The following is a 527,965-nucleotide window of genomic DNA, read 5'->3' as shown; positions in this document are numbered from 1 at the left end:
GGCTTGGTGAAGCTAGCAGCAGACCTGGTGGTGGCTAGGAAAAAGCATGAAGGAGGTGAAATCCTAGTTGTGATCAGAGGAAGAAGCCCACCCACTGACACATACGCCAGCCCCTTGTCCCCAAACTTATAATTTTGGTGGTACTCACCAACTTTCAGGCAGCTGTTGAGCACAAGACTCAAGGACTCCCTTTGCTTTCCAGGCAAGGTCTGTGGGCTGCTGCTGGCGAGGTAGGAGCCCTATGGGACTGGTCTGGTGGCTGAGTTGGCTGGAGCCCCTTCGTGGTCGCCAGATTGTGAGAAGAATTTTCCCTGGTTCAGTTTTCCAGCTGGGAAGCAAACCTTCAGCTCAGACGGAAGGATTGACAGTAAATGAAGCAAGCTGCCAAAAAGTAGATTTTATTGCAGAAACCGGATGGAGTAGTGAAGCGGCGGTGGTTTCTGGACTAGTTAGTGTCTTTTCAAGGTGAGGGGTCCAGTTCTTATATCCTAGGAGTTATTGAAATTATGATTAAGATTTTGTAAAGGTATTTGTTCCCTTAATTTCCCTTAGTTTGTGTTTGGACCGGGAGTGATCAATCTTGCCCTTAGGAGATATTTTTTATTCATGCAAATAGGTTTCTATATTGTTCCTATCTAGTGGGGTTGATGGGTTTTGATTGTTTATACAAGGCGTGGGTCTGTGGTTTCCTGCCCTCAGGGTGTTTCTTTTAGCTAAACGGTTCTTGGCTGTCTGCCCAGAATTGCTCAGGGTAGGGGAAGGAGAGCGAAAAAAGAGGAAAAAAAACCCCTCTTCTTTGGTCTTTTAAATTCTTATCCCTTAAAGAAAGAATAATGGTCATTCTCTTGAAGCGTTCCCCACCCTTCCCTGAGTCCTCAGGGAGAAGGACGGCATATAAATTTAATAAACCTTAAACCTTCCCGAGTGCATCTGCATCTGTGATGGCTAGTTCATGAGTCTGAGACTTGGTGGAGCAGTGGGCTAATGCCTCCTTAAGTAACACCAGCTGCCTTCAATTAGTGCAGGTTCGCATCCCACCAGGCTCAAGGTTGACTCAGCCTTCCATCCTTCCGAGGTAGGTAAAATGAGGACCCAGATTGTTGGGGGCAATAAGCTGACTTTGTAATAATGCCGCTTGGGGTTTGTGTGAAAGCCCTAATAAGCAGGCATATACATAGAATGAAGGCTACTGCTAAGCTTGTAAGCCACCCTGAGTCTTCGGAGAAGGGCGGGATATAAATGGAATTAAAATAAAAAAAATAAAAATATAATCCTTCATTTCTTTGATGTTTTACAGATAGGTCTTTCGTGCAGGCTGTTTTAATAAGAGTCAATGATTGTCCACCTCCAGTATTCCTAAAGATTGTTTTCAATGCCAGGTGTTCCCAATTCTTATCTTTGAAGATAATGTCAAGGACAGATCTGTTATTCAGCCAGCTCTCACAATAAAAAAGGTTTACTTGCTATACCACATTTCGCCACAAGATGTCATCAATAGGATATAGAATAAGATGTAGAATCTTTTTCCAGACTAATATGAGGCTTTTATCCAATTAGTCCATTTTTTCTTTTTCCCTTCTTTTACAGCTTAAGCAGAAAATAGGGTAGTAGATCCCCACAAAAATAAGAGCTTTTTAGTAGGTACAAATAAGGTTGCTTAATTTTTTAGCTTAGCCATTTGATTTCTTTTAAGGCTTTAAAGTTTATTCCCCAAGTATGCAGTCGCCAATCTTTCAAAAGAGGGGGAGGATATTTTCAAAAAGGTCCCACAGGAAAGTAGTTAGGGGAATAAGAAAGGTAAGGTCTCACCCAGTCCTCCAGATTGCTTTGTTGTGCTTGATAGTGCTTTGGGCTTTCGGCAGGGAACGGCTTAATGATTGGCCATCTTAATGGCCGATCTCTTCTTCTTTGGGCCAAAGAAGCTGCTCCGGATCGAGTGGAGGGCTGCTGCCCTTCCGCAATCACAGGGAGGGCCTCCCCACAGTGGTCACCCCTCCAGGGCGACTTTCGACCCTTTTCAGGGTCCTCCAAGGAAGAAAGATCAGATGGCAAGGAGAGGGCTCTTCCTGCACGTCCGCAAGCACCGCATGCGCAAACCGGAAGCCCATCACTGGAGATTTTTAAGAAGAGACTAGACTTGTCTGAGATGGTATAGGTCACGGGTCGGCAACCCGCGGCTCCGGAGCCGCATGCGGCTCTTTGAGCCGTCTCCTGCGGCTCCTAGTCGCCCGGTGCGCGCGCACCTCTCCCAACCTTTGGAGAGGTGCGCGCGCACCTCCGCCCGAACGGGCAGTGGCGCCGCTCGTTGGGAAAGCTGCCGCGGCCCGTTTGCACAGCTGCCACGTTCGTCCATGTTTGGTGAGCGCGGCAGGTCTCCCAACGAGTGGTGGCGGTTTGGAGAGTGCGCGCGCACCTCTCCAAACCGCTGCCGTCCCGTTCAGAGGTCTGCCGCGTTCGTCAAACATGAACGAACACGGCAGGTCTCCAAACGGGACAGCGGCGGTTTGGAGAGGTGCGTGTGCACTCTCCAAACCACCGCCATCCCGTTTGCACAGCTGCCGCGTTCATCCATGTTTGGCGAGCGCGGCAGGTCTCCCAATGAACGGTGGCGGTTTGGAGAGTGCGCGCGCACCTCTCTAAACCACCGCCGTCCCGTTCGGAGGTCTGCTGCGCTCGTCAAACATGAACGAACGCGGCAGGTCTCCAAATGGGATGGCAGCGGTTTGGAGAGGTGCGCACGCACTCTCCAAACCACCGCCATCCCGTTTGCACAGCTGCCGCGCTCGTCAAACGTGGACGAGCACGGCAGCTGTACGAATGATGTTGCCTAATGAGTAAAGAAATGTCTGCAAGCTCAGAGAGCACCAAGGATCCCTTCATTTCAACCCTGAGCTACAAATATTCTCCTTTATTGAAAAAAGAATACCTTATTCTCTCGCCGTGGTTACATTCGCACAAACTGCAAAACTAACCAAAGTTAATATTAACTACATTTTGCTTTTTGTGCAAATGTATTTGCACTTCGCCTTTTAGCGAGTTGTGGGAACAAACAAAGGTGCACGATTACACCAATCGCGCCTATTCCTCGCTTTTTCTCTCACAGTTCAAGGCAGCTAATGCAGAACTGGAAGGCGTAACTTAAGTAGCCTCCCAAGGCTCTAACCCAGGCTTGATTAATGCACTCTTCACAGGACAGGATGGGCTGCACAGAGATTGATGGAGGGCAGCCGTTCGGTTCTCTGCTAAAAGGTCTGCCAAGATAGTTCCTTTCAGAAGGAAAACGGGCAAAGCGGGAGCAAGAAGCCCTGCTTGGAAATGAAAGAAGGCAGGAGGTGATCAGAAGCAAGAAAGTTTTGGTGGCTTCAGGTCCCACTACTTAAATTTTACAGAGGAAAATAACTATTTTTTTAAAAAAAATCATTGATTGTACTATTGCATTTTATTTTCTTCCGACTAGATGTGAGCGCGCGTCTTCGTTCTTTTAATTAACTCTTTTAATTAACTCCAAACTACCACCGCCCCGTTTGCATAGCTGCCGCGTTCGTCCGTGTTTGACGAATGCGGCAGATCTCCAAACGGGATGGTGGAGGTTTGGAGAGGTGCGCGCGCACTCTCCAAACTGCCACCATCCTCTTTGCACAGCCGCGCTGCAGGAGACGCTCGCACAGGTGCCTCACGGCTCGAGGGAACCGTGCTGCAGGAGCCGCTCGCGAGGCTTCCTTCGGCCGGGGAAGGGCCCGTTGCCTCTGAGGGGGGCCGGGCGGGATCCTCTGAAAGGCCGTTTCCTTCCTCAGCCTGCGAATTCGTCCCTCCCCCCCCATAAGCTGGCGGCACTGGGCAGCGACAGGTACGTGCAGCTCAGGATGCGATGCAGGCGTAGGGGTTGTGTATGTTTTTGCTTGTTCTGCGTATGCGCGTGCGTGCCCACATGCGCGCGCACATTTTGCGGCTCCCACTTTTTTGTGTGTATGAAGGAACCGGTTCCGAGTGGCTCTTTTGCTGTTTCGGGTTGCTGACCCCTGGTATAGGTTCTCCTGCTTGAGCAGGGGGCTGGACTAGAAGACCTTCAAGGTACCTTACAGTTCTATTCTATTCTATTCTATTCTATTCTATTCTATTCTATTCTATTCTATTCTATTCTATTCTATTCTATTCTTCAGTAAGTGTTCTCTGTTGATCTGATTTGAGCAAGAAGAATATATCTGGGAAAGGCAGTTTAAGAGATAACAAGCCCCCAAGCTATATAAGACTTTACAATGACCAGCACCTTAAATAGTACTCAGAAACACAGCATTTTCCAATACACCAATATCAAGACTGCCCAGTAAACATGTGGACTTTTGCATTTTGGACCAGCTCAAAGGCAGCCCCATTTATAACTAATTATAATAATCTAGTAACAATGACAAGAATATGAGTGGCCATCTCCAGCGCTTCCTGTTTGAGATAAACCTGCAATTGATGCACCACCCAAAGCTAGCCAAATGTTCCCCTGGACACTGCTTCTAGAAAGTGGAAGCTAGAAGTTTTCTTAAGCAAAGAGCAGACCAGTGCCTCTTTCAAACCCATTTCTCTGTCCCTCAAATAGGTGTTGATTATCACCTGAATCCAATTTCCTATCACCTCCCAGACTGTCTTGCCTACATGTGACAAAGCTGATTCAAGAACTATAATCTCAGAAACCTCCCAAGAAACATTACAGGGCATTATGTCTTTTTATTCTATTCATTCAACTTCCTACTTGAAGCTAATAGTACAAATGATTCACAAAGTTCAGCCAGATAATTGCAACTTACCACCAATTGTCTCTTAACTATTCTTCCCTAAAAGGCTCAAGATACTCTTAATAAGGCAACTATCTGATATTACAGACACATATTTATACATCATTGCCCTAATGGGCTAAAATTTAAGTTTGTATCCTTGCCTGGTATATTCATTTTCATTTCCACCAGTGTCACTTCAGACCTCTCCCATAGCTTCTATAAATTTGAAGTCCCTGGATTTATCAGGCACCAAAGGCAAGGAGGTAGTAATCTGTCCATCCATCAGGAAGTAATGAAAATGCCATCCAAGACTAGGTGAAAGCCAGGCCGGGGTCATGATGGTTTAAAACAACCCATAGTTATGATGACCAGTGGTGAGATTCAATTATGTGAACAACTGGTTCTGTGTGTGGATGCCACTTCCGGAAGTCCATTCTGGGCCTGGGCAACAAAAAATTAGCTACCGGTTCTGCCAAAGTGGTGCGAACCGGCTAAATCCCACCACTGATGATGACCATGTATTCTCAAGTTACTTCTGACCCCAAAAATGTTAAAATGAATCAGAACTAACAATCTAGTCAAATCCATCCTTGCACTCTCCAAATTCAAGTGCTGTTGTTCAGAAAGGGATATTGCTATACTGCTAGGAGAAAAATACAACAGCTGCATGCTCAATCTGTCATTCAGGCCTAACCTCACAAATATAGTTTTGCATCCGGTGACCTGTGAAACAATATTCCTCACAACAAACAAGGTCTTGCAATGCACAATTGCTGTCAGAATCCATTTATATTTCATTTCTAACTATCTCCTCTGTCCTAAAAACAAATCTCATCTTCTCCTGGATTCTGCCATTCCCAAGGGGGAGAGGGGACAGGCATGAGGGCTTTATTGTTTTCACTTCCTCCATAAATGTACCCTTTTGTTTATTCTGCCTGTCTGCTATCCATTACAATGTAACAAATTGCTTTCTATACTAGACATTCTCTCTGAACATAACCGGGCAACTAGAAAAGTGGGTGGGGGGAAGAAATACAACCCTCCAGGATCTGGTTTATTTCTCCAAAGGTGTGAGGAGCTGTGGAAATGATCATGCTGCAAATGGATTGTTATCTTTCCTTTCCCATGATGGACTTACCACCTGGAGATTGGCTGATCTGGAACTGACCAAATGAACTGTGGGGTGGTGTTTGCTTGGGGGCACTTTAAAATTATCGACATGTAAGGGAATCCCTCAGATCCTGTCTATTATGCCTGCTATCTTCTATTTCTTAGCAAAAGTTCCTGCTTAGAAAACCCTGTCTTCAAGAGTTCTACTTTCTTAAGAAATGGGTTGAGGTGGGTGCTGACATTTGCCTTCCACCTCACTGCTTTCAGGTTGTGAATGACCTGTATCTCTGCCAGACAAATCATATTGAGAGAAAGTTTGTATTCGTTGTCCATTCAGGTTTTGATGATACATGTCAGCACTGCTCTCTTGTCCACAATTTAATTGTGGATGCAATTAGTTTTATTATAAATAAATCTGGCATTCAAAATATCAGTCTGAGCCCAAGGCGCCCAGCTACCAGAATGCCTAGCTAAAAAATATGAGATAAGGGTCCTGAAATAAATATTACATCCAAAATTACCCATCTCTCTTCCCCTCCCTCCAAAAAACTTGCCCTCATCTGCTAGCACAGTGTTTTTCAACCACTGTTCCGCGGCACACTAGTGTGCCGCGAGATGTTGCCTGGTGTGCCGTGGGAAAAATTGAAAAAACACTGACCTAGGAGACAGCGGTGAGAGGAGGAGGAGGAGGAGGAGGAACAGCCGCGGGCGGAGCAGCGCTGCAAGACTCTCTGGCGGGGAGCACTGGGCACCGGAGCCTTGGCTAAGCTGACGGCCCTACTTCGCTGGAAGCAAAATCCCGGGAAAAGAAGTGGGCTCGACCTCTCTAGGCACCAGGGCTCCACGGCAGCATAGCTCCGCCCCCTTCTCTGGCTTCGGAGGGTCTCTTGCTGAAGAGAGAGAAGCTGGGGAGAGGCGACCGGCTCGCTTATCGGAAGAGGATGGACGGGCGGCTAGCCCGGCTCGCCTGAGCTGTCGCGTGGTTGGTTGCCTGCAACGTTCGAAAAAGCTCTTCTTCCCCAGCACGCGCCGCTTACTCCTTACTCCCCGCGCGGCTGAGGATGCGAGACTCCCGCCTGGTCGGCTGCCTGGCTCCGCTTTCTTTGCTCGCCGCGACCCCTTACCCCAGCCCGAAATAGAGGGATCTGACCGCTTCGCTCTTGGAGGCTTCGCTTGCGTCTGAAAAATTACATGGCTGATTTTTTTTTAACCTGTCCTTTTGATACGTTGCATAATAAAATGTCCTTTGGACCAAAGCAATTAAAAACCTTTGGGGTTCCCCTCCCCCTCTGGAGTGAAGTGCTTTTGATGGTAAAGGTGAGAAAGAAAGAAAAAGGAAGGGAAAAAAGGAGAAAGGGGGAAGGGGAAAAGGGAGGGAGAAAGAAAAAAAAGGAGAATAGAAAAGAAAGAGAGAGAGAGAGGAGGGGAGGAAGGAAGGAAGGAAAAAAAGCAGGAAGAAAAATTAAAAAGAAATGCAAGTAGCTTCCAGTTTCCACAACAAGTAGAAAGCAAGAAATTGAGAGAGGGAGGGAAAGAAAGTGGGAGAGAGAAAGGCAGGAAAGAAAGGAAGAAAGATAGAAAGAAAGAAAGAAAGAAAGAAAGAAAGAAAGAAAGAAAGAAAGAAAGAGAAAAGAAAGAGAAAGAAAGAAAGAGAAAAGAAAGAAAGAAGGAAAGAAAGAAAGAAAGAGAAAGAAAAATAAATGAAGGAGAAAAATGCAGAAAGAAAAATTAAAAAGAAATGCAAGTAGCTTCCAATTTCCACAACAAATAGAAAGCAAGAAATTGAGAGAGGGAGGGAAAGAAAGTGGGAGAGAGAAAGGAAGGAAGGAAGATAAAGAAAGAAAAGAGAGGGAGGGAAGAGAGGGAAGGAAGGAAGGAAGAAAGAAAAGAAGAGAAAAAAGAAAATACAGAAAGATAAATTAAAAAGAAATGCAAGCTTTCCTTTTCCTTCACAGCAAAAACAAACAAACAAAAGCCCCAAAATAAAATAAAATAAAATAAAGAGGCTAATAATAATAATAATAATAATAATAATAAGAAGAAGAAGAAGAAGAAGAAGAAGAAGTTGGCAGGGACCTTGGAGGTCATCTAGTCCAACCCCTTGAGAACACAGGCCATCCTCGACTTACGACCGTTCATGTAGCGACCATGGGGAGGTCCAACGGTGCGGAAAACGGTGGAGTGCCTCGTGATTTTTTTCATGAAACAAGTGTGCCTTTGCCCAAAAAAGGTTGAAAAACACTGTGCTAGCATATCTGGTCCATCCATCACTATTGGTCAGGCATTTATACATACATATGCTTCTGTAAAAAACAAGTGTCTGGTCATTCCTTCAGTTCAAGCTAAAATGGCCATGGACAGTGCCTAGTGTCTGAAGCAGGGAGGGGGGGGATACATGTGTGCAGCAGCCTAAAGTGACCAATAGGAATGCAGCAGATTCTAATCCCTGGCTGCACCTGTAACCAAAAGATTGGTGAAGCATGAGTTTGTATCCATAACCCAACTGAAGAGGGGAAACATTGGTATAGATTAAAGGCTGATTTAAAACTGCCTTAGATAGGCTTGGGGATGAGACAAAGACGTGATGAGGTAAAAAAAATCACATACCGTGAACTATGTTCATGCCATGGTTAATGGCAAATGTGGAAGAATCCTCAGTCAATCCAGGAAATATTAAAATAATGTATCTACTAAAAATTGAAATGGTTAAGTATAGCGAACTGATGCTACAACAATCACTTTCGGTAATTCTAAATAATAATGGCACATCTGCCCACATTACATTTTACGCTCTATGATTTGTTCAAGGAATATGGAAAGGGATAAGATGTACTCCCCTTTACTTAGATGATAACAGAATCTTAAGGCAGATCAGTTACTTCACCACAATCCTATTTCGTTGTTTGCATTGTTAAATAATCACTCACTGCAAGTTGACCCTGTCTTAGCTGAGATCTGACGGCTGTACCAGAGCGGGATGCGTGTACATGTCTTGGAGGGAGATAATTTCAGGCATTCGGGGACCCAATTACATAAACATAGCTGAAGTCAGCATTGTAGTCCTTACCAGTATAAACGTGGAACAGGGTCACTCCGGATTTATATGGCATCCAACGATATGATTTTGGGTTGACAGCGTGGGAATGCTGGGAGACGCGACTGTGTTAAGTTGGAAATTAGGGCAATCGTTCGCTAAAAGGCTCTCTCCGGCAAGGCTAGTGCGTCTTTGCGCAAAAGGGAAAACCGGCGGCGGTACACAGGCCCCCAAAAGGACTTCTTTTCATCACCGCCTGAGTAAGGCAAAAGCCATTCCGCTTTGCCCCCGGCCGCCGTGTGGGACAGCTCGTCTTGGTTGTGGGCTGACGCTGGTTGGCGATGGGAGGAACACGTGAGTGAGAAGAAAGGGGGAGCACAAGGTCGGGTTGAGCAAGGGGGCGGCAGCAGCAGGATTTTCCCCGACATCTGGAGGTGGCGGTGGCCGCGCTTGGGAGCAGGCGGCAGGCGATAGCTGTTCGCCGCAGCAACAGTGGATGCAGCGGCTCCTCCTCCTGCTGCTGCTTCACTGAGTCCCTCCGCCTGAGTGCCAGCTCCTGCCTCTCTGAGTCTTCGGTCACTCTTCCTTATTGACAAATATACAAAAGGCCGCGCCGGTCTAGAGACGCGTCTGTAGTCGGCATGGGAGACAAGAAGAGCCCCACAAGGTGAGGAGGGCGGAAAGGCGAGCGGGAGGGCAAGCTCTCAGACAGGCAGGCACGCAGGCAGGGCCTCCGTGGACAGGCCGGTCTGTAGACGGAATGCAGAGGCGGCGGGGCTGCGAGGCCGGCTTCCCCACTTCTCCCCCCCCCGTCTTCCGCTGCCAAAGTCTTTGGCGCCCCCCAACGTAGCAGAAGCGATGGCGGTGAGGAGGAGGAGGAGGAGATGAGGTAGTTGGTGGGAAGCGGCGGCCGAGGCGAAGCAGGGAGGGGGGGGGGAAGGGCGGCCGCAGCGATGCCTTGTTTTGTGTCTTAAATTTCCTTCCGTTTTTCCTCGTCCTCCCTCTCCTCCTCTTCTCCCTCCCCCGCCCCGCCGCTTTTTTGGGTAGGCCGAAGCGGCAACCGAAACCCTCCTCCGACGAGGGCTATTGGGACTGCAGTGTGTGCACCTTCCGGAACAGCGCCGAGGCCTTCAAGTGCATGATGTGCGATGTGAGAAAGGGCACCTCCACTCGGTGAGTGAGCGGGCAAGAGGCCTGGCCTGACAGCCACTTCACCGGGCAAAGCAGGAGTGGGGACAGAGGGGGGGCGGCGGTAGGGATAAGACAGCCCCGGTCAGGAAAGGTAGATCACAACATGGTAGCCGGCGACTGCCATCACCATAGCCATCGGGGCAGGCCTATCGATTGCTTTCTTCTATGGGAAATGTAACAGATCCGTTTTGCATCCTTTCTCTTCTTTTCTTCAATAAAAATCTCACTCTTGGGCTGAAGGAGAATTCCCTTTGGTGAACTTGTGGCTAGGATAAGATGCTCTTTCTGCCTGCTTCCCACTTCTCTGGATATATAGGGAGATGGGAAGTGTTGGCTGTTGGTTTTTAATCCTGATAAGATAAAGTATCTTACTTTGGAATGCTCAAACTGACCAAATATTAATAGCAAGCAGTTCCACAAATTGTGAGAACAGAATTTGTGTCATCATCAGTTGAAAAGAAAACAAAAATGGACCAGATTTTGTTATTTCTTTTATCGAGAAACTGTTGTTATACTGTGCTGTGTACACATACACATATGTGCACACATGGACAAGTCCATTTATATTATGATATTAGATAATCACATATATACTGTTGATCACGAGAGGTCAGAAAGTACTCTCTATTACTTTTGAAAATATTAGCAATGGTAATGTAGACAATCAAAAGTATATTTTTCTGTCCCTGTATTCTAGAACTGTTAAAAATTATCTGATTATCCAAAAACAGTTATTATAAGGAGAGAGGGAAATGAGCAAATACTGGATGGAGATAAATAATTATGAAAGACGAGTGGTGGCTGCTGAGGTTATGAAAATTTCAAGCTCCTGTTTGATGTTAAAAAAAGTGAAAAACATGGTTATTGGTAATTTGGGAGGCAAAGGTGGAGCAGGTTTGTTAGTCCACAAACTAGAAAAACAGCAGAGTTTCTCTCGATGCAGATAATTGATATCAGTAGGATTTCCTGGTCAATAAGTTTTTGCTGAGCTACTCCCAGCTTCTTTACATCAGGGGTCTCCAACCTGTGGGTCACAGCCCACTGTGGCCTATTCACAACCAGGCTGCATGAGTGGCAGGCTGGTGCGCGCTCATGCATGCGCACAGCCCTACTCACATGAGTGTTGCAGATGCTTGTGGCCTCACCAGAAAGGTTGGGGAACTCTGCTTTACATGATTATACAAGTGTGTAAATATAATTAAAATATAATATTTTCATATTACACTTATCTGCTTCGTCCCACTATTACTTTAAAAAGTTACTGATTTACAGTGCCAATACATGCTTTCTTTCAAAGGACCATCTCTCACAGCTGTTTCTTAATAGAGTTAGAGATCAAATTTTGAGATCAAATTCTGCATCCAGTAGTAATCTAGGACAGGGCTTTTCAACCTTTTCATCCATTGTACCACTTTTAGGATATGGCAACATCCGAGTATCACAAATAGCCTAGCAAGGTGTCAAAAATTTGATGACCAAAAAAAAAAGGAAAAAAGGGATGAAGTATAGGTAGTCCCCGACTTACAACAGTTTGCTTAGTGACTGTTTGAAGTTACAATGGCACTGAAAAAAGTGCCCCTCAAGCCACAGCCAAGCAAGACACCTGCCTGCCCGCTCGGTGGCGCGCTTCCTTCTGTCCGAGGTTTTCATTGTTGTGAGCATTTCTGTTGAGGATTGGCAGTGGGAATGGGGTGGGGGTGTCTTTGGTTTTTATTCCCCCCCCGCTGGGTGGTTGCAGCAGGTTTTGGTCACTTCTCAAGACCCTGGGACACTGTGACCATCATAAATATGAATCAGTTGCCAAGCATCTGATTGTAAATCACAAGACCCTGGAGATGCTGCAACATTCCAGCTGATCAGCACTTCTTCTGGGCTCAGAAGCACCAGGATCAGCGCCGAGTTCCAGCTGGAGCCTGGCACTGATCCTGGCACTTCCACTGAGCCCTGACAGCCCCGAAGAAGCGCTGATCCAGGCGCTTCTGCTGAGCCCTGACAGCCCTGCAGCTCCAGCCATTTCTCGCTCAGGCTTGTACGGTGCTGCCACTGGTTCAGCTCATTCCCCTCCCCTGCTACCACTTTTCTAGGATGGTTGTGTACCACCTGCCAGGTGCCAATGTACCACAGGTGATACCCGTACCACTGGTTGAAAAGCCCTGATCTAGGACACTGCTTAGCATTTAATTCATAAAATTAAACAGAAGTGTTTTACTTAAATATATAAAGCAAGTGATCCATGTGCAGATTGGTTCAATTCTGTTTTCTGTCACTGGGGACTCACAGCTATTAATACTGAGATCTTGACGTATTTGTACCCATATCATTATTTGTTATTTCCTTCACATTTTCAGACTTTGAATATTCAGACCAAGCTGATAGATAAGTGTGTGTGTGCGTACATGCATGCACATATGCATTTGTGATGTTTAAAAAAATTATCAGCAATATCTTCTGCCCAGTTCAATTATGCAAGATACCTGTTATGAATCTATTGTAGTTACAAATTCTCTTACAACTTGCAGCAATATAAACACATTTCAGACTTTGAAAAAGTGTGGGTGTCAGAATCCATTTATATCATATTCATAAATGGAATGTTTCAAACATATCCCATGGATTCTGCCATCTCCCGAAGAGAAGAGGATAGATGTGTATTGAACTGGCAATAGGCATTTCAAAGGAAAGGAGAAGCCTTTTGAACTGGGGAAACAAAAGGGGGGGCTAGCATCTGGTTTTTGTCACGGTAGACAGCAATAAACAAAAGGGTCCTAACTTCCTTTTTCCCACGAGATGGATGATACGAGAGGAAGGATGGGGGACTGACCAAATGGGGATTAAGGGGGGTTAAACCGGGAACTCTTTATAAGGGTTTACATCGTGGAAATATTAAGCCCTGTCTCATTTCCTACAACCAAGCATGTCATAGTAAAGATTCCTTTTGGACTAAGATTTGGCTCCAAGAGTTTTTGTCTTCCTAAGACGTAGTTTGGGGTGGGTCCTGACATTAGACAGGGCTTGCAACGAAAGTCAACCCGGGAAGAAGAACCTTACCGGGGGACTTTGCAAATAAATATGATGTCTGACGAAGCAAGAAGGGAAGGAAGCCCCACGGAGAAGGAGCCTTCCTCCCAGCCGAACTCCCAGAAACATTGGGAAGCTGAAGCATCATATTCCTCCTGGGAGGAAACGGCGGAGCAGCACGAACAAAAACCCCGGTGGTCGATGGGCGTTGGAAGGAAAAGTGAGTGGGAAAAGGCTTCGAGAGAAGTGACCCTGAGACGGAGCGACCACCAACCGGAATGGAGGCAAGAGATGGAGAACTCCCTGCACGCCAGTGAGGAAGAGCGGATTCTGGAAAAAGCTATTGACTTGATGAAAACAACCCTGAGCTCACTAAGGGAGGAGAGAGCTGGAAACCACAACACCTGGGGTCGCAACTGGAGGGGTAACGGAAGGGATCCAACACCTGAAACCCCAGGGCTGTCCAATGGAACAGGAGCCGCTGACTCAATGGTACCCACCCCCCCAGACCCACAGATGGGGATCGAGATGAGGAGCGATACACTCTGCGGCGCAGACAACGATCCAGCCAAAGATTCCCACCCCTGGAAGCAAAATTCAAGGGGGAGCCATCACGACGGATTTTTCCTAACCCAAGTCCTCAGCTACATGGAAGAGTACGGACGGGACATCCCCAGTGACAAAACACGCATCCGAATTGTGCAATCTGCCCTGGATGGGATGGCTGCAGACTGGGTGGTGAACTTGCATGACTCCAACGCCCCAGAACTCAACGACTTCAACCGATTCATGTCATCCTTGAGGCGACGATTCGAGGACCCTTTGGCTGACCGGAAGGCCCGGGAGAGAATCAAGACGGTGAGGCAGGGCAGGAGAACAGTGGCTGAATATACCCAAGAATTCCGAGCCATCGCCAGCAAGCTGAACTGGCCAGAAGACATCCTCCTCAGCCATTTCAAAGACGGTCTAAACTACGACCTGTATGACGCTTGCCTGCCTCGGGGAGACCCCTACCATCTCGATGACTGGTATGTCCTGGCAGAGGAAGTGGAAATAGACCTATTGAAAAGACAATGCAGAGGAAAACCATGGGGCCGCCCGCCACTCGAGCAAACACGTGAGGGGGAAAACCCACCGGCCACGGCTAAAAAATCAAAGGGATGTTTCAATTGCGGGAGAGAGGGCCACCGTGCTGCAGAATGTCGTTCGAAAGCCCCTCCACGCAAAACAGAGGCACCATCTTCCAAAAAGCTGGGGAAGTCTCAAGGCAACCCAAAAGAATCTTCCATGAAGGGGACAGAAGCTGTAAAGTCCACAATTCCTGCCAAAACCTGGGATTGGACTCCGGCCTACACTGCAGGGGCGGTGGACACCTCGGAAGACAGCTCAGAGGGAGAACCTTTGGTAAGTGGACCTCTTCCACCCATACTTAAGACAGTGACTATATTAGCTTCCTCTGCACCAAAAGCCAATGAAATAAAAGCTCTGATAGACTCTGGCTGCATCCGCTGCCTCATCAGCCCAACGCTGGTGGAGGAACTGAGCATCCCAGTGAGGAGGCTAAAACAACCAATCTCCTTCAGTCAATTAGACGGGTCTATAGCAGGGGGGGGGACCAGCTACCCTAGCCACTCTACCACTCCACATGTCCCTGGGGTCCCATGAGGAAGACATAACGTTTATAGTGGCCCCAGGCATGGAATGCCCAATGTTTTTAGGACTGGAATGGCTGAAGAAATGGAACCCCGGGATAAACTGGAGGACTGCAGAACTCAACTTCCCAAAAGGGAACAGGAAAACATAAAACCCCCAAACACCCCCCCAACCCAGAGGGAGGAAACAGCAGCAGTGGGGGAAGAAGGGGCTAACAGAGATACCGGAGGAATACAGGGACCTGGCTGAGGTTTTCAGTGAGGAAAGAGCAGATGAGCTCCCCCCCCACCGCCCCACAGACTGCACCATAGAATTCAAACCTGGGGCAAAACTCCCAAAACCCAGGATGTATGCCATGAGCCCAAGGGAAATGGCAGAAATGGAAAGATTCATAAAGAAAAACTTAGAAAGAGGATTTATTGAGCCCGCCAAACCCAAAGTAGCCGCCCCGGTTCTGTTCAGGGAGAAGAAGGATGGGTCTTTCCGTTTGGTTGTGGATTATAGAAATTTGAACACAATTAGTGAATGTAATCTGTACCCCCTTCCCCTAATGAAGGATATGCTATCCCACCTATCGAAAGGAAAGATTTTTACCAAACTAGACCTGAGGGAAGCATACTACCGTATTAGGATTAAGGAAGGAGACGAATGGAAAACTGCATTCAACTGCCCAATGGGGTGCTATCAATTCAAAGTATTGCCATTTGGACTGCAAGGGGCCCCCGCAGTCTTTATGCAATTAATTAATGACGTACTGAGAGAGCACCTATATAAGGGGGTCCTGGTTTACCTCGATGACATCCTTATCTTCACAGAAACCAAAGAGGAACATATCAAACTAGTCAGAGCAGTCCTAAAGAAATTGCGAGCTGCCCATTTATATGCTAAATTATCGAAGTGTGAATTCCATCAGGAAAAAATCGACTACCTGGGATATCGCATATCCCCAGAGGGCATCGAAATGGACCCAGAGAAGGTCAGGGCAGTACTAGAGTGGGCACCCCCCCCCGCACACGGAAGCAATTGCAAAGTTTCCTGGGGTTTGCAAATTTCTACCGCCAATTCATCCCTACATTTGGCCAAATAGCCATGCCCCTCACAAATTTGTTGAAAACGAAGGGGGGGTCACCCGTGAAACCCAGCCAGCCTCTAAAATGGCCAATGGAATGTCAAGCAGCATTTGAGAGGCTAAAGAGACTCTTTTCTGCGGAACCTGTACTTAAACACCCAGATCCCAACAAACCTTTTGTAATACAGGCAGATGCGAGCGACGTAGCAGTCGGAGCCGTATTACTACAGGAAAATGATGAGGGGGCGTTGCAACCTTGCGCATATACATCCAGGAAACTTACAGAAACTGAACAACGATGGCCAATATGGGAGAAGGAAGCATTCTCATTAAGGTGGTCATTATTAACTTGGTGTCAATTTTTGGAAGGAAATAAAATACCTTTCCAGGTCTGGACTGACCACAAAAATTTAGAAGCACTAAAAACGCCCAGGAAGCTCACTCCTAAGCAAGCCCGCTGGTCCCAACACTTTCACCGATTCAATTTCACTCTCAAACACTTACCGGGGAGAAAGAACTTCCTGGCAGATGCATTATCCCGCATGCCCCAATATAACAGCACAAGAGTTACTGACTTTAAACCACTTGTACCGGAACAACTGGCAGCACCAGTCACCACCAGGGCACAAGAAAAAATGAAGCCGAAGGTAGATAGCCAAACTGGAATAGAATTCAGGAAATCTTTGGAAAGTGATGAATGGTTCCAGAAAAATAAACATGTGTGCACAATTAAAGATGGACTGCCATGGGTGGGGGAGAAGCTATATATACCGGCCACACAGAGAATCAATTTCATGCAACTGTGCCATGATACAAAATCAGCAGGACACTTTGGCTTTGTAAAAACCTTACACTTAACTAAAAGGCAATTTTGGTGGCCATCTATGAAAAAGGACATAGAAAGCTATGTGGGTAGTTGTCAAATTTGCGCAATGGCCAAGAGGTTACAAGGGAAATCGCCAGGACTGTTACAACCAGTGGCGAATCCCTCAGCCCCATGGAAAGAAATAGCCATGGATTTTATTGTGGAACTACCAGAAAGCAACGGAAACACCGTTATCTGGACTGTTACTGATCTGTTCTCTAAGCAAGTCCATTTCATACCTTGCCCAAAAATTCCAACTGCAAAAGCATTAGCAAAACTTTTTGTACAACATATTTACAGATTGCATGGGGCACCACAACGCATCATATCTGACAGGGGGGTGCAATTTACCTCAGCATTCTGGAAGGAATTTTTATCTCTGTTAGGAACTACCCAAGGACTGACATCTAGTCATCACCCTCAGGGTAACGGGCAAGCGGAAAGGGCTAACTCTGTACTTGAGCAATATTTAAGATGTTATGTACATTTTCAGCAGAACAATTGGACAGACCTGCTGCCTTTCGCAGAAGTGGCATATAACAACGCAATTCACTCCAGCACAGTTTACACTCCTTTTCAAGTAGCCACAGGCCAGAGCTTCAACCCCATACCTGATCTAACTCCAAAAGAACCGGTAATTCCAGAACTAAAGGAATGGATTGCTCAGTTACAATACACCTGGTCTATTGTCAGAAAAGCATTAACAGAGGCTAGATTAGCACACAAGACACAGGCAGACAAGAAAAGATCTGATCCCACACCGTTCAAGGTGGGAGAGATGGTATATCTGTCTACAAAATACCTTAAGTCTCTCCAACCCTGTAAAAAACTAGGACCAAAATACATTGGACCTTTTCCAATTAAAAGAATCATAAACCCAGTAACAGTTGAATTAGAACTACCTAAAAATCTTAGACGAATACACCCAATCTTTCACTGCAGTCTAATAAAGAGAGAACAACAATCTCCCCTACGAACAAAAATTCCACCACCACCACCTCCCATCATGGTGGAAGGAGAACAACATTTCGAGGTGAAGGAAATTCTGGATTCCAGGAAACATCATGGAACAACTCAATATCTAGTGGCTTGGAAACACCTCCCCTCCTCAGAAAATGAATGGGTCAGCAAACACCATGTTAAAGCACCAAAGCTGCTTAAGAGATTTCATACAGAATATCCAAACAAACCGAGTTAACATTTACACGTTTTTTTTCTTCTCTTTTCTTTTCTCCCCCTACAGATGGACACATCTTTTTTCTAAGGAGAGCGGACTGTCAGAATCCATTTATATCATATTCATAAATGGAATGTTTCAAACATATCCCATGGATTCTGCCATCTCCCGAAGAGAAGAGGATAGATGTGTATTGAACCGGCAATAGGCATTTCAAAGGAAAGGAGAAGCCTTTTGAACTGGGGAAACAAAAGGGGGGGCTAGCATCTGGTTTTTGTCACGGTAGACAGCAATAAACAAAAGGGTCCTAACTTCCTTTTTCCCACGAGATGGATGATACGAGAGGAAGGATGGGGGACTGACCAAATGGGGATTAAGGGGGGTTAAACCGGGAACTCTTTATAAGGGTTTACATCGTGGAAATATTAAGCCCTGTCTCATTTCCTACAACCAAGTATGTCATAGTAAAGATTCCTTTTGGACTAAGATTTGGCTCCAAGAGTTTTTGTCTTCCTAAGACATGGTTTGGGGTGGGTCCTGACAGTGGGTGCTATTGTTGTTAGTTGTGAAGTCGTGTCTGACCCATCGCGATCCCGTGGACAACATTTTGTCAGAACTCTCTGCTATGACCTTTCCGTCTTGGGTGGCCCTGCACGGCATAGCTCATAGCTTCATTGAATTACGCAAGCCCCTTCGTCACGACAAGGCAGTAATCCATGAAGGGGCTCTATTTTTTTTGCATTGTTCATTTAAGAAGGCATTCTTATCTCTTCTAGCTATTCTCTGGAATTCTGCATTCAATTGGGTGTATCTTTCTCTTTCTCCCTTTCCTTTCGCTTTCCTCAGCTATTTGCAAAGCTTCCTCAGACAGCCATTTTGCTTTCTTGCATTTCTTTTTCTTTGGGATGGTTTTAGTTGCTACCTCTTGTACAATGTTGCGAACTTCCGTCCATAATTCTTCAGGCACTCTGTCTATCAGATCTAATTCCTTAAATCTATTTGTCACCTCTACTGTGTATTCATCAGAGATATGATTTAGTTCATATCTGAGTGGCCTAGTGCTTTTCCCTCCTTTCTTCAATTTAAGCCTAAATTTTGCAATGAGAAGCTCATGATCTAAGCCGCAGTCAGCTCCTGGTCTTGTTTTTACTAACTGTATAGAGCTTCTCCATCTTTGGCTGCAGAGCACATAGTCAATCTGATTTCTTTGTTGGCCATCTGGTGATGTCCATGTGTACAGCTGTCTCTTGGGTTGTTCGAACAGAGTGTTTGCTATGACCATCGTATTCTCTTGACAAAATTCTATGAGCCCTGCTTCATTTTGTACTCCAAGGCCAAACTTTCCTGTTATTCCTGTTATCTTTTGGCTTCCTACTCTAGCATTCCAATCCCCCATGATGATAAGGACATCATTTTTTGGTGTTGATTCTATAAGGTGCTGTAGGGCTTCATAGAACTGGTCAATTCCATCCTCTTCAGCATCAGTGATTGGGGCATAGACTTGGACTATTGTTATATTGAATGGTTTGCCTTGGATTCGCACTGAGATCATTCTGTCATTTGGGGGGTTGTATCCCAGTATTGCTTTTCCTACTCTTTTATTGACTACTCCATTTCTTCTGAGGGATTCTTGCTCGCAGTAGTATACCTGATGGTCATCTGAATTAAATTTACCCATTCCTGTCCATTTTAGTTCGCTGATGTTGATGTTCAGTCTTGTCATCTCTTGTTTGACCACGTCCAGCTTGTCTTGATTCATGAATCTTACATTCTTATTACAAAATGGTTATCAAAAGATCGTGTGCATTGACATAACAGTTGCTATAATGTTCGTACTAATGTCCAGGGCAGGCTTTTTGAGGAGGGGTCTCACCACCGCCTCCTTCAAGGCAGCGGGGAAGATGCCCTCTTTCAAAGAAGCAGTTATTACTGCCTGGAACCAGCCTCTTGTCCCCTCCCGAGCCGCATAAACCAGCTAGGAGGGGCACGGATCCAACAAACAAGTGGTGGAGCTCAGCCTCCCCATCCTGTCCACATCATCAGGGGAAACAGGATTGAACTCAGTCCAGATAACATGCTCAGGACCGTCCGATTCCTCCACGTCAGACTCCACCCAGTCAGAGTCCAAACCGGCCCGGATCTGAGCGATTTTGTCCGTCAGATGATGACTAAACTCCTCGGCCCGTCCTTGCAAGGGATCCCCCCTCACCTCCTGGTTAAGAAGGGAGCGAATCACCCTAAACAAGGCGGCTGGGTGATTATCTGCGGACGCGATGAGGGCGGCGAAGTAGTTACCCCTCGCTGTCCTCATCGCAGCAAGATAAGACCTTATAAAGGTTCTTAACTGCAATCGGTCAGATTCGGAACAGCTGGACCTCCAATTGCTCTCTTGACCCTGTCTCCGACGTTTCATCTCTTGGAGCTCCATAGAAAACCATGGAGCCCAAAGGGATCTGCGACGGGTCAGAGGTCGCAAGGGTACAACACAGTTGAGTGCCTCAGTGGCCGCCCTTTCCCAGGCATCCACCAAGACATCAGCTGGGCTGTGAGTGAGGGCGATAGGTATAGACCCAAGCGCCATCTGGAACCGTTCAGGGTCCATTAGGCGCCTGGGGCGGAACCATCTGGTTGGTTCTGCCGCCCAGCAGCGGGGGGTGGCATAACGGAAGACCAGCCGCAGGAGATGATGGTCGGACCATGACAGGGGAGTAACAACCGGTAAACACCGTCCCAAATCATCCAACCACTGTCCAGACAGGAACACCAGGTCGAGAGTGTGACCCCCACATGAGTCGGGCCTTGAATTACTTGATTCAAGTCCATGGCCGTCATGGAGGCCATGAACTCCCGGGCTAGCTCCGATGACCCTCCCAGGGAAGGCAGGTTGAAGTCACCCAGCACTATGAGCCTGGGGAACTCCACCATCAACCCTGAGAGGGTGTTGAGCAGCTCGGGCAGAGTAGTTGCCACACAGCTGGGCACCAGGTATGTAGGCAACAAGCCCATCTGAACCCGAGAACCACATCTCAGGAGGGACTCACTCCCAGCAATCTGGAGAATGGTGGTCTCCCGCGGACATAAAGTCTCCCTGATAACCACCGCCACCCCACCGCCCCTGCCCTGAGCCCGTGGCTGGTGTAGCACACGGAAACCTGGGGGGCATAACTCAATCAGAGGGACTCCTCCCTCTGAGCCCAACCAGGTTTCCGTAATGCATGCCAGATCTGCGCGTTCCTCCTCGATCAAGTCTCGAACGAGGGGAGCCTTATTAACAACGGACCTGGCGTTAAGGTAAACCAGCCTGAGCTCAGGGGCCTGATCACCCTCACCCCTGGGTAAAAGGGTGCTAATCGGAGGGTCGGTGCGCGTCACCGCTCGCAAGCAGCGGGGGCGCGATCCCGGATGTCAATACGGCCCTCCGTGCATACATCTGCTGCCGTTCCCTATCGTCGTGGGGATTTGAAGCCCCACCCCAGTACACACAGAACCAGCAGCCTCTCCCCTCAACCCTGTCCCACCGGGACCCCTCTCAGGCCCAGATTGAGTATTAATTAAAAATTCCCTCCCCATCCTACTATCCCTCCCCTTCCATAACCCTTTAAAATATCCAGCTAAAAATGTATCAGGGGCCTCTTAATGTGTTTCCACCAGAGGCCCCTAGTTAAGCCCAGCTTAAAATTGGGACCCACATTCTGCAGCTCGCTTGCTGCCGGCTGCTCCAGCTGAGGGACCTCTACAGACTCTCTAGTCTGGCCCTCCCAGACAGGTGGGAAGATGTTTGTGGGCTTCTACACCCCGGAGGCGCCCGCCAGTGGCTGGGCAGCGGGCCCGTTCCCGCCAGTCTCAGCCCCGCCGCAGCCACTGCCCTGGACAGCCTAGTCGGAGAAGGTGAAATGGCCCATGAACGCCTTCATGGTCTGGTTGTGCGTGCAGTGGCAGCGGATCACGCAAGAGTAGCCCCAGCTGCACAACTCAGAGCTTTCCAAGTGGCTGGGTGCTGCCCGGCAGCGCCTCGACGCCACCCAGAAGCAGCCCTTCATTGCCGATGCCAAGTGGCTCCGTGTGTGCCACATGCTCAGTTACCCGGACTACAAGTAGCAGCTGGGGCGGAAGAGCTGGGCCAGCTGGGAACCCAGTGGACACTCCCCCGCTTGCCTGCCGGGGCCATCGGCACCCCTCAGATGGACGCCCGCCTGCGCTGGCTAGGCCAACACACTCCACGGGACCGCCAGCCGGGCAGGGCTGACCCTGGGCAGCGGTTGCATGATGGGGGCTGCGGCGGTGCCCTGCAGCAGCCTGGTCTACAGCACGCCAAGCCCCCTGCCTTCGCCACCATGCCAAGGAAGCTGGACAGTGGCCTTCAGCACCCGCTGGGGGACTTCCCGGATATTGTGGCTATTTCTGGGCTGCAGGGCTGCGAGGTGTCTGACACAGCCACACCGGGCTGCCTCCCTGAGCCCCCTCCCCAGCCCCTGGGGTTCAGCTGCGCTGCCCACTTGGCCCACCTCTAGCAACGATGCCAGCTGCAGCTCCGTTTCTGGGTTTCATCACACAAGGAAGGCACAGCCGGGAAAGACCAACGTGGACGTAGTTCGGAGATGCACGCTAACCACTCCCCAGGTCCAGCACCGGGTAGGCCACCAGCCTGGCTGACAGGTGAGCACAAGGAAGGTGTGCACATGCACTCCGCAGAACCCACCTCCCACTCCTTGCCCTCTCTTACTTACCTAGTTGAGATGGTGTAGTTGGGCAGCAGGGAGAGGTGCAAAGTTCCTGACAAGTAGCCTTTGCTGCAGACAACTTGCCTGTGCAGTTTCCTGGCCGGGTCTTTTGGCGGGCTCAGCAGCAAAAAAAAAAGCCAATAGGAATTGCTGCAGTGCTTGTTGAAAAGCTTCCCCCCCCCCAAAAAAAGGTGCCAGAACGCCATTCTGAGTATTCTATGAGAAAAAAAGCCCTGATTATATATCTGTAAGAGTTCCACTTGCTTATCAGGCACAATTTCAGATATTGGCATGTACCTTTAAAGGGTTAAATGTAGTGCATTGAACAAGATCTTTAGGGAAGAATTTCTTTTAATGATAGATCCACTGATTTTGTTGTTCAGTTGCTAAGTCATGTCTGACTCTTCCCGACCTCATGGACCATAGCACACCAGGCCCCCTTGTCTTCCACTGTCTCCCTGAATCTGCCAAACTCATGTCCACTGTATCAATAATACTATCTAACCATCTTCTGCCATCTTCTCCTTTTGCCTTCAATCTTTCCCAACATAAGGGTCTTTTCCAATGAGTCTTCTGATTTTGTGACCAAAGTATTTGAACTTCAGATCCACTGATAGTTTCATTTATCTTGCATACAGGAGAAGACATTTTCCTGTATTGTTTCTAAGAGTTGAAATGCACTTCTGTTTGAACTATATTTACTTTCTAGTCTTCCTTTGTTTAGAAAATTTGCAAAAGGCATATAATTTACTAGTTTACAGTAATTTGGTTAATCTTAATTCTATTTTTTTAAAAAAATAAACCATGTTTGTATTTTGCAGTTTAATCATTGTTAGTCACCTAGGGTATTTATAGTATTTATTCATATTCATATTTACAGTATATTCAAGCTGAAAGAAGATATACATTGAATGATGATCAGACTTTCTATCAGTTAATATAAAATTCTATTTTTCGGTCAGAGTGGAAGCTTAACTATATTGTAAGAAACAGTTACTAGGCAGAAGAGTAGCATAACTGTTATATGCTTTTAATTGTATGTTGGTGCTTATGTAAATTAAACAATCTTATAAATAATTGCAACTTTAGTTTCAGAGCCTCTGGCACTGCAAGATCAAAATTTAGACTCAAATAATTAATAATAATAATAATCTTGAAAGGGACCTTGGAGGTCATCTGGTCCAGGGGTCCCCAACCCCCGGTCCGTGGACCAGTACTGGCCGTGGCATCCCAGCAACTGATCTGCACAAACAAGCCAAGTTCCATCCATGAGATGCAGACAGCACACAAAACCACGCACCCTGTCAGAACCCACCCCAATCTACATCTTAGGAAAGAAGAACTCTTGGAGACAGGATTTTCCAAACAGGAACTTTTACATGGTAGTGAATAATCTAGACAGGATCTGGAAACTGTGTCGCAGACCAATACTTTTAAAGTGTCCCTGAGTAAAAACCCCTCCCCTCAGACCATTTGGTCAGTCTCGGATCACTCAAGTTCCATGTGTCAAAACTCCTCGTGGGAAAAAAAGAAACATCAGTACATTTACAACATTGTTACTTCCTCCCCTTCACATTCCAGTCGGAGATACAAACCAGAATCCCCCCCCTTCCTTGTTCTTAGTTCAAAGGTTTTCTTCCCTGGTCTTTGTGATGGCCTCCAGGCAGGCTGAATAAACAACCTTGTTTGTCTAAGGTATAGAGATGGCCAATTAACATCTTCTCTTTCCCTCCTTGGGAATGGCAGAATCCACTAAGGGGGTGACATTTAGGTTTGCACAGATAGGGACTTAGGAATGGAATATAAATAGATTCTGACACACCCTCTAGTCCGCGGAAAAACCTCTCTCCATGGAACTGGTCTCTGGTGCCCCAAAGGTTGGGGACCTGTGATCTAGTCCACCCCCCTGCTCAGACAGGAAACCGTATACCATTTCAGACAAATGGCTGTCCAGTCTCTTCTTAAATTTATTTAACTTCTTTCTCTATAACCACTATGGGGAGTGTATTGAAATGAGCTAAGAACCCTTCTGAATTTTGGAATTATAAGTTTGTTTAAAAAATTGGCTGGATTGATGAGTCACAAAACACTTGTAGCCAGGGAGTCAGTTCCATTTGAACTTAAATATATCATAGTATATATATATTTGAGAGTATAGCATTCATAATATATAACTGTGCTCAGATCCAAACAGTATGAATATTCAGAAGGTATGCAAGGAGCTGGAATGCAAAATGTCAATGATAAAAAATAAAGTTCCACAATTGTTATATTATTTTTAGCACCGGTTACAAGTGTTTTATGAATTTTCATCTGTGCTTTTCACAAATCATTTATATCAGAATACATACTACCAATTAATTTTACTTAAATAGTGCTTTTTGCTAGTGCTTTTCTTATACTCTAGTTTTTGTTCTCTTCTCTAATTTATGCTAATAGTCAAAAGACTGTTAGCATTTTAGACTTGATCATGTATATTCTGCATGTGTGTCTATCCTAGGATAATGTTCCCTGAACAAAGAAAAATATAATGCTTATGAATGCTTATGAACCACATTTCCAAATGCACTTCCTATGATTAAATAATTATATATGATTATATAATCATCATCCTTGCTTGTCATCATGGTCATGCAACTTTTCTTTTATATGGTAATGAAGTAAGTATGTCATTTACATAGAAACCTATAGAGAGAAAACAAAAATAAAAGACATGATTAAAACTGCAAGTAATACAATAGATAATTGTATTAGAACTAAATAATACAGTATTATTTAGATTTCCTCATATTGGAATAAATTTATTAAAAGAAATTGAAGTTAGAGGATATTTCAGCAACTTCTGGAAGAAAAGCGGGGAATAATTCAAATGTAGAAATAGAAATAATATGACTTGGCTTTGGCTACAGGAAACGTTTGGAGGTTGTTGTTTATGCAAAATAAAGTGCTTTAAAATACAGAGTGAAACTTCAGACTTTTGCATGATATATTTACTATTCTGAATCTGTAAACAGGTACAGTTAATTCTCATTATTCATGGATTCCATATTTGCAACTTTACCATGTTTCCCTGAAAGTAAGATCTATCCTGAAAATAGGCCCTAGCTTGAGTTTTATGTGTGTGCCAAATACAAGCTGTACCTCCCAAATAAGCCTTCATTTTGTGTGAGACATACAATAAAAACCAACCTAGGGCAGGGATGGGGGGAGTGTGGAGCTGCCCCATGCACCCAGCACCTACTTACCACTGCAGCCAAGCCTCCCATGCCCTGACACCTGGTGTGTTGCTGCCTGAGTTCTTCTGCGACTGGCGGCACCAGCAGGATGCGCCATGTGGCCTCCTGCTGTAAGTGACAGCATCGGCGTGACGAGCCACATGGCGCGACAAGCCATGCAGCCTCCTGCGAGCAATGGCACCACCACAATCAGACCAATGGGCATGTGGCATACTGCAAGTGGCGACACTGATGTGATGCACCACATGGCATGCAGCTGAAGCAGCTGCAGAAGTCAAACACCTGTGCAACAGCTGTCAGGGTGTGGGAGACCTGCCTGTGGCAGTCCTAGGTTAAGCGGGTAAGACATCCTCCAAAAATAAAACCTTGTGCCTGCTTTGGAGACCAAAAAAAAGTCCGGGTCTTATTTTCAGGGAAACATGGTTGTCAGAATCCATTTATATTTCATTTCTAACTGCCTCTCTGTGCAAACCCAAATCTCACCGCCCTTACTGGTTTCTGCCATTCCCAAGGAGGAAAGAGTAGATGGGTGCTAATTGCCCCCTCTCTTTCCCTTAGATGTAACATTTATTCAGCCTGCCTGGTGACCATCACAAAAGACCGAATGAAGAAACCCTTTTCTTCTGAACTCCGAACAACAAAGAAAGGGGGTGGGGAGAATTCTGGTTCTTGCCGAAGAAAGGAAATCCTCTCCCTATCTGATTTACGAACAAACAAGAAAGGGGGGGATTCTGGTTTGTATTTCCGGATGGAATGTGAAGGGGAGGAAGTAATAATGTTGCAAGTGTACTGGTGGTTCTCCTTTTTCCCACTAGGAGTTTGACATCTGAGACTAGACTGAGAAACCGCCTCAGATCCTGTCCATTATATCCACTGTCATGTTTAGTAAAAGTTCCTGCTTGGACAATCTTGTCTCCAAGAGTTTTTCTTTCCTAAGATGTGGATTGGAGTGGGGTCTGACATTAGACAGGATCTGCATTGAGAGTCAACCTGGAAGGAAGAACCTTACCGGGGGACTTTGCAAAAAATATAATGTCTAAGGACGAGGCAAAGAAGGAGGAAAGCCCCAGGGAAAGGGAACTTTCCCCCCCGACCGAAACCCCATCAACTATCGGAAGCTGAAGTGTCATATTCCTCCGGAGAAGAGATGGTGGAGACGCATGACCGCAAACCGCGGTGGTTGATGGGCATTGAAAGGAAAAGTGAGTGGGAAAAGGCATCGAGGAAAGTGACCCTGAGGCGGGGTGGCCACCAACCTGAATGGAAGGAACAGATGGAGAGCTCCCTGTACGTCAGTGAAGAGGATGGGAGCTATGCACCACATGCAGAGTGGATCCTAGAGAAAGCTATTGACCTGATGAAGAAAACCCTTAGCTCACTAAGAGAGGAGAAATCTGAATACTACAGCCGCAGCAGCGCCTGGGGTCGCAGCTGGAGAGACAGTGGGGGGGCTCCGGAACCTGCAACACTGGGGCTGTCCGCTGAAACAGGAGCTGCCACCTCAGCAGCACCCACCACCCGCCAAACCGCAGACAGGGATCAGGATGGGGGGCAATACCGCCCGCGGCACAGATACCGATCCATTCAAAGACTACCGCCCCTGGAAGCAAAATTCAAGAGGGAGCCACCACGCTTGGGGTTTTTCCTAACTCAAGTTCTCAGTTATATGGAAGAATACGGATGGGACATCTTCAGTGACAAAGCCCGCATCCGCATCCTACAATCTGCCCTGGATGGACCGGCTGCAGACTGGGTGGTGAACCTGAATGACTCCAACGTCCCAGAACTAACGACTTCAACCGGTTCATGTCATCCTTGGGGAGGCGGTTTGAGGACCCTTTGGCTGATCGTAAGGCCCGGGAGAGAATCAAAACAGTGAGGCAGGGCAGATGGCCGGTGGCTGAATAGAATTCTGAGCCATTGCCAATAAGCTGAACTGGCCAGAAGACATCCTCCTTAGCCATTTCAAAGACGGGCTAAACTACGACCTGTATGATGCTTGCCTGCCTTGAGGAAACCCACACCACCTCGATGACTGGTATGTTCTGGCAGAGGAGGCAGAGATAGACCTACTGAAAAGGCACCACCGGGCGAAACCATGGGCCCGTCCACGCCCGAGCAAACACAAGAGCCAGCGAAACCACCGACTAAGGCTAAGAAATCAACCGGCTGTTTCAAATGCGGGAGAGAGGGTCACTGCACTGCAGAATGCCACTCAAAAGCCCCTCAGCACAAATCAGAGGCATCACCCTCCAGGAGACCAGGGAAGTCCTAAAGCAACCCAAAAGAACCTGCCATGAGGGGGACACAGGCTGTAGAGTCCCCAATCCCTGCCAAGAACTAGGAGGGGATTCCGGCCTACATTGCAGGGGCAGTGGACACCTCGGAAGACAGCTCAGAGGGAGAAACCTTGGTAAGTGGATCCATTCCACCCATCTGGTGTGCAGGTTCAGAGGTTTTGCTTGATAACAAAATACAGGAAACCAGAATTTGCCTTCAAAAGTACGTGTTTATTCAGCTGAATAGAGACGGGCTTTTCTAAAACAAATGCGAAAAGCATCACATAGCAAAGATGTCTTATTTTTATACTATTTTGGTTATATAACCACTTCACCCAGCAAAGCTGGCACTCAGAAGATTAAGACTTCGCCCCTTAGGGCTGGCACACTATAGATAAGAAACTAGAAAGCAGAAGTAGCTAGCAGGTTCCCTTTTGGGTGTTTCCCCAGGACACCATCTGTCCCTGGGTGAGTTAGAACATTGGGTGTTTCCTTTGCTGTCCTTTCATGACCCAGCATTCAGAGGCCTGCAAGTGACCAGAGAAAGAGGGGCCATCTGGACACATTCACTGTCCCCTAAGTCCTGGTTATCAAACTCCCCCCTTTCATGCTGTGAGCGATGCGGAGGAACATGACCTCCAATCTGAAGGGACAGAGGATAAACCTCTTTATTACATTGTCCACATCGATTAGAGCAAACAGAGATGATTAGGGGCAAGCAGTGAAGGACACAGCAGGAAAGAAGAACAAGAAGTACTATAAAGAGAAGACCAAGGAATAATCCCTTAATCCATCCCCATTCTGGGAGCCAGCTGGTAAGAAATGAGAACATACCATGGAAGACCTCCCATATAGCATTAGTAGAAATCTTCAAACCTTCCTAATGCCTTCCTCCATGAGATAGTATGACTAATGTTAACTTGATAATCAGTTATAAACGTACAGCAGTGTGAGTGGACTAAAGCACACACCCCACCTTTTGCAGCCAGTACCATATCCAATTCTTGACAATTCTGTACCACCACTTCCCTTATTTCTTCTTGTTCCTTATTTAGTTGCATAAATGCTTGTATGGTGTGCTTAAACATGTTCTTTGTCCAGTCACCCAATTCTACAATAGAGTTATAATTCAAACCAACTTCTATAGCTGGTATCAATGCTCATGCAATGGCATTTCCCAGTCCATGAGGTACTGGATGGTGTTCAATATGTTCTTCATGCTCAAGGTGGTCTTCGTCCCGCTGATTGTGGTACGAAAGTTCCAATCATGATGTGGGATAACACAAACAGAGGGAAGATAATTCCTAGGGTACATGTACCAGACCAGTAAGCTGGCAGAGATTTATAGGCAAACCGACTACAAAGAAACCACCAATCTGGATGGTTAGCAAGATAAATGCCTGGTTTGTCTTCCAACCCCTCAGGCATATAGGGTCTGATACCAGACATATAAGCCATGAGTCCCATTGCTGCAAACAAACTAAAGAGCAGAGGGGTCCTTCTTATGATCGAGGCCAAAGGTCTGATGACATCTATACCAATCATCCCACATATTAGTACTGACCTTCCATGTGACTATGCAAGGTGCATAGATCCCCAATTTATATCCGGAAGAGGAATTAAAATGACTAAGGCAGGCTGTTGCAGGGTGCTGGATACGTGCCCCTAATTTAGCAATCCGCAGCTTTCCTGCCCCAAACAGGAAATGTCCAACCCCTAGTGACGTTCATGCTGAACATAAAAGCCCCTAAGGGTGTAGCCTCCATGACCAACCCATGTGTACCAGTGGGAGGTATATGTGTGCAGATCCAACAATTTGTTACGTTCAATAGCTTAACCCATGCTTGCATATTCGGTATATGAGTGTTGGAGCCCCAAATCCCCAAAGAGGGACTGGGAAATTTGGGACCACCTCAACCTTCTATTTTACTGGGAGATACAGGAAATGATGTTTGTAATTCTCCAGACAATTCAGGCACAGGCCTAAGATCCCCAGGATCAGAGAGAGGTCGCTGTTTTGCCAAGATGTGATCACCTGGAAATGGTAGAACCCCCTCCTGATGTCTGGTTTCTTCTGGAGGCAAAATATCAGATGTCTTACTTTGTTGTGCAAAGTACCCTTTTTAGGTCCAACCACATCATTATGGAAAACATCTGGCTGAAGTCCTGAAATTGACCTGCCAGAGTGGGAGGCACATGACGGGGCCTTTGGGTTGTCTTTGCCACCTTCTGGACTCTCCTGATTATGAGACCTTCTTCTCTGAAACATGAGAGGCGTCGAGTGTGGTCTGCCAGGTCTGTGCCTCCTACTGTATCACACACCTCAACCATGGCCAGAACCTGACCACCCCTGCCAAACTCCACAGGAGAAAATAAGGCTCCATAAAAAGAAAGAAAGACAGAAAGAAAGCATGGAGCAGGGTAAGAAAAACAAGATAGAACAACAAAAAAGAAAAGACAAACGACCCAAACAAAACACTAGATGTCAACCAAGGGAGAGAGGAGTGATGCCTGTGATGCAAGGAAGCAGAAAGCCGGTGAGAGGAAACCGCCCATGTAGCAGCCCGGCAGGCACAGGTATCACAATGACCAAAATGTCCTGGCATGCAGATCAGTGTGGGCCTTCAAATAGAAGCTTCAGCCCAAGGTCTTCCTCAGCACCAGGGGCCACATTCCAAGCAACTTGGTCCTCAGGGTCAGAAGGTGGCGAAGAAGAGCGAAGACGAGTGTGATGAATCCAAGCACGAATTCCAGCAACCGTGACCGCCGTGTGAGTAGTGAGAAGAACAATGAAAGGTCCTTTCCAACATTCAGTCAAAGGGCCAGTCAGTCCAGGACTTGACAAGACTCAAATCACCAGGAAGGAAAGGATGGAGTGGATGATCCAATCCAGGATGATGGAGGGCCTGAACAGCTTGAGAAATGGAAGAAACATTATTAGCAAGAGGGTGCATATATTCCCTGAGGGCCTGGTTTCCAAAAACAGGGAGGGAAGTGGACAAGGAATAATGATAGAAGAAAGGGCCTACCATACATGATTTCAAAAGCAGATAAGCCAAGAGGTTGTCAGGGAGCAGTCCTCACACACAAAAGAGCGAGGGGTAGTGCCTGAACCCAAGTAAGATGAGTATCCTGAGGAAGCTTGGCAAGATGACGTTTAAGAATGCCATTAGCCTTCTCCACGCGCCCTGATGATTGGGGTCTGTAAGCGGAATGAAGCTGCCAATCAATACCCAGGGCCCGTGACACCTGCTGGGTAACATCAGAGATAAATTGGGGCCCATTATCAGAACCAATGCCCTGGTAAGGGAAAGAAAAACGTGGGATAATTAACTTAAGAAGGGCTTTGACCACCTCACGTGCTTTGTTAGTACAAGGGAAAGTCTCAACCCATCCAGAGAAAGCATCCACAAAAACAAGCAAATATCAAAAATCCTATTTCCTTGGCAACTCAGTAAAATCAACTTCCCAAAAACTGGCAGGAGCATGACCAGCCGTAAGCCTCTCCAAAGGAAACTTAATAGTCTTTACTGGATTATTACATTGACAAATGATACATTGTTTGATAGTTGTGAGGGCCTTGTCATATATCCCAGGACAAACATAATCCTTTATAAGAAATTCAGCCATGGCCCTACAATCCCAGTGAGTGCTGGCATGCAATTCTCGTAAGAGGGCCCATTATTCATGCTCTGGGAGAAGGCGTTTCCCATCTTTCACCAGCCATTCTCCCTGATAGACAGTATTCATTTTATAAGCTCCATGCCTATCCTATGAAGTATACGTTGGAGCTGGTACAGGCAAAAGTGAAGGTACAAGTGGACCTACATACCAAGGGGACAGGGGACCTGTTGCGGCACACTTGGCAGTACTATCAGCTATAGCATTCCCCTTTCCATGTTAAGTATCATCCTTACCATGGGCCCTCACATGCATGACAGCCACCTTCCGTGGGAGCAAAACAGCATCCAATAGCCTCAAAATCTCTTGTCCATATTTTACAGGGTTACCTTGAGCAGTGAGTAAACCACGTTCTTTCCACAAGGCCCCATGTACATGTAAAGGAAATTTACTATCTGTAAAAATATTAACAACCGCACCTTCTGACAATTCCAAGGCCCTCGTCAAGGCAATGAGTTCAGCTTTTTGAGCCGAGGTACCTGCAGGGAGAGCTGCAGCTTCCACCACCTGATCCAATGTGATCATAGCATAGGCAGCCAGCCGTTCTTCCTGATCAATAAAACTGCTGCCATCTGTATACAGGTCCCTGTCCGCATCCTCCAATGACTGGTCAGTTAGATCTGGCCGGCCAGAAAATACTTCCGTAATAGTATGTACACAATCATGATCACTATCCTGTTCCAGTTGAGGAAGAAAGGTTGCTGGATTAAGCCTGCCACTGTGCTCAACATGAACCTGTGGGTTGTCAAGGAGTGCAATCTGATACCGCTCTAATCGGGAGGCCGTAAGCCAATGGCCCTCCTTGTATGCTAATAAATCTTGGATGGAATGGGATGATTCCACTGTGATAGGAGCCCCAAAGATTAATTGTTCAGCAGCCCCCAAAAGAAGAGCACCTGCAGTAGCCCGAAGACATGCTGGCCATCCTTGCGCAACAGGATCCAGTTGCTTGGAAAAATAGGCTATGGGGTGATACCAAGTACCACGGGTTTGAGTAAGGACCCCAGTAGCCACTCCTTTACTTTCAGCCACATTCAAGGTGGCTTAGTAACATCAGGAATGCCAAGGCCTGGAGCATTGACTAAAGCAGTTTTAATGTTATTAAATGCCACTTGACAATTCTTGGTCCATTCAAAAGGTTCTTTATCTGTCCTGTAGCGGCTTGATACAAAGGCTTAACCATTAAAACAAAATTTGGAATCCAAATGCGACAGAAAGCCATTCTCAAGAAACCCCTAAGCTGACGCTTGGTACCAGGTGGTTTAAGGAGGCACACAGCTTTGATTGTCTCTGGGGATAATTTCCTAGTCCCTTGTGACAGAATATAACCTAAATATTGAATCTCTTGTCTAACAAGCTGAGCTTTAGAACGGGAAACTTTATAGCCCCAATAACAAAGGGAATTTAACAAAGAAACTGAATTCAAAAGACAATCACCCTCACTGGGGGCAGCTACCAATAAGTCATCAACATATTGTAATACCACAACAGTAGTGTTTTCCACAGGCTGCCATGTGGCCAAATCAGAGGCCAGGACAGTACAAAAAATAGTAGGGCTATTTTTAAATCCTTGAGGAACAACAGTCCAGCAAAGCTGCCTATGTTGTCATTGAAAAGCAAAGAGGCTGGCTGACACAAGCTAAGGGGATACAAAAGAAAGCATCTTTCAGATAAACAACAGTGTACCAAGTAAGATGTGGACCCAGTTGAGAAATCAACATATAGGGGTTAGGCACCATTTGATGCAATGTCGCAGTGATAGTATTGATAACCCTCAAATCTTGGCAGAAGCAGACGGCACCATCCAACTTTCTAACAGGCCGTATTGGTGTATTATAAGGACTGACAATTTCCCTTAGAAGCCCATAAGCCGAGAAATTTGAGATAAGGGGCTCTAATCCTTGTAAAGCCTCCAAGCTAATTGGATATTGATGAATGGAGACTGGCTGTGCATTAGGGTGCAAGGCTACTTCCACTGGAACTGCATTAACAGCCCGGCCAGGGACCCCTGAATACGATACATTAGGGTCAACAAAGCAATCTAACAGACCAGAACACTCATGTGTATCCTCAGATGAGGATAGTTGAAGGGTCAGGAGATGCCAGGCTTGTTCAGGAGGAACTGTCAATTCAACCTGCTCCCCTTTGAAAAAGAAAGTTGCCTGTGACTTAGCAAGTAAATCACGCCCTAAAAGAGGCATACGGCAATCTGGAAGGTAAAGAAATTGATGAGTAAGGCGAGTATTACCTAAAGAACACTCTAAAGGATCCAGTATTGCTGCTGACATAGATTGACCACTAGCCCCAATAAACTTAAAGGTTTGTGAAGAATAATTTCCAAGGGGTTAGGAAGTAGGAAAGAAAGGATAAAGTAGAGAGAGGAGTGTGGATACGGTGAAAGGGGAAATGGACAAGCAACACCCAAACTTATGGGTATGTATTTATGTAATGCGGTATATGTGCTGATTTGTTTGTGGAAGAAATGGAAAAATAAAAATGAATATAGATAAAGAATTTCCAGGGGGTTGTTTAATACTGAACATGATGCTCCTGTATCTATCAAAAAAGGTATTGTTTTCCCTCCGACTTTAAACTTTACCAGGGGTGCAGAGGGAGAATCATTCGGAAGGGCAGGTAGACAAAGGCCCCCCAGCCCCTGACCCCCCCTAGTATTTAAAGTGTAGTTGTGGAGCAACATGCCCTATAGGACGGCTGGGAAGGGATCGTAAAGGACATTCCCTGCCCCAGTGGCCAAATTTCTTACACATACGACATTGGTCTCGTCTTATGGCAAAAGACTGCATTGGACGTTCCGGGGGTGCTTGGAATCTTGGTGGCATCATTCTACTCTTCTCCCCAGGAAACCTACTGCTCCTTGCCCTCCTCTTCCGCGAGTCCCACTTCTTCCCCCACCCACTAGGGGAGCCCTTTGTAGAGCTTCAGCCAGTAAAACAACACTCCGTTTTTCATCCTTTTTAACCCCCTTGGCTGTTACTTCTGATCTTGAAACATAGGTTTTATAAACTACTTCCAACAATTTTCCAATTGTGTCAGGTGAAGCTCCCTCCAACTTCTGCAATTTGCGACTAATGTCTGGAGCACTCTGTCCAATAAAGAGCATGTTCACCAAACAGGAATTTTCTGGAGCTTCTGGATCCAAATCACTGTATTTTCTGAAGGCTTGGTAGAGGCGCTCATGGAAGTCACTGGGGCTCTCTGGTGCCAATTGATGAACCTCATAGATTTTGCCCAAATTCTTCTGTTTGGGATATCAGTCTGCAATGCAGTGACAAGAAGGTCTTGAAAGCCTTTTAAATATTCATATCTTTACTTTCATAAGTATCAATGACCCATCTAGGGTCAGTTTCAGGCCAAAGAACCTTCCTTTCTTCAGTTAATCTCTTTGCAGCAGTTCCAACCAGACGTCTCTCCTCCGATGTTAAAAAGACATCCAGCATGGCTTGAAGGTCTGCCCAATTAGGGTTATGTGTGTGTATGATAGACAGAACCAATTCAAATATTTATCTGGGGCTGCAGTATAGGAACCTAATCAGTCCTTCCACGCATAAAGATCAGATGTGGAGAAGGGGATACGAACCAGGACCTTATTACTGTCCCTCGTTCCTATAGCCACCTGCTCCGTGAGGGGATAAAGTCCCATATAAGGTGGTGGAGCGGAAGATAAAGCAGGAAAAGGTGGTGCTGTGGGAAGTTGCCACAACCCACAGTTTTTAAGCATCCATTTATTCCTTTGTAAAATCCAAAAAAGTGCATAATAATCCTGTTGATCATGATCCATGCCTCTTAGAGCATAATCTCCTATAGCTTCAAAAACTCCCAAATCTATGGAACCCCCTTTGGGCCAAAGAGTAGGCATATCCTGATGTCAAAGAGCATTGTATTTAATCAGAGTGTCAATTTTCATATCCCGACGGGTTTTGAGCTTATCAAAGTTCCTAATAACACACTCAAGGGGGCTGAGGGCATATTCCTTTGTTTTATTCATTTTAATAGGCTTTCCCTGGGCTGAACACATGTATTCAAATCTCTCATACTACATGCACAGCCTGTTGGGTCACGAGATCAATCACTTCCCCTTGCTATGTGAGACCCCCGGTCAACGGTTTACCCTCACAGGGGCCCATGGGCAGCTGGAAGTGATATCACGCCTAGGCCTAGTCAACAGCGGGAAATTTATAAGGAACAACCACAAACCACATACCACTCACAACCAATTGGAGCACGAGAGTACAAGGCTAGCCCCCCTTGCTATGTGAGACCCCCGGTCAATGGTTTACCCTTACAGGGGCCCACAGGCGGCTGGAACAAGCCCTTCTGCTCAGCTCTGGACAACGGTGGGAAATAATTCAAAGAAACAGACACATGTATCTACACACACACACACATACTCCCCTGGGCAAGCTTGTATAATGTACGCTTACCTTATATTCAGCCCTCCTGAATATGGAGGAACGAAGTGAAGGCAACAATCACAACAAAAAGAAGAAAAAAACAGTTCCTGTAGAAAAACCACAAGGAAGAGTCAAGAAGGGGGGCACCACCAGAAAACCCCAGAGCGCGCTCAGCGCTTTCCCCATCCTGAGCCCTCCAAGGACCAAGCACCTCTCCTGCCTGGCTCACGAAAAATGATGTGCAGGTTCGGAGGTTTTGCTTGATAACAAAATACAGGAAACCAGAATTTGCCTTCAAAAATACATGTTTATTCAGCTGAATAGAGATGGGCTTTTCTAAAGCAAATGTGAAAAGCATCACATAGCAAAGATGTCTTATTTTTATACTATTTTGGTTATATAACCACTTCACCCAGCAAAGCTGGCACTCAGAAGATTAAGACTTCGCCCCTTAGGGCTGGCACACTATAGATAAGAAACTAGAAAGCAGAACTAACTAGCAGGTTCCCTTTTGGGTGTTTTCCCAGGACACCATCTGTCCCTGGGTGAGTTAGAACATTGGGTGTTTCCTTTGCTGTCCTTTCATGACCCAGCATTCAGAGGCCTGCAAGTGACCAGAGAAAGAGGGGCCATTGGACACATTCACTGTCCCCTAAGTCCTGGTCATCACATCCTTAAGACAGTGACTATATTAGCTTCCTCCATGCCTAAAGCTGTCAAACTAAAAGCCCTAATAGACTGGCTGCACCTGCTACCTCATCAGCCCGATGCTGGTGGGAAATTTGGGAATTCCGGTGAGGAGACTAAAACAACCAATCTCTTTTGGCCAGCTAGATGGGTCCATAGCAGGGGCGGGGGGTACCAGCTACCCTGGCCACCTTACCAGTTCACCTGTCCCTGGGGAACCATGAGGAAGACATAACGTTTGTAGTGATCCCAGGCATAGAATGCCCAATGATTTTAGGACTGGAATGGCTGAAGAAATGGAACCCCTGGGTAAATTGGAGGACAGCAGAACTCAACTTCCTGGAGAGGGAGCATAGGAGCTTAAACCCCCAAAGCATTCCCCCAACCCGAAGAAAGGAGACAGCATCAGTGGGGAAAGAGAAGGGGTTACCAGAAATACCAGAGGAATACAGGGACCTTCCTGAAGTTTTCAGTGAGGAACGGGTAGATGAGCTTCCCCCTCACCGGCCCACAGACTGTGCTATAGAATTCAAACCCGGGGCAAAACTCCCGAAGCCCAGGATGTACTCCATGAGCCCCAAAGAAGCAGTGGAGATGGAAAGATTCATTTAAAAAAACCTAGAAAGGGGATTTATTGAGCCTGCCAAACCCAAAGTGGCCGCTGTGGTCCTGTTAAGGGAGAAGAAGGATCACACTATGCATTTGTTCATTGATTACTGTGCCCTTAACACAATTAGTGAATGTAATCTGTATCCCCTTCCCCTAATGAAGGATACGCTATCCCACCTATCGAAAGGAAGGATTTTTTTTTACCAAACTAGACCTAAGAGAAGCATGCTACCGCATTAGGATTAAGGGGACAAATGGAAGAATGCGTTCAATTGCCCAATGGGTTGCTACCAGTTAAAAATCCTGCCATTTGGAGTGCAAGGCCCCCCTGCAGTTTTTATGCAATTAATTAATGAAGTGCTAAGAGAGCATCTATATAAGGGGGTCCTGGTTTATCTAGATGACATTCACTGAGATCAAAAAGGAGCATGTTAACCTAGTCAAAACCATTCTGAAAAAATTGCGGGCTGCCCACCTATATGTGAAATTATCGAAATGTGAATTCCACCAGGAAAGAATAGACTACCTGGGGTATTGCTTATCCCCACAAGGTAGTATTAGAATGGGCACCCTCCTGTACAAGGAAGCAATTGCAAAGTTTCCTAAGGTTTGCAAACTTCCAATTCTTCCCTTCGTTTGCCCAAATAGCTCTGCCCCTCACAAACTTGTTGAAAATGAGGGGGGGGGGTCCCCAGTGAAACGCAGCCAGCCCCTGAAGTGGACAATGGAATCTCAAGCAGCATTTGCGAGGCTAAAGAGGCTTTTTTCTGCTGAACCTGTACTGAGACACCCAGATCCCGATAAACATTTTGTAATACAGGCAGACGCGAGTGATGTGTCGGTGGAAGCTGTATTATTACAGGAAAATGATGAGGGGGCATTGCAACCATGTGCATATACATCCAGGAAACTCACGGAGACAGAACAATGTTGGGCCATGTGGGAAAAGGAGGCGTATGCTGTGAGATGGTCATTACTTGCATGACACCATTTCCTTGAAGGAAATAAAATCCCCTTCCAGGTCTGGATAGACCACAAAAATTTGGAAGCACTAAAAATATCCAGGAAACTCATCTTAAGCAAGCCCACTGGTCCCAACATTTTCACCAATTCCGTTTCACTTTCAAACACTTACGGGGGGAAGAATTTCTTGGCGGATGCATTATCTCACATGCCTCAGTGTAACAGCACATGGGTCACTGACTCTAAACCACTTATACCCGAACAACAAATGGCAGCACCAGTCACCACCAGGACCCAAGCTAAAATAAAGCCATGGGTGGATAGCCAAACTGGAATAAAATTCTGAAAGTCTTTGGAAACTGATGAATGGTTCCAGAATAACAGACGTGTGCAGAATCAAAGTTGCACTACACTGCATGGGGGAGAAGTTATACATACCTGCCACCCAGAGGATCAATTTCATGCAGTTGTGCCATGATAAAAAATCAGCAGGATATTTTGGGTTTGTAAAAACCCTACACTTAACTAAAAGGCAATTTTGGTGGCCATCCATGAAAAAGGACATAGAAAGCTACGTGGCATTTTGGAAACAATTTTTATCCCTTTTAGGAACCACCCAAGGACTGTGGTCTAGTCATCATCCTCAGATGGATGGATCAACTAAATGTTTGAACTCAGTATTTCAGCAATATTTAAGATGCTTTATTAATTTCCAGCAAATAAATTGGACGGACCTACTCCCTTTCGCGGAAGTGGCATATAATAATGTAGTCTATTCCAGCACAGGTTACACTCCTTTTCAAATAGCTACCGGTCGAAGTTTCAACGTTATGCCAGAACTAACCCCAAACAAACCAGTAATCCCATCAATGAAGGAATGGATTGCACAATTACAAAACACCTGGCCAATCATTAGGAAAGCTTTAGATGAAGCTAGGCAAGCATACAAAGTACAAGCAGACAAAAAGAGAGTCGATCCCACACCATTCAGGGTGGGAGAGATGGTATATTTATCCACAAAATACCTTAAATCCCTACAACCCTGTAATAAACTCAGACCAAAATATATTGGACCTTTTCCAAGTAAAAGAATCATAAACCCAGTAACAGTAGAATTAGAATTACCCAAAAATCTTAGGCAGATACACCTATTTTTTCACTGCAGTTTGCTAAAAAGGGAACAACAGACACCCCTATGGGGAAAAACCCCTCCCCCCACCTCCTATCATGGTTGAAGGAGAACAACAATTCGAGGTAAAAAAATCCTGGATTCTGGGAAACACCATGGAGCAATTCAATACTTAGTAACTTGGAAACACCTCCCCTCCTCAGAAAATGAGTGGGTCAATAAATATCACATTAGAGCACCCAAGTTGCTTGTTTCATCCAGAATATCCTAACAAACCGGGCTAACATTTATATTTTGTTTCCTCTACAGGTGGACCTCTCTTTTTTTAAAGGAGGGCAGGATGTCAGAACCCATTTTTATTTCATTTCTAACTCCCTCTCTGTGCAAACCCAAATCTCACCCCCCCCCTTACTAGATTCTGCCATTCCTAAGGAGGAAAGAGAAGACAATGTTTATTGCCCCATCTCTTTCCCTTAGATGTAATGTTTGTTTATTCAGCCTGCCTGGTGGCCATCACCAAAGACCGATGGAAGAAACCCTCTCCCTCTGAACTTCGAACAACAAAGAAAAGGGGTGGGGAGAATTCTGGCTCTTGCAATGAAAGGAAATCCTCTCCCTATCTGATTCACAAACAAACAAGAATGGTGGGGGGAATTCTGGTTTGCATCTCCAGATGGAATGTGAAGGGGAGGAAGTAATAATGTTGCAAATGTACTGGTGGTTCTCCTTTTTCCCACGAGGGGTTTGATACCTGAAACTTGACTGATCCGGGACTGACCAAATGGACTGAGGAGTGGGTTTATTACTTGGGGACACTTTAAAAGTATCGATCTGTGAAACAGCTTCAGATCCTGTCTATTATATCCACTGTCATCTATGTTTTAGTAAAAGTTCCTGCTTGGACAATCTTGTCTCCAAGTGTTTTTTCTTTCCTAAGATGTGGATTGGGGTGCGTTCTGACATTGGTACCTGTTTGCTAAAATTTACTTTGTACTTTCACAGACATACAAAATAACTTGAATCACTCACGCACTTGTTCCCAACTGAGGTTCCAGTATTTGCTAATTCGGTGTTCAGGTCAACTATATAGAATGTAACTACTGAAAATAATGAAAATTGGCTGTATAAATACTTAGCATGCTTTCAAATTTGCAGAAATTTGTTTTGTATATATTGGGTTAATCATCAGCTTTATTTAGGGATTACTAAAAATTATAATCTGACCAGGGAACATTCAAACTTTTCCTATATATATGTCATGTTTTATATTTTTGAAATTGGCCTTTTAACCAACTTCACAGTGCTTTATAAATGATTTGGAAAGTAATAGGAAGGTCATATTTACATTTAAAGTAGTTTAAAATTATGGGAGAGAGAATCTGTTGATTGAACACACATGGAAACAGTAGGAAAACCTGGACTTTGCTACTAACAATTATTCAAAAGTCTGTATTGGCAGAATCACTGTGCAAAAGTGTAGTGAAATGCTATTGGCATACTATGCAGTAGATAGTAGCAACCAACTCGTGATTATGAACAATCACACTGACTGCTAAAGGCTACTAATACTGCTGATAGCTTAAAATTGTCCAAACTATTTCTTTAAAATCAGTTTTAACCAGCAAAACACAAGTAATTTCTCTTTATGAGGGAAATGGGTGGTCAAAAATGTGATAAATAAATAAAAACAATTCTGTTCTTTGAATTATAGCAGTAAAAATAGATAACATAATTTCTATATCTAATTCAATACTTATCCAGATATATTATGAACAATGATTTTAATATGCTTTAAATATTATTTCCACTTCTGTAAAGCTTGGATTTTCTGCCAGATGTGTATGGTTTGCAAAGAACTACAAGAGTGAATTTTAGCAATCTGACCTATGTCCAGGAGCCATGGAAATACATAGCTTAAGTACTTGTAAGTAGGTTTATTTGTGGCCCCATACTTAGTAACATGTCAATGGGTAGTTTTAAGTGTGCCTAATTATGTGCAGATGTATACTCCTAACAGCTTATTCACTAAACAGTATAAGTGTATAAGTATAAATATAAATATAATATGCTAAGTTTGTAAGCCGCCCTGAGTCTTCCGAGAAGGGCGGGATATAAATGGAATTAAATAAATAAATAAATAAATAAATAAATAAATAAATAAATAAATAAATAAATATTTAATTAGCAGAAATAATATAATATTAACTCTAAAGGAGAATATTTGTAGCTCAGGGTTGAAATAATGGGTCCTTAATGCTCTATGAGCTTGATTGTTTCCTTACAGGCGTTTCGTTACCCAAACTGGGTAACATCATTGCTACTAGCACTAAACATGATTTTGAATAAAAATAAAATGTAAATATAAGTTTAACTCAAAAATTATTTTCTTAGAGATTCTTTGTAGTTTGAGAGATCTTTTATAAAATACTATATTTTTCTCCATACAAGAAAAATAATTAAGATAGATGAGAAGTCTTCCCGAAAATTCCTGACTTGGTAATGTACCACTTGCCCAACCAAGTGCATAATTCTTTCCAAACCAGTTACGGATCTTTCAGAGAGGCATAAAACAGTTGTGATAAAAGGAAGGCTTTAATCATCTACAGTCATGGCTGAAATTGTTGGCACCCCAGAAATTTTTCCAGAAAATCAAGTATTTCTCACAGAAAAGTATTGCAGGAACACATGTTTTGCTATACACAGGTTTATTCCCTTTGTGTGTATTGGAACACAACAAAAAAGGGAGGGAAAAAAGCAAATTGGACATAATGTCAAACAAAACTCTAAAAATGGGCTGGACAAAATTATTGGCACCCTTTCAAAATTGTGGATAAACAAGATTGTTTCAAGCATGTGATGCTCCTTTAAACTCACCTGGGGCAAGTAACAGGTGTGGGCAATATAAAAATCACACCTGAAAGCAGATAAAAAGGAGAGAAGTTCACTTAGTCTTTGCATTGTGTGTCTGTGTGTGCCACACTAAGCATGGACAACAGAAAGAGGAGAAGAGAACTGTCTGAGGACTTGAGAACCAAAATTGTGGACAAATATCAACAATCTCAAGGTTACAAGTCCATCTCCAGAGATCTAGATTTGCCTTTGTCCACAGTGCACAACATTATCAAGAAGTTTGCAACCCGTGGCACTGTAGCTAATCTCCCTGGTTGTGGACAGAAGAGAAAAATTGATGAAAGGTTGCAACGCAGGATAGTCCGGATGGTGGATAAGCAGCCCCAAACAAGTTCCAAAGGAATGCAAGCTGTCCTGCAGGCTCAGGGAGCATCAGTGTCAGCACGAACTATCCGTCAACATTTAAATGAAATGAAACGCTATGGCAGGAGACCCAGGAGGACCCCACTGCTGACACAGAGACATAAAAAACCAAGATTACAGTTTGCCAAAATGTACTTAAGTAAGCCAAAATCCTTCTGGGAAAACGTCTTGTGGACAGATGATACCAAGATAGAGCTTTTTGGTAAAGCACATCATTCTACTGTTTACCGAAAACGAAATGAGGCCTACAAAGAAAAGAACACAGTACCTACAGTGAAATATAGTGGAGGTTCAATGATGTTTTGGGGTTGTTTTGCTGCCTCTGGCACTGGGTGCCTTGAATGTGTGCAAGGCATCATGAAATCTGAGGATTACCAAAGGATTTTGGGTCGCACTGTAGAGCCCAGTGTCAGAAAGCTGGGTTTGCGTCCGAGATCTTGGGTCTTCCAGCAGGACAATGACCCCAAACATACGTCAAAAAGCACCCAGAAATGGATGGCTAGAAAGCACTGGAGAGTTCTGAAGTGGCCAGCAATGAGTCCAGATCTGAATCCCGTTGAACACCTGTGGAGAGATCTTAAAATTGCTGTTGGGAAAAGGCGCCCTTCCAATAAGAGAGACCTGGAGCAGTTTGCAAAGGAAGAGTGGTCCAAAATTCCGGGTGAGAGGTATAAGAAGCTTATTGATGGTTATAGGAAGTGACTGATTTCAGTTATTTTTTCCAAAGGGTGTGCAACCAAATATTAAGTTAAGGGTGCCAATAATTTTGTCCAGCCCATTTTTGAGGTTTTGTTTGACATTATGTCCAATTTGCTTTTTTCCCTCCCTTTTTTGTTGTGTTCCAATACACACAAAGGGAATAAACCTGTGTATAGCAAAACATGTGTTCCTGCAATACTTTTCTGTGAGAAATACTTGATTTTCTGGAAAAGTTTCTGGGGTGCCAAAAATTTCGGCCATGACTGTAGGTTTATTTAATTATCTGTTTTCTTTATGTTTTTAATTGTTTCAACTTTGGAGTAGATTTTATAAGCAGATCAGGATCTTTTGGAATGGAGGGTCATAGCAAATTTAACTAACTATATAATTTTACAGACTGCCCATGGTCTTATGAATTAGGCAGCTGTAACAATTTCAAAAAAGGGACACGGTGGCTCAGTGGGTTAGGATGCTGAGCTTGTCGATCAGATGGTCGGCAGTTTGGCAGGTCGAATCCCGAGTGTCGCGTAACAGAGTGAGTGCCTGTTACTTCTGCCAACCTAGCAGTTCAAAAGCACGTAGAAATGCAAGTAGAAAAATAGGGACCACTACGGTGGGAAGGTAACAGTGTTCCATGCGCCTTTGGCGTCTAGTCATGCCGGCCACATGACCATGGAGATGTCCTCGGACAAGTGCTGGCTCTTCGGCTTTGAAACAGAGATGAGCACCGGCCCCTAGAGTTGGAAACAACTAGCACACATGTGCGGGGGAACCTTTACCTTTACCTTTAACAATTTCAAATAAATAAATAACCCTCTCTCTATTTAAATAAAGCAGATATAAAATCTGATTCTCTCAGGGAATCTACTAAGAACTATTGTTTGTTAATAACTAGGGCAACCCAATACCACTAACCCTAACCCAATACCACTGGTCCCAGTAATGAGAGCTAATGGGTTGTAGCAGCAATGGTGTTGATAAGTGAGAGACCCAAGTTCTAATACACTTATTTTCAGAATATTTATCCTATGAGGATAAAACTTAAAGACTCCTATAGAACATTGAAATGAATATAAAGTTCATTTATATAAATTATATAAATTTCATATAAATGGAATTTTTTGTAGCTGACAAGAAGGTTGCTGTTCTTCTAAATAAAGGGGCTGCTGGCATCTTTAGGCTTGATCCATTCTTAACTGCCTTGATTGTGAATTGCATTTATGAATTGTATTGTATTAGTAATGAGTAGAGGGAGCATTTTAACTATTACTTTTTTGATTGACATATAATGAATCAATATCATTACTGTGATTAAACATGAAACTATTATTGCATTTGGAAGCTTCAACTGCTGCAAGATGCAGCAGCACAAGTTTAAATGGCACTGGTTATTTGGTGCATTCTACACCCCTATTTTGTATGCTGAATTGCTTACCAGTGTACTTTGGAGTACAGTTCAAGGTAATGGTTTAAAACCCTTCATGACTTGAGACTGAATTACTTGAGGGACCATCCCTTGCAGGATGGACATGCCTCAGATTCTATCAGCTAAGGATGCTAGTTGGTGGGGCTCAGAAGGTGTGTCTTTTCTACTATAGTGCCCCCTCCCCCGAATATTCTCCCTCTGGATATTAGGATGGACTCAACCTTACTGGTCTTTTGTAAGACTCAGTAGATCTGGTTTGGTGTTCAGGCCTGGGTACATGAAGGGATCCATATCCTGGATACATTATTTTTTGTTGCCTATATAATTTCCGTTGCTATGGATTTTAATTTTGTATTTATTGTTACTGGATATTTATTTTTCTAGAAAATTTTAATTTTTGCCTAGAAAACATGTAATATAAAATCTTTCCCTGGTGAAGTACAATTATTAGTGACTTCACAAACATATTCATTTAGTTTTCATGACAACAATACAGAATTGCCACTGAATTCTTTTTGTACTTTTTAAAAACTTACACTTGAATACTGCCTTGGAATTTCCTAATATTCTCCCATCCAGGTACAGTTATTACTGAGTAAAATTTATTCTCAGCTTTTCAAGATCAGCCAACTTTAGCCAAGGGCTGCTACCTAGTTTGGAAGAAAATATATAATATTGTTCTGATTTAATTAGGATATACTTGATTCCTTTTCTTTTATGAATAATAGTAATTATTCTCACTCTTAAGCATTACTAGAGATTCACAATGCATTGTATGCAGTCATATATGTCTGCTTGGAAATGTCAGTAGTTATATATCTCTATGCTTAGAAATAGAGACTAATTAAGTTAACTGAAGTTTCCTTGGAATAGATTTACAAACATGGGAATATGCTCTGTTAACACAAAAAGATTTATAGCAGGACTGAAAAGAAAAGCAATGGTTAAATATACCGTAGTTTCCGGCGTATAAGACAACTTTTTAACCCATGAAAATCTTCTCAAAAGTCAGGGGTCGTCTTATACACCAGGTGCTGAAACTTTAGGGACAGGGCTGGCTGGAAAACCTGGAGCGGATCTTCCATTTAGTCTGCGCAGGGAAAGCGGGACCAATTGGAGTAGAAGCTGCAGTCTGTGATTTTTTACAGGCTGGGGTCTGGGCGTCTTTCCTTCTAAAGTTGAAGGGCAGCTGTAGGCAGGTGGGGAATGCAAGAGCAACTTGAAAGGCAGGTGGGGAATGCCGTAGCCAGAGCAGCTGCTTAGCTCTAAGGACACATTTGACTCAGGAACTGGGCGGGCTGGCTGGAAAACCTGGAGCGGATCTCCCATTTGGTCTTTTTTTTAAAAATCCCATTTATATCCCGCCCTTCTCCGAAGACTCAGGGCGGCTTACAATTTAAAGCACAAATCAATGTGCTTAGCAATAGCCTTCATTCTATGTATATGCCTGCTTATTAGAGCTTTCCCCCCCTCACAAGCAGCATTATTACAAAGTCAGGTTATTGCTCCCAACAATCTGAGTCCTCATTTTACCTACCTCGGAAGGATGGAAGGCTGACTCAACCTTGAGCCTGGTGGGATGAGAACCTGCACTAATTGCAGGCAGCTGGTGTTACTTAAGGCTCTGCTCAGGGAAAGCTTTAGAGTGAATTAGGAAAAGTGAAAAAGTGAATTAGGAAAATAGGAAATGGTTGCTGGAATTGGGTATGTGTAGTTTAACGAAGAGAAGGGTGAGGGGTGACATGATAGCAGTGATCCAATATCTCAGGGGCTGCCACAAAGAAGAGGGAGCCAAGCTATTCTCCAAAGCACCTGAAAGCAGGACAAGAAGCAATGGATGGAAACTAGTCAAGGAGAGAAGCAACCTAGAACTAAGGAGAAACTTCCTGACAGTTAGAACAATTAACCAGTGGAACAACCTGCCTCCAGAAGTGGTGAATGCTCCAACACTGGAAGTTTTTAAGAAGAGACTGGACAGCCATTTGTCTGAAATGGTATAGGGTTTCCTGCCTTAGCAGGGGGTTGGACTAGATGACCTCCAAGGTCCCTTCCAAATTATTATTATTATTATTATTATTATTATTATTATTATTATTATTATTATTATTATTATTATTATGTTTAATCCACTTGCACTGTTTTATGTTTACATGTTTGATGACAAACAGCCTTATGTTTATAAGTGACAGTTTTCCTACTAAGTACCTGCATGTCATAAGCATTTGAATTAAAATTACCATATTAAAATCAAATCTGATGTTTTTTAATTTTTATTTGGTGTGCGTTGGAAGAGGGGTAGTCTTATACGGTGAGTATAGCCCAAACCCTATAATTTAACAGGAAATGTAGGGGGTCGTCTTATACGCCCAGTCGTCTTATACGCCGGAAAATACGGTACCGTATTATTCTAGACATTACTTGCTCATATTAGTCAAATCAGAAATGTGTACTTATGGAGGATTGGACAGTTAGAAACATCAGATCTGCAGGCTTTTCTTTCTCTGCATTCTAATTACTATTTAATTGTACCATTGAAAGTCATGCAACTTTCCAAGGTAGAATGACATAACAATGATTGGGCATTATTTAGAAAATACTGTCTAGCAAGACAGAAGAGCAGGAAAAATAGCAACTCTAAATATATTCATAGGTCGATGTTGTATATTAGTTTGTAAAAATAATAATGTAAAAAATTACTGCATATACTAATGAAACTTTCTTATGTATGTACAAACAGGAAACCTCGACCTGTCTCTCAGCTGGTTGCACAACAAGTTACCCAGCAATTTGTGCCCCCAACACAATCAAAAAAAGACAAAAAAGACAAAGTAGAAAAAGAAAAAAGTGAAAAAGAAACTACCACCAAAAAGAACAGTCATAAGAAAACCAGGTAAAATTTATGCTGTTTGGGGTGGTTCAAAATACATAAATAAATATTAAATCTTAATCCTGTAAAATTCTTAGAAAAAGGTAATAAAAGCCAACAAACATGTTGATCGAACAGAGAAAATAAATTAAATGTGTGAAATAAAAAGGAGATCTGTAAACTTTCCCATATTGTCTATCCTTGGGGTTTTTAAACTGTATGTTCACAGGGACACTGCAGGATATTTTGTATTTTCAGGGAAAACATACAATACTCAAGATCTATCAAATACTGCAGAAACTACTACCTTAAATAGGTCAGGGTTCTGGCCTAGAAGTGTCATGAAAACAACTGAGACACTAAGTGCTTTGTGAACCAAAAATCTGGGAACCTATGGTCTATACCAGGGGTAGGCAACCCAAAACACTCAAAGAGCCACTTGGACCCGTTTCCCACCTAAAAGAAAACACTGGGAGCTGCAAAAATCTTTTGACATCTAAAATGAAGATAACACTGCATATATTATTTTTTACCTTTATCCTATGTATAAAAAAACTATAGTGTGCTGCATTTATGAAATCAATGAACTGCTACCAAGAAAACAATTTTTTATTTCTGCATGCAACAAAAGCATTTTGAACTCCAAAAAAAGACACTGGGTCGAAGGTTACTTTCAAATAAAATAGTCAAATGTCTATTTTGAGTCCTCCACGTATTTATGAAATAAAAAGCCGGTGCAAACTATAAAAACTACAAACAGAAAAATGGAAAAGAAAAAAATTGGGGGTGGGGGGGTGGGGAGGAGAAAAGGACAGAAGAGGGGGGAAAAACCTTTCTCCTTCATCCCAATAGGTAAAAACAATTTTAGTAGCTTATCTACCATCTTTAAATACAGCATAATTATCCCCATATCTCACCTCTTAATTAAAAAAAAATCAAAATATTTCATTAAACGTTCTTTACTAAAAGTCCACTAAGGACAACCACATATATTCATATTTTCTCCCTCCCTCCCTCTCTTTCTGCCCTTGGTCTGCCAGTCCTTTTCCCCCACTCAGTGTGTTTGTGTTGTGTGTGTGTGTTTGAGACAGAGAGAGGCACTTGCACTTCCCTTCTCTCTCTCTCTCTCTGTCTGTCTCTCTCTCCTTAGCTGCATAAGAATGTCTGCGGTATGTCAGTTTGTTGGAGAACAAGCCAGCCAGCTGGCCAAGTGAGGAGAGAGAGAAAATGAAAGACAGACGAGGAGAGCTCCCCCCTCCCTCTCCAAGGCAAGCTGCCCTCCTCTCCATCCTGCGCCCCTTCTCCCAAGAGATTGGCTGGCGGTTTGTCAATCATCGCTCTTCCTCCTCCTCCTCCTCCCCCCCATTCTTCTTCTGGGTTAGTGCAACAAGTGAACCTGGCTGTGTCTTGCTTAGCTGGCAAACCATGGTTAAAACGAGACTTGTGAGCTGAACCAGAGAGCCCAATTATTACTCCTCACTTGTTTGTGGCTCAGAATGTGGGGGAGTCCAGCAGGTTGCAAACTGTGATTTATAGCTCAGTCTGGGGGTATGAACCCAGCCGGCTCTGGCAACAAATGCTCATTAATCAAGTCAGTGGCTTACCCACAGGAGCAAAGCTGGCCATTGTGGGGGCAGCTCTAAGCATCCTGGTTTCCCCCAGTCTTCCCCCACCGCTCCTGTTCCCCACGACCCCCATGGCACGATCCCTAAAAAGGAAGCAAACTCTTCCCTTCTCCCTCCCGATTTGATTTCATAATCCCAGCCACTTTTGCTTTTTTAAAAGAAAAAAGAAAAAAGATTTTTTTAAAAAGGAGTGAGGGGAATAGGGCAGAGAAGAGAGTGAGAGAGAGAAAACGAAAGGCAGACGAGGAAGGCTCCCCCTCCCTCTCCAAGGCAAGCTGCCCTCCATCCTGTGCCCCCTCTCCCAAAGAGATTGGCTGGCATCCTTGTCCCCCCCATTCCAGCTTGAGCACAGAGTTTGTACCAGAAGAAGAAGAAACAGGCCGCTTTCCCCCCACCCTCTTTTTTTCTTCCTTCTCCCATCACTTTTTTGGTGCGCGTTTGCTGGGAGCCCACCAGATTTGAGCATCTTGGATTCTGACTCTTCCTTCCACACACCCCGCCCCCATGCATCCCTTATTCCTTCCCCACCCCCTCACTCCACCCCGACACCAGCACAGCTCACCCCCTTTTACCCATCCTTTCCATGAGCATGTGGGGGCGTGCCTAGCTTGCGATGGGACCGGCATGGAAGGTGATGGTGCCGCTGCCGCCGCCACGAAAAAGATAGCAGCCCTGGCACCCAGGCGCAGCAGCCGGAAGGGTGGCTGAGCTTCCCCCGCGCCCCTATTAAGCTCTCTGCTCCCTCCCTCCCTGAGCCCAGGAACATCCCCCCTTCCCCATTATTCTGAGCGCCGTTGCGAAGCTTTGGTGCAAGGCGCAAACCCTGCACGGTGCCAGGCTTGGGGTGTTTTTTTGAATGTGGCATAAAATCAGGAAGGGGGGCTGGCTGGCTGCAAAAACTCCCCTCTTTTGCCTGTTTATCCCCCTTCTGCCTTCCCAAGAGGAAAACAGCATCTCCCCCAAATTCTCTTTCCAAACTAGCTGTTGGCGAGAGCCAAGGTGATGCGATGCCCACCTGACTTGTCTCCTGCTGGCTACCTGCGCGCCAACCCCGATGCCGCTACTTCAGTCTTTTTGGGTAGCCCCTGGCCTGGCCAGGAAGGGAACCTCTGGGGACAGTGTCCCAGAAGGGGGCCTGAGAGCCTGGGCAGGCAGCGAGCTTGTGATCGCGCTCAGAGAGAGACTGAGACAGGCACTTGCACTTCCCTTCTCCCTCCCTCCCTCTCTCTCTCTCCTCCCCCCCCCCCCGGATCTTCTGCTCACCTCACATTCTTCTCTGACAAGCTGATTGGCCTGGCTTTAAATTGGCTCGCCGGCTGGGGATCGCAGGCCAGCCACGTGCACCTCAGATGGGGCCAGCCTGGGAAAGGGGAATCCTGGCCGCCAGGTATTGGGGCGCCTGGGCTCAGGGCAAGTCCGCATGGAGAGAGAGAGAGAGAGAAGGAAAGCACAAGTGCTTCTCTCTGTCTCTGTCTCTCTGCAAATGGCGGAGGAGGCTGGGAGCCACAGGAGCAGGCTGAAAGAGCCGCATGCGGCTCCTGAGCGGTGGGTTGCCAACCCGTAGTCTATACTAAATAAAACTATATTTATGCTTATCTGAAGCTCAACTCAGTATATATTTATGTGTGTAAACATTGGGCCTTGCTAGTTTACATTGGTATCTGTTTAGTTAGGCTATTCCACAATGATTAAAAAAACTAAATTTGATGAGTCTCAGTCATCCCTTATCTTGTGGCTTCACAAAGTGAACTAAGCCAAGGTTTATTGAATAAACCATACCACAATAAGCATATAAGTTCCATTACAGCTTAGGACATTTTATAACCTCATTCCCAGTTTTGCTACCAAATGTGGTGCATGAGTAACATAAATTATGTTTCAGAAGTTTTGACCCAGGTTCTTCATTTCCCAAATACATTTTAACTAAAAACCCTTAAATTTTTGCTCCTTGAATAACTGGATTTGCCTCATGCCATCCCATACAGACACTTAGTAGCTTCAATAATACAGGCACGGGAATGTGTCCATCATTAAATAAAATTTTGGGGGATGAATTAAGGGAATTATTTAAACATGTCTTTAGTAAAGATAATTTAACTTTTATTAGATTTAATAAATTTGGTTGATTGTCATTATGGTAATTCAGCCTAATTGGTTTTTTGAACAATAGCACTAGAGATTCATGTCTTATTATGCTTTGTAATGGATATTTGCTGTATGAAGGATTATATCAATTTTTATATGAACTCAAATTTGATGCTGACCAGATGTTTTAGATCTAGTTTCCCTTAGTTCCATCTAACAGAAATTTCCATAATGGCTGGGAATGAAAATTTGTAGATGATAACTTCTTGAAGAGGGGATGGACCACTGCCTTTTTCAGTATAGACAGAACCATTCAGTCAAGGATTACAGACAGTATCCACTTACAACCACAATTAGGCCCAGAATCTGAGTCATTGAGCAAAGTATTGTTAACTGAGACACCATGTAACTGTTTCACTCAACTATTACAATCCCAATTCACCCAGTTGTGCTTATTAAACAGATAATTGATCATTAGTTGAAACACGAAATGGGTAGGGTCTCCCAAGCTTGGTGAGTTGGGTAGAGGGCATAGACCTCCCCCCCCGGAAGCTTGGGCCCTTTCTCCATATCACCAGGGAGAAGGGTTGTGAGAACAATAGCATTCACTATTACTGTTTTCACCAGATTTGAGGTTCATTTTCCAGCACACCAAGGGATGTTCTCAGTTCACTGGAGGTACGGGCCTCAAATCTGGTAAACACTAGTAAACACCATTGTTCTGGAATACAGTAATGTTTTCTCTGGAGAGGCATAAAACCTGGCATTCACTAGTATTTTCTCTTCCAGAGTGTAAACTGCTACCAAACACCAGCATTCCAAAAGGGTCAGAACTCTAGCCTTCACTACCATTTTTTGCCATGTTTGAATTCTATTACCCCAGCATGCCAAAGGATTTCCTCTCCCGTCCATGCAAGGAGAGAAAATTCTCTTGTGCTGGGGGAACAGGCCTCAAATCTGATGAAAATACTAGTGAATGCCAGCATTCTGAGCCATTTTCCCCTTTGGAAGGGTGGAGATGCCAGCATTTGCTAGTGTTTTCTCCTCCTGAGGGACTGAAAGAGATATTTGCTATTGTTTTTGCCAGATTTGAGCTCCTTTTCTCCAGCATATGGGAGGATTTCCCTTCCCTGCATGGAAGGGAGGAGAAATCCCTCAGTGGGCTGGAGTAATGAACCTCAAATCTAACATCCCCACCACTTGCAAACTTTCTTGCTGGATTCTCCATTGACGTTTTGGAAAAATGAGCAGAGAAAATTGCACACTTGGCAACTGGTCATAAATGCCCAAACTGCGATCATGTGGGTGGGTGGGGAAACAGTATGTTCCTTTATAATGCTGGAAGTGCTTTATGGGCTGTAAAGCTTCCATTCCAAGGTTGTCATGATTGTGAACTGCCATTTAAACGACAGATCATATGTTAAGGATTACCTGTAATTTATCATTGCCTGGACCCAACCACATATAATCTCCCAGGGTAGACATAGATCTAATATACAGATTGCTGAGCTTATGCCTGTATACCTGTTCATGACCAACAGGCTCAAACTCTTGCCTAGTCAGATCATACTTCTGTTCACTCCACAGGAGCTGCCCAGAGTTTAGATCAGAACAGTTCTAAACTATGTTATCTGTCAAATGCTTCAAATATTCCTCATATGTTTCTCTGGCCTCTCCTTTCCCAGTGAAATTTTGCCTATCTTGTGTTCCATAGTATCTGTCAGCAGCAGGATGGTTAAGGCATCAGGTTAGAAACCAGGAAACTGAGTTCTAATGCCACTTTAGGCATGAAAGCTGACTGGGTGACTTTGGGCCAGTCACTCTCTTTCAGCCAACTCACCTCGCATGGTTACTGTTGTAGGAAAGATAAGAGGAAGGAGGAGTACTTGGTATGTTTGCCATCTTGAGTTATTTATATAAATAATAAAGGTGAAATATAAATAAACAGATTATGAGGTTGTACCCTCTGGAATGAACTGCCCCCGGAGCTGTGGACAACCCCTGACCTTCGGTCCTTCCGCCGTGACCTGAAGACCTGGTTGTTCCAACAAGCGGGCCTGGACTGACTACGGTTTTTTAATTAGGCTTTTACTGGGTTAAATTGTCTCGTAATCATTGCATCTATTGTTTAATTCTTTTTTTAAAAAAATTACTCTATGTTTTTTAATTTTTATTGTTGTGAGCCACCCTGAGTCCTCAGGGAGAAGGGCGGCATATAAATTTAATCAAATCAAATCATAGGTCAGAAGCATAACACATGCCTATTATATCTAAAATCTCAGATTTAGTATTTGGCATTTCTATTTTAAATATTCAGGGATCAGGCTAACAAAGACATTTGCTTGACATAATTCAAAGATTCAATCAATTTTAGATGATCTTGCTAATGAATTGTATCATAATATGGGAGGTTCAAGTACTCTTTCTGATTCCAGAAAAATCTTTGAAACATTTTTTTGGGAACATTTTCTGAGTTTCCTCTTTCATTTGATTATTTATATTATTTTAGGCCCAGATTGAAAAATGTGGATCGAAGTAGTGCTCAACATTTGGAAGTTACTGTTGGTGATCTGACAGTCATTATTACAGACTTTAAAGAAAAAACTAAGTCACCACCTACTTCAAGTGCAGCTTCTGCAGACCAGCACAGTCAGAGTGGTTCTAGTTCTGACAATACAGAGAGAGGAATGTCCAGGTCATCTTCACCTAGAGGAGAAGCCTCATCACTGAATGGAGAATCTCATTAAAGTTTATTTACTTCAGTTTATTTAGTCTTTTCTTTCAAAAAATTACATATATACAACTTCTGCCAACAGTTACCACATTTTCATGACTTATCACCGTGCATGATTATGTTTACTCAAATATGATTTATGCAGTTTTTTTACAAGCAGTTCTGCAGTGCAATTAAATTGCACTGCAATCTACAAAACATTTTTAGATCAATTTTTTAATCTTCATATACAATAGTGCCATGAAAATGTGGTTTGAATGTTCTTGATGCAGTGTTAACTGGTAAGTCCATTTCCTCTCTTACTTTAGTGAATTTTAACAGAACTCTTGGATTCTGTGCTATTGGCATGTACTGAATGAATTAAAAAATAGTTCAAGCTGCATAAATATGCATTATTTGAGAATTGTGAATCATAGTTATATATGTATGCAAGTCAAAGATCAACTTAATCAACAATTGCTGCAAAAAACTTTTCGTAATGATTATCTTTAAAACACCTGCTGGTACTTGGTGTGGTTGAATAGGAAAATGTTATTAAATAAAACATTTGTATGAATTTTTGCCAATGTCCAACACATTTTACTGGATTATTGTAATTGAATAATGTTGCTAGCTTCTCCAATATTTTCCTCACACACTTAGAACATTTATTGTTAATGTTTACAAGCAAAAAAGTAAATATGTTACAAATATTGTTTAGCTTTATAATTCAAATATAGTATTACCTTGTCCTTATACACTGGTATTCTCTGTTATAGAACATAAATTTATTCTGAAATTATTAATCATTTTCTGGTTTTCTTAATTCTATATCTTAAAATTACTGCTGATAGCTTTAAAATCCCAAACATGAAGCCATCATAATTGGTATTGTCCACTTACTTTCTCCGAGATTTGCTCAGTGTTATAGTGATATACTGTTCAGCAGGAGGCTGGGATCCAAAGAGGCTTTTAATTTTATGTATGAGTTTAGTGATTTATTTTGTTTTGTTTGGGGTTTTTTTAGCCATAGTTCTTTGCACTGCACCAGAGACCATTCCCAAAGATCTCCCAAGAAAATGGGTAGCGCAGGGGAACTTTAAAAGCAATGGTGCTGTGTATGTTTGGGTGTATGGGTGTGAAAAGAACCTGTGCAGCCTTTAGGATTCAGCCAGTGATATTAAATGTTGCACCAGAATAAGTAAGTAAGCAAATGTGGTATGTATTACATTTGTTCCTGTATCAGCCTTTTGCTTTTTTAAAAAAAAAACTTTTATTAAATAATATAGTAAATCATAGGAAAAATGCAATTATTTGTTTTTGATATAGTGGTGGATATTTATGCATTTAGCAATATAGAGATACAATACAAAAAGATTTATAGTCCCATTCAGCATTATGTAAACTTTTCAATAAAATATTTTTATGAGTATAGGTTTTGCAATTTTGTTTACAATCAGTTAAATGTTTTAATGTACAAATTAATGATTAACTCTTTCACCTGTACTGTAGAATTAGAAATATAGTGGGAGGGAAGATGATTTATAACTTCTAAGGTTGTTTTTATATATGATTGTCCATTTAAATGAAGGACATTCACTGATCAGAATGTAAACCCAGTCTAAAAATTATTTTAATTTAATAAGGCAATTAGCAAATCAGAACTTATACATTATAATTGACAGCACAAACGTCTATACATTTCTACTCAGAAATGTCTCATTGAGTTCATAGTTTATAGCACTACAGCATCCTTAATCCTTGCATTTTTACTCAGCAGCCCAAACATAAGTGTGTGTGTGTGGGGGGGGGAAAGGTTCATGACATGCGCACAATTATGTCATAATAATAATATCTTAAGTTGCTTATTTGTATCACTTATCAGGTCAAAAAGTACATAATGGTAACTTTTGTATGATGACATCATCAACCATATTATTTTGGTACCTTCATAATTTACTGCAAATGCTTCTGGGCCTGAGGCTATTCCCCTAGGGCAGGGGTCGGCAACCTGAAACAGTGAAAGAGCCACTCGGAACCGGTTCCCTTACAAAAAAAACCTGGGAGCCACAAAAAAGAGTGCGCATGCGCATGCATGCGCTAAACAAGAGGCTGATCAGCAGCCCTGTTTATGCGTCCTCCCGGGAGCTCTGGCAACTCCGTAAGGCCAGCCCCGAACTTCACAAGTGGAAATCGAGGGAGATTGCCAGGAACACAAGATCAGCGTTTCTCAGCCCGCGCTAATCTTGCCGTTCTTGCAGTCTCCTCCTCTCTGTTTCAGCTTGCTTTCGGCTACTTTTCTTTCGGGGGATCCAGCCTCTGCCGCACCCTTCTCTCAACAGCTGGATGCCCCGAAAGAAAAGCAGCCAAAGGTAGCAGCTCTGCAAGTCTCCGCCAAGAGAATGGGCGGCGGAGAGAGAATGGGGCGGCGGAGGCTGGATCCCCCGAAAGAAGTCTGCTGAGATGAGAGAACGGGGTGGCAAGCTGCAGAGAGAATGGGGCGGTGGAGCGCTCCGCCGAGAGAATGGGGCGGTGGAGGCTTGCCGCCCATTCTCTCGGCAGAGATTTCTTTCGGGGGATCCAGCCTCTGCCACTCCCTTCTCTCAGCTGCCCAGCTGAGAGAAGGGGGTGACAGAGGCTGGATCCCCCGAAAGAAGTTTCCGCTGAGACGAGAGAATGGGGTGGTGGAGCATTCTGCCGAGAGAATGGGGTGGTGGAGGCTGGATCCTCCGAAAGAAGTCTCCGCCGAGACGAGAGAACGGGGTGGCAAGCCGCCGAGAGAATGGGGCGGTGGAGCGCTCCGCCTAGAGAATGGAGTGGCTTGCTGTTCTCTCGTCTTGGCGCGGCAGTGGCTGGATCCCCCGAAAGCAAGCCTCCACCGCCCCATTCTCTCGGTGGCTTGCCATTCTCTCGTCTCGGCAAAGACTTCTTTTGGGGGTTCCAGCCTCTGCCACCCCCTTCTCTCAGCTGCCCAGAGGCTGGATCCCCCGAAAGAAGTCTCTGCCGAGAGAATGAGCGGCAAGCCTCCACGACTCCATTCTCTCGGCGGAGCACTCCACCGCCCCATTCTCTTGTCTCAGCGGAGACTTCTTTCGGGGGATCCAGCCTCTGTCGCCCCCTTCTCTCAGCTGGGCAGCTGAGAGAAGGGGGTGACAGAGGTTGGATCCCCCGAAAGAAGTCTCCACTGAGATGAGAGAATGGGGCGGTGGAGCGCTCCGCCAAGAGAATGTGGTGGTGGAGGCTGGATCCCCCGAAAGAAGTCTCCGCCAAGACAAGAGAACAGGGCGGCAAGCCGCCAAGAGAATGGGGCAGTGGAGCACTCCGCCGAGAGAATGGGGTGGTGGAGGCTGGATCCCCCAAAAGAAGTCTCCGCCAAGACAAGAGAACAGGGCGGCAAGCCGCCAAGAGAATGGGGCAGTGGAGCGCTCCGCCGAGAGAATGGGGCGGCTTGCTGTTCTCTCGTCTTGGCGCGGCAGTGGCTGGATCCCCCGAAAGCAAGCCTCCACCACCCCATTCTCTCGGTGGCTTGCCACCCCATTCTCTCGTCTCGGCAAAGACTTCTTTTGGGGGATCCAGCCTCTGCCACCCCCTTCTCTCAGCTGCCCAGAGGCTGGATCCCCCGAAAGAAGTCTCTGCCGAGAGAATGAGCGGCAAGCCTCCACGACTCCATTCTCTCGGCGGAGCACTCCACCGCCCCATTCTCTTGTCTCAGCGGAGACTTCTTTCGGGGGATCCAGCCTCTGTCGCCCCCTTCTCTCAGCTGGGCAGCTGAGAGAAGGGGGTGAAAGAGGCTGGATCCCCTGAAAGAAGTCTCCGCCGAGAGAATGGGTGGCAAGCCTCCACCACCCCATTCTCGGCGGAGGCTTACAGAGGTGGCATGGACAAAGGCAGCAGCTCTCCAAACGGGGTGGTAGAGGTTTGGAGAGCTGCGCGTGCAGCTCTCCAACCCGCCGCTCTCCAAACCTCCACCACCCCGTTTGGAGAGCTGCTGCCTTCGTCAAACATGGACGAAGGCAGCAGTTCTGCAAACGGGGCAGTGGAGGTTTGGAGAGCTGCGCACGCAGCTCTCCAAACCGCCGCTGCCCGTTTGGAGAGCTGCTGCCTTCGTCAAACATGGACGAAGGCAGCAGCTTTCCAAACGGTGTGGTGGAGGTTTGGAGAGCTGCGCGCGCAGCTCCCCAAACCCCCGCCACCCCATTCTCTCAATGTGACTTTTTTACTCCCACTTTTTTTCCAGAATGGCGGAGGAGCGACTGGGAGCTGCAGGAGACGGCTTAAAGAGCCGCATGCATTAAGAGGCACTGTACTATTTGGAATTTACTTCCAAATAAACATGCATAGAGTTGCATTGCACAAAGTAAATATTAGTAGTAAAAGCATTCTAATTCATTTTTCCAAATTTTTTGCATTTTTCTGTTGCTTGGACTAGTTGCCAATATTAGCATTTTTGTACCGACAAACATCCTCATGAAAATGTCCTTCAGACGCAGAGTTACTAAAAATTAAGGTTCTCATAGTGAAGGATCTTAAAATAATGAGCTAGAAGAGAAAGTCTAGTCAATGTATATATTTGTGTTTTCTGTGTTAGATTAATCTTATGCACACTTACTTGGATAGATCCCACTGAATTCAGTGAAACTTAACTCTGGGAAAATATACATAGGATCAGGCTGTTAATATTATTTGTTTTGGTAAAAAGTCCAGATACATACATACATTTTAAGCTGCATTACTGAAATAAATGAACTTTTGCACGATAATCTAATTTTTCGAGTTTCACCTGTATTGTTGAAGGGAACACTTCACATAATAGCTAGGAAATAACTATTTTTTTCACTTAAAATATTTATTTTGTGAACTATGAAAAATTAAATAGGATTTTGGTAATAATTCTAAACAAAAATATTAAATATGTATAATGACAGCCTTTCAGCTAGAATTGAATTTTGTAGCTCTGCTAATGGTGATGTTTGTTGGTCTCTTGTTTTTAACTCCAGTACTTCTACAGGCATAATAGTACTGTCTATTTTGTAACATTTTAGATGTGAAATACAGTCTGATGTGAAATGTAAAACTTGCATATGTCATTTCTTACTTTTGCTGTCTAACAAGTTAACATTGACTCTGTTCCCTAAATGAATATGGACTGAAAAGGCTGAAATTAGGATAATTATTTTATTTTTTATTTATCTCATTTTTGAACCACCCATCTCCCTCATAGACTACTTTTATGTTACGAAGTACTGCTTGGTCATTTATTGGATTCTAGACAGAAATTACTGGGGAACAATGCAATTAATTTTTCTGCAACCTTTAATATTTTTTCCAATTTTTAAAATAAACTTTTAGAGCAGGGGTGTCAAACTCAATTTCATTGAGGGCCACATCAGCATTGCGGTTGCCCTCAAGGGGCTAGGTGGGTGTGGCCTGGGTGGGTGCAGCCTACTGGGTAGGCGTGGCTAGAGTGTGTATGGCCTACTGGGTGGGCATGGCCAGCTCTACATCATTCACATCAAGGGTGCCTATGGGGGCTTGGGAAGAGGTGGGACAGATCTGAGGGTCTCTGGCAGAAGGAGGGTCTCTGGGCCAGGGCCAAGGCAGTGGGGGGCTGTTCCCTCACTGTTTCCAGGATGGCTTCGCGGGCCATATGAAACCACTTCGCGGGCTGGATCCGGCCCCCGGGCCTTGTGTTTGACATGTCTGTTCTAGAGGTAATTTCCCAATAAATAAACAATATAAAGGTGGTATCCACTTGGGGGAGGGACTGAAATCTACAAGTGATATAACTACATAATTGGCATATCTAGTTATTCATTTTGTCACAAATATTTAGGAAGCTACTTTAAACACCCAATCAGTCCATATGATTCAGTCATTTTGACAGTGACGGGCAGCAACTCTCAAGGGTTGCTAGCTCAATTTGTGGATGGCAGGAACTGGATTCTTTCATGCAAAGTATGTGTTTCAAAACTTCTACATAATTTCTTTACACAAATCCATCTTTAGAGTATTTTCTTTTGTACACATTTTATTTATAAATATCAGTAACATATTATTTAAGATGTATGACATCTGTATCAAATTAATTTTGAAAATGATCATAAACATCATTTCTTAGGAGTGCTTTCTCATTAAGTCAGAATACAATCCTAAAAAATTCCATGGGCTACTTCCAATAAGTTATTACTATATAGAAGCACTCGGTTGCTTTGTTTATTACAGAAATGTATATACTATCTGATTTATTACAGATAGTATATTTGACTTAGGTCGAGAAAAATAAAGAGAAATAAATTTCTCTAACATCTCAAATATCACTATCAACAATTAAAATTCATGCAAACACTGTTTTTGCTGTTCTAAAATGGGTCCCCAACGCCCAGTCTGTGGACCAGTACCGGGCTGCGGTATGCCAGCAACCGGTCTGCACAAACAAGCAAAGCCCCATCCAGGGGATGAAGGAAGCACACAAAACCACGCACCCTCTGTTCTGTGGAAAAACCTCTCTCCATGGAACCTGTCCCTTGTGCCCAAAAGGTTGGGGACCTCTGTTCTAAAAGATAACAAGGGAGTGACCAACCTAATTTGGCGGGAGACACGATGTAATGAGAGAGTTGCCACAGCAAATGCTATTTTCTGAGTTCCTATCCCATTGAATGAGTTATGATCCAATACTGTGCCATGTAAAAGACTGTTGCTCTCCATGTAACCTAAGATACAAAATACATACAGAATATCATTCAAAAATGCAGAGAAGAGGAGGCATTGTTTCCCTCCTGGTTGCAGAAAGAAAGCATTTCCATCGCTGGAAAATTCCTGAATTTCCCTTGGGCTCTGGGAGGATAGGTAGGATATTAATCTCACAAACAAATACATTTTATTCTGTATCCCATGCATTCAGATTTCATGATCCAGTTACAGCAGTTCTGAAAAAAGCAACTTACAGCTGGTCCTCACACTTAACAACTGTCCCACCCTTAGGAAGGAAACAATGGCAAATCAATTCCAAATTCTTTCCAAAAATACTGCAATGACTAGTTCAGGCTGTCACTAAAAGTCAACACTAATTCAAAGGAACCCAAAATCAATGAATCATTTAAAATGATTATTTCAGGATTTAAATAATCTTATTATTAGAAATGAGTATATTTTAAATGATTAACTGATATGGTAAGTACTGAGAATTATAAATGATCACTAATAATATCTGAAACATTTTGTTATATCAAAAAAAATTGAATATAACTGATTCCATTTACTGTCAAACTTACTGTCCTTACAATCACTGTAGTACCGCTAGCTTGCCAACAATTATGGGGGAGGAGGAAGAAAGAGTTTGGGATTCACAGATGCTCCCTATCAGTGTGAGAGCCGAAATGGTTGAGAGAATGTTTTGACGGAACAAAGTTTCTTCTCATAACAATTGCTGGAAGATTTATTGGACAATGTGACTTGAACTGTTGGGGGGCAGATTTTACTCTTTTAATCATCTGGTTCCTGCCATAGTTTCAGAATTAGTTTTCATTCTATCTTGCCGGATTGATTATGCCTAATAAAGTTAACATTGGAGTTCATAATGTCTCTGGTGTTTTGCTTGGTTGGGCTTTTCAGCTGGAATTTGACACTAAGCGAACTCACCAAAATTTCCTAAATTAATTAATTTAATTTAGGCCTCCAGAGGGGTAGTGAAGACTTGGGAAGATGCCTGAAACGAAGAAGCTGGCTGAAGCCGGGTCAGGATCGATCAGCAGGACTCCGGCTGGGGCCAAAAGCAGCTTTGTAACCACACCGGCCTTGACAAACCTAAGAAGTGAGTTGAACATAAGGAGCTGACCCCAACCCTAGAATGGATGGGTGTAACAGTGGCGTTCAACCGGCCTGAGTTGGAAAAGTGGCAAGAGGAGTTATGGAGAGCTGCTGAAGCCAAATTCTCGTACTGCCCTCAGCCCGAATGGGGCAGAAAGCTGGAGTGGTGGGAGTGAGGAACCTCGGAGTGGACAGCCCCCAAGGAGCACTACTGGCCAAGGTGCAGCAGCCAGTCGGTGGAGCAACTGAGGCAGAAGTTTAGCAGCCTAGAGGTTCGTGGAGGAGAGCCAGTCCCATGGCTGGATCCTAGACCCTGAAGGGGTTCGGCCCTGCTTCTGGCATCAGACCGTCATCAGATCTTAGGTATGGAGTTCACCTGTGGAAGTACCCATATGGTGGGGGCTGGATGCCGAGACCCAGGCCAGCACCAAGGCCACCTCCGCCCCCACCGCTGAGGGTAACATTTGACAGGAACCCGAAGAAGCTGGTGTTATTTTTCAATCAAGTCTGAACCCACCTCAACTGACATGGAGCAGAATAACCTGATGACAAGGCCTAGGTGGATGTCATAGTGACCAACCTCGAAAGAGAAGCGAGTGGGTGACAATTTTTTAGACCCAGACACATTACTCTGTGGCCTCAGAGACCAATTTGGGGATCCCACACAATGGGTGGAGGTGGAGGTTCGGAAGATGAAGCAGGGGAGTAGACCTGTGACTGAATACATTAGAGACTTCAGGAGGGTTGCAGGGAGGCTGAGGTACTGGCCAGAGCAGCTCTTGACCCAATACTTCTGAGAGGGGCTGAGCCATAACCTATTTCACATGTGCCTGGCCTGAGGGTTCCCGAATTGGCTTAGTGATTGGTACCACTAGTCACCACCATAGAGCTATACCTGGCGGTATACAAGGACCGGGAGAGCTTCGGACTGTGATCGAAGAAGAGCCAGGAGAGGTGTGCACTGGGGGGAAAACAGCCAGCAGTAGTGTCCCCAGTTTATGCAGGGGTGTCCAGCTGCACTCCTATCATGTGCTTTTGCTGTGGCCACAAGGGATACTAGGCAGCCCGGCACCGACCCCTCGAATGGCTTCCACGGTATTGACCCCCTATAAGCTGAAGCTGCCAAAGAACGGGAAAGAGAGGCCACGAGCAGCAACACAGGTCATTGAGGTCTCCCCTCCAGAGCGCAAATGGGATGGAACTCCAATCGAAGAGGAGCCACCAATGACCCTTTCCGACAGCGAGTGCAAGGGAGAAGATGACCTGCTGGTGAGTGGACCTGACAACCACCTTGAAGTTAGGGTAGACATCAAGGCATCCCATGAGGGGGGCGAGGGGGATGCTTACGGCCCTCATATACTTTGGCTGCTCCCGTTGCCTAATTAGTCAAGCCACAGTGCAGAGGCTAGGACTACATTTGAGGAAGCTTAAGATACCTGTGAAGTTTGAACAGGTTGATGGCCTTCTGATAGGAGGCAAGGCTGCTTCCCATCTGATGGAGCCGATTGAAAGAAAGCTTTGAATAAGGCAGCCGAAAGCCAGAAAAAACAAGTGGATAAGAAACGAGCTCCACAGGAGATCCTCCATGTAAGAGATAAATTGTATGTCTACTAAGTATCTTATGTTGAAACAAACTTGCAAAAAATTAGAGCTGAAGTTTGTAGGTCCTTTCCCTATCATAAAAATCATAAACCCTGTGACAGTAAAATTAAAAGGACCGAGGTTATAAGGTAAAGTGCACCCAGTACTCCATTGCAGTTTATTGAAGCTACACAGGGGATCCACAATGAGACCAGTAGGGGAAACAGCCCCAGCCCCAATAGTGGTAGAAGGGGAAATGCACTATGACAGGGGTGTCCAAACTTTTTTCAAAGAGGGACAGATTGGATGAAGTGAACATGTTGGAGGGCCGAACATTTTTCCGAACATTCTTTGAACAATTACAATTAAATTGTAATTTAATTGAAGGAGGCGGTGGTGAGACCTCTCCTCAAGAAGCCCACCTTGGACCCATCCTCTTTGAATAACTTTCATCCTGTCTCCAATCTTCGCTTCCTTGCGAAGGTTGTTGAGAGCGTGGTGGCGCACCAACTTCCTCAGATCCTGGATGAAGCGGTTTATCTAGACCCGTACCAATCGGGTTTCAGGCCGGGCTACAGCACGGAGACGGCATTGGTTGCTCTGATGAATGATCTCTGGAGAGCCCGGGACAGGGGCCATTCCTCTGTCCTAGTCTTATTAGACCTCTCGGCGGCTTTCGATACCATCGACCATGGTATCTTACTGCGACGCCTCAGGGGACTGGGAGTGGGAGGCACGGTTCTGCGTTGGTTCTCCTCCTTTCTCCAGGGTCGCTCGCAGTCAGTGCTGGCAGGGGGACAGAGGTCGACCCCGAGGCCTCTCGCTTGCGGAGTCCCTCAGGGGTCGGTCCTCTCGCCTCTCCTGTTCAACATCTACATGAAACCGCTGGGTGAGATCATTCGCAGCTTTGGAGTAGGGTACCATCAGTATGCTGATGACACCCAGCTTTTCATCTCAACTCCAAACAATATCAGTGATGCCCTCGACGTGATGTCCCGCTGCCTGAAAGCGGTCCGGGAATGGATGGGGAGGAACAGGCTTCAACTGAACCCGGACAAGACTGAATGGCTGTACGTACCGGCAAGCCAGGATATTCAGAACGTCCCATCCCTTAACATCGGGGACAAGTTACTACCCCCTGTTGATAGGGCCCGCAACCTGGGTGTCCTCCTAGACTCGCAGCTCTCCCTGGAAGATCACATAGGAGCTGTGACCAAGGGGGCCTTCTCCCGGGTTCGACTAGTTCGCCAACTACGGCCTTATCTGGACCTGGATGCCTTACGTACAGTCACCCATGCCCTTGTGACCTCTCGCCTAGACTACTGTAACGCTCTCTACATGGGGCTGCCCTTGAGATCCACTCGGAAGCTTCAACTGGTGCAAAGTGCAGCGGCACGGACACTCTTGGGAGCCTCCCGATACTCCCATATCACACCTCTCCTCCGTACGCTGCACTGGCTTCCGGTTGCCTTCCGTGTGAAATTCAAGGTGCTAACAATGACATACAAAGCCCTACATGGCATGGGTCCGGACTACCTACGGGAGCACCTTCTGCCAATGTCAGCACCCCACCGTCCTGTGCGCTCCCACAGGGAGGGCCTCCTCAGGGTGCCACCGCTCAAGGAATGTCGGCTGGTGGCCCCCAGGGGGAGGGCATTCTCAGTGGGTGCGCCAGCCCTCTGGAACTGCTTGCCAACCGAAATCCGGATGGCCCCCGACCTCCGCACCTTCTGGCGCGACTTAAAAACCTTCCTGTTCCAGCAGTCCGGCCTGGCCTGATAGCTTTAATTGGGGTCCCAGTTGGTTTTTACTATTGTTTTTATTGTTCTATCTGTATTTTACCTACCTTACTCTGTACACCGCCCCGAGTCCCTCGGGAGAAGGGCGGTTTATAAAAACAAACAAATAAATAAATAAATAAATAAATAAATAAATAAATAAATAAATAAATGCAAATGAATTATTTTATGCCAAGTTAATTGCAAATGGCATACTTTTCATTTTATAACATTAAGATCAACTGACAATGTAGTTTTCACAATGTATTTTATGTGCAAAACAAGAGGCTTGACAGAACAGTGGAGCCTAAGGGGAGACATACAGGCACCCTGCCCCCTCCGCTCTCATTCACTCACCTTTGCTTGGAAAAGTTTCTCTCTCGGTCTCATTCACTCATGTTTTGTTTGCAAAAGCTTCTCTCTCGCTCTCTCATTCCTTCACTCTTGCTCCAAAAAGCCTCTTTCATGGTCTCATTCACTCACACTGCTCAAAAAATGTTTCTCTCGCTTTCATTCACTCACCAACTCAAAAGGCCAGCCGCGGCGCCTCCATTGACTTCCATGGAGACGCTTGGCAATTAAAACCACTCCCGCTACTGCTGCTAACTTTTTCACTTGCTGCTTGGTTCCGATTTAACCTGCAGAAACAAATCCCTGAGCCGGCCCCCATGGCAGCAGCGAGCCCCAAGGAGCGGGGCGGCCCAGTGTGCTCGCCGAGACGCTGGAGCGAGATTGCCCCCAACACGAGATCGGCATTTCTCAGCCCGCGCTGATCTCGCGCTCCTTACAGTCTCCCTCTCTTTGCTTCAGCTTGCTTTCTGCATTTGGGACAAAGACTGGAGACTCGAGAGAGGGAGATTGTAAGGAGCGCGAGATCAGCACTTTTTGCATTTGGGACAAAGACTCGAGATTCGGCGTTTCTCAGCCCGCGCTGATCTCGCGCTCCTTACAGTCTCCCTCTCTCGAGTCTTCATCCCAAATGCAGAAAGCAAGCTGAAACAAAGAGAGGGAGACTGTAAGGAGGGCGAGATCAGTGCGGGCGGAGAAACGCCGAATCTTGTGTCTTCGTTCCAAATGATTGCCTTCTGCAATGCAAGCAACTGGGATGGCTCAGCAGAGGGAATGGGCATTTCTCCGCACGCAGGAGAGGTTTATTAGGGAGGCGGTGGTCCGGCGTTGTTTACCTCCTTCCTGTGTGTGTGTGTCAGACCTGTGGGGAACAGCTGGTAGAGGTGGCCGTCCGGCATTCCCCCCCTCCTGTGTGTGTGTCGGGCCCACAGAGAGATGCAAACATCAGACTGCCACCACCTCTACCAGCCGTTCCCCGCAGGTCCGACACACACACACACACACACACACACACACAAACGAGAGGGGGGAAAATGCCGGACTGCTGCCTCCCTACCAGCCGTTCCCCGCGGGTCCAACACACACACACACACACACACAAAAATGAGAGGGGGGAAAATGCCAGACTGCCGCCTCCCTACCAGCCTCCCTACCAGCCATTCCCCGCAGGTCCGACACACACATACACAAACGAGAGGGGGAAAAATGCCGGACTGCCGCCTCCCTACCAGCTGTTCCCCGCGGGTCCAACACACACAGACACAGAGAGAGAGAAAGAGAAGGGGGAAAAGAAGGAGGGGATCTGGCAGCACCAGAGACTCCATATGCTGCTCAGAAACACCCTCTCACCGCCCTCCCTCCTGTGGCAGACAGTCTTCTGCTTGCCGCCCTCAATCAGAAGGGAGGGCCGTGGGAGGGCCGCATTTACACAGAGCAGGGAGGGCTGTTAGAGGGCCGTATTAAACCGCCCCCCGGGCTGCAAATGGCCCGCGGGCCGGACTTTGGACATCCCTGCACTATGAGGTCAAACAAATCCTTGATTCTAGAATCCACAAGTGAAAGCTGCAGTACTTAATCCAATGGCAGGCTTCCCTGATATCAGAAACTAGATGGGTGAAAGCCCAGCATGTACAAGTGGATCAATTGTGAAGCAATTGTGAAGCAATTCCACATTAGGTACCCCGGAAGCTGGGGCCAACGCAAGGGGGAACTAACAAGCAATAATTATTCTTTTTGTTTTCCAGGTGCCCTTTCCCTTTTAGGGGGCCAGCCTGTCAACCTATGAAACTTACTGTCCTTAAGACCACCGTAGTGCCGCTAGCTTGCCAACAATTACGGGGGAGGGGGAAGGAAGAGAATGTTTTGACAGAACGAAGTTTCTTCTCATAACAATTTCTGGAAGATTTACTGGACGTGACCTGAATTGTCAGGGTGGGTGGATTACTCCTTTAATTATCTGTTTCCCACCATAGTTTTAGAGTTAGCTTACATTGTACCTTGCTGTATTAATTATGCCTAAGAAAGTTAACACTGGAGTTCATAATGTCTCTGGTGTTTTGCTTGGTTGGGCTTTTCAGCTGGAATATAACACTTACAGGTAATATGTTAACTTTTCTTCAAGAAATACCTTTATTTAATTTTTAAATAATGGAATATTTCTTCCAAATAGATGAGAAGAAAGAACTTGCTTCGTTAAACTGAATTATGCACAAGCTATCAAAGCACACTTTGTACAGTGAGGGGAAAAATATTTGATCCCCTGCTTATTTCGTATGTTTGCCCACTGACAAAGAAATGATCAGTCTATCATTTTAATGGTAGATTTATTTTAACAGTGCGAGACAGAATAACAACCCAAAAAATCTACAAAAATGCATTTCAAAAAAGTTATAAATTGATTTGTATTTTAATGAGTGAAATAAGTATTTGACCCCTTTGCAAAACCCTTGTGGGCAAAACCCTTGTTGGCAATCACAGAAGGCAGATGTTTCTTTTAGTTGGCCACCAGGTTTACACACATCTCAGGAGGGATTTTGTCCCACTCCACTGCAGATCCTCTCCAAATTATTAAGGTTTTGAGACTGACGTTTGGCAGCTTGAACTTTCAGCTCCCTTCACATATTTTCTATGGGATTAAGGTCTGAAGACTGGCTAGGTCACTCCAGGACCTTAATGTGCTTCTTGTTGAGCCACTCCTTTGTTGCCTTGGCCGTGTGTTTTGGGTCATTGTCATGCTGGAATACCCATCCACAACCCATTTTCAATGCCCTGACTGAGGGAAGGAGGTTCTCATTCCTTTGATGTAGTGAAGTTGTCCTGTCTCCTTAACACCCCCAAAGTAGGTTTTCCCCTCCATGTTTGATGGTGGGGATGGTGTTCTTGGGGTCATAGGTAGCATTCCTCCTCCTCCTAACATGTCGAGTTGAGTTGATGCCAAAGAGCTCGATTTTGGTCTCATCTGACCACAACACTTTCACCCAGTTTTCCTCAGAATCAGTCAGCCATTCATTGGCAAACTTCAGATGGGCCTGTACATGTGCTTTCTTGAGCAGAGGGACCTTTAGGCACTGCAGGATTTCAGTCACTGATGGCGTAGTGTTGTTTTCTTGGTGACTATGGTCCCAGTTGCCTTGAGATCATTGACAAGATCCATGCAGTTCTGGACTGATTCCTCACTGTTCTCATGATCATTGAAACTCCATGAGGTGAGATCTTGCGTGGAGCCCTAGACCAAGGAAGATTGACAGTTATTTTGTGTTTCTTCCATTTTCGAATCATCACACCAACTGTTGTCCCCTTCTCACCAACCTGCTTGGTGATGGCCTTGTAGTCCATTCCAGCCTTGTATAGGTCTACAATCTTGTCCCTGACATCCTTGGACAGATCTTTGGTCTCAGTCATGGTGGAGAGTTTGGAATCTGACTGATTGCTTTTGTGGACAGGTGTCTCTTATACAGGTAACAAGCTGAGATTAGGAGCCCTCCCTTTAAGAGAGTGCTCTTAATCTCTGCTTGTTACCTGTATAAAAGACACCTGGGAGCCAGAAATGTTGCTAATTGATAGGGGATCAAATACTTATTTCCCTCATTAAAATGCAAATCAATTTATACTTTTTTTAAAATGCATTTTTCTGGATTTTTTGTTGTTATTCTGTTTTCACTGTTAAAATAAACCTATGATTAAAATTATAGACTGATCAAATTACTTGTTTTTAAAATATTCTTAAATGAACCAGGAGACAAAAATATAATGTAAGAATAAAAAAGAGAATCCCTTGCTGTAGAAGATAGTCTTTTAAAATTTTATTATTTTTATTCTCTATACTTTCTCTACCCAATCATGGAGAATATTGATTTTTATTACCTATAAGGCTAATATATCTAATTTTATTCTAAAATAGAAGAAATATTATGAAAGCATCATAATTTATTAAACAATCATTAAAAATAAATTTGGTTCTTTGGCATATATTTGATGAAAGCTTCATTCTATTGTTAAACAGGTTTCATTTTTGTTTGCTGAAACTGCTCCCACTCAACAGTTTGCTTGTCAACTGCCAATCTGCCCATTCCCAAAGCCACCCAGCAATTAGTGAACTTCATGAGACATCAGTAAGTTTTTGAAGGCTTTTACCATGACACAGCTTTTAATGGAATAAAACATAAGGAAAATGGTATTATGATTCCTCTATAATTATAATAATTATAATAATAATTCCTCTTTGACTAATTGCTTAACATGCCAGTCTGATAAGATGATGCAATTTTGGTTTTACTGGAAATAGGGTAATTTGTTTCTTTTGAAAGAGTACACCTTTAAATGTTTTTCTAAAACAATCAGTTGATCTTGTATTCTGACAACAAATAGAGGGAGAAAAAACCAAAGATGTTTAGCAACTTTGTACAATAGGTTTCAGGTTCAACATATTTCAGAGACAGATGTTGATTGTAATCAGTAATCATCCTCTCCTTTAAAGTTTACTGTAACACAATGTTCAACAAAGGTTGCAACTTTCTACTTATCAGTAAGGAAGCCAGTTTATGTAGCTCCCCTCTTTCCAAGGATTAAAGGTTCTCAATCAAATTACTAATTTACAAAAAATAAATCAAGATATTGTGTTTATCATAAAATATAAAACAGCCATCCAGAGATGTTGGGCAGTGACATCGTATTATATTTTACTGTCTTTTGTTAATTTATGTTCTTATCTTCCAGATAGATAATGTGTGGCACAAGAGCATCTTGATAACAATAACTTTCTTCACAATTTTGTTTCGAGCATTTCTTATTGCATGATGCATGTGTACAGAATATAAAAATGCCACAACATATTAAAGTAAGACCTAGTTAGATGGGAAGTCCTATTTCAAGAGTACAGCACGTTTTGCATGCAGGCAATCTAAACTCAATCTTTGCCACCTGGAAAGAAAAAAATAACCCTACCAGAAATTCTAGAGCTGTTGCTGATCAGGTTGAAAATACTAGAACTAGATCAAAAGCAACCTACTATGGGACTTCCGGTTTTGTGTCACGGTGAGACAGGATGCAGGTAGGCAGACCTCCGATTTCGCCCTGCTGGGGGCCTTGAAAAGAGCCTAAAGTTGCCCCGAAGAGATGGCAACTTTGTCAATCACAGACAGTCGGCGGTCTCTCCATTCGATCCAAGGAACACCTTCTAAACCGGCAGGGGAAAGACCGGACACACCTCTGTAGCAGGCCATTAGCTGTTGACAACCGAAGAATAAAAGCTTGAATTAGCACACCGTAAACAGCATGTTTGGACTGGCTGAGAATATTGATCCTTTCTTTACTATTTTACAACTGAATTTCCTGGGAAAGGCACCCAAATAAGCTTAAAACCTTCGGATGTGAACGAAAGCGGTGTTTAAAATTTTTTATGGGGGACAGAAATACTGAAGTGAAAGTAATACAAGGCTACAGTTTTGATAAATCTGAGAACTGAGATAATTGTTAAGAGTTTTTCTTTGGAAAAAAAAACTTGAGGTGAAATATAAAAAATCAACCCTTTATTTTAAGAGTGGAAAATGGTCTTTGAATGACATCTAGTGGTGGATTTGAGTACAGCACTATAACTAGCTCCTTTGCTGCTTGGTGTCTTTTAGCTTAAAGGAGAACAGCTGGCAATAAAGGAAAATATTTTGGCATATTTATCATCCTGACCTTCATTGACTATAAATACCTACTGAGCTTGGACTTTTAATCTCAAGAGCTAGTGGGGAAAAAAGAAAAAAATTGACTTTTGAATATTTCTGGCTGCAGGGAGGTTGAACATTTTGAACACTGGGAACATTGTGGATTACAACCTTGCCTGACTGATAATTTTCAGATACTTCAGACAAAGGATTACTATAAAATAGTGCTATTATGACTATATATAAAGGCTATATATAAAGGCTATATATAAAGACCAGAAAACTAGAGGAAATTTTGTTCCACTCTTATTGAGACTAGCACAGTGATGGCGAACCTCTTAGAGACCAAGTGCCCAAACTGCAACCCAAAACCCACTTATGTATCGTCATGTGCCATGTGGGTGTGGCCCATTGGATGGGCGTGGCCCATTGGACGGGCGTGGCCCATTGGATGGACGTGGCTGCAGTGGTCATGGCAGACTGGGTGGGTGTGGCCACCTCGATGTTGCTCGTGGGGAAGGATGCCTGTGGGGGCCAGGTAGAGTTGGGGAAGATCCAGGGGGTCTCTAGTGGGTGGGACGGTGGGCAGGAGGCTCATCCTGAGGGGCAGGGCAGAAGTGCCATTGCCGCAGGGCAAGGCGAGGCAGGGGCTGGGGCAGCTGCTGCCTGACAGCATCAGCCCCTGCACACAGCAAGTGCATGGGGGCCAACTGTGTCCATCAGCAGCCACAGCCTGCTGGCCCCTTGGTTTTGGCACAACATGGCTGTTTGCCGTCTCGTGAATCACACCCAATGTGGCTGCCATGAGGCCACAGAACTAGCCAGGTTGAGGTAAGGAACCGGGATACCAGTTTCTTACTGCTGCCTGGCTTGTTCTGTGGCCTCATGGCAGTGGCACTGGGCAGGAGGCAGTAAATGGCCGGTTTCGGCATGATGTGGCTGTTTGCCTCCAGCCGCGGCCATTTGCCACCTCGCGCATCACACCCAATGCCACTGCAATGAGGCCATGGAACAAGCCGGGTGGAGGTAAGGAACTGGTATACCTTCTCTCTGCCCGGCTTGTTCCACGGCATCATGGTAGCTGCATTGGATGTGATGCACGGCGGCAAACGGCCACACGCCAAAACCAAAGGGCTGACAGGCTGTGGCTGCTGATGGACACAGTTGGCCCCCATGCCACCATGGTACTAGAGGATTTCTAGGAATGATGCCCCAAGAAAAAACAAATACCTTTCAGAAGGAAATACTCTCTATGCTACAGCAAATTCATCAAACAATTCTTGCACACAAAGAGGACATAAAAAGAAACCATACTGAGACTAAAAATAACCTAGGTGATATAAAGGACCAAATCTCCAAATTGAAGCTACAACTGGAAAACTCCCAGACAACAACTGCCAAGTATGAACAAATAAACCAGAAATCAGAGGGTGAAACAAAAGAAATGGACCTACAGATGGAGGAAATAGGAGAAGGGAAATATGGACTGCCATACACAAATAAAATACTCCAAGACCTACTTATAACAATGAAAATACAAAAGACCCTTTCTCCCAAATACACCTGATGACAAGGAAGAAGATTGTAGATAATGGAACATAGAGTGGGCAGGGGAAATGTCTAGGGAATGTGGATGGGCGGATTTCCCCCCAAAAAATACTCTACCTAATTGTCTTTCTCATGCTAAGCAACTTTCACAAAAAAGGAAAGAAATTTTTTGGGTGATTTAATTACCCAGGCCTGGAAAGCTGCTTGGTGAAGAAAGAAAGCAAGAATTAGACTTAATAAACAGAGGATTTGATCTATCAGAGGGGGCACTATCTATTTAATATACTTGTTTGAACATGATTAAAAGAATGGATGACCCTTAGATATAACTAGATTTTTATAATGGAAGATATGATTTAGAATTAAAATAGCATTTTTTTCTTCTCTTCATATGGGAAATTTGAAAATAAGAGGATTGCTATCAATAAAATATTTTAGCTATATAAATGTAATTAATATTGAGAAAATCATAACTGACAAAGATACTTTAAATATGGGAAATCAAACTTTAATAAGAGCACAAAAAACAGGATATTGACTTATGAATTGATATTGTTACTTTGATAATATTAGTAAAATATGATGAAGATATCTATATCTAATTTTGTATACATCGAAGAATTGTAATTGTTTAATAAGGGAAAAAGGGAAAAATATGGGGAAGAAAGAAAGATCAAGGAAAAAATACTGGCTTGTGCAGTACTGAATAGATTTGTATTGAAGAGGTTAATGTTAAAAATGTGAACACAAACATGTTGTTTGTTGTTGTTAGTTGCAAAGTTGTGTCCGCCTCATCGTGACCCCATGGACAATGTTCTTCCAGGTCTTCCCGTCCTCTACCATCTTCTGGAGTCCATTTAAGCTCACGCCTACTGCTTCAGTGACTCCATCCAGCCACCTCATTCTCTGTCATCTCATTCTTCTCTTGCCCTCAATTTTTCCCAGCATTAGGCTCTTCTCCAGTGAGTCCTTCCTTCTCATTAGGTGGCCAAAGTATTTGAGTTTCAACTTCAGGATCTGGCCTTCTAAAGAGCAGTCAGGGTTGATCTCCTCTAGGACTGACCGGTTTGAACATCTTGCAATCCAAGGGACTCACAGGAGTCTTCTCCAGCACCATAGTTCAAAGGCCTCAATTCTTTGGTGCTCAGCCTTTCTTATGGTCCAACGTTCACAGCCATACATTGCAACTGGGAAAACCATGGCCTTGACTATACACACTTTTGTTGGCAGGGTGATGTCTCTGCTTTTTAGTGTGCTGTCTAGATTTCCTCCCCAGGAGCAAGCATCTTTTAATTTCTTGGCTGCAGTCCCCATCTGCAGTGATCTTGGAGCCTAGGAAAATAAAATCTGTCACTACCTCCATTTCTTCCCCATCTATTTGCCAGGAATTGAGAGGGCCGGATGCCATGATCTTAGTTTTCTTAATGTTTAGTTTCAAGCCCACTTTTGCACACTCCTTCTTCACCCACATCAAGAGGCTCTTTAGTTCCTCTTCATTTTCTGCCATTGGAGTGGTATCATCTGCATATCTTAGTTTGTCAATATTTCTCCCGGCAATCTTAATTCCAACTTTTGATTCATCTAGCCCTGCCTTTCTCATGATGTGCTCTGCATATAAGTTAAATAGGCAGGGCTACAGTATACAGTCTTGCCAGACTCCTTTTCCAATTTTGAACCAATCAGTGGTTCCGTGTCCAGTTCTCACTGTTGCTTCTTGACCTGCATATAGGTTTCTCAAGAGACAAATAAGATGCTCTGGTAGTCCCATCTCTTTAAGAACTTGCCACAGTTTCTTGTGATCCACACAATCAAAGGCTTTAGCATAGTTAATGAAGCAGATGTTTTTCTAGAACTCCCTAGCTTTCTCCATGATCCAGCGTCTGTTGGCAATTTGATCTCTAGTTCCTCTGCCTCTTCAAAATCCTCCATGTACTTCTGGTAGTTTTAGATGCATGTACTACTGGAGTCTAGCTTGTAGGATTTTAAGCATAACTTTGCTAGCATGTGAAATGAGAGCAATGGTGCAATGGTTTGGAACATTTTGGAATTGGAATGTAAACTGACCTTTTACAATCCTATGGCCACTGTAGTGTTTTCCAAATTTGCTGGCAAATTGAGTGTAACACTTTTACTGCATCGTCTTTTAAGATTTTGAATAGGTCAGCTGGAATACTGTCACCTCCACTAGCTTTGTTGTTGCTCAGATTTCCTAAGGCCCATTTCACTTCACATTCTAGGATGTCTGGCTCGGGGTCAGTGACCACCCAATCGTGGTTATCTGGCATGTTAAGCTCATTCTTGTATAGTTCTTCTGTGTAGTTTAGCCACCTCTTCTTAATCTCTTCTGCCTGTGTTAGGTCCCTGCCATTTTGGTCCTTTATCATGCCCATCTTTGCATGAAAGGTTCCCTTCATATCTCCAATTTTCTTAAAGAGATCTCTGGTCCTCCCTATTCTGTTGTTTTCTTCTATTTCTTTGCACTGTTCATTTAAGAAGGCATTCTTATCTCTTCTAGCTATTCTCTGGAATTCTGCATTCAATTGGGCGTATCTTTCTCCCTTGCCTTTCGCTTCCCTTCTTTCCTTAGCTATTTGCAAAGCTTCCTCAAACAGCCATTTTGCTTTCTTGCATTTCTTTTTCTTTGGGATGGTTTTAGTTGCTACCTCTTATACAATGTTGCGAACCTCCGTCCATAATTCTTCAGGCACTCTATCAGATCTAATTCCTTAAATCTGTTTGTCACCTCTACTGTGTATTCATCAGGGATATGATTTAGTTCATATCAGAGTGGCCTAGTGCTTTTCCCTCCTTTCTTCAATTTAAGCCTAAATTTTGCAACAAGAAGCTCATGATCTGAGCCACAATCAGCTCCTGGTCTTGTTTTTACTGACTGTATAGAGCTTCTCCATCTTTGGCTGCAGAGCACATAGTCAATCTGATTTCTGGGTTGACCATCTGGTGATGTCCATGTGTAGAGCTGACTCTTGGGTTTTTGGAAAAGATTGTTTGGTATGACCATCGTATTCTATTGACAAAATTCTATGAGCCTGTTCCCTGCTTCATTTTGTACTCCAAGGCCAAACTTGTCTGTTATTCCAGTTATCTTTTGGCTTCCTACTTTAGCATTCCAATCCCCCATGATGATGAGGACATCCTTTTTTGGTGTTGATTCTATAGGGTGCTGTAGGGCAGGGCTTTTCAACCAGTGGTACGGGTAGCACCTGTGGTACATTGGCACCTGGCAGGTGGTACGCGACCATCCTAGAAAGGGGAGGGGAATGAGCTGAACCAGTGGCAGCACCGCACAAGCCTGAGTGAGAGATGGCTGGAACTGCAGGGCTGTCAGGGATCAGTGGAAGTGCCAGGATCAGTGCCAGGCTCCAACTGGAACTCGGCGCTGATCCTGGTGCTTCTGAGCCCAGAAGAAGTGCTGATCAGCTGGAATGTTGCAGCATCTCCAGGGTCTTGTGATTTACAATCAGATGCTTGGCAACTGATTCATATTTATGTTTATGTTTATGATTATTGGACTTATATACCGCCCTTCTCCCGTAGGACTCAGGGCGGTTCACAAGGAATTTAAAATAACAATACACATTACAACAGTTAAGAACAATTAAAATAATTAAATTTAGTCCTTGAATAAAATAAAACCCCTATTAAACTCCAATTAAAACCCAATTACATAAAATTACAATTAAAATTCTCAATCCTGGCCGGAAGGCTCAAAAAGCCAGGTCTTCAGGTCCCGGCGGAATGAACGAAGGTCAGGGGCAGTCCTGAGCTCTATGGGCAGCTGGTTCCAAAGGGCAGGCGCACCCACAGAGAAGGCCCTCCCCCTGGGTGTTACCCACCGGCAATCTTTTGCCGGCGGTACCCTGAGAAGGCCCAGGACGAAGGGAGCTTGATGCTGGCAGCAGGTGTTCCCTCAAATATCCCGGACCCAAGCCATTTAGGGCTTTATAGGTCACCACCAGCACCTTGAATCTCACCCGGAGGGCAACCGGAAGCCAATGCAGCTCGCGGAGCAGAGGAGTTACATGGGAGTATCGGGAAACCCCCATCACAACTCGCGCAGCTGCATTCTGCACTAGCTGAAGCCTCCGAGTGGTCCCCAAGGGCAGCCCCATGTAGACAGTGTTGCAGTAGTCCAACCGGGAGGTCACGAGCGCATGAGTGACTGTGCGTAGGGCATCTCGGTCCAGATAGGGCTGCAACTGGCGCACCAGGCGAACCTGGGCAAAGGCCCCCCTGGTCACGGCTCCTATATGATCTTCAAAACTGAGCCGCGAATCCAGGAGGACGCCCAAGTTGCGAGCCCTATCAACGAGGGGTAACACCTCACACTCCCCATCATTAAGGGTGGAATAGACTGGTTAACCCGAGATGCCGGTACGCACAGCCACTCAGTCTTGGCAGGATTGAGACGAAGCCTGTTTCTCCCCATCCAGACCCGGACTGCATCCAGGCAACGGGACATCACGGCGAGGGCAGTGCTGGGTTGGTTCAGAGTGGGAAGAAAAAGCTGGGTATCATCAGCATACTGATGATACCCCACCCCGAAACCACGAATTATCTCGCCCAGCGGCTTCATATAGATGTTGAACAGGAAGGGAGAGAGAACCGACCCCTGAGGAACTCCACAAACGAGAGACCTCGGGGCGGATCTCTGCCCTCCCATCAACACCAACTGCGAGCGGCCCAGGAGATAGGAGGAGAACCACTGCAAAACAGTGCCTCCCACTCCCAACCCCTTGAGACGCCGCAGTAGGATACCATGGTCGATGGTATCAAAAGCCGCTGAGAGATCTAATAGGACTAGGACAGAGGAACAACCCCTGTCCCAAGCCCGCCAGAGATCATTCACCAGCGCGACCAATGCTGTCTCCGTGCTGTACCTGGGCCTGAAGCCCGATTGGTACGGGTCAAGGTAATCAGTTTCCTCCAGGTGGTCACAGTGTCCCAGGGTCTTGTGAAGTGACCAAAACCTGCTGCAACCACCCAGCGGGGGGCGGGAATAAAAAACAAAGACACCCCCACCCCATTCCCACTGCCAATCCTCAACAGAAATGCTCACAACAATGAAAACCTTGGACAGGAGGAAGAGCGCCACCAGGCGGGCAGGCAGGTATCTTGCTTGGCTGTGGCTTGAGGGGCACTTTTTTCAGTGCCATTGTAACTTCGAACAGTCACTAAGCGAACTGTTGTAAGTCGGGGACTACCTATACTTCATCCCTTTTTTCCTTTTTTTTTTTGGTCATCAAATTTTTGACACCTTGCTAGGCGACTGGTGGTACTCGGATGTTGCCATATCCTAAAAGTGGTACAATGGATGAAAAGGTTGAAAAGCCCTGCTGTAGGGCTTCATAGAACTGGTCAATTTCATCTTCTTCAGCACCGGTGGTATTGTGATATTAGTTTGCCTTGAATTCGCACTGAGATCATTCTGTCATTTTGCGGGTTGTATCCCAGTATTGCTTTTCCTACTCTTTTATTGCCTACTCCATTTCTTCTGAGGGATTCTTGCCCGCAGTAGTATACCTGATGGTCATCTGAATTAAATTCACCCATTCCTGTCCATTTTAGTTCGCTGATTCCTAAGATGTCGGTGTTCAGTCTTGTCATCTCTTGTTTGACCACGTCCAGCTTGCCTTGATTCATGGATCTTACATTCCAGGTTCCTATGGAGAAAAAATCTTTACAGCATTGGACTTTCCTTTCACCACCAGATGCATCCACAGCTGAGTGTCCTTTTGGCTTTGGCCCAGTGACTTCATTCTTTCTGGCACTACTAGTACTAGCCCTCTGCTCTTCCCCAATAGTATATTAGACGCCTTCTGACCTGAGGGGCTCATCTTCCAGCGTCATATCTTTTTGTCTTTTGGTACTGTCCATAGAGTTTTCATGGCAAAGATACTGGAGTGGGTTGCCATTTCCTTCTCCAGTGGATCACATTTTGTCAGAACTCTCTGCTATGACCTGTCCATCTTGGGTGGCCCTGCGTGCATAGCTCATAACTTCATTGAGTTACACAATCCCCTTCGGCGTGACAAGGCAGTAATCCATAAAGGGGACATGTTGTTTACTAAGCTTTAAAGGTTGTAATTTAAAAAAATTAATAAAACCTATAACAAAAACAAAAGCAACCCATTATGAACGCTGTAACATAGCATCTCTCCTAATTTCAGGGCTTTTTTTGTCATAGAGTGAACCGGAATGGAGTTCCGGCACTCTTTTTTCAATGGATTTTCCAGAGTTGCATTCTTTTCCTATTGTTTTCTTTCCTATCGTTGTTTGTTTTTGAAAATGCCCTGCTGGTGGTATAGTGCAAGCAGGGTCCCCTCCAGCACTATCTGCCTCCTCTAAAAGGAGTCATGAGGCGCCAGAGCATCACAGCCAGAGAATGGCTTGATTGGCTGGGTCGGACCATGTGGTGTGGAAGCCGATGGTGGTGGTGGGAGACACATAAACATGGAAGCCATCTTTCACAAGAGGATAAGTGAACCTTTTGTCTTCCCTTACAGAAGGTGGGGTGTGAGGCGAAAAAGAGGCGAAGCGAGAGGAAAGAAAGGCTGCTGGTGTGGCAGCTTGCCTGAAAGCAAAACTTTGCTATTTCAGTTCCATGGGTAGTTCAAAGGCTGGGATGTCTACAAAAATCTCTTTTTAGTCTTTTATACTTTATATTCAAACTGCAGAGGGGAAGAATAAGAATAAAGCCAATTTATTGTGGTTTGGAGGTATTAATAATATATATTAATTATGTATTGGTCAGATGTAAAGGTAGACCTACAGTATGAGGTTTAATCAGACGTATTTATTAAATTGGGTTTAACTTAAAGGTAAATTAAAAGTAATCTGCTCACGGACAAAGTTTCAACTTTAATTCAATATCCATATTAAACTCCACATGTAAATTTTTCCACCTTGTTTGACAACTTCTTAAAAATAATTCAATCTTTTACAAGCAACCATTTTTTTAATTGGGCCAATTTCATTCCACATAGAAAGCTGACATTTGCACTCATTAAACTAAATGGGTATGCCAATGGTAAATGTCCCAAAAGATTAATAAAATTTTATTAAAATTAATAAAATTTAAAGCCACACGGTACATGGTAACATTAATAGTATTAACTTACCTTGAACAAAATCCTACTCTTAGATACACTAAAAATAGAAGGGTTTTTTTTCAACTACAAAGGTAAACCTTGTAGTGTAGGCAAGGTGGGTTGTATGAGATGTGTGAGTTCCAGCACTTTTTTTTTTTTTTACAAAAAAAGCACTGCCTAATTTTAATTCGGATCAATCGGCTTCCAAGTAACTGCATTGGGGGCTGAAAGCAGAACTTTCGCTTTAGGCACTGTTTCTTAGGATAAAGGCAATAGTTGTGGATAGATAGCATAAGCTCCTCTGCCATTTTTGCTTTAATTAACATCAATCCTTGGATGCCCAAAGAGGTCTATGATAATATGCCGCAACCAACTTGTCATGGCCAACTCGCCATGGCCAACTCAACACAGCCAACTCGCTATGGCCAACTTGCCACAGCTAACTCACTGTGGGACAACTTGCCACTTGTTGCGAGACAAAAGTTACACTAATATTAAAGAAATTATGGAAAAGAATCACTGATGAAAGGATGCAAAAGGAACGACAGAATGAAATGGAAATAGTAAAAATTAAAATAATTTTTAATATATTTTAAATAATTAAATAGAATTGGTAATTGTCCCACAGTATTGTCCCACGTCGAGTTGTCCATGGCAACTTTGCCACAGCAAGTTGGCTGCGGCAAGTTGTCCCATTCCCGCCAGAAGCGTTTCTCACTCGCTCAGGGAATCTCTAGTTCAGACGTGTCAAACTAAAGGTCCTCAGGCCAGATCCGGCCCGTTTCCATCTAGCCCGTAGGGCACCCTGGAGATCGCTAGGAGCTAGCCCCAGCCCACACCGGAGCTCCCCTTGGGCGTCGAGCGGGGGGGGGGCGGCTGGCAATGGCCAGCAGCAGCTGCAGCTCGTTGGCCCCTCTGCCGCTCATTGGCTGGCAGTGACGGGCAGCTGGATGCGAGCACGAGGCGTCCAATAAGCCGCGCTCTGCACCGCACTTGCAAACCTTGGGCTCCACAGCCAGGCCGCCCCGCCCAGCCACCTGCCTCGCCTTACAGACGTCCCCACAAAGACACAGCGGCGGAACTGGTAGCAACACCAGCCCCGTCCGGCAGGAGTCCTGCCGCCCCTCGGTTCTCCTCCAGTCAATGCGGCCCTCAATGAAATATGAGTTTCCCATCCCTGCTCTAGGTTAACGTCCCCGCTCCCAGGAGGAGCCTTCGGCAGCCTTCGTGACTCCATCCAAGAAGCCAGACACAAGGCCCAACGGACCCCACCCACCGCCACCGCCTCCAAACCGCCTTAGGCGCTCGGCTCCTCCTCGCTTAGGCCGAGCCTCCTAACTGGTGCCGCCATCCTCCATCACGGAGTGCTCCCCATTCTTCCTCCTCTAGCGTGGGGGAACGAAGTGGCGCCGTCATCGTTCTTGCTGCGTCGGCCGCCTTTCCCGCGTTTCTCAAAGCGGCTGGGGACGCACCGTCGCTCTGCGGCGGAACTCCCGCTGCCAGCCGCAGCTGGGATTGGCGCTTCCTGGCGAGGCCCCGGCTGCAGCTGGCGGCCGGGGCCGCGGGAGAATGCGGCGGCTGGCGCAGGTGGTGTTGCTGTGCCTGGGCTGCGGTTTGTGCTCGCTGCTGTACGCGTTCAGCCAACTGGATCTGTCGCTGGAACAGGAGGCGCCCCGACGCCATGGGGACTCTGCCTTTCCAGTCCGGAGGCAACTAAGTGGCGGCGACACACGCTGGGAACCTGTGGCGGGAAGCGCAGGCCGCGGCGAGAGTGAGCGGCGGTCGGGCCCGGAGAGGTATATAGCTCGGCTCTTAAGCTTGGGGAGGGGAAAAAGGGTCTCTTCCCCCCGAGAGACTCTTCCTTTCTTCCTAAAATAGGTGGGATTTTCCCTCTTTTATGAGCGGTGGACCTAAGAAAGAGGAAAGCTCTTAAAGTGGTCCCTTGCTAAGAGTTGCTACTACAGTAATAGATCCTAGCAAAGATGTACTATCGACCCCTTCATGAAGACCTCCAAACATTTGTTATATGAAAATAATTTATTAAATACCACTATGACTAATAGAACTATGAATAATAATATTAACATGAATATTATCAACTTTTGGGTTCTCCCATCGACCTTGGGGATCCATATTAAACATTTTGTGGAATCCTACCTAAGGTAAGCATTTGGCAGGGGTCTTGTTTTGTTTGGTGGCATTGATAAAATCAGGTAGAAATCTTCCTAGTCAGGATTTCATCATAACATCCTCCAATTTTTTAAATCTTATATCCTCTTCCTCAATATTTTTTTCCTTCTGAGCGCAATGAAAACAGTCTCTTTTTTCATCACTCTCAATAGTGATTCCCAAGCAAATAATGTTCATAGATCCATTTTGTCTATGTAAGGATTTGAATAAGGATCAATGGAAAATTGAGATAAGAATTAGTATAGGTGGCAAAGTCATGAATGGCAAGTGTTCTATACATTTCTATGTGTAGAAAGATCAGCATGTATATATGATTGTAGCTTTACTACTGAAAAACTTCTGCAAAGAATAATAATTCCTCAGGTAATATGAAATGCCATAAAAGTCATATGTTTTTGAAAAATAATTTGACTCATTTGAAAAGCTAGGCAGGGATCAGATGGATGGGAGGCCATTAGGAAACTTAAATTGAAACATGAAAAAACATGCTGGAAGAAGGCAGTGTCTATGGAGATTCTCAGTCATCCTGGTCATGGTTGTCCCATAGCTGCTTTTTTCAAAAATAATGTTCCAATCTAGCATCTTTGAATTACAATTTTGGTAGGAAAGAACCTGGCACCAGTTTCAGTAATTTCCTGAATTCTTTCATTAAAACCATGGCAGCAGGATAGGATGGTGTAAATAATTAAGCAAGGCCATTAGTTTTGGATCAATTCCTTGAAGCAACCTCAACTACTTGAATGTTTAGACTGCTTCAGGGCATCCCCCCAAGGTCTTCTGGGTATGACTGTCAGAATGCATAGTGTTATGCAAAGCTGTAGTACACATCCACTGGCCACAAAACCACATGCATATTCTTCCAACTTGCTGTTAAAATGTAGCTTTAAATATGACTTAAAAGGACATTATTACAGTGATATAATCATATGTCCAAGGAAAATACATGATACCTGATCCCTCCCTTTGTGTGATTACTGCTGCATTATATAGAGATCTCATATAGCAGTGATGACAAACCTTTTAGAGACCGAGTGCCCAAACCACAACCCAAAATCCACTTACTTATTGCGAAGTGCCAGGGCCGCATCAGCATTGTGGTTCCCTCAGGGAGGGTGGTGTGTGTGGCCAGGGTGGTCACAGCAGACTGGGTGGGTGTAGCCAGGTAGGTGTAGCCACCTCAATGCTCTAACATAGTCAAACTCGCGATGTCACGTGACGTTGCGCGACGTATCAGAACTTTTTCCCATTGCTGAAAATGGGATGGGCACGGTTTCTCCGTGATGCTCCAGTCCATAGGCCGGCAGTTTGACACCCCTGCTCTAATACCTCTACTCAAGCTTGCTAGCTGGCCATTTTGCCTGCTTTGTGCTGTGCAGGGCTACTGCTCCAGGTGGCAGCAGCAGCACCCTAAGGGACCTGCGTGAGCTGCTAATGGTGGTGGTGTGTGTGCCCACAGAGAGGACTCTTGAGTGCCACCTCTGGCACATGTGCCATAGGTTCGCCACCACTGTCATATAGTATTCTCTGAAAATAGTTATGCTTCCTGATTTAATCAGTGAGAAAGATTACAGCCTTCCAAAGTAAAGGATCATAATACAGAAAAAATGTTTTTAACATTACACATTATCCCTTCTCTTGTTTATCTGTAAATAAATGCAAATATTCTTGTCTATAATCATATGTCCAAGGAATAGTCCAAGTATAGTTTTGGTATTGTTATAAAATGCAAAATGACTTTTGTTCATAATGTAAATTAATAATATATGACAAGTGGGTTAGACAGTATTATCAAATATACGCCTCTCTTTTTTTCCAACACCATTTCTACTTCTCACACATTTCATACTGAACAAAAATACAGCTAGGTCATTAATGGCTAATTGTGAATTAATGCATGCTTTTTTGTTCTGTCAAAGTACGTGCCAGCCTAAGAAAACATATACTCATAACCTTTTCTGTATGTTATGACTTGTGTCTAAAAAATTCTTCCATCATTTTCATTCCTGTACTGAGCTGGATGCTGAACTCAAACACCTAAATGCACCCCCCTTTCAGATATAATTCAATATACCTGAATCCATTCACAGTTTGTTCCTAGGTCCATTTTTGGTCAAGTTTTTTATTAATGTATAACCAATAATCAGATTTAAGTAGGATATGTTTATAACATCCTTATGACATAATAAATGTATTTTTTAACTTACAAAATAGTCGCTACGTGATCTGAACATCACTTTAGATGGTATAGTGCAATACTAGAATCTCCAACTTGTAGCTGTCAACCTGAAGTTTCGAATCATTCAAAGTAGGTATTATGACACAATACTTTATCTGTAGTCTGCATTCTGCATCACAGATAGCAGTTGGACTATTTACATCTTAAAATTTAATAATTATAAACAAGTTCTCATCATATAACATGAGTCCCCAACCCCCGCTCCGTGGACTGGTACCAGGCCACAGCATGTCAGCAACCGGTCTGCACAAACAAGCAAAGCCCCATCTGTGGGATGCAGGCAGCACACAAAGCCATGTACTCTCCAGTCCGTGAAAAAACTTTTCTCCACAGAAGTAGTCGCTGGTGCCCAAAAGATTGAGGACCTCTGATACAATAGGACAAGGAACAAGTGAACTGAAGAAACAGAAAATCAGGCTGAGACAGAACTCTAGTATAGTTTGGTCTAGTAGTTAAGACACCAGGCTGGAAAAGTGGGAGGCCATGAGTTCAGGTTCCTCCTTAGCCATGAAAGCCAGTTAAGTGTCACTCTCAGCCCAACCAACCTCATAGGGTTTTTGTGGGAAAATAGAAGGAAGGTGTGTGGGATATGGTCACTGCTTTGAATTATTTTCTAAAAATAATAAAGGGATACTAATAAATAAATGTATGTTGTTAAGTGGAATAAAGGACAGCATAATACAGGTAGTTCTTGAATTATGATCAGTCACTTAACAACTGTTTAAAGTTATGACAGCCTTAAGAAAAGTTATTTACAACCCATCCTTGAAATTATGACTGCCACGCCACCCCTGCACTCATGGGACTGCATTTCAGGCTTTTGGCATTTACACTAGTTGCAGTGTCTGTTACTAAAAATTGCTCTGCTTTCTATTAAGAATGCTGGAAAAACATTACAGGTAATCCCCGAGTTACGAGCATTCACTTAACACTCATTCAAAGTTACATGATGAGCGCCCCCTAGTGCTTGTGAGCAAGTCCCAAAGTTACGAATATTACAGCACCACAGCAGTTGTTCGCCCTTACGAGCAACCGCATTGACTGCAACATTCATCCTGGTTATTCCCTCCCTCCCCAGCCCCACCCTGGATCTCCCTAGGCACCAGGCCTTCAATACTCACCCTATGAAGATCGAGATCCTTTGCTTTCTTGGCTGCTCCAGGCCTTTGGTACATTCAGAGAGAATGGAGGCCTAAAGTAATGTAAGATTATGCGAGATCAGTGAGGCAAGATCTCACGCTACTGATCTCACATGATCTCATGATACTTTAGGCCTCTGTTTTCTGCAACAGAGCACGGAACCGAAGCTGAGGGATGCTTCCACGTGCCTCCAGAGGCTAGATCAGGGTTCAGAAGCCTTTTCCAGGCCGCTGCCGTTCGGATCTAAGGTCGGGGATGCTTCTACACCCCCACCGCCCGTGGCCTGATCCGAGCTCTGGAGGCCTTTTCCAGGCCACTGCTGACACCAGGGAATACTTCTGCCCCTCCCCCCCAGCAGGCCAAACTGGGCTTCAGAGGTGTTTTCCAGGCCCGATTGGGCCGCAGGGGGGAGTCTGTGGAAGCATTCTTCGGCCTCAAATCCAGGTGGCAGAGGGCTGGAAAAGGCCTCAGGAGCCCAGATCGGGCCATGGGGGCCCCACAGAAGCATTACCCAGCCTCATATCTGGGCAGCAGTGGCCTGGAAAAAGCCTCTGGAGCCCGGATTGGGCTGTGGGGGTTGGGGAACGTGGAAACATCCTTCAGCCTCAGATCTGGGTGGCAACAGGAACCAGAACAGAGAGGAGACGGATCTTTTTCAGGTGAGTCCGGTGCGGCAGGAAGGGAGGGGGAAGCATGTAGTATCTTAGTGGGTCAGAGAGGCCTTGGGGGCCTGTTCCATCACTAGGCCCTCCATGGCCTTCCCCACCCTGAGATACCTAATATTCGCTTAACGAGCCGTGTGTGTTTTAACGAGCAAGGGAATGATCTCGTTTGAGGTATGAGATTAATCTATGAGTTTTTGAGTTACAAGTGCAATGGGCAGGCTCCATTACACTCGTAACTCGAGGACTACCTGTATGTTTATCTTTTCTATGACATGGGTTTCTGACATCTGAAAATGACAATTGTTCCTGATAGTAAAATCGAGCAGGATTGGCATGAATAACATTTAATTGATCATTTCTGCCTTAATTTATACATTTTGTAATATTTTCTTCTCACATATAAGCCCAAATTGTGGGAGATAGTGCTACCAAAATACAATTGCTACCTTAATTTTTCCACCATAATTGCGCCAAGACATAAAAGCAAAAATACATCTTTTTACAAAAAATTGGTAAAGCACACTAAATAAAGTAGCTGTGGCAAACTGAATGAAAAGAATCAACTTATTATATTTAATCGACACAATAAATGTCAAGCATAATGAGTCTTAGTTTTTCGTAGTTTTTCCTAGCCTAATTTCAATTATGTTGGAAATGGAATTAATGAAGATCCAGATACAATACTAATCTTTCTTATTTCTTGCAACATCCCAGGATCAAACTGTGCTATCTAGTAGTAGAAATGAATTTGGTATTGTCTGTCTTAATATTTGAAATAGGACTTGTGTGGCATTTGTCCAGTGTTTTTAGCAATTTGGAATGCATTGATAATTATAATAACCCTATAATTATAGATAGAGTGGGAGAGAATGAAGGAGAAATACTTGCTTATGGCTACTGCCAGGTTGTTTCGACCAAGAGCTTCCTTAATTACATCTTAGTCCCTCTCCTACATCAGTGTGTCTTTTACAGTGAGGGAAAAAATTATTTGATCCCCTGCTGATTTTGTACGTTTGCCCACTGACAAAGAAATGATCGTATCATTTTAATGGTAGATTTATTTTAACAGTGAGAGACAGAATAACAACAAAAAAATCCAGAAAACACATTTCAAAAAAGTTATAAATTGATTTGCATTTTAATGAGTGAAATAAGTATTTGACCTCTTTGCAAAACAGGACTAGGTACTTGGTGGCAAAGCCCTTGTTGGCAATCACAGAGGTCAGACATTTCTTGTAGTTGGCCACCAGGTTTGCACACATCTCAGGAGGAATTTTGTCCCACTCCTCTTTGCAGATCTTCTCCAAGTCATTAAGGTTTCAAACTGATGTTTGGCAGCTCGAACCTTTAGCTCCCTCCACAGACTTTGTATGGGATTAAGGTCTGGAGACTGGCTAGGCCATTCCAGGACCTTAATGTGCTTCTTCTTGGGCCACTCCTTTGTTCCCTTAGCCATGTGTTTTGGGTCATTGTCATGCTGGAATACCCATCCACAACCTATTTTCAATGCCCTGGCTGAGGGAAGGAGGTTCTCACCCAAGATTTGACAGTACATGGCCCTGTCCATCATCCCTTTGATGTAGTGAAGTTGTCCTGTCCCCTTAGCAGAAAAACACCCCCAAAGTATAATGTTTCCACCTCCATGTTTGATGGTGGAGATGGTGTTCTTGGGGTCACAGGCAGCATTCCTCCTCCTAACATGTCGAGTTGAGTTGATGCCATCTGACCACAACACTTTCACCCAGTTCTCTGCATCATTCAGATGTTTACTGGCAAACTCAGTTGGGAAGTTGAGCAGGGGGACCTTGCAGGCAGTGCAGGATTTCAGTCCTTGACGGCGTAATGTGTTACCAATTGTTTTCTTGGTGACTATGGTCCCAGCTGCCTTGAGATCATTGACAAGACCCTCCTGTGTAGTTCTGGGCTGATTCCTCACCGTTTTCATGATAATTGAAACTCCACGAGGTGAGATCTTGCATGGAGCCCCAGACTTAGGGAGATTGACAGTTATTTTGTGTTTCTTCCATTTTGCAACTAATTGCATCAATTGTTGTCGCCTTCTCATCAAGCTGCTTAGCAATGGTCTTGTAGCCCATTGCAGCCTTGTGTAGGTCTACAATCTTGTCCCTGACATCCTTGGACAGCTCTTTGGTCTTGGCCATGGTGGAGAGTTTGGAATCTGATTGATTGATTCCTTCTGTGAACAGGTGTCTTTTATACAGGTAACAAGCCGAGATTGGGAGCATTCCCTTTAAGAGAGTGCTCCTAATCTCCACTCATTATCTGTATAAAAGACACCTGGGAGCCAGAAATATTGCCGTTTGATAGGGGATCAAATACGTACTTCACTCATTAAAATGTAAATCAATTTATAACATTTTTGAAATGTGTTTTTCTGGATTTTTTTTATTGTTATTCTGTGTCTCACTGTTAAAATAAGCCTGCAGTTAAAATTATAGACTTTTTCAGTGGGCAAGGGAGACCTTATGTCCGCAGGAGGCCACCGTTCTTCAGATAGTCGGGTGTGAATCTCTCTTACTGAGGTGTGGTCCTAGGGCGCAGTTGGGCTTGCTGCTGGTGTACCTTTCGCCTAGTCGCGCAGCAGCAGCCCTGCCTGAGCTTCTCGATATCCTCTTGGGGCTGGTGATTGAGTTCCCCAAACTCATGATTTTGGGTGACTTCAATCTACCATCCCTGGGAGGATCATCCGAGTTAGCTCGGGAGTTCATGGCTTCCATGACGGCCATGGACCTGACGCAAGTAATTCATGGACCGACTCATGTGGGAGGTCACACCCTGGATTTGGTTTTTCTATCTGGACGGTGGTTAGATGATCTTGGTGGGGGCTCCCCAATTGTTATGCCCCTGTCATGGACCGATCATCATCTCCTGCGGCTGGTCTTCTGTTTTGCCACTCCCCACCGTGGGTGTGTTGAGCCAACTAGATGGTTCCGCCCCAGGCGCTTAATGGACCCTGAGAGGTTTCAGGCAGCGCTGGGGTCCCCACCTGCCTCCTCTGCTCACAGCTCGGCAGATGCCTTAGTGGAAGCCTGGGAAAGGACAGCCACGGAGGCACTTGACCGAGTTGTACCCTTGTGGCCCCTGACCCGGCGCAGATCCCAGTGGGCTCCATGGTTCTCCGCGGAGCTCCGGGAGATGAAGCGTCGGAGACGGGGCCTAGAGAGCGGTTGGAGGTCCAGCCGATCTGAATCCGACTGATTGCGACTAAGAACCCATATTAGGTCTTATCTCACAGCGATAAGGGTGGTGAGGTCTAATTACTTCGCTACCCTTATCGCGTCCGCAGATAAGCACCTGGCCGCCCTGTTTAGGGTGACCCGCTCCCTCCTTAATCAGGAGGTGAGTGAGGAACCCTTGCAGGGGCGTGCCAAGGAGTTTAGTCAACATCTGTTGGACAAAATCGCTCGGATTCAGACCGATTTGGATTCCGACTGGGAAGACTCGGATGATCAGGACACGGGTGGTCTTGTCAATGTTATCTGGGAGGAGTTCGATCCTGTAACTCCGGAGGAAGTGGAGAGGATTATGGGGAGGCTGAGCTCCACCACATGTTTATTGGACCCGTGCCCTTCCTGGCTGGTTTATGCAGCCCGGGAGGGGACACGAGGCTGGTTCCAGGCGGTTATATCTGCCTCTTTGAGTGATGGTAGTTTCCCCGCCGCTTTGAAGGAGGCGGTGGTGAGACCTCTCCTCAAGAAGCCTGCCTTGGACCCAGCTCTGTTAAATAACTTTCGTCCGGTCTCCAACCTTCGCTTTCTTGCAAAGGTTGTTGAGAGTGTGGTGGCGCATCAGCTTTTTCTGGTTCTGGATGAAGCGGAATATCTAGACCCGTACCAATCGGGCTTCAGGCCCGGGTACAGCACGGAGATGGCATTGGTCGCTCTGGTGAATGATCTCTGGAGGGCTCGGGACGGGATATTCCTCTGTCCTAGTCCTATTAGACCTCTCAGCAGCTTTCGATACCATCGACCATGGTATCTTGCTGCGGCGTATTGGGAGTGGGAGGCACGGTCCTTCAGTGGTTCTCCTATCTCCTGGGACGTTCGCAGTCGGTGTTGGCAGGGGGGCAGAGGTCGACCACGAGGCCTCTTGCTTGTGGAGTCCCTCAGGGGTCGGTCCTCTCGCCTCTCCTGTTCAACATCTACATGAAACCGCTGGGTGAGATCATTCGTGGTTTTGGAGTTGGGTATCAGTATGCTGATGATACCCAGCTTTTCATTTCGACCCCAAACCACCCCAGTGATGCCCTCGACGTGATGTCCCGCTGCCTGGAGGCGGTTCAGGTCTGGATGGGGAGGAACAGGCTTCGACTCAACCCTGACAAGACCGAGTGGCTGTGCGTACCGGCATCTCGGGATATTCAGGATATCCCATCTCTCTCTCTGGGGGGTGAGTTATTACCCCCCGTAGATAGGGCTCGCAACTTGGGAGTCCTCCTAGATTCACAGCTTTCTCTAGAAGACCATATAGTAGCTGTGACTAGGGGGGCCTTCGCCCAGGTTCGCCTGGTGCGCCAGTTGCGGCCCTATCTAGACCGGGATGCCTTACGTACGGTCACTCACGCGCTCGTGACCTCTCGCCTGGACTACTGCAATGCTCTCTACATGGGGCTACCCTTGAAGACCAGTTGGAGGCTCCAGCTGGTACAGAATGCAGCCGCGAGAGTTGTGTTGGGAGTTTCCCGACACTCCCATGTTACACCTCTGCTCCGCGAGCCGCATTGGCTTCCAGTTGTCTTCCGGGTGAGATTCAAGGTGTTGGTAATGACCTACAAAGCCCTACATGGCATGGGTCCGGAATACCTTGGGGAGCACCTGCGGCTGGCGTCAACTTCCCTCCGCCCAGTACGCTCCCACAGAGAGGGCCTCCTCAGGGTGCCACCGGTCAAAGAATGCTGACTGGCGGCCCCCAGGGGGAGGACGTTCTCTGTGGGCGCGCCGGATTTATGGAACCATCTTCCGGTCAAGCTCCAGATGGCGCCTGACCTCCGCTCCTTCCGGCGCGATCTAAAAACTTACCTCTTCGAACAAGCTGGCATGGCCTGATGGGATGGGGTTGGGTTTTATTAATGTGTTTTAACCTACTTTTTAATGTGTTTTAACTTATTCGTGGGCATTTTGTTTAATCTTTTTTAATTTTTGTATTTTGTCTTAATATGTATTGCCCTGTTCACCGCCCTGAGTCCTTCGGGAGAAGGGCGGTATACAAATTAAATAAATAAATAAATAAATAAATATACAAAATCAGCGTGGGATCAAATACTCCCCCCCCACTTTTCCCAAGTGTAATTGCCAATGTGCTCGGAGTACTATCCCAAGCCAGTTAATTTATGTCCAGTATTTCATATAAAGGATTGTTTTATTAGAATTTACAGTTTTATTTGGAATTAATTGTTAATCAGTACAATGTTATATCTTCCACAGATAATATTCAGTAGCATCACTATCTGTAGCAAAGTTGAATATTTTGTTGTTGTTGTTAGTTGCGAAGTTGTGTCCGACCCATTGCGACCCCATGGACAACGTTCCTCCAGGCCTTCCTGTCCTCTACCATCTTCTGGAGTCCATTTAAGCTCACGCCTACTGCTTCAGTGACTCCATCCAGCCACCTCATTCTCTGTCTTTCTCTTCTTCTGTTGCCCTCAATCTTTCTCAGCATTAGGCTCTTCTCCAGTGAGTCCTCATTAGGTGGCCAAAGTATTTGAGTTTCAACTTCAGGATCTGGCCTTCTAAAGAGCAGTCAGGGTTTATCTCCTCTAGAACTGACTGGTTTGAACGCCTTGCAGTCCAAGGGACTCGCAGGAGAAGTTGAAAATAAAAATACAAATGATTACAAATTTGTTCTGATTAATATGCAGAGTTATCAGTAATCATTCTCTTACCCCCTCTTGATCCCTTTATTTATAGTTTATATGCCACCCATCTCACAAAAGCTTACTAGGCAGCTTATAATCAAAACATCAATGTAAAACATTAAAATATTAAACTTGATTTAAAACTGACAGAACTGGGGAAGAAGAAAGCAAGATGCACATGGGAAAAGGTGGAGTCTTAATCTAGTTCTTAACTACTTCCCGAATGACACACCACCACCAGAGTCCCTGACCACTTGGCAGAGCCAAGTTTTCAGGCCTTTTTGCAAGGCTAAAAGGGTGGCTGCAGATTTCACGTTGGGGGGGCACAATGTTCCAGTACAGGTAGCCCTTGATTTACAACCATTCATTTAGTGGCCATTTGAAGTTACAGGGGCTCTGAAAAAGTGATTTTACAACCGGTCCTCGTGCTTGCAACATCACAGCATCCCCATGGTCATGTAATCAAAATTCAGGTGCTTGGCAATCGACATATATTTATCACAGTTGCAGTCTCCCAGGGTCTTGTGATCACCATTTGGACCTTCCCAGCTAGCTTTCAACAAACAAAGTCAATGGGGGAAGCCAGATTTGACAAAAATATCTTTTATTTGATTAAAGGGTTCCTGTGGGGAAATGAAGCTTGGTGTCGCCATTTAAGTATAACTATATAACGGGAGGAACAAAAACTCCATATAGATTTCTCATCACTATTTCTTGTGGAATATGCAATTCTGGCATTAATTAGTGGAAGCACAGTTGTTTTACGTCACAGAAATTGTCATCTAAAATAAACTATGCAGCTGCTTTCTGTTTACACAGGGATGAATTTTAAAATTCTCTGTGAAATACTGAGAATTTAAATTATATTTTTAGTGCCTGTATTCTTATTAGCATTTTTTATAAAGTACAGTTTGACAGTGTATAGTCTATTGCAACTGCATTTCTAAATATTTAAAATGTGTTTTGGATGTGAATATAGTAACCATCTGTAGAAAGCCTACATTTCCTGATATATTACACTACTAAAGATCAGCTTCACTGATTTTAATGCATATTGTTGTTGTTGTTAGTTGCGAAGTCGTGTCCGACCCATCGCGACCCTATGGACAATGTTCCTCCAGGCCTTCCTGGCCTCTACCATCTTCTGGAGTCCATTTAAGCTCACGCCTACTGCTTCAGTGACTCCATCCAGCCACCTCATTCTCTGTCCTCCCCTTCTTCTATTGCCCTCAATCTTTCCCAGCATTAGGCTCTTCTCCAGTGAGTCCTTCTCATTAGGTGGCCAAAGTATTTGAGTTTCAGCTTCAGGATCTGGCCTTCTAAAGAGCAGTCAGGGTTGATCTCCTCTAGGACTGACCAGTTTGATCACCTTTCAGTCCAAGGGACTCGCAGGAGTCTTCTCCAGCACCATAGTTCAAAGGCTTCAATTCTCTGGCGCTCAGCCTTTCTTATGGTCCAGCTTTCACTGCCATACATTGCAACTGGGAAGACCATAGCCTTGACTATACGCACTTTTGTTGTCAGGGTGATGTCTCTGCTTTTTAGTGTGCTGTCTAGATTTGCCATGGCTTTCCTCCCGAGGAGCAAGCGTCTTTTAATTTCTTGGCTACAGTCCCCATCTGCAGTGATCTTGGAGCCCAGGAAAATAAAATCTGTCACTACCTCCATTTCTTCCAAATCTATTTGCCAGAAATTGAGAGGGCCAGATGCCATGATCTTGGTTTTCTTAATGTTTAGTTTCAACCCAAGTTTTGCACTCTCCTTCTTCACTCGCAACAAGAGGCTCTTCAGTTCCTCTTCACTTTCTGCCATTAGAGTGGTATCATTTGCATATCTTAGGTTGCTGATATTTCTTCCGGCAATCTTAATTCCAACTTTTGATTCATCTAGCCCTGCCTTTCTCATGATGTGCTCTGCATATAAGTTAAATAGGCAAGGCGACAGTATACAGCCTTGCCAGACTCCTTTCCCAATTTTGAACCAATCAGTGGTTCCGTGTCCAGTTCTCACTGTTGCTTCTTGGCCCGCATATAGGTTTCTCAAGAGACAAATAAGATGGTCTGGTATGCCCATCTCTTTAAGGACTTGCCACAGTTTGTTATGATCCACACAATCAAAGGCTTTAGCATAGTCAATGAAGCAGAAGTAGATGTTTTTCTGGAACTCTCTAGTTTTCTCCATGATCCAGCGTATGTTAGCAATTTGATCTCTACTTCCTCTGCCTCTTCGAAATCCTGCCTGTACTTCTGGTAGTTCTCGATCCACATACTGTTGGAGTCTAGCTTGTAGAATTTTAAGCATAACTTTACTAGCATGAGAAATGAGTGCAATGGTGCGATAGTTTGAACATTCTTTGGCACTGCCTTTCTTTGGAATTGGAATGTAAACTGATCTTTTCCAATCCTGTGGCCACTGTTGAGTTTTCCAAATTTGCTGGCAAATTGAGTGTAGCACTTTTACTGCATCGTCTTTTAAGATTTTGAATAGCTCAGCTGGAATACTGTCACCTCCACTAGCTTTGTTGTTGCTCAGCTTTTCTAAGGCCCACTTCACTTCACATTCTAGGATGTCTGGCTTGAGGTCAGTGACCACCTCATTGTGATTGTCAGGGACGTTAAGCTCATTCTTGTATAGTTCTTCTGTGTAATTTTGCCACCTCTTCTTAATCTCTTCTGCCTCTGTTAGGTCCCTGCCATTTTGGTCCTTTATCATGCCCATTTTTGCATGAAACGTTCCTTTCATCTCTCCAATTTTCTTGAAAAGATCTCTGGTCCTCCCTATTCTATTGTTTTCTTCTATTTCTTTGCACTGTTCATTTAAGAAGGCATTCTTATCTCTTCTAGCTATTCTTTGGAATTCTGCATTTAATTGGGCATATCTTTCTTTTTCTCCCTTGCCTTTCGCTTCCCTCCTTTCCTCAGCTATTTGCAAAGCTTCCTCAGACAGCCATTTTGCTTTCTTGCATTTCTTTTTCTTTGGGATGGTTTTGGTTGCTACCTGTTGTACAATGTTGCGAACCTCTGTCCATAGTACTTCAGGCACTCTGTCTATCAGATCTAATTTCTTAAATCTATTTGTCACCTCTACTGTATATTGAGCAGGGATATGATTTAATTCATACCTGACTGGCCTAGCGCTTTTCCCTACTTTCTTTAATTTAAGCCTAAACTTTGCAACAAGAAGCTCATGGTCTGAGCCACCGTCAGCTCCTGTTCTTGTTTTTACTGACTGTATAGAGCTTCTCCATCTTTGGCTGCAGGGCATATAGTCAATCTGATTTCTGCGTTGACCATCTGGTGATGTCCATGTGTAAAGCCGTCTCTTGGGTTGTTGGAAAAGAGTGTTTGCTATGACCATCGTATTCTTTTGACAAAATTCTATCAGCCTGTGCCCTGCTTCATTTTGTACTCCAAACTTGCCTCTTATTCCAGTTATCTTTTGGCTTCCTACTTTAGCATTTCAATCCCCCATGACGATAAGGACATCATTTTTGGGTGTTAATTTTATAAGGTGCTGTAGGGCTTCATAGAACCGGTCAATTTCATCCTCTTCAACACCGGTGGTTGGGGCATAGACTTGGACTACTGTGATATTGAATGGTTTGCCTTGGATTCGAACTGAGATCATTCTGTCATTTTGAGGATTCTATCCCAGTATTGCTTTTCCTACTCTTTTATTGACTATGAAGGCTACTCCATTTCCTCTGAGGGATTCTTGCCCGCAGTAGTATACCTGATGGTCATCTGAATTAAATTCACCCATTCCTGTCCATTTTAGTTCGCTGATACCTAAGATGTCGATGTTTAGTCTTGTCATCTCTTGTTTGACCATGTCCAGCTTTTCTTGATTCATGGATCTTACATTCCAGGTTCCTATGGAGAAAAAATCTTTACAGCATCGGACTTTCCTTTCACCACCAGACATATCCACAGCTGAGCGTCCTTTCGGCTTTGGCCCAGTCGCTTCATTCTTTCTGGTGCTACTAGTACTAGCCCTCTGCTCTTCCCCAGTAGCATATTGGACACCTTCCGACCTGAGGGACTCATCTTCCAGCGTCATATCGTTTTGCCTTTTGGTACTGTCCATAGGGTTTTCATGGCAAAGATACTGGAGTGGTTTGCCATTTCCTTCTCCAGTGCATCACGTTTTGTCAGAACTCTCTTGCTATGACCTGTCCGTCTTGGGTGGCCCTGCACGGCATAGCTCATAGCTTCATTGAATAACGCAAGCCCCTTCGCCACGACAAGGCAGTAATCCATGAAGGGGTAATGCATATTAGCAATTCCTAATGAACATAGGGTTTTTGTATGTCTCCATATTCCATGTGATTAACTTTTTAAAACTATTTTATTTGTACCATATGATGTACTTTTGTATGAAAAGCACTAAGGAATTAAGTATGTTGATCATAAGAAAAACAAAATATATTTCTCTTTTAATTTATTATGCTTATCATTATATAAATGCAAAAGAAAATGAAAATAGCAGGAAAATGAAGGGCAGAGAAGAGAAAGTTGTGTGGGGTAAAAAAAAAGCATTGACTTCCAACTCTTTAACACAGTAGAACAAGATAGCAGCATAACAGCCTTAACTCTTTACTTTTACACACTTAATATGTATTTGCCATTTACCAAAAGTCAATGTTTCATTTTTTCCCCCATCTCAAGCACAAAATCCAGAAGTGGTTTCCATGTAAAAACAAAGCTGGATGAGTTATTTTCTTTGATTAAGGCAATTAATTTAGCCATCTCTACTAGTTCCATCAGTCTTTTCAGCCATCCATCCATTGTGGGAATTAAAGTATCTTTCCATTTTGTGCATAAAAGCATTCTTGTGCTATCAACATATATAACAACGAAGTTCCAGACTTTTTTAAAGTTCTTTGTCCATCAAGCCTAAAAGAAAAGTTTCTGGCTTGATTTTTATATTCATTTTAAGAACCTTCTGTATCAAAATATAAATCTTACCCCAGAATTTTTTTGCTTTGTCAAAAGTCCATCAAAAGTTCCTTCTTTACATTTACATTTCCAACATACATATGAAATACTTTCATACATCTTTGACAGTTTTATCGGGTGTTAAATACGCAATAAATGTTAAATGGCACATTATTTTATAAAAATTTTCTTTTAAATTATAATTTAATGTAAATTTTAAACCCTTCATCCACATGTCCACATGTTTAAAATTGTGCAATTATTATATTATAACAAAAAATTTTACCCATTGGATCATGCTATGCTTCAATATATTCATTCTCCAAATTCAATTTCAATGACAATAACAATTTATACACTTTGGCATTACCATACAATATAATTTCAAATTCATTTTTTTTACAAAGTCAAATCTGTAACTTTGAGGGTTTTGTATGTCTGTATATTCCATGTGATTCACTTTTTAAAACTTTTATTAGTACCATATTGTATATGGTATGAAAAGCACTAAAGAATTATTTATTTTATTTTATTTATTTATTATTGGGACTTATATGCCGCCCTATCTCCCGAAGGACTCAGGGCAGCTAACAACAATAAAATACAATAATACAGAAGTTAAAAGAAAATTAAATTAATGGCCCCTGTAGAATAAATTAAAATTAAAATAAGTTAAAAATTAAAAACAATTAAAATCCCTGTCAGTCCATGTCAGCCTGATGGAAAAGAAGTGTTTTGAGGCCGTGGCGAAAGGACCGGAGATCTGGGGCCATCCGAAGCTCAGGGGGGAGCTGGTTCCATAGGGCTGGCGCTCCCACAGAGAAGGCCCTCCCCCTGGGGGTTGCCAGCCGACATTGTCTAGCCGACGGTACCCTGTGGAGGCCCTCTCTGCGTGAGCGCACTGGGCGATGGGAAGTCGTTCCCGGCAGCAGATGGTCCTGCAAGTATCCCGGGCCTAAGCCATGTAGGGCTTTAAAGGTAAGTACCAGCACCTTAAATCTCACCCGGAGGACAACCGGTAACCAATGCAGCTCACGCAGGAGGGGTGTAATATGGGAGTATCGGGGTGCTCCCATCACTACCCGTGCGGCCGCACTCTGAACCAGCTGAAGTCTCCGGGTAGTCTTCAAGGGCAGCCCCATGTAGAGAGCATTGCAGTAATCTATACGGGAGGTAACGAGTGCGTGGGTGACTGTACGTAGGGCATCTCGGTCCAGAAAGGGGCGCAACTGGCGTACCAGGCAAACCTGAGCAAATGCCCCCCTGGCGATGACTCCAATATGATCTTCAAAACTGAGTTGTGAATACAGGAGGACGCCTAGATTGTGTGCCCTATCAACAGGAGGTAACACCTCTCCTCCCATAACCAAAGATGGAACCTCTTGGACTAAACGAGATGCCGGTACGTAAAGCCACTCAGTCTTGGCCGGGTTGAGCCGGAGGCTGTTCCTCCCCATCCAAATCTGTACCGCTTCCAGGCAATGGGACATCACATCGAGGGCATCACTGGGTTGGTTCGGGGTGGAGATGAAAAGCTGGGTATCATCAGCATATTGATGATACCTCACCCCGAAGCCACGGATGATCTCACCCAGCGGCCTCATATAGATGTTGAACAGGAGAGGCAAGAGTACCGACCCCTGAGGCACCCCACAACTAAGGGGCCTAGGGGCTGACCTCTGCCCCCCTGCCAACACTGTCTGCAAACGGCCCGAGAGGTAGGAGGAGAACCACCGTAAAACGGTGCCTCCCACTCCCAACCCCTCAAGACGTCGCAGCAAGATACCATGGTCGATTGTATTAAAAGCTGCTGAGAGATCTAATAGGACCAGGACAGAGGAATAACCCCTATCTCGGGCCCGTCAGAGATCATCCACCAGCGCGACCCATGCCATCTCCTTGCTATACCCAGGCCTGAAACCCGATTGGTACGGGTCCAGATACTCAGTTTCCTCCAGGACCAAAGGGAGCTGCCGTGCCACCATGCTCTCAACAACATGGTTAAGTGTGTTGATCATAAGAAAAAGCATATTGAGGCAATTGTCAGAATCCATTTATATTCCATTCCTCATTTCCTATCTGAGCAAACCTAAATATCATCCCCTTACTGGATTCTGCCATCCATCCACAATGAGGGGGAGAGAAGATGTCAATTGGCCACCCCTATCCATTAGACGAAAGGTTGTTTGTTTAGCCTGCCTGGAGGCCATCATCAAAGACCAGAGGAAGAACCTTTGAACTGAGAAGAACAAAAGGAAGAGGGGGGGATTCTGGTTTGCATCTCCAACTGAATGTGAAGGGAAGTAGTGATGTTTTAAATGCATGAAGTTTCTCTTTTCCCACGTGACACATGAAACTTAACTGGTTTTACTAAGGGACGCTTTAAAAGTATCAATCTGTAATACATTTCCAGATCCTGTCTAGATTATCCACTGTCAACCATGTTTTAGTAAAAGTTCCTGCTTGGACAATCCTGTCTTCAGGAGTTCTTCTTTCCTAAGATGTCTATTGGGGTGGGTCCTGATATTAATACTATTTTTCATTTTTAATTATCCTATCAAATTTATGTAGATAATTAATATGCACATAATTTGTTAAACAAGAATTAGCTGTATTTAATATGGATTATACACAAGTGTGATTGTCCCACAGTAATATTTCATTCAATTGTGCAATATCTTCATAATAATATCCCTTTCCACTTTCACTTGCATCAGTTTCCTGTTGGTTCTGTTCCTCATCTCTTTCCCCATAGTCAGCATTTTAACTCTGCTTGTGTATTTACTTGGTGTTTATCTTGGTGTTTTTATAAAAATGTTTCCTATGTACTCCAGCATTTTATTTATTCATATAGCAGTTTGTATACCCTAAATATTAAAGAATTTGGGCTGTTTACCATCATAAAAGTATTAGTGTAAGTAAGCAATATCTATATTAACCCATCTAGTTTTCATAAAAATATAATAAAGCATAATCTGTTAAAAACTCAAGCTGTGATACTTCCCATCCATTATTAATCACCAACATGCTTTTTACATGCATGTTACTTCACAGATGAAAGATCCCAAAAAGCATAGATTCTGAGATCCATCCACTTGACTTCATTGGGAACTCTCAGCAACTCCTCTCATGAAGAATACATTAAATGGGGAGTACCCATTCAATCTTAGGTATAAACAATGCTACTTTGGCTACATAGCAATTCAAGCTTATTTTTAAAATTTAAAATTATTTACAATTTAAATACTGTATATATTAATTTAGCCTGGTGAACATTCAAGAAGAAATAGGTGCTTCTTACAAATATGTTTAGTTTTTGGCTTAGCAACTTGCAACTTATTGTCCTATGAAATACATGATTTTTAAAATGCAAGTGGTTCCTGATAGAAAAAAATAGACGCTAGCCAAAATGTGCAAATAGAATATTAGAAGAAAGTAAATTATTCACAAGCAATAAATAGAAATGACTGCAAAAATAGCACTAAAACATAAATCCATGTTTATTGGAGTGTCCTTTAAAAGTTAATTTTTTCTCTTCTTTTGTATGTCACTGACTTTATTATTTATAGGCAGCATCTCTTCTGTACAAATATTTTAATATAAAAACAAGTTTAATAGCAAACATAGTAAATATTTGATATGGCAGATAATAAGGAATTGTTCATACTTCTTTATTAAGTACCACTGGATTTAATTTTTGTAAAATTTGGCATTTCACTGATACTAGGCTTTTCGGTTAAACTTTTTACTCCCATTAGATTTATCTTGATACTATCATAGGGGAAGTTATGTCTTCAAGGAGTGGAACAGATCATTTAGTAATCAATCACTCAATCTTTATTACAGTCACAGACCAGCATTATCATTTAGTAATTACTGTTTTTATAAGGAGCAAGTAAAATATTCCACAGCGATCTCTAATGATAAAACACAATATTCATACAGGATTGTTTCTATCTGACCCTGTTAGGTGTAAGAATATTTCTGTATGTTACTGGAATTCCTATTGGATACTGCCCTCTGATGTTTGTGGAAAGAACTGCTTTTGGGAAGCTGCCCATAGGTAGGCTTTGCCACAATCTTAATTCCTCAATTAGCTAATTTTAGACATGCTAATAAGTATTGCAGAAAGTAGAAAAATGCTGAAGCAATTACCCAACTCTTTAGCATTTTTTCTGTCACATTGCATTTAATAGACATAGTTATTTTTATTTAATTTATTTAAAAAAGGTTCCCATTTTTAAATTATGCATTTCTTTACATAATATATACTTTAAAACAGGGGTCCCCAACCTGTGGGCTGCAGCCCACTACCAGGCCGCTGGCATGAAGGGATGGCCAGTGCATGCGCACATGAGTGCACATGGACACGCGAGTTCCCGCCGGTGCTAGCACCACCCTGCCCCAAGCGTACCACTTATGCTAGCACAACCCTGAGCATCTTGCCACTGCTAGTGCCTTCCTGACCCCAAGCGTCTCACCAGTGCTAGTGCTGCCCCGAGCATCCTGCTAGCGCCAGCCCACCCCGAGGATCACACCAGCACTAGTGCCACCCCGTCCCAGAGTGTCCCACTGGCACTAGTGCCGTCCATAGCATCCCGCCAGCACTAGTGCCACCCCATTTGCAGCACTTGCGCCTGCGCAGCTCCATTTGCATGTGCCCATGCGCTCACGTGCGGCCCATTTGTCTGTGCACATGTAGCAGTGCCTGCCTCCTTTTCCAGGCCACCAAATCAAAAAGGTTGGAGACCTCTGCTTTAAAATATGCATACTAATTGGTTGTTGTAATTATAATCTAATCAGCCTAAGAAAGGGTCCCAAATTTGGGTGGAGGATTGTTTCTATAAATGTATAATGTTACTAAGATCGCTGCCGGGAGGCACAATGGACCAGATGGTTCCGCCCCAGGCGCCTGATGGACCCAGATAGGTTCCAGACGGCGCTTGGATTGATTCCTACCTCCCTCTCCCACAGCCCGGTCGAGTCCTTAGTTAATGCCTGGCAACAGGCTGCTTCGGAGGCTCTCGACCGTGTTGTGCCTTTCCGGCCTCTGACCCGGCGCAGGTCCCGGCTTGCTCCTTGGTTTTCCAAGGACCTGCGGGAGATGAAACGCCGGAGAAGGGGCCTAGAGGCTAATGCCTCCTTAAGTAACACCAGCTGCCTGCAATTAGTGCAGGTTCGCATCCCACCAGGCTCAAGGTTGACTCAGCCTTCCATTCTTCCGAGGTAGGTAAAATGAGGACCCAGATTGTTGGGGGCAATTAAGCTGACTTTGTAATAATGCCACTTGGGGGTGTGTGAAAGCCCTAATAAGCAGGCATATACATAGAATGAAGGCTACTGCTAAGCTTGTAAGCCGCCCTGAGTTCGGAGAAGGGCGGGATATAAATGGAATTAAAATAAAAAAATAAAAATAAAAATTTGGAGAACCAGTCGGTCCGAGTCTGACCGAACACAGTTAAGATCCTTTTCTAGATCTTGTGGGAATGGAGGTGGCAAAGCGTGCTTATTTCACCACCCTCATTGCGTCCGCAGATAACCGCCCGGCCGCCCTGTTTAGGGTGACCCGCTCCCTTTTAAATCAAGGGACGGGAGAGGACCCCTTACGAGGACGGGCCGAGGAATTTAGTAAATATCTGGTGGACAAAATTGCTCAGATTCGGGCTGGTCTGGACTCTGACTGGTCAGTATCTGACGAGAGGAAAATGATGGGTTTGGCCGAGAACATTTGGGAAGAGTTTGATCCTGTGACTCCGGATGAAGTGGACAGGATCATGGGGAAATTAAGTGCCGCCACATGTCTGTTGAACCCATGTCCCTTCTGGCTGGTCTATGCGTCTCGGGAGGTTACACGAGGCTGGCTCCTAGCAGTTATCAATGCCTCACTGAGTGAAGGGTACTTCCCTGCCGCCTTGAAAGAGGCGGTGGTAAGGCCCCTCCTCAAGAAACCTGCATTGGATCCAGCTATTTTAAATAACTTTCGTCCTGTCTCCAACCTTCGCTTTCTTGCGAAGGTTGTTGAGACCGTGGTGGCACGTCAGCTCCCTTTGGTCCTGGAGGAAACTGAGTATCTGGATCCATACCAATCGGGTTTCAGGCCTGGGTATAGCACGGAGACGGCATTGGTCGCGCTGGTGAATGATCTCTGGCGGGCCCGAGATAGGGGTTATTCCTCTGTCCTGGTCCTATTAGATCTCTCAGCAGCTTTTGATACCATCGACCACGGTATCTTGCTGCGTCGTCTTGAGGGGTTGGGAGTGGGAGGCACTGTTTTGTGGTGCTTCACCTCCTACCTCTCGGGCCGTTCGCAGACGGTGTTGGCAGGGTGGCAGAGGTCAACCCCTAGGCCCCTTAGCTGTGGGGTGCCTCAGGGGTCGGTACTCTTGCCTCTCCTGTTCAACATCTATATGAGGCCGCTGGGTGAGATCATCCGTGGCTTCGGGGTGAGGTATCATCAATATGCTGATGATACCCAGCTTTTCATCTCCACCCCGAACCAACCCAGTGATGCCCTCGATGTGATGTCCCGTTGCCTGGAAGCGGTACAGATTTGGATGGGAAAGAACAGGCTTCGGCTCAACCCGGCCAAGACTGAGTGGCTTTACGTACCGGCATCTCGTTTAGTCCAAGAGGTTCCATCTTTGGTTATGGGAGGAGAGGTGTTACCTCCCGTTGATAGGGCAAGCAATCTAGGCGTCCTCCTGTATTCACGACTCAGTTTTGAAGATCATATTGGAGTCATGGCTAGGGGGGCATTTGCCCAGGTTCGCCTGGTACACCAGTTGCACCCCTTTCTGGACCAAGATGCCCTACGTACAGTCACCCACGCACTCATTACCTCCCGTATAGATTACTGCAATGCTCTCTACATGGGGCTGCCCTTGAAGACTACCCGGAGACTTCAGCTGGTTCAGAGTGCGGCCGCACGGGTAGTGATGGGAGCACCCTGATACTCCCATATTACACCCCTCCTGCGTGAGCTGCATTGGTTCCCGTTTGTCCTCCGGGTGAGATTTAAGGTGCTGGTACTTACCTTTAAAGCCCTACATGGCTTAGGCCCGGGATACTTGCAGGACCATCTGCTGCCGGGAACGACTTCCCATCGCCCAGTACGCTCACACAGAGAAGGCCTCCTCAGGGTACTGTCGGCTAGACAATGTTGGCTGGCGACCCCCAGGGGGTGGGCCTTCTCTGTGGGAGCGCCAGCCCTGTGGAACCAGCTCCCCCATGAGCTTCGGATGGCCCAAGATCACCAGTCCTTTCGCCGCGGCCTCAAAACACTTCTTTTCCACCTGGCTGACCTGGACTGACAGAAAATTTAATTATGTTTTTAATTTTTAACTCTAATTTTTAATTTATTTTAATTTTAATTTATTCTACAGGGGCCATTAATTTAATTTTATTTTAACTTCTGTATTATTGTATGTTATTGTTGTTAGCCGCCCTTAGTCCTTCGGGAGATAGGGCGGCATATACGTCCCAATAATAAATATCATAAAGCAATAAAGTCTGCAATATATTTAATTACCGTATATACTTGAGTATAAGCCGAATTTTTCAGCCCACTTTTTGGGCTGAAAAAATTCCACTTCGGCTTATACTCCAGTCAACAAAAAAACTTACCGAGGACTTGTGCGCGGCCGAGGCTTTGGTGCTTCCGGGATCGTGCGCACCTCTCCCAAGCCACCGCCGTCCAGAGACCTGCCGAAGTTTGGGGAGGTTTGGGGAGGTGCGCGCGCAAACCTCCCCAAACGTCGGCAGGTCTCCGGACCTCCGCGCCCTGCCTGCCTGCTTCTTTCCGCTGCGGAAAGAAGCAGGCAGGCTGCTTCTTTCCGCAGCGGAAAGAAGCAGGCAGGCAGGGCGCGGAGGTCCGGAGACCTGCCGACGTTTGGGGAGGTGCGCGCGCACCTCCCCAAACCTCCCCAAACTTCGGCAGGTCTCCGGACGGCGACCGCTTGGGAGAGGTGCGCGCGATCCTGGAAGCACCGAAGCCTCGGCCGCGCGCAAGTCCTCGGTAAGCTCCGGGCGGTCACTTGCTTCGCGTCTCCTGAGGGAAGGGGGGGGCGACTGGAGCGGGCGTGTTTCCTCGCCTGCTGGGCGCCGCGATTTGCCCGGGGAATGCGCGGGCCCCGAATGCAGCGTGGAGCGAGGAAGCGGACAGCCAGGGCTTCCCCGAGAGCTGCGGCCACACAGGGTATTCCTGTGTATTCAGGCTTGCAAAATGGCGGATCAAGCCTCTGCTGGTGGCAGAGGCTTGCAGAGCGCGGATCCAGCCTCCGCCGGCGGCGGAGGCTTGCAGAACGGCGGATCGGCTTATACTCGAGTCAATAACTTTTTCCAGTTTTGGGGGGTGAAATTGGGGGTCTCGGCTTATACTCGAGTCGGCTTATACTCAAGTATATACGGTATGTAATTATACTTCTAATTATGTGACTGTTTAATTTTTTAATTGAAAATTTGCTGCTGACACCTTTAGTCAAAATTTAAGATAGTGAAATACGTTTTTTGAGGAAAAAATAGAATCCTTTGTTTTCTTCCCATTGGTAGGACATCAACAGAAAGAGGTATAATTTTTTTTTTAAAATTCCATTTATATCCCGCCCTTCTCCGAAGACTCAGGGCGGCTTACAAGCTTAGCATAGAACAGGAAAACATTAGCCCTGGCAGAGCTGGACAACTCTTTTTTTCTCTTTTCCCTGTGATACATTACATCTGTGTCTCATTTCTATTTCCTGTTCACGTTGAGTTTTTAGACTGAAATGGTAACAATCTATCTTTGCTCTCATTTTGTGTTTATCTGGATTTTTAAAGCCCAAATCTGAGACTAGGGCATTGCTTATTCCTTGTCTGCCTATGGAAAAACTCCCAGTATTAGTACCCAGCTTCTAAAAGACTCATATTGCATTATAATTAGAATAAGAAAATAAATAATATGTAAGGACCCACTTCAGTCTACATCTTAAGAAAACAGAACTCTTGGAAGCTGTTTCTTCCAACAGGAATCTTTATTAAGAGAGACTGACTGAAGGTATGCTAGACAGGATCTGGGGGATCCCCCTCCCCACCATTTAATGTTTTAAAGTGTTTCCAAGCAGCTCCTCCCCACCCGCAGTTCTTCCAGGTGATCCAAACCAGCAGATTTCTAGGTGTTGCTTCAGGAAAAATAACATCAGTCTGGATCCCTCGGCACGATCATTCAATCCTCTTCTCTTTCCCCCTCCCCTTTTCCCTCGCTGTCGGTGAAGAGAAGAGTTTCAGAGAGGCATAGGATGAAAGGCAGATGGCTAAATTGTTATGGTTAGCCTCTCGAAGTGAATCAACAAAAGGTTACTTTGTAGTGAAGACAGGAAGTGAAAGTAGTAAAACCCCCATACATACCCCCTCCCCTTTTTTTAGTATGACGGAATCCAGGAGATAAGGGAGGATTGGTTTTTAAATCTGAGAAGATAGAAATGAAATATAATTGGATTCTGACATAATTCCTTGTTTCATCCCCAAATGAGAGTGGACAGTTGTCTGGGCTGGTCATGAAAACAAATAGAGATTTGACTAATAAATGGTATTTGAATTCTTTCCTCAGTTTTGAAAAAAAATCATGCAGCATACTATGTAGTTTGGCTTTGAAGCTGTAATTCTGTACATGCTTACATAGGAACAAAAGTTTTTTAAAAGCAAATGAGGTGTACCTGTTGATAAGTATACAAAGTCTTTAGCTGTAAATGTAATGAATGTGCTTGAAGCAAAACTAATAGACAAAACTCAGAACTATATTTTTCTATAGAATGTCACCATTTTTGGTTAGTGGAATACTAAAGATTTGTAAGTTTCAGAAATATTGTAGTAGCATTAAAATTACTCTGGCTTATTATGATGTGTCCTTATTTTAGGGATATGACGATTATTTCAACACTCATATTTATAGGCCACTTTGGACATCATATTAATCTGTGATTCGCACAATATGACTTCTGGTTAATTATATAACATTGGGTGCTTAATAGTGGAACTGTGGTTTAGTTGTGTCATACATACATCCTTTATTTTCTTCCTTGCTCTAACAGAGTCGTGAGGAATAGATCTGGGCAGATAATATTTAAAACAGCATGAAAACCAGAAACAACAACATAATGGGGTAAAAAAAATTCACCAATAACAAATCAGCACAATCATTGCACAGACTCACCCATGCTGATTCCCATGCCCCGTGACAAAATCATGTCTGTAACTGTTGCAAAAGGACAACAGGATCAGGGCCAGTGGAAATGATATTTCAAAATGTGGGCACCACAACAGAAAGGGTTCTTTTCCTGGCCCCCATCAATTGGCACTCCTTAAAAATCAAACCCAGAGAATTCATTTCCTTTTAGATCTAATAGGATTGGTCAATCCCTCCTGAGAGGCAGTCTCTCATATACCTGGATTAAGCCATGAAGCTTACAACCAGCACCAGAAACATACTGACAGCCAATGCAGCTCACAGAACAAAGGTGTAATGCACACTGATTAAGGAAGGTACATAACTGCTGAATTGTTATCTACTAGCTATAACTTCTGGATTCTGTTCAAGGGTAGTTCCATATAAAGTATATGGCAAAAGTCCATTTGGGACATGACTAAGGCATGAACTGCTGTGAGAAGGGCCTTGCTGTTTAAGAAAGAGTCAAATTGGCAGAAAATTGTGGAAAGCCCCCTCCCCCAGCTGCTGCCTTTTAATTGAACAGGAGCTTGGGGTCCAGATGGAACCCCAAATTGTGCAGTGTTTCTGCTTGAGGTAGTGTGGCCCCCCAAACAGAACTAAAGATGGAAAATCCTTGGAAGAAAGTGTAATACCCAAAGCCACTCAGTGTTGCTAGGATTCATTTGAAGCCAGATCTTCCCCATCCAATCCCCACAACCTCCAGACACTAAGACAGAATCTCTGTGGTATCGCTTTGGTGGAAGATGTAAAGCCAGATATCGTCAACATATTGATGATATCTTGCATCATGCTGGCAGGAATACAGGGATATTGGAAGCCAAAAATGTTCCTTTCAGAAAAAAACCCAAAAGGTTTCACTGTATCTCAGATGTTTATCTATTTAAGGGTAACCAACAGTGTTCAAGTACACTTAAAACAGTATGTATAAGTTGTGTTGCTGCTAGGGTTTCCTGTTTGTCCTGTTACATACATACATACATACAGTACATACCTCCCACACACACACATTGGAACCACATTTCTGGACAGCTCACAAAACAATAAAACCAGTAAAAAGGAGCAGCATTTTATTTTGTCTTTAAAATCTGATTCTAGCAGAGTTGGGCCAAGACTAACCGAAAAGCCAGAAACTACATGAGTTACAAAGCTCTTTCATGAGAGTAAGTTTGGTTGGATCCTGTTCTTTACTGCATTCTTTGTAACCTTTTCCTCTAAGGAACCATGGTTTCATGCTCTCTAAGATTTATTATCAAGCTAAAGGGATTTCATGATGTCAGAACCTATTCCTATTTCATTTCATTTCTATCCTCTGATCTAAAAACAAATCCCACCTTTCCCTGGTTTCTGCCATACTCCCAAGGGGGAGGGGGGGATGTGCCTGCAGGGTTATTACTTTCACTTCCTCTATTCGCTACAACGTAATCCTTTACTTTGTTTATTGGGTCTGTATCCTCAACCTGCCCACTGAAATGTAACAACTTGTTTCCTGCATTATCTCTCTCTGAACTCTTTAAACTGTCAGTTAGAACAAAGGAGTAAATAAGTAATGCAACCTCAGTGCCTGGTTTATGTCTATGCTCTCAGAGGAAGGTGTGAAGAAGCTGCTGACCCTCGCTGCGTGAGCTGGAGACGGGCCAATGTCATCTCCCCGATTCCCAAAACGGACTTAACACTTGGGGATTGGCCATCTCCCATCGGGTGGTCGATCTATGGGGTGGGGTCTTGCTTGGGGAATACTATAATCTACTGCGCTGTGCAGGAAATCTCAGATCCTGTCTGTTATGCCTGCTATCAACTACTCTTACTAAAATTTCCTATTGGAAGAAATTGTTTCCAAGAGTTCTGCTTACTTAAGACGTGGAGTTGAAGTGGGTCCTGACACATTCATTCATTTAGCAGTTTGAAGGAAGGCTGCCTGAATCTTTGGACAGCTTACAATTAAAAAAGATGAGAACAATACAAAAATAAACACCATGAAGATATATGAACAAAGAAGCCATATAATGAGTTACACCATAAATCTACCCCAAAGTCTGGGAGATACAGCCAAGTCTTCAGTAGCTCCCTTAATGTCAACAGCTTGGGAGCTATCTAGATAACTCAGGAACTGAATTAACATTTTACCACAAGACAGAGTACTTTATATTTGAATTCAATTCAATGCAACAGTTAAGCAGTCAAATTTTTAAAAGAAAAAGTATTTGAACTATTTTTATACCCCTATTCTTATGTGTATAAATAGAAGATGCTAGAAATTAATTCTTAAAACATTCTAATCTGTAAAATACATGGTGAGGTATTCATTAAAGTTTCAAGAATAAATTAAGTTTAAAAAGAATGAAGTATCTAGTATTGAACTGATAGATTGCATCCAGGACTCTCTTATGGTATTCACATACTAGTGAAATTTTGGTACTGGAATTCGACTACCTTTCAATTGATGATATATCTACTCAATTTAATAGCACCTAATTATATATTTACTATTTACATCTTAAGGTTAATAAACTATTGTCTGAAACATTTTGATATTTATTTGAATTTATTTTGATACCGGTATTACAAAAGATTCATGTGTCTACAGTGTGTACATTGACAATTTTTTTCTGGCTAGTAGTATTGCAATTGATTTTGCATTTGCTTCTTGATTTATTTCCTTTAAAGCAAAGCATTTAAGTTAGGAGCAGAAAATGACATTGTTAGGTATAGGCCACGGGTCGGCAATCTGCGGCTCCAGAGCTGCATGCGGCTCTTTAAGCCATCTCCTGCGGCTCCCAGTCCTCCACCGGCGGAGGTTTGGGGAGCTGCGCGCGCAGCTCTCCAAACCTCCACTGCCCGGTTTGCAGAGATGCTGCCTTTGTCCATGTTTGACGAAGGCAGCAGCTCTCCAAACAGGCGGCGGCGGTTTGGAGAGCTGCGTGCGCAGCTCTCCAAACCGTCCCTGCCCCGTTCGCAGAACTGCTCCCTGCGGTAGAGGTTTGGAGAGGTGCGCGCACACTCCAAACCGCCGCCGTCCCGTTCGTACAGCTGCCGCGTTCGTTCATGTTTGACGAACACGGCAGACCTCCAAACTGGCGGTGCCGGTTTGGAGAGGTGCGCGCGCACTCTCCAAACTGCCACTGTCCCATTTGCACAGCTGCTGCGTTCGTCCATGTTTCTTTCAAACACGGAGGAATGCAGCAGCTCTGCAAACGGCGGTGGTTTGGAGAGCTGTGCAGCTCTCCAAACCTCCGCCTCCACGTTTGGAGAGCTGCTGCGTTCATCAAACGCAGAGGTTTGGAGGTCCCAGGAGAGGGGCAAGGCGCTCGGGTGGCTCTGGCGGCGCCCGGGCTGAAGGCGCTGCCGCAACCCAGTGCCTGTTGCCAGGGAGACCCATCGCCGCCGTCGCACAGGTGCCTCACGGCTCGGAGCCGCGCTGCAGGAGACGCTCGCGAGGCTTCCTTTGGCCGGGGAAGGGCCCGTTGCCTCTGAGGGAGGCTGGGCGGGATCCTCTGAAAGGCCATTTCCTTACTCGGCCTGCGAGTCCGTCCCTCCCCCCCGTAAGCTGGCGGCACTGGGCAGCGACAGGTGCGTGCAGCTCAGGATGCGGTGCGGGCGTCAGGGTGGTGTATGTTTTTGCTTGTTCTGCGCATGCACGTGCGTGCCCACATGCGCGCACACATTTTGCGGCTCCCACTTTTTTGTGTGTATGACGGAACCGGTTCCGAGTGGCTCTTTTGCTGTTTCGGGTTGCTGACCCCTGGTATAGGCTGTAAAGAACATAGTAATGAAAGCTAGTGAGGAATAATATAAGAAAATATTAAAATTTTTGCAAGATGGAAAAGTGGGCTGCATTCTCAACCAAATGTGTTTATTAAAAGAAAACGTTCTTTGACAAAAATAAGTTGCTTTTTTAAATAAAAGTTTATGAGCAGATAAGGTAAGAAAATATATTTTTATTTTATATTTAGAATTAAAACTACAAAAAAGTGACTTAAAAACTTTAATAACAGGTAGGAAATACATCCTTGTCATTCTCTTGATTGTCATAACTACTTTTTCTCAAATTGTGATAAGGTTAAGTAATATTAATGACTAACTTGAACAAAGAATCTTTGTTTCAAATGTAATATAGAATATTTACATTTAATATTGTCTCCATGGAAATGTTTATTGTATTTTTTGCATCAGATATGATTTTCCAAAGCCTCAGGTTTCTGAGAGGATGCATTTGGCAGTGGTAGCCTGTGGTGAAAGATTGGACGAAACTGTTACTATGTTGAAATCAGCTATTATTTTCAGCATCAAAAGTCTTCAGTTTCATATTTTTGCTGAGGAATCATTACACAGTGACTTCAGAGAAATAGTAAGTATTCATAAAAGAATGTATGCTTGGATTAAGCTAACTTTTTTATATTTTTCCATTAAACTTAAGTCTGCCTGCTTTCAGTATCTAAATCTGCCAAGATCTATATTCTGTGAAGTATTTTTTTTTTACTTTATAACTGGAAAACAATATATTTCCAAGAGCAAAAAGCATGTAATTTTGGTATAGTGTGACCTTCTGGTGGATGTGTTGAACCCCTACTACCTTCTCAATCATAAGTGGAGCTAGTATTCAGCAATTGCATGGTCTCCAGTTCTTTGAACTCTAAAGTTGAAAAGAAAATGAGTAATTAGAAATTGTTATAGAAGATGTTCAGGCTATCCAGTACAGATGGTCTTTGACTTACAACAGTTGTTTTAGTGACCATTCAAAGTTACAACAGCACTGAAAAAAGTGACTCATCACCATTTTTCACACTTAAAACTATTGTAACATCCCCATGGTCATGTGATCACAATTCAAACACTTGGCAACTCCCATTTATGACAGTTACAGTGTCCCGGGGTCAGATAATGACTGTTTGTGACTTTCTTACAAGCAGAGTCAATGGGGAAGCCAGATTCACTTAACAACTGTGTTACTAACTAGCAACTGCAGTGATTCACTTAACTTTGGCAAGAAAAATGAGGTAAAATTCACTAACAACTATTTCTCTTTCTTCTTAACTCATACTTTGCATCAGTCTTCACACAAAAAGAAACTATAGCCCAACATACCAAAAAAACACTGCAAAGGACAAATTACAAACAAAAATTAAAATAAGCAAGAAAATGACAAGAGAACACCTGTCCAACTTTGACGAATATAAATCACCGGGGCCTGACACATTATATCCCAGAGTTCTGAAGGACCTGGCAGATGTTATCAGAACCATTGCACCACATCTTTCAAAAATCCTGGAGCACCAGGGAAGTACCTGAGGATTGGAAAAGGGCTGATGTGGTTCCCATCTTCTAGAAAGGGGAAAAAATGGACCCAGGAAACTACAGACTAATCAGTTTAACATCAATACCTGAGAAGTTCCTAGAAAAGATAATAAAAAAATAGATCTGAGAACAACTAGAAGCAAACAAAGTTATAACTAGTACGGGTTTGTTAAAAACCATGTCAAACCAATCTTATTTCATTCTTCAGCAAAGTGACTAAACAGACCAGTGGAATACTGTGGACATAGTATACTTAGACTTCAGTAAGGCATTTGATAAAGTAGATCACAACCTACTCCTTGGTATGCAAGAAAAATGGTGTAATAGACAACTTCACCACAAGATGGATCTGTAGCAGGCTGGCAAGCCATACTCAATGAGTAGTTCTCAGTGGCACTACATCCACATGGAGAGAAGTAAGCAGCGGGATACCACAAGGTTCCGTCTTAGGCCCAGTACTCTTCATTATCTTCATAAATGACTGAGATGAGGGAATTGAAAAGGAACTCATCAAATTTGCACATGACACTAAACTCACAGGAGTAGCCAACATCCCAGAAGACAAACTAAGGATCCAAAAAGATCTTGACAAACTTGAACAATGGGCCCTATCCAACAAAATGAGTTTCAACATGGAGAAAAGCAAAGTTTTGCATTTAGGCAGGGAAAACCAAAGGTACAAATACAGATTGGGCAAGACCTGGTTTGAAAACAGTAACTGTGAGAGGGACCTTGGAGTCCTAGTGTACAATCACTTAACCATGATCCAGCAGTGTACAGCAGCAGCCAAAAAAGCTAATACAATCTTGGGTTGTATAAACAGGCATAGAATCAAGATCACATGAGGCATTAGTACCACTTTATAAAACCCTAGTAAGATCACAGGAATACTGAAGCCAATTTTGGTCACAATATCACAAAAAAGATGATGAGAGTTTGAAAAAAAATCAGAGAAGAGCAACTAAGATGATCAAAGGCCTCGAGACTAAAACATACGAAGAACAGCTGTGGGACTTGGGTTTGGCTAGTCTACAGAAAAGAAGAAATAGTGGGGACATGATAGCAATATTCCAGTATTTGAGGGGCTGCAACGAAGAAGAAGGGATCACATTATTCTCCAAAGCACCAGAGGGCAGGACAAGAAACAATGGTTGGAAACTGATCAAAGAGAGAAGCAACCTGGAATTAAGGAGAAACGTCCTGACAGTGAGAACAATTAACCAGTGGAATAGCTTGCCCTCAGAAATTGTGGGCGTGCCATCACTGGAGATTTTTAAAAAGAGACTAGACAATCACTTGTTTGAGATGGTATAGCTTCTCCTGCTTGAGCGGGGGGCTGCACTAGAAGACCTCCAAGGTCCCTTCCAGCTCCTATTCTATTCTATTCTATTCTATTCTATTCTATTCTATTCTATTCTATTCTATTCTATTCTATTCTATTCTATTCTATTCTATTCTATTCTATTCTATTCTATTCTATTCTATTCTATTCTATTCTATTCTATTCTTAGCAACAGAAATTATGAGCTCAGTTGTGGTCATAAGTTAAGGACTACCTTTATAAAATACAACATATTTTAATATTTACACCATGATAGAAGTGTAGTCTTATACATAGCCTCTTAAATTTATATAAAACGTAGAGCCAGTTTGGTGTAGTGCTTAAGATGCTGGTCTAAAAACCAGGAGATTGTGAATTCTTGACTTGCCTTAAATATAAAGAAATGTTTATCCTATGAATTGCATTTGTCTCAGTTATCCTCTGATACAACCTGAGTTTGGCAACATTAGTATCCTGCTGAACTGTACATATTTTTTACCTTAAATATACAGTACACATGCTAGCTGTCTTGTATGAAATTGAAAAACAGGCAAGGTGCTTTTCATAGAAAATGCATTTGTGATAAGTTTTGCGTTTGGTTATTTGGTATTCCCAACTATTTGCATAAAGAGTTTTTTTAAACACCGTTTTCTAAAACACAAGTTATTTGCATTTAAAATACATTTTATGTTGATTTGTTTTTCTATGTGTTTTTCATGAATTTCAAGTAGTGACTGATGCAAGATATTTTCATCCTCTTTGTAAAATATGAGTACATTTGTTTTAGAAAGGTAGCATATAAATCCAATAAAATAGGGAAGCAATTGTTAGTATTATCTATTCTTTCACAAATCTTAATTTAATTTTATACACTTGAAAACATACTGTTTAATAACCAAAGTGAGAAATAGAGTAGTTAGAAATTGGTTAATCTTGCTTTTGATACAAAAATACTAAAATATGTTGTTGTTTTTCAGCTTGATAATTTGGCATATAATGAAAAATTTAATTATACTCTCTACCCCATCTCATTTCCAACTGAGAATGCAGCAGAATGGAAGAAATTATTCAAGCCCTGTGCTTCTCAAAGACTTTTCCTACCAGTAAGTAGCAATGGTAGTTGTTAAGCAAAATTAATAATTCGAGTCATAAGTGAAAAGCTATTTTATTAAATCTATACATTTAAAGAACTGCCCTGATGTCAGGACCCACTTCAATTCCACATCTTATTTTTTTTATTGAAAAGTTTTAAAGTACATTTTTAGACATAAACCCCATCCCCCCTAACCCTAACCCATACCCTAACCCACCCAGTACCCCTACCTCCCCCACACCCACCCACCCCGACTTCCCAAAGCTGAATACAGGGTATTATTTCTAACAATCTTAATCTAAAATATACTAACTAACTATAATTACACTTTAAATCCAATCGCACTTTAACTCTCCTTAAACATCACAATATATCTCCGTTACAAATATTCTTCACATATTCGAAATTCTACCATTTCTACCTAATTCAAAACTTTCAAAATCCATTCTTCTATAGTAAACCAATCAGCCTTCTTCCAATATAACACTACCAACAATTTACTATAGTTATTAAATTTAGTTTCTATAATAATACAGTCTATAGTAATACCCTACAAAAATAATTATAAAAAGAAAAAAAACTTATCTTTTTCTTAAAAATCTTACATATTCCACCAAATTACTTTAACTTTTAAAATTGTAATCTTTTACAATTCCACCATACATAATAATACATTGCATCATCACCACCACATCTCCAACATTTAAGCTAACAATTTAAATACATACATTAATTTTTAAGATCTACTGTAAATACCATCCCCAAATGTCCACCATTATTAGTCTTGATTATCCTACGATCTTTAACAAGTTCCATTTCTAAATCTTATTTCTATCAATGTCTTCCTTATATACGCTTGACTTTAATCTCTACTGTTATTGTTATTATTATTCCTTGCATCTAGACGCAGCCCGAATCATTCTTTGAGTCTTAGGTTCTTTTAATAAAACCAAAAATTGCACAGCTTCCGAAACTATTTCTTATAGCTGTCGCTCTCCTTCTTCCTTTCCTTTTTAACTTCTGAGGATGACGGTAAGCCTGCTTTCAATACATTAGAATAAAAATCACGTGCCTTCCAGACTGTGTTAAGACAATATCTTTCTCCAGCATAATTCACCACAATGTCCGTTGGTACCTCCCACCTAAACCGAAGCTGTTGTTTCTTTAATTCATCTGCCAGAAAAAAAATATCTTTCCTTTTTATCAAAATTCTTGGAGGAATCTCTTTCAGAATCAAAACCTCCTGATTAGCCACTTTAAGTCTTTTATTATAAAAAATTTGAATGATCTCATTTCTAATCTTTCTCTTTGTAAAGTACGTCACCACATCCCTTGGCAGTTTCCTTTGTATGGCAATACAAGAATTAACACGGAATGCTTTGTCTATCTTCCAAAAAAAATCTTCAGGTTGAAACCCCAAAATAGGCGCCAGAGCATCCACCAACATCTCTTCCAGATTTTCCTGCTGGTTCTCTTTCAAACCTCTGATCCTCAAGGTGAATTCGATATATCTATATTGCATCATCACTTTCATCTTCAAGTTTTTCCATTTTATTCTCCATTTCACCCATTTTAGCCTCCAGCATCAGATTATTTTGTTTCATTTCATTTCTTCCACACGTTCATCCAAGTTCTCAATACAGCCTGAAAACACTTGAAGTGCCATCAAAGTATCCTCCCTTATTTTCTTGCTTTCCTTTTCAATAAATTCTGCCACCTTCTCAAATATTTTTTCAGACTGAATTTTTAAAGCATCGTTTAAAGCATATTGTAAATCTTTTAAAGTCAATACAGATGTAGCAGCTTCAGAGGGTAACTTCAAAAACTGCGTTCCAGATTGCTGAACAAGCAATGCCTCCACACTTTTAAAAACAGGTCTATGCGGTTTGGGGGGGCCATTTTTGCAGCTAATAACTTTCAATACACACTTTCACTTTCTAGTCCATTTGTTACTTTGTAGTTTAACTGTGGAATAACCAAATCTTAAAAATGACTTTTTAGCACCTCCAAATTTTAGCTAGCTCTTTTAAAGTTTTAAAAGTCCATTTTACATATTCCTACTCAGTATCCAAACGGTCATTTTACTTTGAAGAAAAACACTTTCGCTTCTTGTTACAAAAAAACAGGCGCCATCTTCCCCTTCTTTCAAATGATCGTTGGAACAGGAAGAGAGTTTAAGTTTCAGAGTTAAAGCCTTGTACTTGCTATTTATACAGCTCCTGCATCCGCTCTGCTGCTACAGCCACTCAAGATGACAATCAGATCCGGCAGGAGTGGATTCAGTGTCTTGTTCTGCAAAAGCAGAAGAGTCCTCCAATCTGGAGCATTCCCAGGCTTCGGGGGAACTCTCACCCTTCATGCCCCAGAACAAATGTTCTGGGGTGCTAGGGGAGCTCTACCCCTACCTGGAAGCTTCCCCTCCCCTCTTTGCCTGAGGGTAAGGGTTTTCGAGCGGCAGAACAGCTGATCGTTGGCTATTCCACCGCTTCAACGGGATCGAAGGGCCGGCGGTCAAATCCGACCATCCACGCCGCTGAAGCGCCACCCAGAAGTTAATTCCACATCTTATGAAAGCAGAACTCTTGGAAACAATTTCTTCCAACAGGAACTTTTATTAAGAGTAGTTGATAACAGGCATAATAGACAGGATCTGAGATTTCCCACGCATAGCAATACCTTAAGGTATCCCCAAGTAAGACCCCACCCCATAGTTCGGCCAGTGTGGGACAGCCAATCCCCAGGTGTTAGGTCCAACGTGGGAAAAGGAGAGATAACATTGGCCCATCTCCAGTTCACACAGCGATGGTCGGCGGCTCTTCACACCTTCCTCTGAGAGTGTAGAAATAAACCAGGCAAGGAGGTTACATTCCTTATTCACTCCCTTTTTCTAGCTCACAGTTTAGGGAGAGGAAGTTCAGACAGAGATATAACGCAGGAAAGCAAAATGTTACATTATAGCGGGTAGAGGAAGCTGAGGAAATAAATGAAAGCAAACGGTTAAATTGTAGATAGAAGAAACAGAAGCATTAAGCCCGGGGCACATTCCCCCCTCCCCCTTGGGAGTATGATAGAACCCAGGGAAAGGTGAGATTTGATTTTGGGTCATAGGGGATAGATAGAAATGAAATAGGAATGGGTTCTGACATCTGAGTCATTTTTCAGAGTGAGATGGGCAGCATATAAATGTAATAAATAAATATGCTTCCAGAAAAAAGTGAGTTATTTGTTAAGCTATTGCTCTTTGAATGAACATAAAACCTAATCTCTTCAGTTATTTATTTGACATATTATGACAATAAAATAATGTGGAGGACTGGCTCTGCCCTTTCAAAAGTAAGCAGCACTACCAAGTTGAAGTATAATCAGATTGAGTATGAAGAGGTAGGTCATTACTTGTAGGCTGAAATTCCTGTTTCAGTATTATGTTCCGGTTACTCCACACTAAAGATGATTGTACTTTGGCTTGGAAGTATTACTGGAATTCTGATTGGTAGGGTTGTACCTCCTTGCAGTTTCCTCCCTAATGAATAAAGTGATGAAAAAATTAAAGATTCTAATAAGCCAAGTAAAACCAACTTTACTTACCAACCAACAGAAATTTGAAGCATATCTGTGTATTCAGTATATTTGCCAATTATAGAATCACTAGCACAAATTTTATGTTAAACGAAATAACATCATAGAGTTGGGAAGAGCAATTTAGATTTTCAGTCCAAAATTTTGCCCAATATAGAAATTCAAATTAAAGTATTCTGAGTAAATACTTTGCATTCTGTACCTAAGCACATCTAATGAAAGGGAACTCACCATTTCTCTTGGTGAGTTAGCTTCACTATCAGACTTCTCTGAATGTTAGGAAGGTTTTTCTAACATTCAGTTGCAACATGCCTTCCCACAACTCATTTTTTTCTGTATAATATTCACACTCTCTCAAACAATCTTGCCATTTTTGTCTCTCTCCTTCCAAATGGACAGTGCTACCATATCTTCCCCATGTTTTCTGTGTTTGATGCTAAATATTGTGAATTTCTTTAAATTTAGACTGACTTCCTAATTGCTATCCAGAATAATGTGGGATTTCTATCAGATATTTTGATAATAACAACAGCTTTGCCACAATCTAAGGAGGTTATAGGTAGTCCTTAACCTATGACCACAATTAAAGCCAAAATTTCTTTGTTAGGTGAATTTTCAGTTGTTAGGTGAATTTTGCCCAATTTTATGACCTTTCTTTCCACTGTTGTTAAGTGAATCACTGCAATTGTTAAATTAGTAACATGATTGTTAAGAGAATCTGGCTCCCCCATTGACTTTCTTTGTTAGAAGGTAACAAAAGGTGATCACATGACCCCCAAGACACTGCAACTGTCATAAATATGAACCAGTTGCCAATTTTTGAATTTTGCTCACGTGACCATGGGGATACTGCAACGGTTATAAGTGTGAAAACCGGTCATAACTTGTTTTAGTGCCATTGTAACTTTGAGTAATCACTAAAAGAATGGCTGTAAGTTGAGAACTACCTGTACAAGTTTTAAAAAGATGGGGTGGGGTAGAATCCATTATGACTTCTTGATACATCTGTGTTGCCTTTTAGTAATTACTGCATTGTGTACAGTGTGCTTACTGATCAGCCTTTTTACTTTGATAATATCTGGGTGTGCTGTATCCTTAGGATATACAGATGATACAGTTCTGCAGTTGCACTGCTTAGAGGCTGTAAGGACCAGGAAGGAGAAGAATAAATACAGAGTAGCCTGGTATTTCAAAGTTATCTGGTGAAAGGGATATTTCATCTCTGGTTCTGAATGGAGTTCTGATCCCTGTACTGAACAGATTCATAATAAGGTTTTCCTAAATTCACAGCTCCTGCTGAAAGAGCAACTGACAGTTGTGGTCACAAGGACTTTTAATAGTTTCATCTGATGCAACAATTACTTTTTCTTGAGTGAAAAGTCCTTCTCATGGGCATTTACATTTGGACTATTATAGTACATTCCATTTGAAAAAAGTAAGCAATCAAAACTAGTTATTTTATTAAGGCTGCGGGGAGGATAAAATGAATGAAGATTTATCCTGTATCAGAATATAAAATTAATCAGGGCTTCATGAGCATAATGTCAGGACCCACCCCAACCCACATCTTAGGAAAGAAGAACTCTTGGAGACAGGATTGTCCAAGAAGGAACTTTTACTAAAACATGATTGTCAGTGGAAAAACTAGACAGGATCTGAAACTGTGTTACAGATTGATGCTTTTAAAGTGTCCCCGAGTGAAACCCCCTCCCCTCAGTCAATTTGGTCAGTCCCAGATCAATTAAGGTTCAGGTGTCAAAACCTTTCAAGGGAAGAGGGATCTTCCATGCCTTTACGACATTTCCTTCCTCTCTTTCAGATTCTAATCGGAGATACAAACCAGATCTCTCCCGCCCCCTTTCCTTGCTCTTCTCAGTTCAAAGGTTATGCCCCTGGTATGATGACAGCCTCCAGGCAGGCTGAATAAACAACCTTACATCAAATGGATAGGGATGGCCAATTAACATCATCTCTTCTCCTCCTTGGGAATGGCAGAATCCAGTGAGGGGTGTAAGATTTTAGAACATACAGATAGGGATTTATGAATGGGATATAAATGGATTCTGACACAAAATGTTTTAATGTACAATATAACATTGATTTGTTTGGTTATTTCTGTCAGAACCCCAAACCCCTCGCCTATTCTCTTTTGTCTTCTTTTCGGGCCTGCCATTCTATTGGGGGAGAGGGTGCATAGGGGGAATATGTTGGTAACTTTTGCTTTCCTCTTTCTTTGTCTGGCCTCTGTCTTTTTTGAGCCTTATATTGAATGGAAAACAAAGATTAAGCAACTTTTTTTATAAGGGTGCTCTAACAGCTTCCAGTATTAAAAGTAGGAAAACGCTTCAAAAATATAATCGAATGCTAATGTAGCAGCTGATTTTAAAAAATTAAATTCAGCCTGTAGGGAATCATCTTGTGCTTTTATTCTTCAGTTCATCAGCATAAAAAATAGATAATTTAAAAAAGAGGTGTTTAAATGCCTACTTTTGTAGTTCAATAATCATAAATAAAACCTTTACAATAGCTATTAAATGTCAGTGTTTGATGTTAATTTTGTTTCAATTTTTTTTCTTTTACAGTTAATCCTCAGTAATGTGGATTCTCTATTGTATGTTGACACAGACATCTTGCTGTTAAGACCTGTTGATGATATCTGGTCTTTCCTGAAAAAATTCAATTCTACTCAGATTGCTGCTATGGCACCAGAGCATGAAGAACCTCGTATTGGGTGGTATAATCGCTTTGCTAGGCACCCATATTATGGAAAAACTGGAATAAATTCTGGAGTAATGTTAATGAACATGACCCGCATTAGAAGAAAATATTTCAAGGTAGGGTGTCAATGCTGCTAACATTGGATGTTCTTGCTTGACAACATAGGGAGATGTAGCCTTCCTTTAACTTGTATATTACTTTTAGAGTTAGAATTAGTGGATGCTGGGGGGAGTAGTGAGAATATATCTCAAGACTGTTTGTAATAAGAGAAGATAAGAATTTGGCGGTTGTTAAACAGGAGGGAAAGTTTGCATTTTAAATTAACTGGAGAATGTGATTTATGACGTTTAATTAAGGAAAAGAATTGTGCTTGATACGATGTGTTCAGGGGAGGAGAATTCAGATTTTGGCTTCCAATATGTACGTGCTGAAGCTATGCAACTATATTAAAAGATTCTTTAAGGTAAACAATGCCTTGAAGTTTTTTGAAGTACTGCATTTGTCAGAACCATGACATTAAGCCAAAATCTAAAGCTTTTTAAACTATTTTGGGGTCTTGAACCGCAGCTGCTCTCTCCAGACTTGAGGGGAGCTGGCAGAGATTCAAGAGAAGATTTCATCATGGGAAAAGAGAAACTGCTTGAAGCTAGCAACCCAGCAGCGGCTGCTATCCCAGGGGGGAAGCAACAGATAACAAATGGGGAAGAAAAACTTTGGCAGGTCTCCTAGCTAGGAGAGCTTATCTGGCCCTCAGAGCAGGCCCAGCCCAGTAGAGACTCCAGACGCCTTGAGACTACCTTGCCACCCTCAAAGGTTTCAAAAGCAGACCGGTGGAGAGCTACCAGATCGTCTGCCGCTGAAGGTTCGGGTGAGTCACTGGAAAGATTTGAAAAGCTAGAGATGAGAAACAGAAATCTACTACTGAGAGGAGCCTACAGCCCCTACATTGCAGATCAGACAGCCTTCCAGACCCTGTCTTCCCCTGCCAGGGCCTCCAGTCCTACAGAGAGAACCCCAGTCTGAGGCCTCTGCAGCAATGGGGAGTTTGGCAGCCCCCACAGGTCAGCAACCTCTGAGCTTGCCACAGCTAATAGAGGCCTTGCAACAGCTTGGGGTGGTGCAGAAGCCAGGAGATCAGCAGCTGGTGGGAGGACGACCACAGCAAGGAGATTGGTCATTGCCCCCGAACATACAGCAACTGCTGAGGGGCCCGCAAATGAGAGAGAACCAGCAGCAATCCCATCCATCCAGCAACCATTGAGGGGTCTACAGCAGCAGAGGGCACTGCAACTCTATGCTAACCAGCAGCAGGAAGTTCAACAACAGCCCCCACCCAGGCAGCTGTCTTTGGGAGACCCCTGGAAACCTACAAGGTTTCAACTGCAGATATTACAACTACAGCAGGGGGCATGGCCACAGCCCCTGAATGTGCAACCCCTGGGCATGCAGCAGCAGTCAGGATGGGACCAGCAGCAACTGGGGTGGGTGGGGGGAACTGTCACAGTGGGGAGCCCAGCAGCCAGTGTTTGATCCACCTTTCAGAGCAACCTTCGATGGGAACCCAGAGAAACTGATTTTTTTTCTCAACCAAGTGCGCTCTCATACCCAGACCCAGCCGCTATGGTTGACATGATTGTGTCCAGTCTAGAGGGAGAAGCATCTGAATGGCTGATTAATTTATACAATGAGCAAGCCCCTGAATTGGAGGACCCCCACCTCTTCCTCCTAGGACTGAGAGAAAGTTTTGAGGACCCATCCATTGCCCTCAAAGCAGAAGAACAAATCCATAAGATAAAAGCAAGCTGGCCAGCCTGCCCTGGAGTATGTATGAGAGTTTCGTAAGATAGCCGGTCAGATAGAGAGGTGGCCTGAGCAATCCATAGTCCATCATTTCAGGGAAGGGTTGGACGACCACCTCTCTTGGGCCTCAATCTATTGAACGGTACCTGATGAGCTGCATGCATGGTACCAGGCGACGGTAAAACTAGACATTTAGCTTGCCCACTATAAGAAACCTCCCCCACCTGAAGCTGAGCCGAGGCCAGAGCAACCCAAACAGCAACCACCACCCCGAGGATCTCCAACTGCTGCAGCTGCTGAAAGACCCAGGCCACCTGCAGGCCTGCCAATCAAGTTCTTCTGATGTAGACAGCAGGGACATCGAGCAGCGAACTGCCCAGTCCCCTACCCCCAACAGCAGCAAGAAAGAAACCTGCACAGCAGCCAATGAGAGAGAAATCCAAGCAGATCACACAGGAACCTGTTGCCCAAGTCACATCCCCCACACAGCAGGATGCAGAGACTCAGGCTGGATCTACCCCCACTCTACCCTCTTTCGAAAGCAACGACGGAGAGAACGACCTGATGGTGAGCTGACACGTCACACCTTTCTCACTACCTGCCAAGCTCATAATCCCTAAGTCGGGTATGCAGGTAGATTTAAAAGTGCTAGTTGATTCTGGATGATCCCGATGCATCATTATTTTGCCATTTGCCATAAAATTGGACATACGAGCAAAAATGTTCTCCAAACCTATGAGGTTTGAGCAAGCCGATGGCTCCCTGATGGGAGGGACTTTAGTCACGCAATTAACAGAGCCTCTATGCCTAGAAATAGGTGAGCACTGGGAGTTCATTCATTTTCTAGTGGCTCCAAAAATGACTGAGGCTGTGATCCTAGGATTAGCCTGGTTGGACAAATGGAAGCCATTTATCTGGTGGGAGAAAGGAATAAGAACTGTGAGACTACCTATAGGGCCCAAGCCTCCCATTAATTCAACAAATGTTACAGGGAATTTTAGCCCACCCAATGAGTGTGCGCACATGGCTGACAAATGTTACAGGGAATTTTAGCCCACCCAATGAGTGTGCGCACATGGCTGCCTCACAGCCACCAGGCGAGCTGCTCATCCCCAGTGAGTATCGGGAGCTAGCCGAGGCATTCAGTGAGAAATAATGCAATATCTTGCCTCCTCAATGGCCCAATGATTGTTCCATTGAACTGTTGCCAGGGGCCAAACTTCCATGACCAAGAATGTATGCTATGTCCCCCCTTGAAATGGAGGAGATGCAACGATACGTGGATACAAACCTAGCGAGTGGATTCATTGAATGAGCCAAGTCAGCAGTGGGAGCCCCTGTGTTGTTTAAAGAAGATAAAGATGGGTCTCTCCGTCTCTGTGTTGATTACAAAGGTCTGAACGCAGTGAGTGTGGAGAATACCCCCCTCCTGAAGGACTTACTGACCCACCTAGCAAAGGGGAGTGTCTTCACTAAACTAGACCTGAGAGAAGCATATTACCAGGTGAGAATAAAGGAGGGAGATGAGTGGAAAACTGCCTTCAACTGCCCCTTGGGAAGTTACCAGTTCAAAGTCATGCCATTTGGACTGCAGGGGACCCCAGTTGTATTTATGCAGTTGATTAATGAGGTCCTACACGATAATTTATACAAAGAGGTTCTGGTGTACCTTGATGACATCCTGATATACAGCACGAATATGACTGACTATATAAGACTGGTGAGAGAAGTGTTAAACTATTGAATGCCAAGCTTTATGTCAAATTGTCAAAATGTGAATTTCACCAAACACAATTAGATTATCTTGGCTACAGAATTTCCAATGAGGGCATTGAAATGGACCCAGCCAAAGTGAAAGCTATAATTGAATGGCAACCCCCAAAGACTCGCAAACAGCTCCAGAGTTTCCTAGGTTTTGCCAACTTCTAACATCAATTCATTCCTCCTTTGCTGAGATTGCCCTGCCCCTTACAGAACTACTAAAAACAGGCAAAGGAGGAGGGAAGCCATGACTGGGCCAACCACTAGCTTGGACTACGAGCTGCCAAACAGCTTTTGAGAATTTAAAAAGACTATTTGCTGCTGAACCGGTTCTAAAGCACACCTGCCCAGGGGAGCCCTTTGTAATTCAAGCTGATGCCAGCAATGTGGCAGTCGGAGCTCTATTACTGCAAAAGAATTCATTACATTCATTCCAATGTAAAAAACTGTAGTCTAGTTTTTTACTCTTTATATAAACTCCAAATCAGGGTGCGGAAATACAACATCTACTACCCTTTCCAATTTTTAATTTTAAAATGTTTGAACTGAAAATATGACTTTCAGGTGCCTTCTAGCATGCTTTTGGATTCCATGTGTAATTTGTACCTTGAAAGATTTTATTAAAGAAAGAAAAAGCAATAGGAAAAGCCAGGTTTTAACCTTGTATTTGAAAATTGAAACTATTCTTTAGACTCATGTGTGCCATTTTCAAATTTAGGTATTTGAGGTTAGCTGAACATTATTTTGTTTAGTCTAGAAATGTTTTGTGTGTTGATAGACAACATTAAAACACATAAATCTCTGGTTTTGCCTATACTTTCTTACTCATTTTTGGAAAGTACTTTATATTGAGCCTTGTGTATATTTCTTGTTTTTATAGAAGTTTGTAGTTTAATATGGTGGACATGTAAAAAGGTTAAGGCCTTTTGGATAAAAGTTTGGTGGAACATGCAGAAGATTTTTAAACAGAGGATAAAGTTTTGTCCGCAACTTTTTTTGTTGGGAATAATTACAGATGCTACAGTTGTGGACACTAAGTTGATGTTGAATTTAATTACGGCAGCAAGACTCTTGATAGGTCAGTATTGGAAGAAAGAGGAATTGCCGTCTATAGAAGAGTGGACTTTAAAGGTTTCCGACCTGGCAGAGATGGCGAAGATTTCGGCCTATTTGAAAGATCACTCGCAAGAACGCTATATTATGGAATGGAGAAAATGGATTGAGTTTATCCAGAATAAGTATAGGGTTAAGAAGTTTTATGTAGCATTTGAATAAGTCTTCTTTCTTTTTTCTTCTTTTTTTCTTTTAGTTTTTTTTATATATATATTTAATATTACTAAGCTTTGTTTTATCCTATATAAGCTAGAGAGTGATGGATTTTAGAGTTTATAGTTGTTAGTATATGATTGTTTATGATTGGTTTTTTTTTATATATACCTTGTATTTAGCTCTGGGAAGTCGGGGGGGGAGGGGGGGAGGGGGGAGAGGTAGGGGGGGAGGGTGAAGGGAGGGGGAGGGGGGGTTTAAAGAAAAATTGTATGTTAAAACTTTTCAATTAAAAAAAAAGAAGCATATATTTTATCATAAAAAGTAGGATCTAGATCCTCTTACTTCTAATTCTGGTATTTTGATTTTGAAGAATGATATGACATCAGTACAATTACGTTGGGAAGAAATTCTCATGCCGCTACTGAAAAAATACAAGTTGAATATAACATGGGGTGATCAGGATCTTTTGAACATTATGTTTTTTCATAATCCTGGTAAGTTGCTTTTAAAAATGCAATTTTAATTTTAATCTTAAAATGATATTGCTATTTGTGTTATACAAATGTACTCTGTTTTAAAGTGCTCCCATGCTAATCATATACAGTCATACCTCGGCTCTTGACTGCTTCAAAACTTGTCAAATTCAGTATTCAATGCATTTTGAAGCAAAAATCTTGTCCTGGTGCTCTTCTGATAGTTGACACGCAAGCAAGAACTTGCTTGTGTTGGCTGCCTCATAAGTCGCTATTTGTTTTGGCCGAAATAGCAGGTCACATAGTAAGTCACATGATTTAAAGTTTTATAAAAGTTGTAACAGTGATTGGGAACTGCATTATTAGGGGAAGGCAGGCCACTACATTAATAAAAGTATAATTGGGAATTATATTTTTCAAATCCAAATAATTGGGAAAAGTTCTGTTGCACCTCACCTTGTTACTGTGTTGAGTTTAGACAAACAGACAAGTAAAAAGAAGAGCAAGAAGAATGGTTAGGGGATTAGACACTTAAGTCCTATAAAAACCTCAAGGAGGCAGGGTGTTTTTTGCTTTAAAAGAAAATGACTGACACAAGGAAATAAAGCTCTCTTCAATTAGTACAGAGGAAAGCCATTACATTTTCTTTAATATCCTATAGTGCTAGACACAGAATAATGGTATTAAGTTGGAGGAAGACATTTCAGTTCAATGTTAGGGAAAGTTTTGTAATGGTAACACATTTCAACAGTTGAACCAGTTATCAAATGAGGGTGTAAGTTTCACTTTGTTGTATATATTCAGGTGAAGTCTGGACAGCAATCTGTTAGATATAGTTTAATTTTGATTTTTCTATTTAATAAGGGCTTGAACGTGATAACCTAAGTCCTTCAATGAACAGTTTGCCTCGAAACATTATAATGGAGGATTTTTTGTTGTTCACTATAGAAAGCCTTTTTATTTTTCCTTGCCAATGGAACTATCGGCCTGACCATTGTATTTATGGGAGCAATTGCCAGGAGGCAGAAAAGGAAGGAATATTCATTCTTCATGGAAATAGAGGAGTTTACCATGATGATAAGCAGCCAACATTTCGTGCTGTTTATGACGCAATTAAAAATGTAAGTAAACATTTTAATCTGAACTTTTAAAATTAAAAATAATTCTGAGAACTTTACCTCAAGCCTTCCAATAAATCTATAACCATGTTATACAATAAATTTTATTTATTTCATTTTTTAAAATAAAGACATTGAAAGTGCACACTCCAGAATCTGTTCTGAAATATTCAAGAATAAAATAGACTTTGAAAGAAGTAAAGCTTTGGCCTATACAGAAGGGCAGAAGTGACATAATCACAGTATTGATTTCAGTGAGACACTGAACAACTCGATAGTATTAAGCTTTTTAATTTTAAATTTCATCAAGACCTGGTGAGATAGATTATTTTGACTCACGAGAACAATACTATGTTTAAGAAATTCCATGCATAATAAATTACATGATAAATGCATGTAATTAGTAATAAGTCTTTATTGATTAGCCCTTGGGCCATATCAAAGTGCAAAGTTCCAGCAACAAATTGTTACTAAAATTTGATAAAAGCAATTTAAAATGGAATTTGATAAAATATAATTTAAAATGGAATTAGAATAAAATACAATTTCAAATGAAATGCTAATAAAATACAATCTAAAATGAAATTGTAATAGTGTACAATAATTTAAGATATAGATAAAATATGATAAAATTATATTTTGGAGTCACCCTTGCAATCTACCCCAATCAGTCCCACATATGCAGATCTCAACCGAACCATTTTGTTTAAGTACTGTGCTACGTTAAATGTTATTTTCAAGTTCTGGCCGGACATAAGGTAAGTTATTTTGATATGGGGATCCCAATGGGTCATTCATTTGGTATATAGACCAAGATACCTGTCTCTCACCCTCTTATACAGGCAACAGTCAAATAGGTTGTGAGCCAGGTCTTCTACCTCTGCCACTCCGCAAATGCAGAGATGCTCATTGTAGGGTATAGCATGAAATCTCCCATATCTGACCATTGTGTCAAGCTGTTCGAATCTCGCTCTCGTAAATATCTCCCTAAGATGTTTTGGGAGTTGTAACCTCAAATAACTGTCCACTTGAAAAGTACATTTGTATTTACTCAGCCATTTCAAGTTACCCACCTTACTAAGGATAGCTATATCAGTTATCCTTAATTCTTTGGGCAACTCTTTTTTTAGATTGTTCTCCTGTTATGCAAGAGACAGGAAGGCCACAGCTTCTTACAAAATTTGTTAGTTTGGTGATCCAGGAGATTTGTGATTGTAGTTTTATTTGCTCTAGTAGGCATAACTTGGGGAGTCTATCAGTCTCCATTCCATTAACTTTGTACCAGTAGTTATAAGCTCTAATTTTAGATAATGCATGAATTGTATGAACTCCCAATTCAGCTCTAACTGCTGCAGCAGATGTTCTTGGATCTACACCCAAAATACATCTTGAATGCTGGGACTGTGTTTGTTCTAGGACTGTGGTTGAGTAAAGACCCCAAATTTCTGCTCCATGCAAGAGCATTGTGGTAACCTTAGCCTTATAAACCTTGATTAATGGGGCTAGAGACTCTGGGTAATTATGGTTCTTTAGTTTGAGCAGTAAATTCAAACGGGCTTTTGCTCTAAATGTACTCCGTTGATGATGGCAGGCCCAAGATCCAGTCTTGGAAAAAGTTACGCCCAAATATACAAAGGTGTTAACCTGTTCAATTGGTTCACCATCTAATTGCCACTTATGTCTCTGATGGTTTCTTCCAAACACCATTATTTTTTATTTAGATTTGCTAATGATTAGGGAGTTATCCTGGCAATAAGAGCTGAATCTTCTTAATAGCCTACATAATCCTACTTGTGAGTATGATAATAAAATCATATCAACATAAAGCAAGCTGTTACAGTAAGTATTTAGGATCATCGGCATGTGTACCATGGTATCCTTCATTAACCCTGGCAAGTCATTGATGTATAAATTAATTAATAATGGGGCCAGAATACACCCTTGCCTTATCCCTTTATTTGTGTGAATCCTGTTAGTCAGGGCCCCATTAACCTCATACCGCACCCTCAAACAGGTACTTGTGTAAAGGGCTTTAATCAAAGCCAGGAGTCTGGGTTCTATGTTATGAGATTCAATTTACTCCATAGTACTTCTCTATTTACCATATCAAATGCTGCTGTAAGGCCTATGAAAGCAGCAAACGGGTCTCCTCTTATAGGCATATTTGGCAATTAGATGGTTCAAGACAAAGCAGTTATCAATAGTAGATCTGTTTTGTCCAAAACCTGCTTGTTCTTCCGTGAGGATGTTGTTTTCCTCTACCCAGATTTCAATTCTGTTCAGAAGGTACCTAGCATATATTTTTGCTACAATGTCAATGAGGCTGATGAGCCTGTAATTACTAGGATCCCTTTTATTCCCTTTTTTATATATGGGGACAACTATTGCCATCTTCCACCCATCTGGTATATGGCAGGTGTTATTTATGTGTGTAAAAAGACCTGCCAATACAGGCCCCACCAATTGGGAAATTTCTTGAATAATTCTGCTGGTAAAAAATCCTCACCTGGGGCTTTATTGCTCTTTAAGCTTTTAATGATGGACTGTATCTCCTTTTCTGAGACTGGTGGCCAAGGGGGGATGAGTTCTAGGGTTTACTAAATCACTGTTTGAAAATAGTTTCTTTACCGGTTCAGTGGGAGCAAACAAGCACTGATAATAATTCTCCCAGTCCTCAGCAAAGATTGGTATGTCAAACGCAAATCTCAGTTCTTTCAGGATACCTGCTACAGAGTGCCAAAATAATACTGAGTTATGGCTTCTGGCAGCCAACTCGAGTTCTGACCAGATTGAAATGGCAAAAATTTTTCTTTAATGTCATAGTTTTTTTATATTCCCTTCTTGTGTGCAGCATCTTAGCTTGTATATGGGCAGTAGGATTCCTCTGGGCAAGCCTCATGGCTGCCTTCAATTTCTTTTTCAGTCGCTGGCAATCAGGATCAAACCAGCAAGGTCTGATGGTCGCTATTATCGCTAAGGTGTAGTGTGACCTCCAAAAAGAGGTTAGCCTTTTCTCTAGACACACAAAAGAGATCCAGTACACTACATGAATTGGCTGAGTGGTATGTATAAGGGTATGTGTAATTCTTATCCTTACCTCCCACGATTTGGAGATTACCCTTAAAAATTAAGGAGACTAGGAGCAGGCTAGCGGCATTACTTTTACAGTCTCTCGAGAGCCACTGAGGATAGTTATCAAAGAACTCCCCTGGGATTCCCTTCTTCTGGGCAAGCTCATACAGAGAGGAACCCAGCCTAGTGTTCAGATCTCCTAGTAATATCACTATGGACTGGGGGTACAGTACAGATATATCTTCTAGGATAACTTCCAAGCCCATCCAGTATTTGGAATTATAGTGCTGGGATGTGCTTAGAGGAATATACACATTTACCAATATTAACTCAAAACTGGTCATATTCAAAATTGACAGCTAGGAAGTACGGATACTTATCTTTGTTATATAATTTCTCCCCCTGCCATTGCAGCTCTTGCTTTATAAGAATGCATAGCCCACCAGAGGGTCTTTGTTCTTTGTTTTTTGGGCTTGGAAGGCCCATCCCTGAAAGCCTGGCAGTTGTACTGGTTCCTCCACTTCGGTTAACCAGGTTTCTTGAAAGGCTATTACGTCAAATCTAGAGAGAAAGCTCATTAGTCCACTATCAACCATCCCTTTCCAGCCAGCTATGTTACAGGTCATCAACTGTATGGGGTTCTCAGAGGCAAGATGGTCTGGCTTGGTTTATTGGCTAGATGGTAAAAATGCCAGATGTCAACTTGACATTGGAGTCGGGTCAATATCATCTATGCTTCCCATATAAACACAGTTGTTGTGAGGTTCGATATTTCTCCTCGTGGGTTGCAGAACTTGTTTTTGCTCCTCTATATCTCGGTTGCCAGCGTGCCTCTGCTCTTGCTCCAAGAATGATTTTTTTCCCAATGGCCAGGTACTCCAGCTTAAGTCTATAAATGTAGATTTATGTCCATTTTTGGAGGGGCATAGCTGAGGATTCATCTTGTGAAAAGATGTTGTGGGAACTTCTAAATCAAATGAAGATGGAAGCTGGATTATATCCTTAGTGTTTGTCAGCTTAGGGGCACTGTGTGATGAAGCCCTTTGTCTTTCAGTTGTTTCTCAGAGGCTGGGTCAGTCAGTGCAGTTACCCCACTGTCAGCCTGTGTGACAGTACCTTTTTTTTACTATTGAGGTAAAGGCAGATTGTTGATTAAATATATTGTCACAAGGTTGCGTGATTAGTGGAGCCAAATTAAGTAAAGGCTTAGCTGTTGTTGATTAAATATATTGTCACAAGGTTGCGTGATTAGTGGAGCCAAATTAAATAGAGGCTTTGCTGTAGATTGAGTTGTTGTCAGTGCCTCTTTTAGGTCATCCAATCTTTGAATGACATTAACTTGCTCAGGTACCAGCAATGCACTGAATAGGTCAATCAGCATTTCTTCTGGCACATCCTCAGCAGTTCCTGCAACTGTGGGTAACACAGTTTGTATATTGCTCCTTTGCCTTCTCAGGGTCAGTTCAGTTGCAGCAGCCTCAGGCTTAGTAGTGTGAGGGCTGTTGCAGCCTGGATTTAAAGTGACGGTTCCCTCTTGGTGATGCTGTTTCAGGAGTGGGCACACTTTGTCTGAGCAAAAGACCCTTACTGGAAATATTGAAAAGGTGCTCAGAAAGGGCTTCATTCTGAAGAGCATGGAGGGAATAGTGGGCTGCTTGAACGATAGGAGAATTCTCATACATTGCGTTCTTGCTGGCAGCCACTCTGCATGTAGTAGATCTATCAGAGTGAATTCACAGTGAAGCAGCTGGCTCAGGGACAGCCTAACAGCTTCTCTATTACTCCAACACCCTCTATTTACTCTCTTGTCATAAATTTGCAAAGTAACCTGGTTAGTTTGCAGACTGTAGTTATATTGGTTATCTCTTAGGCCAGGGGTACGCAACCTTGGCTCTTTTATGACTCGTGGACTTCAACTCCCAGAATTCCTGAGCCAGGCATGCTGAGGGGAAAGGGAGAGTTTCCAAGCTGAGCCATGCTGGCTCAGGAATTCTGGGGGTTGAAGTCCATGAGTCATAAAAGAGCCAAGGTTGCCTACCCCTGTCTTAGGCCTTTACCTGACTGAGTGTTTTCTCTATGTGTGTTCAGATTTTTGGAAGGAAGACAAGGTCCTTCTCTAGTTTCATTTTCTGAATTAGCCATCTCATGTCTATCCATGATTGTCCTCCCAAGTTCTTCTGCAGTATTTGGGTGGCTCCTAACAAACTTTGTGAAAGATTCTTTCAGGCAGTCAACCTTATTTATGACAATTGACAAAAGATCATTTCTTAATTCCTTTGAGTATTACCAAAAATATTAAGAGAAGAAAACTGTTGGCTTTATTTATGATCAGATTTTGTTTATGCAAAACAATTGCATAAACATAAATTATGCAGAACAATTCCAGCAAATTAGCAAAGTTATTTTATTGGTAATGTTGTGTTTGCATATATTATTTCATTTATAACACATTATACAAACCTGTAACCGAAGAGTAAAACCCTCTACTTCAGGTTTGCATTATATACTGTCTGTGTGTGTTTATAATTCAGTTTAATGAAAGTACCCTTTCTTTAATGATTCTATAGATTGCTATTTTATGCTATTTCTACTCAATATATTATATATTAATATATCACTTGAATATCCTGGGGGAAGTTATATGTATTTCAGACTAAAACCACTTTATTAGAACAATATGGTCTACAAAAATTAATACATTAATTTAAGTGCTAGTATGATTTTTATGTATCTTGTGTGAATATTTGTGTTTTTACATGTTTTTAAATTTCATTTAAAATGATAGTAACTGGTCATTATGAAATCAGATGATATTGCTGCCTTGCCTGATGAGGATTAAGAATATTAAAAATAGGGGCGGGTTTTTTACTGGACCTAGATTATTTTACTTAGAAAAACATGTTTATAAAATGCAGTATAACAGTAGTTTCAGAACTACATCAGAAAACCTGGCATTGTTGGAATGACATTGGCAAATCTGACTTGTCAATACAATGTTTCTAATACTTTTCCAGTATTCATTTGAAGACGACCTTCTACATGCATTGCTTCTACCTCTTGAACAGGAATTACAAAAGACACAACATACATACTGTGGAAGAATATACAAAGTGTTCATAAAACAACTCACAAAAAGTATAAGGGACCTTAGTATCAGAAGAACTAAGGAAAGGTGATTATTGCAAGTTTTGCTCTCCATACTTTCATATTGAACAGACCATTGTAGCAGAATATTTGATGCTTGAAGGTCATTCCTAAAGAAATGGTGTGCTCTAGTATGCTGTTATTTGAAGTCTGCATTATCTTCCATTGAGGACAAAATAAAGATAGTGATCATCTTAGGCAACTACAAGTTGAAGGTTGGGAATAATAATGGAACATGAGTTATGAAACTACATGTATCATACATGAGCAGTTCTCAACCTTTCCACCTTGGTTGCCTTGTGCAGAAGGGGAGGTATGAGTGGCAGGTGCACGCATGTGGGCACAGCTCCATTGGTGTGAGCGACAGGCACTCAGGCCCTCCACTCGCGCAAATGGAGCTTCGTGCACAAGTGGAGGGCAATTGAGCAGAGGGCACCTGTGCTTGCGCGTGAAGCTCCACTTGCATGAGCGGAGAATGCTCATGTGCAAAGCTGCATTTGTCCAAATGGAGCTTTGTGCTTGAGTGTAAGGGCCCACCGCTTGCACAAGTGAAGTTTCGCGTGCACTTGTCTGCTACTCGTATGTGTGCTGCTTTGCACAGCCCAGTTTTGAATACGCCATGACCCAGTAGTAGGCCGCATCTGACATTGGGTACAAGTTCAAAAAGGGTAGCATTTGCATAGTGATGTGGATGGGGGGGGTGGGGTTGGTTATTATATTTTGTACCAGATTTTTATGGTTTTATCTTGAATTATTCTTTACAGAACTTTTCTTTACTTAGTAGGGATCTTTGAAGTTGAATTAATACACATTACTGCAGTGAATTAGGAGAGATATATTTGTATTCAGGTTTATTATTCATTATTCAGTTGCTTATAAACCTGAAAAGAATCATAAATATGAAGGCATTTATGTTTTAGGAATGGCAAAATATATTGTCATTGCTAATCTCAATTTTACTAAACTGTGAATGAAGGAAGTCAGCACTGTCTTCACTTTAAAAGTACAGGTGAAACTCGAAAATTTAGAATATCGTGCAAAAGTTCATTTATTTCAGTAATGCAACTTAAAAGGGGAAACTAATATATGAGATAGACTCATTACATGCAAAGCAAGATAGTTCAAGCCGTGATTTGTCATAATTGTGATGATTATGGCGTACAGCTCATAAAAACCCCAAATCCACAATCTCAGTAAATTAGAATATTGTGAAAAGGTGCAATATTCTAGGCTCAAAGTGTCCCACTCTAATCAGCTAATTAAGCCATAACACCTGCAAAGGGTTCCTGAGCCTTTAAATGGTCTCTCAGTCTGGTTCAGTAGGAATCACAATCATGGGGAAGACTGCTGACCTGACAGTGGTGCAGAAAACCATCATTGACACCCTCCATAAGGAGGGAAAGCCTCAAAAGGTAATTGCAAAAGAAGTTGGATGTTCCCAAAGTGCTGTATCAAAGCACATTAATAGAAAGTTATGTGGAAGGGAAAAGTATGGAAGAAAAAGGTGCACAAGCAGCAGGGATGACCGCAGCCTGGAGAGGATTGTCAGGAAAAGTCCATTCAAAAGTGTTTATTTCTTTATTATTATATTTATATACCGCCCTTCTCCCCAAGGACTAAGGGCAGTGAACAGGGCACATATAAATAGAGAATACAAAAATTAAAAAGGATTAAATAATAGCCCAGATAAAGACAATCACAATGTAAAAAAACCCATTAAAAAACCTAACATCCCCCATCAGGCCAGGCCAGCTTGTTCAAATAAATGGGTCTTCAGACTGCGTCGGAAGGAGCGAAGGTCCGGTGCCATCCGGAGCTCGACTGGCAGCTGGTTCCATAAAGCCGGAGCGTCCACAGAGAAGGCCCTCCCCCTGGGGGCCACCAGCCGACATTCTCTGACTGGAGGCACCCTGAGGAGGCCCTCTCTGTGGGAACGCACAGGGCGGAGGGAAGTTGACGCCGGCAGCAGGTGGTCCCTGAGGTACTCCGGACCCATGCCATGTAGGGACTTAAAAACCATTACCAGAACCTTGAATCTCACTCGGAAGACAACTGGCAACCAATGCAGCTCGCGGAGAAAAGGTGTAACATGGGAGTACCAGGAAACTCCCAAGACAACTCTCGCGGCTGCTTTCTGTACCAGTTGGAGCCTCCGAGTGGTCTTCAAGGGAAGCCCCATGTAGAGAGCATTGCAGTAGCTCAGACGAGAGGTCACGAGCGCATGAGTGACCGTACACAGGGCATCCCGGTCCAGATAGGGCCGCAACTGGCGCACCAGGCGAACCTGGGCGAAAGCCCCCCTAGTCACGGCCACTATATGGTCTTCCAGAGTAAGCGGTGAACCTAGGAGGACTCCCAAGTTGCGAGCCCTATCTACGGGGGGTAAAAACTCACCCCCATAGAAAGAGGTGGAATATTCTGAATGTCCCGGGATGCCAGAATGCACAGCCACTCAGTCTTGTCAGGGTTTTGCTGAAGTCTGTTCCTCCCCATCCAGACCCGAACCGCCTCCAGGCAACAGGACATCACATCGAGGGCATCACTGGGGTGGTTTGGGGTCGAAATGAAAAGCTGGGTATCATCGGCATACTGATGATACCCAACTCCAAAACCACGAATGATCTCACCCAGCGGTTTCATGTAGATGTTGAACAGGAGAGGCGAGAGGACCGACCCCTGAGGAACTCCACAAACGAGAGACCTTGGGGTCGACCTCTGCCCCCCTGCCAACACCGACTGCGAGCGTCCCAGGAGATAGGAGGAGAACCACCGAAGAACTGTGCCTCCCACTCCCAATCCCCTGAGACGCCGCAGCAGGATACCATGGTCGATGGTATCGAAAGCCGCTGAGAGGTCTAATAGGACTAGGACAGAGGAATATCCCCTGTCCCGGGCCCTCCAGAGATTATTCACCAGAGCGACCAATGCCGTCTCCGTGCTGTACCCGGGCCTGAAACCCGATTGGTACGGGTCTAGATAATCCGCTTCATCCAGAACCAGAGGGAGCTGATGCGCCACCACACTCTCAACAACCTTCGCAAGAAAGCGAAGGTTGGAGACCGGACGAAAGTTATTTAACACAGCTGGGTCCAGGGCAGGCTTCTTGAGGAGAGGTCTCACCACCGCCTCCTTCAGGACGGCGGGGAAATTACCCTCACTCAAAGAAGCAGATATAACCGCCTGGAACCAGCCTCGTGTCCCCTCCCGAGCTGCATAAACCAGCCAAGAAGGGCACGGGTCCAATAAACATGTGGTGGAGCTCAACCTCCCCATTATCCTGTCCACTTCCTCAGGGGTCACAGAATCAAACTCCTCCCAGATAACATCGACAAGACCGCCCGTGTCCTGATCGTCGGACTCTGCCCAGTCGGACTCTGCCTGAATCCGAGCGATTTTATCCAACAGATGTTGACTAAACTCCTCGGCACGACCCTGCAAGGGTTCCTCCCTCACCTCCTGATTAAGGAGGGAGCGGGTCACCCTAAACAGGGCGGCCGGGCGATTATCTGCGGACGCGATGAGGGCGGAGAAGTAATTAGACCTCGCCGCCCTCATCGCTGCGAGATAAGACCTAATGTAGGTTCTTAGTCGCAACTGGTCGGATTCGGATCGGCTGGACCTCCAACAGCTCTCTAGGCCCCATCTCCGACGCTTCATCTCCCGGAGCTCCGCGGAGAACCATGGAACTCGCTGGGATCTGCACCGGGTCAGGGGCCGCAAGGGTACAACTCGGTCAAGTGCCTCAGTGGCCGCCCTTTCCCACGCTTCCACTAAGGCATCCGCCGAGTTGTGAGCAACGGAGGCAGGTGGGGACCCCAGCGCTGCCTGGAACCTATCAGGATCCATTAAGCGCCTGGGGCGGTACCATCTAGTTGGCTCCGTACCCCCACGGCGGGGGGTGGCAAAATGGAAGACCAGCCGCAGGAGGTGATGATCGGTCCATGACGGGCATAACAATTGGAGAGCCCCCACCAAGATCATCAAACCACTGTCCAGATAAGAAAACCAGGTCAAGGGTGTGGCCTCCCTCATGAGTCGGTCCAGAAATTACTTGCGTCAGGTCCATGGCCGTCATGGAAGCCATGAACTCCCGAGCTAACTCAGATGAACCTCCTAGGGATGGTAGATTGAAGTCACCCAAAACTATGAGTTTGGGGAACTCAATCACCAACCCCGAGAGGACATCGAGTAGCTCAGGCAGGGCTGCCGCTGCGTGACTAGGCGAAAGGTACACCAGCAGCAAGCCCAACTGCGCCCCAGGACCAAATCTCAAGAAGAGAGACTGACACCCGGCTATCTGGGGAACGGTGGTCTCCCGCGGACATAAGGTCTCCCTGATAGCTACTGCCACTCCTCCGCCCCTACCTTGAGCCCGAGGCCGGTGTAGCACCCGCAAACCTGGTGGGCAAAGATCGACCAAAGGAACACCACCTTCTGGGCCCAACCAAGTCTCCGTGATGCAAGCCAGGTCCGCATGCTCACCCTCAACTAGATCCCGAACAAGGGGAGCTTTATTAACAACGGACCTGGCATTCAAGTACACTAGCCGGAGCTCAGGAGGCTGCACATCCTCGCTCCCGGGACCTCGGGGAAGAGACAGAGGGTCGGAGCGCCTCACCGCTTGTAAGTAGCGGAGACGACCCCCCCCGATAACGATACGGCCCTCTGTTCGTACACCTGCTGCCATTCCCCAATGTCGTGGGAATTGGTAGTCCCACGACCCGCTCCCGAGCCCCGGAGGCAACCACACCCCGCTCTCCCCCCACGCGATCAGACCCAGACCTGGCCTGAGCAGCGGTTGATAGACCACCCCCCATAGCCGAACAACCATAACCCACTCCCGCCCCCTAACCCCATAAAATTTTTTACTAAAAAGTTAACCAGGGGCCTCTTATTAAATTTATATTGGAGGCCCCTGCCCCTGCCCAGCCATCTCTCAGGGTCCCAATAATCGGGCCCTTCATCGAGGTTGGAGGTGGTAAAAAAGGCGGGTCGCACCCAGGAGAGGGGGGCACCCCTGAGGGCGAACAAGTCCGTGCTAGTGTAACGAAAATGCATACAAGTCCAAGAGAGTCCAGGAGAGGCAGTCCCATGATTAATAAATTCAGTAGGAGGATCAATCAGAGGAAGTGAGTATCTGGACCATCACCCAGCTTCACTGCCACTCAGTTGGGTGCCCCCAGGAACAGGCCACCCCCCATCCTCTCACGACGGGTTGCAACTCTGTTCCCGGGGGTGGTCCAAGATATGCACCCTGGGTCCCTGGGTAGGGCATACCCCATAGAGCTCCCACCTCTATGGGGCTGCAGATGTAAGTTCAAGCCACTCTCCCACCGTGGCTTGTACCCAGGTCCATCTGAATCCTATGGGGAAAGGGAGGCAGGCAAAGAGTTTATAAGCGGGTAGGTATATATCCAGGGCAGAGGGACTGGCTAGGCCACAAGATGGTGAATTCTTGTCTAGTACCGGCTGGCCACTCCAATTGCCCCCACAGTTCCTTTGCCACACTGCCGTTGTCGTTCCCGGCAGCAACTCCATAGGCCCCCAAAATTGGGCCATCCAGAGCGCAGCTCCCCAAAGTACAGGAGCCCCAAGTCTTCAAGGGGGGAGGAGCGAGGAGCCGGGGCGAGCAGAGGGCCTCACCGTCACAGGACCCGCTGCCAGAACCGCTGCCACTGCCGCTGCCAACAAGAACGCCAGCCGCTGCAGCGCCGCTGTCGCCGAAGACACCGCCGCCGCCAATCGATCCAAGGCCCGAAAACACTGCCGACCACCGCAAGCTCGAGCAAGGAGCGAAGATGCCGCCGCCGCCGAAAGCGGCCCGAAAACATCGCCGCCGCCGCCAAGATGACCCGCGGTCGTCCCCTCCGCCGCCAAAACGGCCCGAAGACGCCGACGCCGCCGAGAGCGGCCCGAGGCGGCCCGAAGCAACGTGAAAACGCCGCCGCCGCCAAGATGACCCGCGGACGTCCCCTCCGCCGCCAAAAACGGCCTGAAGACGCCGCCGAAAATGGCCCAAAGACGCCGTCGCTGCCAAAGCGGCCCAAAGTGACACAAAACGCCGACACCGGCCACAAACGGCCCGAGAACGGCCCGGAGACGCCGGGAACAGCAGAAGCAAGCAGGCAAGGACGAGCGAGGCAAATGGATGGAGACAGCAAACCAGCAGACGGGGGACGACCGGCATGGTAAAAGCCCCCCTGCCTACCTCATTGTCTGCCTCATTGCCTATCAACCCTAATCCCCAACACAGAGGGCCCAAGAGCACCCCTGAGGGGCTCCTAAGGGACGCCTAACAGCTGGAACTCACGGAGCTCAGCCCAGCACGTCTGCCATCTTGGGCGTATCCCCCAAGACTAAGGGACTTCCGGGTGGCGCTTCAGCGGCAAGGACGGTCGGATTCGACCACCGGCCCTTCGATCCTGTTGAAGTGGCGGAATAGCCGACGATCAGCTGTTCCGCCACTCAAAAACCCTTCTCAGGCAAAGAGGGGAGGGGGAGCTTCCAGGTAGGGGTAGAGCTCCCCTAGAGCCCCAGAACATTTGTTCTCGGGCATGAAGGGTGAGAGCCCCCCCGAAGCCTGGGAATGCTCCGGACGAAGGACTCTTCTGCTTTAGCAGAACAAGACGCTGAATCCACTCCTGCCAGATCTGATTGACATCTTGAGTGATGGTAGCAGCAGAGCTGATGCAGGAGCAAGATAAATATCAAATACAAAGCTTTAACTCTGAAACTCAAACTCTTTTCCTGCTCCAACAATCGTTTTGAAAGAAGGGGAAGATGGTGCCTAACTGATTTTTTTTTCTTTTTAACAAGAAGCGAAAGTTTTTTTCTTTAAAGTAAAGTGACTGTTTGAACTGAGTTGGAATATGTAAAATGGACTTTTAAACCTTAAAAGAGCTACTTATAATTTGGAGGTGCTAAAAAGTTATTTTTAAAATTTGGTTATTTCACAGTTTAACTACAAAGTAATAAATGGACTAGAAAGTGAAAGTGTGTATTGAAAATCATTAGTTGCAAAGATGGCTCCCAAACCGCATAGACCCGTTTTTAAAAGTGTGGAGAGATTGTTTGTTCAGCAATCTGGAACACAGTCTTTGAAGTTACCTCCCAAAGCTGCTGCATCTGTATTGACTTTAAAAGATTTACAATATGCTCTAAACGATGCCTTAAAAATTCAGTCTGAAAAAATATTTGAGAAGGTGGCAGAATTTATTGGAAAGGAGAGCAAGAAAATAAGGGAGGATACTTTGATGGCACTTCAGGTGTTTTCAGGCTGTATTGAGAATCTGGATGAACGTGTGGAAGAAGTGAAACAAAATAATCTGATGCTGGAGGCTAAAATGGGTGAAGTGGAGAATAAAATGGAAAAACTTGAAGATGAAAGTGATGATGCAATATAGAGATATCGAATTCGCTTTGAGGATCAGAGGTTTGAAAGAGAACTCGCAGGAAAATCTGGAAGAGACGTTGGTGGATGCTCTTGCTCCTATTTTGGGGTTTCAACCTGAAGATTTTTTTTGGAAGATAGACAAAGTATTCCGTGTTAATTCTTCGAATGCCAGACAAAGGAAACTGCCAAGGGATGTGGTGGGGTACTTTACAAAGAGAAAGATTAGAAATGAGATCATTCAAATTTTTTATAATAAAAGACTTAAAGTGGCCAATCAGCAGGTTTTGATTCTGAAAGAGATTCCTCCAAGAATTTTGAGAAAAAGGAAAGATTTTTTCTTTCTGACAGATGAATTAAAGAAACAACAGCTTCGGTTTAGGTGGGAGATACCAGTGGGGATTGTGGTGAATTATTCTGGAGAAAGATATTGTCTTAATACAGTAGAGAAGGCACGTGACTTTTATTCTAATGTATTGAAAGCAGGCTTACCGCCATCCTCAGAAGAAAAAAAAGGAAAGGAAGAAGGAGAGTGACAGTTACAAGAAATAGTTTCGGAGGCTGTGCAATCCTTGGCTTTACTTAAAGATCTTAAGATTCAAAGAATGACATGGGCTGCATTTAGATTTAAGGAATAATAATAATAATAGTAGTAGAGATTAATGGAGGACTTTGATAGAAATAAGATTTAGAAATGGAACTTGTTAAAGATCGTAGGATAATTAAGATTTAATAATGGTGGATATTTGCGGATGGTATTTACAGTAGATCTTAAAAATTAGTATGTGTGTATTTAAACCGTTAGTCTAAATGTTGAAGAGGTGGCTGTGATGATGCAATGTATTATTATGTATGGTTGAATTGTAAAAGATTACAATTTTAAAAGTTAAAGTAATTCAGTGGAATATGTAAGATCTTTAAGAAAAAGATATTTATAATTAATAACTATAGTAGAATTTTTGGTACTGTTATATTGGAAGAAGGCTGATTTGTTTATTATAGAAGAATGGATTTTGAAAGTTTTGAATTAGATAGTAATGGTAGAATTTGGAATATGTGAAGAATATTTGTAATGGAGTTATATTATGATGTTTAAGGAGAGTTAAAGCATGACTGGATTTAAAATTATAGTTAGTATATTTTAGATTAAGATTGTGAAAATAATATCCTGTATTCTTCTTTGGGAAGTCGGGGGGGCTGGGGGAGGTAGTGGTATTGGGTGGGTTAGGGTAGGGGTTAGGGGTAGGGGGGATGGGGTTTATGTTCAAAAATGTACTTTGAAACTTTTTAATAAAAAAAGTGTTGGGGACTTTTACAAGGAGTGGACTGAGGCTGGAGTCAGTGCATCAAGAGCTACCACACACAGACGGATCCTGGACATGGGCTTCAAATGTCGTATTCCTCTTGTCAAGCCGCTCCTGAACAACAAACAACGTCAGAAGCGTCTTACCTGGGCTAAAGAAAAACAGACCTGGTCTGTTGCTCAGTGGTCCAAAGTCCTCTTTTCTGATGAGAGCAACTTTTGCATCTCATTTGGAAACCAAGGACCCAGAGTCTGGAGGAAGAATGGAGAGGCACACATTGCAAGATGCTTGAAGTCCAGTGTGAAGTTTCCAGTCTGTGTTGATTTGGGGAGCCATGTCATCTGCTGGTGTTGGTCCACTGTGCTTCATTAAGTCCAGGGTCAACGCAGCCATCTACCAGGAGATTTTGGAGCACTTCATGCTTCCTTCTGCAGACGAGCTTTATGGGGTTGCTGACTTCATTTTCCAGCAGGACCTGGCACCTGCCCACACTGCCAAAAGCACCAAAACCTGGTTCAATGACTGTGGGATTACTGTGCTTGATTGGCCAGCAGACTCACCTGACCTGAACCCCATAGAGAATCTATGGGGCATTGCCAAGAGAAAGATGAGAGACATGAGACCGAACAATGCAGAAGAGCTGAAGGCCGCTATTGAAGCATCCTGGTCCTCCATAACACCTCAGCAGTGCCACAGGCTGATACCTTCCATGCCACGTCGCATTCAGGCAGTAATTGCTGCAAAAGGGGCCCAAACCAAGTACTGAGTATATATGCATGCTTATACTTTTTAGAGGTCTGATATTGTTCTATGTACACTCCTTGTTTTATTGATTGCATGTAATATTCTAATTTTCTGAGATTGTGGATTTGGAGTTTTCATGAGCTGTACGCCATAATCATCACAATTATGACAAATCACGTCTTGAACTATCTTGCTTTGCATGTAATGAGTCTATCTTATATATTAGTTTCCCCTTTTAAGTTGCATTACTGAAATAAATGAACTTTTGCATGATATTCTAATTTTTCGAGTTTCACTTGTATAAAAATACATTGCTTACAAAGCTGACAAGTTACTTTGTTTCAAAGAAATAGGTGATGATTGACAATCTATGTGCCTTTGTTTTCATGTCTTATATTTTAGAAGATTTGACAATCATGTTTTACATATATTTAATTGTAAACTGCTCATGACAAATAGAATATCCACTCAACGCAAGATTACTTAATGGAAACAAATTTAAGATTTTCAGTATTTTATTATATGTTGCTATAAATAATTCATTAATCTGATATTTTATAACAGTTCTACATTGTAATTTTTCTCAATTCCAGCCAGCATGGCCATACTGGAGAACATCGGGTACTTATATGCAACAGCATACATCTAAGGAACTTCATGGCAGAATAAAAAGTTTGGGATGGTCATGTTCAATAGATCTTCATATATTTCCCCTATATTTCAATAATGGACCATTAAATTAAAGTGAATTGTTATGTCACGAATGTGTTTTCAAATTTCCTGCAGTTCTGAGCACATTTTGCTATGTATCATAGAGAACAAAAATCCTAAAGTATCTTAAATGCAAAAAACAAATTATCATAATAAAGTGGCAAAATGTGGCTGGATTTTTATATTTACCTGAGGTTCAATTTGATACACATAACTCTCAATACAACTTTGATGATTGATTTAGTTATTAAAGGAGGAAAAATCACTGCAAAATATATGCTTATGAACTATTATCTTAGAATTCTTACAGTTCACTAAAATCTACTTACATCCTAGCCCTATTCAGGCATTACAATGTTTAGAGCAGGGCTTTTCAACCAGTGGTACAGGTACCACCAGGTACATTGGCACCTGGCAGGTGGTACGCGACCATCCTAGAGAAGTGGTAGCGGGGGAGGGGAATGAGCTGAACTGGTGCCAGCACCACACAATGCGCAAGAGATGGCTGGAGCTGCAGGGCTGTCAGGGCTCGGCGGAAGCGCCAAGATCAGCGCCAGGCTCCAGCTGGAGCTCGGCACTGATCCTGGCGCTTCTGCTGAGCTCAGAAGAAGCGCTGATCAGCTGGAATATTGCAGCATTCCCAGGGTCTTGTGATTTACATTTGGATGCTTGGCAACTGATTCATTTTTATGACGGTAACAGTGTCCCAGGGTCATGTGAAGTGACCAAAACAATGAAAACCTTGTACAGGAGGAAGAGCGCTGCTGGGTGGGCAGGCAGGTGTCTTGCTCGGCTGTGGCTTGGGGGGACACGTTTTTCAGTGCCATTGTAAATTCAAACAGTCACTAAGCAAACTGTTGTAAGTCGAGCACTACCTGTACTTCACTTTTTTTTCCTTTTGGGGGGGGGTCATCAAGTTTTTGACACCTTGCTAGACAACTGGTGCTACTCGGATGTTGCCATATCCTAAAAGTGGTACAATGGGTGAAAAACTTTAGAGTGCTTAACATGAGTTCCCCATGGTAACTTACATAGGTCTAATATGTCAGTTTCTGGACATGCTAACTTCTCTTTCCTGTAATGGAAAGTGTGCAGAGTCTACATGGAAACCACATAATGGGCAGTCTGGATACTTTACCATCTGAGTGGGTAATAGTATAATAGTAAATAAAGTATTAGAACTGAACTTCATTTTACATTTTTTTAGCATACTTTGGTATTTATTACAAATTAGGCAACAAGTTTCCTCGAAAGTAAGACCCAGTCTTATTTTCTTTTGGGCTCTGAAGTAAGCACTAGGATTTACTTTCAGGGTGGGCTTATTTTTTGCCACTACTACAGCAGTAGGCTGCAAGCATGTAGGAGTGGGGTGGGGCCTGTGCACGAGTTGGAGAAACAAAGTGGCGGTGATAGTGTGATGGCGGACCAGGTATGGTACTGGAGCGGGTGGGAGGGCGGGATGCATGCCCTTCCCATGCCATGCCAGACCCTGCAGCCCCGGGGCGGCTGTGCTGGGCAGCGGCAAACGGTGCTGAGATTGGGGCCGCCAGGCTAACCAAATCAGCAGGTGGAGTGCTAGAGGCTCGGGGAAGGAGGGTGGTGAAGCGGGTGGGCGGGCCATTGATGAGCGCAACACAGCTTGGCCAAAAGCAGCCACGGAACAAGTGGGGCAGGTTCCCCCCTCACCTGCCCATTCTCTTCTCTGTCAGAGAAGAGAACTTCACAGCTCTGCCTACAGAGCCACTAAAGTGGCAGGTGGAGCGACAGAGGCTCGAGGAGGGAGGATGGTGATGCAGGCGGGTGTCTTGCCATCACCCATGCCAGCTGCCCCTTCCCCGTGGAGCTGGAGAGCTTGGCACAACACCGCCCAGATGCCCTTGCTCCCCCCAGGAATTGCATTTCTTTGCTTACCTGACTCCCAGCCCCATGCCGTTTCTCCTTCACAATTTGCTGCCACTGTGCAGGGAAACAAGGTTTATTTTGGGGGAAAAAGGTCAATCAATCAATTCCAACTTCTCGCAAAAATAAGTTGAAATTGATTAATTGACTTTTCCCCCAAAAAAACGTCTTTTGTTTCCCTGCATGCAGCCGCAGCGGATGGCGAAGGAGAAACGGCGCAGGGCTGGGAGTCAGGTAAGCAAAGAAATGCAATTCCTGGGGGGAGATAGGGCATCTGGGCGTTATTGTGCCAAGCTCTCTGGATCCATGGGGAAGGGGCAGCTGGCATGGATGCTCGCGTGCTTCACCCTTCCTCCCTGAGCCTCTGGCACTCTCCCTGCCATCAAGTGAAGGGGGAACCTGCCACACTTGTTCCGCGGCTGCTTTCAGCCGAGTTGCATTGTGCTCGCCAATGGCCTGCCTGCATGCTTCACCACCCTTCCTCCCAGAGCCTCTGCTGCTCCACCTGCCGCTTTGGTCGGCCTGGCAGGCCCCACAGCACCTTTCCTGCTACCTCCCAGCCCCGGCCACCCTAGGACTGCAGGGGCTGGCCTGGCATGGGAAGAGCATATGTCCCACCACCCTCCCTCCCCAATCCTCCGATGCTCAACCTGCCACTTTGGTCACTCATAGGTAGAACTGTGAAGTGTGGCTCAGGAGTGACAGAGAAGAGAATGGGCAGGTGAGGGGGGAACCTGCCCCACTTGTTCCACGACTGCTTTCAGCCGAACCATGCTGCACTTGCCAACGACCCGGCCATGAGACCTGGCAGATTCCCCCCTCCCCATCTGACTCATGCGAAGCCATAGCCAGGCGTACCGTATGTTAACTCTAACCCCCACTGCCCCCACCCCTAACAGGAGATGGGAAGACCTGAGGGAAAAAATGGAAAAACCTGGGTAGGAAGAAAACAGTTTTTTCTATTTGCTTCCAAAGGAGTTTGGAAACGGGAAAAACTCTTTTTTCCCACCCAGATTTTTCCGTTTTTCCCCCCAGGGTTTCCCATCTCCCATTAGGGTTGGACGGGCAGTAGGGGTTAGATTTAACATACAGTAGGCCTGGCAGTGGCACTGGGCGCAATGCTCAAGGCGGCCAATGGCCATGGCCTGCCGAAATCGGCCATTTGCTGCCTCCTGCCCAATGGCACTGCCATGAGGCCATGGAACAAGCTGGGCGGAGGTAAGGAACTGGTATAACAGCACGTGGGTCAGAAGGGGGGAGGATCCTCCAGGCCTCATCACAGCAGCATTGGGCGCGATGCGTGATGTGGCAAATGGCCACGTCACGTCGAACCTGGCCGTTTGCCACCTCACGCGTTGCATCCAATGCCGCTGCCATAATGCCGCTGCGGCTGGGCCTCTGTCATGCTACCCCCCGCTGCTGGGAGGCGGAACCGACCAGGTGGTTCCACCCCAGGCGCCTGATGGACCCGGATAGGTTCCAGACAGCGCTTGCATTGATTCCTACCTCCCTTTCCCACAGCCCGGTTGAGACCTTAGTTAACGCCTGGCAACGGGCTGCTTTGGAGGCTCTCGACCGTGTTGTGCCTTTGCGGCCTCTGACCTGGCGCAGATCCCGGTTGGCTCCTTGGTTTTCCATGGACCTGCGGGAGATGAAGCGCCGGAGAAGGGGCCTAGAGAGCATTTGGAGGTCCAGTCGGTCCAAGTCTGACCGAACACAGTTAAGATCCTTTTCTAGATCTTACCTTGTGGCAATGGAGGTGGCGAAGCGTGCTCACTTCGCCACCCTCGTTGCGTCCGCAGATAACCGCCCGGCCGTCCTGTTTAGGGTGACCCGTTCCCTTTTAAATCAGGGGACGGGGGAGGACCCCTTGGGGGACGGGCCGAGGAGTTTAGTCAGTATCTGGTGGATAAAATCGCTCAGATTCGGGCTGGTGTGGACTCCGACTGGGCAGTGTCTGAAGAGGGGGAAGCGATGGGTTTGGCCGATAACATTTGGGAGGAATTTGATCCTGTGACTCCGGATGAAATGGACAGGATCATGGGGAAATTAAGTGCCGCCACGTGTTTGTTGGACCCGTGTCCCTCCTGGCTGGTTTATGCGGCTCGGGAGGTTACACGAGGCTGGCTCCTGGCAATTATTAATGCTTCCTTGAGTGAGGGGTGCTTCCCTGCCGCCTTGAAGGAGGCGGTGGTGAGGCCCCTCCTCAAGAAACCTGGCTTGGATCCAGCTATTTTAACTCGTCCTGTCTCCAACCTTCGCTTTCTTGCAAAGGTTGTTGAGAGCGTGGTGGCTCGGCAGCTCCCTTTGGTCCTAGAGGAAACTGAGTATCTGGATCCGTACCAATCGGGTTTCAGGCCCGGGTACAGCATGGAGATGGCATTGGTCGCGCTGGTGGATGATCTCTGGCGGGCCCGAGATAGGGGTTATTCCTCTGTCCTGGTCCTATTAGATCTCTCAGCGGCTTTTGATACCATCGACCATGGTATCTTGCTGCGATGTCTTGAGGGGATTGGAGTGGGAGGCACCGTTTTACGGTGGTTCTACCTCTCGGGCCGTTCACAGACGGTGTTGTCAGAGGTTAACCCGGAGGCCCCTTAGTTGTGGGGTGCCTCAGGGGTCGGTCCTCTCGCCCCTCCTATTCAACATATACATGAAGCCACTGGGTGAGATCATCCGTGGTTTCGGGGTGAGGTATCATCAATATGCTGATGATACCCAGCTTTTCATCTCCACCCCGAACCAACCCAGCGATGCCCTCGATGTGATGTCCCGTTGCCTGGAAGCAGCACGGATCTGGATGGGGAAGAACAGGCTCCAGCTCAACACGGCCAAGACTGAGTGGCTTTAGGTACCGGCATCTCGTTTAGTCCAAGAGGTTCCATCTTTGGTTATGGGAGGAGAGGTGTTACCTTCCGTTGATAGGGTGCGCAACTTAGGCATCCTCCTGGATACATGACTCAGTTTTGAAGATCATATAGGAGTTGTGGCCAGGGGGGCATTTGCCCAGGTTTGCCTGGTGTGCCCCTATCTGGACCGAGATGCCCTACATACGGTCACTCACGCATTCGTTACCTCCCGTATAGATTACTGCAATGCTCTCTACATGGGGCTGCCCTTGAAGACCACCCGGAGGGTCCAGCTGGTGCAGAATGCGGCCGTGTGGGTAGTGATGGGAGCATCCCGATACTCCCATATTACACCCCTTCTGCGTGAGCTGCATTGGTTACCGGTTGCCCTCCGGGTGAGATTTAAGGTGTTGGTACTTACCTTTAAAGCCCTGCATGGCCTAGGCCCGAGATATTTGCAGGACCGTCTACTGCCGGGAACAACTTCCCATCGCCCAGTGCGCTCACACAGGGAGGGCCTCCTCAGGGTGCCGTCGGCTAGACAATGTCAGCTGGTGACCTCCAGGGGGAGGGCCTTCTCTGTGGGAGCGCCAGCCCTGTGGAATCAACTTCCCCTTGAGCTCTGGATGGCCCCGGATCTCCGGTCCTTTTGCTGCGGCCTTAAAACATTCCTTTTTCATCAGGCTGACCTGGACTGACAGGGATTTTTAAAATGTTTTAAACTTATTATTGGGGCTGCTAGTTTAATTCTTTTTAAACTTTTGTATTAATGTATTTTTATTGTTGTTAGCCGCCCTGAGTCTTTCGGGAGATAGGGCGGCATATAAGTCCCAAAAATAAAATAAATAAATAAATAAATAAATGAGGCCACGGAACAAGCTGGGCAGCAGTAAAGAACACCAATATCGTAGATCAGATCCCCTCTTCCCCATCAGCTTTGCCTCATCACAGAGATTGGTAGATTCCCCCCCTTACCTTGTGTCTATGGTGAAACCAGACGGAATCGCCAAGAGGCCATCTGTACAGTCCCTTAAGTAGGGCTTACTTTTGGGGGGAGGGCTTATATTAGGCCCACCCCTCCCAAAATCAGCTGGGGCTTTCAGGGGTGGGTTTACTTTCGGCGAAACATGGCATTACATGGGCAGTTAAACGCCGTTTTCCACTCGTCTCCTCTCAATACGCACCCGATAATAGGCTTCGCGTAAGTCCAAGCGGGTAAACACCCTCCCCTTAGCCAGGTGGGACAACATGTCCTTCATCAAGGGCAGTGGATATAAATGTTCAACACACACTGCGTTGACCCCCCGGTAGTCCACACAAAGACGCAGCCCCCCGTCCTTCTTCTCCCTAAAAAGAACTGGTGCTGCCATCCGCGAACGAGCTGGTTGTATGAACCCCCGTGCAAGATTCTTGTCGATATAACTCCGGAGTTCTGTCATCTCCCGCGGGGTCATGGCATACATCCGGGGCTTAGGGAGTTTGACCCCCGGCTCCAGCTCAATCGCGCAGTCCGTCGGTCGATGGGGAGGCAGGAGATCGCATTCTTGCTCACTGAAAACCTCGAGGTATTCGGTGTACTCTGGTGGCACGCGTACCTCTGCCCCAGCCCTGCAACTCTCCTCCGACTTCCCTGGCGGGCCAGTCGTGCCTGGCTGCTCATGATCAGGGGGCTGTGGCCCAATCCCTAAACGCAGGTGTCGACAACCCCCCTCCCACCAAATGGTCGGCCCCCACTTGTCTAGCCACGTTAGTCCCAAAATCACCTCCTCCGTCATGGAGGGCACCACGATGAACCGCAACCGTTCCCAGTGCTCCCCCATATCCAGCCGCACAAGTTCTGTGACATGGGTGATAGGCACCCCCCCCAGAAGAGACCCATCCACCTGCTGGAAACGTATTGGATTCCTCAGCCGTACCACCCCAACACCCAGTTTGGCCACCACCTTCCGGCTAATGAGACACCTCGTGCTACCCGAATCAATTAAAGCCTTAAACTCCATCACCTCCCCCGTGGCGGGGTTTGTTAACATAACCGGGACTGAAAATGGGCTAACCGGAGCACTTACCATGGGGTCCTCCTCTGGCCTATCCCCATGCTCGTAATACTCCACGTTCACATCGATGGCGCTGTCCCCCTCCGTCTGGCCGCTTCCCCCTGGTGTTGACTCCACAGCTTGCCGAGAAGCCCGGGAACGCTCTGCAAAGCGCCCGGGGGTTGTGCTCCTTGCTGGGGTTGCTGCTGCAACCACCCGGGATGCAGGTATAGGGCAGGCGGCCACGCGGTGCCCTGGCTGATCGCACCTGAAGCAACGCAGAACGGACCGTGGTGGCTGGATGGCAGGACCCAGCGACGATGGTGGCGGCTTCTGCACTTGGCCCTGCGATCTCGGCGGGACCTGACGGGAGTCTCCTACGGGCCGCACACGCCGTTGACAAACCCGTAAGGCCACATCCAGCTCGACCGCGACCCGCAGCCACTCTTGGAGCCTAGGAGGGATCCCCCGGACAATACAAGCTCGTAGGAGATAATCGTCCAGTCCGGCCCGGAAATGGTGAATCAGCATTCTCTCTGGCCAGGAACTGAGCCTGCCGGCCACTTCACGAAAGTCCTGCACATAGGCTGTAACTGGACGGCCGTTCTGCCGCAAGCCAACGATCTCAGCCTCCGCTCGGTGCGTGCGCGTCACATCCTCGAATCGTGTACGCAGAGCTTCAAGGAGAAGGCCCACATCCCCCAGTTCATGGGCACGGTCACCGTAAAGGTTCGCCACCCAGGCCGCTGCCTCCCCTTGTAAAGCCGTTGTGACAGCCATCACCATTCCCCACTGGGAAGTATTCAAAGGACCATACTGGTCCAGATGGTGGATGGCTTGTCCGAGGAACAGGGCCAAACGATCGGGATTGCCGTCGAAGGTCACAGGCAGCGGTGGTGGGGCCCAAACCGCAGGCCCTCCCCAGGGACCCGCCGGGCCTCCCAGCCTCTGTGCAACCCCTGGTTGTTGCCACCCCAGCACCCCGGCTGGTACAGCACCCCCCGGCCTTGTTCCACCAGGTCCTGCGGGGCCCAAGTCGGGAGCAGCCGCCGGTCCCGGCGATGGAAGGCCTGGGACCTGCGGGGCACCAGGGGCCTGCGGGGCCCAAAAACGGGGACTTGCCAAACGGAACCGGGTTTGACTCCTACGCTCCGGGTCGGTCCTGGTTTGTGTCCATCTACCAGTCTCCAGGTCGGCATCAGTAGGGGTCCACGGCCTGGGTTCTCCAAAATGGTCCCTCAGGACGTCCATAGTATAACTGCCAGGAGCCGTGGTGTAGCTCCACTCCTCTCCGCCCTCATCGGTGGCACGACGCTCTCTCCACTCCCAGAGGGACCCCTTCCCTCTAGATGGTTGGTTTTGTCCAGCCACTGGCTGGCTCAAGACAGGACTGAGCCACCACTCCCCAGGCTTCTCCTGGACAGCCGGCTCCGAAGCCTCAGCTCCCTTTGGTGATGGTCCAAGGTCCCGGACCTTAGGCCGAACCACTGGTGGGGCCTCTGCCAATTCCCCCACCTCAAGGGGCACAGCAACCCCAGCTGGTTCCTCCCCTCCTGCCATGGGCACACCGCCCTGGGTCCCCTCAGCCATGGTGGCAGGCAAAAACCCAGAACCCAGCAAAAAGAGCGCTGTGCTGTTTGAACGCTGACTTACTGTCAAACCCTCGTCTCCGCCGGGAATAACAGGCACTCAGGAAAAACCACGACGAAGTACGGATGACTGCAGAGAGCACCTTTAATATCAGGATCTCCAAGCATTAATAAAGTCAGCGTTGAGAGCCACACGCTCTCAACGCACCTTTTATTCCAAACCTGTAACTAGGTAGCAGCCCCACCCCTAGGCCCCACCCCTCCCCCGTGCAGACCAGCATCCGCCTGGCCTGCGTAAATACTCCACCCCCCTACTCCTTCAACCCACGCCCAGCTCCCTCCACCGGCACCGTGCTTCCCAGCGTGAAGGTAAGTACAAGCCCACCCCCCTCCTAACATCCTGAGCGTGCTCCCCGCCACCACTGCATCTCCCTGCGCCACACCCATAACCCCTTGGCAGCCCCCAAGGTCCGGGCGCAGCTGTTCAGCACCCCGTGTCGCTGCCGGCGTGCCCGCAGTAACAGCCACCGGGTCTGTAAAACCATCGCCCATAGCCACAACCGCCAGGCCGTCGTCAGCTCCAGAAAGTGTTGTGCTGCTTCCGCGGGCGTCCATAGCTGTTCTGGGCCGTCGCTCAGCTGACCGAGCTGCGCGACCATCAGCGGGCATCCCTGGCCGCCTCTCAAGCTGCTTGAACGATACGAGCCCCGGTAACAGTTTCTGCCCGCCTGTCAGCTGACTGTGCCGGCGCGGACCATCTCCCGGCTGGCTGCCCCGGCGTAGCCTTCCTGCAGCCACTCACGACCGCCCTCAGCCACCTCTCAGATCGCAGCACGCCCGCGGGTCCGGCGCTCGCCCGCCGGACAGCTGGAGGGCGTGGGCGTGGCTGGGCTCTCGGCGTCGCACGGCTACTCGCCTGCCGAACAGCTGGGGAGCTTGGGAGCGGCTGGGCTCTCGGCGTCGTGCGGCTGCTCGCCCGCCGGACAGCTGGGGAGCTTGGGAGCGGCTGGGCTCTCGGCGTCGCGCGGCAGCTCGCCCGCCGGACAGCTGATGAGTGTGGGCGTGGCCGCTGCTGTTGCTGAGGGCTGCGGGCTGCGGCTGAATCCCTCTCCCGGTAAGTATGTCGAACCCGAAGGGCTCGACAGATGGTTTGCAGTTATGAGGTGACAAAATAGTTACTTTATAACCAAGTCTCGCATTTATGTTCTTTGCAAGTCTGGAAAGCTGAAGTAAGATCATAAGCATAGTTGTAGTATCTGAACTAAATTTAAGAAATGTATCCTGCTGCAAAAGTTTTCTACTTTTGTCTTTCAATTGAAATAAATTCAGAGGCCACTATATGCAGATAGTCCTCAACTTACAACCATTCAGTGACCATTTGAAGTTACAGTGACACTGGAAAAAAAAAAACTTCCGACTGTTTTTCACACAACCATTGCAGCATCTCCATGGTTATATGATCAAAACAGGTCTTATTTTTGAGGGATGTCTTACCTCCGACACCGACAGCCCCGTCCAGCAGGTCCACTTCTTCGGGGCCGAAGGAGCAGCTTCATTCTGCAGCTGCATTCTGGCCTGCATTTTGCAGTCAGGCCATTCAGGAAGGCCTATGCAGCCGACTACCGAGCTATGGATTGAATCAGCTGCAGAGGTCTTGCAGAACCGAGCTATGGATTCAATCCATAGCTCGGTTCTCGGCTGCACAGGCCTTCCGGAAAGGCCTGTGACTGACAAATACAGGCCTGGCTGGAGAAAATGCCACAGAAGAAGTGGTCTGGCGAGGAGAGGCCTGGCTGCAAGGTAAGTGGGTGTGGGGCGCATGGGGTCAGCTCCACACTCCCAGGCCCCAAAACTAGGGTTTATTTTTGGGGTAGGGCTTATATTAGGCCCACCCCAAAAAATTAAGCTAGGGCTTATTTTCGGGGTAGGCCTTACCTTCAGGGAAACACAATACATATCACAGTTGCAGTGTCCTGGAGTCATGCTTTTTTAATCTTGAGAAGCAAAGTCAATGGGAAAGCCAGATTCACTTAATGACTGTGTTACTAACTTAACTGCAGTGGTTCACTTAACGATGGCAATAAGGATCGTAAAATTGGGCAGAATTCACTTGATAACGGTCTTGCTTAACAACAGAAACTTTGGGCTCAGTTGTGGTTGTAGGTCAAGGACTACCTGTATATGCACTTTTCCCAAGTTTATAACAAGTATGCTTATTACAGCAGCACCTTTTAAAAATTTAGCACATTTTTGTGAGGTGTAAATGTGTGCTGGCCAAAATCAAACTTATCTTTCAATGGATTTCCTTTAAAGGAGTTAAGCTACATTCAGCCAAGTAACCAAGATACCATATTGTTAATTTTTGTCACTACATTCTCAAATCAGAAATAAGTAACCTTGGTGTTAGTTGCAAAGTCGTGTCCGACCCATCGTGACCCCATGGACAACGTTCCTCCATGTCTTCCTGTCCTCTACCATCTTCTGGAGTCCATTTAGGCTCATGCCTACTGCTTCAGTGACTCCATCCAGCCACCTCATTCTCTGTCGTCCCTTTCTTCTCTTGCTCTCAACTTTTCCCAGCATTAGACTCTTCTCCAGTGAGTCCTTCCTTCTTATCAGGTTTATTTATTATTTATTTATTTATTTATTAGTTAGATTTATATACCGCCCTATTCCCAAAGGACTCAGGGCGGTTCACAGGGCAGTTAAAACAGTACAAAAAGAGAATAAAATGGAATTAAATTAGTACAGGCCCACAATTCATAATAACAATAAATTAAAAATTTAAAATTAATGTAATATAATTTAATATAATTTAATTAAATACTTTAAAATTTAAAATCCCTCAGTCCAAGCCAGACAATTCGAACAACCAGGTTTTTAAGTCCCGGCGAAAAGAGCGAAGGTCGGGGGCAGTCCGAAGCTCTATCGGCAGTTCGTTCCAAAGGGCGGGCGCACTCACAGAGAACGCCCTCCCCCTGGGAATCACCTGCCGGCAATCTAACCGGCGGAGCCCTAAGGAGGCCCTCCCTGTGGGCGCGCACAGGACGATGGGAAGCTGATGCTGGTAGCAGGTGCTCCCTAAGGTAATCCGGACCCATGCCATTTAGGGCTTTATAGGTCATCACCAGCACCTTGAATCTCACCCGGAGGGCAACTGGAAGCCAATGCAGCTCACAGAGAAGAGGTGTTACATGAGAGTATCGGGACACTCCCATTACTACTCGCGCGGCTGCATTCTGCACCAGCTAAAGCCTCCGAGTGGTCCTCAAGGGCAGCCCCATGTAGAGAGCATTGCAGTAGTCTAACTGGGAAGTCACGAGTGCATGAGTGACTGTACTTAGGGCTTCCCGGTCCAGATAGGGCCGCAACTGGCGCACCAGGCAAACCTGGGCAAAAGCCCCCCTGGTCACGGCTCCTATATGATCTTCCAAACTGAGCCGTGAATCCAGGAGGACGCCCAAGTTACGAGCCCTATCGACGGGAGGTAACACCTCACCCCCCATCATTAAAGATGGAGAAGAGTGATTCACTTGAGATGCCAATACGCACAGCCACTCAGTCTTGGCAGGATTGAGTCAGAGCCTGTTTCTCCCCATCCAAACCTGAACTGCCTCCAGGCAACGGGACATCACGTCGAGGGCATCACTGAGTTGGTTTGGGGTGGAGAGAAAAAGTTGGGTATCATCAGCGTACTGATGATATCCCACCCCGAAACCACGAATGATCTCACCCAGCGGCTTCATATAGATGTTGAACAGGAGGGGAGAGAGGACCGACCCCTGAGGAACTCCATAAACGAGAGGCCTCGGGGTGGACCTCTGCCCTCCCGTCAACACCGACTGCGAACGGCCCAGGAGGTAGGAAGAGAACCACCGTAAAACGGTGCCCCCCACTCCCTGAGACATCGCAGCAGGATACCATGGTCGATGGTATCAAAAGCCGCTGAGAGATCTAAAAGTACTAGGACAGAGGAACAACCCCTTTCCCGAGCCCGCCAGAGATCATTCATCAGCACGACCAATGCCGTCTCCGTGCTGTACCCGGGCCTGAAACCCGATTGGTACGGGTCCAGATAATCACTTTCCTCCAGGAACAGAAGAAGCTGATGCGCTACCACACTCTCAACAACCTTCGCCAAAAAGCGGAGGTTGGTGACCGGACGATAGTTATTCAGAATGGCTGGGTCCAGGGCAGGCTTCTTGAGAAGGGGTCTCACCACCGCCTCCTTCAAGGCGGCAGGAAAGACACCCTCACTCAAAGAGGCAGATATCACTGCCTGGAACCAGCCTCGTGTCTCCTCCCGAGCTGAATAAACCAGCCAGGAGGGGCATGGGTCCAATAAACAGGTGGTAGAGCTCAGCCTTCCCATAATCCTGTCCACCTCGGGAGTCACAGGATCAAACTCAGTCCAGATAATACTACTCTCAAGACCGCTCGATTCCTCCCCGTCAGACTCTGCCCAGTCAGAGTCCAAACCGGTCTGAATCTGAGCAATTTTGTCTGCCAGATGCTGGCTGAACTCCTCGGCCCGCCCCTGTAAGGGCTCCTCCCTCACCTCCTGATTAAGGAGGGAACGGGTTACCCTAAACAGGGCGGCCGGGTAATTATCTGCGGGCGCAATGAGGGCCGCGAAGTGATTAGACTTTGCCGTCCTCATCGCCGTGGGATAAGACCTAATAAAAGATCTTAGTCGTAATCGGTCAGATTCAGATTGGCTGGATCTCCAACAGCTCTCCAGACTCTGTCTCCGACGCTTCATCTCCCGTAGCTCCACAGAAAACCATGGAGCCCATCAAGATCTGCGCCGGGTCAGGGGTCGCAAGGGTACAACACGGCCCTCAGTGGCGGCCCTCTCCCAAGCCTCCACCAAGGCATCGGCCGGGCTGTGAATGAGGGAGATAGGTGTAGACCCAAGCGCTGTCTGGAACCGTTCTGGATCCATCAGGCGCCCAGGGTGGAACCACCTGGTTGGCTCCGCAGCCCAGCAGCGAGGGGTAGCGTATTGGAAGACCAGCTGTAGGAGGTGATGATCGGACCATGACAGGGGGACAATATTTGGCAAGCCCCCTCCCAGATCATCAAACCACTGCCCAGATAGGAAAACCAGGTCGAGAGTGTGACCCCCTCCATGGGTCGGACCCTGAATTATCTGGGTCAGGTCCATGGCCGTCATGGAGGCCATGAACTCCTGAGCTAACTCTGATGACTTGCCCAGGGATGGAAGGTTGAAATCACCCAGAACCATAAGTGGGGAATTCAACCACCAGCCCTGAAAGGGTGTCGAGAAGCCCGGGCAGGGCCGTTGCAACACAGCTGGGCGCCAGGTATGTCAGCAACAAGCCCAACTGAGCCCCAGAGCCACACCTCAGGAGGAGCGACTCACTCCCACCAATCTGTACGACAGTGGTCTCCCGCGGGTATAAGGTCTCCCGTATAACCACCACCACACCCCCGCCCCTACCCTGAGCCCGCGGCCGGTGTAGCACACAGAAACATGGAGGGCAAAGCTCAGTCAGAGGGACACCTCCCTCTGGGCCCAACCAGGTTTCCGTAATGCATGCCAGATCTGTGCGTTCCTCCTCGATCAAATCTTGGATGAGGGGAGCTTTGTTCACCACGGATCTGGCATTGAAATACACCAGTCTAAGCTCAGGGACCCGATCTCCCTCACCCCCAGATAAACGGGTATCAACCGGAGGGTCGGAGCACGCTACCGCTTGGAGACAGCGGGGGCGTGATCCCAGATGTTGGTATGGCCCTCCGTGCAGCTGCCTGCTACCATTCCCAATCGTCGTGGGGATAGGAAACCCCACCCCACAGCCGGAAGAACCAGAGGTCCCCAACCCCAAGCCCGTCTCACCGGGAACCATCTCTGGCCTGGACTGACAGCCAGTTGATAAAATACCCTTATCCCTCCCACCTCTATCATTCGCCCCCTCCCTAACCCCCTAAAACAACCGGCTAAAACACATAGTAGGGGCTTTTTAATCAGATTCAGCCAATAGCCCCTATCTATGCCCAACCACCTCTCAGGGTCCCAACAATTGGGCCCGTCCTCACGGGAGATGGAACACAAGGCGATAGGTCGTGCCCAGGAGGCAGGAACTCTCCTGAGGGCATATAAATCTGCAGTAGAATAATGTAAGCGAACCATATGCCAAAAATGTCCGCATTGGGTCGTTTACAAGCAGCTAGATGAGCAAGGCAAAAGATGTTGAAAAAGATTGTTGATGTTAACAAATCAGGATGGCAAAACAAATCCATTAAGCCGAGCCAAGCCAAGCTGGCTCGACTTTCACCCGAGCCAGTTACAGATATAAGAGCCATAACAGTTCTCTCACAACAAATGGCTCTTAAGTCTGGGCTAAACTTGGTCACAGCTAACCGGGATAAATCCACCTCAACTGATCTCTCACATCAGGGTGTGGATTAATGGTTAATTGTCCTGCCCTCTCACTGTAGTCAGATCCCGGGTCTGTCAAGTCCGTCCTTGGCCATCAATGTTCTTACAATTGCAGCTGACTCTCCGTAGACCAGAGAGATAGGGGCTTCTCAGCACAGATATTAATCTCGAGGAGAAAGAAGTCACTGCGCCATAAAAATGATGCAGATCAGCTTTTCCGAGGTGGCGAAGTTGGTTGCTAGCCGCCATATCTCCACACTGTCCTGCAACTCCAAGAGGAGGGGGAGGCCTCCACGGTGCAAAAACAGCACCACAGATGGTCAAGACCTCACAAAACCCAACCATCTCAAATGGAGGAGGGAGGGAGGGAAAAGTCTCCTCGCTGCGGCATACACCAACTGAAGCGCTGCCAGTTGAGACATGACGAAGCAGCAGACAAATCCACAGCCACTACTCGGAAAGCTCCCACCAGCGCCGATCAGCTGCTTCCAAGGCGGCAAAATTGATTTCCAGCCGCCATATTGCCACACCATCCTAGAACTCCGAGAGAAGGGGGGGAGGTCTCTACGGCACAAAAACAGCGCCCTGCAGATGATCCAAGACCTCAAAACCCACCATCTCGGTCTGGGGAGGGAGGGAGAAAGAAATCTCGCTGCAGCACCCGCCAGCCGAAACGCCAAAATGAGTTTCAACTTCAGGATCTGGCCTTCTAAAGAGCAGTCAGGGTTGATCTCCTCTAGGACTGACCAGTTTGATCGCCTTGCAGTCCAAGGGACTCGCAGGAGTCTTCTCCAGCACCATAGTTCAAAGGCTTCAATTCTTTGGCGCTCAGCCTTTCTTATGGTCCAACTTTCATAGCCATATATTGCAACTGGGAAGACCATGGCTTTGACTATGCGCGCTGTTGTTGGCAGGGTGATGTCTCTGCTTTTTAGTGTGCTGTCTAGGTTTGCCATGGCTTTCCTCCCCAGGAGCAAGCAACTTTTAATTTCTTGACTGCAGTCCCTGTCTGCGGTGATCTTGGAGCCCAGGAAAGTAAAATCTGTCACTACCTCCATTTCTTCTGCATCTATTTGCCAGAAATTGAGAGGGCCGGATGCCATGATCTTGGTTTTCTTAATGTTTAATTTAACCCAAGTTTTGCACTCTCGTTCTTCACTTGCAACAAGAGGCTCTTTAGTTCCTCTTCACTTTCTGCCATTAGAGTGGTATCATCTGCATATCTTAGGTTGTTGATATTTCTCCCGGCAGTCTTAATTCCAACTTTTGATTCATCTAGTCCTGCCTTTCTCATGATGTGCTCTGCATATAAGTTAAACAGGCAGGGTGACAGTATAGAGCCTTGCCGGACCCCTTTCCCAATTTTGAACCAATCAGTGGTTCCGTGTTCAGTTCTCACTGTTGCTTCTTGACCCGCATATAGGTTTCTCAAGAGACGAATAAGATGGTTAGGTACGCCCATCTCTTTAAGAACTTGCCACAGTTTCTTGTGATCCACACAATCAAAGGCTTTAGCATAATCAATGAAGCAGAAGTAGATGTTTTTCTGGAACTCCCTAGCTTTCTCCATGATCCAGCGTATGTTGGCAATTTGATTTCTATTTCCTCTGCCTCTTCGAAATCCTCCCTGTGCTTCTGGTAGTTCTTGATCCACATACTGCTGGAGTCTGGCTTGTAGGATTTTAAGCATAACTTTACTAGCATGTGAAATGAGTGCAATGGTGCGATAGTTTGAACATTCTTTGGCACTGCCTTTCTTTGGAATTGGAATGTAAACTGATCTTTTCCAATCCTGTGGCCACTGTTGAGTTTTCCAAATTTGCTGGCAAATTGAGTGTAGCACTTTTACTGCATCGTCTTTTAAGATTTTGAATAGCTCAGCTGGAATACTGTCACCTCCACTAGCTTTGTTGTTGCTCAGCTTTTCTAAGGTCCACTTCGCTTCACATTCTAGGATGTCTGGCTCAAGGTCAATGACCACCTCATCGTGGTTATCAGGGACATTAAGCTCCTTCTTGTATAGTTCTTCTGTGTAATTTTGCCACCTCTTCTTAATCTCTTCTGCCTCTGTTAGGTCCCTGCCATTTTGGTCCTTTATCATGCCCATTTTTGCATGAAACGTTCCTTTCATCTCTCCAATTTTCTTGAAGAGATCTCTGGTCCTCCCTATTCTATTGTTTTCTTCTATTTCTTTGTACTGGCATTGTTATCTCTTCTAGCTATTCTCTGGAATTCTGCATTCAGTTGGGTGTATCTTTCTTTTTTCCCCTTGCCTTTCGCTTCTCTGCTGTCCTCAGCTATTTCCAAAGCTTCCTCAGACAACCATTTTGCTTTCTTGCATTTATTTTTCTTTGGGATGGTTTTCTAATTCCTTAAATCTATTTGTCACCTCTACTGTAGATTCGTCAGGGATATGATTTAGTTCATACCTGACTGGCCTAGTCCTTTCCCTACTTTCTTCAGTTTAAGCCTAAATTTTGCAATGAGAAGCTCATGGTCTGAGCCACAGTCAGCTCCTGGTCTTGTTTTTACTGACTATAGAGCTTCTCCATCTTTGGCTGCAGAGCACATAGTCAATCTGATTTCTGTGTTGACCGTCTAGTGATGTTCATGTGTAGAGCCGTCTCTTGGGTTGTTGGAAAAGAGTGTTTGCTATGACCATCATATTCTCTTGACAAAATTCTATCAGCCTGTGCCCTGCTTCATTTTGTACTCCAAGGCCAAACTTGCCTGTTATTCCGGTTATCTTTTGGCTTCCTACTTTAGCATTCCAATCCCCCATGATGATAAGGACATCATTTTTTGTTGTTAGTTCTATAAGGTGCTGTAGGGCTTCATAGAACCAGTCAATTTCATCCACTTCAGCACCGGTGGTTGGGGCATAGACTTGGACTACTGTGATATTGAATGGTTTGCCTTGGATTCGAACTGAGATCATTCTGTCATTTTGGGGATTGTATCCCAGTATTGCTTTTCCTACTCTTTTATTGACTATGAAGGCTACTCCATTTCTTCCGAGGGATTCTTTTCCGCAGTAGTATACCTGATGGTCATCTGAATTAAATTCACCCATTCCTGTCCATTTTAGTTCGCTGATTCCTAAGATGTCGATGTTCAGTCTTGTCATCTCTTTTTTGACCAGCTTGCCTTAATTCATGGATCTTACATTCCATATTCCTATGGAGAAAAAATCTTTACAGCATCGGACTTACCTTTCACCACCAGACACATCCACAGCTGAGCGTCCTTTCAGTTTTGGCCCAGTCGCTTCATTCTTTCTTGCGCTAGTAGTACTAGCCCTCTGCTCTTCCCCAGTAGCATATTGGACGCCTTCTGATCTGAGGGACTCATCTTCCCGGGTCATATCTTTTTGCCTTTTGCTACTGTCCATGGGGTTTTCATGGCAAAGATATTGGAGTGGGTTGCCATTTTCTTCTCCAGTGGATCACGTTTTGTCAGAACTCTCTGCTATGACCTGTCCGTCTTGGGTAACCTATATCCCTGCATCTTTCCTTGCATGTTAGTGATGCTTTCAGATTCTATTTCTGAAATCAAATCCTGATTGTCAAGGGATCCATTGTACATGATGTACTATTTAGAACAAGTCCAAAAATTCCATTTTTTTAATTAAGCCACATTATAGTTGAAAATTTTCCAAAACAAGTACTCAGTAAAATGAAATAACAGAAGAAATTAAAATAATCAAATGCAAGGTTATATAATTATTTATTAATATTGAACTTTAAAAATTATTTTTGTGTACAACTGACATAATAGAAAACTCATGGATGAAAAGATATAATAGAAAACTGATGAATGAAAAGATATTTTATTTTTATACATTTCTTCCTAATGTAATACTGAACATGTCACTGGTAAAGAAACAGTTTTTAAATGTATTGATATTGGTGAACCATATTTTAACATTTATTTACAACTGATTTAACTGAGGTGAAAGTTCCATTTTCTACACATAATCTAAATTTATATTAGCTAAACTGAGCAAAAATTACTACAATAGTTTAGTTTGCCTAATTTGATACATTGATGCAGTATCTATTGTAAAGTGATTTTTTCCCATTTCTAGGCTACACTGATTTGTTTTTTTAGAAGTGCTAATGCTTTTTACTGTGTCATCTCCTGTAGCTTTAAACATTTCACTGGATATTTTATTTACATCTGGTGCTTTGCTATTTGACTCCTGGCCAATTGTCTGTCTCATCTTCTAATGGATTCACTTTTTGGAACATAATCTAAATAGAAGAGAGCTGGAAGGGACCTTGGAGGTCTTCTAGTCCAGCCCTCCCTGTTCAAGCAGGAGAACCTATAACATTTCAGACAAATAACTGTCTAGTCTCTTCTTAAAATTCTCCAGTGATGGAGGGCCCACGATTTCTGAAGGTAAGCTGTTCCATTGGTTAATTGTCCTCACTTTTAGGAAGTTTCTCCTTAATTCCAGGTTGCTTCTCTCTTTGATCAGTTTCCAACCATTGTTTTTTGTCTTGCCCTCTGGTGCTTTGGAAAATAGTTTGACGCCATTTTCTTTGTGGCAGCTCCTCAAATACTGGAATACTGCTATCATGTTGCCTCTGTTTCTTCTTTTCTTTAGACTAGCCAAACCCAAGTCCTGCAGCCGTTCTTCATATGTTTTAGTCTCCAGGCATTTGATCATTTTAGTTGCTCTTTTCTGAAAATTTTCCAAGGTCTAAACACCTTTTTTGTAGTATGGTGACCAGAATTGGTTGCAGTATTCCAGGTGTGGTCTTACTAGGGTTTTATAAAGCAGTACTAATACTTCACATGTTCTTGATTCTGTGCCTCTGTTTATACAACTCAGTATTGTATTAGCTTTTTTGGCTGCTGCTACACACTGCTGGCTCATAGTCAAGTGATCGTCCACTAGGACTTCAAGGTCCCTCTCACAGTTGCTGTTTTTGAGCTAGGTCTCACCTAATCTGTACTTAAATCTTTGATTTTTCCTGCCTAAACGTAAAACTTTGTTTTCCCCACATTAAAATTCATTTTGTTGGATAGGGCGCATTGTTCAAATTTGTCAAGATCTTTTTGGATCCTGAGCTTGTCTTCTGGGGTGTTGGCTATTCCTGGCAGTTTGGTGTCATCTGCAAATTTGATGAGTTCCCCTTCTATTCCCTCATCAAAGTCATTTATGAAGATAATAGAGAGCACTGGGCCTAAGATAGAGCCTTGTGGTACCCCACTGCTTACTTCTCTCCATATGGATGTAGTACTATTGAAGACTACTCACTGAGTATGGTTTGTCAGCCAGCTACAGATCCATCTGATGGTGCTGTTGTCTATCCCACTTTTTTCTAGCTTACTAAGCAGCAGGTTGTGGTCTACTTTGTCAAATGCCTTACTGAAGTCTAAGTATACTATCTCCACCTCATTTCGCTGGTCTACTAATTTAGTCACTTTATCAAAGAATGAAATAAGATTGGTTTGGCATGATCTGTTTTTGACAAACCTGTGCTGGCTACTGGTTATAACTTTGTTAGCTTCTAGTTCTTCGCAGATCTGGTTTTTTTATTATCTTTTCAAAGATCTTCCCAGGTATTGATGTTAGACTGGGTCTGTTTTTCCCCCCCTTTCTTGACGATGGGAACCACATCAGCCCTTTTCCAGTCCTCAGGTACATCCCCAGTGCTCCATGATTTTTGAAAGATATGGTACAGTAGTTCTGAGATAACATCTGCCAGGTCCTTCAGAACTCTGGAATGTAATCTGTTGGGTCCCAGTGATTTATATTCATCAAGGTTGGATAAGTGTTCTCTTATCATTTTCTTGCTTATTTTAATTTTTGTTTCTAGTTTGTCTTTTGCAATAGTTTTTTTTTTGGTGTGTTGGGCTATAATTTCTTTTTGTGTGAAGACTGATGCAAAGAATGAGCTAAGCAGCTCTGCTTTCTCCCTACTGCCTCTCTTTATAGATGTTTCTGAAATTCCATAATTGTATTTGTAAAGGGTATACGTATATTATTTCCATCATCTTTTAACTTCATTTGCCATCTTCTGTTGTTTTGAGTCTTCTTTCTTTAACTACTTTTTTCCTGTGCATTTTCCTACATTTTAAAAAATATTTTCATTTTTTCTGTTCCTATTATTTCCTGTATTTGATGCCATTCTTTATTGGATCCTTTCTTGCTCTTTCTTTCTTGACAGTGAAGGTCTACATCCAGGGATCCCTGGTGCTCTCTCACTTGGTTGTTTTCTTGTAGATGTTTCATTACCCAAACTAGGTAACATCATCAGTGCTAGTGTTCATTTCAACCCTGAACTATAAATATGCTTCTTTATTAATCCGTATTCAATCACACATCTTTCTTGTTCCTCGGGTCTTTCAGAATCCTTTTTGAGATCTGTCCCAAAGAAGCTGCTGGGTCTGGTAGTAGTAGTGGGGGAGATGAAATAAAATGAATTCTTCCTTCTAGGTTGTACAAGGGAGAGTTACAGTACCTTGTTTAGTGGAAAGGCTACCCCCTTTCAGAAGCTACATGGGTGAAATGTACCAATGTGAAAGCAGTTAGACTAATAAAAAAATTCTATGATAAATATCCTCACAAGGAAATACTTAACCTGCTTTTTGTTTCCCCTACAGGAGACTCTTTCTTTTTGAGAGGGGCCGACTGTCAACTCTACAACCTTTTTCCTTCTCATTCTAGGTTGCCACATAGAATGGAGAGAGGGGGGTTGCCCAGGTGCTTTGCTAGTCATAATAATCTTTTGTCACATGGGAACCAAGGTCATTGGCTGCTCCCGAGACTAGGGACTGGGCATTGCATAAAAAGCCTTCCAAATAATCATATTGGGGAATGTAGTTGCTTGCATAGCTTTTATGGGTGGGACATTTAACTGTATTGGAAAATTGTTACTTGTGTATTGAGACCTGGTTTCACTTTTGACCACGTGTAACTAATAAACATGTTCTTTGAGGAATTTGCAAGCCTCGGAGTTCTGCTTTATTAGTCTCTCTTGTCGGAACCATGACACATTTCTTACATTGTATGGCCTCTGAAACAAGTCCAGTGGTGCATCTACTCCCTTTGAATGTTTCAAGTTTAATCCATTTATCTGACACCAATAATTCATGATCTACTGCAACTGGAAATATTCTGGTTACCTAGATTGCCCTTCTCCATCCATTCTCACCATAAAACTCAAACTATGTTTCATATTACTACAAGAAATCTGTTTCTCTTTACCTATAGTTTTTGCATTCCAATTGCACTACTACATCCTTTTCTGGAAGTTGTCATCTTTAAATTTAAATTCTTAAAATTTACTATATAGTTCCTAAATGTCTTCCATCTCTGCATCCTTAGTAGGCACATACATTTCTATAACATTGCAGGGATGTCAAACTCAAGGGGCACATCAGCATTGTGGTTGCCCTCAGGGGGCCAGGTGGGTGTAGCTGGGATGGGTGTGGCCTACTGGGTGAGTGTGGCTTGGCCTACTGGGTGGGTGTGGCCAGCTCAACATCATTTGCTTCAGGGGTGCCTGGGTGGGACTGGGGCAGATGTGAGGGTCTCCAGCAGAGGAGGATGGGACCGGCGCGCACGCTGGGACATGGTCCCTCCCAACCTTTCCTCCCTTGCTTCCTCTGTTCTTCCTGCCTCCCAACCTCCATTCCTTCCTCCCTCCCTTCCTCTGTTCCTTCCTTCTTCCCTCCCACCCTCCATTCCTTCCTCCCTGTTCCTTCTTTCCTCCCTCCCTTTTTCTCTCTCCTCCCACTCTCCGTTCCTTCCTTCCTCTCACCCTCCGTTCCTTTTTCCCTGTTCCTTCCTCTGTTCCTTCTTCTCTCCCTCCCTTTTTCCCTCCCTCCTTCCCACCCTCCCTCCCTCCATTCCTTCCTTCACCTTCTCATCTCTTTCCTTCTCCCATGCTTAGGAAGGGGTGATGGGAGGGGGAGAGATTGCCAGCATTAATATGCTGCTGCCAGCCATTCCTATACCATGTGGGCTGGCAGGCGTGGTCCTGTCGAAAGGGATGCCTCGTGGCTGCGAGGCTGGAGGTGCTGGTGGGGGTAAGGTGCCGCTGATCTACAACCTGGTTGCGTCCATCAAAGCCAGAACGTGCTTAGCCTAAGATCCACTGGAATCAGCAAGGAGCTGCCCTGCCACCTCTGTCCTGCCCCCTAGATGTGCGCACAGGAGACAGCCAGTGCCGGTGTCAATCTCCTCTTCCCTTTTAAATATCCCTCCCCAAGAGCCCCGCCCCACCGCCAGACACTGTGGAGCCTGCTGAAGCTCCTGATCTCTGCTGAATCCACAGAGCTCTGGCAAAGCCTCCCAGCCAGCGCCGATTCACACTCCCCCCATTCCCCTCTCCACTACACTTTCTTCTTTCCTTCTCTCATCTCTTTCCTTCCTCAATGCTCAGGAAGGGGTGATGGGAGGGGGAGAGATTACCAGCGCTGCCATGTTGCTGCCTGTCTTGTTATCCCATGTGGGGAGTGTGTGCCGATGAAAGCAATGCCTCATGGCTGCGAGGCTGGAGGTGCTGGTGGGGGTTGGCGCTGATCTACAACCTGGTTGCATCCGTGAAAGCCAGAACGCGCTCAGCCTAAGATCCACTGGAACCAGCAAGGAGCTGCCTTGCCACCTCTGCCCCACCCCCTGGGTGTGCGCACAAGAGATGGCCAGGACCGGCATCCTGGGTGAAGTCAGCCTGCAGGACAAGACAGCCAGCAAGGCTGCTGGACTTCGCTTGTGCATGGACCCAGGGAGCAAGGCGGGGCTTCCCTGTGGATTTAACACTGAGCACATTCTGGCTTTGACGGACACAACCAGGTTGTAGATCAGTGCCCAGTTGGCCTGGGCCGAGCTGGGCCGAGGTACGGCGGGCCGGTCCTTTGCTCTTTCCAGAGCAGGTCCCCAGGCCGGACGGAACCACATATCGGCCCGCATCCGGCCCACAGGCCTTGTGTTTGAAATGTCTGTTTTAGAGCATCCACTAAGTCTAGTAGATGTGATTCTCTAATTTATTCAGTTGTTGTTAAGCATATTCGAAGAAAGAAGCAAGTTCTTTTTAATATTGCCACTCCATTTCTTCATATGGTTTTATCCCTGTGTCAAATAATCATCTGATTTAAAGTAGCCCATTCTAGTTCATCTGTTCACTTCTTCCTAAAACATCAAATTTAGTTATGTTTTAATACACTTTAATAATTTTTAATGTTTTCATTAGTATACAACTCTCAAATTCCACATGCCAAATGTATGAATATATCCCTGTAAAACTAGTGATAGTAGTGACACTGTCAATTACCAGATTTACTTGTGCCTTTAGTTTGGTGTCATATTTTCAAATCTGAAGGTTAGATGTTCTTCCCCATTAGGTCCTTGAGTGTTCTTTAGTCTGGAAGTGTTTGACCCCGCAAACTGGGGCAGTTCAAGGTGATACAATCTTGTTTTCATCTTGTACTAGGGTCATATCGAAGTCAAAAGGAGAAGGAGCCTCTCCTCCTCTTTTTCTTCCTAACAGAGAAACCTAAAATATTTCATAAACCTAATACATGAGGTCAATCTGGAGAGGCTTACGTCTTCTGAGATATGTTATCAAATTACAAACTTCTCTACAAGACATAAATTAGCACCATAAAAATGTTTTATTGTGATTGGAATGTGTCAAAAACATCAAACAGTAAAGAAAAACATGAATAGGTTTTATTGTTTTTTTAAACTAAGCTTCAAAAGAGAAAGACACAATGATCAGACCTATCCAAGATGATCATTAGTACTGAAAGAAAACCAGACAATGCTAGATTTGCACTCATATAAAATAAAACATTATTTTGCAGTATTCATTGTATCTAAAACTCTTTAAGAGTTAGGTTTCTTCCTATATCCTAGAACAGGGGTCAGCAACCTGGAACAGTGAAAGAGCCACTCGGAACCGGTTTCCTCACAAAAGGAAAAACTGGGAGCTGCAAAAAAATGTGTGCACATGCGCATACATGCGTGCATGCGCAGAACAGGGTTTGACTGAAGAGTGGAGCCAAGGTGAGATATAATAATAATAATAATAATAATAATAATAATAATAATAATAATAATAATAATAATAATAATAATAATAATAATAATAATTTTACCGCCCTTCTCCCGAAGGACTCAGGGCGGTGAACAGGGCAATAAATACTAAAATACGAAGATACAAAAATTAAGAAAAGATTAAACACAATGCCCAATGCAGTACAGCAATAAATTACAATACATTAAAAGCCATAATAAAACCCAAACCCATCAGACCAGGCCGGCTTGTTCAAACAAGTAGGTCTTTAGATCACGTTGGAAGGAGTGAAGGTCGGGCGCCATCCGGAGCTCAACCGGTAAGCGGTTCCACAAATCCGGCGCACCCACAGAGAAGGCCCTCCCCCTGGGGACCACCAGACGGCATTCTCTGACCAGTGGCACACTGAGGAGGCCCTCTCTGTGGGAGTGCACTGGGCGGAGGGAAGTTGATGCCGGCCGCAGGTGCTCCCTAAGGTACTCCCGACCCATGCCATGTAGGGCTTTAAAGGTCATTACCAGCACCTTGAATCTCACCCGGAAGACAACTGGAAGCCAATGCAGCTCACAGAGCAAAGGTGTAACATGGGAGTATTGGGAGACTCCCAACACGACTCTCGCGGCTGCATTCTGCACCAGTTGGAGCCTCCGAGTGGTCCTCAAGGGCAGCCCCATGTAGAGAGCGTTGCAGTAGTCTAAGCGAGAGGTCACGAGCGCATGATATGCACCTACCCAGCATATTTGAATTGATTGGTTGAACTTTTTTAGTCCCACTTTTTTTTTTGGACTGCATATGGCAGAGGACTGGGAGCCGCAGCAGACGGCTGAAAGAGTCGCATGCGGCTCCGGAGCCGCGGGTTGCAGACCTGTGTCCTAGAAGATTTTATTCTGGAATTTGGAAGGAGTGTCAGAATCCATTTATATCACATTTCATAAATGTATGGTTAGAATATTGTGCTTATTCTCGGGATTCTGCCATCTCTCCGAGGGGGGGAGAGAGGATGGTTATTCAGATTGCAGTAGGCTGTTTTCAAAGACCAGGAAAGCTTTTGATCTGGGGGGAACGGGGAGAGAGAGAGATCTGGGTTGCATCTCCATTTGAAACTGAAAGGAAGAAAGCAATAACAATAAACACAAGGAGTTTTCCCTTTCCCACGAAAGGGCCTGACACCTAAGTAAATGATGTGAGCCTGACCAAATGGATTTGAGGGGAGGGGGTTGAACCGGGAATGCTTTCTATAGTATTGAAATGTAACTCAATGTCAGATCCCGTCTTGTATTGCCACAACCGATCTCATCCTAGTAAACTTTTCCTTTTGGACAAACTTGGATCCAAGAGTTTTTATTCCCTAAGATGTGGATTGGGGTGGGTCCTGACAGTGAGACTGGATTCCCTCCCCACCATCCAGTGGTGGGATTCAAATATGTGAACAACCATTTCTCTATGTGGATGCCGCTTCCAGAAGTTCATTCTGGGCCTGGGCAACAAAAAATTAGCTGTCGGTTCTGCCAAAGTGGTGCGAACCAGCTGAATCCCACCACTGCCACCATCATAGGAGGGAGAGAGGAAGGAAGGAGTTTCCAGCTGAAATGCTTATCCTGCATTCAACCTACCTCATCCATAGGTTTGGTGAGATACAGATAACGTTTCATTATTTACTTCTTTTTCCATTAACTTGCATACCACTTAGAGGTTAGGGAAAACATTATTGCAGCATGAAGAGAAACTTGGCAAAAAAAAATTCTCTTGTATTTTTTCCTATCAGAAGCTCTCTATCTCATTAGTACCACAGGAGCAAATTAACTGGGATTCTAAAAAAGACTACTCCATTCTCCATACTGTTGTTGTTAGCTGCGAAGTCGTGTCCGACCCATCGCGACCCTATGGACAACGTTCCTCCAGGCCTTCCTGTCCTCTACCATCTGCTGGAGTCCATTTAAGCTCATGCCTACTGCTTCAGTGACTCCATCCAGCCACCTCATTCTTTGTCGTCCCCTTCTTCTCTTGCCCTCAATCTTTCCCAGCATTAGGCTCTTCTCCAGTGAGTCCTTCCTTCTCATTAGGTGGCCAAAGTATTTGAGTTTTAGCTTCAGGATCTGGCCTCTAAAGAGCAGTCAAGGTTGATCTCCTCTAGGACTGACCGGTTTGATCGCCTTGCAGTCCAAGGGATTCGCAGGAGTCTTCTCCAGCACCATAGTTCAAAGGCCTCAATTCTTTGGCGCTCAGCCTTTCTTTTTTTTTATTGAAAAGTTTTTCAATACATTTTATCTTTAACAACCCCTCCCCACCCACCCCCTTCCCAGCCCTACCCAACCCTCCCCCCCTCCCCTTCCCCCCTCCCCATCCCCGACTTCCCAGAGCTAAATACAAGGTATAAAAGTAAAAACAATCATAAACAACCATACGCTAACAATGAACTATTAAGTCTATCGCACTTTAGCTCTTATAAAGTGACTACAAGCAATACAAATATCACATCAATACTTATTCAAATGCTAAATGAAACTTTTTAATCCCATATTTATTCTGGATATAATCAATCCATTTTTTCCACTCCGTAATATAACGTTGTTGCGAATGGTCTTTCAAATACGCCAAGATCTTTGCCATTTCCGCCAGGTTAGAAACTTTTAAAGTCCATTCTTCTATAGTCGGCAGTTCCTCCTTCTTCCAATATTGACCTACTAAAAGTCTTGCTGCCGTAATTAAGTTCAACATCAACTTAGTGTCCACAACAGTAGTATCAGTAATTATGCCCAGTAAAAACAATTGCGGACAAAACTTTATCCTTTTCTTAAATATCTTCTGCATGTTCCACCAGATTTTAATCCAAAACGCTTTAACCTTTTTACAGGTCCACCATATGTGAAAGTACGTTGCGTCTTCGCCACCACACCTCCAACATTTAGGCTGATAGTTCAGATACATACTTGCAAGCTTTTTGGGATCTAAATGCCACCTATAAAACATTTTATAAAAGTTCTCTCTTAAATTTTGAGCTTGCGTAAATTTTACGTTTCTCACCCAGATCTTTTCCCAAGTATCCATTGTAATAACTTCTTGAATATTCTGAGCCCATTTTATCATGCAATCTTTAACAAGTTCTGTTTCTGAGTCAATTTCTATCAATGCAAGATATATCCATTTGATATGTGCTGGACCCTGATTTCTAATTTGCTTTACCAGATTTTCATCAGTCATTGAAAAACCAATTTTCTGATCTTCCGCTCAGCCTTTCTTATGGTCCAGCTTTCACTGCCATACATTGCAACTGGGAAGACCATAGCCTTGACTATACGCACTTTTGTTTTATTGAAAAGTTTTACAATACATTTTTGAATAAAAAAACACCCCCTCCCCTCTCCCCAACCCCCCTCCCCTCCCCTCCCCCCTCCCCGACTTCCCAGAGCTGAATACAGGGTATAATAATACAAACAAGCAAAATCTAGAATATGCTAACAACAATAATAAAACATTAAATTCTATCACACTTTAACTCTCTATAGTCAAAATATTAATAAAATAACTACTAACTAATTATACATCATAAAAATCCGCTACTTATTCAAATGCTAAATGATACTTTTTAGTCCCATATTTATTCTGAATATATTCAATCCATCTTCTCCATTCCACAATGTATCTCTGTTGCGATTGATCTTTCAAATATGCTGAAATCTTTGCCATTTCCGCCAAGTTAGAAACTTTCAAAGTCCACTCTTCTATAGTCGGCAGTTCTTCCTTCTTCCAATATTGTGCTACTAAAAGTCTCGCTGCCGTAATTAAATTCAACATCAACTTTGTATCTATAACAGTAGTATCTGTAATAATACCCAATAAAAACAATTGCGGAGAAAACTTTATCCTTTTCTTAAATATCTTTTGCATATTCCACCAAATTTTAATCCAAAAAGCTTTAACCTTTTTACAAGTCCACCATATATGAAAATACGTTGCATCCTCACAACCACACCTCCAACATTTGGGCTGGCAGTTCGGATACATACTTGCTAATTTTTTAGGGTGTAAGTGCCACCTATAAAACATTTTATAAAAATTCTCTCTTAAATTTTGGGCCTGTGTAAATTTTACATTTCTAACCCAAATCTTTTCCCAAGTGTCCATTGTTATCACTTCTTGAAAATTCTGGGCCCACTTTATCATACAATGTTTAACAAGTTCCATTTCTGAATCAATTTCTATCAATGCATTATATATCCTTTTTATATGTGCTTGACCTTGATCTCTAATTTGTTTTACCAAATTTTCATCAATCATCGAGAAACCATCTTTCTGGTCCTCTTTCCATCTTGCCTGTAATTGCCCATACTGGAACCAAGTTTGTACAATCTTTTCTTCTTTTAAAATATTATATGGCTTTAATTGCCATACATTCCTTTCTAAACTTAAGATTTCCTTATATGTAGTCTCATCATGTTTAAATCCCACATTTATATTTTCTATTGCATGTTTAGGTATTGTCCAAATTGGTATCTTATAATTTAACTTATGTCTATACTTTTTCCAAACTCGCAACAGAGCATACCTTAAAATATGTATCTTAAACACATTATCCACCTTCTTACCATACAATAAATATGCAAGCCAACCAAATAACAAATCATGACCCTCAAGATTTAATAATCTCCCTTGTGTTAAATTAAACCAGTCACTTATCGCTGACAAAGCAGCAGCCTCATAATATAATTTAAACTTAGGCATTTTAAGACCACCTCTTTCATGCGTATCTTGCATTATCTTAAATTTAACTCGTGGCTTTATCCCTGTCCAAACAAATTTATTTATTCCTTTTTGCCATTCCTCCAAATTTAAATCCTTTTGAAGTATAGGTATCATTTGAAATAAAAATAAAAATTTTGGCAAAACATTCATTTTCACTGCTGCAATTCTTCCCAATAAAGATAATTGTAATTTTTTCCAACTATCTAATTCTTTTTGTATTTTTCCCCATAACATTTCATAATTATTTTTATATAACTTCACATTTGAGGCTGACAAATATATCCCCAAATATTTAATCTTTTTAACTATTTCAAATCCCGTTAGCTCTTCTAAAACAGCCTTTTGTGATACTGTCATATTCTTAGACAATATTTTAGTTTTTTGTATGTTTATCTTAAATCCAGAAACTTTCCCATATAACATTATTATCTCCATCAATTCTACAACTGAATAATCCGGCTGAGTTATTGTAATAACCAGGTCGTCCACAAACGCCCTCAATCTATAATCCTGATCTCTTATTTGGATTCCCCTGATTTTATTCGAATCTCGTATTTTAATCATTAATATTTCCAATGTTAAAACAAATAATAAAGGTGACAGCGGATACCCCTGCCTTGTACCCTTTTCAATATTACATGGTTCTGTCAAACTGTTATTTACTATTATACGGGCTGTTTGCTTTTGATATATTGCCCTAATAGGTTGTAAAAATTTTTCCCCAAATTCCATTTTCTCTAATACTTTCATCAAAAATTGCCAATCCAATTGATCAAAGGCTTTTTCAGCATCCAAAAAGATCAGCGCTGCGGGGATCTGATTATTTCTTTCCAAAAATTCCAATAGATCTACAATGTGTCTCACATTATTCTTCATTTGTCTACCACTTATAAATCCAGTTTGATCACTATGAATCACTTGTTGCATTACCTTCATTAATCTGTTAGCTAAGATTTTTGCAAATATCTTATAATCAGTATTTAAAAGCAATATTGGTCTATAGTTTTTGGCTTGGGTGGCATCCTGATCTTCCTTCGGGATCAATGAAATAAAAGCAGTTTTCCACGATGGAGGTACCCCTCCTCCTAATTGAATTGTCTTAAACAGTTCCCTTAAAGGTTCCACCATTTCTAACTGTAAATTTTTATAGTAAACGGCGGTCAAACCGTCAGTTCCCGGCGCTTTACCCACTTTTAATTGTTTAATTGCTAGAAAAATTTCTTCATCAGTTATCAATTGGTTCATCCCTTCCTTTTGTTCTTGCGTAAGAACAGGAATATTGGCTTTTATCAAATATTCATCTATATCTACATCTCTAATCTTATCTCTAGCATACAACTTAGAATAAAAATCAACAAAAGTCTTTTTAATAAGATTCTGCTGATACACTACTTTACCCTTATGTTCTATTCTATCTATATTACAAGCTCTTTGCTTCTTCCTTAACAAGTAAGCTAACCATCTACCCGGTTTATTAGCATTACAAAAAGTGTTATGTCTAGCATACCGTAAGTTAGTTGCCACTTGATGTGCCATTAACGTATCAAGATAAAAAGGTAAATGTAAAGGTTCCCCCGCACATGCGTGCTAGTCGTTTCCGACTCTAGGGGCCGGTGCTCATCTCCGTTTCAAAGCCGAAGAGCCAGCGCTTGTCCGAGGACGTCTCCGTGGTCATGTGGCCGGCATGACTAGACGCCAAAGGCGCACGGAAGCTGTTACCTTCCCACCGTAGTGGTCCCTATTTTTCTACTTGCATTTTTACGTGCTTTCGAACTGCTAGGTGGGCAGAAGCTGGGACGAATAACAGGTGCTCACTCTGTTACGCGGCACTCGGGATTTGATCCACCAAACTGCCGACCTTCTGATCGACAAGCTCAGTGTCCTAACCCACTGAGCCACCGCGTCCCTTCTAACGTATCAAACTGACCCCTTAATAAAGTAATTACCTCTTTGATCTTCCCATCAGATGGATTCAGAATTAAAGCCTTTTCTTTTTCCTTAATTTCATCCTCTAATTCTTTCCTCTTAAATTCCAGTTTACGTCTATGTTTATTATTCAAATATATTAATACACCTCTCATATAAGCTTTACTTGCATCCCAAACCATCTCAATAGAAGTACCTTTATGCATATTAATTTTAAAAGATTCTTTCATCTGTTTTTTACACTCTTCCACATTTTCCTGGTATCTAAACAAATTTTCATTTAAATGCCAAGACCGTCTATCTCCATTATCTTTTTCTATCTCCAACCATACTGGACTATGATCAGATATAGTTCTTGGACAAATCTTGATCTTCTTAATCCTAGGAAAAAATCATTAGTAATTAATACAAAATCAATCCTGGAGAAAGATTGATGCCTGTCGGAGAAAAAAGTAAAGTCTTTTTCTTGCAGGTTCCTTTCTCTCCAAACATCTCTCAATTCCAAGTCATCCTTCATCTCAAAAAAAGATTTAGGCAGTTTAGCATGACTTGGTGTGCTTTTAAAAAGGCCTCCCTTGTCCATTTGTACATCCAAGACGCCATTCCAATCTCCCATAAAAATACAAGATTTATAATCCCACTGAATAATCTTGCTGTGTAGTAAATTGTAAAAATCTCCTTGCTGTTGATTAGGAGCGTATAGTCCAACCAAAAGCGTTTTCTTGCCTTCTATTAATAATTCAATTATAACATATCTTCCTTGTTTGTCTGCTTCAATTAAACTCTCTGTTAAAGTATTCTTAACATAAATAACTCCATTTTTCTTGTCAGGTGCGGAAGCAATAAACTGTGTGCCCAACCTAAAGTTTACCAAGTACTTTTGATCAGCCGCTCGAATATGTGTTTCCTGCAAGCAAATAATATCATTTTTAAATTGCTTTATATATTGAAATACTTTCTTTCTCTTATGTGGTGAATTTAGACCATTAACATTCCAGGTTAGAATCTTTGTCGCCATCTTTTGCGACCTGAAGCTTTTGGAGCGCCTCTTCCAAAATCACCTGCACTCTCTTTGGCCTCGCTCCTCCCACTGCTTCACTGTAAGTAGGTTTTTGAGATGCCGTCATAACTCTCTGCTGTTCTTGCTCTTGTCTCATTCGTCTAGCTGCAGTGCATGTCATTCTTTGGTCTCTGACCTCCTCCGTTGGTACTGAAATCTGATACACTCCTGTGACTTTCTGGAATTCTCCATCTTTCAGCTGCGTGACTCCTTCAGCACCTTGTGTACTCTCACTTTGTAGTTGACGCTCTCCTTCACCATTCTTCCTTTTGGATTCCAGAAGTGGTATGGGGACTGCCTTCAAAATGTTGGCATAAAAATCACATGCCTGTAACACTGTGAGAAGACGATATCTCGTGCCTGCATGCATCACCACCATACCTACTGGGATCTTCCATCTGAACTGGATATCCCATCTTCTTAATTCTTCTGCCAAAAAAGCAAACTCTTTCCTTCTCCTTAAAATTCTTGGAGGGATCTCTTTTAAAATTAAAACTTCTTGCTCTGCAACTGCAAATTTGCTATTATAAAGGGCTTGAATAACCTCATTTCTAATTGCTCTCTTTGTAAAATAAACCACCACATCTCTAGGTAATTTCCTTTGTCTTGCAATCCAGGAATTGACATGAAATATTTATATCCACCATAATATCTTCTGCTGAGCGCCCCAAAACCTCTTCAAGGGCTTCTGAAACTACTTTTTTCAAATTTTCCTTAGGGTCTTCCTTCATCCCTCTAATTCTCACAGCAAATTCCATCTCTCTATGCTGAACCAATAATAAATCGTCGTCAATCTTTTCCATCACCGTTTCAGCATCCGTCATTTTGGCATCTAATCTCACACTATTTTGGCTAAGTTCTTCCACTCTCTCATCCAAACGTTCAATACAAACAGCCATGCCTTGAAGTGCAAGTAAGATGTCTGCCCTTATTTCTGTGTTCTTCTCCTCAATAAGTTCAGCTAATTGTTGAGATTGCTTTTTCAAAGCCTCTTGCAAAACATCCTGCAGATCTTTTATTGTCAAAGCTGGTGCGGGTGCAGGTGCCAGGGGGGCATTAAAGCCTGTAATGAAGATTGCTGAACTGGCGAAGCCCCCGTGCTTCTAGGAACTTTAGATGATTTGGCAGCCATTTTCACCCACTTAATTCTGTTGTGCACTTTCACTTTTAAAAGTCTCCACAAAATATACTGAGTTAAAGTTCATATACTTGCTCTGACAACATTCTCCTGTACAGCTCTGCCTGCATCCAAGTAATTCAAAGTTCACTCTCGCTGGCAGGGATGGTTGCAGCGTCCTGCTCTGCTCCAAAACCCTGGAGCAGAGGTGTTCCGAAGTCCAGAGCAAACTCAGGCTTTGGGAGGGGCTCAATCCTTCAACCACCAGAGTTTCAACTCTGGCGGTCTGGGAGAGCTCTACCCCTGCCTGGGCGCTCACCCCCTCCTCTTCTCCTGAAGAACGGGCTTCCGAGCCACCAAACAGCTGATCGTCGCTGTTTTTGGTGGCTCTAAGGAAAAAATGGGGCTGACAGCCGAAATGGCTGCCGTAAACGGAGCCTTGCCACCCGGACGTCTATACGCACTTTTGTTGACCGGGTGATGTCTCTGCTTTTTAGTGTGCTGTCTAGATTTGCCATGGCTTTCCTCCAGAGGAGCAAGCGTCTTTTAATTTCTTGGCTACAGTCCCCATCTGCAGTGATCTTGGAGCCCAGGAAAATAAAATCTGTCACTACCTCCATTTCTTCCCCATCTATTTGCCAGGAATTGAGAGGGCTGGATGCCATGATCTTGGTTTTCTTAATGTTTAATTTAACCCAACTTTTGCACTGTCCTTCTTCACACGTAACACGAGGCTGTTTAGTTCTTCTTCACTTTCTGCCATTAGAGTGGTATCATCTGCATATCTTAGGTTGTTGATATTTCTTCTGGCAATCTTAATTCCAACTTTTGATTCATCTAGCCCTGCCTTTTCATGATGTGCTCTGCATATAAGTTAAATAGGCAGGGTGACAGTATACAGCCTTGCCGGACTCCTTTCCCAATTTTGAACCAATCAGTGGTTCCGTGTCCAGATCTCACCCACATAGGTTTCTCAAGAGACAAATAAGATGGTCTGGTACGCCCATCTCTTTAAGAACTTGCCATAGTTTGTTAGGATCCACACAATCAAAGGCTTTAGCATAGTCAATGAAGCAAAAGTAGATGTTTTGCTGGAACTGTCTAGCTTTCTCCATGGCAATTTGATTTCTAGTTCCTCTGTCTCTTCGAAATCCTGCCTGTACTTCTGGTAGTTCTTGATCCACATACTGCTGATTTCATACATTTCTTCTTGTAGGATTTTAAGCATAACTTTACTAGCATGTGAAATGAGTGCAATGGTGCGATAGTTTGAACATTCTTTGGCACTGCCTTTCTTTGGAATTGGAATGTAAACTGATCTTTTCCAATCCTGTGGCCACTGTTGAGTTTTCCAAATTTGCTGGCAAATTGAGTGTAGCACTTTTACTGCATCATCTTTTAAGATTTTGAATAGCTCAGCTGGAATACTGTCACCTCCACTAGCTTTGTTGTTGCTCAGTTTTTCTAAGGCCAACTTCACTTCACATTCTAGGATGTCTGGCTCGAGGTCAGTGACCACCTCATTGTGATTATCAGGGATGTTAAGCTCATTCTTGTATAGTACTTCTCTGTAATTTTGCCATCTCTTCTTAATATCTTCTGCCTCTGTTAGGTCCCTGCCATTTTGGTCCTTTATCATGCCCATTTTTGCATTGAACGTTCCCTTCATCTCTCCAATTTTCTTGAAAAGATCTCTAGTCCTCCCTATTCTATTGTTTTCTTCTATTTCTTTGCACTGTTCATTGAAGAAGGCATTCTTATCTCTTCTAGCTATTCTCTGGAATTCTGCATTCAATTGGGCATATCTTTCTTTTTCTCCCTTGCCTTTTGCTTCCCTCCTTTCCTCAGCTATTTGCAAAGCTTCCTCAGACAGCCATTTTGCTTTTTTTCATTTGTTTTTCTTTGGGATGGTTTTGGTTGCTACCTCTTGTACAATGTTGCGAACCTCTGTCCATAGTTCTTCAGGCACTCTGTCTATCAGATCTAATTCCTTAAATCTATTTGTCACCTCTACTGTATATTTGTCAGGGATATGATTTAGTTCATACCTGACTGGCCTAGTCCTTTCCCTACTTTCTTCAGTTTAAGCCTAAATTTTGCAATGAGAAGCTCATGGTCTGAGCCACAGTCAGCTCCTGGTCTTGTTTTTACTGACTATAGAGCTTCTCCATCTTTGGCTGCAGAGCATATAGTCAATCTGATTTCTGTGTTGACCGTCTGGTGATGTCCATGTGTAGAGCCGTCTCTTGGGTTGTTGGAAAAGAGTGTTTGCTATCACCATTGTATTCTCTTGACAAAATTCTATCAGCCTGTGCCCTGCTTCATTTTGTACTCCAAGGCCAAACTTGCCTCTTATTCCAGTTATCTTTTGGGTTCCTACTTTAGCGTTCCAATCCCCAATGATGATAAGGACATCATTTTTTGATGTTAGTTTTATAAGGTGCTGTAGGGCTTCATAGAACCGGTCAATTTCATCCTCTTCAGCACTGGTGGTTGGGGCATAGACTTGGACTATTGTGATATTGAATGGTTTGCCTTGGATTCGAACTGAGATCATTCTGTCATTTTGAGGATTGTATCCCAGTATTGCTTTTCCTACTCTTTTATTGACTATGAAGGCTACTCCATTTCTTCTGAGGGATTCTTGCCTGCAGTAGTATACCTGATGGTAATCTGAATTAAATTCACCCATTCCTGTCCATTTTAATTCGCTGATACCTAAGATGTCGATGTTTAGTCTTGTCATCTCTTGTTTGACCACGTCCAGCTTTCCTTGATTCATGGATCTTACACATTGGACTTTCCTTTCACCACCAGACACATCCACAGCTGAGCGTCCTTTCGGCTTTGGCCCAGTCGCTTCATTCTTTCTGGCGCTACTAGTACTAGCCCTCTGGTCTTCCCCAGTAGCATATTGGATGCCTTCCGACCTGAGGGGCTCATCTTCCAGCATCATATGGTTTTGCCTTTTGGTACTGTCCATAGGGTTTTCATGGCAAAGATACTGGAGTGGGTTGCCATTTCCTTCTCCAGTGGATCACGTTTTGTCAGAACTCTCTGCTATGACCTTTCCATCTTGGGTGGCCCTGCACAGCATAGGTCATAGCTTCATTGAATTACACAAGCCCCTTCACCACGACAAGGCAGTAATCCATGAAGGGGATTCTCCATACTATAAGTTCCAAATTGTGTCTGATAATATTCAAATTTAAGCTTAGAATAAAACACAGTAAAGGAACAAGTTATTTGAGGGGCTGCCTATATCTGATTATATTTGTTTTATCTCACTAGATTTGTGAAAGTGGTTATGTTCTATATCCCTTCTACAAACTATTGTCATCCAAGGGACCCAGGAGACATGTCTTCAGTGTTGGCACTTGCCCTCTTGGGACAGTATCTCCTGAGATTCAGATGGTCCTGAGCTTGTCAGACCTTAAGAATGCCTTGACTTCCTGTGAAGATATGGCTGACACCTGACACCTGAATCTCTATCTGGACTGTCATTTTTCCAACTTAACAACAGAAAGAACAGGCTTTCATTTATCTGGCTTTCTGGGTTAGGCAGAGTCCTATCATGTTTCCCCAAAAATAAGACCTATCCCAAAAATAAGACCTAGCTTGATTTTTACATCTGCACCTAATATAAGCCCTACCCCAAAAATGAACCCTAGTTAAGACCCGTCTACCCCGTCTCAGTGTCTGGTTGCATGAGGTGGTGTGATGTGTATGTTGGGGTGAAGTTTACCACACTTCCTTACCTCAGGGCCCCCATAGCCAGGCCTCTCATTCCCCAATACCTGCCTTGCCTTGCGACGGCAGCACCAACAGCCCCGCCCAGCAGGAATCCGTATGGCTGCTGCAGGCCCACTTCTGTGATTGCTTGCTTCCACTTGCATGTGTCGCCCCCAATCTCTGTTTTGCCAGCAGAGATCTTCAGAAGCACAGGGAGCTCCATTCTGGGCTGCAGAGGCCTGTCCTGAAGGCCTCTGCCAGCAAAACAGAGGCTGGGGGGACAATGCACCCATCATCATGGACCTCTGTTCTGGGCTGCAGAGGCCCAATGGTTGGGGCTGTTGGTGGCGCAGCGGCAAGGCAAGACAGTGAAAAAGACATCCTCTGAAAATAAGCCCTAATGCCTCTTTTGGAGGCAAAAAAAATATAAGACCAGGTCTTATTTTCGGGAAAACACAGTAAATTCATCCCTCAAGATCCTCTGAAAACACTCCTGTTTCAGAAGTGGTGCTTCAAAACAACTGGTGACCTGAAGCTGGGGGGGCGGGGCTGCAACCATTTTGTTGTTGGACAAAACAGCTGTTTTGGAATATATTTTTCAAATGGACAATAAGTCATGCCCTTCATTTCTTAACCAATTTATGAGACTATCTTCTTTATTAGCTAAAAGAAACTCTCTTTAGTCACAGCTTAGTACTCCTTTTTAAAACTCTGTGCCGTTTTTTGAGAAGTCTTTATTGTTAAATGATAAGGAAGAGGTTTGCTGGAGGAGCTAAAATAAGGAAGTGTAGAGTACTTTTTCTTTTGAAATTTGATGGAGAAACATAAGGATAAAAGTTGTGGTTTTATCTTATTATTTTAAAAATAATCTAGCCTTGGATTGCTTTGTTGGTGGTGGTTGAAATGTTCTGTTTTTCATGAACTCTAATTGGCCAGAAAAAGGAAAAAAATAAATAAATATTTTTGACCACTAGAGGGAGCTACAAAGATGCTTAATCCTGAGCTGAAGTATTTCACCCAGAAAACCTTTGAAAGCTCCATACAGAAAATTATTTATATCATAAATCAGCTAGGGGCTAAAGATACAAATCATACAGATGATATTTAAAAAGAACAAGAGACACAATTAGGTGTAGAAAATTATCAACCCATTGTGATAACTCCACAATTACTGGACAATGCAAATAACTGCTAACTTTAGAATATACAGTAAATGTGACATCAACTTTTATTATGATGATGGTTTAAATATAACCCTCCCAGTGTAATTGAAACAAGAGTGCCAAGCAAATTTACAATTTTTAAGAGCTCAAGTTTGGGATTTTTTTTCTTCATGGGTACTAATAAGGTTGAGAATTTTTTGAGAAAAAAAGATATAATAGACATATGAAGAAAAATTTATTCTACAAGGAAGTGTTTCAAGTTAATCTACAGCTGTTAACAGAACAACTTTGGGACTCCTGTTTCATGGATATTAACAAGGTTGAGAATTTCTTAAAGAAAAGAGATTTGGTAGCTACTCCTGAGAAGAAAAAGACTTCATTTTATGAATATAAGCTGGAGGGAGTGACTTGAAATTAATTACTTAATTAGATAGGATGGATTTTTATAAGTTTGATATATGTATTGAAAGAAAGCTCTAAAGTAGTTTTGTATTTATAAAATGAGTTTGTAAATGCATATTTTCTGTCCTTCTGTGTAACATTTAATAATTTCCCAACTTTGGAAAATATTAATGATCAAATATGAAAATAAGAGGAAAAAAAGATTTTACTCCATGAGGATAAATGAGGGAGAGATTTAAATCCAATGAGCTAATTGGATTTTTATTGGTGTGATATATATAATTGAATGAAAGCGTTCATGTAGTTTTGTGTTTTGGTTCTGGATTTAAAATGAAGGTTTTCCCCCTCTATATATAATATTTGAGTAATTTTTAAAGTTTGTAAAATATCAAAACTAGAAAAGGTGTTTTCTCCCTTTAGGGTTAAGAACATTAATATGCAGAATTATTTTAATATAAATTATGACAGCTGATAAAGATTAATGAGTAAACAGAAGCATATACAGCTTCATAATACAGAAGCATATTTCTCACAGCAGGGAGAAGCAGAGATGGTCATATTGACTTTTATCCAAAGAAGAGAATATATTTAATTTTATTTCTATTTGGAAATTGCTTCTAGATTTTCTGCTTGCAATAAAAAAAAATGAAACTTTGCTTTTGATTTTGCTGATTAGATAGGTTTGTTGCTATAGAAAAGGCTAGTATATATTGTTGTATAAAAGCAAAAAGTTAATAGAACAGAACAGAACAGAATAGAATAGAATAGAGTTTGCAGGTTTCCTAGCCCAATCCCCTGCTTAAGCAAGAGAACATATACCATCTTAGACAAGTGACTGTCTAGTCTCTGCTTAAAAATCTCCAGTGATGGAGTGCCCATGATTACTGGAGGCAAGCTGTTCCACTGGTTAATTGTCCTCACTGTCAGGAAGTTTCTCCTTAATTCCAGGTTGCTTCTCTCTTTGATCAGTTTCCAGTCATTGTTTCTTGTCTTGCCCTCTGCTGCTTTGGAGAATAGTTTGATGCCCTCTTCTTTGTGGCAGCCTCTCAAATACTGGAATGCTGCTATCATGTCACCCCTGTTTCTTCTTTTCTTTAGACTAGCCAAACCCAAGTCCTGCAGCCGTTCTTTGTATTTTTTTAATCTCCAGGCCTTTGATCATCTTAGTTGCTCTTCTCTGAATTTTTTCAAAACTCACTGTCAGAATCCATTTATATTTCATTTCTAACTATATCCTCTGATCTAAAACCAAATCCTACCTTTCCCTGGATTCTGCCATACTCCCAAGGGGGAGAGGGGATATGCATGCAGATTTTATTGCTTTCACTTCCTCTATTAACCACAATATAACCTTTTGTTTATTTGCCTTCGTGTCTGCTATCCATTACAATGCAACAAATTGCTTCCTATACTATGAATCTCTCTGAACTTCTCCCTTACCGGGCAGCTAGGAAAAGGTGGGGGGGGGGAAGAGATACAAACCTCCAGGATCTGGTTTATTTCTCCAAAAGGAGGTGTGAAGAGCTGTGGAATGATCGTGCTGCAAACAGAACCAGATTGATGTTATCTTCCCTTTCCCACGATGGACTTACCACCTGGGGATTGGCCGGTCTGAATCGCCTGAATGAACTGTGGGGTGGGGTTTGCTTAGGGACACTTTAAAATATTGATCTGTAAGGGAATCCCTCAGATCCTGTCTTATGTCTACTATCTCCTATTCTTATTAAAAGTTCCTGCTTGGAAGAAACTGTTCCCAAGAGTTCTGCTTTCTTAAGATGTGGGCTTGAAGTAGGTCCTGACGCTAGACAGGATCTCCATTAATAGTCCGGTCTGTTCGGACCGGTCTGGACTCTGACTGGGCAGAGTCTGACGATCAGGACACGGGTGGTCTTGTCGATATTACCTGGGAGGAGTTTGATTCTGTGACTCCGGAGGAAGTGGACAGGATCATGGGGAGGCTGAGCACCACCACATGTTTACTGGACCCGTGCCCTTCCTGGCTGGTTTATGCAGCCCGGGAGAGGACACGCAGCTGGTTCCAGGCAGTTATATCGGCTTCTTTGAGTGAGGGTATCTTCCCCGCCGTCTTGAAGGAGGCGGTGGTGAGGCCTCTCCTCAAGAAGCCTGCCCTGGACCCGGCTGTATTGAACAACTTTCGTCCTGTCTCCAACCTTCGCTTTCTTGCGAAGGTTGTTGAGAGTGTGGTGGCGCATCAGCTCCCTCTGGTCCTGGATGAAGCGGATTATCTAGACCCGTACCAATCGGGTTTCAGGCCCGGGCACAGCACGGAGACGGCATTGGTCGCGCTGGTGAATGATCTCTGGAGGGCTCGGGACAGGGGGCATTCCTCTGTCCTAGTCCTATTAGACCTCTCGGCGGCTTTCGATACCATCGACCATGGTATCTTGCTGCGGCGTCTCAGGGGATTGGGAGTGGGAGGCACGGTTTTACAGTGGTTCTCCTCCTATCTCTTGGGACGTTCGCAGTCGGTGTTGGCAGGGGGGCAGAGGTCGACCGCGAGGTCTCTCATTTGTGGAGTTCCTCAGGGGTCGGTCCTCTCGCCTCTCCTGTTCAACATCTACATGAAGCCGCTGGGTGAGATCATTTGTGGCTTTGGAGTTGGGTATCATCAGTATGCTGATGATACCCAACTTTTCTTTTCGACCCCAAACCACCCCAGTGATGCCCTCAACGTGATGTCCCGTTGCCTGGAGGCGGTTCGGGTCTGGATGGGGAGGAACAGACTCCAGCTCAACCCCGACAAGACTGAGTGGCTTTGCATACCTTCATCCCGGGTTTATTCGGACATTCCACCTCTGGCTATGGGGGGTGAACTATTACCCCCCGTAGATAGGGCTCGCAACTTGGGGGTCCTCCTAGATTCACGGCTCACCTTGGAAGACCATATAGGAGCTGTGACTAGGGGGGCCTTCGCACAGGTTCGCCTGGTGCGTCAGTTGCGGCCCTATCTTAGCCGGGATGATCTATGCACGGTCACTCATGCGCTCGTGTCCTCTCGTCTGGACTACTGCAACGCTCTCTACATGGGGCTGCCCTTGAGGACCACCCGGAAGCTCCAACTGGTACAGAATGCAGCCGCGAGAGTGGTGTTGGGAGTCTCCCGATACTCCCACGTTACACCTCTGCTCCGTGAGCTGCATTGGTTGCCAGTTGTCTTCCGGGTGAGATTCAAGGTACTGGTAACAGTGTTCAAAGCACTCCATGGCATGGGGCCGGAGTACCTCAGGGAACATCTGCTGCCGGCATCAAGCTCCCTGCGCCCTGTGCGTTCCCACAGAGAGGGCCTCCTCAGGGTGCCACCGATCAGAGAATGTCGATTGGTGGCCCCCAGGGGGAGATCCTTCTCTGTGGGCGCTCCGGAGCTGTGGAATCAGCTACCGGTAGAGCTCCGGATGGCGCCCGATCTTCGCTCCTTTCGCCGCGATCTTAAGACATTTCTGTTTGTACAAGCTGGCCTAGCCTGATGGGGATTGCTGGGGTTGTTTTATCTTTGGTCTTTTAATTTTTCTTGGGGTTTTTAGCATTGTATTTCCATTGTTTTTAACTAGGGCAATTGTTTAATCTTTTTTAATGTTTGTATTTGCTATTTTATTCTGCCCTGTGAACCGCCCTGAGTCCTTAGGGAGAAGGGCGGTATATAAATGTTATTAAATTAAATTAAATTAAATTAAACCTGGAAGGAAGAACCTTACCAGGGGACTTTGCAAGAAATACAGTGTTGGACAATGACGCAGGGAAGGAAGAAAACCCCATGGAAAGAGAGCCTTCCCCCTTACCGAGATCCCGCCAGCTGTCGGGATCCAAAATGTCATACTCCTCAGGAGAAGAAGTGATGAAGACACGTGACCACAAACCTCAGTGGTCGATGGTCGTTGGAAAAAAAAAGCGAGTGGGAAAAGATATCGAGAAAGGTGACCCTAAGACGGGGCAGCAACCAATCTGAATGGAAGCAAGAGATGGAGAAATCCCATCCCGTTAGCAGAGAGGAAGGAAGTTGTGCACCACACTCAGACTGGATCCTAGAGAAAGTTATTGACCTGATGAAAAGAACCCTCGGCTCTCTAGGGGAGGAGAAACCTGAACCCCGCGGCCACACCAGCACCTGGAGCTGCAGCTGGAGAGACACTGGTGGGGAATTGGAACCTGTAGTCCCAGGGATGCCTGCTGAACCCGCAGCTACCACTTCAGCAGCCCCCACTCCCCACCGATCCACAGATGGGGGTCAGTATGGGAGACAATACCGCCAGCGGCAAAGGCACTGATCCATTCAAAAATTCCCAATGCTGGACATGAAATTCAGGGGGGAGCCACCAGCTACATGGAAGAATACAGACGGGACATCCCCAGTGACAAAGCCTGCATTTGTATCATGTATTTGTTGTGACTCAGGGTCAGCCTGTGGGTCCGACAGCCGGCTCCGATGTATCGGAGGACTCAGATGTGGGGGAGGAGGGAAACGAACCGGCTGATGATGATTTGGAGACTTTGCAGAGTCCTCAGCCGGGAACCTCTGCTCAGCTGTGTGAGCCCGAGAGTGCGGAGGATGATGACCCACAGCTGGCCCTGTTCAAGGACGCCCGACGCAGGAGGCAGTCGAGCAGGGACAAACAAAGGAAGGCTATGGGACTCCTCGGGAGGAGGCACAGGGAGACCACGCCCTGAGCTCTCTATAAAAGGAGTGTTTGGGGAGGGGCTGGTTGCTGAAAGCAACTCTTTTGCTTGAAGATAAGCTCTTGTGTGTTTACTATTAAATCTTGGCAGAAGCCTTTTAGCCTTGGACGCTTTCCAGTCTCTTCTTTTGATTAGGGGTGCGAGAAGAGGGCTGGTTCAGAACAGTTTGCTTTCAGCCACCCACCCCTTAATACTACGATGGAGCAGCTTCTTGCCGAGAATGCCCAGCTCAACCAGCAACTCACCTTGCTGGCCACTCAGGTGGCACAACTGCAGGCTCAGGTACATGCTGCCCCCCCACCCAGGAGGAAATGTCAGATAGCTATGCCGGATAAATTTGCTGGTAAACCAGAACTGTTTCCTGCCTTCCTGGGACAATGCCAGCTTTATATCAGCGTGAGAGCAGCTGATTTCCCCACTGACCGAGATAAGGTGGGATTCGTGTTGAGCCTTCTGTCGGGAGATGCAGCTCGTTGGGGCACGCCTCTGTTGGCACAGCCTAGCCCTTTGTTGGATAACTTTGGGGGGTTTTGTGACCATATGCGCCTCATGTACGAGGACCCGATTAAGGCGCAGACCGCCACCCGACGCCTGAAAGCTTTGAGGCAGGGTCAGCGCCCTCTACAGGCCTATATCAGCGATTTCCGGCTGCTTAGCCAGGATTCCGCCTGGAATGAGGCTGCGCTCGTGGATGCCTTTCAGGATGGCTTGTCAGAGGAGATGTTGGATGAGCTGGCCCGCGTGGACATTCCCTCAGACCTGAATGGGCTGATCCATCTTTGTCTGCGGATCGATGCCCGGCTGCAGCAGCGTAAGAGTCGCCGTGCCACCCCACAGACCCCTGCCGCCCCTGTTGTGCGTGAGCCCCCAGTCCAGAGGGAGGAGCCAATGGAGCTGGGTGCCGCCAGGTCCCGTCTATCGGTGACGGAAATGGACAGACGACGATCGGAGGGGTTGTGTTTTTACTGTGGGGACCCTGGACATTTGGCTGCTTCTTGCCCGAAGAAGCGTCAGCGGGCGTCAGTGACCAAGCCTGCCCCGAGAAAGTCCCCTGCTTTGCTATCGGGAAACGGCCCGAGCCCGATCTAGACGGTGTGAAAGATCGGGCGACCCACAACGATCACGCCGAGCGACGCCGTTCCGACGGTGCCTGTGAACCTCCACGGCATTTGATTCTGGAGGCACGACTGATCCTTCCTGGCAAGCCAGAGGGGATTCCGGTCCATGCCTTAATTGACTCTGGGGCTACCACTAACTTTATGGATTCGGCCTTTGTGGCCAAATGGGCTGTTCCCCAGTGTCCGGTGGATCCGCCCATGCTTGTGGAGACCATCGATGGTCGAGTGCTCCTGTCCGGGCCTATCACGGCCGCCACGCAACCCGTGTGTATGGCCATCAGTACCCATGTGGAGGCCATTCAGTTCTACGTCACTTCGGATCTGCACTTCCCCGTGGTCTTGGGACTGGCGTGGCTCCGGGCGCATGATCCACAGATCTATTGGTCTCAGAACTTGGTCACCTTCCCAAGTTTGCAGTGCGTGGACCACACCCGCCATATCTGTGCCGGCCAGGTGGAGGGTTCCCCAGGGGTTTCCTTGCCTCCCGAACTGTCCGACTTTGCTGACGTGTTCAGCGAGTCAGAGGCGGACCAATTACCCCCGCACAGGCCCTACGACTGCTCCATTGACCTAGTCCCTGATGCGCCTCTCCCAGTGGGGCGTTTGTACTCCATGTCGGAGCCCGAGTTGGCTGCATTGCGGGACTTCCTGACAAAGAACTTGGCTCGTGGATTCATCCGGCCCTCGTCCTCGCCAGTGTCTGCGCCCGTGCTCTTCGTCAAAAAGAAGTCGGGCGAGTTACGGCTTTGCTGTGACTACCGGAAACTCAATGCCATCACGGTGCGTAACCGCTACCCGCTGCCCCTCATCCCCGAGCTCTTGGACCGACTCCGGGAGGCTAAGATCTTCACGAAACTGGACCTGCGTGGAGCTTACAACCTCGTCAGGGTTCGGCCGGGTGATGAGTGGAAGACGGCGTTTGGTACTCGCTATGGACATTTCGAGTACACGGTGATGCCGTTTGGCCTGACCAACGCCCCCGCTGTGTTTCAGCATTTTATGAATGACATCTTTCGGGATCTGTTGGACCAGTTTGTCGTGATTTACCTGGACGACATCCTGATTTACTCCCCGTCGCGTGAAGTGCATCAACAGCATCTCCGTCAGGTCCTGCAGCGCCTCCGGAAACATCGGTTGTTTGCCAAGTTGGAGAAGTGCCAGTTCTACCAGGTGACCATTGATTTCTTGGGCCACCGCATTTCTCCTGAGGGCATCGCCATGGATCCAAGTAAAGTTGAGTCGTTGCAGAGTTGGCAACCCCCGCGTCGCGTGAAGGATGTTCAGCGACTTCTTGGATTTGCCAACTACTATCGGACATTCATCCCTGGCTTTGCTGCCTTGACAGCCCCCCTCACCCGGCTCCTGCAGAAGAAGACTCGGTTCCAGTGGAACGCCCCCGAACAACAGGCGTTCCAAGCTTTGAAGGACGCCTTCATGAAGGAGCCCATCTTGAAGCATCCTGACCCGCAACGGCCGTTTGTCGTGGAAGCGGACGCCTCCGACATTGCCATTGGGGCCGTGTTACTCCAGGCAGCGACGCCCAACGGTACCCTTTTCCCTTGCGCGTATCACTCTCGGAAATTGAACCCCTCGGAGCGCAACTATACCATCTGGGAGAAGGAGCTGCTGGCCATCAAGGCAGCGTTCGAGGCTTGGAGGCATCATCTGGAGGGGGCGTGGCATCAGATCGAGGTCCGGACGGACCACAAGAATCTGGAAAGCCTGCAGACCGCTCGGAATTTGAACCAACGCCAGATCCGGTGGTCCCTCTTCTTTGCGAGGTTTGACTTCCGGGTGCGGTACATACCAAGCGGGCACAACCAGAGAGCGGATGCTCTGTCCAGGAAGCCCGAGTACACCCGAGTGGAAGACAAGCTTCCGCCCAGGACCGTGATCCCCGTCGAGTCTTTTGCTGCGGTGCGGGAGCCGGTGGATATACGGGCTCGGATCCGGGAGGCGCAGCAGCAGGAGGCGTGGGTGGCTCAGCGGAAGGAAGAGGTGGGGCCAGATTCGCCTTGGTCGGTCACGGATGGACTCCTGTATTATCGTGACCGGCTCTATGTTCCAGGAGGGCCACTCAGGGGACTCGTCCTCAGCCAATGTCATGATAACCCGGCTGCGGGGCATTTTGGCCTGTTCAAGACTCTGAACCTGGTCTCCCGTACGTTCTGGTGGCCCCGAGTCCGACACGATGTCCAGTCTTATGTCACCTCCTGCGTCCCATGCAGGCAGGCCAAGTCAGCGACAGGGGCCCCGCCTGGTTTACTGCAGCCTTTGCCAACGCCCAAGAGACCCTGGGGGGCTGTGTCCATGGACTTTCTGACGGATCTACCCCCATCCTCCGGCTTCACGACAGTGTTTGTGGTGGTGGACATGTTGACCAAGATGGCGCACTTCATCCCCTGTCGCGGCTTACCGTCAGCTCGCGCCACTAGTCGCATGTTCATCCAACAGGTGTTCCGGCTGCACGGCCTTCCCGATAGAGTCGTCTCCGATAGGGGGGCCCAGTTTACAGCCCGCTTCTGGCAGGAGTTGATGCGGGCGTTGGACATTAAGGTTTGCCTCTCGTCCGCGCATCATCCTCAGACCGACGGGGGTACCGAGAAGGTCATCGGCATCTTAGAGCAGTATCTGCGCTGCTACGTTAACCTGCAGCAGGACAATTGGGTGGACTATTTGGCCATAGCCGAGTTTGCCTTTAACAACTCGCAGCACACCTCCACGCAGATGACACCGTTCTTGGCCAATGTGGGTTATCACCCCCGGTTTTTCCCCCTTTCTCCCGTGGACTCACCGGAGCCGGCAGCGAACGAATTCATGGCGGAGTTACAGGCGATCCATCGGTTGGTGCGACGGCAGCTGGAGAAGGCCAAGGCCGACTACAAGAGGTTCGCCGATCGGTCGAGAAGGGATACGCCTCCACTATCGGTGGGGGATCGGGTCTGGCTGTCCACCAGGAACCTACCATCCACTCGGCCGGCGAGGAAGCTGGACCACCGTTACCTTGGACCGTTCCCAGTCGAGGCCGTCATCAACCCGGTCGCCTATCGTTTAACTCTGCCACGTTCCCTGCGCGTGCACCCCGTCTTCCATCGGTCCTTGTTGGTCCCCGAACAACCGGCTTGTCCACTTCGCCAAGCGGAACCTCCCCCATCAGGACCTCGTGATGGCGACAGCACCCCCGAGTACGAGGTCGCCAGCATCAGGGATTCCCGCTGGCTGAAAGGTCGCTTCCAGTACCTGATCGAGTGGAAAGGGTACGGGCCGGAGGACTTCACATGGGAAGACGCGACCGCCGTTCATGCCCCTGCGTTGGTGACTGCGTTTCACGAACAGTTCCCATCCCGACCGCATCCGGATCGGCAGACCCGGGGGAAGGGCCCTGCGGTGCGGGATAGTGTTGTGACTCAGGGTCAGCCTGTGGGTCCGACAGCCGGCTCCGATGTATCGGAGGACTCAGATGTGGGGGAGGAGGGAAACGAACCGGCTGATGATGATTTGGAGACTTTGCAGAGTCCTCAGCCGGGAACCTCTGCTCAGCTGTGTGAGCCCGAGAGTGCGGAGGATGATGACCCACAGCTGGCCCTGTTCAAGGACGCCCGACGCAGGAGGCAGTCGAGCAGGGACAAACAAAGGAAGGCTATGGGACTCCTCGGGAGGAGGCACAGGGAGACCACGCCCTGAGCTCTCTATAAAAGGAGTGTTTGGGGAGGGGCTGGTTGCTGAAAGCAACTCTTTTGCTTGAAGATAAGCTCTTGTGTGTTTACTATTAAATCTTGGCAGAAGCCTTTTAGCCTTGGACGCTTTCCAGTCTCTTCTTTTGATTAGGGGTGCGAGAAGAGGGCTGGTTCAGAACAGTGTTCTGCCCTGGATGGACCAACTTGGTGGTGAACCTGCATGATTACAACACCCCAGAGCTCAACGACTTCAACTGTTTAATGTCCTCTCTGAGAAGGTGATTCGAGGACCCCCTGGCTGATCGCAAGGCCCATGAGAGAATCAAAACAGTGAGGCAGGGCAGACGCCTGGTAGCCGAATATACACAAGAATTCCGGGCCCTTGCCAACAAGCTGAACTGGCTGGAAGACATCCTCCTTAGCCATTTCAAAGACAGCCTAAACTATTACCTGTATGATGCTTGCCTGCCTCAAGGGGACCCAAGCCAACTCGATGAATGGTACATCCTGGCAAAGGAAGCGGAGATAGACCTACTGAAGAGACACTGCTGAGAAAACCCATGGGGCTGCTTGTCTCCTGAGCCAATGTGCGAGCCAGCGAAAACACTGGCCACAGCCAAGAAGTCAACAGGCTCTTTCAAATGTGTGAGAGATGGGCATTGCACCATAGAATGCTGCTCAAAAGCCCCTCAGCGCAAACCAGATCCATCACCGGCCAGGAAATCAGGAAAGTCCCCAGGCAAACCAAAAGAACCCACTATGTTGTCGATAGAGGCTTTGGAGTCCCCAACCCCTGCCAAATGAGGGGAGGGAACTCTGGCCTACACAGCAGGGGTGGTGGGCACCTCAGACAACACTCAGAGGGTGAACCCCTGGTAAGTGGATCCATTCCACCCATCCTCAAGACAGTAACTATATTAGCTTCCTCCATGCCCAAAGCTGTCAAAGTGAAGGCCTTCATAGACTCTGGCTGCACCCAGTGTCTCATTAGCCTGATGCTAGTGGGGAACGTGGGCATTCTGGTGAGGAGACTAAAACAACCAATCTCATTTGGCCAGTTAGATGGGTCCATAGCAGGGGGGTTGCCAGCTACCCTAGGCACTTTACCAGTCCACCTGTCCCTGGAGAACCATGAGGAAGATATAACGTTTATAATGACCCCAGACATGGAATGCCCAATGATCCTAGGGCTGGAATGGTTAAAGAAATGGAACCCATGGGTAAATTGGAAGACAGCAGAGCTCAATTTCCTGGAGGGGGATCGTGCAAACTTAACACCCCAAAGGCCCCCACCAACCCTAGGAGTGGAGAAAGCATAGGTGGGAGAAGAGAAGGGATTACCAGAAGTACCGGAAGAATACTGGGACCTTGCTGAAGTCTTCAGAGAGGAATGGGTGAATGAGCTCCCTCCTCACCGACCCACAGACTGCTATAGAAATGAAACCCAGACAAAACTCCCGAAGCCCAGACTGTATTCTATGAGCCCTAAAGAGAAGGAGGAGATGGAAAGATTCATAAATAAAAACCTAGAAAGGGGATTTATTGAACCTACCAGACCCAAAGTGACCGCCCCGGTCCTCTTTAGGGAGAAGAAAGACAGCACTTTACATTGTGCATGGATTACCATGCCCTGAATGCAATTAGTGAAAGTAACCTGTATCCCCTACCCCTCATGAAGGCATGCTATCGCAAATATCGAAAGGAAGGATTTTTACCAAACTAGACCTAAGAGAAGCGTACTACTGCATTAGGATCAAGGAAGGGGACGAATGGAAGACCGCATTTAATTGTCCAATGGGATACTGCCAATTCAAAGTTTTGCCATTCGGACTATAAGGGCCCCCTGCAGTATTTATGCAATTAATCAATGAAGTTCTAAGGGAGCACTTATTTAAGGGGGTCCTGGTTTATTTAGATGACATCCTTATCTTCACTGAGTCCAAAGAGTACCATGTCAACCTAGTCAGAGTGGTCTTAAAAAAACTGTGGGCTGCCCACCTTATATGCCAAGTTATTGAAATGTGAATTCCACCAGGAATGAATAGACTACCTGGGGTAATCTGACTTGGAGGCAGTTCCTGGACGGCAGTAAAATCCCATTCAAGATATGGACCAACCATAAAAACTTAGAGGCACTGAGAACCCCCATAAGCTTTGCCCTAAGCAAGTCCGGTGGGCCCAGTACTTTAACTGATTTGACTTTGAGCTCAAGTACTTTCGGGGGGGGGGGATGAGTTGTATAATCCTGACAGCTTGCAGCTGCAAATTGTGCAGCAGAGCCATGATGCTAAGCAAGCTGGCCTTTTTGGGTTCTTAAAAACTTTGCATCTTGCCAATCATCAGTTTTGGTGGCCAAAGATAAAAAAAAGACATTGAAAGCTATGTGAAAAGCTGTGCAGTTTGCGCAGCCAGCTAGAGAATGCTAGGGAAGAGCCTAGGGCTATTGTAACAGGTTCCTGACCCAGCCAAACCCTGGAAGGAGATAGCCAGGGACTTTAGAATAGAATAGAGCTGGAAGGGACATTGCAGGTCTTCTAGTCCAGCGCCCTGCTCAAGCAGGAGGACCTATACCATCTCAGACAAGTGATTGTCTAGTGTCTTTTTAAAAACTTCCAGCGATGGAGCGCCCACGATTTCTGTGGGTAAGCTGTTCCACTGGTTGATTGTCGTCACTGTCAGGAAGTTTCTCCTTAATTCCAGGTTGCTTTTCTCTTTGATCAGCTTCCAACCATTGTTTTTTGTCCTTCCTTCTGGTGCTGTGCTGAACAACCTGACCCCCCTCTTCTTATCGTGGAACTACCTGAAAGTAGGGAGAACACCATGATTTGGACTGTAATAGACCTCTTTTCCAAGCAAGCCCCCTTCATTGCATGCTCTGGGCTTCCCTCAGCCCAGAAACTGGTGAAAATGTTTTTAAAGCATATCTACTGGTTACACAGAGCACCTAAGTGCATCATTTCAGATTGGGGTCCAATCCACTGCTAAGTTCTGGAGGGAGTTTGTGAGAATGATTAGATCCTTCCAGGGGCTTACTTCAGCTTTTCATCTGAGCACGAATGGGGTGCTGAATGAGTTAATGCAATGGTGGAACAGCATTGTTATGTCAACCAGCAGCAAATGAACTGGGCAGAATCTTTGCCCTTTACAGAAGTGGTGTATAACAGTGCAGTGCACAGCAGCACTGGGTTCACTCTGTTTAAGCTAGCCATGGGAATGGAGTGTGTGCCAATGCCAGAGTGCCCATAGGAGTCTCCCTCCTCAAGCACATTAACTGAATGGGTCGATTCGTTCCAACGTGTTTGGAGCGAGGTGAAGAAAGCGCTAGACAAAGTGGCTGAGAGTCAGAAAAAACAGGCGGATAAGAAGCAAGCTCCTTAGGGATGCTCCATGTAGGAGATAAAGTATATCTTTCCCCTAACTATCTCAAGTTGAAGTAAACTTTCAAGAAGTTCATAGGCCCTTTCTCCATTGTGAAATTATAAACCTGGTGATAATAGAGCTCAAATTTTCTAGAATACTGGGGAGAGTGCATCTGTTGTTCCACTGTAGCCTATTGAAGCCATTTCAGGGGTCCACTATGAGGCCAGTGGGAAAAGCAGCCCCTGCACCCATAGTAGTAGAAGGTGAGACACATTATGAAGTCGAACAGATTCTTGACTCCAGAATTCATGAAGGGAAATTGCAGCATCTAATCCAATGGAAGGGCTATCTGATGTCAGAGGCTAGATGGGTAAAAGCTTGTAACATAAAATCAGATCGTTTGGTAAAACAATTCCATGCTAAGTATCCCCAGAAGCCAGGACCCTCGCAAGAGAAATAATGTGTATATAATAGTTACGGGGTTCTCCCGAGTTTTAGGGAAGTCAGCCTGTCAAATTTCAAAAAGTTCTTACTTGGTTTCAGCAGGTATTATTTCTTCACTTGCCACAGACACAGACAGAGAGGCATAATTGGAATTTGTTTGGAGTAACTAGTGTGGGAAGCAAGTTTATGCTAGAAGGTTGCTAGGAAGTGAAGGAATTTTCTCATAACAATTATCTGAGGCTTAATTGGGGAATGTGACTTGCACTGTCAGTGTCAAGTTATGAACCCAGATGCCTTTAAGACTGCTGCTTGCCTTTAGCTTGCCTACAGAGGGGGGGGGGGGATGGAGAAACAGTGGAATGCACAGGTGGTTTATCATCATGAGAAAGCAGAAAAGTGAGGGATTTGTTTTGGGAAACAGAGAATGCTTCTCACAACAAACAGTTGTGATTCAACTGGACATTGTTACCTGACCAGTCTGTCAGGACCCACCCCAATCCACATCTTAGGAAAGAAAGAACTCTTGAACCAGAAATTGTCCAAAAGGAGCTTTTACTAAAACATGTTTGGAGATGGAAATACTAGACAGGATCTGAAACTGTGTTACAGTTTGGTACTTTTTAAAGAGTCCCCAGTCGAAGCCCCTCCCTTCAAGCCATCTGGTTTGTCCCGGATCAATTAAAATTCAGGTGTCAAATCCTTCCATGGGAAAGAGGGAACTCTCATGTCTTTACGACAATTACTCCCTTCCTTTAGAGATTTAAATCGGAGATACAAACCAGATCTCTTCCCCCCCCTCTTTCCTTTGTTCTTTTAGTTCAAAGGTTCTCTCCCTGGTCTTTGAAGACAGCCTCCCGGCAGTCTGAATAAGCATTCTTGTGCCTATTAACATCTTCTCTTCTCCTTGGAAACATGTCAGAATCCAGTCGGGTTGTAAGTTTTTTAGAACATACATATAGGATTTTATGAATGGGATATAAATGGATTCTGACAGTCTGCTCTCCTTAACAAAAAGATAAGTCTATCTGTAGAGGAAATAAAATATAAATGTTAGCCCAGTTTGTTCGGATATTCTGTATGAAACCTCTTAAGCAACTTTGGTGCTTTGACGTGGTGTTTACTGACCCACTCATTTTCTGAGGAGGGGAGGTGTTTCCAAGCTACTAAATATTGGATCGCTCCGTGGTGTTTTCTGGAATCTAAAATTTCCTTCACCTCAAAGTGTTGTTCTCCTTCCACCATGATGGGAGGTGGTGGGGGTGGGGTTTTTGTTCGTAGGTGTGACTGTTCTCTCTTTAGTAAGCTGCAGTGAAAAATTGGGTGTATTTGTCTAAGATTTTTAGGTAGTCCTAATTCAACTGTTACTGGGTTTATGATTCTTTTGATTGGAAAAGGTCCAATATATTTTGGTCAGAGTTTTTTACAGGGTTGTAGTGATTTAAGGTATTTTGTGGATAAATATACCATCTCTCCCACCCTGAATGGTATGGGATCTACTCTTTTTTTTGTCCGCCTGTGTCTTGTATGCTTGTCTAGCTTCATCTAAAGCTTTCCTAAGGATTGGCCAGATATTTTGTAATTGAGCAATCCACTCCTTCAGTTCGGGAATTACCGGCTCGATTGGGGTTAGTTTATTTTTTATTTATTTATTTTAATTCCATTTATATCCCGCCCTTCTCCGAAGACTCAGGGCGGCTTACAAGCTTAGCAGTAGCCTTCATTCTATGTATATGCCTGCTTATTAGGGCTTTTCACACACACCCCAAGCGGCATTATTACAAAGTCAGCTTAATTGCCCCCAACAATCTGGGTCCTCATTTTACCTACCTCGGAAGGATGGAAGGCTGAGTCAACCTTGAGCCTGGTGGGACGCAAACCTGCACTAATTGCAGGCAGCTGGTGTTACTTAAGGAGGCATTAGCCCACTGCTCCACCAAGGCTCTTCTGGCATGGGGTTGAAACTTTGACTGGTAGCTACTTGAAAAGGAGTGTAACCTGTGCTAGAGTGGACTGCATTATTATATGCCACTTCTGCGAAAGGTAGTAGGTCCGTCCAGTTTGTTTGCTGGAAATTAATAAAGCATCTTAAATATTGCTCAAGCACTGAGTTAGCCTTTTCACATTGACCATTTGATTGAGGGTGATGACTAGATGTCAGTCCTTGGGTGGTTCCTAAAAGGGATAAAAATTATTTCCAAAATGCCGTCATAAATTTATTTATTTATTTATTATTTATTTATTATTGGGACTTATATGCCGCCCTATCTCCCGAAGGACTAAGGGCGGCTAACAACAATAACATACAATAAATACAGAAGTTAAGATAAAATTAAAATTAAAGGCCTCTGTACAATAAATTAAAATTAAAATTAAAATAAATTAAAAATTAGAGTTAAAAAATTAAAAACATAATTAAAATCCCTGTCAGTCCAGGTCAGCCAGGTGGAAAAGGAGTGTTTTGAGGCCGCGGCGAAAGGACTGGTGATCTTGGGCCATCCGAAGCTCATGGGGGAGCTGGTTTCACAGGGCTGGCGCTCCCACAGAGAAGGCCCTCCCCCTGGGGGTCACCAGCCGACATTGTCTAGCCGACGGTACCCTGAGGAGGCCTTCTCTGTGTGAGCGTACTGGGCGATGGGAATTCGTTCCCGGCAGCAGATGGTCCTGCAAGTATCCCGGGCCTAAGCCATGTAGGGCTTTAAAGGTAAGTACCAGCACCTTAAATCTCACCCGGAGGGCAACTGGTAACCAATGCAGCTCACGCAGGAGGGGTGCAATATGGGAGTATCGGGGTGCTCCCATCACTACCCGTGCAGCCGCACTCTGCCCCAGCTGAAGCCTCCGGGTGGTCTTTAAGGGCAGCCCCATGTAGAGAGCATTGCAGTAATCTATACGGGAGGTAACGAGTGCGTGGGTGACTGTGCGTAGGGCATCTCGGTCCAGAAAGGGGCGCAACTGGCGTACCAGGCGAATCTGTGCAAATGCCCCCCTAGCCACGACTCCAATATGATCTTCAAAACTGAGTCGTGAATCCAGGAGGACGCCCAGATTGCGTGCCCTATCAATGGGAGGTAACATCTCTCCTCCTATAACCAAAGATGGAACCTCTTGGACTAAATGAGATGCCAGTACATAAAACCACTCAGTCTTGGCCGGGTTGAGCCGAAGCCTGTTCTTTCCCATCCAAATCTGTACTGCTTCCAGGCAACGGTTGGGTTGGTTCGGGGTGGAGATGAAAAGTTGGGTATCATCAGCATATTGATGATACCTCACCCCAAAGCCACGGATGATCTCACCCAGCGGCTTCATATAGATGTTGAACAGGAGAGGTGAGAGTACTGACCCCTGAGGCACCCCACAACTAAGGGGCCTAGGGGTTGACCTCTGCCCCCCTGCCAACACCATCTGCGAATGGCCCGAGAGGTAGGAGAACCATCGTAGAATGGTGCCTCCCACTCCCAACCCCTCAAGACGACGCAGCAAGATACCGTGGTCGATGGTATCGAAAGCTGCACCCCTCTATCAGATATTATGCGTTGTGGTGCCCCATGCAATTTGTAAATATGCTGTACGAAGAGTTTCGCTAAAGCTTTTGCAGTAGGGATCTTTTGACAAGGTATGAAATGCACTTGTTTAGAGAACAGATCTGTCACAGTCCAGACTACCGTGTTACCGTTGCTTTCTGGTAGTTCCACTATAAAATCCATGGCTATTTCTTTCCATGGGGCTGAGGGGTTCGCCACTGGTTGTAACAGTCCTGGTGATTTCCCTTGCAGCCTCTTGGCTATCGCACAAATTTGACAGCTGCCCACATAGGTTTCTATGTCCTTTTTCATAGATGTCCACCAAAATTGCCTTTTAGTTAAATGTTTTTACAAACCCAAAATGCCCTGCTGATTTTTTATTGTGGCACAGTTGCATGAAATTGATCCTCTGGGTGGCAGGTATGTATAACTTCTCCCCCACCCAGGCTAGTCCATCTTTAATTGAGCACACATGTCTATTTTTCTGGAACCATTCATCACTTTCCAAAGACTTTTGGAATTCTATTCCAGTTTGGCTATCCACCTTCGGCTTCATTTTTATTTGAGCCCTGGTGGTGACTGGTGCTGCCAGTTGTTGTTCAGGCATAAGTGGTTTAGAGTCAGTGGTCCATGTGCTGTTATATTGCATCTGCCAGGAAATTCTCCCCCCCCCCCGGTAAGTGTTTGAGAGTGAAATTGAATCGGTGAAAACGTTGGGACCAGCGGGCTTGCTTAGGAGTGAGTTTCCTGGGTGTTTTTAGTGCTTCCAAGTTTTTGTGGTCTGTCCAGACCTGGAAGGGGATTTTATTTCCTTCTAGGAACTGGCACCATGTAATTAATGCCCATCTTATAGAAGAAACCTCATTTTCCCATATGTTCTGTTTCCATGAGTTTTCTGGATGTATAAGCACGTGGTTGCAATGCCCCCTCATCATTTTCCTGTAATAATACAGCTCCCACCGCTACATCGCTAGCATCTGTCTGTATTACAAAAGGTTTATTGGGATCTGGATGTCTCAGGACAGGTTCAGCAGACAAAAGTCTCTTTAGCCTCTCAAATGCTGTCTGGCATTCCATGGTCCACTTCAGAGGCTGGCTGGGTTTCACTGGGGACCCCCCTTCATTTTCAACAAGTTTGTGAGGGGCATGGCTATTTGTCCAAATGAAGGGATGAATTGGCGGTAGAAATTTGCTAATCCCAGGAAGCTTTGCAATTGCTTCCGTGTGCGGGGGGGGTGCCCATTCTAATACTGCCCTGACTTTCTCAGGGTCCATTTCGATGCCCTCTGGGGATATGTGATATCCCAGATAGTCTATTCTTTCCTGGTGGAACTCACACTTCGATAATTTAGTGTATAGGTGGGCAGCCAGCAACTTTTTCAGGACTGCTCTGACTAGGTTGATATGTTCATTTTTGGTCTCAGTGAATATCAGGATGTCATCTAGGTAGACCAGGACCCCCTTATATAGGTGCTGTCTTAGCACGTCATTAATTAATTGCATAAAGACTGCAGGGGGCCCTTGCAGTCCAAATGGCAGTACTTTGAACTGGTAGCAACCCAATGGGCAGTTGAAAGCAGTTGAAAGCAGCACAAACAAACCCAGGCTATTATTTCTTCACCCCACAATGACCACATCAGTTTTTGTAAATTTTTATTCAAAGCGGGTCTTCTCCAGGAATTATTTTCCACTCTTTTGGCTCTACCCTTTCTTTTCTTTTGAACTGCTGTTTCAGTTGTTAGGAGGACTTGGTAGGGACCACCCCAGGCTGATGTAAGTTTTTCTTCACACCAGCTTTTTATCAGGACCCAATCACCAGGCTGAAACTTGTGGACAGCAAACTCCAATGGAGGTGTCTGGGCTAACAATCCTTACTTGCTGAGAAAAGACAAAGCAGAAAACAGCCCCAGTATCTAATTGTTTGTAAACATGTCATTAGTTTCATATTGTGGAATTTCCCACTTGAGGTAATTTAAATCAACTTGAATGCATTGAAATAGCATCACCACTAGATATTATAGAACATTTTATGTATTTGTTTACATATCATACTTATCATATAACCAACCATATATTAACCATAGAAAAGTATCAATCATCCCTCCTTCAGTGGTTGCTTCTGTATCCGAGTTATTGCTTTATTCCCCCAACTACTTTGCTATGAACAAGTGTTTACACACACTTGATAAGAAATGCTAACCACCAAGACTTCCCCAAATGTCAATTTTAGACAAAAATACCACTGGCTGCTTTTTTCCTTCCACTTCTGGGTAAAAACCCCTTCCTCTAGCCATTCCTTTGTCCGTATTTACAAACAATTTGCTTAGTAAAGAGCCAACAAAGGAATGCTCACCAAACTCTGCCTGAGTTTGTTTGCACACAAATCTTTACTTAAAACAACATAGCTCATTTATAATCCCAAATTTTTTGTCAACTCCTTCATTTTAAACAAGGGTTGAATTACAATTTCTTCAATTCTCTTAGATATTATTTTCTATCAGTGTGTCCTGCACAAAAACATAAAAACATTAATTAATAAGATATTCTGAGTTACTGAAATAGTTTTGTATCTGTTGTGTATTAGGTTTTAGGATAACAGCTATTCACATGTTTGAACTCTAACAGTTCTGGCAGGAGTTTTAGTGGCGGGATTGTTAGGTTCAATCTGATTGGTTGTATGATAGTATATAAGCTTGCTTGCACGCCCTAACCCCTCAGTACAGATAATGACTGCCAATAAAATACTAGTTTGTTTGTACTCATCTGTCTGGCGTCTTCTCTACGCGTCAGAACCCAATACATAATAGTGGCGACGAAGGTGGGATCCTGCTTCGCTTGAGAGCTGAAGTCACGAGGGGACGGCTTCACGTGCTGGAGGAAAGAGGCATCTTTCCCCCTCTCTATCGGCCAGCTAGTTCAGCACGCTAGCGGCCTCATGCTCAGAACAACCCATCTGAGCTTGCGGAGCAGGATCCTAGATCAGAAGAAGGAAGATGCCAAAAGTCGGCCAGCCTCATGAATTCGACATCCGCCACCGCACCTCGGACAAATAGAAAATTACTTACGGGTGAACCAGATCGCAGAGGATGGCTTGAAAGCGGTGACATTACTCTGCATAAGCGGGCCTGCAACATTCGACCTGGCCAAAAGCCTTTTCGCCCCTACACCAATTGAAACCATCTCGTTCACCGATCTTAAACAAAAGCTGAACGCTCACTTCAAGCCCAGGATGTTGGAGATGGCCTGGCGGTTCAGATTTGATCAACGAGTGCAACGCCCTGGGGAAACTGCATCAGAATTCATCGTGGCCTTACTCCAGGCCGCCAGACTCTGTAGGTTTTCCAACCTAGATGAGCGTCTTCGAGACCAGCTCATGTGTGGCCTGAGAGACAAGGCGTTGCAACAAAGACTGTTCGCTAGGCCCAATCTAACCCTTCAGGATGCGCAAGATGAAATTATGGCTGACGCAGCCGGAGGCGCAGTCCAGGTGGTTCAGATGTCCAAACCCAGTAAGCCGGAAGAAACAATACACCACGAGGCCATTTCTTACAACAAGAATGCAGTTGAAGAGGAAACAGAAGTGGACGAGATTCGGAAGAAGACAGAGCCCCGAGAACAAGGACGCGAGCACAGAGAGAGCAACCAGAAGGCCATTTTCTTCTCTAGGTGCGGGGTTGTGGTGACAACCATGCAAGAATGAACTGCAAGTTCCGGTCGGCCACATGTCGGGCCTGCGGTCGAATGGGGCACATCGCAACAGTATGCCAAAGTCGTTTTTTAGAGACAGCCAACACAAACAACAACCAGGAAATTCGCCAAGGAAAGGTACCCAGGCTCTGAGCCCGACCAGTGTGGGGTTTTGTGAAAGCTGAAGGGCTATTTGCCGAACCGGGGCCTGTTGCCCCTTAAAACCTAAGTTAAAAGTTGAAATTCATCTTTAAGGTATTCCTTGTAAGATGAGTTAGATTCTGAGTCTGCGGTTTCAATTATTTCTTACGAGACTTTTAAATTTGTTTGCGGCTGCAGTAAGCAGTGGGCTAAATTGAGACCTTCTAGCATTTTGTTGACTGATTTTCAAAATGCCCAGGTAAAAACTAAGGGGGAGGCCACCCTATCTGTTAAATTCAAAAAGTTTCATGGGCACCTGGATGTTGTTGTGGTCGAAGGCCAAAGAACTAGTTTAATAGGATTGGACTGGTTTGAACTCCTAGGAATTGCAATTACTGGCATAAACCAAACTCAGGGGGTTAACATCGAATCTGTGTGTGAAGAATTCACAGACGTATTCGATTCCAAGGTCGGGAGATACACTGGGCCCCCTATCTCATTTAAGTTGGACCCGAACGTCTTGCCAATTAGAGTAAAACCCAGAAGAGTCCCATTCGCTCTTAAACATAAGATTGAAGCAGAGTTGGATAAATTAGTAGAACGGAGAATGGGAGACCCCTATAGTCACCCCACTCAAACTGAACAGAGAAATTCACATCTGCGCTGATTACAAGTGTACCCTGAATAAAGCCCTTAATCAGCATGCTTACCCGGTCCCCATGGTCAGCCATGTGCTTGCTTCCCTGCAAGGCGGCACCATTTTTGTGAAACTCAATCTTGTGCAGGCGTACCAGCAGCTGCCTGTTAGCAAGGAGACAGCGGCAGCCCAGACCATAGTAACACACAAAGGAGCATTCAAAGTTAATCGTCTACAATTCAGCGTGAGTGTGGCACCTGGGATTTTTCAAGAGGTAATAGAACGTACTTTAAAGGGCATTCCGGGCATTTGCCCATATTTTGATGATGTTTTAATTGCAGGGGAAAATGAGGAAGTCTTAGCAAATAGACTCAGAGCCTTGTTAAACAGGTTTCACTCTGCAGGTCTCAAGCTGAAAAGAGACAAATGTAACATTGGGGTCACTTCTACAGAGTTTTTAGGATTTAAAATTGATGCCAGTGGAATCCACCCTGCAGAGTCTAAGGTCAAGGTGATTAAAATGGCCCCCCAGTCCTAAAAATAAGGCAGAGCTTCAGGCATTTTTAGGGTTATTAAACTTCTACCACTCATTTTTGCCTAACAAGGCTGAAATAGCTGAGCCACTTCACAGACTGCTAGATAAAAAAGTTGTATGGAAGTGGACTAGTTTACATGAGAAAAGTTTTCAAAAACTTAAGAGCCTGTTATCTGACAAATCCACTGTCACCCACTATATCGAATCCAAGCCTGTCTGGATCGCCTGTGATGCTTCCCCCTATGGAGTGGGAGATTTTTTAAGCCATTTGGGAAGGAATGGGGAGCAAGTCCCCATCGCTTATTACTCAAGAACCCTATCAAAGGCTGAGAGGAATTATGCACAGATAGACAAGGAAGCTTTGGCTATTGTCGCTGGGGTCAAAAAATTCCATGATTACCTGTATGGTAGTGTTGTGATTCAGGGTCAGCCTGTGGGTTCGGGAGTTGGGTCGGACGACTCAGAGGAGGAGGAGGGGGGTGTTGAAGAGCTTGCTGAGGGGATTGGACAGCTTGATGAGAGCCCCCAGCAAGGCCCCTCTCATCTGGTCACGATGCAGACCCAGCTGTGTGAGCCTGACAGCGTGGATGAAGATGACCCACAGCTGGCCCTGTTCAAGGACGCCCGACGCAGGAGGCAGTCAGTCAGGAGTAAACAGAGGGAGGCAATGGGGCACCTCGGAAGGAGGCACAGAGAGGCCACGCCCTGAACTGTATTTAAGGGGAATGTGTGGGAGGGCTGGTTTGCTGAAGGCAACCGCTTGGATTGTTCCTGCGTCTTAGCTCGTGTTTTATGGTTGGTGTCTTGTCTTGCTCTTGTTTTATGTGAATAAATTTGGCAGGCTTTATTCCAGCCTCTTGCCGTTTGTAAAGGGGTCGTCCCTGCTTTTGCTGCAGGGCCGGTAGCAGGCTGGTACAGAACAGGTAGGAATTTCACTGTGTTTACTGACCATAAGCCTCTCTTAGGCTTATTCACAACTGACAAGCAAACCCCTCACATACTTTCACCAAGGATGCTTAGGTGGTCCATATTCTTATCTGCCTATAGCTTTAAAATGATTCACAAACCTGGGAAAGAAATGGGCCATGCTGCTGGTCTAAGTAGGCTTCCCTTACCATCTATCAATCCGGATCCAGCCCCTGATGCACAAATACTGTCCATTCAGGAGTTACCTGAATTTCCCCTCCACACAGGGGACATAGCGGCTGAAACTGCTTCGGATAAGATTCTGAGCAGAGTGTTATCATGGGTGTTCACAGGTTGGCAAGACAAAAGTCCAGGTCCTGAATTCCAAGTTTATTTTTTAAGAAGGCATGAGTTATCAGCTCACAAGGGGTGTTTACTATGGGGAAATAGGGTTATCATATCTTTCGTTTTAAGAGATAGGGTACTACATTCTCTACATGAGGGACACCCTGACATAGTGCGCATGAAAGTGTTAGCCAGGAGCTACTTGTGGTGGCCTGGATTAGATAAGGCTGTTGAAGAGCAGGTACATGGGTGTTATATTTGCCAAAGGTCCAGACCTGAAATGCCTCTGGCACCTGTTCACAGATGGGAACCAATTCACACGCCCTGGTCCAGGGTCCATATCGATTACGCTGGCCCATTTCAGGGGCAGCTCTTTCTAATTGTAGTAGATAGTCATTCAAAATGGTTAGAAGTTGTTCCAGTCTCTAGCATGACTTTGGCCAAAACAATCCAGGTACTGAGGAAACTTTTTGCCACTGATGGGCTTCCTGATGTCATAGTTTCTGATAATGGGACTCAATTTACCGCTGCTGAATTTCAGGCCTTCCTGAGAGCAAACATGATTAGACACGCCACATCTGCGCCCTTCCACCCGTCGTCTAATGGACAAGCAGAACAGATGGTGAGAACAACCAAAGATGCACTCAAGCCTATCATCACAGGTGACTGGCATCACAGACTCGCAGACTTCTTACTTTGTCAGCACTCCACACCTTGTACTTTCACTGGAAAAAGCCCTGCGGAGCTGCACTGGGGCAAACGCCTCATCACCAAACTGAACAGACTTCACCCTGACAGAGTGGCATCTGATGCTGCTCAACCCAAGCCCCCAAGGGGACTACAACCTGGTGACATGGTCTGGGCCAGGAACTATGGACCAGGACACTTGTGGGTTCCTGGGGAGGTGGCTGACAAATTGGGGCCCCTATCTTATACAGTAGGGGTGGAGGGAGGGCATATAGTGAGATGGCACATAGATCAATTAAGGAAAAGATTTGCAGAAAGTTCACTAAGTGTAAGTAAAGGTGACAATCCCTCCCATAGCTCTCAAGCTGACACACAGGTTAGCTCCTATTCACCCTACCAGCAATTTCAGCAGTCAGTTGAGTTCCAGTCTGAGGAGGATCCAGAGGACACAGAGGTGCAACAGGAACTTCTGCAACAATCGGATCAGCCCATCACCAGTGATCACTGTGCTAATCCTGTTTCAGGATCTGACTCTGGGGTGGGCCTACCGGACCAGGCCAGCCAGAGAAATTCTTCGGAGTCTCCAACTGAGAGGGACACTGGTTCACGGGGCATGCCTAATAAGTTGGTAGACTACAAAGTGAGGGAACCACAGAGACGTTCCTCACGCCCTCATAGGCCACCTGCATATCTCGCTGATTATGTGGTCAGTTAAGAGGAAGAAGTATGTAAAGAATTACTAGTGGGAAAGACATGCCTTGTTTTTTGGGTTTTGTTAATTTATGTGTGCATTTCATTTTTGTAAGGGTACTTACAGGAGAAGTCTACTCTTGGACATATACTGGGTCACTGTGTACTACTTGTCAGTACAGGGATACTGGCAGAACAGCAGAACGGTCTGCCTGTGATCTTACGGGCAGCAACCTGTGAGTACATGTCCGAGAAGGTCGCGTTGGACAAACTACTACCTTGAGTGAGGTCAATCACTCAGAATTAATGTTGGTGGTTGGGAGTGAGTTTTATAACCTTGAATAGAACCCATCATTCAACTATGTATTAGAAGCGGAAATGGGAGATGTACAATTAGAATGTTATGAGAGCATAGTCTGTTCCTCGGAAGGGGGAAGGGGTGTTGTGTATTAGGTTTTAGGATAACAGCTATTCACATGTTTGAACTCTAACAGTTCTGGCGGGAGTTTTAGTGGCGGGATTGTTAGGTTCAATCTGATTGGTTGTATGATAGTATATAAGCTTGCTTGCATGCCCTAACCCCTCAGTACAGATAATGACTGCCAATAAAATACTAGTTTGTTTGTACTCATCTGTCTGGCGTCTTCTCTATGTGTCAGAACCCAATACATAATAGTATCAAACTCTAGTATCAACTCTTTGCTTTTAATATAAATTTAATCAAATTCCAATTTAATCAGATTCCATTCAGATGGAAACAATTTTCCATTAAGTAGGTTAAAACATTAAATTTCACATCCACCCCAACTTCCTCAAGCCAGAATTCTAAACAGAAAAAAATAGTTAAAAAGATCAGAACCCCCCCCTTTTCCTTTCTCTCTCTCTCTCGCTCTTAAAGCAACACAACCAGCAAGGGGGGAGGAGACAGAAAAAGAAGAATTACACAAAAATCTCACCACTAACAAAATAATTTTCTCTTCTTCACATGCATTTCCATGAATTCTCTCACACATCTTCCATGAGACTCTTCTCATGAAAACGCTTATATTGCTTTTTCATTTCACTTTTACAACAACAATAAACAAACAAAAAAAATTCTGCAGTTTACTGTTTCTTTCACAGTCTGGTGGGGGAGAAACTCTCTCTCACACACACAGACAGAGGATTAGCATATCCATACATTCACTTCCATTCAAACTGCTTGCATAAACAATTTCACATACAGATATTTTATTTCATACTTTCTTCTGACAAATCAATAACTATTATTATAATTACAAGGAGCTGTTCACAAGCCAGAGCTCCTTTGTTTTTTTATCTCTTTCTTTGTTTGTAAATAAGGCCTTTTTATTCATTATTATTATTAGACACAACAGAGACAGAAACACATACACTACCTCCACACTCCTCTAAAAAAATGGACTATATGTTGCCTCTGATCCAACAGGCATATAAACTTCTTTTATTAACCTATATGTTTAGTGCTTGACATAGCCAATTTTTAAAACTTCCATATTTTGAGCAAAATACACTAGTGCTTTTAATAGGATTTCTTGGCCACTCAAAATAACAATATTGAGTCATGATACCTTTACTCTTATCCCAGGTGTATTTTCCAGATAACTCCATCCCATCCTGCTAACATTTAAAACAGCAATACTTTATCATAATACTTTTACTTTTACCTCAAGTATATAGTTTATTCTGCCAACCTTGCCCTCAAATGAAGTAATTAAAACTACCTAACTGTGGCCACTGAGTTCCCTCATCTATTTGTTTTTGTCCCCAAATAAAATAACAGTATTGAACCACCAGGTCTATCTAAGTCTTTTACAATTCTACTATAAGGAGGATGATTCCATCCAGCCAGAATCTTTCCCAGGGGACTGTGAGGAGGGATGAATACATTCTCTCCCTTTCCCACATCTTTATCTCCTTTTCCCTGACCTTGGGAGTCCGCTCTTTGATCCTTTTGTGGCCCCTTGGAAGGTCTCTTACCCATCAGTGGTTACCGTCTGGTTCTCTTAACCTTCCTCCTTTTCACTCAGGAGTCTGCTCTCACTTTGCCTTGCCAACCCTTATGGCTCTCGGGGCGTCTCAGTCACACTCTCACAGGTCTCAGATTCACACCAGCCTACCCACCCAGCCGCCCAGGTAACTGTGAAAATGCCCTGATTTTCTTACCTGGGTCTGTGCACAGAGTTTCCCGGCAGTTGGTACTTGACCCACCTCCTTGCTTGGCCAGTCCTTCAAACCCTTGGGACATTCACACCTAGTGTATATATGTCTTGCCAGTCTTCCAGGATACCCCAAAATTTTTTCACCTGACTTCCTTTGTTCCTGGAATCCACTATTTAGCATCCGGTTCTTCACGGGTACTGGGCCGGAGGTGGTCACCTTTCAGGAAACCGTCAAAATAGACATGGCACCTGTCCCCTTAGGGGTGGCCACTCCCGGTGATCCAGGGACCGTTTGGATATCCCAGGATGAGCCCCCATGGTGTTTGGAATGTGGCTCAAGATCCAAAACAAAACAAACTCACTTGGAATTCCAGCAACAAAGTTTTATTTCAAAAGAAGTGTTTGCAAAGGCTTGGTGGACTGAAAAACACACAGGAGTTCAGCCACACCTTACAAAGCTGTTTGATACATTTTTATATCCTATCCCCGACGCAGATTCCCACTCCCCTATTGCACTCAACGCCCCTTCCCTAATCATCCGATAAACTTTCCGGACCGCCTAAAACCACTGTCCTTCCCATGTTCCAGGAAGCCCCTTTGTCCATATCCTATCTTTCACCATCTAATTTTCTGTTACCACAGTCTGTCTCATATAGTTGTTTATATTTCTTCTTACAATTTGTAACTTCTGCTTTTCACATTTGTACTTGTCAATACTTAGATAAAATATTATTTCGGATCTTCAGTTGGCTTCTACTTCAACCTTTAGACTCATTAGAAATTTCTGAATAATACTTGTATTCCTTTCACAGACCTTCCCATTTAGGGAGTGGATCAGCCTGTTCTGGAACTCTGGATGTAATGTATTGGGCCTTGTTTTACTGAGTGTACCACGTGGGTTTGAATGCTGGAAGGTTGCTTAAGCAGGGAGCTGGCTAACGGCTCCCAGCTCCTCAGGCAACTCATCTCCAGCACCACCATTGGCTGCCTCTAAGGCGACAATAGGTTGCTTCAAACCTAATGGCCACCACCTAGAGGCCAGGGTATAAATAGCTGCATTCACAGCCCTGTTTCCCAGTTCAGTTCCTGCAAGCAAATAAAGAATGTTCCTGACTGAACTCACTCGCCTCATCTTTTCTCTCAAGCAATGAACCCAGTACACAATACTGGCAATGAAGGTGGGATCCTGCTCCTTCCACAGAGCTGAGAGTCACTAGGGGTGAGGCCAGAACGTGCCTGGTGGGAAAGCAATTCCCCCCCTAAGGTCGGCCTAGCATAGCCACGCTAGCGACCACGAGCCCTGTGGAACAGTCCCTGGGCATACAGAGGAGCAGGATAAGAAGACGACGAGCCCCAGCTGTGAAGACTTCACCAAAATGGTGAAAGTTGGAAAGCTGGAAGAATCTGACCTAGCTCACTGAGAGAGATGGTCTTCGTATTTATCCAGGGTCGAGAACTATCTCTGCGCCAATCAAGTTGCCGAAGATGGCCTGAAGGCCGCAATGCTCCTGTGTGTTTGCAGCCCAGCCACATTCAACATCGCAGAGAACTTGTTTGCTCCAACAAACGTTCACAGACTTGAAGAAACAGCTCGGCAACCATTTCCAGCCCAAGCTTTTGGTAATAGCTTGGCGGCACGTGTTCAAACATAGGGTTCAACAGCCGGGTGAATCAGCATCCGAATTCATCGCAGCATTGAGGCAGGCTGCACGCCTGTGCCAGTACTACGACGTGAAGGAGAGACTTTGGGACTGGCTCATTTGTGGCCTCTGAAATTGAGAGTTGCAACAAAAACTCTTTGCCAGAGAGACTCTGTCATTTCCAGATGCGTTGAAGGAGATCATGGCAGACGAAGCTGCCGGTGGGGCCGTAAAAGCCATGCGGCCCGCCAAAAATGCACAACACGAGGACACCATCCACCACGAAGACACCGAACATGCTGAAGCCTCCGACGACAACCTCGAAGTTGACAAGCTTCAATGGCACGATGAGCAACAATGTCGCAGTGACAATTAACATGGGACAACTTACAAGGCAGGTCCCTTCCTTAGGTGCCCAGGGTGTGGCGGCCGCCACCAACGCATGGATGGTAAGTTCCAGACAGCCACGTGCCGGGCCTGCGGGAAGACCGGACACATCGCATCCATCTGCAGAGGTCACCAGAAGGACCGACAATCAAACTGCCAGTTGGACATTCTGATCAGGGGCAACTTAGTGTAGGGTTTTGCTCCAGCCGCAGAAGTATTTGCCACACAGGAGCTCGCCGTCCCATTAAGCCGAAATTTCAACTTCAGGTTGAGCTGCAAGGGGTGCCTTGCAAAATGGAACTAGACACAGGGTCAGCCGTGTCCATTATATCACTTGAAACATTTAAGTTCATCTGTAATCGCAGCAAGAGATGGGCCACGCTTAGGCCATCTGACATTATACTGTCCGACTTCCAGAATGCTAGAGTCACAGTCAAGGGTGAGGCCACATTGGCCGTCAAATTGAAGGGGTTTTCTGGGCACCTGGACGTTGACGTAGTAGGGGGTCAGCTGTTGTGATTCAGTGTCAGCCTGTGCTTTTGGCAGCTGAGTCTGATGATTCTGAAGAGGAGGAGGAGGAGGGGTTTGGAGAGCGTTTGGTGTCAGAGGAAGGTTCTGATGCACTGCAGAACTCTCAGCCAGGCCCCTCCCATCTTGTTTCTCCTCAGACTTAGCTGTGTGATCATGAGGAATTGGAAGAAGATGATCCACATCTGGCTCTGTCCAGGGATGCTAGGAGCAGGAGACAATCTAGCAGAGCAGAACAGAGGAAAGCAATGAGGCAACTTGGGAGAAGGCAATGAGAAGCCACGCCTTGGCACTGCTGATAAAAGGGGAATGTGTGGGAGGTGCTGGTTACTGAAGGCATCTGTTTGAAGATCTTCTGCTAGAGTCCTGGTCTGTTATCCTTGTTTAACTCTTGTTTAACCTTTTGGTTTAAGTCTTGTTTGAACTTTTCGTTTAACTTTTGTTTGAACTCTTTGTAAATAAATTTGGTTGGGTTTTTTCCAGCCTGTTGATTATAAAAAGCGGTTGTCCCTGACATTCAAACAGGGCCGGTTGTAGGCTGGAACAGAACATCAGCGAACGAGCTTGATCGGGCTCGATTGATTTGATGCATTAGGCATCCAATCAACCAGATGCAAGTCATGAGTTTAGCGACAGTATGTGAAGAGTTTGCAGATGTGTTTGACTCAAGCCTAGGGACTTACAAGGGCCCACCAATAACATTTAAACTCAATCCTACTGTAATGTCTGTCAGGATTAAACCTCATAGAGTGCCATTTGCTCTTAAACACAAGATAGATACTGAATTGGATAAGCTAGTCGAACAGGGGGTACTACAGCTCGTAGATGGGGGCAAATGGGAGACCTCAATCATCACACCACTAAAAGCCAATGGAGAGGTCAGGATTTGCACGGATTACAAGTGCACAATTAATTGTGCACTTAAACAGCACACGTACCCGGTGCCAGCAGTGAGCCACATCCTGGCATCACTGCAAGGGGGTACAGTTTTCGCAAAGTTAGATTTGGCTCAGGCCTACCAACAGCTTCCTGTGGACAAGGCCACAGACTATTGTAACTCACAGAGGGTCTTTTAAAGTAAAACGCCTGCAATTCGGGGTTAGTGTAGGCCCTGGCATTTTTCAAAGCATTATGTAGCGTACGCTCAAGGGCATTCTGGGGGTCTGCCCCTACTTCAACAATGTGCTCATTGCCAGTGAGTCCACTGAGGTGCTTGCAAGGAGGCTCAGAGCTGTCCTTCAATGGCTTCGTGAAGTGGGCCTTAAACTTATGAAAAACAAGTGTAGTATAGGAGTTCCTTCAACTGAGTTCTTGGGGTTCTGTATCGATGCTAATGGCATCCACCCTGCCAAGTCGAAGCTGAAAGCCATTCAGATGGCACCCAGTCCCAAGACAAAAGGAGAGCTTCAGGCATTCCTAGGCCTCCTAAATTTTTACCATGCATTCCTTCCTAACAAGGCTGCAGTGGCAGAGCCGTTACACCGGCTCTTGGATAAAAACATTGCTTGGAAATGGACCAAGGTCCATGAAAGCAGTTTTAAGGCTTTGAAAGCCCTACTGTCCTCCAGTTCAGTGACCACCCACTTTAAAGAGTCTATGCTGGTGTGCCTTGCATGTGACACATCCCCATATAGGGTGGGGGATGTTTTAAGCCATTTGGAGAGCGATGGGACTCAAGTCCAATTGCTTACTATTCGAGGACATTGTCCTCTGCAGAGCGTAATTATGCACAAATTGATAAAGGGGCATTGGCCATTGTAGCTGGAGTAAAAAAAATTCCACGACTACTTGTATGGCACGGACTTCATGGTCTTCACAGACCATAAACTGCTATTGGGGTTATTCACTACTGACAGACAGACATCCCACATCTTGTCCCCTAGGATGTTAAGATGGTCCATCTTTTTATCGGCCTACAGTTTCAGGCTAATTCACAAACCCGGCAAAGATATGGGCCATGCAGATGGCCTCAGCAGGCTTCCATTGCCTCAAATCGAGCCAGATCCAGCTTCAGCAGCTCACATTTTGTCTATTCAGGACTTGCCTGAGTTTCCCTCCATGCAGGGGATGTGGCTGCAGAAACTGCTGCAGACAAGGTTTTAAGCAGAGTGCTAGTTGTAGAGAACCAAAGCGTACAGCTGATTGATATCACTGTACCAGGAGATGCCAGAGTAGAAGAAAAAGAAATGGAAAAAATTATGAAATACCGTGACCTGGCCATCTAAACTGCGCAATTATGGATGAAACGTGTGATATCCATTGTCATCGGGGCACTGGGAACTATGTCCAAAAACTTTGCAAAATACATCAAGAAATTGCAGCTTCCTGCAATAACTCCAGCAAAGCTAAAAAAAACTGCACTACTTGGAACATCTTACATTTTAAGGAGATACCTGGTTGATACCTAGGATGCTGGCAGCAACCCGTGTCAACCATTAGTGCCAGTCAATTTGAGTGTTCAGTTGACTGAGTTTCATGTTTAATGAATAATAATAACAACAACAACAACAATAACTGAAATACAAAGAAACAAGCAATGTATCCAGGGCTTTTTTTCTCATAGAACGCTCAGAACAGTGTTCCGGCACCTTTTTTTTTTGCAAAAATAAGAAAAGCTCCCTCTGAAAGGCTATTGCAGGGCTAGGCAATCTTGGCCCTTTTTAATGACTCATGGACTTCAACTCCCAGAAATCCTGAGCCAGCCATGCTGAGGGGAAAGGGAGAGGTTTCCAAGCTGAGCCATGCTGGCTCAGGAATTCTGGGAGTTGAAGACCTTGAGTCATAAAAGAGCCTGCATTAGAGGAGGACATTAAAATTATTTACAGGGTTACTTCTGTAGGAACTAAACTTTTAGAATCTAAAACAGCTAATTAAAAAAAAGCCAACCGGAAAGGACCTCACATTTTTATTTTATTTATTTTATTTTATTTTATTACATTTATATACCGCCCTTTCCCTGAGGACTCAGGGCGGTTTACAGGGAATTAAAAAACCAGCAATACAAAAGTTAAAACCAATTTAAAAAAGATTAAACTAACCCTGTGCAATTAAAACCCCGATTAAAATAAATTACTCCTCAGCCTGGGCCCGAGAGCTCGAAGAGCCAGGTCTTCAGGCCCCGTCGGAATGACCGGAGGTCAGGGGCAGTCCTCAACTCCACTGGCAGCTGGTTCCAGAGGGCAGGCGCCCCCACTGAGAAGGCCCTATCCCTGGGTATCACCCGCCGGCAATCTCTTACCGGTGGGACCCTGAGCAGACCCTCCCTGTGGGAGTGCATTGGGCGAAGGGCATTTGATGCCGGCAGCAGGCGTTCCCTCAAATACCCCAGACCCAGGCCATGTAGGGCTTTATAGGTAATAACCAGCACCTTGAATTTCACCCGGAGGGCAACCAGAAGCCAATGCAGCTCGCGGAGTAGAGGTGTTACATGGGAGTATCGGGAGACCCCCATTACAACTCGCGCGGCCGCATTCTGCACCAGTTGAAGCCTCTGAGTGGTCTTCAAGGGCAGCCCCATGTAGAGAGCGTTACAGTAGTCCAAACGGGAGGTCACAAGCGCATGAGTAACTGTGCGTAGGGCATCTCGGTCCAGATAGGGACGCAACTGGCGCACCAGGCGAACCTGTGCAAAAGCCCCCCTGGTCACGGCTCCTATGTGGTCTTCAAAATTGAGTCGTGAATCCAGGAGGACGCCCAAGTTGCGAGCCCTATCAACGGGGGTAACACCTCACCCCCCATCGTTAGAGGTGGAATAGTCTGGTTAGCCCGAGATGCCGATATGCACAGCCACTCAGTCTTGGCGGGATTGAGACGAAGCCTGTTTCTCCCCATAGAGACCTGAACCGCCTCCAGGCACCGGGACATCACGGCGAGGGCATCACTGGGGTGGTTCGGGGTGGAAAGAAAAAGTTGGGTATCATCAGCGTACTGATGATACCCCACCACGAAACCACGAATGATCTCGCCCTGCGGCTTCATATAGATGTTGAACAGGAGAGGCGAGAGAACCGACCCCTGAGGGACTCCACAAATGAGAGGCCTCGGGGCGGATCTCTGCCCTCCCGTCAACACCGACTGTGAGCGGCCCTGGAGGTAGGAGGAGAACCACCGTAAAACGGTGCCTCCCACTCCCAACCCCCTGAGACGCCGCAGCAGGATACCATGGTCGATGGTATCGAAAGCCGCTGAGAGATCTAATAGGACCAGGACAGAGGAGCAACCCCTGTCCCTTGCCCTCCAGAGATCATTCACCAGCGCGACCAATGCCGTCTCCGTGCTGTGTCCGGGCCTGAAACCCGATTGGTACGGGTCCAGATAATCAGTTTCCTCCAGGAACAGAGGAAGCTGAAGCGCCACCACACTCTCAACAACCTTCGCCAAAAAGCGAAGGTTGGAGACTGGACGATAGTTATTTAAAACAGCCGGGTCCAAAGCAGGCTTCTTGAGGAGGGGTCTCACCACCGCCCCCTTCAAGGCGGCAGGGAAGACACCCTCCTTCAAAGAAGCAGTTATTACTGCATGGAACCAGCCTCGTGTTCCCTCCCGAGCCGCATAAGCTAGCCAGGAGGGGCACGGATCCAACAAACAGGTGGTGGTGCTCAGTCTCCCCATGATCCTGTCAACATCATCAGGGGAAACAGGGTCGAACTCAGTCCAGATAATGTGCTCAAGACCGCCCGATTCCTCCACATCAGACTCTGCCCACTCAGAGTCCAGACCGGTCCGGATCTGAGCGATTTTGTCCGCCAGATGATGACTAAACTCCTCGGCTCCTGGTTAAGGAGGGAGCGAGTCACCCTAAACAGGGCGGCCGGGCGATTATCTGCGGACGCGATAAGGGCAGCAAAGTAGTTAGACTTCGCCGTCCTTATCGCCGCAAGATAAGACCTTATAAAGGTTCTTAAATGCAATCGGTCGGATTCAGATCGGCTGGATCTCCAACCGCTCTCTAGACCTCGTCTCCGACGCTTCATCTCCCGGAGCTCCACAGAGAACCATGGGGCCCAACGGGATCTGCGCCGGGTCAGAGGTCGCATGGGTACAACGCAGTTAAGTGCCCTGGCGGCAGCCGTTTCCCAGGCATCCACCAGAGCATCGACTGGGCTGTGGGTAAGGGTGATGGGTATAGGCCCAAGTGCCCTCTGGTCCATTAGGCGCCTGGGGCGGAACCACCTGGTCGGTTCCGCCGCCCAGCAGCGGGGGGTGGCATAACGGAAAACCAGCCTCAGGAGGTAGAGATCTGACCATGACAGGGGTGATGGACGGGGAACCCCCTCCCAGATCATCCAACCATTGTCCAGATAGGAATACCAGGTCGAGAGTATGATCCCCCACATGAGTCGGGCCCTCAATAACTTGGGTCAGGCCCATGGCCGTCATGGAGGCCATGAACTCCCGAGCTAACTCCGAGGACCCTCCCAGTGACGGCAGGTTGAAGTCACCCAGGACTATAAGCCTGGGGAATTCCACCGCCAACCCTGAGAGAGTGTCGAGCAGCTCGGGCAGGGCTGTTGCCACACAGCCGGGCGCCAGGTATGTAAGCAACAAGCCCAACTGAGCCCGAGGACCACATCCCAAGAGGAGGGATTCACTCCCGGCCATCTGGACAATGGTGGCCTCCCGGGGACACAGAGTCTCCCGAATAACCACTGCCACCCCGCCACCCCTGCCCTGAGCCCGTGGCTGGTGCAGCACCCGGAAACCTGGAGGGCATAACTCGGTAAGAGGCACCCCTCCCTCCGAACCCAACCAAGTTTCCGTGATGCACGCTAGATCCGCACATTCCTCCTCGATCAGATCATGAATGAGGGGAGCTTTGTTAACTACGGATCTAGCGTTAAAATTGACCAACCTGAGCTCAGGGACCTGATCACCCTCATCCCCGGGTAAGAGGGTGCTAACCGGAGGGTCGGAGCGCGCCACCGCTCGGAGATAGCGGGGGCGCGATCCCGGGTGTTGATATGGCCCTCCGCGCGAGCACCTGCTGCCATTCCCTATCGCCGTGGGGATTTGAAGCCCCACCCCCACATTCCCAGAACCAGCAGCCACCTCCCCCGACCCCGTCCCGTCAGGACCCCTAACAGGTCCAGACTGAGTGCCGGTTAAAGATTCCCTCCCTACCCCCCTATCCCTCCCCCTCCCTAACCTTTTAAAATAACCGGCTAAAATTTTTATCAGGGGCCTCTTAGCACGTCTCAACTCGCGGCCCCTATCTAAGCCCAGCCACCTCTCAGAGTCCCAACACTTGGGCTCGTCATTAAGGGGAGTATAGAAACAGGCGGTAGGTCGCGCCCAGGAGGCAGGAACCCCCCTGAGGGCATACAGATCAGCTTCGGAGTAACGGAGGTAAACCATACAGCGCTAGAATAGTCTCATAGGGCAGATGTTATAAATATGTCCAAAGGGTAGCTCAATGATATTATATAGATGGATAAAGAAGTCCAGAAGGCATCTCTCTCAGTCCACACGACCATCTCAGCTCTCACCTGAGATGGCAGTCAAAAGGGAAGCCTCAGCCGTCCTCTCACTCCGGCTGAGGAGTCCAATCTGAAGTGGAGAGAAAAGGGAGTCGTGAGCCAAGCCCACCCCAGCTGGTCTCTCACACCAGTGAGGTGGTCAATGACCAGTCCAAAACCGTCCTCCCACCACGGTCAAGTCCCAGCCAAACTGGACTGTCAATAGGGGAGGTCTTAGTTCCCGCCAGGCATGGAAATAGCCATGATGGCTGCCTGTCAGCAGAGAAAGCAAAAAGCAGGCAGGCCAGGCCTCTGTCGATCTTCGCGTCGCCGGCCAATGCCGCCAGTCTGGGGGGGGAGGGCAAAAGCATTCTCTCCCCCAAACGCCCGTCCGCCAGTCCAAGCGGTCTTCCAGCGGCGGAGAAAGGCATTCCCGGCAGCTGTCTCGAGTCCGGGCATTCACCAGCACGTCCGCCGAGGCCGATGACCAGGCCCACAGTCTGCTGCCGCCATCCGGGAGGAGAAAAAGGCTCCGCGCCGCCAAAAACGGCGCCTGCCAGCTGATGGTCGTAAGCGAATCTCCAGCCGGTGGGATCGTCGCCGCTGCCCCTCCGAATGAGCAGAGGGTATCCACGGCGAGCGGGCAGAAGAGGAAAGGCAGGCAAGGACGTCCAGAGCTGTCACAGCGTTGCAGCATTGCTCGGCAGGTCGGCAGGCCGGCGATTTCCAAACGCCGCTAATTCGGAGGGGGGGGCTCAGCGCCGCGGAGAACAGCGCCCAGCAGCTGTTTTTGCATCCCCCAACCCCCGGAGTCACCCCATCATTTGCTTCTGTCTTTTGGAAGGTAAAATTAGATAACAAAATAATCTATTTCCTATGTTAACATCTCTGCAATGAAATCAATAAAGGCAACAGGAAAGAAATGAGAAACATTTTTCTCAATGTAATATGTCTAATTTAGCTGATGCTAGAAAAAAATAGTATCTTTTGTACATGCTCTTGAAAACTATTTTGAATCTAACCATCTATTACAACTAAACCACTTTAAATTAAACAATTCTTAAGAATGATATATTCTTAATTTGGACTTTTACTGTTTGGACTGTTGTGTGTTTTGAAAAATAGATTATTTAGAATCTAGTTATGTTGCACTTCAGTCTTTAAATAATCAACCTAGTATATACATAACAATATACGATGTTTTCCATGGTGAGCTTAACATCAATAACAACATTTATTAAAAAGGCTAAAATAATTTCTGGTGGTATTATCTGTACATTAAAATTTTGTTTAGTCACAATCTTTCACTTTTCACCTTCTGGAAAAGCAGTGGTCATGTATCCTAGCAAAAGATGTTACATATGTGCATAAGCAGTAGCATATGCCTTTTTAAAAATATCAAACATGCAAAGAAACAAAAATAAGTCCAAAATATCTGTATTACATTGAGAAATGCCAACTTTGCAAGCAATATTTCTCATCCATAACTATGGCACCTTAAGGATACCTGCATACATACAAATGCTTCTCTGGGATCAGTAAAGCAGCAGGGATTGCTTTTTCCTTCCAGTAACAGATTGCTGGGAAATACCAAACATGGCCTTAAGAATTCCAATGTCTGTTACAAATTTTTATGGATGTGGTTGGAAAGAGGCCTAGAAATGCCAGCACAAATACATCACACTTGCTGAATGTGCACATGCAACTAATTACAATCTTCAATTATATGTGATATATCCAGGGCTTTTTTTCCCATAGAATGCTCAGAATGTTGTTCCGGCACCTTTTTTTGCACACACACACAAAGCTGAAGGAAACTGTTCCGGAGAGCCAAATTCTCCTCAGGCAGCCAGGTTGCAGAGCAGCAGAATGCATCACAGCAACAGGCCTTCAGATGGCTCAAATCAAAAGAAATGCAATCCATACAGGCTAATTTAAAAGTGGGAGGGAAAGAAGGGCCAAGTGTGAACTGGTTGCTTAGCAACCTGCTTAAACAGTGTCTGTAACTTTCAGCTCCTGGTGCCTTGCCTTTTTTAAGTTGGGAAGTTGTAAAAAAAGGCTAAAAAGAACGCAATAGAGTGCTATCAAGGAAAATGTATAGATATAGCCAGCAGACGTTTAGGGAACCTTTATTTTTCATACACTGTTCAAATTTTGTTTTAATGCAATGGTGATACACAATCAAATATAGTCAGTCTTTTTTTAATCCCAAAGCATCTGTTTGTTAAATACAGTATAACAAAATTTTAGATGATGGAATTATTTTTTATCTAAGGATAACTAATGATAACAGCTCTTAAATCTGTTATTTTGTTTTATTTTGGCACAAAAAATTGTATAATTTGCATTTGCATTAATTTACAAATAGAATATGTTGTTAAAATGTATTGGTGTTGAAATAATTAGTGCACAGATATACCTAAAACCAGTTTATTGCATTTGTCAATTGTACTAAAAAAAATATCTCATTGTCAACCAATATAATTCATTTAATTTGAAATCAAGTGAAAAATTGATTTAAATTATTTTATTAAAGCAAATTAATGGCAATTCTTTTATAAGAAGTTGCCTCAAACAAAATGAGTTTGACATGCCTGCTCTAGATAGTTGAATGCTCCAAAATAAATTCTAGACCAGGCCTGTACATGCAGCCTACCAAGCACCCTTGGACAGAGCACAGACTTTTTTTAAAAAAAAGTAATAAAATCACCACCCCTGCCCTGAACGTCATGTTACCTAGTTCCTCCATGGCTTACCATGACCATGAACTCCAACACTGTAGATGCTCCTCTAGTCACCAAATCATTGATTAGCCCACCAACATTCCTTTGCAGACCACAAAGATTTTTAATTTATCAGTGTGGGCCTTTCCCTTCTACAAGTTGCACAGACCTCTTCTAGATTTTCCTCTTGCCTTTCTGAGTTAACTCCTTGGTCTGTCATTGAGCAAGAATTGACTTTGTAGGGAAGCATATTATCATTTGATGTATATTTAACATATGTTCTACCTTTATTTACCGATTATATAATATTTGTATGCAATCCACATGGCGAGGTTTGGGACAACTTACAATATTTTTAAAATCATAAGATTAAAACTTAAAAGCAGGGCTTTTTTTCTCATAGAACGCTCAGAATGGCGTTCCGGCACCCTTTTTTGCACACACAAAAAGGCTTTTGCACAAGCTATGCTACTCCCTCTATTGGCTTTTGAAAGCCAATAGGAATTGCTGCTGAGCGTGCCAAAAGACCTGGCCGGCAAACGTTGCACCGGCAAGTTGTCTGCAGTGAAGGCGAGTTGGCAGGAACTTTACATCCCTCCCTGCTGCCCAACTACACCATCTCAACTAGGTAAGTAAGAGAGGACAAGGAGTGGGAGGTGGGTTCTGCGGAGTCCATGTGCACTCCTTCCTTGTGCTCACCCATGTCAGACAGGCTGGTGACCTACCTGATGCTGGACCTGTGCCACTGTCACCTCGCCCTGCGTGCCTAAGTGGCCGCCCTGCATTGCCTGGCCTGCACCGCCTCCGCTGTACGCACCGCGCAGCTCCGCCATATAGAGCGGGCCCCACTGCTCCCACAGCACCAGCCATGCCGGCTCCAGCCCTGGGGAGCAGCCCTCCACCAACACCCCTTGCACCCGTGACCACAGCAGCACCGCCCCCCCACTCCCCTGCCTCCTGCGCCCGCCAAGTTGAGAGTTCCGGCACCTTTTTTTTTTTTTTAGAAAAAAAGCACTGAATGTATCTATATAAACTTTAATTAAGAACCTTGCATTGTAAACCAGATGATACAGTATATAATCAGTTGTGCCAACACATGTTGGTAACTGAATATTTCAGTAAAACTTGTACAGCTGTATAGAACAATGAAAACCTGGGATTAGTTCATTAGTCTAAGTGATGAAATCTCACACAGCTGTATTACAGCTTAAATTAAATACATATGCTTTGACTTTTCAAATGTTATCCATGCAAAAATATGCATTTTGGCAAAAAAAGAAAAACAAAACTTGTGAATGTAGGTTATATAAAATATGAGTTACATTACATAAAAGTGAACCAAATCCAAACGTATAGAAAACTCCCAAAGGCATTATTTCTTTTGCATGAAGATACTTTAGTTTCTTAAAATAAGTATATAATTATAAATAACATCTATGAATTAAAAAGAAATTATCCTTTGACCTACTATTTAAAAAGTTTCAAACTGTAACAAAAGTAAAACAGTATTATTGATATTTTGCATGAACAGTTTAGCCTTTTAAAATGTAAATATATAATACAAAGTCATACAAATTAAAGAATGAGTGTAAAGTATGACAGATCTGTTCTTGGTTCACATGGATGGTATCATTATGGGCATCTACAATATCAGTTTTAAAAAGTTAAATTCTATTTCTAAAGCAGCTAGCAAGGCTCTGCTAATAAAATATGACTCCAAGCTTATAATTCTGGAAGCATCAGACATTTGCGCTATTACTTGAGCCAGTGATTCAATATAACTTGAGCAGTGTTTTTTCCCTTTTAATTCATACCAAATTCTCAATACATCATAGCTTCTGAAAGAAATAAGTATTCCTTTTTTAAAATTTTGAATACAGCATAGAAACAGTCAGAACAAAGACATTCTTTTTGTGGGACCACCACATTTGAAAACACATTTAATAAGGAATAATTAATAATTGAGCTCCATTTTTGAATTGTAATAAATCTATCTCTTGGGATCATTAAATAGGAAAAATTGGATTAGGACTTTACAACTCTTATTTACAATTCTAGAAAGTAAAACAATATTAATTCATTGAAAAATGCAAATCATTTTCCTAAAGGAAGGCAATATGTGTCTCAGAGGAAACAAATCCATTCAGATAGATTTTTAACTGCTAATTTGTTTTCTTTTTATTGCATATTTATTTTATATTACAGCATTTGCTTTGATTTTTAAATACTATTTTAAATACTATATTTGTGTCAATAATTATGCAATCAGGTAATTACTTTTCAAATTTCCATTGTATTTATAATGAATTAATAAAAAAACAAGGTGTCTAAATTATGTCATTTTGATGAAAGTCAACTTACTCAAATGTGGCAATTACATTTAGATAGAATAAAATACTAAAAGTAAATTTGTGTATATACCTACTAGGATTATTTACAGCAAAATAAACTTCTCTGTGATTGAGATAAACCCCAATTGAATTGCATTATTTAAAACAATATGTTGAGTTAAATTCTCACTTTATAATGAAGGTGCTGGAATCCTTTGCTGTTAATACTTAATACTTATTAATGGATACAGAAATAAAGTCTTTTACTCCTTCACTTGCATTCTAGTGTTTTCAATTCATTTATTCACTTCATGTACAAAAGCTGTAAAATGAGTGCAATGCTTTTGCTTTGACTGTATCTTTAAAAACCTGAAAAGTCATAAATGACAAGGGCCATTTAAAAAAAATTCAGCACACAAAACAGAGAGTACACAAAACTACAGACAGATGTAATTGCTTCTACATATACCACATACAATCAATTTTTCAATCTCTATTATGTTTTCACAATTTATTATGAAAGTTAAAGCACCTATGTGTGGTGGTTTTATTTTTACGTACAGCTTACATTATTTTATTTAATACTACACTGTAACTTGCTCATTGGACCGAATCATGCAACTGTTGCAGATCAGCACAAGTGTTTCATAAGGCATAATTGAACATGTTAAAAAGTATTCCTCAAACTTTCAAAACTTGAGTTGCTTGATGAAGGAGTTTCTGGGTGTCTCAATTCTTGAAGTCCATAGTTAAGTCAGGAAGATAATTTACTTGGAAGTGTAATTTATTTGGCTTAGGACGATGCCTCAAGAAATAAAAAAAAGAATTGAATTCCTTTTAGGTTCAGTCCTTTGCACTAAACTGAGGACATATTCAGGTACATTCAGAATTCCAAAAAGGTAAGGATACCAAGAGCAGGCAACAATAAACCAAGACAGCTAGGTAATATTCCAGCAGCAGCTCCTGGAAAATCAAACAAGTTTGCATTTTATATAAAAGACTGAAGATTAAGCAAGACCTCAAGTAAAACAGAGATGTTCTAAAGATTCTTTCCCAAATTGTCTTCTCTAATTATTTGCTAAAACTTGTCATATTGTAAATATTTTATATTCATGTTTCTCATCATTTTGCCTCCTGTCATGGACCGATCATCATCTCCTGCGGCTGGTCTTCCGTTTTGCCACTCCCCACCGTGGGCGTCTGGAACCAACTAGATGGTACCGCCCCAGACGCTTTATGGACCCTGAGAGGTTCCAGGCAGCGCTGGGGTCCCCACCTGCCTCCTTCACTCACAACTCGGCGGATGCCTTAGTGCAGGGTTCAGCAACCTGAAACAGTGAAAGAGCCACTCGGAACCGGTTCCCTCACAAAAGGAGAAACTGGGAGCCGCAAAAAATGTGTGCGCATGCGCGTACATGCGCACATGCGCAGAACAGGGTTTCACTGAAGAGTGGAGCCAAGGAGAGATATGCACCTACCCTGCATATTTGAATTGATTGGTTGAAATTTTTTAGTTCCACTTTTTTGGGGGGGGACTGCACATGGCAGAGGACTGGGAGCCGCAGGAGATGGCTGAAAGAGCCGCATGCGGCTCCAGAGCCGCGGGTTGCAGACCTGTGCCTTAGTGGAAGCCTGGGAAAGGGCAGCCATGGAGGCTCTTGACCGAGTTGTACCCTTGCGGCCCCTGACCCGATGCAGATCCCGTCGAGCTCCATGGTTTTCCGCGGAGCTTCGGGAGATGAAGCGTCGGAGACGGGGCCTAGAGAGCGGTTGGAGATCCAGCCAATCCGAATCCGACCGATTGCAACTAAGAACCTACATTAGGTCTTATCTCGCTGCGATAAGGGTGGCGAGGTCTAATCACTTTGCTACCCTTATCGCGTCCGCAGATAATCGCCCGGCCGCCCTGTTTAGGGTGACTCGCTCCCTCCTTAATCAAGAGGTGAGGGAGGAACCCTTGCAGGGTCGTGCCGAGGAGTTTAACCAACATCTGTCGGACAAAATCGCTCAGATTCAGACTGGTCTGACGATCAGGACAGAGTCTGACGATCAGGACACGGGCGGTCTTGTCGATATTACCTGGGAAGAGTTTGATTCTGTGACTCCAGAGGAAGTGGACAGGATTATGGGGAGGCTGAGCTCCACCACATGTTTATTGGACCCGTGCCCTTCCTGGCTGGTTTATGCAGCCCAGGAGAGGACACGAAGCTGGTTCCAGGCAGTTATATCTGCTTCTTTGAGTGAGGGTAGTTTCCCCGCCGTCTTGAAAGAGGCGGTGGTGAGGCCTCTCCTCAAGAAGCCTGCCTTGGACCCAGCTGTGTTGAACAACTTTCGCCCGGTCTCCAACCTTCGCTTTCTTGCGAAGGTTGTTGAGAGTGTGGTGGCGCATCAGCTCCCTCTGGTCCTGGATGAAGCGGATTATCTAGACCCGTACCAATCGGGCTTCAGGCCCGGGTACAGCACGGAGACAGCATTGGTCGCGCTGGTGAATGATCTCTGGAGGGCTTGGGACAGGGGATATTCCTCCGTCCTAGTCCTATTAGACCTCTCAGCGGCTTTCGATACCATCGACCATGGTATCTTGCTGCGGCGTCTCAGGGGATTGGGAGTGGGAGGCACGGTTTTGCAGTGGTTCTCCTCCTATTTCCTGGGACGTTCGCAGTCGGTGTTGGCAGGGGGGCAGAGGTCGACCTCAAGGTCTCTCGTTTGTGGAGTTCCTCAGGGGTCGGTACTCTCGCCTCTCCTGTTCAACATCTATATGAAACCGCTGGGTGAGATCATTCGTGGTTTTGGAGTTGGGTATCATCAGTACGCTGATGATACCCAGCTTTTCATTTCGATCCCAAACCACCCCAGTGATGCCCTCGACGTGATGTCCCGTTGCCTGGAGGCGGTTCGGGTCTGGATGGGGAGGAACAGACTTCAACTCAACCCTGACAAGACTGAGTGGCTTTACATACCGGCATCCCGGGTTATTCAGGATATTCCATCTCTCTCTATGGGGGGTGAACTATTACCCCCCGTAGATAGGGCTCGCAACTTGGGAGTCCTCCTAGATTCACGGCTCACTCTGGAAGACCACATAGTGGCTGTGACTAGGGGGGCCTTCGCCCAGGTTCGCCTGGTGCGCCAGTTGCGGCCCTATCTAGACGGGGATGACTTATGTACGGTCACTCACGCGCTCGTGACCTCTCGTCTAGACTACTGCAACGCTCTCTACATGGGGCTGCCCTTGAGGACCACTCGGAGGCTCCAACTGGTACAGAATGCAGCCGCGAGAGTTGTGTTGGGAGTCTCCCGATACTCCCATGTTACACCTCTGCTCCGTGAGCTGCATTGGTTGCCAGTTGAGATTCAAGGTACTGGTAATGGTGTTTAAGGCCCTACATGGCATGGGTCCGGAGTACCTTAGGGAACACCTGCTGCCGGCATCAACTTCCCTCCGCCCTGTGCGTTCCCACAGAGAGGGCCTCCTCAGGGTGCCACCGATCAGAGAATGTCGATTGGTGGCCCCCAGGGGGAGGTCCTTCTCTGTGGGCGCCCCGGAGCTATGGAATCGGTTACCGGTTGAGCTCCGGATGGCGCCCGATCTTCGCTCCTTCCGTCGTGATCTAAAGACATTCTTATTTGAACAAGCCGGCCTGGCCTCATGGGGGATGGGGGGGGTTATTGTTATTTTAATATTTGTATTTACTGTTTTTAGTGGGCACATATTTAATCCTTTTTAACTTTTATATCTCTGTATTTTTTATGCTTGCCCTGTTCACCGCCCTGAGTCCTCCGGGAGAAGGGCGGTATATAAATAATAATAATAATAATAATAATAATAATAATAATAATAATAATAATAATAATAATAATAATAATAATAATAATAATAATAATAATAATAATAATAATAATAATAATAATAATAATAATAACGTGACTTCAGATTAGATTTTACTCCTGTCACAGACAAGCTCCTGTAGTTTGTTTTTCTTGACATTTTTGGGATGTGGTTTGCCTTTGCCTTCTTTCTAGGGCTGAGAAGAGTGACTGTACCAGGATCAATATCAATATCAATAATGAACTATCAATATCAAATTGTCAGCTTTGGATTTTCTTTTCTTGAATATCAGTAGCAGCAGAACATTGTCAAGATTTAAATCTAACCATTATTACACCATTAATACTCTGAAAGATCCTCAGCTCCTCTGTAGAATGTGGATCCCTATCAAACTTGGGGGTTTATCATCCAACATTACATCATCACTTATTTTATAATCTGTTCATATGATTTTCTTAGGAAAGAAAGTAATTTATCCCATGTAGTATGAAATAATGCCTTTGTTATTGCCCCTAAAGTGATCATCCATCTCCAATACTTTCTATATTGCTGCCCAATATAGGTGATTACTTCTTTTAGCTGGGATGACTTTCACACTTTGTGGGACTCTACTGGTGGCTATACCCTCAGCATTCTTTGTTCATCCCTTCCAGGAACAGCCCCACAATAAGGAAGAATAGCAAGATTTGGGGAAGGGGACTGCTAGTGAGAAATGGATAATTTGCTTCTCTCAACCACTAAAATGTATATTTATGATATACTTACTATTTGAATAACTAGAAAGCAAATAAAATCATTTTTGTCTCAATGATTTGAAAATAAATGACTACTGTGTATATTTATTTATTTTTATATTTCATACTTCTTAACTATCTCCATTGGATATAAAAAACACAAGGAAACACATTGATAACACATTTAAAATACCTTAAACTTAGCTAAACATTAACATATTTAAACTATAGAAAGAAATAACATCTTTCATACTCAGTTTCGTTTTTTTCATAGACATACCTGGAATTTTTACAAGAGCTACTTCTCCATCTCCCCCTTCACTGTGGACCCGAACTTCAACAATGTACTGACCTTTAACAGGTGCAGGAACTTCTATATAATGGTTACCAGTCTTAAAGAGTGTACCATTAAATTGACCATCTGGTCTATAGAGCACCTTTTAGAGAATAATAAAAAATAGCATAGCAAGGTAAGTTCACAATAAATTAATAGTCCAGGTCATTATAAAAAAATCAAGGCAAAATATTTATAAATGCTGTCTTGAATCAATATGATTATCCATTTTATATACATTTTTGTAAATAAAAGTGAAAAGCTCCTACTCCCTATTTAAGATTTAGAGAGAGAACATTAGCTAAGTAACCTGTATATTTATATTTTCTGTTGTTTCTATGGGGTAAGCAAGAAATCCAATCATTAATTTCCTTTATATGATCACAGGGAATAGGAATAGGAAACAGTAGCCATATTATAGGCATACGAGAAGTAATCAGCAACATTTCCATACTTCATATGAAGAACTATACAAGATGGAAGCAATCGTGCCCTGTCTCATTCTTTTTCTGTGCTCTGTAGACCATTATTCCTAATGTTTCCATCTTGCTGAAATGAAGAAAGTGCCAAATAGATTTCCTCAGTCAGTGATCACTGCTTAGACACTGCAAGGAATGGCCAACCTTGGCAACTTTATGATCTGTGGACTTCAACTCCCAGAATTCCCCAGCCTGCACTGATCCCCAATCTGCTTTGTTCTTTCCACCACTGAAAAGAAGCAACATGCATGCCATCATACAGTAGATGAATCAATTCTGAGCAAAGTAGATACTAATACAAAAGTTGACTATCTAACACAAGGGAGATTATTGAATATTGAGGGATCTGATTTATTATTTGGCTGGCATGCATATTTATTATATGATAAGAAGGTGGATAATATCTTTAAAACACATATATTAAGGTATGCCCTGTTGCGAGTCTGGAAAAAATATCGATATAAGCTAAATTATAAAATACCAATTTGGGCAATACCTAAACATGCAATAGAAAATATAAGTGTGGGATTTAAACATGATGTGACTACATATAAAGAAATTCTTAGAATGGAAAGGAATGTATGGCAATTAAAGCCATTTAATATTTTAAAAGAAGAAAGAATAGTGTGGACTTGGTTTCAGTATGGGCAGTTACAAGCCAGATGGAAGGAAGATCAGAAAGTTGGTATTTCGATAACTGATGAAAATTTGGTTAAACAAATAAGAGATCAAAGTCCAGCGCATATAAGGAGGATATATAATGTACTGATAGAAATAGATTCAGAAATGGAACTTGTTAAAGATTGCATGATAAAATGGGCCCAGAATTTTCAGGAGCCCATAACGATGGATATCTGGGGAAAGATATGGGTCAGCAATGTGAAATTTACACAGGCACAAAATTTAAGAGAGAATTTTTATAAAATGTTTTATAGATGGCATTTAGATCCTAAAAAATTAGCATGTATGTATCCGAATTATCAGCCTAAATGTTGGAGGTGTGGTTGTGATGATGAAACCTATTATCATATATGGTGGACTTGTAAAAAAGTTAAAGCTTTTTGGATTAAAATTTGGTGGAATATGCAGAAGATATTTAAGAAAAAGATAAGGTTTTCTCCACAGTTATTTCTGTTGGGTATTATCAGATTGTACTGTTATAGATACTAAATTGATGTTAAATTTAATTACGGCAGCAAGACTGTTGGTTGCGCAATATTGGAAGAAGAAGGAACTGCCTACTGTAGAAGAATGGATTTTAAAAGTTTCAAACCTGGCGGAAATGGCAAAGATTTCAGCATATTTGAAAGAACAATTGCAACAGAGATATATTTTGGAATGGAGAAGATGGATTGATTATATTCAGAATAAATATGGGACTAGAAAGTTTCATTTAGTATATGAATAAGTATTAGTATTATATGATGTATTATTAATTAGTTATTATTATTTAGTTATTTAGTTATGTTAAGAGGAGTTAAAGTGCAATAGAATTTAAAGTGTCTTTTTTAGTTGGTTAGCATATTTTAGCTTAAGTTGGTTAAAGTTTATACCCTGTATTCAGCTCTGGGAAGTTGGGGGGGAGGGGGAGGGAGGGAGTTTATGTTTTTTAAAATGTATTTTAAAACTTTTCAATAAAAAAGTTGACTGATTGGCACACTTATTTGTGTAAGAAAATAAGAACTACACAGTTGTGTTTCTCTGTCTTATAGCTATCTTATTAATAATAAGTCTTTATTGATAGCCCTTGGGCCATATCAAAGTGCAAACTTCCAGCAACAAATATTACTAAAATTTGATAAAAGCAATTTAAAATAGAATTTGATAAAATACAATTTAAAATGGAATTAGAATAAAATATGATTTAGAATGAAATGGGGATAAAATACAATCTAAAATGAAATTGTAATAGTGTACAATAATTTAAGATATAGATAAAATATGATAAAATTATATTTTGGAATCGCCCTTGCAATCTACCCCAATCAATCCCACACATGCAGATCTCAACCGAACCATTTTGTTTAAGTACTGTGCTGCGTTAAATGTTATTTTCAAGTTCTGGCCAGACATAAGGTAAGTTGTTTTGATATGGGGATCCCAATGGCTCATTCGTTTGGTATATAGACCAAGATACCTGTCTCTCACCCTCTTATACAGGCAACAATCAAATAGGATGTGAGCCAGGTCTTCTACCTCTGCCACTCCGCAAATGCAGAGATGCTCATTGTAGGGTATAGCATGAAATCTCCCATATCTGACCATTGTGTCAAGCTGTTCGAATCTCTCTTGCAATTTTTTGGCAGTTGTAACTTCAAATAACTGCCTACTTGAAAAGTACATTTGTATATACTCAGCCATTTCAAGTTACCCATCTTACTAAGGATAGCTATATCATTTTGTGCTTCTATATCCTTAATTCTTTGGGCAACTCTTTTTTTGGGTTGTTCTCCTGTTGCGCAAGAGACAGGAAGGCCACAGCTTCTTACAAAATTTGTTAGTTTGGTGATCCAGGAGATTTGTGATTGTAGTTTTATTTGCTCTAGTAGACATAACTTGGGAAATCTATCAGTCTCCATTTCATTAACTTTGCACCAGTAGTTATATGTTCTAATTTTGGATAATGCATGAATTGTATATATTCCCAATTCAGCTCTAACTGCTGCAGCAGATGTTCTTGGATCTACACCCAAAATACATCTCAAATGCTGGGACTGTGTTTGTTCTAGTACTGTGGTTGAGTAAAGACCCAAAATTTCTGCTCCATACAAGAGCATAGTGGTAATCTTAGCCTTATAAACCTTAATTAATGGGGGATATAGATATCACGGCTCATATTAGAAGAGAATTTCTAAGAATTAGCTGAATTATCAGTATAATAGATCTTGAGGGAAATTACGTAAGGTTTTCTTTTTATGGTCTAAGATATCCTTTCTTAAATATCACCTCTCTTCCTTTTAAATAGCAATTTACTAACACACAATTCAAATAGGGCAACAAAACAGCCAATATTATTCAGTTACGCCCAAAAGACTTAAATATCAATCTTACTTTATATCCTTTCACAGTGGATTCATTGGACTGTGACTTAACATGCTCCCATGTGATAATGTACTTTGAACCGGACCTTACAGCATCAATAATTCTTGGTTGCTGCCTTGGAGCTAAAAAAAATAGCATATCCCTTTATTCTAACCAGTACAATTAAATTTTATAAACATTATTTTCTCATTCCTACACATTTGTTTATGTCCCCAAGTAAAATTCACCAATGGTATCATCTACTATCTACTTCCCATTCTGATTTATACAATTATTTATAGATTCCTCTTGCTTAAAAATTGTCACCAAATGTTATGTAGCTACTGTCCAGCATTTGCAGACCACGTCACAGTGATCTATGGAGAGAAGCAAAACTTTGCAGGATCTAACAACTTCACACCACAGGTCTGTGTATCTACCAATATGTATAATTTATCAGCAATGACTGAGTACATTTAGACAAACTGGTGACTCCATATGAAAAAAAATAAGGTAATTAAAACATTACAATATCCAGAAACCAGAAATGGAATATTTCAAGCTCGTAGGGCATTTTACATTGAGCTCATCCTTGAGCAAAGAGTTTTAAGACAAATTGTGTCTGATGAAGTCTACAGATATAAGTCTCCTTTATTCTATGTCCATCTGACCTTATCTTTAGTATTCATCTCCATCTTCTATTTTAGATGCTTACGTGCTTTTTCTGTAACAAAATCCAAAGGATAAGTGTAAGGTCCAATGCCAGCTGCATTGAAAGCTGCCACTTTTGTATAGTATTTTGTATAAGGTTTCAGGTTTTCTAATATTACTGAAAAATTCTGACTGCTCACTTGCACTCTATTTGCAGCTATTTCTTTTTCACCGCTGGACCAGTAACTGATCTGTAAAAATGAAAAAAAGGTCAAATGTAAAAGGAAATATAATTACTCTTAATTATTTCAGAACTAACTCAGCAGGAGAAACAGAAAAACTGGTATCTATGGATTCTCAGTCATTCAGGTCATGGTTGTCCCAAAGTTGCTGTTCCAAAGGCAACTAATTTTTCTTGTTTGTTTGTTTTTCTTGAAAATGTTGTGCTTTTCATCCAATAAACTTCTTCATTTCAAAATTGAAGAAGCTTCTTGGATGAGAAGCAAAACATTTTCAAGGGAAAACCAAGAAGGTCCATTTGCCTTTTAAACAGCACCTTTGGGCCAGAGAAACTGGAAGCACTTTTTTTTTAAAATACTCCATTCACTCCTTGTAACTCCACTATTTAGATTGAATCCTTTTGGAGGAATCCTTTTAGAGGAGTCACTATGACCTTGTTAGAGGGGTATATGTACATTTGTGCATGAGCACAATGATTGGGGATTTTCCCAAACCAAGAATCTGGAGCAATTGGGAGAAAGTCACTAAAGGCTTCCTAAAGAGAGATAGAACATTGGGAAGAGATAGTCAAAGGGAAGTGACTTTCATTCCAGATTACTAACTTAACAATTTAACATGTGAATCACTTAACATGGCAAGAAATGGGATAAAAATCACTTAAGAACAGAAATTTTGGACTGTAAGTCCAAATTGTGGTTGTAAGTCAAGCACTACCTGCATCCTTTTAAAATATTTTACGAATTTATTAATCTCAGAAGTGATGGGGTTTTGGCAGGTTGACAGGAGAAAAAAGTTTATACATTTAAAAACTATTCCTCCTCCTGACAGTTGTTTCAGGTTGAGAATAGTTTGACTCATACCCCTTTTGCTACAGGACTCAGAGTAGTTTGTACTAATCCTTTCAATCAGGTATTACAGGTAAAACCTCTCATATTTAGCATGTCTAGACGTCAACTATGGACATGTCAAGTAATTTCTTCTGAATAGTGAAAATGGATCAGTTTCAGTTCATAATATCCAAAGTTGTCAACAAGCTGCTTGGAGATGTATGTTGTACCACTTATTCTCTGCTTCCTTACTTAATCTGGTTTTTAATTTCTAGTTGGGAAATTATTAGAGGTGCATTGGTTAATATCATAAATACTTCTCTGTTTAAGGGAGAAAATATTCAAACTCTTTTGAAGAAGCCCATTGTGTATTTTTCAAAATTGTAGGGAAGTGTCTCCCTCTTTCTCCCTATGATTGAGTAACATGAGTGAAAGAGTAATGGCTTTTCAACTGAGCTCAACTATATACAAAGCATATATTTATGATTTAGTCCATACAGACTCCATAGCATGCTAAGGCTTTGAGACTTCCTTTGCTGACTGAATATATTTATTTGAGGATCCATATAGTTCGTTTTTTAATCTTCAAAAACTGATATTATTGAACATAGCATCCTCCAGAAGCTTCTAGAAGATTTTGGGATAGGAGATATAGCTTATGCAGGGGTTCCCTTCCTATCTTTTAGAAAGCTTTCAGATGGTTACATGAAGACAGCTCAAAATGGGAACTATTTTGTGGCATTCCTCAAGACAGCATTCTGCACAATGCTTTTCAATATTTATCTGAAGCCAGTGGTGGGATTCAAATATGTGAACAACCAGTTCTCAGTGTGGATGCTGCTTCTGGAAGTCCATTCTGGGCCTGGACAACAAAAAATTAGCTACCGGTTCTGCCGAACTGGTGCAAACTGGCTAAATCCCACCACTGTCTGAAGCCACTGGTGAGATTTGGAGGTTAATATTGTTCAAGCTTCTCTGGTAGCTTCAAGACTGGACTCATTCAACTGCAACCTAACTCTGTGTTCCTAGCAAAGTAGAGGTGTCCAAACAGGTTTACTAGCTTTTGACAAGATCTTTAAACCATATTTTTTTACAAACATTTAAATGATTTTAACTGTTAATTTTAATTATTAAGCCAACTTATTTTGCTTGTTTATTTCCATTGCAATTTGAACAATTTTAATATTGCAATTTAAGTTTTAATATTTCCATTTTCAATTTGTTCTTATTGTAGGCCACCAGGGGTTTTGATAGTTGATACTACATCAGTTAAATAAATAAATTGAAGTATAAGAACTAGAATTCTTATAATGAGCACTACATATAAAATAATTAGGAAATTGAATAAAGAACAATAATGTATCCATTTCAGCCTGAAATCAGTGCTTCCTTCAGTACAGATACTGAACACTGTATACAGGTAGTCGACTAATTGAGTCCAAAATTTCTGTTGCTAAATGAGATCATTGTTAAATGAATTTTGCCCCATTTTACGACCTTGCTTGCCACAGTTGTTAAGTGAATCACTGCAGTTTTTAAGTTAGTAACACTGTTGTTAAGTGATTCTGGCTTCCCCATTGACATTGCTTGTCAGAAGGGTGCAAAAGGAGATCACATGACCTCGGGACTCTGCAGCCATCATAAATATGAACCAGTTGCCAAGCATCTGAATTTTGATCACATGACCATGGGGATACTGCAATGGTTGTAAGTGTGAAAACCAGCCATAAGTCACTTTTTCAGTGCAGTTGTAATTTTCAACGGGCACTAAGTGAACTGTTGTAAGTCAAGGACTATCTGTACTATGTGAAAAAGGAACCATTCCATCAGACAGAAATAAGATAATCAGATGAAAGTAGGATATTCCTTTTAGACTTTATTCTAATAAACAGAAACCTTCCATTCTAAATAGCAGTGTTCTGCCATCTTGGTCATGTTTTATGAATTCCAATTTATTTGCTATCCCTCTCAATGGAGAGAGTCATACAATCACTGTAATTATTTATACTATTTATTAAATTATTAAGAAGCAGTTTCACAATTTATTACAAATCTAATATTTAGGGGCAGTTCAGCATGGTTCACATGCCCAATGATTCTCATTTTATGTGGTTTAAGTGAAGGAGTGTCCCTACTGCAATTGCCAATATTACTGAAATCTGCGTATAGTCAAGGCTATGGTCTTCCCAGTTGCAATGTACAGTATGGCTGTGAAAGTTGGACCATAAGAAAGGCTGAGCACCAAAGAATTGAAGCCTTTGAACTGTGGTGCTGGAGAAGACTCCTGCGAGTCCTTGGACTGCAAGGCGATCAAACTGGTCAGTCCTAGAGGAGGTCAACCCTGACTGCTCTTTAGAAGGCCAGATCCTGAAGCTAAAACTCAAATCCTTTGGCCACCTTATGAGAAGGAAGGACTCACTGGAGAAGAGCCTAATGCTGGGAAAGGTTGAGGGCAAGAGAAGAACAGAGAATGAGGTGGCTGGATGGAGTCACTGAAGCAGTAGGCATGAGCCTAAATGGACTCCAGAAGATGGTAGAGGGCAGGAAGGCCTGGAGGAACATTATCCATGGGGTCGCGTTGGGTCAGACACAACTTTGTAACTAACAACAACAACAACCAAAATCTTGTCTTGGTCATTTTGATTTTAAAATCCATCACTTTCCTATTTCCCATTACATGTATGTAACCTTGATTTAGATATGTTTGGTGTATGTTTAACTATGTGTAGGTTTAAAAGAAAAAACAAAGCAAAGGAAGTTTTAGCAAATCAATATTAAATAAACATTGGACTTGCTTCTTATCATCAATTAACACTATTTCAAATCACTTCCATGCAAAAGAAGGAAATCCTGGTGTTGCTTTCTTCTAAATCTAAAGATGTATCTTCCTTCTGCCTTCTGAAGTACTTTGACAGAATCTGTTCCTTTTGTAGTAGTACAAATAGCCCTTGAATTATAATGGCTTGAAGTTACAAATGGCTTTTCTTTTAGATAACGTTCATTATCATTTTTTACTGTGGGCACACTGGCACCCATTAAAAATGAAATTCTGTTGCCTGCTCTTAAAAGTGTACACTTACATAACACACATATAAACATGCTACATACATACATGTGTGTATACCTGCACCCTTACATATAAATACATATAAACATTAATCACTTTCTATCTTGAATACATAGGGGAAAGAGGAAGCTTGAGAGTTTGCAAGGTTGTATGGATGTTCTGCTTTGGATACCATGAAGCCTCCTCCCAGATGGTAATAAGGAAAAAAGGTTGTGAAGAGGATGTGTAGTGTCCCAGATAACACTGCGGACCCTGCTCAAGCAACACTTATATGCTATGTCCTCGATAGAAGGGACTTATGACTGTTTTTTATGTTTACAATCATTCCAGAATTTCCCATGGCTACATGATCAAAATTTAGTCACTTGACAACTAACTCATATTTATGATGGTTGCAGTGTCAATGGGGAAACCAGATTCACTTAACAACTATGTTACAAACTTAAACTACAATGACTCACTTAACAATTGTGGCAAGAAAGATCATAAAATGGGGCAAAACTCATTTAACAATTAACAAATGTCTCAGCAACAGAAATTTTGGGCTTAATTCTGGTCATAAGTCAAGAACTACTGGTACCGTATTTTCCGGCGTATAAGATGACTGGGCATATAAGACGACCCCCTACATTTCCTGTTAAATTATAGGGTTTGGGCTATACTCGCCGTATAAGACTACCCCTCTTCCAACGCACACCAAATAAAAATTAAAAAACATCAGATTTGATTTTAATATGGTAATTTTAATTCAAATGCTTATGACATGCAGGTGCTTAGTAGGAAAACTATCACTTATAAACATAAGGCTGTTTGTCATCAAACATGTAAACATAAAACAGTGCAAGTGGATTAAATAATAATAATAATAATAATAATAATAATAATAATAATAATAATAATAAGAAGAAGAAGAAGAAGAAGAGGAAGAAGAAGAAGAAGAAGAAGAAGAAGAAGAAGAAGAAGGAAGAAGAAGAAGAAGAAGAAGAAGAAGAAGAAGAAGAAGAAGAAGAAGAAGAAGAAGAAGAAGAAGAAGAAGAAGAAGAAGTATTTGGAGGGGACCTTGGAGGTCATCTAGTCCAATCCCCTGCTAAGGCAGGAAACCCTATACCATTTCAGACAAATGGCTGTCCAGTCTTTTCTTTAAAACTTCCAGTGTTGGAGCATTCACCACTTCTGGAGGCAGGTTGTTCCACTGGTTAATTGTTCTAACTGTCAGGAAGTTTCTCCTTAGTTCTAGGTTGCTTCTCTCCTTGACTAGTTTCCATCCATTGCTTCTTGTCCTGCTTTCAGGTGCTTTGGAGAATAGCTTGGCTCCCTCTGCTTTGTGGCAGCCCCTGAGATATTGGATCACTGCTGTCATGTCACCCCTCACCCTTCTCTTCGTTAAACTACACATACCCAATTCCAGCAACCGTTCCCTATTTTCCTAAGTCACTTTTTCACTTTTCCTAATTCACTCTAAAGCTTTCCCTGCGCAGAGCCTTAAGTAACACCAGCTGCCTGCAATTAGTGCAGGTTCACATCCCACCAGGCTCAAGGTTGACTCAGCTTTCCATCCTTCCAAGGTAGGTAAAATGAGGACCCAGATTGTTGGGGGCAATAAGCTGACTTTGTAATAATGCTGCTTGGGGGGGGTGAAAGCCCTAATAAACAGGCATATACACAGAATGAAGGCTATTGCTAAGCACATTGATTTGTGCTTTAAATCGTAAGCCACCCTGAGTCTTCGGAGAAGGGCAGGATATAAATGGAATTTTTTTAAAAAAAGACCAAATGGGAGATCCGCTCCAGGTTTTCCAGCCAGCCCGCCCAGTTCCTGAGTCAAATGTGTCCTTAGAGCTAAGCCGTTGCTCTGGCTGCTGCCTTCCCCACCTGCCTTTCAAGTTGGGATATACTACAGCTGCTCTTCAACTTTAGAAGGAAAGACGCCCAGACCCCAGCCTGTAAAAAATCACAGACTGCAGCTTGTTCTCCAATTGGTCCCGCTTTCCCTGTGCAGACTAAATGGGAGATCCGCTCCAGGTTTTCCAGCCAGCCCTGTCCCTAAATTTTCAGCACCCGGCGTATAAGACGACCCCTGACTTTTGAGACGATTTTCATGGGTTAAAAAGTAGTCTTATATGCCGGAAACTATGGTACTTACCATTATTGCATGTTCTAGTAATTGTTTGATAATTTATTTATATTTATTTCTTGTATTTATAATCTCTTTCAAACTCAGATACACTTCTTGATTATAAAAATAAATATGTGTACAACACCATGTTCAGTTCTTTTGTATCTTGTGGTATGATTACTAAAATTACTAAGTTTCAACATGGCGGCGCCTTGCTTGGCTGCGGCTGCTTCAGCTCTCAAAAGTGTGGGGGTTAGGGAGGGAAATGAACGATCCGGACTGAAGCACGTTTTAGAAATAGGGACAAGTAAGCAGAGTTGGACTGCTAAACTTTCATATGAACATCAGTCTATATTGGATATGAAGAAATTCAGCAGTAGAGAAAACTGTTTGGGAGAGTCTGCATGGGCTCGGATTACTACGGAGGATTAAATCAACGATGGAGATGCCGATGGTTGACATGGAGGGTGAGAGTTCAGCTGCAATGTCTGGAGGAGAGGGGAGGAAGAAAGAAAATTGCTGGAGGTGGAAACAGCATTGTGCTCAGTGTTTTGAGCAGCGAAGGCAGCGTTTCAGGCTGCATGGGCAGAGAGGGGAAGCAGCCATTGCAGCTGGGAAGTTTCCCTCCATTGCTGACCATCTTCAGAAGAAAGGGAGGAGGTGTGACCATAAGAGGAAGCATGGCAAATGCAGAGGCCTAACATCTAGGCTAAAAGCTAGACCTTACAGAGTGTCTCTTCCATTTATTTTGTTTGCAAATGCTCACTCTTTAGAACCAAAAATGGATTACTTGAGGCTGGATTTAACAACAAACCGGGAGGTGAGAAATTGCTGTGTCATCATTGCAACAGAAACTTGGTTAAAGCCCTCTGTCCCAGATAGTGCTGATCGCTTGATGGGATTTTCAACATTTCGGCTGGACTGGAGTTTTACTCTTAGTGGCAAATCCCGGGGAGGGGGTGTCTGTTTTTATATAAATGACAGATGGTGCAATAATGCCAAGGTGGTTTCAAGTCTGTGCTCTCCAGATATAGAGCTTTTGATCATCAAATGCAGACCCTTCTATCTGCCTAGAGAATTCTCTGTTACCATTATCACAGCTGTGTATATCCCCCCTGATGCAAGCAGAGAAGAGGCCATGAAGGTTCTCTGTCATACCATCAGTGACTTACAAACTACTCACCCAGAGGGTGCATTTATTGCAGTGGAAGACTTTAACCAAGTGGATTTGAAAGCTACCCTGCCACATTTCCATCAATATGTCAATATGTGGACTTTGCAACCAGAGGGGACAATACACTGGATCTTGCTTATTCCAACATCAAGAAGGCTTTCAAAGCTATCACCTGGGCTCCTCTGACCATCTCTCAGTGCTGCTTATTCCAGCATATAAACCTTTATTAGTCAGAGTGAAATCTACAGTAAAGCAGGTGAAGGTTTGGTCAGAGGGAGCTATGGAAGCATTACAAGTCTGCGTTAAGTGCACAGATTGGGGCATGTTTAAGAAAGCAGCTACTGAAACCAACATCCAAATGTTGAGGAGTATGCCACCACGGTGTCTGCATATATCCAAAAGTGCATAGAAGATGTCTGTGTCCTGAAAAGCATTGTTTGCCTACCGACCAAATCGCTCTATGGAGGATGCTACTTTTTCTATTCTCCATCTGAGCTTGAAGCACTTAAGAGGAAAGAAATACTCGTGTGCGTTTGCTGTTTGTCGACTTTAGTCTGGCATTTAACACAATCATTCCCCAGCATCTAGTGGACAAACAAGGCCTTTTAGACTTAAACACCCCTTTGTGCAACTGGATTCTTGATTTTCTTACCAACAGGCCCTGATATGTGTGAGTTGGAACAAATACCAATAATAACATTTTCTTGAGCACAGGTTCTCCTCAGGGCTGCATCCTAAGTCCACTGCTGTTCATCCTGTTGACCCATGACTGATGTGCTAGGTTTGCCACCAACCATATTGTGAAGTTTGCAGATGATACAACAGTAGTGGGCCTTATTCATGATGACAATGTGGAAGCTTACTGCCAGGAGGTTGAGGGGTTGGTGAACTGGTGTAAGGAAAACAGCTTAGTTTTAAATACTGGAAAAACCAAAGAGATCATTGTCGATTTCAGAAAAGGTAGGAAAAGCCACAGTTCTCTGTGCATTAATGATTCACCTGTGGAGATGGTTACCAGCATCAAATTCCTGGGTGTGCAGCTAACGAGTAGGCTGGCTTGGTCGCTCAACAGTGAGACACTGGTGAAGTGGGCATAGCAGTGCCTGCATTTTCTGCATTGCATGAGAAAAGCACATCTTCCTTCTCCTATCCTTACCACTTTCTACAGGTGGACAATCAAGAGCATCCTGTCATACAGCATCACAGTCTGGTTTGGAAGCATCACTGCTTCAGACAGGAAGGCAGTGCAGAGAGTGGTGAGGATGGCCAAAAAGATCATTGGCAGTTCCCTCCCTTCCGTCCAGGACATAGCACTCAAGTGTTGCTTGAGCAGGGTCCGTAAGATTATCTGGGACACTACACATCCTCTTCACGACCTGTTTTCCTTGTTACCTTCTTGGAGGAGACTTCATGATATCCGTAGCAGAACATCCAGGTTCAGCCATAATTTCATTCCATACAGCATTAACCTTGAGAACTCTCAAGATTCCTCCTTCCATTATATATTCAAGATGGACAGTATTTAATATTCATTTGTTATGTATATGTTGGGCTATGGGTCTTTACATATGTTGTATATAGGTGTGTGTCATGTATGTGTTTCACTTAGAGAGCAGGCAACTAAATTTCATTTTTGATATGTGCCGTTGTGTCCACAGTAAAAAAAAATGTCAATAAAGGTTATCTTATCTTCAAAGAGAATATATTTTAAGCTCACCTCATAGCCAGTAACAGCTGGATTTACAATGTGTTCCCAGGAAACAGATACTTCTGTGGATGACAGAACTTTTATTTTCACATTTCTAGGTCTTTCAGTAGGAGCTGAAAAATTGAACAGAGTATTAATATTGTGAATCTGATATTCTGAGTAATGTAGAGTAAAATAATCAAGGATTTCCAGTTATTTAATTTGGTGCTTTCTTTGGCAGCATGGTCAATATTTCTTCAAGTTTCTAGTTGGTTCCTTTAGTAACTACACCAGATTAAGTCATCTGGGTGACTTTGGACCAGTCACTCTCTCTCAGCCCTAGGAAGAACCAATGGAAAACTGTTTTTGAAATTTTGGCAAGAAAACTTCAAAGACTAGTTCAGGTAGTCTTCAGAACACACTCTCTCCCTCTCCCTCTCCCTCTCCCTCTCCCTCTCCCTCTCCCTCTCCCTCTCCCTCTCCTCTCTCTCTCTCTCTCTCTCTCTCTCTCTCTCTCTCTCTCTCTCTCTCTCTCTCTCTCTCTCTCTCTCTCTCTCTCTCTCTCACACACACACACACACACACACAGACACACCACATATTATATGCAGTTTACAATAGTAAAAATTAATTCAAATGGAATACTTTACATAGTAATGTTTTACAGTTTAATCTACATTTGCAATACAAATTATGTGCTTAAATAATTGTTGCATAATCCTTTTAGCTATGGCAATATTTTCAGTTTTATCTTTCATTTTGTTTTTACTTAAGCAAGTTGCCTTGAACTCTGAAAAGGAGATTTATGAACCATTTAAAATCATCAATGTGTGACTATATAAATTCACAAAGAATCCTGATTCAGATAGTTTCTAATTAATACTATAAAGAATCAAAGTACTAGTATATTGCAGGGAAAGGATGTATAGTAGATTTTTTTTATGAAATAACCATATTAGGCATCAAATTACTAATTATCTTCTTTCTTAGTATCCAAATTATGCAACTGCATGTGCAGTCATGGTTAGGTTTCTTGCAATTAGTGAATTTTCCCAAATGCCTAAAATGTGCAGTTTCTTTTTTGTTATTGACAGAATAAATGCGAACAGTTTTGGTATCCCATAATTTTGAGAGTATGACTTTACTAGGTCATTCATCACATACATAAAAAGGTAAAGGTTGCCCCGCACATGCGTGCTAGTCGTTTCCGACTCTAGGGGCCGGTGCTCATCTCCGTTTCAAAGCCGAAGAGCCAGGGCTTGTCCGAGGACGTCTCCATGGTCATGTGGCCGGCATGACTAGATGCCACATACATACATACATACATACATACATACATACATACATACATACATACATAAAACTAGTTTTTGAATTGCTTGTTATCGTGTTTTGATTAATTCAAAATTAACTGAATTAAACAGATGCTGCTCTGTTTAATTTTTTAAAAAATATTAACCTATTGGGCTTGTAAACACAATTAACTGAAGGCTATACAAATGTCTATACAAATTCATTGGTGAGGCAAAGATCAATGCTCTTTTCAAGATCTTTTTCAGCAAGTTGCAACATAAAAGCTCAAAAAACCCTTTCATATGTTTAATGTTGTAACTGGGCACTCAGTCAAATATGTATCAAGTGGTTACTGTTCAGAGGAAACAATTATATATTGGATAAAAATTTTCAAATAACATTGAATAATCATTTATGGAAAGGTATTTAAATTAACACTTTATGCTAGTGATTTTATTAAATTTAGAATTTTAGTGTATTGCCAGAAATGCAGAAGCTTGGCCTACATTACTAAATGCTCAGTAAAATAACAGAAAATGGATGTTTTTTAACATAGAAATGTTAATTAACCTGAGATGGCCTAACAATCTGAAACGTTCATAATACATTGCTTTATTTGGTATATATTTGGTATATATTTGGTTTCCCCCAAAATAAGGCCTGGACTTTTTTTTTAGCTCCAAAAGATGCATTAGGGCTTAATTTCAGGGAAACACAGTATCAGGGTGATCAGCCCGGCCAGGCACCCCACCCCTCAGTGTGTGCACAAGAGGCAGTGAGCACAATGGGGCCGATGGTGTCTGGCAGCAGCCACAGCCTGCCAGTCCTTGGCCACACACTCTGGGGTTGTGCAGCTCACACAGTGCAAGTGAATTGAGTACCTGTCCAAGCAGCAGGCAGACGCAGATGTGCAGGTGGGAGTCAGCCAATCCAGATGCACTGCATCACCCCCTGCCTCATGGGAAGACTCACAGGAGGTTTGTGTGGCAGCACCAGCAGCAGGCAGAGGCACGGGGGGAGGCAGGGAATCCGGATGCAGTGTGCGGCCACCTGGCTTGCAGGAGGCTTGCATGGCAGCACCGGCAACAGGCAGAGGCAGACGCATGGGGGCGGAGGCAGGCAATCCAGATGCGCCGCACAGCAGCACTGGCAGCAAGTGGAAGCCGAGGCATGGGCAGGCAAGCCCAGAGACAGTGGGACAGAATGGGTGGTGCATCAGATACACCTGCCTCCCCCCATGCCTCAGCCTCCACCTGCTGCTGGTGCTGCCACACGAGCCTTCCACAAGCCTCCTGGGAGTCAGGGGGCTGCAGAGTGCTTCCAGATCACCTGCCTCCCTCTGTGCCCCAGCCTTCACCTGCTGCCAGTGCTTTTGCATGTCAGGATCACCTGCCCCCCCCTCCGCGCCTCTGCTTGGAGGGCCAGCCTGGTGGTCGCAGCACCCAGACTTCCCTGTGCTATGCAGACTGTGGCTGCTGCCAGACATCGTTGGCCCACACACACTCACCACCTCCTGTGCTGGCCATGCCCATCCCCCAGGGCTTATTTTTATGGTAGGGCTTATATTAGGAGCATGCTAAAAAAATCAGGCTAGGGCTTATTTTCTGGTGAGGTCTTATTTTTGGGAAAACACGGTACTTAGAATGTGAATTATCATGACATGTGCTTTCCTGAATTTTGCTTTTTCTCATGGCAGATAACCTTGAGCTCATTCTATTTTCAATTCATCCAAGAAAAATGGATTGCTCTGATATCACAGGTCAGAATTGACTTAGATGATATGTGGGCAGCCAATGTGCTAAACAGGCTGGTTGGATCAACTTAAATATTCTTGGAAATAGATCTTAGGAATTAGACTGTTTACATGACAATTCTTTTTAGTACATTACAGCAAGCTTATCAAAACCTACTCTTAACTTTGATCACAGAATTTTTACTCACCATCTTCTGCAGAATAGATAATAGCAGTAAGACTAAAAGGTCCTTCCCCTTTGTTATTAAATGCTTTCACCTTTACTTGATACTTTGATGAAGGAAGCATTGATTCATCCTTATGAACATACCGACCAATATCAGGTTGAGGAACTGTAACAATTTTCCAATCATTTTGATCAAAGGACTTGAAAGCTACCACATATCCAAAATTATTACCAAAGTGATACTCTTTTGGCAAAGGCTATAAGACAAAATATGAGAATTATGTGTTCTTTTTATTTTTGTTCTTTGTTTGAATGAGTATAAATAAAATTTAAATCTATATTAGTCTATTTGAAGAAATGTTCCCATGAAGAGTCTAAGTAAGGAAATACATTTTTCCCCACACAAAGCTTGTCTTCTTCTTTCTTACAGATAATCTGAAAACAGCTTAATATCACAGATTAAATACTTTCTAAATATAGAATAACTTTTATAAAATGCCTTCTGCAATATCAGCCGATTTAGTTGCCCTAATTTTTTCTCCCTTCCTTCACCTAGCCATTATCTCATAATATATAGATTTTGAATGGAAATAAATTGAAATCTCTTTATATAACAAAAAATAGTATCAATGGTTTGTGCCCTTAGAACCTGAAGGCACATATTGAGTATAGTCCTATTCTGGATGATTAAGCCTGAATTATTAAAATGCTATGATTTTACCTAAATAAAATGTGGTACTAAGTGACTTTGTATGACCCAAAATATAATAGTTCTTTTTTAAAAATTATACCCCAAAGATAGGACACATTTCTGTTTGCTTTTTCTAAAATAGTTCCATATGTTAAGTTCCATGTGGATTTTAGTCACTAAAAGGGAACAGAAGGGGAACTCATCAAATTTGCAGATGACACTAAGCTTGCAGGAATAGCCAACTCCCAGGAGATAAACTCAGGATCCAAAAAGATCTTGATAGACTTGAACAATGGACCCTATCTAACAACATGAAATTTAAAAAGGAAGGTTTTCTACTTAGGCAGGAAAATCCAAAGGTACAAGTACAGATTAGGTGAAACCTGGCTCAAAAACAAGAACTCTGAAAGGACTCTTAGTGGGTGATCACTTAAACATACAATATTTAACAACAACAACAACCCCCCTGCCCCAGTGAGGCACTACCTTGACGTGGTTGTGGGGCTTGTGTACTCTGAGGAAGATGAGAGCTATGCCAGAAGTTCAACCATACTGGACAGGTCTCATCAGAGGAGTCAGGCAAAGAGTGTCTCTCCCATAAAAAATATGGTGAGACGCAAATTTCAGAATGCCATACCAGCTCAGATGTTGCCCGGGTTAACAAGGTCTGCACTAGATGTTGGAGTTCCTGGATATCTGGTGAAAAATGGGTTACAGGACTCAGGACTGTTGGCTAAGCAACCAGGGCCAGCAGCTGCAGAACTACGGGAAGAAAAGGCGTTTACCCGTCGCAAATACACAGTGATTGAAAACAAAGAAATAATAATCTGTTATTACAGATCAAGTCTAACAAGAAGAGGATATCTAAAATGAATGCACCAGTTCTGGAAAAACAACATCCAGAATCAGAAATAACAGAACAGAGACTAGCAGATCAATGCCGATTTATAATAAAGTATTCACAGAATCAGTAATGGATGAACTGCAAAGGTTTACCCAGGGCAAAGAAATCAAAGCTCTGCCAGAAGTAATTCAGAATGTAGAGGCAAGCCAGGGGGAGTTGGCAGTGAAGGAATCCAGCAGAGATATACAACTGCTCTCATTTGAAAACCAGGCACCTCTTCCTCAGGAAGGACAAAGCCCTCTAACTAAAGAAATAAAAGAATTTAAACAAAGAATAACTGAGCATCTAAAACAGCACAAAAACAACAAAATAAGGCTGCCTGCATTGAAGCTTGTTCCAAAGAAACAGCTAGCACAAGCATTAAAAGATGCAAATACTGCAATATCAAGTATAAGCACCAATTCACTGCAAGAAACAAACCAACTAATGTACAGCACAGCTGCAGTTATAACTGAACACCTGGGATGCAAAATCAACAAAGAAAAACAAACAAACAGTGCACCACAAAAATGGAAGGTTAGACTAGAAAATAAGATCAGCAAATTAAGATCACATGCAAGCAAGCTAGAACAGATGAAAGAAAAGAAGCTGAAGAACAAGAAGATCAAAGAATACCTAATCAAGAAATACCACTTGAATACCACAAGGAAGATCAAGGAAGCACTGGAAATAATAAAGCAGCAAATAACAGCTATAGCCAGGAAAATCAGTAGATATAAAGCTTGAATTGCAAACTATAGGCAGAACCTCCAATTTCAATCCAATCAGAAACGTTTCTACCAATCCATCAATGGAGAAACTGAAATGAATCAGTCAGTATCTGACAAGGAAGAAAGAGTTCTGGAAGCAGATACGGGATAACCCAAAGAAACACAACAAGGATGTGTCTTGGTTAAAAGAGGTGGATGCAAATAAAACAGAAGTTGAAATGAAAGAACTAGTAATAACAACAAAAATGGTAGAAAAAAGAGCAAGGAATCTCAAAAAATGGTCAGCACCAGGTGAAGATGAACTGCGTAGGTTTTGTTTGAAACATCTAACTGTTATATAGCCACTCATTGCTAAGCAGTTCAACAATATACTACAAGGAGGAGAAATTTAAAAGTAGCTAACAACTGGGAAAACTTACCTAATAATGAAAAATCCAGCAAAAGGGGCAACGCCAGGCAACTACAGGCCAATTACCTGCTTACCAACAACTTTCAAATTGCTAACTGGTGTGGTAGCTGATGCAGTACAACAGCATTTAGTTGAAAACAATCTCTTTCCACCCAAGCAGAAAAGAAACCACCCCAATAGCAGAGGAACAAAAGATCAACTCCTAATAAACATGTCATGGTTCCGATTATTGAGACAGTTCAAACAAAATTTAGGCTTTTTTTTAACTAAAAAGTTTTAATAAAGGCAGCATCGGCACTCATGGATGGATGCCAGAATCTGAATTCTCCTCCCCTTGACGCACCACATCAATACAGAATTTCCCTCCCTTATTTACATGTCATGAATCACATTTACCAATTAATTTAACACACAAAGTTTCACTTCCCTTCTGAAGCGACTATCTCTTATCTTGTCAAAACATTCGATTACATTCCACCCACTTTTTTTGTGATTCAAAACCCAAACAGTTAAAGCAAAAGGCTGCCTCTTATTTTGTCAGTGCAAAAACATGTCAATGTTTGTAGCATTGACATCCAGCCCCCCTTACAAAAAAGATAGATCCTGTACTCTAAATAAAACAGAAGTTAGGGGCTGGCTTTTGGTTTGTTGGGGTGTTTCTCATAAAACTTTTTGATAGCTTTTGTCAGCTTTTGTCAGCTTTCACATTGCTAGATTTCACCCAAATGGCTTCAGATAATGGGTATCCCTTCCATTGTATTAGGTACTGCAATTTCCCCTTAAAGATTATAGAGTCAAGAATATGTTTCACTTCATAATGGGTCTGACCCGCTACTACGATGGTTCCAGGTGCCTTCTTAGGGGAAGGTTTTAAAGTGGAGCCCCGAAAAGATTTCAGTAAGCTACAATGGAAAACTAGGTGAATTTTTCCCAAAAATCTGGGGAGTTTCAATTCTACTGTGACTGGGTTGATGATTTTCACAATGGGGAAAGGCCCCAAGAATTTCGGTCCTAATTTCTTGCTGGGTAATTTGAGGCATAAATATTTAGTTGACAGAAAAACCTTTTCCCCAACTTGGAATGTTCTTTGGGGAGCCCTTTTTTATCAGCCTGTTTTTTAATAAGTCTCAGAAGTCTTTTTTAATGCCATTTTTGTGTTTCTCCAAACCTCTTCCCACCCCTCACCCAATGATCAAGTGTCTGGGAAGTGGAGGGCAACTGAGGGTAGTCAGGCATCAAGCTGAACTCATTTCCTGTGGCTAATCTGAAAGGCATGTAGCCAGTGCTGCTCTGAACAGAATTTTTTTTTTTATTGAAAAGTTTTAAGGTACAATTTTCCTTTAAAAATCCCCCCTTCCCCCTCCCTCCTCCCCCCCCACCTCCCCCCCCACCCCCCCTCCCCCACCCCCCGACTTCCCAAAGCTAAATACAAGGTATATATATAAAAAGCAATCATAAACAATCATATACTAACAACTATAAACTCTAAAATCCAACACTCTCTAGCTTATATAGGATAAAACAAGCCTTAATAATATTGAATGTATATAAAAAGAAACTAAAATAAGAAAAGAGAAAAAAAAACGAAAGAAGACTTATTCAAATGCTACATAAAATTTCTTAACCCTATACTTGTTCTGGATAAACTCAATCCATTTTCTCCATTCCATAATATAGCGTTCTTGCGAGTGATCTTTCTGAACAGAATTATTGTAGGCCACCTCAGCGAAAGGGAGGAGGTCAGTCCAGTTTGTCTGTTGGTAGGAAACATAGCACCATTTTGTTAGCGGATTCTGCAGCCCCATTGGTAGCAGGATGAAAAGCAGATGATAAGCCTTAAGATGATCCAATTAATTTAAGGAAATTCCTCCAAAATTTCGCTGTGAACTGCACTCCTCTATCTGAAATTATTTGCTTAGGGGAACCATGCAGTCGGTAGATATGTTTCAGGAACAATTTAGTCAGTAGTTGTGCAGATGGGAGTCCTTTACAGGCGATAAAGTGAGCCTGCTTTGAAAACAGATCTATCACAGTCCAGATGACAGTATTTCCTTTACTGTTGGGTAGGTCTACAATAAAGTCCATAGCTATTTCTTCCCATGGTTGAGAAAGGTCGGCTACCAACTTCAGTAGCCCAGAGGTTTTCCCTGGAATTCTTTTCATGGTGGCTCATATGGTACAACTCCAGACATAGCTTTCCCCATCTCTTTTTAGCCTCGGCCACCAAAATTGCCGGCAGATGAGGTGTAGAATTTTTAAATATCCGAAGTGTCCAGCCTGTTTTACATCATGGCAGTGTCTGAGAGCATTGAGATGGAGGGTTCAGGTAGATACAATTTCCCCCCCCCCCCCATGTATGCCAAACCATCCCTGAACGTTAGGGAGGTTTGATTATGTTTGAATCATTGATCGTTAAGGAGCTCTCATTTTATCTTCTTTGCTCCCAGGTCATCAGGATTAGGGGTTCTGCGAGGTGTGAGTTGTGCCGCAGATTGTGAACTGGGGATAATTGCCTCATAGACCTCTTCACATTCAATTTTGTACTGTGGCAATCAGGAAAGCACATCAGCTAGGAAGTTTTTTCTTCCCAGTATGTTACTTTAAAGTAAAATTAAAATGGTTAAAGTACTGTGCCCATCACACTTGCTTTGGGGAAAATTTGCGGGGAGTTTTTAGTGCCTCTACATTTTTGTGATCCGTCCATACTTTAAAAAGCACCTTGCTCCCTTCTAAGTAGTGTCACCAGTTTAATAGCCCCCAACTAATTGTGAAGGCCTCCTTCTCCCAGACTGTCCATCTCCTCTTGCCTTCCGTGAATTTCTTAGAGGTGTAGGCACAAGGTTGCAGGACTTCACTTTTATTCTTTTGCAGTAACACAGCTCTGACTGCCACATCGCTGGCATCCACTTGAATTACAAAGGGCTCCCTTGGGCAGGGGTCCTTTAGGATTGGTTCAGCCACAAATACTTTTTTTAAATTCTCAAAAGCTTTCTGACAACTCATAGTCCATGCTACTGGTTGGCCAGGTCACAGTTTTCCCCCTCTGTTGTCCGTTTTGATTAGTTCTGTAAGGGATAGAGCAATCTTGGCAAAAGAGGGAATGAATTGATGGTAGAAGTTGGCAAACCCTAGGAAGCTCTGGAGCTGTTTGCAAGTTTTGGGGGGCTGCCATTCAATTATAGCTTTCACTTTGATTGGGTCCATTTTAATGCCCTCATCGGAAATTCTATAGCCAAGATAATCTAATCGGGTTTGGTAAAATTCACATTTCGACAACTTTACATAACGTTTGGCATTCAATAGTTTCTTTAACACTTCTATGACCAGTCTTATGCGGTCAGTCATATTCGTACTGTATCAGAATGTCATCAAGATACACCAGAACTCCTTTGTATAAATGATCATGTAGGACCTCATTAATCAACTGCATAAATACGGCTCGGGCCCCCTGCAGTCCAAATGGCATGACTTTGAATTGGTAGCTTCCCAAGGAGCAGTTGAAGGCCGTTTTCCACTCATCCCCCTCCTTTATTCTCACCTGCTAATATGCTTCTCTCAGGTGTAACTTAGTGAAGACACTCCCCTTCACCCGGTGTGTTAGTCTTTGAGGAGGGGGAGAGGGCATTTATTTTCCACACTCACAGCATTGAGGCCATTATAGTCTATGCAGAGATGAAGAGACCTGTTCTGTACCAGCCTGCTACTGGCCCTGCAGAAAAGGCAACCCCTTTCCAAACGGCAAGAGGCTGGAATTACGCCTGCCAAATTTATTACTACAAAAACAAACAAGACACGAACCAAGAAACAGGAGCTTTGAAACACTATCCGAGCGGTTGCCTTCAGCAAACCAGCCCTCCCCACACATTCCCCTTATATAGAGTTCAGGGCGTGGCTTCTCTCTGCCTCCTTCCGAGAAGCCCCATTGCCTTCCTCTGTTTACTCCTAATTGACTGCCTCCTGCGTCGGGCGTCCTTGAACAGGGCCAGCTGTGGGTCATCTTCATCCACACTGTCAGGCTCACACAGCTGGGTCTCCGTGGTGACCAAGTGGGAGGGGCCTGGCTGAGGGCTATCATCAGCAAGATCTTCAACCCCCTCAGCAAGGTCTTCAACACCCCCCTCCTCCTCTGAGTCATCCAACCCAACTGCCGAACCCACAGGCTGACCCTGAATCACAACACTATCCCGCACCGCAGGGCCCTTCCCCCGGGTCTGCCGATCCGGATGCGGTCGGTTTGGAAATTGTTCATGAAAAGTGGTCACCAACGCAGGGGCATGAACGGCGGTCGCATCTTCCCAGGTGAAGTCCTCTGGTCCGTAACCTTTCCATTCAATCAGGTACTGGAAACGGCCTTTCAGCCAACGGGTATCCCTGATGCTGGCGACCTCGTACTCGGGGGTGCTGCCTCCATCACGAGGTCCTGATGGGGGAGGTTCCGCTCGGCGGAGTGGACAGGCCGGTTGCTCGGGGACCAACAGAGACCGATGAAAGACTGGGTGCACGCGCAGGGAACGTGGCAGAGTTAAGCGATAGGCGACCGGATTGATGACAGCCTCGACTGGGAACGGTCCTAAATATCGGTGATCTAACTTTCTCACCGGCCGTGTTGACGGTAGGTTCCTGGTGGACAACCAGACCCGATCTCCCACCGATAGTGGAGGCATATCCCGTCTTGACCGATCAGCAAACCTTTTGTAATTGGCCTTGGCCTTCTCTAACTGACGTCGCACCAATCGATGGATCGCCTGTAACTCTGCCATGAAGTCGTTCGCTGCCGGCTCCGGTGAGTCCACGGGAGAAAGGGGGAAAAACCGGGGGTGATATCCCACATTGGCCAAGAACGGTGTCATCTGTGTGGAGGTGTGCTGCGAATTGTTAAATGCAAACTCAGCTATGGCCAGAAAGTCCACCCAATTGTTTTGCTGCAGATTGACATAGCAGCGCAGATATTGTTCCAGGATACCAATGACCTTCTCGGTTCCCCCGTCAGTTTGAGGATGATGCGCGGACGAGAGGCAAATCTTGATATCCAATGCATGCATCAACTCCTGCCAGAAGCGGGCTGTAAACTGGGCCCCCCTATCAGAGACGACTCTATCAGGGAGGCTGTGCAACCGAAACACCTGCTGAATGAACATACGACTAGTGGCGCGGGCTGACGGTAAGCCGCGACAGGGGATGAAGTGCGCCATCTTGGTCAGCATGTCCACCACCACATACACTGTCGTAAAACCAGAGGATGGGGATAAATCCGTCAGAAAGTCCATGGACACAGCCCCCCAGGGTCTTTTGGGTGTCGGCAAAGGCTGCAGTAATCCAGGCGGGGCCCCTGTCGCTGACTTGGCCTGCTTGCATGGGATGCAGGAGGTAACATAGGACTGGACGTCGTGTCAGACTTGGGGCCACCAGAAGGTACGGGAGACCAGGTTCAGGGTCTTGAACAGGCCAAAATGCCCCGCCGCCGGGTTATCGTGACACTGGCTGAGGATGAGTCCCCTGAGTGGCCCTCCTGGAACGTAGAGCCGGTCATGATAATACAAGTGTCCATCCATGACCGTCCAAGGAGAATCTGGCCCCACCTCCTCCTTCCGCTGAGCCACCAACACGTCCTGCTGCTGTGCCTACCGGATCCGAGCCCGTATATCAACCGGCTCCCGCACCGCAGCAAAAGACTCAATGGGGATCACTGTCCTGGGCAGAAGCTTGTCTTCCACTTGGGAATATTCGGGCTTCCTGGACAGAGCATCCGCTCTTTGATTGTGCCCGCTAGGTATGTACCGAACCTGGAAGTCAAACCTCGCAAAGAAAAGAGACCACCGGATCTGGCGTTGGTTCAAATTCCAAGCGGTCTGCAGGCTTTCCAAATTCTTATGGTCCGTCCGGACCTCGATTTGATGCCGCGCTCCCTCCAGATGATGCCTCCAGGCCTCGAATGCCGCTTTAATGGCCAGCAGCTCCTTCTCCCAGATTGTATAATTGCGCTCCGAAGGGTTCAGTTTTCGTGAATGGTACGTGCAAGGGAAGAGGGTACCGCTGGGCGTCGTTGCCTGGAGTAACACCGCCCCAATGGCAATGTCGGAGGCGTCCGCCTCCACAACAAACGGCCGTTGCGGGTCAGGATGCTTCAAGATTGGCTCCTTCATGAAGGCTTCCTTCAAAGTCTGGAAAGCCTGTTGTTCTGGAGCGTTCCACTGGAACTGAGTCTTCTTCTGCAGGAGCCGGGTGAGGGGGGCTGTCAAGGCAGCAAACCCAGGGATGAAAGTTCGGTAATAGTTGGCGAACCCAAGAAGTCGCTGAACATCCTTCACATGACGCGGGGGTTGCCAACTCTGCAAAGACTCAACCTTACTCGGCTCCATGGCGATGCCCTTAGGAGAAATGCGGTGACCCAGGAAATCGATGGTCACCCGGTAGAACTGGCACTTCTCCAACTTGGCAAACAGCCGATGTTCTCGGAGTCGCTGCAGGACCTGATGGAGATGCTGATGGTGGACCTCACACGACGGGGAGTAGATCAGGATGTCATCCAAGTAGATCACGACAAACTGATCCAACAAATCCCGGAAAATGTCATTCATGAAATGCTGAAACACAGCGGGGGCGTTGGTCAGGCCAAACGGCATCACCGTGTACTCAAAATGTCCATAGCGAGTACCAAACGCCATCTTCCACTCATCACCCGGCCAAACCCTGACGAGGTTGTAAGCTCCACGCAGGTCCAGTTTCGTGAAGATCTTAGCCTCCCGGAGTCGGTCCAAGAGTTCGGGGATGAGGGGCAGCGGGTAACGATTGCGCACCGTGATGGCATTGAGTTTCCTATAATCGTAGCAAAGCCGCAATTCGCCCGACTTCTTTTTGAGGAAGAGCATGGGTGCAGACACTGGCGAGGACGAGGGCCGGATGAAACCGCGAGCCAAATTCTTCTCCAGAAAGTCCCGCAATGCAGCCAACTCGGGGTCCGACATGGAGTACAAACGCCCCACTGGGAGAGGCGCATCAGGGACTAAATCAATGGGGCAGTCATAGGGCCTGTGTGGGGGTAATTGATCCGCCTCTGTCTCGCTGAACACATCAGCTAAGTCGGACAGTTCGGGAGGCAAGGAAACCCCTGGGGAACCCTCCACCTGGCCGGCACAGATATGGCAGGAGTGGTCCACGCACTGCAAGCTTGGGAAGGTGACCAAGTTCTGTGACCAATAGATCTGTGGGTCATGCGCCCGGAGCCACGTCAGTCCCAAGACCACGGGGAAATGCAGATCTGAGGTGATATAGAACTGGATGGCCTCCACATGGGAACTGATGGCCATACATAATGGTTGCGTGGCGGCCGTAATTGGCCCAGACAGGAGCACTCGACCATCGATAGTCTCCACTAACATGGGCAGATCCACCGGGCACTGGGGAACAGCCCATTTGGCCACAAATGCTGAGTCCATAAAATTTGTGGTGGCCCCAGAGTCAATTAAGGGATGGACTGGAATCCCCTCTGGCTTGCCAGGAAGGATCAGACGTGCCTCCAAAATCAGATGCCGTGGAGGTCCACAGGCAGCATCGGAAAGACGTCGCTCAGTGTTGTTGTGGGACGCCCGATCTATCACACCGTCTAGATCGGGCTTGGGGCGTTTCCTGACAGAAAAGTAGGGGACTTTCTCGGGGCAGACTCGGTCACTGATGCCTGCTGTCGCTTCTTTGGGCAAAAAGCAGCCAAATGCCCAGGGTCCCCACAGTAAAAACACAACCCCCCTGATCGTCGTCTGTTCATTTCAGTCACCGATAGACGAGACCTGGCGGCACCCAGCTCCATTGGCTCCTCCCTTTGAACTGGGGGCTCACACACAACAGGGGCTGCAGGGGTCTGTGGGGTGGCACGGTGACTCCTTCGCTGCTGCAACCGAGCATCGATCCGCAGGCAGAGATGGATCAGCCCATTCAGGTCTGAGGGAATATCCACATGGGCCAGCTCATCCAACATCTCCTCCGACAATACATCCTGGAAGGCATCCACGAGCGCAGCCTCATTCCAGTCGGAATCCTGGCTAAGCAGCCGAAAATCACTGATATAGCCCTGTAGGGGGCGTTGACCCTGCCTCAGAGCTTTCAAGCGTCGAGTAGCAGTCTGCGTCTTAATAGGGTCCTCATACATCAGACGCATATGATCACAAAACCCCACAAAGTTGTCCAACAATGGGCTAGGTTGAGCCAGCAGAGGCGTGCCCCAACGAGCTGCGTCACCTGAAAGAAGGCTTAACACAAACCCCACCTTATCCCGGTCAGTGGGGAAATCAGCTGCTCTCACGCTGATAAAGAGCTGGCATTGTCCCAGGAAAGCAGGAAACAGTTCTGGAGTGCCTGTAAATTTCTCCGGCATTGCAACTTGGCATTTTCTCCTGGGTGGGGGTGATGGTGGGGGTGCAGCATGAACCTGAGCTTGCAGTTGAGCCACCTGAGCTGCCAGCAAAGTGAGTTGCTGGGTGAGCTGGGCATTCTCAGCATGTAGCTGCTCCATAATATTAGTAAGGGGTGGGAGGCTGAAGGCAAACTGTTCTGTACCAGCCTGCTACCGGCCCTGCAGAAAAGGCAACCCCTTTCCAAACGGCAAGAGGCTGGAATTACGCCTGCCAAATTTATTACTACAAAAACAAACAAGACACAAACCAAGAAACAGGAGCTTTGAAACACTATCCGAGCGGTTGCCTTCAGCAAACCAGCCCTCCCCACACATTCCCCTTATATAGAGTTCAGGGCGTGGCTTCTCTCTGCCTCCTTCCGAGAAGCCCCATTGCCTTCCTCTGTTTACTCCTAATTGACTGCCTCCTGCGTCGGGCGTCCTTGAACAGGGCCAGCTGTGGGTCATCTTCATCCACACTGTCAGGCTCACACAGCTGGGTCTCCGTGGTGACCAAGTGGGAGGGGCCTGGCTGAGGGCTATCATCAGCAAGATCTTCAACCCCCTCAGCAAGGTCTTCAACACCCCCTCCTCCTCTGAGTCATCCGACCCAACTGCCGAACCCACAGGCTGACCCTGAATCACAACAAGACCCATCTTTTTTTTCTTTGAACAACACAGGGGCTCCCACAGTAGACTTAGCCCATTCATTGAATCCCCTCACTAGGTTTGTATCCACATATCACTGCATCTCCTCCATTTCAAGGGAGGATATAGCGTGCATTCTTGGTCATGGAAGTTTGGCCCCTGACAACAGTTCAATGGAACAATCATTGGGCTGGTGGGGAGGCAAGGTATCGCATTCTTTCTCACTAATTGCCTCCTCTAAGTCCTGCTCCTCACTGGGAATGAGCAGCTCGCCTGGTGGCCATGAGGTAGCCATGTGTGCTCGCTCATTGGGTGGGCTAAAATTCCCTGTAACATCTGTTGAATCAGTGGGGGGATCAGGCCTTATAGGTAGTCTCACAGTTCTCATTCCTTTCTCCCACCAGATAAATGGTTTCCATTTGTCCAACCAGGCTAATCCTAAGATGACAGTCCCAGACATTTTTGGGGCCACCAGGAAGCGAATAAATACCCAGTGCTCACCTATTTCTAAGCATAGGAGCTCCATTAATTGCGTGACTAAAGTCCCTCCCATCAAGGAGCCATCAGCTTGCTCAAACCTCACAGGTTTGGAGAGCAGTTTTGCTCGTATGTCCAGTTTCATGGCAAATGGCAAGGTAATGATGCATCGGGAACATCCAGCATCAGCTAGCACCTTTAAATCTGCCTGCCTACCCAACTTAGGGATTATGAGCTTGGCAGGTAGTAAAAAAGGTGGGACGTGGTCATTCTCTCCTTCGTTGTCACTGTCGAAAGAAGGTACAACGGGGGTGGATTCAGTCTGAGTTCCAGCGTCCTCTCATGTGGAGATGTGACTGGACAACAGGTTCCTGTGTCATCCGGTTGGATTTCGTTCCGATTACCCGCTGTGCAGGTCTCTTTCTTGCTGCTGGTCCTGGTCTGTTCTGCTGTTGGGGGAAGGGGACTGGGCATTTCGCTGCTCGATGTCCCTGCTGTCTGCACCGGAAACACTTAATTGCCGGGTCTACAGGTTGCTTGGGTCTTTCAGCCATCACAGTAGTTGGAGATTTTCATGGGGGTGATTGCCATTCAGGTTGTTCTGACCTCAGCTTGACTTCAGGTAGGAGAGGCATCTTATAGCGGGCGAGCTGAACATCTAATTTCACTGCTGCCTGGTACCATTCATGCAGCTGGTCAGGCACAGCTCAGTAGATACATGATTGAGAAAGGTAGTCATCTAACCCTTCTCTAAAAAGATGAATTATGGATTGCTCAAGGCATCTCTCTGTCCGACTGGCCATCTTTTGAAACTCCTGTACATACTCCAGGGCAGGCCGGCCAGCTTGTTTTATCTTGTGGATTTGCTCTTCCGCTTTGAGGGCAATGGATGGGTCCTCAAATCTTCCCCTCAGCCCTAGGAGGAAAAGGTGGGGGTCCTCCAATGCAAGGGCCTGCTCGTTATATAAATTGTACAACCATTCGGATGCTTCTCCCTCTAGGTTGGACACAATCACATCGACCATAGCACCTGGGTCCGGGTAGAGATGGGCCCAGTGATTCAAGTGAGAGTGTACTTGGTTGAGGAAGAAAATCAGTTTCTCTGGGTTCCCATTGAAGGTTGCTCTGAAGGGTGGGCTCATCATTGGTTGCTGGGGCCCCCATTGCTGCTGGCCCCACCCTGGTTGTTTGTTCAATGGTTGCTGAAACCCCCACAACTGTTGTTGTGTCTCCAGTTGCTGCTGACCCCATCCTGGTTGTTAATTTAATGGCTGCCAGGGCCCCCACTGCTGCTGGTCCCAGTTGTCCTGCTGTATGTTCAGGGGTTGCACGTTCAGGCCCTGCTGCTACCACCCTTGCTGTTGTTTTCCTCCCACCAGTTTCTGATCTCCAGGCTTCTGCACCACCCCCAGCTTTTGCAAGGCCTCTATTAGCTGTGGGAAGCTCAGAGGTTGTTGGCCTTTGTTAACTTACACAGTTATTTTGAATTTTAATTTGATTTATTTTCTCTCTTTTAAAATGATGCTTAGGTTTATTAGCTTTTAACATTCCTAAACTGATAAACAGGCTGGAATACAAATTGGGGTCTGGCTTATCTCTTTTGTGAACTCCAAACTTTTTCTTTACAATTTACGCACCTTCTGATGTCAGACCTCATTTTAATGAACATGTGAGATATTATGGATGCAAATATGTAACATGTTTGACTACATGTAACTGAGTTCCTATGCAAAGGGGAGGTTACTTTTACCCTGTTCAATCAACTTTCCTTCATTTTTCTTTGTTGTGTTACCTATAAAAACAAAAGTAACATGGGGCTTGAGGTTCTCTCTCCTTTTCATAGAGAGACCACACTTTATCACAGTACTCTAATAAACTGTTTTTAAATGATCTTCCAACTCAGTTGCTTAATGAGAAGGTAAACCAAGGCAGAACCTAGGGTCAGATTTGGCTATCAAAGGTCCCTTCCAGCTCTATTATGATTGATTGAACAGATATAATTGTATAGTTAACAAGCACAGAGCAAATAGAAATATGAACACTAGTAGTAACTTTATTGGTATTAATTTTTACTAATTCTTTATTAAAAGCATCCTTAATTTTAAAATTATTTAAAATTGTAAAATGTAGCTTTCAGATATATACAGAATAAAGACTGTCTAGTAGTGGCTTCCGGTTTTGCACAGTACCGCAGCAGCCAAGGGATTGGGGGACTCTGCACCCTATGGCCAATTTCTGCCTCCTAGGCCTAGGGGACCCTAAATGGGCCTGAGGTTGCCCTGTGGAGGCAACAAAGAAGGAAGTCCCACCGATAACAGAGAGACGGTGGTCGATCCAATCAGTTTGGGAAAAGCCCTCCAGAAACCAACAGGAGAAAGGCTAGCTTAATTTCAGAGTCCAGCCCAAGCTACAAGCAGCCGAAGCCCAAAAGCACTACTTTAAGCTGACTGTAAGCAATGTATTTGGAACAGGGTAAGAACAGTGATTTTCTCTCTTCTAATTGAAAATTGATTTCCTGGAGGGAAAAGAAAAAAGAAAAAACCCAAGAAGCAAAAAGTCTCTGAAAGTGAGAAGAGGGGGGAAGAGATCTTTGCCCCACCCTCCTACAGATGGAAGTGGCAAATTAAACTTTTCAGGGGGAACAGAAATATACTGAAATGAAATGAATAAAATACTTTATTTGAATAAGTTTAAAATCAGTGGAATCTGTTAAGATTTTCCTTTTAAATCATGAAAATAGAAGTAAACAATTGTCTATTACTGACTAGTGCTGACATCTAGCAGTGGATGAAAATATACAACAGCAGTTGCTTTTTACAGGGACTGGCAAAGCTCAGGAAAAGATAACTTGGTTTTGGTGACCTTTAATGTCTTAATAACAGAGTACAGCTGTGACAAAAGAAGAAAGAAAATTTTTTGGGCTATTTACAAAGTGAGAATTATGAACTCTTTAAAAAAAGAATTGACCTTTCAGGATTACAAATACCAACTTGACTGTGACTCTAAAGCTGTCTGCAGAGAAAGGAAAACCCTGATATTTAGCTATCATGGAAAACCAGAGATCTGCACAAAGAATATACCAAGAAAAAATGAATACTTTCCAGAAGGAGATCTATACTATGTTGCAACTAATCCAAACAACAGTTATTTCAAACCACAAGGAAATTAAAAATAACTTTGAAAATATAAATGAACGCATCTCCAATTTAACTTTACAACACACAAATTCTCAGAAAATAAAAACAGAGTGAGCATAAAAAACAGACAACTGAATACAAGACAGAGGAGAGAGATTTCAAGAAGGAACTTAACAATAGAAGAAAGTATGACTTAACCCAGATGGAAAATTTTTTTTACAGGAAATACTGGACATGGAAATGGTAACCTATACTCTACAATTACAAAATAAGTTTGAGGACAAGAAAAAAACATTTAACAAAATGGATTCTGCCAGGAGAAGTACAAGAAGTTGAGAGGTAAAAAATGTTAAATAAAATCAGGAAAGAAAGAAAAGAAAAGATTTTCAATGAATACAAAGGGGTGAATCCTTCCTATCTTACCTGTTTTGCCTTTTGTACCTGCAACAACATTTTTAAGATTATGGAAAGATTCTTTGACTCAGCAAAGCATATTGATCAGGAAAATGTTTGGCAAAAAAAAAGGCTAACCTGAGAATTAAGAAATTAGATGATGGAATTTACCAGAGGGAATATTTAACAATTAAGCATCTGTTTGAAATAGAAAGATTTTGGATATAAATGAAGATTAGTTTAAGAGGGACGAAGCCCTCAAGTAACATAGTATTTTTTCTTTCTTTTTTCCTTTGTGTTTTGTTTTTTAATATGAGAAATATAAAAATGTTGGGATGGTTTATATAAAAGAAATGTTTTCTGATCCCCCCCCTTTTTTAAGATATGAAAAATGTAAAAGTGTTGGGATGGCTTGTATGAGAAAAAAGACTTAAATACTTAAGTGTAACTAATTTCGAGAAAATCTTAACCAGTAAGAATGCTTTGAATATTGTGGGGAAAACAAATTTAAATAAGAATTCTGTAACAGGATCTATGACAAGGCAATTAGAAAAGAAGCCTTATATTGATTGTGGTTATTATTTGCAGAAACATAAGAAAAATGTCTATATTTAATTGTCATTTTTTCAAATAATAAGAACTGTATTAATTTAAGGTTGGCAAAAGAGGATATTATTGGAAGAAGAGAAAATCAAGTAAAGCCATTATATGGACTATAGAATTATAGAAATTAATTGTTATTGATTGTTTTTATAATACTAACCCAGACAACATACTGTTTATCAAATATTAAGGTGATTATGTTAAAAATCAATAAAAAAGTTTTTTTTAAAAAAGATTGAATAGTATTTGGGTCAGTATGGAATATATGACAATTTTCTAATGTGGTATGTCACTCATATTTGGTAAGTTATATGTAAATAATATATGCAGCATATCTAATAGCTAGACTCTGAATTCTTGTTTTTTAAGTTGTAAGATCATGCATAAAAAAAGTAAAAAATAAAACATGTCATGTCACATTTAATTCCATTATACTGACATTTTCAGAGATTACAGGAAGTAAACTCTAAGCTGCAAGATATTTATGATTTTTTTTATGACATGCCAGGTATTTTTTTTATTCTGGCAAAACATAAGAGCTAAAGCAAAAGATACAAAAAGTATCCTCTTTGAATAGTGGAAGTAATAAAATGGTCAATTACTCTTTTTATAAGAAGATACTTGCAGGTGCAACTTAGGAAAGAAAACTATTTTCTAAGCAGAATTTTTTTCATGCTGATGATGTTGGATCTGTACAAGGTATATGAATCATAAAGGATTTTTGGTGGGGGGGAATCTTGCTTTCATTTTATCGAAAAGCTATCTTTATAAAATATCCTTATTGCTTGCAAACCATAAAACACCCTTATGGCTTGCAAGCAGTGGTGGGATTCAGCCAGTTTGCACCAGTTTGGCAGAACCAGTAGCTAATTTTTTGTTGCCCAGGCCCAGAATGGACTTCCAGAAGTGGTATCCACACAGAGAACCAGTTCACATATTTGAATCCCACCACTGCATGCAAGCTATGGGAGACCTCATATAAACAAGCAATCTTTTTCTGCCTTCTTACTCACTTTATCAGCAAAAAATAAAAATTATATTAATTCTAAAACAAACATGGGAGGGGCTTGCAATTAAGTCTTATACAGTCCTTCAGCAGTCATGTTTTACAATTATTCGTAAAAATATCACTTTTAAATTAGAAAATGGATTCATTTAGAAATGCTATATGCTTATAAAATGCAATGAAGTTTTAAAAGATTATTTAATCAAACTCTGCTACATATTATAAATACCTGTCCAGGTCCTTTGCCATCAAAACTAGGTCAGGTCAAACTCTATATAGCAGAGTGTTTGGTATTTAACAAAGCCATCTTCAGGCATTTCTTAAAAATCAGCCATTTAATACATTAACAGACTGTTACAGATATTTCTAAACTTCTGTTTTCACTTTGCTATTATGGGGTACAGAGTGTAGATTAATGAGAAAAGAAATGAATTTCAACAACTGTAGAATCAAGCTGCAGCATAACAAAATTGACAAAATGAAGGGAGGTCTGAATACTTTCTGAATAAACTGTAAATCAAAAGTCTTTATTATGGTCTTTGACTAGCATTTACAATTTAAAAAAAACACAGTAAAAGAAAGAGCAGTTTAATAGAACAATTAGTTGTTACAGAAGAGAAAAAACAATGGAAAAATAAAGCAGCATGCCTAATTAAAAATTTTCTGCAGTTGTGTGATTTGGGGAAAAAAATTGGCCTTCTGACATGTAAGTGTCCCTTAAAAATAATAAAATTTATCTGCATGGCCCTCATAGTTCGAAATGATTGGTGCAATCAAAGCACATCTTAGGGCATTGTAGAAAGGGCACCAAAGTTTAAGTGATTTAAAGTGAGGGGAAACAAGGTACTAGGTGTCAGAATCCATTTATATTCCATTTCTAAACCCCTATCTATGCAGACCTAAACCTCATCCCTTACTGGATTCTGCCATTCCCAAGGAGGGGAAGAGAAGATGTCAATTGGCCATCCCTATCCATTAGATGCAAGGTTGTTTATTCAGCCTGCCTGAGGGCCATCATCAAAGACCAGGGAAAGAACCTTTGAACTGAGAAGAACAAAGAAAGGGGGGGGGATTCTGGTTTGTATCTCCGATTGGAATTTGAAGGGGAGGAAGCAATTGTTGTAAATGCATGAAGTTCTCTTTTCCCATGAAAGGTTTTGACACATGAAACTTAACTGATCCGGGACTGACCAAATGGACTGAGGGGAGGGGTTTTTACTCGGGGACACTTTAAAAGTATCAGTCTGCGACACAGTTGCCAGATCCTGTCTAGATTATCCACTATGTTTTAGTAAAAGTTCCTGCTTGGATAATCCTGTCTCCAAGAGTTCTTCTTTCCTAAGATGTGGATTGGGGTGGGTCCTGATACTAGGTGAGAAAGAATGCACATTATCTGCCACATGGGCATTTCTCTGCTGCTCTCACTGCTTCATATTTGTTTAGATTTGCAACTCCTTTAGTCAGGTGGAATTAATATGTTACTAAAGCAAGCCTTTTTCAAGCATCTGCTAGGTTCTAGCAATCACTTGATATTTAAAAGGTGTGGTATCATTTGTGATGCACTTTTTTCAGATCTCAGACCCCACACCAAGTAACAATGCTTTAAGCAGTGATCTGAAAAAACCTAACTGACCCAAATGGAATGTTCATCAAGAAAAAATATAATGTGACTCTACTTTTTAGCAATCAATATTGTAGCTGGTCTGCACCCTGCTTGCTAAAAGTTTATGTGTAGATTCTAATTTAATGTTCTGGCCTAAGAAAGAAATACCCAGTATTTATTCAATATGCCGTATTTTTCAGACCATAAGATGCACTTTTCCCCCCCAAAAGTGTGTGGGGGAAAACGAGGGTGCGTCTTATGGTCCAAAGGTGATCCATATGGCCAGCCCCAACCTCCACAAGTGGAAAGCAAGGGAGATTGCCAGGAGCGCGAAGCGGCACGTGCTGAGAAACGCCGATCTCACACTCCTGCAATCTCCCTCGCTCAGTTTCAGCTTCCCTTGCTACAAGAGAAAGCAGGCTGAAACGGAGCGAGGGAGATTGCCAGGAACGCGAATTGGCCGATCTCGCGCTGCTGCAATAAAGGGAGAAAGAGAGGGAAAGAGAAAAATAGAGAGGGAGAGAAAGAGGGAGAGAGAGAGAAGGAGAAAGAAAGGGAGGGAAATGGAGAGAGAGAAAGAGGGAGAAATAGAGGGAAAGAGAAAAATAGGGAGAGAAAGAGGGAGAGGGAGAGAAAGAGGGAGAGAGAGGAGAGAGAAAGAAAGAGGGAGGGGGAGAGAGAGAAAGAGAAGGAGAGAGAGAAATTAAATTAGTAACATGATTATTAAGTGAATTTGGTTTCCCCACTAACTTTGCTTGTCAGAAGGTTGAAAAAGGCGATCACATGACCCTGGAACAATGTGACTATCATAAATATGAATTGATTGCCAAGCATCCGAATGTAAATCACACGACCCTGGGGATGCTGCAATGGTCATAAGTGTGAAAAATGGTCATAAGTCACTTTTTTCAGTGCTGTCGTAACTTTGAACAGTCACTAAGTGAATCATTGTAAGTCGAGGACTACCTGTATCATTTTTTTTCCTTTTTTTGGGGGGGTCAAGTTTTTGACACCTTGCTGGGCCACTGGTGGTACTCGGACATTGCCTTGTCCTAAAAGTGGTACAATGGATGAAAAGGTTGAAAAGCCCTGTTTTAGTATACCGGTACTATTTGGTTCAGAACATTTTTTTTTCTTGTTTTCCTGCTCCAAAAACTGGGTGCGTCTTATGGTCAGGTGCGTCTTATGGTCCGAAAAATACGGTATATCATCACCGTTGTTCATTTTATTCCAATTAGCCTTTAAGACCACTTTGAAAAGGAATTTTAAATCTTAAAAACATAAGTATGAGTATAAAAATTCATCATGTATGTACACAAATTATTTAGTAATATTTATAATAACCTACGTTCTATAGTGATTTATTTTATATGCACAAAACCCACTTACTTCAGCAGAGGAATGAAACTTCTTTTTATTTATTTAATGTCTACACTGACCATCTCACCTAAGTGACACTGGACAGTTTACATTTACAACATTCTTCTATAATATAAATAAATATACTGGATAATACCTACCACCCATGTTATTGTCAGTTCTCTATTGCTTCCACCTCCTCCTCCAACCTCAGAAGGGGCCACATTTGGAGCTGAATAATAAAAAATAATGATAATAAAGATCCATGTTTTCTCTGCTTCCATGAAATAAAAAACATTATTTAATTTCTCCATTTATTAATTATATGCATTTGAGATGATAAGGCTTGCACAATTTCAGGCCTTAAATAATGAAATATAGACTGCTACCAGCAGAAACCTGCCAATTTTCTTCAGATACTGAATTCACACTTTTCCACAGTGAATAGTTTCTCTTTGGAGATCATGGGTAGGTAGATACTAGAAGGATATATTGTTCGTAGCTCAAGAGTTTATACTTAATGGATAATATTTGGGAGTCAGATAAGTGCATGCTTATATCTTGCTTACAGTAGCCTTCCCCTCAAAATAATATTATCCTGAAGGAGTAAAGTAGAACTAACATTTTCAATCAGTATGAATATAGAATGTGCCTAATGAGAAATTTAGTTTCACCCATCTGGGAACACAGAATTGGAGAAATTTGATTCACAAGATGGTTTGCATTATATCTGTCATTTGACAAATAATATTTATTTATTTAATTTATTGTATAACCGCCCATCTTAAAATCTATTATAGACAGACTACATTCAATAAAACAAATGCAACCATAAAGCAAATAGTAAAAGGGAAAAAAGATTACCGGTAATTAAAAAACTCAGAAAAGACATGGGTTAGAAACTCTCAAAAATGTTTATAATTAATGCAGAAAATTGAAATTGAAATATATGGATTGCTAAAAATCTATTTATGATTACTGTAATATACATAATAAAGAATGAAAGCTGAACTTGCTATGCCTACTTGCCTCTGATGCACCCCGCCTCCTACTCATGAAAACTTTGTAATTCAACACATCTGGAAATGCTACATTTAAGCACTAGATTCTAGATACACTTTGAACCAGTGCTTTTTTTGTCATAGAACTCACCGGAACAGAGTTCTGGCACCTTTTTTTGACAGATTTTCCAAGTTTTAAAAGTAACTTTTGAAAATTTGATGTTTGGTCCATGTGGACTTGAGTAGCCCTGTCGAGCGTAGCAGGTCAGCAGCAAAATCATTAAAATGGTGCATGCGGGCTGCTTGTGTGTTGAGTCCGATGCATGCATACTTTGTCCGGCTGCTCGGCTTGTGGCACTGCTCAGCTTGTGATTGGTCGTGTGGTTGCACACTGAGTGCTTACTGTGGGCAGCAACTGTTATGTTTCATTACACAACTGACATGTGTGGGTGTGTGTGCAGTGTATGTACATGTGAAAGGTAAATAAAAGATTAACAAGATGTGAGTTCCAGCACCTTTTTTCTTACAAAAAAAGCACTGCTTTGAACTATCCTGCAAATAAAAATGTCATTAAAAAGTCTGCAGACAAGAGCCAGGGTGGTAGGCTATAAAAAGAGAAATTGTGTATCATTTTCACAGGTTAAGAGCCTGACTAAAGAATATTGAAAACCAGGTCAGCCCTAGGCAATGTAACAATTTATTTATACTAAAGCTGAGTCCAACTAGAAAAAGCAAGATACAACTTGAAATGTCAGTTCCAGTCAGGCATATCATCATCCAGTGGTGGGATTCAAATATGTGAACAACTGGTTCTCTGTGTGGATGCCACTTCTGGAAGTCCATTCTGGGCCTGGGCAACAAAAAAATTAGCTACCGGTTCTGCTGAAGTGGTGTGAACCGGCTGAATCCCACCACTGTCATCATCCCTACAAGAAAATCCAACTGAGAAATCTGATATTTCAAATGACAGAGTCAAGCCCCATATATCTTTGGAAGGCATATGCAAGTCTTACTATTTGTGACTGCAAAAGATTTTTTTTAGATCTGGAACTAAGACAGAAATTCTGCCAGCCCTGACAATGCTATAAACACTACGGAGAGATAATATTCAAAAAGACTGATGCGGGGAGATGTAAAAGGTAAATGTAAAGGTTCCCCCGCACATCGTGCTAGTCATTTCCAACTCTAGGGGCTGGTGCTCATCTCCGTTTCAAAGCCAAAGAGCCAGCGCTTGTCCGAGGATGTCTCCGTGGTCAGGTGGCCGGCACGACTAGATGCCAAAGGCGCATGGAACGCTGTTACTTTCTCACCGTAGTGATCCCTATTTTTCTACTTGCATTTTTACGTGCTTTAGAACTGCTAGGTTGGCAGAAGCTGGGACGAGTAACAGGCGCTCACTCTGTTATATGGCACTCGGGATTCGATCCGCCAAACTGCCAACCTTCTGATCGACAAGCTCAGTGTCTTAACCCACTGAGCCACCGCGTCCCTGCAGGGAGATGAACCTTGACCAAATCAAAGCTGTACACTTTTAGCTGTACTTGGATATACATAGAATATAGAGGGATTGTGTTAAGGTTGCCTAGACAGTTCATGCCTAGCTGGAGCAAATTTATCTATGGTGCTCAAAGTCTTTTCAGCATTGCTGATACTTGAGCTGATATTAATTACTGCAAAATTTCACTCCTTGAAATACTGATTCTTTGCTGGAATTGAAATACTATTTTTGTCTATTTTTTTTCAACACTAATTCAACAACTCTGGATTAATTTATGGTTTTACAACCTGGCTTGATACTGACTGACTGAATAGCTATTCCATTTAACCCTGTCAGAATCTGGTAAAATGTGAGAACTTCTTTAGCCAAACTCAAAGTTAGTGTGTTGGGGCTAATACAAGAAAATCAAATTCTTTGGAACAGCAGCACTTGTCATACAATGCAGCATCCATTGAGTCAGCTTAATGCTTAAACTCCTCCTGCCTCATTCTCTTACTTATCTTAAATACCAGGTTTTTTACAAAAAAAGTTGGGAAATGATATTTACATTACTACATTTCTTATATGAAGTGATGTATTCACAGATAACTAATTGGTTTGGATGTTTAACCAGTTTGGGAACTAAATAAGCATTTCCTTATTTAACAAATTTCACTGGCTTTGTGAGAATGTTTGAAGATTCTTCCTCAAAGGCTAATATGGATAGACCTTCAATGTTTACAACAGGGGCACAAGTCTGTGTTGAACTACTGTATATCTGTGCCTTTAGATTAAAAGCTGAATGAGTGATCCATTAGTGGTCCAATTTCAGGAAGGCCTAATTGATGAAGCGTGTTTGGAAAAGGCAAGACAACACCCACATTTTAACTACTCATATGGTTGCGTTTGTAGTAAAGATCAGCTGGAGGGTTGGAGTGCCCAATGAGAAAATGCCTATACATACAAACATATGTACATACTGTAATGTAGTGGGTCCGACGCAAGGAAGAGACGCCAGCCGGAGTACGTGTTCAGCTCTTTATTGTGGGGGGGTTGCGTACTGAAGAACAAGGGCAACCTGGCCTCCTTATATACCTGGCCAGGTAGGCGGCTAGCCAATGGGGTTGGCCCTAGGTTTCCCGCCGAAACTGGGTTTCCCGCCAAAACCGTCCAGGCCAACGCCCCCTAGTGGCTGCTGCTATGCAGATGCCTGCACCTGGATACATAACACCCCTCCCCCCTTAGAGAAGAACCTCCTTTATAACTATAACACACATAACTATATACAATGCATACATATTACATAACAATGAGTTGAGGTCACTTGCACACATAGTCTGCTGGGTACGCAGGTGTCCTGTGGGGTCTGGTGGACTGTTAGGGTGTGGCTTCTCCCTGGCTCGCGGTGCTCCTGCACTGGGTTAAGTCCGGCCACCAGGTTCCTGCCACTGATGATGCCTCGCTGCTGCTGCAGGGCTGGCTGCAGGAGGCCATCTTCCTCTAGTTCAGGGTCCGTGTGGTTTCCAGTTGGCCTGGCCTCTTCTGGGGTGTGATTGTCAGGTTGACCCTTCCTCTGAGCTGGTCTATGTGTCGCCTGATGTGTCGATCCCCCTCCACCCCTACGATGTAGGATAGAGGCCCCATTTTGTCAACCACTGTCCCCAGAATCCATGTATGTCCTGCCCCGTAGTTCCTTACCCAAAGGGTCCCCCACGTTGAGCACCCTATGTGCAGGTGGCTTCTCAGTGTCTGCCACCACCCAGTCAGGGTACAGCCAGTCAAGCTTGGTGATGAGGCACCGTCCCCATTGTAGTTCTGCTGGGCTCTTTCCGGTGGCAACGCACAGTGTGGTGTGTTGTGCGAGCAAAAATTTTGCCAGCCTATGATGCCAGTTCCCGCTGATGATGTGCCGGAGTGCGTCCTTGGTCGTCCTTACCATCCGTTCAGCTTGCCCGTTAGTCGACGGGTGGAAGGGCACGGAGGTGACGTGTCTAATCCAGTTCGCCTTCAAGAATGCCTGGAAATCATTAGCGGTAAACTGAGGCCCATTATCAGACACAATTACATCGGGGAGGCGGTGTGTGGCAAAGAGGGCTCGGAGCACCTGGATTGTCCTTGCTGAGGTCATGTTGGGGACAGGAGCTACCTCCAACCACTTAGAGTGGCTATCCACTACCACTAGGAACAGTTGGCCCTGGAAGGGCCCCGCATAGTCAATGTGAATGCGGGACCAGGGTGTGTGTGTGGCCTCCCACCTGTGCACGGGGGCGTGTGGCATCTCTGGCCTGGATCTCTGGCTTGTGTAACAGCCCTTGACCGATTCCTCAATGTCCTTGTCCAAACCTGGCCACCAGAGGTAACTCCTGGCCAGTGCCTTTATCCTGACCACCCCCGGATGCCCCTCGTGCAGGGATTCCAACACTCTGTCCCGGAATGCTGTGGGAATGATGACCCTGCTACCCCAAAGGAGGCAACCCCTGTGTGTGGATAGCTCATGTCGCCTGGTGAAGTATGCCTGGAATTCAGGTCCCAGGGACTTGTCTTGTCAGCTTGTGCAAACCCACGAGTGTACCCTGCTCATGATGTTGTCTGAGGCTGTCTTGGCTGCAATGTCCTTGGCATGTACTGGGCATTCTGGTAGTTCCTGCAGGGCTAGGATCTGTGTTGCTGGGGCCAGGTCTGGTTCTGGGGTGTCTATGGGTAGCCTACTTAGGCCGTCTGCATGGCCCATCTCCTTTCCTGGCTTGTGCACCAGCTTGCAATTGTATGCTGCAAGGAAGATGGACCACCGGAGCATTCTGGGAGATAGAATTTGGGGGGTCTGCTTGTCTGTTGTGAACAGGCCAAGCAGTGGTTTGTGATCTGTGTAAATTGTGAACTCCCTGCCGTATAGATAATCATGGAACATTTTTACCCCTGCCATTATTGCCAGGGCTTCTTTATCTATTTGGGCGTAGTTCCTCTCTGCTCCAGACAGCGTTCTGGAATAGTAGGCGATTGGAATTTGGACCCCTGAAGGTTCCAGGTGGCTTAGGACAGCGCCCACGCCATAAGGGGACGCATCGCATGCGATGCAAATGGGCTTGGACTCTATAAAATGTGTTACTGTGGATTTGTCTGACAGGAACACTTTTAAGGCTCTGAAACTCTGGTCGTGGATGGGGGTCCAGGTCCATGCTGCCTTCTTGTCCAATAACTTGTGTAATGGTTCTGCTATTGCTGCCTTGTGTGGAAGGAAGGTGTGGTAGAAATTGAGCAGACCCAGGAATGCCTGTAGCTCTGCTTTGTTCCTAGGTGTGGGTGCCAGCTTGATTGCCCTTACCTTGGACTCCGTGGGGTAAATTCCCTTGGCATCTACCCTGAACCCCAAAAATTCTGTGGAAGGAACACCGATGCTGCACGTTTCCCTCTTCATTTTGAGGCCAGCAGCGTGCAGCCTGGTTAGAACCTCCCTAAGCCTACCTGCCAATTCTTCAGCTGATGCTCCTGCAATCAGGACGTCATCAAAATAGGGGCAGACTCCTGGGATGCCCTTGAGGGTTTTTTCCATGATCTCCTGGAAAATGCCAGGAGCTACGCTGATCCCAAACTGCAGTCTGTTTACCCTGAAGGCTCCCCTGTGAGTTACTATCATCTGAGTGTCAGCCATTGCCCTGGTGACTGTGAGCTGTTGGTACGCTTGTGCAAGATCAAGCTTCACAAAGATGGTGCCGCCTTGGAGGGAAGCGAGAACGTGGCTGACCGTGGGGACCAGGTAAGCGTGCGGGTTTAGGGCGCGGTTCACCGAGCATTTGTAGTCGGCGCAGATCCTCACCTCTCCATTGGGTTTAAGTGGGGTGACTATTGGGGTCTCCCACTCTCCCCCATCTATGGGCTCTAAGATTCCCTGGGCCACCAGCTTGTCCAGTTCGTGCTCGATTTTATGCTTGAGCGCGAAGGGTACTCACCGTGGCCTGACCCTAATGGGGGCGATGCTCGGGTTCAATTTGAACGAGATGGGGGCCCTGTGTACTTCCCCAGCTTTCCATCGAAGACGTCTGCAAACTCCTTGCAGACGGCCTCGATGGATTCTCCCTGGATCCGGTTGATCCCCGTGACCGCAATTCCCAGGGCCTCAAACCAGTCTAGGCCGACTAGACTGGCTCTCCGGCCCTCTACCACCACTACCTCCAGGTGCTCCTCGCGACTCTTAAACCCCACGGAAAGGGTGGCCTCCCCCTTTACCTTGACCGGCGTGTTTTGGAAGTCGGTCAGCGCTAAATTTGAGGGCCGTAATTGAATCTGCTGCTTGCTCCGGCTGTTAATGTAATTAAAGGTCTCGTCAGAAATGACAGAGACCACAGAGCCGGAGTCAAGTTCCATGTTGCAGGGAACACTCTGCAAGCGGATTGTTAATCTAATTTTTGATCTGAGCAGCCGGCGGCTACCCATGTGGTGTATGCCCAGCCGGCTCTCGACATAGCCAATTTTAATTTGGATCGGGGCCCCAGTACCTCTCAACAGCAACTCCTCCCGGCGCAGCTCGTGGATCTCCTCTCAGGGGCGGCGGCTATGACAGACTGTGGCTATGTGGCCTGTCTTCTTGCAGGCCTGATACGTGGCTGACTGGAACTTGCAGAGGCTGTGCACGTGGTTTCCACCGCAGCCTGCGCACTTCTGCGAGTTGTTGGCCAGCTTAGGCTTGTCCGGGCGCCTACCTTGTTGGTCGGGGGTCGACTTCCGCCAGAGGAGGTCAATGCTTTGTTCGTCCTCCTCGTCCTCAGCTGAGATGACCTGCTGGTGGATGCTGGCAATCTGGCTGCCAGTTCTGGGCTCCTGGATAGCCTGGACAGCCCCGCAGGCCGCTTCATGGGCCAGGATAGCATCCTGGGCCTCCTGGAGCGAGATCTCGTCTTTCGCGAACAGGCGCTCCTGCAGCCTTGTGTCTCGTAGGCCGCAAACCAGCCTGTCGTGTAGCCGCTCCTCCAGGTTCAAAAATTTGCAGGCGACGGCGGCTTCTTGCAGGGCAGCGATGTAGTCGGTCCCGGACTCGTGACGCTGGTCCCTCTTTTCAAACTGCGACCTCGAAGCCAGTTTGGACATGCGGGGCCGGAAATTCGCGTTTAGCTTGGTGACGAGGTCCCGGTAAGAGACGGTTTCTATGGCCTCTGGGGCAAACAGGTTTGTGGTGACCTCGAGGAGTGTGGGTCCGCCTATGCAGAGCAGGGCTGCCGCCTTTGAGCCGTCCTCCGAGATCTCATTAAATCTCATGTACAGCTCGGTGTGCGACAGGTATCGGGCCCATTTCTCTGGGTGGCGGGTGTCGAACTCGCGGGATTGCCCTGTTCGTGCCATCGCCCTTCCGTCGGTTGCTGCGGCGTGTGGTTTGAGTCGCTTGTTGTGGTGGCCGGAGCCGGTCTTGGGTCTCTCACAGTGGCAGGTCGCGGTGGCTGGCGGTCGCGTTGGGGAAAAGGAAAAGATTCCTCTTTTCCTTCAGCACGCAGTGCGTTCCCCTAGTGACTTCAGCTCTTCTGTCGGCAGGATCCCACCTTCATTGTCACTGTAATGTAGTGGGTCCTACGCAAGGAAGAGGCGCCAGCCGGAGTACGTGTTCAGCTCTTTATTGTGTGGGTGTGTGTGTACTGAAGAACAAGGGCAACCTGGCCTCCTTATATACCTGGCCAGGTAGGCGGCTAGCCAATGGGGTTGGCCCTAGGTTTCCCACCGAAACTGGGTTTCCCGCCAAAACCGTCCAGGCCAACGCCCCCTAGTTGCCGCTGCTATGCAGATGCCTGCACCTGGATACATAACACATACCTACATATTTTTATTTTTAAAACTTTGCATCTGAGTCTGCAGTAACAGAGTCCATGATGCTGGGTGGAACACACCTGATTTCCCAAAAAAGAAAAGATGTGGCCCTGAAAAGGTAGTATGTGTCTTACTATGGGCTGCCAGAACAAACTGTACTCTGTCTTTCAGAAAGATATGATTCTTTTATTTTAACTCAGCTAAGTCAGGAAATGGAAGTGCCAGAGAGCAGGAAAGCAGAAATACTGACAACATCTTCAAGTTAAGTCCTCTTTCTTGTTAATATTTGCAGTTTTCTATTCCTGTAATACTCAGAGAGATGAACAACTTTCAATTATTGCTTAGCCTTGATAGTTTCAGAAGGTTCAGGAACCTTCATAATGAACTTCAGATACTAGTACATTAATCCACAGAGAAAGATATTCAGATCACTCTACCCACCAAATATTTTGAAATTAAAAGAAAAGATCCATTCCTTTCCTTTCCTCCCAGCTTTATCTATGTGCCATAAAGCTGATCTTAGGACTAATATACCAACTGATCAATTTTATTTCTCCCAGAATTAGAGATGTAGGTCCCACAGCTGTAGAAAAAGGAGTTCATTTTGTCCATTACTTTCACATCCAATTTTGTTTGTCAAAAGGCAGTCAGGAGAAATGTACTGATGTAACAATTACCAGGTATCAAATTACTAATTCTTGTACCCATTAATTTTGCATCTACTAGCTTTATTAAATTATATGTACAAACATATGTACAACATCATTTGTATAAAAGGAGGCAAATGGAAAACCAAATTTCAGATCAGATATACTTTATCTGAATATATTGTGAGATTTTGGACTATGTGACACTTCGGTCAACTTCCAACACTTCATAAAAAAATATGTTGTGAGACTTCATAGATCAGTTCCTGACTGTATATCATAGTGAACTTCTAATAAGGATAAGGAATTTGTAGTTATTAAAGAAACTTTAGAGAGTGAGCAAAGAACCCCAAGCAGCCCCATTCATCACACCAAACCTTGGAATATCTTTTATAAAGAAACTCATTCAAGACTGATTTGTCGTACTTCCCCCCCACCCTAAATTCTATTAACTGGAAGAATGCTTCAATGAGGTTGAATCTATTTACCATTCAATGAATTTAGAGGGTATGTCATGCAGGTGTGTTTTATCAATATATCAAGGACAACATTTTTATTCATTCAAGATTTAACACATTTTCTGAGAAGTGCAACATTACATGGAAATATACCTTATGTACATACAAGCGATCAAAGAACTCACCATTTAACTTTACAAATTTATTAATAGTCATGTCAACTCTTTTGGAACCCTGGGAGGTAATCATTTTGGAGTTCTCCCAATGTGCAAACGATTACATTCCTACATACATTACTTTCTAGTTATCATAAACCTGTTCTCAAAAATGAGTCATTTTCTTTCTTCTTTGATCATATGTCATCTTAGAAGCTAGCTCAATTATCACTTCACAATGTTTGTAGACTATGAAATATATGAGAATATTGTCATATGAGATCTCATAATTTGAATAGGGGTGCATAGTTCACTGTGTGATTCTAGGAAAACTTCTGTTGCTTTTTGCACTGTCCATTTTCCCAAATCAAATGGCACAAACTGACCAAATCAAAGACAACCTTGAGCAGTACTTAAGATGCTGTGTCTGTTACCATTTCAACTACAGATATTATCATCAGTTGTTTTTGTATCCCTGTATAATCATCTCCTTTGTACTTATGTGGACAAATTAGTCCAGGAATTTCAGGTTGTTCACATTGAATTAAATTGAAGCAGAGCACAATTACAACAGCTTTGCAGATTGTTGATAGAAATAATTATGCCTTCTTATGGACCAGAAAGTGTGTATGTGCTTGTGAAGAGTCAAGAACAGAACCTAAATGAACTTAGATGAAGTCAGGCATAGAACCTAGATACATCATACCATTCTCTCTCATGGCTCAAGTCAATCCCATGGAATTCAAGCTGTTGTTCTACATTATTCATATTATACCATATCTTTCTCTTCCCAAACTACCTAGTGCATTCAACATACCCCATCCTGTATGATCACCACCACTGCCATTCCAGGTCAAGTAACAAGAGGAAATGAGGTGAATATGATCTTGGGTTTGTAGAGATAAGAAACCTATCTCTATAGGGGAAGGAGGTTACAATGTTGGGAATACTATTGGTCAGAAGAGAAATCCTAGAAATCTTAGAAAAAAAAGATAAGAATGCCCAACACCTCATAAATGGTACTCAAAAAAACCAGGTTACATTCAAAAGCAGAGGAAATGCTGTATGCCAAATATGTCACCATCCTTAGAAGAAATCCCACCATTTCTGAATCTTAACTTGAGCTTTTGTATCTGGAACTATAAGGGTTTGTCATTTTCAAGAACATAAAATAAAGGTAAAAGTTTCTCCTCTTCGATTGTTTTGGACTCTAGGGGGTGGTGCTCATCTCCATTTCTTAGCCAAGGGAATAAGTGTTGTCTGAAGACATTTCTGTGGTCACTTGGCTAGCATGACTATATGCCAAGGTGTGCAGAAAGCTGTTATCTTCCCACAGAAGTGTTACCTATTATCTATTCACATCTGCATGCTTTTGAACTGCTAGGTGGGCAGGAGCTAGGGCAAATAACAGGAGTTGAACCATTGCATATCATTTGGGTCTTCCAGCTGACAAGCTCTGTGTTTTTAACCACTGAGCCACCATGGCTCCACCTCAAGAAAATAGAAAACAATAAAGGGAGATAGCTAAGTTGGCTATAAATAAGCTATCAGTCAAAGATTCGATTTGGAGAATTTAACCTTTAGAGCAGGGGTGTCAAATTGCCGGCTCACAGACTGGTTGCATCATGTGGAGGCCGCGCCCACCTCAGCTCTGGCAATGCCTGCCTAAATAGGCTTTATTACTTGGTTACAATCATTGTCATTAGTTTCACAACCATTTTCATTGGGTATAAAAGCTCTGCCTAATTAAATGTAGTGTCAAAGTCTAGAACAGTGATGTCAAACTGCCAGCCCATGGGCCATACATATCATCCGGAAGCCACACGTTGTGCGACGTTACATGACATCACAAGTTTGAGATGTCTGGTCTAGAAGAACCATTTCAGTGGTCTGTATTACTAACTGTTGTTGTCTGTCATCCTTGTCAGTGTTCAAATCATGCTCCAAAGTCTGCATGGTGGCATGCATATTGCTAAGCTAAATGTTCATAAACACAAAGCACATTTGTTATAGGCCAAATATCAGTTGTTTACACTATATGCATTCATCACTACAATAATTAATGCAGACGCAAAAAATAATACGTGTGTGTGTGTGAGTGAGTGAGTGAGTGTGGTTATAAACTAGGCAGATGAATCTATGGTCAAATCCACAACCATTCATAACAGTCACTACAAGGGTAAATGGATATAAACATTTCTGAACATCATAGGACAACATTCAGTATTTTATTACAAAGTTTGATATTTATGGACATGACAAAGAAAGACAGTTCATACTGATATGGACAGATATAGAAAAACTAAATGAGTTGTATCATTATTTCTATATGTAACATATTAAAACTGTAAAATTAGGCCATTACAGAAAACAACCTGTTATTTTCTTTGTTTCCGCTAATATTAAGACACATTAAAGTTTAGTTTATGACCTTAGGAAGTATTAGGATGTCACTGTCTTAAACATACTACTTTAAATTTAAGTCATAATGTAGTTGGCTTTCTCCACAACTGTGTTAGAACTAAGTTTAAGAATTTATATATTAAAAAGTCTTCAATTGCTTATCTTCAATCCACTTAGCAGAACAAAATATTAAATTATGGAAATAACTCACCTTAGCAAAATTTGATAGGATTAATGATGATGACATTATAGCCATTGTTTCTGTTCTACAATGTTCTCAAATTTTGTTTTCACTGGTTCTCTTATAATCCTTGTCCATCAAACTATATTGCAATATAAGTAATAAACAGGTTTTCTGAAATGCTATAATCTTGCAGTTATTTGTTATTTATTTCTATAAAAGTAGCAACAATCTGCTACATTATGTGTAAGCTTCACCTACAAATGACTGCCAACAGTCAATGATACTAGGTGTTAATTTTGCTTAAGTTGTACCACAAATGAATCTTCACTATTTTGTTAAAAAGGCTTCATGCATTATAAAGCTTTTTTCTATTCATCAAAGTATCACAAGCACTTATTTTTCACATAACCACTCTTACAAGGTTATGTATCCTGTATTTAATATTTAAACTCTTACATTAAAACAAATGTAGAAAAAGGAAATATAAATAACATTAGCTTGGTTTATTGGCTTACATTCTGTTTTACTTGGAATTATACAGATTTTCTTCCTGAATTTTTGATTAGCCTGTCTAGCTAAAGCTTTCTTAATCCTTAAAGCAATTCAATAGAAGACTGGTGGTTGTTTTAGCAGTGCCAATTTGTATTTCACATAAGCATTTATACTCAACAACGCACTAAAAAGCAAGTACCAAAGAATAATTTAGACTTTGTTGAAGAATAATATTCAAGCTTTTCTAGACATTTTACAATGATATATAACTTCCTGGAGAAATTCTGTTATCTCCTTCATATAGTGAAAACAGCATGCATTATCTTGAACAATATGAGCAGTGCTAATTCTTCATGTAGAGAAAGAAATACCTGTTGGAGGCAAAATAATATGGACATTCAACTACTGTAGGTGCTAAGATCTAAATTAAACAATTAAACAAAGCACGACATGTGTTGCAGAAGATAAGGTCATGCGTCTGATACTGGACTTTAGAAAATTAGAGTTAAAAACTTTCAATTAGGTGTACATTTACATTATCTAATCCAATGTTTTGACATATTTTCTTATGGTCATAATTTAGCAATTACATCTACGTTTTGTGTTCTTGCACTGCCAAACTAATATAAAAGCTAAGTGTTAGTGCAATGTATCCTCTTCACTTTAAATAGAAAAAAGCTTCCAATTATCTGAAAAATCATTTAGAAAGGTGCCAAATGTCTTACAAAGCATAAATACTGTATCTGATTTTCAGCTAGTTCACATACTAGGAGGTGATTGACATATGTTTTTGATTGAAACTTCAGGAAACCATAAAAATCATTACATTAGAGATTATAGGCATTTGTACATTATCTCAGATTTAATTTTTTGCAGTGAACTTTCAGATCAGAAGATTTAAAGAGATGTTAAAGTCAAATAGTTTTAAGTCAGGCTAAGTCAAGAAATGACCGGTTTTGTAGTAATGCAGATATACAGTGATGAAAAGGAACAATTAAGAAATCAAATCCATTAAGGCTATAAATCTTTATGTATTTCTAAAATGATTTAATATGTAAGAGTAAATGATGAATATTTATTTAAAAAAATCCTAATTTTAAATATATCAGGGTGTGTTGATAGGTTCTATATTAGTGAAAGGAAACCAGAAATAGGAGATTCAGAGGTTGATAGTAGCTTGAGTAAATAAGGTTTAGTAGGTGTACCTTAAAATCAAGTTTGATATAGGGAATCATTGAAAAGGATAAAAATAGAACTGGCAATACTATAATAGTTTTACACATTTCTATGTAAGGCTGCTAAGAAAGCTTATCACTTGCCAGCAGATTTCCAGGGGAAGTATGGTGAACTACCACATTTCTGTATGAATGGAGATGATGACCAGGCGAAGACTGAAGAACAGGTGAGTTGATTGGTTCTACAAAACTTCTCCAGATAAGGAGAGGATGGCATATTACCCACAAGTGCTTCAGACATCCATAGGACAGCAATCTCCCACAGATATGTGTGCAGGGAGACATAGGAAAAAGCCATCATGTCTCAACCACGGCAGAGCCTATTAAAGGATATTGGGTTCTGTAACCTCACTTTCTAATCACTTTTGGAAATCACCTATTTAATTATCTTAAGGCTATTAGAGATCCTTGAAATGACAAGTTTCAAAAGCTGCTTAGTGAGTTTAATCTTCACTTTTGAATAAAATAAATATTAACCATAAACAATTTAACAATTGGAAATAAATGGCAGAAAGCTATATAATTACTCTGATCCAAAAAAGTTGAATTAAGGAGCCAGAAAAATATAGAATATTTTATTACACACACACACACACACACACACACACACACACACACATTCCTACATTGTTTTGTCTATCCAGAGTCCTAACAGACATTCAGGACCTCATGCTTTTGGAAATTGGTCATCAGAGGTGAATAAAGAAAAGGGAAAGGGAAAAAAGTGAATGCTTTTTGTTAGTGCCAGAATTTATAAAATGATACAAAACATTATGACATTTGAAATACTTCAGGAGATTTTTGAAAAACTGGGTCTGAAATTAGCAGTTATAATGTCAGCCATGATGTCTGCTCCTGTGGCTAGAGTATGTCCAAAAGATGTTAATGAAGGAATGACAGGTATAAAAGAAAATATTTTTAGAAATTTACAGGATAAACAGATGGGTTTTTTGCCTGATGTAAAAATATTAGAACCAGAAATACTGGATAATATAAAAAGTGTAGAATAGAAGAAAGGGAAGATAGCAGTCAGAACCCATCCCTATTTCATTTCTATTTATCCCACAGGTCAGCAACCCGTGGCTCCGGAGCTGCATGCGGCTCTTTCAGCCGTCTCCTGCGGCTCACAGTCCTCTGCCATGTGCAGTCCCAAAAAAAAGTGGGACTAAAAAAGTTCAACCAATCAAAAGTTCTTTGGTTTGTGGGACTGCCCACAAGCTGTTTGTGGGACTGCCCACAAACCTCTTTTCTTCCTCAGACTGCAAGTGGCAGCAGCAGAGGAAGAGACAGGAGGACTGCTGGAAAGGTGAGTGGGTCGGTCAGAGGGGGCATGCAGGGGGGTTGTCTCTCTCTCTCTCTCTCTCTCTCTCTCTCTCTCTCTCTCTCTCTCTCTCTCTCTCTCTCTCTCTCTCTCTCTCTCTCTGTGTGTGTGTGTGTGTGTGTGTGCAGTGTTTCTGTGGGGGAGATCCGGCGGAGCTCCAGCGTCTCTCTAACCACTGCCTCCACCGCTACTGTTGTTGGCTTCCACTACGGCCGAACCTGGGCAGCCTCCCCCACCCCCAGCAGTGGCATCCAGGGATTCTCCAGTTTCCTCAGAACCAAGCAGCAAGTGGAAAAGTTAGCAGTAGAAGCACTACTGGGAGTGGTTTCAATCATCCCCTTCATTGCAAAGCGTCCCCATGGAAGTCAATGGAGGCGCCGTGGCTGGCCTTTCAAGTTGGTGAGTGAGAACGAGAGAGAAGCATTTTTGAGCAAAGTGTGAGTGAATAGAGGGAGAGGGAAGCTTTTTTGAGCAAAGTGTGATTGAGAGAGCAAGAGAGAAGCTTTTGCAAACAAAATGTGAGTGAATGAGAACAAGAGAGAAGCTTTTCCAAGCAAAGGCGAGTGAATGAGAGCAGAGTGGGCAGAGTGGGTGCATGTCTTACCTTAGGCTCCTCTCTTCGGTCAAGCCCCGTTCTGCGCATGCACGCAGATTTTTTTCTGGCTCCCAGTTTTTCCTTTTGTGAGGGAACTGGTTCTGAGTGGCTCTTTCACTGTTTCAGGTTGCTGACCCCTGATCTATCCCCCATGACCCAAAATCAAATCTCACCTTTCCCTGGGTTCTGCCATACTCCCAAGGGGGAGGGGGGATGTGCCTGCGGGGTTATTGCTTTTGCTTTCTCTATCCACTGCAATGTAACCTTTTGCTTCATTTATTGTCTCTGTGTCCTCTACCCGCTACAACGTAACAATTTGCTTCCTGCGTTATCTGCCTCTTTGAACTTTATCTCCCTAAACTGTCACCTAGAACAAGGGAGGAAATAAGGAACATAACCCAGTGCCTGGTTTATTTCTACATTCTCAGAGGAAGGTGTGAAGAAGCTGCCAACCATCGCTGCGTGAACTGGAGACGGGCTGATGTTATCTCCCCTTTTCCCATGATGGACTTAACACCTGGGGATTGGCCATCCCATACCAGGTGGACAGACTATGGGGTGGAGTCTTGTTTGGGGATACTTTAATCTAGGGCTTTTCAACCTTATTACAGATTGTACCACTTTTAGGACATGACAATATTTGAGTACCACCAGTGCTTAGCAAGATGTCAAAAACTTGATGACTAAAAAAAGGGGGGGGATTTTGGGTTTTACTGATTAGATTCATTTGTTGTTTATAATATTATAGAAAAGTAAAAAATTGAGGTTCAATGTTAATGCTTCCTTCTACTGCAACAGAGGAAGTCTGTTCTTTTTCTCTTCTCCCCCTCACTTTCCCCCTTTTTCCTCCCCACTGTGTCCTACAATTTGCTTTTGTATTTTTGTATTTTATTCTATAATCTAGTCAAATATTACAAACTGTAGGAAAAAAGTAAAAAAGTACCAGTTTTAATTTCTTTGGTGGCTGTTCCTTTGCTAAATCACTTTCCCTTTGCACTGACAAATGTATGATGAATTTATCCATGTTTATTAATATGCACCACTACCAGCTAGCTCAGGGGTCTTCAAACTTTGCACTTTTAAGACTTGTGGACTTCAACTCCCAGAATTCCTCAGCCATCATGGCTGAATGAGGAATTCTGGCAGTTGAAGTCCAAAGGTCTTAAAGTTGCTAAGTTTGTAGACCCCTGAGCCAGCTGGTCGGCCCTTCTTAGCTCTCCTTCCACAGTGTAATAAGAATGTACCCACCCCAATCCCTTCCCTGTAACCTTAAAGACACAGGAATCAAGTGCAAAGCAAAAAAGGCTCACAAAATAAACACATAAACTCTAGGTTTTTTTTCTTTAAGCTGCCTGTCACATGTCACAATGTTGCAATGCAAGACTGAAAGGCTCCAACAATTGTGAAAAGCTTTAGCTTTAAAATTAAACTTGTTTACCATAGACAAACTCAAGATAAGGGGGTAAAATTAATTACATTTGTTTAAAGGGATTAAATGTACAGAAGTCAACACTTTGGATTCATTGCTAGCCTAAAATACAGACTAAAATATTCCAATAACCAAAAGCACACAAAGGAGCCTCTGAATTACAAAACACTGTACAAAAATCCTTATGGTAACTAATCAAGCTGCCAGCTGATCCAGAACTAAATAAACCCACCTCCTTTCTGACATGCCAGTTTTTCATTTCATCAGTGCTGTTTGCATTCTTCTGGATGGAGAAACAAACCAGGGGACCTTTTCTTCCAGCAACAGTTGCTGCTTCTCTGTCCCTGTTTCCTCCCTGCCGGCTGACCTCTCTTTCCCTGTTGTCTTTTTTCCCCCTTTCCTACACAAACCACCTCCTTTTATAGCCTGTCCTCTGCTTCCCCCCCTTTTTTTCTTCAGTTCACCTCCAGCTCCATGGAGCTTCCGGAAGCACCAATCAGCTGGAGGCAATCAGCTGGAGCCCTGCCAGCTGCTGGGGCTTCTGCCGAGCCCAGACAGTCCTGCAGCTACAGCTACCTCTCCCTCAGGCTTGGCTCGCTTCAGCTCGTTCCCCGCCCCTGCTACACTTGGGTAGCAGTCGCGTACCACCTGCCACCTGACAAAGTACCACAGATGGTATGCGTACCACCGGTTAAAAAGCCCTGCTTTAATCTATCGCTCTGTGCGGGAAATCTCAGATGCTGTCCATTATGCCTGCTATCAACTAGTCTTAATAAAACTTTCTGTTGGAAGAAATTGGTTCCAAGAGTTCTCCTTTCTTAAGATGTGGGATTGAAGTGGGTCCTGACATTAGACAGGATCTGCAGTAATAGTCAACCTGGAAGGAAGACCCTTACTGCGGGACTTTGCAAAATCTACAATGTTGGACGATGGGGCAGGAAAGGAAGAACCCACCACAAAGGGGGAGCCCTCCCTCTGGCAGGGTCCCTGCCAGCTGTCGGTATCCAAGATGTCCTACTCCTCAGAAGAAGGGGTGGAAACATGCGCCCACAAACCTCGGTGATCGATGGGCATTGGAAAGAAAGATGAGTGGGAAAAGAGATTGAGAAAGGTGACCCTGAGACGAGGCAGCCACCAACCCGGATGGAAGCAAGAAATGGAGAAATTGCTTCACCTTAGTGAAGAGGAAGGAGATCGTGTGCAGCACTCGAACTGGATCCTAGAGAAAGCTATTGACCTGATGAAAAGAACCCTCGGCTCTCTCGGGGATGAGAAACCTGAACCCCGCGGCCGCACCAATACCTTGGGCTGCAGCCGGAGAGACACTGAAGGGGAATCAGAAGCTGAAGTCCCAGGGATGTCCGCTGAGACTGCCGAGATAGCAGCTACCACTTTGGCAACCCCCACTACCTGCTGACATGCAGTTGTCACTCAGGATGAGAGACAACACCAGTGGCGGTGAAGGTACTGATCCATCCAAAGATTTCCACCACTGAATGCAAAATTCAGGGGAGAGTCGCAATGCTTGGGGTTCTTCCTAACCCAAGTCCTTAGCTACATGAAAGAATATGGATGAGATATCCCCAGCAACAAAGCCCATATCTGTATTGTGCAGTCTGCTATGGACAGGGTGGTTGCAGACTGGATGGTGAATCTGCATGATTCCAATGCCCTAGAGCTAAAAAACTTCAACCACTTCATGTCCTCTCTGAGAAGGCAATTCAAGGACCCCCTGGCTGACCGAAAAGCTTGCAAGAAGATCCAAACTGTGAGGCAAGGCAGACACACAGTAGCCAAATATACACAAAAATTTTGGGCCATCGCCAACAAGCTGAACTGGCCAGAAGACATCCTCCTTAGCCACTTCAAAGACAGCCTAAACTACGACCTGTATGATGTTTGCCTGCCTCAAGGGGAGCCAAGCCAACTTGATGAATGGTATGTCCTGGTGGAGGAAGCAGAGATCGATCTACTGAAGAGGTACTGCCGAGGAAAATCGTGGGGCCACTTGCCTCCTGAGCTGTTGCACGAATCAGCAAAACCACCGGCCACGGCCAAGAAGTCAACAGGCTGTTTCAAATGTGGGAGAAAGGGGCATCACGCTGTAGAGTGCCGCTCGAAAGTCCCTCAATGCAACCCAGATCGATCACTGGCTAGAAAGTCAGGGAAGTCCCCAGCCAACAGAGGCTGTAGAATTCCCACCCTCTGCAAAGCATGGGCAGGGAACTCCGGCCTAAACTGCAGGCACGGTGGATACATCGGACGACAATTTGGAGGGCGAACCCCTGGTAAGTGGACCCATCACCCCCATCCTCAAGACAGTGACTATATTAGCCCCCTCCATGCCCAAAGCTGTCAAAGTGAAAGCCTTAATAGACTCTGGCTGCACCCACTGCCTCATTAGCTCAACACTAGTGGGGAACTTGGGCATCCTGGTGAGGAGGCTGAAACAGCCGATCTCGTTTGGCCAGTTAGATGGGTCCACAGCAGGGTGGGTGCAAGCTACCCTAGCCACTTTACCAATCCACCTATCCCTGGGGGACCATGAGGAAGACAATGTTTGTAGTGACCCCAGGCATAGAATGCCCACTGATCCTAGGGCTGGTGTGGCTAAAGAAGTGGAACCCATGGGTAGATTGGAGAACAGCTGAGCTCAGATTCCTGAAAGGGGATCATGCAAATCTAACACCGCAAAGAGCCCTACCAAGCCCAGGAGTGGAGAAAGCGTCAGTGGGAGACGAAAAGGGGTAACCCAAAATACCGGAGGAATACCAAGACCTTCCTGAAGTCTTCAGCGAGGAACAGGCAGATGAGCTCTCTCCTCACTGACCCACAGACTGTACCATAGAAATCAAACCCGGGGCAAAACTCCTGCAGCCCAGATTGCTCTCCATGAGCCATAAAGAGAAGGAGGAGATGGAAAGATTGATAAATAAAAACCTAGAAAGGGAATTTATTGAACCTGCCATGCCCAAAGTAGCCGCCCCAGTCCTTTTTAGAGAGAAGGATGGCACTTTGCGCTTGAGCATGGATTACCGTGCCCTGAATGCAATCAGTGAAAGTAACCTGTACTGCCTACCCCTCATGAAGGACATGTTATCCCACCTATTGAAAGGAAGAATTTTTACCAAACTAGACCTAAGAGATCCGTACTACCTCATTAGGATTAAGGAAGGGGACGAATGGAAAACTGCATTTAATTGCCCAATGGGATACTACCAATTCAAAGTTTTGTTCTTTGGACTACAAGGGGCCCCTGCAATATTTATGCAATTAATCAAGAAGGTGCTAAGGGAGAACCTATTTAAGGGGTCCTGGTTTATTTAGATGATATCCTTATCTTCACCGAGTCTAAAGAGGAGCATGTCAACCTAGTCAGAGCAGTTTTAAAGAAACTGCGAGCTGTCCACCTATATGCCAAACTATCAAAATGCGAATTCCACCAGAAAAAAATAGACTTCCTGGGTTATCGCATATCCCCACAGAGCATTGCAATGGACCCCGAGAAGGTCAGGGCAGTGCTAGAATGGGCACCACCTCACACAAGGAAGCTGTCATGGTTCCGATAAATGAGACAAATCAAACAGATTACAGGCATATTATTTATCTAAAAAGTCTAAGTAATGAAACGAAACATCAGCACTCATGGAGGGATGCCAGAATCTGAAAACTCCTCCCCCCAAACCCATCATAACACACACACAATCCCCGCCCTTATCTACACGGCATAAATCACATTATCCAATTAGTTTTACATAAGAGGGTTCACTTCCCATTTTGCACATGGCTTTTTGCAATCTTATCACAACTTCCGGGTGATTCCTCCCTCCCAAATGAAGCAATTAAAATAACAAGCTGTCTTTTATATTTTAAGTGCAAAAAACATGTCAATGTTTGCAGCATTGACATTCGGTCCCCCTTACAAAAGAACAGATCCTGTAATGTAAACAAACACAAGTTAGGAGCTGGCTTTTGGTTTGTTGGGGTGTTTCTCATAAAACCTTTTGATAAGTCTGTCAGCTTTCAGATCGCTAGATTTCACCCAAATGGCTTCAGACAATGGGTATCCCTTCCATTGCACTAGGTACTGCAATTTTCCCTTAAAGATTTTACAGTCAAGAATACATTTCACTTCATAATGGGTCTGACCCACTACCACGAGGGGTCCAGGTGCTTTCTTAGGGGGAGGTCTTAAAGTGGAGGCTCGAAAAGATTTCAGTAAGCTGCAATGGAACACCGGGTGAATTTTTCCCAAAAGACTGGGGAGTTTCAATTTTACTGTGACCGGGTTGATGATTTTCACAATGGCGAAAGGCCCCAAGAATTTCGGTCCCAATTTCTTGCTGGTTTAATTTGAGACGTAAATATTTAGTTGACAGATAAAACCTTCTCCCCCACTTGGAATGTTCTATGGGGAGCCCTCTTTTTATCAGCTTGTTTTTTTATAAATGTTAAGGAATTTGTTGTGCAGAGGTCTCCTTGTGCTACCAAAGAGTTGCACAGACAAGGAAGGGTACTGAGAGCAGTAAGAGTCACACACAGGAGTACACTGAGTTATAAAAACAAAAAGTAGTTTACTTTTGAGGTGGTGTAAAAACAAAAATGCACAGTCAAAAATAAACAGTCCAGGTCATAAACAATAGCAACAGTCCAAGGAGTAATCCAAACTACAAAGTCTTCTTACTGGTCCAGAGGTCAATACACAGTTCAGGTTTACAACAGTAGTAAACCAACAGCAGAGCATAAACAGTAATAGTAGAGATCAGTGAAATCAGAGAGAGAGAGAGAAGCTACGTTCCTAGCTTCCTCTTATGGCCATGAGAACACTTACACACCCATTGGCCAATTAACAACTTAAAGACATAGCATTATGGTTAATATATTTTCAACCCAACATTGTAGGCTAACACCATATGCCTAACAATAAACCTCAGAAGTCTTTTTAATACCATTTTTGTGTTTCTCCAAACCTCTTCCCACCCCCTCACCCATTGATCAAGTGTCTGGGAAGCAGAGGGCAACTGAGGGTAGTCAGGCATCGGGCTGAAGACTTTTCCTGTGGCTACTCTGAAAGGCATGTAGCCAGTGCTGCTGTAAACAGAATTATTGTAGGCCACCTTGGCAAAGGGGAGGAGGTCAGTCCAGTTTGTCTGTTGGTAGGAAACATAGCATCTGACATATTGTTCCACCATTTTGTTAACGGATTCTGCAGGGCCATTGGTAGCTGGATGAAAAGCAGATGATAAGCCTTGAGATGATCCAATTAATTTAAGGAAATTCCTCCAAAATTTCACTGTGAACTGTACTCCTCTATCTGAAATTATTTGCTTAGGGGCACCATGCAGTCGGTAGATATGTTTCAGGAACAATTTAATCAATCGTGCAGATGGGAGTCCTTTACAGGTGATAAAGTGAGCCTGCTTCGAAAACAGATCTATCACAGTCCAGATGACAGTATTTCCTCTACTGTTGGGTAGGTCTACAATAAAGTCCATAGCTATTTCTTTCCATGGTTGGGAAGGGCCTGCTACCGACTGCAGTAGCCCAGGGATTTTCCCTGGAATTCTTTTCATGGTGGCACATATGGTACAACTCTTTTTATTAAAGAGTTTTACAAAAACAAGATTTTACAATATATCCCCAAATCCCCCCACCCCAAACCCGCCCACTTCCCCCCCCACTTCCCAGAGCTAAATACAGGATTATAGTTATAATAATCATATTCTAAATAAAAATTATGCATAATATACAATTAACCAAATTCATAATGTGCTTTAACTCCCCTTTAACATAAATACATACAAAGTACCAACACTAAGATCAATAACAATATCCCTCTAAAATCTACTTATAAGCTAAATGGAACTTTTTAGTCCCATATTTATTCTGAATATAATCTATCCATCTCCTCCAAACTGAAATATATCTTTCCTGTGAATGATCTTTCAAGTAAGCAGAAATCTTAGACATTTCTGCAAGATTCGAAACTTTAAACACCCATTCTTCTATAGTAGGCAAACTATCCTTCTTCCAATATTGTCCCACCAGTAACCGTGCTGCTGTTATCATATTCAACATCAAATTGGTTTCTTTAACATCACAATCTACAACAATACCCAATAAAAACAATTGCGGAGAGAACTTTATCTTTCTCTTAAAAATCTTTTGAATGTTCCACCAAATTTTAATCCAAAAAGCTTTTATATTTCCACCACATATGAAAATAGGTGGCTTCTAAACTACCACATCTCCAACATTTAGACTGTAAGTTAGGATACATGTTAGACAACTTCTTGGGATCCAGATGCCGTCTATAAAACATTTTATAAAAATTTTCTCTTAAGTTTTGAGCCTGAGTAAATTTAACATTTCTGACCCAAATTATCTCCCAAGTGTCCAGCGAAATTGGTTCCTGAATATTTTGTGCCCACTTTATCATACAATCTTTAACTAATTCCGTTTCCGAATCCAATTCAATTAAAGCATTATATATCCTCATCCGATTCAATCAATCTTGCCGAAAAATCTTTTCTTAAATAAATGACCACTCCAGCCTTCTTGTCCGGAGCAAAAGATGCAAAATGTGTTCCCAATCGGGAATTAATCAAATACTTTTGGTCTTTTAATGCAATATGTGTCTCTTGTAAGCAAACAATGTCATTTTTATGTTGTTTCAGATAAAAAAATACTTTCTTTCTTTTCTGTGGTGAATTTAAGCCATTAACATTCCATGTCAGGAACTTCACCATCTCTGGTGACCAGGAGCCTTTGGAACATGACCTGAAGATCAGCTGTTGCTCTCTTCGGACGTGCTCCTCCCACAGGCTCTGAGACAGCCGCGTCTTGCGTAGTTGGACCAGATACAGGCTTCTGTGTTTGCTCTTTTTCCATACGCTTATATGCAGCCCTTGTCATCCTCTGTTCTTTTGGGTCTTCCTTTAATGCCAAACTCTGCTCCATAACCTCCGCCTGCCGTATCTCCTCAAGAGGCAATGACATTGCCCCTTCACTCAATTGTTTATCTTCTTGTCTTGCTTCTGTTCTTTTGATTCGAGGAGACGGTGGTGAGCCTGCTTTCAGGACCTTAGTATAGAAATCTTTTGCTTTTAAAATTGTATCCAATCTGTATCTGGTCCCTGCGTAATTTACCACAATTCCATTAGGTATTTCCCATCTGAACTGGATTTGTCGCTTCTTAAGCTCATCGGACAGAAAGGCAAAATCTTTCCTTTTTCTAAGAATTTTTGGAGGTATCTCCTTTAAAATCATAATGTCTTGGCCTGCAATTTGAAATCTTTCCCGATAAAAGGCCTGGATAATAGAATTTCTGGTTGATCTCCTGGAAAAATAAATCACTACATCTCTAGGTAAATTTTTTTGCCTAGCAATCCAGGAGTTAACCCTAAATGTCTTATCCATTTCTTTAAGTAGTTCTTCAGGTTCACATTTCAAAATAGGAGCCACTGCTCGTTCTACTTCCCATTCCAAATCTTCTTTAGGATTCTCTTTAAGGCCTCTGATATGCAATGCAAACTCCATGTTCTTATATTGTGATATAATAACTTCGTCCTCTGTTCTGTCAATCTTAGCCTCTGCTCTATCAATCTTCTGTTCAGCATCAATGATTTTATTTTCCAAATTCTCCACATACTCCATAACTGAGTCCACATGAACATCCAGGCGTTCTATATGTGCAGCCAAACCCTGGAGTGCAAGCACTATATCTTCCCTCATCTGGTTGTTTTGGTTAACAAATTCTTCCCTTGTTTCCTTTATTTCTTGCTGCAAAACTTGTGTTGACTGCATCACAACTCGCTGAATGTCTGTCAGTGTAAATGCAGGAGGTGGGGGGGAGGGTGGTTGTACTGTAGGTTTCATCGAAGTCTGCCCTACAGCTTGTGGTAAAGGTGAAGAAATAACATTCTTAGAAATTGGAGGCCCTCCCCCACATCTCGCAGCCATCTCTTAGGTTTCAATTTCCTCTTTCACCCAGCAGAATCAAAGTTCAAAAAAAGGGGGGGGGGAAAGAAGGGAAAGGAAAGAAAAAATAAAAGTTCTCCCAAAGTTCCTTAACCTTCAATAAGAAAAAAGGGAACAAGCTTTCAAATAAACAAAATCCAGTACTGGGTAAAGTCAGTTGCAAATTGTATCTCTTGCTATGTAGCAAAATATAACAGTTTTCCAACGCAGTCACTTCACACAGGAAAGAAACATTCCAGCGCCATTTTTACTCCATTTCAAGCTTAAAACTTGAAGAAGATAATGAATCTGAGTTAAAGTTAAAATCCAACTTGAAAATTCAGATCTTCCTGCTTTGCTCTGCCTGCTTCTCAAAGAAACAAAATACTCACAGTCCCATCTAAGCAGCAGGTGCAGTTGTCGCGTCTGGTTCCACTCCTTTTGGAGCGAAAACGTCCTGAGAGCGGAGAGAGCCTGGGCTCCGAGGGGGCTCACCCTGTTATCCCCCAAACTACTTGAGAGAATCGCAGGGGAGCTCTACCTCTACCCAGGCAAGCTCGCCTCTCCCTCTTCTCCCGAGGGAGAAGCTCCAGCGCTGCGGGACAGCTGATTTTCGCTGCCTCCGAGCGCTTTGATGCTTCTCAGGATTGGGCGGCTTCAAAATGCCGCCATTCGGTGTGGTAGTGCTACCGGAAGTCCGGTACAACTCTTGACATAGTTTTCCCCATCTCATTTTAGCCCCAGCCACCAAAATTTCTGGCAGATGAGGTGTAGAGTTTTTAAATATCCGAAGTGTCCAGCCTGCTTTACATCATGGCTGTGTCTGAGAGCATTGAGATGAAGGGCTTCAGGTAGATACAATTTTCCCCCCATGTATGCCAAACCATCCCTGCATGTTAGGGAGGTTTGATTATCTTTGAACCATTGATCGGTAACGAGCTCTCGTTTTATCTTCTTCACTCTCGGGTCATCAAGATTAGGGGTTCTGCGAGGTGTGAGTTGTGCTGCAGGTTGTGAACTGGGGATAATTGCCTCAATAACCTCTTTACGTTCACTTTTGTACTGTGGTAGTTGGGATAGCGCATCAGCTAGGAAGTTTTTCCTTCCCAGTATGTACTTTAAAGTAAAGTTAAAACGGTTAAAGTAGTGTGCCCATCGCACTTGCTTTGGGGACAATTTGCAAAGAGTTTTTAGTACCTCTAAATTTTTGTGAACTGTCCATACTTCAAAAGGGACCTTGCTCCCTTCTAAATAGTGTCGCCAGGTTAATAGCCCCCACCTAATTGTGAAGGCCTCCTTCTCCCAGACTGTCCATCTCCTTTCACCTTCCCTGAATTTCTTAGAGGTGTAGGAACAAGGTTGTAGGACTCCACTTTTATTCTTTTGTAGTAACACAGCTCTGACTGCTACGTCGCTGGCATCTGCTTGGGTTACAAAGGGCTCCCCGGGGCAGGGGTGCTTTAGGACCGGTTCAGCTGCAAATAGTCTTTTTAAATTCTCAAAAGGTTTCGGACAAATCATAGTCCATGCTAGTGGTTGACCAGGTTGCAGTTTTCCCCCTCCCTTACCTGTTTTGAGTAGTTCTGTAAGGGGTAGAGCAATCTCGGCAAAAGAGGGAATGAATTGACGGTAGACATTGGTAAACCCTAGGAAGCTCTGGAGCTGTTTGCGAGTCTTTGGGGGCTGCCATTCAATTATAGCTTTCACTTTGGCTGGGTCCATTTTGATGCCCTCATCGGAAATTCTATAGCCAAGCGAATCTAATCAGGTTTGGTGAAATTCACATTTCGACAATTTGACATAAAGTTTGGCATTCAGTAGTTTCTTTAACACTTCTCTGACCAGTCTTATGTGATCAGTCATATTCGTACTGTATATCAGAATGTCATCAAGATACACCAGAACCCCTTTGTATAAATGTTCGTGTAGGACCTCATTAATCTACTGCATAAATACGGCTGGGGCCCCTTGTAGTCCAAATGGCATGACTTTGAATTGGTAGCTTTCCAAGGGGCAGTTGAAAGCTATTTTCCACTCATCCCCCTCCTTTATTCTTACCTGGTAATATGCTTCTCTCAGGTCTAACTTGCTGAAGACGCTCCCCTTCGCCAGGTGGGTTAGTAAGTCAGGAGGAGGAGAGGGTATTTATTTTCCACACTCACAGCATTTAGGCCTTTATAGTCCACGCAGAGATGAAGAGACCCATCTTTTTTCTCTTTGAACAACACAGTGGTTCCCACAGTAGAGTTTGCCCATTCGATGAATCCCCTTGCTAGGTTTGTATCCACATATCGCTGCATCTCCTCCATTTCAAGGGGGGACATAGCGTACATTCTTGGTCGGGGGAGTTTGGCCCCTGGTAACAGTTCAATGGAGCAATCATTCTGGTGGTGAGGAGGCAAGGTATCACATTCTTTCTTACTAAATGCCTCCGCTAGGTCCTGGTACTCACAAGCCGCTGGGGATGAGCGGCTTGCCAGGTGGCCATAGGGCAGCCATGTACGCTTGCTCATTGGGTGGGCTAAAATCCCCTGTAACATCTGTTGAATCAATGGAAGGATCAGGCCCTATGAGTAATCTCACAGTTCTCATTCTTTTTTCCCACCAGATAAATGACCTCCATTGTGTAGCCAGGCTAGTCCTAGGATCACAGTCTCAGACATCTTTGGAACTACCAGGAAGCAAATAAACTCCCAGTGCCCTCCTATTTCCAGGCGTTAGGGCTCCATTAATTGCGTGACTAAAGTCCCTCCCATTAGGGACCCATCAGCTTGCTCCAACCTCACAGGTTTGGAGAGCGGCTTAGCCCGTATGCCTAGTCTTAAGGCACAGGACAGGCTAATGATGCATCGGGAGCAGCCAGGATCAACTAGCACTTTCAGGTCTACTTGTGCCCCTGACTTAGGGATTTTGAGTTTAGCAGGTAATACAAAGGATAGAATGTGTCGACTCACCATCGGGTCATTCTTCCATTTGTCGTGATTGTCAAAAGAGGGTAGAACGGGGGTGGATCCAGTCTGAATTCTGGCGTCCCCCCTTGTGGTGGATGTGACCTGGATAACAAGTTCCGGTTGGATTTCTCTCCCTTTAGCTGCTGTGCAGGTGTCTTTCTCACTGCTAGTCCTGGTCTGCTCTGCTGTTGGGGGAAGGGGACCGGGCATTTCGCTGCTTGATGTCCCTGCTGTCCGCATCGGAAACACTTAATTGCTGGGTCTAGATGTGGCTTAGGTCTTTTAGCCATTACAGTAGTTGGAGATCTTCATGGGGGTGATTGCCATTCAGGTTGCTCTGACCTTGGTTCAAGTTCAGGTAGGAGAGGCTTCTTATAGTGGGCGAGCTGAACAACTAATTTCACCGCTGCCTGGTACCATTTATGCAATTGGTCAGGCACAGTTTGGTAGATACATGCCAGAGAAAGGTAGTCATCTAACCCTTCTCTAAAAAGATGAATTATGTATTGCTCAGGCCATCTCTCTATCCAACCGGCCAGCTTTCGTAACTCCCACATGTACTCCAGGGCAGGTTGTTCAGCTTGCTTTATCTTATGAATTTGCTCTTCTGCTCTGAGGGCGACGGATGGGTCTTCAAATCTTTCCTTTTGTCCCAGGAGGAAAAGGTGGGGGGGTCCTCCAATTCAGGGGCCTGTTCGTTATATAAATTGTTCAACCATTTGGATGCTTCTCCCTCTAGGCTGGACGCAATCACATTGACCATAGCACCTGGGTCCGGGTAGAGATGGGCCCAGCTATTCAAATGAGAGCGTACGTGGTTGAGGAAGAAAATCAGTTTCTCTGGGTCCCCATCAAAGGTTGCTCTGAGGGGTGGGCTCATTAGTGGTTGCTGGGGCCCCCACTGCTGTTGTTGTGTCTCCAGTTGCTGCTGGCCCCACTCTGGTTGCTGATTTAATGGCTGCCAAGGCCCCCACTGCTGCTGGCCCCACTGGTCCTGCTGTACATTCAGGGGTTGCACGTTTGGGTCCTGCTGCTGCCACCCTTGCTGTTGTCCTTCCACCAGCTCCTGATCTCCAGGCTTCTGCACCACCCCCAGCTGTTGCAAGGCTTCTATTAGCTGGGGCAAGCTCAGAGGTTGATGGCCTTTCACTTGTGGGGGCTTCCAAACCTCCCATTGCTGCAGAGGCCCCAGGCTGGGTTCCTCTGTCTCTATGGGTCTGGAGGGCTTGTCAGGGGACTCCTGGGTCTGGCAGGCAGTCTGATCTGCAGACAGGTTTTTCCACTCACCAAGATTCTCAGTGGTTGACAATATGACATCTCCTCCCCATTCTGGTTCTGAAGCCTCTTGCCGCACAGTCTGGTCTCTGTATTCTCTACTGGAGAGAATTTATCTGCTGCTGTTTGGAGATCAGCCCAAATTCATCTTCCCACAGAAAACTATTTATTATTTCCTCTTCAGAAGTTTCGCTAATAACCAGGCTTTCATTCTCCATTTTGAGGATTCTTCCCTGAATCTTTGCCAGGTTATCTCTCTTACCAGAGACAGTGGCAGGGGTTCAGGACCCCCCTTTGAAAGAAAGCAGATTCTGACATGATGTCATGGTTCCAATGAATGAGACAAATCAAACAGATTGCAGGCATATTATTTATCTAAAAAGTCTTAGTAATGAAATGAAACATCGGCACTCATGGAGGGATGCCAGAATCTGAAATCTCCTCCCCCCCAAACCCATCATAACACACATACAATCCCCATCCTTATCTACACGTCATAAATCACATTATCCAATTAGTTTTACATATGAGGGTTCACTTCCCATTCTGTACGCGGCTTTTTGCAATCTTATCACAACTTCTGGGTGATTCCTCCCTCCAAAATGAAGCAATTAAAATAACAGGCTGTCTCTTATATTGTCAGTGCAAAAACATGTCAATGTTTGCAGCACTGACATAAGCAATTGCAAAGTTTCCTGGGTTTCGCAAACTTTTAATGCCAGTTCATCCCTTCATTTGCCCAAATAGCCCAGTGTTGTGGCCCCGACCCCCGCGCCTGTCCTAACTATGGAAGAGGACTCTGAGGATGATGGGGAGGAACTGGCAAGGCCTCACTCTCCGGGACCCTCCTCTCTGGCAAGACCTCCGTCTCCATCTGAAGGCCAAGAGGAGCACCCTGGGAGTAGCCAGGCTTGGAGCCAGGCTGGGACGGGGCTTGAGCAGCTGCAGCAAATACAGTCTAGTGAAGATGACTCATGGCTAGACCCTCGAGAAAGATGCAGGGCCAAGCGTTTGCAGCAACGTAGGATGAGTAGGAGGGCCAGGGAGTAGCTGAGTCAGTGAGCCACACCCCACAAGGTACAAAAGGGGGTGTGGCTTCTCTCAAAACTTTGTGATGAACAATTAATTCACCACAACTTCTGGTCACGTCTGTCAGATTTCACTACCTGTGTGAACCCTGGTCTGGATTTCGTGACTATGCTTCTTCATCTCTCCTTTTGGGTTTGTTTGTCTGGACTTTCTTGGAATTACTTGTTGGCAGTTATCTGATGTCAGCGAACGTTTGAGATAACTAGCTTATTTTGGCTGACTGTGGGTAGCTTGCTGCCAAGACTTTATCGGACAGCAATTATATTGTAGTATAAAGAATTAACCCTTTTGTTTCGTACCTGCTTGTCTGGCTGTTTGTACCTTGAGGGAGGGGGAACAGAACAACCTGCCCCTCATGAACTTGTTAAAAATGAAGGGGGAACCCTCAGTGAAACCCAGCCAGCCACTGAAATGGACAATGGAATGCCAAGTGGTATTCGAGAGGTTAAAGAGACTCATTTCTGCTGAACCCGCACTGAGGCACCCGGACCCAGATAAACCCTTCGTAATACAGGAAGACGCAAGCAATGTGGTGGTGGGAGCTGTACTATTACATGAAATCAATGAAGAGGTACTGCAACCATGTGCGTACACATCCAGGAAACTCACTAAGACAAAACAATGCTGGGTTGTGTGGAAAAAGGAAGCATATGCTGTGAGATGGTTGTTACTTACATGGTGCCATTTTCTTGAAGGGAACAAAATCCCTTTTCAGGTCTGAACACACCACAAAAACTTGGAAGCACTAAAAACACTCAGAAAGCTCATTCCTAAGCAAGCCCGCTAGTCCCAGCACTTTCACCAATTCCATTTTATGCTCAGACACTTGCCAGGGGGAAAGAACTTCCTGGCAGATGCAGCGTCGTGCATCCCCCAATATAACAGTACACGAACCACCAGTTCTAAACCACTCATGCCAAAACCACAACTGGCAGCGCCAGTAACCACCAGGGCCCAAGCTAAAATAAAGCCACAGCTGGGTAGCCAAACCAGAATTGAATTCTGGAAAACTTTAGAAACAGATGAATGGTTCCAGGAAAATAGACATGAGTGCATGATCAATGATGGACCACCATCGGTGGGGGAGAAGTTATATATACCAACCACCCAGAATGCCATGATACAAAATCATCAGGGCATTTTGGATTTGTAAAAACATTACATTTAATTAAAAGGCAATTTTGGTGGCCGTCCATGAAAAAGGACATAGAAAGTTACATGGCCAGCTGCACAACTTGTGCACTTGCTAAGAGTTTGCAAGGGAAATCGCCTGGACTGCTACAACCAGTGGCGAATCCCTCAGCCCCCTGGAAAGAAATATCTATGGATTTTATAGTGGAATTACCAGAAAGCAATGGAAACACTGTCATCTGGGTGGCTATGGACCTGTTTTCAAAACAAGTGCACTTTGTCCCTTGCCAAAAGATCACCACTGCAAAAACCTTAGCGAAACTATTTGTGCAACACATCTACAGAGTACATGGGGCACCCCAACGCATCATATCAGATAGGGGAGTGCAATTTACATCAGAATTTTGGAAAGAATTTTTATCCCTCTTAGGAACCACTCAGGGACTATCATCTAGTCATCATCCTCAGTACAATGGATAGATGGCATGTTCAAACTCAGTACTTGACCAATAGTTAAGGTGCTTTATTAATTTCTAGCAAACGAATTGGATGGACCTACTTCCTTTTGCAGAAGTTGCTTACAATAATGCAGTCCACTCCAGCAGAGGCTACACTCCCTTTCAAGTAGCCACCGGCCAAAGTTTCAACCCTATGCCAGAACTAAACGAACCGGCAATCCCATCTCTGAAAGAATGGTTATCCCAATTAAAAAACACCTGGCCAGTGGTTAGGAAAGCCTTAGACAAAGCTAGACAAGCACACAAAGCATAAGCGGATAGAAAAAGAGTCGAACCTAAACCATTCACTGTAGGAGAAATGGTATATTTGTCTAAAAAAAACCTAAAATCCCTACAGCCCTGTAAAAAACTTGGTCCAAAATATACAGGTGAAACTTGGAAAATTAGAATATTGTACAAAAGTTCATTTATTTCAGTAATGCAACTTAAAAGGGGAAAACTAATGTATGAGATAGACTCATTACATGCAAAGCAAGATAGTTCAAGCTGTGATTTGTCATAATTGTGATGATTATGGCGTATAGCTCATGAAAACCCCAAATCCACAATCTCAGAAAATTAAAATATTACATGCAATCAATAAAACAAGGAGTGTACATACAACAATATCGGACCTCTGACAAGTATAAGCATGCATATGTACTCAGTACTTGGTTTGGGCCCCTTTTGCAGCAATTACTGCCTCAATGCGGCGTGGCATGGAAGCTATCAGCCTGTGGCTCTGCTGTGGTATTATGGAAGACCAGGATGCTTCAATAGTGGCCTTCAGCTCTTCTGCATTGTTCAGTCTCACGTCTCTCATCTTTCTCTTGGCAATGCCCCATAGATTCTCTATGGGGTTCAGGTCAGGTGAGTTTGCTGGCCAATCAAGCACAGTAATCCCACGGTCATTCAACCAGGTTTTGGTGCTTTTGGCAGTGTGGGCAGGTGCCAAGTCCTGCTGGAAAATGAAGTCAGAATCCCCATAAAACTCGTCTGCAGAAGGAAGCATGAAGTGCTCCAAAATCTCCTGGAAGACGGCTGCGTTGACCCTGGACTTAATGAAGCACAGTGGACCAACACCAGCAGATGACATGGCTCCCCAAATCAACACAGACTGTGGAAACTTTATAGTGGACTTCAAGCATCTTGCAGTTTGTGCCTCTCCATTCTTCCTCCAGACTCTGGGTCCTTGGTTTCCAAATGAGATGCAAAAGTTGCTCCCATCAGAAAAGAGGACTTTAGACCACTGAGCAACAGACCAGGTCTGTTTTTCTTTAGCCCAGGTAAGACGCTTCTGACGTTGTTTGTTGTTCAGGAGCAGCTGAAGCCCATGTCCAGGATCCGTCTCTGTGTGGTGGCTCTTGATGCACTGACTGCAGCCTCAGTCCACTCCTTGTGAAAGTCCCCAACATTTTTGAATGGCGTTTTCCTGACAATCCTCTCCAGGATGCGGTCATCCCTGCTGCTTGTGCACCTTTTTCTTCCACACTTTTCCCTTCCACATAACTTTCTATTAATGTGCTTTGATACAGCACTTTGGGAACATCCAACTTCTTTTGCAATTACCTTTAGACTTTCCCTCCTTATGGAGGGTGTCAATGATGGGTTTCTGCACAACTGTCAGGTCAGCAGTCTTCCCCATGATTGTGATTCCTACTGAACCAGACTGAGAGACCATTTAAAGGCTCAGGAACCCTTTGCAGGTGTTATGGCTTAATTAGCTGATTAGAGTGGGACATTTTGAGCCTAGAATATTGCACCTTTTCACAATATTCTAATTTTCTGAGATTGTGGATTTGGGGTTTTCATGAGCTGTACACCATAATCATCACAATTATGACAAATCACGGCTTGAACTATCTTGCTTTGCATGTAATGAGTCTATCTCATATATTAGTTTCCCCTTTTAAGTTGCATTACTGAAATAAATGAACTTTTGCACAATATTCTAATTTTTCGAGTTTCACCTGTATAGGACCTTTTCCAATTAAAAGAATCATAAACCCAGTAACAGTAGAATTAGAACTACCCAAGAACCTAAGGCAAATACACCCAGTTTTTCCACTGCAGCTTGCTGAAACGAGAACAACAGTCGCCCTTACGGCCAAAAATCCACCAACACCTGCAATCATGACTGAAGGAGAACAACACTTCAAGAACAACACTTCGTCGCGATCTCAAGACGTTTTTGTTTGTACAAGCCGGCCTAGCCTGATGGGGATTGGTGGGGTTTTTATTTTTTTGTATTCTTAATTTTATTTTTGGGGTTTTATTATTGTATTAATTGTTTTAACTTGGGCAATTATTTAATCTCTTTTTAATGTTTGTACTTTGTATTTGACTTTTGCCCTGTGAACCGCCCTGAGTCCTCAGGGAGAAGGGCGGTATATAAATATTATTAAATTAAAATTAAATTAAATTAAATAAAATAATCCAAGATTCTAGGAAGTATCATGGGGCAACTCAATATCTAGTAGCATGGAAACACCTTCCCTCCTCAGAAAATGAGTGGGTCCATAAACGTCACATCAGAGCACCAAAACTGCTAAAGAAGTTTCATACAGAATATCCCAACAAACCACACTAACCACTATACCTGTTTTGTTTTCTCTACAGGTGGATCTGTCCTATTTTTAAGGGGAGGCAGGATGTCAGAACCCATTCCTATTTCATTTCTATCTATCCCCTCTGACCCAAAATCAAATCTCACTTTTCCCTGGGTTCTGTCATACCCCAAGGGGGAGGGGGGATGTGTCTGCGGGGTTATTGCTTTTGCTTTCTCTATCCACTGCAATGTAACCTTTTGCTTCGTTTATTGCCTCTTTGTCTTCTACCCGCTACAACCTAACAATTTGCTTCCTGCGTTATCTCTCTCTCTGAACTTTATCTCCTAAATTGTCAGCTACAACAAGGGAGGAAATAAGGAACATAACCCAGTGCCTGGTTTATTTCTATGCTCTCAGAGGAAGGTGTGAAGAAGCTGCCGACCATTGCCGCGTGAACTGGAGATGGGCCGATGTTATCTCCCCTTTTCCCATGATGGAGTTAACACCTGGGGATTGGCCGTCCCATACCAGGCGGGTGGACTATGGGGTGGGGTCTTGTTTGGGGATACTTTAATCTATTGCTCTGCGTGGGAAATCTCAGATCCTGTCTATTATGCCTGCTATCAACTACTCTTAATAAAAGTTCCTGTTGGAAGAAATTGGTTCCAAGAGTTCTGCTTTCTTAAAATGTGGGATTGAAGTGGGTCCTGACAATAGCTAAATTGGAAACACAAATGACCAGCCAAGGGAATTACTGGGATAAGGACTTTTTACTGGCTATACAAAACTAATTGGTTAAGATGGAAATACAAATCATAAACCAAGAGAATTACTTGGATGATGACTTTTTATTAGATTCATTAAAGAGGTTTGTTAAAGACTTTTTTTGTTAAAGAAACCTTTGTGATGGGGGAAAAGAAAAAATACTGTATCTTTGGTAAAACAAACAAGCTCTATATTATTCCTTTTACTTCTAACTTTCTTGATCTTTAATTTATCCAAATGTTGTTGTGGGATTCCTTCCTTCCTTCCTTCCTTCCTTCCTTCCTTCCTTCCTTCCTTCCTTCCTTCCTTCCTTCCTTCCTTCCTTCCTTCCACTTTTTATTCTTTTTTTCCTCTTTTTCTTTCTGAGATCAGTTTGTATTTGTTTTACCATTATCATCAGAATTTTTAATAAAGAAAACTTATCATTTGCCAGAACAATTATATACTTACAGTGTAGGGTACAAACCTATTCAGCATACCTCATAAAATTAAATTTAAAAGACCAAAATTATTCTTCAATAGGTAAAAAAAATAGTTTTTAGCTTAGAGAAAAGGCTAGTGACATGCTTAAATTGTGAAGAGTAGAAAAATCCTGGTCATCCGATGAAGCAGAATTGTGAAGATTCAGAACAGGTTTTTTAAACAACAGCAACATCTGAACACATATAGTTACACTATTGTACTTGCCCCTGGTATGTGTTACTCATTCAAAAGAAGTCAAGCAGCTGTGAATGCACAAACCTTCCCACTACTGAAGAAGATGCAATAACATTTTGAAAAACTTAGAAAACATGCAGGTAGAGATTTACATAACTTCAAATAAAAAATTACTAGAGAAATATTAAATATTACTTTTCTAATTCAGAGAGACTACATCATTTTTTTTATTTAATCCCATTTATATCCTGCCCTTCTCCGAAGACTCAGGGCGGCTTACAATTTAAGCACAAACCAATGTGCTTAGCAATAGCCTTCATTCTATGTATATGCCTGCTTATTAGGGCTTTCGCCCCCCCCCCCCAAGCAGCATTATTACAAAGTCAGCTTATTGCCCCCAACAATCTGGGTCCTCATTTTACCTAGCTCGGAAGGATGGAAGGCTGAGTCAACCTTGAGTCTGGTGGGATGCGAACCTGCACTAATTGCAGACAGCTGGTGTTACTTAAGGAGGCATTAGCCCACTGCTCCACCAAGGCTCTTGAATAACATTTCTTATAAAATAGAATTATGAGGATACTAAAAGAGAGGTGGATATGTTTTTCTTTTCTATGATGAAAAAAGTCCAAAAGCAAAACTACTATGGTCCACTTGTGGGCTTTTAATAACTTTCTCATCACAGCTTCTGCATGTGATATAAGTCATACTAGATATTTGTTGTTAGTTGCGAAGTCATGTCCGACCCATCGCGACCCTATGGACAATGTTCCTCCAGGCTTTCCTGTCCTCTACCATCTTCTGGAGTTCATTTAAGCTCACGCCTACTGCTTCAGTAACTCCATCCAGCCACCTCATTCTCTGTTGTCCCCTTCTTCTATTGCCCTCAATCTTTCCCAGCATTAGGCTCTTCTCCAGTGAGTCCTTCCTTCTCATTAGGTGGCCAAAGTATTTGAGTTTTAGCTTCAGGATCTGGCCTTCTAAAGAGCAGTCAGGGTTGATCTCCTCTAGGACTGACCGGTTTGATCACCTTGCAGTCCAAGGGACTCGCAGGAGTCTTCTCCAGCACCAGAGTTCAAAGGCCTCAATTCTTTGGCGCTCAGCCTTTTTTATGGTCCAACTTTCACTGCCATACATTGCAACTGGGAAGACCATAGCCTTGACTATACGCACTTTTGTTGACAGGGTGATGTCTCTGCTTTTTAGTGTGCTGTCTAGATTTGCCATGGCTTTCCTCCCGAGGAGCAAGCGTCTTTTAATTTCTTGGCTACAGTCCCCATCTGCAGTGATCTTGGAGCCCAGGAAAATAAAATCTGTCACTACCTCCATGTCTTCCCCATCTATTTGCCAGGAATTGAGAGGGCCAGGGCCAGAAGTAGATGTTTTTCTGGAACTCTCTAGCTTTCTCCATGATCCAGAGTATGTTGGCAATTTGATCTCTAGTTCCTCTGCCTCTTCGAAATCCTGCCTGTACTTCTGGTAGTTCTCGATCCACATACTGCTGAAGTCTAGCTTGTAGGATTTTAAGCATAACTTTACTAGCATGAGAAATGAGTGCAATGGTGCGATAGTTTGAACATTATTTGGCACTGCCTTTCTTTGGAATTGGAACGTAAACTGATCTTTTCCAATCCTGTGGCCACTGTTGAGTTTTCCAAATTTGCTGGCAAATTGAGTGTAGCACTTTTACTGCATCGTCTTTTAAGATTTTGAATAGCTCAGCTGGAATACTGTCACCTCCACTAGCTTTGTTGTTGCTCAGCTTTTCTAAGGCCAACTTCACTTCACATTCTAGGATGTCTGGCTCGAGGTCAGTGACCACCTCATTGTGATTATCAGGGACGTTAAGCTCATTCTTGTATAGTTCTTCTGTGTAATTTTGCCATCTCTTCTTAATCTCTTCTGCCTCTGTTAGGTCCCTGCCATTTTGGTCCTTTATCATGCCCATTTTTGCATTGAACGTTCCTTTCATCTCTCCAATTTTCTTGAAAAGATCTCTAGTCCTCCCTATTCTATTGTTTTCTTCTATTTCTTTGCACTGTTCATTGAAGAAGGCATTCTTATCTCTTCTAGCTATTCTCTGGAATTCTGCATTCAATTGGGCGTATCTTTCTTTTTCTCCCTTGCCTTTCGCTTCCCTCCTTTCCTCAGCTATTTGCAAAGCTTCCTCAGACAACCATTTTGCTTTCTTGCATTTCTTTTTCTTTGGGATGGTTTTGGTTGCTACTTCTTGTACAATGTTGCGAACCTCTGTCCATAGTTCTTCAGGCACCCTGTCTATCAGATCTAATTCCTTAAATCTATTTGTCACCTCTACTATATATTCAACAGGGATATGATTTAATTCATACCTGAGTGGCCTAGTGCTTTTCCCTACTTTCTTCAGTTTAAGCCTAAACTTTGCAACGAGAAGCTCATGGTCTGAGCCACAGTCAGCTCCTGGTCTTGTTTTTACTGACTGTATAGAGCTTCTCCATCTTTGGCTGCAGAGCATATAGTCAATCTGATTTCTGTGTTGACCGTCTGGTGATGTCCATGTGTAGAGCCATCTCTTGGGTTGTTGGAAAAGTGTGTTTGCTATGACCATTGTATTCTCTTGACAAAATTCTATCAGCCTGTGCCCGGCTTCATTTTGTACTCCAAGGCCAAACTTGCCTGTTATTCCGGTTATCTTTTGGCTTCCTACTTTAGCATTCCAATCCCCCATGATAATAAGGACATCATTTTTTGGTGTTAGTTCTATAAGGTGCTGTAGGGCTTCATAGAACTGGTCAATTTCATCCTCTTCAGCACCAGTGGTTGGGGCATAGACTTGGACTACTGTGATATTGAATGGTTTGCCTTGGATTCGAACTGAGATCATTCTGTCATTTTGAGGATTGTATCCCATTATTGCTTTTCCTACTCTTTTATTGACTATGAAGGCTACTCCATTTCTTCTGAGGGATTCTTGCCCGCAGTAGTATATCTGATGGTCATCTGAATTAAATTCACCCATTCCTGTCCATTTTAGTTCGCTGATACCTAAGATGTTGATGTTCAGTCTTGTCATCTCTTGTTTGACCACGTCCAGCTTGCCTTGATTCATGGATCTTACATTCCAGGTTCCTATGGAGAAAAAATCTTTACAGCATCGGACCTTCCTTTCACCACCAGACATATCCACAGCTGAGCGTCCTTTCGGCTTTGGCCCAGTCGCTTCATTCTTTCTGGCGCTACTAGTACTAGCCCTCTGCTCTTCCCCAGTAGCATATTGGACGCCTTCCGACCTGAGGGGCTCATCTTCCAGCGTCATATCGTTTTGCCTTTTGGTACTGTCCATAGGGTTTTCATGGCAAAGATACTGGAGTGGGTTGCCATTTCCTTCTCCAGTGGATCACGTTTTGTCAGAACTCTCTGCTATGACCTGTTCATCTTGGGTGGCCCTGCACGGCATAGCTCATAGCTTCATTGAATTACGCAAACCCCTTCGCCATGACAAGGCAGTAATCCATGAAGGGGATACTAGATATGACAGCATTCTATTTCAATACATTTTTTCAATTATGCATGTATTAGTGTTAATACTATATACTTCTGATTTTCCTCCAAAATATTTTATTTCTCATTAGAAGTAATTTGCAATATTGTGAGGCAGAGAACTATGGTATTTATTGCAGCTAAAATCAATGTGAGAACCTCAAGGCCTACAGACTACACGAAGCCCTGCTAACTTCTCACTTGTGGTCCTTATAGCCCTACAGACTGTATCAATCAAAGCAAATGGATAAGTGGGAAGGAGATGGAACTATTATCATCATAATAGGCGTGACCCACCTTTATTTTAACCTATCCTCTTGATGACAGGCCCAATTATTGGGACCCTGAGAGATGGTTGGGCAAGGACAGGAGCCTCCGTCACAAATTTAATAAGAGGCCCCTGGTGCACTTTTTAGCTCAATTTTTTGTGGGGTTAGGGAGGGGGGAGGGTTCTCAAAAGGTTTGGTTGGAGACTGGGGGAGTTCCACCAACTGTTACTCAGACCAGGCCTGGGATTGATCGCGCCGTGATGAGGCTTGGGTTGGATGCCTCCGGGACCCTGGGGCGGGGTGTGGGTTTGTCTATTCCCACGGCGGTTGGAAATGGCAGCAGGCGTATGAACAGGGGGCCGTATCAATATCTGGGAGTGCGTCCCCGCTGTCTCCGAGCGGTGATGCGCTTTGACCCCCTGGCTTTAGCCTATGGTTCCGGGAGTGGGGATGAGCAGCCACCTGAGCTCAGGCTCGTGTATCTTAATGCCAGGTCCGTAGCTAATAAGGCTCCTCTTATACGTGATTTGATCGAGGGGGAGCATGCGGACCTGGCTTGCATCACGGAGACCTGGTTGGGCCTAGAGGGCGGTGTCCCTCTGGTTGATCTTTGTCCATCGGGTTTCCGGGTGATGCACCAGCCTCGAGCTCAGGGTAGGGGGTGGAGGAGTGGCGGTAGTTGTGAGGGAGACCTTATGTCCGCAGGAGGCCACTGTTGTCCAAATAGTCGGGTGTGAGTCCCTCCTCCTGAGATGTGGCCCTAGAGCTCAGTTGGGCTTGCTGCTGGTGTACCTTTTGCCTAGTCGCGCAGCAGCAGCCCTGCCCGAGCTTCTCGACATCCTCTCAGGGTTGGTGATTGAGTTCCCCAAACTTATGGTTTTGGGTGACTTTAATCTACCATCCCTGGGGGGATCATCTGAGTTAGCTCGGGGGTTCATGGCTTCCATGACGGCCATGGACCTGACGCAAGTTATTCAGGGTCCAACTCATGGGGGGGGGTGTCACACGCTCAATTTGGTTTTCCTATCTGGACGGTGGTTACATGATCTAGGTGGGGGTTCTCCAATTGTTATACCCCTGTCATGGACCGATCATTACCTCCTGCGGTTGGTCTTCCATTTTGCCACTCCCCGTCATGGGGTGGTTGAACCAACGAGATGGTTCCGCCCTAGGTGCTTAATGGACCTGGAGCGGTTCCAGGCGGCGCTTGGGTCCCCACCTGCCTCCTTTGCTCACAGCTCGGCCGACGCCCTAGTGGAAGCCTGGGAAAAGGCAGCCATGGAGGCACTTGACCGGGTTGTACCCATGCGGCCCTTGACCCGGTGCAGATCCCAATGGGCACCATGGTTTTCCATGGAGCTCCGGGAGATGAAGCGTCGGAGACGGGGCCTAGAGAGGTGTTGGAGATCCAGCCGATCTGAGTCTGACCGGTTGCGACTAAGGTCTTTTACGAGATCTTATCTCGCGGCGACGAGGACGGCAAGGTCTAATCACTTTGCTGCCCTCATCGCGTCCGCAGATAATCGCCTGGCCGCCCTGTTTAGGGTGACTCGCTCCCTCCTTAATCAGGAGGTGAGGGAGGAGCCCTTGCAGGGTCGTGCCGAGGAGTTTAGTCAACATCTGTCGGACAAAATCGCTCGGATTCGGACCGGTTTGGACTCCGACTGGGCAGAGTCTGACGATGAGGACGAGGGCAGTCTTGTCGATATTATCTGGGAGGAGTTTGATCCTGTGACTCCTGAAGATGTGGACAGGATCATGGGGAAGCTGAGGTCCACCACGTGTTTGTTGGACCTGTGCCCCTCCTGGCTGGTTTATGCAGCCCGGGATGGGACACGAGGCTGGCTCTAGGCAGTGATAACTGCTTCTCTGAGGGAGGGTAGTTTTCCCACCGCCTTGAAGGAGGCGGTGGTGAGACCCCTCCTCAAGAAGCCTGCCCTGGACCCAGCTGTATTAAATAACTTTCGTCCGGTCTCCAACCTTCGCTTTCTTGCGAAGGTTGTTGAGAGCGTGGGGGCGCATCAGCTCCCTTTGTTCTTGGAGGAAGCTGATTACCTAGACCCGTACCAATTGGGCTTCAGGCCCAGGTACAGCATGGAGACGGCATTGGTCGCGCTGGTGAATGATCTCTGGCGGGCTCGGGACAGGGGTTGTTCCTCTGTCCTAGTCCTATTAGACCTCTCAGCGGCTTTCAATACCATCGACCATGGTATCCTGCTGCGGCGCCTCAGGGGGTTGGGAGTGGGAGGCACAGTTCTTCAGTGGTTCTCCTCCTACCTTCTGGGGCATTCGCAGTCGGTGTTGGCAGGAGGGCAGAGGTCGACCTTGAGGCCCCTTGTTTGTGGAGTTCCTCAGGGATCGGTCCTCTCGCCTCTCCTGTTCAACATCTACATGAAGCCTCTGGGTGAGATCATTCGTGGTTTTGGAGTTGGTTATCATCAGTACGCTGATGATACCCAGCTTTTTATTTCAACCCTAAACCACCCCAGTGATGCCCTCGACGTGATGTCCCATTGCCTGGAGGCGGTTCAGGTCTGGATGGGGAGGAACAGGCTTCGACTCAACCCTGACAAGACTGAGTGGCTGTGTGTGCCGGCATCTCAGGATATTCAGAATATTCCATCTCTTTCTATGGGGGGGTGAGCTATTACCACCCGTAGATAGGGCTCGCAACTTGGGGGTCCTTCTAGATTCACAGCTCTCCTTAGAAGATCATATAGGAGCTGTGACTAGGGGGGCCTTCGCCCAGGTTCGCCTGGTGCGCCAGTTGCGGCCCTATCTAGACCAGGATGCCTTGCGTACAGTCACTCATGCACTCGTGACCTCTCGTTTGGACTACTGCAACGCTCTCTACATGGGGCTGCCCTTGAGGACCACTCGGAGGCTTCAACTGGTGCAGAATGCAGCCGCGCGAGTTGTGTTGGGGGTCTCCCGATACTCCCATGTTACACCTCTGCTCCACGAGCTGCATTGGCTGCCAGTTGCCCTCCGGGTGAGATTCAAGGTGCTGGTTATGACCTACAAAGCCCTACATGGCATGGGTCCGGATTACCTACGGCAGCACCTGCTGCCGGCATCAACTTCCCTCCGTCCAGTGCGCTCCCACAGAGTGGGCCTCCTCAGGGTGCCTCCGATCAGGGAATGTCGATTGGTGGCCCCCAGGGGGAGGGCGTTCTCTGTGGGCACGCCAGACCTGTGGAACCGCTTGCCGGTTGAGCTCCGGATGGCCCCCGACCTTCGCTCCTTCCAGCGCGATTTAAAAACTTATTTATTTGAACAATCTGGCCTGGTCTGATGGGTTTGGGGTTGGATTTAGTTTTAACACACTTTTATTATTGTATTATATTGGGCATAATTATTTAATTCTTTTTAACTCTTTTTTAACTTTTGTATTTACATTTTGATATTTATTGCCCTGTACACCGCCCTGAGTCCTTCGGGAGAAGGGCGGTATAAAAAATTAATAAATAATAATAATTATTATTATTATATTTATAATATATCTTTCTGCTTACACATGCTGCACAAATAAACATTGCCAAGGCTAAAGTCTCATAGAACTGCTTAAAAAGTCTAAACCTGCAAAGAAAACCTTCTCCATACAGGACTTTGAGAAAAATATACATTGATTAACTCTCTCCAAAGCCTCAAAATGTAAAAAAGTCCAAAAATTTTAGTAGCATTGTAATACTGTGCTATAACCCCAACTCTAAAAAAGAAGCAGCCATCAGCCATTGTACACCAAGGAATTGGTTCTGTTTTCCTAAAAATGATTTATTTATTTAATATGTTGGTGACCATTAACTGGCTACAGTTCATGAACTGTTATGAATAGGAAATGTTTAGAGCAAGGCTTGCTAGTTGTTGGTGCTTTTACTACAGTGATTACTTCCAGGTTTATTCTAATTGATTGAAATATATTAGAGAACCCTGGTGGCACAGTGGTTAGAATGCAGTATTGCAAGCATACTCTGCCCACAGCCTGGAGTTTGATCCAGACAGAGCTCAAGGTTGATTCAGCATTCCATCCTTCCAAAATGAGGACCCATATTTTGGAGGCAATATGCAAATAATGCCTACTATGTAAACCACCCAGTACTATAAACACTATGGGGCAGTCTAAATGCTATTGCTATTGCTATAAAGGCAAGTGTGTCAATTTTTTGCTTCTTTTGTCAAATGCTTATTTTTCTTATGTTTTTATATAATTTCCAATGTATAATATCCGATTATATATATTATACATTTTATATCTAATGAAATGTAATGTTTGATAAATAAAATCATCATCTCCTTCGAGATAATTCCTTCACAATCACAATTTACACAGTGCTTTGATACTAATAGAGGAGAATATTTGTAGCTCAAGGTTGATATGAGGGGTCTTTTGTGCTCTCTGAACTTACTTGTTTTCTTGCAGATGTTTCATTACCCAAACTGGGTAACATCATCAGTGCTAGTAAGGAGTACAGTTTGCTGTCTGTTTATACAATATTCTAGTGGCTTGCGTGTCAGTATTGGTGAGGGTGGCTTAGAGATTCTTTGATAAGATTGTTTGCTGTTGGCTTCTTTGGCAGTTTTATACAGTGTCTTAGCTGATAATACCCCAATCAAGAAACTGCCAAAGAAGTCAACAGCAAACAGCCCAATCAAACAATGTCTAAGACCACCCCCACCAACACCAACAGGCAAGCCACTAGAATATAAACTGACAGCAAACTGCACTCCTTACTAGCATTGATGATCTTACCTAGTTTGGGTAATGAAACGTCTGCAAGAAAACAAACAAGCTCAGAGAGCACCAAGGGCCACTCACAGTGCTTTGACTGCAGTGGTAAACTAACAAAACAATATTAGTTAATATAAAATTAATCCCAGAGGATGTATTTATTTAATTCCAAAGACCTAAAGCAGGGGTGTCAAACTGCCGGCCCATGGGCCAGACACGTCACGCAGAAGCTGCACCCACTCCATTGCCGGCAATGGCAAAACTGTTCCAATATGTTGCGCGACATCATGTGACGTCGTGAGTTTGACATGTCTGCCCTAAAGTAACAAAGGAAGATAAAACAGCAGCAGCAGATCAATAATTATGGAAAGTGCTATACTAGAAATACAATAGCTCCCAGAGAAAGAAAAGAGCTAGTGTTGGGAAAACCAAAGGAGTTGATAGGATCAAGATTACAAACATGGCAACTATTGTCTACACATTATGTCAGGATGTCAACATTAATTACATCTATTTTGAGCATGTGATGAATTGTTCAATTATGACAAACCCCCAGAAATGTCTGTGGGGTATACAATAACTTCATTACTTTCCATAATAATGTTAAAATTGCTCATTGTATTTTTTTCTATCTTTGTTGTGGGTTTTGGTTTACATTCCAGGAGAAAAGATACAAATGTTTCCCTTTCCAATCAAGCAAAAGGGAAGTAAGTGCCAACACTTTAAATCAAATGCATCTACCTGTCTGGCTAAAAAAGAGGTATGTTTATTATTGTCCATCAATTGGATCTGTAAATTCTGCACCTGAGAACATAAATCTTTACTATTATATTTGGTTTGCAGGCAAAACATAAAAAGTGCTCATTGTACAGATAGTTCTCAGTTTACAACTGATCACTTAATAACTGTTTGATGTTATGCTTGACTCCCCCAAAATCTACTTATAATCCATTTTTGAAGTTACAACAGCTGCACATCTCTGTGGTCATGTGAGTGCATTTTGGGTGCTTGGCAACTGGCTCACTTTTATGGTTGTTTGCATGTTCCACACTTTCATGACCATAATTTGTGACATTTTTTCTGTTTTCTGTTATTTACTTCTAGCGTCCAGTGAAAAATGCCCATGGTATTTGCTTAATCACAACATTTGCTTAATGACTTCAGAATTCACTTAATGAATTAGCAATTGTAGGAATCTAAAGTTGACTTAAGTACCAGAGGAACTGGTGAAAAGTTAAGATATATTTGTTTTTAAAAATATAAAAATTATGCATTATTTTTTATTTCTAAGTTATTAAAATAACTTTATAATATACTGAACATGATTAAGTTCAGTATATTATACTATCTAAAAGTTCTCATATTTAGTTAAAATGCATCTCTTATTGGATGTATTTCTTTGTGTAGAACAGCCAGAATAGTCCAGTTCTGGGCAATCCTACCCTAGGATATTTTGGAAAGTTCAAAGTTGTAAAGGAGAATATAATGTGCTTTAAGAGAACTCTCTATATAATGGAAATCAAATACAGGTAGTCCTCAACTTATGATCACAACTGAGCCCAACATTTCTGTTTCTAAGTGAAATAGTTAAGTAAGCTTTGCCCCCTTTTACAACCTCTCTTACCACAGCTGTTAAGTGAATCACTGCATTTGTTCCATTATTGACACGGCTAATAAATGAACCTGTCTTCCCCATTGATTTTGCTTGTCAGAAGATCACAAAAGGTGATCACATGACCACAGGGATGCTGCAATGGTCATGTAAAAAATGGTTGTAAGTCAGTTTTCTCAATGCCATTGTAACTTTGAATGGTCACTAAATGAACAGTAAATCGAGGACTATCTGTAGATGTGTTTGAAGATGTGTTTGGCTTTATATCTTCAGGTAAAGGTTTTTAAAGTGATTCTAGTATAGAAAAATTTCAGAAACACAAATGTTTAAATATGTAGAAAATGTTTTCAATTTTGCATACGTAATAATTCACTGAAGTTATCAAATAATCAAATAATCATTCTGAACTTCAAAACAATTAAATCAAATGCAACATTTTTTGTACGTACGAGATCCTTCTGTTCTAATTTTCTGTGATGGTATACTAGGATCTCCTGTCCCTAAAATATTAGTGGCCATTATACGAAATTCATATTCCATCCATGGAATTAAATCAATAACTTTTGCTAATTCCGCATTTCCATCAACAATGGAAGGATCTAAATACAAGAAGAGACAATAATTAAAAACAGCACAACAAAAATATCATAACATCCAATATTAGCTTGCTCAAATGATTTTAATTGTTAAATAAACAAGTTTAATTTCTCTAATGAATCCAGAAATAGGGATGGAGAAATCTGCCAGGATGATTTTTCTGTTTTTCATTTTGCCTACTTTGAATTGTTTTTGTTCATTTATTCAGCAGGTTGTAATTTTTTTAATAAAATGTGTATGTAACACATTTCTTTGAAAAGAACTTTCCTTTTTCTTAAAAGCCACAGTTTAAAAGCTACATTCCATATATGTATTTATACATTTTTTACTAATGTAGGTATTATTTTTATACATTTATATGCACCTTTTGAAAAGAAGTGCAAAATTCTGAACAGTGTGAATATCAAGAGATAACTGCATTCATAGTTGCACATCCTTTAGGAAATACCTAATTATATAATAATGGACTGACTTTTTAAAAGGATATTATAGTATTTAGTGGGTAAAACAATTACTTGAAATATTAATCAGAGGCACATTGGTAATCAGTGTGATTGGTGTAATAAATATTACACAAGAACTAATTGCCCAAACCAGTGCTAAGATAATGTTTTTGTGCTTGCTGATATAATTTTTTGAAAAGTAGCCTGCAAATAATATTCTTTGGATATTACAAGCTTTTTCTTTGATATTGCTCTTACATGAACATCCTATTAATAATAGGTCTAGTAGAATCTTTGACGAGCTCATTTCATCCTTCTTTGAGAATATTTTCATACCGCCTAAAATCAGTGTTTCTCAATCTTGGCAACTTTAAATTGTGTTGATTTCAACTCCAGCCTGTTGACTGGAGAATTCCAGAAGTTGTAGTACTCACATCTTAAAGTTGCTAAGTTTGAGAAACACTGGCTTAGATGTTCTCTGTCATCTATACAAAGTTGACTAAAAAAATGATTCAGTATTTTTAGTTTCTCTCAGGCATTGTTGTTGTTAGTTGTGAAGTCATGTCCAACCCATTGTGACCCCATGGACAACGTTCCTGTCCTCTACCATCTTCTGGAGTCCATTTAAGTTCACGCCTACTGCTTCAGTGACTCCATCCAGCCACCTCATTCTCTGTCGTCCCCTTCTTCTATTGCCCTCAATCTTTCCCAGCATTAGGCTCTTCTCCAGTGAGTCCTTCCTTCTCATTAGGTGGCCAAGGTATTTGAGTTTCAGCTTCAGGATCTGGCCTTCTAAAGAGCAGTCATGGTTGATCTCCTCTAGGACTGACCGGTTTGAATGCCTTGCAGTCATTAGACTGCATTAGACTAGTGTAAATTAGACCTGTGTGTGATTTGCACACTGATAATGATAATCTTCATGTTGATAATTCTGAAAGTTATTCTTCCAACCATGATCTCAAAACTATGGTTCCCAAGCCTTATATAAATAGAAAGCTGAGAAGGATACCATTGTAGTTAACATGGTTTCATAAGAGAAATGACATCCATAGAATATGGACCCACACAAATCCAAATTGTGCATTCATATTAAACAACAACAAATAAGTTGGGAGTAATTTGAGTTACAACACATACAGCAACAATTTAAGCATAATGGATAAGATGCAATAGAGCAAATTATGAACTAGTTCTTCTAATTTAGCTGTAAGGAGATATACCCATGCTACATCTAGTATAAAACAGAGTTGTACTCTATGGTTACATACATACAGTCTTGCCAGTAACAGGCATAAGCATTAAGGAATATAAAGGGCATATGCAAATATATTGCATTACACTTTACTTTAAAATCTGTATAATGATGATTAGTATCACACCAGTCCATCTGTTCCTTACACTACTTCCCATTTTTCATGCATATCTCACTTTCCTAATTTATATTCTAACATGCCTAGTGTATGGTAGTTAAAGTAAGTTATGTATTTTAACCAATGCTAATTTTATAAATTGAGGGGGTCATCTTACATCCATATAACAATGGAATAAATTAGTGAGACAAAGCAGCAGAAGTATAAACACATTACACACGTTAGTAAGTTGGATAGATTTGAAGATCACCTGGAAGACCTTTGCTTGGGACAAGTTGATTGTGGATGTACAAACTGTAAAATGTACAGGTTGGGAGGGGATTTGCAAAAAAATCATGGCAGGGAAGAAATATCCAATCCTTCTTAAAAATAAGCCATAATTCTGGATTTATAACAGACAGTTTTTATATTCTTGTAACATGTTACGCCCAAATAAATATACTGCCCTTCACTGAACACATCTTGCTAATGCATGCTAGAAAAATGGCCAGGTACATACAACATGCTGAGCTAGACAAAAGTCTAGGCTTGTGTGCTGTGCAAATATAGCAATTTTGTCTTAAGATGTAATATTTAGCAAAATAATTGCTAATTTAGCAAAATTATTTTGCTGTTGTTGCAGTAATGTAATATTTTATGACACTAACAGGCTTGAGAAAATCATATGAAAACCTGCTACACTTTGCATTTCTAGTGAGCCAAAAGTACAACTACTACCATATAAACTGATTCATTTTGTTGCTGTTTCTAGTTTGTAGCACATTATCAGGAGTAATTAAAACTGTTTTCTGCTGATAAAAGTGTCTCATGAATGAAACTATACCAAGAATGATATTTTATTATTAAAGAGCCTTGGTGGAGCAGTGGGCTAATGCCTCCTTAAGTAACACCAGCTGCCTGCAATTAGTGCAGGTTCGCATCCCACCAGGCTCAAGGTTGACTCAGCCTTCCATCCTTCCGAGGTAGGTAAAATGAGGACCCAGATTGTTGGGGGCAATTAAGCTGACTTTGTAATAATGCCGCTTGGGGTGTGTGTGAAAGCCCTAATAAGCAGGCATATACATAGAATGAAGGCTATTGCTAAGCTTGTAAGCCGCCCTGAGTCTTCGGAGAAGGGCGGGATATAAATGGAATTAAAATAAATAAATAAAATAAAATAAATTATTTAGGCCCCAAGCTAATATTTTTAATAAGTTCCTTACCTGTTTTCATGTCTTTCCAATACTCGGACAGAAAGGTCCTTGACTGAATAGTGTAATTTGATATAGGGCTATGATTTTCTATCCCACGGCTCCATGTAAGAAATACAGATGTATTTTTAATGTCTTCTACTTTGAGTCCTCCTGGGGGTCCTGGGGGACCTGAAAAATATTTCCATGAAAAATTATAACACAACCTTGCCAAAAAGTAAACCAATGTTAAAAAAATAAAATGTTTTAAACTATCATCATATTTAACTGAGTTAAATTATTTCATTATAACTTTCTGTATTCTACTATTTTCACATATTAAAATTTAATCTCCAAATCCTCAGGTAGTATGGGCAAATGAGTTGACCTTTGAACAATACTAGGGAATACTAGATTGAAAAGGGCATTTTATTTAGTAATATCATAGTTTTGGTCTCATACAAATTTCATACAGTTGTGCGAGCAAGGGATGGGGGGCATGTGAGTGGCATGCATGCATGTGCACAGCTCCATTGGTGTGAGTAGCACATGTGCATGCCTTCCTCTCACACAAATGGAGCTTCGCACACAAGTGGAGGGCACTTGGGCTTGTGTGTGAAGCTCCACTCATGTGAGTAGCGGGTGCTTGAGCAGAGGGTGCTTGTGGGCAGAGCTCCATTCATACAAATGAAGTTTGCATGTGAGCACTCTCAGCTCACACAAGGGGAACTTTGTGCATGAGCACAAACACCCTCCTCTCATGTGAGTTGAGCTTCGTATGCGAGCACAAGCACCCTCTTCTCAAGCACCCTTTGGTTGCACAAGTGGAGCCTTTGTGCCCGCTGCTTGTGCAAGTGGAGCTTTATGTGCAAGCGCAAGCACAAGCTTTGAGCAAACTTGTCCACAAAGCTCCATTCACACAAGTGGAGGGCATATGTGCCCACTACTCACAACAATGGAGCTGTACATGTGCATATGCCTGCCACTCACAAGCCTCCCCTTCACTGGATTGGACTGCCAAGGTGAAAAGGTTGGAAACCGCAGTCTTAAAATACAGAATATGATATCTTTTTCTTGAATCTTCTTATCTCTAAACAAGTCCTTAAAGCCTCAGCGTTTCAGTCATGATCAGGAAAAATCTATTTAGGTTTACCAGAGATACCAATATATCTATTTTAACCTTGATCAGGTATGCCAATTTTATATTCCTTCCTGTATTTTCTTCTAAAGATCTTAACCTTTTCATTTTTCTTTATCTCCTCTCACAAAATTTTTCAAAGCTTTAATAAGCCTATTTTGTAAATTCATTACAGGAAAATTAGGTAAGTCACTCTCTTCATTTATTGTTTGTACATTCCTTCAAATATTAAGACATCAACCGCTCTCTTTTAAATGTGCATCTTTTTCCATGTCATTCTTGTAGCATATCATCTGTAAATCAACTTTCAAATCAGTCTTTATCTTGTCAGGTAGAATATGTTCCTGTTCCATAATATCTCTTAGACATAGTCTTTCCATTGAGGCCGATGTCTCTGTGGGCACCATTAAAACCTCTGAGTTCATTGTTCAAAAATATTCATCAATATGTCCAATGTTAGAATATTTTGTTTCATTCTGTAATTGTAAGTTCAGTTGATGAGTTCTTTGTAATTTTTGTAATTGTGATATTTAGTCCCTCGACTCTCTAATTTTTAAATTTTCATTTTAGTTTTTTAAAAAGTAAATTCAAAACAAAAGTATTTCCCCTAGGAAGAATTCTTTATACAGTAATTAAATCCAGAATCTTATTTCAAAGTTATCTGGATAGTCCATTTTTAACTAATTGAAATAAAAACATAACCTTTTTGCTGCTTTTTGCCCTCTCAATTTTTTTAAAGTTCTTAAACTTGTAAGTAAAACTTACAAGGGGCAAGCTGTGGCGAGCTGGTGCAAAGCTTCAGGGGGGTGGATAAAACAGACCCAACCCTCATGTTTGTAACCGGTCCCTGAGAAAGTCTTGAATCCAATTGCAGATGGAGGGGAAAAAATTCAAGTCAGTCAGCTTTTCAATGAGAGTGCTCGGCAAAATGGTGTTGAAAGCTGAGCTGTAATGAACAAAAACCCTAACCCTAACCCAAACCCCAACTGCTGCATTCGGTACATCTGAATGTAGCCAGGTCTCCATGACAACCATCACACAACATTCATGTAGAAGCCTGCTTGCTGCCAACTGCAGCTGTAATTCGTCAATTTTATGGATGAGGGATCTGGCATTACTCAAGAAGACACTCGGCAGTGCTGGTCTATGAGGCTGCTTTCTGAGCCGAGCCAGTATCCCAACTCTGTAGCCACGTTTTTGTTTTCGCTCCTTTCTCTTTTGCTTACGTCGGCTCCTCCCTGGCCTGAAGACAATCCACAGAGATCCTGGAGGCCTCGCTATGCAGTTTGGTATGTTGTGGGACTGCTGAAAATCGCTGGTAATTCCGGATTACCTTGCAAGCCCAATGTTTAGCAGCTCTATGCGTTCATAGGCTAATTTAGCCCCTTGAACTACACTGTGCACACTCATCCATACACACATTATTCTAATCACCACACACCAGTACCAGGAGCTCAGGGTCTCTGCGTGTGAACATGCCACCATCTTGTGGAAAAAAGGAAGAAATTATGGTCTCCTTCGACATCACTACCCTTTTCACCTCAACTGACATTGACCTGGCTAAACAAACCATTCATCACCTACTCACTAAACACCATACCCACAAGGATGGTGCTACTACAGAACACTCCATGTCCACAGAAACCATCATGAAATTCCTGGATCTAGGCCTCAACACATACTTCACGTTCAGTGGGACAATGTACAAGCAAGTATAAAGTACCCCAATGGGATCACCAATATCGGGCCTAATAGCAGAAGCAGTCATGCAATGACTCAAATCCATAGCTCTACCCATCATCCAACAAAAATTCTGGGCACACTATGTCGATGACACCTTCGTCATCATCAAATGCTAACAAATTGAAAAAACACATCACCTACTTAATAACATATTCCCTGGGATCAAGTTTACACTTGAAGAGGAAACAGACAACAGACTCCCGTTCCTCGACATCGACATAAGGAAACTGGACAATAGAGAACTGGAAACCTGCCTCTTCCATAAACCTATGCACATGGACCAGATCCTCAGTCAAAAGAGCCCCTGGAATTGGCAGAAGAAAGGCAGACCGCATGCGATCCACCATTACCAGGTGATTGTCGGAGATGGAGGAGCTCAGAATGACAGCAAACAGCTGAGAACGCCTTCTTCTTTCTTGGTAGAGGTGGATTTATTGGCAAATAGCTCTTTTACAGGTCAGAGCAAAGCCTTTCAACTTTAGGGAGGGGTGGGATTCCTTACTTCCCCTCCCCCTCCTGAACTCCAGTGGCAGTTTAAGCTTTTGTGCAACTTAAGAACTTTTTATATAGCAAGTTGTCTGAGGCTCAAGAGAATTTTTTTGGAAAGCTACTGTTCTTATAGAGGCTTTTTGTTTTTTGATTTCTTGTTGGAAGCCACTGCAGCTTTTATTTTTTACCTTTTAAACTCATTTTCTCTTTTGGCTATTTTTCTTTTCTTTTTCCCTTTCAAATGGATTGGGAATGGATACTTTGTGTTGCCTGGTGGCTAAATTGAGAATCTTTTTTCACTCTCTTTTGTCTGGTGCTGATTTAGACTAGACATTTGGCTGTATGCCCAGACATTCCTTATCTAAGACCTTGAAACCTTTTTGAGAAAAGACTTGCCTTTGCTTTATTTGGCCTCACAAGACAGACTATATTGATAAATAAATGGTACTTGGAGCCAGCTGCTCCTTTGGATTATAACTATTGTGTTTTGGAACTATAACAAGCTATCTTAGAAGAGCTGGAAATTAAGAACTTTTTTTCTTTTTTCTTTTGAATAGAATTTGGTGAAGTATAATCCTGATATTTTTGCGTTTTTCTTTTTATCCTTTTTATTCTGGGAGCTTTTCTCTTTTTTTCTTTTCTTTTTTCTTTTTTCTTCTTTTCTCCTTTTTCTCCTCTTTTCATTATCCTTTCCTCTTTTTTTCTCCTGTTGCTATGTTTTACCTTTTTCTTTTCTTTTTATTTTACCTATTTTTGTGGGTTTTTCCTCCTACTAATAGGAGCTTATTATATTATAAAAGCTGGCCATTTGGCTACCCTGTGGATTACAATATAATATGTAGAGACAAAGATGAGCGCTTCAAGCCTTTCTAAACTTGGGAGAAAAGGATCTTCTGCCCCTGCCTTGACCTCTCAAGTCCAGTATATCAAAATCAATCACAACAGTGCTGCAGCAAGATAAAATGGATGCCCAACAAAAAGACACTCAGGCAATTTTGCAGGCAATTGCAGCTCAGACAGCATCCTCAACAAAAAACTATGAAGACTTGAAAAATGATCTTGATAATTCTCAAATTGAAAATTTTAAACAAACGATTACGGATAATCAACAAAGGATCCCAAAAATAGAAGACAAGTCAGTGGAAGTTGATCAAAAATTAGAAACCTTAAAAGATGAAAATGAAAAATTAATCCAAACAAATGGAGAATTGGAATATTCTCTGGCGGTGATAGAGATGGAGCGAGCATCATATTTTTTACGATTTCAAAATATAATAGAAGACAAGGAAGAGGACCTCCTAGACCTGATAACTGACCTACTTGCAGATGTTCTAAGAATGGGGAAAAGATCCAAATCGAAGGAGAATTGGACCAGGTCTACAGAGTTAACTCAAACTATGCTAGAAGAAATCAAGTCCCTAGAGAAGTCCATGTTAGATTTCTTAAAAGATCATAAGAGATAAGGTTTTGAGAAAAGTAAGAGATCAACCGTTAAAATACAAAGACAAAGAAGTAGTTGTTCTCAAACAAATTCCTAGAAGGATAAAAGACACTTGAAGAGATTATCAGTTTTTAACCAGGAAATTGGTTGAAAAAGGAGTGAATTTTAGATGGTTGATCCCAGAAGGGATCATAATCTATTGGGATATGAAAAGATATAGATTGGACACCCCACTTAAAGCAATGGAATTTTTTGACACTCACAGAACATTCTTGGAAAAAGGCGATTCTGAACCCAAGAAACAAGAGGAAATGGTAGCTGAAGGAGTGGCCAAACAAACAGAGGAGGAAGAAGATAAAAACTCATGCTTAGAAGAAGGTGCAAGACTGAGAGACCAGAAGCAGATCAGATCGACTAGAAGACTGAGACCTAGATATAATTGAAAGTTATGGAGGAGATTGGAATTTTATCAATAAATATAAATGGACTGAATTCTCCTTTAAAAAGGAGAACATTTTTACAAAACTACAGAAATTAAAAATGGATATAATTTGCCTCTAAGAGACACATATTAAGAGACAACACTTTAAAATCCTAGAAGAACTGAAAATGGGCAAACTTTACTTTACACTTGTATCTCAAAAGAAAAGGGGAATAGTCCTTTATATTAAAGAAAACATGAATCCCAAACAAATTTATGCAGATGAAGAGGGGAGAATATTAATGGTGGAAATCATGATGGATCAAAAACAGATATTGTTGGTAGCAATCTAATGACAAGCAAGAGCGATTCTACCAACAACTGCACAATAAAATATTGGAGTTAAATTACCCAAATCTTTGTATAATGGGAGATTTTAATGCAATAGTAGATGCGACTCTGGACTACAAAAGCCATAAACAAGGAAGAAAAGGAGGAAATATAGTACCGAAAGCATTTTCAAAAATGAAAGAAAAATGGTGTATTCAAGACATATGGAGAGAGAGAAACCCAGAAAAACCACAATACACATTCTATTCAAATAAGCATAAATCATGTTCTAGAATTGATATGATATGGACATCTTTTGACTTGAAAATGATAATACAAGAGGGGAGATAGAAACTAATGTTTGGGCAGATCACAACCCAATAAAAATGACTTGGAAAGGAACCAAGAAAAAACTAAGATGGTCTCTGAATAAATCTATAGTGAAAGAAAAAGAATTTTTACAACTAGCAACAAAGGAAATGGAATTCTTTTTTAAAATAAATAAGAAAAAAGAAACATCAGTCCAAAACATATGGGATACAGCTAAAGCATATTTTAAAGGGTTGGCAATAACTTACACCTCTAAAAAGAATAAAGAAAAGAAACAATTACAGTTAAAGCTGAGAGAAGAACTTTAAAAATTGGAACTAGAGTTAGAAATAGACCGACAAGAGAAAATACTCAAGAAACAAATGGAGATAATAAAACATAAACTAAACCTGGCTGAGATGGACATAATGGCACAACAGATTAAACAGTCTAAACAGAATTTTTTTGAAAATGCCAATAAGCCGGGGAGATGGCTAGTATATAGATTGAAGAAAGAAAAAGAAAAAAGATTGATAAATAAGCTACAAGATTCAAAAGGACAATTACAGTTCCACAATGTTGCAATGAAAAAAATCATTAAAGACTACTATGAGGCACTCTATAAGGCAGAGAAAGTTCCTAAAGAGAAAATACAGTTCTACTTAAAAGAAACAGACTTGCCAAAAATCCCAGAGAATATCAAAAATATACTAAACAGGAAAATATCAATTATGGAGATTATAGAAGCTATAAAAAGACAAAAGAAAGATAAGACTCCGGGTCCAGATGGACTTCCTGCAGAATTCTACGTAGTATTACAAGACGTATTAGGTCCGAGGTTGAAAGAACTGTGCAATGAAATCTTTTTGGAGACTAAAATACCAAAGTCATGGACCGAAGCTAATATTACTCTGATACCCAAAGAAGATACTGATCTGACATAAATAAAAAAACTATAGACCAACATCGTTATTAAATGTGGTCTATAAAATTTTTGCTTTGATAATGGCAAAAAGAATTAAGAAATTCTTGACTGAATTCATACATACAGACCAAAATGGCTTTTTACTGAAAAGACAGATAAAAAATAACTTAAGAATGATTTTGGATGTATTAGAATACTATGAAAATCACCCAGGGAAACAGATGGCATTAATATTCTTTGAAACGAAAAAAGCTTTTGACAGCTTAAACTGGCAATTTATGTTCCAGCAGCTAATGGAAAAGAACTTCAGGGGGGGTGGGGTCAGCGCCAGTGATGTGGCGGGACGACATCCTTTGGAAGCTCCCAAAGGATTGTCGCTTTTCAGCTGTTTGGGGGATCTGTCTGAGTTTCAGACAGATCAGAGTTGTCCTGTAGGGACGGTGAAGAAGGGAGGCACAGTTTTGGCAGCACAGGAGAGATCGCAACCTCCTGGAGAGCCAACAGAAGCTTCCCGGACCAGCAGCTGTCAGACGGCCATTGTGAGCCGTCACAAGCCAGGGCAGCCACTTGGAAGATCTTGAAAGTAAGTTTGGAGGATTGCCTGGGTGAGAAGATTGACAATCCTTAAATGCTGGAAACTGTTTGTGTGTGGGGGGGAAATAAGAAGAAATTGAAGCCGTGGAGAAGTGGGGGAGGGGAGCAGATTTTTAAACTGCTCCTCTCCTGGAACTGCAACGGCGGATAACAATGGAAGGCAAAAGAAGGCAATGAATCAAGTACTGTATCTCGGCTGAGAATACCCTTGAAGCTTAAGAAAAAAAGGGAGAGTAAGTGATCTTGAATGACAGCTGCTGAACTCACTGATAAGAAGTTTACAGAGTCTGTTTTTTTTTTAGTTTGCGGAATGGTGGATTGTTTTTTACTTTATTTTTTTTTTTTTCTTTTGGACTAAGGCACAGAGACTCTGAAACGAACAAAGAGCATAACCTGTATGGATTAATTTCTTTTTTTTTTTAGATATAAGGATATTTGGCTTTTTCCTTCTCTTTTTCTTTCCTTTTCCCTTTATACTCACCTTTACTTGTCGCTGAAATTTTTCGTATTTTTTTTAGTACATTTGGATTATAATACCCCATCAACATTTGGATTACAAACTACTGGAGAAAATGAAGAAGACCACAACACACCCAGCAACAGCTGCCCTAATATCACAGAGTCCGGTGGCACAGAAATCACTGGACAACACAATGCAGGAAGATAGATCCAACATGGAATTTAAAAATATGATACTGGCTCTACACACAGACTTCAAAGAAGGGATTGGCAAACTAGAAGAGGAACTAAAAGAGGTCAAAGAACTGATGGAGAAAAATGAACGAAGATTGCAACAAGCGGAAGATAGAATTGAATTAACAGATAAGAGACTAGAGGAGATTGATAACCGATTTACATTAACAGACAGGAACTAGGAGAAAATGATCATTGCTTTAGAGATGGATAGAGTTGATTATTATTTAAGATTCCAAAATGTTGAAGAAATAAAGGGAGAGAACCTAGCAGATGTAATGGCGGGAATATTAGCAGAAGCATTGGAGGAAAGCAAGGAAAAGATAATTAATGATATAGATGAGATATTTAGAATATACACTAGATACGCAACGAGAAATACTCTCCCCAGAGAGGTGCATATAAGATTTAGTTAAAAAGCATTAAGGGTAGATATACTACAGAAGTTGAGAAATGTTAAAATAAAATATAAAGGAAGATAGTGATGTTAAAACAGATCCCAAGAAGAGTGAGAGACCTGAGAAAGGAGTATCAATTTCTGACAAAATGCTTAATTAAAAAAGGGATAAATTTTAGATAGTTAATACCAGAAGGAGTAATGATAAATTGACAAGAACAGAGACATAGACTGGACACAATAGAGAAAGCAGAACTTTTCTATGATAAATACTTTGGGCAGCAAGAAGAAGAAAGGCTGAGAGGGGAAAGAGTAATCAGACAGGAAGGAGATGAGACAGAGAAGCAACGCAGTAAGTATAGCATAGAACAGGAGGAAAGGGTGTTGAGAGAAGGGACAAGAGCAAAAGAGGCAAAAGAGCAATGAGAGCAACTAAAACTTCAAATAAATAATCATGAGAGAAGAAATAAAAGCAATTTTGATAAACATAAATGGACTGAATTCGGCTATAAAAAGAAAAAGAACACTAAATAAATTGGGGAAATTAAAAATGAATATAATTTGTTTACAAGAAGTTCATATTAAGAAACAACATAAAAATCTACTAGAATATCCAAAATTGGGAGAATTATATACCTCACTTGCAGATGAGATTAAAAGAGGTGTGGTATTATATATTCAAAAAACAATACAAACTACATTGTTATATTCAGATGAAGAAGGGCGAATTTTAATGGTGGAAGTAATTATGAATTGTAAAAAAAACTTTATTGGTAGCAATTTACGCCCCAAATGAAAACCACAAAAATTTCTACTCAAAATTACACCAGAAAATAATAGAGTTGGAATTCGAAAGCATATGTATGATTGGAGATTTCAGTGCTATTGTAAAGGCCAGGCTGGATTATAATACGACAAAAAAAAAAAAAAAATAAGACCCTAAGGAGAACATTTCCAAAATCTTTTCATAATATGGTGGACAAATTAAATATACTACATGTTTGGAGAGAAAAATATCCGGAAAAAAAGCAATATACATTCTGTTCTCTCCTTCATGGATTACTGCCTTGTCGTGGAGAAGGGGCTTGCGTAATTCAATGAAGCTATGAGCTATGCCGTGCAGGGCCACCCAAGACGGACAGGTCATAGCCGAGAGTTCTGACAAAACGTGATCCACTGGAGAAGGAAATGGCAACCCACTCCAGTATCTTTGCCATGAAAACCCTATGGACAGTACCAAAAGGCAAAACGATATGACGCTGGAAGATGAGCCCCTCAGGTCGGAAGGTGTCCAATATGCTACTGGGGAAGAGCAGAGGGCTAGTACTAGTAGCGCCAGAAAGAATGAAGCGACTGGGCCAAAGCCGAAAGGACGCTCAGCTGTGGATGTGTCTGGTGGTGAAAGGAAAGTCCGATGCTGTAAAGATTTTTTCTCCATAGGAACCTGGAATGTAAGATCCATGAATCAAGGAAAGCTGGATGTGGTGAAACAAGAGATGACAAGACTGAACATCGACATCTTAGGTATCAGCGAACTAAAATGGACAGGAATGGGTGAATTTAATTCAGATGACCATCAGATATACTACTGCGGACAAGAATCCCTCAGAAGAAATGGAGTAGCCTTCATAGTCAATAAAAGAGTAGGAAAAGCAATAATGGGATACAATCCTCAAAATGACAGAATGATCTCAGTTCGAATCCAAGGCAAACCATTCAATATCACAGTAGTCCAAGTCTATGCCCCAACCACCGGTGCTGAAGAGGATGAAATTGACCGGTTCTATGAAGCCCTACAGCACCTTATAGAACTAACACCAAAAAATGATGTCCTTATCATCATGGGGGATTGGAATGCTAAAGTAGGAAGCCAAAAGATAAGTGGAATAACAGGCAAGTTTGGCCTTGGAGTACAAATTGAAGCAGGGCACAGGCTGATAGAATTTTGTCAAGAGAATACGATGGTCATAGCAAACACTCTTTTCCAACAACCCAAGAGACGGCTCTACACATGGACATCACCAGACGGTCAACACAGAAATCAGATTGACTATATGCTCTGCAGCCAAAGATGGAGAAGCTCCATACAGTCAGTAAAAACAAGACCAGGAGCTGACTGTGGCTCAGACCATGAGCTTCTTGTTGCAAAGTTTAGGCTTAAACTGAAGAAAGTAGGGAAAAGCACTAGGCCACTCAGGTATGAATTAAATCATATCCCTGTTGAATATACAGTAGAGGTGACAAATAGATTTAAGGAATTAGATCTGATAGACAGAGTGCCTGAAGAACTAAGGACAGAGGTTCGCGACATTGTACAACAGGTAGCAACCAAAACCATCCCAAAGAAAAAGAAATGCAAGAAAGCAAAATGGCTGTCTGAGGAAGCTTTGCAAATAGCTGAGGAAAGGAGGGAAGCGAAAGGCAAGGGAGAAAAACATAGATATGCCCAATTGAATGCAGAATTCCAGAGAATAGCTAGAAGAGATAAGAATGCCTTCTTAAATGAACAGTGCAAAGAAATAGAAGAAAACAATAGAATAGGGAGGACCAGAGATCTTTTCAAGAAAATTGGAGAGATGAAGGGAACATTTAATGCAAAAATGGGCATGATAAAGGACCAAAATGGCAGGGACCTAACAGAGGCAGAAGAGATTAAGAAGAGGTGGCAAAATTACACAGAAGAACTATACAAGAATGAGCTTAACGTCCCAGATAATCACAATGAGGTGGTCACTGACCTCGAGCCAGACATCCTAGAATGTGAAGTGAAGTGGGCCTTAGAAAAGCTGAGCAACAACAAAGCTAGTGGAGGTGACAGTATTCCAGCTGAGCTATTCAAAATCTTAAAAGACAGTGCAGTAAAAGTGCTACACTCAATCTGCCAGCAAATTTGGAAAACTCAACAGTGGCCACAGGATTGGAAAAGATCAGTTTACATCCCAATTCGAAAGAAGGGCAGTGCCAAAGAATGTTCAAACTATCGCACCATTGCACTCATTTCTCATGCTAGTAAAGTCATGCTTAAAATCCTACAAGCTAGACTTCAGCAGTATGTGGATCGAGAACTACCAGAAGTACAGGCAGGATTTCGAAGAGGCAGAGGAACTAGAGATCAAATTGCCAACATACGCTGGATCATGGAGAAAGCTAGGGAGTTCCAGAAAAACATCTACTTCTGCTTCATTGACTATGCTAAAGCCTTTGATTGTGTGGATCATAACAAACTGTGGCAAGTTCTTAAAGAGATGGGAGTACCAGACCATCTTATTTGTCTCTTGAAAAACCTATATGCAGGTCAAGAAGCAACAGTGAGAACTGGACACGGAACCACTGATTGGTTCAAAATTGGGAAAGGAGTCCGGCAAGGCTGTATACTTTCGCCCTGCCTATTTAACTTATATGCAGAGCACATCATGAGAAAGGCAGGGCTAGATGAATCAAAAGTTGGAATTAAGATTGCCGGAAGAAATATCAACAACCTAAGATACGCAGATGATACCACTCTAATGGCAGAAAGTGAAGAAGAACTAAAGAGCCTCTTGTTGCGGGTGAAGCAGGAGAGTGCAAAACTTGGGTTGAAACTTAACATTAAGAAAACCAAGATCATGGCATCTGGCCCTCTCAATTCCTGGCAAATAGATGGGGAAGAAATGGAGGTAGTGACAGATTTTATTTTCCTGGGCTCCAAGATCACTGCAGATGGGGACTGTAGCCAAGAAATTAAAAGACGCTTGCTCCTCGGAAGGAAAGCCATGGCAAATCTAGACAGCACACTAAAAAGCAGAGACATCACCCTGTCAACAAAAGTGCATATAGTCAAGGCTATGGTCTTCCCAGTTGCAATGTATGGCAGTGAAAGTTGGACCATAAGAAAGGCTGAGCGCCAAAGAATTGAGGCCTTTGAACTATGGTGCTGGAGAAGACTCCTGCGAGTCCCTTGGACTGCAAGGCGATCAAACTGGTCAGTTCTAGAGGAGATCAACCCTGACTGCTCTTTAGAAGGCCAGACCCTGAAGCTAAAACTCAAATACTTTGGCCACCTAATGAGAAGGAAGGACTCACTGGAGAAGTGCCTAATGCTGGGAAAGATTGAGGGCCAGAGAAGGAGGGGACGACAGAGAATGAGGTGCCTGGATGGAGTTACTGAAGCAGTAGGTGTGAGCTTAAATGGACTCCAGAAGATGGTAGAGGACAGGAAGGCCTGGAGGAATGTTGTCCATAGGGTCGCGATGGGTCGGACACGACTTCGCAGCTAACAACAACAACAACAACAACAACAACATTCTATTCTAACAGACACCTTTCCTGGTCGAGAATAGATATGATATGGAGATCAATAGACTTATTTACAAGTACACAAAATATAAACATAGAAACAAGCACATGGGAGGACCACAACCCAGTCACAATTACATGGAAAGGACAAAAAACAAACAAACCAGAATGGACATTAAATCAAACTGTATTGAAAGAAAAAGACTTCCAGCAATATATGGAAAAAGAAATGACTTTCTTCTTTAAGGAAAACAAAACAGTAGATACCTCACTTCAAAATGTCTGGGATACAGCGAAAGCATACATAAGAGGACTTGCTATATCTTATATGGGGAAAAAGAATAAACAGAAAAGACAAATTAGGGAAAAATTGCAGGAAGAATATAAGACTCTTGAGAAAGAATTACAGAAAGATACACTAAACAAAAAGATAAAAAATTTAATGGAGTTGAACAAGCACAAAATGAACTTAATAGAAAATGAAGAGGTGGCAAGGAAAATAAAGGCAGCTAAACAAACCTTTTTTGAACATGCAAACAAACCAGGGAGATGGTTGACATATAAAATTAAAAAGGAGAAAGAGAAGAAATGGATTAAACAACTGAAATAGAACATTGCAGGAACTGTTAGGCAATGTAATGCTGGAACTCTATAATGAACTCCTCTCTGAAGCTAAGATACCAGATTCGTGGTCGGAAGCACTTATTACCCTGATACCAAAGGAAGAAATGGAAATACAGAAAATAAAGAACTATAGACTGATTTCCTTGCTGAATGTGGACTATAAAATATTTGCATCAATCATGGCCAAAAGGCTTAAAAAGTTCCTAAACAAATTTATACATATGGATCAAAATGGGTTCCTGCCCAAAAAGACAGATTAGAGACAATATGCAAATTATATTAAACACATTAGAATATTATGAAACACATCCCAAAAAACAGATGGCATTGATATTTTTGGATGCGCAGAAAGCATTCGAAAATGTGAATTGGCAATTCATGATAAGACAACTACAGATTATGGATTTTGGGGAGAAATTTATAAATGCAATTAAAGCAATTTACAATAAGCAAATAGCTAAAATAATGATTAATGGAGATATGACTGAAAAGATTAACATTATGAAGGGAATAAGGCAGGGATGCCCTTTATCCCCATTATTGTTTGTATTGACACTAGAGATACTAAATAGAACTATAAGACAGAATAAGGATATAAAAGGTATGAAAGTTAAGAGAGAAGAATATAAGCTATAAGCTTTCGCAGATGATTTAGTATTTATCTTGGAGGAGCCACTAGAGACAGGACCTGTATTAATAGAACAAATAGAAAAATATGGTGAGGTAGCAGGTTTGAAGATTAATAAAGATAAAACAAAAATGTTAGTGAAAAATATTACTGAAAAAAAAGAATTGATGGGAAAGTTAGAGATACAGATTGTAAAGAAGGTAAAATATCTGGGGATTCACCTGACAGCAAGATGTACAACAATTAAAGAACTATTACAAATTGAAAAGACAAATCTAAGTAGATTTGGATAAATGGAAAAAGGTACAAGTATCATTAATGGGCAGGATTGCAATAATCAAAATGAATATATTATTTATTTTTTAATTTTTTTTATTTTAATTCCATTTATATTACCACGATTGTTGTTTTTGTTTTCAAAAATACCAATAAGATTGGAAAAGAAATATTTTGAGGGGCTAAATAAAATAATTTTGAAATATATTTGGCAGGGGAAAAAGGCAAGGGTTAATTTAAAAATGTTACAGGATGCAAGACTCAGAGGTGGGTTTAGCTTACCTAATTGGGAATTATATTACCAGGCTGCAGTAATGTCATAGATGAGAGAATGGATTTTACTGAGGAATACTAGATTATTGACATTAGAGGGACATGATTTACAGTTGGGATGGTGTTCATATGGTATGGGAAAAATAGAATACACAGCTATTTCCAGAGACATCATATCAGGAATTCTTTATTGATGGTTTGGGAGAAAATAAAGAGGAAGCATTAATTGAGGATTCCAGATTGGCTCTCAATGATGGAAGGGTTAATACACTCCAATATGTTTAATATGGGAAACATTATAAGATATAAAGACCTACTAACAGATACGGGGAAGCTGAAAACCAAACAACAATCAGAGGAACAAGGAATAAAGATGGATTGTTACATGAGAATGCAAATACAATCTAGATATGGAAAAGATGTTAAAATAGATGGTTTTAATTTGGGGAGAACAGAGTTAGATGAAATACTTACAGGAACTGAAGAAAAATCGATTAAAAATGTATAGCTACTTATTATATAGGGAATTAGAGGAGGAGCAAGTTAAGGAGTCAATGTTAAATTGGTTTAAGAAATTTTGGATATACGATTGAATTAGATAGATGGCAGCAATTGTGGGAAAGAAACTATAAACTGACAATGGTGACAGCATATAAAGAAAATATGTACAAGATGTTCTACAGATGGCATATGTCTCCAGAAAGACTAGCTAAAATGTTTAAGGACAGATCTATGAAATGTTGGAAATGCCATTAAATACCAGGCTCTTTCTATTACATGTGGTGGATGTGTGCAGAAGCTAAAACTTATTGGAACATAATCAAATCATGGATAGAAAAGATGATACAACAACATATAGAATTAAGACCAGAAATATTCCTGTTGGGTATTTTACCAGAGAAATATAGCAAAGAGAACACATATTTGATTATTCATATAACCACTGCAGCTAGGATTGTGTTTGCACAAAACTGGAAGGCATTGAAAAGTCCTCCAGAAGAAGAGGTGATCAGGAAAATAATGGAATGTGTGGAAATGAATAGATTAACAATGAAAATTAAAGATAAGACAGAGTCAGAGTATTATGAAATTTGGGGAAAATTTTATGAGTGGGTGAAAAAGAGAATATGCTTAAAAGACAGCTAACACTAATTTAGATGGAAGAAAAATGAGGAGATAAGGATATTATCATACCTAATATAGACATTGAAAATCCAAGGAGAGGAGCTGCTCGGACATCACCCCTGAATTGTATTGGAAGAGGAATGGGAAGGAAGAAAGGAGAGGAGAGAGGGAAGAGAATAGAGGAGGGGGAAGGAAGTAGGAAGGTTGGAGGGAAAGAGGAGGAGAAGTGGGGAGAAATGGGAGGGGAGTGGAGATGGAAAGAGGAGTGGAGAGAAAGAAGAGGGAAGTAGGAAAGAAAGGAAAAAGGGAGAAAGAAAGTAGAGAAGAGGGAAGAGAGAGAAGGAGGGTGGATACAGTGAAAGGGGAAATGGACGAGCAGCACCCAAACGTACGTGTAAGTATTTATGTATGGCAATATATTTGTTGACTTGTTTGTGGAAGAAATGGGAAAATAAAATTGAATATATATTTTAAAAAAGGAAAAGAACTTTGGGAAAAACTTTATAAATGCAATTCAAGCAATCTACCATAAACAAATGGCTAGAATAATTCTAAATAGATATTATACAGAAAATTTTGATATCAAACAAGGTACAAGAAAGGGATGTCCACTATCCCCACTGTTATTTATATTAACATTGGAAGCATTGACCAGAAATATTAGACAAGACATAGAAATTAAAGGATTGGAGATAAATGAACAAAAATATAAATTGCAATCCTTTGCGGATGACTTGGTTTTTATTTTGGAGGAGCCACTTGAAACAGCTACTAAACTGTTGGAGAAAATAGAAAAGTTTGGAGAACTGGCAGGTTTGAAAATAAATAGAGATGAGACCAAAATATTAATAAAAAACTTAACAGACAAACAGAAAAGTCAACTTACAAAAAAGACAAACCTACAAATAACTAAAAAAGTTAAGTATCTAGGAATCCACTTAACAGCAAGATGTACAACATTAAAAGAAGATAACTATGAAAGATTGTTGAAACAAATAAAATTGGACTTGGAAAAGTGGAAAAATCTTCAACTGTTGCTGTTAGGAAGAATAGCTACAGTCAAAACGATTATTTTACCGAAAGTACTCTTCCTATTTCAAACGATCCCTGTAAAATTGGGAAAGGTCTTCTTTGAATGTAACAATATTGAGATTTATCTGGCAAGGGAAGAATGCACAAATTAAAGTGAAAATGTTACAAGAAGCTAAAGATAGTGGCGGATTTGGGCTCCCGGACTGGAGACTATATTATCAAGCAGCCATTCTACCATGGCTTAAAGAATGGATTACACTGAGAAATAAAAGACTATTGTACCTAGAGGAGCATGACCTACAAATTGGTTGGCGTGCCTTTGTATGGTACGAGAAAAGTAAAGCACATAAAAAAGTAAAGGTAAAAGTTCCCCCGCACATGCGTGCTAGTCGTTTCCAACTCTAGGGGCCGGTGCTCATCTCTGTTTCAAAGCCAAAGAGCCAGCGCTTGTCCGAGGACGTCTCCGTGGTCAGGTGGCCGGCATGACTAGACGCCAAAGGTGCACGGAACGCTGTTAACTTCCAATCGTAGTGGTCCCTATTTTTCTACTTGCATTTTTACGTGCTTTCGAACTGCTAGGTTGGCAGAAGCTGGGACAAGTAACAGGCACTCACTCTGTTATGCGGCACTCGGGATTCGACCCGCCAAACTGCCGACCTTCTGATCGACAAGCTCAGTGTCTTAACCCACTGAGCCACCGCGTCCCTGCAGGGAGATGAACCTTGACCAAATCAAAGCTGTACACTTTTAGCTGTACTTGGATATACATAGAATATAGAGGGATTGTGTTAAGGTTGCCTAGACAGTTCATGCCTAGCTGGAGCAAATTTATCTATGGTGCTCAAAGTCTTTTCAGCATTGCTGATAGTTGAGCTGATATTAATTACTGCAAAATTTCACTCCTTGAAATACTGATTCTTTGCTGGAATTGAAATACTATTTTTGTCTATTTTTTTTCAACACTAATTCAACAACTCTGGATTAATTTATGGTTTTACAACCTGGCTTGATACTGACTGACTGAATAGCTATTCCATTTAACCCTGTCAGAATCTGGTAAAATGTGAGAACTTCTTTAGCCAAACTCAAAGTTAGTGTGTTGGGGCTAATACAAGAAAATCAAATTCTTTGGAACAGCAGCACTTGTCATACAATGCAGCATCCATTGAGTCAGCTTAATGCTTAAACTCCTCCTGCCTCATTCTCTTACTTATCTTAAATACCAGGTTTTTTACAAAAAAAGTTGGGAAATGATATTTACATTACTACATTTCTTATATGAAGTGATGTATTCACAGATAACTAATTGGTTTGGATGTTTAACCAGTTTGGGAACTAAATAAGCATTTCCTTATTTAACAAATTTCACTGGCTTTGTGAGAATGTTTGAAGATTCTTCCTCAAAGGCTAATATGGATAGACCTTCAATGTTTACAACAGGGGCACAAGTCTGTGTTGAACTACTGTATATCTGTGCCTTTAGATTAAAAGCTGAATGAGTGATCCATTAGTGGTCCAATTTCAGGAAGGCCTAATTGATGAAGCGTGTTAGGAAAAGGCAAGACAACACCCACATTTTAACTACTCACATGGTTGTGTTTGTAGTAAAGATCAGCTGGAGGGTTGGAGTGCCCAATGAGAAAATGCCTATACATACAAACATATGTACATACTGTAATGTAGTGGGTCCGACGCAAGGAAGAGACGCCAGCCGGAGTACGTGTTCAGCTCTTTATTGTGGGGGGGTTGCGTACTGAAGAAAAAGGGCAACCTGGCCTCCTTATATACCTGGCCAGGTAGGCGGCTAGCCAATGGGGTTGGCCCTAGGTTTCCCGCCGAAACTGGGTTTCCCGCCAAAACCGTCCAGGCCAACGCCCCCTAGTGGCTGCTGCTATGCAGATGCCTGCACCTGGATATTCCAAAGATTTGGAAGACTGGGAAAAATTATGGGATAGAAATGTTAAATTGACTAAAGCAGTTTCATATAAAGAAAATTTGTATAAAATGTTTTATAAATGGCATATGACACCAGTAAGATTAGCTAAAATGTTCAAAAATACTTCAGATAATTGCTGGAAATGTAAACAAAGGCCAGGTACTTACTACTATATCTGGTGGGTATGCCCTAAAGCGAAAAAGTTCTGGCTTAAAATACATACATGGCTGAAAAAGATGACTAAAATACAGATAGAACTTAAACCAGAACTGTTTCTGTTAGGAGCTAAGTATGAGAAGGAGAATGAGTATCTAATATTGCATGTACTGACAGCAGCGTGAATAGTATTTACCCAATACTGGAAAAATGAAAACCTACCAACTGAAGAGATCTTAATCAAGAAAATTTTAGAGTGTGCAGAAATGGATAGATTAACCTTAGAGATCAAAAAGAAAGAGGATTCAATTTATTTTAAAATATGGGATAAATTTTACGAATGGTTAGGAAAATGAACTAGCGAGAAATGAATGTGATACGTTATTTTGAATATATTTTAGTAAGGAGAATGATATGTATTGCTTAACTGATACCGTTTATGATTATTGTTTAGCATATACATTACAGCTATTTACTGTTATATTTGTTGTTGGTGTTAGTTGCAAAGTCGTGTCCGACCCATCGCGACCCTATGGACAATGTTCCTCCAGGCCTTCCTGTCCTCTACCAGCTTCTGGAGTCCATTTAAGCTCACGCCTACTGCTTCAGTGACTCCATCCAGCCACCTCCTTCTCTGTCGTCCCCTTCTTCTATTGCCCTCAATCTTTCCCAGCATTAGGCTCTTCTCCAGTGAGTCCTTCCTTCTCATTAGGTGGCCAAAGTATTTGAGTTTCAGCTTCAGGATCTGGCCTTCTAAAGAGCAGTCAGGGTTGATCTCCTCTAGGACTGACTGGTTCGATCGCCTTGCAGTCCAAGGGACTCGCAGGAGTCTTCTCCAGCACCATAGTTCAAAGGCTTCAATTCTTTGGCGCTCAGCCTTTCTTATGGTCCAGCTTTCACTGCCATACATTGCAACTGGGACTGTTATATTAATTAGTGTTAATTGAACATATGTACCCGGACAATACTCTATTTGCTAAAGCTTGAAAATGTTATTGGGGAGAAACCCCAATGTTGTTCCCAACCCCGTCCCTACCCCAATCCTGATCCTAACCCCACCCTGAACCTTAATCCCTACCCTGGTTCTATCCCTTCCCCAACCTTATAAAATTCAATAAAAACTTTTATATAAAAAAGAAGGGCCAACACACACTGCAGCACCACAACACTAAGAAAAACAGAAGAGAAATGGCTGCTTGACATCTTTTTCCGTAATGGATATGCAGAAAATGTCATTGTCATGGTTCTGATAGACAGAGATGGATAAAGCAGTATTCTGAGGCTTGCAAGTTCCTCAAAGAACATGTTTATTAGTTATAAAGTATTGGCACGGTCAAGAGTGAATCCAAGTTTGGATACACAAGTAACAATTTCCCAATACAAAGTTAAATGTCCTATCCACAAAAGCTATGTAAGCAACTACATCCCCCAATATGATTATTTGGCAAGCTTTATATGAAATGCCCAGTCCCTAGTCTCGGGAGCAGCTGATGACCCTGGTTCCCCTGGGACAAAAGATTATTTTTAGTAGTGAAGCACCAGGGCAACCCCCCTACCTCTGTTCCATGTGGCAACTTAGAAAGAGAAGGAAAATGGCTGCAGCCATGCTCATTTCTAGAGTTGACAGTCGTCCCCTCTTAAAAAAAAAGCAGGTTAAGTATTTCCTCGAGGCTTGTGAGGATATTTATTGTAAAACTATTTTATTAATCTATCTGCTTTCACATAGGTACATTTCACCCATGTAGCTTCTGAAAGGGGATAGCCTTTCCACTGAACGAGGTACTGTAACTTTTCATTGTACAACCTAGAATCAAAAATTCATTTTATTTCATAATGTGTCTCCCCCTCTACCACTACTGGACCCAGCAGCTTCTTTGGGACAGGTCTGAAAGAGGATTCTGACAAAGGTTTCAATAAACTGCAATAAAACACAGGACGAACTTTTCCCAACAATCAAAAGTTTCAATTCCACTGTAACAGGGTTTATGATTTTAGTGATGGGGAAAGGACCAAGGAATTTTGGACCCAATTTTCTACTGGGTAACTTTAACCTGAAATATTTTGTTGAAAGATAAGCCAATTGCCCAACATGAAAAGGTTAATGAGGGGAGCATCGTTTATCTGCTTGCTGTTTGTAAACCTTGGTGGCCTTGGTCAATGCTTTCTTCACATTCGCCCAAACCCCCTGGGAGGATGTCACAAAATCTCAACCCATATTATTTTAAGTGGGGTGAGTCCAGTGCTACTGTGCAAAATGTTGTTGTAGGCTACCTAAGCAAAAGGTAGGAGATCAGCCCAATTAGTCTGCTGGTAATTTACATAACATCTGAGGTACTGTTCCACCATTGTGTTAGCTTTTTCAGCAGCTCCATTAGTAATCAGATGAAAAGCTGATGAAAACCACTGGAAAAACCACTGGAAAACCACTGGCAATTGTCAGGACCAGCAACGAGTCTCTATGATTGTGATTTGGTTGTTATTTGAGAAGCGGATTGTGGCAGAGGAATAATGGAGTTAATTACTTCCTCTCAGTGGCTCTTGAAATGGGGCATTTAGATAAGGCATCAGCCAAAAGGTTCTTACCCCCAGGAAAATATTTTAAGGTGAAATTAAAATGGTTGAAGTACTGAGCCCACCAACCTTGTTTCGGGGATAATTTATGGGGGGTTTTCAGAGCCTCCAAATTTTTGTGATCACTCCACACCTCAAAAGGTATTCCCCGCCACCTTCCAAGAAGTGGCACCATGTTAGTAATGGCCAACAAACTGCAAAAGCCTCTTTCTCCCAAACAGCCCACCACCTTTTGGTGTCAGTTAATTTTCGGGAAGTGTAAGCACAGGGCTGTAATTCCCCTCTGTGGTTTTTTTGTAAGAGAACAGAATCCACGGCCACATCACTCGCATCAGCTTGAATGATGAGTTGTTGTTCAGGGTCAGGGTGCTTAAGGTTCAGCTGGAAAGAATCTTTAGTTTTTTGAATGTAGCTTGGCACCTAATGACCATTGCAATGGCTGACAAGGTTGGGGTTTTCCCCCTCCCCCTGTTTTAAGTAAATTGGTGATTGGCATGGCTATCTTTGTGAAAGAGAGAATAAATTGACAGTAAAAGTTGGCAAAACCCAGAAAGCTTTGAAGCTGCTTACAGATGCATGGGGGTTGCCATTCTAGAACCTCTTTTAGTGTGGTGGGGTTCATCTCTATCCCCTCATTTAAAATCTGATACGCCAAATAATCAAGATCTGTCTGGTGAAATTTACACTTTGACAGCTTTGCATACAGTTTGGCTTTTAACAGTCTCTTTAGCACCTGGCGGACCAATTTGATGTATTTTTCATGGTTTCAGTGTAAATAAGGATGTCATCAAGATAAACCAAAACCCCCTTGTATAAATCATCATGGAGCACTTGATTTATCAAATGCATAAACACAGCCAGGGGGCCCTGCAGTCCAAAAGACATCACTTTAAATTGGAAGCTCCCCAAAGGGGAATTAAAGGTGATTTTCCACTCTTCCCCCTCCTTAATTTGGATCCAGTAATAAGCCTCTCTTAAATCCAGCTTGGTAAAAACTTTTCCTTTAGCCAGGTGGGCTAACATGTCCTTCATCAGGGGGAAGGGGTAAATAATTTCTATACTGACCGCGTTCAATCATTTAAAATCCACACATAATCTAAGAGATTCATCTTTCTTTTCCTTGAATAGCATGGGAGCATCCATGCATGATTTGGCTGGCTGAATGAAACTCTGAGCTAAATTTTTATCAATGTATTCTTTCAATTCTTTCATCTCTCTGGGAGTCATAGAGGACATCTTTGGTTTTTGGAGCTTGGCACCGGGCAGAATTTCAATAGCACAGTCCATAGCCCAGTGTGGGGGATGGATGTCATATTTCTTTTCACTAAATGCTTCCGCCAAATCATGGTACTCTGTGGGGACAAGTTAAATCCCCAGCAGCTTTTTGGCTACAGTCTTTAAGGTTTTATGGGGCTCCCCCTGAATCTTGCTGATGGCCAGTGTCTTTATTTTATTGTCAGCAGCAGGTGAGACGGGTCCTGTCCCCAGTCTTACTTCTGCATTCCCTCCTCCCACCAGATGTTGGGACACCATTTATCAAGCCACAGTAGTCCCAAAATTACTGCTTCAGTCATCTTCAGAACCACCACAAAATGGATGATTTCCCAATGCCGACCCATTTCCAAATACACAGGTTCTGTTAGGTGCGTGGCAGGGGTACCTCTGATGAGGGACCTGTCGGCTTGCTCAAACTTCATGGGTAGGGGCAGTAGATTGGCTCAGATGCCCAGTTTGAGTACAGTGGGTAAGTTAATTAAGCACTGAGTGCACCCCGAGTCTATTAGGACATTCAAATTCATGCGGGCCCCTGTTTGGGGCACTACTAGCCTAGCAGGAATGGCAAAGGAGGGAATGGACTGACTCACCATTGGATCCTTCTCACCTTCCTCATCACAGTCGTAAGATGCTGGCATCTGCTATGGCTTGGATCAGGTTTTAGCCTCGAGCTCAGTGGGAAGGGAGGCCTCGACACTTGGGTCCTGACATGCCCAGTTTGATTTTTCTCTTCCCCCTCTGGGAGCTTTTCACAGCTTTGCAGTGGTAACTGGCAAGTTCCTGGGTTGAGGGTTAGGAGCTGGGCACTCCACACCATAGTGGCCCATCTGACCACACCCAGTAGCACTTGATTAGAGCCCTGGCTGGTACTTGGGAGACGCTGGTGGCTGCAGTGGCTTGGAAATGGCCATAAACGTGTTTCTCCTGGACACGTGGCAGTTTGAGTTCAGCGGTGCTTGACTTTCTAGAGTGGTCCACCTCGATGTCCAGCACCACTGCCATGCTGTACCACTCATGCAATAGGTTAGGAAAACCCTGAATAATGCCGGCTTGAAGTAAGTCGCGATCTAGCCCCTGCTTGAAGTAGTTGATCAGTGACCATTCTGGCCATTGCCCCAGCCGACCAGCAACTCTCCTGAATTCACAAATGTACTCCATAGTGGGGCGACCTCTTTGCCTCAGGTGGTGGATCTCCTTCTCGGCCAGCAGGGCTCGGGATTCATCTTCAAAATGGCCCCTCAGTTGCTCCATGAATAGAATAATATCATGCAATTCAGAAGCCCCTTCATCATGGAGGTTGGTCACCCAGTTGGCCACTTTCCCCTCTAAATTTGGCGCCACAGCATTCACCATCATAGCCTCATCCAGGTAGGCATAAGCTTAGCAATGTAAATGAGCCCACACCTGGTTTAGGAAGAAGGTTAGCTTCTCCTGGTCCCCATCAAAGGTGGCCTTGATGGGAGGCAGCTCAAACCTCAGCAGAGCCACCTGTATCTGCTGCTGGGCTTGGGCAGCTTGCTGGTCCTGGGGATGTGACCGAACCACTCTCTGGACTTCTCTTGGCTGGGCTCTGGGACTGGCATCCTGAGGCCACGGCAGTGGGCTTGGCTTGGATACAGGGCTTGGTATCACAGCTGGCTGGGGGATGGGTGAAGTGGCACGGGCTCCAGCAGTTGGGCTGGGACTCTGGCGATGGGTAGTTCTTGGCATTCCCCTTCATGGCACCCATCTCCTGGGCAACAGGAATCGTATCCTTTACCTCCAGCCTGCCAAACTTCTCCTTCAGCTGCTCAAGCAAGGGGCTGTGGTCTGCAGACTGAAACCTCCACTCTCCAGAATCATCCCATCCCATCGACCCCTTTCCTTTCTTGCTATCCACAGATGAAGAACCCTGGGACAGTAGCAATAGAAGCTCCTCTCCAGCAGTTACAGGAGTGCTCCTGCACTGAGGGGCAGCCTTGGCTTGATAGAGGTCTACCAGGATTGTAGCTCCTTCCTGCAGTAGCAGTCTTCCAGGTTAGACAACCTGACTTTCGGCCGAGCCCCTGCCAGTGACGCCTCCTCAGTGGCTGGAGTGCCAGTTTGCACTCCAACAGCTGGAGTTCCATTGCACCTAGCAGCGGTTTCACTCTTCTCCTCCATTTCAAATCTTCGCTGAGTCTTTACAACTCTCCTAAAAGTGAGTGGGCAGGCAGTTGGGGCCCAGCATACTGAGAAAACAAAGTTTTATCAGACTTGGTTTAATGTCATGGTTCCAACAGAGATGAATAAAGCAGAACTCCAAGGCTTGCAAGTTCCTCAAAGAACATGTTTATTAGTTATAAAGTATTGGCAAGGTCAAGAGTGAAACCAAGTTTGGATACACAAGTAACAATTTCCCAATACAAAGTTAAATGTCCTATCCACAAAAGCTATGTAAGCAACTACATCCCCCAATATGATTATTTGGCAAGCTTTATATGAAATGCCCAGTCCCTAGTTTCAGGAGTAGCCGATGACCTTGGTTCCCATGGGACAAAAGATTATTTTGACTAGCGAAACACCTGGGCAACCCCCCTCCCTCCATTCTATGTGGCAACCTAGAATGAGAAGGAAAATGGCTGCAGCCATGCTCATTTGTAGTGTTGACATTCGTATTCTGACACATAGCACCCAAACCACAACACACCACACAGCCAACCACCACACAAAAATTAACCCTACCTTACACAAAAGGAGTATCAGAAATGACAGCCAAAATTCTCCAATCCCTAGGAATAGCAATAGCCCACAAACCCACAGCCACACTCCTCCAGGAATTATCCAGAACCAAAGACAAGATACAGAAGAATGAAAGAAACAATGTAATCTACATAATAAACTGTAACGATTGCAACTAATTCTATGTGGGAGAAACATCACATCAATTAAAAACTAGGATCCGTGAACACTGGGTAGCAGTCAAATGCCATGATCCCAAATCCTTAATCTATACCCACACTAACATCAAACAACACCAGTTCAATTGAAGCAACACTAAAATCATCAGCCATGCTACCACTCACCATGCTCATCAAAGCACAGTATTTTATAAGCCATTCCATCAACAGACACCTCGGCCTACAACCAGATTATGAACCCCTCAGAATCCAAATCAACTGCAGAGCCAGCCAGAGACAGCATGACCCTTAACCAACCCATTCAAGCCCCCCTCCCCATCCCACCTGCAGTTCATCTCCCAATGATCCTGACCTGATGTAATCTCCGTATCTCAAGACCCATCACTAGCCTCTCATTGATGACTCATGCCTCACCCATCACAAGAGGCTCACTTGACACACACACACTTTAAGCCTTTATAAACAGAACACTGACACTGACATCCCCTAAACTCCACTGAAGATGTTACCTAGCCAAGTAATGAAATGTTCAGAAACCAACCCACAAGCTTGGAGAATGAAATTTCACCCTCATCCTACACTTAAGCTACAGATATTTGCCACTATTGCATTTCTAATAATTTTCCAAAAGTTTCAGTTTTCAAAAGTGATTAGAAAAAGTATTTCAACTTAGTGTATTTGAAAGATGCTAACTATGGTTTGAGCAAGATGGCTATTTTTTCATCTCCCTGAATTCTAAACTTGCCAGAGACAAGTCTTGCATTGTCTTTGTGAGGAGCAGCTGTCTGGAATACTTGTGAGTGATCTCAAATCCTCTCTTTTTCTGGAGAAGAATTATCAGAGAGGTGGTCTACTCACTGGCTCTTCATTCCACCACAATTGTTGACTCTGATTTTTGTAGAGCTGTCTTTAGTCCACCATGTCTTTCTCTTGAAATCCAGCTGGAATAAACTTTCAAAATTCTTTTCAAATCATTGGAACTTGGAAAGTAAAATATAATTGTGAGACTGGCTCCCCTTGGTCATATTTTTAGAGATGATTAATTCTGGGAACAGGAATATCTGATACTTATATGTTGTTAACCTCTGTTGGAAATCCTATACATCCACTCCCCAAATTTTATGTGATAGTGTTATAATGAATAATGTTGGAATAGCTTAATTTTTTAAAAAATCAAGAAAATATTTTACCTCTCACAACAAGATCAGCTGAAGCTGTAGCATTATCAACAATTGTCTGAGCAACACATGTGTATCTTCCAGCATGCCGCAACTGAGCATTCTTGACAATAAGTTCACCATTATCTTTTATCTATAAATCAGAAAAAAACTGTAACAGTCCTTTAAATTTAAATTTCATATAGGAGTCAAAATACTCCTAAAAATAAAGCTTTCTAAAAATAAATCAGTAAAATAATTTCTGAACTGCCTATAGCTATTAAAAATAATATAAGTATCTCTTATATCAATTAATTATATTGTATATAAAATACAAAAAAAATGTGAAATCAAGTATCACAAATGCAGCAGTATTTAATCTTGGAACAAACTGATATTATGTATCAATCTAATAATTTGTATTAAAACAATGAAATTACTTTTAAAATCATTCTCTCCCCTTTTTGGCAGAATACCAGCCTTAAGTATTTGTATTAATTGTTGCAAAGGACATATTGACATAGTGAAAATTTCATTTCTGTAGCTGTCTCAATTACAGTCTACTTAAATGTATGGAAGTAACCTTAAATCTGATACTGACCATCCATTAATTGGAAACAGAGTAACCAATATTTATAATTCATAGCCATATAAAAAGTATAGATTATATATTGCTTAAATATGCATTTTAATAAGCTCCTCAATCACATTCTAATTTATACAGAGAATATTTAGAAATGTAGCAAAATAAAACATATTTTAACTACTATTCTGGGATAGTTAATTTTTGCTTCATTATTCTTAATTCATTCCAGATTATTCACTTATTTCAAGATATTTAGGATCCTAGTGAGGAACAGGGAGATAAAAGCTCTTCTGGGGTTATTTTAATGTTCTTTTAAAATTTGTTTATTGAAACATTAGAAAAGAATACAGCAATTTTTAGAGCAAGTTTTTTAAAAACTTTCATCACGAGGAGCCTTAATGTTTTTCAACAGTGAAAAGTAACTGACCATGTCAAGGCTATAAATATTCATTCACAAGGCCACCATGTTCTGTTTATTTATTCAAATATTTATACTCCGCCTATGCTCAACAATAGATTTTCAAATTCATGTGCTAAAATACAAATTGAAAAGATTGCAGGAGTACAGTCTGTTGACTGCAACAATAAATTGAAAAAATGTATCATGGTCTATGAAGCATATTTGTTTCTGATTAAGTGCCATATTGAAAAAGTGAAGTGAAAGATCACAGCTGAGAGGTGACCCAGTTGTGAGGAGCCCCAGTGTCCCACCTGAGAGCCCAGCAGCCCAGCTGAGAGATGGAGAGGCAGCCCACTGACCCAGCCTGGCAGCTGATGGAGATAGTAAGGTGCAAACGGAGGCCACTGAGCAGAGGTGTAACAGAACTAGGTGGCAGCAGACCAGCAGCTGAGAACAGTGTGCTGGACGCTGAGCAGCAGCTGTGCAAAGCTAAGTGGCAGAGGAGCAGCAACAACTGAGAGCAATGCAGATCAGCAGGGGCTGAAAGCAGTGGGGCAGACAAACATTACAAAAAAGATGTTGAGACTTTGGAGAAAGTGCAAAGAAGATCAACTAAGATGATTAAAGACCTGGAGATAAAAACATATGAAGAATGATTGCATGTTTTGGGTTTGGCTAGTCTAGAGAAAAGAAGGACTAAGGGGTATATGATAGCAGTATTCCAGTATTTGAGAGGTTGCCACAAAGAGGACGGGTTCAACTTATTTTTCAAAGCATTACAGGGCAGGACAAGAAACATTGGATGGAAACTAATCAAGAAGACAAGCCACCTGGAATTAAGGAGAAACTTCCTAACAGGGAAAACAATTAACCACTGGAACAGCTTGCCATCAAAAGTTGTGAGTGCTTCATCACTGGAGGTTTTTATGAAGAGACCGGACAGTCACTTTTCTGAAATGGTATAGGGTCTCCTCCTTGAGTAGGCGGTTGAACTAGAAGACCTTGAAGGTCCCTTCTAGCTCTATTCTGATTCATTCAATAATAACCATGGTAAACACATATTGTATCATGGTAAAAGCACACAAAGTATGTACCCACACATAATATATGCTTCTATTCTTATATAGTAAATCAATTCTTTACCATGATTACTTTTTATATTGGAAAAATAGCTTAGAAAAACTCTTACTAAAATGTTTCATATAACCATGTTGCTAATATAAATCAATACATTTTTTAAAAAAAACTGTAACAAGATGGTGGGTTTGTTGTCACTGTAAGTTGGGATGAGGGGAGGCTCAGCCAATCTCAATGAATACATGGTTGTACTTTGACAATAGAGGTTCATTCATTCCTTGGACCTGCAACTGAGCAGCCCTACCAGATGAATTGCAATCTTGCATTCATTCATTCATTCTACCTTTGGTTGTTTAAAATGCTGAATTGACAATTATATGAGTGCCCACTTGACAGAAATCATGCATAGCTGTATCAATTTGGGTCAAAACTATGCAGCAGTAGTGAAGGAAGAAAACATGCTACATTTTCATCTACAAATGGCATCAATTTGCATATGAATGATCTATGTGGAATCAACATTTAATGCTTTATAATCCTCTGTGGGTTCTTGCAATAAAATGAAAGTTTACCAAGCGAGTAACAAGCATGGTCAGCAGCATGTTTTATCCACAACACAGAAATACATGCCCAGTTGTTTCCATTGGAAACCTCAATGTGGATGGATTACAGACTACAAGAACTGAAGTTTGAAGTGGAAACTGTGATAGTTGCTTCAGATATATTCCCAAAGGATATACTCAAATAGCATTCAGAAGTTTATTGATATTTAAACCAACTTTTAAAAAACAACTCAGCTGATTATATAACATCCTTTTAAATGTTACTACTAATAAGTAACATTTTTTCTTAAACATGACTTATCTGAGAATCACTTTCTATATGAAGGTGCAAGCAATTATACTTTCTTAAAGTAAATACTGCATTATACTGCATATATTATTCAGGTTTTCTTATAAATAAAGATATTACTTTTTGTGGGAAAAAATCAGGCAGAAAGTCAAACCATTCATTGGCTTGTCAAATTTCAGATTGTCCCTGACTGTAACTGCAATTGTTGAATTTCCTGGGGAAAAAAACATATGTGCATGATTTTCCACCTAATTCACTTTATAGGCATAAAAGAGTATCCTATGGACCATGGATTGCAGGTACTAAATAATATTGTTCTTCTCTTCTTCTGGTTTGATCATCCAAAAGATTGGGGATCAATCCAAATATTACCCATTCTTGCACTAAGATGATCAAATGTCTAAACTTAGGCTGGAGGATGAATTTGTGGATTCCAAATTCAAGAAACCTGTTCAAAATTTGCAAACTAGCTCCAAGACTTTAGACTTCAGAAAGAAATTCCTTAAACCCACATAATATTTCCTTTCTATGTAAAAGTATTTGTTACTTACTTGACCACATTTCCCCTGGTATCTTAACCAAGATGAAAAGTTCAGCATATACATAGTTGATGTCATTTGACTAAGAATTATCTTATCCATTTTTTTATACTAGTATTTCTCAACCTTGACAATTTTAAGATTTGTGGACTTGTGGCATGCATTAGATACACTGGAAGAGACAGCTGGAGAATTCAAAGTAAAAGCAATACAGTACTTCTGATCTGCTGTTTCAAGGGAGAGCACCCTTGCTTTATGAACCAAGTTTTGAAGGTTGTTTGGCTCAAGGCATGCATCAAAAGAATTTAAAGCAATAATTCTCTATGAGAGAATGATGACCTCTTCCAAACTTCACAACTGTGGTTGTTCCAAAAGTTATTATCAATAATTTTTCTATTATTTTTGCATAGGAAAATCCAGCCTTAGAGTCTTTATGCAGGAGGATAGTAAGTAACCTGTCAAGTTTCCATTTAGCAAGAATGTCATAATAGTCAGATGATCCAGTAGTAAATGTTTATGCAGAATCCTAAACTCACAATATGATGTGGTTTGGGTTGATAGTTCTTCAGAACTATTATATGGGAATAAATTAAAAGAGGAAAAAATGTAAGAACCTTTGTGTAACTAGCTGAGTCATATGGATATATGAATCAAAAACTAATCTAATGTATTAATCAAAAACTAATCTCAATTCTGTAGAATAGAATAGAATAGAATAGAATAGAATAGAATAGAATAGAATAGAATAGAATAGAATAGAATAGAATAGAATAGAATAGAATAGAACTGGAAGAGACCTTGGAGGTCTTCTAGTAGAGCCCCCTCCTCAAGCTGGAGAACTATACCATCTCAGACCAGTGACTGTCCAGTCTCTTCTTAAAATCCTCCAGTGTTGGAGCGCCCACGATTTCTGAAGGCAAGCTGTTCCACTGGTTAATTGTCCTCAATGTTAGGAAGTTTTTCCTTAATTCCAGGTTTATTTATTAATTTATTTATTAATTTTATTTGTATACCGCCCTTCTCCCAAAGGACTCAGGGCGGTGAACAGGGCAGTGCATGTTAAAAGACAAAATACAAAAATTAAAAGAGATTAAACAAAATGCCCACAACTCTTACAATAAGTTAAAACACATTAAAAATAAGTTAAAACACATTAATAAAACCCAACCCCATCCCATCAGGCCACGCCAGCTTGTTCGAAGAGGTAAGTCTTTAGATCGTGCCGGAAGGAGCGGAGGTCGGGCGCCATCCGGAGCTCAACCGGAAGATGGTTCCATAAATCCGGCGCGCCCACAGAGAACGCCCTCCCCCTGGGGGCCACCAGTCGGCATTCTTTGACCGGTGGCACCCTGAGGAGGCCCTCTCTGTGGGAGCGCACTGGACGGAGGGAAGTTGATGCCGGCCACAGGTGTTCCCTAAGGTATTCCGGACCCATGCCATGTAGGGCTTTGTAGGTCATTACCAACACCTTGAATCTCACCCGGAAGACAACTGGAAGCCAATGCAGCTCGCGGAGCAGAGGTGTAACATGGGAGTATCGGGAAACTCCCAACACAACTCTCGCAGCTGCATTCTGTACCAGTTGGAGCCTCCGAGTGGTCTTTAAGGGTAGCCCCATGTAGAGAGCATTGCAGTAGTCCAAACGAGAGGTCACGAGCGCGTGCGTGACCGTACGTAAGGCATCCCAGTCTAGATAGGGCCGCAACTGGCGCACCAGGCGGACTTGGGCGAAGGCCCCCTAGTCACAGCTACTATATGGTCTTCTAAAGAAAGCTGTGAATCTAGGAGGACTCCCAAGTTGCGAGCCCTATCTATGGGGGGTAATAACTCACCCCCCATAGAAAGAGATGGGATATCCTGAATATCCCGAGATGCCGGTACGCACAGCCACTCAGTCTTGTCAGGGTTGAGTTGAAGCCTGTTCCTCCCCATCCAGACCCGAACCGCCTCCAGGCAGCGGGACATCACGTCGAGGGCATCACTGGGGTGGTTTGGGGTCGAAATGAAAAGCTGGGTATCATCAGCATACTGATGATAACCAACTCCAAAACCACGAATGATCTCACCCAGCGGTTTCATGTAGATGTTGAACAGGAGAGGCGAGAGGACCGACCCCTGAGGGACTCCACAAGCGAGAGGCCTCGAGGTCGACCTCTGCCCCCCTGCCAACACCGACTGCGAACGTCCCAGGAGATAGGAGGAGAACCACTGAAAAACCGTGCCTCCCACTCCCAATCCCCTGAGGTTGCTTCTCTCTTTGATCAGTTTCCAAACCACTGTTTCTTGCCCTGCCCTCTGGTGCTTTGGATAATAATTTGACTCCCTCTTATTTGTGGCAGCCCCTCAAATACTGGAATACTGCTATCATGTCACTCCTATTTCTTCTTTTCTTTAGACTAGCCAAACCCAAGTCCTGCATATGTTTTAGACTTCAGGCCTTTGATCATCTTAGTTGCTCTTCGCTGAACTTTTTGCAAAGTCTCAACATCTTTTTTGTAGTACAGTGCCAAAATTGGTTGCAGTATTCCAGGTGTGGTCTCACTAGGGCTTTATAAAGCAGTACTAATATTTTATGTGATCTTGATTCTATGCCAGGATTGTATTAGCTTTTTTGGTTGCTGCTACACACTGCTGGGTCATAGTCAAATGATCGTCCACTAGGACTCCAAGGTCCCTCTCACAAGTTGCTGTTTTTGAGCCAGGTCTCACCCAATCTGTACTTAAACCTTTGATTTTTCCTGCCTAAATGTAAATTGCTTTTCTTCACATTAAAACTCATTTTGTTGGATAGGGCCCATTGTTCAAGTTTGTCAAGATCTTTTTGAATCCTGAGCTTGTTTTCTAGGGTGTTGGCTATTCCTGCCAGTTTAGTGTCATCTGCAAATTTGATGAGTTCCCATTCTATTCCCTCATCTAAGTCATTAATGAAGATATTGAAGAGTACTGGGCCTAAGACGGAGCCTTGTGGTACCTCACTGCTTATGTTTCTCCATGTGGTTGTAGTACCATTGAGGACTACTCACTGTGTATAGTTTGTCAGCCAGCTACAGATCCATCTGATGATGTTATTGTCTAGCCCACTTTTTTCTAGCTTACTAAGAAGCAGGTTGTGGTCTACTTTGTCAAATGCTTTACTAAAGTCTAAGTATACTATGTCCACAGCATTTCGCTACTAATTTGTTCACTTTATCAAAGAATGAAATAAAATTGACTTGGCATGATCTGTTTTTAACACCCGGGCTGGCTACCAGTTATAACTTTGTTTGCTTCTAGTTTTTCGCAGATCTGTTTTTTGATTATCTTTTCGAAGATCTTCCCAGATATTGATGTTAGACTGATTGGTCTATAGTTTCCTGGATCTGTTTTTTCCCCCCTTTCTTAAAGATGGGAACCACATCGACCCTTTTCCAATCCTCAAGTACTTCCCCAGTGCTCCAGGAGTTTTGAAAGATATCGTGCAATGGTTCTGAGATAACATCTGACAGCTCCTTCAGAACTCTGGGATGTAATCTGTCATGTCCTGGTGATTTATATTCAAGATCGGATAGGTGTTCTCTTACCATTTTTTTTCTTATTTTAATTAGTGGACCTGCTGGATGAACATACAAGTTGCGCGGGCTGATGGTAAACCATGACATGGGATGAAATGCGCCATCTTGGTCAGCATGTCCACCACCACGAACACCATCGTGAAACCAGAAGACGGGGGTAAATCCGTCAGAAAGTCCATGGACACAGGCCCCTAGGGTCTTTTGGGTGTCAGCAAGGGCTGCAGTAATCCGGGTGGGGCCCCCGTCGCTGACTTGGCCTGCCTACAGGACATGACATAGGACATGACATACAGGACATGACATAGGCCTGGATGTCGTATTGGACTCGGGGCCAGCAGAAGGTACAGGACACCAAGTTCAGAGACTTGAACAGGCCAAAATGCCCCGCCGCCGAATTATTGTGACACTGACTGAGGATGAGTCCCCTGAGTGGCTCTCCTGGAACATAAAACCGGTCATGATAGAATAAAAGTGCATCCGTGACCATCCATGGGGACTCTGGCCCCACCTCCTCCTTCTGCTGAGCCACCCACACATCCTGCTGCTGGGCCTCCCAAATCTGGGCCCGTATATTTATCGACTCCTGCACCATAACAAAAGACTCGATGGGGAGCACTGTCTCTGCTCGGGATTATTTGGGCTTCCTGGACAGAGGATCCGCTCTTTGGTTGCGACTGCTGGGTGACATGGAAATTGACATGGAAATTGAACCTCGCAAAGAAAAGAGACCACCGAATCTGGCGTTGGTTCAATTTCTGAGCGGTCTGCAGGCTTTCCAAATTCTTATGGTCCGTCCAGACCTCAATTTGATGCTGCGCCCCTTCCAGATGATGCCTCCAAGCCCCAAACGCCACCTTGATGGTCAGCAGCTCCTTCTCCCAGATGGTATAGTTGCACTCCGACGGACTCAGTTTCTGCGAATTGTACGTGCAAGGGAAGAGGGTACCACCAGGCGTCATTGCCTGGAGTAACACCGCCTCAATGGCAATGTTGGAGGCATCCGCCTCCACGACAAATGGTCGTTGCGGGTCAGGATGCTTCAAGATGGGCTGCTTCATGAAGGCTTCCTTCAAAGCTTGGAAAGCCCATTGTTCTGGAGCATCCCACTGAACATGGGGGTTGCCAACTCTGCAAAGACTCAACCTTACTCAGCTCCATGGCGATGCCCTCAGGAGAAATGCAGTGACCCAGAAAATCGATGGTCACCTGGTAGAACTGGCACTTCTCCAATTTGGCTTACAGCCAATGTTCTCAGAGTCGCTGCAGGACCTAATGGAGATGCTGATGGTGCACCTCTCACGATGGGGAGTAGATCAGGATGTTGTCCAAGTAGATCACGACAAACTGATCTAACAAGTCCCAGAAAATATTGTTCATAAAATGCTGGAACATGGCAGGGGTGTTGGTCAGGCCAAACGGCATCACCGTGTACTCAAAGTGTCCATATCGAGTACCAAATGCCGTCTTCCACTCATCACCCGACTGAACTCTGACAAGGTTGTAAGCTCCACGCAAGTCCAGTTTCATGAAGATCTGTGCATCCTGGAGTCATTTCAAGAGTTCAGGGATGAGGGGCAGCAGGTATTGATTGCACACCATGATGGCGTTTTAATAGCAGCAAAGCTGCAGTTCGCCTGACTTCTTTTTGACAAAGAGCACGGGTGCAGACACTGGCAAGGACAAGGGCCGGATGAAACCCTGAGCCAAATTCTGTTAAGAAAGTCCCACAATGCAGCCAACTCGGGGTCCAACATGGAATACAAATGCCCCACTGGGAGAGGTGCGTCAGGGACTAAATCAATGGGGCAGTCATAGGGCCTATGCGGGGGTAATTGATCCACCTCCGTCTCGCTGAACACATCAGCATAATCAATCAGTTCGGAAGCCAAGGAAACCCCTGGGGAACCCTCCACCTGGCCGGCACAGATATGGCGGGTGTGGTCCATGCACTGTAAGCTTGGGAAGGTGACCAAGTTCTGTGACTAATAGATCTGTGGGTCATGCATCTGGAGCCACACCACTCCCAAGACCACGGGGAAATGCAGATCTGAGGTGTTATAGAACTGGATGGCCTCCTCATGGGAACTGATGGCCATACATAATGGTTGCATGGCGGCCTTAATTGGCCCAGACAGGAGCACTTGACCATTGATAGTTTCCACTAACATGGGCAGTTCCACCGGGCACTGGGGAACAGCTCATTTGGCCACAAATGCTGAGTCCATAAAATCTGTGGTGGCCCTGGAGTCAATTAAGGCATGGACTGGAATCCCCTTTGGCTATCCAGGGAGGATCAGATGTGCTTCCAATATCAGATGCTATGGAGGTCCACAGGCAGCATCAGAAAGACGTTGCTCGGTGTTGTGGGATCCCCGACGTAACACACCTTTTAGATCGGTCTCGGAGCATTTCCCGACAGAGGAGTAGGGGGCTTTCTCGGGGCAGACTCGGTCACTGACGCCCGTCATCACTTCTTTGGGCAGAAGGCAGCCAAATGCCCAGGGTCCCCACAGTAAAAAAACAACCTCCCCAAACATCGCCTGTTCATTTCTGCCACCAATAGATGAGGCCTGGCAGCACCTAGCTCCATTGGCTCCTCCCTCTGAACCTGGGGTCTCATGCACAAGAGGGGCCACAGAGGTCTCTGGGGTGGCACGGCGACTCCTTCGCTGCTGCAGCCGAGCGTCGATCTGCAGACAGAGATGGATCAGCCCATTGAGGTCTGAGGGAATATCAACATTGGCCAGCTCATCCAACATCTCCTCCGACAATCCATCCTGGAAAGCGTCCACAAGCGCAGCCTCATTCCAGGCTGAATCCTGGCTAAGCAGCCAAAAATTGCTGACATAGCCTGTAGGGGGCGTTGGCCTTGCCTCAGAGCTTTCAGGCGTCGGGTAGCAGTCTGTGTCTTTATGGGGTCCTCATATATCAGACGCATATGATTACAAAACTGCACAAAGTTGTCCAACAATTGACTAGGTTGGGCTAGCAGGGGTGTGCCCCAACGAGCTGCAGCACCAGAGAGAAGGCTTAACACAAACCCCACCTTATCCCAGTCAGTGGGGAAATCAGCTGCTCTCACGCTGATATACAAATGGCATTGTCCCAGAAAAGCAGGAAACATATCTGGATTGCCATCAAATTTGTCTGGCATCGCAACGTGGCATTTTCTCCTGGGTGGTGGTGATGATGGTGGTGGTAGTGCAGCAGCAGCAGGGACCTGTGCCTGTAATTGAACCACCTGAGCTGCCAACAAAGTGAGCTGCTGGGAGAGCTGGGCATTCTCAGCACGTAACTGCTCCATAATAGTAAGGGATGGAAGGCTGAAGGCAAACTGTTCTGTTCCAGCCTACAATCGGCCCTGTTTGTACACACAAAAGGGACAACCCCTTTTTCCTTTTAACAATCAATAGGCTGGAAAAAACCCAACCCAAATTTATTTACAGTTCCAAGTAATAAAGTCTTTCAAACAAAAAGTAGCAGAATATTTTCTTCAACCAAAAATACATGATTCAAAACATCCAAAAAGAGTCAAACAAGAATCAAACAGATTAGGAAGAGCAGACCAGGATTCTCTTTGAATGTTTCCGAATGGTTGCCTTCAGCAACTAGCACCACCCACACCTTCCCCTTTATTGTCTGTCCCAAGGCATGGCTTCTCAATGCCTTCTCCTCCTTTCACTGAGTTGCCTCATAGATTTTCTTTGCTCTGCTGTGCTGGATTGCCTTCTGCTTCTAGCATCTCTGAACAGATTCAGCTGTGACTCCTCTGAGTCTGACACCTCTTCCTCACACAGCTGAGCCTCATGAGGAACGCGATTGGAGGGGCCAGGCTGAGAGTCCTGCAGTGCATCAGAGCCTCCCTCCGACACTGAAGGCTCTCCAAACCCCTCCTCCTCCTCCTCAGATTCCTCAGACTCAGCTGCTGGGAGCACAGGCTGACACTGAAGCACAACAGGCTGGTAAAGGCAGTGGTGGTCCGGCATTGTTTCCCCCCCTCATGTGTGTGTGTGTGTCCGACCAGCGGGGAACAGCTGGTAGAGGCCGCGGCAGTCCGGCATTTGCATCTTTCTCTGTGTCAAGCCCAGTGGGCCCAACACACAGACAGGAGTGGGGGAAAATGCTGGACTGCTGCCTCCCTACCAGCCGTTCTCCACGGGTCCGACATACACACACACAAGGGGGGGAAACAACGCCGGACCGCCGCCTCCCTAACAGCCATTCCCCATGGGTCCAACACACACACACACAGGAGGGGGGAAACAATGCCGGACCGCTGCCTCCCTACCAGCCATTCCCCGTGGGTCCGACACACACACACAGGAGGGGGGGAAACAATGCCGGACTGCCACCACCTCTACCAGCCATGCCCCGCAGGTCCAACACACGCACACAGGAGGGGGGGAAACAATGCCGGACTGCCACTGCCTCTACCAGACATGCCCTGCAGGTCTGACACACACACACAGGAGGGGGGAAACAACGCCGGACTGCCGCCGCCTCTACCAGCCATTCCCCGCGGGTCCAACACACACACAAATGAGGGGGGAAAACAAGGCCACATCACCACCTCCCTACCAGCCGTTCCCCACAGGTCTGACACACACACACAAACACACATGGGAGAAACAACACCAGACTGCCGCTGCCTCTACCAGCCATTCCCCGTGGGTCCGACACACACGTGCAGTCTGAAAAAGAAAAGAGGTTTGTGGGCAGCCCCACAAACCAAAGAACTTCATCCAATCAATTCAAACTTCACACTTTTTTTTCCCATGAGAAGTTTGAATTGATTGGTTGAACTTGAACTTTTTTATCCCCACTTTTTTTTCTGGACTGCACATGGCGGAGGAAGACTGGGAGCCACAGGAGATGGCTGAAAGAGCCGCATGCGGCTCCAGAGGCGCAGGTTGCCGACCCGTGACCTAAGGGGAGAAATTGATTGCTCAGTTTTAATGGGGCTGCTTCTGGTTGGGTTAGATTGGGCAGTAGGGGTTTGATAGATGTATGCTGCTTCTTTCTTTGAGTATTGTGTTTCCTTCTATGTGTGATATACGTCCATTTATCTTCCTCCAAGGGTTTATCAGTAGGGTCAAATCCTCTGGGAGTTATTCGTTCTTTATTCAGTTCGGTTTGGGTATAACTTTCTTGTGTAGGTTGCAGTTTGGCTAGAGTTGCCTCTAAGTCCCTTACTTCTTCTTTCTAGTTTACATTTAATGCATGTACATATAATGCATGGGTGTTCTTTGGGCGTAAGCACATACATGGAACATGTATTGCATACCACAATAGTATCAGTTACCTGCTCCATGAGTTTATTGTTTGAAAATCCCTCTTTTTTGTTGGTGGATGTGCTTTGCTGTTAACCTTGTTTCTACCTTCTCTGCTCTAAGTAATTATGCCTTTTTCTGACCTATGTTTTGCAGATCACAATAGCATCAGTTTCTTTTTCTATGAGTCTGCTGTGTGTTTGCCATTCGTAGTCCCCAGTCTTCTGGTCTGCTGCCATTCACAGTCCCTGGTGTACTGGTGTTCTGCCCTTTGCAGTCCCCAATCTACTGGTATGCTGTTCTTCACAGTACCTGGTCTACTGGTCTGCTGCCATTCACAGTACCCGGTCTACTGGTCTGCCGCCATTCGCAGTACCCGGTCTACTGGTCTGCTGCCATTTGCAGTACCTGGTCTACTGCTGTGCTACCCTTCACAGTATCTGGTCTACTGGTGTGCTGCCCTTTGCAGTCCCCAGTCTACTGGTCGGCTGTTCTTCACAGTATCTGGTCTGCTGGTCTGCTGCCGTTCACTTTACCTGGTCTACTGGTCTGTTGGCATTCACACTACTTGGTCTACTGCCATTTGCACTCCCAGTCTACTGGTCTGCTGTGCTGCAATGTTCCACAACCCCCACCAACAGTTCCACAGCCACATGGCTCTCATTTGCTAGTCCATCGGGCTGGATGGATGGTCCACAGTAAACTCTCCTCTCCTCTCCCTGGCTGTCTCCTTCCTGCTCTACTATATCACTGGCTCACCTCTTTCTCCTCTCTTTCTTCCTTGCTTTTATAGTCTAGCTTCCTGTCTATTAAAATCACCCATAATACAGATGTTCTCACAATGTATCACCCGTAGTGTATTATATAATTTCCTATAGAACTGTTCTTGCCCCCCATTTGGTGCATAGATTCCTACTAATATTATCTGTTTTTGGTTAATTGTCATCTCCACTACCAAAATCCTACCTTTTGTATCTTTATAAATTTGCTTGGCTAAGATTGACTCTCTGATATATATCACTACTCCTCTTTTTTTATGCTGTGATAAAGATGCAAACACCTTCCCCATTTTAGGGCATTCCAACACCTGTCTATGTGAGTCTCTTGGATAACTATAACATCTAAATTACTTCTGATCAATTTATTAAAAGTTTTTTTTCTTTTTTTGAGGAGAGTTTAAGCCATTAATATTCAAAGATAGGATTTGGAGTTCTCCCATCATGTTTCTACTTATATCTAGTTTTTATACCCCTAGTTATTCTAGTCTCCCTTGGCTCCTCTCTCAGCTCTTGTTGTTTCCTTTCATAGTTTACTGTTTCCTCTCTCTTCTCGCTTCTCGTTTTTCCCTGTTGTCCCTCCTCTTTTGCTCTAGCCAACCTTGACTCCCTCACTTCTTCAACATTTCTCTCTAGTTCTTCTTCACTGCTAAAGTTTTGCTTATAAAACTCCTCCACCTTATCTGGACTATCTATTCTAATCTTCTTGTCCTGCCACAAAATCAGTATACCCTCTGGAATCAACCATCGAAAGTTAACATTATGTCTAGTCAATTGCGTTGTCAAGAAGTGGTAGGGTCTTCGTAGATCCCTAACTCTTTTCAGCACCTGCTTTAGGACAATCAGCTGTTTCCCCCTACATTCTAATGGCTCATCTCTCGCTCTGTGGAGAATCTCATCCCTAATCAACTTTTTAACGAACCTAACATAAATCTCTTTAGGCAGGTTATGTCATCTTGCGTACTTTGTATGGATCTGATAGACCTCATCCATTTCACTCAGCATTACTTCTTTCCCTATTCCCAGAGCTTTTGCTAGTAAGTTCGCCATCATTTCTAATAAATCCTCTCCCCTTTCCTCTCTAATATTCTGAAACCGTAGGTATCGGTCAGCTTTTTCAGATTCTAAGGTGATGACTGTTGTTTCTAGTTCTTTATTCGCTCTGGTTAGCTTCTCATTTATTTCTTCTACTCTTTTTTCTTCCTTTTCCATCCTTTCCTCCATCTGCTGTTGGAATAATTCCAGTCTTCCATCCATTGTTGTTGTTAGTTGCGAAGTCGTGTCCGACCCATCGCGACCCTATGGACAGCGTTCCTCCTTCCTGTCCTCTACCATCTTCTGGAGTCCATTTAAGCTCACACCTACTGCTTCAGTAACTCCATCCAGCCACCTCATTCTCTGTCGTCCCCTCCTTCTCTTGCCCTCAATCTTTCCCAGCATTAGGCTCTTCTCCAGTGAGTCCTTCCTTCTCATTAGGTGGCCAAAGTATTTGAGTTTTAGCTTCAGGATCTGGCCTTCTAAAGAGCAGTCAAGTGTTGTGATTCAGGGTCAGCCTGTGGGTTCGGCAGTTGGGTCGGACGACTCAGAGGAGGAGGGGGGTGTTGAAGACCTTGCTGAGGGGGTTGAAGATCTTGCTGATTATAGCCCTCAGCCAGGCCCCTCCCACTTGGTCACCACGGAGACCCAGCTGTGTGAGCCTGACAGTGTGGATGAAGATGACCCACAGCTGGCCCTGTTCAAGGACGCCCGACGCAGGAGGCAGTCAATTAGGAGTAAACAGAGGAAGGCAATGGGGCTTCTCGGAAGGAGGCAGAGAGAAGCCACGCCCTGAACTCTATATAAGGGGAATGTCTGGGAGGGCTGGTTTGCTGAAGGCAACCGCTCGGATGGTTCATGTTTCTTAAAGCTCCTGTTTCTTGGTTCGTGTCTTGTTTGTTTTTGTAGCTATAAATTTGGCAGGCGTAATTCCAGCCTCTTGCCGGTTGTAAAGGGGTTGTCCCTGCCTTTTCTGCAGGGCCGGTAGCAGGCTGGTACAGAACATCAGGGTTGATCTCCTCTAGGACTGACCGGTTTGATCACCTTGCAGTCCAAGGGACTCGCAGGAGTCTTCTCCAGCACCAGAGTTCAAAGGCCTCAATTCTTTGGCGCTCAGCCTTTTTTATGGTCCAGCTTTCACTGCCATACATTGCAACTGGGAAGACCATAGCCTTGACTATACGCACTTTTGTTGACAGGGTGATGTCTCTGCTTTTTAGTGTGCTGTCTAGATTTGCCATGGCTTTCCTCCCGAGGAGCAAGCGTCTTTTAATTTCTTGGCTACAGTCCCCATCTGCAGTGATCTTGGAGCCCAGGAAAATAAAATCTGTCACTACCTCCATTTCTTCCCCATCTAATTGCCAGGAATTGAGAGGGCCGGATGCCATGATCTTGGTTTTCTTAATGTTTGGTTTCAACCCAACTTTTGCACTCTCCTTCTTCACCCGCAACAAGAGACTCTTCAGTTCCTCTTCACTTTCTGCCATTAGAGTGGTGTCATTTGCATATCTTAGGTTGTTGATATTTCTTCCGGCAATCTTAATTCCAACTTTTGATTCATCTAGCCCTGCCTTTCTCATGATGTGCTCTGCATATAAGTTAAATAGGCAAGGCAACAGTATATAGCCTTGAAGGACTCCTTTCCCAATTTTGAACCAATCAGTGGTTCCGTGTCCAGTTCTCACTGTTGCTTCTTGGCCCGCATATAGGTTTCTCAAGAGACAAATAAGATGATCTGGTACACCCATCTCTTTAAGGACTTGCCACACTTTGTTATGATCCACACAATCAAAGGCTTTAGCATAGTCAATGAAGCAGAAGTAGATGTTTTTCTGGAACCATGATCCAGCGTATGTTGTAGATGTTTTTCTTTCTCCATGATCCAGCGTATGTTGGCAATTTGATCTCTAGTTCCTCTGCCTCTTCGAAATCCTGCCTGTACTTCTGGTAGTTCTCGATCCACATACTGCTGAAGTCTAGCTTGTAGGATTTTAAGCATAACTTTACTAGCATGAGAAATAAGTGCAACGGTGCGATAGTTTGAACATTCTTTGGCACTGCCTTTCTTTGGAATTGGAATGTAAACTGATCTTTTCCAATCCTGTGGCCACTGTTGAGTTTTCCAAATTTGCTGGCAAATTGAGTGTAGCACTTTTACTGCATTGTCTTTTAAGATTTTGAATAGCTCAGCTGGAATACTGTCACCTCCACTAGCTTTGTTGTTGCTCAGCTTTTCTAAGGCCCACTTCACTTCACATTCTAGGATGTCTGGCTCGAGGTCAGTGACCACCTCATTGTGATTATCACGGATGTTAAGCTCATTCTTGTATAGTTCTTCTGTGTAATTTTGCCATCTCTTCTTAATCTCTTGCATCTCTTGCATTACTTGCATCCATTCTTTGAGATCGCTTGTGTCGTTCCTCACCTCTCCAATCTCTTTCCTCAACTCCTCATGATTTCTAGCCATGGACTCCTGCATCATTTGTAACATGGCCTGTAGGTCTTTAAATGAATTAGACCTTTCTCTTTGCAGAAGCTCATCAATTGATTTTTGACTCGATGGACTTGAGGTAGCTGAGGCAATCTGTGCCCCCTTCTTCGCTGTCCCTACCTTGAATAGGTTCAGAATACTCATCATTCTGAATAATTCTTTAAACCAACGCACCCCTCCCTTTATTCCTTTACTATATCTCTCCCTATTTCTATCAATAGAATAACCTACTTAGCTTAATTATACCTAAAATAACAATAGTAATAACAATATAAATAGCAATATAAGATAGGTAATTAATAGCAGTAAATAGAATATCTATAATTTTAAATATTAATTTCTGAGCACAAATTCACTGTTTCTTAATTATAATAGCAATAACATATACAAGTACACAGCCTAAACTATATGAACCACAGCCACAATTAGATCTTATCTATTACTCCAAACAGTCTTTTGTATCCAAAGACTATCGATAATCCCACAAAGAAGAAAAGAAAGACTTCCAAGGAGATGTGTCCAATGTCAATAAGTTCCAAGGAAAGGAGAAAAAGAAAAAAGAAAAATTCCTATTTTAGCCACTAGATGTCCCTCTTGCTCTTTTTTTAACTTCAGCTCCACATACAGAATGCGCTGTCACTTTCAAAATGTCACTTTCAAAAATTCAGCTCGTTCTTCCAGATCACCTTCTCTTTCTCCCTTCTACTGCCAATTTGATCTCATATAGTCCTCAAAGCTCTCCAGTGTAGGTTCCCTTCTCATTATCGCTGTTCTTTCCCTGCTAGCGCGTCTCTATCTCATTCCAAATTCAATTTCGGGACTTTTTGTATTTTTTTCCCCAAAAAAGCCTTTCTCGCTGCTTTCGCAGGTGGGGGGGATGGAAAAAAAACTCCCCCCCTTTTTTCATGGGATCCTCCTGACCTGTGCTACCTGGGGAAAACTTCCAAAGGACTCTTCCTTTCCAGTTTCGTGCCGTTCCTCCATCAGAACCAATTCTTGACCAGTTCCAGTCACCTGTTGTTCAGCTACTTCACCGCCTGCGTTGTCCCTCTGTCAAGCCTCTATGTTGGCCATTGAAGACCATCTTCTTCCTCGCTTGGTCTGCCAGGCTCTTCCCTCCTGTCGCGCTCCGGTCGCCACCTGGATTCGCACTGCAGGTCATCCTTCCTTCTTGGCTCCCCTCCAAGAACCGTGGCTCCGAAAAGCCAGCCCAAGTGGCTGGTAAAGTGGTTGTGTATTTTGGCCAGCTGTTTAACACAACCTGTCAGCTTGACAGCTGGCCCCTCCCCCACAGCTGCCCCCCAGTCTTTTTTATTTTTCTGACTTATCTTTCCCTCTCCACCTCTCTTCCTACTGTTTTAGTTTAAGATAACTTAGTTTAATAACATAGGGAAGATGTGCTGTGTGAGCACACGTTCACACGCAATAACACACAGTATGTTCTATGTTATATTTATTTTCCTGTCTTGGGAAATTCTACTTCTTATCATAAGTCCAGCAGACATGTTGCTAAAAAAAATCCCCCTTGAAATTCCATCACAATAAATTTGCCTGCCCCAGGTCTAAGCCCAGGTTCAAATCTGCACTGGAACCACTGTGCAGATAGAATTAATATTTTAATGCTCATTTCCAAAAATGGACTCCCTCCCTGTGATCACTGTAGTCAAGAAAAATGCTTCAACTGGTCTACCTTTCTTTAACTGTTAAGTTAAATGGGGAAGTGATTTTGCAAAAAAAGAGAAGTGGTTGAAAAGAAAGGATACCTTCTATGTATAGTCCTGAAAATAGCACTTTTTATTTAATATAATATATAGCTTGATTCTCAATTAATTTATGCTATTTATATATGCTAGTTCCACAGTCTCCCAGTGGTTTATATGAACACACATAGAATCGATTATCACTAAAAACACATCAAAGAATCCAGGCTACAAGTAAGCAACATTTACATTTAAATCTTTAATATAATTCATAGAATTATCTCTTTAAAACTGTGAGGCACTCCCTTTTGACTCTGAAGAATTGTTAGGGAGGAGGTCATCCATATTTCTGGAGACACAGTAATCCACAGGGTGGGGAGTGTCTAAACAAGAAACTCTGCTTGCCCACCCATTCTTATGCATTTGTGAGGGGAATTTTAATATCTTGGCTTGAAATAAACAAACTAGATGAGGCAGTTCTGTTCGAAAGACCCAGTCATAGAGTACTCAAAGCAGTATTATGAGAGGTTCTTTAGTAGCCATGGAAATGCAAGAAATGGATGCTTTAAGGTTTTGCCTAAAAAAAATGCCAGATACTATAAATGCAATAAATAAATAGTATATGTGGTCTGACACTGAACACAGTAAGCTGGATTCATCATAGTAAGGCTTATTTATATCAATGATTCATTCTGTGACCTAAGTGCAGTCTTTTTGTTTTTAGTTACAAGAAGAACTTCAAAAGAAGTCATTGCTATGGATAAACAACATTCTATATTGCCTGAAGTCAGGACATGAAAATACGCAACTTTTGGAATAACTTGTTTTGATGCTGGAGTGCTACTAAGGAATTTACAAATAATGAGTTTATAGGAGGTTATAACACTGTGGTTCATGAGATAGTAACTTTTTCTTCTAGACAGTAACTTTCCTTTCTTCTGCAGTAAACTGTAATATGGGGGAAAAGAAACACTTCATAATAATTATTCCCTTTTTTCCTTTCCCCAAAATACCAAGAAAAAATAATCCAAATGTAAATATGTCAACAGAAAAATATGAGGCAACTCACCATGATAGATCTTTCATAATAATCATTCTCTTTATCAACATCTACTGGATATCCATTTAAGAGCCAAATAAAAGTCAGGTCTAAAGAAGGATCATGGGATGCAAGACATTGCATGGTAGCATTCAATCCAACAATGACATCAACATTAGTTGGTGCTAAAGTAATCCTTGTTGCAGCTTTGCAGTTAACAGAAAAAAAAATGTGGTTATATATTAGCAAATCATTAAATATACAACAATTGAAGCTCTGATGTACTTAAAACCTGAAAAATATACAACTTTACTATGGATGACTATGTATTTCAATAGCAAAAGAGATATAAGTAAAAAGATTTTTAAAATTTGTGGGTTTTTTGGTAGGTCTTTCTTTTCATACTTTGCAAATTCTGGTAGTTTTCATTTTTTGAAAAAAGGTAGAAATTATTTTTACTTAGCTTTTAAGGGATAATATTTACAGTTCTAGGCCAATCTTAGGATCAAAAGTGAAAATTTACTGTGACAACCTATGTGAAAAAATTATTCATAAGAGAGCTATTTGGGGACCCACCCAAATAATATACCCTATTTGTATCCTATTAATGAGAGAATGATCCAGCGGTGGAAGTATCATGTGAATTTACCATGCAATTACCAATTCCTTGTCAGGAATTCTTTTAGAATAATGTCCCAGATCACAACTGAGACTAGTAGCAGCAAATACAAGCAGCAGATATTTAAAATTTTGCAAGAGGTTACTTCTAGAAATTTAATCTTCATGGGGACTTTAATAAAGTGTGGGAGAAAATTTGCATTTGTGTCAACAGAGGTAATATTTCTGCAATAAAAATGAAGGCTAGATTATATTGAAATCCTCCTCAAACCAAATTTGGTGGTGTGAAGTCATGTTAGTACCATGTAAACTTACTGCAGGGTACAAAAGTAAATCACATGTTGAGTATCTGCATTGTAATTAGTATAACACAGAAGTTCAGAATTAAATGAAATTACCTAAAAGTAACATACTCAAATTGTTACTTTTTGTATAAGATTCTATTCTTAGTAGTATAAAGAATGTGCACAAAATATTTCCTATTCCTCAATAATATTTAAAGTAACTTCTATGAAATGCTCCAATATTATTTGAATAATAGTGCTATAAACAGTCATTAGTTAAATGATTAGGTGCCTATGATTTGAACGTAATCATGTTTAAAGTTATATAAAATACTACTGTATAATGTTATGATATGTGTTACTCTGAGGAAATAATTATATCACTTCTATTTGACTAGTGCAAATTGTACTCCAATACAAATTGTTGTGTATTAATACGTTATGTTTAATGATTGTGTTCACATGTTAACAGTTATGAGGTAAAACCCTTCGGCAGCTTTTGACAACTATCAAAAGCTGCCAGTAGCCACTGCGCAAGCGCTACTGTTGACAGCTCTCTGCTGTCAAAACCACCTGTAACTGCGCAGGCGCAAGACAGCTTGACAGCTCCGAGCTGTCAAAGCTCACCATCACCGATTGGTCCGCGCTGACTAGCGGGAAACCGGCACAGCCCTGATTGGTCGCTAGTCGGCCAGCTGGGAATATAAATAGAGGCATTGCGAGACTGTTCCTTGCCCGTTTCTTGTCAATAAAAGGTTTTCGTTAGCCAGCTGTCTCGCGTACCTCTTCTCCGGATGAAGCACTGGTGACAAGGATGGGATATACTGCTTCGCATAGCTGAAGTCACTAGCTGAGGGAAAAAAGAGATTTTTTTCCATGGTTCAGAGCTAGTCACAGCTGAAGTCACCGGCGGGAAGTTCAACTTCCTCACGCCGCGAAGCAGTACCCACAACCGGGACAGCATGGCCAACCTCGGTCACATCCGCGAATTCAACATTCGCCATCCCGAGTGCTGGGAGTCGTATTGGGGCCAGGTAGAAGGGTTCCTGCTGGTCAACAAGATCATGGACGACCGGGCCAAGGCAGCGGCGCTCCTTTGCCTCAGCGGATCAGCCGTGTACGATGTGGCCATAGGACTTTTCAGTCCAGAGCCCATCGCCTCCATACCGTATGCTAAACTAACAGAAGGACTAAGTAAGCATTTCATGCCGACCAAATCTGAACTATTCTGGCACGTAAACTTCGTGCGGCGCTGTCAACTCCCCGATGAATCCGCCACCGACTTCATAGCAAGAGTCAGGCATGCCGCACGCCGATGCTGGTTCCCGGATCTGGAGGACCGGATCCGCGACCAGGTAGTCATCGGGCTGAAGGACAAGCGCCTACGGAAGAAGCTGATCACTAAGCCCACCTTGACCTTGGCCGAGGTCTCCATGGAAGTAGTGGCTCATGAAGATAGCCACTGCGAGAATCCGGGACCACCGGACAACGGACCATACAGGTCTGTGCACCAGGAGGACATCGCTCACAGCGACTTCGGAGAGAACGACGTCTCCACCAACATAGACGCCATCCAACGGAGGTTTGAAAAACTCAAGAACCAATGTGACAACCGAGGGGGCCCTCCAAACAGCAAAAGCACCACTCAGCAAGGCATCTGAGCCAAATGCGCCAGCTGTGGTGGCAACCACCCAAGAGCGTCCTGCCGTTTCCACAGTGCCAAATGCCACGGCTGTGGAAAAACTGGACACCTCAGAGCCGTATGCCGTAGCCAGAACCGGGAGAACCTGCATGAATTGGAGGTGACATCCGCAGGTACGAGTCCGACCACGACCAATGGGAAAAAGCCCCCTAGGTCCCTGGTACTAGCTGTAGGTAGGAATAAGGGGGCGGGGGCGGTCCACCTAGTATTAAAACCTAAGGTCAAAATTAATGTCCTGTTACACAGGGTCCCCTGTGAAATGGAAGTTGACTCAGGTTCCTCGGTCTCCCTTATTTCGTGGAAGACTTATAAAAACATTTGCAGCCGCAGCCAGCAGCAAATTTCCCTGCAACCTACCAGCATACACCTGGCCGACTTCCAAAAACCCCCGATCCTACTTAAGGGTAAAGCCAAAATTCCGGTGGAATTTAGGCAGTTCAGGGGATTCCTAATGATTTTAGTTACGCAGGGAAACCGAACCAGTCTGCTAGGTCTTGACTGGTTTGAAGCATTAGGAATCGCGTTAACAGGAATTAACACAACCCAGTCCACCAGCCTTGAAGCTGTCTGCCAGCAGTTCGCAGACATCTTCGATGGCTCGTTAGTTAAATATACAGGCCCCCCAGTATCACTAAAATTAAACCCCGAGATATTACCGATAAGAATAAAAGCTAGGAGAGTTCCGTTCGCGCTCAAAAGCAAAATTGAGAATGAACTGGACCGACTCGTTAATCTAGGAGTTTTAGAACCAGTCGAAGGGGGTGAATGGGAAACACCAATTGTGACCCCAATTAAATCTAACGGTCAAATAAGAATTTGCGCCGACTATAAGGCCACCCTAAACCAGGCGTTGAATTCGCACGCTTACCCCGTCCCAGCAGTGAAAGACGTCCTAGCAGCCATTAGATCCAGCGCCATTTTTGCAAAATTAGACTTGGCGCAGGCGTATTTGCAACTACCTGTCACCCCGGGAACTGCAAACGCACAGACCATCGTCACGCACGGCGGAGCTTTCAAAGTGAATCGTTTACAATTCGGCATATCCGCAGCCCCAGGAATTTTCCAGGAAATTATGGAAAAAAACCCTAAGGGAATTCCTGGGGACTGCCCCTACTTTGACGATGTGCTTATCGCAGGAGAATCTGAAGGGGATTTGGCAATCAAATTGCGGGAAGTTCTAAGCAGGTTCATGGCAGCAGGACTTAAATTAAAAAGAGATAAATGCTCTATTGGGGTACCATCAACAGAGTTTTTGGGATACAAAATTGACTCGGGGGGAATTCACCCCACTGACTCAAAAATCAAAGCCATCAAAACTGCTCCCACTCCTAAAAACAAACGGGAGCTACAAGCCTTTCTAGGGCTACTAAATTTTTATCATGCCTTCTTGCCCCACAAAGCAACCATCGCTGAACCCCTGCACAGACTACTTGACAAGGGTACCCCATGGTCCTGGACTCCTCAGCATGACTCCAGTTTCCAGCTCCTTAAGAGTTTGCTGACCAGTAATTCCTCTGTAACATTGTACAAAGAGGAAATGCCCCTATGTTTAGCATGTGATGCTTCTCCTTATGGGATCAGGGCGGTTCTAAATCATTTAACTCAAAATTGAACCCAAATTCCAATAGCGTTTTACTCCAGAACGCTTTCCAAACCAGAGCGCAATTATGCTCAAATTGACAAGGAGGCTTTAGCGATAGTTGCCGGCGTGAAAAAATTTCACGACTACCTCTACGGACGGCAATTCACCATCTTCACAGACCACAAACCTCTATTGGGGATTTTCACATGGGATAAGCAGACTCCCCAAATTCTATCCCCCCGAATTCTTAGATGGTCTACCTTTTTATCTGCTTATTCATTTAAATTGATCCACAAGCCGGGGAAGGAAATGGGGCATGCGGACGCATTAAGCAGACTTCCCCTACCGGTAATAGACCCCGACCCCACTCCAGCCGGCAACATCTTGGCAATCTTAGAATTACAAGAATGCCCCCTCACAGCTAAAGACATAGCTGCCGCCACAGCTAAAGATAAGACCCTGAGCAGAATATTAACCTGGATTGCCTCTGGATGGCAATCCAAATCCCCCGGTTGAGAGTTCCAAGCATATTTCTCGAGGAGAATGGAACTTTCATCACACCTAGGGTGCATACTGTGGGGGAATAGGGTCGTAGTGCCTGAAAAACATAGACCCAAGGTTTTGAACACATTACATGACGGACACCCTGGTACAGTTAAAATGAAGGCTTTAGCTAGGAGCTACGTCTGGTGGCCAGGCATAGATACAGAAATCGAGACACATGTAGCTGGCTGCTACCCTTGCCAGGTCGGCAGACCCGCACAACCACAAGCCCCCATCCACAGATGGGAGACAACCAAAAATCCCTGGTCCCGGGTGCACTTAGACTTTGCGGGACCCTTTCAAGGACAGGTATTTTTAATAGTGGTTGACAGCTACTCCAGGTGGCTGGAGGTCGTGCCAGTCAGTAGCATGACTACGACTGCCACAGTACAGGTACTAAGGGGGCTTTTTGCCACACACGGCTTGCCCGATGTCTTGGTATCCGATAACAGCACACAATTTACTTCCCGTAAATTCCAGACTTTCACCACAGAGAACTCTATTAGACACATCACAACGGCTCCATTCCACCCCTCGTCGAATGGCTTGGCTGAGGTGATGGTAAAGTCCACCAAGGATGCACTTCGAAAAATCATCATGGGAAACTGGCACCGCAGGTTGGCGCAATTCTTACTGGCACAACACACCACCCCCTGCACGTCCACCGGAAAATCACCGGCAGAACTGCATTGGGGGAAATGACTTATGACCAGACTTGACAGATTACACCCGGACAGGACAACGGCAGAACCAGTCCAACCCATTCCTCACAGAACCCTGGCCAACGGCCAAACCGTCTGGGCTAGGAACCATGGGGCAGGAAACAAATGGATTCAGGGGGTTGTAATCGAACAAACCAGACCCTTATCATACATAATTGATGCCGGTAAGAACTGCCACCTACGTCGACACATCGATCAATTGCGACAACGCAGCCTGCAAAACTGGGGGGAAAGGGGAAGCGGGGAAAATCCAATGCCATGCACCACTCCAGGAACAAACACCCCCCCACCCAGCACCTCTAACGAAGGGACTCTCGAAGCTCCCCCCCCCACCCAGCACCTCTAACAAAGGGACTCTCGAAGCTCCCGCACCAGGTCCAAGTCCAGAACTTGCGGAAGCGGAGCCAACAACAGCAACGCCCCTCCGGCGTTCGAATAGAACCAGGAAACCCCCGGCCTACTTAAGTGACTATGATTGGGGCACTCAACGAAGAAACAACCGGAAGGATTACCCCACCAATTCGGGGGAGGGGTAAGAGGTGTTGTGTATTAATACTTTATGTTTAATGATTGTGTTCACATGTTAACAGTTATGAGGTAAAACCCTTCGGTGGCTTTTGACAGCTGTCAAAAGCTGACACAGCCACTGCGCAAACGCTACCGTTGATAGCTCTCTGCTGTCAAAACCGCCTGTAACTGCGCAGGCACAAGACAGCTTGACAGCTCCGAGCTGTCAAAGCTCACCATCGCCGATAGGTCCACGCTGACTAGCGGGAAACCGGCACAGCCCTGATTGGTCGCTAGTCGGCCAGCTGGGAATATAAATAGAGGCATTGCGAGACTGTTCCTTGCCCGTTTCTTGTCAATAAAAGGTTTTCGTTAGCCAGCTGTCTCGCGTACTTCTTCTGCGGACGAAGCACAAATCATTTTTATTATGTATCTGATATATTCTTCCTCTCTCACTTACGTACAAATAAATATGTATGTACTTGATTTTAACTTTTAATATATGAGTAACTATGCATTTAATGAAGCAGCCTGTAGCTCAAGAAAGCTTATGCTCTAATAAATGTGTCAATTGTCACAATACTCTTTGCTGAATGTTTTAGATCATTCAGCGGCCCGGGGAAATTGGGGGCATCAAAGGTCGACCTGGAAACACTTCCACAACCCTGAAAGCAGACCCTCTTCTCTACCTTGGTTCATGGGGCTCCCCCACCACCACTGCCTGTCCTCACCCCCTTGTTGGCCACCAGGGACCAGGACTGACCTAGAGCGAATCTCTTCAAGGGACCAGATGCACTCCCAAAGCAGCAGAGCTGCTGCCACTTCGGTCATTCTGGCTCCGGAGGAAGCATCTGTGTCATCAGAGGTGGAAGAGGACGAAGTGGCAGAAGACATGCCTGCTCTGAAAAGCCATGGCAATGGCATCCATCAGCTGATGCTGCTCACATGAACTGCACCTCAGAAGCTCCCTAAAGCAGTTCCCCCCCCTCTGTAAAGGGCTTTCAACTGGAGCCAGAGCTGTGCGTGAGTTCCGTCACCTTTTTTTTTTTTTTACAAAAAAAGCACTGCCCAACTCCCAGGCCACAGCCCACTAGTGGGCTGTAGCCTATTCAGAATTGGGCTGTGAGAGTGCTGGCCAGAGCATGCATGAATGCGCAGTTCAACTTGCAGAGCAGCGGGCCGGGTGGTATTTGCTCACTTGCACACCAGCCCATCACTCACACAAGTCAAGCTGCTCAACTATGCACTGGCCTGCCACTCGTGCAAGGGTTGCATCCATGTGTATACACACCGGCCCACCACTCACACAGCCCAGGTCCCCTCTCCCCCTGCAGACAGGCCACAAAGATTGCAGACTGCTGCTTTAGATAATACAGCTACACTTCTGTAAATTGTAAGCTCAGTGACCCACATACAAAAAGTCAGTAATCAGAATCGGAGACAAGATATAAGAAATATATATTATTTTGTTATATACAATGACTAAATTAATAGGCTTATCAAACTAACTCAAATTTATTTAGAAAATTGAAAATGATTTCAACATACGTAATCTGAAGTCCATGCTATACTTAACTTTGAGAATGTAGAGAAGTTTGAGAATTACCTGTGACTATAAGACCAGAAGAACTGTTAGCTTTCCCTTTGTTGTTTTCCACAAAACAGGTGTAATTGCCTCCATCTGCTGCTGTAACATTAATAATTTCTAGGCTGCCATCATACCATATATGTATCCTATTAAAAAAGATATTGTTAAGAAAATTGAGAATCAACAATAGAATAATAAGAAAATGTGGATGAAAATGGAAGCATGGCATTATACATTCCATATTTTTTTCTCCTGCCAGTTATACATAGTCTTTTCATACCTATAATAATCATTGCCATTTGTTCACTTTGTGCTGCTTAACTCCAGGAAAGGGGGAGAGTTACTCAATTGCCCATGCAAAACAAACTATCTTCCAATATTACACAGCAGTTGAATGGGGGCAAAAATTTGGCACTTTTTATCTAGGCAACCATCTAGCTTATGCTTAACTACTGTTATTGGAGGGGGAAAAACACTTTCTAGGAAGCAGATGACACCAGTGGGACACAGAAGGGTTTGCTTTGTTTTAATCCCAGTACACAGAGAGACACAGTGTGTTTGGGGAGGTGTAATGAAAAAGCTGCAGCTACTTTAAAGGTTGCATTGCCCATAAGGAGTAGACTCCTTAAAATAGTTGTACACCTTTTAGGTTCGTACAAAAGCAACCACCATTCAAAAGCAACCACCAGGTTCATTCGTTTCTTGTCACTCTTGCCTATCTTTGTGCAATAAACAAAGCTCAAATGAATAAACCAGCTATACTGATGGAGCTGGAGAATTTGAAGAAAAAAAATGCATGATCCTGTTTTCCTTTAACAATGTTTCTTCACACAACTTAACCATGAAGAAGACCAATATGACCAGCTAGCCTAAAAAAAAATTCTGATTTATTAACAAAATTTCCCATTTCTGTGGTACACTTATATTCAGGCCAAACCATGCAGAAACACAGGGTTTTTTAATTTGATACTGAACTCTTAAATAATGCTTTATAGATTATTTACTATATTTAGTAGTAATACTAACCTGGTGGAGTTTCTAAGAATTTCTGTCCCTCTACTCCAGGTAATTTTTGGCTTAGGAGCTGCTCTAGGCTTGCACTCAATTATAGCCTGTCCTCCTTTTGCAGCCAAAACCTCTTTCTTCATTGGGTAGAATTCAAAAGTTGGAGGTAAAACTGTGAAGAAAAACATAATTATTAGACATGTATTCCTATGTCTACTGCAGACACTCCTTTTGACAATAGCATATAATAGTCAATTGTACTGAAAACCTAGAGAAATTCTGCAGAATGAAATAAACTTGAACTATAATGTTGACTTTGTAAGACATTATGGTTTCATCTATTCTCAAAATAGAGAGTTTAAGTAAATAAATAATTTTATGCATTAATTCTACTTGAGAAAACATATTTAATCGAGAAATTAAGAAACATAGAAGAAATGTATTTCTTCTACATATTGAAAGACTCAAAAGAAACAAATGATATATTTGGTATAGCAGACTAAAATCAACACCAATGCTTAAAATACTATTAGTTGACAGAAGTTTTCCATCCTTACTGTAACTCACTAGAATCAAAAGAGAGAGAAAAAATCTATTTGTCTGTCTCTCTCTATTTCTCTCTCCCTATCTTGAATTAATATATGCCACAACATTTTCTACAAGTTTCATTCTAATTCTTCAAATATTTCCAAAGACGTTTACACCAATTAGACAACACAATAACAATTTAAAACACTACAAATTATGCAAATGTACAACCAGCATTTGTATACATTTTCCACAATCCACAAACTTCTAAGTATGTAACAGAGTTCTTCAGATCAAACATGGAGTTTGTATAAAGCTAATGAGGAATCAGTTTGTTTTCAATGGAACAATCCTACAGCATGAAATGCAATAAAATATCACACATTTATATTTAAATGTAAAGCCACAATAGAAAATGTAATGTATTGGCCTTAATTGCTGCAATCAGTTGCACAATGTAGTGTCCTTAATTGCTGTACTTAAGTAAATGATTGTTTAAACGGTTCTTTTTAAAAAAGTGTTTATTTTTATTTTTTCCAACTCTCCCCCATACATATCAACAAATATTCCGTGATATTTTATCAAGTATTAATATACATTCTTTTTACAGTCTTATCTATCAGATACTCTTAATAACATAAATACATAAACATAAATTTTGGTGTTGCTCATCCATTTCCCCTTTTACTGTATCCACACTCCTCCTCTCTCTTCCCTCTTCTCTAGATTCTTTCTCCCTTTTTTCTCTTTCTTCCCTACTTCCCTCTTCTTCCTCTCCTCTCCTCTTTCCTTTACTGCTCCCCTCCCATTTCTCCCCACTTCTCTTCCTCTTCTCCTCCAAACTTCCTACTTCCTTCCCCCCTCCTGTCAGAACCCACTCCAATCTACATCTTAAGAAAGAAAGACTCTTGGAAACAAGATTGTCCAAGCACGAACGTTTACTAAGACATAGATGATAGAAGGCATAATAGACAGGATCTCAAAAATCTCCTCACAGATCAATATTTTTAAAGTGTCCCCAAGCAAAACCCCACCCCTCAATTCATTTGGTCAGTTCCGGATCAGTCAAGTTTCAGGTGGCAAACCCCTCATGGGAAAGGGAGAACCATCAGTCCATTTGTAGCACAGTCATTCCCTCCCCTTCACATTCCACCTGGAGAAACAAACCAGAATTCCCCCACCCCCTTTCTTAGTTGCTTGTAAGATAAGGAAGAGAGAATGCTTCTCATCGATCTTATTGTGATGGGCAACAGGCAGGCTAGATAAACAAAAAGTTACATCTAAGGAGAGGAAATGGAGGCAATAAACTCCCATGTTTATTCCCTTTCCTCCTTGGGAATGGCAGAATCCAAGGAGGGGGTGAGATTTGGGTTTGCACAGAAAGAGAGTTAAAAATGAAATATAAATGGATTCTGACATAAATGGATTCTGACATCCTGCCCTCCTTTTAAAAAAGGAGAGCTCCTCCTGTAGGGAAAACAAAAATATAAATATAAATATAAATATAAATATAAATATAAATATAAATATAAATATAAATATAAATATAAATATAAATATAAATATAAATATAAATATAAATATAAATATAAATATAAATATAAATATTATAAATAAATATCCCAGTTTGCTGGGATATTCTGTATGAAACTTCTTTAGCAACTTGGGTGCTCTAATGTGATGTTTATTGACCCACTCATTTTCTGAGGAGGGGAGGTGTTTCCAAGCTACTAAGTATTGAATTGCTCTGTGGTGTTTCCTAGAATCTAGGATTTCTTTTATCTCGAAGTGTTGTTCTCATTCAACCATGATAGGAGGTGGAGGTGGGTTTAGTCGTAGGGGTGACTGTTGTTCCCTTTTTAGTAAACTGCAGTGAAAAATTGGCTGTATCTGCCTAAGATTTTTGGATAGTTCTAATTCTACTGTTACTGGGTTTATGATTCTTTTAATTGGAAAAGGTCCAATATATTTTGGTCCGAGATTTTTACAAGGTTGTAGGGATTTTAGGTATTTTGTAGATAAATATACCATCTCTCCCACCCTGAATGGTTTGGGATCAACTCTCTTTTTGTCAGCCTGTGCTTTGTATCCTTGTCTAGCTTCATCTAAAGCTTTCCTAATGATTGGCCAGGTGTTTGGTAATTGTGCAATCCATTCCTTCAGTGGTGGGATTTCCGGTTCATTTGGGATTAGTTCTGGCATAGGGTTGAAACTTTGACTGGTAGCTATTTGAAAATGAGTGTAGCCTGTGCTGGAGTGGACTACATTATTGTAAGCAACTTCTGTGAAAGGGAGTAGGTCTGTCCAGTTTGTTTGCTGGAAATTAATAAAGCATCTTAAATATTGCTCAAGTACTGAGTTCCCCCGTTCCATTTGACCATTCCCCTGAGGATGGTGACTTGATGTCAGTCCCTGAGTAATTCCTAAGAGTGATAAAAATTCCTTCCAAAACTTTGACGTAAATTGTACTCCCTTGTCAGATATGATGCATTGGGGTGCTCCATGAAGTCTGTAAATGTGCTGCATGAATAGTTTCGCTAAGGCTTTTGCGGTGGGAATCTTTTGGCATGGGATAAAGTGCATCTGTTTGGAAAACAAATCTGTGACCACCCAGATGACAGTGTTCCCGTTGCTTTCTGGTAATTCCACTATAAAGTCCATGGCTATTTCTTTCCAGGAGGCTGAGGGGTTGCAGCCTCTTAGCCATCACGCACGTTTGACAGCTAGCCATGTAGCTTTCTATGTCCTTTTTCATTGATGGCCACCAAATTGCCTTTTAGTTAAGTATAAGGTTTTTACAAACCCAAAATGTCCTGCTGATTTTGTATCATGGCACAACTGCATGAAATTGATCCTCTGGGTGGCAGGTATGTATAACTTCTCACCCACCCAGGGTAGTCCGTCTTTGATTGTGCACACATGTCTATTTTTCTGGAACCATTCATCAGTTTCCAAGGACCTTCGGAATTCTATTCCAGTTTGGCTATCCAGCTGTGGGTTGATTTTGGCTAGGGCCCTGGTGGTGACTAGTGCTGCAAGTTGTTGTTCGGGCATAAGTGGTTTAGATTCAGTGACCTGTGTGGTGTTATATTGGGACATGCGAGATAATGCATCTGTCAAGAAATTCTCCCCCCCCCAGTATGTGTTTGAGAGTGAAACGGATTCGATGACAAGGTTGGGACCAGTGGGCTTGCTTAGGAGCAAATTTCCTGGGTGTTTTTAGTGCTTCCCAATTTTTGTGGTCTGTCCAGACCTGGAAGGGGATTTTATTACCTTGAAGGAAATGACGCCATGTAAGTAATGACCACCTCACAGCGTAAGCCTCCTTCTCCCACACAGCCCAACATTGTTCTGTCTCCGTGAGTTTCCTGGACATATATGCACACAGTTGCAATGTCCCCTCATCATTTTCCTGTAATAATACAGCTTCCACCACCACATCACTAACGTCTGCCTGTATTATGAAAGGTTTATCGGGACCTGGATTTCTCAGTACAGGTTCAGCAGAGAAAAGTCTCTTTAGCCTCTCAAATGCCGCTTGACATTCCATTGTCCACTTCAGGGGATGGCTGGGTTTCACTGCCGCCCCTTGTTTTCAACAAGTTTGTGAGGGACAGGGCTATTTCGGCAAATGAAGGGATGAATTGGCAGTAGAAGTTTGCAAACCCCAGGAAACTTTGCAGTTGCTTCCTTGTGCAGGGTGGTGCCCATTCTAATACTGCCCTGACTTTCTCAGGGTCCATTTTGATGCCCTGTGGGGATATGCGATATCCCAGGTAGTCTATTCTTTCCTGGTGGAATTCACATTTTGATAATTTTGCATATAGGTGGGTGGCCTGCAATTTTTTCAGAACTGCTCTGACTAAATTAATAAGCTCCTCTTTGGTCTCAGTGAAGATAAGGATGTCATCTAGGTAAACCAGGACCCCCTTATACAGATGCTCTCTTAGCACTTCATTAATTGCATAAAAACTGCGGGGGGGCCTTGCAGTACAAACAGCAGGACATTAAACTGGTAGCAACCCATTGGGCAATCGAACACAGGCTTCCATTCGTCCCTTTCCTTAATCCTAATGCAGTAGTATGTTTCTCTTAGGTCTAGTTTAGTAAAAATCCTTCCTTTCAATAGGTGGGATAGCATATCCTTCATTAAAGGTAGGGGATACAGATTACTTTCACTAATTGTGTTTAGAGCCCTGTAATCTACGCATAAGCATATCGTGCCATCCTTCTTCTCCCTGAAGAGGACTGGAGTGGCCACTTTGGGTTTGGAAGGCTCAATAAATCCCCTTTCTAGGTTTTTGTTTATGAATCTTTCCATCTCTGTCATCTCTTTGGGGCTCATGGAGTACAGTCTGTGCTTTGGGAGTTTTGCCCCGGGTTTGAATTCTATAGCACAGTCTGTGGGTTGGTGAGGGGGAAGCTCACCCACCCATTCCTCATTGAAAACTTCAGCAAGGTCCCTGTATTCTTCCAGTATTTCTGGTACCCCCTTCTCTTCCCCCACTAACGTTTTCTCCTCTCTTTGGGTTGGGGGGGGGTCCTTTGGAGTTCCCATGGTCCCCCTCTGGGAAGTTGAGTTCTGCTGTCCTCCAATTTACCCAGGGGTTCCATTTCTTCAACCATTCCAGCCCTAAAATCATTGGGCATTCCATGCCTGGGGACACTACAAGCATTATGTCTTCCTCATGGGCCCCCAGGGACAGGTGAGCTGGTAAGGTGGCTAGGGTAGCTGGTACCCCCCCTGCACCTTGCCTCACCATTTTGATTTTCTCCCGCGCATTACAATCAGCCAGAGTCCTCAAATTGCCTCCTAAAGGATGACATGAACTGGTTGAAGTCGTTGAGTTCTTGGGTGTTGGAGTCATGCAGGTTCACCACCCAGTCTCCAGCCAGTCCATCCAGGTCAGATTGCACAATGTGGATTCGGGCTCTGTCACTGGGGATGTCCCGTCCATATTCTTCTATATAACTGAGGACTTGAGTTAGGAAAAACCCCAATTGTGGTGGCTCCCCCGTGAATTTCACTTCCAGGGGCAGGAGTCTTTGAATGGATCAGTGCCTATGCTGCGGGCGATATTGCCACCCATCCTGATCCCTGTCTGTGGGTTGCTGGGGGTGGGTGCTGCTGAGGTGGTAGCTTCGGGTTCAGCGGATGTCCCCGGTGCTACAGGTTCTGGATCCCCCCCACTGTCTCTCCAGCTGAAGCTCCAGGCGCTGTTGTGGCTGCGGGATTCAGGTTTCTCCTCTCTTAGAGAGCCAAGGGTTTTTTTCATCAGGTCAATAGCTTTTTCTAGCATCCACTCTGCATGTGGTGCATAACTCCTGTCCTCTTCGCTGACGTGCAGGGAGCTCTCCAGCTTTTGCTTCCATTCGGGTTAGCGGCTGCTCCGCCTCAGGGTCACTTTCCTGGATGCCTTTTCCCACTCGCTCTTCCTTCCAATGCCCATTGACCACCGCGGTTTGGGGTCACGCGTCTCCACCACTTCTTCCCCAGAGGAATATGACGCTTCATCTTCTGATAGTTGGTGGGATTTCAGTTGGGGGGAGAGTTCCCTTTCCATGGGGCTTTCCTCCTCATTGTTAGACATTGTATTTTTTGCAAAGTCCCCTGGTAAGGTTCTTCCTTCCACGTTGGCTCTTAATGCAGATCCTGTCTAATGTCAGAACCCACTACAATCCACATCTTAAGAAAGAAAGACTCTTGGAGACAAGATTGTCCAAGCAGGAACTTTTACTAAGACATAGATGATAGAAGGTATAATAGACAAGATCTAAATAATCTCCTCACAGATCGATATTTTTAAAGTGTCCCCAAGCAAAACCCCACCCCCTCAGTTCATTTGGTCAGTTCCGGATCAGTCAAGTTTCAGGTGGCAAGCCCCTCGTGGGAAAGGGAGAACCATCAATCCATTCATAGCACAATCACTCCCTCCCCTTTACATTCCATCTGGAGAAATAAACCAGAGTTGCCCCACCCCCTTTCTTAGTTGCTCGTAAGATCAGAGAGAGAGAATGCCTCTCATCGATCTTATTGTGATGGGCAACAGGCTGGCTAGATAAACAAAAAGTTACATCTAAGGAGAGGAAATAGAGGCAATAAACTCCCATGTTTATTCCCTTTCCTCCTTGGGAATGGCAGAATCCAAGGAGGGGTGAGATTTGGGTTTGCAGAGAAAGAGAGTTAGAAATGAAATATAAATGGATTCTGATATCTCCTCTACTCTTTTCCCTCTCTCCTCTGCTTTCTTCCCACTCATTCCTCTTCAGAGACAATTCAGCAACTCCTCTCCCTAGATTTTCAATATCTATATTAGGTATAATAACATTAATTTTCTATTACATTAATACTTCTATAAATCTGACCTTCTTGGTATATACTTCTATAAATATTTATACTAGCTCCGGTTATCCAGTACTGCAGACATGTCAAACACAAGGCCCGGGGGCCGGATCCGGCCCGCGAAGTGGTTTCATGCGGCCCGCGAAGCCATCCTGGAAACAGTGATGGAATGGCCCCCACTGCCTTGGCCCTGGCCCAGAGACCCTCCTTCTGCCAGAGACCCTCAGATCTGTCCCACTCCTGCCCAGGCCCCCATAGGCGCCCTTGATGCGAATGATGTAGAGCTGTCCACACCCACCCAGTAGGCCATACGCACTCTAGCCATGCCCACCCAGTAGGCCACGCCCACCCTGGCCATGCCCACCCGGCCCCCTGAGGGCAACCGCAATGCTGATGCAGCCCTCAATGAAATTTGAGTTTGACACCCCTGCAGTACTGTGTCACCTGGGTCTCCCTTCTTATCTCCTCCTTTTTCTTCCATCTAAATTAGTGTTAGTTATCTTTTAACCATATTCTCTTTTCATCCAATCATAAACTTTTCTCAAAATTTCATAATACTTTGACTGTCATATCTTTAATTATCATTGTTAGTCTATTCATTTCTGCACATTCCAATATTTTCCCGATCACCTCTCCCTCTGGGGGGGGGGCTTTCGGTGCTTTCCCATTTTGTGCAAACACAATCCTAGCTGCGGTGGTTATATGAATAATCAAATATATTTTCTCTTTGCTATATTTCTCTGGTAAAATACCCAACAGGAACGTTTCTGGTCTTAGTTCTATACATTGTTGTATCATCTTTTCTATCCATGTTCTAATTATACTCCAATAAGTTTTAGCTTCTACACACGTCCACCACATATGATAAAAAGAACCTGGTTTTTAATGGCATTTCCAGCATTTCATAGATCTATCCTTGAACATTTTAGCTAATCTTTCTGGAGAGATGTGCCATCTATAAAACATTTTGTATATATTTTCATTATACGCTGTCGCCATTGTCAGTTTATAGTTTCTTTCCCATAATTGCTGCCATCTATCTAATTGAATTATATATACAAAATTTCTTGTCCATTTTATCATTGACTCTTTCACTTGTTCCTCCTCTAATTCCATATATAGTAAGTGACTGCACATTTTTAATCCATTTTTCTTCAGTTCCCATGAGTATTCCATCTAACTCAGTTGTCCCCAAATTGAGAGTCATTTTTTTATTTTTTTTATTTTTCACAGTTCCTTTAATATACCACAAACTAACCAATGAAATATAAACATTTTTACAGGTATTAAACATTTATTATATCAGTAATGCTGTAGGTATATATCACCATACATAAATACATATACGTAAGTTTGGGTGCTGCTCATCCATTTCCCCTTTCACTGTATCCACACTCTTTCTCTCTCTTCCCTCTTCTCTACTTTCTTTCTCCCTTTCTCCTTTCTTTCCTACTTCCCTCTTCTTCCTCTCCTCTCCACTTTCCCTCTCCACTCCCCTCCCGTTTCTCCCCACTTCTCCTCCTCTTTCCCTCCAACCTTCCTACTTCCTTCCCCCTCCTCTACTCTCTTCCCTCTCTCCTCTCCTTTCTTCCCTCCCATTCCTCTTCCGATACAATTCAGGGGTGATGTCCGAGCAGCTCCTCTCCCTGGATTTTCAGTCGCTATATTAGGTATGATAATATCCTTATCTCCTCATTTTTCTTCCATCTAAATTAGTGTTAGCTGTCTTTTAAGCATATTCTCTTTTTCACCCACTCATAAAATTTTCCCCAAATTTCATAATACTCTGACTTTGTCTTATCTTTAATTATCATTGTTAATCTATTCATTTCTGCACATTCCATTATTTTCCTGATCACCTCTTCTTCTGGAGGAGCTTTCAGTAACTTCCAGTTTTGTGCAAAGACAATCCTAGCTGCAGTGGTTATATGAATAATCAAATATGTGTTCTCTTTACTATATTTCTCTGGTAAAATACCCAACAGGAATATTTCTGGTCTTAATTCTATACATTGTTGTATCATCTTTTCTATCCATAATTTGATTATATTCCAATAGGTTTTAGCTTCTGCACACGTCCACCACATATGATAGAAAGAGCCTGGTATTTGATGGCATTTCCAACATTTCATAGATCTGTCCTTAAACATTTTAGCTAGTTTTTCTGGAGACATATGCCATCTGTAGAACATCTTGTACATATTTTCTTTATATGCTGTCACCATTGTCAGATTATAGTTTCTTTCCCACAATTGCTGCCATCTAATTCAATCATATATCCAAAATTTCTTGACCATTTTATCATTGACTCCTTAACTTGCTCCTCCTCTAATTCCTTAGTTGTCCCCAAATTAAAACCATCTATTTTAACATCTTTTCCATATCTAGATTGTATTTGCATTCTCATGTAACAATCCATCTTTATTCCTTGTTCCTCTAATTGTTGTTTGGTTTTCAGCTCCCCCGTGTCTGTTAGTAAGTCTTTATATCTTATAATATTTCCCATATTAAAGATATTGGGGTGTATTAGCGCTTCCATAGTTGAGAGCCAATTTGGAATCTTCAAATAATGTTCAAATAATAGCTATGTATTCTGTTATGTATATAGAGTTACAGAAGTGAGCCACTGACACCACCAGGTAGTGACGTACTCTATCTGGATTGGCTGGATAGTCCATGGCGGGAAATTCAGACGAACAGATTGGTCCCCGGTTCACCTGTGCCATTCAATAAAGAGTGATCTGATGCTGTAACCAGTTGTCCGAGTCGTCCATGCAGTCCACGCAGTCCAGCTTAGCTATATAACAGTGGCGACAAAGGAGGGATTCCCGTTCCCATCTGCGTTGACTTTATAGCAGAAGTCATCTTCCCTACGAGGTAGCACTGCTGGACTGGATGCATCATGGCAAAACTTGGGCATATAAGTGAATTCTGTTTCAATATCGACGAGCCCGAAAGATGGGAAGCGCACCTGGGGTGGATCAAAGGGTTCCTGTTGATCAACTGGGTCATGGAGGACCGGATGAAAGCGGCAGCCCTGTTGTGCCTCAGAGGTCAGGATGTTTATGATATAGCTATCGGATTGTGTGCTCCCACTACCATCATGACCGTTCCATACATGGAACCTAAAGCAAAACTGGCGAGCCATTTCATGACAACGAGGGCTCCAATCTACTGGCGTTTCCAGTTTAACCAACGTATCCAGCATCCGGGGGAGACAACAGCACAATATGTTGTGGCGCTGAGACAGGCTGCCCGTTCTTGCATGTTCACCAATCTTGAAGATAGAATTTGAGATCAGGTCATATTTGGGCTAAGAGATCATCAGCTCAGAAAATCCTAGCAAAACATCCAATGGACCTGCGAGAGGTCCTAGATGAAGTTATGGCCCACGAGACGGCCACCAGCCCCGGCAAGCCAATACACTGCTCCAGCAGCAGCCCAGGTGGGACAGTCCATTGGGAGTCCATGGCGTTTGGCAGAAGCAGACAGATGGACAAAGAGGCAGAAGTGGATGCAGTGCATCATAAGCCAGGAAGACAACCGACGCGGCAGGACTACGAAGGAAGCCATCAGAAAACCCCAGCGGCCAGCAGAAACACTGTGTGCAGCTGCAACTGCAGCTGCAGAGAACAAAAACCGTCCAGCGCCTCCAACCAAAAATGTGCCAGCTGTGGAGGGCACCATCACCGAGCAACATGCAGATTCCGCTCCGCGAAGTGTCGCTCCTGTGGCAAGATGGGGCACATCGCAGCCGTCTGCTGGAATCGCAACAGAGACAGCCTGAATGAACTCCAAGCCATGGCATCGGCATTAGAAGGTACTGGGCCCCTGCAGCACAGGTCACCAAAGTCAGGGGGGAGCCGAGGAACCGTGTAGCACACGGACATCCATCAATTGCTTAAACCAAAAATCACAATAGAGATCCATCTGCAAGGTGTTCCTTGCACGATGGAGCTCGACTCCGGCTCCACTGTCTCAATAATCTCATATGAGACATTTAAAGGCATTTGCAGCCGGAGCAAGCAGCGGGTTCCTCTTAAGCCCCAAAATGTGCAGTTATCGGATTTTCAGCACACACCCATTAAACTCAGGGGTAAGGCTACCTTGCTAGTGGGGTTCAAGAATTTCCAGGGTCCTTTGGACATACTGGTAACAGAGGAGAAAAGGACTAGTCTAGTGGGGCTGGATTGGTTTGATGCTCTGGGTATTTGGCTGGGGGGGTGTAAATAGCATCCAGCCCAAAAGCCTCAAATCCGTCTGCAAAACGTTTGCAGACGTATTTGAGGAAAAGCTGGGCAAGTACAATGGCCCCCCTATTAACTTCAAGCTAAACCCCAGTGTCCTACCGGTACGAATCAAGCCCCGAAGAGTCCCATTCGCTCTCAAACATAAGATTGAGAGCAAATTGGACAGGCTCGTAGAACAAGGGGTGCTAGAGCCCGTGGAAGGGGGAGAATGGGAGACCCCTATAGTGACCACTCTGAAGGCTAATGGGGAGGTAAGAATATGCGCAGATTATAAGGCCACGGTAAACCGGGCCTTGAATCCGCATGCTTACCCGGTCCCGATGGTCTGACACATCCTCTCTGCAGTCCAGGGCGGCACCATCTTTGCTAAGTTAGATTTGGCGCAGGCGTATCAGCAGCTCCCAGTCACCAAGGAAACGGCAGATGCTCAAACAATAGTGACACATAGAGGAGCTTTTAGAGTCAAGCGCTTGCAGTTTGGCATCTCTGCAGCTCCTGGGATATTCCAAGAAGTGATGGAAAGGACTCTCAAGGGAATTCCTGGGGTATGTCCTTATTTTGATGATGTTCTGATTGCTGGAGAATCTGAGGAGATCTTGGCTGACAGGCTGCAAGCTGTTTTAAGCAGATTTCGCTCTGCTGGGCTCAAGCTAAAAAGGGGTAAGTGCAGTATACGAGTGGCATCCACTGAATTTTTAGTGTTCAGGATTGATGCCAAGGGAATTCACCCCACAGACTCTAAAGTGAGAGCAATAAAAATGGCTCCAACCCCAACGAATAAGGCTGAATTGCAAGCATTCCTGGGGTTACTTAATTACTACCATGCGTTTCTGCCACACAAGGCAGCAATTGCGGAGCCTTTACATAGATTATTAGATAAGAAATCCCCATGGAACTGGACATTAATCCATGAACAGTGTTTCAGGAATCTTAAACAGCTATTGTCCAGCGATTCAACTGTTACGCATTTTATGGAAAATAAGCCCATATGCATCACTTGTGATGCATCCCCTTATGGTGTGGGTGCATCATAGAAGAAAATGGGGAGCGAAGGCCTATTGCATATTATTCCAGAACTCTGTCAAGGGCAGAAAGGAATTATGCTCAAATTGACAAGGAGGCCTTAGCAATACTGACAGGAGTCAAGAAATTCCATGATTATCTGTATGGTAGAGAATTCACTATTTTTACAGATCACAAACCATTGTTAGGGTTGTTCACCACTGATAAACAAACACCACAAATTCTTTCCCCAAGAATGCTAAGGTGGTCTATATTCTTATCTGCCTATACTTGCAAACTGGTCCACAGACCAGAGAAGGATATGGGCCACGCTGATGCATTAAGCAGATTACCATTAATGACCATGGATCCGGACCCAGCTCCTGCAGAGCAGATCCTAGCCATCCAAGATCTACCAGATTGTCCACTTCAGGTGAAGGACATTGCTGCTGGCACCAGGGTGGACAAGGTGTTGTGCAGAGTCCTCTCGTGGGTGGCATCGGGGTGGCAAGAAAAGAGTCCTGGCCCAGAGTTGCAGGCATATTTCACGAGAAGGCATGAGTTGTCTTCTCATAAAGGATGCCTGTTGTGGGGTAGTAGAGTTATCATCCCAGAGAAACTGCGGGAAAGAGTCTTGCAGTCACTACATTAGGGTAACCCAGGCATAGTCAGGATGAAGGCCCTAGCTCGAAGTTACTTGTGGTGGCCTGGTCTTGACAAAGCGATAGAAGAGCAGGTAGCCGGGTGTTATACTTGTCAAAGGTCAAGGCCAGAACAGCCGCAAGCACCTATACATAAGTGGGAAACAACTCATACTCCGTGGTCTAGGGTACACATCAATTATGCGGGTCCCTTTCAGGGTCAGCTGTTTTTGGTAGTAGTGGATAGTCATTCAAAATGGCTGGAAGTAGTTTCTGTCGCTAGCATGACTATGGCTAAGCCTATCCAGGTGCTCAGGGGACTATTTGCAACTCATGGGTTACCTGATGTGTTGGTCTCTGACAATGGCCCACAATTCACATCTGCTGATTTCCAGGCATTCACCAGGGCCAACTTGATTAGGCATGTCATGTCAGCGCCCTTCCACCTGTTGTCTAACGGCTTAGCAGAACGAATGGTGAGAATGACTAAGGACGCATTGAGGTGCATCATCAGTGGAGACTGGCACCAAAGGTTGGCTCAGTTCCTTTTAGCACAACACACTACACCGTGCACATCTACGGGCAAGAGTCCTGCTGAATTACGTTGGGGACATCGCTTCATCACTAAGTTAGACAGACTGCACCCAGACAGAGTGGCTGCACAAACGGAGCAACCTGACACTCCGAGAGAACTGCACATAGGTGATATGGTTTGGGTCAGGAACTATGGTCCTGGGCACGTGTGGATTCAAGGGGTGGTGGTTGATAAAATGGGCCCTGTTTCATACATTGTAGAGGTGGAGGAGGGCCGCCAGGTCAGAAGGCATCTGGATCAATTGAGGAGGTGGGCCCCTGAGAAATCTCAGACACCTCAACATGATCTGCCATCTCCTGAGGAATCTCTGATACCTCAACATGGCCTGCCATCTTCATCTTCTTCAGATCAGGAGGAGGTGGAAGAACATACTGAGAGTAGACATTTACCCAGAAGCGTTGGTGGGGCCGAGTAACAACAGGCCCAGGTCCAAAGAGATGAGGGGGTCAATAGGGCAGGGGATCAGGGCAAAACAGATGACCAAATTGCGGACCCGATTGACATGAACAAGGAACAAACACCGAAACGGTCCAACAGATCTCATAGGCCACCGATGTATCTAGAGGAGTTTGTGAGGTTTTGAGGCAAGGGTATTCTTAGGTTCAGCAGTGTAAAAAAACAATCAGATAATCATTGTGTATTGTCAATTGATGTGTTTTTATTACGTATGAGGGGAAGGGGTGTTATGTATATAGTTACAGCAGTGAGCCACTGACACCACCAGGTGGCGACGTACTCTATCTGGATTGGCTGGATAGTCCACGGTGAGAAATCCAGATGAACAGATTGGTCCCCAGTTAATAATTTAATTTAATTTAATAATTTGATTTCTATACCGCCCTTCTCCCGAAGGACTCAGGGCGGTGAACAGGGCAATACACAATAAAAATCAGATACAAAAATTAAAAAACCATTAAAAACCAATTAAACATCATGCCCATAAAATCAATACATATTAAGTTAAAAACTAATTTTAAAAAACCCAACCCCACCCCGTCAGACCAGGCCAGCTTGTTCGAAAAAGAATGTTTTAAGATCGCGCCGGAAGGAGCGAAGGTCGGGGGCCGTCCGGAGCTCAACCGGTAAGCTGTTCCAAAGGTCTGGCGCGCCCACAGAGAACGCTCTCCCCCTGGGGGTCGCCAATCGGCATTCTTTGATCGGCGGCACCCTGAGGAGGCCCTCTCTGTGGGAGCGCACTGGACGGAGGGACGTTGACGCCGGTCGCAGGTGTTGCCGTAGGTAATCCGGACCCATGCCATGAAGGGCTTTGTACGTCATAACTAACACCTTGAACCTCACCCGGAGAGCAACCGGTAGCCAATGCAGCTCGCGGAGCAGAGGTGTAACATGGGAGTATCGGGAAACTCCCAAGACAACTCGCGCGGCTGCATTCTGCACCAGCTGGAGTCTCCGGGTGGACCTCAAGGGCAGCCCCATGTAGAGAGCATTACAGTAGTCTAGACGAGAGGTCACGAGCGCATGAGTGACTGTGCGCAAGGCATCCCGGTCTAGATAGGGCCGCAACTGGCACACCAGGCGAACCTGGGCAAAGGCCCCCCTAGTCACAGCTCCAATATGCTCTTCCAAAGAGAGCTGTGAATCTAGAAGGACCCCCAAGTTGCGAGCCCTATCTACGGGGGGTAATAGCTCACCCCCCATGGCCAATGATGGAATAATCGGAATTTCCCGGGATGCCGGCACGAACAGCCACTCAGTCTTGTCAGGGTTGAGTCGAAGCCTGTTCCTCCCCATCCAGACCCGGACCGCCTCCAGGCAACGGGACATCACGTCGAGGGCATCGCTGGGGTGGTTTGGGGTGGAAATAAAAAGTTGGGTATCATCAGCATATTGGTGATACCCAACTCCAAAACCACGAATGATCTCACCCAGCGGCTTCATATAGATGTTGAACAGGAGAGGCGAGAGAACCGATCCCTGAGGAACTCCACAAATGAGAGGTCTCAGGGTCGATCTCTGCCCCCCTGCCAACACCGACTGCGAACGTCCCAGGAGTTAAGAGGAGAACCACTGGAGAACCGTGCCTCCCACTCCTAACCCCCTGAGACGTCGCAGCAGGATACCATGGTCGATGGTATCAAAAGCCGCTGAGAGGTCTAAAAGGACTAGGACAGAGGAACAACCCCTGTCCCGAGCCCGCCAGAGATCATTCACCAGCGCGACCAATGCCGTCTCCGTGCTGTACCCGGGCCTGAAACCCGATTGGTACGGGTCTAGGTAGTCAGCTTCCTCCAAGAACAAAGGGAGCTGATGCGCCACCACGCTCTCAACAACCTTCGCCAAAAACCGAAGGTTGGAGACCGGACGATAGTTGTTTAAAATTGCTGGGTCCAAGGCCGGCTTCTTGAGGAGGGGTCTCACCACCGCCTCCTTCAAGGCGGCGGGAAAACTACCCTGACTCAAAGAAGCAGTAATCACTGCCTGGAGCCAGCCTCGTGTCCCATCCCGGGCTGCATAAGTCAGCCAGGAGGGGCACGGGTCCAACAAACACGTGGTGGAGCTCAGCTTCCCCATGATCTTGTCCACTTCTTCAGGGGTCACAGGATCGAACTCTTCCCAGATTAAATCGACAAGACCGCCCGTATCCTCTTCGACAGACTCTGCCCAGTCGGAGTCCAAACCGGTCCGGATCCGAGCGATTTTGTCCGACAGAAATCGACTAAACTCCTCGGCTCGACCCTGCAAGGGTTCCTCCCTCACCTCCTGATTAAGGAGAGAGCGAGTCACCCTAAACAGGGCGGCCGGGCGATTCTCTGCGGACGCAATGAGGGTGGCAAAGTGGTTAGACCTAGCCACCCTCAATGCTACGAGATAAGTTCTCGTAAACGACCTTAGTCGTAACCGGTCGGATTCGGATCGGCTGGACCTCCAACAGCTCTCTAGGCCCCGTCTCCGACGCTTCATCTCGCGGAGCTCCATGGAGAACCATGGGGCCCGTTGGGATCTGCGTCGGGTCAAGGGCCGCATGGGTACAACTTGGTCGAGTGCCTCTGTGGCTGCCCTTTCCCAGGCTTCCACCAGGGCATCGACCGAGCTGTGAGCAAAGGAGGCAGGTGGGGGCCCAAGCGCCGTTTGGAACCGCTCAGGGTCCATAAGGCGCCTAGGGCGGAACCATCTTGTTGGCTCAGCAACCCCACGACAGGGAGTGGCAAAACGGAAGACCATCCGCAGGAGATGATGATCGGTCCATGACAGGGGTAAATTAATTGGGGAACCCCCCCCAAGATCATCTAACCACCGTCCAGATAGAAAAACCAGATCGAGCGTGTGACCCCCTCCGTGAGTTGGGCCCAGAATAACCTGCTTCAGGTCCATGGCCGTCATGGAAGCCATGAACTCCCGAGCTAACTCAGATGATCCCCCCAGGGATGGTAGGTTGAAGTCACCCAAAACTATAAGTTTGGGGAACTCAACCACCAACCCTGAGAGGATATTGAGAAGCTCAGGCAGGGCTGCTGCCACGTGTCTAGGTGAAATATACACCAACAGCAAGCCCAACTGAGCTCTGGGACCACATCTCAGGAGGAGGGACTCACACCCGGCTATCTGGACTATGGTGGCCTCCCACGGACATAAGGTCTCCCTCACAACAACTGCCACTCCACCGCCCCTACCTTGAGCCCTAGGCTGGTGCAGCACCCGGAAACCTGATGGGCTAAGATCAACCAGGGGGACCCCGCCCTCTGGTCCCAACCAGGTCTCCGTAATGCAAGCCAGGTCCGCATGCTCCTCCTCAATCAGATCGCGAATGAGAGGTGCTTTATTCATTACAGACCTGGCATTAAAATACACGAACCTGAGCTCAGGTGGCTGCTCATCCTCGCTCCCGGTACCACGTGCTGAAATCAGAGGGTCGGAGCGCATCACCGCTTGAAGACAGCGGGGACGCACCCCCGGGTATTGATGTGGCCCTCTGTTCCTACACCTGCGGCCATTCCCAACCGCCGTGGGAATAGATAATCCCACACCCTGCTCCGGGGCCCCGTAAACCCCCAGCCCGGCCCCTACCACGGCGCGATCAGTCCCTGACCTGGTCTGAGAAACGGTTGGTGGAACCCCCCTAGTTTCCAACCGAGCCGATGAGCCCACCCCCCTCCCTAACCCCTCAAAACATTTAGCTAAAAAACACACCAGGGGCCTCTTATTAAATTTGGAAGAGAGGCTCCTGTCCCTGCCCAGCCATCTCTCGGGGTCCCAATAATTGGGTCCGTCATCAGGAGGCACGATGGAAAAGCAGGCGGGTCGCACCCAGGAGAGGGGGGCACCCCTGAGCGCCAATAAGGCTGTGCTGGAGTAAGATAAAACCATTAGTCCGGGGGAGTCCAGTCAGGCAGTCCATCAGTCAAAAGTTGGAAAGCTGAAAGTCAAAAGTGTCCAATTCACCAGCTCCCTGCCACTGAGCTGGGTACCAGTCAGATGACTCCAGGATAGAACAGGCACCTCCCTCTCACGAAGGGCCCAGATCTACGAAGGGATGGACAATTGCCAACTCAAAAGGGCATACCTCCCTAGATCTCTCACCTCTAGGGAGGCAGCAGATGGTAATTGGTTGGTATCGATGATAACATATACGAGCCGCCCTCTCACAGAGGCTCGTCCAAGACCTTCTTGCTTCAGTGGGGACCATAGAGAGAGAAAAAGAAGAGCAGCAGTTATCAGGATTAACCTGAGGATAACCATAGTTAAGTTGGAGAGCAGAGTTCATCTCAAGGCGGGAAACGCAAAGCGGGGAGAGCAGGAGACGCAGGATTGAAGATCGATGGACCCCGATGCAGGGGGCTGAAAGCCGGAGGCAAAAAGCCCGTCGCCCAGCCAGCCACACACAGCACCAGAAGTCAGGCAGTCCCACGCCAGCCGCAGGCCTCCTCGGTCGAGAGCAAACAAGAGTGACTTCAAACAGACCTCCACAGACCGCACAGGGGCCACGAGCCAGCAAAACGCTCCCCATTCCGCTCGCAGTCGATCACTCCACCGTTCTATTCTGAGGCCGAGTCAACCACCATTACTAAGCAAACAGGAAAATCGGAGGCCACTCTAGGCCGCGGCTCTATCGGCCCCGAGGATCCACCATTCAGAGCCCTCCAAGCCGCGGCTCCTCCCAGCTCCACCAGGGCCTCCGAGATGAAGACACCGAAGCTTAGTTGAAAAATGGAGGGCTGCAACTCCAACTGCATGCCGACTCTCCTTCTCTCTCAGTTCAATCAACTCTCCGAGCCACGACAAAGAGGAAAAACATCTCCGCGGGCTTGGAGGAACCCCAAAGGACCGGTAAGGACGCCAAAACTGGAAATGCTCCACGGAGCTCAGCCCAGCACCTCCGCCATCGTGGGCATGCGCAAAATAAGGACTCACCTGGCTAGGTGTATATGAGGGACCAACAGTGGCCTTTGTCTCAGTCCGGTGTGCCATTCAATAAAGAGTGATCTGATGCTGTAACCAGTTGTCCGAGTCGTCCATGCGGTCCACGCGGTCCAGCTTAGCTATATAACATATTCTATTTTTCCCATACCAAATAAAAGTGTGCCATCCCAACTGAAAATCATGTCCCTCTAATGTCAATAATCTCGTGTTCCTCAATAAGATCCATTCTCTCATCCATGATAGTGCTGCAGCCTGATAATATAATTCCCAATTAGGTAGACCAAACCCACCTCTGAGTCTTGCATCTTATAACATTTTTACATTATTCCTTGCCTTTTTTCCCTGCCAAATATACTTCAGAATTATTTTTTAAGCCACTCGAAATATTTCATTTCCAATCTTATTGGTACTGTTGAAAACAAAAACAACAATCATGGTAATATATTCATTTTGATTATTGCAATCCTTCCTATTAATGATAATTGTACATTTTTCCATTTATCCAAATCTACTTCAATTTGTCTTTTCAATTTGTGATAAGGTAGGTAAAATGAGGACCCAGACTGTTGGGGGCAATAAGCTGACTTTGTAATAATGCCGCTTGGGGGGGAAAGCCCTAATAAGCAGGCATATACATAGAATGAAGGCTATTGCTAAGCACATTGGTTTGTGCTTAAATTGTAAGCTGCCCTGAGTCTTCGGAGAAGGGCGGGATATAAATGGGATTAAAATAAAAAATAAAAAAATAATAAAAAAAAATAATTATCCTCTTTAATTGTTTCACATTTTGCTGTCAAGTGAATCTCCAGATATTTTACCTTCTTTACAATCTGTATATCTAGCTTTCCCATATTTTTTTCTTTTTTCAGTAATGTTTTTCACTAACATTTTTGTTTTATTTTTTTATTAATCTTCAATCCCGCTACCTCACCTATTTTTCTATTTGATCTATTAATACAGGTCCTGTCTCTAGTGGCTCCTCCAAGATAAATACTAAATCATCTGCAAAAGCTTATAGCTTATATTATTCCCTCTTAATTTTCATACCTTTTATGTCATTATTCTGTGTTATACTTCTGTTTAGTACCTCTAATGTCAAGACAAACAATAATGGATATAGAGGGCATCCCTGTCTTGTTCCCTTCAAAATATTAATCTTCTCAGTCATATTTATTTATTTATTTTATTTATTTTAATTCATATCTCCATTTATTATTACTTTGGCTGATTGCTTATTGTAAATTGTTTTAATTACATTTATAAATTTCTCCCCAAAGTCCATAGTCTGCAATTGCCTTATCATGAATTGGCAGTTCACATTGTCAAATGCCTTCTGTGCATCCAGGAACATCAATGCCATCTATTTTTCCGGGTGTGCTTCATAATAATGTGTTCAATACAATTCACATATTGTCTCTAATCTGTCTTTTAGGTAGGAAACCATTTTGATCCAAATGTATAAATTCATTTAAAAATGTTTCCACCATTATTGATGCAAATATTTTATAGTCCACATTCAGTAAGGAAATCGGTCTATAATTCTTTATTTTCTGCATTTCTGTTTCTTCCTTTGGTATCAGGGTAATAAGTGCTTCTGACCACGAATCTGGTATCTTAGCTACAGAGAAAAGTTCATTATAGAGTTCCAGCATTACATTGCCTAGCACTTCCTGCAATGTCTTATATAGCTCTGCTGGTAATCCATCCAGTCCTAGTATTTTGCCATTTTTTCATCTTTTAATTGCTTCTGTTAACCATCTCTCTGGTTTATTTGCATGTTCAAAAAGGTTTGTTTGGCTGCCTTTATTTTCATTGCTACTTCTTCATTATCTATTAGGTTCATTTTATGTTTGTTCAGCTCCATTAAACTTTTAATCTTTTTGTTTTGTGTATCTTTCTGTAATTCTTTCTCAAGTATCTTATATTCTTCCTCCAGTTTTTTCTTATTTTGTCTTTTCTGTTTATTCTTTTTCCCCAAATAAGTCATAACAAGTCCTCTCACATACGCTTTTGCCATGTCCCAAACATTTTAGAGTGAGGTATCTTCTATTTTGTTTTCCTTGAAAAAGAAAGTCATTTCTTTTTCCATATATTGCTGAAAGTCTTTTTCATTCAATACAGTTTGGTTTAATGTCTATCTTGTTCTCTTTTTTTGTCCTTTCCATATGATTGTAACTGGGTTGTGATCCGCCCATGTGCTTGTTCCTATGGCTATATTTTGCATATTTATAAATAAGTCTGTTGACATCCATATCATATCTATTCTCAACCAGGACAGGTGTCTGTTAGAGTAGAATGTATATTGCTTCTTTTCTGGGTATTTTTCTCTCCAAACATCTAATATATTTAATTCGTCCACCATATTATGAAAAGATTTTGGAAGTGTTCTCCTTAGGGTCTTGGGTTTTTTTTTGGTCGTATTATAATGCAGCTCGGCCTTTACAATAGCATTTAAACCACCAATCATACATATACTTTCATAGTCTAATTCTATTATTTTCTTGTGTAATTCTGAATAGAAATTTTCTTGGTTTTCATTTGGTGCATAAATCGCTACCAATAATGATTTTTTACAATTCATAGTAACTTACACAATTAAGATTCATCCTTGTTCATTAGAGTATATCAATTTAGTTTGTATTGCTTTCTGAATATATAATGCCACACCTCTTTTAATCTGATCAGCAAGTGAGGTATATAATTCTCCCAATTATGGATATTCTAATAGATTTTTATGTTGTTTCCTAATATGAACTTGCAAACAAGTTATGTCCATTTTTAATTTCTCCAGTTTATTTAGTGTTCTTTTCCTTTTTATGGCTGAGTTTAGTCTATTTATATTTATCAAAATTGCTTTTATCTCTTCTTCCATGATTATTTGTTTAAAGTTTTAGCTGATCTCGTCATTCTCATCTCTCTATGCTCTTTTGCCTCTTTTGCTCTTATCCTTTCTCTCAACACCCTTTCCTCCTGTTCTTTACTATACTCACTCCGTTGCTTCTCTGTCTCATCTCCCTGATATCTAATTTCTAATTTCTCTTTCCCCTCTCAGCCTTTCTTCTTCTTGCTGCCCAAAGTAATAATCATAAAAAAGTTCTGCTTTCTCTAATGTGTCCAGTCTATGTCTCTGTACTCCCTCTGGTATTAACCAGCTAAAATTTATCCCTTCTTTAATTATTTCATCAAAAAATGGTACTCCTTTCTCAAATCTCTCACTCTTCTTGTAATCTGTTTTAATATCACTATCTCTCTTCCTTCCTATTTTACTGTGGCATTTCTCAGCATCTGTAATATATCTGCCCTTAATGCTTTTTTTAAGTAAATCTTAGATGAACTTCTCTAGGAAGATTATTCCTCATTGTGTATCTAGTATGTATTCTAAATATCTCGTCTATATCATTATCTTTTCCTTGCTTTCCTCCAATGCTTCTGCTAATATTTCCACCATCACATCTGCTAAGTTCTCTCCCTTTTCTTTTTCAACATTTTGGAATCTTAAATAATAATCAGCTCTATCCATCTCTAAAGAGATAATCATTTCCCCCCCTGATTCCTATCTCTTAATGTAAGTCGATTATCCATCTCCTCTACTCTCTTATCTGTTGATTCAATTTTTTTCTTCCGCTTGTTGCAGTCTTTGTTTGTTTTCTCCATCAGTTCTTTGACCTCTTTTAGTTCCTCTTCTAGTTTGCCTATCCCTTCCTTGAAGTCTGTGTGAAGTGCCTGTATCATGTTTTTCAATTCCAAGTTGAATTTATCTTGCTGTGTTGTAGTGTCCAGTGTTCTCTGCATCACAGTGCTCTGTGATGTTGAGGCAGCTGTTGGTAAATGTGCTATACTGTAGTCTTCTTCATCTTCTCAATGATTTATAATACAAATATCAGTGAAATACTATATCTAAATGTGCTCCAAGAAGGAAAAAAAGAGAAAGAAAAAGAAAGAAAAAAGAAAAAAATTAATCCACAAAGGTTACACTTCTTTGTTTAAGGCTCTTCGTGCCTTAATCCAAAAAGAAAAAGGGGAAATCAAAAGTAAAGCCTCCAAAGTAAAAACAATCCACCATTCACCAAAAGAAAAAACAGTCTCTGTAATAAATGTCAAACTTCTTATCAATAAGGCCGGCAGATGTTGTTCAAGGTCACTAAGTCATCTCCTCTATTTATTTAGTAAGTTTACCAAATCAACTAACACCCAGGTGTCTCTAGGTAGCATTGCATCTTCAAAAGTACTCCCAGCCTAAATACCAAAAAAAAAAAAAAACAAAGAAAAAGAGGTAAGTCACTTAGAATAAGCAACCTACACCTCCAGCAGTCATTTATTCTCATCCGTTCCATCAATCCAATTATTTTCCACAGGATTTTCAAATTCCACACTGTTTTTACACTGATTTGTTGCCTGCTCTTGCCTTCTACTTTTTTCCGCCGCTACAGTTCCAGAAGAGGAGCAGCTTAAAAGCCCGCTCCCACCCACTTTCTTCACAGCTTCAAATTCTTCTTATTTCTCCCTCCCTGCCACAATTTCCAGCATTTAAAAAAGAAAGTTTTTCCCTTCTATGGTCTCTTACTCGTCTCACCCAGGCAATCCTCCAATTTTACTTTCTAATTCTTCCAAGTGGCTGCCTGGCTTGTGATGGCTCACAATGGCTATCTGACAGCTGCTGGTCCGGGAAGCTTCTGTTGGCTCTCCAGGAGGTTGCGATCCCTCCTGTGCTGCCAAACTGTGCTTCCCTTCTTCACCATCCCTACAGGATGGCTCTGGTCTATCTGAAACCCAGACAGACCCCCCCCAAACAGCTAAAAAGTGACGATCCTTCAGGAGCCCGCAAAGGATTCATCGTCCCACCACAGCGCTGGCCCCGCCCCACCCCACTTAAACGATTGTTGTTGCTGCAACCCAGACTGCCCATCTCCAAGCTGTTAACTATGTTTTGGGTGGGAATTGTTATTTTAAATCTATTGGTTGCTGCCTAGAGGCGAACCGTATATATAGCTATGCAGCAGCCATTAGGGCTGTTTCTGTTGTTACTTAATAAACATGCTTGCTGTTTCACCACTGTGCCTCATCAATGCCTAACTGAACCAAGAACATAACAGTGGCAACGAGGATGGGATGTGCTGCTTAACTGAGAGCCTGAAATCACTAGGGCGTGAGGCCAGCACCAGAGCCTGGCAGCAACTACTTTGCCCCCACCTCGGTCTGCCAGCCAGCCATGCTGGAGACCACCACACCCTAAGGAAAACATAGAAGAGGTGATTATTGACATTTTGGAGGAGGTTCTGAAAGCGGATAGAGAGGACATTCAACTTGAATTAGATGGGATATTCCACTTCAATTCAAGCTATGCAAGAAGAAATAAGTTACCAAGAGAAGTACATGTACAGCTTGCAAGGAAGACAACAAGAGATGAAATACTGCAGAAAGTAAGAGATGAACCAATACAATATAAAGATACAGAAATTGTGGTCTTAAAACAGATACCTAAGAGAGTTAGAGATTCACGAAGACAGTATCATTTCTTGACTACTTCAGATGGCTGATGCCAGAAGGCATCTTAATAAACTGGAACAACACAAGATATAGACTTGATTCAATTTGGAAAGCAGAAGACTTTGAAGAGAAAAATAGGTCAATTTTGGATGAAGGAATAAAAAGAGGTCAAGGGGAAAATAAAGAGCAGAAACAAACAGAAGAGAAGACTTAAGGAGCTACTGCACAAACAAAAGAACAGAAAGAGGAGGGTCTCCAAAAGGGGGAGGATGAGAGACCAGCTAGAGAACAAAGAACTATTAGATCGGTTAGACTGAAATATAAGTAAATGGAAATGGATAAAGAAAGTGGAATCTTTTCAGTAAACATAAATGGATTGAACTCCTCAATTAAAAGAAACAAGATTTTTAGGAAACTATGGAAACTGAATTTGGATATAATTTGTTTGCAAAAACACATATAAAAGCACAAAATTATAAACTATTGGAATATTCAAAGATTGGAAAACTTTACTATGCATCAGCACAACAGAAAAAAAGAGTAGCTCTATATATTAAAGAGACAATAAATTCGAAAATGATATATTCAGATGAAGAAGGAAGAATATTAATGGTAGAAATTTTTTTTTATTAAAAAGTTTTACATTACATTTTATCTTTAACAATCCCTCCCCCCCGCCCTCCGCCCACCCCTTCCTAGCCCTCCCTAACCCTCCCCCCCTTCCCCCTTCCCCCCTCCCCGACTTCCCAGAGCTAAATACAAGGTATAAAAGCAGAAACAATCATAAACAACCATATGCTAACAACAATAAACTATTAAGTCTATCGCACTCTAGCTCATATGAAATGACTACAAGCAGTACTAATATCACATAAAGAAAAGAAAAAAAACTTATTCAAATGCTAAGTGAAACTTTTTAGTCCCATATTTGTTCTGGATATAATCAATCCACTTTTTCCACGCCATAATATAACGTTGTTGCGAATGATCTTTCAAACCTTAGCAAATATCTTGTAGTCCGTATTCAAAAGTGATATTGGTCTGTAATTTCTTACTTGAGTAACATCCTGATCTTCCTTCGGAATCAAAGAAATAAAAGCAGTTCTCCAAGACGGAGGCACCTTTCCTCCCCTTTGAATTGTCTGAAACAATTCCCTTAATGGCTTTATCACCTCCGATTGTAGATTTTTGTAATAGACCGCAGTCAGTCCATCCGTACCTGGCGCTTTATCCACCTTCAACTGCTTAATTGCTAAAAAAAATTCTTCTTCTGTTATCAATTGATTAATCTCTTCCTTTTGTTCTTGTGTAAGAACCGGGATGTTGGCATTCTTCAGATATACGTCAATATCTGCTTCATTAATCTTATCTTTAGCATATAATTTGGAATAAAAGTCCACAAAGGCTTCCTTAATAAGATCCTGTTGATACACAACCTTACCTTTATGTTCTATTTTGTCTATGTTAGAAGCCCTTTGCTTTTTCCTTAACCTATAAGCCAACCATCTACCTGGTTTATTGGCATTGCAAAAAGTGTTATGTCTAGCAAACCGTTAGTTAGTTGCCACCTGATCAGCCATCAGCTTATCAAATTGTCCTCTTAACAAATTAGGTAAAGGTAAAGGTTCCCCTGCACATGCGTGCTAGTCGTTTCCGACTCTAGGGGCCGGTGCTCATCTCCGTTTCATAGCCGAAGAGCCAGCGTTTGTCCGAGGACGTCTCCGTGGTCATGTGGCCGGCATGACTAGACGCCAAAGGCGCACGGAACGCTGTTACCTTCCCACCGTAGTGGTCCCTATTTTTCTACTTGCATTTTTACGTGCTTTCGAACTGCTAGGTGGGCAGAAGCTGGGACGAGTAACAGGCGCTCACTCTGTTACGCGGCACTCGGGATTCGACCCGCCAAACTGCCGACCTTCTGATCGACAAGCTCAGCGTCCCAACCCACTGAGCCACCGCGTCCCTCTTAACAAATTAATAACCTCTTTGATCTTCACATCCGATGGATTCAAAATTAGGGCCTTTTCTTTTCCCCTAATTTCATTCTCCAATTCTTTCCTCCTAGCTTCCAAGTTACGTCTGTATTTATTATTCATATATATTAACACCCCTCTCATATAAGCTTTACTAGCGTCCCAAACCATGTCCATAGAAGTATCCTTGTTCATATTAATTTCAAAAAAGTCCTTCATCTGTTTTTTACTTTCTTCCACATTACTCTGATTTCTAAACAAGTTCTCATTTAAGCGCCAAGAGCGCCTATCTCCATTGTTCTTATTAATCTCTAACCAGACTGGACTATGGTCAGATATAGTTCTTGGACAAATCTTTATCTTCTTAATCCTAGAAAAAAGATCATTAGTCAGTAATATAAAATCAATCCTGGAAAAAGATTGGTGTCTATCAGAAAAAACAGTATAATCCTTTTCATGTAGATGTGTGTCTCTCCAGATATCTCACAATTCCAGATCATCCTTAATTTCAAAAAAAAGATTTAAGCAATCTAGCATGGCTCGGGGCATGTTTAAAAGAACCCCACTTGTCCAGTTGTACATCCAAGACACCATTCCAATCTCCCATAAAAATAAAAGATTTATAATCCATCTGGGTAATCTTAATATGTAGTGTTCTATAAAAGTCAGCTTGTTGTTGATTAGGAGCATAGAATCCAACCAAAAGCGTTTTTTTGCCTTCTAACAGCAGATCTATTATAACATATCTTCCTTGTTTATCTGCTTCTATTAGTTCCGCTGTCAGAGTATTCTTAACATAAATAACCACTCCATTTTTCTTATTCATTGCAGAAGCAGTAAATTGCGTACCCAACCTTAAGTTCAGCAGGTATTTTTGGTCCATAACCCTAATATGTGTTTCTTGCAAGCAAATAACATCAGTCTTAAATTGTTTTAAGTATTGAAAAACTTTCTTTCTCTTCTGTGGTGAGTTTAATCCATTAACGTTCCAAGTTAGGAACTTAGTCACCATCCTTGGCGTCCCGAAGCTTCTGGAGCACGCCTGCCAGGATCCCCTTAACTTCCTTAGGCCGCGCCCCTCCCACAGCTTCGCTATAGGTACGCTTTGGAGGTTCCATAACTTTCTGCTGATCTTGCTCTTGCTCTTGTCTCACTCGTCTTAAGGCGGCACGCGTCATCCTCTGCTTTCTAGCATCTGCCGATGAAGCTGTAATTTGATCCCCTCCAGTACCTTTCTCATCTGTCTGTGTTCCTTCAGCATCTTGAGGCTTTCCCTTGCCATTTTTCTTTGCAGATTCCAAAACTGGTAGAGGGGTTGCTTTTAAAACTTTGCTATAAAAATCACGTGCCTGGATCACTGTGACCAAACGGTGTCTTGTGCCTTCATGCATCACCACCATGCCCACTGGTATCTCCCATCTAAACTTGATATCGCATTTCTTAAGTTCCTGTGCCAAAAAAGCTAAATCTTTCCTTCTCCTTAGAATTCTTGGAGGAATCTCTTTTAAAACCAAAACTTCTTGCTCAGCAACCACAAGCTTAGTATCATAAGCAACTTGGATAACTTCATTCCTGATTGCTCTCTTTGTAAAATAAACCACCACATCTCTAGGTAGCTTCCTCTGCCTTGCAATCCATGAATTCACACGAAAGATTTTGTCTATACCTCCCTCAATTTCAGCTGCTGACTGTCCTCAATTAAAAGAAACAAGATTTTTAGGAAATTATGGAAACTGAATTTGGATATAATTTGTTTGTAAAAACACATATAAAAGCACAAAATTATAAACTATTGGAATATTCAAAGATTGGAAAACTTTACTATGCATCAGCACAACAGAAAAAAAGAGGAGTAGCTCTATATATTAAAGAGACAATAAATTCGAAAATGATATATTCAGATGAAGAAGGAAGAATATTAATGGTAGAAATTTATCTGCATCAAAAACAAATATTATTAGTGGCAATTTATGCACCAAATGACAAACAAGAAAAGTTCTATAAAAATCTACATAGAAAAATAATAGAAATGGAGTATCAAAATATTTGTTTACTAGGAGATTTTAATGCAATAAAAGATGGAAAAATTGATTATAAAAGTAACAAAACAAGGAAAAATGGTAGAGGAAGACTACCTAAGACATTTTTTGATATGGTGGAGGAAATTGGAATTCAAGATATTTGGAGGGAAATAAATCCACAAAAAGTACAATATACTTTTTATTCAAATAGCCAGAAATCCTGGTCAAGAATTGATATGATTTGGATGACTGCTGATTTGAGAATGAATGTGCAGGACATTGAAATAGAAATAGGCACATGGGCAGATCACAACCCTCTGAAAATGACTTGGAAAGGGATACAAAAAAGGCTAAGATGGACTTTAAACTGTTCCATATTAAAGGAAAAAGAATTCATAGAGTTAATAAAAAAAGAAATGGAACTTTTTAAAAAGAAAATAAGAAAGAAATACTACGATACAAAATCTATGGGACACAGCTAAAGCATACTTTAGAGGTATAGCTACATCGTATATGGCAAGGAAAAATAAACAGAGAAAACAGCAATATGTATTATTAAGAAAAGAATTTGGAAAGTTAGAATCAGAATTGCAAAAGAATCCGGAAAAAAAGACTTTAATAAGAGATATGGATATGATAAAACATAAATTAAATTTGTTAGATTCAGAAAAAATGGCAGAACAGATAAAAAGAGCGAAGCAGAATTTCTTTGAAAATGCCAATAAGCCGGGAAGGTGGTTAGCTTACCAACTTAAAAAACAGAAAGAAAAAAAATGATACATAATCTATTGGATGGGAAAGGTCATTTACAATATAAAAATGAAGAAATAAAAAAGATAGTTAAAGAATTCTATAAGGATCTGTATGATAAAAAAGGAGACTTCAAGAGAGAAAACTGTAAAATATTTGAAAGATAGTAACCTTCAGAAGGTTTCAGAGACATTTAAAAATATGCTAGATGAAGGAGTTACAATGATGGAAATAACAGAGGCTATAAAGAGACAAAAAAAATGATAAAGCTCCTGGCCCAGATGGACTCCCGGCAGAACTATGCAAAAGTCTACAAGAGATATTAAGTGATCTGTTGAAAGATGTTTGCAATGGTCTTTTATTAGAAGCTAAAATGCCGATGACGTGGATTGAAGCAAACATTACCTTAATACCAAAAGATGATTCAGATTTGACTCAGGTTAAGAATTATAGACCGATTTCACTACTTAATGTGGATTATAAAATTTTTACTTCAATAATGGCAGAGAGACTGAAAAAATATCTAGTTGAATTTATCCACCTGGATCAAAATGGCTTTTTACCAAAAAGACAAATTAAAAATAACTTAAGAATGATACTAGATGTATTGGAATATTATGAATTACATCCGGGGAAACAAATGGCATTAATATTTTTAGATGCTCAAAAGGCATTTGACAATCTTTCATGGCAGTTTTTGATTCATCAATTACAAATAATGGATTTTGGACAGAACTTCATAAATATGGTAAAGACAATATATAATAAACAAACCGCCAAAGTGATTGTGAATGGAGATTGTACTGAGAGTTTTGAAATAAGGAAAGGCACAAGGCAAGGATGCCTTCTATCTCGTCTATTATTCATTTTCACATTGGAGGTTTTAAATTGGAATATGATGAGATGCAGAAATTAGAGGTTTGGAGGTAAAGGGTGAAACATATAAATTACAAGCATTTGCTGATGATTTGGTATTTATTTTGGAAGAGCCCTTGGAGATGATTCCAAAATTGTGGGGGAAATTAGAACAATATGGTGAAGTAGCAGGATTAAAAATAAACAAGGAAAAAACTAAGATAATAGTTAAAAATGTTATGGATAAACAAAAAAGTCGAATATCAGAAGTGACAGAGGTACAGATAGTGAAAAAGGTAAAATATTTGGGTATATATTTATCAGCTAAATGTTCAACATTAAAAGAAGATAACTATACAAGGTTATTGAAACAAATGAAGTTAGACCTGGAAAAATGGAAGAATTTAAAATTGTCTCTATTAGGAAGGATAGCTACAATTAAAATGAATATTATTGCCTAAGATTCTGTTTTTGTTTCGGACAATTCCGATAAAACTTGGGGGAATTTTTTTTAAAGAGTTGAATTCTTTAGTTTTGAAGTTTGTATGGCAAGGGAAAAAAGCTAGAATAAAGAGGAAAACTTTGCAAGATACTAAAGAAAATGGGAATGTTCAAACTATCGCACCATTGCACTAATTTCTCATGCTAGTAAGGTTATGCTTAAAATCCTACAAGCTAGACTCCAGCAGTATGTGGATCGAGAACTACCAGAAGTACAGGCAGGATTTCTAATAGGCAGAGGAACTAGAGATCAAATTGCCAACATACGCTGGATCATGGAGAAAGCTAGAGAGTTCCAGAAAAACATCTACTTCTGCTTCATTGACTATGCTAAAGCCTTTGATTGTGTGGATCATAACAAACTGTGGCAAGTTCTTAAAGAGATGGGTGTACCACACCATGTTATTTGTCTCTTGAGAAACCTATATGTGGGCCAAGAAGCTACAGTGAAAACTGGACATGGAACCACTGATTGGTTCAAAATTGGGAAAGGAGTCCGGCAAGGCTGTATAGGCAAGGCCTATTTAACTTATATGCAGAGCACATCATGAGAAAGGCAGGGCTAGATGAATCAAAAGTTGGAATTAAGATTGCCGGAAGAAATATCAACAACTTAAGATATGCAGATGATACCACTCTAATGGCAGAAAGTGAAGAAGAACTAAAGAGCCTCTTGTTGCGGGTGAAGAAGGAGAGTGCAAAACTTGGGTTGAAACTTAACATTAAGAAAACCAAGATCATGGCATCCGGCCCTCTCAATTCCTAGCAAATAAATGGGGAAGAAATGGAGGTAGTGACAGATTTTATTTTCCTGGGCTCCAAGATCACTGCAGATGGGGACTGTAGCCAAGAAATTAAAAGACGCTTGCTCCTCGGGAGGAAAGCCATGGCAAATCTAGACAGCACACTAAAAAGCAGAGACATCACCCTGTCAACAAAAGTGCGTATAGTCAAGGCTATGGTCTTCCCAGTTGCAATGTATGGCAGTGAAAGTTGGACCATAAAAAAGGCTGAGCGCCAAATAATTGAGGCCTTTGAACTATGGTGCTGGAGAAGACTCCTGCGAGTCCCTTGGACTGCAAGGCGATCAAACTGGTCAGTTCTAGAGGAGATCAACCCTGACTGCTCTTTAGAAGGCCAGACCCTGAAGCTAAAACTCAAATACTTTGGCCACCTAATGAGAAGGAAGGACTCACTGGAGAAGAGCCTAATGCTGGGAAAGATTGAGGGCAATAGAAGAAGGGGACGACAGAGAATGAGGTGGCTGGATGGAGTCACTGAAGCAGTAGGCATGAGCTTAAATGGACTCCAGAAGATGGTAGAGGACAGGAAAGCCTGGAGGAATGTTGTCCATGGGGTCGCGATGGGTCGGACACAACTTTGCAGCTAACAACAACAACAACATTAGAAAATGGAGGTTCTGGTTTACCTGAGTGGGCTTTGTATTACCAAGCATCTGTATTGACATGGGTGAAAGAATGGATAATGCTTAGGAATAAAAGTTTGTTATGCTTGGAGGGACATGACTTACAATTGGGATGGCATGCGTTTTTGTGGTATGGGAAAAACAAAATTCATGGATATTTTCAAAACCATTTTATTAGAAATGCTTTGATAACAGTGTGGGAAAAAATTAAAATGAAAATATATGTAAAAATTCCAGGGTGGTTATCAACAATTGAAGCTTTTTCACATGTAAACTTGTTAGATTTTGAAAAAACCTGGACGTACAGAGATATTTTAAAATATTGATGGGACATTAAAATCTAAACAAGAACTGGAACATCAGGGTATCAACATGTCATGGTGGGTACACTTACAAATACAAAATAGATATGAAAAAGATATGAAAATGTATGGATTTTATAAAGAACAAAATGTGTTTGATAAGATATTAACTTCTGATGAGAAATTAATTAAAAAATTGTATAATTTTTTGTTAACTTTAGAGATGGAAAGTGAACAAGTTAAAGGGACAATGACAAGGTGGGCGGAAAACTTTGGTTATAACGTAGATCTAGAAGAATGGCAAAAATTGTGGGAGAGAAATTATAAATTGACAATGTCAACTGCATACAAAGAAAATTTGGATAAAATGCTTTATAGATGGCATTTACCCCCAGCTAGATTAGCAAAAATGTTTAAAAATGTATCAGGTAAATGTTGGAAATGTAAACATAATTTAGGTACATATTATCGTATTTGGTGGACATGTGACAAAGTAAAGGCTTATTGGAAAAAAATACATACTTGGCTAGAAAAAATATTAGGAGAACGTGTAGCATTTAAACCTGATTTTTTTTATTAGGTATTGTACCAGAAAAGACTAACAAACAAAATTTATATTTGGTTTTACATATTGTAACTGCAGCAAGAATAAGTTATGCACAATGCTGGAAAAATGAACAAATACCATCAGAAGAAGAGGTAATAAAGAAGATATTGGAATGCGCAGAGATGGACAGATTAACAATGAGATTAAAAGAAAAAGAAGAAACAGAATACTATAAAAGCTGGAATCTATTTTACAAATGGTTAGAAGAGAGAACCAAAGAGTAAAATCTGTATATGTATCAGCGTGTTATGAACCCAGCTTGCATGTTGTTTGAAAAATTAATATATGTATGTAGAGAATAAAAAATAATAATAAAAACTTTAAAAAAAGGCCAGCAGATGTTCAAGGTCACTAAGTCATCTCCTCTATTTATTTAGTAAGTCTACCAAATCAACTAACACCCAGGTGTCTCTAGGTAGCATTGCATCTTCAAAAGTACTCCCAGCCTAAATACAAAAAAAAAAATACAAAGTGAATAGTAAAAGAAAAAGAGGTAAGTCACTTAGAATAAGCAACCTACACCTCCAGCAGTCATTTACTCTCATCCATTCCATCAATCCAAATATTTTCCACAGGATTTTCAAATTCCACACTGTTTTTACACTGATTCGTTGCCTGCTCTTGCCTTCTACTTTTTTCCGCCGCTACAGTTCCAGAAGAGGAGCAGCTTAAAAGCCCGCTCCCACCCACTTTCTTCACAGCTTCAAATTCTTCTTATTTCTCTCCCCCCGCCACAATAATAAATGTAATAATAAAAATTTCCAGCATTTAAAAAAGAAAGTTTTTCCCTTCTATGGTCTCTTAATCGACTCACCCAGGCAATCCTCCAATTTTACTTTCTAATTCTTCCAAGTGGCTGCCTGGCTTGTGATGGCTCGCAATGGCTATCTGACAGCTGTGTAGGAAACCTGTGATATTTCCACCTTAGGCTCACATAAAATGGCGCAGGTCTGGCTCAGGGCAGAGACATTTGGCTCCTGGTTTCCCAAATTACCTGGTTTGCAAGCTATTGTAGCTTTAATTAGTATGATTGCTTTAGGATGTATTATTTTGCCTTGTGTTTTACCTATTTTTGTTAGAACTATCTCTAATAGCATTTCATTTATAGCAGAGCAACGTGCCATCAAGCATGTAAATGCCTTGTGGGAAAGAAAATATCAGTTATTGCCTCAAGAAGACCTTGAGTCAAATACTACGGACCGTGCCATTGAAAAGGCCTCCTTCGTATTAGACACAGATGGCGAGGAGGACCAAAAGAAAGCCTTATGCTTAGCAACGGAATGCACCACATCTCTGTCCTCCTGAGCCCTTTGGGTCAAAAAACAAAAAAGGAGGAGATGTAGGAAACCTGTGATATTTCCACCTTAGGCTCACATAAAATGGCGCAGGTCTGGCTCAGGGCAGAGACAAGTTTCGTTTCTGTTCATAAGTTGCAGTTTACCAAAAATCAGATGACCTTGCTACGTGCAGACAGACACCCGTTGGAACACGTACAAGAAAGTAACACATACAAGATAGTTACAGGAACAAAGACATTCCATACAGAAATGTAGCTGATTTATAACCTTAAGATAATTGCTTGATGCATAGCTGAAATGTAACCATTTGTAACCTTAAGATAACTGCTTGATGGATAGCTGAAATGTAACCATTAAGATAATTGCTTGTTGCTTGTGGGTTGCTTGTATCTCAATAAAAGAGAGCTTGGGACTTCGGTCTGGGCCCTCATCCCGAGAACGCTCAGAGAGACGTGTCCTCATTTATTGGCAAGTTCATGAGGAGCCCGCCGGGTGCGAAAAACCCGCAACAGCTGCTGGTCTGGGAAGCTTCTGTTGGCTCTCCAGGAGGTTGTACTCCCTCCTGTGCTGCCAAACTGTGCTTCCCTTCTTCACCATCCCTACAGGACAGCTCTGGTCTATCTGAAACCCAGACAGACCCCCCCCCAAACAGCTAAAAAGTGATGATCCTTCAGGAGCCCCCAAAGGATGCATTGTCCCACCACAGCGCTGGCCCTGCCCCACCCCACTTAAACAGTTGTTGTTGCTGCAACCCAGACTGCCCGTCTCCAAGCTGTTAACTATGTTTTGGGTTGAATTGTTATTTTAAATCTATTGGTTGTTGCCTAGAGGTGAACTGTATATATAGCTATTCAGCAGCTGTTAGGGCTGCTTCTGTTGTTACTTAATAAACATGCTTGCTGTTTCACCACTCTGCCTCATCAATGCCTAACTGAACCAAGAACATAAGTGGCAACGAGGATGGGATGTGCTGCTTAACTGAGAGTCTGAAATCACTAGGGCGTGAGGCCAGCAGCAGAGCCTGGCAGCATCTACATTCCCACCCCTTGGTCTGCCAGCCAGCCATGCTGGAGACCACCACACCCTAAGGATTCATCCTAGGGCCAGCACAGAAGCCAGCAGAACAAGGCATTGAAAGCAAGAAGCAACTCAGCATGGCAAAAGTCGGAAAATTGGAGGAATTTGATGTGGCGCACCCCAAGAGGTGGAGTTCTTACATCTCTCACATTGAGAATTATCTCCGCACTAACCAGGTTAGTGAAGACGGGTTGAAGGCTGCAACACTCCTGTGTGTGTGCGGCCCGGCTACCTTCGACATAGTTGAGAATCTGGTCGCCCCTGCTCTGCTCGAGTCGGTCACCTACGTGGATCTGAAGAAGAAGCTCAGGGACCACTTCGAGCCAAAACTATCCATCATAGCATTTAGGCATGCATTTGAGCAGCAGGAGCAACAGTCCGGCGAGTCTGCAACTGAGTTCATAACCACTCTCCGACAGGCGTCTCAGCTTTGCAACTTTGCAGACTTGGAGGAAAGGCTGAGGGACCATTTAGTCTGTGGACTGAGAAATTGAGAGCTCTAGCAGAAGCTGTTCACAAAGGAGATCCTCTCACTACAAGATGCCTTGAAGGAGGTGATGGCTGACGAAGCCGCCAGAGGGGCCGTTAAAGTGTTGCGGCCCTCCAAGAGCATGCCCAACCCAGAAGCTGTCCACCACGAGGACGCTGAGTGCAAGGAAGACTCCGATTTGGACCTTGAGGTCAATCAGCTGTGAAAGCAACCAAAGACGGGACAGAGAACACCTGACAAGGCAGTTCCCTTCCCTAGATGCATGGGCTGCAGAGGCAGCCATAGACACTCGGAATGCCAGTTCCAAGCAACAACGTGCCGAGCATGTGGCAAACCAGGCCACATTGCCGCCGTCTGTAGAGGTTGCCTGAGGGATGGTCTGCCAGACGACGCATTCAGGAGAGGTACCAGGGCCCCAGGGCAACACAGAGTAGGGTTTTGCTCCAGCTGGAGGAGTGTGTTCAGGACTGGTGCCCACCACCCCCTTAAGCAGAAGCTTAGACTCAAGGTCAAGCTTCAGGGAGTTCCATGCAACATGGAACTGGACACAGGGTCAGCCTATCCATAATCTCATAAGGGAACTTTCAGCACATTTGCAGCTGCAGTGGCAGATGAGCCAAGCTCAGGCCATCAAACCTTTTGCTTACAGACTTCCAAAACTCCTGAGTGGCAGTCAATGGTGAGGCCTCGCTCCATGTATAGTTCAAGGGGTTTTAGGGTCCACTAGGCATTGTAGCAGTGGAAGGACATTGCACAAGCCTCATTGGCTTAGATTGGTTTGATGCCTTGGGCATCCAAGTGATCAGCATCCATAAAATGCAAGCTGCAGATTTGTCAGCAGTTTTCCACAAGTTTGCTGATGTGTTCGGCCTAAGTTTAGGAAAATACAAGGGGCTGCCTATTGCCCTTCACCTTGATCCTACAGTAACCTCGATATGGATTAAGCCTCGAAGAGTGCCTTTTGCCCTCAAGCCCAAAATAGACGCAGAGCTGGACAAGCTTGTGCAACAAGAGCTTGGTGGAGCAGTGGGCTAATGCCTCCTTAAGTAACACCAGCTGCCTGCAATTAGTGCAGGTTCGCATCCCACCAGGCTCAAGGTTGACTCAGCCTTCCATCCTTCCGAGGTAGGTAAAATGAGGACCCAGATTGTTGGGGGCAATTAAGCTGACTTTGTAATAATGCCGCTTGGGGGGGTGAAAGCCCTAATAAGCAGGCATATACATAGAATGAAGGCTACTGCTAAGCTTGTAAGCCGCCCTGAGTCTTCGGAGAAGGGCGGGATATAAATGGAATTAAAAAAACAAAAAAAAAACAAGGAGTGTTACAACCAGTTGATAGTGGGGTGTGGGAGACTCCCATAGTTACGCCACTTAAGGTCAATGGGGAGGTGCGCATATGCACGGACTAGAAGTGCATGATCATCCCTATAGGAGGGGTCACGTCTTCGCCAAATTAGATTTGGCACAAGCCTACCAGCAGCTGCCCGTGGATGACACCACAGCAGACACTCAGACAATTGTTACCCGCAGGGGGGCTTTCAGGGTTAAGCACCACCAGTTCAGGGTCAGTGTTGCCCCCGGGCTTTTCCAGGGAGTGATGGAGCGTATGCTCAAGGGAATCCCAGGGGTGTGCCCCTACTTTGATGATGTCCTCATCACCAGGGAGTCAGGGGAGATACTAGCAGAACAGCTCAAGGCTGCCCTTCAGTGGTTCCACAAAGTGGGGCTGAAATTAAAAAAGAAGTGCAAGATTGGGGTAGACTCGACCGAGTTCCTCGGTTACTGCATAGATGCCACTGGCATTCACCTGGTGGATTCAAAACTAAAGTCAATCCAGCAGGCTCTCAGCCCTAAGCCTAAGGGGGAGCTTCAGGCCTTCTTGGGACTCCTGAATTTTTACCATGCCTTCCTCCCACACAAGGTCACAGTGACAGAGCCATTACACCACTCTTGGACAAAAAGTCCCAGTGGCAGTGGATGAGCATCTATGAGAAAAGCTTTACAGCAGTCAAATCACTGCTGTCTTCAAACTCAGTACTCACTCACTTTAGTGAAATGCTGCCTGTCTGCATCATGTGTGATTCATCGCTGTATGGGGTAGGGGCAGTGTTGAGCCATTTGAGGCCTGATGAGAAACAGACTCCCATTGCTCAAATCGACAGAGAGGCCCATAGTGGCCGGCATAAAAAAGTTCCATGATTACTTGTATAGCTGCCATTTCATGGTCTTCACGGACCACAAGCCACTTCTAGGGTTGTTCACCATGAACAACCAGACACCTCAGATTCTGTCCCCACACATGCTGAGGTGGTCTATCTTCCTTTCAGCTTACAGCTACGAGCTGATTCACAAACCGGGCAAGGAAATGGCCCATGCAGATGACCTTAGCAGGTTGCCCCTGCCTCACGTAGAGCCAGACCCCACTCCGGCTACGCGCATCCTGGTTATCCAGGATTTACAGGAGTCTCCCCTTCATGCTGGGGACGTGGCTGCTGAGACAGCTGCTGACAAAACGCTTAGTCACGTGTTAAACTGGGTGCACACAGGATGGCTGGACAAATGTCCAGGATCAGAATTCCAGAGCTTCTTCATGAGGAGAGATGAGTTCTCAGCTCATAAGGGGTGCAGTCTTTGGGGGAGTCGGGTCATAGTCCCGAACTTGTTAAGGGCCAGGGTACTAGAGTAACTGAACGAGGGACATCCGGGAATAGTCCGGAAGAAGGCACTCATGAGGAGCTACCTTTGGTGGCCTGGGCTGGATAAAGATATCGAGACCCAAGTACACAGCTGTTTCACATGCCAGGAATCAAGGCCAGAAATGCCTCAAGCCCCTGTCCATCGATGGGAAGCCACACATTCCTCATGGTCAAGAATCCATGTCAATTTTGCCAGGCCATTTCAGGGACAGTTGTTCCTTATTGTGGTGGACAGCCACTCCAAATGGTTAGAGGTCACCCCAGTCCCAACTATGACTACTGCCAGGATAATCCAGGAACTGCGCAGGATCTTTGCAACGCACGGGTTACCAGACGTGCTGGTTTCAGACAATGGGGCCCACTTCACCATGACAGAATTCCAGTCCTTCCTCAGGGCTAATCTAATAAGGCATGCCACTTCAGCTCCCTTTCACCCAGCTTCGAACGGCCAAGTGGAACGCATGGTCCGAACGACCAAAGAATCCCTCAAAGGAATAGTCACTGGCAACTGGCACCATAGGCTGGCAGATTTCTTACGCACAACTCACAATGCACAACTTCCTGCATGTCCAGGGAAAGGAGCCCGGCTGAATTCAGATGAGGCCAGCGCTTAATTACGAAGCTGGTCCGGCTGCATCCTGAGTTGCCTCGGACACAGCACAGACAAAACCACCGCGAAGTCTGCAAGTTGGTGACCGGGTTTGGGCCCAGAATTACAGTCAAGGGGCTTTCTGGGTGGTAGCTGTGGTTGCTAAGGTGTCAGGGCCACTTTCGTACGAAGTGGCCTTGGAAGATGGTCGAGTAATTCAGCAGAACATCGACCAACTGCGTCAAAGGCTAGCGAACCAGTCACTGGCTCAGGGCTCTCAAGAGGGCCAACCATAAGGACAGTATGGCAGCGGCCCGATGGCAGAGCCTGCATGCTTTGACAGGATTCTCAGCCAAGGAGACGGCAAATCGGCTGTAAGTAAAATCCCTCTGGTCACACAGACTGCACCCACTGAGCCGCACCAGCAAGCGGCTCTGGATTCCGGGCTGACGGACTCTGTTCCCCAGATGGACTTTGCTTGGGCCTACCGGGACAGGCTAGCCAAAGGGATTTGGGTCGACCCGAATCCACCGGATATCAGAGTCCTGGTCTACCCAGCTTGGCAGGCGAGTGGGTAGACTGGGCGTCCCAAGTGACCACTAGACATTCGGAAAGCTCATGACGACTGCCTAAGTATTTGCAGGACTATGTCAAGCATTTGAGAGTATGAACTATCTAGGGGGAAGGGGTGTAATGTATTGGCCTTAATTGCTACAATCAGTTGCACAATGTAGTGTCCTTAATTGATGTACTTAAGTGAATGATTGCTTAAATGGTTCTTGTTGCTGCAATCCAGACTGCCTGTCTCCAAGCTTTTAACTATGTTTTGGGTGGGAATTGTTACTTTAAATCTATTGGCTGCTGCCTAGAGGCGAACCGTATATATAGCTGTTCAGCAGTCATTAGGGCTGCTTCTGTTGTTACTTAATAAACATGTTTGCTGTTTCACCACTCTGCCTCATCAGTGCCTAATCGAACCAAGAACATAACAGAAAAATATATTCAAATTATTCAAAAAGATAAAACATGGTCATGTAACTGTAGGAAAATGCAAACAGCCATAAATGCAGGCTGGTTGCTGAGCACCTGATATGTTGTCACATGACTAGCGGGCAGCTGTCAGAACTTTGAATGATTGCTAAGTGATTTACCTGTAGTTCAAAATATTCAGATCCTTCTAAACATATTTAAGATGAGCTAATTCCTTTGACCCTAATAGTTTGAATAGTTGAATGAATTTAAACTACTTTAAAATTCAAAACTAGCAGTTAGAATCGAACACAGATATTATCAGTTGGTAGATACTACTGATGAAACTTAATTGGAATGCAATTATTGCTTTTTCTTCCTAAAATGTTTTATAATAATGTAGTATAATACACTTACCAATAACTTTTAATTCAGCATTTGAATAAATCATTCCATGTATATTTTCTGCTACACATTGATACATGCCTGAATCTTCAAGCTTCAGGCTAGAAAATCTCAATTCTCCTTTCCAATACTGTGAGTAAAACACATAGTAAAAATAGATAATGATGTATTTCAAGATAATAACGATTGTTGTTGAGAATAAGATTGTAATTTTTTTTCTTCTCCTTACATTTTACCCTACCTTAATTTTTTTAGGCAAACATAGACTTTTTTTTGTTTGGTTTCATTTGTATAACAGCTTTAATAACCTACAGTGATCATTACCATGTTTCTTTTATTTGTTTTTCAAATTCTGTGGATTAAGGGACAATCCAATGTATACTTAAGACATTCTTTCTTGGCCAACTTATGAAATATCTTAAAAGTCTGTGGTTTCCATAATAACCTAATCACAGAAAGCCATAATAAAGAGTTTTATAAACATGGTTTCAAAAATAAATTAAATACAAGTACATGTGTTTCTAAAACAATATTTATGCTGTAAAAGTTCATTTTTGGAAATCTATTTTACTTTGGCATTATTTAACAAAAGAACTGTATCAATTTATTCATGCTTTTTAACCATTAAAGATAGTATTTTGTGACTCATAAATAAGTTAAACCTACCGGTAATCCATTTCTCAGCCACCGAATTGTTGGAATAGGCTTGCCTGCAGCTATACATGGCCAATAGAATTCACTGCCAATATCTCTTTCGGTATCATTAATATGTTCCACCCATTCTGGATATGCTGAAAGATGAGAGAAATAGCTTTTCTTGTATTATATATATGCTTAAACCAGTTTTTTCTAACCCTAATAGCCAACTTCATTCCTACTCACTATATTAAACTCTAATTAATAAATAAGACCACATCAAAAACCAACATTCCCAGAATTTTGTTGTGACTGTAACAATAGTTCATTTAAAAGCAAATTTTTATGTTTTTCCCTTGAAGCACATCAAAGAATGAATAAAGAATATATGAATTTGAGTCTTGTTGATGCTCATTCACACAGTGGGTAATTATGATTTCCTATTTTATCCAAACCAGGTCTGGTGACTGCATGTTAACAAATGGGATCTAATGGCATGCTTAATGACGTCCTTTTTATTTCTGTTTCTATCCCACCAAATCTGCCACAGATCCCAGACAGTTAACAAATGGAAATGAAAGTTTTCATTATACAAATACATTTAAAACACCCACAGTCAATAAGCTAATTAAAATTATGAATTTTAAACATAGTTCCTTAATAGACAGAACATTAACAAATCAGCCCAGTAAGAATCACAGCAATAGAACTAAGAATGGTGGAAAAAAGGTAATTTGCAAATGCTTTCTGGACGCCATATACTAGAAAGATCTGAAAGAGAAGCTAATTGTGGATTTAATGGAAGCTATTCCATAAATTAGGATCATACAAAAGAAGTAGGCCTTCTAGTTTTATCCTTCTTCACATTATGAAATTGGGAAATAACCTGCCTTATCCTAGACAAAAGTACAAGTTGGTTCAGTAGGAGAAGAGAGTCCTGCAAGTATCTAGTTAAGATTTGATAGCATAATTGAAGTTACTGTCACACTGGTTAACATACATATCTCCTTAAGCAAAACTTTTTATCCCAACTAGGCATACTTGTTGAATTAGATTTTGGTGAATGTTGATTAAAGCTGACATAACCTCAGTGTCAAGGTTCTGAATGATGAACCCAACCAAGCAAACACCTTCAAGACATTCCAATCTCTTAATGTAAAACTTTATTGAGTCCATCACTTTGGCACTAATGAAAGCAAAACCAGCTCTGGCAAGACCCCTCCCAAACCTATATAGTAAAAGCATTGAATTCTCCCTCCTCCCCCTGGGTCAGGTCATGTTGCCCAATCAAGTAGAAAAATATTGTTATTAGAAAGCATCTTTAGGCTTAGCCCAAAACCTGGTATAATGTCCTTGATTCTCACAGTCTGGCTTCTTAATCTTTGAAGTCTGCATTCTAAACCTCTCCCCTCCTCCCAAGTTTGTTGGCAAGCTGAGAAGCAATATTTGTTGCACCAGTAAGACCGTGCTTCGAAACGTGGCACTCAGTTTCTATATTAAAGAGATGTTCTATAATATGCTAGTTGTTATTGCTGAAGATTCTCAGTCATCCAGGTCATGGTTGTCCCAAAGGTGTTTTTTTCAAGAGGCAACTGGATGACTGAGAATCTCCATAGACATTTAGGTATGCACTTTGGGATGAACACCCTCCGAATGATGCAGAAATATGAATGGATTTCCAGAAAATTTGCTGATTACAGAAACCATTTGTTGCTTCCATTTGAGATGCAGACAACCTGTGCCTGTGTTCAACAGTGAACGGACACAGGGCAGAAAACATCCTGCAGAAAGCACAGCTCCAACTTCTCAATAACTCAGGTGACCCTGAGAACACAGATAACCCTCCAAGTGGCCTCAATGACTCTCTAAAAAATGCAAATGGCCAACTGTCTGCAAAGATATAAATCCTTCCATTCCCCACCATCCAGTCAGAGCTGAAGAAGCTTCTTGCATGAGAAGTGAAATGTCTTTAAAGAAAAACACAGAAGTCCAGTTCCCTCTTGAAAAAAACCATCTTTGGCATATGCTGATTGGTACCTATTCTTCCCCCCCCTCTTCTTTGTATTTCATAGTGCATTTTTTTCTTCAAAGTATTTTTTAAAATGCTAAATTAATATGATACTGTAAAGCATGCTGAGTATTTTGAGACACTATATTTTGGGAGAAAATGTTTTCAAAACGCATATATTTATATAGTCTATGAATTTTTTTAAAGTGAAGATTAATACAGAAATAGGATAAATTGTTTTTTATAAATGAATATACAAGAAACAGAAAAAGCGTAAGTCAATAACAGAATAAAGAACCGACTAGAAATAATCTCTACTGTATGTTCTATGCTACCATAAAGAAATAATTTTTTATACTTGCCATTAGAAGTAATGCTTAAGTCATATGTGGCTAATAAACATTGGCATAATGTTTGCTCGTTCAGTTTATTGCTCATCCTACTTTTAGTTAATTGATCTGTATGTGGTTCTGAATTGTGTCACAGTGCAAAATGTTGCATTAATTTATGAAATTTTGAAAAACCAACCCTCTAAAATGATATGGGATAAATATGTATAAATGTATTTTTCGGTGATGAAATGCATGAAGAAATTCTACTTACCTTGAACATACAATTTTGCTGAATGTTTATCTTTTCCTCTGTAATTTTCAGCTTCACATTCATATATTCCTTCATCTTCAAACTGAATATTGAAGATCTTTAGGACTGCACCAGACATGCTTATATCTGCACTGCTTGGCATTGGTTCAAGATATTTACTCCATCTAAGCTCAGGAACAGGGCTTAAAGAAAATAGAACATATTTTAATTCGGCTTTGATTAGCTGTTGGATCTTTCATTTATTAGGTCACTTCAGCTTCTGCTTTCCTCTTCATGTTTCATAATTATGAAGAGAGTTTCTTAAGCTGAAATTTCACTTAGCTGTTGTTTCATTGCCCACTGACATGACCCTTCCCCTTCTCAATCTGCTTCCTTCACTTGTCTAAGACAGAATGAGTAAATTCTGCATTGCCTGTACATACCTCTAGTGCCAATAATATATTGAAACAATATTTCCTTTTGTCAAGTAAGCAGGTTATACAATGTTGTTTTAGTGATATTCTTCTACAAGAACCTGAATCACAAAATAAATTGAATTCATAATAACTGGAGAATGAACTGGAGAATGCTTGGCTAGTTTTCACTAAGGGCAATTTCATTGTCACTCTCAATGCTTTTTTGTAGCTGTAATGCTAAGCCATACCACATTGGGAGCCATATGCATGGAGGAGAAACATGTTAAGGTTATATATAAAGCTGACTTGTGCAAAGAATGAGTGATAGGGAGCACTGAGAACTCTTTCAAATTCATGTTTTGGGATTACTTCTGCATGTACATCACTAAATTCAAGCATACGTACTTTCCAAGCGCAAAGCATTCTAGTGTCACATTTTGTCCTAAAAGCGCATATGTATCTTTGAACTTCACTCTGATATCTGGCACATAGCCTTTTGATCCTAATAAGAAAAGGCAATAAAATAAATAAATTGCTAGAAAATGAATACTTAGCACATATAATATTTGAAAAGATTATTTGCTTTAAAAAAACTTAGAGAGAATGTGAACAGAAATGCAATTCTAAAATGAAATAATTGTAGGAAGCAGGAAGAAAGGATCACACACACCTATTCTACTATCAATTAAAAATGGATTTAATTTGTTATAAAATATCACTACCACACCTAGGACAATGCTGGAGGCTAATAGATTACAGAAATTCTAACTGCTTTCTTGATAGACTTGTATAAATTTACATAATGTGCAAGTTGAAACATTTAACCAGAACAGAATAGGAAAGTCAATCCCAATATTTCATTTAACATTTACATAATCTATTTCTTACCAGGTAACCAAAAATGTTTTGAGAAAATTAACTATTATATTGCATCTGGTATTCCTATCTTTCACATGTCAAAAATGTAAACATACTCATATTTGATTTTCCAAAGATGGAAAAAGCAATCTTTGTTTGGTATCCTTTTATATAGTTCTATTTTTATAGTTTACATGGTTTATATCATACATTTCTGAGACACACATTATTCAGTCAAGCAAATTAAGTTAAATTTGAAGGTATGCCACAGTCAAACTTGGCTCCCCAATTATTTACAATTGTAGTGTTCTCTCTCTTTGTGTCTCTCCCTCTGTTTCACACACACACACACACACACACACAAACAAACACACAAACACACACACACACACACACACACACACACACACACACACACACAGAGAGAGAGAGTTGGATAACAAAAACAAAACAATTGAATTCATGAAATAAGGTCTAAAATCTAAAATTCAGAAATAGAAAACAAGCTGAAAAGAGAATCTAGGCCAAACATTTCTTTCATATACTGTTTCACTGAACTGGATAAAATGTACAAAAGGAAAGGAGACACTATTTAACAAAAACATCTAACAAACATAAGATTTTAGAGCAATACTTACGATCTGCTTGAGGAATAAGTGGAATGAAACTGCTGAATACACTCTTAGTAATTGAATTACTGGTCACACAGCATGAGTAGTTGCCTTTATCACTAGGTTCCACTTTAGCAATGTAAAGATTACCATTTGTTTGTGACACATATCGCCGTTTATCCAAAGTAATGAATTCTGGGAAGTCATTCAGAAACCATCGATAACTTAGATCATCTGGAGATAGAAAAATGTATTTAAAATTTATTAATAGAGATGATACTTAAAGGATATGATAACACCTAGTTAATTTTGTTCACTCATGGAAGCTACTGTAAGTGAGATAAGCACTAGTTAGTCTTTGATGAGGGATTACCAGTGAATATAAGTGCTCTTGGCTATACAGATAGTCCTCAATTTACAACCGTAATGGAGCCTGCCCAATAGGGTCATAAGTCATAATGGTCACAAAGCAGATCACCTTTACTACCTTTATTGTATTATTCAAATGCTGTGGTTGTTAAGTGAATCCATTGTTTGCAATGGGCCATTTTTGCCAAAAAACAGAAGTAAATGCCAGTTTTCAGCAAAAATGTTGTAAAAAGCAGTCACATGATCATGGGACATTGCAAACAGCCATAAATGCGGGCTGGTTACTGAGTGCCCAAAATGAGATCACATGACTGCAAGGGTGGGGGCAGCTGTTAGAACTTTGGAACAACTTTTCTTCCTTTACTCATCACTCCATGCTGTATATATCAGGCAAGTGGGTGTGGAAATCCACATTTCTTAAATTGTCAAGTTTTTTTAAAATACAACATGTAACCTATATTTATGCATACTGTAGCTTAGGCTAGGGAACAGTACAGAATAGATTAAATAAATACCTGAAAAAACTGATTTCCATTTGTAAAATAGGCACAGTAATTCTCTGAAAGTTTTTAATGGTTTTCAACTTTGAACAATCAAACCTTATAATAGTAAATAGATTCAATTACTTTATAATCTTTATAATCTGAAGGAAGACAACCATACTGTAAGGAATTTTATTTTCACATGTCAAGCAGGAACAATTCCTTTTTTTATAAGGCTCAAGGGGCTTAGGTAACTTAGTCACAGTCAACATTAATACTATTCTAATTATATTAATTCCTATTTCATTGTTTCAATTGAAACTGAAATATATAAATTTAATTACCCGGATAATGAGGTGGAGGATCACAGAGAAGAACAGCACCTACACCTTCTCGTACTTTTACTGCATGTCTCTCTTCCGGAGGAAAAGGATATAAATCTATGCAAGATAATAACAGAAGTTGATGCTTTTATATTGTAGGGAGTGTTTCTGACCTCATGTTTATTTTTTTAGGTCAAGCTGGAAAATACTTGCTAATAATGGAAAGAAACATTCCACAAACATAGAGAGTAATGTCTCAATGTATATAGGGCTGTAAAAACATTCTAGATATCTATTTAGGGAATTGTTTTATAGGGATCAGCACTTATGTTACTGAGCAGATGAACAGCCAATTTCAATATACAATATTGGAACATGGATAAAATTTTAAGGCTGACAATTCAATAGCCTAGTATTGATGTGTATATGCACGGTTAAGCAAATCATCCATAATATTATAATCTTAAATTCAAGTTTCAATAAAAGGTGGGCAGAAAATAAGATTAAGGTGAATTTAAGATTCCAATAGAACTTTATTGGGTTATCTGGAAAGGAACGGTTCATGAAAGCTCAGAAATTAAAAGATGGATGAAGATAGTCTGTAAGATTATGCTATACACCAAACTATTTTAACATATATCCATCAATTATTTGATACTTTACTCTATTTAGCCACCACTGCTAGAATTTAAAGTTTGCTAAGGTATTGTTTAGAAGCCAAGAAATTTGGATTTGATTAATATTTATGAGATAATCAGGGCTACAGACTAAATGGGAAAATTAAAAAGAAAATAAAATTCTGGAAAAAGGCAACAGCAAGCCACTCACACATGCTTCCCAGAGAATTGTGTGGCTATACCCATGCAGTCATGAGGAATCAAGCCTGCCTTGAAAGTGTTTTCCATTTTTTTATCTCTATTCACTGAACTAAACAAACAAACAAACAAACAACAAATCTTCTAAAAGAAAAGGCTGCAACTACTGTATATTTCTTGGCTTTTTCTTCAGTTTCCAGGAATGAGATTAGAGTGGGATTACTTTTGCAAGAAATAGAGGTTGAAAAAAGCTGAGGTGGTCACATGTGCACATGTATGGGTAATTAAATTTGAAATATTCAATTCATTTTAATTTATAGCAAAGTCTCTGATTTGACTTAAATAAATACGACTTTAGTATTAATAGTAGCCATAAGGATTATGCCCATCTCTGTATTCATTCACCATAAATAAAATGTTGCATTTATTCTACACGGAAAATAATAACCTTTCAATATAAATAAATTCTAAATTCTTTTCTTTTAATTTTTTACTATAGTGCATGAACATTGTAAATGTCTTCAAAATTGGGAGGGGGGAGCTTTTGGGAATGCTTTGCACTGTCTGCTAAAATGCCCTTCCCCCATGGGATGGAATGTTTCTTCCTTATCTAAGAGACAGATTGCACTTGGAGCCAGAAGAAATCGAAAGTGAGAAAGACCACGAGGAGCCCACCTAAAAGACCAGTTACCAAAACACGATGCCACCTGTGGATTGGCTGGGATTCAAATGAACACTGGGACCTTGGGGAGAGGAGTATTAAATGTTGCTTTTAATATATTGCTTCGTGGGTTTTTCTCTCAAATCTCGCCTTGATTCCCTGCTATCATTAGCCCCTAATAAAAGTTCCTTTTGAGACAATGCCTGTTTTAAGAATTCTGCTTTCTCGGGTGGCTTAGCTGAGGTAGGTCCTTACATGGCAAGATCTGCATAGTGCCCAACCTGGAGAGGCAGCTTCCTACCGAGGTGGGTCGCAATCGACATGCCCCTTCCTACTGGTGACATAGAAGTGGGTCAAATAGAGAGCAGGAGATATTGTCCTAGCAGACCCCGGGGAAGGAACTTCCAGGGACCTGGGAGTGGTTGAACCCTTGGCAGAAGCCAACTGAACCATGTGGTCACTCAGGGTCAGAAAGAAAGAGGACTGGGAATGGAAGGCTCCAAAAGTAACTCTCATGCATGGTGGAGGAAAGAAGAAAGTGAAGAAGAAAGCACCAGAGCTTGCTCCCCCCAAAAAGGGACTGGTGGACCCAAATTCAGAGATGATGAAAGCTATCTTAAAGCACACCATGGAATATGTGTGAGAGTCATTCGAGGAGCTGAAAGCTCAGCTAAAAGAGCAATAGGAATTGGAGGAAGAAGCAGAGGAGGAAGCAGGTGAAGAAGAGCTAATGGTGCCTGAGGAGACCCATAGGGGCCATACCCCAACCAGTGGAGCTGAAGCCAATTCTGTTGGGGATGAAATTTGATGGGAATCCCAAAAGGTTGGGATTCTTCCTGGTCCGACTATTCATATACATGCCAATATATGGAAGAACACTGCCTACAGATGAGGAGAAAGTCAGAGTGGTCACTCTAGTGCTGGAAGACGCAGTGGTAGACTGGATGGTGACCCTCTACAACTGCAATGCTCTGGAGCTGAGAAATTTCAATCGGTTCATGGCAGCCCTCTGACATCATTTTGAAGACCATCTGGCAGACAAAAAAGCTCACAAGCGCATGAAGATGGTGAAGCAAGGGCGACGACCAGTAACTGAGTCGTTAATCAGCTGGGAGTTGGCCAGCTGATTAAACTGGCTAGAGGACATCCTGGTGAGTTGCTTCCAGGATGGCCTAAATGAAGACCTCTACAACACCTGTGAAGCCCGTGGGGCCCCAGGGCAATTGTACACTTGGTGCATCTTAGTAGAAGAGGTGGAAATAGATCAACACAAGCACCAGCACCATTCAGTGAAACCCACCTTCAAGCCAACCCTGGAGAAGAGAGCTGAGATGGCCCAACCATCACCAACCACACCCCATTCTATTGCATGCTTTAAGTGCAAGAAAGAGGGGCACCAAGCAGTTGACTGTCGCAGCAAGGTACCAGCCAAGAGAGGAGACTGGCAATCCACCGGCAGACCTACAAAAATGACACCGCGCCCCAGAGAGCCAGCGATGGCAGTCGAGGAGACTGTTGAACTCCCCAAGCTCATAGGATGAGAATCGAGTTCTGGCCCCTGCCAACTATGATTCCGAGAGAGCTGAGAGTGACTATGAGAACGACCACTTGGTAGGTGGCCCAATTGATGCCATAACCATGCCCCTAGAACTGTCCATACCGGATGCCGAGAAGGCAGTACAATTAGTCAGCCCAGAGCTAGTGGGACAAATGGGAATACCCCTCAGGAGGCTAAAGATCCCAATAACTTTCTGCCAACTTGATGGGTCCATCACAGGGGCAGTTCCTGCCAGTTTGGCTACCAGAGCATTGCAAATTTCTATGGGAGACCACTCAGACTTTAGCTCCTAGCATGGAGTGGCCATTAGTATTAGGCTTGTTGTGGCTAAAGAAATGGAACCCCATAGTAGATTGGAGGGAAGGGCACTTGAAATTCCTGAAGAAGAGAGCCCCTCCCCCATCCAAAGGGAAGGGAAGGAGGCATGGACTATGTCACGAATTAGCTTCCACCCTCAACGATCAGGAATTGCAGAGCCTCCCACCAGAATACTGAGATCTAGATGAAGTGTTCAGCAAACAGGTAGGATGAGCTTCCACCCCACCGACCCACAGACTGTGCCATTGAAATTATCCCAGGGGTGAAGTTTCCAAACCTGAAGATGTACTCCATGACCCCACGAGAACTAAATGAATTTCATAAGTTCATTGAAAAGAACTTAGCATGGGCTTTCATCCAACCTGCAAAACTCTGGGTGGCAGCCCCCATGCTATTAAGGGAAAAGAAGGATGGGTCGCTTCATCTCTGCATAGATTATAGAAGCCTGAATGCTGTGTGCATAGAAAACCTTCCACTTATGAATGACATGTTAGCACACCTGTCAAAAGGAAAACTTTTCTCTAATGTGGAGAAAATATTACTGCATAAGAATACGGGAGGGGGATGAATGGAAGACTGTGTTTAATTGATCTATGGATTGTTTCCAATTTAAGGTGCTCCTTTTGGACTGCAAGGGGCCCCTGTTGTGTTTATGCAATTAATTAATGAGGTTCTGCATGAGCACCTCTACAAAGGGGTTTTAGTTTACCTTGATGACAACTTAATCTACACTGAAACCAAGGCAAAACACGTTAAATTAGTTAAAGCAATATTGAATAAACTATGCTCTGCTAAGCTATAGGCCAAACTCTCCAAATGTGAATTCCACAAAGATCATATTGACTATTTGGGTTACTGCATCTCGAGTAAGGGTGTCAAGATGGACCTGGGAAAATTACGAGCAGTATTAGACTGGGCCCTACCTTGTACTAGAAAGCAACTGCAAAGTTTTCTAGGCTTTGTGAACTTTTACTGGCAGTTCATTCCCTCATTTGCGCAAATCACACTCCCTATCACAAACCTACTAAAGACTAAGGGAGTAGACAAACCAAAACCCAGCCAGCTGCTGAAATGGACAGGGAAGTGTCAAGCCGCATTCGAAATGTTAAAGAGACTTTTCTCTGTGGAACCAATTTTAAAGCACCCAGATCCAGAGAAAGCTTTTGTCATTCAAGCCGATGCTAGTGATGTGGCTGTAGAGGCAGTCCTGCTGCAGAGGAATGAGGAAAGCCAACTGCAACCCCATTCTTATACTTCTAAAAAACTCTCTGAGACTGAGCAGCGATGGGCAGCCTGAGAAAAGGAAGCCTATGCTGTACGATGGGCACTTCTAATCTGGAGACATTACCTATAGGGGAGCAAAATACCATTCCAAGTGTGGACTGATCATAAGAACCTGGAGGCAATGAAAACCCCTAGGAAGTTGTCCCCCAAGCAAGCATGGTGGTCCCAACATTTCCACTGATTCAATTTTACAATCCATTACTTTCCTGGGGGGAGGAACTTCATAGCAGATGCTCTATCTAGGATGCCACAATATAATAGTGTAAAATTGGAAATAGTTGAACCATTTATGCCTCCTAAACAATTTGCAGCGCCTGTCACTACCTGAGCACAAAGCAAGGCCATGATGTCAAAAGACTGAACAGCGTGCCAGGATTTCAAAAAAGCATTAGAAATTGATGAGTGGTTTCAGAGCCAGAAGAACTTATGTTTAGTCAAAGATAACCTAGCCTGTGTAGGGGAAAAACTATACCTGCAAGCAACCTTAAGACAGAATAATGCAAGGTGGGCATGACTCAAAGATTGTAGGACATTTTGGATTCGTAAAAACCCTACACCTACTAAAAAGGCAATTTTGGTGGCTTTCCTTGAAAAAGGACATAGAATGTTAAGTGGTGAGTTTTCCCACGTGCTGCATCTAAGCAGAGGCAAGTGAAGACGCCAGGACTTTTACAACTGGTGGCAAGCCCTTCAGCACCCTGGAGAGAGATCTCTATGGATTTTATTGTAGAGCTCCCTGAAAGTTCTGGGAATACAGTTATTTAGGTGATTACAGACTTGTTCTCTAGACAAGCCCACTTTATCCCTTGCCCAAAGATCCCTACAGCTAAAATGTTAGCTAAACTGTTTGTGCAACATATTTATCAATTCCATGGGATTCTGCAATGCATCATTTTGGACAGGGAGATTCAATTCATCTCTAAGTTCTGGAAAGCTTTTCTGAACCTTTTGGGTTTTAGACAATGACTATCATCTAGTCATCATCCTCAAATGAATTGGGGGGGGGACAGAGAGACTGAACTCAGTTATAGAACAATACCTTAGATGCTTTATCAACTATCAGCAAGATAATTGGACTGACCTGTTGCCATTTGCAGAAGTTGCATATAATAATGGTGTGCATTCCCGTACTGGTTATATACCTTTACAGGTTGTTAATGGGCAGATATTTGTCCCCATTCCAGAATTGTCCTCCAAAGAACCTGACATTCTCTCTTTGCAGGAATGGATCAAACAATTACAAAACATCTGGCCAGTAGTGCATAAACTGTTGGATGAGGCCAGAAATGCCTATAAGACTCAAGCTGATAAAAGGACAGTTGAGCAGAAACCTTTTAAGATTGGAGATAAAGTTTATCTCTCTACAAAATATTTGCAATCCTTGCAGCCTTCAAAGAAGTTATGGCCTAAATTCGTAGGACCTTTTCCCATTAAACTCATTATTAACCCAGTGACTGTGGAACTAGAGCTCACTAAAAGCCTAAGACAGATCCATCCTGTCTTTCATTGTAGTTTACTTAAACCTGAAATTACATCTAGCCTTAGGCCTCCAGCCCCTCCTGTGCCTGTACCAGTTTGAGTGGAAGGGGAACAACACTTTGAAATACAGTACATGACATCCTGGATTCTTGCAAACATCATGGTTCCACTCAATATTTAGTAGCTTGGAAAAAATCCCCCTGCTCAAAACGAGTGGGTTTATAAAAAGCATGTTAGAGCTACTAAGCTAGTTAAGCATTTTTACGCAAAATATCCTGATAAGCCTGATTAATGTGGTCCTTCTATTTGTTTCTCTCCCTTTCCTTTTTTCTGTTTTACAAATGGATTATCCATTTTTCTAGGGGGTCCATATGTCAGGTCCCCCCCAAAATGGTTCTACTATTTTCTGCAGCTTTTCTTTGTGTCCTGCCATTCTATTGGGAGGGGGGAGCTTTTTGGAATGCTTTGTACTGTCTGCTAAAATACCCTTCCCCCAGGGGATGGAATGTCTCTTCCTTATCTAAAAGATGGTTTGCGCTTGGAGCCAGAAGAAATTGAAAGTGAGAAAGACCTTGAGGAGCCTGCTGAAAAGACTGGTTACCAAAATACGATGCCACCTGTGAATTGGCTGGAATTCAAAAGAACATTGGGACCTTGGGGGGAGGAGTATGAAATGTTGCTTTTAAAATATATCACTTCATGGGTTTTTCTCTCAGATCTCGCCTTGATTCCCTGCTATCATTAGCTCCTAATAAAAGTTCCTTTTGAGACAATGCCTGTTTCAAGAGTTCTGCTTCCTCGGGTGGCTTAGCTGAGGTAGGTCCTTACACTCTCATTTACACAGCACTGATAATATGTTTTCCTCTTTGAACTGAAGAAAAGTATGTCACTAAAAAAGAAATTATGCACAATCATTATTTTGCCTTGTCTCAATAACAAGGCCAACAGTATTGCTGCCTTCACTCAATAATGCAGAGAAATAGTTCGTAACTGGGAGACTTCTCTGTTAAAAAATCCCACTTTTCACATAATTCAATAATGCTCCAATAAATAAAGAACTTCCACACCTGCTACTCCAATAGGAGGAATACTATATAGAAACATACAAAGCACTTCTTTTAAACAAAAAAGGCAGATAAAAGTGCAAGTCCCTCTGCTAACTGTACCTATTACTCCTCACAGTTAACAAATTCACAGCTTCAGATCCATGCATGCAAAGCTGAATTCCAACATCAGGAGCACTAATATGACTTCATGGGAGATCTACTTTTGTGAATGCAAACAAAACCATGCCTTGAGGCTAAAATATCTGAAGATAGTATCATACCATCTTATCAATAGGCTGTTAAGAAAGCACGGATATATCATGAAGACAGGGTAACTGTACTAGAAAGTTGTGACAATGATCCTAAAGCAATATAGTTTGGGAAGTTTTACAGTTTTAGTAAAAAACTGAAATAAGATGTTTTTATTATATTAAAGTCATGTTGCAAATATACCATTATTTTGGCATCTACTATTTTATGGAAGACAAGGTTTATTTTAATAAACTGTTATATAACAGACCAGCACTGATAACATTCATCATTAAATATAAGCAGATAGGCTTATCTAAAAGATATAATAAAAGTCCCCAAATATTTTTCATCTAGAAGAAAGTGATCCATTCATATTCATCCACTTTTCTCACTCTAATCACAGTAAAAAAAAATAGTGATTATGTTTGGAGAAGGTGTCTTTTTCATACTGCTTCAATCAACATGGATCATGACAATAAGTCAAACTAAACTAAGTCAGTAACATACCAACCTACTGAACACCATTTCAAAGAGTTCATGTAAAGGTAAAGGTTCATGTAAAAACCACTTACATCCAAAGTTTAAAGTTGCTTCCCGGCTCCTAATAGTTCCATGTATATTGTATGCTATGCAAACATATGTTCCTTCATCCCTTGACTTCTCAGGATTATTGATTTCCAAGTTACCTCCTACCATACTATAATGTTCTTTTGTCAGTTTGATATCAACATCCCAGTTGTTACGTTGCCACCTATTCAAGGAAAATATTTATTTAAAAAAATATTAATACCTTACAGTATATGTCAGCACTTCAATTGCCTTAATACACATTGCCTCCAAAACATGGTATCTTATCCCTACAAAATGAGATTATGGCAATAAGAGTATGTGTTTCATTGAATAGTGCAAAGTTTTAATTGTAAATTCAGTTTGAATTTGACTGTGTTTCTAAATCAGTCTGAATTGAATCCAATTTGATAATTTAGACGATCTTCCGTGCATGCAGGAAAAAATATCAAACTGGGTTTCCAAATGACATAATTTTATTAGTTAAAGCATCAAACTAATTTTCTAAATTGAATTAGATATCTGACCTGAATTGATCTGAATTGACAATACAAATCTGATCTTATTGCATACTACTATTCCTAGGTGTTAATTACAGATTCCTCAAAATAAATCTATTCTGCAATAGTTACAGAGTAACAGGGATTCCTAAATAATATGGTTATAGAATTGAAAATAATTATTTAAATGCTTTTCAGAGATACATAGAATTTAACAAAAATAATGTTTCTTACAGTTCATTCAATCATACTACCATCAACTTGCTCCTACTGAAATTGAATTAAGAATGTAGTTTCTTAGATATTAGTCACCAGGGTGAGCATCTAATCTCCTCCATACAACAGATAAATATATTATTGATTCAATTTTTAGAATGCTCCATGAACACTGAAAAGTTTTTGCCCAAATTAATTGTTTGATTGCATTATAATAGGCAAAAAATGTTCTGTAGAATATAGATAATAGCAGAATATGATGATATTTTATAATAGAACTTATTAACACTATGATGTTTTGGGTAAGTTAAACTTTTAAAAATGAGGACAAAAGCTATATCAATGTTAAATAGAATTCGTAAAATGTTAATTAACATAAGATTGCTTGAAATATATAATTAATGCTAAGTATGAGCTTGTGTCAAACTTCCCCCAGTCTGATCCCTTAGAAAGTAAAACTCTCAACTCCATTTGCTTGAAGTGAAAAGGCACTTTTACTAAGAGGTGTTAATTACAGTAAAGTCAAGCGGAATTTAAAATTCCCATGCATCAATACAGACCTAAACCCCTGGTTTCCCTTAGCCCCCCCACCCCCATGGTCCATCTGTGTGTAGCCAATCTGGTACCACTGAGATGTTTTGGAAAATGCTTGAAGATGCCAGCATGTCAGCATGAACTGGATTCCAAAGCACTTGTCAGAACCCACCCCAATCCACATCTTAGGAAAGAAGAACTCTTGGAGACAAGATTGTCCAAACAGGAACTTTTACTAAAACATGGTTGACAGTGGATAATATAGACAGGATCTGAAGCTGTTTCACAGATCGATACTTTTAAAGTGTCCCCAAGTAATAACCCCACCCCTCAGTCCATTTGGTCAGGCCTGGATCAGCCAGGTCTCAGGTGTCAAACCACTTGTGGGGTAAAAAGTAGAATCACCAGTACATTTGCAACATTATTACTTCCTCCCTTTCACACTCCATTCGGAGATGCAAACTAGAATTCCCTCCCCACCCCCTTTCGGTCTTTTGTTTTGGCCACCAGGCAGGCTGAATAAACAAACATTAGATCTAAGGGATAGAGAGGGGCAAATAGCACCCTTGTCTTCTCTTTCCTCCTTGGAATTGCAGAATCCAGTAAGGGGGGGGGTGAGATTTAGGTTTGCACAAATAGGGAGTTAGAAATGAAATATAAATGGATTCTGACATTCTGCCCTCCATTTAAAAGAGAGAGAGGTCCACCTGTAGAGGAAACAAAATATAATTGTTAGCCCGGATTGTTAGGATATTCTATAGGAAGCTTCTTAAGTAACTTTGGTGCTCTAATGTGATGTTTATTGACCCACTCATTTTCTGAGGAGGGGAGGTATTTCCAAGCTACTAAGTATTGAATTCCTCCATGGTGTTTCCTAGAATCCAGGATTTCTTTTACTTCGAAGTGTTGTTCTCCTTCCACCATGATAGGAGGTGTGTGTGTGTGTGGGGGGGTTGGTTGTTCATAGGGGTGACTGTTGTTCTCTTTTTAGTAAACTGCAGTGAAAAATTGGGTGTATCTGCCTAAGATTTTTGGGTAATTCTAATTCTACTGTTACTGGGTTTATGATTCTTTTAATTGGAAAAGGTCCAATATATTTTGGTCCTAGTTTTTTACTTTACCTTTAGGGATTTAAGGTATTTTGTGGATAAATATACCATCTCTCCCACCCTGAATAGTTTGGGATTGACTCTTTTTTTGTCTGCTTGTGCTTTGTATGCTTGTGTAGCTTCATCTAAAACTTTCGTAATGATTGGCCAAATGTTTTATAATTGTGCAATCCATTTCTTCAATGCTGGGATTCATTTGGGGTTAGTTCTGGCATGGGGTTGAAACTTTGACCGGTAGCTACTTGAAAAGGAGTGTAACCTGTGCTGGAGTGGACTGCATTATTATATGCCACTTCTGCAAAAGGCAGTAGGTCCGTCCAATTTGTTTGCTGGGAATTAATACTGCTCAAGTACTGAGTTCGAATATTCAGCCGAATCTCCCATTTGAGGATGATGACTAGATGACAGTCCTTGGGTGGTTCCTAAAAGGGATAAAAATTCTTTCCAAAATGCCGACGTAAATTGCACCCCCTATCAGTTATGATGTGTTGTGGTGCCCCATGCAATCTGTAAATATGCTGCATGAAAAGTTTTAGTTTTATTTAATTTATATACCGCCCTTCTCCCTAGGGACTCAGTTTTGCTAAGGCTTTTGCAGTGGGGATTTTTTGGCAAGGGATGAAGTGCACCTGTTTGGAAAACAAGTCAGTGACTGTCCAGACTACAGTGTTTCCGTAATTCCACTATAAAATCCATGGCTATCTCTTTCCATGGGGCTGGTTGTAACATTCATGGTGATTTCCCTTGCAGCCTCTTAGCCGTTGCGCAAGTTTGGCAGCTGGCCACGTAGCTTTCCATGTCCTTTTTCATGGATAGCCACCAAAACTGCCTTTTAGTTAAGTGTAGGGTTTTTACAAACCTGAAATGTCCTGCTGATTTTGTACTGCATGAAATTGATCCTCTGGGTGGCAGGTATGTATAACTTCTCACCCACCCAGGATAGTCCATCTTTGATTGTTCACACATGTCTATTTTTCTGGAACCATTCATCAGTTTCCAAAGACTTTCGGAATTCTATTCCAGTTTGGCTCTCCACCCGCAGCTTCATTTTAGCTTGGGTCCTGGTGGTGACTGGTGCTGCCAGTTGTTGTTCAGGCATAAGTGGTTTAGAGTCAGTGACCTGTGTGGTGTTATATTGGGACATGAGAGATAATGCATCCGTCAAGAATTTCTTTGAAAGTTAAACGGAATTGATGAAAATGTTGGGACCAGCGGACTTGCTTAGGAGTGAGTTTCCTTGGTGTTTTTAGTGCTTCCAAATTTTTGTGGTCCGTCCAGACCTGGAAGGGGATTTTATTTCCTTCCAGGAACTGGTGCCATGTAAGTAATGACCATCTCACAGAATAAGCCTCCTTTTCCCACACGGGCCAATGTTGTTCTGTCTCCACAAGTTTCCTGGATGTATATGCACATGGTTGCAATGCCCCCTCATCATTTTCCTGTAATAATACGGCTCCCACCGCTACACCGCTAGCATCTGCCTGTTTTACAAAAGGTTTATCAGGATCTGGGTGTCTCAGGACAGGTTCAGCAGAAAACAGTCTCTTTAGCCTCTCAAATGCTGCTTGACATTCCATTGTCCACTTCAGGGGCTGGCTGGGTTTCACTGGGAGACCCCCACCCCTTCATTTTCAACAAGTTTGTGTGGGGCAGAGCTATTTGGGCAAATGAAGGGAAGAATTGGCGGTAGAAGTTTGCAAACCCCATGAAACTTTGCAATTGCTTCCTTGTACAGGAGGGTGCCCATTCTAATACTGCCCTGTGGGGATAAGCAATACCCCAGGTAGTCTATTCTTTCCTGGTGGAATTCACATTTCGATAATTTCGCATATAGGTGGGTGGCCCACAATTATTTCAAAACTGCTCTGACTAGGTTAACATGCTTCTCTTTGGTCTCAGTGAAGATAAGGATGTCATCTAGGTAAACCAGGACCCCCTTATATAGGCACTATCTTAGCACTTCATTAATTAATTGCATAAAAACTGCGGGGGGCCCTTGCGGTCCAAATGGCAGGACTTTGAACTGGTAGCAACCCATTGGGCAATTGAACACAGGCTTCCATTCATCTCCTTCCTTAATCCTAATGTGGTAGTATGCTTCTCTCAGGTCTAGTTTGGTAAAAATCCTTCCTTTCGCTAGGTGGGATAGCATATCCTTCATTAGGGGTAGGGGATACAGATTACTTCACTAATTGCATTAAGGGATCTATAATCCACGCACAAATGAAGAGTGCCATCCTTCTCCCTGAACAGGACCACGGTGGGCACTTTGAGTTTGGCAGGCTCAATAAATCCCCTTTCTAGGTTTTTTTTTAATGAATCTTTCCATCTCCACTATTTCTTTTGGGCTCATGGCGTACATCCTGGGCTTCAGGAGTTTTGCCCCAGGTTTGAATTCTATAGCACAGTCTGTGGGCTGGTGAGGGGGAAGCTCATCTGCCTGTTCCTCACTGAAAACTTCAGCAAGGTCCCTGTATTCCTCCAGTATTTCTGGTAACCCCTTCTCTTCCCCCACTGATGCTGTCTCCTCCAGTTGGGGGGTGCTTTGGGGTTTTACATTCCTATGCTTTCCCTCCAGGAAGTTGAGTTCTGCTGTCCTCCAGTTTACCCAGGGTTTCCATTTCTTCAGCCATTCCAGTCCTAAAATCATGGGGCATTCCATGCCTGGGGTCACTACAAACATTATGTCTTCCTCATGAGTCCCCAGGGACAGGTGAACTGATAAGGTGGCTAGGGTAGCTGAGACCCCCCCCCTGCTATGGACCCATCTAACTGGCCAAAGGAGATTGGTTGTTTTAGTCTCCTCACTGGAATGCCCAAATTCCCCACCAGCGTTGGGCTGATAAGGAAGCGGGTGCAGCCAGAGTCTATTAGGGCTTTTACTTTGGCAGTTTCGGGCATGGAGGAAGCTAATATAGTCACTGTCTTAAGGATGGGTGGAATGGATCCACTTACCAATGTTTCTCACTATGAGCTGTCTTCTGAGGTGTCCACTGCTTGGCAGGGTTTGGGGACTCTACAGCCTCCATCCCCCTCATAGCAGGTTCTTTTGGGTTGCCTTGGGATTTTCCTTTTCTCCTGGAGGGTGATGTCTCTGATTTGCTTTTGAGCAGCATTCTGCGGTACAGTGGCCCTCTCTCCTGCATTTGAAACAGCCTGTTGATTTCTTAGCCGTGGACAGTGCTTTCGCTGGCTCACGTGTTTGCTCAGGCAGTGGGCGGCCCCATGGTTTTCCCCGGCGGTGCCTTTTTAGTAGGTCTATCTCTACCTCCTCTGCCAGGACATACCAGTCATCGAGAATATGATGCTTCAGCTTCTGATCGATGGTGGGGTTTTGTTCAAGGGGAAAGTTCCCTTTCCATGGGGCTTTCCTCCTCCCTTGCCTCATTGTTAGACATTGTATTTTTTGCAAAGTCCCCCGGTAAGGTTCTCCTTCCAGGCTGACTCTTAATGCATATCCTGTCTAATGTCAGAACCCACCCTAATCCACATCTTAGGAAGGAAGAACTCTTGGAGACAAGATCTGAAGCTGTTTCACAGATTGATACTTTTAAAGTGTCCCTGAGTAATAACCCCACCCCTCAGTCCATTTGGTCAGCCCTGGATCAGCCAGGTCTCAGGTGTCAAACCACTTGTGGGGAAAAAAGGAGAATCACCAGTACATTTGCAACATTATTACTTCCTCCCTTTCACATTCCATTTGGAGATGCAAACCAGAATTCCCTCCCCACCTCCTTTCTTTGTTGTTCGGTCTTTTGTGATGGCCACCAGGCAGGCTAAATAAACAAACATTACATCTAAGGGATAGAGAGGGACAATTAGCACCCCTGTCTTCTCTTTCCTCCTTGGAATGGCAAGAATCCAATAAGGGGGGGTGGTGAGTTTTAGGTTTGCACAGATAGAGAGTTAGAAATGAAACATAAATGGATTCTGACAGCACTGGATTCCAAAGCAATTTGTTGTCCCTCAACTGTCTATCCCACCTCACAATTTCCTATCATAAACTAATTCAGCTTTATGTCCCAATTGTTCCCCCCTTGCTTCCCTGGCTAATGGCAGAACACCAGCAAGGACCAACCAATGATGGTGGATCTGACATGCTGCCCCCCTTGACAAGGACGTCAGTCCTGCAAAACAAAAGGAAACACCCAACAATGAGAGAGAGAAAAACAAGGTAGATATATGGTTAGAATAGGGAACTATTTTGGTTTATCAGGATATTAGTTATGGAAAGGAGGAGCTTGACAAGTTTGGCTGCTTTAATGTGCTTATGTTTCCATTCAGTCTCAAAAGGAGGCCACTAGATACTGCCACTAGATACTGAAGTTTTCCTCAGTGTTTATGAGAGTCTAAAATGTCCTTCATTCCAAAATGTTGTTCCCTTTCAGTCATGAGTGGTTTGGGTGGCAGAGGCAGTGTTGGATGTAAAAGAGACTGAGTTTGTGATTTTAGAAAACTGCAATGAAAAATTGGGTGAATGTGTCTAAGGGATTTCAGCAGCTCAAGCTCCACTGTGCAACCCAGTCATGGAATGGGGTGGTGGTGGCCAGGGGCAGCTCAGGCATGAGTACAAAGTCCTGTCCCATAGCCAACTTGAAAGGGGTAAACCCAGTTATTGTAGGCTACTTCAGCAAATGGAAGAAAGTCTGTCCAAATGTCCTGTTGGTAATTTAAGTAACACCTCAGGTATTGTTCTAGAAACCCATTCATATGTTCACACACCTCATTCATTTTGGATGATGACTGGAACTAAGCCCTTGGGATGTCCCAAGAAGTTTTAAAATCTCCTGCCAGAATTTGGAAGTGAATTGTGCTCCACAGATGGAAATTATCCATTGCGGAGTGGCGTGCAACCTATAGATGTGGTGGATGAACAACATAGCCAAGGTATGGGTGGAAGAGATCGTATGGCAGGGCACGAAATGCACTTGTTTAGAGAATAAATTAGTGATCATCCAAATTACTGTGTTTCCTGAGCTTTCCAGTAGTTGTACTATGAAGTCCATAGAAATTTCCTTCCAGGGAGTGTAAGGCTTTGCCACTGGTTAGAGGAGTCCTGTTGTTTTCCCTTGCCACTTGGCTAAAGCACAAATTGGGCAGCTGGTCATATAACTTTAAATTTCTTTCTTAACTGAAGGCTACCAGAACTAGCACTAGTGTAACGGTTTTATAAAACCAAAATGTCCTGCAGTCTGAATTAGGCTTTTCTCCAGGACTTGTAATCTTTGGCTTTCTGGAACATATAGCTTGGTCCGCATCCAGGCTAGGCCTCCTTGCATTGTGCATTCATTTTTGTGAGCTTGGAACCACTTGTCTCCTTCTAATGCTGCTTTTAGAGTATCCTCTATGCCTTCCCCAATTTGGGGTTTTTCTTTTGCCTGTGCTCAGATGATTACTGGTGCCGCAAGCTGGTGAGACGGAATAACCAGTCTGACTATTTCCTGTTTGGAACTGTTGTATTGGGGCATTCTGGATAGTGCATCAGCTAAAAAATTCTGGGAGGTAGCGGAGAGTGAAGTTAAATCGATTAAAATACTGAGCCCACTGAACTTGTTTGGGCAATAGTCTCCAGGGCATTTTTAGGGCTTCTAGGTTTTTGGGGGTCTTGCACCTTTCCAGGAAACACCTCCACATTAAGACTGCCCAGCACACCACATAAACCTCCTTCTCCCAAACCACTCACTGCCATTCAGTGTCAGTTCATTTCTTGGAGGTGTATGCACATGGCTGTAAGGCACTCTGGATGTTCCTTTGTAAAATAACTGCCCCCACTGCCACATCACTAGCATCCACCTAAATAATAAACAAGGCATTAGGGTCTGGGTGTTTTAGCACTGGTTCGGCAGCAAACAATAATTTGAGTTTTTCAAAAGCTACCTGGCATTCCATTGTCCACTTCAGTTGCTGGCTTAGTTTGGGTTTCCCCTTCCCTTTCATCTTAAGTTGATAATGGGGAGGGAGATCTGGGAGAACAATAGGATAAGTTGGCGGTAAAAATTTGAGAATCCCATAAAAGTTTTGCAGTTGCTTTCTGGTGTGGGGTTGGAGCCCACTCCAGCACTGCCCTAACTTTCTCACTGTCCATTTCTATTCCCTCATGTGAACTGCAGTAGACCAAGTAGTCAATTTGAATAGAATAGAATAGAATAGAATAGAATAGAATAGAATAGAATAGAATAGAATAGAATAGAATAGAATAGAATAGAATAGAATAGAATAGAATAGAATAGAATAGAATAGAATAGAATAGAAGCTGGAAGGGACCTTGAAGGTCTTCTAGTCCAGCCCCCTGATCAAGCAGGACAACCTATACCATCTCAGACAAGTGACTGTCCAGTCTCTTCTTAAAATCGTCCAGTGATGGAGTGCCCACGATTTCCAAAGGCAAGCTGTTTCCCTGGTTAATTGTCCCCACTGTTAATTCCAGGTTGCTTCTATTTTTTGATCAGTTTCCAACCATTGTTTCTTGTCCTGCTCTCTGGTGCTTTGGAGAATAATTTGACCCCCTCTTCTTTGTGGAAGCCTCTCAAATACTGGAATACTGCTATCATGTCACTCCTGTTTCTTCTTTTCTTTAGACTAGCCAAACCCAAGTCCTGCAGCTGTTCATATGTTTTAGTCTTCAGGCCTTTGATCATCTTAGTTGCTCTTTTCTGAACTTTTTCCAAGGTCTCAACATCTTTTTTGTAATATGGTGACCAAAACTGGTTGCAGTATTCCAGGTGTGGTCTCACTAGGATTTTATAAAGCAGTACTAATACTTCGCATGATCTTGATTCTATGCCTCTGTTTATACAACCCAGGATTGTATTAGCTTTTTTGGCTGCTGCTGCACATTGCTGCCTCATAGTCAAGTGATCGTCCACTAGGACTCCATGGTCCCTCTCACAGTTACTGTTTTTGAGCCAGGTCTCACCTAATCTGTACTTATATCTTTGATCTTTCTTGCCTAAATGTAAAACTTAGCTTTTCTCTACATTAAAATTCATTTTGTTGGATACGGCCCATTGTTCCAGTTTGACAAGATCTTTTTGGATCCTGAGTTTGTCTTCTCGGGTGTTGGCTACTCCTGACAGTTTGGTGTCATCTGCAAATTTGATGAGTTCCCCTTTTATTCCATCGTCTAAGTCATTGATGAAGATAGTTGTTCGCAGATATGTTTTTTTATTATCTTTTCCAGGATCTTCCCCGGTATTGATGTTAGACTGATTGGTCTGTAGTTTCCTGGATCTGTTTTTTCCCCTTTCTTGAAGATGGGAACCACATCAGCCCTTTTCCAATCCAGGATTTATGAAAGATGTAGTGCAATGATTCTGAGATAACATTTGCCAGCTCCTTCAGAACTGTGGGATGTAATCTGTCAGTCCCAGTGATTTATATTCGACAAGGTCGGATAGGTGCTCCCTTACCATTTTCTTGCTTATTTTAATTTTTGTTTCTAGTCTTTTGCAGTATTTTTTTTGTATGTTCTGCTATAATTTCTTTCTTTTTACTCTGGTGGAGCTCACATTTTGAAAGTTTAGTATATAGTTCAACAGCCCTAAGTTTTTTAAGCACCATTCTAAACAGCTTCATATCTCCATCATCGTCTCAGTATAAATCAGTATGTCAACCAGGTAGACCAGCTCCCACCTCTTGCCTTAGGGTTGGGATCTCTAAGTTCTTTCCTGGTTTCATTTTAGCCTCAGCCTGCCAGATTTTTAACAGTTCCCTCCTCCAGTTCATATAGGGGTTTCATTTCCGTAGCCACACCAAATGTCTCTCCATGCCTGGGGCCACAATAAAACTCAGAGTCTATGTTTGTGCCCCCATCCACATTTCTACTGGCTTGATGACAAACATTGCTGGGATCCCCCCTGCTATGGAGCCATCTAACTGGAAGAATACCACCAGAACTTTGAGTGGTCTAAGTCTCATCTCCAGTTTCTCCATTAGGACAAGGTTGACCAAACATCTGTTGCATTCTGAGTCCAGAAGGGCCATCAGGCTGATTTTATGTTCCAAAGATTGGACTATCAGTTTAATGGGGACTGTCACTGAGCTGATTGGGCCACTTACCAGGGGGTCATTGTCAGAGTCAGTACTGCTCTCCCCTGGACCTCTAATCAGAGTTTTCTTGCCATCCCTGGGGGATGGTGTGAATTCTATGACCTCCATTCCTTCCAGGGCTGTCCCACAGACCCACGGCAGTAGCTTGATAGACTTTTTGGTGAACTGCAGGGTTGTTTTCTGGGCCTGTAGATTGGACCTGCACTTAGTGGCCTGGTGCCCCTCCTTTCTGGACTTGAAGCAAGCTGCAGAGCATCGCTGAGGCCTCTGGACACCCATTTGTGCTTTTGGAGTTTCCTTCTTCTCCGGGAAGGATTTTTGCCATCCCCTCCCTGGGAGATGCTTGTTTTGGGCAAGATCAATCTCTGCTTCCTCAACCAGGATATACCAGCCACGGAGCAGGGGGGGTTGTCCCTGGAGATGCAGGGGTTGTAGACCTCATCAGTTAGCTTGTCTTTGAAACAGCTAATCAAGATATCTTGTGGCCAATCATGAAACTGGCAGACTATGTTACCGAACTTCTGGGTGTACTCAGCCATTCTCCTCCAGTTCCTGGCTTTGTGGTCAGCAAGGGGGTCTTTGAAACGTTTTCAAAGTGCTGCCATGAAACAGTTGAAGTTCCTCAGCTCCATGGTGTCATCATTATGGAGGGTGACCTTGCTGCAGCCCCTTCCATGATGACACATCTTGCCTTGCCACCCTCTGTAGCTATTTTGGGACCATATTCTTGCATAAAGGTCCAAATCTGGGATAGGAAATTCCCCAGTTGCTGAGGACCACTATCAAATTTCACGCTCAGTAGTGGGGTCTTGCAGCTCCTTCTCTTTGCTGGAGCTAGTCCTGCAGGGCCCCCACACTGGGCTGCCCCTCCAGGTACTGGGGCTGCGGAGGCTGCTGGAGCCGCGGATCCAGCTTCCAGTTTGCCAGCTGCAGTGGATGTGTTTGCCCCATTGTTCACTGAGGCTGGATGTGGCTGATCGTCTGGCTGCAAGATGAGGTTGAGGGCTTTGTGCACCTTCAGGTTTTTCAACCCATCCACCCCCCACATAAACTTGATGGCTTGCTCCCTCCCTGGCCATGCTCTCCACCTCCTCCTCCTCCTTCTCCAGTTCTTTCAGCTCCATTCTCTGTTCCCATCAGAAGCTTCCGCAGTTTCCACAAGTAAGTCACCTCCACTGGCTTCTCTTCCCAGTCCTCCTTCTTTCTAACACTTAGGGAACACCTGGGTCTTGGTGGGTCACTGCAGCTCTCTCTGTCTCTAGTCCATTTGGAGAGATCCAGCCTGTGCAGGCCTGGATGAAGGCTCTCCCCATCATTCAATTTCTTCCTGGTCACTCCCTTGAGCTGACATTGCATGCATGGTTCCCATGGTACAGGCAATGCCCTTTCTGGGTTGACCACAATTTCAGATTCTGCTTAATATCAGACCTGCCCCAGTCTGATCCCTTAGGAAAGTAAAATTCTCAACTCTATTTGGTTGAAATGAAAAGGCATTTTTACTAAGAGATGCTGATTGCAATAAAGTCAAGTGGAATCTAAAATTCCCATGCACCAGTACAGAACTAAACTCCTGGTTCCTCCTAGCCTTCCCTCCATGGTCTGTCCGTGTCTGGCCAATCTGGCACCACCAAAATGTTCTGGAAAATGCTGAGGTGTTTGAGTTGGTAAAATTCTACTCTCAGGGCAAACGGCCTTAAAGATGCCAGTGTGCCAGCACAAACTGGATTCCAAAATGCTCTGTTCTTCCTCAACTGTCAATTCCCCCCCTCCAAATTTCCCATAATAAAAGTATATAGCTTTATGGCCCATTTGTTCCTCCTCCCTTACCTGATTGATGACAGAACACCAGCAAGGTGCCAAGCCGAAGCTGGTGGATCCGACACATTGATAAATAGAAGCAAAATGTAACTGAATTATTTCATCATTTGAAAAAGGTTTCAGTCTTTGAGCTTAATACTTAGTACTATGATTTCTACTGTACTGTTATTTATAAATGTAAAAAAAGGAGAAAGATAACAGTTTTAGCAGGGCAGATTGATTTCAGCACTGCTCATCTCTTACAGCTTGCTTTCTATTCATTTTTACAGTATACTTTTATTTGCTAAAAATAATATACAGGTAGGTCTCAGTAATAATAATTGACACCTTCCATTGCTAAATGAAGCAGTCATAAAGCATGATATTTGACCATGTGAGTTAGCAACAGCAGTTATGGCAGTCCCCAATTACTTTTAGTTAACTGAAGATTGTGTGGATTATTAAGTGTGGTTCTCACATGATCATTAGCATGACTTCTGACTTCCTACCAACTTCCCAATTGACGTTGCATGCTACTTTGCATTGCTACTCATGTAGCAACGATATAGGTGGCTGTAAATTAAACTGTCCTTTCTGAAAAAGTAACAAAACTTTGGAACTAATTCATTAAGTTTTCTGCAGTTGTTAGTAAACTGACTTTTCCAAACTGACTAGGGTTATTTTTGGACCAAATCTCAGATCTAAACTGAATTAGTACAATTAGTATTATTAATATAACATTAAGAGAGTAACCCAAGTTACTTGTAAGTAGGTGTAGGGATTCCTCTGGCTCTGCAGTTCATCGACACTTTTGCATCTGGAGACTCTTCTGGATATACCGTATCAATGGGCTGCTCTTCAAAAATTGGTCCGTAACCTTTTAGTTCATCTGCAAATAGATGGCAAGGTAATTGAATAATGTCATCCAATTAGTACGTATATAATGCAGAAAGTTTAAACATCTCTAAATTCTTTTAGAGATGTAACACAGGAACAACTACAGGCTGCAACTTCCAATTCATGATTTTATCTTGTCAGTATACTACCCATTAGAACAGGGGTCTCCAACCTGTGGGGTGGAGCCCACTACTATTGGCCACTAGGCCGTGTGAGTGGCTGACCAGTGGGAGGGCCACAGAAATGTCCCCCAGCCTCAGATTTGGGTGGCAGCAGCCTGGAAAAGGCATCTGGTGCCCAGATCCAGCCTCTGGAGGCATGCAAAAGTGTCCCCTGGCTTCAGATCTGGGCAGCAGCAGGAACTGCTGCAGAGAGGAGATGGATCTTTTAAAGGTGAGTCCAGTGCAGCAGGAAGGGAGGGGGAAGCATGAAGTATCTTAGTGGGTTGGGAAGGCTTTCCATCACTGGGCCATTCATGGCCTTCCCCACCTTGAGATACCTCATCACTTAACCAGCATGCGCCTTAATGAGCAAGTGAGTTACCTCATTTTAGGTACAAGATTCACTCCCACAAGTTTTCAAGTTATGAGTGGAATGGGCAGGCTCCATTATACTCATAACTCAAGGACTACCTATAGTCAACCCATAAATTGCTCATTATAATCTTTGTTTTTATTTTAATCCAGTAGACAATGAGATTGCTTCTAAAGTTCTCTTCCAGTTCACTGCGCAGCTGCCATGGACATGTAAAAGACGACTCTCGTCTCCCTCGCCCAGTTTCGTATTGCTGGGGGACCCTGAAAAGGATCGAAAGTTGCCCTGTAGAGGTGACCAGCAAGAAGGTGCCATCGCTGGATCACGGGAGAGCGGCAACGCTCCTGCTAGAGCCAGCGAATCTCTCCAAACTAGCGGACAAAAGGCCGACCATAGAGATATGGTCCGCCACAAGGCTGCAGACAGCCGAAGTCGCATCTACCATCTGGCATCTTTAAAGCAGCGTGGAAGAGACTGGGTGAGATCTACCCCTCTTGTATCCTAATTACTTATTTAGCTGCATAAGCTGCTAAAGTATTTTTTCCCCTGTGGAGAGGGAGGGGAGATTTTAGCCCTCCCTCCAGAAATAGCAGTGATTAACTACCTAGGGGAATTTAAAATGTTGAAAAAATACTAGGATCCTAATTGGAACTCTGTTCTCTAAAATTGGTGGATTATAAGATTTTTAATTTTCTATTTTTCCCCTGATTTTTATTCCTTACTTTTACTGAAGATCAAACTAACTCTACGGTGACATCTGCTGGCTGAATTTGAGACTGTAACCTGTTATTGTCTAAGAGAGACTTGTTGATAGCTTAGAAAAGAGGTAAGATATATCCAACCTTGAAATATCAGCTGTAATAAATTCAGATCTGTTTTTCACTTAGTGGACTTTCTGACTGTAAGCTTTCAGTTTTAATAAGGAAGAACAGCAACAAACTCTTTGTATCTTAAAAGTGATTGTCTAAACTCTCCTTACAGCTCGAGATGAAATAAGAAACGGCAAGAAAAAACAAGAAAGCAGCCTGGACTATGATTTCAACTAAAGAATTATCTATACAGAAGTCTACAAAAAAAGTGGAACAATTAAATGCTACGACAAAAGATTCAACTATTCAACAAATACAGATAATGGAAGATACAGAAAAGAAATTGATAATAGAGAAACAGGAAAGGACTTTTCTTATAAATCAGAAGGAATCTGAAGATTCAAAAACAGATAAATACTTTGGGACAACCACGTTCAGATGGAAAAACAAGGAGATCAGCTAGTCCTGTTAAAAAAAATGGCAAGTGGATGGTATTTTCAACGCCAAACAAGAGCTACAACAACACAAGGAGATCTGCTTGATGATTTAAAAGCAAAGACACAGAAGATGATCTGGCTAAGAAAAAAGCTAGAATAAGACTGAAAATAAATAAGGTTTTGATTTACACATGAGATTTAAAGTAGAATATACACAAATAGATAAAACATGTATTCTGAACATAAGACATTGTAATGGTGTGAGATAAAGAAGATTTTGGTCATGCAAAATTTAGAAGTACAAATATTAAAATAAAATTTTTATATTGTTGTGTATCTTAAATACTAGATTTTGTGAGGAATGGTGATAAAGGAATTGTGGACAATTAAAAATCTGGAAAAACTAAATATTAAATGTTAAATTTCAGTATTAAGGGAAAGGCTTATTAGGTCACTGATGGGTTAAAAGATTGAATGTTAAAAATAAGATTCGAATATAAGATATTGTAATGAGCTGAGACAGAAAATGTTTGGTTAAATTAAACCTAGAAATACAAATACTAAGAATTAAATTTGAATACTGGTTTGTGTTATAAATGTTAATAGTTAAAAAAATGATTTGAATCAAATATGAGATAGTAAACTATAAGAGGAAAAAAGAGGAAATGAGTGTGGAAATAAAAGTAATCTTGGCTATTAAATTGGAGATTTTAAGATACTTGAGAATTACTAGAAAATAAGAATACTACCTTGTATTGTTAATTGGTTGATGTAGATGGTGAGAAGCCTATACAGATATGAAGTGTATTCAGAACTTTAGACTGTGTGGAAATCGTGATAAAAATTGGGGTCATTTAAAATTTGCAAATGATAAAGAATAAATGATAATTTTAAAATATAATGGAAAACTAAAATTAAGAAAAAATTATTAGATCATTGACTGTCTAAAAGATGAAATGTTAAATTAATTAAAATATACATAAATTGAAGATTATTGATGATATTAGAAAGTTATTTGTTGTTTGATTGATAGAATAAGAACTGTGTTGGCTTGAATATGAGACAGTATAAATAAAGGGGGAAAGAGAGGGAATTAGCTGTTGTAACACTTTGAGATCTGTATTGATGATACTTAAATGTAATGAAATTATTGTACTCAGCCGCCACATTGCTTTTCAAATATGTTAATGCAATTTTAGAAAATTAATATTTTTTTTTAAAAAAAGATTGCTTCCAAAGTTTTGATCTTGAAAACCAATTAAACTGCTTCTCAATTAAGTGAATTAAGTGAAATCTCCCTAGCTATCTATGAATTAAAATGAAAAATGGTATCCATTAAAAGCAATATTTATTTTCTTTATTTCATGTTTAGAAGAGGAAATTCAAAACTTAGGTTATTGTATGGAAAAAATAGAAAAAAAGTTTTGAGAATCTTGTGCATCATGCAAACAAATAAAGTGAACATCATTTGATCATTTAATTTTCAAAACATTTACAAATGTTTTCTCTTGTGCAGGATTATTCTTCATTACAGTATCATTCTCTGCATTCTCTAATTGGTTCAGATATGAAAGATTAAAACCACTTCTGTTACAAAATGAAATAAAAGTCTTGTATATTCTAAGAAATATGCATGAAACAATGTTTTTATTATTATTTATATCCTGCCTTTATTATTTTTACAAATAAGGTAGCAAACACACATAATATTCCTTTTTCTTATTTTTCCCAGAACAACAATCCTGTGAGGATTGTGGGACAGTGACTGGCCCAAAGTTAATAAACTGGTTCTCATGTTCTATCTTGGCCAGACTTTTGTAAGAATTCTAAGACTTAAATCCCAGCATCTAAAACAGTGTTTCTCAACCTCAGCAGTTTTAAGATATGGGACTTCAATTTCCACAGTTCTCCAGAAAACATGGGAGTTGAGGTCTACACAACTTAAAGTTGCTGGGATTGAGAAATACTGATCCAGATGGTGAAAGGTAAGATTGTTTAAAACCATAAAAAGCTGAGAGAGTATTATATTTACTCTAAATAATTTACTTATTACAAATGATTTGTACAAAATTGTGACACCTAATCAAAGCTTTCAATGCTGATTGTGCTGTTTGTTTCTTCAGTAAAGATTTGTCTTTCTTATGTTACTGTGACTTGCCAAACTAGTATTAATGTGAAACACTGTTTTTGTTTTGTTTCATTTTGGCTAATAACCAGTATCTTTGGAAACTAAGCATGTCCTGTACTGTATCAGAGAACCTTTCAAGTGAGTCTGCTGACACTCTGGATATACAATGCAGCTGATTAAAAAAAATGTGTGTACTTTGGACTTCCGGGTGGCAAGGCTCCGCCGCCGGCAGCCATTCAGGCTGTCAGCCCCGTTGTTTCCGTGGAACCACCAAAAACAGCACCGATCAGCTGTTTTGGTGGCTCGGAAGCCCGCTCCTCGGGAGAAGAGGAGGGGGTGAGCGCCCAGGCAGGGGTAGAGCTCTCCCGGGCTGCCAGAGTTGAAACTCTGGTGGCTGAAGGATCGAGCCCCCCTGAAGCCTGAGTTTGCTCCGGACCTCGGGACGCCTCTGCTCCAGGGCTTTGGAGCAGAGCAGGGCGTAGCAACCATCCCTGCCAGCGAGAGTGAACTTCAGATAACTTGGATGCAGGCAGAGCGGTACAGGAGAATCAGGTGAAAGCAAGTTTATGATCTTTAACTCGGTGGACTTTGTGGAGTTTGATAAAAGTGAAAGTGCGTAACAGGCAATAGTGGGTGAAAATGGCTGCCAAATCTTCTAAAGTTCCTAGAAGCGCAGGGGCTTCCCCGGTGCAGCAATCTTCGCTACAAGCTTTAATGCCCCCCCCCTGCACCTGCACCTGCACCTGTACCAACTTTTACAGTGAAAGATCTGCAGGATGTTTTGCAAGAGGCTTTGAAAAAGCAATCTCAACAATTAGCTGAACTTATGGAAGAGAAGATTACAGAAATAAGGGCAGACATCTTACTTGCATTTCAAGGCATGGCTGTATGTATAGAGCGTCTGGACGAGAGAGTGGAAGATCTCAGCCAAAATAATATCAGATTAGATGCAAAAATGACAGAGACTGAAAATGTGGTGGATAAGATTGACGACGATTTGACCTTGGTACAGTACAGGGAGATGCAGTTCGCTGTGAGAATTAGAGGTTTAAAAGAGGATTCTAAGGAAAATTTGAAAAAAATAGTTTCAGAGGCTTTGGAAGGTGTTTTGGAGCAATCAGCAGAAGAAATTATGGAGGATAGACTTCCGGTAGCGCTGCCGCGCCGAATGGCGGCGTTCTGAAGCCGCCCGATCCTGGGAAGCGTCAAAGCGCCCAGAGGCAGCGAAAATCAGCTGTCCCGCAGCACTGGAGCTTCTCCCTCGGGAGAAGAGGGAGAGGCGAGCTGGACTGGGTAGAGGTAGAGCTCCCCTGCGATTCTCCCAAGTAGTTTGGGGGATAGCAGGGTGAGCCCCCTTGGAGCCCAGGCTTTCTCCGCTCTCAGGACGTCTTCACTCCAAAAGGAGTGGAACAAGATGTGACAACTGCACCTGCTGCTTAGAGGGGATTGTGAGTATTTTGTTCCTTTGAAAAGCAGGCAGAGCAAAGCAGGAAGATCTGAATTTTTAAATTGGATTTTAACTTTAACTCAGTTTCATTATCTTCTTCAAGTTTCAAGTTTGAAATGAAGTAAAAATGGCGCTGGAATGTTTCTCTCCTGTGTGAAGTGACTGTGTTTGAAAATTGTTATATTTTGCTACAAAGCAAGAGATACAATTTGCAACTGACTTTATCCAGTATCGGATTTTGCTTATTTGAAAGCCTGTTCCCTTTTTTTCTTATTGAAGGTTAAGAACTTTGAGAGAAATGTTATTTTTTCTTCCCCTTTTTTTCTTTTTTTTTCTGAACTTTGATTCTGCTGGGTGAAAGAGGAAATTGAAACCTAAGAGATGGCTGCGAGACGTGGGGGAGGGCCTCCACTTTCTAAGAATGTCATTTCCTCACCTATACCACAAGCTGCAGGGCAGACTTCAATGAAACCTACAGTACAACCACCCTCTCCCCCACCTCCTGCATTTACACTGACAGACATTCAGCAAGTTGTGATGCAGTCTACACAAGTTTTGCAGCAAGAAATACAGAAAACAAGGGAAGAATTTTTTAATCAAAACAACCAGATCAGGGAAGATATAGTGCTTGCACTCCAGGGTTTGGCTGCACATATAGAACGCCTGGATGTTTGTGTGGACTCAGTTATGGAGTATGTGGAGAATTTGGAAAATAAAATTATTGATGCTGAACTGAAGATTGATAGAGCAGAGGCCAAGATTGACAGAACAGAAGACGAGGTTACTATATCAGAATATAAGAACATGGAGTTTGCTTTGCGTATCAGAGGCCTCAAAGAGAATCCTAAAGAAGATTTGGAATGGGAAATAGCACGAGCAGTGGCTCCTGTTTTGAAATGTGAACCTGAAGAACTACTTAAGGAAATGGATAAGACATTTAGGGTTAACTCCTGGATTGCTAGACAAAAAAGTCTACCTAGAGACGTAGTGATTTATTTTTCCAGGAGATCAACCAGAAATTCTATTATCCAGGCTTTTTATCGGGAAAAATTTCAGATTGCAGGCCAAGATATTATGATTTTAAAGGAGATACCTTCAAAAATTCTTAGAAAGAGGAAATACTTTGCCTTTTTGTCTGATGAGCTTAAGAAGCGACAAATCCAGTTCAGATGGGAAATACCTATTGGAATTGTGGTAAATTATGCAGGGACCAGATACAGATTGGATACAATTTTAAAAGCAAAAGATTTCTACACCAAGGTCCTGAAAGCAGGTTTACCACCGTCTCCCCGAATTAAAAGAACAGAAGCAAGACAAGATGATAAACAATTGAGTGAAGGGGCAATGTCATTGCCTCTTGAGGAGATGCGGAAGGCGGAGGCCATGGAGCAGAGTTTGGCATTAAAGGAAGATCCAAAAGAACAGAGGATGACAAGAGCTGCATATAAGCGTATGGAAAAAGAGCAAAAACAAAAGCCTGTAACTGGTCCAGCTACGCAAGATGCGGCTGTTTCAGAGCCTGTGGGAGGAGCACATCCTAAGAGAGCAACAGCTGATCTTCAGGCCTTGTTCCAAAGGCTCATGGTCACCAGAGATGGTGAAGTTCCTGACATGGAATGTTAATGGGTTAAATTCACCACAGAAAAGAAAGTATTTTTTTATCTGAAACAACATAAAAATGACATTGTTTGCTTACAAGAGACACATATTGCATTAAAAGATCAAAAATATCTGATTAATTCCCGATTGGGAACACATTTTGCATCTTTTGCTCCGGACAAGAAGGCTGGAGTGGTTATTTACTTAAGAAAAGACTTCTCGGCAAGATTGATTGAATCGGATAAACAAGGGAGATATGTTAGTATTGAATTAATACTACAAGGAAAGAAAGTTCTTCTTTTATTGGATTATATGCTCCAAATCAACAACAGCAAAAAAAATTTAAATTTTTACATCAGAGACTAATTGAACTGGATTACAAATCTGTTATCATGATGGGGGACTGGAATGGAGTTTTGGTGCCATCTAAAGACAAGAAGGGATCTTCTAAAAACTTTTTTAATTCGAAATTGCCTAAAGCTTTTTTTGACTTGAAGGAAGATCTGGAATTAAGAGATGTATGGCGGGAAAGGAATATGAGAGACAGAGATTTTACTTTTTTTTTCGGATAGACATAAATCTTTCTCCAGGATTGACTTTATTTTGATTACTACTGATCTTTCTTCCTTGGTTAAGAACGTTAAGATTTTTCATAGGACAATGTCTGACCATAGTCCTGTTTGGTTGGAGTTCTTTGCTGAAGATGCTAGTAGGAGATCCTGGAGGTTGAATGAGAATTTATTTACAAGTGACTTGTTCTTGCAGAAATGTAGAGAACATATGAAAGAATTTTTTGTCACAAATATGCATAAAGGTACCTCGATGGAAATGGTTTGGGATGCTAGTAAAGCCTATATGAGAGGGGTTTTGATTTATATGAATAATGCTTATAGGCGTAAGCAAATGCAAAAACGTTTAGATATTGAGGAAGAGATTAAAACTAAGGAGAAAAAGCTCATTTTGAATCCATTGGATAATAATTTAAGGATCTCAATACATTTATTGAAAGAACAATTTAATATGCTACTGGGTGATCAAGTAGCAACTAATTTGCGCTATGCCAAACACAATACTTTTTGTAATGCCAATAAGCCTGGTAGACGGTTGGCTTATCAATTAAGGAAAAAACAGAAATCACGTACTATAGATAAAATAGAATATAAAGGAAAAGAAGTCTACCAACAAAATTTGATCAAGAGGAGTTTTTTAGATTTTTATTTGAAATTATATTCTAAAGAAAATATACAAGCTTTAGACATAGACAGGTATTTACAGGGAGCTCATTTTCCAAGACTTTCAAAAGAACAACAACTTGAGATGAACTGCCCAATTACATCAGAATAAATTTCTTTAGTTATTAAACAGTTGAAATTGGGCAAGGCTCCGGGAACAGATGGTTTAACAGCAATTTACTATAAAAAGTTGTTGCCTGAAATGATTGAACCCTTGAAGATTTTGTTTAATGAAATTCAGACTGGAGGTGTAGTTCCTCCATCATGGAGGACAGCTTTTGTATCGTTGATTCCAAAGGAGGATCAAGACCTTACTCAACCTAAAAATTATAGACCTATATCGCTTTTAAATACAGATTATAAGATTTTTGCTAAAGTATTGGCCAATAGATTAATGCAAGTTTTGAAACAAATGATTCATAGTGATCAATCGGGATTTATATCTGGGAGGTATATGAAATATAATGTAAGACAAATTATTAACTTGCTTGAATACTTGGATAAGAACAACCAAGTCCCCGCAGCATTGATATTTTTGGATGCACAGAAAGCCTTTGACCAATTGAATTGGCAATTTTTATTAAGAGTTGTTGAGGAGATGAATTTTGGAGAAGGTTTTCTACATGCTATTAAAGTTATATATCAACAACAAACTGCACAAATTATAGTTAACGGGGGATTAACAGAGACCTTTAAAATTATCTATGAGTGAAAGGGATATGTTATCTAAATTAATAGGTTTTGAAATAGTGAAGAAGGTTAAATATTTAGGAGTATATATTGCAGCCTCAAATGTAAAATTGTACAAGAATAATTATGAAACACTATGGTCGAAGGTACAAAGGGACTTAAATAATTGGAAAAAATTACAATTATCATTACTGGGAAGAATTGCAGTTGTTAAAATGAATGTTCTACCAAAGTTTCTCTTTTTGTTTCAAATGATACCTATATTGAAAAAGGATGCCAACCTTGATCAATGGCAGAAGGGTATTAACAAATTTATTTGGGCGGGGAAAAAACCAAGAGTTAAATTTAAGATTTTACAAGATGCTAGGGAAAGAGGGGGACTCAAGGCGCCGAATTTGAAATTGTATTATGATGCGGTTGCCTTGACGTGGGTTAGTGATTGGCTTAATTTAACTAACAAGAGAATACTTCATCTTGAGGGATGGGATTTGGTATATGGATGGCATGCATATTTGCTTTACGATAAGAAGGTGGACAGGGCTTTTAAATCCCATATTCTTAGAAGTGCTTTATTGCGTGTCTGGAAAAAGTATTATTATAAGTTAAATTATAAAATACCGATTTGGGGAATTCCTGGACACGCGATAGAGGGCGTATCTATGGGAGTGAGTATGGATATGGTTTCTTATAAGGAACTACTTAGATTGCAAGGGACTGATTGGCAACTTAAATCATTAGAGGAGTTAAGACAAGAAAACATAAGTTACTCTTGGTTTCAATATACCCAATTGAAAGTTAGGTGGAAGTCAGATCAAAAGGTTGGCATCACAATTACAGATCAAAATTTAGTAAAACAAATTAGAGATTTAAATTGCGCACATATAAAGAGGATATATAATGCTTTAATTGAATTGGATTTGGAAACGGAACTGGTTAAAGACTGTATGATAAAGTGGTCACAAAATATTCAGGAACCAATTTCGTTGGACACCTGGGAGATAATTTGGGTTAGAAATGTTAAATTTACTCAGGCTCAAAATTTAAGAGAAAATTTTTATAAAATGTTTTATAGATGGCATTTGGATCCCAAGAAGTTGTCCAACATGTATCCTAATTTACAGTCTAAATGTTGGAGATGTGGTAGTTTAGAAGCTACCTATTTTCACATGTGGTGGACTTGTAGAAATATAAAAGCTTTTTGGATCAAAATTTGGTGGAACATTCAAAAGATTTTTAAGAGAAAGATAAAGTTTTCTCCGCAATTGTTTTTATTGGGTATTGTGGTAGATTGTGATGTTAAAGAAACTAACTTGATGTTGAACATGATAACAGCAGCACGGTTACTGGTGAGACAATATTGGAAGAAGGATAGTTTGCCCACTATAGAAGAATGGGTGTTTAAAGTTTCGAATCTTGCAGAAATATCTAAGATTTCTGCTTATTTGAAAGATCATTCACAGGAAAGATATATTTCAGTTTGGAGGAGATGGATAAATTATATTCAGAACAAATATGGGACTAAAAAGTTCCATTTAGCTTATGAGTAGATTTTAGTGGGATATTGTTATTGGTACTTTGTTTGTAGTTATGTTAAAGGGGAGTTAAAGCACATTATGAATTTGGTTAATTGTATATTATGCATAATTTTTATTTAGAATATGATTATTGTAACTATAATCCTGTATTTAGCTCTGGGAAGTGGGGGGGGGGAAGTGGGTGGGTTTGGGGTGGGAGGGATTTGGGGATATATTGTAAAATTTTGTTTTTGTAAAACTCTTTAATAAAAAATAAAAAAAAGAAATTATGGAGGATATAGACAAAATATTTCGTGTTAATTCGTGGATTGCAAGACAAAGGAAATTACCCAGAGATGTGGTGGTTTACTTTACAAAGAGAGCAATTAGAAATGAGGTTATTCGAGCTTTTTACAATAATAAATTTGCAATTGCTGAACAAGAAGTTTTAATTTTAAAAGAGATCCCTCCAAGAATCCTAAGGCGAAGGAAGGAATTTGCTTTTCTGGCACAAGAATTAAGAAGACGGGATATTCAGTTCAGATGGGAGATACCAGTGGGTATGGTGGTGATGTATGCAGGCACAAGACATCGTCTTCTTACAGTGTTACAGGCACGTGATTTTTATACTAATGTTTTAAAAGCAGTCCCCATACCACTTTTGGAATCCAAAAAGAAGAATGGTGAGGGAGAGTGTCAATCACAAAGTGAGAATGCACAAGGTGCTGAAGGAGCTACGCAGATGAAAGATGGAGAATTCCAGAAAGTTACAGGAGTGGATCAAATTTCAGTATCATCGGAGGAGGTTAGAGACCAGAGAATGGCACATGCTGCTGCTAGACGAATGAGACAAGAGCAAGAACAAGAACAGCAGAGAGTTATGATGGCACCTCCAAAACTTACTTACAGTGAAGCAGTGGGAGGAGCGCGACCTAAGAGAGTGCAGGTGATTTTGGAAGAAGCGCTCCAAAAGCTTCAGGTCGCGAAAGATGGCGACAAAGTTTCTAACCTGGAATGTTAATGGTTTAAATTCACCACAGAAGAGAAAGAAAGTATTTCAATACTTAAAGCAATTTAAGAATGATGTTATTTGTCTACAAGAAACACATATTAGAGCCACGGATCAAAAGTATTTGTTAAACTCAAGGTTGGGCACACAGTTTATCGCTTCTGCAACTGATAAGAAAAATGGAGTGATTATTTATGTTAAGAATACTTTGACAGCGGCTTTAATTGAAGCAGATAAACAAGGACGATATGTTATAATTGAACTGTTAATAGAAGGCAAGAAAACGCTTTTGGTTGGACTATATGCTCCTAATCAACAACAAGGAGATTTCTACAGTTTATTACACAGCAAGATTATTCAGTGGGATTATAAATCTTGTATTTTGATGGGAGACTGGAACGGTGTTTTGGATGTACAAATGGACAAGGGTTTTTTTTAAAAAGCACCCCAAGTCATGCTAAACTGCCTAAATCTTTTTTTGAGATGAAGGATGACTTGGAATTGCGAGACATTTGGAGAGAAAGGAATTTGCAAGAAAAGGACTATACTTTTTTCTCCGACAGGCATAAATCTTTCTCCAGGATTGACTTTGTATTAATTACTAATGATTTTTTCTCTAGGATTAAGAAGATCAAGATTTGTCCAATAACTATGTCTGATCATAGTCCAGTATGGTTAGAGATAGAAAAAGATAATAGGGATAGACGGTCCTGGCGCTTAAATGAAAATTTGTTTAGATATCAGGAAAATGTGGAAGAGTGTAAAAAACAGATGAAGGAATTTTTTTAAAATTAATATGCATAAAGGTACTTCTATTGAGATAGTTTGGGATGCTAGTAAAGCTTATATGAGAGGTGTATTAATATATTTGAACAATAAATATAGACGTAAATTGGAATTTAGGAGGAAAGAATTAGAGGATGAAATTAAGGAAAAAGAAAAGGCTTTAATTTTGAATCCATCTGATGGGAAGATTAAAGAGGTAATTACTTTATTAAGGGGTCAGTTTGATAAGTTAATGGCAGATCAAGTGGCAACTAATTTACGGTATGCTAGACATAATATTTTTTGTAATGCTAATAAACCAGGTAGATGGTTAGCTTATTTGTTAAGGAAGAAGCAAAGGGCTTCTAATATAGATAGAATAGAACATAAGGGTAAGGTAGTGTACCAGCAGAGTCTTATCAAAAAGACTTTTGTTGATTTTTATTCTAAGTTGTATGCTAGAGATAAGATTAGAGAAGCAGATATAGATAATTATTTGGTAAAAGCTAATATTCCTGTTCTTACGCAAGAACAAAAGGAAGGGATGAATCAATTGATAACTGATGAAGAAATTTTTTTAGCAATCAAACAACTGAAAGTGGGCAAAGCGCCAGGTACGGATGGATTGACTGCTGTGTATTATAAAAATTTACAGTTAGAGATGGTGAAGCCTTTAAGGGAATTGTTTCAGACAATTCAAATGGGAGGAGGGGTACCTCCGTCTTGGAAGACTGCTTTTATTTCCTTGATCCCGAAGGAAGATCAGGATGTCACCCAAGCAAAAAATTATAGGCCAATATCACTTTTGAATACAGACTACAAGATATTTGCCAAAGTTTTAGCTAACAGATTAATGAGGGTAATACAACAAGTAATTCATGGTGATCAAACTGGGTTTATAAGTGGTAGACAAATGAAGAACAATGTGAGACATATAGTAGATTTGTTGGAATTTTTGGAAAGAAACAATCAGATCCCTGCAGCGCTGATCTTTTTGGATGCTGAAAAAGCCTTTGATCAATTGGATTGGCAATTTCTGATGAAAGTATTAGAGAAAATGGAATTTGGGGATAAATTTTTACAACCAATCAGGGCAATATATCAAAAGCAAACAGCCCGCATAATAGTTAATAATAGTCTGACTGAAGTATGTAATATTGAAAAAGGTACAAGGCAGGGGTGCCCGTTGTCACTTCTATTATTTGTTTTAACATTGGAAATACTACTGATTAAAATACGTGATTCGGATAAAATTAAGGGAATTCAAATTAGAGACCAGGATTATAGATTGAGGGTGTTTGCAGATGATCTGGTTGTTACAGTGACTCAGCCTGACTATTCAGTTGTAGAATTGATGGAGATAGTAACGCACTATGGGAAAGTTTCTGGATTCAAGGTTAACATACAAAAAACTAAAATGTTGTCTAAAAACGTGACAGTATCACAAAAGGCTGTTTTAGAAGAGCTAACGGGATTTGAAATAGTTAAAAGGGTTAAATATTTGGGGATATATTTGTCACCCTCAAATGTGAAGTTATATAAAAATAATTATGAAAGGTTGTGGGGAAAAGTACAAAAAGAATTAGATAGTTTGAAAAAATTACAATTATCCTTATTGGGAAGAATTGCAGCAGTGAAAATAAATGTTTTGCCAAAATTTTTATTTTTATTTCAAATGATACCTATACTTAAAAAGGATTTAAATTTGGAGGAATGGCAAAAAGGAATTAATAAATTTGTCTGGGCAGGGAAAAAGCCACGAGTTAAATTTAAGATAATGCAAGATACGTGTGAAAGAGGTGGTCTTAAAATGCCTAATTTCAAATTATATTATGAAGCTACTGCTTTGTCAGCGATAAGTGACTGGTTTAATTTAACACAAGGGAGATTATTAAATCTTGAGGGTCATGATTTGTTATTTGGATGGCATGCATATTTATTGTATGATAAGAAGGTGGATAATGTGTTTAAGATACATATTTTAAGGTATGCTCTGTTGTGAGTTTGGAAAAAGTACAGACACAAGTTAAATTATAAGATACCTATTTGGGCAATACCTAAACATGCAATAGAAAATATAAATGTTGGATTTAAACATGATGTGACTACATATAAAGAAATTTTAAGTTTTGAGAGGAATGTATGGCAATTAAAGTCATATAATATTTTAAAAGAAGAAAAGATTGTACAAACCTGGTTTCAGTATGGGCAATTACAGGCTAGGTGGAAAGGGGACCAGAAAACTGGTTTTTCAATGATTGATGAAAATTTGGTAAAGCAAATTAGAGATCAAGATCAAGCACATATAAAAAGGATATATCTTGCATTGATAGAAATTGATTCAGAGACGGAACTTGTTAAAGATTGTATAATAAAGTGGGCTCAGAATTTTCAAGAAGTTATTACAATGTATACTTGGGAAAAGATCTGGGTGAGAAATGTAAAATTTACACAGGCCCAAAACTTAAGAGAGAACTTTTACAAAATGTTTTATAGGTGGCACTTAGATCCTAAAAAATTAGCAAGTATGTATCCGAACTGCCAGCCCAAATGTTGGAGGTGTGGTTGTGAGGATGCAACGTATTTTCATATATGGTGGAGTTGTAAAAGGGTTAAAGCTTTTTGGATTAAAATTTGGTGGAATATGCAAAAAATATTCAAGAAAAGGATAAAGTTTTGTCCGCAACTGTTTTTATTGGGTATTATCACAGATACTACCATTGTGGACACTAAGTTGATGTTGAATTTAATTACGGCAGCGAGACTTTTAGTAGCGCAATATTGGAAGAAGGAAGAACTGCCGACTATAGAAGAATGGACTTTAAAAGTTTCCAATTTGGCAGAAATGGCAAAGATCTTAGCGTATTTGAAAGACCAATCGCAACAGAGATATATTGTGGAGTGGAGAAGATGGATTGATTATATCCAGAATAAATATGGGACTAAAAAGTTTCACTTAGCATTTGAATAAGTAGTGGATTTATATGATGTATAACTAGCTTGTAGTTATTTTATTAAGAGTTAAAGTGCGATAGAATTTAATATTTTATTGTTGTTTGCATATTTTAGATTATGTTTGTTTGTATTTTTATACCCTGTATTTAGCTCTGGGAAGTCGGGGAGGGGGGGGACAGGAGGGGAGAGTTGGGGAGGTTTGGGGAGAGGGGAAGGGGAGGGGTGGGGTTTTGTATTCAAAAATGTACTGTAAAACTTTTCAATAAAAAAATGTGTGTACTTTAAATGAGACTGCATTTAAATTAGAATACCTTAATTAATTAAATAGGTAATTATAGTAATCTTTTTTGTCCTTTTATTTTCATCTGATCTTTATTTCCTTTAACCAATCCTGCAATCTTTTTACAGCAGTAAGGAAGACAAAATGGCCAAAAATTCTGGGAGTTTGTTAGAAAGAAATAATGACTATTATACTATTTAAAACAAATTCTGCTAGAAATGTACATAAAGTATCTGTAGGGTTGGAATGTTTTGCTTATGTTCAATGTAACTTCTAGTGCCACCCAGATATTCTTTGGCTGTAAAGCATGCTTATTTTTCATTCTTGAGGATTTGGAATAGATGAAAACTCACAGCTCTCTCTCTCTCTGTCTCTCTCTCTCTCTCACACACACACACAATTATTTGAACTACAAAAATGCTGTTGTTTTCCCTAGGCAGTTCTTTTATTGGACTATGTAGATATAAAGACAGTATATGATGATGGTAGGTGGTGATGATGAAGCAAGCTTTGGAAAATAATGCAGAATAAATATATGGCAAAAGTTTTGAAACTTTCTTGTTGCAATTCTTTTTCCTAATTAAAAATAGCTGATGTAGCTTTATACTATCTCTATTTACATGTTTTGGAAGAAATCATCTTCCATGCTTAAAAATATTAATATGTATTATTATTGCAAGACAAAAACAAAGAGAGAGAGAAATAATACAGATGCATGGTTAGGTATGCAAGCTATATGGTTTATCAGGATATTAGCTATGAAAGACCTTAAGGAGCTTAGCTGCCTTGACATGTTTAAGGTCTACCCATTCAGTTTCAGAGGGAGGTAAGTGCATGTGACAAAATACTCAATGTTTATGATTCAAAATGCTGTTCCCCTTCAATCATGAGTGGCTCTAGTGCTGGTGGTGGTGTTGGGTGTAATGGGAACAGATTTTTGGGTCTTAAAATGCTGCAATGGAAAATAGGATGGATGTGCCTAAGTGATTTATGCAGTCCGAGTTCTGTTGTAACTGTGTTGATAATCCTCTTAATGGGGAAAGGGCCAACATACTTGGTCCCAGCTTTTTGGAAGGTTGCCCAGACTGCAGGTATTTTGTAGACAGGTAAACACAGTCCCTACTTTAAAGTCTTTGGGCTTCATTCACTTTTTATTGGCTTGTGTTTTGTAAGTTTCTCTTGTTTCCTCCACTGACTTTCTAACCACTCCCCAGGTATTCTGTAATTGAGTAACCCAATCCTTCAGAGATGTGATAGGAGGGGTGGCTAGGGGCAATTCAGGTATGGACACAAAGTCTTGTCCCATAGTCATTTTAAATGGGATGAAACCCAGTGCTGTTATGTACGGAGTTGTTGTAAGCCATCTCAGCAAATGGCAGGAGGTCCGTCTAATTGTCCTAATGATAATTGATTTAACATCTCAGGTATAGTTCCAGGACCCCATTCAAATGTTCACAGCCCCCATTCATTTCCAGATGATGACTAGAACTAAATCCCTGGGGCAGGGGTGGGCAACCTTAAACACTCAAAGAGCCACTTCTTTTCCCAGAGAAAAGAAAACACTGGGAGCCGCAAAACTCTCTCTCGTGCATGCGAGACAGAGGGGAAGCTAGATTGAAGTTTAATTAAAAAGAAATAGAGGCTGCTGTGCATGAGCTCTCTCTCTCTCAAGCTCTCTCTCTCTCTCTCTCTCCTCCTCTCTCTCTCCCTCTCTCTGATCTTCTGCTCACCTGGCCAGCTGGCCTCACGCTGTTCTCCAACAAGCTGACACACATTCTTATTGGGCTGGCTTTCCTGCCCTTGGTCTGCCAGTCCTCTTCCCCCACTAAGTGTGAGTGTGAGTGTGTGTGTGTGTGTGTGTGTGTGTGTGTGTGTGAGAGAGAGAGAGAGAGAGAGAGAGAGCGAGAGAGAGCTGCTTTTTGCTTTCTTCTGCTTCCTGAGGAGATGCAGCAAAGGCAGGAGCCCCACCCAATGAGCTTGCCAGCTTGTTGGAGAACAGTGTGAGCCCACTCTCTTTTTTTACACACACACACACACACACAGAGAGAGAGACAGAGAAAGAGAGAAAAGGGAAGCACAAGTGCCTCTCTCTGTTTCTGTCCCTCTCTCTCTGCAAATGGTGGAGGATGACTGGGAGCCGCAGGAGAAGGCTGAAAGAGCCGCAGGTTGCCGACCCATGCCCTGGGGCATTCCCATGAGTTTTAGAAACAATACATGGAGATTGAAAAGTGGTTTACCTTCTCCAGAGTGCCACTTGGGAAAATCAGTAAAAGTCGTATGCTACCTGCAGGAGTGGACTGGTTTCTTTTTATAGAATATAAAATGAACCTTATTATTCTCTTTTAACATTGTTTTCATCCAAACATTACTTGAATCCAAAAGATATTATTGTCTATTTTTCTTCTTGTTTATCTAGCTATCTTCTTAATCCTGTTCTCTGTTAAAAAGCTCTGCATTCATTCTGTTTTCCAGATTCAAGACAAAGATAGAATTACAAATGATTATTAGTGTAGAGCAGAGACTTTTTACTTGTCATGTCTCACATCTACTCAACTCAGGTTGACATTAATTTTTCAAAATGATGGCAAGTATTCAATTTATAAAATAAAACACATATTTTTCCATGCAAAGGGCCTCTGTTTAATTTATTGAATTTTCAGTGGGAAATGCATGCTATGATGCTAAAGAGAAACTATCAACCAAAATAGAAATTACTTAGGTAAGTAACCTAATTGTCTCATATCAAAATAAGTCTCATATACCTTTAGTTTTTTTCTTTGTTTTTAAAAATGTTTATTTTAATTATTGTTAAAACTATTTCATTTCAACTGCTCTTTTATTACATGTAAATTACTTTGAGTGTCATTGGGGCTCACAAGCAGTAATTATATTTAATTTAATACAGTTTAAATTGGACAACTTTGTCCATTGAATATACTATTGCCTGTTAAATTGAAAACAAGACTAGTAATTTTTAACTTTTTTTAAGATATAAAATCATTCACTGAATTATGCAGTCTTTCCATAAGAATAGAAGAGCTCCACTTACCTCGTATGTGAACTGTGATTCCATGTATCATATCACGAACTTTAAGTATTGGAATAGAAAAAGAAAACATTATCTTTTTCAGTGTTTTCAGTGAGTCCCCTACCTCTGAGCAGCAATTCCTAGGTTAAAAATGTCAATAACTACTACTGTAAGACATAACAAAGTTTATTACTTTACAGAGAAATCATTTAATACAGTATTATTTTATTGCCAGGGATGCACCAGACATTTTAAACAAATCTGGGGTTCAGTGAAAAAAGAAAAGGTCATGTAAAAAAAATACAGGTTGATATATTACCCTTAATATCCTGCATACTAAATAGTAACTTTAATCAGAATAGATGTTACAGCAGTGTATTTTACCAAATTGTTTACTGACAAAGAAAATTGAACAAAAATTTATTCTTGTATTTAACAGCAATAGGACAGAAGTGACAGGGTTAATAATACATATTCAACTCTGCTAGTTTGGCATATTTTAAATATTGCTTCCTGTATTAAAAGATGTTTATCCATATTTTGAGTATTTATATTTGATCTGAGCATTTTTTCCTTAAACTTTAAAAACCTAGTTGAGCCAAAGTTAAATGTTTCAGGTAAAGAAAATCTAAAACGTATTTAGTTCTTTTTACTCAAGTTAGTAGGCATCAAAAATATTTAATACTGGGACTTCCGGGTGGCAAGGCTCCATCAATGGTGGTCATTTTTGACTGTCATCCCCGTTGCTCCATTCAAATCGCGAAAACAGCGACAATCAGCTGTTTTGCAGTTTGGGAATCCTCCCCTCGGGAGAAGAGGGGAGGGTGAGCATTCAGGTAGAGGTAGAGCTCCCCTAGACCCCCAGAATTTCAATCTGGGGGTCGAAGGGTGAGAGCTCCCTCAGAGCCTGAATTAACTCCGGACTCGGGGACTCCTCTGTTTTAAGGTTTTAAAACAGGACACTGCAACCATCCCTGCACTCAGTATTGTATTCTGGATTACTTGGACGCAGGCATAGCTGAGCAGGAGAATATTGAAACAGCAAGTATATGATCCTTAACTCCGGTTTAACTTAAAAGAAGGGGAGGAAGATGGTGCTGGAATAATTTTTTTGGAGAAAGAGGGAAGAACAAAAGAATAAGGAAAATAATATAAAAGATCAAGGAGGAAGACAGAAAGTGGATTTTTAAAGCTGTAAAAGACTGTTAAAACATTTGAGGTTGGCTTAAAAGAGACTTAAAAGATTTGGATATTTAACAGTAAAGCAACAAAGTTGAAAAGTTGCAATTTGGGCGCAAAAGTGAAAGTGAGAAAGTGTTAAAATGGCTTCCAAACCACTTAGATTTACTGTTTCTAAAAGTGCGGGGACATCACCAGTTCAACAATCTGGACTTCAGACATTGATGCCACCCCCTGCAGCACCTACACCCACATTAACACTAAAAGATTTAAAAGATGCTTTAAAACTTCAATCTGAGCAAATATCTGAGCAAATAGCAGAGTATCATATAATGATACAATATACAGACATGGAGTTTGCTTTGAGGATAAGAGGTTTGAAAGAAAATCCACAAGAAAATTTGGAAGAGATATTGGCAAAAGCTGTGGCGCCTATTTTGGGTTGGTGAGCTGAAGATTTTATATTGGAAATAGATAAAATATTTCTTGTTAATTCCTGGATTGCTAGGCAAAGAAAATTACCAAGAGATGTGGTTGTCTATTTTACAAAGAGAATGATCAGAAATGCAATTATTCAAGCCTTTTATAATAACAGATTTAAAGTGGCTGATCAAGAATTCTTGATTTTGAAAGAAATCCCACCAAGAATTTTAAGAAAAAGGAAAGTTTGTTTTCCTGTCAGATGAATTAAAAAAATGACAGATCCAGTTCAGATGGGAGATACCAACTGGGATAGTGGTGAATTATGCTGGTACAAGATATCATCTTAATACATTTCTGAAGGCATGTGATTTTTATTGTAACAGACTGAAAGCAGACCCACCGCCATCCCCAGAATTTAAAAGAGAGAAGGAAGAAGGAGTGCGACATACAATCAGAAGGTATACAGCGAGGTGAAGAAACCACCTCGCTGATTCCAAAAGAAGCACAACAAACTCTAGAAATTGTGCAGGTCCCATTAGAAGAATCAAAGGCTCAAAGGGTGACACAGGCTGCAACCAGATGAAAGGAACAGCAACAGCAACAGAAACAGTATTCTACAATTACAACTCAAGAATCTAATAGTGAAGCAGTGGGAGGAGCGAGACCAAAGAGGCAGATGCTTGTGGATCTGCAAGATACGCTCCGAAAACTTCAAGTCACAAAAGATGGCGACAAAGTTTCTAACATGGAATGTTAATGGTTTAAACTCACCACAAAAGAGGAAAAAAATATTTCAGTATTTGAAACTATTTAAAAATGATGTTATATGTTTGCAGGAAACGCATATCCGTGTATCTGATCAAAAATATTTGATAAATTCCAGACTGGGTATACAGTTTATTGCATCTGCTCCAGAAAAGAAAAACGGTGTAGTTATTTATGTGAAGAAGACTTTAACAGCTAACCTAATTGAAGCAGATAAACAAGGAAGATATATAATAATGGAACTTTTAATAGAAGGGAAGAAAATACTTTTAATTGGATTATATGCACCTAATCAACAACAAGGAGAATTTTACAAACTTTTACATAATAAAATAATTCAATGGGATTATAAATTGTGTATTTTAATGGGAGACTGGAATGGAGTTCTGGACACACAGAAAGACAAAAAAGGACCTTTTAAAAGTACTCCAAATCATGCTAGATTCCCCAAATCCATTTTTGATATGAAAGATGATTTGGAACTGAGAGATGTCTGGAGAGAATGAAACGTGGAAGAAAGGGATTTTACTTTTTTTTCTGATAGACATCAATCTTTTTCCAGGATCAACTTTGTATTAACTACTAATGATTTTTTTCCTAGGGTTAAGAAGATTAAGATATGTCCAAGAACTTTATCAGATCACAGCCCAGTATGGATGGAATTGGACAAGGGGAAGGGAGATAGGAGATCTTGGAGGTTAAATGAAAATTTATTTAGATATGAAGAAAATGTGGAAGAATGCAAAAAACAAATGAAAGAATTTTTTATTATAAATATGCATAAGGGTACACCCATTGAAATGGTTTGGGATGCAAGTAAAGCTTATATGAGAGGAGTGTTAATATATTTGAATAATAAATATAGATGTAGATTGGCATATAAGCATAAAGAATTAGAGGAGGAAATAAAGATGAAAGAGAAGGCTTTTATTTTGAACTCATCTAATAAGAGGCTGAAAGAAGCAATTAATTTATTAAGAGGGCAGTTTGATATGTTGATGGCAGACCAAGTGGCAACTAATTTACGATATGTTAAACATAATACTTTTTATAATGGTAATAAGCCAGGTAGATGGTTAGCTTATCTGTTAAGAAAAAAACAAAAATCACATAATATAGATAAGATAGAATATAAGGGTAAAGAGGTGTTTCAGCAAAATCTTATTAAAAAAGCTTTTGTTGAATTTTATTCCAAATTATATGCTAAGGATATAACTCAAGGTTTAGATATAGACAGGTATCTACAAGAAGTGAATATCCGTATACTTACACAAGAGCAAAGGGAAGGGATGAATCAACTGATAACTGCTGAAGAAATTATTTTAGCAATTAAACAACTAAAAGTGGGTAAGGCACCTGGAACAGATGGTTTGACAGCCATTTATTATAAAAACCTACAATTAGAGTTGGTGGTACCTTTAAAAGAATTATTTAGAACAATTAAATCTGGAGGAGAAGTGCCTCCATCATGGAAAACAGCATTTATAACATTGATTCCAAAGGAAGATCAAGATCTTACCCAATCTAAAAATTACAGACCTACATCGCTTTTAAATACTGATTATAAGATATTTGCAAAGATTTTAGCAAATAGATTAATGAAGGTTATGCAGCAAATGATTCATAGTGATCAAACAGGATTTATAAGTGGTAGACAAATGAAAAATAATGTGAGACATATTGTAAACTTATTAGAATATTTGGAAAGAAATAATCAAGTCCCTGCAGTGCTGATTTTTTTGGACGCTGAAAAGGCATTCGATCAATTGAATTGGCAATTTTTATTTAAAGTCTTAGAGAAGATGGAGTTTGGTGATAAGTTTTTACAACCTATTAGGGCAATATATCAGAAACAAACAGCTCAAATAATAATTAATGGTAGTTTAACAGAAGCTTGCAAAATTGAAAAGGGTACAAGACAGGGATGTCCGTTGTCACCATTGTTGTTTGTTTTAACATTGGAAATATTATTAAGATACGTGACTCAAATAAAATAAAGCAAGTTAAAATTAAAGATCAAGATTATAGATTGAGAGCGTTTGCAGATGACTTGGTTATTACATTAAGTCAACCGATTCAATCGGTTATAGATTTAATGGAAATAATTTTGCAATATGTACAAGTTTCTGAATTTAAGGTAAACAGGCAAAAAACTAAAATATTGTCTAAAAATATGACTACAGAACAAAAGGTAGTTCTAGAAAAATTCACAGGATTTGAAATAGTTAAAAAGATTAAATATTTGGGGGTATATCTTTCAGCTTCAAATGCGAAATCATATAAAAATAATTATGAATTGTTATGGTTAAAAATACAAAAAGAGTTAGATAGTTGGAGAAAATTACAATTGTCTTTATTGGGAAGAATTGCAGCAGTGAAAATGAATGTTTTACCAAAATTTTTATTTTTGTTTCAAATGATACCTATACTTAAAAAGATTCAAATTTGGAGGAATGGCAGAAAGCTATTAATAAATTTATTTGGGCAGGGAAAAGACCGAGAGTAAAACTTAAGATAATACAAGATATACGTGAAAGAGGTGGTCTTAAAATGCCCAATTTTAAATTATATTATGAGGCTGCGGCTTTATTGTCAATTAGTAATTGGTTTAATTTAACAGAAGGAAGATTATTGAATATTGAGGGATGTGATTTATTATATGGCTGGCATGCATATTTATTGTATGATAAAAAGGTGGATAATGTTGTTAAGACACATATATTAAGGTATGCCCTGTTGCGAGTTTGGAAAAAATATCGATCTAAGTTAAATTATAAAATACCAATTTGGGCAATACCTAAGCATGCGATAGAAAATATAAGTTTGGGATTTAAACATGATGTGATTACATATAAAGATATTCTTAGACTGGAAAGGAATGTATGGCAATTAAAGCCATTTAATAATTTAAAAGAAGGGAAAATAGTAGAAACTTGATTTCAGTATGGCCAGATACAAACTAGATGGAAAGAAGATCAGAAAATTGGCATTTCGACAACAGATGGAAATTTGGTAAAGCAAATTAGAGATCAAAGTCAAGCGCATATAAGAAGGATATACAGTATAATGCATTGATAGAAATAGATTCAGAAACGGAACTTGTTAAAGATTGTATGATAAAATGGGCCCAGAATATTCAGGAGCCAATAACGATGGATACTTGGGAAAAACTTTGGGTCAGAAATGTAAAATTTACTCAGGCACAAAATTTAAGAGAGAATTTTTATAAAATGTTTTATAGATTGCATTTAAATCCTAATAAATTAGCATGTATGTATCCAAATTATCAGCCTAAATGTTGGAGGTGTGGTTGTGAGGATGCAACGTACTACCATATATGGTGGACTTGTAAAATAGTTACAGCTTTGTGGATTAAAATTTGGTGGAATATGCAGAAGATATTTAAGAAAAAGATACTGGAAGAAGGAGGAACTGCCTACTATAGAAGAGTGGACTTTAAAAGTTTCAAACCTGGCAGAAATGGCAAAATTTCAGCTTATTTGAAAGAACAATCGCAACAGAGATATATTTTGGAATGGAGAAGATGGATCGATGGGGACTTCCGGGGCTGAGGTCACAGCAGACAAGCGGGTCCTGGAATATCTCTTCGGATCGCAGCTTGTTTTCCCGATACTGTGCGGCTCTATATAGCCATCGCCAGCTGGGGATCAGCAGGCGAAGAAGAGAGGACGCTCAGCAATTGCAGGGAACTTGCAAAATCCCTGCTTCGCAGTGAGAAATCCTCCCGTGGTGCCGGTATTGAGAGAAGGCACCTGAAGAATGGCTGCCCTGGAGCTGTGACTCAGCAATTTAGAAGGAAGCTACTGACGTCCCAGGCAGAGTTAAGAGTGAATATCAAAAGAGAATGAGAATCCCCCCCTTCGTTTGTTGATCGTTTGAGAGGTAAGCAGCGTGAAGTATTATCCAGCCTTAATTGATTAAAGCAGCAGACAACAATACAGGCTTTTAACAATAGCCGCCTTAGAGAGACTCACAGGCTGATTTGAGGATTCCAGTTACTTCTTTGGTGTTCTTCTTCGATGGACAGACTCTTTCTTTAAATTTTGATAAGTGTTTTTTTTCCTTTTGAAATATCTGGGATCTGGATGGTGACTTGTTAACTCGTTAATGCATAACAGCCTAGAGACCCCCTTTTCTATTTGATCTGGCATCGGTTTTTTTTTGTTTCTGCTTCTTTCTTGGAGGTTTAACATCGTAACATTTGTCAGCAGAGAAGAGAAGAGGAACTGAACTGAACTGAATTGGACTGCCACGCTCCCTTGAAGAATAAGGAATTTAAATATACTGAACTGGGTTACATCCCCCTTTTTTTGAATATTGGCTTATTCATATTATTACTTATTTCCTTTCTTTTTTGCCATTGATAGGGCCTATTTACTATATTCTTTCTATATTTTTCTTTTTATGCCTTATATAATAACAACATATTTAACCCCTACTTTAATAAACTTAGAGAAGAAATTAGGTGATTAGGATAATATTGAGAGTACGAGGTGCTTGGGGAGGAGTCTTGGAGATTGAGTAAGTGTAGGCTATTTTGGAAGAGCACCAAAGAATAATAGAAATGGCGACCATAACAACTTTTGCCAAGAAGAAGACCATAGTGCCTGTGCCCACACAATCCCCGTCAACTACACCCCTGACAGCTCGCAAATTTCCGGATGAGACAGTGACAGGGACGCTTTATCTATACAGGGAGTTCAGGATATGTTTAAGTCACTTCAAGACTTAATGTTGAAAAATCAGGAAACTACAGCTATAGGATTTGAGGAGTTAAAGAGGGAAATGAAGGCTGAGATGGGTAACCAGATGGAAGGTTTAAAGGGAGAAATAAGGAGTATACATACGAAGCTCCAGGAAATGCAGACAATGGTAGTGAGTCAAGAGGAACGGATCCAGGTGGTAGAAACGAGAATGGATAAGACAGATATAAAAGTGGAAAGTATGGAACACCGGCTGGTGATAGCTAATAAACGCCTGGAGGATGAAATAATTGCCCTTGAATTAGATAAATCTGCCTTCTTCCTACGTTTACAAAACATTGAAGAGGACTGAGAGGAGCAGTTGGAAACTATTGTGACAGAGATTTTGGCTGGAGTGCTTGAGGTGAACCCACAAGAGATGTTGAGGGATATAGATGACGTATTTTGCGTTTACACTAGTTATGCACGTCGAAACAAACTCCCGAGATACATGTCCGACTGAATAAAACATCAGTGCGGGAGCAGGTCCTAAGGAAAGCAAGAGAGAAGACTATATCCTTTAAAGGAAGATCAGTAACTATTCTTAAGCAGCTACCAAGAAGAGTAGATCAGAGGAAAAAATATGATTTCCTGACAAGTCAGTTTAGGAAATTTGACATTCGCTACCGATGGCTGATTCCAGAAGGATTGGCTTTTATGTGGCAGGACAAGAGATATCATATTGATAACTTACAGGATGCCCATGTATTTTTTGAATCTCAGTTCAATCAGGAGAGTGAGGAGGAGTTAGAAGGCAAAAGCCAGGAAGAAGTTCAATTGGATTCCAAGGGGAGAAGTGGAGGATTAAAAGAAAAGAAGAGTATAGATAAGGAAGATGCTGGGGAATTGGGAGGCTCGGACCCTCAAATGGAGACACGGTTAGCAAAAAAAAATAAAGAATACAGCGAAGCAGTGACATTCAGGAAGAGGTTCGCCTTTTTTCTGTCAATATTAACGGTCTTAATGCTCCTACTAAGAGGAAAAAAACTTGGTCCAAACTTTGTAAATTAAAATATGATATAATTTGTATCCAGGAAGTCCATATCATTAAAAGTCAACAGAATGTACTAGCGTGTCCAAAATTGGGGGAAGTTTTTGTGTCCCTGGCAGAACAAAAGAAAAGGGGAGTAGTGATTTACGTCCGGCGAAATATTGAGGCCCACTGGGTGTATTCAGATACAGAAGGTAGAGTTGTGATGGTAGAACTTTGATTGGCTCAGAAGAAGATCTTATTGGTAAATGTGTATGCACCAAATTGTAATCAGTGTGCCTTTTTTCAAGGTTTATATAAAGTAATAGCAGGGTTAGAATACGAGCATATATGCATCGTAGGAGACTTCAATGCAATAGTAGACGTTGATAAAGACTATACCCCGGGGCAACGTTTACTTAAAGGGGTAAGAAGAACATTTCCTAAGGTGTGGGATCAAGTGAGGGAGGAATTAGGTATATGTGATATATGGCGAGATTTTCACAGGGAAGAGAGGCAATATACTTATTTCTCTCCCAGGCATCATACATGGACCCGAATTGATATGATATGGGCATCCCATGAATTGAAAGAGATGGTTAGGGAAATAGAGATTACGACTAATGACTGGGCAGATCACAGCCCGTTAGTCTTGGTTTGGAAAGGAGAAAAGAAGAGGTATAGATGGACAATGAGAGCAGCTCTTTTAAAAGAAGAACAATTCAAAAACTTGTTGAACCAGGAAATGGGACACTTTTTTGAGGAGAACAGAAGGGAAGATACACCAATTCAAATTATATGGGACACTGCGAAAGCAGTGATTCGAGGGATAGCAATTAAGTATTCGGCATATAAGTGGAAGAAAGAGAGGGTTAAGAGATTGGAGTTGATGGGAATGTTGACAGAGGCCGAGGAGGCTCTTCAGAAAGACCCATCCTCAGTAATAGCGAGGGAGAGAAAAGATATTACGCGACACGAGATTTCCCTCCTGGATCAACATGAATTAGCAGAGAAAATTCAAAGGAATAAACAATTTTTTTTGAACATGCCAACAAGGCTGCAAAATGGTTGTCCTATAGGCTTAGGAAGCGAGCAATTGTGAGAAAAATAGAATGGTTACAGGATGGGATGGGAAATATGGTGGGATCAAATGATCAAAAGAAAAAGGTGATTCAGGAATTTTTTACTGCATTGTATAAGAAAGACCCAATTTTAGAAGAAAGGATTGGAAGTTACTTAGAAAGGGTGGATTTACAGGAGGTTCCTAAGAACGTAAAACAAATTTTGAATTCAGAGATCTCAGAAGGGGAAATAAAGGAGGCAATTAGGAAACAATCGAATGGGAAAACCCTGGGAACGGATGGACTCCCGGCGGAATTATATAAAGAGATGTTGGAAATGTTTAGTGGCCATTTAAAAGATTTATTTAATAAGGTTTTGAGTGAAGGGAAAATACCCAGTCATGGACAGAGGCTTATATATCTTTGATCCCAAAGGAAGATTCAGATCGTACCTTGGTTAAAAATTATAGACCCATTTCGCTATTGAATGCAGATTATAAAAGTTTTTCCTCAATTCTGGCGGGCAGGCTTAAAGTTTTCTTAAGAGAATTTATACATCCAGATCAAAATGGTTTTCTTCCAAATCGGCAGATAAGAGATAATTTGAGAATAGTGATGAATACGTTGGAATATTATGAGATGCACCCTAGCAAACAGTTGGCAATGATGTTTCTTGACGTTCAGAAAGCATTTGACATGGTTAGTTGGGAATTTTTAATATGTCAGATGATTAAAATGGGATTTGGACCAAATTTTGTAAGAGCTATACAAACAATTTATACTACGCAATCTGCCCGAGTATTATTCAATGGTGAAATGACTGGGAAAATTGATATACAAAAAGGTACGAGACAGGGATGCCCCCTTTCACCTCTACTGTTTATTTTGACTTTAGAACCACTATTTATTATAATTAGGCAAAATAATAATATTAAAGGATTTAAAATAAATGATCAGCAATATAAGCTTCAAGCTTTTGCTGATGACTTAGTTTTTATTTTGGAAGACCCATTGGAATCAGGCCTTAAATTATTGGAGGAAATTAGTGCTTTTGGAGAAGTAGCAGGTTTAAAGATTAATCGAGATAAAACTAAATTTTTGGTAAAGAATATTGGAACTGAATCCAAGGTACAATTACAAGAGGTGATGGGGATCCAAATAGTTAAAAAAGTTAAATATTTAGGTATTTGGCTATCTTCAAGGTGTCCATCTATAAAGGAATTAAATTATCAAAAATTGATGACTGAGATGGAGAAGAAATTAGACAGCTGGAAAAACATTCAACTCTCAATCCTAGGACGAATCGCAGTGATTAAGACTCATATTTTGCCAAAGTGGTTATACCTATTCCAAACTGCTCCTGCAAAACTAGATAAGAATTTTTTTAAAAAACTAGAACAGATAGTTGGTAGATTCATATGGAATAATCGAAAGCCGCGTATTAAAAGAAGAACGCTGCAGGAGCACAAAACAAGGGGAGGACTGGGGCTCCCACATTGGGAGCTGTATTACCATGCCTCTGCCTTGGCTTGGATTAGGGACTGGGTTGTGTTATCTAGAAGGAGGGTGTTAACTATTGAAGGATATAACTTAACACAGGGATGGCATGCCTATCTCTGGCCAAGGAAGGATAGTCAATATAAAGTTTTCTCTAATCATTATATTAGGGATGTATTGATAAACTCTTGGCGTATGGTGAGAGGGTGGATCTATACAAAGATACCTGGCTGGTTTACTCCTTTGGAAGCTGTAACTTATTCAACGTTACACAATCTAGACAGAAACTATAGGTATAAAGATCTCATAGATCTGAGAGGCAATCTTAAATCCAGGGAGGAGTTACATTCTGGGGGTATAGAGTTGGATTGGTGGTCGTATTCTCAAATAAGCTCAAGGTTTAATAGGGATAAGCAGGAATTTGAAATCAATATAATCCCACAAGAATTAGACAAGATTTTATGGGGAAGTGATGCTAAATTTCTATCTAAGACCTATAATCTACTTTTGTTCCATGGGATGGAAGGGGGAACAATAAATGACATAATGATTGCCTGGGGGAGAAATATTGGTCGCACTATAGAATTAGAAGAGTGGGAACAAATTTGGAAGAAAAATATAAAATTAACGTTAGCAACGGCATTTAAAGAAAATACGTACAAAATGTTGTATAGATGGTACTTAGCTCCCGCACGAATTTCAAAAATGTTTCCCAATGCAAATGACAAATGTTGGAAATGTGATTCTGCCAGGGGCACTTTCTACCATCAATGGTGGACTTGTCCAAAGGTTAGGTGTTACTGGACCAATATAAAAAATTGGTTATTTCAAATAACAGGATATGATCTTCAATTGGACCCAGCTATTTTCCTCTTGGGGATGAAGCCACAAGAAGTACCAAAAAATGTTTGGTATCTAGTAATACATATTACAACAGCGGCGCGTATGATTTATGCGCAATATTGGAAGACGATGGAAATCCCAACGGACTATCAAGTAATAGAGAAAGTATTACTATGCGCAGAGTCAGATCGAATGACATATATTCTCAAAGGGAAAAGTGAATCACTTTTCAATAAAAGTTGGGACTCCTGGTATTCATGGTTACAAAATAGAATATTTAATCTCAACGGGGGAAATACCAGATGATTGTGTATTATTATTTGAGGTATAGAATCTGGAGATATACACAATTATAGATTTCTAATATTTGGTAATTAAAGGTTACTTAGCCTGGGATGTACTAGAAAAAGAAATTAGGGGTAGTACTACACTCCCCGGTCCTGTCTAATGTTGTTGTTTTTGTTTTTTTGGTGTCTAGGATGTTTTGGTGTTTTTCTATTTGATGCACTTTTTAGTACTTTGTAATAATGTTCTTGTTTTTTTATTTAAAATTTGTTTAATAAAATTTAAATTTTTTAATAAAAAAGAGAAGATGGATCGATTATATTCAGAATAAATATGGGACTAAAAAATTTCACTTAGCATATGAATGAGTATTAGAATTATAAGATGTATTATTATTTAGTTATGTTCAAGTGGAGTTAAAGTGTGATAGGATTTAAAGTGTATTTATAGATGGTTAGCATATTTTAGCTCAAGTTTGTTAGAGGCAATACCCTGTATTCAGCTCTGGGAAGTCGGGGGGGAGGGGGAGGGAGTGAAATTTTGGGGGGAGGGGGAGGGAGGGGAGGTTGGGGGGAGGGGAGGGAAGGAGTTTATGCTTAAAATGTATTGTAAAACTTTTCAATTAAAAAAATATTTAATACTGGCTGTCAGAACCCATTCCATTCCATTTCTATTTATCCCCTCTGACCCAAAATCAAATCTCACCTTTCCCTGGGTTCTGCCATCCTCCCAAGGGAGAGGGGAGACGCGCCGCGGGTTTATTGCCTCTGATTCCTCTATCTGCTACAATGTAACATTTTGCTTTCCCATGTTATATCTCTCTCTGAACTTTCTCTCCCTAAACTGTCAGCTAGAACAAGGGAGGGAATAAGGAATATAACCTCCATGCCGGGTTTATTTCTACACTCTCAGATGAAGGTATGAAGAGCTGCTGACCATCGCTGCATGAACTGGAGACAGACCAATGTTATTTCTCCTTTTCCCACAATGGAACTAACACCTGGGGATTGGCCGTTCCACACTGGCCAGGTGGACTATGGGATGGGATCTTGCTTGGGGGATACCTTAACCCAGACATGTCAAACACAAGGCCCGGGGGCCGGATCCGGCCCGCAAAATGATTTCATGTGGCCCGTGAAGCCATCCTGGAAACAATGAACGAATGGCCCCCACTGCCTTGGCCCTGGCCCAGGCCAGCTGGGAGCCAATGTACAATTTCATGGTGGTCATCTATGCTGAAATACATTCAGTCTTAGCTCCACAAGGCCGTCTGGAAACAGTGAGGGACCGGCCCATGCCGCATCGGCACTGCCCCCTGGGCGCACGCTGTGGAGGTATCACCCTTTGTGAAAAATTAAGAAATGCACCATCGCCTGGAAGTGGCCACATATGACCCTGCCTACTTTGGGAGGCTAGGGCCTGGGCAGCGTTGCGCTTCTCTTCACATTCGTGCTCAGCCTCTCGGTACTATCAGGAAAGTGCCCCACTGCCTGCCAAAACCGGGCAGGCTGGGGGCTGGGCATCATTGTGCAGGTAACATCGACTCTCATGCTGCTCATGGCATCCCCTCTCCCAGTGTCCACCAAGCTGAATATGTGAAGTAGGCGAGGGCCATGCCTCACGAAGGATGACACTTCCCCAGCTGCGTTTCTTGCCTGTTTTTCTCCCTCCCTCATCTCAAATATTTTCCTACCACTCTGTTCTTGGAAGGAAGGAAGGAAGAAGGGAAGGAAGGAGAGGGAGGGTCTGAGGGAAGTTCTGCCTTAGTCGTGCCCTGCTGCCCTTTCACCATCCCTTTGCCCCCTTCTTCTGACCTCGTGGGGGGGTCTCCCATCCTATTGCTAAGGAAACTTTGGATACAAAGCCAGGTCTCTGCACATGGAGAGGTAGTGGGCCTCCCTCTTGACTTTGCCCTTGTACCCATCATGAGCAACCTGGCTAAGGAGAGCAAGCACAGCAGCAACAGCCTTGAGGAGGAGGTAAGTGTAGCTGGGCGCCACCTTGGGGAAGTGGGGCTGGGCTTAGTGCCGTGGGTACTTGATGGCTGGGCTGGGCATTTGACCTCCGTGCCACCGTCCAATCCCCCCCCACATGGCCTGAGAGAAACAGTGAGGCTCCTCCAGTGGATCATGCCTTGGCACTTGCCCCGGTCCCATCTTCTTCTGCCAGAGACCGTCAGATCTGTCCCACTCCTGTCCAGGCCCCCATTGGCACCCTTGATGCGAATGATGTAGAGCTGGCCATGCCCACCCAGTAGGCCACACCCACCCGGCCCACCAAGGGAAACTGCAATGCTGATGCGGCCCTCAATGAAATTGAGTTTGACACCCCTGCCTTAACCTATCATTCTGCATGGGTGTTGTGATTCAGGGTCAGCCTGTGGGTTCGGCAGTTGGGTCGGATGACTCAGATGAGGGGGAGGAGGGGGGTGTTGAAGAACTTGCTGATGATGGCTTTGAGGCTCCGCAGAGCCCCCAACCAGGCCCCTCCCACCTGGTGGAGACCCAGCTGTGTGAGCCTGACAGCGTGGATGAAGATGACCCACAGCTGGCCCTGTTCAAGGACGCCCGACGCAGGAGGCAGTCAAGTAGGAGTAAACAGAGGAAGGCAATGGGGCTTCTCAGAAGGAGGGAGAGAGAAGCCACGCCCTGAACTCTTTATAAAGGACTTGTGTGGGGAGGGCTGGTTTGCTGAAAGCAACCGCTCAGATAGTGTTTCAAAGCTCCGGTATCTTGGTTCATGTCTTGTTTGTTTTTGTAATAAATTTGGCAGACGTATTCCAGCCTCTTGCTGTCTGTAAAGGGGTTGCCTTTTCTGCAAGGCCGGTAGCAGGCTGGTACAGAACAATGGGAAATCTCAGATCCTGTCTATTATGCCTGCTATCAACTACTCTTAATAAAAGTTTCTGTTGGAAGAAATCGCTTCCAAGAGTTCTGCTTTCTTAAGATGTGGGATTGAAGTGGATCCTGACATTAGACAGGATCTGCAGTAATAGTTAACCTGGAAGATAGACTCTCACCGGTGGATTTTGCAAAATCCACAATGTCGGACAACGGGGCAGGGAAGGAAGAACCCACCGCAAAGGGGGAGCCCTCCCTTCAGATGGGACCCTGCCAGCTGTTGGGATCTGAGACATCCTACTCCTCGGAAGAAGTGGTGGAAATGCGCAGCCATAAACCTTAGTGGTGGATAGGTGTTGGAAAGAAAGACGAGTGGGAGAAGAGATCGAGAAAAGTAACCCTGAGACAAAGCAGCCACCAACCCAGATGGAAGCAAGAAATGGAGAGATTGCTTCACCTTAGTGAAATGGAAGGAGATCACACGGAGCACTCAAATTGGATCCTAGGGAAAGCTATTGACCTGATGAAAAGAACCCTCGGCTCTCTCGGGGATGAAAAACCTGAACCCTGCGGCTGCACCATTACCTTGGGCTGCAGCCAGAGAGACACTGAGGGGGAGTCAGAAGCTGAAGTCCTGGGGACGTCCGCCGAGACCACCAAGACAGCAGCTACCACTTCGGCAGCCCCCACTTCCCGCCAACCAGCAGCTACTGACGACGATGAAGGCACCGATCCATCCAAAGATTCCCGCTGCAGGACGTGAAATTCGGGGGAGTATCACGATGCTTGGGGTTCTTCCTAACCCAAGTCCTCAGCTACATGGAAGAATATGGATGAGACATCCCCAACAACAAAGCCCATATCCCTATCGAGCAATCGACTATGGAAGGGGTGGCCGAAGACTGGATGGTGGACCTTCATGATTCCAATGCCTCAGAGCTCCACAACTTCAACCACTTCATGTCCTCACTGAGAAGGTGATTCAAGGACCCCCTGGCTGACCAAAAAGCCCGTGAGAAGATCAAAACAGCGAAGCAAGGCAGACACCTGGTAGCCGAATATACGCAAGAATTCCGGGCCATCGCAAGCAAACTGAACTGGCTGGAAGACATCCTACTTAGCCACTTCAAGGATGGCCTAAACTATGACCTGTACGATGCTTCCCTACCCTGAGGGAACCCACGCCGACTATACGAATGGAACGTCCTGGCAGAGGAAGCAGAGATCGACCTACTGAAGAGGCACCGCCAAGGAAAACCATGGGGCCGCTCACCCCCTAAACCGTCACATGAACCAGCAAAACCACCGGTCACAGCCAAGAAGTCAACAGGCTGTTTCAAATGTGGGAGAGAGGGACATCATGGCATAGAGTGATGCTTGAAATCCCCTCAACACAAACCAGATCGATCACTGGCCAGAAAGTCAGGAAGTCCCCAGCCAGCCCACAAGAACCTGCCATGAAGGCAACAGAGGCTGTAGAGTTCCCACCCTCTGCAAGGCGTGGGCAGGGAACTCCGGCCTACACTGCAGGGGTAGATTCCTTGGACAATTTGGAGGGTGAACCCCTGGTAAGTGGACCCATCACACCCATCCCCAAGACAGTGACTATATTAGCCCCCTCCATGCCTGAAGCTGTCAAAGTGAAAGCCCTAATAGACTTTGGCTGCACCCGCTGCCTCATTAGCCTGATGTTAGTGGGGAACTTGGGCATCCCAGTGAGGAGTCTGAAACAGCCAATCTCGTTCGGTCAGCTATATGGGTCCATAGCAGGGGGATGCCAGCTACCCTAGCCACTTTACCAATCCACTTATCTCTCAGGGACCATGAGGAAAATATAACATTTGTAGTAACCCCAGGCATGGAATGCCCAGTGATCCTAGGGCTGGTGTGGCTAAAGAAGTGGAACCCCTGGGTAGATTGGAGAACAGCTGAGCTCAGATTCCTGAAAGGGGACCATGCAAACTCGACACCCCAAGGAGCCCTACCAAACCCAGGAGTGGAGAAAGCATCAATGGGAGAGGAAAAGGGGTTACCCCAAATACCAGAGGAATACCGAGACCTTGCTGAAGTTTTCAGTGAGGAACGGGCAGATGAGTTCCCTCCTCACCGACCCATGGACTGTACCACAGAAATCAAACCTGGGGCAAAACTCTCAAAGCCCAGATTGTACTCCATGAGCCCTAAATAGCAGGAGGAGATGAAAAGATTCATAAACAAAAATCTAGAAAGGGGATTTATCGAACATGCCAAGCCCAAAGTAGCCACCCCAGTCCTTTTCAGAGAAAAGGACAGCACTTTGCGCTTGTGCATGGATTACCGCGACCTGAATGCAATCAGTGAAAGCAACCTGTACCCCCTATCCCTCATGAAGGACACGTTATCCCACCTATTGAAAGGAAGAATTTTCACCAAACTAGACCTAAGGGAAGCATACTACCACATTAGGATGAAGGAAGGGGATGAATGGAAAACTGCATTTAATTGCCCGATGGGGTGGTACCAATTCAAAGTTTTGCCATTTGGACTACAAGGGCCCCCACAGTATTAATGCAATTAATCAATAGGGAGCACCTATTGAAGGGGGTCCTGGTTTATTTAGATGACATCCTTATCTTCACTGAGTCCAAAGAGGAGCATGTCAAACTGGTCAGAGCGGTTTTAAAGAAGCTGCAAGCTGCCCACCTATATGCCAAACTATCGAAATGTAAATTCCACCAGGAATAAATAGACTATCTGGGTTATCTCATATCCCCACAGGGCATCAAAGTGGACCCCAAGAAGGTCAGGGCAGTATTAGAATGGGCACCACCTAACACAAGGAAGCAATTGCAAAGCTTCCTGCGCTTCGCAATTTTTTACCGCCAATTCATCCCTTCATTTGCCCAGATAGCCCTGCCCATCACGAACTTGTTAAAAATGAGGTGGGAAACCTCAGTGAAACCCAGCCAGCCACTAAAATGGAAAATGGAATGCCAAGTGGCGTTCGAAAGATTAAAAACACTCTTCTGCCGAACCCATACTGAGGCACTCGGATCTAGATAAATCTTTCATAATACAGGCAGACGCAAGCAATGTGGCAGTGGGGGCTGTACTATTACAAGAAAATGATGAAGGGGCACTGCAACCATGTGCGTACACATCCAGAAAATTCTCTGAAACAGAGCAATGCTGGACAGTGTGGGAGAAGGAAGCGTATGTTGTGAGATGGTCGTTGCTCACGTGGCGCCACTTCCTCAAAGGGAACAAAATCCATTTTCAGGTCTGGACAGATCACAAAAATTTGGAAGTACTAAAAATGCCCAGGAAACTCACCCCTAAGCAAGCCCGCTGGTCCCAGGACTTTCACCAATTCCGCTTTATGCTCAAACACTTGCCGGGGGGGGGGGGGAAACTTCCTGGCAGATGCCGTCTCACATGCCCCAATATAACAGCACGCGAACCATCAATTCTAAACCACTCATGCCCGAATCACAATTAGCAGCACCAGTAACCACCAGGGCCCAAGCTAAGGTAAAGCCACAACTGGGTAGCTAAACCCGAATTGAATTCTGGAAAACCTTAGAAACAGATGAGTGGTTCCAGAAGAATAAACATGTGTGCATGATTAAAGACGGACTGCCATAGGTGGGGGAGAAGTTATATATACCAAACACCCAGAGAGTCACCTTCATGTAGCTGTGCCATGATACAAAATCAGCAGGGCACTTCATATTTGTAAAAACACTACATTTAGTCAAAAGACAATTTTGGTGCCCATCCATGAAAAAGGACATAGAAAGCTACATGGCCAGCTGCCCAACTTGTGCAGGTTGCAAGGGAAATTTCCTGGACTGCTGCAACCAGTGGTGAATCCCTTGGCTCCATGGAAAGAAATATCTATGGATTTCATAGTGGAGTTACCAGAAAGCAATGGAAACACTGTCATCTGGGTGGTTACAGATGACAATGCATTTTATCCCTTGCCAAAAAATCCCCACTGCAAAAGCTTTAATAAAACTATTCGTGCAGCACATCTACAGACTGCATGGGGCACCCCAATGCATCATGTCAGATAGGGGGGTGCAATTCATATCAGAGTTTTGGAAATAATTTCTGCCCCTCCTAGGAACCACCCAAAGACTGTCATCTAGTCATCATCCTCAGACTAATGGATCGACTGAACATTCGAACTCAGTACTTGAGCAATATTTAAGGTGCTTTATTAATTATCAGCAAATGAATTGGACAGTCGTACTTCCTTTTGCCTACAACAATGCAGTCCACTCCAGCACAGGCCAAAGTTTCAACCCTATACCAGAACCCCAAATGAACCAGCAATCCCATCACTGAAAGAGTGGATATCCCAGTTACAAAACACCTGGCTAGTGGTTAGGAAAGCCTTAGATCACAGGTCGGCAACCTGCGGCTCTGGAGCCGCATGCGGCTCTTTGAGCTGTCCCATGCGGCTCCCAGGCCTCCTCCTTATTTTTTTTTTTTTAAAAAAAAAGTGGCACTAAAAAAATTTAATCAATTTAAACTTCTCACAAAAAAAACTTGAAAAGTTTAAATTGATTGGTTGGTTTGTGGGACAAACCGTTTGTGGGACTACCCACAAACCTCTTTGTTTTTTTAACTGCACTTGGCAGAGTGGAGGAAGAGACGGGAAAACTAAAAAGGTGAGTAGGGTGGGGTTTTTCCCGCCCTTCTCCTCGCCATGGGAGAAGGCTCGTTTTTCCCCCCCTTCCTTCTCCTCCTCGAGGCTAGCAGCCCCGACGGGGAGAAGGAAGGGGCGTTTTTCCTCCCCTTCTCCTTGCTGTGGCTAGCAGCCCCGGCAGGGAGAAGGAAGGGGCAATTTCCCCCCCTTCTCCTTGCCGTGGTTAGCAGCCCTGGCAGGGAGAAGGAAGGGGTGTTTTCCCCTCCCCTTCTCCTTGCCCTGGCTAGCAGCTCCGGCAGGGAGAAGGAAGGGGCGTTTTTTTCCCCCTTCTCCTTGCCATGGCTAGCAGCCCCGGCAGGGAGAAGGAAGTGGCGTTTTTCCCCCGTTCTCTTTGCCGTGGCTAGCAGCCCCGGCAGGGAGAAGGAAGGGCCATTTTTCCCTCCCCTTCTTCTTGCCCTGGCTAGCAGCCTTGGCAGGGAGAAGGAAGCAGCATTTTCCCCCCTCCTTCTTGCCGTGGGTAGCAGCCCCGGCAGGGAGAAGGAAGGGCCGTTTTTTCCCCCTTCTCCTTGTCGTGGCTAGCAGCCCCGGCAGGGAGAAGGAAGCGGCGATTTTCCTCCCCTTCTCTCTGCGAGGCTTGAAACAGTTCCTCCATAAACATGTAACCGAATCATTACTTGACTCTTTCACAAAAACTAATACATTAATCTCTAGTTTGCACATTAGTTTCTAGCTTCATAAAAATGTTCTGCACTTGGTTTTCCACTAAGGAAGCAAAAAAGACATATCCAAATTTTAAGGGTTTTATTTAAACTTCATTTGTGAAGCATGTAACTTTAACTTTGATAATCATAAGCAGCTAACATTGCTTTTTCATTTTGTGCAATTACTGTATTAAATTTGTATGTATATTTGGAGCCGATCTTGAGCTGACTTTACTACTTTTAATTCCTCCCTTCTGTTTATTGTTATATTTAGTTGTATAGCTAAAGCACATTTATTCTTAAAAGCTTTTCCATTGGTATTTTGGGTCACTGGACCTACTTCTTAACATTTTAAATCTAAATGTTATGTGATTGATATTTTTATTAGGTCCAGTTTTCAAGTGTTTCCATAGCTATAAAATTCCTATCTTGTGAAACTTCTAGAGCAGACCTTACGAGCAAGTTACCACTATTATTGCAGAGAGCTTATCCTTGTTTGGGATTGTGGTCTGAGTTGGTAACGGGATTTCTAGAGAGCTGCAAACCGAGTATTTTATAAGGGACTTTATATTTCACACAGATTGTGCAACCCTCTAATAAATGTTTCAGACTCTGCAGGGGGAGCTCCTCCTCTCCCCCCCCGCCCCTCCAAGAGATCGAATTGCAGCTTCTCTTGCTTGGTGAGCTTCGGGAGGGGGGCAGGAAGACCCTTGGCTTCTTCCCTCCCTCTTTCTCCTCCTTCTCACCCTCTGCTCTTGGATCAGGCTGCGAGGCTCGGCTGGATGGCTTTGGGTAGTCCTGGCAGCTGACACGGGATCTCTGTATGTGTGTGTGCGCACGCGCGCACGTACGTTGTACATAGACCGGAGAGGCGCACAGGCCAGCATGTGGGTGGGAGGCCCGCATGGTGTATATTTCTTCCTCTTTTTCCCAGCCCCCCCGCCCCCTCCTTGATCTGTAAAAAGGTTCCGTGGGGATATTTGGGTGTTTTCCCCCCTTCCCCCCCCTCTCTCTCTCTCTCTCTCTCTCTCTCTCTCTCTCTCATCTCCCCTTCTTGGTGTCTCCCCATTCTTCTCTGTCTGCACCCCCCTCCCCCGCCCTCGGAATCCTTCAAAAAACCCCTTCCCCATCCCCTCCTTTTCAGATTTTCAAAGGTGTATTTTGTTTTTCCCCCCTTTTTATCTCTTCAATTTTTCTGTTTTTCTTCCCTCTTTTGCTTATAAATGAATAATAACAGTCACCAAATGGGAGGGGCATTTACTTTTTCCCAAGCAGCTGAGGGGAAACGGTCTTGGAGCTGCTCACAGCCACCTGTGTGCAAAGCTGGCTTTTTAAAAAGGATTTTACCTTAAGAACCTGGGTAAGGAGGTGCAGGTGGGGCTGCCAGCCCCAAGGACTCGGGTAGGCAACCTTGGCTCTTTTATGACTTGTGGACTTCAACTCCCAGAATTCCTGAGCCAGCCATGCTGAGGAGAAATGGAGAGGTTTCCATGCTGGCTCAGGAATTCTGGGAGTTTAAGCCCAGGACTCATAAAACAGCCAAGGCTACCTACCCGTCACAAGGGGAAACCAGATTCACTTAACAACCTGAATACTAATTTATCAACTGCAGTGATAAACACGCACCAAAGAAGTGATGGGAAGAGGGGGGGAGCACCCCATTTCTTCTTCAGGCAAAAACTCTGTGCTGAAGCCGGATTGGGGAGGGGGATGAGGAGGAGGAAGAGCTGCGATTGACAAACTGCCAGCCAAACTCTTTGGGAGTGGGGGCGCAGGATGGAGAGGAGAGCAGCTTGCCTTGGAGAAGGAGGGGGGAGCCAATTTTAAAGGTTGTCCAGCTAAAAGGGAGCAAAGAATCTGGGCTGGAGTGCCTTGGAAAGGCGAGCAGGCAACGCATCTGCATGGGCTGGTTGGGCTTCCTGCAGGTTTTGCCTGCAATTAAGGCAGGGTGAGTTTTTTGGCTCAGGGGAGGCTGGGGGGAGGGGGAGCTGCTTGTGGGGGGATAATGCCTGCTCACATAAGTGCAAATGTGTTTCTTCTGCATGGAAGCTGCTTTGCTGAAGGTTATATCTTCTTTCTTTCCTTCCTTTTCTTCCACGTTCTTCGCCTCTCTGCTTTGTTCCGCCTCTGGGGATGGAGGGGGAAATTTGCTCTGCACCTTTTCCTCGTGTTTGTGTGTGTGTGTGTGTGCGTGTGTGAAGCCTCCGTTTGCCTGCCTGGCAAGGCGGGGAAAATTTGCTCGGCTTCCTCTCCGGTGTATGACTCGCTTAGGTAAGCTCCACTTTAGTCAAATCCTGTTCTGCGCATGTGCGCATGCGCATGCGTATTTTGCGGCTCCCAGGGTTTTTTTTAGTGAGAGAACCAGTTCCAAGTGGCTCTTTCACCAATTCAGGTTGCCTACCCCTGCCTTAGATGAAGCAAGACAAGCACACAAAACACAAGCAGATAAAAAAAGAGCCAAACCTAAACCATTTACTGTAGGAGAAATGGTATGTTTGTCTGCAAAATACCTAAAATCTCTACAAACCTCTAAAAAACCTGGTCCAAAATATATAGGACCTTTTCCTATTAAAAGAATCATAAACCCAGTGACAGTAGAATTAGAATTACCAAAGAACCTCAGACAAATACACCCAATCTTTCAGTGCAGCCTTCTGAAACGAGAACAACGGTCGCTCTTACGGCCAAAAATCCCCACCACCAACTCCAATCATGGTTGAAGGAGAACAACACTTCAAAATAAAAGAAATCCTAGATTCTAGAAAATATCATGGGGTGACCCAATACCTAGTAGCGTGGAAACACCTTCCCTCCTCACAGAATGTGTGGGTCCACGTATGTCATATTAGAGCACCCAAACTGTTAAAAAAGTTTCATACAGAATATCCCAACAAACCCAACTAACCTCTATACCTGTTTTGTTTCTCTACAGGTGGATCTCTCCTATTTTTAAGGGGGGCAGGATGTCAGAACCCATTCCATTTCATTTCTATCTATCTCCTCTGACCCAAAATCAAATCTCACCTTTCCCTGGGTTCGTTTATTGCCTCTGCTTCCTCTATCTGCTACAATGTAACATTTTGCTTTCCCGCATTATATCTCTCTCTGAACTTTCTCTCCCTAAACTGTCAGCTAGAACAAAGGAATTAGGGATGTAACAACCATGCCTGGTTTATTTCTACACTCTCAGAGGAAGGTGTGAAGAGCCACTGACCATCGTTGTGTGAACTGGAGACAGACTGATGTTATCTCCCCTTTTCCCACGATGGACCTAACACCTGGGCATTGGCCATTCCACACTGGCCGGGCGGACTATTGAGTGGGGTCTTGCTTGCTTAACCTATCATTCTGCGCAGGAAATCTCAGATCCTGTCTATTATGCCTGCTATCAACTACTCTTAATAAAAGTTCTTGTTGGAAGAAATTGCTTCCAAGAGTTCTGCTTTCTTAAGATGTGGGATTGAAGTGGGTCCTGACACTGGCTGAATCACACCTTTGAGAAAATGGAATGCTGATTCTTCCTTGCTACATATAATCAAACATTCAAGAATATATTTCTAAAAGTAGTATTTAAATGCCAAATTTCCATGGACATCAGAGGCAAAGATTCAGCCTTAAATGATCACATGCCACAAAAAAATACAAATATTCCTAAGCAGGAATCCTACTTGATTGTTGCTTCTCAGGTTGTTTTTTGATGTTGTTAAAAAGGCTAATTTCAGTTTTGGGCCAGAATGCTACAAATTTTTTAAGTCTGGTTTCACAGGACAAGTTTCTTAACAATAGTTGAACAATAATTGATTGGATTTTTCTCTGATCCATAAATCATGGCTTGCAAACAACAATGACTATTTCATAAAATACACGAAGCCAAAATCAATAACTATATTATGGCTTAGTTTGATGCATGATCAATATTGTTACTTATCAAACTTATATCATCATTACGAGCACAAATTTTTCAAAGTTTGAACCTCAAATGCCTTTGAAATGTATGCTTGCATCAATCTACAGAAAAACAAAGCTGGGCATTTCTAAGTACTACATTACTCACCATTACTTCCAACAGCAATTGAGTATTTCAGACCTATTTTTAGTAAAAGAAGAATAAAGGATTTTTTAGAATAAGCAGTTGCATTTTGTCTATAAAAATAGAAGCAGTCTCCTGATTATTTTTAAACTTGCTAGGAATAGTCCAGGAGATGAAACAAAAAGGAAACAAGAGGAAGAGGCCTCTTAAGGCCTCTTAAGTGACTTTTTAAAAAAACCAAGTCAATCAAAAGGTTTAAATTAATGGAAATGATAAAACTGCTGGTTAAGGCTTGAGACTGAATAATTCCTGAATTACAACGTGAGATAAAGTATCCAAATTCACACTTTGGTCCTACAAATCCTGCCTGGAATACAAAATGCTGACCAAGTTCAACTAAAAGAAAATAAACTTATCTAGTGGGAGAAAGGACAAATCATATAAGGACAAGATTACAAATAATTGTTTTGAGTTCTAGTAGTTGAATTTGGTTCTTATACGGATTTAATTATTTATTAAAACTTCAAGGCTGAATTCATTCTATTTCTTTCTCTAACTTTATTTGAACAATTCTGAAAGGGAGATTAATCTGAATGCTTTTGAATCTAATGGACCCATTCATGTGTTAATATTCAAAACATTTTGATACAGGATTATAGCCTTTCTTTTTAATACTTTGCACATTTACTTGAAAGTAGATCACAGGGTCAATTCCAGCCCTGTTAAAATGTTAAAATAATAGCTATTATTGATAAAATTTAGAATATATCTTACCTGCCAGATAAAAAAATGAAAAAAATGCAACAAAATGATTGGTTGAAACCCTCAACTTCATCTTCACAGGAATGTTGATTCACAAGAATGTCTGAACTTCAAAGAATGGACTGCAACTGTATATAAAGACAAAAAGGGAGAAATAAATAATTTTGTTTCTGAGCATCTCCTGGCATTATCTCAAAATCTGTGGCATGCCTGAGTAATATCCATAAAACAGGATAGATGCCACACTGTTTATGAATTAAGATCTGAATGACATATGCTTATTAATTTTAGTATTATTTACAACTTAATATAATCAGAATGTCAATATTCTGTTAACAATATTATTTCATGTATAATATACATTTCAAATTCCGGAGATTAAGAATGAGCTCCACATTGCCCAACTGCCAACGCTTTGAGTAAACTATTTTGATTTTCTAAACAAATAATTTGTTAGCAATTACTTTAAATGATTTGAGCTATCCTACCCTTTAATACTGGATTATGCATTCACCAATTAAAAAAATTATGCTTTCAAATTCTTAAATTAGGACCCACCCCAATCCACATCTTAGGAAAGAAGAACTCTTGGAGACAGGATTGTCTAAACAGGAACTTTTACTAAAACATGATTGACAGTGGATAATCTAGACAGGATCTGGAAACTGTGTCGCAGATTGATACTTTTAAAGTGTCCCTGAGTAAAAAACCCTCCCCTCAGTCCATTTGGTCAGTCCCGGATCAATTAAGTTTCAGGTGTCAAAACCCTTCGTGGGAAAAGGAATCTTCCATGCATTTACAACATTTGCTTCTTCCCCTTCAAATTCCAATCGGAGATACAAACCAGAATTCCCCCCCCCCTTTCTTTGTTCTTCTCAGTTCAAAGTTTCTTTCCCTGGTCTTTGATGATGGCCTCCAGGCAGGCTGAATAAACAACCTTGCATCTAATGGATAAAAGTAAAGGTAAAGGTTCCCCCGCACATGTGTGCTAGTCGTTTCCAACTCTAGGGGCCGGTGCTCATCTCCGTTTCAAAGCCGAAGAGCCAGCGCTTGTCCAAGGACATCTCCGTGGTCATGTGGCCAGCATGACTAGACGCCAAAGGTGCACAGAACGCTGTTACCTTCCCACCGTAGTGGTCCCTATTTTCTACTTGCATTTTTACGTGCTTTCGAACTGCTAGGTTGGCAGAAGCTGGGACGAGTAACAGGCGCTCACTCTGCTACGCGACACTCGGGATTCGACCCACCAAACTGCCAACCTTCTGATCGACAAGCTCAGCATCCTAACCCACTGAGCCACTGCGTCCCTATCTAATGGATAGGGATGGCCAATTAACATCTTCTCTTCCCCTCCTTGGGAATGGCAGAATCCAGTAAGGGGATGAGATTTAGGTTTGCACAGATAGGGGTTTAGGAATGGAATATAAATGGATTCTGACAGTGGGATAGAATTTCCCTTCCCTCTCTCCACAGGGGAAAAAATACTTTGGGAAGCTTATACAGGTGGACAAAATAGTTAGGATTGAAGAGAGGTTCAGATCTCACCCAGTCTCATTTGTGCTGCTTTGTAGGTGCCTGGTGGTAAGTTTGACTTTGGCTGTCTGCAGCCTGGTGACAAGCCATATTTCTATGGCCAGTCTTTCATCCACCGGTTTGGAGGGCTGCGCCGGACTGAATGGAAGGGCTACCGCCCTCCCATGATCAAGCGAGGATCCCCTCCTTGCTGGTCACCCCTACAGGGCAACTTTCAACCCTTTCCAGGGTCCCTCAGCAATGTGAAATCGGACATGGAAGATGGAGTTTGCCTTCCAAATGGCCATGGCAGCCGTGATGGCAAACCTGAAGTCCTGGAACAGTACCTCAACTTCTACATTAATTACCAACAGGATAATTGGACTAACTTCTTACCTTTTGCAGAGGTAGCATATAACAATTCTGTACAGAGTAGCACAAGGTACACCCCATTTAAGGAGGCCTCTGGTCAGAACTTTGTAGATATGCCAGAGCTGCCCTAAGAGAAACCTCAAATAGCCTTCTTAGCAGAGTGGATAACACAAGTCCAGAATACTTGGCCACTTGCTTGTAAAGCACTGGAAGATGCATGTCAGGCACATAAGAATCTAGCCAACAAAAAATGTGTAAGCCAAAATATTTTGAAGTGGGTGATAAGAGTTTATCTCTCCACAAGATATTTGCAGTCCACCCAACAGTTAAAGAAACTGGGTGCTAAATATGTGGGTCCATTCCCCATTGATAAAGTAATTAACCCAGTCACTGTACAACTGGAGTTGCCTAAGAATCTTAAACATATTGTCAGATGTCCAGCTAGCAAATCCAAGAAAGGAACCTCTGGGCATTGTTCTTCCCAAAAGTAATACTTTCATTGAATACGCTACATTGGCACAAAAGAAGCAAAACCAGTTCTGAATTTCCTGCTCCAAGGTCCTTATAATTAAACATGAATTCCCCCTTTGGCCGGTCCCCTTAGTCCATTGCACTGTCCAATCACCTATGCTCCATTTGTTATGGGAACTGTCTGGATCATTCAAACACTTGTGCAGCATGTCCTTGAAGGGGGGAGCAGAGCCTCACTATCTGCAGATGTGTTCTTGGCATTCCATTTCCACCCCAGATTATTCAACCATCCCCCTCCCTACTGTTGTCAAATTGAGAGCAGAGAAGAAACTAGGTGAAAAGCAGACTTCTGGTTTGCCAACAGCCGACAATGGACATCTGGAGGACGGCTCCCGTCTTCCACGTCGAGATTCGCATCGCTGGGGAGGGTCCTAAAAGGACCAAAGAGTTGCCTTGGAGGGGTGTCCAGACAGAAGGGGCTTTTGCAGAAATGCAGGGGAGCAGCAACCCCACCCCCATTAGTGCCTGTATTCCCTTTGTACCGGCGGATGAAAGACTGACCATAGGAATATGGCCAGTTACTAGGCTGCAGACAGCCGAAGTCAAACTTACCATTAGCCAACATTAAAGCAGCGTGGAAGAGACGGGGGTAAGATTCCTCTCTTATACCTTAATCATCCTCTTTTCACCTAATTAAGCTGCTAAGTATTTTTCCCCCTGTGGAGAGGGAGGGGGAAATTTAACCCTCCCTTCGGAAGGTGGCGAACAAGCCCAGGGGTGTTTTTTGGAAAAAAAACATTGAAGAAAGAAATAATAAAAGAAAGGAATTCTGAAAGTACTTGGGGGACACCCAGTGGCTAAACGTGAAATTGCAATTCTGACTTTCTCTTTAAAAAAACCAAGAAAATATTTAAGAAAAACAAGATAAGAATAACCTTGAACACCAGATGTGAAATTTTACGATGGAAGAGTTTCAAAAACAAATTCATGCTCTGTGGGAAATATCTTACCAAACTTATCAGTTCCTTTCTACAGCTGGCGATGAAATAGGAGCTTTTGGAAAAGAATTAGAAAGCAACTTGAGGTAACAAACCAAAAATTCAAACTGTGACTACAATTAATATTTTACTGGGACAGAACTTAACAGAAGAAATTGAACAATTAAATACATTGGCAGAAGAATTAAATATTCAACAAATACAGGTTTTTGAAGATTGTAATGGAGAAAATATGGAAGGAAGTTTATTTGGACCAGGACAATTGTATCAAGAGGTGAAAATAATAAGATTTGGTGCTGTTGAAGGATTCTTCAATCCTTCAAAGGTGGAGACTGGGGATCCACTTCAATATGATGTAGTAATACAAGAATGCTTTGATGACCCTGAGGCAAAGAAGCATAAAATGACATGGCAAAGGAAGAAAGCAAGAATAAGATTGAAGAAATATGAACATTTTTAAGAGGACTGAAATAGATAATATTAAAATAGACAGGAATGTATTGGGATTATGAGAGTGTTTTGATGAGTAGATAAAAATACTGATTAACAAAAAAAATAAAAAAATAAAAATAAAATACAGATGTATGCTAACATTGAAATATTGAGTTCTTTAAATGATATGGGTTAAGATGTATATATACTAAAATGATAGAATGTAACTAATATACTTGGATGTAGAGACATGAAAGGATGTATTAAATGTTGAAATGGAATAAATTTTGGTTAATTTTTAACATGTGGAAACTATAAATGAGAAACAAGAATATTATATTGTCCTCCCTTTTTCTTTTTTCTTTTTCTTTTCTTTTTTTCTCCTCCTTGTGATTGGTATTTTAATGACTACTATTTTAAATATTGTATAATTGATATGGATATGGAAATGAGATATATAAGAATTGGATTACATTACTAGGTATTGAAGAGAATTGTGTAAAGTGAAAGGGGGTTATATAGTAATATGAAAATGAGAAATCTTAAATGTTTTAATTTCAATATCAATGTAAAATTAAAGCTAGAAAAATAGATAAGGTGTTTGATGTTTTAAAGATGGAATGTTAAAATATGAAATATACTAAAAGATTGATATATATTAAAAAAACTATTAAATGACTGATGGGTAGCAATAGGAAATATGTTAATTTAGATAAGAGATAGTATATATCAAAGGAATAAAGATAGAGGAAGTATTGGTTATAATAACTTGGAGATTTGTAATAATATGTATTTGTCTGAAATGGAACTATCGTAACCCGGACACCACGTTGCTTTTTAAAGATATTATTGTAATATTGGAAAACTCTAATTGCCTAATTACAAGGGGAGTGGGGCCTAGATTTTGTTTCAATTTGATGCTTTGTGGGGTTTTGCTTCAGATCTTGCCTGACTCAGCTGTTGTCATGGTCCAGTTGAAAAGCCCAACGAAGTAATTTCACCAGAGAAATTGCTATCTCTAATGTAAAGCTTTATTAGGCATAGCATACCAGTACAGTAGAAAGAATACCAGGTCTGGCAATAAGGCAGGAAAATGTTAATTAAAAGAATAAAACCTTCCCTCTCCTCTTGACAGTTCAGGTCACATTGTCCAATTAGTCTTCGAACATTTCTTAGGAGAAGAAAACTGTGGGAATGGCCAGAATTTGGTCTCTCAAGAATTTGGTTTCTCACTCTTCAGCCTTTCCGTTCCCCCCTAGCAGGCCCCTCTGTTAGCTTCAGTGAGAGCACACTCTCCTGGCTGGCAGGGGGGCTAGCATGTGGGAGGTTTGGGAAACGCTATGATAAAGACTTCACATACATCTTATGCTACCTTGTTTTTGTGTGATCTCATAGGCACCTGAGTAATCCAATTATTTCTATGTATCCTATTTTGTATGAGACTGATGTAGTTTTTTGTAATGATGGAGATGAATAAAAGTTCAGCGGGCAGTGCTCGGGGGAGTTCTTTTTAGAGACAATGCTGCCTGGCTGGTTCAGGACAACTCTATCGACCCGGGTCTGAATTCCTTTCTTTTCGTCTGATTTTCTTTTCCCTTCATCTGGTGTCCCTTGTGAGGCTGTGAGGCCAACTGTAACTTCTAGCTTACCTTCACTCGGCAGGAGCTAAACGAACGCGTTCAACTATTCATTCTCTCTGAGGAATCAACGAGAAGTAAGTATGGGGACTTCTCTTTCAACAGGACAGAAAAAACAGGTATCTGACCTTTGGAATTTGTTGACAAGGACTACGCAAACAGTTAAAGTTTATAAAGAGGGTATAGAAGAGCTGGTTAAGATTATTGGTAAGTTATGCCCTTGGTATCCTGCAGATGGATCTCTTAATCCCAATGATTGGCAAGAAAATGGAAAAGATTTGCATCGGGCTGCAACCACTCCAGTATCAGTACTACACACTTGGCAACTCTGCTATAAAGCTATTACTGAGTGGTCCAATACTCTCTTGTACCCTCCAAAATTAATAACTCCTGAGGCACCAATCTTGTATCCCCCAGACCCTCAGCCACCACTGTCTCATAATAATTCTTTCCGGCAGTGGAGCTCTGAGAGTCAGCAAAATTTGGACTTTCAACAGCCTCAAACACAGACTGCTTTTCAGCAAATGGTGCAGTCTGCATTGGTCTCTGGAAATTCAGAGGATGTCCAGGAGGCATTGCCATTAATGGCTGTCTGCCCCGTGGTCCAAAACGCTAAAAATCAGCAAGTCCATGAGTCTGTTCCATCTGCAGTTCACAAAGAGCTGAAAGGAAGTGTTACAGAAAATGGGTTGCAAAGCAGTTTCACCCAAGAGCTTCTCCCTGAGAAGGCTCAAAATGAAGCTGCTGCTGACGTTCTGATGAAACAATTGGCATTTGAAAATACTAATCAGAACTGCAAAACAGCCCTGAAAGCAATTTATTCCAAACCTAAGATTACCATTGCTCCAATGATTAATTTGTGTCAGAACATTGAAACTGAATCTCATAAGACAGAACTTTTAGCTACAGCTCTTGCAGCTGTAGTTCATCCAGCCAAAGACAAAAAATGCTTTGCTTACCATTTTATGGATGATAACTTGCTAACTGGAAAGCCTTTACCTGTTAACTGTTTACTAACCTTACAGGAAATCTTGGCTAAATCGGGACTTGTCATTGCCCCTGAGAAGGTTCAAAATAAACCTCCCTTTCTATATTTAGGTGATCGGATGCTTCAATCTTCTTTTTCTCCTTTTGTTTCAACTCTGTGCATTCCATCTCATTTTACTCTGGTACAATTGCAAAGCTTTTTAGGACATCTGAATTGGCCTAGACCATTTTTAGGGTTAACTACTGCTTTGTTGCGTCCACTTTTTATTGCCTTGCAAGGTCATTTAACCCCTGACGCACAGATTCCAGTCTCCACGGCGATGCGGCATTGCCTTCATCAAATCAATTCTGCCCTTCGCAAAGTTATGGTTAACAGAGCTTCCTTTTTAGGATTATTGTCAGCAGCCCTCTTTCATAATTTCTTTATGCAAATGTCTCATGCTTTTGTGATTGCTTTTGTAGATTATGTGGGAGCTGTATTATTTAATCCCCCCAAGGACCAATGTTTGATTTTATTACAGGGATTACCTTTAATCAATCTGCACAGGTTTCTACCCCTCTTCCTGATGCTATTACATTATTTACAGATGGATCTCGTACCTGTGAGGTGCTTGTTTGGCAAGTTGATGGCAAATGGCAAGCTAGGTTCACAGCTTCTCAAACCTCAGCCCAGTGTGCTGAACTTTCTGCAGTGATTTTAGCCTTTCAATTGCATGATTCAATTCCTTTTAATCTTATTGTAGACTCCCAATATATTTATAATCTTTATAATCATATGGCATTTGCTTACCTGTCTCCACTTTTGGATCGTAATTTACTTTCTTTATTCCTTACTTTTCAAACTCTTCTGCGTGACCGAACTACTCCATTTTTTTTGCTCACATTCGCTCCCATACAGGTTTTTCTTTTTTCTTTTTTTTATTAAAGAGTTTTACAAAATTTTACAATATATCCCCAAATCCCTCCCGCCCCAACCCCCCCACTTCCCCCCCCACTTCCCAGAGCTAAATACAGGACTATAGTTACAACAATCATATTCTAAATAAAAATTTACACAATATACAATCAACCAAATTCGTACTGCGCTTTAACTCTCTCTTAACATAACTACAAACAATAACAATATCCCACTAAATTCTACTCATAAGCTAAATGGAACTTTTTGGTCCCATATTTGTTTTCAATATAATTTATCCATCTCCTCCAAACTGAAATATATCTCTCCTGTGAGTGATCCTTTAAATAAGCAGAAATCTTGGACATTTCTGCAAGATTAGAAACTTTAAACACCCATTCTTCTACCGTGGGCAGATTGTCCTTCTTCCAATATTGTCCCACCAGTAACCGTGCTGCCGTTATCATATTCAACATCAGATTAGTCTCTTTGACATCACAATTTACAACAATACCCAGTAAGAACAATTGCGGGGAAAACTTTATCTTCCTCTTAAAAATCTTTTGAATGTTCCACCAAATTTTAATCCAGAAGGCTTTTATGTTTCTACAAGTCCACCACATGTGGAAATAGGTAGCTTCTAAGCTACCACACCTCCAACACTTAGACTGCAGATTAGGATACATGTTGGACAACTTCTTGGGATCCAGATGCCATCTATAAAACATTTTGTAAAAATTTTCTCTTAAATTTTGAGCCTGGGTAAATTTAACATTTCTGACCCAAATTATCTCCCAAGTGTCCAACGAGATTGGTTCCTGAATATTTTGTGCCCACTTTATCATGCAATCTTTAACCAATTCCGTTTCCGAATCCAATTCAATTAAAGCATTATATATCCTCTTTATATGTGCACAATTTGAATCTCTAATTTGCTTTACTAAATTTTGATTTGTAATTGTGATACCAACCTTTTGATCTGACTTCCACCTAGCTTTCAATTGGGTATATTGAAACCAAGAGTAATTTATGTTTTCTTGTCTTAACTCCTCTGCTGATTTAAGTTGCCAATCAGTCCCTTGCAATTTGAGTAGTTCCTTATAAGAAACCATATCCATACTCACTCCCATAGATACACCCTCTATCGCGTGTCCAGGAATTCCCCAAATTGGTATTTTATAATTTAACTTATTATAGTACTTTTTCCAGACACGCAGTAAAGCACTTCTAAGAATATGGGATTTAAAAGCCCTGTCTACCTTCTTATCATAAAGCAAGTATGCATGCCATCCATATACCAAATCCCATCCCTCAAGATGAAGTATTCTCTTGTTAGTTAAATTAAGCCAATCACTAACCCAGGTCAAAGCAGCCGCATCATAGTACAATTTCAAATTCGGCGCCTTGAGTCCCCCTCTTTCCCTGGCATCCTGTAAAATCTTGAATTTAACTCTTGGTTTTTTCCCCGCCCAGATAAATTTGTTAATACCCTTCTGCCATTGATCAAGGTTGGCATCCTTTTTCAATATAGGTATCATCTGAAACAGAAAGAGGAACTTTGGTAGAACATTCATTTTAACAACTGCAATTCTTCCCAGTAGTGATAATTGTAATTTTTTCCAATTATTTAAGTCCCTTTGTACCTTCAACCATAGTGTTTCATAATTATTCTTATACAATTTTACATTTGAGGCTGCAATATGCACTCCTAGATATTTAACCTTCTTCACTATTTCAAAACCTGTTAAGTTAGATAACATATCCCTTTCACTCGTAGATAAATTCTTGGATAATATCTTAGTTTTATTACTGTTCACCTTAAACCCAGAAACCTTACCATACTGAGTTATAATTTCCATCAAGTCTACAACCGACTGTAGCGGTTGGGATACTGTCACAACCAAGTCATCAGCAAAAGCTCTCAGCCTATAATCATTCTATTTTATTTTAATTCCCTTTATCAAAGAGGACTCTTGAATTTTAACTAGTAAAATCTCTAATGTTAAAACAAACAATAATGGTGATAGGGGGCAGCCCTGCCTTGTACCTTTTTCAATTCTAAAAGTCTCTGTTAATCCCCCATTAACTATAATTTGTGCAGTTTGTTGTTGATATATAGCTTTAATAGCATGTAGAAAACCTTCTCCAAAATTCATCTCCTCAACAACTCTTAATAAAAACTGCCAATTCAATTGGTCAAAGGCTTTCTCTGCATCCAAAAATATCAGTGCTGCGGAGACTTGGTTGTTCTTATCCAAATATTCAAGCAAGTTAACAATTTGTCTTACATTATTTTTCATATACCTCCCAGATATAAATCCCGATTGGTCACTATGAATCATTTGTCTCAAAACTTGCATTAATCTATTAGCCAATACTTTAGCAAAGATCTTATAATCTGTATTTAAGAGCGATACAGGTCTATAATTTTTAGGTTGGGTAAGATCTTGATCCTCCTTTGGGATCAACGATACAAAAGCTGTCCTCCATGATGGAGGAACTGCGCCTCCAGTCTGAATTTCATTAAACAAAATCTTTAAGGGTTCAATCATTTCAGGCAGCAACTTTTTATAATAAATTGCTGTTAATCCATCTGTTCCTGGAGTTTTGCCCAATTTCAACTGTTTAATAGCTAAAGAAATTTCTTCTGGTGTAATTGGGCAATTCATCTCAAGTTGTTGTTCTTGTGAAAGTCTTGGAAAATGAGCTCCCTGTAGATACTTATCTATATCTAGAGCTTGTATATTCTCTTTAGAATATAATTTCGAGTAAAAATCTAGGAAACTCCTCTTAATCAAATTTTGTTGGTAGACTTCTTTTCCTTTATATTCTATTTTGTCTACAGTACATAATTTCTGTTTCTTCCTTAATTGATAAGCCAACCATCTACCAGGCTTGTTGGTGTTACAGAAAGTATTGTGTTTGGCATAACGCAAATTAGTTGCTACTTGATCAGCCAATAGCATATTAAATTGTTCTTTCAATAAATGTATTGAGATCTTTAAATTATTATCCAATGGATTCAAAATAAACTTTTTCTCTTTAGTTTTAATCTCTTCCTCGATATCTAAACGTTTTTGCACTTGCTTACGCCTATAAGCATTATTCATATAAATCAAAACCCCTCTCATATAGGCCTTACTAGCATCCCAAACCATTTCCATCGAAGTATTTTTATGCATATTCGTGACAAAAAATTCTTTCATATGTTCTCTACATTTCTGCAAGAACAAGTCATTTGTAAATAAGTTCTCATTCAGCCTCCAGGATCTCCTACTAGTGTCTTCAGTAAAGAGCTCCAGCCAAACAGGACTATGGTCAGACATTGTCCTAGGGAAAATCTTAACGTTCTTAACCAAGGAGGAAAGGTCAGTAGTAATCAAAATGAAGTCAATCCTGGAAAAAGATTTGTGTCTATCCAAAAAAAAAGTAAAATCCCTGTCTCTCATATTCCTTTCCCGCCATACATCTCTTAATTCCAGATCTTCCTTCAAATCAAAAAAGGCTTTAGGCAATTTTGAGTTACAAAGGGTTTTGGAAGACCCCTTCTTGTCTTCAGATGGCACCAAAACCCCATTCCAATCCCCCATCATAATAACAGATTTGTAATCCAATTCAATTAGCCTTTGATGTAAGAATTTGAAATTTTTTTGCTGTTGTTGATTTGGAGCATATAATCCAATAAGAAGAACTTTCTTTCCTTGTAATGTTAATTCAATACTAACATATCTCCCTTGCTTATCTGATTCAATCAATCTTGCCGAAAAGTCTTTTCTTAAGTAAATAACCACTCCAGCCTTCTTGTCCGGAGCAGAAGATGCAAAATATGTTCCCAATCGGGAATTAGTCAAATATTTTTGATCTCTTAATCCAATATGTGTCTCTTGTAAACAAACAATGTCATTTTTATGTTGTTTCAGATAAAAAAATACTTTCTTTCTTTTCTGTGGTGAATTTAACCCATTAACATTCCATGTCAGGAACTTCACCATCTCTGGTGACCATGAGCCTTTGGAACAAGGCCTGAAGATCAGCTGTTGCTCTCTTAGGATGTGCTCCTCCCACAGGCTCTGAAACAGCCGCATCTTGCGTAGCTGGACCAGTTACAGGCTTTTGTTTTTGCTCTTTTTCCATACGCTTATATGCAGCTCTTGTCATCCTCTGTTCTTTTGGATCTTCCTTTAATGCCAAACTCTGCTCCATGGCCTCCGCCTTCCGCATCTCCTCAAGAGGCAATGACATTGCCCCTTCACTCAATTGTTTATCATCTTGTCTTGCTTCTGTTCTTTTAATTCGGGGAGACGGTGGTAAACCTGCTTTCAGGACCTTGGTGTAGAAATCTTTTGCTTTTAAAATTGTATCCAATCTGTATCTGGTCCCTGCATAATTTACCACAATTCCAATAGGTATTTCCCATCTGAACTGGATTTGTCGCTTCTTAAGCTCATCAGACAAAAAGGCAAAGTATTTCCTCTTTCTAAGAATTTTTGAAGGTATCTCCTTTAAAATCATAATATCTTGGCCTGCAATCTGAAATTTTTCCCGATAAAAAGCCTGGATAATAGAATTTCTGGTTGATCTCCTGGAAAAATAAATCACTACGTCTCTAGGTAGACTTTTTTGTCTAGCAATCCAGGAGTTAACCCTAAATGTCTTATCCATTTCCTTAAGTAGTTCTTCAGGTTCACATTTCAAAACAGGAGCCACTGTTCGTGCTATTTCCCATTCCAAATCTTCTTTAGGATTCTCTTTGAGGCCTCTGATACGCAAAGCAAACTCCATGTTCTTATATTCTGATATAGTAACCTCGTCTTCTGTTCTGTCAATCTTGGCCTCTGCTCTATCAATCTTCAGTTCAGCATCAATAATTTTATTTTCCAAATTCTCCACATACTCCATAACTGAGTCCACACGAACATCCAGGCGTTCTCTATGTGCAGCCAAACCCTGGAGTGCAAGCACTATATCTTCCCTGATCTGGTTGTTTTGATTAACAAATTCTTCCCTTGTTTTCTGTATTTCTTGCTGCAAAACTTGTGTAGACTGCATCACAACTTGCTGAATGTCTGTCAGTGTAAATGCAGGAGGTGGGGGAGAGGGTGGTTGTACTGTAGGTTTCATCGAAGTCTGCCCTGCAGCTTGTGGTATAGGTGAGGAAATGACATTCTTAGAAAGTGGAGGCCCTCCCCCATGTCTCGCAGCCATCTCTTAGGTTTCAATTTCCTCTTTCACCCAGCAGAATCAAAGTTCAGAAAAAAAAAGAAAAAAAGGGGAAGAAAAAATAACATTTCTCTCAAAGTTCTTAACCTTCAATAAGAAAAAAAGGGAACAGGCTTTCAAATAAGCAAAATCCAATACTGGATAAAGTCAGTTGCAAATTGTATCTCTTGCTTTGTAGCAAAATATAACAATTTTCAAACACAGTCACTTCACACAGGAGAGAAACATTCCAGTGCCATTTTTACTCCATTTCAAACTTGAAACTTGAAGAAGATAATGAAACTGAGTTAAAGTTAAAATCCAATTTAAAAATTCAGATCTTCCTGCTTTGCTCTGCCTGCTTTTCAAAGGAACAAAATACTCACAATCCCCTCTAAGCAGCAGGTGCAGTTGTCGCATCTTGTTCCACTCCTTTTGGAGTGAAGACGTCCTGAGAGCGGAGAAAGCCTGGGCTCCAAGGGGGCTCACCCTGCTATACCCCAAACTACTTGGGAGAATCGCAGGGGAGCTCTACCTCTACCCAGTCCAGCTCGCCTCTCCCTCTTCTCCCGAGGGAGAAGCTCCAGTGCTGCGGGACAGCTGATTTTCGCTGCCTCCGGGCGCTTTGACGCTTCCCAGGTTTTTCTGATACTATTTCTGATGGCAGCCACAGAGCAGACGCTGCTTCACATTCTCTTAAGATGGCTCCACTTTTTACTGACCCTTTAACTAGCCATTCCTATTTTCACCAGAATGCTAAATCTCTTTTTTTTATTGAAAAGTTTTACAATACATTTTTTTAACAAAACAAAACCCCTCCCAGCCCCCTCCCCTCTCCCCAACCCTCCCCAACACCTCCCTCCCTTCCCCCTCCCCCCTCCCCGACTTCCCAGAGCTAAATACAGGGTATAAAAATACAAACAATCATAATCTACCTTATGCAAACAACAATAAACTATTAAATCTATCGCACTTTAACTCTTATAAAATAACTACAAGCAATGTAAATATCACATCAATACTTATTCAAATGCTAGGTGAAACATTTTAGTCCCATATTTATTCTGGATATAATCAATCCATTTTTTCCACTCCACAATATATCTCTGTTGCGAATGGTCTTTCAAGTACGCCGAGATCTTTGCCATTTCCGCCAGGTTGGAAACTTTTAAAGTCCATTCTTCTATAGTCGGCAGTTCTTCTTTCTTCCAATATTGCCCTACTAAAAGTCTTGCTGCCGTAATTAAATTCAACATCAACTTAGTGTCCACAACAGTAGTATCAGTAATAATGCCCAGTAAAAACAATTGCGGACAAAACTTTATCCTTTTCTTAAATATCTTTTGCATATTCCACCAGATTTTAATCCAAAAAGCTTTAACCTTTTTACAGGTCCACCATATATGAAAATACGTTGCATCTTCACCACCACACCTCCAACATTTAGGCTGGCAGTTCGGATACATACTTGCTAATTTTTTAGGATCTAAGTGCCACCTATAAAACATTTTATAAAAGTTCTCTCTTAAGTTTTGAGCTTGCGTAAATTTTACATTTCTCACCCAAATCTTTTCCCAAGTATCCATTGTAATAACTTCTTAAAAATTCTGAGCCCACTTTATCATACAGTCTTTAACAAGTTCTGTCTCTGAATCAATTTCTATCAATGCAAGATATATCCTTTTAATATGTGCTTGACCTTGATCTCTAATTTGCTTTACCAGATTTTCATCAGTCATTGAGAAACCAATTTTCTGGTCTTCTTTCCACCTGGCCTGTAATTGCCCATACTGAAACCAAGTTTGTACAATCTTTTCTTCTCTTAAAATATTATACGGCTTCAAATGCCATACATTCCTTTCCAAACTTAAAATTTCCTTATATGTAGTCACATTATGTTTAAACCCAACACTTATATTTTCTATTGCGTGTTTCGGTATTGCCCACATAGGTATCTTATAATTTAACTTATGTCTATACTTTTTCCAAACTCGCAACAGAGCATGTCTTAAAATATGTACCTTGAACACATTATCCACCTTCTTATCATACAATAAATATGCATGCCAACCAAATAACAAATCATGGCCTTCAAGATTTAATAATCTCCCTTGGGTTAAATTAATCCAATCACTTATCGCTGACAAAGCAGCAGCTTCATAGTATAGTTTAAGATTAGGCATTTTAAGACCACCTCTCTCACGTGTATCCTGCATAATCTTAAATTTAACTCGTGGCCTTTTCCCTGCCCAGACAAATTTATTAATACCCTTTTGCCATTCCTCCAAGTTTGAATCCTTTTTAAGAATAGGTATCATTTGAAATAAAAATAAAAATTTCGGCAAAACATTCATTTTCACTGCTGCAATTCTTCCCAATAAAGATAATTGTAGTTTTTTTCCAACTATCCAGTTCTTTTTGAACTTTTCCCCATAACTTTTCATAATTATTTTTATATAGCTTTACATTTGAGGGTGACAAATATATCCCCAAATATTTAACCCTTTTAACAATTTCAAATCCTGTTAGCCCTTCTAAAACAGCCTTTTGTGATACTGTCATATTCTTAGACAACATTTTAGTTTTTTGTATGTTAACCTTGAATCCAGAAACTTTCCCATATTGCATTATTATCTCCATCAGTTCTACAACTGAATCTTCAGGCTGAGTTACCGTAACAACCAAATCATCTGCAAACGCCCTCAGTCTGTAATCCTGATCTCTTATTTGAATTCCCCTAATTTTTTCCGAATCCCGTATTTTAATCAATAATATCTCCAATGTTAAAACAAATAGTAAAGGTGACAACGGGCACCCCTGCCTTGTGCCCTTTTCAATGTTACATACTTCCATCAAACTATTATTAACTATTATACGGGCTGTTTGCTTTTGATATAGTGCCCTAATTGGTTGTAAAAATTTATCCCCAAAGTTCATTTTATCTAATACTTTCAACAAAAATTGCCAATCCAATTGATCAATTGATGCTTTTTCAGCATCCCAGAAGATCAACGCTGCAGGGATCTGATTGTTTCTTTCCAAAAATTCCAACAAATCAACTATATGCCTCACATTGTTCTTCATTTGTCTACCACTTATAAACCCAGTTTGGTCACCATGAATTACTTGTTGCAATACCCTTATTAATCTGTTAGCTAAAACCTTAGCAAATATCTTGTAGTCCGTATTCAAAAGTGATATTGGCCTATAGTTTTTGCCTGGGTGACATCCTGGTCTTCCTTCGGAATCAGAGAAATAAAAGCAGTTTTCCAGGACGGGGGCACCCCTCCTCCCATTTGAATTGTCTGAAACAATTCCCTTAATGGCTTTACCATCTCTAACTGTAAATTTTTATAATACACAGCAGTCAATCCATCCGTACCTGGCGCCTTACCCACTTTCAATTGTTTAATTGCTGAAAAAATTTCTTCCTCAGTTATCAATTGATTCATCTCTTCCTTTTGTTCTTGTGTAAGAACAGGAATATTAGCATTCATTAAATATACATCAATATCTGCCTCACTAATCTTATCTCTAGCATATAACTTAGAGTAAAAATCAACAAAAGTCTTCTTAATAAGATTCTGCTGATACACTACCTTACCCTTATATTCTATTCTATCTATATTAGAAGCCCTTTGCTTCTTCCTTAACAAATAAGCTAACCATCTACCTGGTTTATTGGCATTGCAAAAAGTATTATGTCTAGCATACCGTAAGTTAGTTGCCACTTGATCAGCCATCAACTTGTCGAACTGTCCCCTTAATAAATTAATTACCTCTTTAATCTTCACATCCGATGGATTCAAAATTAAAGCCTTTTCTTTTCCCTAATTTCATTCTCTAATTCCTTCCTCCTGAATTCCAGATTGTGTCTATATTTGTTATTCAAATATATTAATACACCTCTCATATAAGCTTTACTAGCATCCCAGACCATTTCAATAGAAGTACCTTTATGCATATTAATTTTAAAAAAATCCTTCATCTGTTTTTTTACATTCTTCCACATTTTCCTGATTTCTAAACAGGTTCTCATTTAGACGCCAGGAGCGCCTATCTCTATTATCTTTCTCTATCTCTAACCAGACTGGACTATGATCATAGTTCTTGGACAAATCTTAATCTTCTTAATCCTGGAAAAGAAATCATTAGTAATTAGTATAAAGTCAATCCTAGAAAAAGATTGATGTCTATCTGGGTCTGAATTCCTTTCCCTTCGTCTGATTTTCTTTTCCCTTCAGAAAACCTCTATTTGCCAAAACATCTCTTCGATGACCTCGGCTTTCACACTGATAGCAACCAACTGTGCACTCTAAATTAAACCTTCTCCGCCCCTGCCCCCAGATTGTAGGCAAGCTAGAAACAGCATGGCAGTTCTAAAGCAAGGATCTTCATAGCTTGACAGGCTGCCCCCCTACAGAGTTGGGGGAACCTGGGAAAAAAATGAATACACATTATTGTTAACTTTATCTTGTCCTGGCCTCCAGGGGTATTTAGAGTGGAACCGCTTCACTGAGTAATCTGCTCTTACATTGTGAGCCTTTACTCATGTAGCTTCTGACACTGAATAGCCCTCCCATTGTATTAGGTACTGCAACTTCCCTTTATGAATTCTGGAGTGCAGAATCCATTTGATTTCATAATGTGTTTCTCCTACCATCATTATGGGTGCGGACGCTGCTTTTCCCACTGGCCTCATAGTGGACCCCTGAAATGGGTTCAGTAGGCTACAGTGGAATACCAGATGCACTCTCCTTAGTATCCTAGGCAACTTGAGCTCTACTGTCACTGGGTTTATAACTTTCACACTGGGGAAAGGGCCTATGTATTTCGGATTTGTTTCTTGCAAGTGGAGCAGCCCCTGAGGAGCTCATTTCTTGTCCACCTGTTTTTTCTGACTTTCAGCTGCTTTGTTTAATGCTTTCTTCGCCTCACTCCAAACACGTTGGAATAAGTTGACCCACTCAGTTAAGGTATTCAAGGAGAGGGTCTCCTGCAGGCATTCTGGCATTGGCATGAATTCTACCCCCATAGCTAGCTTAAATGGAGTGAAACCAGTGCTGCTGTGTGCTGCATTGTTATATGCCACTTCTACAAATGGCAAAAGTTATGCCCACTTTGTTTGCTGGTAGTTGACATAACAATGCAGGTACTGCTCCACCATTATGTTAGCTCATACTGCACCCCCATTTGTATTCAAATGAAAAGCTGAGCTCAGCCCCTGGCAGGACCCTATTATTCTCCAGAACTTAGCAGTGAATTGGACCCCTCGATCTGAAATGATGCACTTAGGTGCTCCATGCAGCCAATAGATGTGCTTTAAAAACATCTTCCCTAGTTTCTAGACTGAGAGCAGTCCAGAGCATGAAATGAAGTGGGCTTGCTGGGAAAAGAGGCTTATTACAGTCCAAATCACAGTGCTTCCTCCACTCGATGGCAGTTCCAGAAATAAAATTCATAGCTATCTACTCCCAAGGTCTAACCGGGTCAGCCAACTGCTACAACAGTCCTGGACTTTTCCCTGGCAATCATTTACTGGCTGCACAAGTAGCACAGCTCCTCACATAACTCTCAATGTCCTTCTTCATTTTTGACCACCAGAACTGATGGTTAGCGAGGTGCAGAGCCTTTAGGAACCCAAAATGGCCAGCTTACTTAGCGTCATGGCTGTGCTGAAGGATTTGCAGTCATAGATTCTTGGGAATATACAGCTTATCTCCCTTCCACACTAACCCATCCCTCATGGTCAGTTCTCTTTGGTGAGATCCAAACCATGTGTCATCAGTAGATCCTACTTCAGCTGTTGGGCAAACACTTTTTTGTTTTTAATAGATTTTTTTACTTATTTTCTAATATTACAATAGTATCTTTAAAAAGCAACGTGGTGTCTGGGTTACAATAGTTACATTTCAAACAAATACATATTATTACAAATCTCCAAATTGTTGTAACCAGTATTTCCTCTCTCTCATTTCCTTTAATACATATTGTCTCTTATCTAAATTAACATACTTCTCATTTCTATCCATCAGTCATTTAATAGTTTTCTTATATTTGTCAATACTTTTGTATATTTTATATTTTAACATTCCATCTTTAAGACATCAAACACCTTATATATTTTTCCAGCTTTAATTTTACATTGATATTAAAATAATGATAATAATAATAATAATAATAATAATAATAATAATAATAATAATAATAATAATAATAAGAAGAAGAAGAAGAAGAAGAAGAAGAAGAAGAAGAAGAAGGAGAAGAAGGAGAAGAAGATGATGAAGAAGAAGAAGAAGATGAAGAAGTTGGAAGGGATCTTGGAGGTCATCTAGTCCAGTGTTTTTCAACCACTGTTCCGCGGCACACTAGTGTGCCGCGAAATGTTGCCTGGTGTGCCGTGGGAAAAATTGAAAAAACACTGACCTAGGAGACAGCGGTGAGAGGAGGAGGAGGAGGAGGAGGAGGAACAGCCGCGGGCGGAGCGGCGCTGCAAGACTCTCTGGCGGGGAGCGCTGGGCACCGGAGCCTTGGCTAAGCTGACGGCCCTACTTCGCTGGAAGCAAAAGCCCAGGAAAAGAAGTGGGCTCGACCTCTCTAGGCACCAGGGCTCCACGGCAGCGTAGCTCCGCCCCCTTCTCTGGCTTCGGAGGGTCTCTTGCTGAAGAGAGAGCAGCTGGGGAGAGGCGACCGGCTCGCTTATCGGAAGAGGACGGACGGGCAGCCAGCCCGGCTCGCCTGAGCTGTCACGTGGTTGGTTGCCTGCAACGTTCGAAAAAGCTCTTCTTCCCCAGCATGCGCCGCTTACTCCTTACTCCCTGCACAGCTGAGGATGCGAGACTCCCGCCTGGTCGGCTGCCTGGCTCCGCTTTCTTTGCTCGCCGCGACCCCTCGCCCCAGCCCGAAATAGAGGGATCTGACCGCTTCGCTCTTGGAGGCTTCGCTTGCGTCTGAAAAATTACATGGCTGATTTTTTTTTTTAACCTGTCCTTTTGATACATTGCATAATAAAATGTCCTTTGGACCAAAGCAATTAAAAACCTTTGGGGTTCCCCCCCCCATCTGGAGTGAAGTGCTTTTGATGGTAAAGGTGAGAAAGAAAGAAAAAAGGAAGGGAAAAAAGGAGAAAGGGGGAAGGGGAAAAGGGAGGGAGAAAGAAAAAAAAGGAGAATAGAAAAGAAAGAGAGAGAGAGAGGAAGGGAGGAAGGAAGGAAGGAAAAAAAGCAGGAAGAAAAATTAAAAAGAAATGCAAGTAGCTTCCAGTTTCCACAACAAGTAGAAAGCAAGAAATTGAGAGAGGGAGGGAAAGAAAGTGGGAGAGAGAAAGGCAGGAAAGAAAGGAAGGAAGATAGAAAGAAAGAAAGAGAAAAGAAAGAGAGAAAGAAAGAAAGAAAAAGAGAAGAAAGAAAGAAGGAAAGAAAGAAAGAAAGAAAAAGAAAGAAAGAAAAATAAATGAAGGAGAAAAATGCAGAAAGAAAAATTAAAAAGAAATGCAAGTAGCTTCCAATTTCCACAAAAAGTAGAAAGCAAGAAATTGAGAGAGGGAGGGAAAGAAAGTGGGAGAGAGAAAGGAAGGAAGGAAGATAAAGAAAAGAGAGGGAGGGAAGAGAGGGAAGGAAGGAAGGAAGAAAGAAAAGAAGAGAAAAAAGAAAATACAGAAAGATAAATTAAAAAGAAATGCAAGCTTTCCTTTTCCTTCACAGCAAAAACAAACAAAAGCCCCAAAATAAAATAAAATAAAATAAAGAGGCTAATAATAATAATAATAATAATAATAATAATAATAATAATAAAGAAGAAGAAGAAGAAGAAGAAGAAGAAGAAGAAGAAGAAGAAGAAGAAGAAGAAGAAGAAGAAGTTGGAAGGGACCTTGGAGGTCATCTAGTCCAACCCCTTGAGAACACAGGCCATCCTCGACTTACGACCGTTCGTGTAGCGACCGTGGGGAGGTCCAACGGTGCGGAAAACGGTGGAGTGCCTCGTGATTTTTTTCATGAAACAAGTGTGCCTTTGCCCAAAAAAGGTTGAAAAACACTGATCTAGTCCAACCCCTTGCTCAGGCAGCAAACCCTATACCAGACATGTCAAACTCACGACGTCACGTGATGTCGCACGACATATCGGAACTTTTTCCCCATTGCCGGCAATGGGGTGGGCGCGGTTTCTTCATGACACGTCCGAGCCACGGGCCAGCAGTTTGACACCCCTGCCCTATACCATTTCAGGCAAATGGCTGTCCAGTCTCTTCTTAAAAACTTCCAGTGTTGAAGCATTCACCACTTCTGGAGGCAGGTTGTTCCACTGGTTAATTGTTCTAACTGTCAGGAAGTTTCTCCTTAGTTCTAGGTTGCTTCTTTCCTTGACTAGTTTCCATCCATTGCTTCTTGTCCTGCTTTCAGGTGCTTTGGAGAATAGCTTGACTCCCTCTTCTTTGTGGCAGCCCGTGAGATATTGGAACACTGCTATCATGTCACCCCTCACCCTTCTCTTTGTTAAACTACACATACCGAATTCCAGCAACCGTTCCCTATATGTTTTAGCCTCCAGTTCCCCAATCATCTTTGTTGCCCTTCTATGTACCCTTTCTAGAGTCTCAACAACTTTTTTACATTGTGGTGACCAAAACTGGATGCAGTATTCCAGGTGTGGCCTTACCAAGGCATTGTAAAGTGGTATTAGTACTTCACTTGATCTTGATTCTATCCCTCTGTTAATGCAGTGTTGGCTTTTTTGGCAGCTGCAGCACACTGCTGGCTCATACTGAAGTGATTGTCTACTAGGACTCCGAGATCCCTTTCACAGTTACTACTATTGAGCAAGGTACCACCTATACTATACCTGTGCATTTTATTTTTCCTGCCTAAGTGTAGAACCTTACTTTTTTCACCATTGAATTTCATTTTGTTAGATAGTGCCCAGTATTCGAGTCTGTCCAGATCCTCCTGTATCTGGACAGTATTGGCTGGCAGGAATAGTATTGGCTATTCCTGCCAGCTTGGTGTCGTCTGCAAATTTGATGAGTTCCCCATCTATCCCCTCATCCAAATCGTTGATGAAGATGTTGGAGCACTGGACCCAGAACAGAGCCCTGGGGCACCCCAGTACACACTTCCTTCCATGTAGATGCAGTTCCATTGAGGACCACACACTGAGTACAGCCTGTCAGCCAGCTACAAATCCATCTCGTGGTGATGCTATCTAACCCACATTTTTCTATCTTATCAAGTAGTAGGTTGTGATCTACTTTATCAAATGCCTTACTGAAGTCCAAGTAAATTATATCTACAGCATTCTTCTGGTCCACTAATTTTGTCAAAGAATGCAATAAGATTTGTCTGGCATGATCTGTTTTTGACAAACCCATGTTGGCTTTTGATAATGACTTTGTTTGCCTCTAGGTGTTCGCTGATTTGTTGTTTGATTATCTTTTCCAGAATCTTCCCAGGTATTGAGGTCAGGCTGATAGGTCTGTAGTTTCCTGGATCTATTTTTTCCCCTTTTTTGAAGATTTAACATTTAAAGTTTCTCATTTTCATATTTCTGGGTGACCTCCCTTCCCTTTACACAATTTTCTCCGATACCTAGTAATGTGAATACACTTATTATTTATCTCATTTCCATATTAACAAATTAGTAATACAATACAAGAATGGTAGTCATTAAGATACCAATTGCAAGGAGGAGAAAGAGGAGGAGGACAATATAATATTCTTGTTTCTCATTTATAGTTTCCACATATTGAAAATTAACCAAAATTTCTCCCATTTCATTCATTTCATTTCATTCATTTCATTTATTAAATTTGTATACCGCCCTTCTCCCGAAGGACTCAGGGCGGTGAACAGGGCATATATAAATAGAAAATACAAAAAATTAAAAGAGAATTAAATAATTGCCCAGATAAAACAGTAACAATATAAAAACCCATTAAAAACCCTAACATCCCCCATCAGGCCAGGCCAGCTTGTTCAAATAAATGGGTCTTCAGACCGCGCCGGAAGGAGCGAAGGTCCGGTGCCATCCGGAGCTCAACCGGCAGTTGGTTCCATAAACCCGGAGCGCCCACAGAGAAGGCCCTCCCCCTGGGGGCCACCAGCCGACATTCTCTGACCGGAGGCACCCTGAGGAGGCCCTCTCTGTGGGAACGCACAGGGCAGAGGGAAGTTGACGCCGGCAGCAGGTAGTCCCCGAGGTACTCCGGACCCATGCCATGTAAGGACTTAAAGACCATAACCAAACCCTTGAATCTCACCCGGAAGACAACTGGTAACCAATGCAGCTCGCGGAACAAAGGTGTAACATGGGAGTACCGGGAAACTTCCAAGACAACTCTCGCGGCCGCATTCTGTACCAGTTGGAGCCTCCGAGTGGTCTTCAAGAGGAGCCCCATGTAAAGAGCATTGCAGTAGTCCAGGCGAGAGGTCACGAGCGCATGAGTGACTGTACACAGGGCATCCCGGTCCAGATAGGGCCGCAAATGACGCACCAGGCGAACCTGGGCGAAAGCCCCCCTAGTCACGGCTACTATATGGTCTTCCAGGGTAAGCCGTGAATCTAGGAGGACTCCCAAGTTGCGAGCCCTATCCACGGGGGGTAAAAACTCACCCCCCATAGAAAGAGGTGAATATTTTGAATGTCCCGGGATGCCGGAATGCACAGCCACTCAGTCTTGTCAGGGTTGAGCTGAAGTCTGTTCCTCCCCATCCAGACCCGAACCGCCTCCAGGCAACAGGACATCACATCGAGGGCATCACTGGGGTGGTTTGGGGTCAAAATGAAAAGCTGGGTATCATCGGCGTACTGATGATACCCAACTCCAAAACCACGAATGATCTTACCCAGCGGTTTCATGTAGATGTTGAACAGGAGAGGCGAGAGAACCGACCCCTGAGGAACTCCACAAACGAGAGCCCTTGGGGTCGACCTCTGCCCTCCTGCCAACACCGACTGCGAGCGTCCCAGGAGATAGGAGGAGAACCACTGAAGAACTGTGCCTCCCACTCCCAATCCCCTGAGATGCCGCAGCAGGATACCATGGTCGATGGTATCGAAAGCCGCCGAGAGGTCTAATAGGACTAGGACAGAGGAATGTCCTCTGTCCCGGGCCCTCCAGAGATCATTCACCAGAGCGACCAATGCCGTCTCCGTGCTGTACCCGGGCCTGAAACCCGATTGGGACGGGTCTAGATAATCCGCTTCATCCAGAACCAGGGGGAGCTGATGCGCCACCACACTCTCAACAACCTTCGCAAGAAAGCGAAGGTTGGAGACCGGACGAAAGTTATTCAACACAGCTGGGTCCAGGGCAGGCTTCTTGAGGAGAGGTCTCACCACCACCTCCTTCAAGACGGCAGGGAAATTACCCTCACTCAAAGAAGCAGATATAACTGCCTGGAACCAGCCTCGTGTCCTCTCCCGAGCTGCATAGACCAGCCAAGAAGGGCACGGGTCCAATAAACATGTGGTGGAGCTCAACCTCCCCATAATCCTGTCCACTTCCTCAGGGGTCACAGAATCAAACTCCTCCCAGATAACATCAACAAGACCGCCCGTGTCCTGATCATCGGACTCTGCCCAGTTGGAGTCCAGACCGGTCCGAATCCGAGCGATTTTATCCAACAGATGTTGACCAAACTCCTCGGCACGACCCTGCAAGGGTTCCTCCCTCACCTCCTGATTAAGGAGGGAGCAGGTCACCCTAAACAGGGCGGCCGGGCGATTATCTGCGGACGTGATGACGGCGGAGAAGTAATTACACCTCGCCGCCCTCATTGCTGCGAGATAAGACCTAATATAGGTTCTTAGTTGCAACCGGTCGGATTCGGATCGGCTGGACCTCCAACAGCTCTCTAGGCCCCGTTTCCAACGCTTCATCTCCCGGAGCTCCGCAGAGAACCATGGAGCTCGTTGGGATCTGCACCGGGTCAGGGGCCGCAAGGGTACAACTCGGTCAAGTGCCTCAGTGGCCGCCCTTTCCCAGGCTTCCACTAGGGCATCCGCCGAGTTGTGAGCAACGGAGGCAGGTGGGGACCCCAGCGCTGCCAGGAACCTGTCAGGATCCATTAAGCGCCTGGGGCGGTACCATCTAGTTGGCTCCGTACCCCCACGGCGGGGGGTGGCAAGACGGAAGACCAGCCGCAGGAGGTAATGATCGGTCCATGACAGGGGCATAATAAATGGAGAGCCGCCACCAAGATCATCAAACCACCGTCCAGATAAGAAAACCAGGTCAAGGGTGTGGCCTCCCTCATGAGTTGGTTCAGAAATTACTTGCGTCAGGTCCATGGCCGTCATGGAAGCCATGAACTCCCGAGCTAATTCAGATGAACCTCCTAGGGATGGTAGATTGAAGTCACCCAAAACTATGAGTTTGGGGAACTCAATCACCAACCCAGAGAGGACATCGAGTAGCTCAGGCAGGGCTGCCACTGCGCGACTAGGCGAAAAGTACACCAGCAGCAAGCCCAACTGCGCCCCTGGACCAAATCTCAAAAAGAGAGAGTCATACCCGACTATCTGAGGAACGGTGGTCTCCCGCGGACATAAGGTCTCCCTGATAGCTACCGCCACTCCCCCGCCCCTACCTTGAGCCCGGGGCTGGTGTAGCACCCGGAAACCTGGTGGGCAGAGATCGACCAAAGGGACCCCACCCCCTGGGCCCAACCAAGTCTCCGTGATGCAAGCCAGGTCCGCATGCTCACCCTCAACTAAATCCCGAACAAGGGGAGCTTTATTAACCACGGACCTGGCATTCAGGTACACCAGCCGGAGCTCAGGAGGCTGCGCATCCTCGCTCCCGGGACCTCGGGGAAGAAACAGAGGGTCGGAGCGCCTCACCGCTTTCAACATTTACTACATCCTTTCATATCACTGCATCCAAGTATATTAGTTACATTGTATCATTCTTAACATATATATACATCTTAATCCATTTCATTTAAACAGCTCAATATTTCAATGTTAGTATTCATGCATCTATGTTTTTTTAATTAGTCATTATTTTTATCTACTCATCAAAACAATCTCTCGTAATCCAACTACAATCCTATCTATTTTGGTGTTTTCTATTTCAAGCCTCTGTAAGTATGTCCATCTTATTCTTGCTTTCTTCCTTTGCCATGTCATTTTTTGCTTCTTTGCTTCAGGGTCATCAAAGAAATCTTGTGTTGTTGTATCATATTGAAGTAGCCCTCCAGTCTCCATTTTTGAAGGATTCAGGCTTCTATTAACAGTGCCAAATCTTCTCATTATTTTCACCTCTTGATATAATTGTCCTGGACTGAATAAACTTTGTTCCATCTATTTCTCATTTTGATCTTCAAATGTCTGTGCTTGTTGAGTAGTTAATTCTTCTGCCAATGTATTTGATTATTCAATTTCTTCTGTTATGTTCTGTCCCGATAAATTATTAGCTGTAATCACAGTTTGGGTTTCTTTCTTCAAGATGCTTTCTAATTCTTTTCCAAAAGCTCTTATTTCATCGCTGGCTGTAGAAAGGAACTGATAAGTTTGGTAGGATATTTCTCTCATAGCATAGATTTGTTTTTGTATTTCTTCCATGGTGGAGTTTCACATCTGGTGTTCAAGGTTAATCTTATCTTGTTTTTCTTAAATATTTTCTTATTTTTTTTTTAGAGAAAATGTTAAATTGCAATTTCAGGTTTAGCCATTGGGTGTCCCCCAGTGCTTTGAAAGTTCTTTTCTTTTAGTCCATTTTTTCAACTTTTTTTTAAAAAACACCCCTGAGCTTGCTTGCCACTTATTTGAAGGGAGGGTTGAATTCCCCCCTCCCTCTCCACAGGGGGGAAGGTACTTAGCAGCTTATTTAGGTGAAAAGAAGAAGATTAAGGTATAAGAGAGGAATCTTACCCCCGTCTCTTCCATGCTGCTTTAATGTTGCCTGGTGGTAAGTGTGACTTTGGCTGTCTGCAGCCTAGTAACCGGCCATGTTGCTATAGCCGGTCTTTCATCCACCAGTTCGAAGGGAATGGAGGCACTAACGAGGGGGTTGTGGCTCTCCCGCATTTCTGCAAAAGCCCCTTCTTGCTGGTAGCCCCTCCAGGGCGACTCTTCAGCCCTTTTAGGACCCCCCAGCGATGCGAAACTAGATGTGGAAGATGAGAGCCGTCCTCCAGATATCCATATTGGCTGGCTCGGCAAACCGGAAGTCTTGGGCAAACACTTTGGTGGGGGTGAGCTCATCCTCTTCCACCGGGTCATAGCTTGCACCGCTTGTTGCTTGGTGGGAATGATGGAACTCACCACCTCCTCCCGGGTGCTCTTGTACTGAGGCATGTGGGATAGGGCGTCAGCAAGAATTTTTTCCCCGGGATGTTCTTAAACTCGAAATCAAATCAATTGAAATACTGCAGCCATTGGACTTGTTTGGATAAGAGTCTATGGGGGACCTTCAGGACCTCCAAATTCTTATGGTCAGTCTACAGCTCAAATAGGGTTTTACTCCCCTCTAGGAATTGCCTCCATGTCAAAAATGCCCACTGTACTGCAAAAGCCTCCTTCTCCCAAACAGCCCACTGTCATTCTGTTTCATTCAGTTTGCAAGACATGTACATGCATGACTGTAAGGTTCCCTCCTTGTTCTTCTGGAGAACTGCACCCACAACAACATTGCTGGCATCTGCCTGAATCACAAATAGTTCCTCTGGGTTTGGGTGCTTTAGGACTGGTTCAGTCACAAACAACCCCTTCAGGAGATCAACCCTGACTGCTCTTTAGAAGGCCAGATCCTGAAGTTGAAACTCAAATACTTTGGCCACCTAATGAGAAGGAAGGACTCACTGGAGAAGAGCCTAATGCTGAGAAAGATTGAGGGCAATAGAAGAAGGGGACGACAGGGAATGAGGTGGCTGGATGGAGTCACTGAAGCTGTAGGCGTGAGCTTAAATGGACTCCAGAAGATGGTAGAGTATAGGAAAGCCTGGAGGAATGTTGTCTATAGGGTCACGATGGGTCGGACATGACTTCGCAGCTAACAACAACAACAGCCAGAGTTTCCAACCTTTCCCTCTTTTCAACAGTTCAGTGATAGGCAAGGCAATCTTTGTGAAAGAGGGAATGAACTGCCAGTAGAAGTTCACAAAACCCAAGAAGCTCTGTAGCTGCTTGTGGGTACAAGGGACCTGCCACTCCAAGATGGACTTCACCTTCCCTGGGTCCATCTCCACCCTATTGCATGACACTCGGTAACCCAAATAGTCCAGGCTCATCTTGTGAAACTCACATTTTGACAGCTTAGCATACAGTTTAGCATCCAACAGCTTTTTCAGCACCTATCTCACAAGTTTCACATGCTCTTTCATAGTAAATGCGGATGTCATCTAGGTACACTAAAATCCCCTTATGTAAATGTTCATGTAGTACTTCATTAATGAGCTGCATAAATACAGCAGGGGCCCCTTGTATTCAAAAGTCATCACCATAAATTGATAGTTCCCAAGGTGGCAGTTTGAGACAGTTTTCCACTCATCACCTCCCTTGATCCTTACTCGATAGTACGCCTCTCTCAGGTCTAATTTGGTAAATATCTTCCCTTTGGCTAAATGTCCCAACTTTTATGAGAGGGAGGGTTACATATTTTCCACACACACACTGTTAATTCCACAGAAATCAACGCACAATCTCAATGACCCATCTTTCTTCTTGAACAGCACCAGTGTGGCCACTAAAGATTTCATGGTCTGGATGTTCCTTGCTAACTCCAGGGCTTTTCAACCTTTTCACCCATTGTACCACTTTTAGGATAAGGCAATGTCCAAGTACCACCAGTCGCCCAGCAAGGTGTCAAAAACCTGACCAAAAAAAAAAGAGGAAAAAATGATAAAATACAGGTAGTCCTCGATTTACAACAATTCACTTAGTGACTGTTTGAAGTTACGACGGCACTGAAAAACTGACTTATGACCATTTTTCACACTTATGACAGTTGCAGCATCCCCAGGGTCATGTGATTTACATTCAGATGCTTGGCAACTGATTCATGCTTATGACGGTCACAGTGTCTCAGGGTCATGTGATCACCTTTTGCAACTTTTTGACAAGCGAAGTCAATGGCCGGGGGGGGGCAGCTCATCACTCAGGTTGCAGGGTGCCTGTGGGGGGAATCCATGGGTCTCTGGTGGACTGGGATGGGTGCCCTCCTTCCTCCCTCTCTTCCATTGTCTCTTCCTTCCTTCTTTCCTTCCTTTCTTTCCTCCTTCTTTGTCCCTTCCTCCTTCCTTCTGTCCCTCCCTTCCATTGTCCCTCCCACCCTCCCTCAGGTTGCAGGGTACCTCTGTGTGTGTGTGTGTGTGTGTGTGTGTGTGTGTGTGTGTGTGTGTGTGTAATCCATGGGTTACTATTGTGAATGGGCAGGAGGGAAACAAAACTTTTCAGTAGGCATGTTACTGTTTATACTCTGAAGGGCAAATATCCCTACCTTTCTTTTTTCCTTTTTTCCTTTCTTCCTTTCCTCCCTTTGTCCCTTTCTTCCTCCCTTCCTTTCTTCCTTCCCTCCCTCTCTCCCACTGTCCCTACCTTTCTTCTTTCCTTCCTTCCTTGTTTTTTTTCCTTTTAACTTGATCGTATTTGAAGAAGTTCTTTTTATTCCTCCACCAACCTCGGTTCATTCTCAGCAGTTCACAGTTCTGGGCTTCTTCTTTTGTCACCTTTTTGTTTTCCCAGTTCTTCCCTAAGATTTTTTGAGTCACTTCTTCTCTTCTTTTCTCCTCCATTCTCCGAGCAATTGTGCTTTCAACTAATCCAACTCTCCCACCCCACCTCATCTCCTTTCCCCATTATTTCCTCTTGCTACCAGGCACTCTCGGTTTAGGAAAACTGCTTTCTGAAGTCCAAGATAGGGAGGTATCAGACACAGTCATGCTTCCATTGCAGTTGCCCTTAAAGTCCCAAAATTGGGCTTATTTTGCTTCCATAAAGATTGTTCTTTCCCATGTGGGCTTTGGCTGCCTCAGAAGATGCGAGGGGCCTTGCTCCTTATCGGAGACGTTCAGAGGGAGGCGTTGGGTGGGAGCAGAGCCTGGAGGAAACTCTTTGGAGGGAACTTGCTACCTGCCCGCCTGCCTCCGCGGCTCCTTCCCCGGGCGCTTCATGTCCTGCAAAGGGCGATGGGAGAGGAGCGGGCGCAGGGCCAATCAGGAGCCCTGCTAGGGGGCAAGCCGGCATGAAGAGAGAGAGAGAGTGCCTCTCTGTCTCTCTCTCTCTCTGCAAATGGTGGAGGACTGGGAGCCGTAGTTGAAGGCTGAAATGCCTTCAGCTGTAACTGCTTGTGTGTGTGTGTGTGTGTGTGTGTGTGTGTGTGTGTGTGTGAGCAGGGATCAATGCTGCTTTCCAGGTGATAAGTGCTTCTTCGGGGCTCAGCAGAGGTACTGGGATCAGTGCTGCTTTCCAGGTGATTGGTGCTTATTTGGGGCTCAGCAGCTCCAGCTCGAGCCTGGTGCTGATCCTGACACTTCCTCTGAGCCCTGACTGCCCTGAAGAAGCGCCAAACAGCTGGAAAGCAGCACTGATTCTTGCTGAGCCCTGGCAGCCCCGAAATATCCCCAATCAGCTGCAAAGCAGCCTGATCCTGGCGCTTGAGTCCTGGCAGCCCCAAAAAAGCCCCGATCAGCTGCAAAGCGGCACTGATCCTTGATGAGCCCTGGCAGCCCCGAAAAAGTGCCAATCAGCTAGAAAGCTGCCTGATCCTGATGCTTGAGCCCTGGCAGCCCCGAAAAAGTGCCAATCAGCTAGAAAGCTGCCTGATCCTGGCGCTTGAGTCCTGGCAGCCCCAAAAAAGCCCCGATCAGCTGCAAAGCGGCACTGATCCTTGATGAGCCCTGGCAGCCCCGAAAAAGTGCCAATCAGCTAGAAAGCTGCCTGATCCTGATGCTTGAGCCCTGGCAGCCCCGAAAAAGCCCCGATCAGCTGCAAAGCGGCACTGATCCTTGCTGAGCCCTGGCAGCCCTGAAAAAGTGTCGATCAGCTGCAAAGCGGCACTGATCCTGGCGCTTGAGCCCTGGCAGCCCCGAAAAAGCCCCGATCAGCTGCAAAGCAGCGCTGATCCTTGCTGAGCCCTCGCAGCCTAGAAAAAGTGCCGAACAGCTGCAAAGCGGCACTGATCCTGGTGCTTCAGCCCTGGCAGCCCCAGTGCTGGGCCGCCACCTCCCTCCCAGCCTCCTCACTGGCCAGGGCTGCTGCTGGGAAGCCATCGACCTGCCGGGAGCTCTCTGTGGACTGGAGACCATCAGCGGAGGTTGGGGCCAGCCATATGGAGTTGCCAGCTGATCAGTTCGTACGGCCGGCCCCGACCTCCGCTGACGGGCTCCAGTCCACAGAGAGCTCCCAGTGGGTCAATGCAGCAAGGCTGGTGCATGGGCGTGATCGGGGGGAGGAAGGCGACGCCGCGTACCACCAGCCCAGTGCTTGCATACCACCAGTGGTACGTGAACCACCGGTTGAAAAGCCCTGATGTACTCCCTCAGTTCCTTTATCTCCTTCAGAGTCATGGAATACATTTTCAGCTTGGGGAGCTTCACTCCAGGCAGGATCTGTATAGGACAGGATCTGTGTGGTGGTGAGGGGGCAGGACATTGCACTCTTTTTCACTGAATGCCTACTTCCTGACCCCTCTTCAGCTGCGGTTCTAACCTTCTGTTGCCCTTGTACTCTGCCAGGTCAAGCTCTACAACAGTCACCAGCTGGTACCAGTCATTAAGCCAGTTCAGGATCCCTTGGGCTAGGCAGTAATGGAACAGGTCACGATTTAGCCCTTTTCAGAAGTATTGAGTCAGGAGTCGCTCTGGCCAGTGTCTGAGCCTCCCTGCAATTTTCCTGAACTCTCTGATATACTCTGCTAGAGGCCTGTTCCAGTGCTTGACTTTACAAAGCTCGGTCTCCACTTGTTGGGTCTGCAGGGGGTTGCTTCCCTCTCCTCTCTGACAGTTCAGGTCACATTGTCCAATTAATCTTCAATAGAATAGAATAGAACTGGAAGCAACCTTTCAGGTCTTCTAGTCCAGCCCCCTGCTCAAGTAGGAGAACCTATACCATCTCAGACAAGTCACTGTCTAGCCCACGGGTCGGCAACCCACAGCTCCAGAGCTGCATGTGGCTCTTTCCTCCACCATGTGCAGTCCCCCCCCAAAAAAAAGTGGGACTAAAAAAGTTCAACCAATCAATTCAAACTTCTCACAGAAAAAAAAAACCTCACAAAGTTTGAATTGATTGGTTGAACTTCTTTGGTTTGTGGGACTGCCCACAAGCTGATTGTGGGATTGCCCACAAACCTCTTTGCTTCTTCGGACTGCACATGGTGGCAGCGGAGGAAGAGACGGGAGGACTGGAAAGGTGAGTGGGCCCTTTTTCTACCTGCTGCGTGGGTGGGGGCGGCCAGTCTTGGGGTGCCCCAGGCCCACCTCTTCCCTGCCCGGCAGGTCTCCCCTCACTCTGCTCTGCCACCACCTCTGCTAGCCTGGGGGGGGTCACCAGGGGTCTTGGAAGCTTCCCCTCCCGGTCTCCACCTTTCAGCCAACCCACAGGTGGCAGATCTCTGGGGCCTCTTCCAAGAGATTCCCCTGTGGTGCCTACAAGTATTACATGCAAGTATTTAATGCTTTTTAAAAAGCATTTTAGCTTAAGAACCTGTGCTTGACTTTACAAAGCTTGGTCTCCACTTGTTGGGTCTGCATGGGGTTGCTAAATTTGGCTCTGAGTTCATACAGATATGCATCTGGAACTGTCAAATCAGGGGCGCTTTCATCATGGAGAGTTGCAATCCACTCTGCTGCCTCTCCTTCAAGGATGATAATGAAAACATCCATCTGGATATACTCTCCTCCATGCTGGTCTAGATGTGTCCAGACCTACTTGAGGAAGAACACCAGCTTTTTGGGATTCCCATCAAATGTGGCTCTCAACAGAGGAGGTGGGGGTGGCCTCAGTGCAGGCCACAGTCCTGGCACCACCCACACCAAAGGGATACATCAATGGCTGAGCTCCATACATGGGGACCAGTGGCGGTTGCTAGCCCATTGCTACAGGTTGAGGAGCAGGCATCAGTCGTGGACTGCGAGGTTGAGAGGCAGGTGCCGATAGTGGACTATGGACACTTAGTACTGGGCTGGGACCAGGCTGCAGAGATATCCCTGGTTGTGGGCTAGTTATTCCTCCAGCTGCATCAGCTACCAATTCCACCAAGGGCTGGGGTGAAGGGACTAGTGTTGGTGCTAGAAATTGAAGAGCATCCACCTACAGTCTTGAGTCTGGCTTCCACATCAGCTTCACCCCTTGGACCTCCAAGCTGCTGAACCTCTGCCTCAGTAGCTCCATGGATTGACTGCCGTATGTTGGCAAATAGCACTCTTTAGGTATTGCCCATTCCGAGGCCCTTCATTCCCACCACTCTGGTTCTCAGTCCCATTCAAGTTGAGGATAGTACAGAACGGAATTTGGCTCTAGTTCCTTTCCACTCTCCCTCTCGGCACTTCCCCAGCAAAGGCCACTTGAACGCTGCTGTTCCACTCATCCACTCCAGGATCGGTGGTGGTCCCCTCCATTCCTTCTTGTACCTTGGGGCAGGTTAAGGCTGCTGAATTTCTGAAGCTGCCTTCATCTCCGGTCGGGGTCCCACTGACTGACACTGACCCTGTTATAGCCAGCTGCTCTGGATCAGGCATCGTCCCGAGTCTTCATCACCCCTCTGGAGGTAACCAGAAAGGGCATAGGGACTCAGGACACCCTTTGTTGAAATTGGGCGAAAAGGAGAGCTAATGTAAAGCTTTATTAGGCATAGCATACCGATACAGTAGAAAGAACACCAGCTCTGGCAATAAGGCAGGACAAATTTAATTAAAAGAATAAAACCTTCCCTCTCCTCTCTGACAGTTCAGGTCACATTGTCCAATTAATCTTCAACAGAATAGAATAGAACTAGAAGCAACATTCCAGGTCTTCTAGTCCAGCCTCCAGCTCAAGAACTCATTTTGTTGGATAGGGCACATTATTCAAGTTGTCTAGATCTTTTTGGATCCTGAGTATGTCTTCTGGGGGGTTGGATACTCTTGTCAGTTTGGTGTCATCTGCAAATTTGATGAGTTCCCCTTCAATACCCTCATCTATGTCATTTATTAAGATATTGAAGAGTACTGGGCCTAAGACGGAGCCTTGTGGTATCCCACTGCTTACTTCTCTCCATGTGAATGTAGTGCCATTGAGGACTACTTACTGAGTATGGTTTGTCAGCCAGCTACAGATCCATCTGGTAGTGATGTTGTTTATTCCACCTTTTGCTAACTTACCAAGGAGTAGGTTGTGGTACATTTTATCAAATGTCTTACTGAAATCTAAATATACTACGTCCATAGCATTTCACTGGTCTACTAGTATAGTCACTTTATCAAAGAATGAAATAAGATTGGTTTGGCATGATCTGTTTTTAACAAATCTGTGCTGGCTACTGGTTATGACTTTGCTTCTAGTTGTTCGCAGATCTCTTTTTTGATTATCTTCTCTAGGATCTTCTCAGGTATTGATGTTAAACTGATTGGTCTGTAGTTTCTTGGGTCCGTTTTTTCCCTTTCTTGAAGATGGGAACCACATCAGCTCTTTTCCAATCCTCAGGTATTTCCCCGGTGCTCCAGGATTTAAGAAAGATGTGGTGCAATGGTTTTGAGATAACATCTGCTAGCTCCTCCACAACTCTGGGATGTAATCTGCCAGGTCCCGGTGATTTATATTCGTCAAGATTGGATAGGTGTTCTCTTACCATTGTTTTGCTTATTTTGTTTCTAGTATGTCTTTTGCAGTGGTTTTTTTTGGTATGTTGGGCTATAGTTTCTTTTGTGTAAAGACTGATACAAAGTATGAGTTAAGCAGCTCTGCTTTCCCCCTGTTGCCTGTTATTTCCTTGCCATCTTTTCTCTTTAGTGGGCCTACAGTTTCCTTGACTTTTTTCTTGTTGTTAATATGTTGGAAGAAACTTTTCTTTATTATCCTTGATTTCTGTTGTAAGTCTTTGTTCGTTCTGAGCCTTTGCTTTCCTGACTTCATCTTTGCATGATCTGGCTGTTTACTGATAATTGGTCTTAGTTATGTGCTCCTCTTTCTATTTTTTGTATTTGTCCTTTTTGTCTTTTAGTTTGTCAGAGAGAGCTTTGTGCAGCCATGCTGGTTTCTTCTTGAATTTCTTGTTTTTCTTTCTCAATGGTATTGTGCTGGTGTGGGCTTTTATGATTGCATTTTTCAGGGTTTCCCACACTTCTTGGGTTGTTTTCCCCTTTAGGATTTTCATCCATAGGATCTTTCCTAGGTTCTCTCTGAGTTTATTAAAGTCAGCTCTTTTGACATTTAAGACACTGGTTGGATTATTTTCTATTGCTAGCATTTGCATTATATTAAATTCCAGAAAGGCTTTCCAGAACTTAAAAGTGAATTGGACACTTTATCTGATATTATACGCTGTGGGCCCCATGTAGTCGATAGATATGCTGCACAATTTAGCCCATTTTTTTGCAGTTGGAATCTTCTGACACAGGATAAAATGGGCCTGTTTGGAGAACAGATCAGTAATGACCCAAATGACAGCTCCACAATAAAATCCATAGAAATCTCTCTCCAGAGTGCTGAAGGGGTTGCCACTGGCTGTAGGAGCCCTGGTGTTTTCCCTTGCCTTTGTTTAGCTGCTGTGAAGGTGTCAGAATCCATTTATATTTCATTTCTGTGCAAACCCAAATATCACCTCCCCACACCCCCTGGATTCTGCCATTCCCAAGGAGGAGAGGGAACAAGCATGGGTTTTATTGCTTTCACTTCCTTCCTAAAATGCAACCTTTTGCCTGCTATCCATCACAATAAGATCAATTACTCTCTCACCACGCATTTTCCCTCTCATCTTATGGGCAACTAAGAAATGGGGTGGAATGAAACCTTCCGGAATCTGGTTTGTTTCTCCAGATGGAATGTTAGGGGGTGGAAATGATTCTGCTACGAATGGACTGATGTCTCTCCTCTTCCCATGAGGGGCTTGCCACCTGGAACTTGGCTGATCCAGAACTGACCGAATGAACTGTGGGGTGGAGCTTGCTTGGGGACATTTAAAAATATCGATCTGTGAAGGGATTTCTCAGATCCTGTCTATTATACCCGTTATCTTCTATTTCTTAGTAAAAGTTCCTGCTTGGACAACCTTGTCTCCAAGAGTCCTTCTTTTTTAAGATGTAGATTGAAGTGGGTTCTGACAGCAAGTTTAGCCGCTGTTCAGGTATGGGAAATAGCCACATAACTTTCAATGTCCTCTTTTAAAGAGGGCCACCAAAATGGTCTTTTAAGTAAGTGCAGGGTCTTTGCAAACTCAAAGTGACCCACTAACTTTGAATCATGACATACCTGTATGATCTTTAGTCTCTGATTCACAGGAACATATAGCTTCCCACCAACTCTTGTGAAACCGTCTTGTACTGAAAAGAGGTTTTTATGGGTCCAAAACCACTCATCGTTCTCCTGTGCCTTTTTGAACTCCCTGACCACTTCATTATCTAAGGGTAGAGAGCTCTTAGTCTGTGCTGTCATTGTGACTGGGGCTGCCAGTTGGTGCAGGGAAAATAGAGGCTTAATCGATCCTGACTTCACACTGTTATATTGCAGCATTCTCAACAAAGCATCAGCTAGGAAATCCCCCCCCCACCGGCAAATAGTGGATGGAGAAGTTAAATCAGTGGAAATGCTGGGCCCAGCGTGCCTGTTTTGGAGACAACATCCTCTGGGTTTTCAGCACTTCAAGATTCTTATGGTCAGTCCAGACCTGAAAAGGGATCCTACTCCCCTCTAAAAAATACTTCCAAGTTAGGAGAGCCCATCACACTGCATAAGCTTCCTTCTCCCAAACTGCTGTTCAGTCTCAGTTAATTTCTTGGACATGTAAGTGCAGGGCTGCAACTGACCCTCCTGGTTCTTTTGAAGTGGTACCGCACCTACCACTACATCACCAGCATCAGCTCAAATCACAATCAGTTTTTCTGGGTCCGGGTGCTTGAGCACCGGCTCTGCAGAAAAAAGTCTCTTAAGCTTTTCAAAAGTGGCTTGACATTCTGCAGTCTATTTTAACGGCTGGTTAGGCTTTGGCTTACTTTCTCCCATCAGTTTTTAACAAATTTGTAATGGGGAGCGCAATCTGCACAAATGAGGGGATAAATTGTCTGTAAAAATTGGCAAACCCCAGAAAACTTTGTAACTTTTATCTGGTGCAGAGAGGGCCCAATCCAGGACAGCCCGCATCTTCTCTGGATCCATCTCCACCCACTCATGCCAAATGCAGCAGCCCAAGTAGTCAATTCTATCCTTATGAGATTCACACTTTGAGAATTTGGCATAGTTTGGCAGAGTGGAGTTTCTTTAAGTCCACTCTAACCAGTTTCACATGCTCTGCCATGGTTTCAGTGTATATCAAGATATCATCTAAGTACACCAAAAACCCTTATACAGGTGTTCATGGAGGACTTCATTGATCAGTTGAATGAACACCTCTGGTGCCCTTTGTATTCCAAAGAGGAGCACCCTTAACTGGAAACATCCCAGGGGGCAGTTGAAAGTCTTTTTCCATTCATCCCCTTCCTTGATTTTGATACGATAGTAAGCCTCCCGCAGGTCTAATTTTGAAAATGTTTTCCCTTTCAGCAGGTGAGCCAGTATGTCTCTCATGAGGGGCAAGGGGTACACATTCTCCACAGACACTGCGTTCAAACATCTATAATCTAAGGGTGAAGAGACCTGTCCTTTTTCTCCCAAAATAGAACAGGGACTGCTATCCGGGGTCTAGCCAGTTGGGTGAACCCTTGGGCCACATTCTTATCAATGAACTTGCGTAGCTCAACTAACTCCCTGGGAGTCATGGAATATAGCTTCGGTTTTGGCAGCTTGGCCCCTGGGACGATCTCAATAGGTTGATGATGGGGAAGCTCATCCAACCTCTTCACACTGAAATCCTTGACGAGGTCATGATATTCTTTTGGAATAGTCTTCAGCTCTTGCTTGCTCAAGGCAGACACCAATTCCTGCTTCAAGTCCTCTACTTTATAACCATGCATACTTTGGGTAGGAGTTCTCTTATTTGGGAATTTTAGTCGCCCCTCTCTCTTGTCAATAAGGTGGTTCCACTTCTTTAACCAGGTTAGCCCAAGCACAAGAGGCCACTCCATACCAGGAACCATGATGAAAGCTAAAGTCTTTGTGTGGCTTCCCATGGTTAGTCCCAAGGGCTCAGTGACAAAACTTGCTGGGATGCCCCCTGCCACAAACCCACTGAGTTGACAGAAAGTGATTGGGTCTTTGAGTTTCCTTAGGTGAACCCTTAGTTTTCTGACTAGGTTTGGGCTTATTAGGCACCAAGTGCATTCCGAGTCCAACAATGCTGTGAAGGTTACCCTTTGGATTCTTCATTCTCAGTCCTCTTTCTTTCCGATGCCAAATGACCATCTCAGCTTTTTGGAGTGTTCCTGGGCAGCTGATTCCTCCAACCACCTGGAGGTGCCTTCTTCTGGACAGGCCTGGGTGGCCAAGTCACTCCAATTCTTGGTTCCAGCTTCTCTCATGTCACTGCCAGGCAAAGACATATCACGCACGGCCCCCCACAGTAGGGCAGACACATCTCTGGGTTGGGCACTACTGCAGAACTTGCTTTATGTAAGGATATGCCTCAACTAGATCTCCCAAGAAAGCAGAACTCTTGAAACAGACATTGTTTCAAAAGGAACTTTTATTGAGAGTTAGTCATAGCAGGAAGGCAAAGCAAGGTCTGAAGATTTCACACACAAAAAATTACATCAAAATGCCCATTCAGGTCTCCTCCCCCCAGTGTCCAACTGTCCATTTGAAATCCAGTCAATCTATAGGTACTATGTTGTTTTGAGAACCTAGAAATTTAGTGCCCTTCTCAAGGTCTCTCATGGTTTCATTTCCCAATGGTCCCAGGATCCATTGTCTGGAGATAAGGCCAAATTCATTCCACATGAAGGAAGGGCAAGGTAGAGCAAGGCAATTACATTCCCCAATGAACAAGCCCCCCTCCCAACAGAATGGCAGGCCCCAAAAATGAATACAAGATAAGCAATACAAGCAATAAGCAATAAGCAAATCCATTTGAGGGGACATGACAATTACATATTTTTCTAATGTTTGAAATCCTAAGTGTAAATTCCTTTCAGCTGCATTCCGTTTCTCCATTCACTTCTCAGCCTTTGCCATGTGTTTGTGGGACAAAAAAAAAGTTCCATGAGACTTTCTAACTTCTCGCGAGATCTCACGAAATGTTAGAAGTCTCATGGAACTTTTTTTTTTAACTGATGGTCCCACAAACACGAGGCAAAGGCTGAGAAGCAAATGGAGAAACGGAATGCAGCTGAAAGGCAGGTTAGTAAAAAAAAACGCTTGGGGGAGGCGAGGGCATCTGGAAGGGGCAGGGCGGCAACATAACCCTGCATGGTGGTGGGAGGGTTAATGGTGGGCATGGGGGGCCCAGGAGGAGCTGCACAAAGCAAATGTAGGTGAGGCTGGGCATATTGCAGGCGCCAGCAGCAGCGGTGGCGTGGAGGCCATTTGGAGGTGCGATGGGACAGGCGCACAGGGCAGAGGCACTGCCCGGGGCCAGATGGGAGGCCAGGTAGATTGCGTGCAGCAGCAGCACAGAGGTCGAATGCATGCACGAGTGGGACAGCTGTGCAGGACAGAGGCACTGCCCAGGGCTGAAGGGGAGGCTGGACAGATTGTGGGTGCTGGCAGCGGTGGTAGCACGGAGGCCGCACATGCGAGTGGGACAGCCGCACAGGGCAGAGGCGCTGCCCATGGTGAGAGGGGAAACCAGGCAGATTGCGGGCGCCAGCAGCAGTGCAGAGGCCACATGTGCAAGCAGGACAGCCACACAGGGCAAAGGCACTACCTGCGGGCAGAGGGGAGGCCAAGTAGATTGTGGGCACCTGCGGTGGCACCCACAATCTGCCCGGCCTCCCCTCTGGCCCTGGGCAGTGCCTGTGCCCTGTGTAGCTGTCCTGCTCAGGTCTGCGATCGGTCTCTGCACTGCCACCACTGCAAAAGTCATGCAAAGGACCACTGAAACCAAGTCTTTTTCTGCAGGAGCCGAGTGAAGGGGGGCTGTCATGGCAGCAAAACCGTGGATGAAAGCCCGATAGTAGTTGGTGAACCCAAGGAGTTGCTGGACATCTTTAACATGATGTGGGGGTTGCCAACTCCACAAAGACTCAACCTTACTTGGCTCCATGGCGATGCCCTCAGGAGAAATGTGGTGACCCAGGAAGTCAATGGTCCTCAGGTAGAACTGGCACCTCTCCAGTTTGGCATACAACCGATATTCTTGGAGCCACTGCAGGACCACACGAATATGCTGATGATGTGCCTCTCACAATGGGGAGTAGATCAGAATGTTATCCAAGTAGATCATGACTAACTGATCTAACAAGTTCCAGAAAATGTCATTCATAAAATGTTGAAACACAGCCCAAACGGCATCACTGTGTACTCAAAGTGCCCATACTGAGTACCAAATGCCATCTTCCACTCATCACCTGACTGAAATCTGACAAGGTTGTAAGCTCCATGAAAGTCCACTTTCGTGAAAATCTTTGCCTCCTGGAGCCGCTCCAGGAGTTCAGGGATGAGGAGCAGCAGGTATCGATTATGCACTGTGATGTTTAATTTTCTGTAATCACAGCAAAGCCACAATTAGCCGGACTTCTTTTTGACAAAGAGCATGGATGCAGACACTGGCGAGGATGAGGGCTGAATAAAACCCTGAGCCAAATTCTTGTCCAGAAAGTCCCGCAACACGGCCAACTCTGGGTCCAACATGGAATACAAATGCTCCACTGGGAGAGGCGCATCAGGGACTAAATCAATGGGGCAGTCACAGGGCCTGTGTGGGGGCAATTGATCTGCCTCAGTCTTGCTAAACACATCAGCGTAATCTGCCAGTTCGGACGGTAATGAGATTCCCGTGGGACCCTCCACCTGGCCCACACAGACATGGCGGGTATGGTTCATGCATTGTAAGCTTTGGAAGGTGACCAAGTTCTGGAACCAATAAATCTGAGGGTCGGAGGTTATATAGAACTGAATAGCCTCCTCATGAGAACTGATGGCCATACATAACAGTTGTGTGGCGGACTTAATTGGCCCTGACAGGAGCACTCAACCATGGATAGTCTCCACTAACATCAGCAGTTCCACTGGGCACTGGGAAAAAGCCCATTTGACCATAAATGCTGTGTCCATTAAGTTTGTGGTTGTTGTTGTTGTTAGCTGAGAAGTCATGTCCGACCCATCGCGACCCTATGGACAACGTTCCTCCAGGCCTTTCTGTCCTCTACCATCTTCTGGAGTCCATTAAAGCTCACACCTACTGCTTCAGTGACTCCATCCAGCCACCTCATTCTCTGTCGTCCCCTTCTTCTATTGCCCTCAATCTTTCCCAGCATTAGGTTCTTCTCCAGTGAGTCCTTCCTTCTCATTAGATGGCCAAAGTACTTGAGTTTTAGCTTCAGGATCTGGCCTTCTAAAGAGCAGTCAGGGTTGATCTCCTCTAGGACTGACTGGTTTGATCGCCTTGCAGTCCAAGGGACTTGCAGGAGTCTTCTCCAGCACCATAGTTCAAAGGCCTCAATTCTTTGGCGCTCAGCCTTTTTTATGGTCCACCTTTCACTGCCATACATTGCAACTGGGAAGACCATAGCCTTGACTATACGCACTTTTGGTGACAGGGTGATGTCTCTGCTTTTTAGTGTGCTGTCTAGATTTGCCATGGCTTTCCTCTCCAGGAGGAAGCTTCTTTTAATTTCTTGGCTACAGTCCCCATCTGCGGTGATCTTGGAGCCCAGGAAAATAAAATCTGTCACTACCTCCATTTCTTCCCCATCTATTTGCCAGGAATTGAGAGGGCCGGATACCATGATCTTTGGTCACTACAAAGAGCCTTGGTGGAGCAGTGGGCTAATGCCTCCTTAAGTAACACCAGCTGCCTGCAATTAGTGCAGGTTCGCATCCCACCAGGCTCAAGGTTGACTCAGCCTTCCATCCTTCCGAGTTAGGTAAAATGAGGACCCAGATTGTTGGGGGCAATTAAGCTGACTTTGTAATAATGCCGCTTGGGGTGTGTGTGAAAGCCCTAATAAGCAGGCATATACATAGAATGAAGGCTACTGCTAAGCTTGTAAGCCGCCCTGAGTCTTCGGAGAAGGGCGGGATATAAATGGAATTAAAATAAATAAATAAAAAAATAAATTGAGTGTAGCACTTTTACTGCATCATCTTTCAAGATTTTTAATAGCTCAGCTGGAATACTGTCACCTCCACTAGCTTTGCTGTTGCTCAGCTTTCCAAAGGCCCATTTCACTTCACATTCTCTTCTCCTCCTTGGGAATGGCAGAATCCAGTGAGGGGTGTGAGATTCGGGGGTATACAGATAGGGATTTAGGAATGGGATATAAGGGGATTCTGACAATAACCATATAAGAATGGAATGTGAAATTTAAACCCTGGCTCTGCAATATATAACATGCTGTACTGCTATATTCTGGAGTAGATGTATCTACAATAAAAGCAGTTATCTGTGGCTTATCTGACTCTTCAAATATAACCTTCTCGTTGTTGTTGTTGTTAGATGCGAAGTCGTGTCTGATCCATTGCGACCCTATGGACAACGTTCCTCCAGGCCTTCCTGTCCTCTACCATCTTCTGGCGTCCATTTAGGCTCACGCCTACTGCTTCAGTGACTCCATCCATCCACCTCATTCTCTGTCGTCCCCTTCTTCTCTTGCCCTCAACCTTTCCCAGCATTAGGCTCTTCTCCAGTGAGTCCTTCCTTCTCATAAGGTGGCCAAAGTATTTGTTTCAACTTCAGGATCTGGCCTTCTAAAGAGCAGTTAGGGTTGATCTCCTCTAGGACTGACCGGTTTGATCACCTTGCAGTCCAAGGGACTCGCAGCAGTCTTTTCAAGCACCATAGTTCAAAGTCTTCAATTCTTTGGCGCTCAGCCTTTCTTATGGTCCAACTTTCACTGCCATACATTGCAACTGGGAAGACCATAGCCTTGACTATACGCACTTTTGTTGGCAGGGTGATGTCTCGGCTTTTTAGTGTGCTGTCTAGATTTGCCATGGCTTTCCTCCCGAGGAGCAAGCGTCTTTTAATTTCTTGGCTGCAGTTCCCATCTGCGGTGATCTTGGAGCCCAGGAAAATAAAATCTGTCACTACCTCCAATTCTTCCCTATCTATTTGCCAGGAATTGAGAGGGCCAGATGCCATGATCTTGGTTTTCTTAATGTTCAGTTTCAACCCAACTTTTGCACTCTCCTTCCTCAATCACAACAAGAGGCTGTTTCGTTCCCCTTCACTTTCTGCCATTAGAGTGGTATCATCTGCATATCTTAGGTTGTTGATATTTCTCCCGGCAATCTTAATTCCAACTTTTGATTCATCTAGCCCTGCCTTTTTCATGATGTGCTCTGCATATAAGTTAAACAGGCAGGGTGACAGTATACAGCCTTGCCGGACTCCTTTCCCAATTTTGAACCAGTCAGTGGTTCCATGTCCAGTTCTCACTGTTACATCTTGGCCTGCATATAGGTTTCTCAAGATACAAATAAGGTGGTCTGGTACTCCCATCTCTTTAAGAACTTGCCACAGTTTGTTGTGATTCACACAATCAAATGCTTTAGCATAGTCAATGAAGCATAAGTAGATGTTTTTCTGGAACACCCTAGCTTTCTCCATGATCCAGCGTATGTTGGCAATTTGATCTCTAGTTCCTCTGCCTCTTCGAAACCTAGTCAGTACTAACCAAATATCTAAAGAGAAATTTATTGTTCTCTTTTTTTGTTTGGATGCTTTTAATACAATATTGACTGCCTGGACTATCCTATAATTTCCTTGGCAAGGTTTCAGATGTGGTTTTCCATTGCCTACTTTCTAGAGTTGAGAAAAACTGACTGACTCAAGATCACCAGCTAGAACTCATAGTCTCGTTGTTTCTAACCTGATGCCTCAATACTTCACCAAACTGGCTCTGCCATCCTCCAATTTGCCCAGGGGTTCTACCTCTTTAGCCACTCCAATCCCACGACCATTGGGCATTCCATGCCTGGGGTCACTACAAATATCATGTCTTCTTCCTGGTCCCCCAGGGATAGATGGATTGGTAAAGTGGCTAGGGTAGCTGGTACCCCCCCTGCTAAGGACCCATCTAACGGGCCGAATGAGATTGGTTGTCTCAGCCTCCTCACCAGGATGCCCAAGTTCCCCACTAGTGTCGGGCTAATGAGACAGCAGGTGCAGCCGGAGTCCATTAAAGCTGTTACTTTGACAGCTTCGGGCATGGAGGGGGCTAATATGGCCACTGTCTTGAGGATAGGAGTGATGGGTCCACTTACCAGAAGTTCACCTTCTGAGTTGTTGTCTGAGGTATCCACCCCCCCTGCGGTGTAGGCTGGAGTTCCCTGCCCACACGTTGCAGATGGTGGGAGCTCTACAGCCTCTGTTGCCCTCTTGGTGGGCTCTCATGGCTTGGCTGGGGACTTCCCCGACTTCCTGGCTGGTGATCGGTCTGGGTTGCATGGAGGGACTTTCGAGTGACACTCTAGGGTGCGATGCCCCTCTCTTCTGCATTTGAAGCAGCCTGTTGATTTCTTGGCCGTGGCTGGTGGTTTTGCTGGTTCACGCAATGGCTCAGGAGGCGAGTGGGCCCACGGTTTTCCTCGACAGTGTCTCTTCAGTAGATCGATTTCTGCTTCCTCTGCTAGGACATACTATTCGTCTAGTCGCCCTGGGTCTCCTCTAGGCAGGCAAACATCATACAGGTCGTAGTTTAGGCCGTCTTTGAAATGGCTAAGGAGGATGTCTTCTGGCCAGTTCAACTTGTTGGCAATGGCCTGGAATTCTTGTGTGTATTTGGCCACTGGGCGTCTGCCCTGTCTCGCTGTTTTGATTCTCTTGTGGGCTTTCCGGTCAGCCAGGGGGTCCTCGAATTGCCTTCTCAGAGAGGACATGAAGTGGTTGACGTTGTGGAGCTCTGGGGCATCAGAAGCATGCAGGTTCACTATCCAGTCTGCGGCCACCCCGTCCAGAGCAGATTGCATGATACAGATCCGGGCTTTGTCACTGGGGATGTCTCGTCCATACTGTTCCACGTAGCTCAGGACTTGGGTTAGGAAGAACCCCAAGCGCTGTGACTCCCCTGAATTTTGCATTCAGTGGCAGGAATCTTTGGATGGACTGGTACCTTTGCTGCCAACGGTGTTGTCTCCCATCCTGATCAGCAGTTGCAGGCTGTTGAAATGGTGGCTGCTGCCTCAGCGGATGTCCCCGGGACTTCAGCACCCGATTCCCCTTCAGTGTCTCTCTGGCTGCGGTCCAAGGTAGTGGAGCAGCCATGGGGTTCAGGTTTCTCATCCCCAAGAATGCTGAGGGTTTTCTGCATCAGGTCAACAGCTTTCTCTAGGATCCACTTCAAGTGCTGCACGTGATCTCCTTCCTCTTCGCTAAAGTGAAGGGATCTCTCCATTTCTTGCTTCCATCCGTGTTGGTAGCTGCCACATCTCAGCATCACCTTCTTTGATTTCTTCTCCCACTCGTCTTTCTTCCCAATGCCCATCGACCACCGAGGTTTGTGGCTGCACATATCTCCCACTTCTTCTGAGGAGTAGGATATCTTGGATCCCAACAGCTGGCAGGGTCCCGGCTGGAGGGAGGGCTCCCTCTTAGTGGTGGGTTCCTTTTTCCCTGCCTTGGTGTCTGACATTGTAGTTTTTGCAAAGTCCCCTGGTAAGGGTCTTCCTTCCAGGTTGGCTATTATTACAGATCCTGTTTAATGTCAGGACCTAATTCAAGCCCACATCTTAAGAAAGCAGAAATCTTGGAAACAATTTTTTTCAAGCAGGAACTTTTATTAAGAATACGAGATAGCAGGCATAATAGACAGGATATGAGATTTCCCACGCAACATAGTAGGTTATAGTGTCCCCAAGCAGGACCCCACCCCATAGATCGACACCCCCCCGTGGGATAGCCATCCCCCAAGTGTTAAGTCTGTTATAGGAACTGAGCAGATAATATTGGCCTGTCTCCAGCTCATGTGAGAGTCGGCGACTTGTTCCCACCTTTCTCTGGGAGTGTAGACAAAATCCAGGCACTGAGGTTAGATCCCTATCTCTTCCTTTGTTCTCAATTGATAGTTTAAAAGAAAAAGTTCAGAGAGAGAGAGACAATGCAGGAAACAGGATACAGCCCCAATAAACAAAATAAGGGATTACATTGTAGTGAGGGGGAAGAAGTGAAAGCAATGCCCTGCAGGCACATCCCCCCTCCCCCTTGAAAGCATGGCAAAACCCAGGAGAGGTGAGGTGAAATAGAAATGAAATGAAATAAAATAGGAATGGGTTTTGACACTGGTTCAGAAACTCTATGCAGAAAATAGACAGCTAACACATTCTCTACAGGATACACCCTCACTGAGTGCAAATTCTATCTAAAAAGTTACAGTGATATAAAGCATTTCCAATTCAGGAAATAGAACTCATATAGACTCTTTAACATAATAAAAATAATTATTCTTTATAAATTTATGCTATTGATGGAAGTCAGCACCCATCCACCGTTCTAGAGAAGGAAATATTGGGGGGGGGGTATTAAAAAGGACAGAATATTATATTTCCCGAAAGGAATAATGAAAAATCTTAGCAAAGACAGCCCCAAGGCTCCCTCCCCCAAGCAGAAACTAGGCAGAGGCCAGGTCTGTAGAAATGCAGATTTGATAATCTTTTCAGAAAGACTGTAGCCAGGAAGCCTGGAGCTGATGGGATAGAAAGACAAAGATCCCTAGAACCAACAACACCCTCTCCCAAATAATCCAACACAGGACATTAGCCATTAGCCACAGCCACAGAGAAGCAGGATATGACCTTTAGGACATAATAGGATTAACCCACCACCACCAGAATACTAAAAGGACACACTCAAAAGCTTAGGTCAAAGTTTGTGCCACAGGAACAGGAAACTACTCCAAACACAAAAGCCAAAGGTATAAAAACCCACCACTCCCAGCTACATGTGGTCAGCTTTCCCAAAGCTACATTTCTGTCTGTCTCTGCTCTTCAATAAATTACAACCTTCTTTCTAAAGCAGGCTCCATTATGTTTATTCCCAGCTTGGACTGGACTCTGATGAAGATTTTTCTTTCAACACCATATAAAGCCTAAATATAACATAAAAGTAGCTTGTTTAAGATGGGTGGATAAAGAAATTGAATAAATTAATAATGACAATAAAGATAATTTTTCTCCTTAGCCATCAGTTCCTACTTGCATCTATCAAATTACATTCAGAAAAGTATTAATCCAAAGAACCTGGGAACCCAGAAATACTGCAAGTTACTCTTGAACCTGAGTATGAGCCATGAAAGAGCAGTTGAAGATCTTAGCCTGATTCTGATACAGAGGATTATGACCTTCTTCACAGTTCTTCAGATGATCCGCAGTAGAGGGTTGAGTACAGAAATTAACTAGATGAAGAAATAAGGCTGTTTAGCCTGCATTTAGATGGGAGAAAAAGGTAATTAAAGCTGCTGCAATTTAAAAGTTCAGTTCTTGCTATCACAATATTCTTATTTTGATAGTAGCTAGGAGTGACGAACCTATGGCACGCGTGCCACCTGTGGGCACACGCACCATCACCCCGGAAGAAGGTGGGGCCAGGCTCCTCCCCTCCGCCTGTCCACATGCACCTGTGCTCTCTTTCTCTCACTCTGCACGGAGCAGGGCTGGATGGTGGAGGCAGCTGCCAGCACAAGTCCAGGTAAGCCTGCAGAGCGATTTTGCAGGGCTTCCCCATGGCTGATCCAGGCAGCAGAGGCCTTTTCCAAGCCTCTGGAGCTTGGATTGGGCTGCTGAGGTGCTG

General features: G+C 43.1%; 3 protein-coding genes and 1 long non-coding RNA gene across 6 annotated transcripts; 2 read left to right on the top strand and 2 right to left on the bottom strand.

Moving 5' to 3' along the window:
• The first annotated feature begins 8,888 nt into the window (after positions 1-8,888).
• Positions 8,889-56,684, top strand: YAF2 (YY1 associated factor 2). 3 transcript variants are annotated; one of them, XR_014026799.1, is made up of 5 exons: positions 8,889-9,577; positions 9,958-10,083; positions 26,399-26,574; positions 26,656-28,253; positions 39,910-40,506. XR_014026799.1 is itself a non-coding variant. In XM_081330382.1 (4 exons), exons 1-4 carry the CDS (start codon positions 9,552-9,554, stop codon positions 54,319-54,321), a joined length of 543 nt encoding a protein of 180 aa, XP_081186508.1. In that variant the 5' UTR covers positions 9,116-9,551; the 3' UTR covers positions 54,322-56,682. The 3 variants fall into 3 exon arrangements, 2 of the variants coding, with proteins under 2 accessions (XP_081186508.1, XP_081186509.1); XM_081330382.1 differs by lacking the exons at positions 26,399-26,574; positions 26,656-28,253; positions 39,910-40,506 and adding exons at positions 47,736-47,888; positions 54,084-56,682 and having other exon boundaries at positions 9,116-9,577; XM_081330383.1 differs by lacking the exons at positions 8,889-9,577; positions 26,399-26,574; positions 26,656-28,253; positions 39,910-40,506 and adding exons at positions 9,619-9,799; positions 47,736-47,888; positions 54,084-56,684.
• Positions 56,685-68,107: 11,423 nt separating this feature from the next.
• On the bottom strand, positions 68,108-71,760 carry LOC308669598. The gene is made up of 2 exons (XR_014026800.1): positions 70,809-71,760; positions 68,108-69,026 (listed from the first exon to the last, which is right to left on the bottom strand). It is a non-coding gene; the product is annotated as an uncharacterized lncRNA (long non-coding RNA).
• Positions 71,761-72,214: 454 nt separating this feature from the next.
• GXYLT1 (glucoside xylosyltransferase 1) lies at positions 72,215-144,346 on the top strand (the record flags this gene model as incomplete). The annotated part of the gene is made up of 10 exons (XM_081330621.1): positions 72,215-72,285; positions 81,048-81,195; positions 81,501-81,907; positions 111,523-111,697; positions 114,943-115,068; positions 121,217-121,468; positions 126,553-126,676; positions 127,604-127,776; positions 133,860-134,017; positions 144,021-144,346. The coding sequence occupies 10 exons, from the start codon at positions 72,215-72,217 to the stop codon at positions 144,094-144,096; spliced, it is 1,710 nt and encodes a 569-aa protein (XP_081186747.1). The 3' UTR covers positions 144,097-144,346.
• An 80,308-nt stretch (positions 144,347-224,654) lies between these two features.
• CNTN1 (contactin 1) lies at positions 224,655-480,590 on the bottom strand (the record flags this gene model as incomplete). The annotated part of the gene is made up of 24 exons (XM_081330364.1): positions 224,655-224,734; positions 228,615-228,771; positions 232,199-232,311; positions 232,884-233,070; positions 241,961-242,064; positions 245,165-245,399; positions 265,630-265,700; positions 312,104-312,253; positions 315,267-315,425; positions 341,954-342,074; positions 361,267-361,442; positions 368,801-368,928; positions 369,809-369,959; positions 409,984-410,101; positions 410,638-410,762; positions 413,219-413,400; positions 414,019-414,115; positions 415,110-415,316; positions 416,278-416,373; positions 424,242-424,420; positions 437,204-437,330; positions 455,787-455,825; positions 479,780-479,812; positions 480,530-480,590. The coding sequence occupies 24 exons, from the start codon at positions 480,588-480,590 to the stop codon at positions 224,655-224,657; spliced, it is 3,096 nt and encodes a 1,031-aa protein (XP_081186490.1).
• Between the last annotated feature and the right edge of the window lie 47,375 nt (positions 480,591-527,965).

The sequence above is a fragment of the Vipera berus genome, assembly GCF_964194415.1.
Source record: "Vipera berus genome assembly, chromosome: 6".
Lineage (NCBI taxonomy): Eukaryota > Metazoa > Chordata > Lepidosauria > Squamata > Viperidae > Vipera > Vipera berus.
The sequence above is the reverse complement of the archived record's forward strand: the minus strand, read 5'-3'. Positions and strand labels throughout refer to the sequence as shown.

Coding starts and splice junctions, on each gene's coding strand:
- YAF2 (XM_081330382.1), top strand. CDS start 9,552: ATGGGAGACAAGAAGAGCCCCACAAG. Junction 9,578..9,957: donor GACAAGAAGAGCCCCACAAG/GTGAGGAGGGCG, acceptor TTTTTTGGGTAG/GCCGAAGCGGCAACCGAAAC. Junction 10,084..47,735: donor AGAAAGGGCACCTCCACTCG/GTGAGTGAGCGG, acceptor ATGTACAAACAG/GAAACCTCGACCTGTCTCTC.